The 496745-nt window shown below is 35.5% G+C and overlaps 6 protein-coding genes and 2 long non-coding RNA genes across 12 annotated transcripts; 3 read left to right on the forward strand and 5 right to left on the reverse strand.

The window, feature by feature from the left end:
* Positions 1-14606: 14606 nt before the first annotated feature.
* Positions 14607-40705, forward strand: LOC136032045 (uncharacterized). The gene is made up of 3 exons (XR_010618629.1): positions 14607-14755; positions 24081-24230; positions 40449-40705. It is a non-coding gene; the product is annotated as an uncharacterized LOC136032045 (long non-coding RNA).
* On the reverse strand, positions 21139-33633 carry LOC136032044 (heart- and neural crest derivatives-expressed protein 2-like). Its single transcript, XM_065712147.1, has 2 exons — positions 32907-33633; positions 21139-21335 (listed from the first exon to the last, which is right to left on the reverse strand). Exons 1-2 carry the CDS (start codon positions 33525-33527, stop codon positions 21237-21239), a joined length of 720 nt encoding a protein of 239 aa, XP_065568219.1. The 5' UTR covers positions 33528-33633; the 3' UTR covers positions 21139-21236.
* A 49901-nt stretch (positions 40706-90606) lies between the features above and the next one.
* On the reverse strand, positions 90607-118160 carry LOC136032046 (NADH dehydrogenase [ubiquinone] 1 alpha subcomplex subunit 9, mitochondrial-like). The gene is made up of 7 exons (XM_065712148.1): positions 118049-118160; positions 110279-110493; positions 100981-101274; positions 99665-99798; positions 95940-96101; positions 93267-93450; positions 90607-90837 (listed from the first exon to the last, which is right to left on the reverse strand). Exons 1-7 carry the CDS (start codon positions 118080-118082, stop codon positions 90658-90660), a joined length of 1203 nt encoding a protein of 400 aa, XP_065568220.1. The 5' UTR covers positions 118083-118160; the 3' UTR covers positions 90607-90657.
* A 10290-nt stretch (positions 118161-128450) lies between these two features.
* LOC136032049 (uncharacterized) lies at positions 128451-297883 on the reverse strand. Of its 3 annotated transcripts, XM_065712153.1 has the most exons (20): positions 297036-297883; positions 282466-282727; positions 273832-274065; positions 270434-270552; positions 246728-246881; positions 236537-236805; positions 227086-227251; positions 216453-216541; positions 191170-191552; positions 188321-188565; positions 185342-185557; positions 174229-174331; positions 171673-171826; positions 166526-166634; positions 156695-156890; positions 155042-155174; positions 141470-141599; positions 138380-138581; positions 135214-135377; positions 128451-128670 (listed from the first exon to the last, which is right to left on the reverse strand). In XM_065712153.1, exons 2-20 carry the CDS (start codon positions 282533-282535, stop codon positions 128549-128551), a joined length of 3258 nt encoding a protein of 1085 aa, XP_065568225.1. In that variant the 5' UTR covers positions 282536-282727; positions 297036-297883; the 3' UTR covers positions 128451-128548. The 3 variants fall into 3 exon arrangements, with proteins under 3 accessions (XP_065568225.1, XP_065568224.1, XP_065568223.1); XM_065712152.1 differs by lacking the exon at positions 282466-282727 and having other exon boundaries at positions 174229-174325; XM_065712151.1 differs by lacking the exon at positions 282466-282727.
* Positions 219996-298947, forward strand: LOC136032050 (uncharacterized). Its single transcript, XR_010618630.1, has 3 exons — positions 219996-220087; positions 288987-289119; positions 298828-298947. It is a non-coding gene; the product is annotated as an uncharacterized LOC136032050 (long non-coding RNA).
* Positions 298948-299994: 1047 nt separating this feature from the next.
* Positions 299995-439538, reverse strand: LOC136032047 (citron Rho-interacting kinase-like). 2 transcript variants are annotated; one of them, XM_065712149.1, is made up of 30 exons: positions 439416-439538; positions 409375-409594; positions 406799-406974; positions 398141-398385; positions 396101-396296; positions 390799-391066; positions 383913-384078; positions 381588-381680; positions 379290-379452; positions 378006-378146; positions 370755-371054; positions 366793-367213; positions 363731-364311; positions 361120-361229; positions 358492-358711; positions 355949-356157; positions 353029-353170; positions 350238-350394; positions 346941-347130; positions 343244-343358; positions 340799-340941; positions 338787-338991; positions 334378-334611; positions 332438-332573; positions 330213-330408; positions 325033-325187; positions 317180-317395; positions 309192-309377; positions 303807-303987; positions 299995-301558 (listed from the first exon to the last, which is right to left on the reverse strand). In XM_065712149.1, exons 2-30 carry the CDS (start codon positions 409568-409570, stop codon positions 301384-301386), a joined length of 5916 nt encoding a protein of 1971 aa, XP_065568221.1. In that variant the 5' UTR covers positions 409571-409594; positions 439416-439538; the 3' UTR covers positions 299995-301383. The 2 variants fall into 2 exon arrangements, with proteins under 2 accessions (XP_065568221.1, XP_065568222.1); XM_065712150.1 differs by lacking the exon at positions 439416-439538 and adding an exon at positions 421874-421979.
* Positions 439539-448910: 9372 nt separating this feature from the next.
* On the forward strand, positions 448911-477897 carry LOC136032053 (leucine-rich repeat-containing protein 20-like). 2 transcript variants are annotated; one of them, XM_065712158.1, is made up of 5 exons: positions 448911-449342; positions 455649-455792; positions 459292-459459; positions 466350-466456; positions 474317-477897. In XM_065712158.1, exons 1-5 carry the CDS (start codon positions 449198-449200, stop codon positions 474389-474391), a joined length of 639 nt encoding a protein of 212 aa, XP_065568230.1. In that variant the 5' UTR covers positions 448911-449197; the 3' UTR covers positions 474392-477897. The 2 variants fall into 2 exon arrangements, with proteins under 2 accessions (XP_065568230.1, XP_065568231.1); XM_065712159.1 differs by lacking the exon at positions 448911-449342 and adding an exon at positions 450004-450142.
* Positions 477898-482357: 4460 nt separating this feature from the next.
* LOC136032052 (uncharacterized) lies at positions 482358-484391 on the reverse strand. Its single transcript, XM_065712157.1, has one exon. It carries the CDS (start codon positions 484082-484084, stop codon positions 482549-482551), a length of 1536 nt encoding a protein of 511 aa, XP_065568229.1. The 5' UTR covers positions 484085-484391; the 3' UTR covers positions 482358-482548.
* Between the last annotated feature and the right edge of the window lie 12354 nt (positions 484392-496745).

A 496745-nucleotide genomic window follows, 5' to 3' on the forward strand; every position in this document is an offset into this window, starting at 1 on the left:
TTTTTTAGTTTTTTACCTTTTTTTAGTTTTTTTAGTTTTTTTAGTTTTTTTAGTTTTTTAGCTTTTTTACTTTTTTTTATTAGTTTTTAGTTTTTTTGTAGTTTTTGCCTTTTTTTAGTTTTTTCAGTTTTTTTTTTAGTTTTTTATTGGTTTTTACCTTTATTTTAGCTTATTTTTCAGTTTTTTCCTTTTTTTTAGTTTTTTTTAGTTTTTAGTTTTTTTAGTTTTTTACCTTTTTTTTAGTTTTTTTAGTTTTTTTAGTTTTTTAGCTTTTTTATTAGTTTTTAGTTTTTTTTGTAGTTTTTGCCTTTTTTTTAGTTTTTTTAGTTTTTTAGCTTTTTTATTAGTTTTTAGTTTTTTTTGTAGTTTTTGCCTTTTTTTAGTTTTTTTAGTTTTTTAGCTTTTTTATTTTTTTTATTAGTTTTTATTTTTTTTTGTAGTTTTTGCCTTTTTTTAGTTTTTTCAGTTTTAACGTCACCTGATCCAGTTTTTTCAGGTGACGTCACCTGATCCACGATCCACAGATCCACAGACAACTTATTTTTATATATATAGATAGTTTTTTTTTTTTACTTATGTCCTGGTCGTCATTTATACTCCCTGTGTCCCGGTGCTTTGTTGATTGCTAATCGAACATTCCTTTTGTCCTGGTCGCTTTCTCTTTGAGTTTCGTCATTTATTTTTTTTCTTTTTTAGTTCTTTTAGTTTTTACCTTTTTTAGTTTTATTTAGTTTTTTAGATGAAATTTTTTTTTAGTTTTTTCCTTTTTTTCTTTTTAGTTTTTTATTGGTTTTTACCTTTATTTTAGCTTATTTTTCAGTTTTTTCCTTTTTTTTATTTTTTTTTTATTTTTTATTTTTTTTAGTTTTTTACCTTTTTTTAGTTTTTTTAGTTTTTTTAGTTTTTTAGCTTTTTTACTTTTTTTATTAGTTTTTAGTTTTTTTTGTAGTTTTTGCCTTTTTTTAGTTTTTTCAGTTTTTTTTTTAGTTTTTTATTGGTTTTTACCTTTATTTTAGCTTATTTTTCAGTTTTTTCCTTTTTTTTAGTTTTTTTTAGTTTTTAGTTTTTTTAGTTTTTTACCTTTTTTTAGTTTTTTTAGTTTTTTTAGTTTTTTTATTTTTTTCATTAGTTTTTAGTTTTTTTTGTAGTTTTTGCCTTTTTTTAGTTTTTTTAGTTTTTTAGCTTTTTTATTAGTTTTTAGTTTTTTTCGTAGTTTTTGCCTTTTTTTAGTTTTTTTAGTTTTTTAGCTTTTTTATTTTTTTTATTAGTTTTTAGTTTTTTTTGTAGTTTTTGCCTTTTTTTAGTTTTTTCAGTTTTGACGTCACCTGATCCAGTTTTTTCAGGTGACGTCACCTGATCCATCCACAGACAGACAGACAACTTATTTTTATATATATAGATTTTTTATATATATAGATATATATATATATATATATATATATATATATATATATATATATATATATATATATATATATATATATATATATATATATCTTTCTATATTCACAGGTGGGACACAGGGACACAACTACAATGGCGCGTAACGACTTACGCACGCGGGGGGGGGGGGGCTTGGGGGGGCGCGAAGCGCCCCCACCAACTAGGTGTTGGGGTGGCGCGAAGCGCCACCCCAACAGCTAGTGCCTTATATAATTTAGTTATCACCATAGGTGACCTACTAGTGATTGTTCTTTTTATAATGCCCAGGGTTTGGAGTGCTTTGGCTACAGCTGTCTGTGTGTGTATAGTGAATTTTAATTCTTTATCGACTATGACCCCCAAGTCTCTCTCCGCTTCAGACGAGATAATAGTCTGTCTCGATCCATCCTTCCCTAGCATAAGATAAGGACATTTCTCATTTTTCTTTCCAAAGTGGATTGTTCGACATTTATTTACATTTAATTCAAGCCTCCACAAAGTTGCTCAATGGGAAAGTAACCATAGGTCATTCTGCATAGAGGCTCTCTTGTCGGGTGTATCGACAGGTCCAATGAGTTTGGAATCATCAGCATAAAGATTTATTTTATTTTTGACTATGGTTGGTGCATCATTAATCTAAATATTGAATAAAGTTGGTACCAAGATGGTTCCCTGGGGCGCTCTACTTAATACTTCCACCTCTTCTGAAAAGAATAACTGTCCATTTTTTCCAAATAGTTTCATCCTTTGCTTTCTCCCGGAAAGAAACTGGAGCACCCACTTTACGATTTCATTATGTATTCCAAATGCAAATAACTTGGTCCTTAGTCGACGGTGACATAGTTTATCAAAGGCTTTCGCAAAATCCATAGAACCAAGTCGACAGGGATTGCTCGATCTAGATGCTCAGTAACATAATCATACGCATCAATCAAATTAGTTTCAACCGAGCGTCCATGTCTAAAGCCATGCTGACTATCATTGAGCAGCTCATTGGTGGTCAGGTGTTCGACAATGTGAGTATTCACGATTCCTTCTAAGATTTTACCAGCTACAGATGTAAGACTAATGGGTCGATAATTGGAAACGCTGTTGCGGCTACCCCCTTTGTGTACAGGTGTAACGTTAGCATTCCGCCAGTCTTGAGGAATCTGCTTAGTATCAAGAGACTTCTGAAACATGTTCGTAAGGGGAAGGGCTATTTCCGCATGAGCTTCTTTCAATACTCGTGGGTGAACATCATCAGGGCCAACTGATTTGTTAGGATTAAGCAGCTTCAGCTTAAGCAGCTCCACACCAGAGGCAAAAAAACTACAACCTTTTGAATAGTAAACAACTTCCTTACGACATGGAGGATCGAACCTGAATCCCAGACTTTCTCGGGCGTGGCGCTAACCACTCCGCTGTCGCAAGGTAATTACTCATCAGTATAAAAAAATCTCTTGGTTAAAAAGTCGAGTTACTTGCAGCATGGCAACTTTTTAATGTTATTAATAAGAAAGAAGCAAAAGATAATCTCCAATTTCCTAAGCGATGAGATAACTGTCATATTTTGGGGTAAATTTAAAACTTGACAAATCTGATGCCAGTCCTTCACCTCGGTCCCAAACTCAGAAAATAAATTAAAAATCTAACAGGAATGGTCTGTATTAAGAGATGGCAACCCCATCGGATTCACTAGAAAATATTCATTTTCAATATTTATAATTTTTTCTCCTTAGTATTCTCAGAAGATTTTTGGGGGGATTGTGCCAAGAAATCATTACACATATTAAGTATATTAGATTTGAGTCCAACTTGCAGTTTGAAATTGGTGTCTGCTTGTCATTAATTAAGTAAAAAAAAAAACAGTGGTTTTCTGATTGAAATAAAGAGCAACGTTAGAACTTTCTAAAAAGTATTGGTTCACAGTCTTTACACTACATATCTATAAAACTAGCGCAAACAAACCAACTTACAGAATTTTTTTATGTTTTTAAGACTATGCAAAACGAGAGCTTTACTGAAAACACAAAACCCACTCACAAGAAACAATAGTAAAATAATTAAGTTAAATAAATTAACAATTAACAATAGTTAAGTAAAGTGAATTTTTTGTCAATTTACTTACCGCGGTTTCATAAATTTGGGTTGTCTAGAAAGTGAAACAATAGTTTTTGTACGTTTTAAATTTTGACTTCGACTTAATTTCTGCCCGAAAACCCACTTCTAAAATGCAAAATTATTACTAAAATTGATTATTGCTCCTTTTCAGTTTTTCATAAAATTATATAAGTCTTGAACATTACACTTGAATCTGACTATTTGTGATTGCTTAAGAGAATAAGAGCGAATAACAGGAAACTTGTTTTATACAGGCGCTTGAGGTTATAAACAGGTTTTATTTTTAAATTCTGTTGCGCACAGAATTCATAATTATAGGCTGTTTTCCGTCGACCAATTGCTGTTGTCCAATGCAACTATAAACGTTCAAAAATCTAGAATTAAAAATTTTCTGCGACTAGGGATGCAGGAGTTTTGCTGCTATAGTGCTTACTTAAAGAAAAACAAAAATTATGTCCAGATTATCGAATGTCGTAGTGCCGCTATAGCAAAAAATTCCATAATTTTCATTTCTACCAAGCAAAAAGTGTGCAAAAAACGACCAACCTGGATATTAAATGCGATGCTACACAGATTCTTGAAAAATATGTTTTTAGCTATTCCTGCAATGAGATTTTCCTTGAGCGGAGCTATTAATTCGAAAGAAGATAAGTAACTAAAATAACAAAAAAACTACCAGACGAATTTTACATAGTGCTCTCTATTCTCCCACTTGAACAAGATATTCGGTATAACTTCTGAATTTAATCAAATAAACCAAGAAAAACAGAACCTATGGAAATTTACGGAAAATCTAAGGAATTTTGTGCAGTTTTCCAATAATTCTATGGAAAATTGTTTAGCTGGAATTTCTTGTTTACACATCCGTCTTTTAAATATGTCCAGATCCCGATAATGACGTTTATAATGTATTCTGTCAATTAGAAAATCAACTTAATTTGTTACTTCAAACAGGTCGTCATCGTAAATTGGTTATCAGAATAGTTTAACCAGGTTTAAATGAATTTTTAATTGGGTTCAAATTGAAATAATCTACATGATATAATTTTCTTTAGTAAGCCTATATCCTTAGACCACTGAATACTGACTTTATTGTACAAGATTTTTGTTTCTTGAAAAAAAAGTGCGCCGTTTTTCTGTTTTATATTATTTAGTATATTCAACATCAAATTTGCTGGAACCATTTCTTGAGAATGTTTTAAAATATATTGCGAAAAAGAAGAATACGGTATATTAATTGGCAGTAATTGTCGGTCCCCCATCACAGGCAGTGACTGAGCTGAGATTTTTCTAAAGGAAGAGACGTGTGGAAGATTGCTTTAAAAATTCTTTTTTTATATCCCCCTCCCTCGCCCCCCAAAAAAGAAATCAATTTGAGTTCCCTTGCGTAGCACAAAAGTTACCTTTAAATTTTTAAGACCAAGAGTCTGATACTTCAAAATTTTTAGGAAAAGTACCTATAAGATTTTAATAGTGCTCTGCCGAATTTCTAGAGAAACTTTTGACGATTTTAATTAATTTTGGCATTGGTGTAAGTGAAAACACTGATCCTCTCTTAGATAGACTATAATAATTGCTCCAGATCACAAATTTCAAATTCTGGCTCAAGAAAAGCAGATTTGTGTCTAAAAATGTCATAACCTCTGAACAGGGGTTATTGGCTTAATGAACAAAGTAGCTTATCTAGCCTTTGTAAACTATTTGAATGTGTAATGAGTTGTTCTAAGTTTACATAGGGCACAAAAATGTGGTTGTTTGTAAGCCAAAGCTGTTAATTTTTTTTTTAAGAATTATCGACGCTTCTTGACTACTAAGGTCCTTGCGTCGGCCCTGCAGTGCATTCCTGCAGCGTGATTCGATCTCTGAGTCCCGTATTACCAAGCTAAGGACAAATCGACTGCGTCACCACAGGACCCAAAACTGTTAATTTGAATACGAGCAATAGGATTCAAATCGAATACAAGACACCTGCGCACGTGGAAAGGAGGGGAAGATGAGGGAGAGAAATGAGGCAAAGAACTTTTTTGAAAAATGAGGCAAAATCATTTGTCCCTAAACATATATGCAGTTTTATGGAAAGATCCGTAATCATTGACTGTTTATCCAACAAAAACTAATGTTTATAGTAATGTTAAACTAATGTTACATATTGGCGCATCAACCTCCGACTTTCCATGAGGAGGCTTCAGAAGAATACGGATTTTATTCCTTACTTCTTTTCATTTTCAATGAAATATATATGAATGAAGTGACCTCATGCAGTGTTGGTTCTGAAAGCTCCCCCTTATTGTGGAAGCGATAGTTTGTTTACGAAAATTACATATTTTTTTAAAGTCTAGATTCAATAGATGATCTTTTTCGAATTATTATAATGTAAAAGATAGACTTCCATGTAAAAAGTGGAGTTTAAAGGTACCCGTCATATTTAGAATACCTCACATACAAGCTTATTTCTGCTGGTTTGAAATTTTATGTTACTCTTTACTTTCACTTGAAAAAAACTTGCTTTTTGATTTGATACAGTCAAATTCTTCTAGAAATTAACTTTAAAACCAACTGAAATAGTTTTGTTTATGAGTAATCTTGTGTATGAGGTTCACCGTAAACAATATATTGTCCATAATTCTTCATCATATCCGCTATCTTTACTTTTGAGTGACCGGACCCAAATTTTAGCAAAATAATACAGAAATATTCACAGACACTACGAAAATGAAATTTAATCATGAATCAAACTTTGTGTGAAGAGGCTTTTTGAGTGATTTTAGTCATACCTGATTAATTATTGGTTCTTATATGTTATAGCGCCTATGTTAAGTTCTTCATTCATTGACGAACTGGAGAACCGATTTTTTCATTAGTTTCTTTCAGCTTAACACGAGACAAACAAAGACAAGTGACAGAAAAGACGGAAAATATATAATTTAGGCTATATATTTGCAAATTAGGGGGGGGGTGAGGGTCAAGTATTTTGACAGTGTGATATCAGATTTTGTGATATTTAATTAGGACTAGGCAGAACAGTAGGTTCTACTTAGATGAAGCACTTAACATAGGCGCTATAACCTAAAAGTACCCGATGATTTTCTGTTTGCTAATATTTCTATAGCTTTTAAAGTAACTGCTAGGTTTGAAAATCTGTTATTTGTTGTTTATTTTAGTTTCTGAAATACTAAATATTTCCCCATGACAAATGCACTGATTTTTTTTCAACATTGTTCAATTTTGGTAACAATGGTCGAGTGTGTCATATTTTTTACATTTACTTCAACCAATGCACTTGCCTGTTTATTTATTGCTCGCTCTTGCTCTTCTGACGTCATTTTCTTTGCCACTAGAATCTCGTGGGAATTGGTTCACGAGCGTCCTCTCATAAATCACCAAAGCACTCGACTTCGGCGCCAGTGTTCCTTCTTTGACCAATTCCAGACTGGCATATTAATAATAGAAATCACTAATAGATTCATAGCAGAATTTTAAGACGGCTTATTCAACGATAAATAAGTTAAAGCCTTTTTGAAAAAAAAAATACAGAAACAGGGGTATTTCTAGATTTTAGTTTCAAAGCGCCTGATTGGCTCTGGATGTTGAGTGTTCATTATAAGATTTCCTGATAATAAGGATTAATTCCCCAAAATGCAATACACCAATAAGGTATTTTTTTTTCTGCCTCAATACTGCAAAGTATTTTGAACCTATCACAAGAAAATATGCTTTCATTGTTATTGCTACTTGGGCTTCAATTTTTTACGAGAACTGATCTTGAAAACCATATTATATGAAGAATACGAGGTTAAAGCAGGAATGCTCAAAATTGAGAGGGGCAGTCCCCCTGCCTTCAAATTACGGGTCTCTGTGTGATACCATAAACGCTGGCAAAATAGGAGAAAAAGGCACATCTGGGTTTAAACTATTTAGGAAAGTGTTTTTGTAACTTATTTTTAATGTAAGGATAAGGATAAATAGTATTTATCATTATTCCTAGTAAGTTTTTAATCTGAGTGAGCACAATTTTTCACTATGCAAGGTTCTTTTCGAAACTCTTCTTTTTTTGCCTTCAAAACGGAGATTTTAAGCATCCGTTTAATATTTTTGACCACAGAGAATTAAACGATACACGAGACGAAAATTCTCATTTTTAGTGCCATATGCGACCCTTGGGTTGTCAGGACAAATTTATAATAAGCATATAGATGTAAGGACGAGTTTTCAAATGAGCTCGTTCATAGTTTTCTGCAATGTCTCGGTGCCCCGCTGGTGCTGGAAAAATAAATAAACAATAAAAAGGTTGACACACCAGCGTTTCAAACTCTTTTTGAAATGTCCGAAAAAATGTAATTTGTAATTAACTGTTATTGTTGAGATAAATAAAAATAATAGTTTTATTCAAAGGACAAGCTTAAGTAACTTTTACTTAAAACAAAAAGCGCTGTTTCTCGTGGCATACGGCATTTTAGGGTGGTGTAATTAAGACGAATATACAAAAATCACGTGAATATCATCAGGAGCTTTGAAATAAGTCATTAAACATATTTTTATGATATTACATTAGCCCACTATTTCTGCTATTTAGCAGCAAATTTGCGAAACTTACTAAGAGTGCTAGTATAAAAAAGGAGGAGTTGTAAGACACAAGTTTAGGATTTTTGACCATGGAGATTATCATGCCACCATTTACATGCTCCCCAATTTTCCACTCCAGATATACCACCAAAACATTATTTTGGTGCCATATGACACTTTTTAATGGTGTAATCAACACGAATGTTGAAAATTTGCCTTCAAATTAATCCTTAAACAGCTCTTTATGATGTACAAGTGCCCCCTAGCAGCATAGAAAAAGAGAAATCATTGTTTTTGTTTCGCTGTTGTTCAAAATGGAAGACTGCATTTCTACTTTATGGGGCTATAGACCATGATGGCTTCAATGTCTTGCTTTTCATTTTGATGCGAAGCCATTTTTATGGGTTTCAGGCTCTTTTTCGAAGTTTCTCCAGATTTGTCTCCGCATAAACGTTTTACTTTTAAGATTAACCGGAATAAATTGTTACCATTCCAGGATCGTAAGGTCCTAAGATAGGATTAAAAACATATTGGAACTTCTTGGGAGGGTAAAGTCGGAAGCTTTGAACCAATTGGGACGGAGGTGGAACGTGCGCAGCCGAGTTGGCCAGAGGCGGCTCGGTGCTGCACTGAAATGCTATTAATAATAGTAGTATTCCTATATCAGTATCAAATTGTATTATTTCTACTAAACAGTACTTTTTGGCAAAACGCGTTTTAACTTTCTGCTTCTATAGACCGTAATCTTCTTTTCCGTGTATCGCGGTTATTGCTGCAACTATGATTTGTTTTGAAAAATAGTTTATGTCTTTCTTTGTTGCTTGCTATTACTTTCGTTAAAAAGATAGAAAACATAAAATAAAAGCAATTTGAACTACAGAAAGACCTAAAGGATAGGGGTGTTAATTTGAGTTATGGGCAGGAGAGGCAATTGCTTCCCTTGGTCTCCCCATCTCCACCAGAATTTGAAAAATATTATTTTGGTATTTTCAGTGAAAAAATTGAAAGTACATTACTCCCCCTCCTAGGTTTGTTAAGACAGTTTGCCACTCTCCTGCTTTTTCATGACTCGGTGACCCTGCTAGGGCCATGGCGAGGGTGAGAAACCTAGATTCCTCAGAATGTAAAGGACAAATCCACTTCATAATACTATATTTCAAAACTATTTGGCCGCTTTGGACTTTAATTACCTCTAATATCCAGGCTTTTTTACTAAATTGCAACCGGCTTCGTGTGGATAGTTCCGGTTTGTGAGGCTATTTCCTTTCTGAGGAAATATGCATGTGATGAAGATAGAAATAACGATATACGTTTTTATCTTTCCCAAAATATATGTCAAAGGATCTCCCAAAATTACCTGTCCCAAAAATTACGTGGATTGTGCTAGACAGTGCTGTCAAAGTAGATAAGCAACTGGCGTTTCGTATTACTGATTAATTTAAAAAGCATTAACAAACTTTTTCCACAAAACAAAGAAAAGTAAAGAGCTCCATTGAGCCAAGAATGAGCAAAAATAAAGTCAAATAATCTTCCAAGCGTAAAACTACAACAAATCACTATTAATAAATAGATGAAACTCAAAACGAACAGAAATTATAATAAACAGCCGAGTCAAACTCAAAACGAGCAAAAATTAGAAATGACCTTTGGTTTTGATATTTTTTTTTATTTATGAAAGTGAGAAAAGTGAAAACATTTCCAACGCATTTTGTTTTCAGTAAAGCACAAATGGTGTTCTGGTCTTGAAAAGGTATGGGGGGTTATCAGCCCTATTCATGTTAATTGTTGCTCATTTTGAGTTTTACTCGGCTATTTATTGTAATTTCTATTCGGTTTGAGTTTCATTTATTTATTGATAGTGATTGTGGTAGTTTTACGCTTGAAGATTATTTGACTTTATTTTTGCTTATTCTTGGCTTAGTGGAGCTCTTTATTTTTCTTTGAAAAAGTTGTTTTGTGGTAAAAATTTTTTAATTAATTTCTGTTCATTTTTCATTGACATAGTCTTTTTTGTCGAAAATATAATATTTTATCTCTTTTCAATTTTTTCTATGAGAATCCATAGTATGGGCTGCTATTTATATGTTGGAGAAATTTGTTCAACAATTTTCAATCCTGACAAAAACAGCATTTTTCAATTTTATTTTATAGCTTTTGAAGTTAACCTTAAAAATAAAACATAATATCATTCCCAAAAGATTCTGTCTAGGCTCTTTGACAACCTGGATACACTTACACTCTTTTTATTTATTTTTTTTTTTAATCTTAAGAATAGAAGTAGTAATAGTAGTATCCCCAAAAGTTTCAACTTAATACCCCCAGTCGTTCTCGATAAATTGCTGAGGTGTCCTTTTGGAAACCATAAACACAATATCTTTTGATTCGTTTTAAAACAATTTTTAGTTTTATAGCACAATATGCCAATTGCATAATTGTGGGGGGGTTGAAATACCTAATATCCCTAAAGATATAGTTGCTGGACCGTTCTACTATGCTGAACAAAATGGTTGTAACAAAGTTTTGACTGGATGCGTTTCGTAAATGATTTTCTTAAGAGAAGGGGTGCTTGTCCTACAATCTCTTGTTACTCTTAAAAAGGGTATTAGAACTTTTAATTTTGAATTGAATTAGCTCCTTTAAAAGTTTCAATGATATTTATAGCTAATATAGAGTTGTGCTGCCTTTTTGAAAACCTGCATACATACAGCCTTTAATTGAAACTTCTAAACGTTCCCTAAGAGTTTCATCTTAATACCTTTAGCGTCATTAGTTACTTTAACTGTAGTGGTAGTATTGAAAGCATAGATATAGCGCCTTCTGGCTAGTTCAAATCTCCCACAACTTATCCTTAAAGGTCTAAATTAATAATATAAGTTGACAATATAGGGAGGGATATTGGAGTTGACAATATAAGTTGACAAAGACATAACTACTGGACCTTTCAATGATTGTGAACAAAATAATTCTCTTATAATTTTGATTGGATGTGTTTTGGGGAAAGATAAGATCGTGGGGGGAGGCTGGTTGTCGTCATTGCACTTTTGACTTTTAAAAGGGCACCAGATCTTTTGACTTTGGATCGAGTGAGCCCCATCCATTCCAAAGTTTATTCGACTATCCGTACCATAAGAACTTTATATGCCCGGGGAATAACTTACAACATTGAGCTAGGTCTCTGGAGGGTTGCGTCCACCTTGAAGCTATTGTTATATGCTCTTTGGACTATTGTGAACAAAATGGCTATCTCACAATTTTGATTGGATGCGTTTGGGGAAAACAAGATACATTTCCAGTCAAATGAGCTTCCTCTAAAGTTCACACAACCACATCTACCATAAAAAGCTTACATGTCTCTGGTTATAACTTACAACCCTGTCTCCCAGACTCTAAGGGGTCGTGTCAGCCTCAAAGGTCTTGCAATGTGATCTTTGAACTACTTTTGAACAAATAGCTGTTTCAGAATTTCAGTAATATAGCATATGAAAAAATATAAATTTCTTAATATGATAACTTAATAGCTATAATAGTTATTATGTATAAATATCAGTTATTAATCTTGTTTTAGAACAAAATTATCTTGTCTTGTGTTTTTTAGACAAAAATATCTTTACGTTTACTGTCCTGTTGAAGACTCAAAAGCTATTCTAATCTGTTCATCCTACGACATTAAACGACAAACTACGTTTAAAATGTTCGAACTTTTTTAACTTTAATAAATAAAATAATTAAAACTTTAAGGAATATATATCAGTATATGTAAACACTAAGCTGGTAATTCACAGCCATTTTTTTGGTGAAGTGAAGATTATGTCCTGGATTTGAGATGATATGGGGGTTGTCAAAGACCTAATTTCCAGACCTTTCAACTACGTTGAACCAAAAAGGTATCTCAAAATTTAGATGAGATGTGTTTGGATATTGATGGGCATGGGGAAGGGGGAGGCTTGTTGCCCTTCAGTCACTTTTGATGAATAAAAAGGGCACTAGCCCTTTCAATTTCCAATCGAATGAGCCATTTTCGAAGTTTGTACGACAAAAAATGATCATCTCAAAATTTCTATCAGATGCTTTTAGGGAAAACACAAGGTAAGAGGGGAAGTATCCGCCCCACGATCACTCTCAATATTAAAAAGGACACTAGAACTTCTGATTACCAATCCAATCAGCCCCCTCTGAAGTTTATACGATCAAGTTTTCTATATATACCTTATGTACCCCCACGGCATAACTTACAACCCCTGCTCTGAGGGCTCTTTGGGGGGGGGCGTCATCCTCAAAAACATAATTTTCGGACCTTTAGTTTATGTTGCACCAAATAGCTATCTCAAAATTTTGATTGAATGTGTTTGTGAGAATGGTGGGAGTGGGAGGATGGTGTTCGTTGCCCTCCAATCGCCTTCGACTCACTTTCCCATCAAACGAGCCTTTTTTTGAAGTTTCTACGACAACAAATGGCCATCTCAAAATTTCTATCAGATGCAGTTCGGGAAAATACGCGGTGTACGGGGGTATTCACTCTCCCATCATTCTGAATATCCAAAAGGGCAGTAAAACCTCTGATTGGCATTCCAAAGAGCCCCCTCCAAAGTATACAATCACACTTTCTATAGAAACTTTATATACCTCCCGGGCATGGCTTAAAACCCTTCCCCAAGGGCTGTGGGGGTTGTCATCCTTAAATATATAATTTCCGGACATTTCAACTACTGAACAAAATGGCTATCTCAAAATTTTGATTAGATGGGCTTGGGGAAAATGGTGGGCATGGGAGGGGGCTAGTTCCAAACACCAAAAACAAGAAGAACAATAGGGAATTTTTTATGACAGTGGGAAACAAATTAGAATGAATATTTTGGCCCTATGTCCAAGAGCCTTCCTCAGCAATACAAATAAGAAAAAACAACTAACAAGAGGATAAAATCAATAAAACTATAATGAACAGTTTTTCAAAACAGTCCCAGCATCCATACCTCAGCAAAGTTCAACCAGGATTAATAAATAAATTGTTATGAAACGAGGCAATTCATTGAAATGAAAGAAAATGATTTAAAAACAGGTTTTTAATGCCAGCCTAGCTTATTTCGATTTAGAATAATTAGATCATCTAGGAATGAGATTTTATTTGCAATTTCAATTCTAAGGTAAACTGTAAATTCCTATCATATGTATTAAGGTGATCTAAAAAAACCCTAAGTTCATTTTCCCCATAGTTCCAAAGTGAAATTACGTCATCCATGTAACGTCCCCAAAAGATATGTTTCAAAAAATATGAATTTAATGCCCAATTTTCAATATATTCCAATGCCCAATTATTTAATCTATTTCCAATTCCGTAATTCTTTCTACCAACAAATAAATGGCTTACCCATGGGTGCGCCTCTTTCCGGGTTACTGGCGATTATTTATGCAGAGCATATTGAAAATTGGGCATTGAATTCATATTTTTTGAAACATATGTCTTGGGGACGTTACATGGATGACATAATTTCACTTTGGAACTATGGGGAAAATGAACTTAGGGGTTTTTAGATCACCTTAATACACATGACAGGAATTTACGGTTTACCTTAGAAATTGAAATTGCGAATAAAATCTCATTCCTAGATGTTCTAATTATTCGTAACTTAGATGAACTCAATTTTACTATTTACAGAAAACCAACACAAAACAATAGATATTTACATTTTGAATCAAACCACCCCCCACAAGTTAAAAGAGGTGTCGTAATATCTCTCGTAGATCGTGCCCTGAACATTTGTTCTGATTCCTACATCACAGCTGAACTAGACTTTATCAGGGACATACTTTTTGCAAATGGGCATCCTCTTTTATTTATTAATAATACAATTAATCGTGGAGTGAAAAGACACTCCCATAAAATCAACGATAATTTGCCATGTGAAAATCCCAATAAGCCTCAAAACATAATTTACCTCCTATATATCCCAAAAATCACTAGAAATCTTAAAAAAGTATGCACGCAAAATAATCTGTATATTGTATTTACCAATAATTTGAAAATCATAAATCTCCTAAATTCTGGTAAAGATAAGACTCCAGTTACTCGCCCAAGAGGTGTCTATCAAATACCATGCGACTGTGACAAATTCTATGTAGGGAGAACCCACTAGAATTTCGAGAAACGCCTACAACAACATAAAGATGATATCACTTAAGCTCTGAATTCTAATATCACTTCTGTTCTTTTGATTCTGCTTTAAGGAGCCATGTTTTCGAAAATCCTAGCCACAAAATACTTTTTGAAGAATCCGCCATTATTAGCAATGATCTAGACATAAAGCAAGTAGTTCAAGAAGCAATTGAAATCAGAATTAAGATAAATAATAATATTTCCTTAAATAGGGATTTAGGAGAATATTCACTGAATGCTTTATACACAAATTTAATAAAAAATGACCTTACGAAATATTTTAAAAAGCAATAGATATTAACACAAAACCTGTCACAAATAGACCTATAAGATCAGCAGCGAATAAAAGCTAGGCTGGCATTAAAAACCTGTTTTTAAATCATTTTCTTTCATTTCAATGAATTGCCTCGTTTCATAACAATTTATTTATCAGTCCTGGTTGAACTTCGCTGAGGTAAGGATGCTGGGACTGTTTTGAAACACCGTTCATTTTAATTTTATTGATTTTATCCTCTTGTAAGTTTTTTTTTTTATTTGTATTGCTGAAGAAGGCCCTTGGACATAGGGCCGAAATATTCATTCTAATTTGTTTCCCACTGTCTTAAAAAATTCCCTATTGTTCTTCTTGTTTTTGGTGTTTGTGATGGAAAGGCAGTGTGGTCTTCGTCGTTATTTCGTTATTTAGGGGGCTAGTTGCCCTCCAATCACTTTCGACTATTAAAAAGGGCGCTAGCCTTTTCCGTTTCCAATCGAATGAGCCCTTTTCAGAGATTCTACGATAGCTCCTTCGATACGAAGTTCCCTGGTCTAAGCCCCCCCCCCCAAAAAAAAAATATATTGTGTCCACATCGGTCTTTACTTGGGCAGCACTACTGTGATGCCTATGATATAAGGTAGTTGAACTTCTAATTACAAATCCAACGAACACCCTCCGAAGTTTCTACGACCACCCTTTTTATACAAATTTTATATGCCCCCAGGTCATAACTTACAACCCTTACCCTGAGGGCTGTGGGGGGTTGTCATCCTCAAACACTTACTTTCCAAATCTTTCAATTATGTTGAGCAAAATGACCATCTCAAAATTTTGATTGCATGTGTTTGGGGAAATGGTGGGCGGAAGAAGGGTTATTGGCCTAATAATCACTTTAGACTATTAAAAGGTGCTCTAGCCCCAGCAATTTTCAATCTGATCTAAATTTTGAGATCAATCTAAAAAGAACAATCTGACCTTTTAGAAGTTTCTATGACAACAAATGGTCACCTTAAAATTGTTATAAGATACTTTTCGGAAAAATACGAGATGTGGGGGGTACCACCCTCCAATCCCTCCAAACCCAAAAAGGGCACTAGAACATTCGATTACCAGTCCTATGAGCCCCCTTCGAAGTTTATACAGTAACCCTTTCCATATAAACCACCCTTTTTATACAAATTTTATATGCCCCCAGGTCATAACTTACAACCCTTACCCTGAGGGCTGTGGGGGGTTGTCATCCTCAAACACTTACTTTCCAAATCTTTCAATTATGTTGAGTAAAATGACCATCTTAAAATTTTGATTGCATGTGTTTGGGGAAATGGTGGGCGGAAGAAGGGCTATTGGCCTAAAAATCGCTTTCGACTATTAAAAGGTCCTCTAGCCCCAGCAATTTTCAATCTAATAATCTGATCCTATGAGCCCCCTTCGAACTCTATACAGTAACCCTTTCCATATAAACCTTAAATGCCTTCAGGGCATATCTTAAAACTTTTACCAAGAAGGCTCTGGGGGGTTTGTCATCCTCAAAGACATAATTTCTAGACCTTTCAATTTCGTTGAACAAAATGACTATTTCAAAGTTTTGATTGGATGTGTTTGGGGAAATGGTGGTTGTAGGAGTGGGGTTAGTTGCCCTCCAATTACTTTCGACTATTTAAAAGGGCACTAGCCCTTCCAATTTCCAATCTAACAAGCTCTTTTCGAAGTTTCTACGAAAACAAATGGCCATCTCAGTTTCTATCACATGCATTTCGGGAAAATATGACGTGTGTGGGGGAGGGAGTATCCACCCTCCGATCAAACTGAATCTTAAAAAGGGCAGTAGAACTGCTGATTACCAATCCAATCGACCCCCTCTGAATTCTATCCAATTACCCTTTCCATATACATCTATCTTGTATGCACCTTGGGTATAATCACCACCCTTTCCCTGAGGGCTGTGGGGAGGGATTGTCATTCTCAAAGACGTAATTTCCGGAACTTTCCGGAACAACTTTCGTGGAACAAAATGGCTATCTCAAATTTGACTATCAAACGAAGCTCTAGCCCCTTCAATTTCCATTTTAATAAGCCATTTTAGAAATTTCTACGACAATAAATGACCATCTTAAAATTTGCATAAGATACATTTCGGGAAAATTCGATATGTGGGGGATATCAACCCTCCGATCACTCTGAATCTTAAAGAAGGCACTAGAACTTTTGATTATCTATCGTATAAGCCCCTTCAAAGTTTATATGATCACCTTTTTCTATATAAACCTTAAATGCCCACAGGCCACAACTTACAACCCTTACTCTGAGCGCTGTGGTTGGGTCGTCATCCTCAAAGATATAATTTCTGGATCTTTCAATCACGTTGAATAAAATGACTAATTCAAAGTTTTGATTGGATGTGTTTGTGGAAATGGTGAGTGTGGGAGGGGGGCTAGTTGCCCTCCAATGACTTTTAACTATAAATAAGGGCCCTAGCTCTTTCAGTTTCCAATCGAATTAGCTCATACGAGGTGTGTGGGGGAGGGTTTATCCACCCTCCGATCACAGTGGATATTAAAAACTTGCCCTAAGGGCTCTGAGGGGGGTTGTCATTCCCAAAGACATTTTATAAAGTTTCAAAGAGCCTTTTTCAAAGTTTCTACGACAACAAATGGCCATTTCAAAATTTCTATCAGATACATTTCGGGAAAATAAGAGGCGTGGGGGAGTATCCACCCTCCTATCACTCTGAATCTCAAAAAGGGCAGTAAAACTTCTGATTGGCAATCCAATGAGTCCCATCCAAAGTTTATAAATCCTCCTTTCCATATAAACCTTATGTGCTTCCAGGGCATCACTCATAACCCTTTCTTTGAGGACTGTATGGGGGTTGTCGTCCTCAAATACATAATTTCTGGACCTTTGAACTATGTTGAACAAGATGTCGATCTCCAAATGAATTAGATGTGAATGGGAAATGGTGGGTGTGGGAGGGGTATTAGTTGATCTCCAATCACTTCGACTATTAAAAAGGACCCTAGCCCATTTAATTTCCATTCGAAAGAGCCCTTGTTGAAGTTTCTACGACAACTCCTTCGATACGAACTGCCCTGGTCTAAAACCAAAAAAAAAATAATAAATAAATAAATAATACATCGCTCTTTACTTAGGCAGCGCTATGACGCTGTCTATAATACAGAGTACTAAAACTTCTGATTACCAATCCAATGAGACTTAATTGTTCCGAATTTAGCATTCCGTAAGTGAGTTCTTTAAGGTTGTTGGGCATTACCCCTACTAACAATTTAGTCTCTTTTCGTAATAAAATTGTTTCTGATGCTAAGGTTAGGAGGACTGTGAGGGGGAGTGTCATGTTCAAAGACATAATTTCCAGATCCTTTTGGAAAATTGGCTATCTCAAAATTTTATTGAGTGTGTCAGGGGAAATGGTGAGCGTGGGAGGGGGTTTAGCTGCTCTGCAGTCACTTTCAACTATTAAAAAGGGCACTAGCCCTTCCAATTTACAATTGAATGTGCTCTTTCTGAAGTTTCTACGACAACTCCTTCGATACGAAGTGCCCTAGTCTAAAAAAAACATAAAAAGCAAAAAAAAAAAAAAAACAGATTGTGGGCACATCGCTCTTTACTTAGGCAGTGCTATTGCGCTGCCTATGATTAAAAAAAAAAAAACTGTAAGCCCTTTGATCCAAAGAAGCAAACATAGAAAATAACGCAATTTCTAGTGATGAATTTCTGAAGTTTTCATAACATGGCGACAATATACCATTTGCTCGCTCAAAATGAAAATCTGTGACTATTTTAATCAGAAATCGTCAAAACAATTTTCACCCCACCCCTAAGGTAAAAGGTAGTACCAATCATTCGAAAGTTTGCCTAAGAGGGTGCCATTTCGATAAATTAGACGGCTGAACTAGATTGGGGTTTTCACCACCACACCCGGTCGTCTCCAGATATGCCGGATCGTGGCAAGATTGGACTTGAATTTTGTACGCCTATTATCTTGAATGAAACAGGTCATATTGTAGCTATAGGATTTGAGCCACACATTCGTGGAAATTGTTTGAAAATTCTTTGCTCTGGTCTCCGGAGGAGGTTAACCGAAATACTCTTTGCGTTACAGTCGCCGAAATAAAAAGGGTTAGATCACTCTTATTTATGAAACTTGACCGGCCATCTGATATTATTATATGTTTATTATATCTAATTAGCATGGAGTCAATCTCTAAGTTTGGTAATAGAAAAGGTAATAATTGGGTAAGAAGTCAATAGAAAAATACGGAATGAAAAGGCAAATAAATGTTAAAATGGGTACATTTATAGCTAGTGCCTTGAAAATAAAGATTGCTGATGTTCAGAGGCGTGAGTGCTAGCATTCAAAAAATTTTCACATTTTGTATGTCACACAAGTTGTATGTTATACACAAGGCTTGTGGTGATCTTAATGTTATTTTACTAGGTCATTAATTTTAAAAAAGTTCATCTTACGGAAGTATAGAGCGAAACTAAAACTTAAAACAAAGTATATTATTGTTTCGCAGATTGCCCAAGATATATTTACAAAGATAACTAGAACTCCCCACAAAAATCTTTTTTTTTTTTACATGGGAAACACTGATGTGTATCTTTTTTTCTTTATTTTTTAAGCTGAGCAGCACAAAAAGGTTACCATCATAATTTCCGTGGTCACAAACCATAAGCCTGACGCTTATAAGCCCTCAAGCTTGCCCCCCATCCCAACCACCTTAACAAACTTCATAGATCGTCTGTTGACGATCAGAACTAGCACACTTCTGCAATGGCGTCCAGAAAGGATTAATATATTCTCTGAGGACAACCTGACTCTTATACATAATAATAATAGATTATTATACATAAGAGGGGACCTGATGATAATAGGGACAGGTCCTGTCAAAATTGTCACTTAAATAAAATCAAGACCTGACATCCATAGCTTATGTGAGCTTACTATCATGTACAATTATTATGAGATGATTAATGACTCAATTCAAAGCTCCGCATCATCGATTTCCCTAATAAGGATTAAACCAATAAGGATTAGTTTACAGGGATGCTTTCGGACTGAGTTCAAAATTTCTTCCAGAATTTTCATAAACGAGGGAAAAGGTCTACTAGGGGACCTGTAAACCATGCCTCCAGATAAACCTTTACACACTGACTTAATCTCAATAAAAAGGGATTCAAAGATTCCTTCCTTATTTCTGCTCAAATCACTCCGGAAGTTTTAGTTATACTTATGGCCTAGGTCTTTTTGTCTCTAGTCCCTCTGCACTTCATAAGTTGCCCAAGTTTTGCAAGAATTGTGCTGATCATGGTGTTGTGTAGCTCTGTAAGAGTGTGCAAGTTTACTTCCTCAGTACTCTCAGATATCCCTACCCGGCCTGTTGGCATATGTGCTAATGACCTGTTCCTTGTGAAGCGATTCCGTTACCTTGGATGCACTTATATTCGGAACTTGCTTGATGATGCTTACATTTCCCATGTTTTGTGTTCAATATATTTCAGAGCAAACTTTATAATCTTACCGCTCTCTATATTGCTCAGCTTAGATGCCGTTCAAAATCTTATTTTTGGCGTACCTCACCTATCTTGCTGGGCTGTCTCAGAGAGTCACATGAATAATGTTCTAAGTAATTCCTCGGTCACTTATAACTATTCCCTGCTTTTTATTGCATAAACTGTCTCACTATGTCAGCCTTAATGAGTTATTTATAGGTTTTTGTTAGCCCACTCTTAATGATCTCGATCTAGCTTCTTAGATCGAGATCTAAGAATGAGTTAGTTGTAGTGTTCTACAACTACTACTAACTTCTTAGATCGGCCGGACAATGAGTTAGTTCTAGTGTTCTACAACTACTACTAACTTCTTAGATCGGCCGGACAATAAGTTAGTTGTAGTGTTCTACAACTACTACTAACTTCTTAGATCGGCCGGACAATGAGTTAGTTGTAGTGTTCTACAACTACTACTAACTTCTTAGATCGGCCGGACAATGAGTTAGTTGTAGTGTTCTACAACTACTACTAACTTCTTAGATCGGCCGGACAATGAGTTAGTTGTAGTGTTCTACAACTACTACTAACTTCTTAGATCGGCCGGACAATGAGTTAGTTGTAGTGTTCTACAACTACTACTAACTTCTTAGATCGGCCGGACAATGAGTTAGTTGTAGTGTTGGGTATCCCTAATTTGTATCTTTATATGTCTACTTTACGAAAAACAGACAAGCCACCCAACAACGGTTGGCTAATTTCGTATTAGATGTTTGTTCAATTTGTTGTCTTTCATTTTCTTTTGTCTATTATTTGTTTACTTTTCTTTGTTTCTGTATTATATATATCCCCTGCTCCCTGATTGGTACTCCCCTTCTCGCAGCATGATTTAGGAAAAGCGTATACTTATACTTTATTTTATTTTTGGTTTTTATTGCTATCTCTATTTTTTCTTGGTTTTCACACGGGAATACATTGTGTGTCTAATTATTTGCAGTTATTTGTGTTTTTAAGAAAATATTGCACGAAATTTTCTGACCTAAGCATTTATTGAGCTATGCTTTTTTTTTCTCTTGGGATAGGGGAGGGTAAATAAATGAGCAAGAGTTCATATTCATAGTCTGTCATATAAAAAAGAAATTAAAAACTATTTTTATTTCGTATAATTTAAAAAAAACAAAAACATCCGAATTAGAAAAAAGTTACAACAACAACTTTAAAGAAGGTTTATTTAAGTTCTTGGGCCCAGACATACTGCGGCCAGCCAGTTCTACCTTTTGAGTTTGTGTACTTCAGACATGTAGAATCAACATGTGGACAGCCTACCTGAAAAGAAATGGAAAAAATTTAATGGTAAATAATTCACAAACAACAATAAAAACAAAATTATATTTTAACACATGCACATACAATGCAAATTACTAAGATTAAATAAGCACAAAATGAAAAGAAAATGGGAACAAAGTTCATTTTAACTTCTATTTTAAGGTTAAAATTAAGTGACAATTTTCAAACAAGGCATTTTTATATAGTAACGTACTAAATATATGTGCCTATATAAAACAAAATTAAATAAGAATTCTGTAAAAAATGATTTAGAGTTGAAAATTTCAATGAAAGTAAAAATAGATATTAAAACTTGGAACCTCATAAATTGCAAATATAGTGACATTCAGATACGAAGAACATTATTTTACTGAAAATAATAGTCTGTAAGAAAAATGATGATAATGAAGTAAATACAATTTTCATAACCAAACAAATTGGTTATATCAGCACTGAATTTTCAGCAAGATACAACTTACTGTTGTTGACTTAGATAGTTACTTGTTGCCTCCGATTTCTTCTTGTCGTCTACTTATTGCCTGGTTGAACTGGTGGCCTCTTGGCCTTTGCGATATTTTTTGTATCTTTTAAGCTGTAAAGCTGCCATTTAATTTATTCAAACATGGGTCTTTCTTATAAATTTTATTTCTTTTAGTTTTATTTTTTAACTAGAATAGTTTTTGACTCAACTGAGGGGATTTATCACCCCTTTCTCAAAAATTACACTTTGTTTGGGTGTGAAGAAGGTTTCAGAAAACTCCGAAATTCAAACTAAATTTTTACTCGGTCTTGGTTTCAAAATCAAGTAAAAATTAATTTTTTTTGTTTCGATCTATTTTAATAGTAGCAGCACATAGTAAAGTTTCCAAAATTTGTATTTCGAACAATTTTCCAAACGGGAGGAAAATTTGAGTTTCCAAACTCGAGATTAAACCCTGGATGTGAAATTTCTCAGCAAAGAAGCGACAAAAATCGAAATCTTCTTTAGTTCGATATGTCATCCGATTTTGTACTATTAATGACTCGGCACGTGACCCCCAGGAAAAACATCCTACAAAAAAGAGAAAAACAAAATCCACAAGTTCTTAAGCAGTATTTTGAAAAAAAAACAATATGATAAAAAGAAATATCCTACTGTAGAATGAATTTGTGTGACCAAATTAACGAATTATGCCCTTTTTTTTAGTAAAGCACAAGATACATTTAATCTTAATCGTAGAGAATTTAAGGGGGATGACATGCCCCTAATATTTAGGGTTGCATTATGCACTACTTAAAATTTAATAGCACACTTTATCCCTAAACACCAATTAATAATGAGATTTTACTAGTATCAAGATTCAGTTACCACTAATTTCAGTCAATCAGAATTTTCACAAAATTTTGTGATATGGATCAGCCGATGAAAAATTTAGCGAAAAAGCTGAATGGCTCAAATTAGCGACGGCTAAGCCTTGGTATCAGTAAAATCTCATGGAAACATGAGATAATATACCGCATACACCACAATTATGTGGTGTATGCGGTATATTATCAGTTAATATCTAAATTAAAATTAAAATGGAAATGATTAAGCAGTAACATACTTTGATCATATGAATCCGTTAAATATTTTTTTCAGCAAATATTTTACAGTTAGCTATTAATTACAAATAACTCTCACGCTATACTAGCGCTCTATCATCTGAACTCAAAAATGTTTCATTATTCTAAGCTGAGGTCAATAATATGACCTCCTCATATCATAGTTCTGTATATGGTACTACCTCATCTGCCAGTTCCTGAAAGAAAGAATGAAAGAGCAAGAACAAAGACAAGTCAGAGCTAACCATGCGAAAATGTGATTTTCCTTGATTTTCATAATTGATCGTTATTAGCATCCAGCTCAAACTTTTGATGACAGCTATTTTAATGTTATAGTTTATATTTCCACTTAATGTCATGTTTGAGATGTTTTGTGCTCTCCTTTGTAAGTTTCTTAAAAAGTCGGCAGCTGAAAACGGCACCTTTCAATGCCACATAGCATTTATCCGTGGCAATGTCAGTACCAAGTTACAAAAGATACGTAGGACAACTTGTTCCACGTGATGACCCCAGAAAATAAAGAAATTTTAGGACTACCCAGTGAACACGCAACTTTCCTAGTTTTCGAGAATTTGTTTTCAAAATCCCTCTTTAGTTCATAAAATTCACTGTTAAGGAGTCATTGCTCAGTGGAATCTAAATAAAAATTATTATTTCGGAAATTGCGAAAAAATTGCAAGCGGAAATTGAAAATGTTATATTTCGCCTTAGCAGAATGCTAAATTTTGCCATTTCTTGCCATGAGAACGAAAAATTTGGCCCAGATATGAAAAAAAATCCTATCAAGCAAAAATTTCAAGTTAACCAAGCACTTTAAAACTATTGGATAATAGTCGTATAGCCTTCAAGCTTCATCGGCGATACGGCCGTGTGATGGCGCATTCTCCCTTAGTCGTAAACTCAGTCGTACCCAATGGATCTGTGCCATGCGCGTTGGAACTATGCCGAGCACGGTGGAACTGTGCAGTACGCGTGGTGCTCTGTGTATTTACACGAGATTGTGGAAAGGGGTTCACCCCTCCGGCTGGTTATTAAGTGTTGCTACTGAGATTACATTTGTATTACGTCTTTAAGATAGTACAATTTGCTTGCATAAAGTTATCCACATTATTGCTGGCGAAAGCGTATGGAGAGCGCTATAAGTTGTTCCGTTATTTACAGAAAGTAACGCTCAAGCGACGCCTCGAGAAGTTTGCTGTGCTGTCCAAGTCGTGCAAGTGGGATCTTTGGGCTGCAGCGCTTAAGAAGTCGTCGTTAAGAGGCACCGTTATTGCCAAACATGCCAGCCGGAGTGAGGAGACCTTAATCTAAGTGAGTAATTTCGATCTAGTAACTTCCAGGCTTCTAAATCAATATTCTTTTTTTCTTTAGTGTAGGTTTTGTGTTTTCTGTAAAGCGCTAGTTTTGCATAATCATAAAAATGTAGAAAAACATTAGTTGTCAATTTATTTGCATTTATTTTGAAGGTGTTGGTTGAAAAGGCTGAGACATGACAGTTTTTTTTTCATTTAAGTCTTAATTTCGCTCTTGCTTTTACCAGAAAAACTTTTTGAAAAACAAAAAATTCTTTGAGGTCACATTAGATTAAGCCATACAACTCATTAGGGGGAAAACTCGATAAATGTAAATGTATTTGCGTTTTAACCTTATTTTGAAAGGGATTTTGACTTGTTTGGAAATTCATAGAATTTGTCCAAATTCACATATTAAACCATTTGTTTTTATGTATATCTCAATCCCACTGAGTATTTCTTCTTATATTTACTATATAGTTAGTAAACGAAAGTAAATTTGTCGCCCATTAGAAAAATGTTAGTTTGATACGTTTGTAATAAAAAAAAACTGCTTTCTTAAACAACAGAGATTAGCATATATATTTACAATTACTAGCTCAAATAAATGGGCTTGCTCAGTCCTTTCATTTTCTGACCCTCTACGCAAGTGTTGAAATTGCTAATAATGGAATATCAGAGCGGAAATATAGATCCTATAATTTTCCATTTCCGCTTTGAATCAAGCCATCACCTATGTTTGAGGACACCCCTTTTTGACAGGCGGCGGATCCCGAAAATTAGAATGTTTATTCAGTCCTCAAAAGGCCGGCACACTCAAATAACAATCGACTACTATCACTGACACTCTTTATTTTCTAATAGGATGTAAGGGGGCGTTAGCTAAACTCCAACCTGCTGGTGGTCAAGATACAGGGTTCCCGCTGCTGAGAATTTGCAAATATAGTGATTAATTTGTAAGTGGTGACACGAGTGTTTGCAAAGAATCAATCTAATGAACTGTGGGAATATTGGTGGTCGCCCCTATGAATAAGGTTTCTATTAAGATTTAATCAAGATTTGAACATGATCAAAGCTGAATTGGTGATAGAAAAACAGAAAACATAGAAAACAGAAAAAATAATGCTCCAGCATGTAAACTACACACACACACACACACACACACACACACATATATGTATATATATATATATATATATATATATATATATATATATATATATATATATATATATATATATATATATATATATATCTTCTATATATATAAAAATAAGTTGTCTGTCTGTGGATCTGTGGATCAGGTGACGTCATGTTTCTGTGTCGGCTGACGTCATGAAATTAGTTGTCGTCATTTTTGCTATGACGGTGACATCATTAAAGATATTTAAGACATATATGTTCACGTAGAAATCTATTAATGTTTAAGTTTAAAATGACTGATGAACTTACAATGGCAAAAGCCGATGAAGATGCTCAAAGAGTCTATGCCAAAAAACTTGCTGCTGATAGAGAAAGTCAGAAAAGAAAGCGTGCCGAGGAATCAAAAGAACAGCAAGGAAACAGGCTTGAGGCTAAAGAACGCAAAACCGCGCAGTTAGATGAAGATCCACCTGGACAGCGAGAGTCAAAACATATCAAAACTGAAAATGATATCGATGATGATTGGGTTTGGGATTTTGACTTGGATAAGGTCATCAATGCCTACCAGATTTTAGTTAAAAAAACAAAGGTTCGGCGATATGTATTTCATAGTGAAGCTGAAAAATAAAGAAGAAAAAGAAAACTGAAAAAAGAAAAAATGTAAAAAACTAAAAAATACTAAAAAGAAAAAACACTCAAAGAGAAATTACAGACCGGGACACAAATGACGACCGGGACAGAGGGAATATAAATAACGACCAGGACACTCGAAGAGAAATTACAGACTGGGATACCGAGACACAAATGACGACCGGGACACAGGGAATATAAATGACGACCAGGACACAGGTATTTAAGAATATCGTTCAAAGACAAATTTTTAATTGTAAGAAGACCGTTGAAAGAGAAATTTCTAATTGTAAAATGACTGAAGAACCTACAATGGCAACACCCGAGGAAGCTGCTCAAAACGAATGTATTCAAGCCGAAGTAGCTGAGTTGGTAAAGCGTTATGTTTCAGGTTCTAGGTCCGAGAGGCTCCAGGTTTGAACCTTGGCTTTAGCATTAATACAAAAGAAGAAAAAAACTAAAAAAGGTAAAAACTACAAAAAAACTAAAAAGAAAATATATATATATATATTTATATATATATATCTATATATATAAAAATAAGTTGTCTGTCTGTGGATCTGTCAGGTGACGTCATATTTCTGTGTCGACTGACGTCATGTTTTCGACGAAATTACAGACCGGGACATCGGGACACAAATGACGACCGGGACACCGGCATATAGGGAATATAAATGACGACCGGGACACAAGGAATGTTCGATTAGCAATCACCATCAACAAAGCACCGGGACACAAATGACGACCGGGACACAGGGAGTATAAATGACGACCAGGACATAAGTATAAAAAAAATTAAAAACTAAAAAAAAGGTAAAAACTACAAAAAAACTAAAAAGAAAAAAAAACTAAAAACTAATAAAAAACTAAAAAAGCTAAAAAGCTAAAAAAAACTAAAAAAGAAAATAAAATGATAAAGGAAAAAAAAATGAAAAATAAAGGAGAAAAACAAAACTAAAAAAAAGAAAAAAAAACTAAAAAAAGGTAAAAAACTAAAGGTAAAACTAAAAGTTACCTTTTTTTACCTAAAAAGGTAAAAAAAAAGACCAATTCAAAAACGAATGTATATACAGATCGGGACACAAATGACGACCGGGACACCGGGACATGACGACCGGGACACAGGGACAAAACTACAACAGGGACGCCGGGGGGCTCAGGGGGATATATAAATGACGATGGCGACACAGGGAATCGTCGATTAGCAATCACCATCAACAAAGCTCAAGGGCAATCATTAGAATCATGAGGTATAGATCTGAATACGGATTGTTTTCCCATGGACCATTATATGTTGCATGTTTAAGAGTCGTTAAACCTGAAATTCTATTTATATGCACAGACAATGGGACAGCAAAGAATGTTGTATATTCTCAAGTTTTACGTAGTTAAAAACATATATATATATATATATATATATATATATATATATATATATATATATATATATATATATATATATATATATATATATATATATATATATATATATATATATATATATATATATTCACAGGTGGGACATAGGGACACAACTACAATGGCGCGTAACTAATATGGCGCGTAACGACTTACGCGCGCGGGGGGCTTGGGGGGGCGCGAAGCGCCCCCACCAACTAGGTGTTGGGGTGGCGCGAAGCGCCACCCCAACAGCTAGTATATATATATATATATATATATATATATATATATATATATATATATATATATATATATATACCGAGCCCCGGCACTTGGCATCTTTAAGGTTTTTGAATCGTTGGTATCCCTTGTTAAAATATATACTAATATTTTTCCAATTACTAGCTGCTGGACCCCGGCACTTGGCGCGCGGCAGGCTTTTATATATATGGGTTCTCATTGTCGCTTGTCTTCTAACCGCAGACAATTTTCTGTTTTTTCATACTGTTTCTTTTCAAAGGTATTTGATTATTAAAGCAAGTCCAATTTCTAACAACGATTTTTACTAAACTTCAAACTTTAGGTTTTCTTTTTTAAGGTGTTTGAATTGTTGTAATCCCTTGTTAAAATATATGCAAATATTTTTCCAATTGCCAGTTTTTTGCTCTTTACGCAATGTAATGTCTTTTCATACTAATTCTGTTCAAAGACATTTGATTATTGAAGCTTCTCCGATTTCTAACAACGATATCTACTAAGATTCAAACTTTAGGTTTCCTTTTTTAAGGTTTTGGAATTGTTGTAATCCCTTGTCAAAATAGAGAATCGTCATTTGTTGCAAACTTTCGTTTTTTGGATGATATCGAATCATCATTTGTAATAATTTGAAAATTTTTGTTTGTTGGGCCTTCCTACTGATACTATATACCTGGTTGGGTTCAAACCTGTAAGCTTAATCACGTAGTGAGTTGGTTTTATCTAACAAAAAACCAACTAGTTTTAAGATTTTCAGGTATTTTCTAGTTTGAGTTAAAATATTAAAATTATTGGTCAGGCACCGTAATATTTTTGCCGTTTACATAATAACTTGAGCAATTCTGAACTGAACTGAAAAATTTTTTCAATTTTTTTCATGTCATTGAGACATTGCTTATAATTATAAGAAAAGAAATTCAGCAATGATTTTTTTTTTCTAACAACGATTTCTACTATGCTTCAACTTTTGGTTTTCTTTTTTAAGGTTTTTGAATTGTTGTAATCCCTTGTCAATATTTATACAAATATTTTTACAATAACCAGTTTTTTGTTCTTTAAGCAATTTAATATAAACAAGAATTTTCAACTTTTTTTTCATGTCTTAAATACTTTCCATTTGTAATGTTGTATGCGTCATAGATATAAAAACAATACATTCACTCTTGTGGGGGGGGGGAAGAATGATACAATTCATCGAACTTTGGTTTTCTTTTCTAAGGTTTTTGAATTGTTGTAATCCCTTATTAAGATATATACAAATATTTTTGCAATTACCAGTTTTTTGCTCTTTCCACAATTTAATGCCTTTTCAAGTCTATTGAAAGATATTTCATTATTATAGTATGTCCGATTTCTAACAACGATTTCTGCTGAGCTTCGAATTTTTGGTTTTCTTTTTTATGATCTTGGAATTGTTGTAATTCCTTGTCAAAATATATACAAATATTTTTGCACTTACCAGTTTCTTGCTTTTCAAGCATGTGACAACGTCATTGTAATATGATGTACCCAAATTGTAAGCTTAGTCCAAAAATATTTTTGGAAATGAAGGGAAAATAAAGACCAAGTTCAACCCCCCCCCCAATTCTTTTATGTTTGTTTGAAGGCTCATGGCCAGTTAGAAAATTCGGACGCTAAAATGCACGTATAGGCTTTGGACACCCTACCAACCCCCACTTCGTCTACATTGAGACCCACCGACCACAGTAAATAATTTATTAAGTCTCACAATCATCAAATTAGTTAAATGAAGCTTAAAAGTAGTCTCTTTTAACCGTTATCATCCAAGCTGTAACCTTTGAAAAGACCGAACCATGCCCTGTAGTATCCGAAAATTTAAATTAACTTTTCAAAGAAAAAATTCTACAAAGAAAATTTTAGAGGTGAGTCAGGAATAATAACAACTACATTAGATAAAACTCGGTAATAAAATTTTATTGTTAAATCAAATTTTCGGATAAATGAATAAACAGTTATCATGATACCACCTTTCTATTTTTTTCTTTTTCTTAGTTTATATTTTTTGGATTTTTTTTAAGCGTTTTTTCCATTTTCCTGCTTCCAAAATTATTTTGCATGCATTTTTATGTTTCTAGCTTGATTAGTTTAGCTTATATTTCAGTGTGTCCACAAGCAAACCCCTTACATGCAGCACTAAATTTACATATTTAATACGTGTGCCATCGAAAGAGGCGGCTTTACTGGCTTTTTGTTACCTTCCTTAGCTCGTTTGGACCTTTGGCCCCCGCAAATATAGCCTCGGGTGGGCCTCCCTTAGCTTGCTATAGCCGGTGGATTGGGCTCCCAGCCCTCCCACGTTTTTTATCTTAACGATACATTTCCAGTTTTTGGTTTACCTCGTTTATATACTTTTTTAGTCTAAATCCTTTGACTTTCCATTTTTCTGTCAGTTCCCATGATTCCAAAATTATTCTGCGCAAATGTTTGTATTTCTACATCGAATTGTTCAGCTGCAAATGCTGTGAACCGAAAGACAGACACTTTATGTATACATACGTGTATCAAACAGGTCGTGGTAACGAACTGTAAGTTAAGAGCGACGCGGCTTATAGTAGCCGAAATTCTTAAAAAACGGAGTTTTTGATATCGATTGATACATCAAAAGGATCGGCTTATTATGCTAATTCCAAATACACCAAATTCATTAAGTTTAGTGTTACCAATCAAATGCCACGAACCCGAGAAACTTCGCCTGATTTTCAAAAAGGGGAGAAAACCCTCTAAAGGTCAAGGGCTTCTTAATGAAAATCACACCGTAGACTCAGCGTGTCCCAGAACCCTATTGCAGAAGTTTCAAGCTCCCATATGCAAAAATGTAAAATTTTGTATTTTTGTCAGATGAAAGATCACGGATGCGTGTTTGTTTGTTTTGTTAATTTTTTTTCTTCCTAGGGGTGATCTCATCAAACTAATAGTCCTAGGATATCAGGAAGGGCTTCATTCGAGCTTTAATTAAAAGTTCTTCTGCCCTTTTTAGTGACCAAAATATTGAAGGGCAATAATCCCATGCCCCCTTTTCCCCTAAAATCATTCGATCAAAATTTTGAGATAGCCATTTTGTTCAGTATAGTTGAAAAGTCTCAAAACCATGCCTTTGAAGATAAATTGACCCCCCCCCCCTGCGAGCCCCTTGGGATAGGTTTTTAAGTTATAAAATTCGCCTATTGTTTACGTATAGTATTTGCTATTGGAAAGTATAAGACATTTTTCAGATGGGGAGGGACTTGCGCTTGGGGGCGGGTTTCAATGGGGATAATATTCCGCGTGGGGAGAGATTTCAGGGTTGAGCTCTCTAGGGGAAATTTTGCACTGGGGGTATTTGACGGAATTCTTATACGAAATTCTTATTATTTGTCTTACTTTCTCTTTTCCAACTCAATTTTGCATGTGGAGATGTTTGTTCAGGGGGATTCGTCCGGGGGAATTGCCAGCGTGTTTGGGTTTATGGGAAATAATATCCACGGAAGGAGGAATTTCTGGAGTAACTGGAAAAACGATCAGAACTTCGTCCTTTTGAAATGAAATTATGCCAAGGAGGATTTTTCAGGCTGAATCTTCTGCGAGAAAGTTTACAGAAGGGGGTGGATTTTCGGCGAGGATGGAATTCTCTGGATAAATTTTGCGGGGGCGTTTATTACATGGGAAGAACTTTTCACGGAGTAGTTTCCTGAGAAAGGAGAATTTTTTTGTAGAGGGTGAGCCAGATTTACCGGCATTATTTGAAAAACGATCAGAAAACTAATTTAAAAAAAACTGTTTTTTGAACTTAAATTAAGGAGCAACATTAAAACTCAAAATGAACAGAAACTATTCCATATATGAAGTGGTTGTCCCCTTTCTCAATATCTTGCTCTTTACGCTAAAGTTTGACTGTTGGTCTCAATTTTTTAAGAACACACAAGGGCCCTCTAATTAGAATAGGAAGCTTTTTTAAAAGTACTAATAACTCTAGCGTGACGATTAAGGTATTGAGGAGAAGGACAATCCCTTCATATACGGAATAATTTCTGTTTGTTTGAGTTTTAATGTTGCTCCTTAAATTTCAGTTCAAAAAACAGTTTTTTATATTTAATACACTATTAAAGAAGCTGGCAACGCTGGCTTTTTGCTGTGTCGTCTCCTTCTACTTCCTCATGCCTTCAGCCCGTGGAAATATAGCCTCACATACTTCTTATAATGACGGGACGCTTCCAGTTTTTTATGTTTTTTTTTTCTACAGAATGTGAGAGAGGAAGTGCTGAAAGCCTCAGCACCACTCGAGCGAAGCAAGAGCACCGTTAGTGACGACTAAACGCCCTAAAACTTCCCAGATTAAGCGAAGGCATATTTGCAATGGATACTTCTCTATTAAACGAAATACACTCGAGAATTGCGCTGTGTAAGATCTGACAGAAACTGGTTTGCCTCTCTGTGATAGGTTACGATTTTCTTATTTCAAGTAAGAAAAACTATGATGCATGTACATTTTTTTGTCAAATATTTAACATATAGAGGTGGTTAAGGATTACGTGGTTTAATATAATGCATTCTGTATGGCCTACTTTCCATAATTCCTTTGTCGTAGTTTCCATGATTTTGTTTCGAGAGTAATTTATTATTATCATGTTTTAGTATGTTTCAAAATAAGCAAATCATAACCGATCCCAGAGAGTCAAACCGGTTTCTGTTAGATCTTAGATAGCGTAGTTCTTGATTGTGTTTTGTTTAACATACAAGTACCCTGCAAAGGCCCTAAGACGCCCGAGAAAATTGCTAAGCCCGAATATTTCAAAAATGTCCAAGAAAACATTTTACCGAATTATAAAAAAATGGACAAGATCATAGGAAATGAATTCGTTTTTTTTTTTATTGAAATTGTTTTCTACGTTGTGTGTTATCATTGCGTGCCACAGCAGAAGCTTTGCAAAAACAACAAAAACAAATCCAAGCTTGATCCTAAACTATGCGATGATCTTATCCTAACATGGCAACCAGAATCTTCCAATCGCATTTTGCAAGTATTATTTTTCAGGAGTTGGCCTATATTTAATTTAGATAACTGAAGTATGGAGAATAATAAAGTTAATTGGTCAGAACACATACCTCATCAGCGCTTCCACTTTAAAATTGAAAAAAAACTACGTTGCCGTGGCTCAATTCAAAAATATTGTTATTCAATTATTATTAGCTATTGGGACAGCAGAAATCCTTACCTCCCAATAATAACAAGACGAACTATAATAATAAGGAGGAAATAAAAATAAACCTGGTCTTGTTTCAGTGTGGGTGAATTGGACTTGGCTATTTCTTCCTTGAGAAGAGCAGCTTGTTGACTTCGATTTGCTCTAGGTGGACGGGTAAGATCAGCTCTGAATCCTGACGGTGAAGCATCTTCTGACGTTTCTAGAATTCTAGACAAATAGGATATATACGAGGTTGCTAAGCGTAAAGTCTTGATTTTTGAAAGTTTTGTATCCGATGGTACATTTGGGATACTGTCTCTTAACTCACTGAATGCACTATTAATGGACAATGTTCTTCTTCTTTCTTTTTTGTTTGCTGTATTTCGTCTTTTTACTACACGAACACGTGGCACCACAACACCCATTTCATTAGTATATGAATCTGCTTGAACATATTCAGTTTGAAAGTCTCTTTTAGGCGAGTATTCTATATTTCCGTCTGATTCATAATCTAAACCTGCCTTATATGGGCTGTAGTACCCCGCTCTGTCAGGACTAAAGGGATTATATGCTGATCCCCAATCTGTATAATACTGAATCCTGTGATCAGTAATTGTTGCTGGATAATGTCCATCTTCATAGTGGCCTGGATTATAATAGTACTCATCAGTCATCCCGCCTGGATATCCGGTTAACAAACTCATTTTTGATGAAAAACCATTAACACAATACCAACAATGTTTAGTACGCGTCTGGTATTTTGAAACTGGAGTCAACTTTCTATCAAGTGACTGTCATAAATTTGGAATGTTTTGTGGGTGGAGTTCTTCCTGGAAAGTAAGTTAATTTAGCAAAGCTGGGTGGAGCTTATTTCTCATTGGTTGGATCAATTTATTTCGAGCAGGTCAGTAGACCAGCACCAGGATATATGGTGCTCGGCATTGTCTTTTGAATAACATTTAGAAACAAATAATCCCAAGCAGTAGATGGAAGAGAAAATGTTTTGATTGAATGTGATGTGGTTTTTTACATCTAAAAATTATCTGTTTAACTAAATAGGGTTGTTTTGACAGATTAAAAGAATTCCACCTGGAACGGGTCTTTTTTTTCGTGTAAAAAAGAAAACAAAAGATCAAAATCTGTTTACAAAGAAATAATATTATTTTGAGCTAAGCATACCTTTAGGACATCTCCTTGTTGTTTTATGTATTGGAAAACACGGCTGTTACTGCAATACCTACAGTAAAGGTCAGAAAGGTCTTTGTGGCCCTACTCACAAGATTACTTTCTGTAAAACAATTTTGATAAAATTATAGTTTGCTAATATTTTTAAGTTTAAATCTTTACTAGTTTCTTATCTCAGCCCACAGCTGCACTCAAGGACAGGGAGGGAGGTTGACAGGTCAGGCATTTTGTATTGAAAAATAAAAAGAAGCCTTTTCAGACGTTTGCCGACCCCCAGGGTCGGTTTGGGGGATTTGCAAAGTATGTAGCCGCACACTCGAGCCTTATGGAGGAGCATAAAAGTGACCAATGTTGGTTAAAAAAATTGGTAAACTTTTTGAAATTGAGTTGAATGCTGGTTCAAAATAATTAAACTAGAAAGAAGGAACTTTGTCTGAAAATTATAACAGTTGAATTTCAAGGTAAAACCGAGCATTTCAATCAGTCAATCAATCAAATTATTGTCAAAATGCAAAGAAAATCACGATTCATTGGTTCCACAAAAGCTCTATGGCCTCTATATGTATTGGCGACAAGTAGGCTACACAACACAAAAAAACCAACAAATTAAACACTCAAAGGAAGAACTGTCACCTACTATTCAAAACCAGCCGAAACCAAACCAGGACCAGGGTTGCCATTTTCTGACGTCTCAAAAAAGTATAAACAAAGGCTCAAAAAGAGTACAAGTTAAAAAACTTGTGTACTCTTAATGTACATTTCATGTACATAAGTGCATTTAATCTCAATTAAGGTTCTATTTTTATGAATTAGCCACAGGTAAATTATTTTTACCTATGGCATTTAAATTATGGCGAGATTCTTAACTGACGGGGCTCCTTCTAACCTAGCCTTGGGATTCCCCCACTGGCCTTATAATGATAAGCCCCTTCTGGCACTTCTATTTACGTTTATTAGTACAAGTAACGTTACTTTTTGATTATATGTGTTTTTTCCGATGGGTTAGTTTGCTTGAACTTTATTATTTAGAGTGTAATTTACACAAAAACAAAATACGCTCATTTTAAACCAATCTCACGTTTTTTATTTATAGCCTTGGAAACAATGATTTATTATTCAGGGTAAACACAATTTAGAATAAAGAAACAAATTTAATTAAACGGGCCATTAACTGAAAACGTTGGTAATATTGTTTCATTTGTTAACGAACATCTAGTGTTACGTAAGTTTACAGTGTGATATGCATTAACAAATAAGCCAACTATCATTTTGACTGAAAGGGGCCTACCGACCTACTGTAGCAGGGATGATGGCGGTGAAGAACAAACTGTTGTCGGTGTTAGTGAGGGACCGTGACAATTGGTCGCTCTGAGCCCGACCCCCTCTTCCAGCAGTCCCGACTGTGACATGTGCAGTTGTGACAAGTAAGTTGAGTGACCCACATTATCCCAATAATTATGTGATTGATGTCTTTTCATTTGGCTGGTTTGAATATCTTTGTTTTGCTGTGTTTGTTGTGCTTAGTTTACACCCTTAGCTTTTGGTGTAGGCTATTCCCTAATCAAGCTTGTTTTCGTAGGGACAGTTGATATTTGTTTATAGGCTATTAAATAAAAAAAAATCAAGTTTTTTCACCTGAATATACAGAGTAACATTAAAATTTAAAACAAAAACAAATTGTTCAGTACATAAGGGTCTGCCCCCTCTTCAACTCTCCCTCTTCATGCTTAAGTACTTCGAAAAATATTTATCATTCAAATTCAACGGACCTTGTGTTTGAGTAGTCTGTTTTGAAGAAAAGAGTAAAATACTTTAGCATGAAAAGCAAAGGCTATGGAAGGGCCGGCCCTCATTTTATTCAGAATACTCTCTGTTCGTTTTAATGTTGCTCTTTACTTTAAGTTGAAAAAACTTGTTTTTTTTTTATTTAGTTTCCGACCGTTTTTCAAATTATGCCAGAAATACATGTTGAATCAAATGGCTATTTTAAAATTTTGATCTTACGTCTTTGGGGAAAAAGGGGGTGAATGAAAGGGCTATCTCAGAATTTCGATTACATGTCTTAGGGGGAAAAAGGGCGTGAGACCTTTGTCAATCTTTTTATCACTCAAAAAAGGCACTAGAAATATTAATTTTGATCAAATACTCTCCTGATCTTTTAGAATCAGTGGTTCGAAAAAAAGGGAAAAACTGGATAAATACACATCTTTAATCTTTCTTCCGGCAAAAAATTGAAAATTCCAAATTTTATATAAGCCTCTACGGCTTGAAACTTCTGACGTAAGGTTCTCTGGTACGATGAGTTGTTATTTTTCATCAAGATCGTTTCACGTTTTGGGGGGCTCCCCCTCTTTCAAAATTGGGCAATTTGTTTCACGCTTGCAGGTTTTAATGGATAACATTAAACTCAATAAGCTTCATAAATTTGGAATCAGCACAAAAAATCAATTCTTTTGATATGTCTATTGCTATCAAAATTCTCTCTTTTAGAGTTGCGGTTATTATTCAGCGGGTCCAGTCGTTACTTATAGTTCGTTACCACGAACTGCTTGACAGTCAGCGACATGGAAAAATAAGTGAGGTTTAATATTATATTCTACTATTCTATATTTCACTATTATCGCATATAGTTATTATAACCCTGTCATACTAATATTCGATGCTGTTCCAATTTATTTCTGTTTTCTACGTGTTTGTGACGCTGAATCCGGTACAAATTTTAGTTTTCTCATAGGTCATTAAAAGATCTAGTTTATAAACTCGTGACTATTTATTTATAATATTTAGCAAAGCTCGTGAGCGCATATTAGATATAAATATTAACTCTAGGGTATTTACTTCAGTTGGAAATGTTTTAAAGCCAAAACCAAAACAACTGTCGGATTGTTGTTGTAAAGATAATACACTTGGCTTTCCCCCTTTGCAACCATTGATTTTTATCAAAGCCGGAAACGGAAGGCAATTGCAGAGAAAAACACCAAAGCAAGTGCTAAACTATTACTAGACAATAGACTGAAAAGGAATTCCAAGTAGAACTAAGTGATGAAGGTAATAACAATCTTTTTGAATTGCAAGAAAACCAAACAAGCCATGAATACAATGATTCCTCTTCTTCTGAACAAGAAAAAAAGAAGAAGTAGACACCCCAAAGGACCATGAAGAACAGTCTGTTTCTGATTCCCCTAGTGACAAGTCCCAAGAAAAATCAGATTCAGATGTTAATGACGCTATTTGAATCGAATAGTTATTTTACAGATCTGGGTACACCCTGATCATGTAAGTGATATCTGACGTGATATAATTTTTTACCAAGGGAGCAATCTCACTTGAATTGAAGCTCATCCAACTATCCAAGAGATGAAACTATCCAGGAAATAAACCCAAAAGATCGTTTTCTAGTTTGTTTGATATAGGTTATCCAAAAATGAGGAAAAGGTTAAGAGATGTTATTTGATTTACTAACGGGAACAAAAACTTGGTTAGAAAAAACGGGAACAGTGGTTGGAGGCACATAGTTAAAACATTGACAAAACATGAGACGCCTCCGAATTGCATGGCGTGTTAAGAGAAATAGGTTGAAGCAGAAAGAAGACTGACTGAAAGAATGACAATCAATTGATCATCAAAATCGAAGGATTGTTGCACAACAAAATGAAAGGTGGATATATGTTCTCAACCAACCCCTTGCTAGTGCGCCATTTTTAGCGCAGCACCAACTTGCCTTCAGAAGGACCTTCGAAAATCTTTACAAACTAGACAACGGAAACGGAAACTGATTCAGGAACGTTCATTGTTGTTTCGGAAAATTTTAATAGGAAAAGTTTGTTGCGAAAACAAAATTATGTGAACTTCGAAAAATAGCCCGAAACCCCCTAAAAATGGTGTTGGACCGAAAAGAAAACTGCCCCATTTAAATCATTATAGCAGGAAACTACGTATAGTAGAATAGCAGTAGCCCATCTTGGCTGCAAGGAAAATGTCTTTTTTGTATGGGAAGTAGTGATGCGTCTCTTTTTTTTTCTTTTTCTCTGAGGGTAATTGTTCTGAACCGGTGGTCGTGGAATGTTGGAAGAGGTCTCATTTGAAGATAAATTACCATACATAGGGCTATTTTTAAGCAACAAAATAAGACTAAAATAAAATAAAATATAGTTACATCGTATTGTATATTCTAATACAATACGATGTAATACGCGTATCTTTTGAAAAGGTACTTTACCCGGGTAAGATGCCATTCTTAAGTGTCATATTGATTGAGGAGTAGAAAGCCTGTACCCCCTATATTTTTTTATCACCACCCCATCCCCTGGTTCAAGAAATGTCTTTTTGAGTATTTTTATTGAAAATGCCTTTTTCGGGTATTTTCATTGATACAAATTATAGCAAAGGTAGTTTAGTACCCCCCCCCGTCATAGTCACTGAAAAATATATTACCCCTTCTCCTTTAATTTTTTTGAATTGACATCAGTATCACTATGGACTGAAAAACCTCGTTATCTCGCTTTTTTAGTGAGGCTAAGAATTATAAAGATGTTGAGATGGGTGATATACATTCCTGACGGTAAAGTAATATATAGAAGTACAAGTCCTTACTCTGGTTAGAGCCTTTTTTGTAGTTTATGCGCACTGGGTTTTGTTATGCTTGTCGAATGCACAAAGCAGGGCTCTGATTGTATATTTCTTTGCTATCAATAATTTTCGTTTTTTTTCTCAAACATTATCTCAGTTTATTGGTTTGTTTATCTTGAATAAGGTGGTCTATATTAAATGCTATAAAAAATTTTCCTAATAGTTGTCTAGGTCTATCAGCAGAAGCTTTAGCTTAATACCAAAGGCTCTTATATTTCAGTTGGATCGATGACAAGGTTTCTCTTGTATTTCCCATCTGCTCACAAATGTTATATTTTGTATAAGCCCGCACACAGCAATTTTCTAAGAAGACTGGGGGACAGTCAAACCTGCGAAAGAAAAAAAAAACATTGAAAGTACCTTACACAACAAATTCCTACGTTTCACACTAAGGTTATTTGAATTTTTCTTGAATTTTACGGCTTTTAGGACCTAGGCCTGAATACTCTCCAACCTGTGCCTAGATTACCCTACGTGAGGGAGTCTGACGGATAAAAAATGCTTATTTTAGGGCAGTGGTTCTCAAATTGTGGTACGCGTACCCCTAGGTGGTACGCAAAATTTTCAGGGGGTACATGGCTGGCCAAAAAAATAACTAAAATAATCCTTTAATTCTGGGACTGGCAATTTTATTTATATTTTAGCTATAGTTTACTTAGTACCGGTAACTGATAAGGGATACCTAAAATAGTTTGTTGGTAAAAAGGGGTACAGTATTTAAATAAGTTGGAGAACCACTGTTTTAAAGTATCTAGTTGTATAACCACAGAAGCACTGGTCTAATGAACGATATTCTTATAGCTATTGCAGAATAGAAAATATCCATGATTTGGCTGAAACAAGCTGGAAAAACAAGAGATTTATTTATTTGACAGAAAAATAAACAACGTGGCTTGAAATTGACTGATTGTAAAAGCGGGAACCAACGTAATTTTTCCACCATTTTCGGAAATCTCAGAGTATTTTTCTAGGGAAAGGAGTAGCCTGTTTCTAGGAATTGCCTTGTTCCTCTATTTTACCTCTGACCGATTCGAGAAGCATTAATACCGTACATAAAGTAAAAAAAAAATCTTGACTTTTGTTATTTCTTGTACCTTCTGATCTACACCTTCTGATTGGAAGAGTGGAACTAAAAAAAAAAAATAAAAAAAAAAAAAAAAAAATAAATAAATAAAAAAACACATACAAAAATTAGTAGACAATAAAAATTTTCTATTGATTTCAGAAACTTTACTAGTCATTGGAACAGGGTTGGTAATTATGTTCATCCAGAAAAGTCAAAATATAGCCAATTTGATTGGGTTTACACGAAAAATTGTGGATAGTAGTACTGTATGTGTTTCAACTTTTTTTGAGAATCTTTCCTCCCTATTTCGGCTGCAAACACTGCTTTGAAAAAAAACTGTTGTTAAAATAAACAACATGGCGTCTCTTCATCGACTCATCTTCTTTCATTCTCAGGAGAATCTTGATAATTCTCTCATTAATATCGACATCTAAGTTCCTAAGAGACTTGAAAGTAAATACATAATGTGAAAGGAAAATCATTGGGATAGACAAGCGGTGAGAAAATTCTCATTGTCCAATTACCGAACCATCGAACCTTTCTGTGAAATTTCTTACCTATAAATGTTATGTACAAAAAGCTGCCTTCCTCAATTATCCTCAAAACCAATGACATGATGTTACATCTCCGAACGATCAAAGATATAGAAACAATAGTTAAGAAGGGCCATGTGTTATCATTTTGACCTATTCCAAAGCTACAAAGTTTATTTGTTTTACATAATTACTGTATCTGGTATTTCTAGATAATGATCGAAACTTGGCTTCTGTCTTTCATTGCGACCCACATCAAACAGGAAAAATTTGTTTATACGGATTTGGGTGTCAGGTCGTCAATTACTAAAACCGTGTGAATTTGATGCATCATTTTCAAGCGCAGAAGAAGGCAAAAAGGTCAGCTAAGGCCGCACATTTCAACCTAGTGCTAAAGTTGGATTAAGCCGAAGGCTCTTTGAATGAAAACTTGCTTAATTCCAAAGGTTTTCCTAGATATTGACGGAAGAGGAACAAACATTTTTAAGAATTATAGGTGTAGACGTTAGGTTCAAGGGCAAGGGCACTGGCAAAAAAATTTCCAGGAAGGGCAACCACCAAAGCATCAGTTGTGGTTTGGTGACAGGGAATATATTTCACGAAATTTTTTTCGTAGGAATAAGTTTATATTAAATACTTTTAGGAAAAACTCTCAAATGAAAAGAACAATTAAATTGTATGCAAAATTAAACACAATACAGTAAATTGTAAACGACAAGGATTCCTAGTAAAGGGATCAATTTGTTTAATCAATAATATATTTAATGATTATGCATTTGATTTTAAAAGAAAATCAAATTCAAACCAAAATTACAGAAAGGTTTATTGCTTTCTTAGATTATAACAGATTTAAACTTTCTACGCCTTAGAGTAGTTTACAGAAGGAGTAGAAATACTCAAAAATCATCCTGCCTGCATACATACCACCTTTTGATTTTATAAAGGCCATATAAAATGTACCTCTTTAATAAAAGGACAAATCTCCCCCCTCGGACTTACGTTTTTTATGTATTCAGACATTAAAAAAATAGAATAGCGAAAGAAAAACGAAATTTAAACTTACAACTCAGCTGTCAAACTAACCCTCTTTTTTTTATTGTTTTATTCAACTAAATAAAACGAACAGGTTGAAAAAAAATTTCGTCACAAGAGAATCTTATCAAATCGTTTGCAATTAAAAAACTAGAAGTAAAAAGTTACTTGGACCAATATTCACCAAAACTAAAAATGGAATTCTCAGGGATATTCAGAAACCGGCAGTATTGGCTTTTTATGTTGATTCTAAATACATAAAATTCTTTCAGTTTATTGTTACCCACCCAAAACCAAGAATCTGAGAAAATTTGCCTGATTTTCAAAAAAGGGGAAACACCCCCAAAATAGCAAGCGACCTTATTGAAAATCCCTTTATTAGATTCATCATATCAGAAAACCCTACCATAGAGGTTTCAAGCTCCAACCTTCAAAATATGGAATTGTGCTTTTTTACAGAAGAAACATTGTCGATGCATGTTTATTTGTTTTGTTTTTTCCCAGGAGTGACTGTATTAAACCGAAGGTCCAAGATAATTGGCTGGGAACTCATTCAAGCGTAATTTAAAGCTCTTTTTTAAATGACCATACAGATTGCGTCAGGGGAAAGTCTTGTTTTCTTGTTATTTTAGGGCACCAAACTACGAATTTTTCCCGAAAAGGACGAATTTGTAATCAATTTAAAATTTTGATGAGGTAATTGATTTGCAAAACTCTTTAGTGGTAATATTAACAAGGACTTTTTACCAAAGTTACTATTCACGCTAAATTTTTAAGTATGTTAAAATTTTATCCAAAATTGATATTGAAAATTGAACGTAGTACGGTACTAATCAACATACAAATATTATTTACACATTTTAAAAGCAAATAACTAGATATTTAAGGGACAGGTACCTCAGATTATATTTTAGTCAGGCCTGGGCACGATTTGGAAAACAATCACAAATTAAATAAAAAAATAACTTTTCAAACGAAAGCATGGAATAGATTGGCTAGCTGCTTAAACAGATTATTCTTTATGCAAAGGGGGCTGTCTCCTCCTTAGCTCCTTACTCTTTGCTGTAAAGTTGGTCTCTTTTCAAATTTTTAAAGAAAATTTGTAATTGGAAAGTTAAGGTTTTTCAAAGCATTTAAAAACTTTTGTTTAATTAGCAAGGTGTTGAGAGGTGGGCAGTCCCCCTACAGAGTAATTTATATTTGTTTTAAGTTTTAAACTTGCTCCTTACTTTAGTTGAAAAACTGTTTCTGTTTGTTTAATTACACTTCGTGAAACTGTAAAGTTTTATGAATACAACACTTTTGGTAACACAGAAAAAACGATCAATATTTTAATGATCTCTATTTGGATCTTGATGGATAATCAAACACTTCAAGGTAACGAACTGTAAGGAGCGACCCGGCTCAATAGTAACTGAAACTTTAAAAAACTAAATTTTGATGCTAATAGATGTATCAAAAGAATTGGCTTATTATGCTGATTCCAAATATTTAAGTTTCATTAAGTTTACTTTTACCCATCAAAAGCTAAGAGCCTGAGAAAATTTGTCTGATTCTCAAAAAAGGGGAAAGACCCCCTCCAAGAAATATAATTGTAATGAAAATCACACAATTGAATTCAACGTATCAAAGACCACTACTTTAGAGATTCCAAGCTCATATCTGCAAAAATGTGAGCTTTTTAATTTTTTCCAGAAGAAAGATCACGGATGCGTGTTTTTTTTTTTTTTTTCCAGGGGCGATTGTATCGCCCCAGCGGATCTAAGACTTCGAGAGAGGGCTCATTATAACAGAAATAAAAAGTACTAATGCCCTTTTTAGGTGACCAAAAAATTTGAGGGCAACTAGGGCCCCTCCCACACCAATTTTTTCCTAAAATCGTCTGATAAAAATTTTGAGAAAGCTTTTTTCTTCAGCATAATTGAAAGTCCCAATAACTATGTCATTAGAGATAAAACCCCCTACATCCCCTGGGGAAAGGTTTTTAAGTTATGAAATCTGCCAGAAGTTTTATTTGCTATTGGGAAGTATGCATACATTTTTCGAGTAGAGAGGGGAGGACGAATTTTCTGCTGGGAGGATTTTAAACAGGGTTAATTTTTCATGGAAAGAGAAGTTTCCAGGGGGTGAATGTTTCAGGGGGGGCTTACACTGGGTGAATTGGCAAGAATTCCTATGCGGGATTTCTTTATGTCTTGCTTTCTCTTTACCAACTAAATTTTAGGCGTGGAGATGCTAAGGGTAATTGTCCAAAGTGGATTTTCGTCAGGATTGAACTTCCCGGAGGATATTTCTGTGGGGAGGGGGTTTTTCCGTGGAGGTGGAGCCAGGTGTCTTGACGTGATTTGAAAAACGATCGAAAATTTATTTTAAAGAAAACAAGTTTTTTCATCTGAAAATAAGGAGCAATGCTAAAACTTAAAACACACAGAAATTATTACGTATACGAGGGGGTGGCTTCCTCCTCACTACCTCGCTCCTTACGCTAAAGTCTGAATTTTGTTCCAGTTCTTTAAAAAACGACTCCTGAAATACAAGGGTCGTTTAGTTAGAACAATTAATAACTTTTTTTAAAACTGCCGAAAAACTGTAGCGTGAAGAGCGAGGTGTTGAGAAGAGGGGCAATCCTCCTCATATACGTAATAATTTCTGTTCATTTTAAGTTTTAATGCTGTTCCTTAGTCTCAGTTGTAAAAACTTGTTTGTTTTTTTATTTAATGAAGTTTTGAGACAAACATTTTTCCAAAGGCAATGGAAAAAGTATGTCAATTAAAGTAAAAGCATACTAAAATGAAAAAAAAATAATTACAAAAAATACACAAAAAAGGCCTACTTGCAAAAACTGAGATAATAACTCCAAGCATTCAGTTCTTTTGAGCGTTAGACGGATATCTCTTAACAATATCAACAGTTTCGAACTTGGTTATCAAACACCAAAATATGTAATGCCTTTAGTCTCAAGTGTTTATAAGAAGTAGCGCATTATCAAAGTAGTTTGTTTAAAGTAAAACATTAAAACCAAAATTAAGAAAATAAAATTAAACTTTTCAGTTCAATATTTTAAATCTAATTTTGAATACCAAAAATCAATATATCCGACACGTTTATATTTGACAACTGTAAAAAATTATATGTTTTTCAAAGTGACAAATACATAAATACAATCAATCCTGAAAAAAAAACAAATGTTGATAAAAAACAAAAAAAAAACTTATCCGTTCAGGGGGAAAAATACAAAAATTCCCAGCATTCCTTTCAGGAGAAATATTTCTGAATATAGGGGCTTCATATATTAGCTCGTTGGTACTCTCACAATACAAGCAAAAATTAATAGCAAACTGTTTTCGTTTTGTTTTCTATAATTATACGAAAATTCTTGTGTACTAATAACTGCAATAGTTACTAATAAACAAATACATATTTAGGACCACCATAAAAAAGAAGATTCTTTGATTGAATGTTATCAATAGTTAGGCTCTTACCTTTTCGTTATTTACTTACCATTCATTACTATGAAGAAATTGATTTTTGTGTGTGTGTGTGTGTTACTCCAGCCAAATCATATAGAAAACATGTTTACGGAAAACTGGAAAGGAGTCACTCAGTCACAAAGCAGAACTTTAATTTTGCTTATTAAGGATCAAAATCTATTGGCAGGCAGCTAACAATGGGGCAAAACACATTCTTTCCATGGCTTTCCCCTATTCTGCTCTTTTTCCTTTTTCTTCCTTATATTTACTTTATAATCCCAAATTTCCAGGGGGCCATGGCCCTCTTCCCCCCTTGTCGGCACCCATGTTCAAGGGTGCCACCAAGAATCACCCAAATATAGGGTGGGGTACCTCCAAAGGTAAGTTCTTCCAAAGGTCTTGTTTTGACCAAGGTTATCTCTTGGTCCATTCTACCTAATGTCTACCATTCTACATAGTGGCATTTTACCTGGAAATGTCATGGCTCAGTTGTCCTTGATTTGTGTGCACAAACCAAATGAAACTTGTATGTTTCTGCTCTGCTTGCAAGAATAGGAGTATCACCATTAAAATAAACTATTGTTTTCGAGCGAATTTAACTCCAGCTTTTTCTGAAAAAGGTTAACAAAATATAAAAGAAATTAATAAGAAAGAATTAATAAAAATGGTAAATAAAAAGAATTTTTCGAATGGCATTTATTAAATAATGCGCTACATTAAAACTAAAGACGAGCAGGAATGAAGCAGTGTAATAATTCAAACTAAAAATAAACTAAACGTACTATCAACGAATAAACGAGACCCTAAAGGAACAGAAATTTAAATGACTATTCAACTCAAACTTAAAACTAAAAGGAATTACCACAAACAGAAGTAGGGATATCACCCACTAAATTTTAAAGATCAGAGCGCCATTTGTGGCTTACTGAAAACGATTTGAATTTCGAGTCTCCTGTCTTTGTTTGAAAATAAACTATCAAGAACAATATACGTAACAATTAAAACATGGTATCTCAAGGTTTACGAATAAGAGTGGTGCCACCTGTCCCCTTACCTCCCTCTAGAAACACAAAGTTGCTGGTATATCGTCTGCGTTTCATTGAAAACGATATGTATTTGAAAAGAGGTGTTCTGTTTATAAACACATCAACAAATACGACAACAACAAAAAAAGAAAAAAAAATCATCATAAAAACCAAGATTCCTGAAAAGAACAATAATGAAAGTAGACTGACTGTTTAATATTTAATGATGTTCATTCCTTGAAGTCTCAGCAGTCAATGATTTTATTAACGATATAAAAGAAAAAAATACTGAATTTTATTTTGTTTTCAGCAGAGCGTAAATGACACATTGATCTTCAGAAGGTTTAGGGGGCGCTAGCCCTACTCATGTTTGTGGAAATTTCTGTTGATTTAAGTATGACCTGATCATTCATTTTAATTTTTGTTTATTTTGCCTCTTATTTATTCATTGATAGTAATTTCTATTCGTTTTATGTCCAAGTTCTTATATGACTTTATTTCTGCTTGTCTTTGGTTTACTATAACACTTTACATTTCTTTGAAATACTCCTTTTCTTATATTTTTTTTTTGTAATTAGCATTTTTGCTTAAGAATTTTCATGCTTAAGCATTAAGATTTTGGTTTTCTATTTACGTTTTAGACGAAGTTAGAATGTTCGGTCAAAAATCTTTGAATAACAATTACGTGAAATGTTTACAACAGTTTTATTATAGAAACTTGGGTGGATAGACATGATAAACGTTATTCAAATGAGCTGGAAATCCGTATAATATTTTGGCCTTATGTGGGGCTGAATTCATCCTGAACACATCATGTTACACCCTTGAATATAGACGAATATCTATACGCTATTTTATTATACAAACTTCATTATGTTATATTTTGCTGTGACTGCCTGTTGTTTTAAATAGATACATTTAAAAGTAATTAATTAAAAAGGGTTCTGTTTTGCTGTTAAAACATCAGAAATAGGTCAGAGCCATCAGAATCAATCTTGTTTCCCAATTGAGGCTTTTGTCCAGAAATTTTCATAGTTGTCTTTCTAGTCCAAAATCTTAAAGCAGAATAAAGTAAAATCATAAAAAAAAATCGAAGTTCTCAGACCAAGAAACGATATCACAGCAATTTTCTTCCAAAATGTATCGTGCTCCGATTACACTAATCGGAGCAAAACAAATTTCGGCCTGTTTTGGGTTTCAACCTTTCTTTTCAAATCTTTTCTTTCTCTTAGGGTGGTTTTGCCCGGCATATTTGCGTAATTAGTTCCTAGCTGACTGCGCACGAAACAAATTTGGGACTATTTTAGGGTAAACATAGATAAACAAAGAAAGTTGTTTTCATGGCTTTTGTTTTCATTAAGGTCCCCTTGTCTCTGTGTTTACATGCCCTGTAAGTCTAAACTAATCTGAGAAAAAAAAATTCGTTAACCCAGTTTCAGGAGTCACATACTGATACAATTAATCTTCCAAATAGTTTTATTTTCAATAAGATATATCCGCGCCAGATTTATAGCTTTATAAGTTAGACACCAATCAGAGACAAAGAAAAAAAAAACAGTAATAACAACAACAACAGAAAATTGGGCCTTATTTTGAGTGCAACAAGACCGATGCAGCCAGAAATAATTATCAAATTTGCTCTCTGCATAGGGGTCCACCTTACCGAAAAGCTTATGGGTGACAGTTTATAGCTGATTTGGTGACGAATACAAGGAGGATCGAAAACACGTTTTCTTCGTCGCCCTAATTAATAAAATGAAATATGAAGTCCCTTTGTAAATCCCATCTACCGTTCCCTAAATATTACCTGTATGCCATTTTGATAGCCTTAATACATAGTTCCTTTGGACTCACCTCTGTTGCTCCCCTTGTCAAAACTTGAAGTTCACGTTTGCCCGCTGGCAACCTCTGAAAGCTTCAGGTTGAACGCTAGATCTGTTCCAGAGTTAATGCAGATACGCAATTTTGGTAGTTTTTAGATAGCTATTCTGATAGTTGTTTCTTATTGTTTACATCGCTATTCTACTGGAAATAGGTTCCAGCCCAACAGTGCCGAAAATTTTCAAACAAATTGGAGACCAGATTTGTATACTCTTACTCACTAGCCCCAGCCCCTAAGCCAAACTTCAATGTCCACTTTTCCCTCAGACCTTACAACACTCCTTCAAAATTTCAACTTCATGCCCAAAGCTATTCCTAGGATATTGCAGGTACGCTGTTTATATCACTTAGCTACACACACTGCCTTTCATTTACCTAGCCACATAATCGTGAATAGAGGTTAGATCCTAATAGCTTTATAGCAGAAAAACGTTTAGACAGATCAAAGGAAAGATGGTTCCAATCCCCTTCTGCCCTCTCCTCTCAGGTTAAAAGTCGAGGTCTACTTTGCCCCTCCCCCATAACACTCTTCGAAAGTTTCAACTTGATTCAGATATATTGCAAATATACTATTTTGATAACTCCGTATCACATATTGTCTTTTGATCTATCTCACTAATAAGAGGTGAATGAATTTAATTTTCCAACTAACAACGTAGAATTTTTCAGTTACATCGGATACATAAGATTTTTAGCTGTCCCTGCCCTCAGACACAAAATTTATAACGCCCCCTGTTCTTTGCCATTTTTTCCACCTAAACTCGATAAAATTTCAATTATATTTAGGCATAAAGTTTGTTTTCGAGATTAATCTAAAAAAAAAAATAAAGAAAAGAAAACCATTAGAAAACCCGAGACCAGCCAAAATTAAGTCCTATAGTCTAACAGTTGGGAAGTGAGGTGCGATTCGGGTCACAAGTAAGCAAAACTCTAAAAAACATAATTTTTGTATCAGCCACAAAGCCTATTTTTCAAAGAAAAGAAAAGAACTACATTAAGCCAAAGACGAGCAGAAATGAGGTCAAACTAGACCTCCGTTGCCTGTGCAACGGGAAGTGTTGCAGCAACTGTGCCCTGTTCCTTAGGGCACAGTTGCGGAGCAACAGTCTCCATTAAACTTCGGAAATTATTTCTAAGAGAACGAAGCAACTTGGTATAAAGAACACTTCACTTCTCCTTGCATAACTTTCATAGCACTACTCGATAAAAATAAAATAGACATCAAAATCGAAAATTTAAGAAAATTTCAAAAAATCGGAACGAGATTGACTTTTCCGGAATTATTTCCGGGAAATCTGTAAGAGCTACGGAATTTCATGCTTCAGTTCTCGAAAACATCAATAAAAGTTCTATACGAGTTCATAATTATTTTATCTCTAAAACGTTTACTTCCGAAACTAGGGCCGTCTTAACTTGACGCCAATTCGAAGTATTATGTTTCGAGACGCACATTTCGGGAATTATTTCCGGGAAATCTGAAAGAGATACGGAAATAACGTCTTATAGTTTTCTGCTTAACTTTTGATGGTCTAAGCTAAGAAAATATAAAACAAACCAAATTCACCAAAAAATGTAAATTGCCCCGAGGGCATGACAAAACTTCCAAATAGAAAAACCCAAAGAAGGAATTTTATTTCGGAGAAACTATTGTAAGCTCCAGTTGTTAGGAGATCGAGACCTGTCGAACCGCGTTGGAAAAAAAATTCTAGCTGGTCCAGAACAGAAGTTACCTCTAGAACGTCGAAACTTCGGAAATTATTTCTTAGAGAACGAAGCAACTTGGTATATAGAACACTTCACTTCTTCTTGCATACTTTTCATAGCACTACTCGATAAAAATATAAGAAACATCAAAATCGAAAATTTGAGAAAATTCCAAAAAAAATCGGAACGAGATGGACTCTTCCGGAATTATTTCCGGGAAATCTGTAAGAGCTACAGAATTTTGTGCTCCGGTTCTCGGAGAGACAAATGAAAGTTCTACATGAGTTCAGCATAACTGTATTTCTAACAAGTTTATTTCCGAAGCTAGGGTCGTCTTAACTTGACACCAAACATCGAACGCAGAGTTTCTAAGAAAAAAACGGTTTTATTTTTTTTTATGGAAAACTGTTAGAAATTTTAGGAACTTCTCTGGGACTTTTTTACTCTGTTTCACGTTTCCCTTCCCTCTGAAAAATCTCAAATTTTTAACTCTTACCACTTCGGAGCTACAGGTCGCTGATCACGGTGAAAAAAAAAAAAAAAAAAAAAAAAAAAAAAAAAAAAAAAAAAAAAAAAAAAAAAAAACTATGAAAGTAGTAGTGTTGCTCCGCAACACAATTATATTTCAAGCACATGTTTCACTAACATTTCATATTTTTCAATAATATTCCAAACGACCACAAATTACTATCAACAAATGAACTAAAACCAAAACAAATAGAAATTACAAAACTAACCAAACCAAGCTTGACTTTATTTCTGCTCGTTTTTGGTTTAATGTAACTCTTTACTTTTCTTTCAACGCATATTTTGTGAGAAAGCTTTTTGAGATCGATTCATCTTCGTTTTTAATTGACACTAGTATTTATGCGCTTCGGTGTAGACTTGACAAGATATGTTGATCCCCGTCCTGCACTGGTATCCGAGATCATTGCTTTTCCTGAGGCCAAAATAATTTCAATGATTTAAATAACATGAAAACTGGAACTTGGAATGTTACGACGTTAAAAAATGACTATGGTATCGACGTTTTGACTGACGAATTCAGATGATTTGAACTGGACTTAGAGGAGTTTCAGAAACTCATATCCCAGGGGTAGAAATCATGAAATTAGGTGATATAGAATTTGTTTACTCAGGCAGGAAGGATGGAGTACATAGACAGGGAGTAGGGCTTACGATGAATAAGGAAGCTGCTAAGTCTTGTTTAGGCTGGGAAGGTATTAATAAGAGAATACTAATTGCTCATTTTATGACTAAAAAGTTTAGGGTATGAGTTATAGTTGTATATGCCTCTGTTGAACCGACTGATGGAGATGCTAGTGACTCAGATGAATTTTATTTACAGTTACAAGAGCAAATAGACAGGGTCCCAGGTAGAAACACGGTGTTTTTTCTAAGAGAGTTTAACGCCCAGGTCAGAAGAAATAGGGATATATGGTATCCTAGTCTAGGTAAATTTGGTGTGGGAAAAGAAAACAGTAATGGCTACAGACTTTTGCAATAGTGTAGATATAACAATCTAATTGTGACCAATGTGGTGTTTGGTCATAAAATGGTCCAAAAGTTGACATGGTATTCACGTGATGTTTAGACAGCAAACCTTATTGATTATGTTATAGTAAATAGAAGACTGGCAGGATCAATACAAGATACGAGGGTATATAGGAGTGCTGTTATTGATGTTAAAAGAAAAGATCACCATCTAGAAGAGTCTAGGGTTAATTTAAAGCTGAAATTTCCGAAGGGTAACTACCTCCCGGGAAGTTATGATGTTGGTGGACTCCAGGATGAGAATTTGAGAGAAACTTTCCAGGAACAGTCGAGCACCAATTTTGAGAGTTTAAAATTTGACAATGTGGAAGATGGTTGGAATAATTTAGAAAAACAATTCGTGAATTTGCTGATGGTGTCTTAGGGAAGAAAGTTAAGACTACAGCTAGGAATATTAGAGGAAAAGCCTTATGTTTAATAGAAAGGAGAAGGGGTCTGTACAAGAATTATCTGAGTGATAGATCATATGAAAACAAAAGGAATGTAAAGAAAGTGGAGAAAGCATTAAAATATGAACTAAGGAGATTTTAAGTGAAGGACATGGATAAAATTACCGAGGACTTGGAAGATGCAGCTAGATGGTGTAATAGTAAAACATTGTACTGCCTTGTTAATAAATTGAGAGGGAGTAGTCAATCTAGACTTGTCCCAGTTAAAGATAGGAACGGGGCCACAATAAGTGATAAGGAATTAATTAAAGAGAGATTGGCGGAACATTTTAAGAATGTGCTAAACCAAGATAGAGTTTGAGGAAAAGATACAGAGGAAAATGAAAAAGTTTGTGATAACTTGGATGTGAAGGAAGATTTGTTTTGTGAGGAAGAATTAGCGACAGTGCTAAAAGGATTAAAAAATAATAAGGCTCCAGGTGCTGATAGTGTGGTAAATGGGTTTCTTAAATATGGTGGCTCTGTGGTTAGAAATAAGTTACTGAAGATTATGAATATGATTTCTGAAAAAGGGGAAGTACCTAAAGATCTTAGGAAAACCTTAATTAGACCACTGTATAAGAATGGTGATAAGAGTGAGTGTCATAATTATTGAGGCATTAGTCTGGTCTCTGTAGGTAGCAAGTTAATTAGAAATATGATATTTTTTAGACTGAGAGATGCTGTAGACAAAGTGTTAAGAGGAGAACAGTGCGGTTTTAGAAAAGGTAGAGGATATGTCGACCAAATTTTCACTCTTAGGCTAATAATTGAGAAGTGCCTTATTTGTCGAACACCTTTGGTTCTCAGTTTTATAGATTGTGAACAAGCGTTCGATTCTGTTGATAGAAGAGCTTTAGCAAAGGTCTTTTCCTTATATAGGTATACCAGAACAATACATTAAAGCGATTATTGCCAAGTATGAGAATAATACTGCTGTGGCTGAGGTAGCAAATGATGTTAGTGTCTGGTTTGGTATTAAATCAGGAGTTAAGCAGGGCTGTGGTCTATCCCCCTTTATATGGATCATTTTGATGGACTTAATCTTAAGGAACACAGGAAAGGCAATGGGAGACCACAGAATCAAATGGCGAGGAAAAACTCTCCTGGATTTAGATTATGATAACGATTTAAGCATCCCACATAAAATGCGAGTTCAGGGTGCTAAAATAGGTTTTAAAATTAATGTTAAAAAGACTAAGTTACTAAGGCTAGGAATAAGCGAAGACAAAAAGATGAAGTTGGTAACCAAAAGATTGATCAGGTGGGCAGCTTCACTTACCTTGGATTATTTGTAAAGACGGTGGGAGCAGTGAAGATGTTAAAGGTAGAATAGCCAAAGCTCAGGGTGTTTTTTTCACAGTTAAAAAAAGTTTGGAAGAAAAGGAAGATAAGTCTGCAGACAAATATTATAATATTGGAAGGTACGGTGATGACACTAGTCAAAAATGGTATTGAAGCATTGGCACTTCGAAAAGCGAATGAAGATTTACTTGATATTTTCCAGAGAAATTACCTATGGATTGTCCTGGGTACACGGCTGACTGACCGCATTTCAAACAGTAGGCCGTGCGAAAAATGTGCTTCAATCCCGGGTTCAAGGGCTATAATGAAAGAAAGGTTGAAATGGCTAGGGCACGTTTTGAGGATGAAGAATGACAGGCTGCCAAAGATTGTCCTTTTCGGCCAACCGTCTATGGCTAGACGGAAAGCAGTTCGTCCTCGTCTGGGGTGGGAGGATGCCATAAAAAAGATTTAAAGGAAATGGAAACTTCCTGGGAGGGTGTAAAGAGGGATACTTTGAATAGATTGAGATGGAGAAGGAACTTGCGTAGCTGTGTTGGCCTCAGGCGGCTTGGTACTGTGGTGAGTTGTTACTAGTATTTTTTCATTGGTTAAGAAAAGTATATTTTTAAATTGTTTTGATTTTCTCCATGAAAATCAAGATTTATGCTAAGTACTGTCAAAATTTTGCATCAAACTTTATAATACAATAGTTGTACTATAGTGCCTTGGATAGTTGGACACGGGTAATAATTTTCATATGGGTTGAAAATCTACATAGCCTTTAGACATCTAAAGGACTGAAGAAAAGTGCTGAAAGAAAGGAATAATAATGGGTATAGGTAAATGTCACTGCCTGTCGCAAGGCCTTCAACGGCTAGAAACTGACCCGGCTTTGCGCTCCTATGTTGGCCTTGGGCGGTTTCTGATGTGTTGTGTATTTTCTTTTTTCTTTTAATCTGTTGTTACAAAAAAATGTGTGAATTAGTTGGTTTAATTTTCCAGTTTTTCTTCAAGTCAGCAATGCAGGCACTATGCACTTTCAAAAAATTGGGAATTTTGGTCCTGAGAGTGAAAAGACATTCGGAAACAGAATGATCTAACTAATCCATCGTTCACGGTTTCTGTTAGCAGTATGTAAATTTCGATTGAGCTACAGAAAAAAGTAATTGAATTACAGGATCTAAATGAATAGTTTCGACGAAAAGGGAATTAAAGGACTACCTTTTGAGGAATTGAACCATATTTCTTAAATTGAGTTTTAGCGGGTTGAATCTGGCGTTGATTGCTTTGGTTGAGTTTTGCTCGGTTGAATTCTGCATGTTTAAGTTTTCGCAGGTTGAATCCTGCTGGAGTTGGATCTAGCTAGGTTGAGTTTTTCTTTATGAGAGTTGAATTTTGTTGGTTCATTTTCTTGGGACCATTTATAGTACTTAGTCTCAAATAAAATGCCCTACGTAAAATTCATAGGATATTGGATTTAGTCATGTGAAAATTCAATATCCTCTCATTTTTGATGATTACTTTGAAGATTGAAGATGACATCGTTTTGGAAATATTGTCTTCTTGGTGCTTAGAGGTAGATTAAGTCTAACATCATCATTGAGTTCCACTCGATAAAAATAAAGATGGCGTAGTAACATGATAAAAAGGCTTTTGATCAAAAACCTACATTTTTTAATTAAGATCCAAATTTTGGATGATAAAATTTTTAAAAGCTAGGTGAATAAAGCTTCCAGAAATTAATCTACAGCCCAAATTAGGTTTGAAAGCTTATCAATTTTCACCGACATATAAAATACGTAACCCATTTCTAACAGAATTAGACTCTTCTAATATTGACAGTTGATTTCCCTAAACATATTGAACTTCATACTGAAAAATGAATTAAATTCAATTGGGTTTTTATTGGGCTGTTATTCTCAGCTTCTATTGAAAATTCTTCAAATGTCACAATTCTGAGTTAAAGGACTGACATTAAAAATTCCTTAAAATAAAACAAAATCTGTTTCATCAACCTTATGTTACAAAACGTCAAGGTCCCTTCTCATCTGTTCTTTAGTATATGACATTAACTAAGGGCGTATCCGGGATTTTTTCGGGGGTGGGGTGTTTTCTTGTGGGGTATTTTTCAGGCGGGGGATACAAAGAAACTTTACAAAACACGTAAAAAATTTGTTTATATGTATTTTGTTAATTTCTCAAGAATTGGGCAAAAAAATTGTTGGAGGATAGGTTCAAGCCCGGTGCCCCCACCTTTGGATACGACCGATGCGTTAATTGATTTGAAGATAATGAGGGACAAGGAAATAGAATGATAAAGAACGAAAATATAAACCGAATAAGAGAAATCAGAAACGTATTAAATGTGCTAATGCTTCGATTTCAGAATTAGTAATTTTTTTTCAAAAAATAAACTTCAGTTAAAGTTTCAAGAATTGAAAAAAAAACAAAAACATGGCAACAAGAATTTATCCACTCAACCAAAAACATATTGCTCACAGGGAAGATTAATAGCAATAATACTAGTAAAAACAGAAAGATTCACATTCAAAGGTAGATATGGAATAAATTACAGAGTCAGATAACATAATAATTGTCCCATTTAAATTTCCGTTGATCACAGCTGCGGTAGATAAAGCCAATATGAAGGTCAAGGCTCTTAAATCTTTTTAATTTCAATTGTCCTGGTGAATAGAACTGCACCACCATTCCCCTATCAAATTGTCTTTTTTTCGTTAAGGCTATGTTTTATTAGCCTAGAATATATGTAGAAACTTATGTACCTTTCCCAACTTTTATTGAAAAGGAATGTATGGGAAACTATAGAAGCCCCACACGGCGTTAAAAATGCCGCTTGTCTGATTAGCTCTTTTAAGATAATTAATGAAATTCAACCCATCAGGGATTCGTTTAAACTCCATTAAAATATCTAAAAAAAAATAATTTACAATCTCCCACATCTGGTTTAGACTTGATCCATTAGAACGCTAGCAATTAGTGGATGGATACTTGATTGCTCGCCTTCTATATCGAGAGCTGTAATTTTGATTCAACATCGAGTTCACTTAGCGCGTGGCTGGCTTAGAAAATTTCCAGATGCCAGTTAAGAAATGCCGAGATGCTAGGGTTGATATGCAACCGTAATGGCAGAGTAATTTTAGATAATAATGGAATAGCCGGTGTAATTGTAGATAAAGTTGATTTAGCGAACGAAGTTTTTCTACGAGTACCCATCTGGAAATTAGATTAAACTGCCTTCTAAGTATCACATTCAAAGAAACGATAAGACGAAGATGAAAAGTTGACTTGGAGAAAAAATGACGTAGTAATTGTCAGACGCTTTCAATAGTTTGGGTTTATAACTGTGGCTATATAAACTACAATTCTTATTATATAGAAACATTAACATTATATGAACGCTTTGAGCTTTGTGTTTTGAATCTTGTTTCTTTCCCCAGAGTATATCTAAAGCAAATGTATATATATATATATATATATATATATATATATATATATATATATATATATATATATATATATATATATATATATATATATATATATATATATATATACGAATTGTCCACGGTGTCCAGCTATTGTAGAAAGAAAACCGACAGAAAGACAACAGAACAGGAACAGCTTAAAGCGCGTCTTAGGAATTCAATAGAAAAATTAAGATTCTTAATTTAAGATTCTACGTATTATATAGATAACAAGAAGAAAAGATGACATAAAAAATGGGTTTATTCACCCACAGACAATTCAAAAGCTTAATATGGAAGCTTAAAACATGTGCTGGCGTTTGCTTCCTGACTCAAGTTTAGTAAGCGAAATAGACAGAGATTCAAAATACATAGCACACTTTAAAGGTGGACCCTAATAAACTTATCGCTACTCTTGTTGCCCCAAGACCTGTTTTCAATTCCACGATTGGAAAATCGCTGTTTTTGCCTGACATTAATTATAATTAGTATGAACTATTAAACCAAATTAATTTTTTAACATAGTTTACTATTTTAGCATGTTAGTTTGTTTTATTGACACAGTTATTGCGGGTAATTTTTTCTTCTTATTTTCATCTTATTATGTCAGTTTATTACCGATGAAGGTGCACAAAGCCAGGGTGTGAGTCTTCACGTGCTAGTCAATTTCTTCCTCAATTGTTTTTTTTTTCCAAATTTAGTCATTTAGTCATTAGTATGAATCTATATCCAGCGATCCTGTTCTTAAAGTAACAATGACATTCAAAAAACAAAATAAAAATTGCCTCTTGGACCCATCATAGGTCTATTTACACCTATATGCCGTATAGGTACGGTAAATGCCGTAATTTTCAAAGATTTTTCTTTAGGTTGTTTCAAGGTTATGAAACCTTAAGGAAAGTACCACATTTTAGTCAGTGTGGCCACATTGAACTGTTAAAATAGATAGGCAAAATTAATTACTTAAATTTGACAATGCTTTCCCCTCTTTAGAATTGAAACATTAGCAGTCTTTTTTTCCTTAAAGAGAACTACACTTTCAAAGAAAAGCTATACCTTCTTCAGGTGATTGGTATCATACCTTTGTTTCTTTTGACTAATTTTTCACCCACTTTTCTGTTAAAGACAAGATTTGAGACTAAGCCTTCTTCTAAACCCATATCTCGGTTCACAAACAGCCGTCTGGTTCGCTACAATTTTTCCTCTGCAAACTTGGTTTTCTGCATTAACTAATATAATCAGATGCGAAGAAATTATCTTATTTTATAAATGCCCTTGAAAAATTTTCTTACAAGGGTTTTGACATGGCAAAACTAAAAGATTCGGCATATATGTGTAATATTTTCCACAAGTTCTCCCGACCCAAAAAGTTAAGGATATTGTAGCATGTTCGAAATGGCATGCCCTTAGATGGGTATCCATATACATACCGATATACAATAGAAAGTCAGCATTACTTCACCGAGATCTAATAGGCCAAGTTTTGAAATCCTTGATCGAAATTCCCACCATTTGATGTATCCTCTTCTACCAGGCCAGACTCGCCGGGTAGCAAAAGACAAAAAAACTCTAAACAAGTCTTTTGAGTCTTTAGCTACAGAATAAGAGCCTGTTCAAACTACAATTGGTTATAGCCTGTCCAGCCGAGTTTATAGAAACTTTACTTGATGTTTAGGTAATTTTGGGTTAAAACACTGGTAAAGTGCCAAGGACATCAAAATGAATCTAGTTTTTCTAAATAGGTTGCGTGCGAACTTAGACAACAATTATATAAGTCTTTAGCTTGCGCATAATTTGGAAAAAGACCTAGGCAAAAAACCAGCAAAATATAACCTGAAAGCACATGGTATAAAACGGCTCAAGAAGGTGCAACATCGTGCAGAGGGTGCAGAAAATGGTTTTCCTTTAAATGTGTCCTTTTAATTTAAATGTGTCAGTTTGTTTTAATATTCTAATTTTTATGGACGAAAAGTGCTGTCTATTTTACAGTTCAATATGGCAACACGGATGAAAACGTGATACTGCCGTAAATACTTAACGTTCTTGAAACAGCAAAAGGAGAAATCTTAGAAAATCACGGTTCCAGGCGTGCATCAATCCACGGATGTGATTCAGCTAGTCCAGCGGATATGATTCAGCCAAATAACACATCCACTTATGTGCTATTTGATTTTCTGACATAATGCTTAATTAGAAAAATAGCAAATAATCAATATTTCACGCAAAATGAGCTTTTTTCAAATCATAATTTTGCTAAACAACACTCTAAAAAAAGGGGGAAAAAAGTGAATAAGTCCATTGTTAAGGCTGCTGATAACTATTTACCACCTGCAGAATACTTCGAAGCACAAATGGATCAAGACCCCGTGACTGATTTCATTGTTGAGGGGGTGACAACTTTTGCCACCTGATGAATATTTGGAATCACCACTTGTTCTGCATTCAGTGACTGAATCTATTGTTAAGTGGCAACCAACTCTTTCCCCTTAGTGAAATTTTCGAAGTACCACTTGTTCCACACTCTGCGTGTGACTGAATCCCTTGTTAAGGAGAGTAGTGACAGGGGCAATACTCCGAATTGCACATCTTTATTTGGGCACACCTTGCTTGTATTTGGTTCATTGACCTACTTACATAACCATACAACAAGAGAGATACATCATTAGCATAATCCAGTCGGCATCTCATTTATATATTTCTGTCTGGGAGGGATAACAAGGTAAATCCAATGACAGCTATATGAATAAACTTTTCTTTTTATTCGGGTTGAATGAAGCCGGTTTACATTTTTAGAGGAATCCTACATTAAGTGAATATAAAGTGGAATTTTAAATCTATTACATTAAAATACACCGAAAATAAAATATTAATTACATTGAAACAAAGTTTACAAGATAATGTAAAACGTTTCATCTGATTTTAAATTGGATTAATAGAATATGATTTGTATAGTGTAACCACTTGTATCATCATATTAATATGAATGAGTGCTTATATAAATACTTCTTTTATAAGGGACTTATTGTCATCCATGTCCAACCAATAAGAGCCCCAATACTTCCTACCCCAAACCTTTTGCACCCCCGTTTTTGTGTGTACCTTTGTAACTTTAATTTATTTTTGAACTTTAATTTTTTTTATGTCTCAAAATGACATAAAATGTACTTAAAACAAAAAAATTCACTTGGTGACATTTCTGAGATACGAAATGAAGATTATATGGATATTTTAGTTGTGAATTTTTCTATTAGAAAAATAATGTGTTTAGTGACATTTTTAATTTTTTTTCACTTGGAATTTTTGGGTATGCATAGAGTCGAAATTAAATAAGTCGTATATATTTTGAGCGATGACACCACAGCCCTATGCGGGATATGATACATTAAAACCTACTGAAAAATAGTGCTTAGTATTGAGGTATGTATAAAGCCGAAATAAAGTCATATATATTTTAAGCAGTAATACGACAGCCCTATAAAGGAAATGATACAATAAAACCATTTGAAAAGTTTGGAGTATGCACATATTCGAAGTTAATAAGGTCGTATATATTTTAAGTGATGATATGACAGCCATATGAGAGAAATGATATAATAAAGCCTTAGTTGGTGACTGAGTATCAAAAAACCAATAAAAAGCACTTCTTCTTACTACAAACTCCACTAGTAGGTCAATCCGAAGTGTCTTAGTAGTTGGAAGAGTATTGAAAATTTAGTGAAAGCACTTTTGACTAGAATAAATTGAGGGAGTTGATAAATTACAAGTGTTTTACTTGCTGGTTGGGTGCCAAAAATTAATAACGCATTTTTGACTACAAAAAACTCAGCTACTTTTCTCAACTCATCGCTTTTTGCATACAACAAACTCAGCTAGTAGGTAAATTCGAAGAGTCTTAGTTGCTGACTGAGCATCAAAAATCTAATAAAACACTTTTGATTACAATAAACTGAGGGAGTTGATAAATTCCAACTGTCTTACTTGCTGACAGTTTACCAACATGCAAACATACAGATTCATGCATACAAACAGACAAAGACAGACGCAGGGACAATGAATCACCCTCACGGACACAGAGGCACAGAGAGAGAGAAAGAGAGAGAGAGAGAGAGAGAGAGAGAGAGAGAGAGAGAGTGAGAGAAAGAGAGAGAGAGATATATAGAGAGAGAAAACACCTACCAAAAAGAGAGTCAGACACGCGAAACAAAAATACAGCCATGGGAACAAGCAAACATATAATCAGACACACAAACACAGTGAAAGAGACAAGTAAAAAGGCAGTGAGACACTCAGGCACAAGGAGAGAAAGAGAGAGAGAGAGAGAAAAAAAAAGAGAGAAACAAAATGCATACAAACACACAAAGTCAGACTTACAAACACTGAAAGACAGACACAGAAACATGCAAACACCCGCTCAGACACAAAGGCATATTGAGAAAGAAGAACAAAGAGCCAGTCAGACACACAGGTACAGAGAGAGATACAAGCAAACATGCAACCAGACACACAGGCAAAGAGAGAGAGAGACGTACAAATATAGAGATTCAGACACACAAACACACTAATACCGATACAGAGACAAACAAGAGGCAGAGAGAGAGAAAGACAAGCAAACAGCTGCTCAGACACAAACAAAACACAAATACGCAGATTCTGACATGCAAACATACTAAGGTAGACACGGAGACAAGCAAACACCCGCTCAGACACATAGGCAAAGTTAAAGAGAGACAAATATACTCTGCCTATGTGTCTGATTGGGTGTTTGCTTGTCTCCGTGTCTGTCTTAGTGTGTTTGTATGTTGCTTGGTGTTGGCTTGTCCTCCTGTCTGTCTTTGTATGTCTGAATCTATGCTTTTTAATGTGTTTTTGTCTCTCTCAGTCTCTATGCCTGTGCGTCTGAGTGGGCGTTTGCAAGTTTCTCTTCTAACGTTGGTGTGTCTGACTCTGTGTGTTTGTATGTGTTTCTCTCTCTCTCTCTCTGTCTCTCTCTTTCTGTGCCTGTGTGTCTAAGTGGGTGTTTACTTGTTTCAGTGTAGGTCTTTGTCTGTTTGTATGTCTGGATGTGTGTGTTTTTATGTGTTTTTTGTCTCTCTCCGTCTCTCTCTCTCTCTCTCTCTCTCTGCGTCCCTATGTGTCTGATCTGGTGTTGGCCTGTCCCCATATCTGTCTTCGTATGTTTGTGTGTCTGATTCTGTGAGTTTTTAGGTGTTTTTGCCATTCTATCTCTCTCTCTGTGCTTGTGTGTCTGTCTACCTCTTTATTTGTCTCTCTCGATATGCCTGTATTTCTGGGAGGATCTTTGCTTTGCCCCCAGATCTGTCTTTTAGGTTTTTGTGTCTGACTCTCTTTTTTATAGGTTTTTTTGTGTCTATCTCTCTCTCTCTTTCTCTCTTCCTGTGCCTCTGTGTCTCAGCGGCTGTTTGCTTGTCTCTCTATCTCTGTGCATATGCGTCTGGGTGGTTGTTTGCTTGTCCCCATGTCTGTATTTGTCTGTCTGTATATATCAATCTGTGTGTTTGATTGGCACTCTGTCAGCAACTAATACAACGGAATCTATCAACTCTCTCAGTTTCTTGTAGTTAAAATTGGTTGTATTAAGTTTTTGATGCTCAGTCAGCAACTAAAACACTCCAAATTTACCTACTAGCTGAGTTTGTTGTATGCAAAAGTGCTGAGTTGAGAAAAGTAGCAGGATGTGTTGAAGTCAAAATGTTTTTATTAATTTTTTGGTTCTCAGCCAGCAAGTGAAACACTCGTAATTTATCATCCCTCTCAGTTTATTGTCGTCAAAAGTGCTTTTAATAAGTTTTTGATACTCAGTCAAATATTAAGACACTCCGAATTTACCTACTAGCTGAGTTTGTTATATATAAAAGTGCTTTTTGTTAGATTTGTCATCCTCAGTCACCAATCAAGGCCTTATTATATCCCTTATAGGGTTGTCATATCATCGCTTAAAATATATACGACGTTTATCAATTTTGACTTCATGCATACCCCAATACTAAGTATTACTTTTCAATAGGCTTTATTGTTTTATTTCCCTTATAGGTCTGTCATATTATCGCTTAAAATATATACAACCTTATGAACTTCGACTTTTGGCATACCCCAATACTAAGCAATACTTTTAATAGGCTTTATTGTGCCATGTCCCGCTTAAGGCTGTCGTATCATTGCTTAAAATATATGCAAATTTATTAATTTCGACTTTCATCATACCCCAATACTAAAAATTATTTTCAAAATTCGAAGTCCCAAAAATTTATAAGTCTTAAAAATGTCACTACAAACATTATTTTTCTAATAGGAAAAATCACGACTAAAATATCTATATCATCTTCATTTTGAAAATATCGCCAGTGATTTTGTTTTTGTTTAAATTATATTTTAGATATGAAAAAAATGAAGTTCCAATAAAATTCAAAGTCAAAAAGTACAAAAGGGGGAGGGGTATTGGGGCCCTTGGAGGTTTGACATGGATGACCATAACTCCGCTCTAAAAGAAGCTTTGATATAAGCATTAATTCCCATGAATATGATGATACAAGTGGTTACATTATGCCTATGTTATATATGTTGTTATTTAAAGTTTAATGCTATATCATAAATTCTATTAGTCAAACTTGAAATCAAATGAAACGGTTTAAGGGGGTGATTAAGTGAACTGATGGAACTCAAAAATCCCATGTTAAATTGAAAATTTATATTTAAAAAGTACTCAAGTATTCATTGGCGGAAGATGCCGCTTTTAATATCAGGCCATAGCTTCTTGAAGATGCTACAAAATGTTTGAAAGGATTTTGTTCTATTTCCTCTAATTGCTTAGAAATCTTAGAAAATGTCTAGGTATTTTTCACAAGTGTACTCTATGAAGGATATTGCTTTTGGAACAAAATTGGTACTATCATGTGCAGAAGACAATAACCTATAAGATGATTGGAACCATTTTTTGATGTATTTTCCTGTTTTCTAACAGTCCCCTAGAATATTTTCAGCTACCTGAAATTTTTACACGTCGGTTGCCAAAAAGAATCGTTTCAGATCGCCGATAATAACCCCTAGAGACGAAAATGACAAGCTGGAATAATCAGCTGCTTGTTACTAGTGTGAAATTTTCATAAATTATTTCAATGCAATGAAGAAACATAGAAATGAGAAATAGTCAGGAGCCTTCAGGAAAGTTATGCACACAAAGCCGAAATCATGGGGAAAATTAAATCAAAGCGAGGTATGGAACTGCGAAACTGCGAGAAATTTGGGGATAGGCTAGTGGATAAAGAACCGAAAAGAGTCTAAGGCGGACTATTGCATGGAAGTTGGAAAGAATGGACTGGTCAACCCCAAACGAGGCCACGACTACTTTTACCAAGTACAATCAGTCAGCTTGAATGTGCTCAGCTATATACTTGCTTTTTCATGATTTTTACCCAGAAAGACTTCTACATTGAAAAGATAGACCGCAATCCAGGCTTTTGGACCGAAAAGATTTTTCCCAAGCTGAAAGGATTCTTCATTGATGCTTTGATCCCAAAGTTCCACAGGGGGTTCCAATACAAGAGCCGTACTTATAAGATTAATCGTCTAATACCGGTAACAGGAAAATTCATTTTCCTTACATTCTATCCTTCTTTGTAGTTACATACTTAATTGTATTGTCATTTGAAATAAAATACCTTTGTTTATATTGCTTGTCCTCCAACTTTATCAAACAGTTCGTAGTAACGAACTGTAGTAAAGAGCGACCCGGCTCAATAGTAACCGAAACTCTAAAAAATGGAATTTTGGTACCAATAGCTACATCAAAAGAATCGCATTTTAATGCTGATTTTAAATATATTAAATAAAAAAACAAGTTTTTTCAACTGAAAGTAAGGAGCGACATTAAAACTTAAAACGAACAGAAATTACTTCGTATATAAAAGGGGCTGCTTCTTCATCAACGCCCCGCTCTTTACGCTAAAGTTTGACTCTTTCTCCCAACTCTTCTTTTTAAAACAGTAAAAAACTTTAGCGTAAAGAGTGGGGCGTTGATGAGGAAGCAGCCCCTTTTATATACGAAGTAATTTGTGTCCGTTTTAAGTTTTAATGTCGCTCCTTACTTTCAGTTGAAAAAACTTGTTTTTTTATTTAATTTCTGAATGTTTTTGAATAAATGCATGTTTTGATTTTGGCTCTCCGCAGAGTAATAATTGAAACAAAATTTGAATTTTTTTTTTTTTTTTTTTTTGCTGAATGGCTTACTCATAATTTTGATCGAATGATTTTGGGAAAAAAGAGCGGGGGAGGAAGCCTAGTTGCCCTCCAATTTTTTGGTTAATAAAAAAAGGCAACTAGAAATTTAATTTATTACGAATGGTTTTATAAGTAAAAGATATACGTAACTTATAAACTAGCTTACGTGAAGAATTTTTTATTCTCATATTTTTATTACACATATGAGAGGGTTCACCCCGTCGTCAGTACCTCTCTCTTTACACTAAATCTTAAATTTTGGCCCAATTAATTAAGAATGACCCCTGAATCACAAAAGCCGTAGAATAAATAGTTGACATTACTAAAAATACTTTAGCGTAAAGAGCGAGGTATTAGGAGGAGGTGAGCCCCTCATATGGGTAATAATTTCTGTTCGTTTTAAGTTTTGATGCTGCTCCTTACTTCCAGCTGAAAAAAAAACTTTTTCATATATATTTTTTCATTGTTTTTTTTTTTTAATAATGTTAGTAAATCCTGCGCTCCCTTCATGGAAATTTTCTTCCCCCATGACCAAGTCCTCGATGGAAAGTTCCCCCAGTATATCCCCCTCTTTTCGACCCCTCTCCCCGACCAAAAAATTCTCCTGAAAACACCTGTACACTTCCCAATAACCATTACTATATGTAAATCCCCCTGAAAACGTCTGTACACTTCTTAGTAACCATTACTATATGTACACACAGGTCAAAGATTGTAACTTGCAGCCCCTCCAACGGGGACTGCGGGGGAGTAGGTCGTCCCCAAATACATAGTTATTGGGTTTTTCGACTATGGTGAATAAAATGGCTATCTCAGAATTTTGATCCGGTAACTTTGGGTAAGAATGACCGTGGGAGGGGGCCTAGGTGCCCTCTAATTTCCCATCACCCCTGGAAAAAAAAACAAATAAACACGCATCTGTGATTTGTCTTCTGGCACAAAATGCGAAATTCCACATTTTTATAGATTGGGGCTTGAAACTTCTACGACAAGGTTCTCTGATACGCTGAATCTGATGGTGTGATTTTCGTTTAGATCGTATGACTTTTAGGGGGTGTTTCCTCCTATTTTCTAAAATGAGGCAAATATTTTCAGGCTCGTAATTTTTGATGGGTAAGACTATTCTTGATGAAACTTATATATTTAAATCAGCATTAAAATGCCATTCTTTTGATATAACTATCGGTATGAAAATTCCATTTTTTTAGAGTTTTGGTTACTATTGAGCCTAGTCGCTCCTTACTACAGTTCGTTACTACGAACTGTTTAAAAATGTGGAATTTTTTATTTTTTGTCAGAAGGCAGATCACGGATGCGTGTTTATTTGTTTTTTTTTCAGGGGTGATCGTATCGACCCAGTGGTCCTAGAATGTTGCGATAGGGTTCATTCTAACGGAAATGAAAAGTTCTAGTGCCCTTTTTAAGTGACCAAGAAAATCGGAGGGTGCCTAGGCCCCCGTCGCACGCTAATTATTTTCTAAAAGTCACCGGATTTAAATTCTGAGATGACCTACTCCCCCACAGTCCCCATGGGAGGGGCTACAAGCTACTAACACTGACCAGTGCTTACATATAGTAATGGTTATTGGGAAGTGTACAGACGTTTTCTGGGGCGTTTTCATTTGGTTTGGGGCAGGGGTTGAGAAGAGTGGGATATGTTGGGGGAACTTTTCACGGAGGAATTTGTCATGGGGGAAGAAAATTTCCATGAAGGGAGCGCAGGATTTTCTAGCATTATTAAAAAAAAAACAATGAAAAAATAAATATGGCAAAGTTTTTCAACTGAAAGGAACACAATATTCCTGTTATTATTTTCCTGTAAATATTAATTCCTGTAAATATTCCATAATAATTTCTGTTAAAAGGAACAGAAATTATTACGCATATGAGGGGCTCACCTCCTAATACCTCGCTCTTTACGTTAAAGTATTTTTAGAAATTCCAACTATTTATTCTACGGCTTTTGTTATTCAGGGGTCATTCTTAAGAAATTTTGACAAATTTTAAGCTTTAGCGTGAAGAGTGAGGTACTGACGAGGGGGTGAAACCCCTCATATATGCAATAAAAATATGAGAATACAGAAGTTTCTTTACGTAAGCTAATTTGTAAGTTGCGTATATCTTTAACTAATAAAATTTATTTTTACTTAAATTTTAAGTAAAAAATTAAAAAAAATTTTAAATCTTAAAATTTTTATTTTACTTTAAATAATAAAATCTTATTTTTACCCAGCCAAATATATTACTATTTCTCGGCTGAAACATCTCACCAAAGGAAGCTGTCAATCAAAACCTTTGACAAGACTTGATAATTGGTACTATTCGAAGTTTTGACAACCAACGGTCTCTAGAGAATTAAAAGACAGAAGGCTAACCTTACTTCAATTCTGAAGCTCGATGTTTTCAAGTTCACTTAATCACGGCCTTAAATTATCTTGTTAACTTCATTTCGATATTATTAAGATCCTATTCTCGTCACCTTTTAAAATAGTTCATTTAAATTCCCACTTTATATTAACTTAATGTAGGATTCCTATAAATTTAACCGGTTTTATTCAACCCAAATAAAATATAATTATTTATGTAACTGTCGATGGATTTACTTTGTTAATCATACCCAAACAGGAATTTGTAACTGAGATGCCGCCTGGATTAAGCTAATGATATATCTCTCTTGTAGTAATGTTATGTAAGTAGGTCAATGACTCAATTATAGGCAACCTTTAGAGCCCAAATAAGAGTGTGCAATCCCTAGCATTGCCTTTGTCACTACTAAAGGGCTGCCAAAACCTTTTCAGCCAAAAATTCTAGCTACTATCTTCTCACTTAAAATAACTATTGAATTAGTTTTGATATTTTGAAGAAAATTATATAAATATATTTTTTCAATTCATTAAAATTTTAATCGAAGTTTTTTTTGAATAAAAAATGTTTAATTCCAAAATCCAAGCATTGGAACATATTAGTTCATTTAAGATGTCCCTCAGTCGGCTATTTCTGGGAATTCTAAAGTCAGTCCTTTAACTTAGCATGGATACATTTGAAGAGTATTCAATAAAAGCTGAGAATAGCAAATCAAAACAAACCCAAGTGAATTTGATTCACTTGTCAGCCTGAAGTTTAACACTTTTAAGGAAATCTGCCATTGCCAATATTAGGTGTGTCTGATTTCGTTAGAAATGGGTTGCGTATTTTATGTGTTAATGAAATGTGATAAGCCAGTTACTTGATCAGAGTGGTGTAACTTTGCCACGGATGGAACAATTCCACCACAAGTAGCTTGAGTCATCTAATATGCACAATTTTTTAAAGAGAGCAACCCCCTCCCCGCAGTGGTTTGATTATAGTTTTGTGGTTTGAGTTAAATTCTACTTGAGGAGGATACGACTAGTGTTGTTTCAATGTTATTATTAAATCATTGTATTATTTTATCGTTGTTTTTCTATTGGAAAATTGACTATCTTAGTTGAAAACTTCTTCCCTTGTAGAATTTGCATGTGTAAGCTATTTTCTAGAAAAGGATCTAGAAAATAAATACTAGAAAGTAATCACATTAGTGTTTGGTTGTGATTAATAAGTTGATGAACAAATATGTAGTAACATTTCCGCTTGAATCATATTCACTTGTTTTTACTGTAAATCTTTAAAGCTTTACATCACTTTGATTTTCCCGAAGTGAACAATTCAATCAAACAGTTCATTGTAACGAACTGTAAGTAAGGAGTGACTTGGCTCAATAGTAAACGAAATTCTAAAAAACCGAAATTTTAATGACAATTGATACATCAAAAGAAATGGCTTTTTATGCCGATCCCAAACATACAAAATTCATTAAGTTTAATGTTACCAGCTACCTTAAAATTCGTGTGACTTTAGAAAAAGGTGGGAGTAACTCAAAAGAGTTAAGTGGTCTTAACAAAAATCCTCACTTTCAGATTTAGTATATCAGGGAACCCTACTGTAGAGGTTTCAAGCTCTTATCTACAAAAATGCGAAATTTTGTAATTTTTGTTAGAAGAATGGATCACAGATGCGTCTTTATTCGTTGTTGTTTTTTTTTCTTTTTCAAGGGTGATACTATTGACCAAATGATACTAAAATAACGGTAGAGGACTCATTCAAACGCAAAATTTTAAATTCTATTACCCTTTTTAAGGAACCATAAGGATTGGATTGCAACTAGCACCCCTCACACTTTCCTTTTCTCCTCAAGACGTCTGAGTAAAACTTTTAGATAACCATTTTGTTCAGTATAGTTGAAAGGTTCATTAATTATGTCTCTGATGATGACAGGACCCCAAAAACTCGTTGGGAAAGGAATGTAAGCTATGCAATTCGCCAATAATTTACATGTAGCATTTATTGTTGGGAAACATCCGAAATTTCTTGGGGGGATTTTCTGCAGGGGAGGGGTTTTCTAAAGAGAGAATTTTCTGTGGGGAGGAGAATTTTCAAAGGGCATTTTCCAAAGTAAATTTACACGGGGGAATGGGATTTCCTGGTACGATTTTAAAAATGCTCAAAACTCAGATACGAAACACAAGCTTTTTCAACTAAGAGTATGGAGCAACCTTAAAACTTATAAACGAACAGAAATTATTCAGTATATGAGGGGGTATTTCCCCTCTTCAACCCTCGCTCCTTGCGCGAAAGTTTGACTTTTTGTCACAATTCTTTAAGAAAGACTGCTCAAACACAAGGGCCGTTGAAATGGAATGACAAACATTTTTAAAGAGCTTCAAGACTTTAGCATAAAGAGCAAAGGTTGTCAAAAATGTAGGAAATATAAAATATTTAACTTTTTCCTAGTTCTTTTATCTAGTGAACAAAGCATCAATCCAATCTATGAAGGATATTGCCTAATCTGGATCATTGTCGCACTTGTCCATATGAGGGTAAAATTTATGGAGGCAGAATGTTTTTCCTCGAGTTGAACGTCATCCAATTGAAGCGGAAAGAAACTGACCGGAAAAGCGTATGCAATCTCTATTTTGTTCCCCACTACTGCCTACTAACCCTTTGTGTTCGTATTTTTTGCAAGATTCATCTTATAGTAGGAAAACTGCTGGTTCAAGCTTTCGTCTTTTCCAATTTCAAAATATTATGCCCTCAATCTTTACTCCAACTGGTCAATACACTTGAAAGTTAATCATAGGTCAACCATATAAACAATGAATGGGATATATAATTCAGGGAAGGATCTAGGGAGTGGAGAAAGGGATGGGCTGATTCCGTAAGGGCACCGGCTCACAAGGCACTTTTTGATCGTCATGTGGCTTAAAAGCTTTCATACGAAGACAATATAAATAGGGCGGTTCCCAAAATCACCACGATCTATTTGCCCACGCTCACGATGCTCTCACTCAGAATTCCCACGACTCAAAATGCCCACGGCTCAAAATTCCCACGATCAAAATGCCCACGATTAAAATGCCCACAGCTCAAAATGCCCACGACTCGAAATGCCCACGATGAAATTGGTATCGAAATGCCCTACAGAAGTTGGTATCGTTCGAAATGCCGGCAGCTTAAAACGCCGACAGTTCCAGATGCCGACAGTTCAAACTGGTCACATGGGATATTAACATCATCCTAGTTTCAAGCTTTAAAAGAAAAGTTCCAAGGGGGCTCTGTATCCGTCAGAGGCTTCCTCAAGAAAGCGCAGCGCTTTTGCGGCATCTAGCTACGACGCAATAGGCCACATTATGTTTCTCATAAATCTTTAAGCAGTATTGTATTATAATTGATATTATACAAGTTCAGATCGATTATCGTCATTCTGGTACTCGTCTTCTACTCCTTCCGTCACTCTCTCATCCCGAGGGGTTGTTCACTCTCCGGCACCTGGTGTACACTCATTCCCGGCAACCTCCCGGTACCTTCCACTTTTGTTAGTTTTTACCCTGTCTAGAATAAAATGACACCCTCTCGGCATCCACCTGGCACCTCCCGGCACCTTCCACTTTTTTCAGTTTTTACCCTGTCTAGGATGAAATGGCAACCTCCCGGCACCCTCCCAGCGTCTTCCAGCACCAGCACCCGGTGTACACGGGTTTGGGGAGTGAGGAACCCCTCGTCTCAACCCCAATTAAGGAGTGAAACCTAAAATTTATCCAATCGTGGGCATTTTGAGTCGTGGGCATTTTGAGTCGTGGGCATTTTGAGCCGTGGGAATTTAGAGTCGTGGGCATTTTGAGTTGTTAAAATGCCCACATTATATATATATATATATATATATATATATATATATATATATATATATATATATATATATATATATATATATATATATATTTTTTCTATTGTTCGGTAAATGACGACTTATACTTATTGACGACATGACTGCCTGTCCATGGATTATTCTTTATGGCTGATTGTGTGTGGCTATGCTGTTTGACCTATGTGATTGTATGGATGAGTAGGGTTAAGGCCTCATTCAAGTGCTGGTCTATATTAATCACTAATTTAGGAAAACAGTCTTCCTTTTCTCCTTCTGTCTCTTTTTTTTTTTTTTTTTTTTTTTTTTTTTTTTTTTTTTTTTTTTTTTTGTGTTTGTGCTGTAGCATTGGTGATTTCTCTTTTCATGATATAATGGGCTTATTGACAGGGGCACCAACTACCTTTCTTGGCCCGGGTGCTGACAGTTCTAGATCCGTCCCTGACATAATTGGTGCTCTAGTCAAGTATAATGTTGGTTTTATCCACAAATCTGACTATAACATCGCCGGGAATAACTCCTGTTTTTTTATGAAAGCTTCTTTATTTTTCTGCGGTTGGAGAAACATGCAAAACATAGTTGGGTCAATTCCAATTTAATTGCAAGTCAACCATAGACAACATAATCTTTGTTACGTTGAAAGGAAATTCTGGCAAAGAACGTCTATTGACATTAGGTTGTGAGGCAATACAAATATAGTTTCGTCGATGAAGAAAAGATGAGGTGTGGGAGTAGGCTAAATAAAAAGTTTCTTAGTTTTTAATGTTAATGTTACAGTGGGAACAAAGTTCGCATGTGCTACCACAACCCTGAACACCTGCTCGTACTTTAGTCCTTACTAACAGTTTTGTTAAGATCGGTTACCACCTCAAATTTATTTATTTCATAAAAGTATCTGAATTTTATTTCTGAAAAGACCAAGATTAACATATTAAATGCTAAAGATGCATTCTCAAAAACTTTTTTTTAATTTGTCAAATAATTGTATGTTATTAAGACAAAACATCCAACTTCAGTCTTTATACATTTCGACGAATATCTTCCGTTCTAATTTGGGTATTTTGCAGCAAAATATCTATTCATAACGAACTATTAAGATAAATTAACACATTCACTTATTTGTTTGGAAAAAGATCCTCCAGAGTACATGTTAATTTATTTGCTTTATAGACATGTCCGTTTCTCGACAGTTCTAAGAGCAGGCGATGGCGCCGGTTAATATCAACAACATAATATTGCTTTTTCCGAAATTTGTTTCTGAAACAATTTGTCCAGTAAATGGCCAGAAAAAGTATCCCCTTTCGGTTATTTGCAACCCTAAATTGAGACCCGGTCGCGACGTTATGTATTACAGACAGTTTCGGTAATGACTTTGATTTCTATTGCCCTCTTTACGTGATCATTTTCCATGGTCTGTCGCCAACCTCAAGGGGTCACTTTGGAAACATGTGTCTACTAGCCCTGATCGTAAATAAGGCTGGCGAGCAGAACGTAATGTATACAAATTATCCTTGGTTCCAGTTCTAGGATTTTTAGAAGGTGCTTACACGGTATATAGTCTGCTATGAAAACTGGATGAAATAGAGACATATTGAGAATTTATTTCAGCCCATGAGCTGGAATTATACTGACCTGTAATTCATTATTTTACCAATAAAAGAATAGTACCAGATTAAAATAAAGAAAAACAAAATCCCGTGCATTGTCCTTCACACAATACAAACAGCGCAAACCGCTATAAAAACATTAACGAATACCATCTAAAAGCGTTGGCTTTGTTATGATCCTCCTTAACCACCAAGGCTCATGAATTGATTACGTTTTTGCTTAGAGAGGAAGCAGTTTAGGGGGAACTGTATAGAAAACTTCCCGGCTATCTCTTTCATGTTAAGTATTTTTAGCTTGTCTTGTGACAACAGACGCATAAAGGCATTGATTTTGGTTCCTATCTTTTCCCCTGATCTAGCACCATAATCTGTGTGTTTTTTTTTACTGGGCTTTCTAAATTAAGCTTTTTCTTGCAAAACCTATTTCAACTTGTCTATGCAAACAGTATATACAAGTTTAATAAATTTAACATGGACCTGTAGAGGGTTTTGAAAGGAACAACTTGACTTTGAAGTTTTTTCCTCAGCATATTTGTTTCTACTAAAAATTGTTACCATCAGTTTTATATTAGAAACTCCTAAACTGTTGCACATTTATTTTCAAATAGGCGGGCATAAATACCGGTCTCCAGCTGATAAACGGTCAGCTTTTCCAGGGCCGGATCGACTAAGTGTGGGGCCTGATTGGAGCTCGTTTTGAGAACCCCTCTACATATTAAATTTTTAGCTAAAATTAAAATCAAAATTTAATGTGCATTGTATTTTCTTGGAGCCTCCACAGGAAGTTTCAAGAAAAGGACTCCACAGTGAATAAATTCAGAGTTGAAGGGTTCTAATGACTTGTAAATAACACTTGCATGCTATTTACAATTTGCTGGCATCGAAGATTGTGATGGTCCTGTTCTTCAAACATAACATTGTTTGCTTCTTCACTTTTATTTTTAACTCGTTCTGATTCTTGCTGTCCTTTAACAACAAAGTTCTTTGTTCTTCTCTGTCATTTTTGACACTTTCTGATTCTTGCTTCAGTGTGTCTGATAACCGTACAATTCTTTATTCTTCATTCTCATGTTTGACACGTTATGATTCCTGCTAATGCTTGTAATTCTCGCTGTTGATTGTTTTCTAACTGCGTAGTTCTTTGTTCTCTCAGTCGTATATCTACTAACAACAAATTTCTCTTTTCTTAATTCTCATTTTGGTTCGTCCTGATCCTCATATATTTCTTATCATATATATTTTATCATATATTTTTTTTATTCTTCATTTTCGATTTGAGTTGTTGTGGTTCTTCCTGCCACTTATCTTTAAACTGCAATATAGAAATACTATGTTCTTCAGTTTCGTTTTTGACTTGTTCTAATTGTCAGTTTTGTTAATATTTTAGCTACTTTTCTCTTTAATCTTTGTGTTTGTTTATCATTGCTTCAGATATATTTTCAGTGCCTTTTACCTTTGCAGCTTAGGTCTTATTACTTTTTACAATCTAGGTTGTTCACCCGTCGTGTGTTTAAATTTCTCAGGTCATTATCTTTATCTTATCTCGTTTGATGATCCAGTTTGTCCATTTTGAGCTAACGGTTTTGTCCCTTTTTGTTCTTTTTATGCTAATTCGCACTTACGGTAATATGCGTTTGTTTTCCCCAGATATTATGAACCTGCTGAAAATGCCTTTTGAAATTTATATCACCAAATATGGGTATATGAAATTACATATTTCAAAATTTTTGCTCTGTAATTGCTTCTAAAATGGTTTTAAAATCTATTTTCCTTGTGTCCTCACTTTTAATCAACATTATTGCTAAACTATTTAGTTTAGTAACAAACCTGATTTACTGTTGTTTTCAGATAGTTTTTGTTGTTGATTTTAGCCTGGAAAACTATGCCTCTCCAGAAGCAGCGCTTACTGAAAATATAACATTTTGTAATTTCGAAAATCCGTTGTACATTTTGATGACGGTGCGGGGCCCTTCCAAATACGGGGCCCGGTTAGGCCCAATTGTTCCAATCACCCCTTTTCAAGCCCTGAGCGTTTCAACTTGTCTTGGCAGACATCACGAGTGAATGTTTCAACATATTATGTAAATAGGAGTGCTCCGTTGAGTTAGGTTGCGGTCAAAGACTGAAAGACGTAAGATAATAGTAAGGTAAAGATAAAAATATTAAAAATAATTAAAATATTAAATAATTAAAATAATATTATATATAATATTATAATATTTATTATATATTATAATATTATATATTATTATAATAATTATTATAATATTATAATTATAATAATTATTATATTATAATAATTATTATAATATTATAATAATATTATAATAATTAAATAATTAAAATAATTAAAATATTAAATATAATTAAATATTAAAAATAAGGTAAAGATAATAGTAAGATAATTAAAGAAGAACTTGGCCTAGTTAGTTCACAAAAGTACATTGTAAAAGATGGTAAAGAAACGAACTAAAAGAGGACTTGGCTTGGCTACTGTGCAGAAGCACAGGGAAAATATAATTCAAAAAACAAAAAGTTTGGGAGACCATAACTTCCAAAACATTTACTTGACTTGTACGAAATATCTCTTACAAAAGAGACTGCAGCAAAATTAAAATTTACAACTGCTGGTCGCAATTTAGAATCGGATTTTAAAGAAATTATCGCTGGATGATTGATATGCCAAATTTTCTAAAGAGCTACGATTATTCCGTACATAAAGGGGTTTCTTTACCCCTTACAGCTTTAGCGCAAAGAGCTACCTTGCTCTTTGCGCTAAAGCTGTTAGCACTTTTCAAACAGCTTTTAACTGCTTTGTTTCGTTTAGTAATGTCAAATATTGAGCGGCATAGCTCAATAGCAACCAAAACTCTAAAAAACGGAATTTTGATATCATTAGATATATCAAAGGTATGGGCTTGTTATGCTGATTCCAAACATATAAATTCATCAAGTTTAATGTTATCTATCAAAATCACGAGATAAAGCGTATTCGAGAATCCTACTGTAGAAGTTTCTAGTTCTCGTGATGTGGAATTTTGTATTTTTTGCCACAAGAAAGATCACGGATGCGTCTTTATTTGTTTGTTTGTTTTTTTGTTTTTCCCAGGGATGATCGCATCGAACTAATAATCCTAGAATATCGGAAAATGGCTCATTCAAATGGGAATTAAAACTTTGTTGTCCTTTTTAAGTTACCAAAAACTGGAGGGCAAGTAGATAGCCATTTTGTGCACCACAGCTGAAAGGTCCAACAACTATGCATCTGGAGATAAAACGATCCCCCATAGCCCCTGGGAAAAGATTGTTGGGAAAGAGCTTGAACTTCTACTATAGGATTCTCGGATATGCTGGATCTAATAATGTGATTTTCATGAAGATCCCTTGACTTTTAGGGTATGTTTCTCCTTTTTTTGAAAATAGAAATCAATAGTAAGCAAAACTCTAAAAAACGGAGTTTTAATTTCAATAGATACATCAAAAGAATCAGCTCATTATTCTGATTCTGTATATATAATATTCAACAAGTTTAGTGTCACCCATCAAAAGTTATAAGCATTAGAATATTTGCCTGATTTTTTAAATAGGGGGAAACAACTTTTAAAGTCAAGGAATCTTAATGAAAATCACGCCATCAGCGTACCAGAAAACATCACTGTAGAAGTCTCAAATTGCAAACTGCAAAAATGTGGAATTTTGCTATTTTTGCCAGAAGACAGATCACGGATGCGTATTTATGTGTTGTTGTTTTTTTCCCAGGGGTGATCGTAGAGAAAAAATGGTCCAAGAAGATCGGGAGTTGGTGCATTTGAACGGAAATTGAATGTTCTAGTGCCTTTTTTAAGTGACCAAAAGATTGGAGGACCACTGGGCCCCCTCCCACGCCCATTTTCCCCAAAGTTATCTGATCAAAATTTTGAGATGACCATTTTGTTCAGTATAGTTGAAAGATCAATTAACTATGTCTTGACCCCCGCAGCCCGTGGGGAGAGGTCTGTAAGTTATGAAATTTGCCCATTGATTACGTATAGTATTCGTTATTGGGAAGTATACAGAAACTTTTTGGAATGGGAAAGGGGCTTGGGGTGGATTTCTATAGGGAGAATCTTTCTTGGGGAGGGATATTTCTGGAGGGCAAATTTTCCAGGGGAAATGTAACAATGGGGAAGATCTGACAGAATTAGTATACGAAATTCTTTTTAATTGTTTTACATTTTCTTTGCAAATTTTTCATGTCGAGATGTTCCGGGGAAATTATCCGGGGGATATTTCCAGCGTGTTTTTATTTCCGGGAAATGGTTTCCACGGAAGGGGAGATTTCAGCAGTGATTGAGAAACTGATTAGAGTTTAAAGTCTTGTTCACATGAAAGAATGCTAAGGAAAATGTTTTAGGCTGAATAGTCCGCAAGCAATTTTACAAGGAGGTGGGATTTTCAGTGAAAATGAAACTGTCTAGAGGGAACTTCACGGAGGGGGGGGGGAGGCACTTTGAGTTGGTTGAGATTTCCACAAAAGAGTGTTCCGTGATGGGTAGGAATTTCATAGAGGGTGAGCAAAAATTACCGACATTATTTGAAAAACGAACAGAAATTATTCCATAAATAAGGAGTTGCCCTCTCCTCAATACCTTGTTCTTTACACTCAAGTTTAGTTGTTAGTGCTAATTTCTTAAGAGCGGGTAAGGAAATGCAGAAGACGTTTAATAAGAATAGGAAGCTTGCGAAAAAGTGCTAACAGCTTTAGCATAAAGAGCAAGGTATTGAGGAGGGTGCAACACTTCATATACGGAGTAAATCTCCCAAAATTAATATGTAAATTTCGTTTTAATTTTTCGTATACGGTGATTCCAATTCAAGCCTGCATTAGTTGAAAAGCGTTCAGGAGTTTAATAAAAACAAGTTTTTTTACAACTCAAAGTAAGGAGCAACATTAAAACTTAAAACGAACAGATTTTATTCCGTATATGAAAGGAGCTGTCCCCTCCTCGACGCCTCGCTCTTTATGGTAAAATTTGGCTCTTTGTCGCAACTCTACTTTTTAAAACAATAAAAACTTTAGCGTAAAGAGCGAGGCGCTGAGGAGGGGAAAGCCCCTTTCATACACAGAATAATTTCTGGCCGTTTTGAGTTTCAATGTTCCTCTTTACTTTCAGTTAAGAAAACTTGTTTTATTACTAAAACAAATATTAATTTATTTTTATTGGTCTTACTTTCTCTTTGCCGACTCAATTAGACATGTAGATATGTTAAGGGGAGGGATTTTTCACGGGAGAAATTCGCCATGGGAAGTTTTCTACGGGATAAATTCTCCAGGGGGAATTTTCTGGAGGGAAACTTCCTACTAGGGGTATTTATGAGACAACTTTTCCTCAGGGGAGGGGATTTTCGTTTTTTTTACAAATCAAAGTAAGGGGCAACATTAAAACTTAAAACGAACAGATTTTATTCCGTATATGAAAGGGGTTGTCCCCTCCTCAACGCCTCGCTCTTTGCACTAAAGTTTGACTCTTTGTCACAATTCTACTTTTTGAAACGGTAAAAAATTTAGCGCAAAGAGCGAGACGTTGAGGAGGGGACAGCCTCTTTCATATATGAAATAACTTCTGGTCGTTTTAAGTTTCAACGTCACTCTTTAATTTCAGTTAAGAAAACTCGTTTTTCTTATTAAAATAAATATTAATTTATTTTTATTGGTCTTACTTTATCTTTGCCAACACAAAGGGAAAATTTTACACTGGAGGAATTTGCCGGAAGTCCTATACAAAATTCACCATGTGTCTTGCTTTCTCTTTGCCGACTCGATTTTACGCATGGAGATGTTAGGGGTAATTGTCTGGGGTAAATTTTCACCAGGATTTAATTTTCTAGAGAATACATCCGTGGTTAGGACGGAAATTTCCGTGGAGGAGTAGCCAGAGATCCTGGGATTATTTAGAAAACCATCAGAAATTTAATTTTAAAAGATGAGCTTTCTCAACTGAAAGTAAGGAGCAACATTAAAACTTAAAACGAACAGAAATTATGACGTATATGAGGGAGGCTGCTCTTTCTCAACACATCACTCTTTAAGTTGAAGTTTGAATTTTGCCCCAATTCCTTAAGAAAGACTCCTGAAACACTATGTTCGTTTAATTGGAGCAAAAAGAAGCTCTTTTCGAGAAGGCCAAAAATGATAAAGAACTTGTGCCCTTAGTGGGGGATGATTCTTCTAAATCATCATCATTCGTAAAACAGGTTTTTTGCTGAATACTTATATTTACTCTAAATTTTCAACTGTAAAATTCTTGAATGCCTCAATTTTTCCCATTATTTTGAACAGATATAGATTGAAAGCAAGTTTAAAAACTCAATAGATATAAATTTTCGAAGTGCAATAAGAACTTAGCAGGTAAATTGTTTATCTAAAATTGTTTATCTTAGAAGAAAGGAAGAATTGTACTGTTTCTATCTTCTTCTTTTTTAAGGCCGTACAAAATAATTAATACTAATAAAGTATTTTATTTTCTTTTTAGTTACTAACATTTTCTTCTATTTGATCATATTATGTAGGGAAAACTAAGAAATGTGTTTTCCCAGTACGTTTTGTTGCAACCTAATGATATACGTATTTTTATTTCCATAGGGTGTGTTGTTTCTCTCCACTCACTGTGTTCAGTTTTTGTGTACCAGAATAAACCTTTTATCACAATTCAATTAACTCTATTTAAAGTTTGTCTTTGAAATGATGAAATTGCTGGCGTTTTCAACAAAAATTTCTGAAACTGAATATAAGTAAAGAGCAATAGGATTTCATTTTGTTAATCTTTTTCAGCCTGGAAGGAGTTATCGTAGAAACTTTGGAAGGTGCTCATTCAGATGAAAATTGAAAGTTTCAGTGTTTTTTTTTTTATAAGAGTCAAAGGGATTGATGGCAGCCTGTTTCCCTCCCAAACCCTTTTTCCTACCCTTTGCCCAAAGATATTAGGTTGTTCGAAACATTCAAAACGTGATAAATTTTCACCGTTATGCCCTCATATTTGTTTGTTATACCCAGGATATAGCCCCTCCCCTTTCTCAATTATAAATAATTCATAGAAACAATTGATAAATTGTATAATTTATAAGTTTTGCTCTGGAGTCTGTTGGAGGAGAAGAATCACCGATATATGAATCTTAGTTGTCAGAAATGTAGCCCTCTTCCTCTCAATTACTTTCCAACATCCCTTTCAACAAGCCCTGAAAGTTTCAACTTAACACCGTCAGCTGTTCTAAGGCTATTGCTGATATAAATTTTTAACGATTCGCATGCAAATAATATGCTCTGATGTTGATAATTAATCCCTTCAAAATTACCTGAAAGCAGTCGCAATTAGAAGTGGTCACATCCGCAAGTAGTTATAGTCAAATTAATGAATGGTCGCAGCCGTTGTAGGAGTTGCAGCAGTAGGGGGCCTGAAAGTTTCGAGCTAAGACCCTTGGCTATTCCTAAAATATTACAGATACACCCTTTTTTTATAAACCCTTTGCACATAGTGTCCTTTGGTTTAGATAAAAATGCTAATCAGCATTCATTAAAGTTTCACATTGACACCATTACTCTTTTGGAGCACAACTTGGTGAATAAATGCTAAAGTTTATTAATTAAAATTCCTTACCGATTAATTTAAGCAACTGCAATTATGTTCTTATTGTTATTGCTATTGCACGAGCAAATCATGTGCTGAATTGCCAAAATCTGTACAAAAGCAAAGGTAACCTGGAGCATAAATTTATCAAAATTAAATTCCTAATTCTAATTTATGATTTCTTAAGCTCATAAGCTATTTCAATTTTAGATTCTAATTTATTTATGACAAAACTGTACTTTATTAATAAAAGCAACTGAAATTATGTTATTATTATTAGTATTGCACGAGAAATTCACGTGCTGAGTGGCTAAATTATATAAAAAAAGCAAAGGTAGCCCGGAGGAGAGACTTATCAAAATTAAGTAATTAATTCTTATTCTTAAACCCATATGTTTTTGTCATTTCAGAATTATAATTCTTATGTGACAACGCCGAAATTTATTAATAGTGAAATAATTTCAAAGAACATCAAATGTTATTAAGCTTTATTTTGAGGCCGTTGTCTGTAGAACGGGAAAACAATAAATGTGCATACATACAAAAAATCAACAGACAATCATATTTTTAATACAAGAAAAAAAATATAAAAGAGTAGAAAGAGTGCCACAAGACGATAAATACCTGGGAGAAACACTTTGGTTAATGTGGACAGAATTAAACACAGTAGTAATAAGTATAAACAAAGCAAGTTGCCGACAAGCACATAATGCTAAACATGTTGGAAAAATAAGGAAATTGGAAGTATAAGGAGAGATTAATAGATTATTATCCCAGAGTTGTGTTATGAACGTAGATAGCTAATGTTGATAAGGTGCTTCGACAATCAAATTTAAAAACTAGCGATCAAAAACTCGGTCATAATGAACTGCAAGTAAAGAATGACCCGTGCAACTGGGAACTGAATTCAAAAAAAAAAAAAAAAAAATTAGGGCAATTTATGCATTGAAGAATTTGGTTTTTAGATGATTCCAAATACTTAAAGCTCATTAAGTAAGTTATGAAGCTAATTAAAAGTTCTTTCAGTAAAAGTCATTACCATAAACAATTTTGCGTTATTTATTTGAAATGGGAGAAAATACCCCATAGAGGGAGACGATAAGACCAACAGGACTAGAGCTAGCGTCTCGTAGGCCTTTCTAAGGATGAGCGTCGTTTCCGATTTCCCAAAAACGATTGTGTTTCAAGTTTCAAGTCCATACCCCGTATGGGTTCAAGATTTTGCAGATATGCTATTTCCTTCACCTGCATATACAGTGTGTCTCAGCTCTGCCATCTCAACTCAAAATTTGAAACACACTTTATCCTCTTCCCTCTTATACTCTCTCAAAGTTTCAGCTTGGTCCCTTAAGCTGTTAATTTTTGTCAACAAATATTGCAGATAAGATATTTTGATAACCATAATATCTTTTTACTTAGTTCAACACCCCGATCAGCATTCCCTGAAATTTCGCATAATACGTTTAGACGTTCCTCAGCTAATACATAAACCACTTTTTGTCAGCCTAGCGATACATAGTATCTTAATTATGATCTCATAGGATCTTATAGTCCAATGACATAATTGTAGTCTGGATTGGGGATAAAATTGTTAAGGCCTTTTCCATCCCCCAGACGTTAAATATGAGTTACCCTTGCCACACCCTCCTCTTTCTTTTTCCAGCAATAGCTAAAAGTTACGAACAAGCTATTTCAGTGACCTGGTGACACATTGTGTTTTAAATTTACACACACACACCCCCAGTCGAAATTTAAAATCTACTTGATTCCCTACTTGTCTGATAATTCTTGAAATTTTTAACTCGCGCCCTTGAGTCATTCCTGAGATATTGTAATTAAATTGGATATTCGGATGCACATAGTGTCTTTCGATTTACAAGGGTACGCGTATCGTTTCTAGACTATATTTCCGTCTTGAAACTCCACGAATCCTGGTCTAGCGAACCTTCCATAAGTGCTCATTCGAAAGACAGCTAATCAGGAACAAAACACATTTAGTACCCTCTAGCGCCCCCTCACACCCAACGATATGTGTGACTTCCTTGGTCCAGGGAACGATCGCTACATGTTTCGAGCTAATCGAACATCCAAGATCAACCATACCCGTCCCTCTTCCATTATAAAATCTATGCGTAAAGAATGACCAGCTTTATAATCTACAGTTCTTATCCCAGTGGATGTGAGGGGGGTCACGTTGTCCCTGGAGGCATGCTTGTTGAATTTTTAGAGCATTTCAAGCAAAATGGTAATATCAAAATTTTGATCAGATGTCTTTGGAGAGTTGCCAGGGAGAGAGTGACAAAAAAAGGCAACAGAAGTAGGCTGATTACCCTCTATTCATTCCTGAATCTTAAAAAAAAATCACTCTAACTTTTGATTTTCAAACGAATGAGCCCCCTTCGAAGTTTATACGACCCTCCCTTCCATACAAAGCGGCCTTGAGAAATAAAATAGTACATGGAAGCAACTTCGCTCTTTACTTTGGCAGCGCTACTTCACTACCTGTGATCACAGAGATAGTGTCATGGTTAAGCACGATTTCTGAAATATTGTGTCCCAAAACTAGAATTATGACCCAGCTAGGGCCAAATGAATACGGGGAAAAATTTCCAGATTGTGAATTGATTTACTCGCCATCTCAAAATTTGGTGTATCATACTGACACCCCATGGTGATTTGAAGGGGGATTTATTCTCCACCCCTTTAACCTCCATTCATCTGTAAGAATACGTCTCATATACAGATTAAACAAAAAAAAACAAGTTATTTTTAAATGAAAGTAAGGAGCGACATTAAAACTTAAAACGAACAGAAATTACTCCGTATATGAAAGGGGTTTTTCGTCCTCAACGCCTCGCTCTTTACGCTAAAGTTTGACTATTTCTCTCAACTCCACTTCTTAAAAATTAAAAAAACTTTAGCGTAAAGAGCGAGGCGTTGAGGACGAAAAGCCCCTTTCATATACGGAGTAATTTATGTTCGTTTTAAGTTTTAATGTCGCTCCTTACTTTCATTTAAAAAAAATAGTTTTTCTGTTTAATTTCTGGACATTTTTAAATTAATGCATTTTCGATCTTGGCTCTCCGCGCATAAATAGTTAAAACGAAATTTTCATATTAATTTTTTCGGGCTAAATGGGTTTTTCATAGTTATAATTGGAAGATTTTGAGAAAAAAGGAGCGAGAGAGGAGGCCTAGTTGCCCTCCAATTTTTTGATTTCATAAAAAGGCAACTATAACTTTTAATTTTTTACTAACGTTTTCATAAGTAAAAAATATACGTAACCTACGAATTAAATTACGTAGCGAAATTCTATATTCGTATGTTTTATTGCGTATATGAGGGGGCTCACCCCTCGTCGATACCTCGCTCTTTACACTAAAGCTTAAATTTTGTCCCAATTTCTTAAGGACCCCTGTATCACAAAGGCCGTAGAATAAATAGTTGAAATTACTAAAAATAATTTAGAGTAAAGAGCGAGGTATTACGAGGAGGTAAACCCCTCATATGCGTAATAATTTCTGTTTGTTTTAAGTGTTAATGCTGCTACTCGCTTTCAGTAGAAAAAACTTTTTATATTTATTTTTTCATTGTTTTCTTAAATAATGCTAGAAAATCTTGGGCCCCATCCATTGAAAGTCTCTTCCCCCTTGAGAAGTTCCTCCATGGAAAGATCCTCCCACGTAACCCCCTCCCCTCAACTCTCCCCCCAAACCAAAAAGATCCCCCTGAAAACGTCTGTACACTTCCCAGTAACCATTACTATATGTAAACACAGGTCAAAGTTCGTAACTTGCAGCCCCTCCCACAGGGACTGCGGGGAGTAAGTCGTCCCCAAAGACATAGTTATTAGGTTTTTCGACTATGGTGAATAAAATGGCTATCTCAGAATTTTGATCCGGTAACTTTGGGGAAAAAATGAGCGTGGGAGGGGGCCTAGGTGCCCTCCAATTTTTTTGTCACTTAAAAAGGGCACTAGTACTTTTAATTTCCGTTAGAATGAGCCCTTTCGCGACATTCTAGGACCACTTAGTCGATATGATCACCCCTGGGAAAAAAACAACAAAAAAAACACGCATCCGTGATTTGTCTTCTGGCAAAAAATGCGAAATTCCACGTTTTTGTCGATAAGGGCTTGAAACTTCTACAATACGGTTCTCTGATACGCTGAATCTGATGGTGTGATTTTCGTTAAGATCGTATGACTTTTAGGGGGTATTTCCCCCTATTTTCTAAAATGAGGCAAATTTTCTCAGGCTCGTAACTTTTGACGGGTAAGACTAATCTTGATAAAATTTATATATTTAAAATCAGCATTTAAATTTTTAATCAGCATTTTAAATTTTATCTATTTTAACTCTACTTCTTAAAACAGTAAAAAACTTTAGCGTAAAGAGCGGGGCGTTGAGGAGGAAAATCCCCTTTCGTATACGGACCAATTTCTGTTCCTCTTAAGCTTGAATGTCGCTCCTTACTTTCATTAAAAAAAACTTATTTTTTATTTAATTTCTGAAATTTTACACTAAAGCTTAAATTCAGTCCCAATTCCTTAAGAATGACCCTTGAATCACAAAGGCCGTAGAATAATAGTTGAAATTACTAAAAATACTTTAGCGTAAAGAGCGAGGTATTACGATGAGGTAAACCCCTCATATGAGTAATAATTTCTGCTCGTTTTAAGTTTTAATGCTGCTCCTCACTTTCAGTAGAAAACTTTTCATGTTTATTTTTTCATTGTTTTTTAAATAATGCTAAAAAATCCTGCGGCCCCTTCATTGAAAGTCTATTCCCAATTGAGAAGTTTTTCCATGGAAAGATCCTCCCTCGTAACCTCCTTCCACCTAACTCTCCCTCCCAAACCAAAAAATTCCCCTGAAAACCTCCGTACACTTCCCAGTAACCATTATTACATGTAAACACAGGTCAAAGTTTGTAACTTGCAACCCCTCCCACGGGGACTGCGGGGGAGTAAGTCGTCCCCAAAGACATAGTTATTAGGTTTTTCGACTATGATGAATAAAATGGCTATCTCAGAAATTTGATCCGGTGACTTTGGGGAAAAATGAGCGTTGGAGGAGACCTAGGTGACCTACAATTTTTTTGTCACTTATAAAGGGCACTAGAACTTTTAATTTCCGTTAGAATGAGCCCTCTCGCGACATTCTAGGACCACTGGGTCGATACGATCACCCTTGGAAAAAAAAACAAACAAACAAACACGCATCCGTGATTGTCATCTGGCAAAAAAAAAATGCAAATTTTCACATTTTTGTAGATGGGAGCTTTAAACGTCAACAGCAAGGTTCTATGATACGCTGAATCTGATGGTGTGATTTTCGTTAAGATTGTATGACTTTTAGGGGCTGTTTTCCCCTATTTTCTAAAATGAGGCAAATTTTCTCAGGCTTGTAACCTTTGATAGGTAAGACTAATCTTTGATGAAAGTTATATATTTAAAATCAGCATTAAAATACGATTTTTTTTATGTAACTATTGGTATCAAAATTCCATTTATTAGAGTTTCGGTTACTATTGAGCCGGGTCGCTCCTTACTAAAATTCGTTACCATGAACTGTTTGATAATTTCTGTTCGTTTATGTTTTAACGTCAATCTTTGCTTTTATTCATAAACAAAATTCTTGAAAAGGTAGAATGTGAAAAGGCAGAGTTAATCTATTTGGAATGATACGCTTTCTACTACATTCTTTTAAATTTCTTTCCTCGTCTTGTTTCACTACTTCGTTTTATCTTTTCTTTAGCTTGCTTGCTTATTTTGTTTAAGCATTGCCTCCACCTAGATTTTTATTTTTATCATATCATATAATTTTTTTTAGCTATTTTAGTTGGCTTATAATTTTTTTTCATCAAAAGTCACATATATTAACAAATTTGAAAAGAGATACGAACTTTGGCTAACCGATAATTAGAGAGTAGGAATTTGGAAGAAAAGATCATAAGCTTTAAAATGTTCTTTTTTGACAAACTAATTTCATCATAACAAGATAAAGATGCGTGAATAATCGCTCCAGCTAGCAGAGACATTTTAATTATCAACAAAAAACAGTAATTTATTGTTTCCAAAGTTTCGGCTTGTCAAGACTTTTTGTCTTGTCTTATTTCCGTTCTCATTTGTTAAGGAGTAAACGAACCATTTTCTCCGCCTGGATGATCAACCTTCTGACCCCCAAAAAGAAAAAAATCATCACAGGTGCTCCATTTTTTAAATATTGATTGGGATATCGGGAGTTTCTTTTATTTTTTTGTCCTGCAGATAAACACAATCTATTTCGTCAAGTGGTAGACTCCATAATACATGGAATTTCAAAAACTCATATAAAAATAAAAGTAAACATTTAAAATCATTCAGGAAATTCAGCTACACCGACTTTTTATTGATATAATTCACGCATCTGTACCTATATAGGTTACTAACTTTGATGATGTCATAGGTATTTCATAACGTGAAAAATTAACATAAAAATTACGTATAGTTGTCATGAGTGCCAGGGAGACTGACTGGAAATTTGTCCCCACCCCCTCTCTTCCTAAAAGACTAAATACAAAAAACATTCAAAATTCTATTATATTTGAAAAAAAATATTATACCGAAAATCCATAATGATGAAGGACGAATTTAAAAAAAAAATGAACTAATCGCATTCTTACTATTCCTAGTTGAAAAACGAGACTTCTATCTCCATAGGAAGTACACTTAAGCTGTTGGTGATAAAAACAGCTTTCTGCATATTGTAAAGAGCTTGAAATTTTTTTCTGGAATTGTGCTAGATTAAAAATTAAGATTGTCTGGGCACAAATTTTTCAGCTAGTGGAATACTCCAGCCCATCAGCTTAAGAGGTACCTTACCTTGACTGTCCTTTTATGTAGCAATTCATTTTTTTTATTGTGTTTTTGTGAACCTAAGTAATCCGTTTTTCTGACCAATTTGATACATATTTCTTCAAAATTTAGATTAGTTCGTTTCGACAAAGTGTCAAATACTTTTATAACTGCCAAGTCAATAATTTTGAAAAAAAAAGAAAATAATTCTTTGGCAAAATTCCATAGAAAAATGAATCAGGCTAGCATAAATAATAATAATAATAAAAAAAAATTCCAAAAGAATTTTGGCCAGATACTTTGAAAAATTTCGAAATGGCTTTTGGGCAGGGTTATGTCTGTCAGTCAGTACAAAATAAATTAAATAAAAAAAAAAAAATTTTTTTAGCTGAAAGTAAGGAGCGACATTAAAACTTAAAACGAACAGAAATTACTCCGTATATGAAATGGGCTGTCCCCTCCGCAATCCATCGCTCTTTACGCTAAAGCTTTTAATTGTTTGAAAAAGTAAAATTGTGGCAGAGTCAAACTTCAGCGTAAAGAGCGATGGATTGCGGAGGGGACAACCCATTTCATATACGGAGTAATTTCTGTTCGTTTTAAGTTTTAATGTCGCTCCTTACTTTCAGCTAAAAAAATTATTTTTTTTTTATTTAATTTCTGAACGTTTTTGAATTAATGCATGTTTGGTTTTGGCTCTCCGCACATAAATTATTAAAATGAAACTTGTATATTAATTCTTTTTTTGGCTAAATGGCTTTCTCTTAGTTTAGATCAGACGATTTTGAGAAATAAGGGGTGGAGAAGGAGGCCTAGTTGCCCTCCAATTTTTCGGTTACTTAAAAAGGCAACTAGAACTTTTAATTTTTAATGAACGTTTTTATTAGTAAAAAATACACGTAACTTAAGAATTAACTTACGTAACAAACTTTCATACCTTATATTTTTATTATGTATACGAGGGGGTTTGTACCCTCGTTAATACCTCGCTCTTTACACTAAATCGTAAGTTTTGTCCCAATTCTTTAAGAATGACCCCTGAATCAGAAAGGCCGTAGAATAAATGGTTGAAATTATTAAAAATACTTTAGCATAAATAGCAAGGTATTCATCTCCTCCTAAATACCTCGCTCTTTATGCTAAAGTATTGTTAGAACCCCTCATATGCGTAATTATCTCTGTTCGTTTTAATTTTCAATGCTACTTCTTCCTTTCATTTGAAAAAACGTTTTCATGTTTATTTTTCATTGAATTCTTCTTCCCACATGACAGATTCCTCCAAGGAAAGATCCTCCAACATAGCCCCCTCTTCTCATCCCAACCCCCAAACAAAATAAAATCCCCCTGAAAACGTCTGTACACTTCCCAATAACCATTACTATATGTAAACACTGGTCAAAGTTTGTAACTTGCAGCCCCTCCCCCAGGGATTGTGGGGGAGTAAGTCATCCCCAAAGACATAGTTATTATGGTTTTCGACTATGCTGAACAAAATGGCTATCAAAATTTTGATCCGTTGACTTTGGGAAAAAAATGAGCGTCGGAGGGGGCCTAGATGCCCTCCAATTTTTTTGGCCACTTAAAAAGGGCACTAGAACTTTTCATTTCCGTTAGAATGAGCCCTCTTGCGACATTCTAGGACCACTTGGTCCATACGATGACCCCTGGGGAAAAGAAAAAAAAACAAAAAACAAAAATAAACACGCACCCGTGATTTGTCTTCTGGCAAAAAATACAAAATTCCACATTTTTGTAGATAGAAGCTTGAAACTTCTATAGTAGGGTTCTCTGATACGCTGAATCTGGTGTCATTTTCGTTAAGATCCTACGACTTTTAGGGGGTGTTTCTCCCTATTTTCTTAAATAAGGCAAATTTTCTCAGGCTCGTAACTTTTGATGGGTAAGACTAAACTTGATGAAATTTATATATTTAAAATCAGCATTAAAATGCGATTCTTTTGATGTAGCTATTGATATCAAAATTCAATTTTTTAGAGTTTTGGTTACTATTGAGCCGGGTCGCTCCTTACTACAGTTCGTTACCACGAACTGTTTGACTAGGCTATATTTGGAGACACAGGTAAAGTAGTAATGGATACCAATATTTCAGCTTTCCGAAAGCTAATTACGCGAGGTTATACAAATGATAGCTGATGCCGATGTTACACTAATATGCTTTTACTTATAGTTGGTTTCTGTTCATCACATAATAGTACGCATTTTTTTCTTACAGATGGGGGACAGAGTTGAAAATTTAAGTTTTTTTCAAGGAGATAGATTTATAATTATATGTTTATGGGCGAAGGGGTCAAATATTTTTCTGCGATACACACAAACGGGTATACGGTACGTTTTTTTTTCAATACGTGTCATCCGGCCGTCTCTTTGACTAGCCCTGTATTTAATTCAACTCAAGTATAAAATGTTGCTCAACTTCGCCTAAAACAAAACATTTGTGTTACCTTTTAATATTTCTTTATAACCCTCATAATATTCTTTTAACTTTAAACACGAAGAATTTCTGTCTATCAAGTTGGTGAAAAAATGTTTACAATAGGATTTCTTTTAAATCGTGTCTTCTCCATCTTCTCAACATTTAAATACTACCCCCAATGGAAAGAGCAATCACCCAAGTTTAGAAGACTCTTTACGAAGCTTTCATTAGGATGAATACTTTGATTGCAGAACACTCTCTTTTAATAGGAAAATGCTAATAGATTTACTACTAAATTTAAGCAACACAATCAAATTTGCTTTGGAAATAGGCCTGGTTTAAACAAAATATGGTGTTTCTAGGCTATGCTTCATTAAGGTTTTACAATGTGAAGCAACACTGGTGATAATTTTTCTCTTATAATTTTTATAGCTTCTCTCCCCCCCCCCCCAACTAACCTTTTTATGTCAGCCTGGTCCGACATGGCTGGGTAATAACTTGGGTCCCTTTACTTTTTGGTCCCAGTCTACCACTGAGTATAAGGTAGGTGACTGAACAGAATAAAAAAGAAAGATAACAAAAATTATCTAGAAAATCTCTCACCAGAGAAAGCATTAAAAAAAAAAAAAAAAAAAAAACTGGTATGCCAGACTCGTTCTAATTTTGTAACAATGGTGAATCCTCCTTCAATGTGCTTCTAAAGAGGTGTTGCTGTCTTCAAGTCTACAAGCAAGTCATGAATGACTAACTACCAATTCAACCAAGTCCTGCGCAATATCACCTCAGCTGTCAAAGAGACAGAAGACAGGTAAATTCCTAAATATACTTCAAAGCGAGTAATTACGCATGTACTTCTTGATGAACAGTCAAGTATTACTGCATCGCTGGACACAAAAGATCCGAGCTAAGCTGATTTTTCGAAATATCAAGTTTTGCGGTATTGAGGAGATTGTTAGCAATATATTCTAAAACCCAATGCAGGTTTTAGCATTTGTTCTAAAACCCAAAAAAGCAAACAAAACCAAATGCAGTCGAAAACAATCAAACTTTACCAAATGAAGCACAGAAGTTCAGAGCAGAGAATGAAAGAATAATGAGAAGAAACGTAAGACTGTCTTAAACGCCCAGCGTTACCCAGGAAAAGCGAAATTTATTTATGACAAAATAAGTGACAACATAATTTTTTTTTGTTCTATCTCCTTTTTTAGCTTTGTTTTGAACAGGGCCGCGGACGAAAAACAAATCACTTCTGCCAAAAGCGAAAAAAAAAGATATTTTATTTTATTCTTACCTTTTTTTTAACTTAGCTTTTTAGAATTTACTTATCTTCATTTTTCTGCTTTTACTTTTGGAAATTAGCTAGACATAAATTTTAGTAAATTCCAATCTAACTTTTCTAGTTGAACTGGGTGACACTGCACCGCTAGCTGCAATGGTATTTTTTAAGTTTCTACTAAACCCAGACCAAGTTACGGTACTGACAATCCTCGTCTTTCAAATTTTCTTCGGAAGCCTAGAATGAAACTTACCACTTTGAAGAATAAATTTAAATGAACAACATAAACAGAATTATATTCAATAAAGATTGTTTAATAGATTAAAATCAGACAACAAAATGTTCTATCCCGAGAATACAGGTGGTGGGTCGGGTTTTTCAAATTCTCCCAATTCTTCATCGTAGTACAAGTTCAATCGGTACGGTTTAAGAATCCAAGGGGCTATATTCTCGATAGCTGTTAATTGTACGCCCAAATCTTCTAAAGTTGGTAGCTCTCGGTCTATTACGTCTGACACACAATCCTAACAGAAGACAACACTTTAAATGAAAATAATTTTTCAAATTACGAATTGCATAGCAAAAATAAAACAATAAAGTTAACAATAAAAAACTTCAAACAAAACCTTATAATTGTTTCTCGCTATCAGAAAAAAAAACAACAACAAAATTTTAAGACTAGAATTGAAGGTATGGGGCAGTCTTGACATTTGACAGCAATTAACAGAGGCCTTCTAGATCATTCCATACACTTCCATTTTTAGTTGTAAAATTTCTGTTTCCTGTTAACAAGAAAAAAGAAATTTTAATTTTAGTACATTTGGAGATAATAAGTTAAAATGATTTTTTTTTTAATCTTCATTTTACTTACTTCAGTCTTTGGAATTCTTATATGCATTTCTCGCATGCAATTATCCTAATCGTGTTTTATTGTTAAGAATTTTTTTTTTTTTTTTTTTTTTTAAGAGAGTGCGATCCAAGAACACTTGAAGAAAAAGGGTGCTATATACAAAATGTCGTTGAAACATTTTCAAATATTCAAATACTGAATCTTCAACACTACTCAATATTACAAAAAAAAGAAACTTTTTTCAAATGAAAGCGAGAACAACATTGAAAATTAAAACGAAAAAGAAATTATTCCGTAAATGAGGGGGCTTGCCCTCTCCTAAAGGCCCCACTCTTCACGCTAAAGTATTTTAGAACTTGAACAAACTTCTTTCTCTAATTAAACGACCCTTGTTTTTCAGGAGTCGTTCTCAAAGAACTGGGACAAAAATTCAAACTTTAAATATTTGGAATTAGCATAAAAATTTGATTCTTTTGATGTATCTATTATGGTCAAAACTGTGTTTTTTAGAGTTTCGCTTACTAATGAGCAGCGTCATTCCCTACTTACAGTTCGTGCCAAGAACTGTTTGATTGGTACAGGGCTCAGAGCATTGACACCATCACCTTGGCAAAGGGAATTATTGAAATTCAGTTTTTGCTGTTGTTGATCTTACAATGAGAAATAAATTATTAAAGTTGACTTATGTCTTAATTGAAAACAAGCAAGGAAATCTATCTTAAAAATAAAAGCTAGCTTCGTTAAGAAATCTTTCGTAAACACAATTTCCGCTGAGAATAATAATATGAATGAATGAATGAATGAACTTTATTACCCGTAAAGTATAAAAAACACAAAGTACGGAGTATTATAAATAAATAAAAATAAATAAACAAAAACAAATACGATAAACAGCGAAGAAAAACAAAATTCAAACTAACAAAAGACAATATGGACTAATCAACCAGTATCTATATGGAAAAAAGGCTGCAGAGGGTCATAAACGTGAATAAAGTTGACAGTCTCTTTACATAAATCATCACTGGAAGACCGAATCCGAGAAGGCACATCTACTAAACCAAATCGAGCAATTATTTTTTTGTTTCGGTGCCATCTAGGAAGCCGGAGGAGGAATTTGCAATATCTGAAATAAGCCGTACGTAGAGTATGTCGATCTTTCTTACGAAACAGATGAGCCATGCCTGATAAAAACAAAAGCACAGGGGCGCAATAAGCGTTATAAATCATGCACAAACCGTTGCGGTTGTAACGGCTTTTGTTTGGGGATATTTTTCCGTAAGCGACGCGTAGGTTTTTCACGGCTTGATTCACTAGGGATGAACAGGTAGCGGAAAGTGTTGGGCCGAAACACAGACCAAGCCAACTAACTAAAGAAGAACATGGCGGAATTGCAGTCCCAGCAACGAATGGAGCGACCACATAAGGGCTATTAAAACAAATAAACTCGCATTTAGACGCATTAACTGACAGTCCAATCTTAGATAGTTCATTGGTTAATATAGTAAAATTAGAAAGCAATCCACGGCGAGTCTGGGCAACAAGAAGAACGTCATCTGCATATGCAATAGAAGACAAACCAGTATTACCGTAAAAAACAGAACTTCTAAGGGGACGCAGGCACGATGCAAGCACGCATTTAAATATACTAGGAGACAATACGGCACCTTGCCGAACTCCCTTATTAATTTTTACCGGGTACCACTAGAAAAAGAGCTGTTCAAAAATATCACACGTGAGGCAAGTTAAATTATCCATTTTCAATTTTTTTTTATGCTGTACTGAGATACAACAGCAATAGCAGGAAAAACTAGTTAACACATATCAGACTTCTAAGCTACGAATGAGAAAGGAGGGCTTGAAAAAAAGAAAGAAAAAGAAAACATTTTGAGCACTAGCATACTGTATCAAATGTTTTTAAACAGTATGGTGACATTTTTAGAATCATTCAAAAATGAATAAAAACTTCAGTACATAGAGTTTTACTTAATGAATTTTAACAATATAAATTGTAGTATCAAAATATGACAGAACAAGTTACATTTATTTATATGGAAAGGCAGTGTGACCTTTGTCATTATTAAAAAAAAGGGAAACAGAACAAACCCTTTCCAATTTGTCCCAAGTCAATGATCCCATGGGAGTCCCTGGAAGTTTTTCAAAAAGCGAGACTCTCGCCATAAAGAGTGGATCAAAGCGCATATCATAACGAAGGTATCCCCATTTTTCATCTCTTCTCATGACACGGAAGAACCAGTCCACAAGATCAGATAGTAGGTAACGTTTAGGCCTAAAATTAAATTTAATTGAAAACAAAAATCTAAAAAAAGAAATAACGCAGGCATCAGCTTTAATACATTTGGTGCCATTCTTGATGTGGATTTAGGTAAAGAAAATATAAAATCAGCAAAATTTTGTAAGGATTGGTACTAAATCTTAAAAAGGTCAGTCAAACAGAGAAAAAACGTAATTGATTGCATAAACGTTTAGAATATGCTAATCGTACAAGCAAACCAGAGGATATTGAGTCAGGCTTATTTTGATATATTAAATACATATATCGCAGAAAATTCGACTCAGTAAAAAAAGACAGTAGCAAAGGAAACAACCACTTTAAACCGGTCATATCTAAAATGAGTTCCATTCAACGCGCAACTTCACAAGTGCAGGAGTTTAGTAGAATTTTACCTTTGTTTAAAACAGTTTGTCTTTTCATGTTGTAGAGCAAGTCAGGCTATATATACATCCAACAATTCTTTTCCAGTTCCACTACATGTTTCATGCATCAAGGTCGAACATTCAGAGATAATCAACCAAGAGCATTAAACATTTAAACTCATCCATCAGTCTTTGATGCATTCATCACTTTGAATCGGAAACTTAAAAGATTTGTATACATGCACATAACCGACGCCTTTGATTGCTAATTGGTCCGTAAGAACAATCATTTCAGTAATCTTAGAAATACAGGTGATATAATACCCCTTCCTCTCATTACCTTCTATAAATTGGCATGATGAGCAAACTTTAACATTTCTTCAGTCGGCACTGTTAAATATAACACTATATACTACTTTTTGTAAATTTTGTTTTGAATTTGTTTTTCAATTAATTCTTCAAGATGATTACTAATAAAAAGTTTTCAATTCCAATATATTTATTTTTAAAAACAGCAACGTAGGACATTTTACTGCTTTTTCAACGCAATGTCTTTTCTGTGCAAAAAAGCGTAAAAGAAGCACTACGTCTTCAACTAACCAATAAAACAATGTTGTTTAGTTGAATAAACAAATTTTCAAATGTTTCAAATTACGAGACTAAATAAAATAAATGAAATCCCAGCTAGTCTTCGTATGGACTGCATTAAACATTACTCTTCTCTACAGAAACGTTCCAAGCTTATCTAAATGAAAAACACGGTTGCCATCAGGTCAAAGTAAAATAACTATAATTTTTAGAAAAATGACTAAATGAGGGAGGACTCATAAAATTCTTGATTAGTGGCCTGTTAGTTGTAAGTAGTCATCGTTGCATATGCTTGCTTGAAGACTGTCTCCTCAAGACAAGAATATCAAAGACTGATTTTGTTCTAAATCAATGTTTATGAATTTGTTGTTTTTTTTTTGTTTGAACTTTCGCACCAATCTCATGATACAAAAACCACTAAAAATAGCGATAATTTCTATTTACATTCCATCTTCATTGATCTGACAGCAACATAAAACTCTATCTATTTACCCTATCCGACATGCCATCCAGTACAATTTGCTCGTTTCCAAGTTCATCGCTCAAAACCAATTTTGTTACTCACTGTTGCTTTGCTTGTTACGTATGTGTAAAGAGAGGCTTGCTACTGCGGTTGGTTGTTATTAGTAGTAGTAGTAGTAGAAATAACATAGGATTTTTTTCGGGGGTGTTTTACACAAGGATTTTTTTCGGGGAGGAAGGGGGGTTACACAAAAAAAAACCTAAAAAAAATACAGGAAAACCTTGTTTGTATTCCTTTTTGTTACGTTTTTATGGGTTAGACAAACATTTCCGGGGGGGGGGGGTAAACCCTCTAACCCCCCCCCTGGATACGGTCATGGTATATATACATATATTTACCAAAAAATACCTAAATTAAGGTAGTACGTCGACAAAATTTACATATATATATATATATATATATATATATATATATATATATATATATATATATATATATATATATATATATGTGTATCTTTATCAACCTATTTATTTGGATAAAGGATTAGCTTTCATGCTAATTGTAAACACGTAGAAATCATCAAGTTTAAATGTACCCCCCCCCCCAAGTTGAGCATCTGCACAATTATGAAATAAAAAAAAAAATGATGGGGATGCAAAATAGAATGCGTTCTTGCAGACAATTAGACCATAAAATCAGTTTATTGCAGAAATTAAAAGCAGATGTTTCAAAGCCCTAGGTACGAAAGCACAAAATTTCGTATCTCCCCTAGAAAGATGGTTGTTGCGAGTTTATTTGATTGAGTTTTCATTTTTTGGAATCTTAAATTACTAAAGACTAAAATGGGAGAAAAAATGTGTAAAAAGCGACTTTTCCTTTTACGAAATAGGGGTCCATTTTTGGGCCCTAACTTGCCCTGACATTTGCATCAGTATAGAGGAAACAAATATTACTTTTCAGAAGCATTTCACTGCATGTCACAAAAGCATTTAATTTTGCATGAAAAAACACCAGTCCACAGTTTGGAGATGAACAGGATAAATGTAAGTTTTGTGGAATAAACTTACCCAACAGCTTGAATGATTTTCCCTGCAAAATCTGGATCTCTGATTGCATTAACTATTCCTTGAGCCAAGTCACTAACATAAACAGGCTGCTTAACTGTATATTCACCCTTTTTCCAGAGCGGTATAGCCTTGAATTGACGCCGAAAATTTGATGCATAATGTCTGCAAAATGATAAACTATCAGAATCAATTGACAAACAAAATAAACAAATAAGGGAAGAGAATCACAACTTCGGCAGGTGTGATTTTCATCTAGTATACAATTCACACTCTGTATACAAATTGAGGGATCAATGGAGAAATTTATTATGAACGGTCATATAAAAGAAAAACAGATGGAAAAATCCGGAAGAAAAAGAACAGTTCCAATAATTTCCGACGCCTTGACTGATTTTAAATGTCAGCAAAGAAAACGGGTATCGAGTGCGGGACTGGAAGGGTTTTTGGAAACTTTACTTTCTAGATTTTACAGTGGCGCTGATATGAATAGGATCCAATGAAAAAAAAACCCATTAATCTGTGAATTCCCTTCGTATGTTGAAGAGTGTTAAATTTTCAGAAAAAAAGTAAACTCAAGCATTCTTTCTGTGGCTTTCCAATATTAAACAAATAAAATTTAACATTTTTGCTCTCAATATATACTTCCAAAGATACAAAAGAAACAGAAGAATACTGTAACGCAATGCATTTATAAAAAAGAAGACATGACTTTTCGCGATTTTAGTTTGAAAAATATTAAATAATTCTTCATTTACATCATTTGGTCAAGATGGTACAGCTACATACAAAAACCTTGTTTCCCAAATTTTGCCAAAATTACCACGAATAAGCTATGCACACGTTGACTAAGATATTTTCGTTTGATATTTTCAGATCATTTGTTTCTGTCATTGTCAATTTTAGAAGACTATTTGTTCACCAAAGCAAGAATAGGTAAAAAAAAAAGAAAAACGTTAGATATATTCGCCTTAAACTAGAGAATATCAGATGTAAATGTTACCATATTGCATCTAGCTGTCATATAACAGGCACTACCAAGGTCAGATTTAAAGCTTTGACGCTTCTAGGCCAAAGCGTTTTCCCACTCCTTATTCATACCGTAGGAGGGATGGTCAATTTTTCTTAAAAAAATGACCTTTATGATGACATTTTTATTTTATCGAAAAATAACATCACTTATTGTAATAATTTGAGAATAAAATATTTGTACGTTGGGGGGTATTAAGTAAATTAAATAAACAAACAGGGTGTTAGAAATAAGTTTAACCCATTGATAGATATCAACACATAACTACATGTACGCCTTACACATTATTTCTTAATTAAGACTATTTATCTTCAAAACTCACTGGTAGTGCCTTCCTCCTTGCTTTTGTTCGGGCGAAGGTGCATACGATATCATTGTAAGGCATCTCTTGCGTCAGTCTTCCCTCAATAATGAGCATGGATAATGATGTATGAGCATGGATCTGTTGTAGCTGATTGAAGACCTTGGGTAGTTCTTCACCCGACGAAAGGTGGAGAAGCATCTTTCTCTTGTACCTCTTGTGGCAGGCACACTAAGAACCATTCTTAAGGCAACGGATTTGCGGCGTGGATTTGCGCGGCGGCTAACTGCACCTGGCAATTTGACGGTAAATCACATGTGTCCAGTTTTGTTAAGAAAGGTAGTTGCTCAGTGATAATTTATTGCGCCCTCTGGCATTGTGCACACCTAGGCCCAGACCTAGTGATAAATCCTGGTCTGGGACCCATTCCTTAAAAGTCAGGGAAAAGTAGTCTTATATATATATATATATATATATATATATATATATATATAAAAAATCTTCCTTCTTTAAATGACAAAGAGTGAAAAAGAAAAGATAACATTACATGTTGAATCGAACATCTACTCAAATTAAAACGGCAAAAAAAATTTACATGTCAGGCCCCTTTATAGGGAACCTGCTTCACCTGATAAGAGTTGTTAATCAATGATAAGAGTAGTGACCCGCACCTTTAGAAACAAATGCACTACCGTACGGCATTACTTCTACGGCATTATAAGACTGTCCCGTACGGGACAGTCTTTTTGGCCAAAATTAATATCTATGTTAACCGTTTATTTTGTAAGACTACCAAAATGACTGAATTTAAATCAGAATGAATTAAAATCAATGACTGAGTGAATTAATCGATTGAATTGAATTACTGAATCAAAATCGAATTAAAATCAAGTAGTTGTGGGGATCAAGCCATGACTAATTGTAGAAAAAGCCAAGATAGATAGGACGATTCAGTGAGAGACAAATCTGGCATAAACCCTTATTGGGATTGTATAAAAAATGATGTCAGTTCATTTGTTGACAGATAAGACTATATATCATCCGTCCATGCGTCATTCCTAGGGCAGAAGAACTAAGATAGATAGTACTAGAACCTATAGTTTCCCAGGCGTTTGGTTAAATGGCATGGGTAAACGGTGGGAGTAAGTATGACTATCTTATCGGACCAATACTCGTTTCTTAGCTTCTTGAAAGGCACGTCCGCCTCGTTTAGGTAAAAATCTCGGGCGATTAACGGTGTGTATCTTACTACTGAAGTTGTCAACCCCTCTAAACTTTCAAACTGGTATAGCTCATGAAGGAATTTTTCTACCAAAAAATGGATGACATATACTTTGATCAACTCATCAAGAGCTATAATCTGCCGTTGAAAAATAAAATCTATCTGTCTTAGTTCAAAAGTTGACTTTTTTGCCGTAGGCCAAGTTTCCAACGTCATCACTTAGAAAGGAGCAAAGTATAAACTCTAATTTATTTAGCAATGAGAGAACTTTTAAATTTTAAGAGGTAAATCCGATACCATTTATCGACCGCAATCCAAAGTAAAACCGAATAATAAACTCAGCTAAAATCACGAACAGAAATGGGTAAAAACAACAGATGGCAGCACTTTCGGCCCCTCACGTTTTTATTTCTGTAAATTTGTCTACTTATCACTCAAAGAAGATATATTGGTTGTGGGGCCGGGTAACTGCTGCATATATTTAACCACTTATAGGTTTTAGTCCATCTTCAATTCGAAACTGGTGCCTGCCTGCTTGCCTGCTAGAACAGAGCTTTCCACTCGAAAGCAGAAACATGGTTTAATGAAACGAAAGCTTGACGGCATAACTTCAGATAGTTCTCTCTGTCATAGGCTATTAAACTCCAAGTCACTTCACACACTATAGGCTCTGTATCAAGGACAAGCAAAAACCATCCTTTTTGGCCCCAGGCAAGTTCTACGAAGCTTTCCAAAATGCAAAGTCATATTCATCAATCCGGCCTAAGGTCCACACTTTCCGTAAAAACCACAGAGGTTAGACCCTTACCACTTTCTAGGAATAAGCTGAAATCGTGGTACTAGAAAAAAAAACGACAAAAACAAAGTGTTGCTCTCGCAACACAATTAATATATTGCTCAATTTATATTTCGAAAACCATTATTTTCTTATGTTAAGACTTTTGACAAGCCCTTTTTCAAGTCTTAACACTAATGAGTAGTTCATTAAAGAAGCTTTACAAAAATGTATAATTTCATTCATATTCTTACGTTTCGGGATGCGATTGAAGACACATTCAAAAGCGAAGCAACGGATACATGATATCCAACAGTTACTCTCTATGTCAACAATCTTTATCTCATCTGGTGATTTTTCTACACTATTTACACAAGAAGGCAAATGATCTGATACAAACCTAATGAAACGATCTTCTGAGCCAAAAACATCACTCGGTCGGAAGATAGTGGCATCTGGAAATTCTTCCCGAACTGCGAGCTCACCAGCCCATTTTGTAGCCAAATTTTTAGAGCCGTTCTTTAAAATATGACCCTAAAAAAGATACGTTAACGGAAAACCATAAACAAAATGGGCTTATACGGCCAAAATGTACAACCTAGGCTTTATTTTTATTTTTTTTTTGCAAATAGTTCAGCTCAATACAACAATGTTTACCTTCTGATCTCAAAAAGAAAAACTTTCCCAATATACGTATTAGCCAAAAACCGGTTTCATTTTTAAAATTTGTCTAACATATTCTTTGGAAGTAATTAATGAGTACTCAATTACCAGGCTTGCCATAATCAATACTTAGCATTAGCAGATAGGGAATTAATTTCTGGACGTATTGACTGCAATCATCAAACATGCATCACAATACTGTGCTGCAATGTTGACTGGGTAGGTTACGCTTGATAAGGAGATAACACAAAAATGGTCAGATCTCAACTTTCCTCAAAAATAACTTTAACTTGATATATATACATATATATATATATATATATATATATATATATATATATATATATATATATATATATATATATATATATATATATATATATATATATATATATATATATATATATGTCATATCTTTTTTCAAAAAATCTTCAAAATATTCTTAGTGAAGGTTTTTGCAGTTTTTTTTTTTTATCCGGCAGGTTTTCTTTACTTTCAATATTTGCTTTTTCATGTGAAAATTGCAGTATTATATATCTTTTATTTTGCTTTACTTTTCATTGGAAATCTTGTTCTTACTACACAATCTTCACATTTTCGTTTATATTCATTTCTGACCTGAGATTTCTGACATAAGCCTAAAGATTGAAAAGAAAGGATCATTTTTGCAGTAGTATACAAAAGTAAGTACCTTTTAAAGGCAATAAGTGCTTAAAATATTGAAAGTAAGATGGTCAAGTCTAATTAAACGTTTCCCCGAAGATTTGCACCTCTTTTGTTGCTTACGTTTGTGGTTGGCACGATAAATGGTTTTCGTCCACACCATGTAAGCGATATAGGAAGATAGTCAGTGATCATTAGTAGCAGCAGGGATGTACTATTGTCACTTATTTTTTTATTCTGCATTGCGTTAAAAGGAATCGTCGCCTTTTTTGTCCTGCTTTCATCTGAAGACTTGGCAAGGAGGAATGTCGTTTAAGAAACATTGGATACGACAGACGTTTGCTGAATTGAAGCAGGCAACATGCAGTAAAATAGAAAACAGATATATACCTCAGGTTCCTCAGTTGCGTTCATTGAGGAAACGTGGATCAACTTCGGAACATCCATCTCCTTTGCGATTCGAGCGATACGAGCAGCACCATCTATATTAACATCATCAAATTTGAAATTTTTCGTTTCCCAGTCTCGACCAACCAAGTTTACAACTGCAGTTGAATACTTCATCGCCTTTCTTAAGGATTCATCATCTCTCAGGTAGTAAGGAACAAAGAGGACTTGGCCCAAATCTCCAACCATCTTAAGCCTGAGCACATCATACTCATCACCTCGATTCGGTATAATTACCTTAGAAAAAAAAACGCCAATGAATAATAGTTTCGCAAAACCAAAACAAGGGGGAAGTTTAGAAGATTTCATAGAAGAAGAATAGGGTCCCAAATACTGAATAGCTGTGTTTGAATACGCATCTCAAAAGTTCATCTATTTAAAAACTGCACCAGGCACATATGTTAAAGACTATTTATTTCATGCCAATGAGTGCACATACATTAGCAGGCTTACTGTAACTGGCTCTAGTGAATTCCAAAAAAAAATCGTAAAAGGACTAATAAAGAAAAAAGTCTTGCTTGCGTTAATTTCATAATAGTTTTCAAAAAGAAATTCAAAGAAAAGTAGAAGAAATATTAAAACCTAATACAAGCCAAAATAGTCCTATAATAACTAAAATTTCAAACGAACAGACATTAGCATGAAGGAAAACCTGAAACCAAAACTAAAAAAAAAACTAATTGAATAATCTCGTCAAACTTGAAGCAGTAATCAAAGGACAAATGACATTCTAGCCATTAGAAAGTTTTGGCGGGCGAAAGGCTCACCCGTCATGAAAGTGTTTTCTGATCATTCTAAATTTAACTTAATAATTTACTTTAATTTATGTCCGTTAAAGGTTGCATTTATTCATTGATACTAATAGTAATTTCTTTTAATTTTTAGACTTTAACTTACATTGCTGTGAAAGATTTTTTGGAGGCTGTTTTTTAAAATTATAATCCGTCTGATTTTTAACTGAAATTGTTTTAACTGTTAGTTAGTTTAACTGAAATTGTTAGTAACTGTGGAAACATTTATGCAGTTGATTAGCGTTTTCTGCTCAAGAACTAAATTCTTCAATTGCAATCAGAACTTTAAGCAAAACCTGAATATACAATACACATTTCCAATCAGTCACAGTTTTCTGCATTTATTTTTTATTAGTCTGTTTACACAAATTAGGGATAGTATTTTCATTTCACGTGGATTGATTATCTTTCTATGATTTTTGGTTATCTATGGGCCTGACGCAGTCCTGACCCCATCCTGTGAGCATCTTTGAATATAACCGTACCTTACTCCATATTCAGTAAAATAATCATTTAGCATTCTATTTTCTTCTAATTGATTACAGTATTTAAATATAAGAATGTCTAGGTCATTTGTAAAAGTGATTCTTCATTTACTAGTGTTTAAATGAAGTTTTTCTATTGAGATACAAATCCAATTACTAAGAAGATATTTATTAAGAAAAGGCGTGGTAGGCAAGGGGGGTAGAAGTTACGGACTCTCTTTTAGACAAAACCATAACTCCATCTGGCTAGCTTAAGCCAAGGTGAAGGGAAGCGAAGCTGCTAATCCACTGAGCAGTAGACTCCAGTATGACAGAGAATTATCAATTATACCAAAGAGTCAAATAAAATTAAAATAATTTAAGAACACTAGTTTTGAAATCTGAAAAAACAGAACATGTGGATCAGATAAAAAATAAATACAGGAAACAATTGCGAGATAAGATATTGTTGCAAGAGCCCCGAATTGTGGATGGGGAATATAGCACATAAGCCCCAAATAAAAAGGCGTTTTAAGCATTTGCTCTCTGTAAGTTCACTTTTACCCAGTACCTTGGGACAGACCAGATTGCTTCGATTTTGAGCAGGGGTCGAACAGACAAGAAAGTAGGGAAAGGGACTTTTTGGGTCGGAAGAAAGGGACCAAATAGGGACATAACTAGGGACCAATTTTTATGTAAATAATAGAAAATAACTGGGATGCCAAGCACTGTTCACTTACTTCGTGCATTTACTTCAACATAGCTACTTCAGATACAATGCAAATAAAAAAAATTGCACACAAAAAGGGCCATAAAAATACACACAAAAAGAGTTAAGTTTCATTTTTTGGCAGCGTTTTGAAAACATTTGAGATTAGTCCCTGCTTCCTTTTTTGAACAGTGGATTCGACCTTCCAAATGCCTGCTTCTAAGTCTTTTTCACATTGAGCTTTTAGAGCATTTAACATAGCCTTTGCTACCTGTACCCCAAAAAAATCCTTTGATTCCAGAGCGTTATCTAGTCTTTTGGTCGTTTCTTCCAAAAGATAGTCTGCAACCGTTTCGTGTACTGACAGATCTTCTTTCTGTCTACCCACATGATTTTCTAACTCAACTATCCTTTTCTACGCTTTCTTTCAATGCACGACGCTCTTCTTCTCTTATTCTTTCGTCTCTTCAGCTTTCTTGGCAGCTAAGCTTTCAAGATATTTCTCATATGCCAATCGGGCAGACCATGCATGGAAAATAATCTCAGACGAGACGGGATACAATTCAACTTTCCCACACCACGGCTTTAGTGCATCTTTGACCGTCAGTGTGGCATAGAGTGTTCTCTCTATATCAACATCTGATGCTGGTTAAGAACATTTTTTGATTAATAAAAATCACATTCTACATTTGCACTTCCGTGTGAAACGAGGAAACTAGCACGTATGACACTTCCCAAACTAGGATAGTTCCTATCTCTTTTACATGTCAGGAAATGGGTCCAATAACTGTCAACTCGTCGGTCATGTAGGTCTTTAGGTTCATCTTCCAACTAGATCAAACGCCACTAATCTTGCAACCTATCAACACCAATACTAATTGGCAACTGGCATGCGACAGCTAGTGCCCATTCAACTGTTAGAGGATCTTTCCTCAAAGACGGAGCTAGAAATTTCATGTGGAACAGCACGACTTCCTTCAATGTAGATGGAATTTTCGTTTTCAGATGTTTGACGGTAGAGATGAAATGTTGGCAGACGTCCAACAGAAACACAGCCTTGGCCTTCTGTTCACACCTTCCAGAGTCAATCGCATCTTTTCACTACAGTTGATACTCTCAAGAGCCAAGAATGCTTCTTTATCATAATGGTCTAGCATTGCTAAGTCAATAGCTAACCCCCTGAAAATGCTTCGGTTTCAACACGCGGGAGAGAACACAGGTAACAAGGTCCCGCAGCTTCAAAGCTAAAGTATGAACCAGAGGCTCGTCCTTCTGAGAATAAGTACAAAAATCTTGATATGGGCAGCACTAAAGACGACGAAGTGCAGCTTAGCAGGGACCAGCTCTGACGAGACAATCTTTTTATACTGAGAGCTACTTGCTAAAGATGATGTTTTCCTTGGGACAAAATCAAGAAAATAGATCCGTACGGCTTTCCATTGTTCAATCATGCTTAAAACGTGCTTCGCGAACTTGTGCCGCAGTAGTAACTCATGTTTTTGAACAGACTCAAAGTCTTCATATCTTAAGGGCCATCCGGGGAAAAAGTAATACAGTTGAATGATTAGGCCTGCAATATCATCACCGAGAACCTGTAGGGCTTTGTAATATGTATTATTCACGACATGCAGGCTGCAGGTGCCGATGTCCAAGTGACCCTTTCCTGTGTAAATTCGCTAGCAAAATTTGTCGTTTCATCATATTCTAATAAGTAAAAATCAGAATCCTTTATATCTTTCAGTAATTCATTCCGGAAATACGGGTACAGCTCCTCATTAACTAGATGTTAAACTTGGAAGAGCTCAATGTGAACTTTTCTGAAACATCGCAAGAAGACATCACTTTAAACAAATCACTGGTGCCATCGCAACTGCGGCCAGGAAAATCTGATATAAGACACTTCATACACTAAAGTATTTCAGCGTTATAGACAGCCTCTTTCACAAACATCGTAGTTATGACATTTGGATGAGAACTCTGGGAAGTTACAGCTGCAACAGCGTCAGTCACAACTGAACAGCGTCTAGTTTCATTATTGCAGTTGACCTATGATCATCACCTTTAGCATGCTGTTTGAGAGCAATGAAGCCTTTAGCACAAGAAAAGGATTTCTGACAAACTAAAAACAAAAAGCAAGCTAATTAAGCAAAAAAAAAAAAAAAAAAAAAACTCCCTCAACCAAGCATCTTTCTACATGAGAAAATTGCCAGACATCCTTCAGAAACAAAACAACTATCCAATCAACCAAACTTTCACCGTTTACTGAACATGCTACAGTACCAGCAAAATTTGCCATGTACTTTGCCATTTTTGACTCTCCTATATTTTTATTACTACTAATTTAAGTCTATTAATTTGGTTAAACAGTTGTATGAAAAAAATTGAGGGGCTTTTAAGCATTTTATTTTATTCCAAAAAAACTATGCAACTGAATTCAATAGCTCTTGCTAAGGAGTTATTTCGACATAGGTGAGAAACCAGTTGGTTTATATACCTACAACAAACTTTAAACTGAGTCTACTCGGAAATAGTTTATTACAGGAATGTAGTCAATTACCAGTGGCGCAACTAGCCGATTTTTAAGGGGGAGGGGGCAAAGCTCTATAATGTGCCTACAAAACGTGCCGTTGCTCCGCAATGGCGCACCTATCTTTCTCATTGAATTACGATCATTCGGCAACCATAGCACTTTCAGCCGCGAAAATTTTGAAAACTTATGACTAAAAAGTGTATTATTCCTTTATATTTTCTTTTTAAAACCCATTTTAGAGAAACAAACACTCTTAAAAATGAAACAAATTAATATTGTGCTGCAAAGGGTCTAAATTATCTAAAAAATCAGAATTACGAAATTTCACTTTGTTTTTGTTTATTTGCATGCACAAGAGTTAAGAAAAAGTAATAATCCGGCACGAAGTGATAAGTCACGAGACTTACCACTAGAAAATAGTAATAAAGTGGTTCTAATGTTCCCTTTTCGGTTAGCCCCTAAAACATCATTGCAAGGAATCAAATAATCTTAAAAAGAAATGTTATGCCGGAAAGCGGCAAAATTTTTGGATATAGAATTTAGAAGTTTTTTTATCACTTGTATTTTTTCCCCTTGTTCCCTCTCTTAGAAACCTTTTCTAAAGAAGTAAATACCTTTAATCTTGCGCTGGAAAAAGTCCAAGTTTTTTTTTTTTTAGAAATATGAGTTAGGAAATGTGATTTTGTTTTGTTTATTTGCAGACAGAAGAACTAAGTGAATGCCTGAGGTAGCATTTTCCGGCGCGAAGCTGCAAAAATTTTTGGAGTCCACCACTGGATAATGCATTCCTTTTCAAATTATCCCCTCAGACATCCTTACAAGGAAGCAAAAGGTCTTGAAAAGCGGTACCGTAGTATTTATATACCAAACATTTGGAACTGAGGATTTTCTTTTTCTCTAGCATTTTTTTTCTTTCTCGCCCTTCTTTTGGCGATTAAGACGTCAAATGAATCCCCAGATATGACTTCACAATTTCATGGTCCCATCTATTGACAAAAGAATTGAAGCGTTCTTGATGCTGATAACATTACAAAGGATGACAATAGCTTTAATGTGTTTCGAATTTCGTATGATAATTAGATTTTAAAAACGCCTTAATATTGTTGTAAATGTAAAACGAAAATGCTTCTTTACAAAGCTTTAGTTTATTCCGGATAAATTTTTATTGCAATTTTCCAGAGAAAAATTTTCAGTTAATCATTTCTTGCAGAAATTAAGAAAATTCTGGAACTTCCTGATTCCAGAACACCTAGTTCTGGTTTAGTTTTCAGCTAGCTTGGGATCAAACAGTTCGTGGTAACGAACTGTAGTAAGGAGCAACCCGGCTCAATAGCAACCGAAACTCTAAAAAACGGAATTTTGATACCAATAGTTACATCACAAGAATTGCATTTTAATGCTGATTTTAAATATATAAGTATCATCAAATTTAGTCTTACCCATCAAAAGTTACGAGCCTGAGAAAATTTGCCTTATTTTAGAAAATAGGAGGAAACACCCCCTAAAAGTCATGGAATCTTAACAAAAATCACACAATCGCATTCAGCGTATCAGAGAACCCTACTGTGGAAGTTTGTATGTTTTGCCATAAGACAGATCACAGATGCGTGTTTATTGTGTTTTTTTGTTTTTTTTTCCAGGGATGATTGTATCGACCCAGTGGTCCTAGAATGTCGCGAGAGGGCTCATTCTAACAGAAATTGAAAGTACTAGCACCCTTTTTATGAGACCAAAAAAATTGGAGGGCACCTAGGCCCCCCTCCTACGCTCTTTTTTCACAAAGTCACCGGATCAAAATTCTGAGATAGCCATTTTATTCAGCATGGTCGAAAAAGCTATTTACTATGTCTTTGGGGACGACTTACTCCCCCACAGTCCCCGTGGGAGGGGCTGCAAGTTACAAACTTTGACCAGTGTTTACATATAGTAATGGTTATTGGGAAGTGTACAGATGTTTGTAGGGGGATTTTTTTGGTTTGAGGAGGAAAGGTTTAGGGGAGGGGGTTACGTGGGGGGTACTTCCATAAAGGAATTGGTCATGAGGGAAGAGAATTTCCATGAAGGGCGCAGCATTTTTTAACATTATTTAAAAAACAATGAAAAAATAAATATGAAAAAGTTTTTTCAACTGAAAATAAGGAGCAGCATTAAAACTTAAAACGAACAAAAATTATTACGCAAGTAGGGTTCACCTCCTCCTAATACCTTGCTCTTTACGCTAAAATGTTTTTAGTAATTTCAACTATTTATTCTACGGCCTTTGTGATTCAGGGGTCTTAAGGAATTGGGACAAAATTTAAGCTTTAGTGTAAAGACTGAGGTATTGACGAGGGGGCGAACCCCCTCATATACGCAATAAAAACATACGAATATAGAAGTTCGTTACGTAAGTTAATTCGTAAGTTATGTATATTTTTTGCTAATAAAAACGTTCGTAAAAAAATTAAAATTCTAGTTGCCTTTTTAAGTAACCAAAAAATTGGAGGGCAACTAGGACTTCTCCCCCGCTCCTTTTTTCTCAAAATTGTCCGATCAAAACTATGAGAAAGCCATTAAGCCAAAAAATAAATTAATATACAAATTTCGTTTTAATTATTCATGTGCAGAGAGCCAAAAGCCGGTGGCGAATTTTTTAAATTTCTGAAAGGAATTTCAAGGAATGTAGAATTGACAGGTATGCTTATTTTTTTAGCTACCTTATTAAGGTCCAATATTCCAAATTAAACAAATAAATACACTGACAAAAAGTTCAGAATGCTGGCAATCAATCAAATGGCAATACCTACCAATCTCCAGTAGGTTTCCCACCAAGATATAGAGTCTTCAGTATTTTGAGATACAAATAGGCTACTCATCCTAGCTGTGTTTCATGGCCTACCCTTCACAAAGAGGTAGGATGATACAGTCATGAACACTGCATATTTTCCATCATAAAAAAGGTGCCAGAGTCTCCTTTAATAGGGTTGCAATTCAAAATGAATTGCCACTAAGTCAAGTGAGGTAATGATTTTCCTGTCTGTCCTCTAAAAGACGCCAGAGTTTCATCTAGTATGAGGGTAATTCAAAATTGAATCATCACTTGCTCAAGTGAAACTGGAATCATAAACTCACTTGACTTAGTGAAGCCTCATTTTTTCACCTAGTCTTGTCACTTCTTTTAGAGTTTTTATCATTTTTGTCACTGGGACAATAGGACAAGGAAACTGACAGACAAACTACACTGACTATCAAATTACAGAATAGACAGTCTTGTCCAACAAGAACAATACTCAAGTCAGCGGACAAGAAAAAAAAACAGTTAGTGATACAAGACTGAAAAAAAAACTAGGCTAAGTGAAACTCTGGCATCTTTTAGAGGATAGAGAAACAAAATCATAGTCTCACTTGATGAGTGACAATTCGTTTTGAATTACCGCCATATTAAAAGAGACTCTGGCAGCTTTTTGAAAATAGACAAAATCTTGTGTCCCTGACTGGGCTGATAGGGCTAAAGCAAGTTAGTATAACTTGGAATAAATGCACTCTAACATACAAACACTAAATTTTCAATTTAATAATAACCTGCTCTGTAACATTTTAATCTAGATACCAATGTGCGCACTTAAAGAGTTATTTCCTAAAATCAGCACATTCCTAAACACATGTGACAATATACTTCAAATTTCCGAATCGAGAGAGAAACTACCATCTAACAACTTACTTCCCGCCATGAAAAAAAGATGAAAGAGGGCAGTAGCAAATCTATCAAATTGCAATGAAATACTGCAAGCCAAAAAGGTAATGTCTATGGTAATGTGTTGGCTAGCTGACACAGTGGAAATAAGGACTTTTTCAAGGACTACTACGACTTTAGGGACCATTAGGTACTTTAGGAACCAAATCATTAGTCAAACTATATTCTTGCGTTATTCCTTGAGCAAATAATTCAATGGCTCCAACTTGCAAAGCAGGTGGCCGCAGACCGCACTACATGGTCCACCCAGGTTTCGAAGATCCTTGATGCCGGGCAAGGTGGAAACACCTGATTCCTGCCACAAGCACAAGTAAGTAACATCAAAGATTATTTAAAAACATTGTTCCATATGTAATCTTAGTGACAAACTCTGTATATAATATGGTTCTAATCAGCAATCTACAACAATCTGAACTTTACATTTTGTTTCATTTTTTATTTCTTTTTGAGTGCATGAGTAAAACCTTAAGAAATCAATATATAGCTCAAATCGGGCTTAGGAGCATGTTTCCAAGGACACAGATCCACCTATTCAGGGCACAAACTTTTAAGAATTGGATTTAAATTATGGAAGATAGATGAAACTTTTTCATCTAGAAATGGATCAGATCCAGATCCTAGATAAGAACCTGACAAAGAATGAAAGATTTTAGGAAATTGGTCCTAACTTTGAAACACAATTCAAATTTTGCTTAAAACCCAGCTAAAATCCTGGAAACCCCTTTGCATAGGTCTAGAGCCTGAGAGAAGCACACTCTTTAGTAAAAAAAATTGGGTTTTTAAAATAATATATATCAGACCCTGATTACTCAAACTACATGTAAAGTGAGACTTCTGATATAGCAAGAAGGCTGCAAGTTTAAGAGCTAAATGTTTTGGTTTAACTCCAGGAAAAGTTTGGGAGCAAAACATGTCTAATAATTTTGTAATAACTTAGCTTTCTCAAATGCAGCCCCCCTCTCCTTCCAAAATAGCCAAAAACCAACGTCCAATAATCATAGTTTTAATAAATACCTGACAGCCAATTTTACCAAGTTTGTTGCAAAGATATTTTCCAATAAATCCAGTTGCACCAAAAACAGTAACAACATCCCCACTAAAGCTGGATCTTCCACCTGTCCCTCTCTTCAATGATGTCAGTCTTGGATCTTTCAATGGTCTATATTCTGTTGAAAAGGAACATGACGACTGGGTAAAAGGATAGCAAAGTTGGCTACCAGGCTCTTTAACTGAAAAGAGTATATATATATACATATACATATATAGTAACATAACATACATGTAGCTGGAGAGAAAACATTTATTCTAAAGATAAACATTTAATCCATAAGGACCAATCAATAGTTTCTGATATGATAGTATAAAAATTTTCAAATTCTTTCCTTTAAGAACTTTTGCTGAAGGCTATTCAGGATTCATTCCTGAAATTGTAATTAACACAACTCAACTTTTCTGTCAAGATATCAACAAATAAGTTTATCATCTGGAACAATGGCTCCCAATCTTTCCTTTTTGAAACTGCCTTTTAGATTTTTATGTTTACAATCCACCTTCTTATCTGCAACATTTGACAAAAAAAAACACCAATATCCTACGAGTAGTTATTTGAGGACCTGTCTCACCAGGTTCTTCTGGCCTCTGAGCTACTGGAACAGATTATTAGGGAGACAAAAGAAAACAGGTAGATCTTAACCCAGTCAAATCTTATCCAAAACTTATTGAGAAAATCAGTTGCAGAGGGTCAACTCTGTGGATCCCATTTGTGGAACAGCTGGCTGTAAATTATTCAATAGACTAAACAAATCTTACCAATCCTTGATGTTAGGTTAGGAATGCACTAATAGTGACAAAATATTATGTGTATTTGAAAAAAAAAAACTGATACTATCAAAACTGACTTAGTGGTATTGACTAAGTATAGAACAAACAGTTTCACACAGTTTTTTTATGGCTGCTTTACATGATAGAGGTGGTTGTAGAAACTTGGGAGGGGGCTCATTTAATTGAAAGGTCTTGCCCTGTATGACAGAAGGATTGGAGGGGAAACCAGCCCCACCCTTGTTATTTTTGTGCCCATAGCCCCCCATTACAATTTCAAGATAGCTTTTCCCTCTAAATAGTTTGATGGTCTGAAAAGTGTACCTCCAAGGACAACAAGACCAACATACAATTATTTTCTTGGGCTGTACAAAGATGGTACAACTTTTATTCAGTACTAACTATTAATGTGATGTTTGAACTAGCATCTGCTCAACAATTGTTATAATTTTTACTTGAGTTTTGTGAAGGCCATTCTTATGTTGTTTAGTACACCCAGCTTATTCATGGCTTTTGTCTTTATCTGCCAAGAATCAAACTCAACTTTCGCACAGTTAAGTAGAAGTAAAAGGTACCAATATTAAGACAAAAGAGCATGGCATCTAAAAATAAATGATGCAATGCCCACCAACCTTGAAACAACAATTTTTCTTGAAGTATATTATGTGCTGAGGACTCATTTTGGAGCTCTAAAAATTTGTTTTGTACTACATTGGGAATGTTGGAAACATCCAAGGATACATAAAATGGCATTTGAACTCAAGAAGCTTCTTGTTTAAAGAATTTAAAACAAAAAATATGTTGAATTTCAAATTCAATGAATTGTAGGTAGGTATCAATCTCGTCCATTCCATCATGAATGCAGCAGTAGCTGCAACCTACTAAAGAGCAGACAAAAGCCCATAATAACCAAAAATTAAAAAGCACGTTTTGAAAAAAAAACTGCCTAGTGAAAAAAAATTGCCATTCATCACTGATTCCGGAATAATAACTGTTATTTTGGGTCGTCTTAAAAGTAAAAGTTTATTTCAAAAAGAAATTTATGGCGATTAAAAAAAAAGCCTAAAACCACTTTTTCAGAAATTGTTTTTTGCATGGGTAGCACAGATCTGTGTCCTGTATTTTTCTTTCTCCTTTTTTCCAGGGGTAGAGGGTTAACAGAATACCATAAAGAGATGTTTAATGGCTCATTCAAAAGCTATTTCTCATATCTACATGCTTTTTACAAATTCCAAAATCTGAAAGTGCAATATAGCACAAAAATGACATGTTTTGTGCTATTTACCAAGGAGTGGGGCTAGCAGGCTACCAGAACATCGTAGACGGATCTTTAATAGATCATATAGAAAAATATTTCTTAAATTTACGTTCTTCCTATAAATTCCACCATCTGTAAGTTTTAAATGGCACTTTTGATGTCATGTCTCACGTAGTAAATCAGGGGCTAGCAGGCTGCCAGAACTTTTTAGAGTGATGTTTAATGGCTCATTTGTAAGCTATTGCTCATATTTATGTGCTTTCTTTTATCAATTCTGCCATCTGTAAATGCAATATAGCAGTAAAAACAGCACTTTTGGGGCCACTTTTTAAGTGGAAAAGCTTGAAAGAATGAAATGGTATCATTGTAATAATTATGATCCAAAACTCTTAGGAGGTTTATAAGAACACCTCCTATATACTCCTTCTCAAGTCCCCTTAATAAGTTACGCAATTATGGTCCTATAAATACCAATACATTAAATTACATTAACAGAGTCGTGGTTCAGTTGTAAACCATTAGGCTTCTAGTAAGAATGCAATGCACTCAATTCCTGCTTGGGTATTTTTTAATCATAGTTTTATCCCATCTATATGATTATTTTTCTTATAATTCACTATTTTTTAAAATATAATACACTGTATTTTTTAAACTAGTCAAGCATTTTGATTCAAAAGGGAATGGTGGTTATTCAGTTTAATGGTTTGCAACTACATTCTTAGTAGATCACTAAATCTACACCCCAACCCCATGCCACTTAGGGGTTAGAGAAGTGTAGGCATTTGGTTCTGGAACCACTCAAATTTGGATATTAAAAGAAGGATTATTTATTGCTGTATTTACTTATTCGAATTATTTATTTATTTTTACTATTTACTAGACAGGATAAAATTATTAGTAATGTACAGCTTAAAGAGAAATCATAGCACTAAAAACCTATTTGCATTTTTTTTTTTCTGTGATATTTTTTTAGTTGTCAGGTTACATTCTAATTTTTTTTTTGTTTATTGATATTCCACACCTGTATGTCTAATGTCTTTTGGTTGCGGGAGGGGGCAAGTGGTATCATTTGGTCAAAATCCGGGGGGGGGGGCAAAGTTGGGGCCAATTTCACCAAATCAAGTGAAAATAACAGTGAAAACTGGGACACGAGCCATATAGTACCATAAAGGTAGAGATATAATATAGAAAACTGACCTGTTTCTCTGAACACTTGAATTATGCAGCCTTAACTTAATTTTGACATGGTTTTTAAAGAAACTAAATTTCAGTTGGGGGGGGGGGGGCAGGGCAAACCATGGCCTGATAGGGGCAATTTCCCCCCCCCCTAGCAAATTACACCCCTGGGGAGATGTTTAGCAAAATAACTTAGACATATGAAAATTGTGCTTATGTTTCGAAAACCTTGAAAGTCTTATTTAGAAAAATATGTTATTTAGAATTTAGAAGTTGATGTGCAATAAAAACCTAAGAAAATATTTCTTATGGTTCAGTTCAATTCTAATATAGAAGAGCAAATATTTTCTTGCCTGCTCTATATGGCATTAAACTTATTTAAAAGATTAAATCCAAGCCAATGTTGGAATACTCAGCTGGTCCCATCCTACATAATGTTCTTAGTGCTTAAACATGTATTGTTTTGTTAAGTAAGAATAGTAACCCTTTTGTTATAAACTTTAAATTTTACAGGAATAATCAGCTAGTTACACATAAACATTCATATTTCTGATAGTACAAAGGCATTTAAAAAATAAGCAGAATTTTGTAATTGTCTATTGATTTTCTATTACAATGGATTTTTCAACATTCAAATCACTTCTTCAGGTGATACTTCCATCCTTTTAGACTATTTTTAGGGGAATCCAGAGATCCCTTCAATCGTCTAAAAAGTGCACAAGTACAACTCCTCCACAGTCATAGAAAACAGTTGCTATTACCTTGTTGAGAAAAACTTCACATATTTTTTTAATGTCTCTTGTATAATCGCATTTTGTGGTATCAGGAAGGTAAATTTGACACAGGAATCAGAAATCAATGATGGGGATTATGAACATGTAAAGCTGTATTGGTAGCCCATTGAAAATAAATAATAGGAGCTTCTTTGTTTTGAAGTCAGGTTATACAGTATAATTTCCCAAAACTTCATGATAGATATGGAAATTATGCTCAAGTTTTGGAAACCTTGAAAATCTTCTTTAGAAAAATAGCTGCTTCTTTAATACCAAGGAAATCAATATGTGATACCAATATTAGAAGTTAATTTTCATATGCAGTTAATTTTTAGATAGTCTCTGTGATAGGGAAAGTTGGAATAACTTTTTCAGAGTTGTATAAAGATGATTATGACCAACCACATCCACAGGATTTACAAGTGAGTGGGCGACTGAGATTTCTTATTAACAATGTCTTCAATTAAGAATGATCAAAATTTGATTTTAAAAATAGAAGTTTTTCTGAGGGAATTAAAGACCAAAATTAGAACATAAAACAAACAAATTAGTACTTATTCTAACATATATGAATAAAACTAATACAAATGAACCAACTGATGATATTTTCCTATGTTTTTAGGATTATGGAAAATTAGTACTTTATTGAAAACACAAAACCCAATTAAAAACAGAAGATTGATTTAGGAATCAAAAGTGAGTATGTAGCATCACAATACCCAACTAATAGTTTTACACCAGCTGTGAAATCATAAACTTTAAGCATAAGATTAAAAATATCTTAAAAACTTATTATAGGTGGCCTCACCAGTTATAATACCAATAGAGTAATATACAATTTTAAATTGTAAAAAAAAAAAAAAAAAAAAAAAAAAAACAGCCCACTTCAGTAGTAATCAAAATGACGAACAAGTAAACTATAATAAGAACTCTGAAAATCCAGTTATTTACTTTATGCAACAGAGAATATTAAGCTATGATACAAATTCTAAAGCTGGTCCATAGTGCAAATACTATCAAGATGACTTCACTTGAAACTTGTCTAAAAGATAATCATGAAGTGTCCATAAAATGGCTTATTTTTATACTGTAAAAATGTCCTTAAATGGTTTACCTTTACTGTACCAAATCTCCTATATTGTTTTGTGTTTTCAGTAAAGCACTAGTTCTCTATAATCCAACAAACATAGGGAAATATCATCAGTTGTTTTATTGATATATGTTAGATAAACCATGAAGTAAACATTTTTGATCATAGTTCCAACTTGTTGCTTCAGAAAAACTTTGTTTTTTAAAATTAATTTCCCAAGATTTCTACCTCTGATTCTTTAATTACTAAGGAAAGATCTTAAAATATGACAAAGTTTCCAATATATGCTTTATGAACCAATTTTGTAGCATCAATATAAAACACTGTATATTATTTTACAAGTAAATAATGCACATTTTCTTACCTTGCAGTTATAAATCTAGCTCATTTAGTTGATCCAAATATCAGATAAAGAAGTAACTTCTTGAATCCAGGTCATCAAAAGTGTTTCATTAACTAATGTTTTCCTTCCATTTTTAAGAAGTGTTTTAATTTTGTTCTTTAAGTCAGAGACTTGGCTGATAGTTCATTTTGCTAAAGAGCAAACTGCCATGTAGAAAAGAAGAACTTTACAATCAGAGTTTATGTTCTTGTATAGTTTTGTGAACAGATAAGCATTGAGAGCACTAAATTTTATGTAGTTAAAAAATTTTGCCAATTAGCAAAGTATGTTTTATGAAAAGTTTGGAAGAATCATGATAGCAAGCATAAATGGGTGAATGATACAGTCCACTCCCTTTGCTTGCACTGCAAATTCTTTATCTCTGGTCCAAAAACCAGTCTTTTAGTCAAAAACCAGTCCAAGTCTTATCCAAAATGTTTGTAATGCTTTGGTTCTATGTACATTTGAGCTTTGAGGGTCTCACAAATTTGGCACTAAGAACAGAATTGCATAAAAAATATTACTTATAGCAAGCAAAATAGAACCTCACTTCAATCACATTGAAACAGAACTTTTCTGAATGGGCCCTTTCCAGTTATGCTTGATTCACTGAGGACCCTACCTAAGACAGCCTAATAGTAAGGAACCACTGACATAAAAGTTTCCTATTCCCTTCATTTGGCAAAAAAGTTTTAATGAACATTTAACGCATTTCTATAATGACTGGTACACAAAACTAAAGAACATGCCTGATTAAAAAAGAAAGGTTAACTTATGGTCTTATAAAATTTAAGAAACATATATACCATTTCAAAGTTCATATGCTGAGAATTTAAAAATTTACAGCCTTTACATTTAAAAAGTCATAACACAGTTTAACATTCCTTTAAAGTAGATATTACCAGAGAACATTGCATTTAAGCATGTAGTTTAATAATGGAAACCATTCTGAATGGAATAAACATACATTTACAATTCCCTTATAGATTGGAAGAATGCTTAGGTATATAGAACACTGGTAAGATTCTACCAGTACTCTATAAAACATGGTAAGGACAGTGACCTGGTTGGCCAAAGGTACAATGCCCTGTTGTAAATTTATTATGTAGGACAGAAATCCGACAGGAAAAAGAAATATGCCATTCACTATTCTTTCTAAGTATGATAATTACTGCTATCACAATTTTATGCCTGCACTCCCCTCCCCTCCTGGTGGAGTCAGTTATAGCCCTAGGCTAAATACTGTTTTATTAAATGAATTCATTTTTTTATTACAAAACAATTGTAGATGACAAATAAACCCAAAATTGAAGACAAACCCATAAAATCAGTAAATATTATAATATATTTATAGCTATATTTGGCACTAAAGAAGGGGGTTGGTATTAAAATTGGGACATAAGCAATTATTATATAGGGAATGTAAACTTGACTGGAAAACTACTGATCATTCAACTGTACCTATTAACAAACCAACAATGAAAACAACTTTGAACATAAACTCCAAAGCATTCCAGGATAAATCCTTAGATTGCTTCAAACTGCAATTTAGGCTACTATTAACAGAGCATGACCATGGGAAGACTTGAGCTATAGATTTCATAGGGTTGATTTCTCCCCTGTAATCAGTTTCTAGGCTTGTTGCCTAGGGTATAGTCCTGTGTTGATATCATACAAGATAGTCCACTAGACTTGAGTCCAATTCAGCTATGCAACTTTTAGGCTACTGTTCTTTTGGATTAATGAACCTAATTACAATTCTATATGCTTAGTAAAAAATTGTCACTGAAGCAACCATAATACAACAGATGTGTTCAAACACAGTCTGGATGCTGAATGGAGTGACAAACCATGGAGACTTGACTGGGATGCACCAGAATCTAATCAACCACATATGCAACTGTCATCACAAGGAGTGGTTCAACAGGATCAAAAGGCAAAATTTCACTCTAAGCATTGATTGGAAAGAGGGTTGAAGGGGGAATACAATAGTAGCCTACTTTTCTTATTATTGTAGACTAGTGATTCATTCTCAGTATTCCATAAGCAGGATTAGCATGATAGTACTTCCCCCCCCCCAAGTCTGGCAAATGTTTTGGTTGCACCAACATCAGCATGATAGAAAGGGAAACTCTGAAGAATGCAGCCTAAACCTGAAAAAAAAAATCCTGGCTTTGGGAAACATTTAAAATACAATGTAAACTTTCCTTCATAGCTACTCTCTTGTATATTTTGAATGTACAAATAGTTGACGAGAAAATATACTGTAGTCCCTTAAGCTCCTTACCTGAAATAATTTTAAGGAAATTTTTCGCCTTCATTTTTCAAGAAGGCCACTGTTGCCGCTAAATATTTTTAGCCGAAAAAATATTGACGAGCTAGCGGAAAATTGTTCTTCGTTGGCCCGCTAGTCTATTCAGCTATGACAGCCTATTCCACCTTATTCCATTGAACTGATGACCCTAATTACAAATCCCATGAATGGCAACAAAGCTTACAAGGACGAATATTAAAAAACTGGCTTTTTCTTGCAACTCCTGAACAGTGCTGAGTTATTCACTTCGAAAACTACAAGTACTAAAATATTCAACCTAATTGTATTTAATTATCAGTGATAAGTACTTCGAATATGATAAGTACTCTACGTATGCGAAGTGGCTATATAGAGGAACCAAAATTAGCAAGGTTTCTCTTTATCATTTAAGAAAAGAATGAGTATTGCAGGAAAAAATAATTGCTTGGAAAGGATTTTAATTTTTGTGCTTGATCAATATTGCAACTTAAAAATTCAGAAATTGCAGCAGGTGAAGAGGAACATTTTTGAAAAGCCTGCACTAGTTATAGTTCCATTATTCCACGCTTTAAATTATTGAAAAGGTTAAGAAAATGGTTCTCTTGGTGATGTTTTGTCAGCATGTTATGGCTTTAAGACCAAACTTAAAGAATTTTAAGATGTTTGTACTATCAAGTTTTACTTTCCGATTAAAAGGAGCCGTCCTTTTAATACATTAGAGGCTATTGCTGTTTCTTGTGTTGTTTCTTAATGATATTGGAAAGGAAAAAAATTCATGGATTAGTCGTATCTCCTGGTTTCATATTATGGCTGTGATCAGTCTTGTAGGACAGAAAGAATAAGGTATACAATTAATCAAGAAAAGAAATGGAGTGGCAAAGCTTGCCTGCAACAATAGGCATGCGAAGCTCTGAAGTTGTGAGAAACATTTAAGTTTTTACTCAATTATTTTAAGCACTAACGCTTAAAATGAAATTTCAGTCTGTTATTCGGTAAAAATACTTAAACGATTTTTTGCGTAAATGACTAGATACTTGATAGAATTCTTCAAAACTTCGTTGCTCGTGGGTTTCCAACACTGCCTTTCCAGTGACATTTAAAACGAAATGAAAATGTATACAAACGGCATACCGATGAGACCTCTTGCATCAGCAACTAAGTCACCAATGCAAAAGATTGAAAAATGACTGGCATGGTTGCTTAAACTTTTGCTTTATTTGTGAAAACATTGTTTTGTTTGCAGTTAATGGTACATTTTACAAGTCTTTTATGATTTGTCCAAAAAACTTGAACAAAATAGAAATATAATAGAGGAGTCAGTCACATGAATAGGGATAGAAACCAAATTAAACTTACATAGATTTAGCTAATAAACCCTAAAATTATTTAAAGTTTGGAAATAACTTTACATTAATATAGATGTTTACAGAAAATAGTTTTAAGTACACATTTGTTGAGTATTTGTGTGGATTTTCTAAGACATTCACTAAAGAGACAGATTTTTTTACCCAATGTTTTTGGGAAAATACATAGATGCCATTTTGGTTATTTGGAATCACAGAGATGGTGTTCAGCATAATCTGGCGTGCTGAAGTTGATACCATCAGACTGGTAGAAAGGAATCCCTGTGCCAGTGTTTAAGCGCAAGGGCAGCGAGACGGACTGCAGCAACTGACGCGGTATCAACCTACTGTCTGTTCCAGGAAACCTGTTTGCTATGCTACTGCTGAAACGTGCAACAAGTTTCCTCCATGCTTTGCACCGCCACCAACAAGCCGGATTCATGCTAGGAAGATCGACAACTGAGCAGATTCATACGGTTAGACAGATCGTTGAGGAGACTGTGGGGTTGAACAAAAGTGCCTACATAGCTTTCATGGACTTCCGTTCTGCCTTTGACACTGTTGACAGACCATCCCTTTGGCTAATCCTGAAAGCTACGAGCCTACCCACAAAGATAGTCAGGCTCTTCAAAGAATTTTATAGCAATATAGAAAGTACCGTCCTGGTTAAAGGGAAGCTTTTTCCTCCTTCCCTATAAAAAATGGAGTTGGGCAAGGATGTGCTGCTGCACCTGAGCTGTTTAACTGTGTCATCGACCACATCCTGAACGAGACACACCATGCCCACCTTTTCGGCATCAGTTATGCCGGGAGCACTCTGTCCGATTCTGCCTTCGTGGACGATATAGCTGTTCTTAGAGACAATCTCGACCAACTTAAGTCTGCACTCGAGACTCTCTCCTCCACACCCTCTAGAGTTGGGCTGCAAATAAACTGGAAGAAAACGAAGATCATTCCCATAGAAAAGACCACATCAGCACCACTCTCAATTGTAGAGATTAACGGCCAAGCTGTCGATGTAGTAAGGCAGTTCACATATCTCAGATCAATTATATCCTCAAGTGGCACACTTGACGCCAAAATCTTAGCCAGCTCAGCCAAGGAAAGCTCTGTGTTTAAAAAACTACTGAGAGCCGTCTTCCACAAACCGCGAATTAGCCACCATACCAAAGCCCCATTTTACAACGCCACAGTCTCAAGTATCATACTGTACTCATCTGAGAAATAGCCGATAACCCAGACACAGCTAAGAAGGGTTGACGCTGTTCAGGTTAGATACCTGCGTCAAGTCGAAGGCTTTCAATGGCATGACAAGATCCGCAATATTGAGATCCTGAAGACCTTCAAGCTCGCGAACCTCTCTACCCAAGTAAAAGCCCACTCTCTAAGGTGGTACGTCCACCTACTCCGTCTCCCACTAAATACCCCCGCAAGGATCATCTCGGACTTCAATCCCCCGGGAAATTGCTGGAAACGCCCTTGAGGAAGGCCACGCACTAGATGGCTGTATAAACCAACGCCTGCTAAATCACAACATCAACCCAAATGAGGTCCCATCCTTAGCCCTGGACAGGGCTACTTAGAGAAGACTGACGGCGTTGTCAACCAGTTCCCTCTACGCTGGTGACCCTGTTGAGCAAGAGCGTTAAGTCAAAGTAAGTAAAGTTATTTTGGTTATGATTATTTGTAATCATGGAGAATAAGTAATTATGTTCTATAGAATATTTAAGCCACTTGGAGGAGGCATACAAATGTTACTTGTCATTTGCTTCAAATCATCCCTATTCAGGTTAAAAGGGAATTAATTATTTCTATAGTTTAACAGGGTAATAAGATTAACATCACCAAAATCTTTAAGCAATAAACCCATCATCATCAAGGATGTTTTAATTGGGAATGGGTATCCTGAAAAGATTATCTGTCAAACAATAGAAAACAAACTAACCATGGTAATGGAGAAAGGTAAGCAAGACCAATAAACTAATTAAGTAGCTTTATTCTTTGTGCCCAGTTATTCATAAAAATTAACCACAAAATGAAGAAAACATAGTCTAAGAACTTTTTTAAATCTCTACTAGCTCTAGGATCTTTGCTGAATAACAGAAAAGAAGGATGATTTAGCAGAAAATTCGATGCAGACATAACGCAGCAACATTTATAAAATAGGCTTCGGAAACATAAAACTGGAATATATTACTCTTCAAGATGTAACAAAACACCAGATTCAGCAAGTGTAGAACAATTAGTTGATCTTTCTCACCCTAAAATAGCTTTTGATCAGACAAAAACAATGGATAGTCATTCTGGGCTTTTGTAGAATCTTAGAGAAATAGTAGAAACTATAATAATTGTCTTCGGATTGTTAATATCACAATGATAAAGAGGAATATAGATTGAATCCTATTTATAATAGTTTACTTTAAAAGAAAATCCAATCTTCAAACAACAGATCTTGCATAATTAGCCCCAAACATGTTTGAACCTTAAAATAAAGGTTAACATGATGCAGATTTAAGAAACTCAAAGAATTTCAGTTAGATTTGCAAACAAATGATCTAGTCAATTTATCAAATACAATAGGATTAAACCTTTCTTGTCCTATATTTTGTTATATCTATTTTGACCTAGAACATGTGTAAATTATCTCAAATAAATACTTCATCTCATTCTACTAAATCAAGTTATCAGAAATACCTTATATGTCCTGCTTTATCTGTCTTGCTTTGTCTTTACTTCCTTGATCAGTATTAAATTAAACTTTACTGAAAAAAACTAATGACCCTGGACAGTCAGTTTAATATGCATACACCGGTATTTATTCTTTAAAGTTTTGAAAATTTTTTGTTTATCAAAGTCAAAAAGAGTGAAAACATTTAAATGCATTTTGTTTTCAGTAAAGTGCAAATTATGTTCTGATCTTGCAAAAGCATGGGGGCTGTCAGTCCTAGGCCCACTCATATTAATTTTTTTCTTTTTGAATTTGAATCGGTGATTTATTGTAATTTCTGTCCGTTTTGGGTTTCATTTGTTTATTATTGGGGATTTGTGGTAGTTTTAGGTTTGAAAGGTTATTTGAATTTATTTTTGCTCAGTTTTGGCTTAATGGAGCTCTGCATTTCTTTGAAAAACTTTTTGTCAAAAAGTTTTTTGATTAATTTCTGTTCATTTTTTATTGACATAGACTTTCTCGCGGAGAAAATAATGCTTTATATCTTTGGCTTATTTTTCGTAAGAATTCATAGTTTGGCTTTCTATTTCTATGTTGGAAAAGCTTTTTCAATAGCTTTACTCTGCAAACAAAGAGTATTGCTTAATTAAATTTTTATACTTCCTCAATTTGACCTGAAAAATAAAGCTTAATATCATTCCAAAACATTCTGTCTTCGATCTTTGAAAACCTCGATACACTTACTCACATTTAATTTATTTGAATTGTAAGAGCAGAAGAAGTAATAGTAGTATCCCCAGACACTTTAACTTAATAATCCCAGCCGTTCTAAGGATTTTGCTGAGTTGTCTTATGGGCAACCACACACACAATGCCTTTTGATTTGATTTTAAAGCAACATCTAGTTTTAAAGCATAACAGGTCAATTTTATAATTGCGGGGCACTGACGTACTCAATATCCCTAGAGATATAGTTGCTAGAAATTCCACTATGCTCAACAAAATGGTTGTCGAAAAATTTCGACAGATGTTTTCGGAAAACGAATGGACTTGGGAGAAAGGGCTGCTTGCCCTCTAATCTCTTTTTGATCTTGAAGGGTCATTAGAACTTTTAATTTTGAATCGAATTAGATCCTTAAAAGTTTAAGTGATATTTCTAGCTATAATAGAATGGCACTGCCTAAGATATTACTTATATGTCCTTTTAAAAGCCTGCACGCTCATAATTTTTAGTTTAATTGAAACTCCTCCTAAACGTTCCCTAGAAGTTCCACCTTGATACCCTTAGCATCATGAGTTGCACTAACCGTAGTGGTAGTATTACTAGTATACATACAGTGCCTTCTGACTAGTTCAAAATCCGCAACAACTTATACTTAAAGGGCTAACTTAACAATGTAAGCCGTTCTTAAGATATTACTTTGTCACCTTTTTGAATACCACATGTTCATATGCAGCATCTACCTAAATGATACTTAAAACCTTCAACTTAATGCTCTTAGCTTTCGTAATTCAATACCAGCAGTATGCGCATATCATCTGTGGTTTCTTCAATATCTTCTTCAAAACACACTGAAAGTGTCAACTTCAGCCGTTTCTGAGGTATTTTAGATACATCTTCTTAACAGCCTGTGGAGTCATAGTGTGTTTTAATTTAGTTTCAATACATTCCAATTTTTTGGCCATAATACTCTTAGTTTTTATAGCATTAGTAGTGGCAGTAGAATCTATAGTAGTAACCTTAGATTTAGTGGCATTAGTAGTAATAGAAACATTTGTAATAGTAGCAGTAGTATGAGCAGAAGCCGTAGAAGTAGGATGTGAATGTTTCCTTTTGGCTAATTCAACATCCCCCACAAAAAGCCATGTTAGTTTCAACTTCGCAAACCGAACACTTCCTAAGAAATTACTGCCACACTCTCTTGAAAAGTTGCGTAAAGATGGCATTTTCTTATTCAGATCACCTCCCCTTCTCAACATTCCTTCGTAATCCCACCTTCATACCATTAGGCATAGTTATAATAGTAATCACAGTTTGAGAATTTGTATAATCAGTAGTAGCCGTTGTCCAAGTAGTAGCAGTAGCATTAACGTATTGCCTTTTGCTCATTTAAACATCCCCCTCATCAAGTCCAGGAAGTTTCAACTAAATACAATTAGCTATTGCTATCATATTGCTGATACGTCCATTTGATGATGTGTTTGTTCATATACTTCTTGAAATTTACATCTTCATACTCTTAGCCTTATGAGTAGTTGCAATAGTAGTAGTATTAGTAAATACTGACCGTATTTCAAACAGTAGGTTGTACGAAAAGTGTGGTTCAATCCCGCTTTCTGGGGCTATAATGAAAGAAAGGTTGAGATGGCTAGGCCACGTTCTACGGATGAAGGATGACAGATTACCGAAGATTGTCCTTTTTGGCCAACCGTCTGGGGCTACACGGAAAGCAGGTCGTCCTTGTCTGGGTTGGGAGGATGTCATAAATAAAGATTTAAAGGAAATGGGAACTTCCTGGGAGGGTGTAAAGAGGGAGGCTTTAAATAGATTAGGTTGGAGGAGGAGCGTGCGTAGCTGTGTTGGCCTCAGGTGGATTGGTGCTGCAGTGAGTTATTATTAGTAGTAGTAGTAGTATTCTCTGAAAGTTCCAGCTTAATACCCAAATCCGTTCTTGAGGTATGGTCTTTTGACAATGCACATACACCTCCTTTTTTATTTAGGTGAACTCCCCCCCCCAAAAAAAAAATGCAGTAAATGAAAATTTTAAATGAAGTAGTGTGGTAGTACAAGCAGCAGCAGTTGTGGTGATTGTAATAGTATTTTTACCATGTAAATGTTTTCCTTTTCATCGTCTCCCCTATCATTTCCTGAAAGCCCTGAATTAATAAACTCAATCATTCCTAAGTTACGCCCTTTTTACAATCCGTATACACATAACATGTTTTTATTTAGTTCAACACTCTACTCAACATTCTCTGAAAGGCTCATCTGAATGCCCTTTGTCTTTTTGGAAAGTAAAGTTCAAACTGTATACCGTTCTCAATATCATATACTAAATGTAAACAATTACTGAATTGCCCTCAGGACTGTTGAAAGGTTGACATCCCCAAAGACGTAATTACTTGATCTTTCAACAATACTGACCAAAATAGCTCTCTTAAAATTTTGATCGGATGTGTTTTGGGAAATGATAGGTTCAGGGGCGGGGATGACTGCTCTCCATTCACTTTTGATCCTTAATGAGGGCACTAGAACTTCCTATCTCTAAGCAAATAAGCCCCAACAAATTCTAAGTTCATGCGACAACCCATTCCATAAAAACCTTAAATGCCCCGAGGCATAACTTAAATACCTTGCCCCTGGGCTAGGGGGGGTTGTGTCCACCCTGAATACATTGTTATATGCTCTTTGGATTATTATGAACAAAACTGCATTCTCACAATTTCTATATAATACGTTTTGGGAAAAGAGAATGTCTAGCAGGGGGGTGGGCTAGTTTCCCTCATTCATTTTTGACTCTTAAAAGGGAACTAGAACTATACATTTCTAATCCTCTAAATTTGGCATGACTACTCCTTCCATAAAAACTTTATATGCCCCCGGGCTATAACTAACAACCCTTGACCCAAAACTCTTGGGGAGTGATCTTTGTTGTGTGATCTGTGAACTACTTTTTAAACAAATGGCTATCTCAAAATATCACCTAATGCACTTCAAACAAATACGACGTTTGGGATGGTTGGGGGGGTACCCACCCTCCAATCACTTTGACTCTTTAAAACGGCACTAGAACTTCTGATTACCTATTCAGTGATCCCCCCCCCCGAAGTTTATACAGCCACCCTTTTTTAAGAACCTTATAGGCCCCAAGCTTTAACTTATAACTATTGCCAACTATTGCTCTGAGGGCATTGGGGGGAGGGTTGTCATCCTTAAAGACATAATTTCCGGACTTTTCGACTACGATGAACAAAATGAAAGTGAAATCAAAATTTGAACTTGATATATTCTGGGAAATTACGAAAGTAGGGGCGGGGGACTGATGGCCTTCCAATCACTTCTGACTATTAAAAAGGGCACTAACCCTTTCAATTTACAAATGAATGATCCCTTTTCAAAGTTTCTCATGGAAACAACGACTCAACGATTAGACCCAAACACCACGCCGATTATCTTTTTGGTGGCAAATAACATATTTTTAGGGGAAACGGTGGTACGCCGCTACGTGCTGATTTTTCCGGTGGTGTGCCGTCGACTGATGCCAATGTCTCTTATTAAGAAAGAGTTTTGACTATATTCAAAACTCCCGGAGTACCTTCTCGGGGGACCAAAACGTCCGCATCCATCTCAATAGCCAATACTATATGTAAACAATGGACAAACTCCATAGCTTACCTCTTTTTCACCAGAGGATGGAGGGGGTGGATTATGTCATCCCTAAGATCATAGCTATCTCAAAATGCTGGTCGGGGGAATTTTGGGGATAAAAGGGCGTTAGAGATGGGCTAGTTGCCCTCCTTTCTTTTTGGTCAATAATAAGGGCACTAGAACATTTAATATCCAATTGAATGAGACCTTTCCATATCTTCAAAGACCATTGGCTCGATACAACCAAACCTTGAAAAAATCAACAACCAATAAACACACATTTGTGATCATTTATCAGAAAAAAAAATGCAAATTCCAGATTTTTGTAGATGGAAGTTTGAAACCTCTACAATGGGATTCTCTTATACGGTGCACCTGATGGTGTGATTTTCGTTCACTTTTGAGTTTGTCCAGTTGACTTTCTTAGGTTATTTTCCCCTTTTTCGAAAATTACAGAAATCTCTCAGGATCGTAGCATTTGATGGGTATAATTAAGCTTTATTATTCTTACATATTTAGAACCAGGGTTACAAGTCAATTGTTTTGATGCATACATTGCTATCCAAATTTCATTTATTAGACTTATGGTTACTATTTTGCCGAGCTGCTCCTTACCTACAGTTCGTTACCATTAACTGTTGAATAATCTTAATAGATTATCCTGCAAAATAAGATCTGTAAAGGGGAAAATTTTTATTGCTGTGGGCCTCTTCAAATAAATCATCAAACTATGCTGCAAGAAATCAAGAGGACTGCTGACTGTGAGATAATAAGCTCTTCAAAAAGCATTTGGAGAAGTTTCTGGAGGACCCCCCATCCTGCCCTTAAATACAGGACTGACTACTCTGTTTTTAAGCTTTTATTCCCATTTCCTGGTTAGAACTCAATGTCGATAGAATTTTGCAAAGTTACTTAACACACCAAATAATAAATCACTGCAAAAACATAAGGCTAAATGCAGACAAACGGCCACGCATAGCCACGCCAATAGTACCGGCAGATGAATGGGCAGGGTGTTCAGAGTCTATCAACGATTGTAAATAATATTGCAAGGCAATGACCTAGTCTCGCAGTTATTAGTTAAGTGTTTCGCAGTATTTGGCAAACGCGTAGTGCGGTGATAGAAATAATTTAATTACTTCACACCATCAAATTTATTTCAAACAAATGACAGGTGTTACGTTTGGAAGCAAAGTTTGGTGGCGTTCGTTTGCACATGCAGCATTTTAGAAATAACAACAGTGATTAGGCAATGATTTATGCTTTGGGGCAAAACATTTTGTATTTTCACCCTATTTTGTTTTATTTCATTAGCGTTCAACGAACTTCACTTCTCGAGTGTGTACCAAATAATAAGGAAGTACCAAATTCTGCATTATCTTATGTCCATGGAGATTACAAAAGTAACAACATGGATTAAGTGTCCGACAACAAAGAAAAAAAAGTTTGTTTACAGCAGAAACAACGCATATTGAGATTTCATTAAGGAATGAGTTGCCATTGTTTGACATCTATGAGACGTGCGTAATCTTAAAGTATAACCAATCAGAGGTTTTTCACGACATTTCACATCAGCCAGGCAAGGCTAGTCAATTTGACTCCTAGCTTCCTTAGAATATGGAACAGGAAAGAAAGGAAGAATCTTAAATAGCCAGAATAGTCATTTAACGACAAACTTAACATTAGACAGTTTGGAAAAATTACTTTTAACCATTTCTACTTTAACTGTATTCTGAAATAAAGGGGGAGGTGCTTTCAATTACGTGCTACTGATTATTCTTCCAATGATAAATCCTCAGTTTATAAGACATATCTATTAAAACTGTACATTCTCAAAGTAAAACGCTAGGATAAGAACTTAATTTATAACAACTAAACATCTAAACAATTGCGGGAATGGAATGATATTTTCTTTTCATATCGCGTTCATGAATGCTAACTGGGGCGTATTTTAAGTGAGGAATTTACCTATGGAATGTTTACGCAGAGGAAAATGGAAGAAAGTCCCGAGGTCTCACAGTTGAACTGTTTATTACCCTTTTATACAAAAATAATCATAGAACATAAAAGAGATCACGAGGTAAAAATAATTAGAATGAGACTTGAAAATAGTTTCAGCTCGTAACTAGGTTTGGATTTGCAATCTTCGCTGGCATTAAATAGCTAGAGTCATCACCAGCATTTTGACAAAATTTACCAGAATCTTTGCTAGCTAATGTCTCATCATCTTCCTCTTCTATAAAAAGAAAGTCTAAATAATGTAAGACTACAAAAAAACACAATGAAGGTGTATCAAAATATGTACAATACATGAAAGGCGTTTTGTGCAATCTAAATAGTGAGTGAAACTAAAAGGTGAAACAGCAGAGAAATATAATGTCACAGGAGAGGATATATGATTTCTTGTGTCATTTTCAAGCCAACATTTTTGTTTGTTGTTCAAGCCAAGACACTGTAGGCTTCCTTTATAAGAGTTTCAGACAAGGCGGTTCTAATAGTATACTTCGTGTTTCCATCTGAAGCTATTTTTTAGGAGCTATAGGTTATTGTGTTTCTTAGTATGGGACTTGATTATGTCTTACTAGGTTTCTAGTTACTGCAGCAGCCCAGCTGCATGCACATTCAATTTGTTACACTGTTTCACATAACTGTGACCACAAATTTACCGGTAAGACCTTACCTAGATATATACCCCATTGCGAACAGGAAAAACCCTAAGGCTTTTTCTACTTTAGAATAGTAAGAGACGAACCTCAAAACATCAGGCAGCCAACTAAGTCCAATATATGCAATGGTTTGTTCTTCTAATGATCGTCTTTTCAATATAATTATTTTTTAGGATGTGACGTGATCGTCTCTTATTAGGGTGCTAGCCACCGCTGCAAACCTGATTAAACAGCTGTCTATATGTTCTAGTACCTTGATAACTTTGAAGTTTCTGTTGGCTTTCAGTTACTATTGGCTATAGTTTCTTCTTTAACATAAACTTCATTAATCAAATATTATAATATATCTTACATGGTTTAGTGGTTGGGATAGGTTGCTCTCACTGAGTTGGCCTGAGTTCGATTCCCAGTATGGTACATTTATACCTATGATGATTTCTTAAGGAAAATAATTAAAATAAATTTGTGTTAAAACTATCTTCTCTAAAGATATGTAGGTGTTGCATCATCATCTATATAATTTTATTGCTTAAGTTACTAAGGGCTACAATTCGTTCTTTAACGTAATTTTGTACGTGAGAAATGTAATTTTTCGTAGAAAATAGATTATATTTTAAAAATTAATATTTTTAAATTACAGAAGTTTTTAACCACATTCATCTATCTGAGGAGAAAAAATGCTTTAAATGCAGAATATCGTGGTTCAAGCAAATTATCTTGTTTTTTCAAGCCAATAGATTTTCCTCTTTATTCAAACCAAGGGACGAAAAGTTTCCTATGTAGGGGTTTCTGACAAGGCGGTTCTAATATTTTACTTTTTGTTTTGATTTGACACTATTTTCAGGAGTTAAGGGCTATTACATATCTTAGTACTTGACGTGGTCGTCTCTTACTGGGTTGCTAGTTACCGCTGAAAACCAGAATCAATATTTCTTTTAGGATTTAAATAAGAAAAGATGTGCATACCGTCAACAAGCATGCACCAAAAAATGTGACTAAATGCTATATAAAATTATGTCAGGTAATTTGGTATGCAACGTTTTTTGTTTTGTCTCCGTCATACCAGGTCTCTCCTACCTCTTTTACTCCCCTAAGCGCATCCTTAAAAAAGGATCAGTGAATAGAAGACTAACTTCAAAATTTTTCGATCAGAATAGCTTATTTTCAGAAACAGTGTGTGGAAACGGTGGTAAAACAATGTGTAGTAATATGTTAATCTGCTTCACGGCGATTCTAAGCTTGTAACACGTAATAAGATGGATATAATGACATTTAACTTGCTGAAGAAATTTTTAATGGTTTTACACAGTGGGGAAAACCAATAGTGTTACTTGGAGATGAAGCAAGAGGACAATGGCCCAATTTTCATTATTTCCTGCCACTAGAAAATTTGTCAGAAATTTCCTTCAAAATGGCAAAGGTCAGAAGCTAATTTTTCCACATATTGATCCAAGTGAGCCAACGGAATTAACAAAAAGTAGGACTGCCCTCAAAGTAGGACTTGTACAAGAGAAATAGTTAACTTTGTCGGAATGACAAAATGATTAAATGAGAAGACCAAAAACTGAAAAGTATATATTTTGATTGGGTGTGCGTGTAACTGAACCCACCCGTAACCAAACCCCGTGCAACTGAACCTCGTCCAACTGAACCTCGTCCAACTGAACCCATTGAATTGAACCCTTGTTTAACTAAGCTCCCATTAAACTGACCCACCATTGGACTGAGTCCCGTGCAAGGAAACCCTTCTGCGAGTAAGCCACCGTTTAACTGGACCCCCGGGCAGCTCAACCCACGGGCAACTCAACCCCATTTAACTTGACCCTGGTGCAAGTGAGCCCTTGTGCAACTAAACACTCCTGCAAGTAAACCCCTGTTTAACTAACCCCATGCAACTCATCCCACGTTCAAATAAACCCCATTGACTTAAAACTCACTCAGCTTAACACTTGTTCAGCTGGACCTCCGTTTAAATCAACCACCGTTTAACTCAACCTCCGTTTCATTCCACTCTTATTTAACTCGCCCCCCATTTAAATTAAGCCCTGTTTTACTCAAATCAACACTAGACCTAAGAATAAGTTTGAACTACTAGTGATTAGAAGCTCAAAATTTGATTATTGCTTTATTCGCAGTTTCTACCTTATATTATTATGGCACTTGGCATTAACCAATAAACATATAGCAATCGCAAATTCTGTCGGTCTGTCGGTCCTGGTTTTGCTACTTTAGGCACTTCCAGGTAAGATAGGACGATGAAATTTGGCAGGCGTATCAGGGACCAGACCAGATTAAATTAGAAATAGTCTTTTTCCCGATTTGACCATCTGGGGGGTGGAGTGGGGGGCCCGTTAATTCGGATAAATAGAAAAAATGAAGTATTTTTAACTTACGAACGGTTGATCAGATCTTTATGAAATTTGATGTTTGGAAGAACATCGTGTCTCAGAGCTGTTATTTCAAATCTCGACCGGATCTGGTGACATTGGGGGGGGGGGGGAGTTGAGAGGGGGAAACCTAAAATCTTGGAAAACACTTAGAGTGGAGGGATCGGGATGAAACTTAGTGGGAAAAATAAGCACATGTCCTAGATACATGATTGACATAACCGGAACAGATCCGCTCTCTTTGGGGTACCAGGGGTGGGGGGGGGTTAATTCTGAAAAATTAGAAAAAATGCGGTATTTTTAACTTAAGAACGGGAGATCGGATCTCGATAAAATTTGATACTTAGAAAGATATCGTTTCTGAGAGCTCTTAATTTAAATCCCGACCAGATCTGGTGACATTGGGGGGGGGGGAGTTGAGAGGGGGAAACCTAAAACTTGGAAAACACTTAGAGTGGAGGGATCGGGATAAAACTTGGTGGGGAAAATAAGCACAATTCGTAGATACATGATTGAAATAACCCAAACGGATCCGCTCTCTTTGAGGTAGTTGGGGGGGGGGGGTAATTCTGAAAATTAGAAAAAATGAGTTATTTTAAATTTACGAACGGGTGATCGGATCTCAATGAAATTTGATATTTAGAAGGATATCGTGTTTCAGAGTTCTTATTTTAAATCCCAACCTGATCTGGTGACATTGGGGGGGAGTTGGGAGGGGGACACTTAAAACTTGGAATACACTTAGAGTGGAGGAATCAGGATGGAACTTGGTGGGAAAAATAAGCACAAGTCCTAGATACATGATTGACATAACCGGAACGGATCCGCTCTCTTTGGGGTAGTTGGGGGGGGGGGGTAATTCTGAAAAATTAGAAAAAATTAGGTATTTTTAACTTACGAACGGGTGATCGGATCTCAATGAAATTTGATATTTAGAAGGATATCGTGTCTCAAAGCCCTGATTTTAAATCCCGACCGGATCTGGTGATATTGGGGGAATTTTGGGGTGGGGGAACCTAAAATCATAGAAAACGCTTAGATTGGAGGGATCGGGATGAAACTTGGGGGGGAAAATAAGAAGAAGTCTTAGATACGTGATTTAAATAATTGAAACGGATCCGCTCTATTAGGGGGGGGGGGAGGGGTAATTCTGAAAAATTAGAAAAAATGACGTATTTTTAACTTAAGAAGGAGTGATCGGATCTTCATGAAACTTCATATTTAGAAGGACCTCGTAACTCCGATCTCTTATTTTAAATCTCAACCGGATCCAGTGTAATTGGGGGGGGGGCATTTGGGGGGGGGGGGGCATTTGGGGGGGCATTTGGGGGGGGGACCGGAAATCTTAGAAAATACTTAAAGTGGTGAGATCAGAATGAAACTGGATGGGAAGAATAAAAACTTGTCTAAGATACCTGACTGACATAACCGGACCGGACCTACTCTCTTTGGTGGAGTTGGGGGGGGGGTTAATTTTAAAAATTGAGGTACTTGTAACTTACGAAAGGGTTACCAGATCTTAATGAAATTTGATATTTAGAAGGATCTTGTGCTTTAAAGCTCTAATTTTAAATTCCGACCCGATGCTGTGACATTGGGGGGATTCGGAGGGGGAGACCGGAATTCTTGGAAAACAGTAAAATTGGGGTATTTCTATCTTACGAATAGGTGATCGTATCTTAATGAAATTTGATATTTAGAAGCAATACATGTCTCAGAGCTCTTATTTCAAATCCCGACCAGATCTTTGACCTCGGGGGGAGTTGGAGGGGGAAATCTTGGAAAACACTTGGAGTGGAGGAATCGGGATGAAGCTTGGTGGATAGAATAAGCAAATGTGCTTGATACATGATTGGCGAAACCGTACTGGATTCGCTCTCTTTGGGGGTGTTGGGGGCAGGGGTTCAGTGATTTGGCGAGTCAGGTGCTTCTGGACGTGCTAGGACGATGAAAATCGGTAGGCGTGTCAGGGACCTGCACAAATTGACTTGATAAAGTCGTTTTCCCTCGACCATCTGGGAGGCTAAAGGGAGAGGAAAAATTAGAAAAAATTAAGTATTTATAACTTACGAGTTGGTGATCAGATCTTAATGAACTTTGATATTTAGAAGCATATCGTGACTCAGAGCTCCTATTTTAAATCCTGACCGGCATTGAGCCTCTTATTTTCCTTTTAAATCAATCTATTGATTCATAGAATTTTGTTAGAGCTCATACCATATGATCTCTTGGCTCTTAGCTCTTCTTGCCTCGTCACAAGTGCCATATGAGCTCTTAGCTCTTGTTCATTTGGGTAGCCCTAGAACTTTGCCAAATTGAAAGAAACTTTCTGAAATTGGGTAAATGTAATTAGTTAAACGTATCTTTTTCCAAAAATTTCTATTTTATGCTAGAGGTATTGTCACATAACATGAAGCTAAGATATTGTGTTTTTTCAATCAAATAGTCAACTAAGGTCTATTCGATGTTTATATAAAACAAAGTGAGCGAAGCCGGTAAGCAGTCACGGTAGATATATCTCTTTCTTTGTTTTTCCTTGGATTTACTACAGTTAAACGAGGGTCCAGTTACACGGGGGTTGAGTTGCACAGGGGTTAATTTACACGGAGATTTAGCTAAACGGGGGTTCGGTTGCATCTTGGGTCAGGTGCTCGAGGGCTCAGTCACATGGGTTCTGTTGCTCAGAGCTAAGTTACACGAGGGTTAAGCTGCAATCATTTTGATGGGTACACAACAAATTAATAGATTTTTCATATTGTGCGCATTTCAATTTTTTAGATCTTCTTTTAATAGGAAAGGAAAGATGTAAAGAACGCTCAAATGCACAATTTTAGGCCTAAATTTTCTAAATTTTAAATAATAGGTGCGATAAATTTGAAGGGAAGAGGAATGGAGGGAGGAGCTCACAAGTATTTGTTTGATGATGGTAATGTTTGCAAATTTTTGAAGTCAATTTATACCAGAATTAATTTGCTGTTTTACTTTTCTGTTCGTTCTTATCGGAACAACAGCTTTAGACTGCTTCTTTTGTTTTGCAATTAATTTAAAACAACATTCACCTTAAAAAGGTTTTTCCAAGAAATGCGAAGAGCGAATTTGAAAAATAAAACGGACAGTTATAAAGCTAGACAATTAGTCAAACTTACAACAACAACAAGAAACTACTATAAATTAGTAAATGAAACCTGGACAGAACATAAATTAAATTAAAAAGTAAAGTCAAACTTAAAACAATATAGCACAACTAATCACAGTAGGGCTGTCACCTTTGCAAACCCCCCTGGCTAGAGTATGACTTACTATAATTTACTGAAAAAAATTTACATTTAAACAACATGTTTTCTTTGTCATAAAATCACAAGAAACCTCAGAATCAAGGCCCTAGCGTTGACTTAGGCCAAACGCAGTGTTTCCCATGTATCGTTACTATTGTCTTCCTGGGTAATTCGTATGGAAGGGTTCGTAGGAACTTGGGAATGGGCTCTTTTAATTTGATACTGAAGCTTGGCTAAAAGTACAGTATGATGCCTTTTACTGTAATTTTTTTGTTTTGTTTGTTGTTTTATTTTATTTGTTTCGATCTATATTTGTCATTTCTTTTTCTAATTTTGTTTTTGTGTGATCATTTGTTTTGTATGATCATTTTTCTCTTTCATTGATCGAGCTATAAGACGTTACAAAAAAAATCAGAAAAATAGGAGAAAATTAATAAAATTTAAGCAATACCTGATTCCAGGCAACCAATATATCCCGGGTTATTAACAATTAGTGAGAAAATGTCAAGATAATTAACACCATCTGCTAGCATTCTATCAAGGATTAGGGCTAACTCGTGAAAACTTGGACGATCAGATGGTGAATCCTTCCAGCAATGAAGCATTATGGAGTAGCTGAAATAAAGCAATCAATTGTGACAATGCATAGGTAAAAGATTTTCATAATAACGTATAGATCAAGCAGACCCTTCCAAATTGACGTTTATTAACATGGTAAAACGGCGATTTCTAAACTAGTCGTGGAAAATATAGAGAAATTTACAACAGCAATTATTTCATTAAAATAATTTTTCAGTTTTTAAAATTAAACATTTCGCTTCTACACTAACGTTTATACCAACTTATTTGCTTGGCCAACGCTTAGTTTCGTATAGGGGTGCTATGTTGGACGACCCTTAGCTCGTTGGCGACAATGCTTTGAGGGATTTCGTTGTCTACAAGTCTTCAGGAAGGGCTCCGTCACCAAAATTCACATGGAAGTCTTCCCTGTCTCATTCAAGTCATGCCACCCATTATTACTACCTTCTTCGTCAGAATTCATCTGTCATTTGTGATTGTTTGGTGAGAGGCCTGATCTGGGCATTGGGTACTTTAACAGTCCATGCAAATCACAAAGACTCTTCTCAGGTAATTATTCATAAATTGAAGCAACTATTTCACTAATGATCTAGACAGACTTAAGGTTCTGCATCCTTATGTATGGATACTACATTGTTTTTGAACAGGCAAAAATTCAGCTTCATAGAGTATGTGTTAAATTCCCGAACATTATTCAGTTGAGAGAATGCTACATCTGCATATTTAATCTGGAGCATTTTCTTTTTATTATAGCTGTCGTATTGGGTTAGTATTGTACCCAACCCAGATGAATTAAGTACTTTTCTTGGTTTTCAAACAAATATTTTTTTTTTGGTTATTTAAGCCAAGGGACGGAAGGTTTTGCTATGTAGGGGTTTCAAACAAGGCAGTTCTTACAGTGTGCTTCTTGTTCTGATCTAACGCTATTTTTAAGAGTTAAGGTTTATTGAATTTCTTAGGATTGGACATGATTGTCTCTTGCTATATTGCAAGCTACCGATGCAACTCGGAATACAAGCAGGAAAAAGCCTAACGAACAAGCAATTTTTCAGAAGGTGCTTGTATTATCTTGACTTTTAACTACTATGTGCCATGGTTTTTTCTTTGCTAAGTTTCAGCTATATGCGATGAAGCTTACATAGTCTCCATTTATGATGAACCATGTTCATCCTCCATGTGATTTTATTACAAAATGCACTAGATACGGTAATTTCATTTAAATTACACCATTAAACAGCTCTCTATGATGTTCCAGTGCCCCGAAAGCTGCGAAAAAATATTAGAAAAAAAAGATACCTTCGATGAAAAATATCGTAGTTCCACCCACTTATATTGTTTTTTCAAGCCAATAGGTTTCCCTAGTTATTCAGACCAAGGAAGTTTCCTACATGTGAGTATCAGACAAGGCGATTCTAATATTATACTTTGTGTTTCAGTCTGACCCTATTTTTAGGAGTAATGGGCTATTATATTTCTTAGTATGGGACAAGATCGCAACTGAGTAGGTTGCAAGCTACCGCTGCAACTCGGATAGGCAATAAAAAGGATTGTGGCATAGAGTCTCTGCCCTTTTGTCCCACAAAACATTAATTTTTCTCCGAAGAGAGTCAAAATGCCCAGAAATGCCAATTCTAACGTAAAATCGATTTTCCATGGTCAAAAACCCTCAATTAAAGGTTTTGAGCCCCCTTGGCGTGAAGTATGGAGGAAATTTTATTTTTGCATGTATCTCCTTATTTATTTCTAATTATTTTTCTCCACCAGGAATAGCAAGCAACTGCAAGATCGCAAAAACACTTTTAATGGCCCGTTTAGAGGCTACTGCCTCTCTTTACGTGCCTCTTAGAAGTTTACCTTCGTGAGTCCATCGTAAAGTGTCATATGACACCTTCTGGAGTGGGAAGGCTAGAATACATAAAAAAGGTACGATCATTATCTCCTTGGCCAAAAATAATTAAAAAGAACTGTAAATGCCCCCCTTTGTGTACTTCCTCCCAGCCTCCTTGTGAAAACTAAAAACTAAGTTTTGAAAAAAACTGCCTAATACAAAAATTTTACTTGTTCATGAGAACGATAATAATATCGTTCTCATGAAAATAATTGGACTTCTTTTGCACGAATTATCAAGATACCTGTGGTGAAATACCCATCAGGCTTTTGATTTCAGCGGCAATTTGCACACGCCTTGTGTAAAAGGTTAAGAGAATTAGCAAAGTTATGGCGAACAAAAATGTTCGCTTAGAAGATTCTGTAAAATATACTGGCAAAACTAGCTTAAATGAACTAACACATGATATTTCACAAAGCCTTTTCTAAAACTAGTGCTTTGAGCTTACTTGAGACTTTTTAGAAAACTCTTACCTATTGTTAGTAGACTGGAAAAACTTTGTGTTAGTTGTTTTTCCTTCTGATTTTTCAAAAGAGCGAAAAAAAAACTCGACAATGCTGAATGTAAGAATTTAATATTTAATATTCTTTATACAAGGTTTTGTTCATGGATTTATTATCTGAATTAAGATACTAGATAATATAAAAAAAACATTGCAAATTGTGAGCAGTTAAAAAGCCGCTAGTCACCTAACAAGAATGATGGCAATCAACCAACGTAGTCTATTAGTTTTAATGGACAAATAGATTTAAACCTGTGCAATGATTTTTGAATCAGCATGCGTATCTTAAAGCCGCTGGTGAGTAAAAACGATTCAACTAGTAATAATAAATTAAATAAAAATAGAAAATTTTATTGTCGCATTAAACTGTTAAAATTGTCGTTTATGTTGTATGTTGTAGAACACTAACTATCTTAATGTAATGAGTACACGCTTGTTTTTTTTTTTACGTCGGTTCAAATTCTCCAATTCAAAACAAAAGTTGACAAAATAAGAAATCAAAAGTCTAAGCATAAGGAAATGATTTTCTAGAATATTAACAAGGTACTACATCTTTTTTCTTATAAAGTTTTGCTTATATAAAATGATAACAACAGTTCTGTTCAGAAAACAGCTGAAGCAATGGGAAAAAAAGAAATTCAAGCTCACAGTTCTTGGGAACAGTTGTCAGGTCTTTCCATTCTGTATCCAGATTTCAGCAGTCGGTATAATTTTTCTGGCCCTAACCCTGGATATGGTGTGGAGCCTAATGTACATAATTCCCACAGCAGTATTCCAAAGCTCCAAACATCAGACTTGGTGGTGTACAGCTGATCAGCCAAAGATTCGGGAGCCATCCATTTCACTGGCACTAGGAAAACAAAATTGACAAGGGAAGTTGCAACAATTCTTTTTTTCGCCACACTTGGAACGATCAGAATGGATGAAACAATTTAAGATTTTAACTTCAGAATTTAAGTGGCATTCCAAACCACGTAGACGTCCATGTCTAGACATGAGACTATCCAGACATATTCAGCTCCCATTTGAAACAAAGATTCATTAATTTGCAGAAGAATTAATAGCAAAGTAGCCTTTTAGTAGCCTTTTCAGGATGCTGTACCTCTGTGTCAAGAATATCAAATCTGCTCTATCAGGAAACTTGAATGATCGCCATCTATATTTAAAATTGGTGTTCCCGTGCAAGTCTAACTAGAGTTTCATACTTAGTTTTTTTTTTCACCCGATATCTGTGATAACGTATGAGTGCATAGTTTGAATAGAAAATAAAAGGAATAATTGATATTCATTCTCATTCCTGTTAATCAATCAAATCTACTTTTAGAACTGAAAATTCGTCCCTATCTCCACGAAATCTCAGCAAAGGTAAATACTAATTCTAACGCAATCCAAAGAAATCTTAGAATGAACAGTGAATACGAATATTGTATTTACTCCTGTCACTAGAAATAAGAACCACAAATATCTGATCCAAACTTTTGAGTAACGACTTTGAACTCTCAACACGTAGATATGTAATTTTCATTAAATTGTTTCTTTGTTAACAATAAAATTTATTAGAATCTAAATCAGGTTAATGAGTTTTTCAGTGACCCAAAATGGTACACTAGCGAGTTCTCAGAATAGAGTCGAACAATTCGGTTAAAATATTTACAAAATTCTTGCATTCGAACAAACTGTAAAATACCTAAAATTGCCATAAACATTAAGTTAGGATGTCTGAGAATGCTATGAAGTAGTCCTACGTCTGGAAATACTTAATACTCTTGAACAACTGAACAGGTCAGATATATCTGAAATTATACAAAGTTGACAAAAATTCAATATAAAAAGTTCAGGAAATGCTCTCCTGCTTGCCTCAACATAAAACGTTGGCCGCATAGAAATCTAATGATTAACAATATTTTTTATTTATTTACAAAGTTAAGCAGTTTGAATTTCTAGCAGAATTTAAAAACTCTAATTTCTTTTTTAAGACTCCAAAGGTGTTTCACTCTATTAGAAGCACGATTCTACACTACACTGAACTCTCAAATAAAGTTGCCTCAAAATTTTAAGCACTTAAGCATTGTCAATTATATTTGAATACTCTTTCAATAATGAATATTAGACGCACCTACAGGACTTGAAAATATACAATGGGGAACAACACACTATCAAGATTGTGAAAGAAAAATTTAGACCCTTATCAGTTTGAATCCTGTTCAATACATTTAATTTGAAAAAAGTATTCCTCCAAAGTACACTCATTGCTACCTAATAAATAGGCGGTAGTTTGATAAGACAGCATTATTGTTATTTTTGAACACTAAAGCTGATTAGCATTACCTTTTAAGGTTAAGGTTAAATTTATCTTTCAACTGTCATGCGACATTTATTATTCTCTTGTATTGTATATATCATCAAATAGTAATTGTAAATGTACGGGATGCCTGTAAAGTCAAACATAGTATTATAAATGTTGTTGCTGAAACACAACCTGCATAATTATTTTACAGGCAGTAAATTAGTGCAAAAACATTGTGCAGACAATGATTCAAATATTGTTCTTTTACTACATTGTTTAATTGTAAAGAAAGTTTATCGTATATAGACTAATGTCAGAAGCCCAAATTTGCTAGCAATCAGCATTTTAATAAAGCTGACTGTCATCTAAAACAGTTTATTGTAACACACTGTGAGAAAAGAGCAGAACTTGTCTATGGTACCCGATCTCCTCAAGACGAAAGTTTGATAAAAATAATTACGTAAGAAATGCCTTATTACTCTGGTGGTAATTGTAAAATACTTGATAAATCTAAAGTTACACATAAAAAGTTACAAGCCTGAAAAGAAGTATGCAATTGAAGGAATTAACCCCCCATAAAAGAGATGTAAATAAGATATTGGCAGGGAAAGTACTGACGTGGCTCTTTTCTTCTCCAGGGTTAGTTGTATTGAGCCAGTTGACGTAGAGTGTTGAAAGAGGGTTCAATTCAAAGGAAAGGAATGACAGATGCATAATCATTTGCTAGTCTTTTTTTCATCGGTGATAATATCGCAGTTTTAGAATATTGGGTTTTGGACCAGACAAAAGAAGGGGAGGTGGAAAACACTGAATTCCTCTTCATATACAGAATCTATTCTACTCGAGCTATTCGGTTCAAGTATTAGTGTCACTCTTTACTTTAATTTGAAAAAGTTTGTCTTTTTGTTTTATCTAAAAGAGATGGGCGTTACTCTGTTAATAATTTCATATTGTTCCTAAGAGGGTTTCTGGTTTTATATTCATGAATAAGGTCTACTGAGTCTGTGACCACTTCTACCTCATACACAGCGACAGCTTTGCTTCCATAACAGGTATTTTACGCGGCTTTTTAGAATACTTCTTAAGTAACAATGAATAAAAAATATTTTCAATTTTTGTACTTAGGAATAGGGCTCATAGGCGCTTTCACACTGAATGTGTAAAAAATAACAAATAAACAAATAAAAGAAAAATGTGGCGGACCCTTATTAAGCACAGCCAATTTCATTAAGGGGCTTTACATAGACATCATTTCAGGTTTTCTTTGTGTGGAAGGACTGGAGATTCTTTTAAGCTGGAAAAAAAAATACTAACAGTATATTAATCCTATTTGAACGAAGCTTTTCTCATTTTGACAGCTATTTTATGGACTTCTGAACTGGAAGAGGGAGGTCAAGGTAAGCTATAGCACTTTTCTAAATAATATATTTGTTAAGTTGGTCATTGACTACCTCTCCCTTTGCTTCGTTTGAAATATGCATCTTCTTCATAGATGTCACGGGTGAGCCCGAAGTCCGATATCTTAGCTATATTTCCATTTGCTACCAGAACGTTCCGAGCAGCCAAATCACGATGTACAAGCTGAAATTAGATATCAAAATACATAAACTGAATTTTTTGTATAAATCTCTGTGACTCAACAACTTTAATAGTTCACTCATTTGCGGAAAAGTCTGAGTTCACCCATTACTACGTTTTTAGTAATGCTATTAGAAATTTGGCCCACGGTAAAAAAAAAATCATTGAGAGAAAGTCCCTGATTAGCTCTCAAAAATTCGTAGACATATTCATTCATGACAGACACCGTTTCCAGAAACTTTCGGATTGAAGTTGCTCTAATAAACAATTTACAATGACAAACCTTTTTGCCATTATGTACAAAGTTGTGACAAAAGAGGTAGGATTGATTTCGTCCAGTAGTACCTTTACTTCATACTCTGCCTCGGCGTCAGAACTATCAGAGCCTGCGGGTAGCAGAGTAATAATACATTCAAGTATGGCCTAAACCTTGAAAACAGAGCAGACTGCATAAAACTAGCAAGTCTCAGCGGTCTTCTCAAGCTCTAAGACTTTTTGACCACTAGTACGCTGGGATTCCACAAATAGTTCATGTCAAGTGTTGCTGCATGTAATAAATACGTAAAGTCTTTTCATGACAGAGAAAAATTCCGAAAGTTCCCTGATGTTTTTTAGACAGTAAGTCAAAACAGAGATTAATCCGTGAGCGTAACAGTTTGCATAAACTGTATAAGGCATCTTCTCCCTAAACTTTGCTTGAACTCTGTTAAATTTCCACTCACAACGGATGCGCTGTCATAACGCTGCGCAATGCAAAACATAAAATCTGCAGCAAGCTTTCTATAGTCTCATAAATCGATGTGGACAAACTTTTGGCTTCTAATTTGTGAATCTGATAACAGCTTATTGGTTGCTCCACAACTTTCCCACAACTTATTCCTAGCCTTAATAACTTAGTCTTCTTGATATTAATTTTCAAACCTATTCTAGCACCCTGAACTCACAAAATATCTAAAAGAACATTCATTTTGCTCACACTTTCAACTACAAGAATAACAAGTTAGCAAAGACAGCAAAGACAGGCGAAAACCAAATATCAGTCGCACAACGAAACTGCGGATCTTCAACGCTCTAGTCGGCTCTGTGATGCTTTACGGAGCTGAGACATGGCAAGCATCAGCTGCAACCCTCAAGAAAATAGACGTATTTCATGCAAAGAGCCTGAGGAGGATTGAGGGCCTACGATGGTCCGACTTCGTCAGCAATGAAAAGCTTCTGCAGCTCACAAAGCAGTCTTGGTTTTCGACTCAAGCAGCCGAGCGAACCTTACGATGGTTCAGGCATCTGCTTCGAATGCCACCACATCTACCCGCAAAGATGATCTATGACTTCAACCCTATCAAAGTTGGATGGAAGCGACCTCGCGGCCGACCGAAGAAACGTTGGTCCGACAGCCTGTCCGAGTTCTTGGCGATGGCAAACATCAGACAGGGCGAAGAACAAATACTCGCCATGGACCAAAGTGGGTGGAGGAGGCAGACGTCACTCTCTACGCCGAGCAGTGCCCGGGAGGAGACTTAAGTCAAGTAAGTCATCAGCTCAACCAACCTACTTTGGTTTGTAGATGTTTTTGATTCATCAGGACCCCACAAAGCAAGACTCTGGCGCCCAAGAAAGTAAACAGCGCGAAAAATGTACTTCCCATTATCTCCATTTTCTCGGAACTCTTGAGATCCAGATTGGATTAAGACATTTGCTATAGACCTCGAATTTCAGCACTAATTACCTTAAATTCAGTCCATGACGACGTACAACGCCTGTGTCTTTCAGAACCATCATGTTGCTTTAATAGAGCAGAACCGTCTTTCCACTTTCAAAATCCTGACTCAAGAGAAGCTTTTTTTTACAGCAGTTTCTCCAGATCTTAGAGCCCCAGTAGAAAAGTGACAGCAAGCAAAAAAAATTCAAAAAGAATTTCCTTCTGTTAGAATTAGAAGCCAGATATCTCTCAAGAATAGGTTGATCTGGTTTGTCGTGACGTGTCGCGGAAATATCTGAGAGAGGTTCTTGACTGCTACTGGAGGCCGCAATGGATTCAGGGATGTAGACCGAACTTTCATATTAACATGGGTCATTTATTGTTCCCTGATTTCCGAAAGACTGTTACAAGTGGAGGACTTTATCTCCACTAATCCGACATCTTGACTGCTAACATTTTTGCCAGTTTCTCCTAAGTTTCTTCATTTTTCTTCCGCATTTTCACCGCAAAAAATATAATGTTTGTTGTAGCTTTTTACTCATAGTTTGATTACAAATTCTCAAGAACAATAAAGATATACTGGCTAGTAGGCGGACGCTTAGTTTTGACTGAACCCTACCCAGAAAGTAATCAAAAAAAAGTTTTTCCGAGGGAAGTGAAAAGCGAAATTGAAACCTAAAACGAACAAAAATTATTACTTCACAGCCTATCTAACATATATAAATAAAACTAATGCAAATAAATCAACTTGCGATATTTTCCTATGTTTATAGGATTACAGAAAACTAGCGCTTTACTGAAAACACAAGAGCCAAGTGTAAAAAATAACAATATTGACTAAGAGTCAAAAGTAAGTACGTAACCTCACAGCATCAAACTAATCTATAACACTTTTCTTAGTCCTACAGGGGCTGTGATATCAGTAACTCTCAGTATACAATCAAAATTATCCTAAAAACATAGGCATAAAAATAACAAGTTTACAGTCATTTCACACCATAAATAATTGACTTATCAGGTAACATCTTGGTCTCACCTGGTATTACTCGAAATGAAGAACATATCTATCGTAATATAAACTCTGGAAATCTAGTTGTTTCTCTCTATAAAACGGATAATTTTAAGTTGTGATACAAATTCTAAAGCGAATCTATAGTTACGCTTCGAACTTGTCCCCAAAAGAATCATGAAATGTCCTTTTCAGATCCAGAACCTCAGTCAATCAATGGACTGAGCTCACTGTCCAGAAGTGATACGAAATTAAACGACAAAAAAGCAAACCAACAATCTAAAAATGATTTACTTTTATATTGTTTAAAGTGTCCTTAAAAGGTTTACTTTTACCGTACCAAAACTCCTATATTGTTTTTTGTTTGCAGTAAAGCGCTAGTTTTCTGCAATCCTACAAACATAGGGAAATGCCACCAGTTGGGCTATTTGCATTAGTATTATTGATATATGTTAGCTAGGCTGTAAAGTAATAATTTTTGTTTGTTTTAAGTTTCAACTTCGCTCTTTACTTCCCTCGGAAAAAAACTTTTTTTAAAATTAATCTATGTTCGTTTTGATTAAAATTTAATTTAGAAACAAACCTGCTATGACTTCTTTTATTTATACGGAATTATTTCTGTTTGTTTAAAGTTTTAATGTTGGTCCTTAGTTTCAGTGGAAAACTAATTTTCTTATATAATTTCTAATCACCTCCAATCTAGGGGAGATAAGACACTTCAGCCCTTACTAAGGAGCTGAACTCAGAAGCCGTACAAGAATTGAAATTAATACATTTAGAGTGGAAAAAATTGAAACATAGTATCGTTTCTTTTTGTTAAAAAAAATAAATAAAAAACAAATATATAGATATTTAATTCTTTGTTTAAAAAATTGAGTTTAGTAGCACTTAAGAAAGTAGCTCCAGGCGAGTAGCTACGACACAAAAGATTAACTGAGGTTTGTGTCTCGACATACTTGCGGAAAATTTTGCTAGCTCAAGAGAAATGTGCCTTTAGGCTTAGAAGTTCATTTGACCTATCCCTAAATAAAAAGCTACTCATTACTCAGAAATGAATAGAAATTTCAAAAAAGATAATTTCTTGTGTAGGTACGATGTAGATAATTTTGAGAAGAATTACCTGAATTCTCCTAGAGAACTACATTCATTGGTCTTTCTTCCTCTTTGGATGCACAATGGATAAGTAAGTATAAGAATAAGATATCCTTCTTTTAATGTACAACTTGAGTGGTTCCAGAATCACAAGCCTACACTTCTCCAACCATTAAGTGGCAAGGGGTAGGGGTTAAGGGCGTAATTTGCTGTGGGGAAGAGGGGGCTACCTCCACTCTCAGACGTCAGTTTTCCTCCGGACCCCAGTTTACCCCCTCCCCCCTTCCAGCTGAAATTTAGTTTTTCCAAAAATGCTGGCAAAACTAAGATAAATTGCATAATTCAAGCATCTACTGAAAGAGGTCATTTTTCTTTTGTACATCTTTACCTTTTTGTTACTAAACGGTTCGTTTTCCAGTTTTCTATGTCATTTTCACTTGATTTGGAAAAATTGGCTCAAACGTTGACCCCCCCCCCACCCCCCGCAAACAGGATTTTGACAGGATTGCGCCTTTCATTGGGGTATGGTTTTAGTGATCTACTCCTAATGTCGTTTCAAACCATGAACAGGATGACCTCTATTCCCTTTTGAATCAGAATCCTTGACCAAATACCTTCCTTGGACATGGGTTAAAAATTGAGTGCATCGCATTTTCAAAAACAGTGAAATTATCTGAAAATTATCGTATAGAAAGGAGAAAACCACGATTGAAAAAAACAAGCAGGAATCGAATCGAAGTCAAGCACTGTAACGACAGAATCACGCTCTAACAATCTAATTTGATATATTATTGCTTGTACCTTAATTGCATAGCTCATTAAGGGGGGCTTGGAGGAGGGAGATACGGGTAGTGCTCTTGCCAACCTCCGGTTAAGGGTTTTGGACCATCATTATTACAATGATGATATTGTTTTATACTTCCAAGCTTTTCTGCGCAAGAATTGACATCCAAAGTGTTGTTTTTAGTGCTATATCGCATCTAGGGAATTCATAAATATCACACAGGTATGAGCAACAGCTTTTAATGGAGCAATTAAACGTTACTCTAAAAAGTTCTGGTAGCCCACTAGCCCCACATTTTCCACTTGAGACATGGCACCAAAAGTACCGTTTTTAATGCCATTTGGAACTTTTAGATGGTGAAATATATAAGAAGGACGTAGAAAGGGGCGTAATTTGTTAAGACGCAGGGGGGCAACTTCCCCCCTCAGACCCAAGTTTGCCCTCCAGACCTCATTTTGCCCCCCCCAGCTTAAATTTTGTTTCTATAAAAAATCTTGCCAAAACTAAGATAAACATGCACACTTCAAGTATCCACAGAAACAAGTCAGTTTTTTTTTAAGTATACATTTACTTCTATGGTAATATATGGCTCATTTTTCAGTTTTTACAATCATTTTCACTTGATTTAGGAAAATTAACTCCAACTTTGCCCCCCCCCCTCCCCCAGGATTTTGGCGAAATTATGCCACTGGCCGTAGATATGAACAAAATCTTTCTAGATGCCTGCGATACCAATACGCCCAATAACAATATTCTCACACTGATACGCGTGATATAAATATGTTGAACAAAATGGCTATATTAAAATTATGATTTGATGACTTTGGGGAGAGGGGACCTTCAGGGAGGGGGGCTATCTGCCCTCCAATCTTTTTGGTCACTTGAAAAAGGCACTAGCAAACTTAATTTCCGTTCGAGTAAGCTATTACACACCTCTCTATGATGTTCTGGTCACCCCTAGCCCTGCTAGAAAGAAAAAATGAAAAACAGATCAGTGGTGCCCATGCAAAAAATTTAGAGTGGAAGAAAAGAAAAAATCCAAACATAGTGTCGTTTCTTTTTTGTAAATATTAAAAAAGAAGAAATAGATTTTTAATCTTTGCTTTAAAAAATCAATTTAAGTAGCACGTAAGAAGATAACTCCAGGCGAGTAACTACGATACAAAAGGTTAACTGAGTGGACAGGTGTGTGTATCGAGACAATTGAGGAATATTTTGCTAGCTCAACATTAAGCTTAGGAATTTATTTGACCTGTCCCTAAATAAAAGCCACTTATTACTCAGAAATGAAAATAAATTTAAAAAACGATCATTTCTTGTGCAGGTACGATATATGGTATTACAAACTGAATTTGTTTTTATTTTGAAAATTTTGGGAAGAGCTACCTGAATTTTCCTAGAGAATTATTTTCCTTTGTCTTTCTTCCTCTTTGGATGCGCAATCTTGCCTAGGGAGAGAATATTACGGTGAAATTGTCAAGTAAATAATTTGAATATGTAAGCATAAAATAGGTAATTCTTCTTTTAATATAGAACTTTGGGTGGTTCCAGAACCACATGCCTACACTTCTACAACCACTAGGTGGCAAAGGGTTGGGATTAAGGGTGTAATTTGCTATGTGGCAGAGGAATAGCTTCCCTCTCAGACCCCAGCTTACCCTCCTCTCTTCCCAGCTGAAATTTAGCTTCTCCAAGAATGTTGTCAAAACTAAGATAAACCTTCATAATTCAAGCATCCATTGAAACAGGTCATTTTTCTTCAGTACATCTTAACCTTTTTTCATTACTATACAGCTCATTTTTCAGTTTTCTCTGTCATTTTCACTTGATTTGGGAAAACTGACTCCAACGTTGACCCCCTCCCCACAAGATTTCGACAGAACTACGCCACTCGTTGGGGTATGGATTTAGTGATCTACTCAGAATGTCGTTGTAAACCATGGACTGAATGACTTCTATTCCCTTTTGAATGAAAATGATTGACCAAACACTTTCCTGGGCAAGCGTTAAAAAATGAGTGGTTCAAACTCACAAAAACAGTGAAATTATCTGAAAATGACCGTATAGAAGGGAGAAAACCATGATGGCAAAAAAAAAAAAAAAAGCAGGAGTCAAAGACAAGCCAGTCAAAAACATAGTCGAACACTGTCCCAACAGAACCATGTCTCTGATAATATAATTTGATATATTAGTGCTTGTACGTTAATTGCGTGGCTAATTAAGGAGGTTTGGAGGAAAAACATACAGGAGGTGTTCTTGCAAACCTCCAGTTAAGGACTTTGGACATAATTATTACAATGATGATATCGTTTTATACTTCCAAGCCTTTCTACTTAAGAAGTGACATCAAAAGTGTTGTTTTTAGTGCTATATCACACTAAGGGATGGTAGAATTGATAAACAGCGCGTAGATATGAACAATAGATTTCTAATGACCCATTAAAAGTCAGTCTAAAAAGTTCTGGTAGCCCACTAGTCTCAGCTTTTCCACTTGAGACATGGCACCAAAAGTGTCGTGGAACTTGCTGATGGTAGAATTTATAAGAAGGACGTAGAAAGTGGCGTAATTTGTTATGGGACAGGGGGCAACTGCCCTTCCAAGCACAAGTTTGCCTCCCAGACCTCATTTTGCCTCCCAGCTGAAATTACGTTTCTGCAAAAAATCTTGTCCAAACTAAGATATGCCTTCACAATTCAAGTATCCAGAGAAACAGTTCAGTTTTCTTTAGTATATCTTTGCCTGAATGGTAATATGGGGCTCATTTTTCGGTTTCCACTATCATTTTCACTTGATTTGGGAAAATTGGCTCCAACTTTACTCCCCCCCCAAGGTTTTTGACGAAATTACGCCACTGGACGTAGATATGAGTAAAATCCTTTTAGACATCTGCGATACCAATGCGTCCAATAACAATAAGCTCATTCTGATTCACGTGAAATAAATACGTCCGATACCGATATAGGGTGCAGCCCTATCCCCAGGGACTATGGAGGGTCATATGATTACCAAAACCAAAGATGTTCAAACTTTGAACTATTTTGAACAAATTGGCTACCTCAAAATTGTGATTGGAAGATGTTGGGGGGAGGGGTCGTCAGAGAGGGGGGGGTAGTTTCCCTCCAATCTTTTTGGTCACATATAAAGGTCACTAGTAAATTTAATTTGCATCCGAATTTGCTATTACATACCTCTGTATGATGTTTTGACCACCCCTAGCCCTACAAGTAAAAACAAGAGCTAAGAGCTCATATGGTACTTGTGACGAGGCATGAAGAGCTAAGAGCCAGGAGATCATATGGTATGAGCTCTAACAAAATTCTATGAATCAATAGATTGACTTAAAAGGAAAATAAGAGGCTTAATGCCGGTCAGAATTTAAAATAAGAGCTCTGAGTCACGATGTCCTTCTAAATATCAAAATTGATTAAGATTAGATCACCCACTCTTATGTTATAAATACCAATTTTTTTCTAATTTTTCCTCTCCCTTTAGCCTCCCAGATGGTCGAATCTGGGAAAACGACTTTATCAAGTCAATTTGTGCAGCTCCCTGACACGCCTACCAATTTTATCGTCCTATAACGTCCAGAAGAACCAAACTCGCCAAATCACTGAACCCCTCCCCCCAACTCCCGCAAAGAGAGCGAATCCAGTACGGTTCCGTCAATCACGTATCAAGGACATTTGCTAATTCTATCCACCAAGCTACATCCCGATTCCTCCACTCAAAGTGTTTTCCAAGATTTCCCCCTCTAACTCCCCCCAATGTCAAAAGATTTGGTCGGGATTTGAAATAAGAGCTCTGAGACATGAATTCCTTCTAAATATCAAATTTCATTAAGATCCGATCACCTATGCGTAAGATAAAAATACCCCAATTTTCACGTTTTCCAAGAATTCCGGTTTCCCCCTCCAATCCCCCCAATGTCACAGGATCTGGTCGGAATTTAAAATTAGAGCTTTAAAGCACAAGATCCTTCTAAATATCAAATTTCACTAAGATCTGGTCACTTTTTCGTAAGTTACAAATACCTCAATTTTCAAAATTACCCCCCACCCCCCCAACTCCACCAAAGAGAGCAGATCCGGTCCGGTTATGACAGTCACGTATCTTAGACAGGTTTTTATTCTTCCCATCCAGTTTCATCCTGATATCACCGCTTTAAGTATTTCAAAGATTTCCGGTACCCCCAACTGCCCCCCCCCCTAATTACGCTGGATCCGGTTGAGATTTAAAATAAGAGATCTGAGTTACGAGATCCTTCTAAATATGAAATTTCATTAAGATCTGATCACTCTTTTGTAAGTTGAAAATACGTCATTTTTTCAATTTTTTCAGAATTTAACCCCCCCCCCCCTTCCCCAATAGAGCGGATCAGTTCCAATTATGTAAACCACGTATCTAAGACTTCTACTTATGTTTCCCACCAAGTTTCATCCTGATCCCTCCAATCTAAGCGTTTTCCAAATTTTAGGTTTCCCCACCCCAAACTCCCTTCAATGTTACCAGATCCGGTCGCAACTTAAAATAAGAGCTTTGAGACACGATATCCTTCTAAATATCAAATTTCATTGAGATCCAATCTCCCATTCGTAAGTTAAAAATACCTCATTTTTTCTAATTTTTCAGACTTAACCCCCCCCCCCCCCAACTACCCCAAAGAGAGCGGATCCGTTCCGGTTATGTCAATAATGTATCTAGGACTTGTGCTTGTTTTTCCCACCTAGTTTCATCCCGATCCCTCCACTCTAAGTGTTTTCCAAGTTTTAGGTTTCCCCCTCCCAACTCCCCCCCCCCTCCCATGTCCCCAGATCCAGTTGGGAATTAAAATAAGAGCTCTGAGACACGATATCCTTCTGAATGTCAAATTTCATTGAGATCCGATCACCCGTTCGTAAGTTAAAAATACCTCATTTTTGTAGTTTTTCAGAATTAACCCCCCCCCCCCAACTACCCCAAAGAGAGCAGATCCGGTTATGTCAGTCACGGATCTTAGACAGGTTATCATTCTTCCAATTCAGTTTCATCCTGATCTCACCGCTTTAAGTATTTTCTAGTTTTTCAGAATTAACCCCCCCCCCCCCCCATAGAGCGGATCCGTTCCAATTATGTAAATCACGTATCTAAGACTTCTGCTTAATTTCCCCACCAAGTTTTATCCCGATCCCTCCAATCTAAGCGTTTTCCATCTTTTTAGGTTCCCCCACCCCAAACTCCCCCCAATGTCACCAGATCCGGTCGGGACTTAAAATAAGAGCTTTGAGACACGATATCCTTCTAAATATAAAATTTCATTGAGATCCGATCACCCATTCGTAACTTAAAAATACCTTATGTTTTCAAATTTTTCAGAATTAACCCCCCCCCCAACTACCCCAAAAAGAGCGGATCCGTTCCGGTTAGGTCAATCATGTATCTAGGTCTTGTGCTTATTTTTCCCACCAAGTTTCATCCCGATCCCTCAATTCTAAGTGTTTTCCAAGTTTTAGGTTTCCCCCTCCCGACTCCCCCCCCCCAATGTCACCAGGTCTGGTCGGGATTTAAAATAAGAGCTCTGAGACACGATATCCTTCTAAATATAAAAATTCATTAAGATCCGATCACCCGTTCGTAAGTTAAAAATACCTCTTTTTTTAATTTTTCAGAATTACCCCCCCCCAACTACCCCAAAGAGAGCGGATCTGTTTCGGTTATATCAATCATGTATCTAGGACTTGTGCTTATTTTTCCCACCAAGTTTCATCCCAATCCCTCCACTCTAAGTGTTTTCCAAGATTTTACGTTTCACCCTCCCAACTCCCCCCAATATCACCAGATCCGGTCGGAATTTGAAATAACAGCTCTGAGACACGATATCCTTCCAAACATCAAATTTCATTAAGATCTGATCTACCGTTCGTAAGTTAAAAATACTTCAATTTTTCTATTTTTTCCGAATTAACGGGCCCCCACTCCCCCCAGATGGTCAAATCGGGAAAATGACTATTTTTAATTTAATCTGGTCCGGTCCCTGATACGCCTGCCAAATTTCATCGTCCTAGCTTACCTGGAAGTGCCTAAAGTAGCAAAACCGGGACCGACAGACCGACAGAATTTGCGATTGCTATATGTCACTTGGTTAATACCAAGTGCCATAAAAATGGGCCACTGTCCTCTTGCTTCATCTCCAAGTAACACTATTGGTTTCCCTTTTGTGTAAAACCATTAAGAATTTCTTCAGCAAGTTAAATGTCATTATTAATTTCCACTTATTACGTGTTACAAGCTTAGAATCGCCGGAAAGCAGATTAACATATTACTACACATTGTTTTACCACCGTTTCCACACACTGTTTCTGAAAATAAGCTATTCTGATTGAAAAAGTTTGAAGGTAGTCTTCTACGCACTGATCCTTTTTTAAGGATGAGCTTAGGGGAGTAAAAGAGGTAGGAGAGACCTGTTACGACAGAGACAAAACATAAAACGTTGTATGCCAAACTACCTGACATAATTTTATATAGCATTTAGACACATATTTTGGTGCATGCTTGTTGACGATATGCACATCTTTTCTTATTTAGATCCTGAACGAAATATTGATTCTGGGTTGCAGCGGTAACTAGCAACCCAGTAAGAAACGACCACGTCAAATACTAAGATATGTAATGGCCCTTAACTGCTGAAAATAGTGTCAAATCAAAACAAAAAGTACATTATTAGAACCGCCTTGTCCGAAACCCATACATAGGAAACTTTCCGTCCCTTGGCTTGAATAAAGAGGAAAATCTATCGGCTTGAAAAAACAAGATAATTTGCTTGAACTACGATATTCTGCATTTAAGCATTTTTTTTTCTTTTTTTCTCCTCAGATAGCTTGGCATTGGTACATCGTACAGAGCTGCTTAATGGCTCATTTTAAAGCCAATGAATGTGGTTAAAAACTTTTGTAAATTAGAATTATTAATTTTTAAAATATAATCAATTTTTACGAAAAATTACATTTCTCATGTACAAGATCTCACAGCTTTCAGTATTTTCTAAGATTTCTTGTTCTTCGTTTAGTTTTCAGAACAAGATTTCTTGTTCTTGTTCTTAGTTTTCCAGAATTAACACCCCCCCCCCCCAAATACCCCAAAGAGAGCAGATCCGGTAAGGTTATGTCAGTCACGTATCGTAGACAGTTTTTTATTCTTCCCATCCAGTTTCATCCTGATCTCACCGCTTTAAGTATTTTCTAAGATTTCCAGTTCCCCAAAACTGCCCCCCCACCGATTAAGCTGGATCCAGTTGAGATTTAAAATAAGACATCTGAGTTACGAGGTCCTTCTAAATATGAAGTTTCATGAAGATCCAAACACTCCATCGTACGTTAAAAATACGTCATTTTTTCTAATTTTTCAGAATTACCCCCCCCCCCCCAAAAAAAAGAGCGGATCCGTTACAATTATGTAAATCACGTATCTAAGACTTCTGCTTATTTTTCCCACCAAGTTTCATCCCGATCCCTCCAATCTAAGCGTTTTCCATCATTTTAGGTTCCCCCACCCCAAACTCCCTCCAATGTCATCAGATCCGGTCGGGACTTAAAATAAGAGCTTTGAGACACGATATCCTTCTAAATATCAAAGATCATTGAGATCTGATTACCCGTTCGTAAGTTAAAAATACCTCATTTTTTTAATTCTTTCAGAATTAACCCCTTCCCCAACTACCCGAAAGAGAGTGGATCCGTTCCGGTTATGTCAATCATGTATCTAGGACTCGTGATTATTTTTCCCACCAAGTTTCATCCCGATCCCTCCACTCTAAGTGTTTTCCAAGTTTTAGGTTTCCTCCTCCCAACTCCCCCCACCCAATATCACCAGATCCAGTCAAGATTGAAAATAAGAGCTCTGAGACATGATATCCTTCTAAATATCAAATTTCATTGAGATCGATCACCCGTTCGTAAGTTAAAAATACCTCATTTTTTCTAACTTTTCGGAATTAACCCCACCCCCCAACTACCCCAAAGAGAGCGGATCCGTTCCGGTTATGTCAATCATGTATCTATGACTTTTGCTTATTTTTCCCACCAAGTTTCATCCCGATCCCTCCACTCTAAACGTTTTCCAAGTTTTAGTTTCCCCCTCCCAACTCCCACCCCTCAATGTCACCAGATCTGGTCGGAATTTAAAATAAGAGCTCTGAGACACGATATCATTCTAAATATTAAACTTCATTGATATCCGATCACCCGTTCGTAAGTTAAAAATACCTCACTTTTTCTATTTTTTTCTGAACTAACGGGCCTTGGTTAATACCAAGTGCCATAAAAAGGAGGGGGACTGTAATTTCCCTTATCAAAGTTTTCGACCATGCTGATTTCAATGCTACAATTTTCATCTGATACCATTTTCGAGGCGTTTAGGCTTTTTTTTTGTGAAATCACCATAACTCTCGTTTGCAGATGCAAAGTGGGTCTGTGGTTTGTCCAATAGCCCATCTGTCCATCATCCAATAGCCCATCATATATTAATTTTGAACAATAGGTAAGAATAGGTAAGACAAAGAAAGTCGATTCTAATAACAACGATAATAATAAAAAATCCAAAGTAAAGGGCAATGAAAACATACAATGTACTTGATATTTTCTTGCCTATGAAATAATTGTTGAAAATTCTGCTTTTTATTATTACTTTTCTTTACTTCAGTTGGGAAATTTAACGCTGAACTGGGTGTTCTACAAGTAGTCTAAAACTCTATCAATATTTTTTACTATTAGTCTTTAGTTTCCTACTTTACTTGATCATGCCATCAAATTTTACATCAAAATATAAAAGGCCTGGTGATGCAAAAATAAAAACAAATGTGAAGTAAGTGAAAATAAGTTTATCCCACCTTCATACTCGCTAAATATGCCATCCCTTTGCTTATTTGCCAAGCAAAACAGAGAATGTCCCTTGGAGAAACAGGATAATCCAGCTCAATTGTATGTCTTACAGCTTCTGTTCGGCTTTTTCTTAAGTAATTCCTACGTCAAAGATGAAAGGTTAATAAAGTTGATTAGAATCCTAAATCAAATATGCCAGTTCTCACCTTTTCTGGAAATTGCAAGTTGAACCACGTCCGAGGTGGTCAAATTCACCAAGAAATAACAATCATTTTTATATATATTTTATTCATCACGTAAGTCATATTAACGTTTATGCATAACATTTCACATTTCTTTGGGATATGGAGGAGACCTTGATTCCTGTAGCATCATTGCATATAACTTTGGATCTAAGCTATTGCCAATAACATCAATATTACTTTTAGAGTTATTAGGTAGGTAGAGGTTTCATTTTGCATTATTAAATTTACAAAAAAAAGAAAAAAAAAACATATTTTAGTTTTTCTTTTATAAATCGTCGAAAAAGATAACAGCCTCTAATGATGTCCAGAATTCTTTCTATTATATAGCCTACATAGGCTCAGTTTTAGCAAAGTCAATAAGGCCATATGTCAATAGCTTCGTGGTAATTGTAAGTGATGAGTCACTCTAATAGTAATAAAAACTCTAAAGAAAGGAATTTTGAAACCAAAGGATGTATCAATAGATATTTATTTTTAATGCTGATTCCAAACATATAAGACTCATTAAGCTTAATATAACCAATCAAACGCTAAGAACATAAGAAAATTTATCTGATTTTCGAAGAAGGAGGGAAACAACACTAAAAAGTTAAGCGGTCTTAAGGAGAATCACTCCATCAGATTCAGTATGTCAGATGTTTATAACTATATTTAGAACTTCAGTATGCTTAGAATTTCTATCTACTAAAATGAATTTTGCATCTGTTTTCCCAGAAAAAAGATCACGGATGAGTGTTTGTTACAAGTCGTGATGGTCTCGAATTAGTGGTCTTAGAAGATGGAAGAGAGGCCATTCGAATGGAAATCGAAATATCTAGTGCCCTTTTTACAGGACCAAAAAAGATTTTGCCCCGTAAAAGTGGTACTTTCTGGCATTTTTTTGGAATCAAACAACGAGTTTCCTTCAAAAGAGGCTAAAATGGCCATCGATTGACAATTCTGAGATAGCCAATCAATTCTTTGGTCTTATAGCACAGAATCAGGTTGAGCCTTATAAAGCCAATGCAGGAAAACAATGAGATAAAAGACTGCGGACATCTGAAAAACGGGGCGAAAAAAAAAGTTCAAATAATATTTTCTCCCGATTGGCTTGGAATCGGAGTGGTAGTCCCACTTATCGATAGGATGATTTTTTTCACCGCTACTTAGTGCTTTAATTTGAAAAGTTCTTTTTCTAGGAACAAGACTGACATGCCATATGTATATAAGAAAATATGGTTTATTTTCAAGTTTAATTGAGTTGTTTTTGTTATGTAAAATAATACAGAGTTTAAGGAAACTAAATTTTTAGTAAATCAGCAAATTTTATTTATCGTATTAATTTATCTTCTGAATAAATTTGGATAGAGACCAGTTTCTTACCAAAGTTAACTTAAATTCCTAAAAAAATTCCTATAAGTTTGATTTAACGCGTACCTCAAGGATCCATGCTCTGCATATTCCAGGACAAGCATAAGCTCATTATTAGTCGAACAGGCACCAATAAGTCGAATTACGTGAAGATGGTCTACATCTTTCAGGAGCGAAAATTCTGACCAGAGATCCTGTATAGCCGTTTCTGCATCTCCACCTCTATTAACTTTTGCCATTTTCACAGCTACTATTTTTAGCCCTTTGTGAAAAGATAGAAATATGTCAAAGGAAACTTATTACAAATGATTTACAAGTAGAAAATATTTTTGTCAATAACAGATGAGAAAATTTCTAGAAAACAATATTAGCCTTGTTGGAAAAATCGTCAATATCTCATTGCGTTTTTGCCATTGCGATTACATATCCAATGAAAATCAATATATTTGTAAAGGAAGTCAAAAACTGCGACGTTTCAGTTTCCCTAACTAGGATCTTTTTAATAATGAGTAATTTGAGATAAAGAATATAAGGGAATTGTATTCTGAATTATATCTTTGTTTTCAAATATAAAAATTGTGTTTTCAATCCTTATATGGAAGGCCATGCAACGTTTCGTTATGTATTTCTTTTCTACTAAAGGCACTTCATATGGAAGGGGTGGTGGGATAAAATTTGGAGGGGATAATTCGATTGGATATCCAAAGTTCTAGTGCCCAGTTTAAGAGTCAAAAGTGATCGTAGGGCAGGTAGTCCTTTTTTCCGACGCTCTCTTCCCCTAAATACTTCGATAAAATTCCAAGATAGCCATTTTGTAACAACTAGTTCGAAAATCAAATAAAAAAGCTCTGGGGTTGACGAAATCCCCCAGAGCCCGGGGGCAGGTGTTGTAAGTTTTGCACCGGGATCATATAATGGTTTTACAGAAGGGTTTTTAAAATAGTGCGAAGATTAGATTAGCCGAACCCTCCTACCCCCCACCCAACCAAACAAAACTTATTAAAGATAATTTATTTCAAAGCTTAAGGAAGCTGACCCCTGGCCCTCCTTCCATGACCAATTCCTCGCCCCAAAAAACAACTTATGAAACTTATTCTATTCCAAAACTAATAGGAGCTTGTCCCTTGCCCTCAATGGTCCAACCCCCTCCCTTTTTGAAAAAATATTAATGATATAATATTCCAAAATCTATGGAAGCTGACCACTGGCCCTCCATAGCCCGATCCCACCAAAAAAACTTATCAATGACATTTAATTTCTAAACTTAAGGGAGGTGACTCTTGGCCTTCCATGGCCCGTATCCCATCTCCTCCCCCAAAAATTATTAACGATATTTTATCCCAAAACTTATGGAAATTGACCCCTGACACTTCAAGATCCGACCTTACCCCTCAAGAAAATATATTTGATCCCACAATTTATGGGAAACGACCCCTGGCTGTCCAGGGCCCGATAACCTCGCTTGCCCAAAAAATTGCTAACGATATTTTAATCTACAACTTATGGGAATTGACTCAAAGCCCTCCAAGGTCCGACCTCTCTTCCCTCCCCGAACAATTATTACCAATATTTTGTCCCAAAACTTATGGGAGCAGACCCCTCACCCTCCATGGCCCTATCCCTCCCCACATAATTGTTAACGATATTGTATTCCAAAACTCATAGGAGCTGAGCCCCTGGCCTTCCCAGGCCAGGCTACCCTCTGAATAAAAAAATATTATCGATATTTTTTTCCAAACTTACAAGAAGCGATCCCTGGCTCTTTATACCCCCCCCCAATATTAACAATATTTTATCCCATTACTCATGGGAGTTGACCCCTGACCCTCCATGGACCAATCCCCCCCCCAAAAAATAAACGATATTTTATTCTGAAGCTTAAGGAAGCTGACCCTTGGCCCTCCACGGGTCAATTCTGCCCAAAAACTATTAAAGGCATTTAATTCCAAAACTTATGGAAGCAGACCCTTGGCCCTCCATGGCCCGACGCTTGGCCCGACTTTGGAACATTGGTAGAATATAACAAAACTCATTTTTTATATTATTTGTATTTGTAGTACTTTCTATGCGGCTGCTGAATTATGCATATAGGGGAGAGGGATTTTTCACGAGGGGATTTATCCCGGGGAGTTTTCCGGAGGGATTCACATGGAGAATTGTTCACTGGGTGCAGATCTGACTCAGGGAGCTTTTGAGGAAAGAATTTTCTGGGGGGAGTTTTCTGGGGGGAATACCTCTAGAACCACGGGAGAGTTTAGAAGACTCGGTATTGCACAGGTGCAACAGCTTTTAAAGAAGGTCACTATAACTATAGGAGTCTTGAAGAGTCTTGGAAAGAACCAATAAAATATAACTGAATATACGATATTTAGAAATATTAATTGCTAAAAGCTCATCAGTTTAAGATTTTACTTCTCTGTATTTTTTCTTATATTCAGTGTTGTAAGAAATACAAAAGAAAATATTAGCAATACAATTCGTTTTCAGAAGAGTGACAGTGACGCAGTAGGCTTAAGACTTTTTACAGTTAAGGAAGGGAACAGTAGCCAAATTCTCTCACACAGCAGTCAAGTTAAATGCTAAACTAGTTTAGGCAATATACAAATACATTCAATATGGTTAAATCCAAGTGATCCTCTCCCTTCTAAGTCACAAATAAGATAATTTTAAAAATCACAGTTACGAATCTATGTTGCATTTATTGAATCTCTTTTTCTCGTTTCATTCAGTATATTATCCGTTTTTCAGTTTTTAACATGCAGGATTTTTTTTTATTATGGTTGCATTCGAAAAGACTAGGTGTAATAACCTTTGGTACAATGTAAGGGTATTAACCTTTTATACAATGTATAATATCACTGGAATGCTATCGTGTATTTTTAAATACTTAAATTTCAGAATATATAAAACAAAATTATTTTGGAATAAGGATTTAAACAATTATAGCAAACAACACATACAACAGGTACTCACATAAATGAATAAATAAATTGTAAAAATAGTAAAACTTAAATTGGATATTCATGTCAAGTTTAAAACGAACAAAAATCACTACAAACAAGGACTTGGGTACTGTCTTCCCTAACTGTAAAAGTCTAAAACCTACAACGTCATTGGCGCTTCACTGAAAACAAATTATATTAAAATAATTGTCTTTTGCAATTATTACAACATTGAAAATAAAAATAAAAACTGCAGTAGAATAAAATTCTACTGCAAATTAATATCATTGCATATTAAATATCCAGCTTAATTTTCTAAGTTCTTTCCAACCCTGTTCACGGTGATATGATTTTCACTACAAACAAGAGTTTGCTACTGCCTTATTCCCAAAATCTAGAAGTACAAAGCCTGCTTTGTCATTGGCGGTCACTGAAAACAAAATATATTACAAATATTTTCTATTCCAGTCATTATAGTATTGAGAGAGAGAGAGAGAAAGAGAGAGAAAGAGAGAGAGAGAGAGAGAGAGAGAAAGAGAGAGAAAGAGAGAGAGAGAGAGAGAGAGAGAGAGAGAGAGAGAGAGAGAGAGAATTTATTTAAAAAACACAATAAAAATACAAAAAAAGAAAAATTTGCACAAAAGCCTTATGGCCTGTGTGGCCATTCTCGAAACTACAAAACAAATTTATTATCAATAGACTCCCCTAAAAACCAAAAAAAAAAAACAAAAACAAAAACAAGCAAAAAAAGTCACCACTTGCAATCATGGTGTGACTTGTTTTTTGACAGAAACAAGCAAAATTAGTGCATAAATAGTGCAACAGCACTTTTATGCACTATTTCCTTACTTTATCTATGTATAAAGAAAGAAGAAAAAATTGAAAATGAAAATTAAAAACTACAGGGAAATCAAATCTTGAATTGATGAGCGCTCTCTATTCAAAATGATATCTTAATAATCCCTTCTATATCGCTTTTTGATATGCTTCTATATCCATCCTCTGGGTAAATGTTACCTTCATGAAATTAAGTAATAAGTAATTCTTTATTATCAATACAAATAGTTATAACCAAATTACAAATTCAGCCAACAAAAAAAAGAGGTTGATACTTCAGCTTTATTCATTAGTAACTGGAAAGCAACGCGATGTCAAAAACATCATCAGACAAAAAAGAAAGACAAGTCAAAACAAGCAGCAGTAGGTAAAAAAACAGAAAGAGCAGAAAACATACCAGCGCGAATAAAAATCAATCTAAAATAAAGGCATAAGCCTAAAATTCGTAAGTCCCAACATCCTGACAAGGAACAGTCTTATACACAATCTTTGTTTCATTGACGAATGATTATTTGGAATTATTTCACCGAGATTAAATTTACTTGCAACTATAGGGATCTGTTACCTGAGTGAAAATCTAGCCATCTTTGTTTTAAGCAGAGGAAGATGAAACTTCTTGGAGCTAACATGGACAGAAGAAACGGAAACCACAGCAATAGTCGTATCATGGAAATTGTTTGTTGGAGATTGAATATCATAATGTCATATTGCTATTTCTAATTCTTTAAGTTGTTTGAGATTAGTCATATCAAGAAATAAAAGCGGAATTTGGTTTCCGGTAAATTTTGAAGCTTTTTGGGGCAAGGAATACAAAAGCCTAGAATTCTTACTACCTTATTCCAGATTATCTGGTACGGGCTGAAAGTAAGCCATAAATGCGCTAATATAAATTAAACGACGATGTTTAAAATATAATTAAGTGAGCAATGATACAAGAATTTAAGAATGAGGAAAAGGAACATATATTTAGTCTGTTAAGGTAGTCCAAATCTTGGTTAAGTTTAGTGCGTCAGAATATTTGCAAAAAGACAACATCTCATCAATAATGATCCTAAGATATCTAGATGATCTAACCCATTCAATCTTGTTTTGATCAAAGATCTCTTCTATTCTGACTGTTTCCAATGTTTGAAATGTCATGATTTGACATTTCCATGATCAAATCATGATTTGACATTTGAAGTTCCAAAATGTCATGATTTGCGTTTTTGATGAGTTTGGAGCCAAACAGTTAAAAGCAAACATTGTATTGAGGAAATTCACTTTTACCATTATATTTTCAGCCAGGAAGGATGTAGTTGCGGCTCTTACTATCACAATAATAATATCTGCGAAAACTCTTGTGAGGATTCCAGTTTTTCAAACAGTTTGTCTTAAGGAACCTCAAGTAAGGAGTGACTCGCGCTAATTGTAATCAAGACTCTAAGTAAAGGAACTTTAATAATAATAAGCACATCAAAAAGAATTGGATTTTTATGGTGATTCCAAATAAAATTCAATAAGTTTAAGCTTACCCGCTTAAAGTTACAAGCCTGAGAAAATTTGCCTGAATTTTGACAAAGGGGAAAAACACCCTCAAAAGGGTGAGGATCATGGTGATGATGAAAGTATGCCACCAAATTCAGCCTTCAGAGATCGGTATTGTAGAGGCTCAAAGCTTCTATCTACAAAAACCCAAAATTTTGCACTTTTCCAAAAGATTGGGGAAACATACTCGTTTATTTATTGCTTTTATTTCCAGCGATGACCATATAGAACCAATGGTTCTAAAACCCAGAAGAAGGCTCATTACAAAATAAGTTGGAAGTTCTAGCAGCCTTCTCAAGTGGCCAAAAGATTATGTTACACCAAATGGTTTTTTCTGAGATTTTGTAATACAAAACATTGCCCTAAAGAGGGCAAAATTGCTATAAAATGAAAATTCTAGGGCAGCCAAAGTTTAAAAATTATCGAAAAGTGTACATTGAGCTTTGTCATTTCAGATGCAGAAATACCACAAGGTGGCACATTCGTACCTAAGGAATCAAGTAGTCCATGCTACAAAATAAACGATTAAGATATATATTTATTGTAAACCTTCATTTAACCAAGTTGATTTATTTGAGCCTAGATAAAATTATGTACAGTGCTGTTTAATTAAGCATCAGGGATTATCGAGGAGGGTTAGTGGATCTTTATGTAAGTGGCTAGGAGGGAGTGTGCTGAAGCCTTAGAAGTCATGCTTTTCTTCCGAATTTCCTTACAGTTCGTGAGTATTTAAAAAAATGGTCATTGAATTTTTCTAGATAAATGTAGAAGGAGGTTTGAAGGGGAGGGATAAAACTTAATCTCTAATCATCCTTGATTCTCAGAAATATTGTTAAAACGCCTATAATATGATTACTCCAAGGTGATAGTGCTCCTACTATTGAATACATTCTTTTTCTGTGTAACAATTGTATTGACAAGTTTTCCGGCACAAAAGCTGCAGAGGAGAAGAGGGGTCATCATGAGTGGCACAGGGAAATTTCCTGGGGGAGCAAGTGCTATCAATGATCTTATTTCCATTGATAGTTAAATGGAAATGTATCTTGTTCTCTTGTTTATTGACATTGTTAAATGTCTTCCTGTTTCTAAGGGACATTGCTCCTCTGGCCCCCATCTCAGGTTCTGATCCATGGGGATAACCCCTCTAAAGAAAAGATTTGTTCGAAAATTCGCCTTAAAAACCCTAGAAGTGATGACCATAAAATTAATTTTTGATAGTTCAGACTCCACTTCTAGCAAATATTTCGAAGAGTGCATTTTCTCAGGGATGATTATCATTCTCGAATCATTGCTATATGAATATTAAAACTTAAATAAAATAAAAGGGTTAAGAAGATTAGTCGACTCCTCCAAATTTAAGAGAGCCTTGAGAACATTCTGTAGCGGCAAACTATAAGCAAAGAGTAATCCTTGTCGATTGGAACCAAAATTAAACAATAGAAGTTTCGACTATAATTTATATAACAGCCAAAGCTATTATTCATGCTGATTCTATATCAATAAAATATATCAATTTTAAACTTGCTCACCATTGCTAATAGCAAATTAAAAATTTTTAAAATTTTAGAAGCAAGAAATCAACTCAGGATGAAACCACACTTTTCGTAGAGCCTACTGTTTGAAATACCCAAAACAATCCATAGGCAATTTCTTTGGGAAATATCAGGCAAATCTTCCTCCGTTTTTCGGAGCACCCATGCTTCTGAACCATACTTCACCACTGTCATCACTGTGGTCTCCAATATTCTAATCCTGGTTCGCAGACTTGTCTTCCTATTCTTCCAAGCTTTTTTTAGCTGGGAAAAACACCCTGGGTATTGGCTATTATACTTTTAACATCTTCACATCACCCACTGTCCTTACTAACAGTACTAACTAGGTAAGTGTGGCAGTCCACTTGATCAAACTTTTCGTTGACCAGCGTCAAATTCTTATCTTTACTTATTCCTAGCCTCAGTGACTTAGTCTTCTTAAAATTAATTCTTAAACCTATTCTAGCACCCTGAACTCGGAAAGCCTCTAGAAGTTCATTCATTTTGCACACACTTTCAACTAGAATGCTTAAATCATCAGCATAAACTAAGTCCAGGAAGGTTTTACTTGTCCACTTGATTCTATGTTCTTCCTTCGCCTTTGCTGTGCTCCTTAAGAGAATGTCCATCAAAATGTTCCATATAAATGGGGATAGAACACAACCCTGCTTAACTCCTAATTCCATACGAAACAAGATACTGACCTTGTGTCCTACCTTTACCGCAGCAGTATTATTTTCATACATAGTACTAATCACTTTAACGTATTTGTCTGGTATAGCATACCATACAAGGATATCTTTGCTATGGCTTTTCTATCAGCAGTATCAATGCTTGCTCATAACCTATAATACGAGGACTAAAGGTGTTTGGTGACTCAGGCATTTTCAGTTACTAACCTAACGGTTAAATTTGGTCAAAACATCCTTTATCCTTCTTAAAATCCTACTGTTCTTCTCTTAAAAAATTTTCTACATCATCTCTAAGTCTAAAAAGTATCATCATACTAAATAATTTGCTAATTGTAGAAACTACGCTAATGCTTCTATAATTACCACACTTACTCTTATCGCCTTTCTTATATACCTAGTGTTAGTATTCTATCTACAGAAGACACACCTTATTTGGGCACTACAGCAAGCCTATACCACAAATTGCACTCCATATTTGGGCAATATAGGTTGTCTATACTACAGGTAGGATACCTGAGGCTTGTCCTAGTTAAATGTCAGCTTACAGAAGTTGAAAAACAAGAACGCCTCAAGAGCGCCTTAGGGAATGGCCTTGATAGAGTTCATTTATAATCAAGAGTGCCTTAGGGAACAGCCTTGACAGTGTTCATTGATCCTCAAGAGTGCCTTACGGGTAGTTGCTATAGCGGCCATAGAAGTATAATCTAACAATCTACTAGCTTTCTTGGTACTATTGCGTGACCGATTAGCTTTGAATGTTGATGAGACGATTGTATACGTATGAATATGAATATGAACCTTTTGCTTGAAACAAAATTGCACTGAACAAGAATAAACTTAAATCACAATTAGTAATATAAATATTTATAATAGTCGCAGGAGGGACACAGGGGTGGGATGAGAAAATGTACAGAAGATGAAAGAATATACTAGAAAAAGAGGAGCAGATAGAATACATTTATTCCATAACTTAAATGGCAGAGGAGGGGAAATTTTTGAATGAATCTCTAAGTCATATGTTTCATATTATGATTTCATAGGGGGGGAATCCCCTCTTGAGCTGGATAAGAAAAATCTAAACAAACACATTTGATATGCAATTACTTCATCTTAATAACGAGTTTTAAAAAGAGAATTAAATTTGAAATATATCATAAGATAGGAATTTTTAAATAATTGTTCTAGTTTGGTTTGCCCTGAGGCTAGCCTGGTTGGTCCTTAGTTTAAGTGGTGAATTCTCAATAAGATTTCTAGTTTGGAGTGGCCCGTGAGGATTATAGCATCTGGGTGTCAACAACATAAAAAGAATTCATTACCCATCAATTAAAAGCGTTAAATTCTCGTCAAGGTTGTTGTCACATGCATTTAAAAGGTAGAGTCCACGGTCACTGGGGTATTCAAGTCCATACTGGAAGTTCATTAAACAACTTCAGACGGTTGGAGGGGGTAGAAGAGTTCATTTCCTATTGCCAAATGTATTAAAACGGTGGAGAACACTGCTCTTATTTATACAGAATTGTTGTCATAGTTGCAAACCTGGTGTACAGTACACCAATCGTCCTTAATACTGTTTATCCGCAAAAACTAATAACTGTTGAGTTTTATAGAACTGCGCACCGTCTATTAGGGTGTTGGCCAATACAGACGTGGATGAAATATAGGATTAAGCGTGCAGGATGGATGCTGAGGGGGAGAAAGCTCCCCTCTTATGATAGAGACAATAGTTTATTGTTGAAAATTATGCTTTGTTTCCAAAAGCAAACACATTAAATGAGCTATGAATTAAGGGCTGCGGTTTGAAGGGGTAGTATACCTTATCGTACTTAAGATATCTTGAGCACTAAAAACCATGTTTCTACAAATGAAATTACAAAGCAATATTTAAACTTGAAATGATCAGGAACTATTTCCCATATGTCATACCCCTTCCTTAACCCTCAACTCTGTACGACTATGTTTAATTATTACCCCCAATGCTCTAAGGACGATTTCTCTAGCAAGGGTACTTGGAATAGGATAAAAGGAAGCTTTTGTAAGGCCTCAGAAATGGAAAATCTAATTGCGGTGCATTTGTTTTAAACAACAAAAGTGTATGTGCAAATGTTTCAAAATGCAATCAGTAAATAAAATATTTACAAGTACAATTAGTAAAATTGTAGCGTTCATAAATTCTATCAGTAAAGTACTATAATAAGTTGTATATATAAGTTGTATATATTGTACTGCAAGGAGTGGGGTTTAAGGGGGAGCAGCCTCCCTCAAATACGGAATTTTTTTATTTCAGGTCTTAGATCGCTTTTTATTTTCCATTGAAAAAAATTGTCGTTTCAGTTTAATGAACAAGAAAGAAAGAGGATAAAAAGTAACCTTTATCGGTCAGCAATCTAGCTTGCATTACTTTTCCAAATTCACCTTCCCCTAGTACTTTCTCCAGCATAAGATGTTCACGGTTGACCGCCCATTTCTGCTCAATTACCTGCAAAAGTATAAGAGCCTCATAATACAGTCGCAGTGACAGCTACAGCATAGTAAAGAATTAACAAAAGTCCATGGTAACGAAAAATAAAAATAGTCTTTGAAGAAACTGTCTTGTGAAAAAGACATTTCAGTGAATACTGATTTGGAAATTGTAGCTATTATTCAGATTCAAAATCATGATATTTTATAGTAAGAAAGAACATATTTAGGAGAATGCTGAAAAGAAGCCTGAACTCTTCAAAATGGCACGAGACGAAAACTTTGCTTTAAAAAATTTAATTTTGGTCCTTTTTTTAGTTTTACAAACACACACAGGGAAGCTTGTAAAAAGGTCCTTTTCCGGCAAATACATAGGCAAAGAAACTATGATGTGCGTATAACTGAACCACCGTGTAACTAAACCACAAGCAACTGAGCCACCAGCCAACTGAATCCCATTTAACTACACCCTCATGCAACTAAACCCTCAAGCACCTCAACCCCATTTAAGTGAACTCCCGCGTAACTGAACCACCATGGAATTGAACCACTGTGCAACTGAGCCCCCATGCAACTGAACCCTCGTGTAGCTAAACCATCGCACAACTGAACCACTGAACTCAGTTTTTCAGTATTTTAAAATTTTGTTGCAATATAATTGGGTAAAACACAAGTTAGAATTCTTACGTATTCAACCTTGTTGGATGTGTTTCTTTCTTAAAATCAAGATATAAACACTTGTCAAGATCATTCATAAAAAAGCTTTTTTTATTTTTGCAAAAAATAGAAGATTTGATGTCACAAACCATTAAAGCTGATTTTTTTCTCTTTTTTTCAGATGAATCAGACCTTTCTGGACGTTAGGTAATAAATATATGTGTTTAAACTTTGTGAAACTAGATAACACATTTTGATCTATGTCTTTGAGGAGATTGCAGCTAAAAAGGATATGAGAGGAGGACTGGTTGTACTCCAGCTTTTTTTTCAACATTCCTTCAACATGCCCAGAAAGTTGAAACTTCATACCCTCAAGTTTATACCCTCAGCTGTTCTCGACGAATTGCAGATACATCGTCTTGTAAAATCAGATGTACGGAGTACCTCTTGATTTAGTTGAAGATGCTCGTAAATATTTTCCAAACGGTGTGACAGCTAATACCATCAGCCACTGTTGATATTGCTGGTATTTCCTTTCCGCAATCAATAACGGAAAAAATGTCTTTGATTGTGTTTGGCATTCTTCATGACATTTCCCTAAGGTTTGGCCTTAATGCTCCGTCCTTGTTTTTTAATTATAGGATCAAACATGCCCTCTTGTCCTGATAAAAAAAAAATACCTTGTATGCATAACAATAAGCAACTTGCATAACTTACAGCCCTTGCACCAGGGGCAAGGGGTTGCGAACCCTGGAGCCAAAGTTATTTAACCTTTGATGTGTTTTAAATAATGTGCTCATCTCAAGATTATTGATCAGATGTATTTAGGGAAAAAAGATGATGTGGGTGGAAGCACTAAAATCACTTTTAACTCTTAAAAAGCGCACAGTAACTTTTGCTTTCCAATCGAATGAGCACCCTCCCCCAAGTTCATACGAAAATATTTCCCCTAAAAATCTTATGTATTAACATTGAAAAACTAGCTCAACTTACAGTCCTTGCTCCAGGAGCTGCTGATGGGGCGGTTAACCCCAGAGGCATGGATATTTGACCTTTAGACTATTTTATAAGAGTTTTTTTTATTTCAATCGGATGCATTTGGGGTGAAATAGCGTTTAAGAGGGAGAGGCTGATTGTCCTCTGATTACCATTGATTTTTCAAAATTGAAGTTGAAATTTATATTTCCAATCGAATAAGCCTCCTCCAAAGTTTGTACGACCATCCCTTCTATAAAATCTTTAAATATTGACAATGGATAACTTGCAATAAACTACAGCCCTTACCCCGGGACAGTGGTTTATTTTTTTTTGTAAATCACGTTTATTAATCACGTTTTATTGTTCGATTGAAAGTTGAAAGTTTCAGTACCCTTTTCAAAAGGGATTGGAGGGCAACCAGCCCCCAGGAAAAACACCTGTGGAAAATTCCTCCGGGAAATACCACATCGCATAAAATAACTTCTTCCCTGTAAAATAACTCCCCGTGAAGAATTTTTTCCGAAAAATATTCCTTGTGGTTAGTTGCTGTCCAATCACTTTCGACTTATAAAAAAGACTAGAAATCATTGGTGAATATAACTAATTCTACCTCCATCATCCTCACGTCTCTTCACTAAAGCTAATTCGAGAAGGTATTTATCCGAAGGGTCAATGAGAATTGGGATGTTTTGGCATTAAAATACACCCTTTCAGATATTTCCCTCTCTCCGTAGCTACAAACAATCAAAGAAGCCCGTTGCAGAAGTTTAAGCACCTTTTTTAAAGTTTTGTAATTTTTCCATTGCTTACAGATAGTATTTGTTATTGGGAAACATACGGACATTTTTCGCGTGGGACTTTTCTGAAGGGGGGGGGGGAGGCGGCTCCCATGAAAAAAAAAATTTTGCATGGAGGGGGGCAAGACTTACACAAAAATTCCTCTTTTCGACTTTCCTTAGTAATTCTCAGCAAAATTAAAAATAGCAGAACCCAAATAAAATATTTCAATTTGGAAAACCATATTTTCCGCAAGGGGGTATTTTCCAAGGCAGGGTTTTCGACGAGAGAGGGCTTGGGGATAAACGCTTAGATCTGTACACAGTGACAGGACGAAGGGAACCCCTATTAACAGACGTAAAAATGGGAAATAAATATGACTTTAAAAGTTTGTGACAATAAAACAGAGCTTTTTTATTAATCATCTTGACAGTCATTTATATTATAACTTTAAAAAGCAAACAATTCCAACAAGGTTGGAACATGCAAAGATTATAACTTGTGTTTTACCCAATGTAAGTATGGTGGTTGAGTTCCACGAGAGATCAGTTATATGAGGGTTCAGTTGCACGGTGGTTCAGATGCAGGGGGGTTCAGTTGCCTGGGAGTTTAGTTAAATTGTGATCAATTGCACGGGGGCTGAGTTGTATGAGGGCTCAGTTAAATGGGGTTCAGCTGCAAGAGGGCTAAGTTACATGAAGGTTCAGTTACACGGGGATTCAGTTGCACGGGGTTTCAGCTGCACGGTGGTTCATTTGTATGGTGGTTCAGTTACACGGTGGTTCAGTTTCACGATGGTTCAGTTGCACAGTGGTGCAGTTGGAGTGGTTCAGTTGCTTGGGGTTCAGTTACACGGTGGTTCAGTTGCAATGGAGCCAGAAACCATAGCAGTCAAGACGCGTTTTTGCTAAAAATAAAATATTAAATATAGGTTTTACTCCACAACCCTCTTAAGCTTTACCTTTTAAAAAAATCTGCAATTTTGTCACTTAAAAAATCTATTGATTTGAAAAACAAAATCCTTACTAGTTGGAAAAAAAAGCCCTGATAGTTCATTAGATCTCAGCAAATGCCTACTCATTTCAACGGCCACAAGGAAATTGATAATAGTACATTTATCATTAGGCAAATCAGAAAATAGTAAGTAAATAAACAAACAAATTTTGATAATATATTACTATGTATTACAGTTTATTTGAACCGTTTTTCCAAAAAATATGCTACATAAACTGCGAAGCAGGATTTTTCATCAAAAAAAACTTTACTGAAAAAAATTTAGTTTTGGTCCTTTTTTTAGTTTTAAAATCATACACTGTAAAGCTTGTAAAAAGATCCTTTTCCGACATAGGCAAAAAAAACCATAGCAGTCAAGACGAGTTTATGCTAAAAATAAGGCCTAAATATAGGTTTTATTCCGCATCTTTCTTAAACTTTCCCTTAAAAAAACTGCAATTTTGTCATTCAAGATATCTATTAATTTGAAAAAAAGAATCTTGACAAGTTTGTAAAAAAATACTGATAGATCTTTTGATGATTTGATTAGTATTTTGATGAGTTTTTTCCAGTCATCTTGATTATTAAAGGGATTTTTATTTTATTTTTGGTTGATGTTTTGAAAAATTAAAGCCCACTGTTCAAAATACACATAATTTTAAGCAAAACCCAAGTGATATTAGTCTATACAACTTTTACAGCCTGAGAGTAGGAAGGGGGCAGTAGAGAGAATTCTGGTTATACAAGTTTTTGTCTGTTTTAATTTTTGACTTTAGCATTCAATTTACCTAATTTTGGGATTTATTTGTTTACCTGTATCAGTATCCATTATCTTTATGTTTGCTATGATTATTTATTCTAATTCCTGTTCATTTTGAGTTTCATTTATTCTTTGATACGTTGATCATTTCTGGTTTTTTTAAGTTTGGAGTGCTATATGACTTCATTTCTGCTCGTCTTAAGGTTAAAATAACGCTTTATTTTGCCTTGAAGTCCCCTTTTTCGGAAAGTTTTTCTTACTAGTTTCACATCCCTCTCAACATTCTTTTAAGTTTCAAATGGATACCCTTAGGCTTTTTCGGACACACTCAAGATCAAACCTTCCCCCTTTCCCAATAATAAACCCTATATGTAAAAAAGGGGCTAATTAAAAAAAATACATCCATTATCCCGGGGGGTGTGAGGGGCCATGTCATTCCCGGAGGCACAGTTTTATGTATTGGATAAACAACGCTTCTTGACGTCATCGCATCAGTCCTGCAGTGTGTTGCTACAACTGAGTTCAAATTCTGGGTAACGTATTACCAAGTTGACATGAAGCACACTGTGCGACCAGAGGACTCCCGAGGCATATTTATTCGGCCTTTTGAACAAAATACCCATTTCAAAATTTTGAACTAATGTCTTAATGGAAAGGGCAGCTAGAAAGGGTGTTGCCATTCAATTACTTCAAGCTCTTGAAAAAGCCACTATAACTTCCACTTTCCAATCGACCTTCTATACGAAGTTGCCTTGTGAAAAAAAAAATGAATTATGCACTGAAGTTATCTAGAGCTTTACTTAGGCAGTGCTATTGCGCTGTTTATGATTTAAGGTAACAATTTAGGAACAAAGATCAGTCTTGAAATTTAAATAAAATTAGAAATATTTACAACATCTGAACCTAATCCCTGTGGTATTAAAGCTGTAGTTGTCTGATCCCCCGAAAGACCACGCTCTCTTTCTTCTATATAATCAGACGGGACTGCTGAGAGGGAAATAGTACTCCCAAGATGACGAGACTTCGTGTTCATTACCGCTCCATGCCTAAAAGATTAAACTAACGTGAGCCATGTTTGCGATCCGAAAATTTTGTGAAAATATAAACTTGCAACACTCGAAGAAACAATGTCAAAAACAAAGTGCAGAATTTAAGTCCCAGGTCTGAAATAAAACTACATAATAAAATTTAGCTTATTAAATTACGGACCATAAATGGCATAACATTTACACTACCACCGTTACCGCTAGAGACTAGTCACAATATCCAACCATGTACGGTTGTCTCATTATAAAAAAAAAAGTCCTTAAATCAAATCCTCAGATAGAACACACCCGTCTCAAGACTTTAGATGAAGAGTCACAAAAAATGACGTCAGAAGTCACCGCTCCAGGGACTGGGCTGGCGACTCTCGAATCCAAAGAAACTGCTGGATTTGATAGACTGAATGGTCCCAGACGTGCTAATTATGTCTGTGTGGGTAAGTTCACTTAAAATTTGAGTAGGTAATTACATAGTAGAGCGAACTATCACTTTGTAAAAAAAATCTGCAAAGGGTAGACAGCCGTTTACCAGACAAATTTTTTTTAATGTCCTAGTAGAAAGTGCTTGCTGTGGGCGAGTAAAACTTTCTGAGAGTTTCAGGAGTTGAGTTTCAATCAAATTGAATTTCATGGGTCGAATTGACTCTTAAAAGCTTCATTTGCAGCAATAAACTGATATCTTTGAACTATTGAAAAACAGGATCGAGACAACAATGGTTTACCTTTTGCTGCTACTTGATTATCTAATAATTTTTTATAGTTTTTCTAGAATCTAATGTCTACATATAATGAGTAACTTAAAGCTTAGTAGGCAATTAAACAGCAGTCTAGAATAGATTATTGCTTTCTGGACCAACTGCCTTTTTTATTTCAAAATAAACATAATAGAAATACACAAATATAGAATTTTGCTACGCAAGTTAATTCGTAAGTTACGTATATTTATTACTAATAAAAACGTTCTAATTGCCTTTTTAAGTAACCAAAGTTGGAGTGCAACTAGGCCTCCTCCCCCACCTCTTTTTTGATCAAAATCGTCCAATCAAAACTGTGAGAAAGCCATTTAGCCAAAAAAGAAATTAAATTTCGCCTTAATTATTCATGTGCGGTGAGCCAAAATCAAAACATGCATTAATTAAAAAACGTTCAGAAATTAAGTAAAAAAATAAGTTTTTTAACTGCTAGTAAGGAGTGACATTAAAACTTAAAACGAACAAAAGTTATTCCGTGTATGACAGAGGTTGTCGCCTCCTCAACGCCCCACTCTTTGCGCTAAAGTTTTTATTGTTTTAAAAAGTAGAGTTGTGAGAAAGAGTCAAACTTTAGCGTAAAGAGCGAGGGGTTGAGGAGGGGACAACCCCTTTCTTATACGGAATAGTTTCTGTTCGTTTTAAGTTTTTATGTCACTCCTTACTTGCAGTTAAAAAACTTGTTTTTTATTTATTTACTGTTTAAAACTAACTAAAGTTCAAAGAAGCGGAGCTCTACTGTCTTTCGAGGTGTTTAATTATTTGTTTAAACTGCATAATGCCTTTACCATATGACCTTATTTTATTTCCATTAAACGACTAGATATGACTGAGCTAGAAATTGTGCTAGTAGAGTTGTACTTAAGCAGTTCTTGAAGCATTACTTAAGTACAAGTTCTGTACTTAAAACTCAAGTACTACTTAAATAGAATTGTGGTCTGGTACTTAATACTTGATGCTTAAGTACAAAATTGGAAGTACTTAATACTTGATACTTAAGTACAAATTTGAAGTACTTGTCACAACAATGGTAAATGCCAAGTTTACTTTCCGAGAAACAGGGTCCTTAGCAATGATGCTAATTCACAAAAATGTAGAAGGGAACACGTTATATAGTTAAAAACCAATGGATGGGGGGTAGGCAATTTAGTTGTTTTTTCAATATTTGTAATGAAAATACCAAAAATATGCATTTTGAATGGAAAATCCAATAAAAGTTATTTTTTTTTAATATAGGAAGGGACAAGATCCCCGCCCCAAAATTATCCCCTAATGCGTCTTTGCCTCTCACTGGAACTATCTGTCTTGGCTTCACTCCAATTAGCCATGGCACTTAAGTCTTTCGTCACTTTTACCAAGTTTATTTTAATTCAAAAATCTTTTTAAATCCAAGAACCTTTTGAACTTTACTTACAACCAGGCATCGGAAAGCTTTTGGGGCCAAGGATTAAATGTAGTTTTTTTCGGAAGACATGTAAAATTCCCTTCAATTATCAAAGGACAGATATTAAATTACTCCTATTTTCTAAGGAGATTCCTTTTAAATTAAATATATTAAATTTTTTCATAAAAGGGATATTAAACTTAACAAACACCGTATTATGTGAATAATTTAACTTCATAAAACAGACACAATTAATTAAGAAAATGAAATACCTTGCTAGTATTGTAGCAACAGTTCCAAAAATAGTCCCTATGAAGCCAAAACCAGCCAAAAAGATAAAAGTGTAGCAGCCAAGACCACATTTATCGTCTAAAACTAAAATATTTGATTAAGTTTAATTCAATGAGTATGTCATGTTTAACAAAACAGATCAAAGAGCTTCGCACTTGATGAGCTAATTTTACTTATTAATAGAACAAAATGTGACAAGGTGACTGAATTTCTTTCTAAAGAAGAAACTTTTTTAATCAAGCGCTTTATTTGGCGGTTCTATTTGCTTCTGAAATAATTAGTGGTTGTCATAGAAGTATTTCCACTTAGCACAATCGAATACTTTATTGCAAAAGCTAGTAAATTCTCTATTTACTTTTGAATGACCATTTGCCAAGATTCTTATTTTGAGTGTGAGTCAAGTAAACCTAAACGGACTCATTTGAGAGATCCCTCAGTTAAGAGACTAATGGGCTGAGGTTTTGCTACAAAGCTAGGTGATCAAACGTTTGTCCTGTCCAATCAATTCTGAGATAATGGTTTTTTCCACAGTGGCAGCGCTACCTGCCAAATGCAGAAATGTTGTAATAAAACTTTTTTGGAATGAAAAAATATTCTTGAATAAAATTTTGCTAAAGCTGTTAAGTTGGTTCCAGGCTGAAAAAATGAGAAAGTTTACAAAAAATGATTTTTAAAGACCAAACTGGATAAGAAAGATCATACGAGAAAAAGTAGGAAAACGAGGTTATTTAACACCAGTGGACAAATGAAGACAAATACAAATATTTTGGTTAAGATCCCCGCTCAGCCATCATTGGAGAAAGAAGATTAAAAAGTATGATAATAAAAGGAAGATGACAAGGCAAGGTAAAAGACTAACCTACAAACAAGCATAGAAATAAAGTTATGTAAAGGGAAAAAAGGTGACATCAAACTTTCTTTAGAAAATTTATTTAGTATAAGGATCGTTTTTTTAGCCAATCCAGACTTTCCAGCATTCTGGCGAGGATTTACAAATTGGCCCACTAGGCCTGGGCTTAGGGACGCACAATTCCAGGGAGCGCAATAAATTATCACTGAGTGTTTTTTTTTTTTTTTCGTACAAAAGATGGACTGATGTGATTTATAGTCAAAGTGCCAGGTACACTCGGCCGCCGCTCTGACTATTCCTAGGAAAGTGATTTTAAAGCCAAATACGAATTCCGTAGCAACTTATAAACTGCTAGATGTCTCCCAAGAATGGTAGCTGAGAGTTCAGTGTCACCTCTCTCTTTCATTACTTTTGGCTCATCACTTGTGTTCTGTTCAGTGGTTCTATTATCCCCGAATTTTTACTATTTTCCCAAAAATTTCGCAAAGACGGAACGGCAAAAACGCTTGGGCCTAAAAGCGCAAAACCTGAACTCTGGCTCTGTGGAGAATTTTCACTAGCCTCAGACATATGAGGAATTGAACACATGTCAATTCAGGATTAATCAGAGCAATGTAAACAGAAATAAGGCAAATTTCCCCAGTATCCTTATTAAGGGTGTCTTTTTGCTGGATAGATTTTTTATTTAAGTTCCTTCTTGAAAACATATATGAAACCTTTAATGCTGACAATAATCGAGGTATCAAACAGTTCGTGGTAACGAACTGTAGTAAGGAGCGACCCGGCTCAATAGTAAACGAAACTCTAAAAAACGGAATTTCGATACTAAAAGATATATCAAAAGAATCGGATTTTAATGCTGATTTTAAATATATAAGTTTCATCAAATTTAGTCTTAGTCATCAAAAGTTACGAGCCTGAGAAAATTTGCCTTATTTTGGAAAATAGGGGGTAACACCCCATAAAAGTCATAGGATCTTAACGAAAATTACACCATCGCATTCAGCGTATCAGAGAACCCTATAGAAAAAATTCCAAGGTCTAATCTACAAAAATGTGGAATTTCGTATTTTTTGCCAGAAGACAAATCACGGGTGCATGTTTATTTGTTTTTTTTTTTTTTTTTTTTCCCAGGGGTCATCGTATCGACCAAGTGGTCCTAGAGTGTTGCAAGAGGGCTCATCCTAACGGAAATGAAAAGTTCTAGTGCCCTTTTTAAGTGACCAAAAAAATTGGAGGGCACCTAGGCCCCCTCCCACGCTCATTTTTTTCCCAAAGTCAACTGATCAAAATTCTGAGATAGCCATTGTGTTCCGCATAGTCGAAAACCATAATGACTATGTCTTTGGGGATGACTTACCCCCCACAGTCCCTGGGGGAGGGGCTGCAAGTTACAAACTTTGACCAATGTTTACATACAGTAATGGTTACTGGGAAGTGTACCGACGTTTTCAGGGGGATTTTTTTGGTTTGGGTGTGGGGTTCAGGGGAGGGGGCTATATGGGAGGATCTTTCCTTGGAGGAGTATTTCATGGGGGAAGAGAAATTCAATGAAAAGGGCGCAAGACTTTCTAGCATTACTATAAAAAAAAACAATGAAAATATAAACATGAAAAAGTTTTTTCAATTGAAAGTAAGGAGAAGCATTAAAACTTAAAACGAACAGAGACTATTACACATATGAAGGGTTCTAAAAATACTTTAGCATAAAGAGCGAGGTATTTAGGAGGAGATAAATACTTCGCTCTTTATGCTAAAAATTTTTTAAATAATTTCAACTATTTATTCTACGGCCTTTCTGATTCAGGGGTCATTCTTAAAGAATTGGGATAAAACGTAAGGTAAGTTACGTAAGTTATGTACGTTTGTTACGTAAGTTAATTCTTAAGTTACGTTTTTTTTACTAATAAAAACGTTCGTTAAAAATTAAAAGATCTAGTTGCCTTTTTGAGTAACCGAAAAATTGCAGGGCAACTAGACCTCCTTCCCCACCCCTTATTTCTCAAAATCGTCTGATCAAAACTAAGAGAAAGCCATTTAGCCAAAAAAAGAATTAATATGCAAATTTCATTTTAGTAATTTATGTACGGAGAGCCAAAATCAGACATGCATTAATTCAAAAACTTTCAGAAATTAAATAAAAAAAAACAAGTTTTTTTTAATGAAAGTAAGGAGCGACATTAAAACTTAAAACGAACAGAAATTACTCCGTATATGAAAGGGGCTTTTCCTCCTCGACACCCCGCTCCTTGCGCTAAAGTTTGATTCTTTCTCGCAACTCTACTTTTTAAAACAATAAAAAACTTTAGCGTAAGGAGCGGGGTGTCGAGGAGGAAAAGCCCCTTTCATATACGGAGTAATTTCTGTTCGTTTTAAGTTTTAATGTCGCTCCTTACTTTCATTAAAAAAAACTTATTTTTTTTTTATTTATCAAACAAAATGAATTGGTCTGCACTATCACAAATGTCTTGGCCAAGGAACGAATCAAGATTCTAAGACCTTTGGCGTAAATCCATGGTTTTGTCGACCGAAGGCTTATTTTTAGATGACTTCGATCCTAATTATTGATGGGTCCTTAGAACATTAATAAAATAAAAACTTTACAAAAAAGTATGTCAAAGCAAAGTAAAGAGTCATATTAAAACCCAAGAGGGATAGAAATGAAGTTGTATAATAATCCGACTTAAACAAACAAAAGTTGCAAACAATGATAAAAATAAATTAAAAAACGAACAGGAGTCAAAACGAATCATCAAATAAAAAAAAGATTAAACATAAAAATATAATGATAATTGCAGGAGCATGACTACCACCCTCTAAACCATCAAAAGGTCAAAATATCACTTGTGATTTACTATAAACAAAATATTTTGAAATGTTTTCCCCTTTTAGAAGGCTATAAGGTCAAAAGTCTCTTAGACTCCCAGGAATCAGTATCACTATGTATTAGACGATCACTCTAGTTTGATTGTTTTTTTCCAGTAGTAAATGTAGATTATTATACGGTTTTTATCGATGTTTCGAAAAACAATAGCCAAAATATTCAAAATACACATCGTTTAAATAAAATCGAAGTGACACTCAAGCAACTTAAAGGGTTTAAAGGGAATTGAAGTATCACTCCTCTTATTTGTAAACCTTGTTGGCCTTGTGAAATTGTTTTTTGTTGTGTTGTTGCTGATATAATGATAAATAAAGAACATAGCGATCAAAATACAAATCATTTTCAATGATGATTTAGTGATGCTCCTATATTAAGAAGATTTAAGAGTTGACAGCCTTATCTTGTTTGTGGCAATTTCTTCTCATTTTCAAGTTGGATTTGATTAACAATTTTAATTTTTATTAGTATAAGGGTTAATCTATTCATCTATAGCAGTAGATTCTATCTTTGCGTTTGATGTCATTATTGATTGGAATTACTTTGTTTTTCTTTTAAAAACATCTATTTGAAAAACAGTGTTTTAGATTAATTCCTATTTGTTTTTAATTGGTATAGCTCTTAAATTGATCAGCCTAGAATATAGGCATTTTTGTGGATATAGAGGAGGATTATGATTCATGTAGGGCTGAAGCCGTCCGGACCCCCACTGTTTAAACACCTCTGATTATAGATTTATTTATTTTTAAGTTTTTCCGAGGGAAGTAAAGAGCGAAGGTGAAACTTGAAACGGACAAAAATTATCACTTCAAATCCTATCGAATACATTTCAATAAGAATAGTATAAATAAAACAATTAGTTATGTTTCCCCATGTTCCTAGGTTACTGAAAACACCAAAGCCAAGCATAAAGTCAAAAGTAAATAGTAGCCCATCAACTAATTTCGCGATGCCCAAAGGTGGCATACTATTGAAATTGCCGATCCCTCAAGATGTTATTACACACACCTGGGTCTTACGCAATACTATAACGCAGCTGTAACGGTATAGTACACCTCTATGTTACGTAATAGGGGTTGTTTACTTTTGCTTGTTACATAATAGGGGCTGTTTTCTAAGAGATGAGGGTGGTTGTTACGTAATAGGGTCTGTTTACTTCAGGTTTCTTTGGTTGTTACGTCATAGGGGTTCCTTTAGTCATGCAAATGGATGCAGATGGTTGTTATATAATAGGTTGTTAACTTATATTGAGGATGATGCAATCTTGCGTGGACTTGATATTTTTATTTGGGGTAATGTAATCTTGCGTGACTTGGTAGATATATTAGGAATGAAATAGTCTCGCATGACATGCCAGACTTCAGGGGCCCTTGGAAAACCACTGCGGGAAACTGAGCACGGCACAAACGTGGATGTTACGCAATGACGGCAACAAGTGGGTGTTACCTCATGGCAGCGCAAACGTGGGTGTCACGTAACGTTGATGCACACGTGACTCTTACGTAATGACGATCGCAGACGTGGGATTTTATGCAATGACGACACAAACGTGGGATGTTACACAAAGACGGTGCACACCTGGGATGTTACGTAATGACGATGCATTCGTCGAATGTTACATAATACTTTAAGAGATTTCATTTTCTTTCAATGCATTTGTTCTACCTAGTTTTTTCTCTTTATAATCCAAAGATTTTATCCGCATTAGGATTCAAAAGGGATTTCCCCTAAGCGGAATAGAGCACTAGACAGCTGGACCGAGAAACCCTTTCTAATATTATAATTCCGGGAAAACCTTCTAACTAAAATTTATTTATGAGACTATGGATATAATGTTACCTACGTCTGCAATAATTGACATGTAGAGCTGAAAATCGATTGCTAGAAATTGGTTACTTTTGATGAGCTTGTTACTTGCTTGTAGTTACTTGCTTGTTACAGCGTTATTAATTTTCTAACGTAACCTAGAACAGTTAAGTTAATTATTGAATCAGTGATATTTTAAATAGCATTGGCTTTAAATTTTTCATTCAATAAATTATTAGGTATTGAAGATTAATTCTAGAACAAGAAATCTAAATGATGAAGCCTTTTTGTACATACTAATTTTATTAATGAAAAAACATTATAAAATCATGAAATCACAAAAAAGTAATTAAGACTCAACAAACGGGAATACAAAACGTAAAAAAGCTGATACAGGATAAAATATAAGCAAAAAAAGAGCGGATTAAAGAAAGGTGGGGGGCCCAAGCAAACATTTATAGGGAGGGAGGGATGGAGAGTTGTTATTAGAGGTAAGTTTAAGTCATATTAAGAGATATTTCTGAGAGGTCTTAACGAAAATGCATCTTTTCTGTTGTTTTATTAGACGCAACTGCAAGAAAAAAGAGACATTTTTGCATTTGATTATTTCTAAGAGGTTTCAATGAAAATACCACTTTTCTTTGAACCAAGACTATGCATATTTACGCCACCGTGACAATGTTTGGCTTTCCCACTCTAGCAAACATTTCCAGGAGGAGTGTTTTTATTAGAGGTAAATTTTACAAACATTAAGAGATATTTTTGGGAGATTTTAATAGAAAATATCCCGTTTCTTAAATTTTAGTCACCCTTCGTTAAAAAAAATCCTGTTTAAACCGATTCTAGTTCCCACTATAGCCGCTCCAATCCCAGTTCCAAATCCGACTCCAGTTGCGTCAGATCCGGATACATAACTTCTTAGCCCCCCCTGATTCCACAGATCAGATTCCATCGATTCCACTCCAGAGGAGAAAGCAATTAAAACTCAACATATGGAAAAACAAAAGGTGAAAAAAGCTGATATAGGATAAAATATAAGCAGAAACAAGTGTGAGTTAAAAACCGGTGGGGCCCAAGCAAGCCTCGTATTTTTGCGTCTTGAATCTTATATGTTTGGTTTGGGATAATCAAAAGATTCAGATTCAAGTACATGGGCTTATGAAACTATTCATGTCTTAAAAGATTGAAAAATAGCCTTCGGGCCTATTTTTGAGCGACACTGTTTTTAACAAGTTGTTCCTGCGCATAGGCTTCCAATTGACAAAAAGGTCTACTGAAATAAGTTTAAAGTTTCTTAAAAGAATTATCAGGCTTTCTTCAGATAAGTCAAAATTTGTGAGAGGCTTGTATCCCTTTCCCTTATATAACATTGAAAGTTTCTTTCCCCCTACAAACTCTGTAAAAGTCTTAACTTGACCCCCCCCTCATCCGTTCCTGACGAATTAGAAGAAGCTATTTTCATAGCCTCGGTTAATACAATCACAATAATAATTGTCTTGTAATTCATCTCACTATTGCATCCTGAACAGCTTCAAGGTTCCATTGGGACTAATAGTGCCAAAGCTTCTATTAGATCAGAACCCCTCAATTGCTGGCCCCGAAATTTCTATCCCCTAAACACAAAATATGAAGTCCTCTTATCTCCTCTTTTCCTTTCGAGACATTGCATACATGCCATTATTATAACCGGGACACATACATTCTTCTGTTTTACCCCTGCTCGTCCCCCTAAGTACAGAATTTGGAATCCACTTAGTCCCCTGTAAACTAGAAAAATTCAAATCGATTCCCCATGCGGTTCCATAAATATTACAGATATATTTCTTTGATCACTGGAGTACACACGGTTTATTGTGTTGCGAGAGCAATACTTTGGTTTTGTCCCGTTTTTTTTTCCTATGCCGCCGATCTCAGCTTATTCCTGGAAACTGGTAAGGGTCTAACCTGTGCGGTTTTTACGGATAGTGTGGACCTCAGGCCGGATTGATGAATATGACATTACATTTGGGAAAGCTCCGCAGAACTCTTGCCTGGGGCCAAAAAGGATGGTTTTTTGCTTGTCCACGAGCCAGAGCCTATTGTGTGCAAAGTGAATTGGAGTTATATAGCCTATGTCAGAGAGGAGTATCTGAAGTTGTGCAGCCAAGCTTTCCGTTCATCAAACCATGTTTCTGCTTTCGAGTGGAAAGCTCCGTTCTAGCAGGCAAGCAGGCAGGCACCATTTTCAAATTGAAGATGGACTAAAATCTAAATATATGCGGTAGTTACCCGACCCCACAGCCAATATATCTTCTTTGAGTGATAAATAGAAAAATTTACAGAAGTAAAAAAGTGGGGACCGAAGTTCTACCATCTATTGCTTCAACCCATTTCTGTTCGTGATTTCAGCTGAGTTTATCATTCGGTTTTTCCGACTTGGAATTGCGGTAAAGAAATGGTATCAGATGTGCCTAATAAACTTTAAAAGTTCTCTCATTGCTAAAGAAATTGGAGCTTATCCTTTGCTCCTTTCTAAGTGGTGACGTTAGAAAGTTGGCCTACGGCAAAAAAAACAACTTTTGAACTAAGACCAACATAATTTTTTTCGACGGCAATCAATAGCTCTTGATGAGCTGATCAAAGTATATGACATCCATATTTTGGTACAAAAACTGCTTCATGAGCCATACCGGTTTGAAAGTTTCAAGGGGTTGACAACTTCAGTAGTAAGGTACACACTGAAACGAAATCTAGGCCGATACAAATTGTGAGATATATAGAGGCCTTGTAAGCAACAGTCAGATGTTAGGTAATAATTACCTTTGGCAATGAGGGGTTAGCAACTTTTGGAAGTTAGTGTATCTATTATTTGTTTCCAGTGTATTTGATAGTAAAACCTATTTGGTTCCAGTGGTAAGACATGTAGGGGACTTGTAAGTAATAATCTGCTTGTTAGGCTACAGTCAACTTCAACGATGAGGGGTTTGCAACTATGCTAGTTGGTGTACCCATTTATTTATTTCCAGTGAACTTGATGCCTATGATGGGAGAGGGACTTATTAGGAAGAATCGGTTCACTTTGGGTGAAAAACGGCTCATAATCATCTTCGGCAATAAGGGGCTTGCCACTTTTGCTAGTTGGTGTACCTATTATTTGTTTCCGGTGTATTTGATGGTTAAACCAATTTGGTTCGAGTGGTAAGACATGTAGGGAACTTGTTTCTGGTGAGCTTGATGTTTATCACGGGAGAGGGACTTGTAAGTAAGAATCTGTTCACTTTGGGCTAGAAATTTGTGTAAAATTGGTGCACATTGTATTCGATCTCTTTAAATCTGACAGAATTAAGTGCTTACGCAACGGGTACAAACGAATACGTAAAACAATGAAGTAGTTTTGTAATAATTAGTGTCACCTATGGTATTTTAATCCTGAAAAATTACGGATAGCTTTATAATACCAACTAGATTATATAAGATATTGTTCCAAGTTTTCATCCGTCACGATGTCTACGATCAAAAGGACAAAGTTCAACTGGCTGCAAAGTCAATTTAGTCTCTTCTTTTGATATTATTTTGTAGTTGTTGTTTTTTCAACGCTGAGGAATAGCCTTTGGTCATGTGATAACTGATTGCAATCTTGTTTGAACATACCGTTTTAAAAACTTCGATAGGCTAACAACTTCATCATTTAACCGATAGTGAAGAAACAAGCACAAATGAGAACGTAAAACAATGAGATTGTTTCGTAATAATTAATAGAATGTCATCTATGGTATTTTGATTCTGAAAAGTTAGGGATAGCTTTATAATACCAACTAGATTATATTGAAAAGGATAAGGTTCAACTGGATGCAAGGTCAATTTAGTCCCTTCTTTCGATACTATTTTGTTGTTGTTGTTTCAACGCAGAGGATTAGCCTTTGATCATGTGATTACTGATCGATGGCGAAGAAACAAAACCAAAGTGTTGCTCTCGCAATACTTTAGTCGACGAAGCCGCAACACTTCACGTTACCTGGGCAACGTAGGTCCAGTTTCAGTCTGTATTACAACATCACTGAGACTATGTTCCAATTGGGACAAAATTTTATTCAAAATTTTAAAATGGAACATAAATCATCAAATAGGATTCCAAGCATTTTAAAAAGACCAGATTGCAAAATTTGTAGACCCTTCCCTTTGGCTCTTTCCCCATGATTTAATATTGTAAGTCAACTTCTCCTCTCTAATACTCCTTGAAATTTTTAACTTTATTTGACAAAGCTGTTTTCATGATATTGCTGATAGCCCGTTTTGATCACCTGGTAGCATATAGTGTATCTTCGTTTACCTCGTTACTTCAACCAGAACTGGATTGCAGTCCCCACAGATAATTGCCCCCTTCCCTTCTCTCTCTGGAAAATTTCATTTTGATAGCAAAAGCTATATCCAAAATGTTGTCAATACAATAATTGATAACCTGGCACCTTAGCATATAAATTCTTTTGATTTGCCTGAACGACTTAAGATGTAAATGGTGTCAAAAATATATAGCGAAAAGAAATTCAATTAGAATATAGTAAGCATAGTCAGTACTGCATTTCTACTCAATTGTGGTAACATACTTCTTTTGTGTTGACGACTCATACTGAAAACCTTAAATTTAAAACAAATTTGCTTAAATTAGAGCATCCATTCACAAGTTCGTGTGCTAAAGGGTGAGTCACATCTTTGATTGGGTTTTTGTTGTGATTAAAAGACAAGTAAGCTTTTATAATGAAGAGCTAGATGGTGAGAAGGCGGTAGCCTATTTTTTGACAAAGTTAATTTTTTACTCTAAAAAGTCTTATTAACATTCTTTGTTTTTTTCTCTCCTTTTTTTTTGTTTTTGTCAGGTATTATACACGCTGTAAAAAGTTCCGGGATCGAGTTTCAAGAAAATGTAACTTTATACTGGAACAATGACCTAGCTACTATTCTATCCGTTTCTTGTAGGAACATAATTAGACAAGAAAGTAATAAAACGAACATTTGACTTAACTGCTGAGATGGCTAGAAAATGTGTTTAGGATGAAGGATGACAGATTGCCAAAGATAATCTTTTTCTGCCATGCATCTAGGAACAAACGAAAAGCGGGTCGGTCACCCCCGAATCGGGCGGGAAGAGGTTGCAAAGAAGAATTTAAATGGAAATAAAAGTTCTTAGAATGGGGCAAAAAGGGGAGCTTTGGACAGATCAGGATGGAGAAGGGGCGTACGTGGTCATGCCAGCCTTAGGTTGCTTGGCGCAGTAGTAGTATGCGTCACAAAATCTGCCCTTTTATATGAAATGAAAACCAAATGTATAAGATCTAGATCTCGTTTGGTTTAAACTGTGCTGCTGAAGTGTTTAAAAAGAAAGTTTGCAACAATCTTAAACTTAGCTAGGCATCAGAAACGAGCACACAGAAATTTTTTATGTGAAACGGGTTCTAAAAATTTTGTTATATTACAACAGCAGATAGAAAAGTTACATTTTGATGTTACCTCAATAAAAGTATAATTAATGAAAAATATACATTTTGACCTAACCCATAGTAATCAAAATTCAAAAACGTACCAGACTCAGCAACACGAGCAACTATTAAACTTTCAGATGTTGGAAACGGCTGGTCTGTTGAAGAATCTTCATCTTCCTTGTCTTCTGATTCTAAAAGAGATTCATGTTCTGGAATGCAAGAGCAAGCTCCAGTGTAATCACATGAACAGACACCGATGCCACTTTTAATGCCCTGTTGGCCTGTACCTAATTTTCCAGGGAAACTGTATAGTTTACCTAAAGAACAGAACAAATATTGAAGGTTTTAAGGTCCATACCGAAGTTAATCAAATTAGAAAAAAGACAAGTTTTTCAGCTGACAGTAAAGAGCAACACTAAAACTTTAAACGAACAGAAGTTATTCCATATATGAGAAGGGTTAAAAAATTTTGAGCTTCTAATCAGCACTAGCTCAAAATTTATCCCTTGGCCTATGGTTGAGTTGAGTCAAACAGGGCTTGATTCAAACGAGGCTTGAGTTACATAAGGGTTGAATTAACCGGGGTTCAGTTAAACGGGGGAACATGGAGGCCAATGACAAAATTGCCGTGGATTTGGAAGATGCAGCTAGACGGCATAATAGTAAAATATTGTACCGACATGCTAATAAATTGAGAGGAAATAGTCAATCTGGACTTGTCCCAGTTAAAGATAGCCACAATTAGTGATAAGGAAAAAGTTAATGAGAGATGGGTGGAACATTTTGAGAGTATACTAAACCGAAATACAGTTGCAAGAAAAGATATAGAGGAAACTGAAAAATTCTTTGATACCTTGGTTGTCAAGGACGATTTGTTTTGTGAGGAAGAATTAGCGACAGTACTAAAAGGAGTAAAAAATAATAAGGCTCCAGGTGCTGATTGTGTGATAAATAAGTTTCTTAAGTATGGTGGCTCTGAGGTTAGAAATGAGTTACAGAAGATTATGAATATGATTTTTGAAAAAGGGGAAGTACCTAAGGATTTTTGGAAAACCTTAATTAAACCACTGTGTAAGAAAGGTGACAAGAGCGAGTGTCGTAATTATCGAAGCATTAGTTTGGTCTCTGTAGCTAATTAGTAATATGATACTTTTTAGACTGAGAAATGCTGTAGACAAAGTTTTAAGAGAAGAACATTGCAGTTCGATTCTGTTGATAGAAGAGGTTTAGCAAAGGTCTTGTCTTTGTATGGTATACCAGACAAATACATTAAAGTGATTAGTGCTTTGTAAGAGAATAACACTGCTACGATTAAGGTAGGAAATGAGGTTAGCAACTGGATTTTTATTAAATCAGGATTTAAGCAGGGTTGTAATCTCCCTTTATAAGGATCGTCCTGATGGACTTTGTCTTAAGGAGCACAGGAAAGGCAATGGGACACCCCGGAATCAAATGGGGAGAAAAAAAAATCTTTTGGACTTAGATTATACTGATGATTTCAGCATCCTAGATGAAAGTGTGAGCGAAATGAATGAACTCTTAAAGGTTTTGTGACTTCAGGATGCTAGAATAGGTTTGGAAATTAATGTTAAGAAGGCACTAAGGCTAGGAATAAGAGAAGATAAAAAGGAGGCGTTAAGTAACGAAAAGATAGATTAGGTGGGCAACTTACTTACCCTGGTAGAATTATTAGTAAAGACGGTGGGAGCAGTCAAGATGTTAAAAGTAGAATAGCCAAGGCTCAGGGTGTTTTTTCACAGTTAAAAAAAAGTTTGGAAGAATAGGAGGATAAGTGTGAAAACCAAGATTAGAATATTGGAAGCTACAGTGATGACAGCGGTCAAATATGGCTCTGAAGTATGGACGCTGCGAAAGGAAAAGAAGATTTACTAGATGTTTCCCAGAGAAATCGCCTACGGATTGTTCTGGGTACCCAGCTGATTGACCGTATTTAAAATAGTAGGCCTTACGAAAAATGTGGTTCAATCCAGCTTTCTAGGACTATGATAAAAAGAAGGTTTTGATGGCCAGGGTACGTTATACAGATGAAGGAAGACAGATTGCCGAAGATTGTCCATTTTGGCCAACCGTCTAGGGCTAAATGGAAAGCGGGTCTTCCTCGTCTGGGTCAGGAGAATGTCATAAAGAAAGACTAAACAGAAAAAGGGAACTTCCTGATAGGGAGTAAAGAGGGAGGCTTTGAATAGATAGGGATGTAGAAAAAGCGTGCGTAGCTGCGTTGGCCTCAGGCGGTTTGGTGATGCGGTGAGTTGCTCATAGTAGTAGTAGTAATTGAACAGTTGAACCAGGATTGCTTTACATGCGATTAAGTTGCACAGGGGTTCATTTGAACGATAAAAAAGTTGAATAAAAAAAGTCTCTTGTGGATTGAGCTGCACGAAGGTTGAGTGGTACAAGGGTTCAGTTAAACGGGGTTGAGTTACACGTTGGGTGTGTTGCGCAGGGTCCTGTTAAACAGGGCCTCATTTGCGTGAGTATTCAGTTGTATGGGGGTTCAGCTAAATGGGTTTGCCTTTCGCGGGGGTTCAGTTGGATGAGGTTTAGTTTAATAGGGTTCAGTTACACGACGGTTAAGTTACATTGGTTCAATTACATGGCTTCAGTTAAGCACACACACCTCTATTTCGTCTTAAAGCTGAGTGATCGTTTTGAAAATTTCAGGAAGAGAGCTTTTTGGGGCCACGGCAAGGGCGTTTTTTAGTATTGCGTTTTATGGGAGAGATAAAAATACTTTCTTCCAGTCTTGACAAAAGAGATTACATGTCGTGTTTTTTCTCTGTTTACACCTGCCATCCGACAGGATCTTTGGCGAGTTATCTGACAAACAGAAGCATGTGACTTTAAGGTTAAAGTTGGTACTTAATATAAACCAAACTAAATATCTGTTTCTAGAATAAAAACTTATGGTGTGACCATTCCCCCTTATGCTGTTTTGATGCGCTTTTTTTTCTTTTTCTTGCAAAATAATTTCCGTGCAGAAAACAATCTTGGGATGGAAGTCAAATTAAATGAACAACTTGGCCCGTAAAAAAAAAGAAAAAGAAAAAAAAACAACTTACGAGTGCAATCCTGCGGGCACAACTCCCAATGTTGTGTTTCTAACTCATCACATTCACCGTCGGGGCATGTTTCTTTATTTGATGTGCAAGTCTCATAATTTCTGGAGATACCATGAATCGACTCTGACCGAGTAAGCCAATGACATTTGAAATCTGTGCCTAGAACATTTCCAAGCTGCGTGCATTCAAGTTCAGATTTGGTTTCAGCGCAAAATTCTTCGCCTGAACATTCTTTTGTAGGATTCCTACAAATAAGCGCTAAGTAACATTTTAATTCAATGATTATACATAATTTATCGTTCATAACTAGCTATTGTAAATAGTCTCTTTTCACCAATAATCAAGCCCAATTTACATACAAAATATTACTGGCACAAAAACACATTATCAGTGCTGTATAATCCAAGTGTTTAGCTAAGGAGTCGCAACCGAAGAGTTTTGGTCATCAAGTCCATCACATGGCCATTTAAAGCCAACTTAAACAAAGAAAGATTTTCACAAATTCTTAAAACCGACAAAAATTGGTTCCTGATTCAAAAGGCAAGACATAAATTTACAGGAAAGCAAAATAACTGTAAATTTTTTTTGAGGGTTTTAATCTTTTTTGCACCGTTTTTACGCTTCGATGATACTGAAAAAATGAAATAAAAAGGTCGTTGTGTTCAAAGTTTGGGTAGGTTTGAAACCAAATTGCTGCACTAATAGATAAAAACTCATTTTAAATATTGAAAAATATGAAGAAACATCAAAGTATTTTGAATAAAAAACAACATACGAGAAGAATGATAAGACTTGTCAAATGAAGCTGCTGCATTTAGGGATCTGAGTTACCCCTTGGGCCAACTGAAGTATCCTTTGGCCAACTCTTTTCCTGGCCTTCAAAAGTGATCTAGGAGATAGCCTTGTGGTTAAGCCTCATTATCTGATGATGATACAACGTCTAAGATTGCATATCATACAACAAAGATCCCAATGAACCGCATAAAAAACTCAGACCAAGTTGGAAAAAATAGAGATATGGGCGGATGCGTGGCTTGATAGCTTCAGTGCATCAAAACAAAAGAACTTCTCACCCCGAAGGCGCGAAAAATGAAGGCTCATTTTGACTTTACCTTTGAGCAAGTGGGAGTAGGAAGATTACATATATCATGCCTTCTTTTAGTCTGATTTTCTTCAGGTCTAACGTGGGCTGAACATCCCAATAAAGTGAGATCCTCTCGCTCCTGGCATCTAGGAGTTATTCCAAGATTCAAAGCCTCCTCCTTAACGAGTCCATATTCACATCGTGCATCAGATCTGTCAGACAATATCCATGTCCTCTTTTTGTGGGTGCTCTTAAAAGCCATATCGCTCCTCCCCCAACGTGCTCAAAACCGAGCAGCTCGTGCAATAGTCCCTGGAAGCTCTGGGGCCGAACCCCTTAAAATAATCAAAGATTGTTTCGCCGGGACAACTATGTCGGCCTTTAAAGATATTAATTTTTATATTAAAATTTCCACAAAAGAAGTTTTCTAAGAAAATTGAAGAGCTACATTAAGCATAAGACGAGTACCAAATAAAGTCAAATAGTAATTCAAGTGTAAAGCAAATTCAAATTACTATCAGTAAATAAACGAAAACCCAAACAAAAAAAAAACTTTTTTTTATCTTAGACTTTAGTCTAGTCAAACCGAGGCGAACACAAAGTAAAACAGTTAAACACTATTAGGTATAACACCCTCTATACCTTCTGAAATTCAGCCGTAATTTGCGCTTTACTGAAAACAATTCTTATTACGAGGTTGTGTTTTGGTATTTTCCCTATCATCAACAGAAAATAAAAAAAATCTCCATAATAATCAAAGCTACTGAAAAGAACTAATGACATATAAATTGACCGTTTAATATGTGTTGATTGATGAGACTTTCATTTCTGAAAGTCTCAATAATTTTGGAGTAATTAACATTACAAAAGAGAAAAAGTCTAAAATGTATTTGTTTTCAGGTAACTTTTAAGCCTTTAGTTGAGATTTTTCAACGCACCCTTATTATGCCTCCCAGTCTTTACAATCCAAAAAAGGCACCAACAAGTATTATTTTTGGTACTATCTAGTACTTTAAGATGTGAATTTAATATAAGGAATTTACAAAAGACACGTAGGTATAAGCAGTAACTCTTCAATGGGTCCTTAAACATCTTTCTCCGATTTTATTGTACCTGCTAGGATAGCAGGAAAAAAGAAACAAATCAAAAGATGCATGCTAAACATACAAAAGAAGCAGTTTTCTACAATTTTACTCATAAGGGGAAGAATGTCTCCAGTATAGGGCTTTCAACAATAAAAAACAAATTGGCTACATTAGAATTGTCCATTTCCTGGCATCTTAGTCCTTTGTGGACAAAAATTAATATTTTGCGGCACAAAATGGCAAAAAACTGTGGCACAAATTTGCCGTGGTAAACTCTAATTTGTTACCCAGAAAGGGCACTTGATATTGTGATTTTTATTAAGTAAGCCCTCTCCTTACCTTGTACAACCACTGGTTTAACTTGAATAAAAAAAGACAAAGGGGAAAAAAAGAGGACCAGCGATTTTTCTAGTTGTTCAAAGTTTGGGAAGTTAATTCTCCAGTTTAGGTGTTTGACATTGGTAATTCCAATGGCGCACTTTTAATTCTGATCTACCACCATTTTTCAGGGGTTTTGAGAGCTTTTTCAAAATCTCCATTGGTGTGTTTTCACAATAAGTTTTTATTTTTCTATTATACCTACATGATAGTTATTATTCCTGAATCGCCTTTAAGCAAAAAAAAAAAAATAATGACTAAACGGATTTTAACGGAAAAATAAAATGAATTTTTCAGCTTACCAAAAGCCCGTCTCTTCGGCAACGAAAATATGAATGAAAGTGGAGTTTTCTCCAAGAGGTGAGCTCCATTTAACTTCAATTCTATATTCATTTATTGTACGATTTCTTAGAGCCTTTGAGTCTGCAACATAGAAAATTCCTGTTTTTCGAGTAATTCCAAAAGGGGTGTCCGGGTCAACTAAACTGAAGGCAATATTACTCTGTTTAAAATCCTTGGTAGGAAACAGCTTTTGAAGTGGCTTCCCCAAATACTTATATTCACAAGCGGAAGCTTTTACTGTCAGGTTCTTAGAGTCGATTGTTTCAATGTGACTATTATTATTTGCCGATGTAGTTCCTTGTACTGGAAGCGACCCTGGATGTAATGTCACATAAGCAACTTTCTGGAAAAAATAAGTTTCTTATTTTTGGCCTATGAAGCTTCTTATTCATGTATTATAAACACAAATTCTATGGACATTGGTAATAAAATTCATTCAAAAAAAGAAGATATCGTATGTATAAAGCGTACTTAACAAAAAGGTGAAGCTTTTTCAGTTGAATTTCCAGGGGAAGGGGCACACTTTGAGGCCTGACTTATCAATTCTTCATATTTTTAGGCAGTTTCACAGGTAAATCCAATTGTAAGTAGTAATGCGTCTATCTGTACTGAAACGACCCTGCCCATCGAATCCCAGTACCAGCACTTTTAAAGGCCACCCAGAACGGGGATTCCCCCGTAAAAGTGGCCAACTTAGTTTTTTTTGGAACTTATAAATTTTTTAAGGAATTATATTTTTTTTTGGAACTTAGAATTCTATATTTTTGAAGTTAGAAATTAATTTTCTGGAACTTAGAAGAAGTTTTAAGTTCAGAAAAGTTTTTAAGTTCCAAAAACCATTCTAAGTTCCAAAAAACATTACTAGTTCCAAAAAATAATTTCCAAGTCCCCCAAAAAGTTCGATTCCCCAAAACACAAATACTAAGTTCCAAAAAAAATTCTAAGTTACAAAAAAGAAAAATTTTGAAGCTCCAAAAATTCTCAAAAAGTTCCCAAGAAAATTCTGAAGTTTCAAAGAAAAATAAAAATTCAGTTAAAAAAATTAAGTAAAAAGAATCGAAGTTCACAACAAAAATTAATACAAGTTCAAAAAATTTAAACTTAAAAAAACGAAAATTTGTAAGGTCAAAAATTCTAAGTTAAAAAACTTAAGTTCAAAAAATTCTAAGCTCAAAATAAATTCTAAGTTCAAAAGAAATTTCTAAGTTAAGAAAAAATTTAAGTCCCCCAAAAAGTTACAAAAAAAAGTTTGTTCTCAAAGATTTTATAAGCCTAAAAAGAAAATTTCTAAATTCCGACAAAAAATTGAAGCTCCAAAAAATCATCAGTTCAAAAAAGTTCTTACTTCAAAAAGAAATATTTGAAGTTAAAAAAAAATTAACTCCAACAAAATTCTAAGTAGAAATACCGGTCGAAAAAATTTTCTGTCCCAAATTTTTTTTCTAAGGTCAGAAAAATCAATTTGGAGGTTCTAAGAAAGAATTTCAGTTAAATAAATTATTCAAGCTAAAAAAAAAATCGGGAGGCATTGAGGCCCCCATGGGGCCTGGAGGGGGAAGTGGGGTTCAAAGTCATAAGTAAGCCTGGTAATGGAAAGCCAGTGTGCTTGGGCCCAATACATTGTGGATTATACACAATGTATTTCTAAGATAATAATAATAATAATGACTTGTTTACTCAGTTGACTAACATGTCGTTCTTTTACAAAAGAAAATCTGGGTCTCATATTCGGCTCCTATACTAGATAAAATTTCATAAATTCATTAGAAACACTGTTTAGAAGCTAAATAATGTATTTTTGGAAAAGAAAACATGTCTGCATAAATAATTGCGGTTAGCAATAACGTTATTTATAACTATAGTTACATAAATGGTAGGACAGTTACACACAGAAAGGGAATCCCCTTTCTGTGTGGTCTTATAAAAGTGTTGGTGCCAGGATTCGATGGGATGGGGCTGTTGCAGTACAAATAGGCCAATCACTACTATTATACCATTTGTGCGTGTAATGCAGAAAAAAAATGCAGCAACTCGTTTCATGAAAATGATATTGCAGGGAGAGGGGGATTCAAAACAGACGCAAAATAGATATAAACCATTGGAAACTAGACTTCCGTTGCCCTGACAACATGGTCTTATAGAAAACATTGGTTGGCCTTTACCAACAAATGAGTTGCGGGAGCAGCACGTTGGTTTTGCTTCTCCCCCATTGATTGAGCAATCTTATTATCAAATCCTTGAAAACTTGATATGTCCCAAAAAGGAATTTCTCTTAAAGAAATGATGGAAAGATGATGAAAGAAGGTCTGAAAACATAATGTTTTTGGTTTAAACCAAATCTAGGTTATATTCCCTGACACGCAATCGATATTATTATTTTTAAAAGTGAATCGTGTAAATAACGAACCTCTTATTTTCCTCCAAAACAATACAAAATCAAAATGTGTGATTGTTTCTACAGTAGTTACAAAATAAGGTCACATTAGTTAACCTCAAAACATGATCCCTATTATGCTTTTTGTTTCTAATATATTTGATTTTACTGAAAATTATAGCCGTAAGTCTCTGAAATAAGGGAAACTTAATTTAGAAGAAATTTGCTTGTGGACGTTAGCAGCATAAGGGGTAAATCTATTCTGTGACCCCTATGGGTAGGCAATACTCCGAGCGGCCAGTAAATGTGCTTAACTTTTGAACTGAAATAGGCTTTCTAAATGTCATTAAGATCTGGAATCCCACCCATCTTCCCCCGTGGCCGCACGAACTTTAGTGGTTTATTTAGAATTTTAATATATTTTCTGAATGTTTTATTTTCATTAACTACCAGCTTTTTGTAGCAACTCGAACCATAAGCCAAAACAAAAGATATTTACAGAAGCCCTAGTTAGCACAACAGAATATGATATGAAAACATTATTTTAGGTCTTTTTGAATATGCGATAAATATTGCAAGGAATTTTAAACTTTCGTAGACGCACTTATGAGGGAAACAATTTGATTAGTTATTTCAAGCTGTCGTATGCTATAATTGACTAAAAGAGTTATTTTCAGACTGCAATATGATGGAAAAAATTTGAGTGCTTACTTCAGATGGCCTCTATTGATGGTTAAAATTAAAAATATGCTTTATCATGTTATAAATTGAAAGAACTTTAAGTTATAAAGGGTATATATGAAGGAGGATGAAATTTGAAGTCTTAGATGTCTAAGTACTCAAAAAGAGTATATTCATGGCATAAAACAGGATTTTACCGATCTATATTTCTTAGTTAATTACTATATACAGGAGAGTACACAAAAAGAACTATATTGAATTTTATAAGAACTGTTTTTATTTGTATGGATTATCTTCGTTTTTTATGCTGAATTTTACAAGAGCTATTGGTCTTTATAAGAATTAATTTATGTTTTGTAAGAACTATTTCTTTTTTTGCAAGAACTATTTTGCTAAGAACGTTTTTGAATTCTGTAAGTACTATTTTGTATTTTCTTTAAATATTCGGACTTTTAAGGAAATATCTTATATTTGTAATAATTATTTTGAATTTCTTAGGACTATATTGAAATTTGTAAGAACTATTTATTGTATTTTGTAAGAATTGTATTAAATTCTTTAAGAACTATTTTGTTCTATTTTGTATGAGTCATTTCATATTGTCGTAACTATTTTGCATTTTTTAAGAGCTATTTAGTTTTTTGAGGTAACTATTTTGTATTTTGTAGGATGCATATTGAACTTTTTAAGTACTTTTTTAATTTCTTTCAAATTATTTTTGTTTTGTAAAAAAAAATTGATTTAGAAGGAAATATTTTACATTTGTAAGAATTATTTTGCAATTGTAAGGACTATATTGAATTTTGTAAGAATTGTTTTTTGTTTTTTATAAGAAACTAATGTAATTTCGTTCGAGCTTTTTCGTATTTTGTAAAAACTAATTCATATTTGGTAAGAACTATTTTGTATTTTTAAGGATTATTTTGTTTTGTGCATTGGATTTTGTAACAACTATTTGTATTTTGTAAGAATTATTTTTGTCTTGTAAGAAATATTTTGTATTTTGTAATAATCATTGTATTGCGTCGTGACTATTTTGTACTTTCTAAGCGCTATTTTATGCTTTGTAACAGCATTTTGGATTTTGTATGAAATAAGTTGTATTTGTGTAAGAACTATTTGTATTTGCAAGAATTATATTGAATTTCACGCTAACTTCTTCTATAATTTATGAAAATCATATTAAATTTTGTGGAACTGTATTTTATAAGAACTATAAAGTAGATGTATTCTACAAGAACTATTTTGTATATTGAAGCAACTATTTCATATTTGGTAAAAAATTATTCAAATGTGAACCTTTCAATCAGTAAGACCTAGTTTTGGCTCAAAAAATGGGTGTTCCCCATCAAGAGTTCATAAACTTCTGCTTATTATGACTTTTCAGTGTGTTTTGCACCAAAATTACGCAGAAATATGCAGAAAGTACGATTCATGATTTAATATGTGCCTTTCAATGAGGCAGGGCTAATCTTGGCTTGAAGAAATATTGATATTAAAATAGTATTAATATGATTTTTCACAGTATTTTGAAACGAAATTATGCAAAAATATGCAGAAAACACGATTCATGATTCACTGTATGCTTTCAATGAGGAAGACCTAGTCTTGACTCAGAAAAATGAGCCTTATCTCTGAAAAGATCATAAAACAGTGCTTAATATGACTTTTCACAGTGTTTTGCAACAAAATCATGTAGGATACAATGAAAAAATGTTGAAATATTCAAATACACCCCTTAAAAAAGGAATGCCTAGTTTTGACAGTAGATTTCCCTTAGTAGCTCATCATCACAAATCTTATTCAGCCAGAGCAATCAATTCGTAATATGGCAAATCCTATGTATAAAGTGCAATCCCTTTTTGTGTGGCATTCTCATCGTATCTCAGGGGGATCTTTAGCTTTCTCAGAATGCTGTAGCTTTCTTGTAGCGTTTTTTTTTGCTATGAACACTTTTTCTTGTATAAATATGGCATACATACATATTGTCTCCCTTTTTTCAAGTTTTATAGATTTCCACCCGCTAGGAACATTAATCATGCTAGTGTTTTCTTGTAGGCAAATATGTTTCTTCTGACCTGTAACATGAGGGGCAAACTCTAGACACTGTCTGAGCTTTAACTTGTTCCAAGCTATACACCCTGCATAGATTTTTCTAGTGGAAAACTCTACTAACCCCATAGACTTCTAAGACATTATTTCTGGGTAGGAGATACTGTTTGTTCAAAAATAGAAACATCTCCCTTAAACAAATCTCACGGAAAAATATGATCTTTTGAAAGAATATGCCAGATGGTATGCATGCCATCGTGAGTCTGGTGATATTTTGATGTTTTGTAGGATAAACCCCCTCCAGAGAAAAAGGAGTGGAATGATTCAGCTGAAACAATCCAAAACGAAGCATTTGTTGCTGCAACTAGCCGAATTAATGGCGCTTCATCGGACACTCTTCACCGAGACCCCAGTGACGTAGAACGCTCCTTTGATTATCTGCACTTAGCATGTTTTGACCAATATATTTCTTCATAATTAGGTCGTAGCTATGTCAATAAAACCTTAAATCTAAATGTTTAAAACTAAAAGTTAAAATAAAACTTGCAGTGTCGGAACATCCGAGTGTCTGAATGTCTGAGTGTCCAAGTGTTCGAGTGTCCGAGTGTCCTATCCTGAGAGAAATTGACATAATAATAACCCAGGGATATAGTTTATCTAAAAACTATTCTAAATTATCTAGACGCGTGAACAACCCGCAATCCCGTAGAAACAATAAGCTGGGATAGAAATAAGAAAAAATACTAGTGCTTCTTAGAAACAAGACTTAGGTGCACACCATGCGACCATGCAACTGCGACTTAGACATGCGAATTAAGTACACGCCAGTGACTAACCCCCACAAAAATCTCTTTTCCGCTTGTAATTGAAAAAAGAACTTTGACAAAGTAGAAAAACCTGAGTTCGATCAATCCTAAAAATAACAAAATCGTAAAAAGCCTTATTTTAAAGAAAATGAACAGACCTTCATACTCTCAAACCCTAGATGAGTCAGTATCCTAAGACGAAGTAACAGAATCTGAAATTTGATCGATCCAAAACAATAAAAACAATGGGAAGGGAATTATATTAAAGAAAAAAACACGGTCAAACTTTCAAACTATAAACGGGTCAGGGCCCGAGACGAAGCAACAAAATCCGAGTTTGATCAATTCAAAAAATATTAAAATTATAAGAAGCCTAATATTAAAGAAAAATGAAAACAAGGTCAAACACTCAACCCTATATGGGTCAGCGCTCTAGAAAAAAGTTGCAAAATCTAAGTTTAATCAATCCAAAAAGGAATAAATTTAGAAACAGGCTTATATTAAAGAAAAATGTAAACACGGTCAAATTCTCAAATATTTTAAAGGTTAGTTCCCTTAGCGCATTCCCAAAATATGAGTTTATCAACCCAAAAATAATAAAAATCGGAAAAAGGTCTATAAAAAGAAATTTGAAAACATGGTCAAACTCTTAAACACTGCCTTATGACAAACTCATAAAATCTGAGTTTGATCATTCCAAAAATAAATAAAAAACCAGAAAAGCTCTTTATTAGAGAATATTGAAAACACTGTCAAAGTCTCAAACCCAAGAAGGGCTAGTGCCCTACGACGAACTCCGAATATTTGAGTTAGGTCAATCCAACAAAAAACGAAAATCAGAAAATGCTTTATATTTAAGAAAACGAAAACATGGTCAAACTCTCAAACCCTAGAAGGTTTATTGCCCTAAGAAGAACTCCGAAATCTGAGTTAGATAAATCAAAAAATAATAAAATTAGAAAAAGCTTTACCCTAAAGAAAAATGAAAACACGGTCAAACTCTCAAACTCTAGAAAGGCTAGTGCCCAAAGACGAACTCCTAAAATGTAGGTTTGATCAATCCAAAAATAATAAAAATCAGAAAAATTGTTATATTAAAGAAAAATGAAAACACGACCAAACTTTCACAACCCAGAAGGATTAGTGCCCTCAGACAAACTCTCAAAACCTAGAAATAACAAAATTCGGAAATAGCTTTTTATCAGAGAAAAATGAGATCAAGGTCAAACTCTCAAACGGTAGAAGGGCTAGAGCCCTAAGAAGAACTCCCAAATCTCTTTGATCAATCCAAAAATGACAAAAATCAGAAAAATCTTTATATTAAAGAAAAATGAAAACACAGCAAACTCTCAAACCGTAGAAGAACTAGTGCCCTAAGACGAACTCCCATAATCTGAGTTTGAAGCATATTGAAACAGAATGAAAGGAAGGGTCACCAAAAACTCTGTGAAACAGATTGTAGAGTGGGGATTTCACAGGACTAGAAATATCAGGTTTCTGACTTTCAAAAAATGGCGAAGTGTCCTTATATCCCCTGTTCACTGTTTTAAAAAACATATGCCCTCCTTTGTCTTTCTATGGGCGAAACGCCTAGCATAACCTTATCTATTTTTTTCTAAAGCCGAAACGCCCAGTTTGCCCTTAGTCAAAATAGATGGATAGATAGATAAATTTATAGCCCATTTGAAAACCAGTGCAAGACCACAAACGGAGTAAATAAATAAACAAAAAAGAGCTAAGAGCTCATATGGCACTCGTGACGAGGTCGGAAGAGCCAAGAGCTCATATGGTATGAGTTCTAGAAAAATTCTAAGAAACAATAGGTTGATTTAAAAGGAAAATTAGAGGCTTATTGCCTGCCGGGATTTAAAAGAAGAGCTCTGAGTCACGAGGTCCTTCTAAATATCAAAATTCATTTAGATCCGATGACCCACTCGTAAGTTAAAAATACCTCAATTTTTCTAGTTGTTCCTCTCCTTTCATCCCCCCAGACAATCGAATCGGAGAAAACGACTTTATCAAGTCAATCTGTGCAGCTCCCTGACACGCCAACCAATTTTCATCGTCCTAGCACGTCCAGAAGCACCAAACTCGCCAAAGCACTGAACTCCACCCCCTAACTCCCCCCAAAGAGAATGGATCCGGTCCCAATCACGTATCTACGACATTTGCTTATTCTACCCACCAAGTCTCCTCCCGATCTCTCCACTCTAAGCGTTTTCCAAGATTTCCGGTTTCCCCTCCAAATCCCCCAATGTCAACAGATCTGGTCGGGATTTTAAATAAGAGCTTTGAGACATGAGTTCTTTCTAAATATCAAATTTCATTAAGATCCGGTCACCCGTTCTTAAGTTAAAAATACGTCAATTTCCGGATTTTTACAAATTAACAACCACCAGCTCCCCAATGATAACGGATCCGTTCCAATTATGTAAATGACTTTTATATAACTTGTGCATATTCTTCCCATCAAGTTTCATCCCGATCTCTCCACTCTAGGAGTTTTCCGAGATTTCCAGTTTCCCAGATTTCTTTTTTCTTCCCTCCAGCCCTCTACGTCCCTGGATCCGATTTCAATTGAAAATGGAGCATCCGAGACATAAAGAGTCTTCTATATATCAAGTTACATTAATATCCTATCACCGTTCGTAATATACCTTGATTTTCACGTTTTCAAAGAATCCCGGTTTCCCCCTCCAACTCCCCCTAATGATATCGGATCTGGTCGGGACTTAAAATGAGAGTTCTAAAGCACAAGATCCTTCTAAATATCAAATTTCATTAAGATCTGGTCTCCCATTCGTAAGTTACAAATACCTCATTTGTTTAATTTTTCCGAATTGCCCCCCCCCCCCAACTCCACCAAAGAGAGTGGATCTGGTCCGGTTATGTCAGTCACGTATCTTGGACTTGTGGTTATTCTTTCCACCAAGTTTCATCCTGATCTCTCCGCTTCATCGTTTTCCAGAATTTCTGGTTCCCCTCCCACCAATGACACTGTTTCCAGTCGGGATTTAAAATAAGATATCTTTTGAATTACGAGGCCCTTCTAAATATGAATTTTCATTAAGATGCGATCACTCCTTTGTAAGTTAAAAATGCCTAATTTTTTTCTGATTTTTCAGGTAACGAACTGTAGTAAGGAGCGACCAGGCTCAATAGTAAACGAAACTCTAAAGAACGGAATTTTGATGCTAAAAGATACATCAAAAGAATCGTATTTCCATGCTGATTTTAAATATATAAGTTTCATCAAATTTAGTCTTTGTCATCAAAAGTCTTTGTCATCCTGAGAAAATTTGCCTTATTTCGGAAAATAGGGGGAAACATCCCCTAAAAGTCATAGAATATTAACGAATATTAGCGTATCAGAGAACCCTATAGCAAAAATGTCAAGCTCCTATCTACAAAAATGTGGAATTTCGTATTTTGCACCAGAAAACAGATCACGGGTGCTTGTTTATTTGTTTGTTTTTTTTTCTTTTCCCCAGGGGTCATCGTATCGACCAAGTGGTCCTAGAATGTCGCAAGAGGGCTCAATCTAACAGAAATGATAAGTTCTAGTGCCCTTTTAAGTGACCAAAAAAATTGGAGGGCACCTAGGCTCCCTCCCACGCTCATGTTTTTACCAAAGTCAACAGATCAAACTTTTAAGACAGCCATTTTGTTCTGCATAGTCGAAAACCATAATAACTATGTCTTTGGGGATGATTTACTCCCCCACAGTCCCTGGGGGAGGGGCTTCAAGTTACAAACTTTGACCAGGTTTACATACAGTAATGGTTATTGGGAAGTGTACAGACGTTTTCAGGGGAATTTTTGGTCTGGGGTGGGGTTGAGGGGAGGGGCTATGTGGGAGGATCTTTCCTTGGAGGAATATGTCATGGGGGAAGAGACATTCAATGAAAAGGGCGCAGGATTTTCTAGCATTATTATAAAAAAAAACAATGAAAAAATAAACATGAAGAGTTTTTTTCAATTGAAAGTGAGGAGTAGCATTAAAACTTAAAACGAACAGAGACTATTACGCATATGAGGGGTTCTAAAAATACTTTAGCATAAAGAGCGAGGTATTTAGGATGGCTTTTTGCCGGTATGAATTCCCATATGGGTGAATACATTTGAACTTCGGAAAAATCGTTTAGTACAGACCTTACTGGCGTAAGGTACTGTATGGGTACTGTATGAGTTCTCATGTGAGTTGATAACCGTAAGATGATAGAAAACCCTTTAGAAAAAGCATTTTAAATCATTTGGTTTAATCTTTTCCCCGTCAATGGGGTCTCTTTTTCATGAAAGTTTGGGTCGATGTTGAATGGGGTAGTTGTATGAGGATTGCCCAATGAAGTACCATTAATTTGCCTAGTTGCAGCAACAAATGCGTCATTTCGGCTAGTTGCAGCTGAATCAATATACCCCTTTTTTGTGGAGGGTTTGATCCTTAAAAATGCCATCAGACTCACGATGAAATGCTATAATAAGTAATAAGTTCATCCATTTTGAAACCAAATTTCTCAATAGCTAGTGAAAAACTAAGTTTCGGCTTTCTTATCCTAACTATTATATATACGCAAGTATTCTAGTCCGGGGGGTTCCTTTTTCCTAGAAATGTTGTTTTCCAAGAAAGGGAATAACATCTGGCATATGTTGTTGAAAGAACATATTTTTTCATGAATTTTAATTACGGGTGATGTTTATATCTTTGAATAAACAATATATCCTAGCCAAAAACAATTTCTAAGAAAACTATGGGGGTAGTAGTGTTTTTACTAGATAGTGCTGTGCAGGAGGGCATAGCTTAGATCCAAGTTAAAAATCAGCTAGTGTCTAGAGTTTGCCCCTCAAGTCAAACAGTTCGTGGTAACGAACAAGAATCGGATTTTTATGCTGATTTAAAATATATAAATTTCATCAAATTTAGTCTTACTTATCCAAAGTTACGAGCCTGAGAAAATTTGCCTTATTTTGGAAAATAGAGTAAAACACCCCCTAAAAGTCCTAGAATCTTAACGAAAATCACGCCATCGCATTCAGCGTATCAGAGAACCCTACTGTAGAATTTTCAAGCTCCTATCAACAAAAATGTGGAATTTTGTATTTTTCGCCAGAAGACCGATCACGGGTGCGCGCTTATTTGTTTGTTTTTTTGTTTCTTCTCCCCAGGGGTGATCGTATCGACCCAGTGGTCCTAAAATGTTGCGAGAAGACTCATTTTATCGGAAATTAAAATTTCTAGGGCCCTTTTAAAGTGACCAAAAATATTGAAGGGCACCTAAACCCCCTCCCACGCTCACTTTTTTCCCAAAGTCAATGGGTCAAAACTCTGAGATGGCCATTTAGTTCAACATAGTCGAAAAACTTCATAACTATGTCTTTGGGGATGACTTACCCCCTCACAGTCCCCGGGGGAGGGGCTACAAGTTACAAACTTTGACCAGCGTTTATGCATAGTAATGGTTATTGGGAAGTGTACAGATGTTTTCAGGGGAATTTATTTCTTGGATAGGGAGGGTTTGAGGGGAGGGGATTACACGGGAGGATCTTTCCATGGAGGAATTTGTCATGGGAGGAGAGAAATTCCATGAAGGGGGCGCAGGATTTTCTAATATTATTTAAAACAAAAAACAATGAAAAGATAAATATGAAAAAAAAATTCAACTGAAAGTAAGGAGCAGCATTAAAACAAAATGAATAGAAATTATTACGCATATGAGGGGTTCATCTCCTCCTAAATACCTGCTCTTTACTCTAAAGTATTTTAGTAATTTAAACTATTTCTCCTACGGCCTTTGGGGTTCAGGGGTCAGTCTTAAACAATTGGTCCAAAATTTAAGCTTTAGAGTAAAGAGCAAGGTATCAAAACTCCCCTCATATACATAATAAAAACATGCGTATGTAGAAGTTCGGTAGGAAAGTTAATTTGGAAGTTACGTATATTTTTTATTAAGAAAAACGTTCGTAAGAAATTAAAAGTTTTAGTTGCCTTTTTAAGTAACCAAAAGATTAAAGGGCAACTAAGCCTCATCCTCCACTCCTTTTTTCTCAAAATCGTCCGATCAAAACTAACAAAAAGCCATTTAGCCAAAAAAAAATAATGCAAATTTTGTTCTAAGTATTCATTTGCGGAGAGCCAAAATCAAAACATACATTAATTCAAAAATGTTCAGAAATTAAATAAAATAACAACTGAAAGTAAGGAGCGACATTAAAACTTAAAACGAACAGAAATTACTCCGTATATGAAAGGGGCTGTACCCTTCTCAGCGCCCCACTCTTTACGCTAAAGTTTGACTCTTTCTCTCAACTCTACTTTTTAAAACAGTAGAAAACTTTAGCGTAAAGAGCGGGGCGCTGAGGAGGGAACAGCCTTTCATATACGGAGTAAGTTCTGTTCGTTTTAAGTTTTAATGTCGCTCCTTACTTTTAGTTAAAAAAAAACTTGTTTATTTTTATTTAATTAAAATTAGGAAGGCATATGTTTGAATACGAGAAAACACTAGCACAATGAATGTCATTGGCGGGTAAAAATCTATAAAAATTCAAAAATAATGAGAGAATATGTACGTATGCCATATATGTCACAAGAAAAAGTGTTCATCAAACAGTTCGTGGTAACGAACTGTAGTAAGGAGCGATCCGGCTCAATAGTAACCAAAACTCTAAAAAATGGAATTTTGATACCAATACCTACATCAAAAGAATCGCATTTTAATGCTGATTTTAAATATATAAGTTTCATCAAGTTTAGTCTTACCCATCAAAAGTTACGAGCCTGAGAAAATTTGCGTTATTTTAGAAAATAGGTGGAAACGCCCCCTAGAAGTCATAGAATCTTAACGAAAATCACACCATCAGATTCAGCGTATCAGAGAACCCTACTGTAGAAGTTTCAAGCTCCTATCTACAAAAATGTGGAATTTTGTATTTTTTGCCAGAAGGCAGATCACGGATGCGTGTTTATTTGTTTTTTTGTTTTTTTGTTTTTTTGTTGTTTTTTTTTCTTTTTCCCAGGGGTGATCGTATCGACCCAGTTGTCCTAGAATGTTGCAAGAGGGCTCATTCTAACGGAAATGAAAAGTTCTAGTGCCCTTTTTAAGTGACCAAAAAAATTGGAGGGCACCTAGGCCCCCTCCCACGCTAATTATTTTACCAAAGTCAACGGATCAAAATTCTGAGATAGCCATTTTATTCAGCGTAGTCGAAAAACCTTATAAATATGTCTTTAGGGACGAATTACTCCCCCACAGTCCCCATGGGAGGGGCAACAAGTTACAAACTTTGACCAATGCTTTCATATAGTAATGGTTATTGGGAAGTGTACAGGCGTTTTCAGGAGGATTTTTTTGGTTGGGGGAGGGGTTGAGAAGAGGGGGATATGCTGGGGGAACTTTCCATCGATAATTTGTCATGGGGGATGAAAATCTCCATGAAGGGAGCGCAGGATTTACTAGCATTATTTAAAAACACAATGAAAAAATAAATATGAAAAAGTACTTTCAGCTTTAAGTAAGGAACAGCATTAAAACTTAAAACAAACAGAAATTATTACCCATTTGAGGGGCTCACCTCCTCCTAATACTTCGCTCTTTACGTTAAAGTATTTTTAGTAATTTCAACTATTTATTCTACGGCTTTTGTGATTCTGGGGTCATTCTTAATGAATTGGGACAAAATTTAAGCTTTAGTGTAAAGAGCGAGGATCTGACAAGGGGGCGAACCCCCTCATATATGTAATAAAAATATGAGAATACAAAAGTTCTTTACGTAAGCTAATTTATAAGTTACGTAAATCTCTTACTAATAAAAATATTCGTAAAAAATTAAAAGTTCTAGTTGCCTTTTTAATTAACCAAAAAATCGGAGGGCAACTAGGCTTCCTCCCCCGCTCTTTTTTCTCAAAATCATTCGATCAAAATTATGAGAAAGCCATTTAGCCAAAAAAAAAAAAAAATGCAAATTTCGTTTTAATTATTCCTCTGCGGAGAGCCAAAATCAAAACATGCATTGATTCAAAAACGTTCAGAAATTAAATAAAAAAAAACAAGATTTTTTAACTGAAAGTAAGGAGCGACATTAAAACTTAAAACGGACAGAAATTACTTCGTATATGAAAGAGGCTGCTTCCTCATCAACGCCCCGCTCTTTACGCTAAAGTTTTTTACTGTTTTAAAAAGAAGAATTGATAGACAGAGTCAAACTTTAGCGTAAAGAGCGGGGCGTTGATGAGGAAGCAGCCTCTTTCATATACGAAGTAATTTCTGTCCGTTTTAAGTTTTAATGTCGCTCCTTACTTTCAGTTAAAAAACTTGTTTTTTTTTATTTAATAGCAAGAAAATACGACAAGAGGGCTACGCCATTCCGGGAAAGCTAAAGACCCCCCAAAAAGAGATGAGTAAGCCACACCAAAAAGGATTGCCTTGCCTTTCGACATATAATTTGCCATATAAAAAAGTGGTTGTGCTTGCTGAATAGGGATTGCGATGTAGAGCTACTAATGAATATGTACACTTGACTCAAAGAAATAAGCAAACTCCCTTAATAACTCATAAAATAGTGTTTAATATGAATTTTCACTGTGTTTTGCAACAAAATTATAAAAGATACGAAGAAAAATTGAGTTTCAAACATTTTCAAATGAACCCTTTGTAATTTAACATTATTCTTTTCTTTTTCAATTTAATGTATTTTTTTTTTCAATTTTAATCAGCAAAATCCTTTCTTATGTCATGAATATACTCTTTTAAGTACCTAAGTCATTTAAGACATTTCAGCGTCCTTCAAACAAAGCTTTTATAATTTAAAGCTATTTCAATTTATATCGAATTAAAGTACATTCTTTTTAGTTAACCATCAATAGAAGCAATCTAAAATAAGCCCTAAAACTATTTCTACCATATTGCAGTCTAAAAACAGCCCCTCAAATCAATCCTAGCATAGAACAGTTTAAAACGACTATTCAAATCATTTCCCTCATTAAGACTATCTATGCTAATTCTAATTCCTTGTAATATTTATCGCGTATTCAAAAAGTGTAAAAATAAAATGTTTTTGTGTAGTATTGTGTAGTATGTGTAGTAACTACGGCTCCTGTAAAAATCCTTAGTTTCGGTGTGTGGCTCTGATTACTACATACATCTGGTTAGCAAGAAATATCCCTCTGAAGAGCATTTAATTAAGATCTAGATAAAAGTTTTTCGACCATAAGTAGTTTCTTAAAACATTCAGAAATATGTTCCAATTTAAAATAAACCAGTGAAGAATGTCTGGTTGGAGGGAGGAGCCCCTGTTTATAATAACACTCAGAAAACCTATTCCAGTTCAACAGATAGGCAAATTTACTGACCGCTCGGAGTACTGTCTAATCCTTCTGGCACCGTAAAACGTACTGAGACCCCCCAGGGAGGGTGCACTAGGACCATTAGAAACCCGAGAAGGGCGACGGTTGGATCTGCTATTGGAGTCACAGAATAGATTGAACCTTTATAATACTCTCTTTCCCTGCAAAAATGGGGCCCAAGGCCATAGCGGACCAAGGGAGATTGGGGCGATTAAATTGCGAGGTCAACGCATGTTTGACAAGGATTTAACGATGCTTCATCTAGCTGCCAGCTTGATTATTCGGTAAGTGCTCTGTTTTGTTTAACGTCGATGGGTTGGAGGCTCCAACCAATTGCAAAAGTTGGTAAAGATTTCCTTCGAGGACTTTTGCTAAACTATCTGGAAAAGACGACGACTTCGTGTCTCATAAAAATAATCAGTACCACCGCTATGCAGTTGACGCAGGCAAACATTTCCTTCTAACGTATTCTAGCCCTGCAACTAGCCTTTTAAGCTTCGTGCACGAACGACGCGGCCAGCAAGTGCAGGAAAACAGAACAAGATTGAAGTCAATTGTAGATTCAAATATTCTTTTGCATCAACAGAACATTGATGTTGATGGCTACAGAGATGATGGAGAAATGTTGGCACAGAAAGACCCAATGAGAAACGACGGGAACTTTTGATAACCTTTAAGGTGCTATGTAAATAGTGGCAACATCACTTTAAGACAACGTTTGGAAAGTTCAGGCACAAATACTACTTATATAAGCAAAACAACACAGAATGAATTAAGTAAATGTTGTGCCAAATGTATTCTTGAAGAAATTCAACACAGAGTGAATTAAGTGAATGCTGTGTCAAAGAGATTCTTGAAGAAAGTTCTATAGTGTGGTTGTTGGTGAGACAACGGATGTGTCACACGAGTCACACCTAAGCATTGCCCTTCGCAGACACAAGGATTTCGGTATTTTTTTTTTACACCTACACAAAACATATTATTTAGACAGCATTGGAAACTTCGAACAAATTAGTAAAGCGAATGCGCTTGGAAATGTCGTGTTGGATTTTCTTCGATCTCTTGCGCTAGGCTTAGTAAATTGTGTAGGCATAGGCACTGATGGATGTTTTAAGATGGTTCTGTTATTCCAGAGCTGTTATTTCTAAGCCTAGCTCGGTTGCTACTTTAGTTACCTCGCTAGAAAAAAAATTCCTCTCGCTTTCACTCTCCCGACTCTTGATTTCCAGTTACGTAAGAAGGCCCTTAGCATGGCTTGATGCAGACCCAAGGTCCAAGCTCTTCTTTTGAAATAGTTGGCTAAGCAGTAAAATCAGTCCCGATATGCTACTAAGAGTGCAAACTGTTACTATCAGATCGGAGGATGCAGATCGGAGATCGGAGGATGACAGAAGTCATCTTCTGCTTTTGCTGCAGCTGTGTGTCTTGTACAATTGTAATTGTAGCAAACGGCAATACTTATTTGTGACGTGTTTGACACATCCGTGTTTTCATCAACAGCTAAACTATAGAAATTAGCAGAATGAATCTGTGCTAAGAATTTCTTTAAGAATCTCTTTGGCACAACGTTCAATTAATTCATTCTGCGTTGTTTCGCTTGTATAAGTAGTATTTGCGCTTGGGCTTTTCAAATGTTGTTTTAAAGTGATGTCACCGATATTTAAAAGGTACCTTAAAAGTTCTTGAAAGTTTCCTTCGTTTGTCAATGGGTCCTTCTCCACCAATAATTCTTTATCATCTCTACGGTCACTAAAAACAATGTTCTGTCGGCCCATGCCGACAATTGTTTCTGCAATTGACTTCAATCTTGCTCTGTTTTCCTGAATTCTTGGCTGCGTTGTTCGTTTACAATGCTTAAGAGACTAGTTTCAGGGTTATTATATTTATAAGGAATGTCGGCCTATCAACTGAATCACAGTGGTACTGATTATTTTCGTGCGACACCAAGTCGCCGTATATTCCAGTCAGCTTAGTAAAAGGCACGAGGGACTTCTTTGCCAATTTTTCGCAATTGATTAGAACTCCTAACCCATTGGAAGTTAAACAAAACACAATACTTACCGAATAATCCCTTCTTTGACAGTGCTAGCCAATAGAATTCTTCCAAGCGAATACAATTGAAAAATCTCTTTTAGTCCCTAGCCTGCTTCTTGTGAACTGAATAGGGGAGGCTTTAGTTAGATGGCGGAATTCAAGGGTTCTGAAGTAACTGATATTGTGTACGATCATTCAGTTTTTCAATTCTATCGGTACAGCTTTCTATATCATTTACGCAGAAAGTACTTATATTTTCAATTTTTTGTTTTGGGCTAAGCAATTCAATTGAAGCTAAAATTAACCCAAAGTTTCATCATTCGTCACAGAACTAGAATCAATATCAACAGTAGAATTCTCATTTCTATCTTCAGTTAGACATAGGCCGTCCGCTCGCTTAGCTTTCAAACTATAAATTGTTCAAACTCTTCTAGAATCGCGATCGCGATTCGCGACTAACCCTAGAGTGTGTCTGTTGCTGTAGTCATTCCAACAAATATACGTTGTTAATGCAAAAGAAACAGGTTTTGACCCGCATACTTTTTAAGCTTAAACGAATTACGAGAGGACAAGTCACAAAATGCATCATAAGATCGGGTGACACCAAACAGTCTGGAAAATTCCCAAATGGCTTAAGGCAGCCAGAACAAATGCCGTCAAGTCCTTCTCAAATATGCATTGATCCAAGCATTGCTCTCGCAATCAAGTCACAGCAATCTAATTATAGAAATTTTTGCCAGCGCCAGGGAGACGACTGCTCCTCACTCCCTGAGTCCCCTACTGCTTTGAGCCCCTATTTTGCTTCGGAAGTGCCCCAAACCTATTTCTTCTAAATTAAGCTTTTCTTGGTTCAGGTACTTGCCTTGGAAAATCCCCCCGGATAACTCCCCCTGATGGGAAAATCCACAACAAAGAAAATTGAGCAGTCACAGAGAAAGTACAAAGTAGATACTTCAAAATGTCGATCAGACGTCTTAAGCGGTAACAAAAGGACGGCCAAAAAGCCTACCCTTAAATGGTTATTGTTTGTCCCGCATCAAACCGCCAAAAAACCTACTCTTAAAGTGAAGATATCAGAAACAGTTTTGGGACAGGGTCTAGTTGGCTTCTAATAAATTTTGACACATAAAAAAGGAATAGAAGGAATAAAAAGGAAATAGAAGAATAAAAAGGAATTTCGAATCGAATGAGCATCCTCTGAAGTTTCTAGAGCCTCAAGGGGGAGGTTGGGGATGGGGAAGGGGCAGCCCCCCTCCTATACGGAATAAATTCTGCTAATTTTGGGGTTTAATGTTACTCTTTGCTGTCATGATAACAGCGTAGACCAAAATCATTCCCAGAAATCCAGGGGGCTAAATATTAATTTCTACCTCCATCCCCACCCCTTCCTTTGACCTAATTAAATATTTGCCTGAAAGCCCAATGATAGTTAGGACTTCTTTGCATTAAAATGCACCATTTCAGGCTCTGTACCCTCCCTAACAACAATGCATTCAGAGAACCCCGCTGTGGAGGTTTAAAGCTCTCATCTACTAATGTTTGATGCATTTTATACCACAGAAATATCATGGATGCATAATTACTTTCCAAATGTAAAAAAGAACCAGACATAAAAAAAAGCTCTAAAACAGAGAGGTTTGTTGGTTTTCCAATCACTTTCGATTTAAAAAAAAAAAAACTAAAAACACTGGAACTCTCAATTTACAATCAAAATCCAGCCACCATTCCCATAAAAACCTTAAGTCTTAACAATGGGTAGCTTGCATATCTCACAGCCCATGCCCAAGCAGTTGAAAGGGAGTTGTCAAACCCGGAAGCATAGTTACTGGACCTTTTGACTATTGTGAACAAAAAATACTATCTCAATATTTTGATCGGGCACGTTTGGGGAAAAACGGTATGGGTGGTGGCTTGTTGCCCTCCAATCACTTCTGACACTTAAAAAGGGCACCAGAATTTTTACTTTGCATGAGAATGAGCCCCTTTTGAAGTTTTTACGACCACTCCTTTCATACGAAAGGCCTCTGGGGAACAAAAAATAGTCTTACACTGAACCCTAATAGCTCTTTACTACAGCCAACGCTACACCATGGCCTCTGACTTAAACAGGTGAGAAGAAAATTTTATTCCCTTCTAACATACATCCAAAATAATCCAGGGGGATTATCCGTGGTATTTTCGACGGGGGGTGGGGATTTTCCTCGAGTGTAGATTTTCCAGGGGAAATTTTACGAAAGAGATGGGAATTTTCAAGAAGAAAATTTTTCAGGGTGTTGTGGGGAAACGCCAAGACCAGGCTCTAATTTTCTAGCAGGTGAGGGATGAAAATTTTTCCGGCCAATTTCTACGTCCCCTCCCCTAACTGCCCCATACCCCTTTCCAGACTTTTTGGCCTCCCTTTGTCTGTACTTCATTTTCTTTAACTTTAACTTTTGACCTTTAATTTTTTTTTACTCAGAAAATTGTCCAGTTTTTTTCCCGTCTTGAAATGACATCTAACATACTTAAAACAAAACAATTCACTTGTGACACTTTCGAATTACGAAACGAAGATTATTTAGGTATTTAGAATTTTTGAGACTCAGAATTTCTAGGCTATTAGCAGCTGGTTCAGTCAAGTGATTTCCTTTTAGAAGGGTTTCACATGATAAGAGGTTGTGATATTGATAAAAATTTAACCAAGTATTTCCAAATCTTGTGTGATATTACCAAAATCTTGTGTGATATTATCAATTATCTTGAGGATTCAAAGCATTCATTTTGTTTTAATGATGATATTCTATATGTCGTTAGTTCAATAAAAATATTTCATGCATTACTTTGTTATGCTTCTATTATTTTTAGGGTACGGTAGCAAGAGAGAGAAAGAGAGAGAGAGAGAGAGAGAGAGAGAGAGAGAGAGAGAGAGAGAGAGAGAGAGAGAGAGAGAGAGAGAGAGAGAGAGAGAGAGGGAGTCGGAGTGAGAGTGAGAAAGAGAGAGAGAGAGAGAGATCGAAGGTCCCAGGTAAAAGCAATGATGTTATACTAGGAGATTTTAACACCTAGGTCGGTAGAAATAGGGATAGATGGTATCCTAGCCATGGTAAATTTGATGTAGGAAAAGAAAACAGTAATGGCTACAGTATTTTGAAGTTTTGTAGGTATAACAATCTAGTTATAATCAATACGGTATTAAAATGACCCACAAGTTGACATGGTCTTCACGTGATGGTAAAACAGCAAACCTTATTGATTATGTTATAGTAAACCGGAGACTGGCAGAATCAATACAAGATACTAGGGTATATAGGACTGCTGTTATTGATGCTAAAAGTAAGGATAACCATCTAGTAGTGTTTAAGGTTAATTTAAAGCTGAAATCTCGAAAGGGTAACTATCTCCCGGGAAGTTATGATGTTGGTAGACTCCAGGACAAGAATTTGAGAGAAATTTTCCAGGAACAGCTTTGACAGAATTTTGAGAATTTCGACATCAATAGATGCATCAAAAGAATTGGATCTTAATGCCGATTTTAAATATATAAGTTTCATTGAGTTTAATTCGATCCATCAAAAAATTCGAGCCTGATAAAAATTTGCCTTATTTTCAAAAAAGGGTGAAATACCCCCTAAAAGTAATAGAATTTTGATGAAAGTCATACCATCAGATTCAGCATATCAGAGAATTCTATTGTATAGGTTTAAACCTCCTATCTGCAAAAATATGGAATTTTGTATTGTTGCCAGAAGAAACACCACGAATGCGTGTTTATTTGTTTTTTTTCTCCAAGGGATGATTGTATCAACCCAGTGGTTCTAGATGTTCGCGAAAGGGCTCATTCAAACGAAAATTAAAAGTTCTAGTGCTCTTTCTAATTGGCTAGAAAAATCGGAGGGCAACTAGGAGATAGCCAATTTCTCCTTTCTCAAAATTGCTATCAATCGCTATCTCAAAAATTTTGAGATAGCCATTTTGTTCAGCATAGGCGAAATATCTGATAACTAACGTCTTTTAGGACGACTTAGTCTCCCAGAGTCGCCGGGGGAAAGGCTACAAGTTAAGAACTTTGCCAATTGTTTACATATAGTATTAGTTATTGGTAAGTATACATACGTTTTCAGGGAGGTTTTATGGTGGGGATATGGGGATTTGGTTACTTGGGAGGATCTATTCATTACAAATTTTTCATGGGGGAGGAGAATTTTCATAAAGGGGCGCTGGATTTTCCAGTGTTATTTAAAACACAGTCAGAAATAAAAAAAGAAGTTGTTTTAAACTGAAAGTAAGGAGTAACATTAAAACTTAAAACAAACAGAAATTATTACGTATATGAGGAGGTTTGTCCGATCGTCAATACCTCGCTCTTTACGCTAAAGTTTTTGCCAAAGATTGCCCTTTTCGGCCAACCGTCCAGGGCCAAACGGAAAGCAGGTTGTCCCTGTCTTTGGTGGGAGAACGTCATAGAGAAATATTTAAAGGAAATGGGAACTTCCTGGGAGGTTGTAAAGAGGTGGGCTTTGAATAGATTGGGATGGAAGAGGAGCTTGCGCAGCTGTGTTGGCCGCGGGCGGTTTAGTGCTGCGGTGATTTGTTAGTAGTAGTAGTAGTTGTTGTATAATACATATATATATATATATATATATATATATATATATATATATATATATATATATATATATATATATATATATATATATATATATATATATATATATATATATATATATATATATATATATGTATATATATATATATATATATATATATATATATATATATATATATATATATATATTATATATATATATATTATATATATATATATATATATATATATATATATATATATATATATATATATATATATATATATATATATATATATATATATATATATATATATATATATATATATATATATATATATATATATATATATATATATATATATATATATATACTAGCTGTTGGGGTGGCGCTTCGCGCCACCCCAACACCTAGTTGGTGGGGGCGCTTCGCGCCCCCCCCCCAAGCCCCCCCGCGCGCGTAAGTCGTTACGCGCCATAATAGTTACGCGCCATTGTAGTTGTGTCCCTATGTCCCACCTGTGAATATAGATAGATATATATATATATATATATATATATATATATATATATATATATATATATATATATATATATATATATATATATATGGTTTTAACTACGTAAAACTTGCGAATATACAACATTCTTTGCTGTCCCATTGTCTTTGCATATAAATAGATTGTCAGGTTTACCGACTCTTGAACATGCAACATATAATGGTCCATGGGAAAACAATCTGTATTCAGATCTATACCTCATGATTCTAATGATTGCCCTTGAGCTTTGTTGATGGTGATTGCTAATCGACCATTCCCTGTCCCAGTGTCCCGGTCGTCATTTACATCCCCCTGTTTCCCCCGGTGTCCCCGTTGTAGTTGTGTCCCTGTGTCCCGGTCGTCATTTATATTCCCTGTGTCCCGGTCGTCATTTGTATCCCGGTGTCCCGGTCTGTATATACATTCGTTTTTTAGTTTTGTTTTTCTCCTTTATTTTTTTCCTTTTTTTTTTCTTTTTTAGCTTATTTAGATTTTTAGATTTTTTAGTTTTTTTATTAGTTTTTAGTTTTTTTTTCTTTTTAGTTTTTTTGTCCCGGTCGTCATTTATATCCCCCTGTTTCCCCCGGTGTCCCCGTTGTAGTTGTGTCCCTGTGTCCCGGTCGTCATTTATATTCCCTGTGTCCCGGTCGTCATTTGTATCCCGGTGTACCGGTCTGTATATACATTCGTTTTTTAGTTTTGTTTTTCTCCTTTATTTTTTTCCTTTTTTTTTCTTTTTTAGTTTATTTAGATTTTTAGATTTTTTATTTTTTTTATTAGTTTTTAGTTTTTTTTTCTTTTTAGTTTTTTTGTAGTTTTTACCTTCTTTTTAGTTTTGTTAATTTTTTTTTTTACTTATGTCCTGGTCGTCATTTATACTCCCTGTGTCCCGGTGCTTTGTTGATTGCTAATCGAACATTCCTTTTGTCCTGGTCGCTTTCTCTTTGAGTGTCGTCATTTATTTTTTTCTTTTTTAGTTCTTTTAGTTTTTACCTTTTTTAGTTTTTTTTAGTTTTTTAGATGAAAATTTTTTTTAGTTTTTTCCTTTTTTTCTTTTTAGTTTTTTATTGGTTTTTACCTTTATGTTAGCTTATTTTTCAGTTTTTTCCTTTTTTTTATTTTTTTTTTATTTTTTATTTAGTTTTTACCTTTTTTAGTTTTTTTTAGTTTTTTAGATGAAAATTTTTTTTAGTTTTTTCCTTTTTTTCTTTTTAGTTTTTTATTGGTTTTTACCTTTATGTTAGCTTATTTTTCAGTTTTTTCCTTTTTTTTTATTTTTTTTTTATTTTTTATTTTTTTTAGTTTTTTACCTTTTTTAGTTTTTTTTTAGTTTTTTTAGTTTTTTTAGTTTTTTAGCTTTTTTACTTTTTTTATTAGTTTTTAGTTTTTTTGTAGTTTTTGCCTTTTTTTAGTTTTTTCAGTTTTTTTTTAGTTTTTTATTGGTTTTTACCTTTATTTTAGCTTATTTTTCAGTTTTTTCCTTTTTTTTAGTTTTTTTTAGTTTTTAGTTTTTTTAGTTTTTTACCTTTTTTTAGTTTTTTTAGTTTTTTTAAGTTTTTTAGCTTTTTTATTAGTTTTTAGTTTTTTTGTAGTTTTTGCCTTTTTTTTAGTTTTTTTAGTTTTTTAGCTTTTTTATTAGTTTTTAGTTTTTTTTGTAGTTTTTGCCTTTTTTTAGTTTTTTTAGTTTTTTAGCTTTTTTATTTTTTTTATTAGTTTTTAGTTTTTTTTGTAGTTTTTGCCTTTTTTTAGTTTTTTCAGTTTTGACGTCACCTGATCCAGTTTTTTCAGGTGACGTCACCTGATCCACGATCCACAGATCCACAGACAACTTATTTTTATATATATAGATAGTTTTTTTTTTTTACTTATGTCCTGGTCGTCATTTATACTCCCTGTGTCCCGGTGCTTTGTTGATTGCTAATCGAACATTCCTTTTGTCCTGGTCGCTTTCTCTTTGAGTTTCGTCATTTATTTTTTTCTTTTTTAGTTCTTTTAGTTTTTACCTTTTTTAGTATTTTTTAGTTTTTTAGATGAAAATTTTTTTTAGTTTTTTCCTTTTTTTCTTTTTAGTTTTTTATTGGTTTTTATCTTTATTTTAGCTTATTTTTCAGTTTTTTCCTTTTTTTTAGTTTTTTTTTATTTTTTTTAGTTTTTTACCTTTTTTTAGTTTTTTTAGTTTTTTTAGTTTTTTAGCTTTTTTACTTTTTTTATTAGTTTTTAGTTTTTTTTGTAGTTTTTGCCTTTTTTTAGTTTTTTCAGTTTTTTTTTTTAGTTTTTTATTGGTTTTTACCTTTATTTTAGCTTATTTTTCAGTTTTTTCCTTTTTTTAGTTTTTTTTAGTTTTTAGTTTTTTTAGTTTTTTACCTTTTTTTAGTTTTTTTAGTTTTTTTAGTTTTTTAGCTTTTTTATTTTTTTTATTAGTTTTTAGTTTTTTTTGTAGTTTTTGCCTTTTTTTAGTTTTTTTAGTTTTTTAGCTTTTTTATTAGTTTTTAGTTTTTTTTGTAGTTTTTGCCTTTTTTTAGTTTTTTTAGTTTTTTAGCTTTTTTATTTTTTTTATTAGTTTTTAGTTTTTTTTGTAGTTTTTGCCTTTTTTTAGTTTTTTCAGTTTTGACGTCACCTGATCCAGTTTTTTCAGGTGACGTCACCTGATCCATCCATCCACAGACAGACAGACAACTTATTTTTATATATATAGATATATATATATATATATATATATATATATATATATATATATATATATATATATATATATATATATATATATATATATATATATATATATATATATATATATATATATATGTAGATAGATAGATATTGTCAGCTTGGAGCTAGATTATCTTTATACTCACCGCGGAGCTCGTTTCTCTATTTTTGTTTACGACACGAATTGAAAAACTCAAACTATCCCCAATATGTCTGTTAACCAAAGGTATCAGCTCTGAAATAAAGAAAAAATATAAGTAGCAGAACAAACATATCAGCACCTGCTGGTGGTTGTTAATTTTTTATATATTACTTTCTTAATCTATTTATCCAAGCTTCCTTTTCTGTCATTACTTTTTCCTTAATTCATAGTGAAAGTCGGGACTAATTTAAGCTCTTTATTTGTACAAAATTGGTAATTTTAAAAGTTTAAAACTTTTTTTTTTAATATTTCAACTGATGGTGTTTATTTTAGCATGGCTCAAAACGGTAAATATATCGAAGCAAGATGGGTCTAGCACCTTGCTAAATAAAATTATTTTACGAGTAGAATGATTTTTAGTAGTCTTACGCCAATATATTTATAAAGCAGACTAGCTTCCTCAAAAAGTAAAATTGTATTGAAACTTTTCGAAAACCTTCTTTGGAAGAGCAGAAGTGAAACTGTCTTCTATTTAATTTTAAAATGACGCAGCTACACGGTTTCCTTATCCTTTTAGTCAAAAAGTTAAGAAGTGATATTGCTACCTGGAAATTTCCACACGTGCATGGGATACTGTATATTTCACTACTTTTTCCAAATGGATTATTGTTTGTTCTCATTCGGAAGAATAAACGTACGTAAACTAGCCTAACCAGGAACAAGGGAAATTGTCTAAAATCATATGAACTGTTACTGTCGGTCATCGTTGGACTGTCTGAGACTCACCTTCCCTCAAAAAGGAATAGAAACAGTAAATGATAGTATCCTCGTCATGTCTCGAGGAAGTGACAGAGCTAATTGCCGTGGTGTCGGTTTCCTACTGTCTAAGTGAGCCAAAGTGTATCTCCTTCCTTTCCAAACCGGTCTTAAACCAAAAAATAAATAAATAAATAATACGCTGCCCCCACGCCACTCTTTACTTAGGCAGCGCTATAAGCAATGAAGTTGGTTCTACTAGAGCTTGTAATAGTTTTTGGAAATTAAACATTGTCTTACCCAAAATTTCCTAGTAATTGTATTTTTTAATTGAAGATGTTAGGAGGATGGACCGGAGATTTCTAAAAAAAAGTCTCTGGACTGGAAGTTCTTAAAGGAAGAATATCCAGAGAAGGAATTTTCCTATCCTCTTCTAATTCTACATTAAACTTTAAATCCCCTCCCGCCAAAAACATATAAAGAAATTCCGAAATCTTATTTAATTCTTCCTCCCCATAGTTCTTTACGGAGATTATGTCATCCATATGACGTCCCCAGAAAATGTGTTTTAAGACATACAAATCTAACGCAAATGTTTCAATATTTTCCACAGAAATATTAGGAGGGACTTAAAGTTTAGTGTACAATTAGGAAAGGATGGGAAACTTCCTTTTCTGGATGTTCTTCTTTTAAAGAATGAAAATAGTTTGGGATTTAAGATTTACAGAAAACCGACTAATAGCAATAAATGTTTGTCTTTTTGAGGAGAAGTCGTCTTTTCTGAAAAAAATACAATTGAGTAATCAGTATCCCGATTGGTTAACTGACCGGACCTTTTGAAAAAGAAGAAATAGTTTCTAGAAATTTCTAAAGAAGTTTTGTAGACAACTAAAGAGAAGGATATCTTTTGTTCTTTGTTTTACATGCCAGAAGTAAGTGAAAAACTAAAAAAAATCGCCAAGGTAATGATTTAACGGTAGCTTTAAAGACTAGTAATGCTTTGGGTAGTTTTCTAAATTCTGGGAAGGATCAAACTTCATTGGGGCAACAAAGTGGGGTCTATCAGATCCCATGTACTCGCGGAAGCTCATATGTGGGATGTGCTAACCAGAATTTTGAACTGAGGTTGCTATAAAATTAGGACTCTATTTCGTCGGCTTTAAAACAAAATTTCAAACCTAAAGATTTTACATCAGCTCTATTGGAACATATCTTTAATTTTTCGGACCATTTTATCTAGTTTGAAACTGTCTCTATGATTTCTAGGGACCAAGGCTTAAATAAAATTTCCGGGAAAATATTGAAACTAAGAAAAGTTTATTCAAGAACATGGCTTTAAATAGAGGCACAAATGATTTTGGCTTGAACGTTATTTACGGTAATTTATCGAAGTGAGATAAAGTAAGGTTCGTTTCACACAAGGGGTTTAGCCTTTGTCCCATTGTTAGTTCAAATAAAACTAACGAAGCGGAATCTGGAAGGTCAAGGAGATTTGCTTCGAATATTGTATTTAAAAATAAGGGCATTAAAATATATAATTATGTTATTTTGTATATACATATATCATTGGTATTAATTGTTTTATTTTAGTATTGCTGCTGACGAGGGTCACTGTACATTTGAACAAAACATACAGCATTTCTTGTAAATTATCACTCTCTAATAAAAGGATTTGTTCCTATGGTTTAATGTGATATTTTAATTTGTTTTGTCCATGGTAATTTTACTTAAAATGACCAGCTCAAAAGAGGATTTTTTTTCTAGTTTTTGAATTCAGTAAGACTTGTAAGGTAACAATGTTTGGATAAAATCTATGATTAAGAATAAACTTTGATCGTATCGGAACAGCCTCATGTCCTCCTTTAAACTGAAATAGAAACTTGTAGAATACGGTACAAATTAAATCTGGAAGATTTCTTCAAAAGGTGTTTTAAAGAGATCTTTCACTCTGGCTGAAAAGATAAGCCTAAAAATAAATAGCCTAAAATGCCAAAAGCCTAAAAAGATAAACCATAAGCCTAGAAAGAGAAACCTATGAAAAATAAGCGATAAAAAGGAGGTGATTTTGGTTCCACTTCCAGATAATCCAGCTTCAAGTGAAATAGTAGAAGATAATTGACGTCAATTTTACAGTGCCAAGATACACAGAAACAAAACCAAAAAAGATCCTTTTATTTTTATCTTTGATCCGCAGACTTATCAATTGCTGCTCATAGGCCTCTGAGAAGATCATGGACCGTAGTCTGATAGACTCACACCAGAGGAATATTTATCAACCTCTAACTCGTTCAAAAAAAAAGAAACACTTATTTGTGTCTTATATAACAAAAATTGTAAAAAAATTAATGACTAGTGAAGCCAAAAAACCTAAAATTTGTTTCAATAAGTTATCTTGGCGAGTTTATTTTAGACTGAACAATCATGAGGATTGCCTGTGATGGTTTTATGGAAATATCCTAGAGGTTCCCTGACTACATTAATTTCGTTCCTACCGCCCATTCATTTTGACCATTATTTATGACCAAGAGCAACCGTTAATGAAGGCCCCTAGCCATATTTCAATTTTGAGTTGCAGTAGAAAAAGGATGTCGTAGAAGTGCATGAATGTAATGTAAATTTGGCTAGTTTGGTAGATAATAAGCCGATTTCACATAATCCGTTGCCTAGGTTTGTTTACCGTGTAAAAACTTCTTCCCCACGATTTTTCAATTGGATCTCCATGAATGATAATTTAATTTAGGGAAGGAAGTCTAACCTTTGGACATGCAGTGATCAAAAGACTTTCGGAGATTTGATTGTTGGAAGCCAAAGATAGAAATCTGAAGGAGCAAATAGAAACTGAACTGGAGTTTAATAACAAGCATTTGTGTTGCTTTCCGAGAAGTGAGTATCAATTGTAATTGAATAAATACATCTTTTTTCAAATTAAAGTAAAGAACGACACTAAAACTTGAAATGAACAGATTATTCTGTGTATGAGGGGACTGCCCCCTCCCAGTCCCAATATTTACGCTAAGGTTTCATAGTGCTATGCTGAAAGCATTTGTGAGTGCACATGTGCTTGAACAGCTCTTCGTGAAGCATTGGGGAAGTCAATCTTTGGCATAAAAAAGGAGGGCTGAGGAAGGGAATCACCTCATAGACAGAATATTCTCTACTTATTTCAATATTTAACGTCGATCTTTAAATTGAAAAAAACTCACTTTTATGTAATTATTATTCATTTCCGATAACATAGATGTGAGGTGAGACACCGCAGCCACAAATCCAACTCCTTAAATCAAAGTTTAACTTATCCAGAATAATGCAAAAGAACAAAGTTAGGATGATTTACTAAATGCTTTCCAAAGAAATTGTCTGCAGGGTGTTCTGGGTACCAGAATGACTGACCGTATCTCAAATAGTAGGCTGTACGAAAAGTGTAGTTCAATCTTGTTTTGTAGGGCTATAATTAGAGAAAGGTTCAGATGGCTAGGGCAAGTTCTTCAGGTGAAGGATGACAGACTGCCAAAGATTGTCCTTTCTGACCATCTGTCTAGAACAAACGAAAATCAGGTTGTCCCCAGTTGGGGTGGGAGGATGTCATATCCTCCTAAGGTAAATAGTCATTGAACTTTAGGGATGATCGATATTTTTAGGTTAAGCAATAAAACGTTGAAGGGTCCCGATGACTTGTCACTTTCATTTTGACGTGTTCTGATTCTCGATGTCGCTTGTAATTCCCGCTGTCACCTACCTTTTAACCGTATATTTCATTGTTCCTGCAGTGGCATATCTTTTACAAGCAGATTTTTTTGTTCTTAACTTTCATTTTTAATCTGTTTTGCTCCTTGCTGTCGCATATATGGTAACCTCATATTTCTTTACTATTTTATTTTATTGTTGACTCGTTTGCTGTCGCATATATGGTAACCTCATATTTCTTTACTATTTTATTTTATTGTTGACTCGTTTTAATTCTTGGCGTCGCTTGTCTTCTAGCCAGACATGTTTTCTTCTCCAATTTTGTTTTTGACTCGTTATAATTGTGGTTGACGCAAGTATTCTAACTGTATATTTCTTTGTTCTTCATTTTTGCTTATCATTACTTCAGACAGTTTTTAGTACCTTCTACTCCAGCTACACGGATTGTTCTTGTCGCATTTGAGGGTTTAGGTTGCTGTTTTGCACTCTAGGCATTATGAAACTGCTTAAAACGCCTTTTGTTAATCGACTTAGTACACTTGGTATTTCATATTTAACTATGTTCCTTTTGTAATGTTGCATGTGTCATAAATATAAAAAGGATACGATCACTCCCGGGGGGGATGATGCAATTTATTCTTTTTAAAATGTAATCGTAAATATGACGTGACTAATATGATTTTTTCCAACATTAAAGCTCTAAACAAATTTTCTTAAGCTCATTATCTATGTAGATCGTGTTTGCAGGCCATAGAAATCACAAGATCACAATTTTCTAGAATATTTTTGATCCGTTCTTATTCTCGCTGTCACTTGCAATTCTTACTGCAACTTGTCTTCTAATCACATATTTTTTTCTTCTTCACTTTCATTTTTAACTTTTTCTGCTCCTCGTTGTCGTATGCCTTGTAACTACATATTTCTTGGTTCTTAATTTTGTTTTTGACTCATTTTATTCTCGCTATTGCTTATGTTCTAACCGGATATTTCTTTGTTCATTAATTTCAATTTTGACTCGTTGTAATTTTCGTTGCCGAATGTATTCTAACTATATATTTCTTTGTTCTGTATTTTCGTTTACGACTACTTTGAACATTTTTTCAATGACGTTACTTTAATTGCTCGGATTTGTTTTATCACATTTGATGGTCTAAACCATTCATTTATTCTCTAGGCATTATAACAGCTGTAAAACGTCTTTTCCAAAAAGATTCATTACACCCGATATTATATAACGATACTAAAAATGATACAACCACTTGTAAGGCAAACATGACGTATGTATGCTCTTAAAAGGTGCTCATAAATATGGCATCACTCACCAAAATCTTTTTTTTACCAGAACTAAGGCTCTTAACAAATTTCCTCAAACTCGTGACCTATATAGATCGTTGTTTTTAAGCCAGAAAATCCCAGGATGTCAATTTTCAAAAAAAAAATGGAGCCATTTTCTAGGAAAAAACACCCCATAAGAGAATCCATTAACTAGGACATTAATATATTTTGTGCTCATATGCCATAGTACATAGTCGTTTCAGTTTATTAGACAAATAACCGTTCTTTTTCATGGACTGATCTTAATAACGGTTCTTTTTCATGGACTGATCAAACAGTTCGTGGTAACGAACTGTAGTAAGGAGCGACCCGGCTCAATAGTAACCAAAACTCTAAAAAATGGAATTTTGATACCAATAGCTATATCAAAAGAATCGCATTTTAATGCTGGTTTTAAATATATAAGTTTCATCAAGAGTCTTTCATCTTTAGTCTTACCCATCAAAAGTTACGAGCCTGAGAAATTGCGTTATTTTAGAAAATAGGGGGAAACACCCCCTAAAAGTCATAGAATCTTAACGAAAATCACACCATCAGATTCAACGTATCAGAAAACCCTATTGAAGAAGTTTCGAGCTCCTATCTACAAAAATGTGGAATTTTGCATTTTTTGCCAGAAGGCAGATCCCGGATGCGTGTTTATTTGTTTTTTTGTTTTTTTTTCCCAGGGGTGATCGTATCGACCCAGTTGTCCTAGAATGTTGCAAGAGGGCTCATTCTAACGGAAATGAAAAGTTCTAGTGTCCTTTTTAAGTGACCAAAAAAATTGGAGGGCACCTAGGCCCCCTCCCACGCTAATTATTTTCCCAAAGTCAACGGATCAAAATTCTGAGATAGCCATTTTATTCAGCGTAGTCGAAAAACCTTATAACTATGTCTTTGGGGACGACGTACTCCCCCAAAGTCCCCGTGGGAGGGGCAACAAGTTACAAACTTTGACCTGTGCTTACATATAGTAATGGTTATTGGGAAGTATACAGGCGTTTTCAGGAGGATTTTTTTGGTTGGGGGGAGGGGTTGAGAAGAGGGGGATATGCTGGGGGAACTTTCCATCGAGAATTTGTCATGGGAGAAGAAAACTTCCATGAAGGGAGAGCAGGATTTACTGGCATTATTTAAAAAAAAATTAAAAAATAAATGTGAAAAAGCTTTTTCAGCTGGAAGTAAGGAACAGCAATAAAACTTAAAACAAACAGAAATTATTACCCATATAAGGGGCTCACCTCCTTATGATACCTAGCTCTTTACGCTAAAGTATTTTTAGTAATTTCAACTATTTATTCTACGGCTTTTGTGATTCAGGGGTCATTCTTAATGAATTGGGATAAAATTTAAGCTTTAGTGTAAAGAGCGAGGTACTGACGATGGGGCGAATCCCCTCATATATGTAATAAAAACATGAGAATACAAAAGTTCTTTACGTAAGCTAATTTATAAGTTACGTAAATCTTTTACCAATAAAAAGATTCGTAAAAAATTAAAAGTTCTAGTTGCCTTTTTAATTAACCAAAAAATCGGAGGGCAACTAGGCTTCGCCCCCGCTCTTTTTTTCTCAAAATCATTCGATCAAAATTATGAGAAAGCCATTTAGCCCCCCCCCCCAAAAAAATATACAAATTTCGTTTTGATTATTCCTCTGCGGAGAGCCAAAATCAAAACATGCATTCATTCAAAAACGTTCAGAAATTAAATAAAAAAAACAGATTTTTTTTAACTGAAAGTAAGGAGCGACATTAAAACTTAAAACGCATAGAAATTACTTCGTATATAAAAGAGGCTGCTTCCTCATCAACGCCCCGCTCTTTACGCTAAAGTTTTTTACTGTTTTAAAAAGAAGAATTGAGAGAAAGAGTCAAACTTTAGCGTAAAGAGCGGGGCGTTGATGAGGAAGCAGCCTCTTTCATATACGAAGTAATTTCTGTGCGTTTTAAGTTTTAATGTCGCTCCTTACTTTCAGTTAAAAAAACTCTGTTTTTTTTATTTAATTTTATGTCAAGGGACGATCCGTATACTGCACAGCAGCATTGCTTCTGAGACACGGAGGACAGATCAATATCCTTCCAATACTTCTCAGAATATTTGTTCGGCAATACTTTGTCCATATTCGTGCCAAAATTCAAGAATGCGGCAATCCCCTGAGGTGTGATCTCCTTTGCTGCTCAAAAAGGTACTAGATCTCTAAATGCCCATTCGTACCCATTCGTCAACAATCTATAACTAAGGATTATGGATGGTCACATGCGCGATCATCCTTCTCTAAAGAATAAAAACTTCATCTTGTGTCAAGAGTTGCTTTAGGGTTCTCAAAAATATTCAATTTCATTGCAAAATCTTTATAAAGATTGCATCTATTTTTAGAAAAGTTGAATTTTTAGGATTATGCAGAGTTAAATATGATAATAGCTTTCGATGAGCAATTCTAAAATTAAAATGTGGGCCTCTTATAACGTATTCTGCTGTTGCATATATTTCAAGTATAGGCCCCTGCACTTGGCACGCGGCAGGCTTCTATGTATGGATTCTTATTGTCACTTGTCTCCTAACTGCAGATAATTTTAGCCTTTTTTATGTTATGACGTCACAACAGGTTCGATAGAGCCACCCTGTAAAAAATACGAATTCTTTCTTAAAGTTTCGACCTATTTAGATCGTTTTTGTGGTCAGAAATGCACATTTGCTGGTTTTAAGAAGAAAAAACAATCTAGCCGGTTTTGAGGCCTGGCCCCGGCATGGCTATGCGACAGGCTTGTATATTTTGATTCTCATTATCACTTATCTTGTAACTGCAGGCAATGTGAGCCTCTTCTTCATGGAATGGCGTCGTCGTAGGTTCCAGACAACCACTACGGGAGAAATACAAATTCTTCCTTAAAGTTCTGACCTTTTTAGACCCTTTTAGTGGCCAGAAATGTCAATATAACAGTTGAGAAAAAAAGAACTATGTAGCCGATTTCGAAGCCGGGCTCCGGCACTCGGCATGTTGCTACTCTTTTCTCGGGAAAGTGGAGGGCTCTCCTGGGAACACATAGAACGTTAAAAGGTCCAAATAACTTGTAATAAACGGTTCCATTGCCATTACGATTCCTTCATTTAACGTATATGTACAGTTTTGTGGAAAAGTCAAATTAGTTGAATAGATCAAGGCAGCACCGTGGATGAAAGTTTCCCTCTTGATCAGAGGTTTGTGGGTTCAATACAGCCTGTGGAAAGGGGTAGACTCTTCTTTAGTTTCTTCTTTACATGTTGTCTATCAGCTACGGTATCACTTCTTCTTTTGCTGTTGACTGAACATTTCTTCGTATCCTTTTTTTCAAACCAAATATTCATCTGAATAATTTTGAAAAGCAGCTATGCGTAACCCTCAAAATATCTCCTTCTATATTTATCTGAAAGTTTTTGGATGGTTAGAAAGTTTTGGCATATAACTGCACTTCGTGTGGCTTCAGGCACGGTACCCAGCCCTCAACTTACGCAAAGATCCACCCACATTCCTCCGTGATAGTTGATGCACAATTATACTTCACTGCGTACAATTTTGTAAAACTTCAAAAGGATCAACTTAGTTAAAAAAGGCATAAAAAAATAGCCGTCTGTATTAACCTTTTTTTGTATGAACTAAGTGCATCTTTAAGAACGAATGCACCACCGCGCGGCATTACTTCCTCTGAAACAGGGATGCTCAGTGTACAACTTTTAGGTTATTTCAAATTGACTGGCTGTCTCAAAATTTTCAGTCGAGAGCGAGAGCTTTTTCAGCCTCTTTGGGGCAAAATTGTTTGGGGCAAGTTGTGTAAGAAAATCGCAGAAAAAGCCACTTTGCTGCGGCAAAATCTTTTTTACAACTTAAAAAGGGAATCTTCCCAGAATCTGTTCAAATGAACATTCTCCTGATTTACTAGGGCCATTGGTAAACAAGGCTATGTAAACATTCTTTATGGAAAAAAAGCAAAATCCGCCTTTTTGTAGACTGAGGCTTAAAATGTCCACACTAGGATTCTCTGACATGCTGAATTTGGTGGCTTAAGTATCGCCTAGACTGTTAGCTCTTTCCGGGTTGTTTTGTTCGTTTTTCGAAAATCAGACAAATTTTCTCTGGCTGACAGCTTTGGTGCGTAGCCTTAAATTTAAATTTACATATTTGGAATCCCCAGAAAAATTGGATTCCTTTGAAGTAGGTCATATATTGCTATTAAAACTCTTTTCTTCATAGAGTTTCAGTATAGCTTCAATTTTCCAAGCTATTTAAGTAACTGACAGCTATCCCACCTCTCGTGCAGCTCATGGCTTAAATGTATTGCATATTAGCACGAGCAAGTCCTTACTTAAAGTTCGTTCCAAGAACTGCTTGCTTTTTAGAATTCAGTAAGCCCCTGATACATGGAACTACTAACTTAAACAATTTTTGGCGTTCGATATGAAGTAGCACCACTGAACTATTTCTAATCTGAGAAAAAAAACAAATAGAAATATCGACCCCTTTTTTTCTACCAGCTTTAAATGATAAATTGGTTTATATGCGTATGCATATTTTTGTAAGCTATTTAAGTAACTGACAGCTAGCCCACCTCTCGTGCAGCTCATGGCTTAAATTTATTGCATATATTTTTGTTACCTAAAGATGATTGTCTTGGCTTTTAATAGATGCATGTTTTTTAAAGATGATGTTTAGCCATATCGGCTACCAAATAATCATACTAAAAGCTAATAAATGCTTCTAACCCACGTCTCATTGTGTTATTAAAATATTAAACCATCTGATAAAACATTAAGACTTTACGATTTTGAGAATTTAGAGTGAAACAATTTACCTTCCCACTCCAAAATTGCAAGATCCCTTGAAAGGAACACAAACATTTACTTACCTAAAGATAAAAAAGATTTGCCTTCGTGTGCCTTCTCCCAAAATTTTTGTTTGATTCTGAATGTTTGGTTCAAGTCTGTGTTCGTTATTGGTACAATTGTAACCAAAAAGTCACTGGACGAAGCTGACGCAACATTATATGGAATGTTGATGTAGTGTGAACCATGCTTTAGCAAAAAATACAAAAAAGTACACTTAAGCCATACAAAAGTCAATAGGAATAAATCATGGGTAGCCCAAATTAAAAAAAAAAAAAGACCGGAATTAAAAGAAAATCCAGAAACAACAACAAAACTAAAACACCTTGAAATTTTTATTTAAGAACACTAATAAGCTAGGGAGCAAAGTTGAAAATCCGACAAAATAGTGATCTGAGGGGTACAATGACCTGAGAGAGGTTTTAAACTAAAACAACCAGCTGATAACGAATATCTTAGGAATATAAGTGCCAAACATGCTCTTGAGGCTTGCAGGCAAGGCATTTTTTTTCCATCAGACTGAGTCTAGATATCCACTACAAACTCATAATTGTTTCCTTTAAACCTAGCCGAAATATTATCCAACGTTTAATTTACCATGATTTTGACACCAATTTCAATGCTGGATCGATAAAACCACACTTATGTATCAAAATCTTAAGACCGCAAATTTTCATAGAATATCTCAAAATTTCTATCAGATGCAATTCGGGAAAATACAACGTCTGCGCTAAGGAATCTGCCCTCCAATCACTTTGACTCTGAATAAGAGCCCTAGAGCTTCTGATTACCAATCCAATGACCCCCCTCTGAAGTTTATATGACCGTCCTTTCTATAAAAATCGTATATGCCCCCAGGGCATCACTTACAACCCTTGCCCTGAGGGTTAGGGGGGATTCATTCTCAAATACATATTTTCTGGACTTTTCATTTACGCTGAACAAAATCTCAAAATTTTTATGGAACGTGTTTGGAGAAATAATTGGCTTTGGAGGAGGTCTGGTTACCATTTAATCACTACTGAAAACTACTGGAAACTTTGACTACTGAAAAGGGCACTAGTCCTTTCAATCTCCAATCGACTGAGCCCCTTTTGAAGTTTCTAGGGCAACTCATTATACAAGAAATGCCCTAGTGTAAAAGAAAACAACTAAAAATAAATACAATATACATATATATATATATATATATATATATATATATATATATATATATATATATATATATATATATATATATATATATATATATATATATATAATAAATAAATAATACAATATGCCCACATTGCTCTTTACTTAGGCAGTGTTATTGTGCTGCCTATGATTTTTTCATTATTTTTTTAACTAATGACTATCTCAAATTCTCTATCAAAATGAATCAAAGATTCATTTCACGAAAATACTGCTAGTGGGAGTTGGGCTGCCGCCCTCTGATCATTATGAGTCTTAAAACTGAAGCGTGAGAAGGGATCATCCCCTTTCATACACGGAGTAATTTCTGTTCGTTTTAAGTTTAATTTCGCTCCTTACTTTCACTTAAAAAAAATATTTTTTTACTTAATTTCTGAACGTTTTTGAATTAATGCATGTTTTGATTTTGGCTCTCCGCAGAGGAATAATTAAAACGAAATTTGCATATTTATTTTTTGGCTAAATGGCTTTCTCAGAGTTTTGATTGAATGGTATTGAGAAAATAAGGAGGGGAAGGAGGCCTAGTTGCCCTCCAATTTTTCAGTTACTTAAAAAGGCAACTAGAACTTTTCATTTTTTACGAACGTTTTATTAGTAAAAGATATACGTAACTTACAAATTAGCTTACGTAACGAACTTCTGTATTCGCATGTTTTATTACATATATGAGGGAGTTCACCCCCTTGTCAGTGCCTCGCTCTTTACACTAAAGCTTAAATTTTGTCCCAATTCCCTAAGAATGACCCCTTAATCACAAAGGCCGTAGAATAAATAGTTGAAATTACTAAAAAATACTTTAGCGCGAAGAGCAAGGTATTAGGAGGAGGCAAACCCCTCATATGCGTTATAATTTCTGGTCGTTTTAAGTTTTAATGCTGCTCCTTGCTTTCAGCTGAAAAAACTTTTTCATATTTATTTTTTTCATTTTTTTAAATAATGCTAGAAAATCCTGCGCACCGTTCATGGAAATTTTCTTCCCCAGTGACAAATGCCTCCATGGAAAGTTCCCCCAGCATATCCCCCTCTTCAGAACCCCTCCCCTACCCCAGCCAAAAAATCCCCCTGAAAACGTCTGTACACTTCCCAATAACCATTACTATATGTAAGCACTGGTGAAAGCTTGCAACTTGTAGCCCCTCCCACGGGGACTGTTGGGGAGTAGGTCGTCCCCTAACACATAGGTATAAGGTTTTTCGACTATGCTGAATAAAATAGCTATCTAAGAATTTTGATCCAGTGACTTTAAGGAAATAATTAGCGTGGGAGGGGTCTTACGTGCCCTCCAATAATTTGGTCACTTAAAAAGGGCACTAGAACTTTTCATTTCCGTTAGAATGAGCCCTCTCGTAACATTATAGGACCATTGGTTCGATACGATCACCCCTGCGGAAAAAAATAACAAAAAAACAAACAAACAAATAAACACGCATCCGTGATCTGCCTTCTAGCAAAAAATACAAAATTCCACATTTTTGTAGACAGAAGCTTGAAACTTCTACAGTAGGGTTCTCTGATACGCTTAATCTGATGGTGCGATTTTCGTTAAGATTTTATGACTTTTAGGTGGTGTTTCCCCTATTTTCTAAAATAAGGCAAATTTTCTCAGGCTCTTAACTTTCGATGGGTAAGACTAAACTTGATGAAACGTATATATTTATAATGAGCATTAAAATGCGGTTCTTTTGACGTAGCTATTCGTATCAAAATTCTGTTTTTTAGAGTTTTGGTTACTATTGAGCCGGGTCGCTCCTTACTACAGTTAGTTACCACGAACTGTTTGATGTGAAATTCATGTCTTAAAGTTCAGATGCCTTGATTTTCAATAGCCTTTATTTCATTTAAATAATGAGCGTTTTGTCAACTCAAATAGAGCTAAACCTATATTTAATAGAACAATTTTGCCCTTCCCCCTAATTTTCAGGAATTGACGCCATTGCTGACAGTTACAAAAACTGGCAATTATTTCCTAGTTTTCTTTTTCTTTTTTCTATGATTTAGAGTTCATGTGTTAAAGTTCAGATACCAAGATTTTCAATAGTCTTTTATGTCATTTAAAAGATTATTGTTTTGTAACTCAAATATCACTAAACCTACATTTATCACTAAACCTATATTTTTGTCAAACCTATATTTAAAACTACATTTTACCCTTCCACCTAATTTTCATGAATTGACACCATTGCTAACGGAGACAAAAAATGGCAATTATTTCCTAATTTTTTTCTTCTATTTTCTATGATGTAAAATTCATGTCTTAAAGTTCAGATGGCTTGATTTTCAATAGCCTTTTATGTCATTTAAAAATTATTGCTTTGTAACTCAAATATCACTAAACCTATATTTAATGGAGAAATTGAAAAATCATAAAATTTGTCCCGGTCTAAAATTGCTACCATGATTTTCAATAGTCTTTTATGTCATCAATAGTCTTTTACTGCTCCCGGTCTATATTTTGAAAACTACATTTTCCCCTCCCCCTTAATTTTCATAAATTGACGCCATTGCGTCAATGGCAATTATCTCCTAGTTTTCTTTTTCTTTTTTTTCTATGATGTAGAATTCATGTCTTAAAGTTCAGATACCATGATTTTCAATAGTCTTTTATGTCTTTTAAATAGTTTTTTTATTGCTCCTGGTCTAGATTTTTAAAACTACATTTTTCCTTCCCCCTTAATTTTCATGAATTGACGCCATTGCTGACGGAGACAAAAACTGGCAATTATTTCCTAGTTTTCTTCTTCATTTTTCTATGATGTAAAATTCATGTCTTAAAGTTCAGATGCCTTGATTTTCAATAGCCTTTTATGTCATTTAAAAAATTAGTGTTTTGTAACTCAAATATCACTAAACCTATATTTAATTTAAAAATTGAAGAAACACAAACTTGCTCCCACTCTAGATTTTGAAAACCACATTTTGTCCTTCCCCCTAATTTTCATGAATTGACGCCATTGCTGACGGTAACAAAAACTGGCAATTATTTCCTAGTTTTCTTCTTCTTTTTTTTATGAGTAAAATTCATGTCTTAAAGGTCAGAGCCTTAGTTTTCAATAGCCTTTATGTCATTTTAATAATAAGCGTTTTGTCAACTCAAATATAACTAAACCTATATTTAATGGAAAAATTGAAAAACACAAAATTGCTCCCGCTCTAGATTTTGAAAACTATATTTTGCCCTTCCCCCTAATTTTCATAAATTGACACCATTGCTGACGGTAACAAAAACTGGCAATTATTTCCTAATTTTCTTCTTTTTTTTCTACGATGTAATATTCATGTCTCAAAGTTCATAAGCCTTGATTTTCAATAGCCTTTATGTCATTTAAATAATAAGCGTTTTGTCAACTCAAATATAACTAAACCTATATTTAATGGAAAAATTGAAAAATCACAAAATTGCTCTCGCTCTAGATTTTTAAAACTATATTTTGCCCTTCATCCTAATTTTCATGAATTGACACCATTCCTGACGGTAACAAAAACTGGCAATTATTTCCTAATTTTCTTCTTCTTTTTTCTATGATGTAAAATTCATGTCTTAAAGTTCAGATACCATGATTTTCATTAGCCTTTCATGTCATTTAAAAAATAAGTGTTTTGTCAACTGAAATATCACTAAACCTATATTTAATAGAAAATTGAAAAATCACGAGATTGCTCCCGCTCTAGATTTTGAAAACTACATTTTCCCCTCCCCCCTAATTTTCATGAATTGACGCCATTGCTGACGATAACAAAAACTGGCAATTATTTCCTAGTTTTATTCTTCTTTTTTCTATGATGTAAATTTCAAGTTTTAAATTTCAGATACCATAATTTTCAATAGTCTTTTATTCCATTTAAATAATAAGTTTTTTCAACTCAAATATCGCTAAACCTATATTTAATGGAAAAATTGAAAAATCACAAAATTGCTCCCGCTTTAGATTTTGAAAACTATATTTTGCCGTCCCCCATAATTTTCATGAATTGACGCCATTGCTGACGATAACAAAAACCGACCAATTATTTCCTAATTTTTATGGCACTTGGTATTAACCAAGTGACATATAGCAATCGCCAATTCTGTCGGTCTGTCGGTCTGTCTGTCGGTCCCGGTTTTGCTACTTTAGGCACTTCCAGGTAAGCTAGGACGATGAAATTTGGCAGGCGTATCAGGGACGGGACCAGCTTAAATTAGAGATAGTCGTTTTCCCAATTTGACCATCTGGGGTGGGGGGGGCCGGTTAATTCGGTAAAAATAGAAAAATTGAAGTATTTTTAACGTACGAACTGTTGATCAGATCTTAATGAAATTTGATGCTTGGAAGGATATCGCGTCTCAGAGCTCTTATTTTAAACCCAACAAGATCTGGTGACATTGGGGGGGGGGAGTTTGGGGGGGGAACTAAAACTTGGAAAACACTTAGAGTGGAGGGATCGGGATGAAACTTGGTGAGAAAAATAAGCACAAGTCCTAGATACATGATTGACATAACCGGAACGGATCCGCTCTCTTTGGGGTAGTTGGGGGAGGGGTTAATTTCTGAAAAATTAGAAAAAATGAGGTATTTTTAACTTACGAACGGGTGATCGGATCTCAATGAAATTTGATATTTAGAAGCATATCGTGTCTCAAAGCTCTTAATTTAAATCCTGACTGGATCTGGTGACATTGGGGGAAGTTTGGGATGGGGAACCTAAAATCATGGAAAACGCTTAGATTGGAGGGATCGGGATGAAACGTGATGGGAAAAATAAAAGCAGAAGTCTTACATACGTGATTTACATAATTGGAACGGATCCGCTCTATTGGGGGGGGGGCTAATTCTGAAAAATAAGAAAAATGTCGTATTTTTAACTTACGAAGGAGTGGTCGGATCTTCATGAAATTTCATATTTAGAAGGACCTCGTAACTCAGATCTCTTATTTTAAATCTCAATCGGATCAAGCGTAATTGGGGGGGGGGAGTTGGGGGGACCGGAAATCTTAGAAAATACTTAAAGCGGTGAGATCAGGATAAAACTGGATGTGAAGAATAGAAACCAGTCTAAGATACGTGACTGACATGACCGGATCTGCTCTCTTTGGTGGAATTGGGGGGGGGGGGTAATTTTGAAAACTGAGGTATTTGTAACTTACGAAAGGGTGACCAGATCTTAATGAAATTTGATATTTAGAAGGATCTTATGCTTTAAAGTTCTAATTTTAAATTCCTACCAGATCCTGTGACACTGGGGGGAGTTGGAGGGGGAAACCGGAATTCTTGAAAAACGTGAAAATTGGGGTATTTTTATCTTTCGAATAGATGATCGGATCTTAATGAAATTTGATTTTAAGAAAGAATCCATGTCTCAGAGCTCTAATTTCAAATCCCAACAGATCTTTTGACATTGGGGGGAAAAATCTTGGAAAAACACTTGGAGTGGAGGAATCGGGATGAAGCTTGGTGGATAGAATAAACAAATGTCCTTGATACGTGATTGACAGAATCGTACTGGATTCGCTCTCTTTGGGGGAGTTGGGGGGAGGGGTTCAGTGATTTGGCGAGTTTGGTGCTTCTGGACGTGCTAGGACGATTAAAATTGGTAGGCGTGTCAGGGAGCTGCACAATTTGACTTGATAAAGTCTTTTTCCCAGATTCGACCATCTGGGGCTAAAGGGAGAGGAAAATTAGAAAAAATTAGGTATTTATAACTTACGAGTGGGTGATCGGATCTTAATGAATTTTGATATTTAGAAGGACATCGTGACTCAGAGCTCTTAGCCTTTCATGTCATTTAAAAAAATAAGTGTTTTGTCAACTAAAATATCACTAAACCTATATTTAATGGAAAAATTGAAAAATCACAAAATTGCTCCCGCTCTAAATTTGGAAAACTAAATTTTCCCCTACCCCCTAATTTTCGACGGTGACAAATTGTTGACGGTGACAAAAACCGGCAATTATTTCCTAGTTTTCTTCTTCTTTTTTCTATGATGTAAATTTCATGTTTTAAATTTCAGATACCATGATTTTCAATAGTCTTTTATTTCATTCAAATAATAAGCATTTTGTCCACTCAAATATCGCTAAATCTATATTTAATGGAAAAATTGAAAAATCACAAAATTGTTCCCGCTCTAGATTTTGAAAACTATATTTTGCCCTCCCCCCTAATTTTCATGAATTGACGCCATTGCTGACGATAACAAAACCGACCAATTATTTCCTAGTTTTCTTCTTCTTTTTTTATGATGTAAAATTCGTGTCTTAAAGTTCAGATACCATGATTTTCAGTAGCCTTTCATGTCATTTAAAAATAAGTGTTTTGCCAACTGAAATATCACTAAACCTATATTTAATGGAACAAAATTGCTCCCGCTCTAGATTTTGAAAACTACATTTTCCCCTCTCCCCTAATTTTCATGAATTGACGCCATTGCTGACGATAACAAAAACTGGCAATTATTTCCTAGTTTTATTCTTCTTTTTTCTATGATGTAAAATTCATGTCTTAAAGTTCAGAAGCCTTGATTTTCAATAGCCTTTATGCCATTTAAATAATCAGCGTTTTGTCAACTCAAATATAACTAAACCTATATTTAATGGAAAAATTGAAAAATCACAAAATTGCCCCTACTCTAGATTTTGAAAACTACATTTTCCCTAGTTTTCATGAACTGACGCTATTGCTGACGATAACAAAATCTGGCAATTATTTCTTAGTTTTCTTCTTCTTTTTTCTATGGTGTAAAATTCATGTTCTGTGAAATGATGTCTTAAAGTTCAGATACCATGATTTTCAGTAGCCTTTTATGTCATTTAAATAATAAGTGTTTTGTCACCTCAAATATCACTAAACCTATATTTAATGGAAAAATAGAAAAATCACAAAATTGCCCCCGCTCTAGATTTTGAAAACTACATTTTCCCCTTCTCCCTAATTTTCATGAACTGACGCTATTGCTGACGATAACAAAAACTGGCAATTATTTCCTAGTTTTCTTCTTCTTTTTTCTATAGTGTAAAATTCATGGTTTGTGAAATGATGTCTTAAAGTTCACATACCATGATTTTCAGTAGCCTTTTATGTCATTTAAATAATAAGTGTTTTGCAATCTCAAATATCACTAAACCTATATTTACTGGAAAAATTGAAAAATCACAAAATTGCCCCCACTCTAGATTTTGAAAACTACATTTTGTCCTCCCCCCTAATTCTCATGAGTTGACACCATTACTGACGGTAACAAAAACTGGCAATTATTTCCTGGTTTTCCTCTTCTTTTTTCTATGGTGTAAAATTCATGTCTTGTGAAATGATGTCTTAAAGTTCAGATACCATGATTTTCTTAGTCTTTTATGTCATTTAAATAACAAGTGTTTTGTCACTTCAAATATCACTAAACCTATATTTAATGGAAATATGGAAAAAAAAAATACAAAATTGCTCCCGCTCTAAATTTTGAAAACTACATTTTGCCCTCCCCCCTAATTCTCATGAGTTGACACCATTACTGACGGTAACAAAAACTGGCATTCATTTCCTGGTTTTCCTCTTCTTTTTTCTATGGTGTAAAATTCATGTCTTGTGAAATGATGTCTTAAAGTTCAGATACCATGATTTTCAGTAGGCTTTTATGTCATTTAAATAATAAGTGTTTTGTCACCTCAAATATCACTAAACCTATATTTATTAGAAAAATTGAAAAATCACAAAATTGCTCCCCCTCTAGATTTTGAAAACTATGTTTTGCCCTCCCCCCTAATTTTCATGGATTGACACCATTGCTGACAGTAACACAAAGTGACAGTTCTTTCCTAGTTTTTTCTTGTTTTTTCTATGATGTAAAATTTATGTCTTGTGACATGATATCTTAAATTTCAGATACCATGATTTTCAATAACCTTTTATGTCATTTAAATAGCAAGTGTGTTGTCAACTCAAATGTCACTAAGCCTTATGGAATTTCAAGTATAAGTTATACATACCAATTAATTTTCTAGAGACCATGATTCCCCTGATTAGCAAAGCAATAACACCCTTCATAATTATGAAAAGTTTTTGTCAAGTCATTCTATTAACAACTTTACAGTTATGCTAAAGGACAATCGATTGTTGAAAATTACTCTTTTATTTTAACTCTAGCTTGGCTTGATATTACTGTTTCATATAAAGCAACTTCATATAAAGCAACATGGCGCATCGAAAATTAATTCAAAAGCACTCATCTTCCTGAAGCAGAAGCCGAGAAAAGGCAATTTTATTAACTGTAATGCGTTGTAGAGAACCAACAATAGAAGGAATAACAAATACCTTTTCTAATCCTTTGTTATCCAAATATAAGTCGAAATGAAGGTTCTCGCCTAGCAAATCTCTCTTCTTTCGGACTTCCCAAAATGCTCTTTGGAGTCTCAATGTCGAGAAGAGTACGTGTCTTTCAGAGAAATTTGAATTAATGTCTTGGATGTGACACTCGATCATGAAGCTGTAGTTGCTAATATTTTTGAAATAAAAATCTCTTTTGGCATACACGGTGACTTCTGTTGATGACTTGCTTGGGAGAATATAAATAATAGAAGATCCTATAAATTAAAAGTTGCTAGAATTTATTGATCACAATAGATTAAGATTGTGAAAACATCTGTATATAAATAAAAAATAGGTTTTTAGAATGTTTTATGGTCACGAATGTTGAGGATCGGGAAAGTATGTTCAACAGTTGACTTCATAAGGTCTAACTTTCCTTAGGGTGAAGTAAAAATTATTGGGAAAATCCACCGTTTCAGTGTCTTCTAACTGTATCCAATAGACTAAATATGGACGATGAAACCTTATTTAAATATGGACTTTGCTCCTATCCTGCGTCGCTTTATAATGATTCTGGCACGCTCCGAAAGCCAAATAAACCAGAGCTAGCAAAAACTATCAGGCGAGTTTCAGAAATTTTCATACTATTTGGGAAATAATTCGTCTGACTTGCTTCACATGATTCCCTAGGCGAATAAAGAAACATATTCGGAGATCTTAGACCAATAATAATAATAATAATAATAATTTATTCCAGAAAAAGCCCGTGGGCCATAGGAAAATTACATAACAACAAACAAACAACAAATTAACTACATTAAATTAATACTATTTAAAGAAAACGCTCCCCATGTGCCGCTGCAATCCTTACAAATCTTGCTATCCTTTTAATACTCAGGAAATTTGTCTCTTTCATTCTATCTAGGATCCATATCTCATTCAATTTTTCTTTACCATACATCTCTCGCCTCCAATCATTCAATTCGACACATTCACACAAAAAATGTATTAAACTTTCATCCTGAGATCCACACATAGGACAAGCAATAGATTCTACCTTCACCCCTTTTCTCCCTTGATCTTAGACCAATACTGGAACTACATTTCGGCCAAACATCCAGACACCATTATTATCTTTGATGGCTACAACATCGCTGCTTCGAAAAAAGATAGGAATCGTCTTAAGCGAAACCTTGTCAGTGGATGGGAAGTAGTGTTTAGCCCAGAAATGAGATTGACCACTAAAAAGAGGAATTTCTTTCGTTCAAAAAGACTAAAGCACGTTTCGTCAATGTACTTTCTGATTATTTAAAAGGCAAAAGTTTTAGAGCCATCCAAGCTAAAGTCGAAAACAAACAAGCCAGCTACAGCTGACTTGTTTGTTGTGCTTACAGCAGTTCAGTGTTCAAAGACTTACGACACTGTAGTCACCGGTGACAATACGGACTTGTTGGTGTTTTTACCTTGTCATTGTATTCCTGAGCACCATGAGGTCGACCTGCACAGTGACCCTAAGACAAACACTTCAGGTGCAACTTGGGACATCAACACCGTTGTTAAGAAGATTGAGAGTTAAACCTCCAAACTGCATCCTTTTGCTCACACAATTCTTGGTTACGAAACAACTTCCCGTCTACATGAACTTGACAAAGGGATGCATTTAAACGGCTGAGAGACAACAAACTGCTTAGGAAAAATGCTTCAAAATTTTCTCGAATTGATGCTTTTAATGAAGAGGTTAAAGCATCGGGAGATGCTGTACTCTCTATATTGTACAATGGAAAACCTAATGACAATCTAGACTGTTACCGAAACCGAGTCGTTTAGCAGACGATAGCAACGTCTACAGCTTTTTTCCACCCCAGGATCTACTTCCTACTTCAGCAGCAGCGATATTTCACTGTTTCCATACCTATCTTCAAGCACAAGATTGAATTGGGCTTCAGACTCCTGCCTTTCGATCTTGAGGATTGGGGATGGAGACTACAGAACAGCATGGTGTAGCCTATACTCACGAATCTTCCAGTTCCAATAAAGAAAATTCTTACCGTCGTGAAGTTCGGTTATAAGGGATCCTGTGATAGTGACCGGTGTGACTGTCACGGAAATGGCATTGATTACAAAACTGCTTGCAAATCTTGCAAAAGAACTAGTTGCTCTAATGCCCAAGTCCAAGTCGAAGATGATGAAGACATATGATAAATGTGATAAAGTTAAATAAATGTGATGAATCCCCAATCCTTTTCAATTCCAAATTATCTATTGTTTTTGTCCAAATCAAAATCAATGATTTAGATAGTTGTTAGAAGTTGTTCATTGGATTTTAAGAATTTGGGGCGGTCACGTTTAGAGTTGATGGTGGGTGGGGTGTAAATTGATAGGGACACGACTTCTTTTCCGCATTAGCAGTCTAATTTTTTTCTGTATGAGTTCACCTTCGCGTATTGTTGCTCTCAGACCTATATTGACGCTTGATTTATGGGCGGATTGGGGGGCGGGAAGGACTACACATGGGCGCTCAAAGCAAAAACAAAGTGCATTTTCGTGATTTACATACCAGATGTACGTATTACCGACTTTATGCAAGTGCCAATTAAGCTGTTATTAAAAAGCCGTCATTTAAGAAGAAAAGAAGATAAACGATCAATTTCGCTTCATTTGATTTTGGCATATTTTTTAGATGTTGTAGACAATTTTTTTCCGGTTCAAATGGTACAAAAATGAAGACTGCTGCAATTTGTTTGAGGTTAAACCTTAGATTGACTGTACTATTAGAGTACTTGTGGTAGAAGTAATAGCGGTAGTAGCAGGGCCGGTTACTTTGCTATAAAGATAGAAATTTGTGAATCTTGGCTGGATGTTTTCAGTAAAGCGGAAATTGTTTCAAATGTTAAATTTTTATTTGTTTTAAATTTTTTTACTAAATTTTTAACACTATTAATATTTAAAATGCTCGAACCTGCATTAGTTGAAAAAATGCTAAATTATACCAATGCAACGATTTCGAGTTAAAGAAGCAACAGGCTCACTAAAGGGGCGTACCCAAGGGGAGGAATATCTGGCCGAAGAACTCCCAGATGCCTTGTACTGATGAAATTTAGCCAAAATATTGCAAAAAATTTGGCATTTTGATACCATCTAGTTGTCTACTTTTAATTTTTTCAGCAAGATATTAACTTAAAGAAATTACCAATGTACTGCTCAAAACTGGGTGTTTGATTAAAGTGACGTTGAAAAAGTTTTGATTTTTGAAAAATCTGTTGGTCTGGGGAATTAAAACCCACAAAAATAAAGATTTTTTTGGGGGGGGGTGCAAAATATAGAAATTTGTCGTATAAGTCGTATGTGTTATCAAACAGAAACCATAATATTCAAATATTCAAACAGAAACCAGTGTTGCACAGTCAACGGTATAAAATCTTAGGTTATATAAACAAAAAAACAAAACGGTAACCACAATCACGCTGAAGACTGTGGCTTATTTCATATTCCTTTGCCGCAATTATGTCCTTAGGTTTCAAATATTTTTCTGGTTATTGATTCGTTTGCTCTTCTTGCAACATACTCGCCTTTGCTTAGATTCTCCTAAACTGAATGCGTATTTCTAATGTTTCAAACAGTTCGTGGTAACGAACAGTAGTAAGGAGCGACCCGGCTCAATAGTAACCGAAACTCTAAAAAACGGAATTTTGATACCAATAGTTACAACAAAAGAATTGCATTTTAATACTGATTTCAAATATATAAGTTTCATCAAGTTTAATCTTATCCATCAAAAGTTACGAGCGTGAGAAAATATAACCTTATTTTAGAAAATAGGGGGAAACACCCCCTAAATGTCATGGAGTCTTAACGAAAATCAAAATACCAGATTCAACGTATCAGAAAACTATACTGTAGAAGTTTCAAGCTCCTATCTACAACAAGGGCAAAGAGCTCATATGGCACTTGTGACGAGGAAAGAAGAGCTAAGAGCCAAGAGATCATATGGTATGAGCTCTAACAAAATTCTATGAATCAATAGATTGATTTAAAAGGAAAATAAGAGGCTTAATGCCGGTCAGGATTTAAAATAAGAGCTCTGAGTCACGATGTCCTTCTAAATATCAAAATTCATTAAGATCCGATCACCCACTCGTAAGTTATCAATACCTAATTTTTTCTAATTTTTCCTCTCCCTTTTGCCTCCCAGATGGTCGAATCTGGGAAAACGACTTTATCAAGTCAATTTGTGCAGCTCCCTGACACGCCTACCAATTTTCATCGTCCTAGCACGTCCGGAAGCGCCAAACTCACCAAATCACTGAACCCCTCCCCCCAACTCCCCCAAAGAGAGCAAATCCAGTACGGTTCCGTCAATCACGTATCAAGGACATTTTCTTATTCTGTCCACCAAGCTTCATCCCGATTCCTCCACTCCAAGTGTTTTCTAAGTTTTCCCCCTCCAACTCCCCCCAATGTCAAAAGATCTGGTCGGGATTTAAAATAAGAGCTCTGAGACATGAATTCCTTCTAAATATCAAATTTCATTCAGATCCGATCACCTACTCGTAAGATAAAAATACCCCAATTTTCACGTTTTCCAAGAATTCCGGTTTCCCCCTACAACTACCCCCAATGTCACAGATTCTGGTCGGAATTTAAAATTAGAGCTTTAAAGCACAAGATCCTTCTAAATATCAAGTTTCATTATGATCTGGTCACCCTGTCGTAAGTTACAAATACCTAAATTTTCAAAATACCCCCCCCCCCAACTCCACCAAAGAGAGCAGATCCGGTCTGGTTATATCAGCCACGTATCTTAGACAAGTTTTTATTCTTCCCATCCAGTTTCATCCTGATCTCACCGCTTTAAGTATTTTCTAAGATTTCCGGCCCCCCAACTGCCCCCCCCCAATTACGCTGGATCCGGTTGAGATTTAAAATAAGAGATCTGAGTTACATGGTACTTCCAAATATGAAGTTTCATGAATATCTGATCACTCCTTCGTAAGTTAAAAATACGTCATTTTTTTTAATTTTTCAGAATTAACCCCCCCCCCCATAGAGCGGATCCGTTCCAATTATGTAAATCAGGTATCTAAGACTTCTGCTCATTTGTCCCACCAAGCTTCATCCCGATCGCTCCAATCTAAGCGTTTTCCATGATTTTAGGTTCTCCACCCCAAACTCCCCCCAATGTCACCAAATCCGGTCGGGATTTAAAATAAGAGCTTTGAGACACGATATCCTTCTAAATATAAATTTCATTGATATCCGATCACCCGTTCGTAAGTTAAAAATACCTCATTTGTTCTAATTTTTCAGAACTAACCCCCCCCCAACTACCCAAAAGAGAGCGGATCCGTTCCAGTTATGTCAAACACGTATCTAGGACTTGTGCTTATTTTTCCTACCAATCCCGATCCCTTCACTCTAAGTGTTTTCCAAGTTTTAGGTTTCCCCCTCCCAACTCCCCCCTCCCAATGTCACCAGATCCGATCGGGATTTAAAATAAGAGCTCCAAGACACGATATCATTCTAAAAATTAAATTTCATTGAGATCCAATCACCCGTTCGTAAGTTAAAAATACCTCATTTTTTCTAATTTTTCAGAATTAACCCCCCCCCCCCTCCAACTACCCCAAAGAGAGCAGATCCGTTCCGGTTATGTCAATCATGTATCTAGGACTTGTGCTTATTCTTCCCACCGAGTTTCATCCCGATCCCTCCACTTTAAGTGTTTTCCAAGATTTTAGTTTTCCCCCTCCCATACCCCCCCCCATGTCACCAGATCCGGTCGGGATTTAAAATAACAGCTCTGAGACACCATATCCTTCCAAACATCAAATTTCATTAAGATCTGATCAACTGTCCGTAAGTTAAAAATACTTCATTTTTCTATTGTTGGGGCCCCCCACTCACCCCCCCCCCCCAGATGGTCAAATCGGAAAAACGACTATTTCCAATTTAATCTTGTTCGGTCCCTGATACGCCTGCCAAATTTAATCCTCCCAGCTTACCTGGAAGTGCCTAAAGTAGCAAAACCGGGACCGACAGACTGACAGAATTTGCGATTGCTATATGTCACTTGGTTAATACCAAGTGCCATAAAAATGTGGAATTTTGTATTTTCTTGCCGGAAGACAGATCACGGATGCCTGTTTATTTGTTTGTTTGTTTTTTTTTCAGGGGTGATCGTATTGGCCCAGTGGTCTTAGAATGTCACAAGTGGGCTCATTCTAAAGGAAATTAAAAGTTCTAGTACCCTTTTTAAGTGACCAAAAAATTTGAGGGCACCTAATCCCCCTCCGACACTGATTTTTTTCCCAGGGTCAACGGATCAACATTGTGAGATAGCCATTTTATTCAGCAGAGTCAAAAAACTGGAACAGATCTTGAATTCCTTTTTTTTGAAAGGATTTCATTTATTGTAGACCAAATTTTTTGCAAGTTCGCTTTGCAGTGAGAGATTTTTGAATAATAATAATTTTTCTTTGCTTCCCGGATGAGTTTGGTATATACATTTTTGTTTTTTTTTTATAATTAGTCAGGTCAATAACGCTACTGGTTTTGCAAGCTAACTTATATAGGTCATTTTTTCGGTATGAAGAGAATATCAGGCTATTTGACATCCAGGGGCGTATATGGGTAGTTTTTCGGTTTGATTTACGAACTGGAAAGGTTGAACTAATAAGACACTCAATCCCTGTGTAAAACTACTTGTGGCTGAATTAACATCCTGACAATCCAAAGTCTTGGACCAGTCGAAGGATTTCAAACAATCCGTGAACCGGTTCATATTCACAGTATTATATATTCTATTGGACGTAGGGGTATTAGTTCTACGGGGTTGAGTAGCTGATAGGGAGGGTAAGGAAAGATAGATTGGAAAGTGATCTGACAGGTTAGAAAATATTATTTTGGAGGACAGGTGGTTTCCCAGGGAAGTGGATACAAAAATGTTATCAATTAAAGTAGCGGTAGACCTCATGGGATCAACTCTAGTAGGAAAAAGGATTGTGGGAAGAAGACCACTTGAGGTAAATGTTTCAAAGAAGGTATCACAATCATTGTTATTGCTAACATTTAATAAATTACAATTGAAGTCCCCAGAAACTATTGCCTTCTTTTGTGGTAAATTAATAAAACTAGAAAAATCACCAAACAGATTACAAAAGAAAGGTGTCGGAAATGAGGGTGGTTTATAAAATAACGAAAAAATAAAAGAATTATCGTCTACACTTATGTCGACGATTATTGAATAAATGCATCTATTATTAATAGGTTGCGAGAACAAGAATTCACAGTCTAATAGTCAGGTGAATTTTAGACTTGATCGGATGTAAAGAGAAATGTCACCAGAGACTTGGTTAATTTTCTTTCAATATGAATAGCTTGAAAGCCAGTGAGGGAAAATTCATTAGTATCATCAATTTCTGAAAGCCACGTCTCCGTTATTCCAATTACGTCGAAAGGGCAGTAACCATTTGTTAAAATTAAATCTTTAAAATTAGCCCACTTATCCCGTATGCTTCTGATATTAAAGCAAATTACATTAAGTTTGGTCTCTTCCATTAGCTTAGGTTTCACATTTTTCACAAAATCAAAAGTGTCGAGATATTTACAGTTAATTTGGTTTAAAGGGCTATCGGGGTTAGCTAAGGTGTTGGTGGACAGATTATTTCGGTCATCGTAATAATTAAAAACAACATTATTGCACAGTGATAAATTAGTAAGAAACGTAAAATCTTGTACAGTACTTGTACTTGTGTTTGTTTGACTGTTCATTTCTTAAGCAGTAGTTTCTGTGTTTCTGGACATTTATACGAATAACAGGGGTGGTCGGAGGAGCCAGAGAGAGCACATTTCATGAAAAGTTGACACGGGTTTTCTTTGGAGTTCTGTTGGTCACCAGCACATTTAGAGCATCTCGGGGAAGCTTTGCAGTTATTTGCAGTAAGGCCGTAGCACTGGGTAGGCAAAAACTTGTACTCAGTTATGGGTAGACGCTCGTAACCAATAACAAGGGGATTCTCAGTGGCATAGTTTAGGTGGTCACGTGACTCAAACTTTAATCGAAAAGACCTCGTACTTCCTAACTGAACAACTTCTATACAGTTATTAGCGAGATCGCATAGGTCACTTTTAGATGTTCCGTCAGGCACTCGGCGTACTATACCGAAAAAGGCAGGACTCTTCACTTTAGCATTAATGGATTGGTCTGCTTTGCATAATGCATCTGCCAAAGTATTGGCGGCACCCTTGTCCGACAGAACTACTTGCCATGCATCCCTCCTAGGCCTCAAAACAACTATGCTCGAACTGACACCCCCACAAGCTTTATCCAGGAAATCTTTTCGAGCGTCAGGATTATTCAAGTTTTTTGGTGGATTTTTCACAATAACTGAATAGGACGGCTTTGCGGGTGGGAGAGGTTTCATTTGAGGAATAGTTTGCACGACTGACTTTGCTTCATGGTGCTCAGCAAAGCTTTTAAATTCGATGTAGAATTCATTAACCTTTCGAGTTAACGTAGCTGTTGTCTCCCCTGGCACACATGGGACCTGATCTGGCTCCAAAATCAGATACTGAGGTAGGCTGATCTTTTTCTCGTCACAAAGATCAAAGGCTCGAACCATATCACTTACATTATCAGTCACTTTGGGGCGCTCAGTTACCCTAGTAATAGAGGCGTCAGCCCACAAAATCTTCTTTGCTTCAATTAACATCTCTCCTTTGAAAAAATCGCAAGCAATTTTACAATATTATCAGCTGAACAACCCGCATTTCCAGCCCGTGAAATGAAATTCAACAGGGGATTCAAGACAAGTCTTTCACCTGGCATCATCCGGTGAAATGATCAAATTTCATCAAAATTCGTGGGCGGGGCCACAATAGTTGTCAGTAAAAGCAATAGCAAATCAGGTAGCAATATTCACAAGATGTATATTCAGAAGTTGCGTATACAATTTTAATTATCCAAAATATCCAATTATTCAAAGCAAATTGTTCACAGCACGTTACACAACTTCAATAGTTGCGTACACGATTTTAATTATCCAATTATCGAAAGCAAATTGTTCACAGGACTATATAGCATTGTACACAATTTCAATAGTTGCGCAATGAAATAAATATCCAAACAATAATCCTCTGTAAATTAACCAACCAATATAAACTGGTTTTCATCCATATAGGTCAAAGACTGAATGAAGACTGTTTACATATAGTAATTGTTATTGGGAAGTGTACAGACGTTTTCGGGGGGATTTTTTGTTGGGGGAGGAGGGGTTGAGGGGAGGGGGTTATGTGGGGGGATCTTTCCATGGAGGAATTTGTCATGGGGGAACAGAATTTCCATGAAGGAACTACAGGATTTCCCAGCATTACTTTAAAAAACAATGAACAAATAAATTTGAAAAGTTTTTCAGCTGAAAGTAAGGAGCAGCATTAAAACTTAAAACGAACAGAAATTATTACGTATATAGGGTTCACCTCCTCCTCCTAATACCCCGCTCTTTATGCTAAAGTATTTTTAGTAATTTTAACTATTTATTCTACGGCTTTTGTGATTCAGGGGTCATTCTTAAGGAATTACGACAAAATTTAAGATTTAGTGTAAAAAGCGAGATATTGACGAGGGGTCAAACCCCCTCATATACGTAATAAAATCATACGAATATAGAAGTTCATTACGTAAGTTAATTCGTGAGTTATGTATATTTTTTTTACTAATAAAAACGTTCGTTAAAAATCAAGAGTTCTGGTTGCCTTTTTAAGTAGCCGAAAAATTGAAGGGCAACTGGGCCTCCACCTCCGCTCTTTTTTCTAAAAATCGTCCGATTAAAGCTATTAGAAAGCCACTTAGCCAAAACAAAAATTAATAGGCAAATGTTCAAGAATAAAGAGCCAAAATCAAAACATGTATTAACACAAAAACGTTTTTTTGAACTGAAAGTAAGGAGCGACATTAGAATTTAAAACTAGCAGAAATTAATCTGTATTTGAAAGGGGCTGTTCCCTCCTCAACGCCCCGCTCTTTACGCTAAGGTCAAACTTAGCGTTGAAAGAAGTCAAACTTTAGCGTAAAGAGTGGGGCGTTGAGGAGGGAACAGCCCCTTTCATATACGGATTAATTTCTGTTCGTTTTAAGTTTTAATGTCACTCCTGACTCGTCTCATCCTAGCCTTAGATATCAGAATAAGAAGGACTCACTCTGAATTATATGGTAAGACACCCTCATGTTTCTACATGAATTGCTTCTTAAGCTAGGAGAGCTCAATGCAGACGTCAACGTAATATCCTCTGATGAAACTCCAGCACAAAAAGTGGCTTTATTTGTTTTATAGCCACGATTAAAACACAGCTTCTGAAACAAAAAAATGTATATTTAGAAAACAGGTCACAAGTGAGTTTGTGTAGCATTGTTGTGACTTATTGGAAATTTTGTAGTTAGCACAATAACACTGCCTAACCTAAGTAATGTATGGAAGAAAGTGGTCATATATATATATATATATATATATATATATATATATATATATATATATATATATATATATATATATATATATATATATATATATATATATACTTGAGAATATACAACATTCTTTGCTGTCCCATTGTCTGTGCATATAAATAGATTGTCAGGTTTACCGACTCTTGAACATGCAATATATAAAAAACAATCCGTATTCAGATCTATAGCTCATGATTCTAATGATTGCCCTTGAGCTTTGTTGATGGTGATTGCTAATCGACCATTCCCTTTGTTGCCGTCGTCATTTATATATCCCCCTGTGCCCCTTGGCGTCCCCGTTGTAGTTGTGTCTCTGTGTCCTGGTCGACATTTATATTCCCTTTTTTTGGTCGTCATTTGTGTCCCGGTGTCCCAGTCTGTGATTTCTCTTTGAGTGTCCCGGGCGTCATTTATATTAGTTGTGTCCCGGTCGCCATTTGTGTCCCGGTGTCCCGGTCTGTATATACATTCGTTTTTGAATTGGTGGTTTTTTTTAGTTTTTAGTTTTTTACCTTTTTTTCAGTTTTTTTAGTTATACCTCATGATTCTAACGATTGCCCTTGAGCTTTGTTGATGGTGATTGCTAATCGAACATTCCCTGTGTCCCCGTCGTCATTTATATATCCCCCTGTGCCCCCCGGCGTCCCCGTTGTAGTTGTGTCCCTGTGTCCCGGTCGTTATTTATATTCCCTGTCTCCCGGTCGTCATTTGTATCCCGGTGTCCCGGTCTGTATATACATTCGTTTTTGAAATGGTATATGATGAAATAAATTTTTGTATTTTTCTCCTTTTTTTTCTATGTAGTTTTTTTTTTGTTTTTACTTTTTTTAGTTTTTTTATTTTTTTTTTATTTTTTCTTTTTATTTTTTTTATTTTATTTTTTTAGTTTTATTTTTCTCCTTTATTTTTCATTTTTTTTCCTTTTTTTCTTTTTTTTCTTTTTTAGTTTTTTTCTAGTTTTTTAGCTTTTTTAGTTTTTTTATTAGTTTTTAGTTTTTTTCTTTTTAGTTTTTTTTTGTAGTTTTTACCTTTTTTAGTTTTTTTAGTTTTTTTTTACTTTAAACTGGTCGTCATTTATGCTCCCTGTGTCCCGGTCGTCATTTGTGTCCCGGTGCTTTGTTGATGGTGATTGCTAATCGAACATTCCTTGTGTCCCGATCGCTTTCTCTTTGAGTGTCCCGGTCGTCATTTATATTCCTTATGTGCCGGTGTCCCGGTCGTCATTTGTGTCCCGATGTCCCGGTCTGTAATTTCGTCAGTCGAAAACATGACGTCAGTCAACACACAAACATGACGTCACCCGACAGACCCACACACACACACAGACAACTTATTTTTATATATATATATACTAGCTGTTGGGGTGGCGCTTCTCGCGACCCCAACACCTAGTTGGTGGGGCGCTTCGCGCCCCCCCAAACCCCCCCCCCGCACGCGTAAGTCGTTACGCGCCATATTAGTTACGCGCCATTGTAGTTGTGTCCCTGTGTCCCACCTGTGAATATAGATAGATTTATATATGTGTTTCAAACTACGTAAAAATTGCGAATATACAACATTCTTAGCATCGTTTTGCAATCGGACACGCATATTTGTAGTTAATTTTAATATTTTTACGTTTGCCCTTAAATTAGAATTTTTCAGGCAAGCATTCATTTCGTCTGCAGGAGTTAAACTACGTAAAAATTGCGAATATACAATATTCTTGGCTTTCCCATTGTCTGTGCATATACAAAGCCGTATGTACTAATAATGACGTCATATACAAACGCTCTTTTTACAAACAAACAAACATGCATACACACAACTCGTTTTTATATAGATAGATAGATAGATGGATACAATACAAATTAACTGCGTAAAACTTGCGAATATACAAAATTCTTCACTGTCCGATTGTCGCTGCATATAAATAGATTGTCAGGTTTACCGACCCTCGAACATGCAACGTACAATTGTCCATGGGAAAAACAATCAGTATTAAGATCTATACCACATTTTTCTAATGATTGACCTTGAGCTTTGTTAATGGTGATTGTAAATGCTAATCGAATTGGGAATTGCAATCTTTTAAATTGAAAAGGCAGATCTGTTGGAATCATGGGAATGCGAGGAATAAGAACAGCCTCACCCTCAAAAGGCCCTGTCAAGATTGTGGCCTCTATTAGGTTTTCCATTGTTTTTTTTACGGCAAGTCGCGTGCCATTGCAAAGCTTTGGTGGGTTGATATTTCTTAAAAGTATTATTGGTACGCCTATTTTTAGTTGTAGCACGTGTGGTGGAAACCCTGAAAGATCTATGGAATTTAAAAATTCAGATGGATAATTAACCGCTTCATTTGGTTCCAAAACTGTGCCGACTGACTTGTAAAGGACTGCCTGGTCTCGAATCTTGGTCAAAACAATATTGTTGATTTCGTGGACGTCTATATTTTTGGGTGCGAGAATCGCTCTTTCACTTAGCCATTTATTATTTTTATAATTTTTTAGAATATTCGGAAATACTTTTTCAATCAATTCATTTTTGGACGTCACTAAATTACAGAAATCAGCAGGTAGTTGTATACGTCCTGAAATTGAGTCTACTGGGAGCTTTCCGTTTCCAATTGCCAGCAATTGATCTGAAAATGTTTGACCAGAGTCATCGTTTTGCAATCGGACACGATTGTAGTTAATTTTAATATTTTTACGTGTGCCCATAAATTAGAATTTTTCAGGCAAGCATTCATTTCGTCTGCAGGAGTTGATCTAGGTATTATAGGTAATGTTTGCCTGAAATCTTCCGCAAGCAATATTAATGTGCTGCCAAAGGGTTTCGACTTCCCTCTCAAATCTTTCAAGCATTGATCCAGAGCCTCGAGCGATTTTTTGTGTGCCATTGTGCACTCATCCCAAATAATAAGTTTGCATTGCTGCAATACTTTACCCATCCCAGATGATTTGGAAATATTGCACGTGGAAGTTTCTGTAGAATGCAAATTCAGAGGCAATTTCAAAGCGGAATGAGCAGTTCTTCCAACAGGCAGCAATGTTGCGGCTATTCCGGACGACGCAATTGCCAACGCTATATCATTTTTTGATCGAATTGATGCCAGAATCAGATTTATCACAAATGTTTTACCAGTCCCTCCTGGCGCATCCAAAAAGAAAATTTCTCCAACGTTGTTATCGACACAAACCATTATCGTATCATAAATGTCTTTTTGTTCCGACGTTAACTTGGAAATGTTATTTTGTACATACGACAATAGATCACTCGTACTGTAACTTTGTTCACGATCCAATTCTACACATGTCGAAACAGCAGCGATACGGTTAGGTGAAGGCATTCCCAAATCCTGAAGAGGTTTGTTTGCCATACGTACGCACAAATCTTCTATAATAACTAAAGTGTAGTTATAAATTTCTGATGTAAAATCAAAAGTCATATCTGACGTCTCTAACTGTTTTCGATGGAGTATAGCTTCGGACATTTTTGACTTATATTTTTCCCATAACTCTGTAGGAGCTGATGGAGAGCAAGTTGTTAAAATGATGCCAAACAATGCACGAATTTGACTTGGGGTTGACGTTTCGCACGCGTCATTGATGCAGTTATCCCAGTGTTGGTCATTCTCCAATAAATTCAGAGCTTGGCATGCACTACGGTAAGTGTCATGTATAGCACCGTTTACAGTTCTCAAATACTCAAAGGATGTCGGACCGGGTACATTCACCAAAAGCAGGCGTAGAAAGAAGCATTCATGTTGATTGGGGTGAACGGTGTAGAGTCTTCCTATCGTGGTATCTTTGAAGATGGTAGGTTGGCCGTCGACTGACTTACCCTGTTTTCGACGTTCAAATACTTTATTTTTAGTATTCCACGTGTAATACGAAGGCACTTCAGTATACAGCAGTTTTTTTGCAAAAGAATCATTTTTGCAAAGCGAAAAGAAACCGGTTAACTTTGTATCCGGTGGATTCAGGGTTCTTTGTTGCACGTTGGTTTCCGAGAAATAAACACGTTGACCATTCTGTAAATGTACCGCTAAGTGAATAACAGCTGGACTACGTTCATGTATCGGAAATGAAAGAATTCGCCAAACAGCTTCATTACTGCTTATGTATCTTCCAGCCTGATATTGTGCGATTTCGTCGAAATCTTTGATTTCGGGCTGCAAGCCAAAAACTGCCATGTCACTGCCTTTGTTGACGTATTTATTTATGTATTTGATTGCCTTTACGGAGTTACAGTATTCAAAGTTTATGTGTGCATTAAATGTTTTTGATAAAAATGGGGAATATGGAACAACCTATTGGTTATCTACTTCGATGGTGGTACCGTTACGCTTCTTTATTATTGCTGTTTTACCGCCATCTTCAGTATATCTTCTTCTATATTGTGGGTAACCATCATTGCCAGTAATTGTGTTGGATACTAAAAGTCGAGGATATTGCTTTGTGCACCTTCCTTTGGCCATGCATGGTGAATTTTCGTTCAGTGCACCGCAAGGTCCATGTATCATATTTTTTACAATAATATCATGTAACCCCTTATCGACATTTTTATCAGGTATTTCAGCGGAAATCACATCATCAATTTCGTTCGAAGTAATTTTTTTATGTAGCCAGATTAGTATATGTGCGTGTGGCAAACCTCGTTTTTGCCATTCCACTGAGTATATCCAGCATCGTACTGACCCAAACACTTCAAGTTTTACTATGTAGTTTATCAGTGATTTCAACTTTTGCCGGAAGACATGGGCCGTAATGTCATGCCTATGAACCGCCGATTGTCCTTGAAGTAAAAGCTGCAGTATCTCGTCCCAAGATTGATTACATGTAAATATAGTAAATAAATCTGGACGACCATAGAGACGAACATACGCAATATCATCTTGAGCATATTCATGCATATGACGGGGACTGCCAGCATATGACGAAGGTAAAATTTTTAATCTTCCAACGTTTGTGGTATTACCGTCATTTACAACTGCATCTCGCAAATGAATATATTGTTCAGAGCGGAGCTTGGTCTGATTCAGGCGGATATATAGCAAACGTTCTGATTCAATTTTAGCATACATATCAACGACAAATTGGTGAAACAATTCACAGCATTTTAAAATATAATTTTCTTCATCCTGCCGAATCATTAGTCTATAAGAATAACAATGCATTGCACTGCATTTCTTATTCATTTCTTTGTTAGTGGCTGGATTCATCAATTTAATATTAAAGTGATAGCCGTCGGCTCCATCCCAAAAAATGATAGGATATTGTAGGGCATGGTAGCATCGATGAGTTTCAGCAATTCTTAACAACTGAGCGTTTGGCTTATGAAGAATAATATCTCGAGGTAAAAACTGATCACCGACCATAACAATTGCCACTTCGTCGATAGTTGGAGCATTGTATCTACGCACATGTTGGCCAGGAGGCGTTTTGTCAGCGGAAATAACAATTTTATGCGTATCAGTAGGCATCAAATCGATGGCTGTTTTGAACAGACGCACTAAATTATTATTTTCGTGGAAAAGATGTTGCAATTGGGAAACGATTGTCCTTTCAACGTTGGGAGAAATTTCGCAACGTGAATTCAATTCAGAATTTCTATCACTGATGAAGTACAATTGTAAAAATTTATGATTCTCGCCTGAGAATGGTAGAAGGGACCCTGCTCTATGATAAATTTGCCCTTTTACTTTGAAAGTAGACATAAATTGATCTGGATTTTCGATTTGGGCTCCAAACGACGTCATTTGGAAACATGAGTTGTATTTTCTGATTTGTGACAAAAAACGCTTAGATTCTGACGTAGTTTAAGTAAGGAAAGTCTTCAATGGCTCTGGTGGTGCAACCAATAGAGGAAGTTTAACTTTTCCTGAGGCGCAACACATTCCCATTGTTTCACCATTGAATTTCAAGGCCTTGCAATAGGAACAAATTTTAGACATTGTCCCGATTTGAACACATCTACTCAAGCTATAATCATCGACTGGGCTGTACCTGAATGCCAGGCGATAACTTTCAGGTTGCTCTGATTCCTCGGCACGATTTCTTTTCTTACTTTCTCTATCAGCAGCAAGCCTGATTTCTTGCTGTTCTTGTGATTCCTCGGCACGCTTTCTTTTCTTACTTTCTCTATCAGCAGCAAGCCTGATTTCTTGCTGTTTTTGTGATTCCTCGGCACGCCTTCTTTTTTCACTTTCTCTTTTAGCAGCAAGTCTGCTTTCGCGTTGCTCTGGTAGTTCCTCGGCACGCTTTCTGTTCTTTCTTTCTCTATCAGCCTCAAGCCTGTTTCCTTGCTGTTCTTTTGATTCCTCGGCACGCTTTCTTTTCTGACTTTCTCTATCAGCAGCAAGTTTTTTGGTATAGACTCTTTGAGCATCTTCGTCGGCTTTTGCCATTGTAAGTTCATCAGTCATTTTAAACTTAAACATTAATAGATTTCTACGTGAACATATATGTCTTAAATATCTTTAATGACGTCACCGTCATAGCAAAAATGACGACAACTAACTTCATGACGTCAGTCGACACAGAAACATGACGTCACCTGACAGACACACAGACAGACAACTTATTTTTATATATATAGATATATATATATATATATATACATATATATATATATATATATATATATATATATATATATATATACTAGCTGTTGGGGTGGCGCTTCGTGCCACCCCAACACCTAGTTGGTGGGGCGCTTCACGCCCCCCCCCCAAGCCCCCCCGCGCGCGTAAGTCGTTACGCGCCATATTAGTTACGCGCCATTGTAGTTGTGTCCCTGTGTCCCTCCTGTGAATATAGATAGATTTATATATGTGTTTCAAACCACGTAAAAATTGCGAATATACAACATTCTTGGTTTTCCCATTGTCTGTGCATATACAAAGCCGTATGTACTAATAATGACGTCATATGCAAACGCTCTTTTTACAAACAAACAAACATGCATACACACAACTCGTTTTTATATAGATAGATAGATAGATAGATACAATACAAATTAACTGCGTAAAACTTGCGAATATAGTACATTCTTCGCTGTCCAATTGTCGCTGCATATAAATAGATTGTCAGGTTTACCGACCCTCGAACATGCAACGTACAATTGTCCAGGGGAAAAACAATCAGTATTAAGATCTATACCACATTTTTCTAATGATTGACCTTGAGCTTTGTTAATGGTGATTGCAAATGTTAATCGAATTGGGAATTGCAATCTTTTAAATAGAAAAGGCAGATCCGTTGGAATCATGGGAATGCGAGGAATAAGAACTGCCTCACCCTCAAAAGGCCCTGTCAAGATTGTGGCCTCTATTAGGTTTTCCATTGTGTTTTTTACGGCAAGTCGCGTGCCATTGCAAAGCTTTGGTGGGTTGATATTTCTTAAAAGTATTATTGGTACGCCTATTTTTAGTTGTAGCACGTGTGGTGGAAACCCTGAAAGATCCACGGAATTTAAAAATTCAGATGGATAATTAACCGCTTCATTTGTTGACTTGTAATGGACTGCCAATACTTTTTCAATCAATTCATTTTTGGACGTCACTAAATTACAGAAATCAGCAGGTAGTTGTATACGTCCTGAAATTGAGTCTACTGGGATCTTTCCGTTACCAATTGCCAGCAATTGATCTGAAAATGTTTGACCAGAGTCATCGTTTTGCAATCGGACACGCATATTTGTAGTTAATTTTAATGTTTTTACGTGTGCCCATAAATTAGAATTTTTCAGGCAAGCATTCATTTCGTCTGCAGGAGTTGATCTAGGTATTATAGGTAATGTTTGCCTGAAATCTCCCGCAAGCAATATTAATGTGCTGCCAAAGGGTTTCAAATTCCCTCGCAAATCTTTCAAGCATTGATCCAGAGCCTCGAGCGATTTTTTGTGTGCCATTGTGCACTCATCCCAAATAATAAGTTTGTATTGCTGCAATACTTTACCCATCCCAGATGATTTGGAAATATTGCACGTGGGAGTTTCTGTAGAATGCAAATTCAGAGGCAATTTCAAAGCGGAATGAGCAGTTCTTCCACCAGGCAGCAATGTTGCGGCTATTCCGGACGACGCAATTGCCAACGCTATATCATTTTTTGATCGAATTGATGCCAGAATCAGTTTTATCACAAACGTTTTACCAGTACCTCCTGGCGCATCCAAAAAGAAAATTTCTCCAACGTTGTTATCGACACAATGCATTATCGTATCATAAATGCATTCAATTCAGAATTTCTATCACTGATGAAGTACAATTGTAAAAATTTATGATTCTCGCCTGAGAATGGCACGCTTTCTGTTCTTTCTTTCTCTATCAGCCTCAAACCTGCTTCCTTGCTGTTCTTTTGTTTCCTCGGCACGCTTTCTTTTCTGACTTTCTCTATCAGCAGCAAGTTTTTTGGCATAGACTCTTTGAGCATCTTCCTCGGCTGTTGCCATTGTAAGTTAATCAGTCATTTTAAAGTTAAACATTAATAGATTTGTACGTGAACGCATGTCTTAAATATCTTTAATGACGTCACCGTCAAAACAAAAATGACGATAACTAACTTCATGACGTCAGTCAACACACAAACATGACGTCACCTGACAGACACATCCACAGACAACTTATCTATATATATATAAAAATAAGTTGTTTGTCTGTCTGTCGACTGACGTCATGTTTGTGTGTCGACTGACGTCATGTTTGTCGACTGACGTCATTATAAGGATTGAGCTGTATGTCGTCATGAAGTTGTTTGTCGTCTGACGTCATGTTTGTCGACTAACGAAACTACAGACCGGGACACCGGGACACAAATGACGTGTTATGTCTGTTATAACGTAATAGAGGCAACAATCTTGACAGGGCCTTTTGAGGGTGAGGCTTTTCTTATTCCACGAATTCTCATGATTCCAATGGATCTGCCTTTTCAACCTAAAAGATTGCAATTCCCAATTTGATTAGCATATTTAGTTTTCAGTCCAGAACCAGTTTGAACCTTGGCTTTAGCATTAATACAAAAGAAGAAAAAAACTAAAAAAGGTAAAAACTACAAAAAAAACTAAAAAGAAAATATATATATATATATATTTATATATATCATCTTTTCCACAAAAATAATAATTTAGTGCTTCTGCTTAAAAACAGCAATCGAATTGATGCCTCCTGATATGCAACTATCAACAAAGTGGCAATCGTTCTGGTCGGTGATCAGTTCCTACCTCGAGATAATATTCTTTATAGGCGAAACAATCAGTTGACAAGAATTGCTTAAACTCATCGATGCTACGATGCCCTACAATATCCTGACGAATATAAATGACGCCCGGGACGCTCAAATAGAAATCACAGACTGGGACACCGGGACACAAATGACGACGGGGACACAGGGAATATAAATGACGACCCGGACACAGGGACACAACTACAACGGGGACGCCGGGGGGCACAGGGGGATATATAAATGACGACGGCAACAAAGGAAATGGTCGATTAGCAATCACCATCAACAAAGCTCAAGGGCAATCAATAGAATCATGAGGTATAGATCTGAATACGGATTGTTTTCCCATGGACCATTATGCGTTGCATGTTCAAGAGTCGGTAAACATGACAATCTATTTATATGCACAGACGATGGGACAGCAAAGAATGTTGTATATTCGCAAGTTTTACGTAGTTAAAAACATATATATATATATATATATATATATATATATATATATATGTATATATATATATATATATATATATATATATATATATATATATATATATATATATATATATATATATAATAAGTTGTCTGTCTGTGTCTGTCTGTGGATCAGGTGACGTCATGTTTCTGTGTCAGCTGACGTCATGAAGTTAGTTGTCGTCATTTTGCTATGACGGTGATGTCATTAAAGATATTTAAGACATATATGTTCACGTAGAAATCTATTAATGTTTAAGTTTAAAATGACTGATGAACTTACAATGGCAAAAGCCGATGAAGATGCTCAAAGAGTCTATGCCAAAAAACTTGCTGCTGATAGAGAAAGTCAGAAAAGAAAGCGTGCCGAGGAATCAAAAGAACAGCAAGGAAACATGCTTGAGGCTAAAGAACGCAAAACCGCGCAGTTAGATGAAGATCCACCTGGACAGCGAGAGTCAAAACATATCAAAACTGAAAATGATAGCGATGATGATTGGGTTTGGGATTTTGACTCGGATAAGGTCAACAATGCCTACCAGATTTTAGTTAAAAGAACAAAGGTTCGGCGATATGTATTTCATAGTGAAGCTGAAAAATAAAGAAGAAAAAGAAAACTGAAAAAAGAAAAAATGTAAAAAACTAAAAAATACTAAAAAAAAAACACTCAAAGAGAAATTACAGACCGGGACACAAATGACGACCGGGACAGAGGGAATATAAATAACGACCGGGACACTCAAAGAGAAATTACAGACTGGGATACCGGGACACAAATGACGGCCGGGACACAGGGAATATAAATGACGACCAGGACACAGGTATTTAAGAATATCGTTCAAAGACAAATTTTTAATTGTAAGAAGACCGTTGAAAGAGAAATTTCTAATTGTAAAATGACTGAAGAACCTACAATGGCAACGGTACCACCATCGAAGTAGATAACCAGTGGGTTGATCCATATTCTCCATTAGTGCGAAACGTAAACCCCAAGTCAAATTTGTGCATTGTTTGGCATCATTTTAACAACTTGCTCTCCATCAGCTCCTACAGAGTTATGGGAAAAATATAAGTCAAAAATGTCCGAAGATATACTCCATCGAAAACAGTTAGAGACGTCAAATATGACTTTTGATTTTACATCAGAAATTTATAACTACACTTTAGTTATTATAGAAGATTTGTGCGTATGTATGGCAAACAAACCTCTTCAGGATTTGGGAATGCCTTCACCTAACCGTATCGCTGCTGTTTCGACATGTGTAGAATTGGATCGTGAAAAAAGTTAACAGTACGAATGATCTATTGTCGTATGTACAAAATAACATTTCCAAGTTAACGTCGGAACAAAAAGACATTTATGATACGATAGACTCAATTTCAGGACGTATACAACTACCTGCTGATTTCTGTAATTTAGTGACGTCCAAAAATTAATTGATTGAAAAAGTTTTTCCGAATATTCTAAAAAATTATAAAAATAATAAATGGCTAAGTGAAAGAGCGATTCTCGCACCCAAAAATATAGACGTCCACGAAATCAACAATATTGTTTTGACCAAGATTCGAGACCAGGCAGTCCTTTACAAGTCAGTCGACACAGTTTTGGAACCAAATGAAGCGGTTAATTATCCATCTGAATTTTTAAATTCCATAGATCTTTCAGGGTTTCCACCACACGTGCTACAACTAAAAATAGGCGTACCAATAATACTTTTAAGAAACATCAACCCACCAAAGCTTTGCAATGGCACGCGACTTGCCGTAAAAAAAAACAATGGAAGACCTAATAGAGGCCACAATCTTGACAGGGCCTTTTGAGGGTGAGGCTGTTCTTATTCCTCGCATTCCCATGATTCCAACGGATCTGCCTTTTCAATTTAAAAGATTGCAATTCCCAATTCGATTAGCATTTGCAATCACCATTAACAAAGCTCAAGGTCAATCATTAGAAAAATGTGGTATAGATCTTAATATTGATTGTTTTTCCCATGGACAATTGTGCGTTGCATGTTCGAGGGTCGGTAAACCTGACAATCTATTTATATGCAGCGACAATTGGACAGCGAAAAATGTTGTATATTCGCAAGTTTTACGCAGTTAATTTGTATTGTATCTACCTATCTATCTATCTATATAAAAACGAGTTGTGTGTATGCATGTTTGTTTGTTTGTAAAAGAGCGTTTGCATATGACGTCATTATTAGTGCATAAGGCTTTGTATATGCACAGACAATGGGAAAGCCAAGAATGTTGTATATTCGCAATTTTTACGTAGTTTTACGCAATTTAAATATTAAAATTAACTACAAATATGCGTGTCCGATTGCAAAACGATGACTCTGGTCAAACATTTTCAGATCAATTGCTGGCAATTGGAAACGGAAAGCTCCCAGTAGTGGGAAAGCCAAAAATGTTGTATATTCGCAATTTTTACGTAGTTTGAAACACATATATAAATCTATCTATATTCACAGGTGGGACACAGGGACACAACTACAATGGCGCGTAACTAATATGGCGCGTAACGACTTACGCGCTCGGGGGGGCTTGGGGGGCGCGAAGCGCCCCACCAACTAGGTGTTGGGGTGGCGCGAAGCGCCACCCCAACATCTAGTATATATATATATATATATATATATATATATATATATATATATATATATATATATATATATATATATATATATATATATATATATATATATATATATATATATATATATATATATATATGAGGAATCAAAAGAACAGCAAGGAAACAGGCTTGAGGCTAAAGAACGCAAAACCGCGCAGTTAGATGAAGATCCACCTGGACAGCGAGAGTCAAAACATATCAAAACTGAAAATGATAGCGATGATGATTGGGTTTGGGATCTTGACTTGGATAAGGTCATCAATGCCTACAAGATTTTAGTTAAAAAAACAAAGGTTCGGCGATATGTATTTCATAGTGAAGCTGAAAAATAAAGAAGAAAAAGAAAACTGAAAAAAGAAAAAATGTATAAAACTAAAAAATACTAAAAAAAAAAACACTCAAAGAGAAATTACAGACCGGGACACAAATGACGACCGGGACACTCAAGGAGAAATTACAAACTGGGATACCGGGACACAAATGACGACCGGGACACAGGCAATATAAATGACGACCAGGACACAGGTATTTAAGAATATCGTTCAAAGACAAATTTTTAATTGTAAGAAGACCGTTGAAAGAGAAATTTCTAATTGTAAAATGACTGAAGAACCTAGAAAGTAAGAAAAGAAAGCGTGCCGAGGAATTACAAGAACAGCAAGAAAACAGGCTTGCGGCTGATAGAGAAAGTAAGAACAGAAAGCGTGCCGAGGAACTACCAGAGCAATGCGAAACCAGACTTGCTGCTAAAAGAGAAAGTGAAAAAAGAAGGCTTGCCGAGGAATCACAAGAACAGCAACAAAACAGGCTTGCGGCTGATAGAGAAAATAAGAAAAGAAAGCGTGCCGAGGAATCACAACAACAGCGTGAAATTAGGCTTCCGTCTCAAAGAGAAATCACCAAAAGAAAGCGTGCCGAAGAATCACAAGAGCAACCTGGGTCAGTGCGATGCTGGATGTACTCAGTGGAATGGCAAAAACGAGGATTGCCACACGCACATATACTAATGCGACTGACGTCATGTTTGTCAACTGACGTATCTATCTTCTATATATATATATATATATAATCTTCTATATAATCTTCTATATATATATATATATATATATATATAATCTGACGTATCTTCTATATATATAAAAATAAGTTGTTTGTCTGTGTGTCTGTCTACTGATGTTATGTTTGTGTGTCGACTGACGTCATTATAAGGATTGAGCATTATTCCGTCATGAAGTTGTTTGTCGACTGACGTCATGTTTGTCGACTGATGAAATTACAGACTGGGACACCGAGACACAAATGACGACCGGGATACCGGGAATATAAATGACAACCAGGACACTCAAAGAGAAATTAAAGACTGGGACACCGGGACAGAATTAACGACCGCGACACAGGGAATATAAATGACGACCAGGACACAGGGACACTGCAACTGGGGCGCCGGGGGGCACAGGGGGGAAATATAAACGACGACCGGGGGACACAACTACAATGGTGCGTAACTAATATGGCGCGAAAAAAGCTAAAAAATGAAAAAAAAACTAAAAAGAAAAAAACTTTTAAAAAAGGAAAAAAATAAAAAAGGCAAAAAACTAAAACGACAAAATGCTAAAAAGACTAAAAAAAGCTGCAAAACTAAAAAAAGAAAAACTAAAAAAGAAAAACTACAAAAGAAACTATATCTGTATATATAAAAATAAGTTGTATGTATGCAAGTTTGTTTGTTTGTGGGTTTGCATATGGCGTCACTATAAATATATGAGGTTTGTATATGACGTCATTATAAGATGAGATTACAGACCGGGACACCGGGACACAAATGACGACCGGGACACAGGGGATATAAATGACGACCAGGACACTCAAAGAGAAATCACAGACCGGGACACCGGGACACAAATGACGACCGGGACACAGGGAATATAAATGACGACCGGGACACAGGGAATATAAATGACGACCGGGACACAGGGATACAACTACAACGGGGACGCCGGGGGCACAGGGGGATATATAAAGGATGACGGGGACACAAGGAATGTTTGATTAGCAATCACCATCAACAAATCTCAAGGGCAATCATTAGAATATGGATTGGTTTTCCCATGGACAATTGTATGTTGTATGTTCAAGAGTCGGTAAACCTGACAATCTATTTATGTGCACAGACAATGGGACAGCGAAGAATGTTCTATATTCGTAAGTTTTACGCAGTTAAAAACATATATATATATATATATATATATATATATATATATATATATATATATATATATATATATATATATATATATATATATATATATATATATATATATATATATATATATATATATATATATATATATATATATATATATATATATATATATATATATATATATATATATATATGTATATCTATCTATATTCACAGGTGGGACACAGGGACACAACTACAATGGCGCGTAACTAATATGGCGCGTAACGACTTACACGCGCGGGGGCGCTTGGGGGGCGCGAAGCGCCCCCACCAACTAGGTGTTGGGTACTGGTTATATATATATATAACCTTGACTGGGCTGCCCACTTAATTGGACAATATGTCTTGGCTTTTTTCTACAATTGGCCATGACTTTGACTTTTCCCACAACTATTCCCTTTTTTTGAATTCAAAAATCAACGGATTTTCGGGACCAAGACCAGAATATTGCCTGTGGACAAGGCACCATGCAGCCCCCTGACAACTATATAGGTATGTTGCCAAGATGTTGAGATAGTCAAGTAGTTCACCTATCTTGGTTCAATTATCTGCTTGAACGGTTATCTAGATGCAGAGATATCAGCAAGGGTGGCAAAGGTAAACTTCATTTCCGGCCGACTGCTGTGAACAATATTCCACAAGCCCCAGATCAACCGTCTGATTAAAGCTCGTATCTACTCTGCCTCGGTAGCAAGTTTTGTGTTGTACTCATGAAAGACTTGGTCTTTAAATAGTCTCATATGATGAAGGTTGATGATGTCCAAACAAAGCACCTCCGCAAAATCGAACACGTTAGGTCGCTGGACAGGGTACGGTACATGGATATCCTCCGGTGCTTTAAATTACCACCCCTCTCCAAACAGATTGAGTCTCGCTCGCTGCGTTGGGACGGTCATTTACTTCGCCTACCCACTTAAACACCAGCACGACTTATATTTGACTTCGATTCAACTCTAAAAGGTTGGAAACACCCCATAGGCAGACGACTTATGAGATGTGCGGATATCATCCGGAATTAACTCACAGCATGGGGAACTGACCTCAGCAAAGCTCCTACCCTCACCCAAAACAAGCCACTCTGGAAACGACTAACGGCACTGACGTCTGGTTCCCTCTACGCTGGTGACGCTGTCCAACAAGAGCTTTCAGTCAAGTAATTAAGGCAATGGGCATCTCTATAAACAATATAAATAATGGGCAACTCATATAACTTGGAACACTCCCCTAAGGGGCTGTGAGCGTTAAGTCATCCCTGGAGGTATAGTTCTTTGACTCTTCAACTATTTCAAATAAGAAGATTATTCCAAAATTTTTATAAGGTATCTTAGGAAGGAGGGCAGCTAAAAAGGGCATGGGAGGGGGACTGGTTGCACTCTGATGACTTTTATACTTCTCCCTTCACAGGCCCTGAAAGTTGAAACCTAATATCCTTATATGTTCTTGGGATATTATAGATACTTTTGATAAACAGAATGCACTTAGTATCTTTAGATTTAGTTTAATATTTCCCTCAACATTCCCGAAGTTTCATCTTAACACCCCAAGTCTTTTTGAACGCACCAAGAATAAATATTTCTCCTTTTTCCTAATGATAAATCCTGCATGTAAAAAAGGGGAAATTCTATAATTTACAATCCTTACCCAGCGGGATTTTTTTGGAGGGGGGGAGTTCATCAACGGGGGAATAGCTACTAGACCTGTTGACTGTTTTAAACAAAATTGCTTGTTCAGAATTTTGATTAGTGATCAAGGGAGAGAGTATCTAAAAAGGGCAAGGGTAGATAATTACCCTCCGATAGTTCTTCAATACCCTCTTCAAGATCCCCTGAAATTATCGATTAAATACTCTCAGTCGCTCCTTGGATTTGTGGATACGTCCTTCTGACAATTTGCACACATATAGTATGTTTTATTGTATTTGGCATCCGTCTCCAAAGCTGTGGGGAGTTATGTTGTCCCCATAGGCATATTTAGTTGGGCTATTGTTTATTCTGAAAAAGATCTCTATTTAGAAAATTCGACGAAATATTTTAGGACGAAGGACAACTAAAAAGGCATGGAAAGGTATGGCAGCCCTGCAACCACTTTTCAACATCCACCTCAACATGTCCTGAAAGTTTCAACTTAATACCCTCGGCTGTTCTTAAAATACTGCAGATCCTCATATTTAATTAACTGGATGCACATAGAACCTTCTGATTTAGTATAACATACCCTCAACATTTTCCAAAGTTTTACATTAATACCCTTAGCCTTTTCAGATACACCAGGAATCAAATATTTCCCATTTTCGTAATGATGAATCCTGCAGGTAAATAACGGGCAATTCCATGATGTACAATCCTTGCCCCGGGACTATGGAGGCATGGCATCCCTGGAAGCATAGTTATTAGACCTTTTGACTGGTTTGGAAAAAATAATAATTCCAAAATTTTTATCATTTTTGAGCAGAGGGGGTACCTAAAAAGGGCAAGGAGGGGAGGCTGGTTGCCCTGAAATATCTCTTCAGAGTCTCCTCAAAATACCTTGAAATTTTCAACTTAATACACTCGGTTGTTCCTTAGATATTGGTGGATATTTCTTTTTCACAACCAGTAAGCATATAATGTTTGAATTGTGTTCGGCATACATCTTAACATTTCCTTCAAAGCTTCAACTTGGCATCACTCTAAGCATTTTACAAGACACAGGATTAAACATGTCTTCTTTTCCAATACAAACCATTATTTGTTAATAAAGCGCAAATGGTATAACTTATAGCCCTTTTTCGGGGGCTGGGGGAAGTGTATCAACACTGTATGCACAGTTATTTGACCTTTAAACTATTTTGAACAAAATGGCTGTCTGAAAATTCTGATCGGATGTATTTGGGGACAAAAGGGCGTGAGGGGTTGGTTACCATTTGCTCACTTTTGACTCTTACCTGGGGCACCAAAACTTTTGATTTCCAATCAAATTTTGTACGACCACCCCTTCCATAAGAACCTCATCTGTTAAAGGTGGGCAATTAGCATAACTTATAGCCCTTGTCCCGGGAGCTGGGGGGTTAACCCAGGAGGCAGAGTTATTTTCCCTTCGGATTAATTTGAAACAATGGCTATCTCCAAGTTTTGATCAAATAAATTTGGGGGAAAACGGTGTGGATTGGGGGGGGGTTGGGTAGAATGGGACTACAACTTTCAATTTATAATCAATGAGCACCCTCCAAAGTTAATCTGACCACCCCTTCCACAATAATTTATATGTTAACAATGGGCAACTTGTATGACTTATAAGCCCTTGCTGTGGGGCATGTAGGGCTGTGTCAACCCCGGAGGCATAGTAATTTTCTCTTTGGACCATTTTGAACAAAATACCTACCTGAAAATTCTGATCGTATGCATTTAAAGGTGACGTGGAGGGCTGGTTGCCGTCTGATCCCTTTTAACTCTTAAAAAGGTGACTAGAACTTGTCATTTCCAATTTAATAGACCCTTCCAAAGTTTATACGACCACTCAATCCATAAAAATCTTATGTGCCCCTGGGTCATAACTTACAACCCTTGCCTCTAGGCTCTGGGGGGTCGTGTCAACCCTGGAGGCACTGTTAAATGATCTTTGAACAATTTTGAACAAAAAAACTGTTTCAAAATTTCGATGGGAGGCATTTGGGAAAAAGAGGGCATGGGGCATTAGTTGCCCTCGATCCCTTTTTACTCTTAAGAGGGAATCAGAACTTTCAATTTCCAATCAAATAAGCCTCTTCAAAGTTTATATGACCACTCCTTCCATAAAATCCTTATTTGCCCCCGGGCATAGCTTTTGACCCTATTCCCTAGGCTCTGGAAGTTGTCTCAACCCCAAAGGCCTTGTAAAATGGCCCTTGGAATATTTTGAATAAAACAGCTATCTCAAAATTTCGATCAAATTCCATTAGGGAAAAGAGGACGTGGGGAACCTAGTTTCCCTCCAGTCACTTTTGACTCTTAAAAAGAGCACCAGAACTTTCAATTTCCAATCGAATGGTTCCCCTTCAAAGTTATACGACCATAATTTCCATAAAAACCTTGCATGTCAATAATGGGCAATTATTAGCGCAACTTATAACCCTTTCCCCGAGGGCCGGGGTAATCGATACTCCTAGAGACATAATTAAAGGACCTTTCAACTATGCTGGACAAATTGGTCGCCTCAAAAATTTTGATTAGATGCATTTGGTGAAAAGAGGGCTTACGGGGGTGGGGTGTTAATTGCCCTTCGGTCACGTTTGACTCTTAAAAAGGGCACTAGAACTTCCGATTTCGAATTGAATGAGCCACCTCCAAAGTTTATACGGCCATTCTTTACATTAAAACCTTATATGTTAATAATGGCCAACTAGCATAACTTATAGCCCTTTTCTCGAGGACTGGATGGTTGACATCCCCAGAGACGTAATTGCTGGACCTTTCAGCTATGCTCTACCAAATTGCTATTTCAAAATTTTGATTGGATGCATTTGGGGAAAAAAGGCGTGTAGAAGATGTGGTAATTACCCTCTGGCAACTTTTGACTCTTATAAAGGACATCAGAACTTCCAATTTTCAATTTAATGAGCCCCCTCCAAAGTTTATGGGACCCCCCTTTCCATAAAAACCTAATATGTTAATAATGGTTAACAAGCATAGCTTGTAGCCCTTTTCTCAAGGGCTAGATGGTTGACATCCCCAGAGACATAATTACTGGACCTTTCAACAATGCTGAACAAATTGGCTATATCAAAATTTTGATTGGATGTGTTTATGGAAATGGTAGGCGTTGGGGGACTGGATACCCTCCAGTCACTTTTGACTCTTAAAAAGAGCACTAGAACTTTCAATTTCCAATCAAAAGAGCTCCTTTCGAAGTTTCTGCGATAACTCCTTTTATACGAACTGCCTTGGTCAGAAACAACGAACCAAGAGATAAATAAAACACTGTGTCCATTTTGTTCTTTACTTAAGCAGTGTTATTGCACAGCCTATGAAACCCGGAAAGATTTAGAATATAACTTTTTTTACTAATAAAAAAGATTAATTCAATTAAAACGATCCGAAATTAATTTTAAAAGCCTTTTCTGCAAAAGACATTTTTCATAGAAAAGTAAAGAGCAACGTTAAACCTACAGAAAGAAATTCAAATAATGTTTCTAGTGTATAACAACCATAAATCATGATCGATAAAAAATGAAACTCAAAACGAACAGAAATTATAATAAATAGCCAAGCCAAGCTTTAAAGGAGCAGAAATTACCACAAAGAATAGTAGGACAAAGGCCATAATTGCCTTTTAAAGCCTAGAACATAATTTGCTGTTTACTCAAAATGAAGTACATTTTAAAGCTTTTCTCTTTTATAACTTCAGCAAGTCCAAAAACTTCTGACTTACAGGAATCAACATTAGTATACATTAGAATGTCATTCCACATTCGTTTGTTCTTTCAGTAATCTTGATTATTATGTTGTTTTTTTCTTTTTGTATGTTAAAAAAAGTAAAAACGCGTAGCTTAAAATCACAATCGTTTTCAGTAGAGTGTAAATACTTTCTGGCCTTCAGAGAGCAAAGGTGGCCCTAGCCCTACTCCTTTTCTTTTCAGTTTCTGCTCGTTTTGAGAACGACTTCTAATTTCAGTTCGTTTTGGATTTCATTTATTTATTACGTTATTTTTGCTCATCTTTGATTTAGTGCAGCTCTTTTTTTCTTTTTTTTAGAAGATTTCTTTTATGGACAAAGTTTTTAAATCAATATTTATAAAAGACCGCGCTTTTATTTTATTGAACGCAAGCTGAGAATAATAGTTCCTGTTGTACTTTGTCGAGAATAATGGTCTGAAGTAGCGAGAATGATGTGTTCCTTTACAAGTTTATAAAATGACTTTAAGTAGGGTAGACCAGGTTCGAAAGACAGTAACTGCTTTGACAATCAAGGTTAATGATTTCTTGCGAATTAATCAGGGTGAAATCATTGAATTAATCATCGAATTAAGCAGCGTGAACGAAAGTTTATATAACTGACTAAATTATTGGGATTATTAATATAACAACAAAAAATAGTATAATAAGGGAAAATATTTAGGATAATGGTAATGGAGACACAATCCTTCAAAATCACCTTTGATTATAATTACTCCCTGATGTCTTAATTTAGCTTTTGTATGGACCCTAAGTATGGACCACTGCAAAAATACAAAAATATACAGATAGTCTAATGACAAATTTCTAGACTTTAAATTCTGTTTCTCAATCTGAAATTTTTCTTCACGTTTGAAATTTATTACTTTTACATTAAATACACGAAACAAGAGCTAAGAGCTCATACGGAACTTGTGACGAGGTCGGAAGAGCCAAGAGCTCATATTACATGAGCTCTAGCAAAATTCTATGAATCAATAGATTGATCTAAAAGGAAAATCGGAGGCTTAAAGCCGGTCGGGATTTAAAATAGAGATCTGAGTTACGAGGTCCTTCTAAATATGAAATTTCATTAAGACCCGATCAATCCTTCGTAAGTTAAAAATACCTCTTTTTTCTAATTTTTCAGAACTAACCCTCCCCCCAACTCCCCCAAAGAGAGCGGATCCATTCTGGTTATTTCAATCTCGTATCTAGGACTTGTAATTAATTTTCCACCAAGTTTTATTCCAATCCCTCCACTCTAAGCGTTTTCCAAGATTTTAGGTTTCCCCCTCCAGCTCCCCTAATGTCATCGGATCTGGTCGGGATTTAAAATGTGAGCTTTGAGGCACGATACCCTTCTAAATATCAAATTTCATTAAGATCAGATCACCCATTCGTAAGTTAAAAATACCTCATTTTTTCTAATTTTTTCAAATTAACCGTCCTCCCACTCCCTCATAGATGGTCGAATCGGGGAAACGACTATTTCTAATTTAATCTGGTCTGGTCCCTGATACGTTTGCCAAATTTCATCGTCCCAACTTATCTGAAAGTGCCTAAACTAGCAAAACCGGGACCGACAGACCGACAGAATTTGCAATCGCTATATGTCACTTGGTTAATACCAAGTGCCATAAAAACAAAAAAATATTTACGGTGCTCCTACCAATATATATAAAGAATAAAGATCTTCGCTATCCGTTGCTAGCGATAGGGTGTCAAATCGAAACTTCAGTTGCTGGGTCTTAATTTATTAAGACAAGTAGGAAGCTAGTCATCCAATCTTGCTACGGCGGGGATTGAAACCCAGGTTCTGTGTTACCAAGCAGATCATCAATCCATTATACTACAGCAAAGTTACCAATAAATATGCTGAAGCACGACGCAAAATAGGGCAGAGATGAGTTTACAATTTCAGAACATCAACATTCTCTGTGAGATTAAATTCTACCCTGTGTCAATTTTTTCTTTAATACCTGTGGTCAATTTCAAAACATTGGAACTCTCTCTGAGAATAAGTACTAGTCCGTGTTGATTTTATTTTCTTTATATTTGTAGTCACATTTGCGGATGAGACCTGTGAAGATGTGTTAGGGCCATACCCTAGTCTCCTAATATCTATAGTTTTTCTTCCACTGATAAAAGGACACTAATTAACAAGGACACTATAGGGTAGCCATCATTAGGTAAGATGACATATTTTTTAAAGCAAAATTTAATGAGTCCCATCAGTTCCTTGTAATTCCTTTCAGCCTCCTTTTCCAAATGAGCCAGGATCATTAAACACTTATATGTAAAGGAAGCTATAGTCCCCTGTGAGTTTTTCTTATGAGTTTTTCTTTCTCTAGACTATTTATAGAGCACTGAGTCAGGTTAAATGTATTTCAAGAATACTTTGACTGAAGATCATATATATAAAGACAAAAAAGGGCCAGAGCCTTTCTTTCAGTGTTTTAGTTTAAATCTTTAGAAGTTTTTACCTGCTAGTCTTAACCATGGGCAACTTCCAATCCTGAGTTATTTTCTTGCATAAAATTTTACTTTCCACCTTTCCTTATTTTCTCTTTTTCGGTCTTTCATCTCCATTTTATTATCTTATTTAAAGCATTCTATGAGCACCACCTTAAGGTTTGAAGCACAGAAACAAAAGTCAAAGGATATGTACATTGTAGTAAACTCAACATAAAGGTTACATAGTCAGATACAACCTAGAAAAGAACTAACGCTAGCCCATGGTAGACAAAATTTTAAAAAAGGGTTTTGCAGAAAGAAAAATGTCAAATAGTGAAGAATCACCGTCTGAAGCTGATCTGTGAATAGTAACTTTTATTTTAAGAAAAGTTTATTGCAAAAGAAACTTCTGGAACATTGAAAAAAAAGTCCTGAAAGCCCTCGAAAATGATTCTGGATAGAAATGAAAAACTCACCTTGGAATTAGCATAGCTAAAATCTCCATATTCCTTACATGTTGCATTAAATCTTTAACAACAATGAAAACCACTTTTCCACTTCGGAAGTACGGATGCTTCCCCGCTTTCTCTCCTTAGGGAGCTAGTACGAAGCTCCCTACTAGCTCGGCCTTACCCATAATCACCGTAGAATAAGGACCCCAAAAGGTCCAGTGAAATAAGAATGGTCTGGTAATACCTATGCATTTTGTACTAATGGAAACTTATTAGAAAAACTTAGGGCATAAAACTAAAAAAAAAAAAAACAATAAATCTGATCCCAATTCCAGCCTTTTTTATGAAACCCACGAATAAGGATAGAGGGAAAATATTCTACATAAAGAGCCAAGATTCGATTTTTTCAATATTCTTACTTTGAAACTAGACTAGATACACTCGTTTTAAGGGGACCTAAATTATAATTACTTAAAATATTACCATAGGACTATTGTACAATCTCAGTTTAGCCCTGAATGGATATAGATTTAAGTAGCTAAATACCTTTTTCTCCCGATTGCAGACTGCCTTCCTTTTAATCCAAATTTGAACCATAACAGAAGTTTTGCAATTTTCGGTATCCTCAAGGCTTATTAGTACTCCGAATCTTACCAATGTTCTTTCTAAAAAGAAACACGTTAGCTATTAGGATGCTGATAATAGGAGGGGGTAATTGTGGCAACATTTGTCTGAAAAAAAATTCAGCCCTTCATATTCATCTCAAATAAGTTCCCGAGCTGATTATTCTAGCAAAGACTGGCCTATATGTTGGCTTTTTCAAATAATTAAGTTTTAAAGAATAAGTTTTTTCGACTGAATGTAAGAAGCAACATTAGAACTTAAAATAAACAGAAATTATTCCGTGTGAGGGGCGGGGCTATCTTTTCGTCAGCCCTCGCTCTCTTTACAATAAGACCTTATAGTTCTTTAAAAAAAACCATTCAAATTCGAGACCCTTGTGTTTGAGCAGTCTTTCTTAGAGAATTGTGACAAAAAGTCAAACCATAGCGTAAATATCAAGGTTTGAGAAAAGGGCCCACTTCATATACAGAACAATTTCTATTCGTTTTAAGTTCTCGAGCTGCTCCTTGCTTTCAATGAAAAAAAAATTTAAGATTTAATTTCTTATTGTTTTTCAAGTCATGCCGGAAAATCCCCCCACCCCCCGTGTAAACTTTACCCATTAAAACTTCCTCCAAACTTTCCTCTCCATGGAAAACACCCTCGCAAAAAATTTCACCTAAATAAACTTCCATATATTTCCCATTAACATTTCCCTATATATAAAAAAGGGGCAAATTGTTTGACTTACAGTTTTCTCCCCATGGGTCACGTAGGGGTATTTTCATCTCCAAAGACAGAGCTATTGGACATTTCAACTATGTTGAATCAAAGGTTGTATGTTAAATCTTAAAATAGTACGTCTTGAGGAGAAAAGGGGCATAGGAAGGGTACTAGTTGTCCTCAAATCCTTTTGGTCACTTTTAGAGCAAGTAAGAACTTTCCAAGTAAGCTTTCCGTTTGAATGAGCCTTCTTTTGATCTTCTAGGACCATGGATTCGATACAATCACAACTGGGAAAACATTATAATCCACGATGTTTCTTCTGGCAAAAAAAATTCCATATTTTTGCTTATAGGAGCTTAAAATCCCTACAGTAGTGTTCTCAGATATGCTGAATTTGATGCTATGTTTTACATTAAGACCGCTTGGCTTTTCCAGGGTGTTTTTCCCCTTTTTTGAATATGAGACAAGTTTTCTCAGGTTCGTAGCTTTTGATGAGTAATATTAAACTTAAAGAATTTTATATATATGGAGTTAGTATAAAATACACTTCTGTTTATGCATTTTTCAATTATCAGAATTTCGATTTTTTTAAGAGCTTTGGCTACTATAGGAACGTTGCTTACAGTTCTTACCTAGGAGATGTTATAAATTTTAACAGATACATATGCGTTTATAATTAAAGCACTTGAAGGACTAGAAGGATATGCAGCGTCCGTGGTGAGCCTGACCCTAGCAAATATTTTACAAAAATAGATTTTAGTTCAACTTAGAAATAATTTTGGTTTTAAAAATGAATTAGTTTAGGTTTTAGCAGGAGCTATCTTTAAGATATTGATTTATGCAACCAGAACAATCCTGTTAATAATTGTCGAAGATAAAAAAAAGTAGCAACTGCAAATTAATGATTTGGAATACTTAATTAACCAGGATAAAAAAATTAGCATAAATTACTATCAGAGAAATACGAAAATGGTTCAGCCTTTAAAAACGATAATCGAGAAAAGGAGCCATTCAAACTATAATGTCAAATCCAAACTGCATCTGCAATAAAATGTAAGGATGAAGCATAGAATAATGGGCTACATGAATAAAAAAAAACACAAAGAAAAAAGTGCAAGCTCAACAACTTTTAAAATAAAAAAAAAACAATCAAGGATATAGTTTTCAAGGCCAATCATGGCAGAAAAGCATTTTTTTTTTTATCTTAAGTTATTTTAATGCGAGGCAATAGGAAAAGACATGTAAGTGGAATAGAAAATATACCAGCTTTAAGTTTATTTCAAATTGCTGGTCAGTCAGTTTTACAGTTTCTCCAAATGTGTATCTCAGAGCGTACCTCATTTTGGCAAGCAATTACAAGATTCGTTGCCTTAAATTTTCATCGTTTAAAACAAGCCAAGACTTGGATTGTTGTGCACCAAGTGTAGACTTGGCTCTTTTGGCAACTGGTTATTATTTAGCCAGCTTCTTCAACTAAATTATAACTGAGGTTGTTTTATACAAGGTTAGCCCTTAGCTTGGACTTGGCTCATTTTTATTCTGTGTCTAAATTAGTCTGTTTAAATTTAATCAGTACTTAGTTCTATATATAGCAAATTAATACTGTAGCCAATTAGTCCATTTTCACACTGTCTCCAAACTTAGCTTGTGTTTCCGATAAGTAAGAACTTTACTTGTTCTTCTACAGCATTACCTAAAGCCCTCAGCTTGGACTTGGCTATTTTTTTCACTGGGTTAGAACTTAGCTTGTTTTAGCATGACTAAATCAAGACTTTGCTTGTTTTTTTATCGAGTTGAAAATCACGCTCGTCATTGCACGAAATCAATCTCCAGCTTGCAATTAGATAGGACTTTAATGGTTTTTGCTGTAAATTAGCGCTTCCATCGTTCTTGCAACGAACCAGGACACGGTACAATTTTTGTTCCAGTTCAGTCCACAGCATGAGACTAGGTCAATGTTGCACTGAAATTGAAATTCATAGGATGAGATGCCGCACTGTCTCCTAAATACTTGGCAGTTGAAGAGGTGCAGGGGACAGGGATCACTGGTCCTATTAAAAAGGTCTTCGATACAGATTTGCATTCCTGATTAGGTAATGTCCCGTTGAGGTACTGCATCCTTCGATATAGATTTGCATTCCTTATTAAGTAATGTCCTGTTGACTTACTGTATCCTTCGATACGGCTTTGCATTCCTTATTAAGGCCCTTTCCTGTTGAGGTTTCTCAACAGGATGTGTTCATTTCTCTCGGAGAAGTTTTATGGATGTGTTGAGCATTTGAATGAAAAAGCTATCTCAAAGTCCTGACTTATAATCACCTGGTTCAAAAAGAGTGAATAGAGGTAAACGTTAGTGCGTTGGTCACCCTTTCATTACTTTTGTGATTCAATAATAATACTATATTCATCGACTTGTTGTTAGGCTTAGAGATATTCCAGGTTTCATACGTTCTTCGCAAAGGAACCATGAAATAAAATAACAGTATTAATACATGAAAGAAAAATCACTCTTCCCAAAGTAGGCACTAGTAAGTTGATTTGGAGATGAAAAAACGTTCTTTTCCTTAAATTTAATTCTCAAATAGACAAAATTAATTTCAACGAAAAGAGCTAACCTTTATGACTGGAGAAAAGCTGCTCCGTGCTCTGCTTAACAAAAATGTCTCCAGTGTTGACATTTACATCAAAATAATCGTTTGGTGTCTTCATACTAAAAGAAACGTTATGCCTCTTGACACCAAGTCCCTGCTTTGTGAAATGGATCCGCTGTACAATTGTGCGTCGTGGAATATTGGAAAACACAAAAGCCTCAATGACCTTCTGTGAAGGAATGATACTAAGGCAGTTATCTGTAGAAAGATAAAATGAATGAGATTAACATTTGTTTAAGTCTTTGGACCCTCCAACGGAAGAAGAATTAAACCATTTAAGAAGCGTAAAACTACCACAAATAAGAATCAATAAATAACTGAAAACAAAACGAATATATATTACAATAAATAGCCGAAAAAAGCTCAAAACGAGCAGAAATTGACATGATTAGGGCTCACAACACTTATACCTTCTCAAGGTCACAATATAATTTGCACTTTACTGGAAGAATACAAATGAATGTGCATTACTAGTTTAATATATATATGCTCATATTTATTCTGTAAAATCCTATAGTCTTTTATTTATTAAAGTGAAAACATTTAAATTTTTTCCGTAAAGTACAAATTACGTTCTGACGCCTTCCGATCACTTTTGACTCTTAAAAAGGGCGCCAGAAATTTTAATTTCCAATCAAATTAGCTCCTTTAAAACATCAACGATATTACTAGCTACGAAAGAGCAGCACTGTCTTTGACATTGTTTATATGCCCCTTTAATATCGGCATTCATATAGTTTTTTCGTTTAATTGAAACTCCCCCTAATGTTCCCTAAAAATTTCAACTTATTGTCCTTAGTTTCATTAATTACAGTACCCGTAAAAGTAGTATTAAAAGTATACACATAATGTCTTCTGACTAGTTCAAAATCCACCACAACTAACCCTAAAAGGTTTAACTTAATAATGTAAGCTATTATTGTAATACTGCTTTGTCACCCTTTTGACAATAAACCTGGTTTATTGCTTGCTTTTTTTATCGAGTTGAAAATCATGCTCATCATTGCAAGAAAGAAGTCTTCAGCTTGCAATTAGCTCGTTTTCGAAAACCAAACAGGACTTTAATGGTTTTTGCTGCAAATTAGGGCTTCCATCGTTCTTGCAACGAACCAGGACTCGGTACAATTTTAGTTCCAATTCAGTCCACAGCATGAGACTAGGTCAATATTGCACTGAAATTGAAATTCATAGGGTGAGATGCCGCACTGTCTGCTTGTTATGGATAAGAAGCTTTGCTTGTTATGGGCCAAACAACAAGATAATAGAGCACTAAAAGAACCATAAATAATAACCTAAATCAAACAATACATACGAAATGAAGATGAGGAAGAATAAATACTAGCATACAGTAAAAAAGAAAACAACAACAACGACCTGGTAGTACTTATAATTTATAAATAAGTAGAAACCAAGAAAGTAGAGAAACACGAAAGACAAAGTTGACATTAGAATGAGGACATGATGACTTATGATGTTCCGGGACTTTTTCCTGTCCAGTTGTGAGCCGGCTTAAGGATTTTGTATAGGTGGAAAAAGGCAAACAGTGTGGCACCAGACTTGACAAACCATACTGATCAGGCGCGTACGCAGGTACGCAGGGGAGGGCCAAAACCTTCGAAACAGCAGATATAAAGTATCACTTTTTTATTGAGTAATGCAAAAAGCAGGTATATCGGAAAACGCAGATTAACTTTAATCTGTAGTATTGTAGCGGATAGGGGGGCGGGAAGAGGACTGAAGCCTCAAAAGTATGTTTTAGGCTCATGTTATGTTCATAGCGATATAGAACCAGTCATTAATCTATTATATCCCACTGAAAGGGAAATTTTAGGGTTAACAGTGCAATATGGATTCTGTGGGTGGCAGTTCTTTTATTGCAAAAACGTAGATTTTAATGAAAAATGATAGTTTCAAAAATTGATCCATTAATAAATGTACTTTATCCTGAAATGGGGGGGAGGGATAAACGCCCTAATATCAAGGATAATTCTATTTTGCTGTGGAAAGCAAATTCTCTTTACAAAAAAAAGTAACAGCACAATTGCTAATTTCTTCAAAGAGGGTAAAAAGTTAAACAGAAAATGGGTTAATAATTGGGGAGTGACTTGACCGGATAATGGCATGCTGTAAAATCCCCCCAAAAAGGCTTCACCACATGTATCTAGATTCTTAATAAATGTCCTACTTTTGCCAGAAATCCCAAGAAACCATGGGGAAATTAAACATTTCACAAGGTTTGGGGGCGGGCCTGAAGGCCCCCCCCCTGCGTACGTACCAGATACTGATGGTGCTCATCTGCGTTTCATGGCCCTTCAGCTGGGAAGAGCAATGGGTTGGCAGCCATACTATGATTTTGCAAACCCTTCCTGTTTACCTAGACCAAATATCGTCAAATACCTATTTTTGCTGAGCTTATTGAGCTTATCTGGCTGATCCCATCCGAAATGAAATGATCGGCGGTACCAACGCTTGCACGCCGTTTTGAAGGACATAGATTGCAAGTCCAGAGCTAATCATTAGGTCCTGTGTGGACTTGGCAAGACGTTTTCAATCCCTGACCTGTACTAGTGAGACGGATTGATTTTCTTGAGGTCTTGACAATTTAAATAGTTTTAATAGAGTTAAAATTGCAAAAGGAAAAATTACGATGCTGACAGGCACTTATGGTTTTACCGTGTCCGAAAGTACTGGACTTGACTTATTAGGAATTTCAGAAACTCATCTCTTGAGGTTAGGAAATATGAAATTAAATAATATGGATTTATTTGTTTGTTCAGGTAGGACCGATGGAACATATAGGTAGGGAGTATAGCCAATAATGAGCAAGGGAACTTCCAAGTCTTTCTCGGGCTGATAAGGCATTACTAATAAAGTTTTAGCTGCTCACTTTATTATCAAAACTGCAAGGCATTAGTCACAGTAGTATTTATCCCTGCAGAACCTTCTGACGGAGACGGTAGTTAAGCGAATTGATTTTACGTGCCGTTACAGAAGTAACTAGACATGATCAAGTTAGACTAGATTAGGTTGAATCCAAGGTAGAGCTTTTCGTCTAGACTGGTAAAAAGTGGAGTAAGGCGTATCTTACCTTAAGCAAATTTGGTGTAGGAAAGGAAAATATTCCTGTAATAGATTGCCCCTACTTTGAAGGCACAACAATTTAGTTATGACAGAATTTGATCATACAATGGCCCATAAGTTAGTAAAGTAGGCTACACTTAAACTGATAAAACGACTAAGTTCATTGATTGATTTATTACAAATTTGAGACAGGCAGGATCGATGCAAGGTCCATAGGAGTGCCTTAATTGTTGCGAAAAGTAAACCAAAAAGCACTACAAGTGATATGAACCACACAATATTAATAATAAAGCAGTTTTATCAAGTTTTTAATATGAGATTTGATTAGAATATTACAGATGCATCTTACATTTAAACAGAGTAGTCCCACTTCTATGTAATATAAATAGTTAACAAAATTATGTGGTAAAAGAGAACTATACCAATGAGGAACAGGAAAGCAGACTTTATTAAGTGGATGCGGCAGAAGAGTTAAGCAAATGCTCGTTACAAAAAGTAGCGGTTTCCTTGGAAAGAAACCAAGATAAGTTACTTTACGTTTACTATTATCCAATCATATTCAATTGCCTATTCTGAATAAGGAGCGTGAGCCTTATTTCTTGCAATATTTTCTCGTACTTTATCAGAATTATTTAAAAATAAAAGCAATAACTAGTCATCATTATCTATAAACCTTATAACATACATGGCCAGATCCAATTATCTTAATTATTAGTCACTTTCAAATTTCTATGTTTCTAATTCAGCTAAATCAAGCCACGTGATTCCATACAAGGCTACACTAGCATAAAACTAAATCGTCTTTAAACATACATCAACTTATCATATTAGTCACTTAAAAAGGAAAAAAGGAAAACAGGCTTAGCCAGTTTTTCAGTGAAATCTCTTTTAACTTTGTGTGGCAAATTTGCCGTCCATATTTGGAAGAAGGGAGGGGGTAATGAAACTATACAAGTGCTCCAAAAATCACAAAGGATCATCAACCTTTAGATTTTTCTTAATGGGACAAATCTTACCAGACATTGGGCACTGGATGCCCAATACCTAAGGATATAAGGATATAAGTTTCACAACAGATATGATGAATATAACTATTCTGCAAATCATGTCATCCGCGGAGACATAATTTTTAAACGATTCGTCTATTTGAAGGAAATGCATTATCTACAAATTTAAGTCTCATTCCGCGAGGGGCTACAAGTTTTCTCGGGAGCAAAAGGACGCAGAAGGAGGGTCAGTTGCCATCTGATCACTTTTAGCCTTGAAAAAGCGAAATAGAATTTTCCTTTACCGACCGAAAGCTCTCCTTCCCAAGCTCTGATGACCACTGCTTCCTTGCCAAATGGCGAGAGACTAAGAATACATGAGATGCCCCATCACTTTTCTCTTAGTCATTGTGAATGCAGCGATTTCATCCCCCCCCCCTGTCCTTCTGGATCCAAGTCCTAAGAAAATAGAGTTAAATACCCTCATATCTATTTAAAAGCCCTCTCAGAGATTTTAAAGCTTAGGTCTAAATATCATTTTTTACGTTACATGTACCTTCCCCAAATAAAAGACTGTCCTCAATCCGGAACTGAGCCAGTGAAAATTAACTTTTCGGTAATTCTAAGTCAATTTCCTACATCCGATTTGTCGTTCGTTAGCATTTTGACCTTTTTTTTAGGTCAGAGGCATTTTTGGTCGGCTATAAGTCTACCGTCCAGGCTTTTTGGAAAGTGTATAACTTCTGTCATAAATATTACTGCATTGCGCCGCGAAATAATCTTTAAATTTCCGTTACAATTAACCATTTCATGATGTTCTTCAATTACTAAGTACACTAAAAGACTCGAAAGGAAAAGTGACAGTGAACTCGCATCTACGATCATCCCTCTCAGAAGAATATGATTTTTTTGTGCACAGAAGCTTAAAACTTTCCCTACAGGATCCTTAAACATTCTAAATTTCATTGTGAATTTTCATCAAGGTCGTATTCTTTTTCTCCTGTCCTCCAAAATTATAAAAAAAATCCTATGATAACTTTTTTTATGAGTATAGTTCAAAATTAATGGGTTTTACATATTTAGGGTCATCAAAGAAGGTAGATTTTTTTATGTACGCATAAATTGTTATTAATGCAATACTTCGTAGAGTTTTTGCATTATTTTCGTGTTTATTGGGTGTTTACGCTAAAGCTTCAATATCTATATATATAAAAATAAGTTGTCTGTGTGTGGATCTGTGGATGGATCAGGTGACGTCATGTTTGTTCGCATATGACGTCTGAATTATTTCACACTAATACAAAAGAAGAAAAAAACTAAAAAAGGTAAAAACTACAAAAAAAACTAAAAAGAAAAAAAAACTAAAAAAGCTAAAAAACTAAAAAAAAACTAAAAAAAGGTAAAAATCTAATAACTAAAAAAAAACTGAAAAAAAATAAAAAAAGGCAAAAACTACAAAAAAAATAAAAACTAATAAAAAAACTAAAAAAGCTAAAAAACTAAAAAAAACTAAAAAAAACTAAAAAAAAGGTAAAAAACTAAAAAAAACTAAAAACTAAAAAAGAAAAAAACTAAAAAAAAGGAAAAAACTGAAAAATAAAAGAGAAAAAGAAAACTAAAAAAATATGAATAAATATATATAAAAATAAGTTGTTTGTGGGTTATGTCTGTCTGTCTGTCTGTCGAGTGACGTCGTGTTTGTCCGCATATGACGTCTGAATTAAAAACTAAAAAAGCTAAAAAACTAAAAAAACTAAAAAAAACTAAAAAAAGGTAAAAAACAAAAAAAACTAAAAACTAAAAAAGAAAAAACTAAAAAAAAGGAAAAAACTGAAAAATAAGAGAAAAAGAAAACTAAAAAAATATTAATAAATATAAAAAATATAAATATAAATATAATATAAATTAGCAATCAACAAAGCACGGAGACACAAATGACGACCGGGACACAGGGAGTATAAATGACGACCAGGACATAAGTAAAAAAAAAACTAAAAAAACTAAAAAATGGTAAAAACTACAAAAAGACTAAAAACTAATAAAAAAACTAAAAAATCTAAAAATCTAAATAAACTAAAAAAGAAAAAAAAGAAAAAAGGAAAAAAATAAAGGAGAAAAACAAAACTAAAAAACGAATGTATATACAGACCGGGACACCGGGATACAAATGACGACCGGGACACAGGGAATATAAATGACGACTGGGACACAGGGACACAACTACAATGGGGACGCCGGGGGGCACAGGGGGATATAAATGACGACCGGGACACCGGGACACAAGGAATATAAATGACGCCCGGGACACTCAAAGAGAAATCACAGACTGGAACACCGGGACACAAATGACGACCGGGACACAGGGAATATAAATGACGACCGGGACACAGGGACATAACTACAAAGGGGACGCCGGGGTGCACAGGGGGATATATAAATGACGATGGCGACTCAGGGAATGGTCGATTAGCAATCACCATCAACAAAGCTCAAGGGCAATCATTAGAATCATGAGGTATAGATCTGAATACGGATTGTTTTCCCATGAACCATTATATGTTGCATGTTCAAGAGTCGGTAAACCTGACAATCTATTTATATGCACAGACAATGGGACAGCAAAGAATGTTGTATATTCGCAAGTTTTACGTAGTTAAAAACATATATATATATATATATATATATATATATATATATATATATATATATATATATATATATATATATATATATATATATATATATATATATATATATATATATATCTATATTCACAGGTGGGACATAGGGACACAACTACAATGGCGCGTAACTAATATGGCGCGTAACGACTTACGCGCGCGGGGGGGGCTTGGGGGGGCGCGAAGCGCCACCCCAACAGCTAGTATTATATAAAGACTTGTTATATCTACTAGTTTCTACTCTTTTCGATTTTTAATGTCACTCACTACTTTGAATAATAATAGAAAATTCAAAAGTAAAAAGTACCTAATAAAAAATTAGGGTGCACCATTAAAACCTAAAAGTGAGCAGAAATGAAGTCATATCATTAGCTAAAATTAAGCCTATAGACATTACTATGAATGCATAAATGAATCTAATATGAGCAGAACTACAAACAACAGATATGATGAATAAATAAAACATAAAACAGACAGGAATCAAAGTGACTAATCAAGTCGAGCGAACAGATATCGTCAACTGGTAATTTTTGAAGCAAACTTTTTAATTTACTTAAACAATATTTTTAAGTGGCACAACAAACAATCGGCTCCGCAATTTCAGTTCTAAGCATTTTAATTGAACTTATTTAAAAGAAAAATGAATTTTTGATAAAATTACATTTCATAATTGTCCAGTGCATACAGGCCCCAACTTTATTTACAACAATTTCCGTTGATTTTAGGTAGGTTAGATTATTCATATTATTATGCGTTTTACGTTTCATCTCTTCATTCTCAGTAATATCTGGTATTTTTCAGGTTGGATCGAATTTTTATTTTAGTAATAGCTCACTTAAGATTCAGTTTATTCATTCATAGTAATCGTGGTTTTGCTTCTTTTTTTCCCCACTCCACCGCTTTCGATTATTTGAAGAAAGTAATAAGGGTCTACTCTCCACGTCGTTTAATCTATTTAATCATAGCAATTTCTTTAATTTTTTAGTTTCGAGCAACTTTTCGTTTTCGTTTTTGCTCATATGGGTTTTATTAACCCATTTACAGTACTACTTTAGTTTGACCCCCTTTTTTCTTTCTTTTTCCTATGCCGTCGATTTCAAATAATTGCAAGAAAGTGGTACGGGTCTTCTCCCAACGATTTCTACAGATAGTGGGGACCTTTGGCTGGACCGGTGAATATGAAATTACAAGCGAAGTGTTTTAGTCTACATCAAAGAGAACAAAATGAGGTTTTTTCCGCCAATCTTTCGGTCTTCAAGCTATGATCTGCTTTTGTGTTGAAAGCTCGGGTCAAGCAAGCAGGCAGTAGTTTTAAATGGACGTGGGATAGAAGCCTAACTGCTTATGATGTACAACCGTTCCCAGGCTCCATTGCCGAAACATTTTCTTAGAATAATAAATAGAACAATTTTGGGGTTCCAAAAAGGAACATTTTCCCTCTGGTCCAAAGTGCTGCCATCTACTTTTACCAGTTTTTTGTGTTTGTGCTTGTGATTGAGCTAGTTAATAAATTTTCTATGTTTGGGAATGAGGAAGAGGAACGGTATAACAAACGTCTTCTATTTTAAATAGTTCTCTCATTGCTAAAGAAATTTGAGCTCATTTGATACTCCTTTGCTCTCGTTGACTCCTCAGACTGGCCTACGGAGAATCTTGATTTTGTCAATTGAAAGACAAATAGAAATCACTTTAAAAATTCGAATTTTCACAGAAATTCTTTTTCAGAAAGATTTGGAAGAATTTTCTTGCAAAGAAATTATTTTGTGAAAGAGTATAGAAAAATATTGACTGCATAAATAACACTTCTTTGCTGATAAACACCAAGCCTAGCTATATACGAAACAACATACCAAGGTGATAATTCATCGCTTTAAGAATAGTGATTAGAATAGACAATAATAAAAGCTTTGGCATGTCCATATCCAGACAAGTATTAACTTCTTCCTTTTGCTAACTCATTGAGAGGCATTTTGTAACTGAACTTTTATTAGAAAATTGTTGAAAGAAGCAGCTGGTGGGGAACAGGCCAAATACATAGACGCATTCGCCATTTAGCCTTGACCACGATAGGTCTCTTAGCTCTAATCTCCTCATTGGACAGGTGATGTAACACTAGAAAAAAGAATACAAACACAGCTTAAAACAATACAATTACGAAATTTGGATCCTTGAGAAGGGCAGTTTAAAATCATAAGATTAAAAGAGTAAAAAAATGAAGCAGTGGTAGTATAGAGCTATTGTATTAGAATATGACGCTACAGGGTGTTTACTGAATCAATATAAAATGAAGGGAGAGATTGGTCAGTTTTTAATCTTCGTTAATTGGAGGATGGTAAAATTACCGTGATCACAACGCCCCAAGAACGTCACATAAGACCTTTCGGCAAAATCTGGCTAAATACTTCTCTGTCAGCATTTTTCAGCTAAATTAGACACTTCTGGCTGTTTTTGGAGCTATTTAAATTTGACTTTTGGACCATAAAAGCTTAATTAAAAACAATAAATATAAGAGGTTCAACTATTTAGTAGTTTTTTTTTTTTGCATTGGGTGTTATTCAACATAGTTAAACTTAAAACGAATCATTGTGAAATAACTTACTCTAGACACTTGATGTTTATAGTTCAATTAAAAAAGAAAGGACAGATAAATGGTATATCCTTATTGATTTCAGCTATCACCATTGTTGATGGATGTGCTTAAACGAGAAGCAATGTAGACTATGTTATCTATTGAATTTCAATGGCATTCCAGTGGACACCAGTAAGAGAGCCAAAGTCTTTTTAAAACTGAAATTTTGACCCTTCTGGGTCATTTACTTATCTCCTGCTCTAGTTTCACTTTTCTTTTCAAATATTAACGCATAAATAAAATTATTTGGGGCTAGTCCTGTAGTAGCAGAGCGGGCTTGACCTCGGTTTGGTCATAGGGCATCCAGGGTTCGAACCAAGCTATAGGAACACACTTCAGGGCCGACGCGAGGGCCTTAATATCCAAGAGGCATTGTCAATCCGATATAATACCATTATTTGGGGCTATTTAAAAAAAAAAAACACAATAGGCTAAGTTCAACCATAAGAGCACTTGAACAATTATCCTCGCACTAACAAGTCAGAGGCCATATTCCAACGTGCCTTTGCACCCGGTGCTTTTCTTTTTAAGATGATTAAATTAGAAAGCAATTCCTCCACAAGAAGCACAGAGTGAGCTTCAAACTTTAAACGAAAAGTTTCTTTTTAATATAAAATTAGTAATTAAAGGGCAACCAGCCTTCACCTCCCGCAGTCTTTTTTTGCTTCCACACATCTATGTAGTCTAATGGAATCTGGTGAAATTTTAAATATACATTTTGGTCAATTTTGTCTACTAGAGGTACGAGAACATACCTGCAGGGTGCCTGACTCGTGCAGCCCAGTAGATAGGAGCTCATTAAAATGCATAATTTTCCAGTTTTCATAAATACATTCCATCATTAAAGTTGGGCATAGAAGCCTGGATTTATGCACTGAATTTAGATTTACGTGTTACTGGGAATGCAAATCAGGCTTATGATCCCTCCGAAAACATCACCCCTCAACAGGGGAATTATGTGTATTGCAATATGTGTATTGTGATTCAATTTTGCATTGTATTTTGTATTGTCTTCTATTTAATAATAAACTTCTTTCTCTCTCTCTCTCTCTCTCTCTCTCTCTCTCTCTCTCTCTCTCTCTCTCTCTCTCTCTCTCTCTCTCTCTCTCTCTCTCTCTCTCTCTCTCTCTCTCTCTCTCTCTCTCTCTCTCTCTCTCTCTCTCTCTCTCTCTCTCTCTCTCTCTCTCTCTCTCTCTCTCTCTCTCTCTCTCTCTTTCTATCTCTCTCTTTCTCTATAAAAAAAACTATCGACTTTTCAATGAAAAGGAGAGCAGGCTGCACTTTGTTCAAACGGGATCCACGTAAGCATTCTCAATCTGAGTGCGAAAATAAGCTAAATCCTGACTAAAAGCTCAACAGAACATGGTTCAAAAACAAGACAGGTCCAAGCTGTGGACTGACTCATCGTGAAGTGTTACACCTGATCAGCGGAAGACCAAGCTCAATTTGGTTGAGCTTGGGAAGTTTGAGGTTTTGGTCTAGGATATGGTCTAGGACACACTTCTTGAGTCAGATCATATATATCACCCTGTTACCGCTTAACTTTTCTACTTTTTATTTTCCTGACTTAGTCTTACGGAAGCTGAGGGTTGACTAAGTTCAAAAAAGAAGCTAGACTCAAACAACGTGCAAACACGATCTTTCATTCTGTGGGGTGTGGACAAAAACAAATAAGTTTGAATCAGAATAAATGCTAGGTAAGTATTAATTAAATGCAGAAATATAGCTTTTTGGCTGAGGCACTAGAAGGCTTTAAACTTCAAGACATGAAGGGTTTCCCGAACAACAAACCTTGAAGCTTAGGAAGGGTTGGACTGCAAGGGTATTCCGTCTAACAGTTAAAAAAAAACATTTTGTGTTACATGAATAAACCGGTGTACGAAATTTCATGCGAATTGTAAAGTTTACTTCTTTTCAGCCACCTCCCCGACGAGTTGCAAGAGTGGTTACCAATCTCAGGTATTAATCCCCATGGGGAATCAGTCGTACCATTTTCAAACGTCAACTTTCGTCTACAACGATCTAAGTTTTCGTCTAAAACGATAATCAGTTTTATAAAAAGACGCAAACCTAATTTTGTTCCAAGTCTATTAATATTTGGAGTCAACAACGTGAAAGTAAGGCGGCCTCAGGCTCATAGAAGACCAACAATCACGCAGATTTTCAATTTTATATGATTGAAAGTGCTTGTCCCATCCAGATAAAGTCTTTACCAAATTTTTTAATAGAAAAGTATTGCAGGAAATTATAGTCAATTTAAGGTTCCTACGCAACTCTCAAATTTAGCTAAAAAAATTGAATTGTAATCCAAAATTTCAAAATCAACACGATGAGTTTGGTAGCAATTGAGCTTGGGTGTATTTTACGAATGTTCACTCAACTAAGAGTTAAAATGACTGTTAAAATGCCTTCACTCAACTAAGAGTGAATGTCAATTTAAAAATGAATAGAAATTAATTTCTAAAAAAAATTCCATAGGTAAATTTCTCAAAGCAAATTTTGCGATTATAAACAAGCTTAAAAGGAACAGATATTACTATGAATGAAAAATTGAAACCTCCTCAAATTTCCAAGAAGCCTTTTTACGTTCATCAACATATATGAAATACTCAATTAACTTTAACCAATCTAATATACAATACGTTTTCATCAATATCGTCTTCCTGTTAATTCCGTTCCCTTCAAATGCATACAAACTCCAATAGTAAATTATTTATCATTTCCTAATTTAAAATATTAGTCCAGCAAACGAAACAGATTGCTTCAAAAATAACTAATTGACAATTAAAAAGTTTTACTTATGTATGTGTTTTCAAGGATTTTTGAATAAAAGGGAGAAAAAATAAAAATAGTTAAAATAGTAAATTTCAACATATTAAAGATAGATAGAAAGACAAAAATATATTTCCTCGGTTTTTATTATTTCTTTTATACTTGACTAGTATTTTTTTTCCTTTTTAATGATTTGATTAAAAAGGAATGCAAATATTTAGAATACATATGGCTTTAGTAAAGCGCAAATGATACTCTGGCCTTTAATGGGGGAGGGGTGAGGGGCCTGTGGCTTCACTCTTGTTTATCGTAATTTATTTTAATTATAGCATTGACTTGTTTATTCATTTCAGTTTCAGCTCGCTTTTGATTTCATTTATTTACTCTTAGTCATTTTTATTGCTTTTAAATTGGCCAACTTATTCATGCTTGTTTAAGAATATTGTAAATAATTTTCTTGGAAGAACTTCCTTATGTATATATATATATATATATATATATATATATATATATATATATATATATATATATATATATATATATATATATATATATATGTATATATATATATATATATATATATATATATATATATATATATATATATATATATATATATATATATATGTAATTAAAGTTGACCATAGCCTATACAAATTTCGGAAACTACCATGGAACTTTCAAACTTTTTTTTTCATTTCTCATTCTACTAGTACACACTATTTTAGTGTAGGTTGCCTTATTCATGGACTAAATCGATTTGCTGATTTCCTAGAGGGAATAATAATTACTTTCCTCAAAGTCTATAGTTAAAAGTACAGGGAATATTATGAAAAAGGATTACCACTCACTTTTAATAGACTTGGATAGATTAATAGACTTGGAATGAAGAGACTTTAAATCATTTTTCTCTTCAACGACAGTTTTATATGCCTTTGGGATGCTTCTTGTCAATATAAAATTCATACCTGGATAACTTTAATTAATTTTTTGTTACTGACTTGATATAAAATCCGGCTCAATTTTGTAAGTTTTGTTACTGATTAATGGTGTCCCTGGCGATCAATAGTAATTGTCAATTTTGTTCTCTGGGCTATCATAGACAGCGCAATAGCGCTGTCTATGTAAAGAACGATGTTGGCACAATGTATGTTTTTCTTTTTTTTTCTTTAGACCAGGGAGCTTCGTATACAAAGAATAATCGTAGGAACTTCGAAAAGGACTCAGTCAATTGGAAATCGAGAGGTCTAGTACCCTTTTTAATAGTCAAAGCTGATTAAAGGGTAAACAGCCCCCCCCCCACGCCCATCATTTCCCAAAACACATCTAAGCAAGATTTTGAGATAGCCATTCTGTTCCGCGTAGTTGAGGGAGCTGAAAATTATGTCTTTGAGGATGACAACCCCTCACATCCCTCGTGGTAAGGGTTGTAATTTATGCCGTGGGGGCATACAAGGTTGTTATAGAAAGGATAGTCGTATAAACGTCATGGATTGGTACATTGAATTGGTTCACAGGCTCATTGGATTGGTAATCAAAGTTCTAGTGCCCTTTTTAAGAGTTAAAGTGATCAGAGGGCAGCTACCTCCCCCCCCTCGCACACGCTGTGTTTTCCCGAAATGCTTCCAACAGAAATTTTGAGATAGCCATTCTATTCAAAATAGTCCAAAGATCATAACATGGCCTTTGGGGTTGAAACAAACCCCAATTGTTTGCCCTGGTAAGTTATGCCCTGGGAGCCCTTAAGGTTTTTATGGAAGGGATGGTTATAAACACTAGAGGAGGCTCATTTGTTTGAAAATTGAAAGCTGTAGTTCCCTTTTAAGAGTCAGAAGTGATAGAAGGAAACTAGCCCCCCCCCCCCCGACTAACCCTCTTTACACCAAATGGATTTGATTCAAATTGTGAGGTAGCCATTTTGTTCAAGATAGTCAAAGAGCATATTACAATACCTCCAGGGTTGATAAAAAAAAACCAGAGCCCTGGGACAAGGATTGTAAGTTATATCTTGGGGGCATATAAGGTTTTTATGGAATGCGTGGTCGTATAGACTTCAGATGAGGCTCATGTGATTTGAAATTGGAAGTCATAGCGGTCTTTTTAACAGCCAAAAGTGATTTGAGAGCAACAAGCCCCCCACACCCATCACTTCCCCAACCATGTCCAATCAAAAGCTTGACATAGTAATTCTGTACAGAGCAGTTGAAGGGTCCGGAAATTATGTCTTTGAGGATGAAATACTTCCCCCACAGTCCTCGGGTTAGTCTAAGGGTTGTAAGCTATGTCCTAGGGGAATATGATGTGTCTATAGAAAAGGTGGTCATATGTACTTCAGAGGAGACTCATTTGATTGGTGACCTCCACGGGTCATGTTTTGCCGAAATGCATCCAATAGAAACTTTAATATAGCCATTTATTCAAAATAGTCCTTAGATCATATAACAAGGCTTTTGGGGTTGATACAAACCATCAGAGCCTGTGGGTAAGGGTTATACGTTATGCCCCAGGGGCATTTAAAATGTTTATGGACGATATGGCCGTATAAGATTTAGAGCTCATTCGGCTGGAAATTGGAAGTTTTAGTTCCCTTTTTAGAGTTAGAAGTGATAGAAGGCAACTAGGCCCCCCTAAAACCCTCCTTCTTTTCATCAAACGTATCGGGGTGAAGTTGTGAGATAGCCATTTTGTTCTAAATAATCAAAATTACATGTAAAATTGCCTCTAGGGTTGACACAATCCCACAGAGCCCAGGAGCAAGGGCTGTAAGTTATGCGCTGCAGGCATATAAGGTTTTTATGGAATATGTGGTGGTATAAACTTCAGATGGTCTCATTTGATTTGAAAATGGAAGTTATAGTGCCCTTTTTAAGAGTCAAAGGGGGTTTGTTAGCAACCAGTTCCCCCCCCCCCCGCACATCATTTCCCAAAACACACATCCAAACAAAGTTTTAAGACATCTATTTTTTTCAGAATTGTTGAAAGGTGCAGTAATTATGCGTTTGGAGATGCCGATCCCACTCCCCTCCCCCGAGGCTTCGGGGCAAAGGATATAAGTTAAGCAATTCATTCATTTTTTACATACATTATATGTTATTGACAAAAGGTATGTATTTTTGGCTTTTACTTTCCCACAATACGAAGGGCATTAAACTATATCAAAACATTTTATGTGTATATGGGTTGTCAAAAGGACGTAACTCAGGAATGATGGAGTATATTAATTTGGAACTTTCAGGAAATGATAATTGAGATGATCAATTGACCAAAAAGGCAATATTTGCTCGCCACTGCTACTACTGCTACCGCTGATTCTACTGCTACCACACTACTATTACTACTACCAATACCATAACTAAGGCTTCTACTATTGTAGTGAGTACTTCTAAGGCTGAGAATATTGAAATAAACATCTAAGAAAATGTCAAGGGAAAAGCTGAACTAAATACAAACATAATATGTGCATACAGATTGCTCATACGGGCGTATCAGCAATGTTTTTGGAACGGCCTATCGTGTCACAAGAAAACTTCAGGGGCCTCATGAATGAGATGTTCAGTTGACCAAAAGGTGAAAATCACCGGCTACTACTGCTATTAAACTGTTACTATTAATAATAATAATATACTGTTCCCGCTACTACTGTTCCTACTACTGCCACTCCTACTTTGGTACTAGTACAATTAAGGCTCAGCTTATGAAGGTGAGTATTAGTAAAAGTAGCAGTAGTAGTACTGTTAGTGGTAAAATTCTAGTTAATTGACTTCTTGCTATCTCGGAAAGGGTTTAGGTTATGAAAATGAAACTTTCAGGGATGGGTCTACAGGCTAAAGTATGTAACGGGAAGGTATTTTAAAGTACCCACCTCCACTCTTTCTCCCTCTAGATGGCCCTGAAATTTGCCTACATGACAGGTCTATACCTATTGAAATGTTGACAAAACAACATTTTACCTTAATTTTCAGTTACTAGTTGCTTTTTTTCTGCCTTTAGTTCTGAAAATGCAATTCCTGTTATTTGAGTAGAATTTTGAGCCATATTAATGTTTTTTTTCAAAATTTAGGAAATGTATTTGCATATCTTTAAAACCTTATAAAATGCAATTGAGCAAAGTTATGAAGCTGAAAACAATTTTGCTGTACTTCAATTAAGCAGAATTTCTATTTTGCAAGGTTTCAATTTTATGTCACACATATTTTTAAAGGTCATCAAAGGTCAGGGCCCTCTAGAGGGAGTAGGAGTGGAGGTAGTTGCTTCAAAATACCTTCCCGGGACATACCTTAGTCTGTAGATTCATCCCTGAAAGTTTCATTTTCCTAACCTAAACCCTTTATGAGATAGCAAGAAGTCAATTAACTAGAATTTCTCACAATTTCTCACTAGAAACTCACATGCGTACCAAACAAATGATGTCGACTTCAAGGCTTTGTCCCTCCAAAATTTATTGAGAAGTAATTATGAAGCCCATTTTCCGGTAAAATATGCTCTACAGATAAACCATACATTACTGCGACTTTTAAAAAACTAATAAGGAAAAAAAATCAACTTGTTCAAGCAAGGACTTATCACACAGGCTAATAATCTAAGAAATTTCCTGAACAGAAAATTGAGACAGCCAGCTTCTGAGTATTACAATAGTAAAGTTAAGGATCTTTATTCTAACAAGCCCAAACAATGGCACAGGAAAATTAAAGAGATTTGCGGAAAAAACCCTGTTGAAGCTAATTTTCATCTCCATAAGCCCCCTTATAAGATAGCCAACGATTCGAACCTGCATCTTGCGTCCATAGTACAAAGTCTCCCCCTTTTCACTGGCTCAGGTCAAACTATTCCTCCCTCCACATCTTTCCCCCAAATTTCTCCCTCTGATGTTATAAATAAAATCTGAAAGCTCAAAAAATCAAGTACTTGCCCATTAGACATCCCAATTGACTTGATTAAAGCCTTTTCAGACACAATTTCTGGACCTTTATCTGATATTTTTAACCTAAATTACAAAATCTGGTAAATTCCCAAGTTGTTGGAAACTAGGCTTTATAACATCCATCCCAAAGAAATCTTTCAGTCTGACAATAACCAACATGAGTCCTACTACACTCACTCCAGTTTTTTTCTAAGCTTTACGAAGGTCTTCTTTGTGAGTAGCTTAAAATTAAAATTAGACCATGCATTGACATCCGACAGTTTTGTAATTTAAGAAAAACCTCCACCACCATGTACCTTGTACACTTGGTTCACACCATCCTAAGCGAAGTACAGAAACTAAATGTTTGGCTAAACCTGGTTTTAGTCGATTTCCAAAAAGCGTATGACTTAGTTCACCACAATTTCCTAATTTGTTTACTACAGGATAACTTTGAAATTGACCCACTATTAGTGAATGTTGTTACATCGTTCCTTTCAAACAGATCACAAGTTGTAAAATACAAAAATACTTACTCTAACCCCCTCCCTAGGTACTGTGGAATACCTCAAGGAACCTTATTGGGACCACTCTTATTTCTTGTCATGATTAGCGAAATTGGCAGGGAATTCCCCCAAAAGATGGAAATATGTGGATGACTTGTCGATCCTTGAAGTATGCCATAGGAGTATTAAAAGTGACCCCGTTGAAATCCTAACCCAATGTTCGGATGAATCTAAGAATTTAAATATACCAGTAAATCCCACTAAATCACAGATAATGACGATCAACTTCTTGGAATCTACTCCTGTTTTTTGCGACGCGATCCCACCCGAAATACTAGTGAAACATGTTAAGCCCCTTGGTGTCACAATTTCTAATGATCTTAAGTGGGACACACATGTTTCCAACATTGAAACAAGCAAATGTTTCACTATTCATGTTTAAGCTGCTAAACAAATTTAATTGTCCTAAGATACATTCCTTCCGTGTTTACTTATCCTTTATCAAGCCGTTATTGGAATATGCATGTCCGGTCTGGCATTCGCAATTTTCAAATGAACTTGGTGACAAAATTGAGTCGGTTCAAAAGCGTTCGCTCAGGATCATTATAAAGAAGGCAAAATTCCATACTCCTTCCTCCTTAAAGCTGCACACATTACCACCTTAAAAGAAAGGAGGGAAAAATTTGCCACCTTTTCGCTAAATCAGTCATTTCCAATCCCCGTACTGAGGACTTACTCCCTGATTTTCACAATCCCATTAGACTCCGACTCCCCCGGTCAGCCTCCATAGCAATCCCAACTTACTCTCCGATCCATGCTGTTACAGAGAGGTTTCGTAAACTTTTTATCCCCTTTATTCTGGAACACCTTAATAATAATTCGTGATAATGTACTTGCCAAATTCCCCTTTTCCTTTATTGCCGTTTTTATTTTCTTATTTATTGTAATATTTCTGTAATTTAATTGTCAAGTTTTATGATTTGCCCTTTATCTTTGATTATTTTGCCTTTTGAATTTCTTTTTAATTTTAAGTATTTGACTTAATTTACTGATTTGAAATTTTTTTTTCTTAATTTTTACTGACATATAAAGTGAATTCGGCTCTATAGAACTTGTGATAGTCTTTTGAAAATAAATATTATTTTATCTTATCTAAACTATCACTGATTGAAAGATAAACCTTAATTTCCGAATTTTGGCCAAAAATTTCATCAAAGTCTAAGCAGAAAAGCTAAGAAATCCGCGAATATTCCTACAATTAACACGCGGCAAAATTGTGTTAATTGAAAAACAAAATCAACTAATAAAAAAAAATTCGAAGAAAAGTAAAGAAAATTTTTTGAACTTAAAATGAACAGAAATAAAGAAATGTAATAACTCGAACATAAAACGAACAATCATCACTACGAATGGTTAAATTAAACCTACAACGAACAGGTATAAAAATTATTAGTCAATTAAAAATAAAGGAAATTGCTATGAACGAATATACGAAACCTAAAAGAAACAGACATTACCACAAAAGAGTGGTGCTACCGTCCCTTCAAATCCGCTAAAGGCTGAAGTGTCATTTTTAATTTATTCATCCAAAGTATGTTCTGTTAGTTTTAAGTTTGATTTATTACATTATTTCATCTCAACTCGCCTTATGTTTTAATATCGTTCCTTACTTTTCTTTGAATATTTTTGGGAAAACTTTTTTATTAATGTATTATGTTCTGTTAGTTTTAAGTTTGATTTATTACATTATTTCATCTGAACTCACCTTATTTTTTAATACCATTCTTTACTTTTCTTTGAATATTTTTGGGAAAACTTTTTTATTAACGTATTCGATAATTCGCATGGATTTATTAAATAAGGTAAAAATTGTATAATTTTAACTATATCTTATTGAGGGAGCTTAAAAAAAAATTACAAGAAAAAAACAATCATAATACTACCTATGCCAAGAGGAAAACCTATATCGTGAAGCTGATAGTCAGCCGTGCAATATCAAAACGCAATAAATATTCTGCGTTTTTTAGTTATGGATAACATTATAGGGATCAGTCTTGTTTTACTGACGTCCGATAAAACGATAGATGTCTACTAAACAAACCGATTTTATAGTCTACACTAGGCTGTGATATATCTCTTCTTTTTTGTTAAAATCAAATTTTCGAAAATTTATTTGACAAATTCTACCAATGGTCCATAGATATCATCTAGTTTGTTACCAGCAAGAGTTACGACTCCGGAAATTGGAATATGGATTTTTCAAAGATATGTTATGTGATGGTTAACCTAGAAAAATGAAATCATGCTGATTTTATCTCTACCAGCACGCCATTTTCGAAGAGAATGCAATGGTTGGGACTAGGGTGACGAGCAACTCAAAGAGTTGCTCTTTGATTCTCATTGAAGTAACTCAAATAGCTGCTTTTCCCTACGTGGATAAGTAGCGACAATTCTATTTATTATTATTGGTGGTGGTTTTTATTTGTTTTTAGATTAGTTTTCTTTTAATTTTTTTATCTTGTGCTGAAGAAGCCTTGTTTGGATACATGCGAAATATCCACGTTGTTTTAGTCTTTCAATTCTACTGGCCGTCGTCTCGTTTGAAGTTTTCTTTTTGTAGAGTTTTATCTCTCTTGGTTGTTTATTGTCATGTCTGGCCAGTTCGGCTTAAGAACTTTCATTAGCCCTTTGAACTACAAGATATAATTTGGGTTGTCCATAACATATATCCAGTTCTCAATAGTGACAGATAACTGCGAATACAAAGCATTCATTGCAAAGCGGTGTGTGTAGATGCAGGGTTGCCACATCTGTCTCATTCTTTAAGTTTTTGGATTTATGAGCTAACAAATCAAACAGTTTGTGGTAACGAACTATAAGAATGGAGCAACAAGGCTCAGTAGTAACCGAAACTCTAGAATCGGAATTTAGATCAAAGGGAGAGGATAAAAATACAAATGAAGTTTTGATGAAAATTTGTTGGGAGGAATGACTTTTATGGAGCTATTGGCGATATAAAAACGAAGCAAAAAAAAACTGGAAAGGAACAGAACACGTATCACAAGCTTGACACTGTACCAGTTGAACTCGGTAATCAGTCCTTCACCTTCAAAATTACACTAGCCAATACAATCGATTTCTAATTACTAGCCTCCTGAATAATTTTGCACAGTGCCGTCTAAAAGAGAGGTATGCGCACTAAAATTATGTTGATCAAACCTTGACTGAAACCTTAAACGTTCTTGATTCTAATTTTAGACCAAGACAGTGAATTGCGGTAATGGTACGAATGCTTTGCTTTATTTGCCTGGTTCTATTGAAGATATAATGTTTGTACTAGAAAAAAGTGGATCTATTTTTTCTGACTCTCGAGGCAAAAAAGAGACCACGAAGAGACATAGCTTGTCATAAAGATGCTTGAAAAGTGAAATTTTTTCGAAAATTGTGAAGGACTAAGAAATATAATGAATGGAATAATGGCTCCCTTAGAATCAGACACGGGAAAAGCTCTAGAAGCGAGAACAGTGGTTCTTAATGGCAAGGTCCAGAAGTCCGTAAAGGATTATATTCTGAGGGAAAAAATCACAAGCAACCCTCAAGACAGCCAAGAGAGCTGGCTGACCGGATATGAAGCACATAGATCCTAGCCTAATATTTCAAAAGTTCTTGATTGTTTGCAAAGCATTTAATTATACCAGAAAGAGACTGCTTCAAACACGAATAATGTGCTTTTCCTTCGTCACTCTTCGACGACGATGGCCTCATGAGGAGACCAAACAAGCCTGATCTTGCAATAGCTTTATTTGAAGCTTGTAAAGACGTAAATAAACTGTGCTCAGAAAGGTAATAATACCCCACCTTCATGTTTTGGATAGTGGTGCTCTTCTTCGTAGACTTAAGTGGAAAATTGAAAGCTTTTTTTCAATGATATTCGACCAGTACTATCGACATGCAGTAGCCATACCCTACAGTGTTTTTTGACGAATATGATAACAGAACACCAGAGACAAAGCAGACGTATAAAATTTAACAGAAGAAAGGTGCTGTTTATTGCAGATACATATCTTCAAATGCCCACGACGAATCCAACAAAATCCAACAAAAAAAATAAGGCAAGGTTGATCTGCAAGCTCAGTGAAGGCTTATGTGAAAGGTAGATTGAAGTTACTCACAGAGAGGGCGACGCGGATGCGAATATCGTTAAAACTTTTCTTCAGATGTCTAGTATTCGTCGTATTGTTCTAGTTGGTGATGATACTTACTTACTCGTTCGTTTACTGTTTCGTGCCAATTGCAATTCCAACAGGATATATTATTCTCAAGAAGCGAAACAAAGTGCTGCGTGGGACATAGACATGATAAAAACTAGCTTGGGAACAGAACTCTGCAATTCCATAATTTTCTGCAACGCACTATTTGGCTTTGACACAACTTCCCACACGCATGGTGTTGAAAAAGGAAAGGCTATGGGCATATTTAAGGACGATGCGTTCCGAAGAAGTTCTTAAGTTTTCCTGAAGGCAAGCACAAAGGAAGAGATAGCTAGTGTTGAAAAACTTACTTTACTGTCCATATATGGACACAAGAATGATTAGACACTAAACTCAGTTCGCTATCGTATCTTCCAAAAAGAAGGTTCTAAAAAGAAGCTCTGACTCAGAGATGCTCATGCAAGAAGTCGGGTCTGGATTGCTCTATAGCTTGCAAATCATGCAGAGGGATCTCCTACCAGAATACCATGGAGCCTGAAGACGATGACACTTCCTTAAATGCTAATCATTTTTTACTGTGTTCTCTTTCTATCTTTAAAAAGGTGAAAACAATTGAAACCAAAATTATCTAGTTCACTCCCTAATTTGTATATTAATCAATTCCGCTACATTATCAATTGAGCTACACTTTATATATCTTTGAGCCTTGGATTTTTTTTTTCTTGAGCAGGATATTCGATTAAGATCTTTTCTATGCCATAGTTCCGTCTATTCAATCTTAAAAACACTTTTCTCCACTTAAGAGTTTCAGCAAAAGGTAGCCAATTCTACAGAAGACCGACGTAATTTCTATTCCGTAGTATTGCAATTGCGGGTGTTTTTTTCTTTTTCATTATCTACGATCAAGAAAGCCCTAGAAAGGACTCCTTACTTACTAAAACAGCACATTTCGCTGATTTTCGGATTTAACCCCTCTCAGTTCAAACTCTAATGGGGAATTTGCGATAAGATTTCAGTTGGTTTCCGATCACCACAAGAGGGTAAACCCTGTTTTGTCTCATGACTGGGAGTCAAGTAGAGATTTCAGGTTTTTCGGGGGGGGATCATAATTTTGAATTTGGACGAAGGGATAAAATATTTTTCTGTGGTCCTACTAAAAGAGTAAACGCTTTTTTTTTGGTTTTTTGTTTCCTTTTAACGTCTATCGTCCGACAGGCTCTTTGGCTGCTACGTCTATTTCTTTCAACCATTAATTTAAATGCCTGCTGGAGGTGTTTCTTTCAACTTGACACGAGATTCATGAAGTTTTATTCGATTGAGCATTTGATGAGTTTCACTCTAGGAGGAGGGAGGGGGCAGAACACCCAACACTGTCATTGAGCTTGAAGAACTTATTTCCTACCTTTGTTGAAGTGGCAACTGGGCCAAAAGGCCATATTTAATTCCCTACTTGGTCCCCATATCTCATCCATTGCAAACATCGATGCCTGAAAAAAAGAAACTAATAGAAAGGTCTATGTTATACCAAGTGTACTGCTCTTCAACGTTTGGCCAGTGAAACAATTTTTTTTTTTTTTAACTCCATCAATTCTACAGATATGAATAAAACCGAAGAGTATTGTCACAAATGTAATCAGAAAGAATTGGTTCGGTTCACATTTTGCTGTTAAACATTCATTTTACCCATTCAAGTTTATTATTTACAGCAAATCCATTCCATAGCACTAATCGCAAATGAAGACAAAAATACCCAGTCAGTTTATTTGCGCTAACTTTATAGATATATGTAGCATAGCCTAGAAGTGGTAATTTTGGTTTGTTATTACTTGTTTGGTCTTTTTTTTAAGAAAAGAGAACAACTCCCTCCTTACATCTAAGTTATGAGTGGCCAGTTAGGGCTTTACTTGGGATCATATTTTAGTTACACATAACTGATTAGTTTCCTGTCAGTGTTGACACATTTGAGTAACAGGTTGCCAAGACGATCAAAATTATTTAGGATAAATTATTAGTTTGGCAACAGGTAGAAACAATTAAACACGACCAAGTTTTTTTTTCTCTTCTAGAATGCAGGAACAAGTAAGAAAAGATATAACAATTAAATCTAATAGGTAAATATAACCGTTCCATTTTAATAAGCTTGTATAGCGAAAGCTCTTAGTTTTTTGTTGGTTTTTTAATCGTAACGAACACTGCAATCTATGAAAAGTTGTCAATCATGGCTGTACGCAGGTACGTATATAGGGACAGGAAAAGGGCTTCTCACCCCCCCCCCCCCCCAGCTTCGAATAATCATAATTTTTATAGATTTTAAATAAACTCTCATAATTCCCGTGCAATGTGCCTGATTTGTACTTTTTTTTGTCCCCCTCCCCCCAGCTCCCAAAATGTATTTCCTGTCTAGACTAATCTCCATTTGGGGTTAAAGAAGCGCCGTCATAATTTGTCCTTCTTATTCTGTTAATATACACCTTACTTCTGTCTTTCTTTTAGTTTTCTTTTAGAAATTTCTTCAGTAAAAAAAAAGTATAACCATTGAGCAAAATATTGATCAGTATGTGGGTTAATGAAGCATTTCGGGCTCAGTCTCCTCCCAAAATCTCGAGATTTTTATGGTTTTTCACGTTATTTTACACGTGTATTATGCAACTTGACCATAAATGGTTCTATTTTTAATTTAACGTCTTCTCCTTTCAGCTCCCGAAATTAATTACTCGTATTTGCCTGTTGAACCTGGATTTGTAGTGATGTTTTAGTTTGCCTGCGCTTAATATATACCTTTTGAGAACGGAACTTTCTTTTAATCCTTTCATTGAAAGGAAAAGACAGGTCTTGAATAAAGGGAGCCAAGGGCCCCAGTGATTTTTTTCTAAAAGAATGGACAGGACTTGGAGCAGAGGTTAGGAAAACAGGGTTTCCACACAAAAGCATCATATGTTTCTGAATGCTGTACATTTTGTCTAAGGCTACCAAAGCTCTTCCCTCCTCTATCTTCCACACCATGCAACCCTTGGTTGACGCAGCTCTGATTTTTCCAAGACAAAATTCCTCACGTATAGTATATGCTCCAAATACGCAAAACTGTTCGTATCAAATAGGTTATTATATATCTACTAAAACGCAAATGGCAAAATTCGAAGCATGGAATTGAGTACACAAAAATCTTTTTTTTTTCTTTTTCTTTTTTTTTACAGATGCGCTTTTAAACAGCTTCGTCAATATATTTTAGAAGAGCTGTTGGACCTACAAGATGCATGGCTTTGCATAACAAGCCTGGTGAAATCTAACGAAAAACGTGAAAACGTCTTGTTTTTGTGTGAAAACTTAGTTGTGTGAACATAGATTAGCCTATTTCTGGGCTTTCAATTTGATTACACGATTCAATGGTCTGATTGTTTATTGCTGGTCTACGAGCATATGATAGGTATATATAATTAGATAAAAAAATATCAAAAAGGAGACCGTGCAGTGCCTAAGGATACCATTTTATAAAGAACAAATTTTAACAATCCGATTCAATAAAAATTTGAGTCAAGTCCTGGCTCACTGCAACTACTAGCTAAGTTCTAGCGCAGTGCCAAACACGAGCAATTCCCTGAATTAATGCTACATGAATAAGTTCAAGTTGTGGAACGATTCAATGAAAAATGATTTGAGTACTAACTCGATGTAAGTGTGAGCTAAGTGCCTTCCTACAATCTCATAATTATTGCAATTTCTCATTTCTTCCCCCATCCATTAGAATATTCATAAAGTTTTCCTGAAGTAATGTCTCATCCTACCTATCACAAAATCGTTATGTATACCAGTTGTCGTATAAAGACCATAGTACAGTTAGACATTGAACAGATTGCGACAAAAATGATTTTAATACCATTTGATAGAGAAAAATGAGCTTATTAACATATCCAAAATCAACACAGGCGAAATAGGACTAATTTACCCTTAACGTTCAGAAGAGTGGGGGAAGCTAAAAAATTTATTTCGTGATAATACATAAAAGCAAGTGAAATGTTGATTGAGAGGCCGATTTTTCAGGGGCTGAGATGCTACAACTTATGGTGGCTTATTTGTCTTTCTAAAAGTTAATTTTTCGCTATCTCTCCAGTAGTTTCCGGCATATATACTTTGTTGTTTTGTGAAACCGTATACATATTTAAACATGTTTTATGTTATGAAGATTATTGCATATTTGGAATACCCTACACCAGTCTACGTATTGGGTGTTAAGTGACCCTGTGCTTTTATAGATAAAGCTTCTTAGATCGAATACATAAATAATAGTAAAAAAAAAGGCCCAACACCCAATGTAGACATACCACTCCGCGATATATATTACCATAATTAAAATAAGATACGAATATTATTCAACTTTTATTTAAAGATTCATCAAGAAATATAAAAAAGAACGCTTCCAGAAAATTAAACACACAAAACATTCAGGTTTCAGTAATAAATTTGGAATGCTTAGGCACTGAAGGGCAGTACAAGAAATAAGGTATTAACATTTTGGTGCCATATCGCTTCCAGACAGCGAAAACGATGTTTGTACTCTTCTTTTATCAGGAGAGCAAAAAGACTTTAGAAAACTTACCAATAGCAGGTTAGTATAAATTTTTCTTAGACCCAATAAATTTGGACCTACAACATCCACCAGTATCATTTTTGAATCAACACACGCATCTAGAAACCGGCAACACAGAGATGCGTTACTACAATTTAAACTTAATTTTTTTTTTTTTCAACGAAAAACAAGCTCACATGAGCTGATTTGAGTAAAACCCTATAGTTGGAGCAGGCCATCCCCCGCCCAACGTCGACCAAATAACCTGGTTGTGCCCACGGTTTTAACCATGACCTTACTTTAATAAAAAAAAACGAATGATGACATTGGAAAAACACCGGCCGTTATAAATTTATGAAGAACGTGCTAAAATCCTATTACTTAGAATAAAATCCAACAGTCCGTCTCCTTTCACTGAATACTTCATTTGGAGAAGATTGAAAGAAAAGAGCATAACAGTTTCTAAGATGCAAGAAAGGTGTAAAAAAAAAAGTGAAAACCAACAGAACCATAAATATCTGTTTCATCGCCTTGTCAAAATTGTGACAGTTATCAACTATTTCTAATAATTAATGGGTTATAAAACAACCAGTCTGAAGAGAGACTCAAAGAAATACAGAGTTCACTTTAAGATATAAATTACTAAAAAGCAGCGTATATCAGGTATATTTTGGGGTTCTTCAATTTTTGTGCATCTAAACCAAAACTGCTTGAATTTGGCCTTGGTGACAGGGCAAAAAAAAAATAATATTTGAGTTTCTCTCAAGACGTCTCAAAGGAAATACAAAATATACAAAGCAAATTGGGCATAGAATAGTATTTTACTAGTAATCATACTTCAAAAACAGTGAGAAAACCTAAAAAATGAAAGCCTTTTTTTTTAATGAAAAGATAAGAGCCTTCGTTAACTCAATTGGAAAAGTACATTTGATGAGCCTAAAAGTAAGACTTCGTCACAAAAGAAACTGACCAGGATTAAAATTTCAAACAAAAATTGCTCCACTGCATCAATTTCATACCAATTAAACAATAAGATGCAAAGTAAAGTGCGGTAGAAACAAGAGCTTTGAGCCATTTTTGCACTACATAACCAAGAGACTCGCTCTACAGTCAAAACAAAATTTTCTTCTTCAAAATCTACAATACAAACAACTAAAAGACAACTCCTATGGAGATTTAACACGTTCTATTCTCGAAATTTAACTCTTTTTTTATCATATCGGGTGCTACCTGATGAAGGTCGCTTAAAAGATCCATCCGCATTACTCTGACTATCACTTGTCGAATCAATTGCCTCCAGTGCACTGTCAAGGGAAGCAATCAAACTATCACTGTCCGCTACGTCGCTTAAACCATCAATCCTGCAAAAGAGAGAAAGGTTCAGTGATATTCACATCGGTATATACCCTTATGTTATGCTGTAGTGCGGTCAAGGATTTACCTGTTGTATATATTTTGGGGCAAACTGGGTACTCCAAAGACGCAAGTTTTTAAATCAGCAATCTATATATGTACAACAAACGTGAGTAATTGAAGTAGGAAACTGATTCGAAGGCAACTTTTCTTTGGCAAAAAATTATTTTAAAGCATAGAAAATATTCGTTTCTCAGTAACCGCCATTTTTCGTTGTAAAATCCTCCATTGACTGCATTCCAAGGCATTTAAAAATAACTTTATGCACCTAATAAGCATATTTGATAAAGAAATGTACGTTCATTGTCGAAAAATTGTAGATGCATGTCAATAAAAGGTGTATTTTGGCGTACAAACCCATCAGTGGGACCCCATAAGTAATATAATATCCCTTTTATTTTGTCCTCAAAATCGTTCAAAGTTTAAAGTAGATATTTGGGACCTTTTTACCATTTCTTAACTTACACGTATCACCAATCTAATATTTTTGAGTTTTTCAGTTGGTTCTATAATACCACACTAGTTGTCAAAAAAACAACCATTCAAAAATAGTGCAGCTACAAATATATCAGCGTTCATACTTCAGTAGAAATTCGCCATTTTTTTCTGCTTAAATCGTCTTTTTCCCAGTGCAATTGGCAATCCAGTACGATTGTTATATAGTTAACGTTAAATCAAAGGTGAAACTCATATACAGGAATTCATGTACCAGTAAAATCTTACAAGTTTCGGTAAGTATGGGTCTAACTATAAGCAGTCTTCTCCATCCTTAAAGTGATAAAAGCACTCTTAGTCACCATCTAAGGCAGCAAAAATATATTTTACAAAAACACATTTTATATTCTCATCCCATTCTGGAACGCTTTGCTTTTCATCTAGTCCAGATGAATGGCCGAAAAGAACGATTTTTGACAGCTTATCATCTTTCATCCGTGTAAAGTGACCTGACAATCTTCTAGTCTCTTGTACTACAAAAGGGGGAAAATGGGATCGAGCAGTTTTTTTTCTTTTTTCGTGTTTTTTTTTCTGTTTTTTGTTTGATACACGGTCATTCAAGCGAGTGCCTAAAACAATCCTTAAACAATCCCTTTGGGTAACATCTAGCACATCTCCTTTCACCTTTTGAAGCACCAACAGGTCAGAACCATGCTTGACCGCTTGTCTTTGTTGTGCCCTTCATTACTCTAATCTTAGCTCGAAAGTATATATCCCCACTCCCCCAAAATATTTTCAATTGTAAAAAACTATCTTGCACGAAGGCTATTCTACTTTTACATCTTCACTGAATCCACCATCCTAATTAATATTACTATTTAGACAACAAACGCTATACGTTTGTTGTTACCTAACGTATATCGTTACCTAACGTCACTACTTCATCCACGATACAAAAGATAAGACACATTCAAACCACACAATAAATATGCATGCACAAAACAACACACAGACGCCGCGCGAATAACACAAACATGCGTCTCGCGGCAAACACATATACCTCACAACACGATACACACAAACGCCACACAAAATACAAATACCGCCTCGTGACAAACCCATATACCTCACAACATACGATACATGCAAACACCACACAGCAGACAATAGACAAAAATGTCACGAAACATACCTGTACGCCATAACTTTTAAATACCACACTTACATGTGACAAAATACATATGCTGCAAAACATGCCTCACATCGCATATCACGCATTTACACACCATGCTACACAAAGGTCGCACAAAACAAAACATACACACATGACAGACATCATACACCACATACACATACCGCAAAATACACCAACACATTCCACAAGACGCAAAGAAGATACAACTCAAGCACACCGCACAAAATACATCACATGCAGAGACTACACAATACACGCGTAGCATAGCACAAACACAAGTGTCGCACAACATAACATAGAAATTCTTCACAACATGCACCGCCCACCACGTTGTCTAAACACACATGGTGTGTTTCTACAAAACACAAAAGACATGCCGTACAAAAAATAGATTACAAATGCCGTGCAAATCTACAAAACACACGAACATGCCGTACGACACACAAAAAAACAACTGTCGTACATACTCACACACAAAAACATGCTATACACACGAAAACACAACGATTAGAAACTAAAAGCTGGTGTCAATGCAGGATCTCTCTGTTATATATCATAGTACTTACATATCCAAAGGCGGTCGATTCCCAGTAGGATCTTCAGTAGAAGTCGATGGGACACTGTCTTGACTGGAATCAGACAATCTACGCCGAACGCCGTGAAGTTCTACGCCTGAAACTTCGACGATTTTTTGGCCTTCAGTTGATCGGCATAAAACGTAAAGAATCTGAGGGTCGTCACGAGTACCTAATATTAGATAACTCGGCTTTAGTTTATTCTTTTCTTTAAACAAACTGATTTCTGGGACTTAGGCAACCAAACATTATCCTAAAATTCATATACATTCGATCATACTCGGCTGAAAACTGTGAAAATAATAGACGAGAGTTTCACCCAAACTTATATTTGAAAGATTGATGCTATTTTGTCCATTTTAATCATATTTAATCTAAAATTTAACCATTTTTAGGAAGCACAGGAATGGTACTAAAGATAAAAGCAATAGTAAAAAAATAATAATGTTGGAAAATTGAAAAAGGAGAGATTAGAAGAGTGAAAGATAGATGGATAGAGAAGAAAGGGAAGAGACAGAGATCAAATACACAAACCGCACCCAAAAAACATCAGGGTACATGCCTAAATGACACAGTCAACATCATTACTCAAGATGTTGACGAGTTCAAGAGGGGCATCCCTAGGCAACCACTTTTTTTTACTACTTAAGCAGAAAGATTAATAACCAGCAAAAATTTAGATTCAGGCATAAAATAAAGGGAGTAATCAAGTTTTTATACCTTCAAATTCACCAATTACCTCTTACGCAAACGAAAATCATTTACAATAGCGAACGCTTTGATGTATTGAGCTATCGATTACATATTGTTTAAATGGAGTTACACTATCTCTTGCCGTTCTAACAAGAGAGAAGCCTCGTTTTAAAAGTACAAATTGACATTATACAGCCAACAAAAAGACTTGGATACAAGAAATAAGACAAGTCAAAAGAGGAAAAAAAAGTTAAATAAAAAAGTGGCAATTGGAAAAACAATTTCCTTTTGCATTTCTATTTTTTTCTTCTTTCTTCTTCTTTTGAATTTGATTTCTTCAGATTTTTCTTCTTTTGAATTTGATGTTTCGTTCTGTGTTTTCAAACCTGTATTTTGCTCAATATAGTTTTAAGCGCACTTTACTCGCATTGATGGCACATGGATAGATTTTTCTTTTTTTTTTTTTTTTTTTTTGGTCTATATTCAAAATATTTTTCTTTAACAAAGAATATGTTCTGAACATAAGTAAGAGAATCAAATGAAAACAATACGTTCTAGAGATCGAAATTGTCTTTTAAGCTTTTAAAAATTTAATTATAAATAGAAAGCACGAGCAACAGGTATCCATCTGTTGCCCATGCTTTCTGTTCTTTTACTTTTTCCTTCTATTCTTTTACTTATATTTACCTATAATTATTTTATATTTAATTATATTTATTTATACTTATATTTACTTTTACATATACTTATTCTTTTACTATTATATTCTTTTGCTTATTTACTTTTTTCCACTTCTTTTCCTTATCACTGGGACTACAGCCTTGCGGAGAAGGATCATTGTTGCAAAAAACGAAAAAAAAAATCATAATCAGTAATTTTTATACTCCTGACCACTACAACTAAAATGTACAACATCTAAAAATAAAAGGTGAGTAAATAATTTTTTTCTGTCGCATTTGCATCACGAGTCTTTAAATTTACATATATTTTCCAAGCCTCTGCAGCCCTGCTCTCAAACAAAACCAAAAACGCAAATTCACCCAATATTAACATCATGAACGAAATGTACCATTGACTAAACACAAGCAAATATCATTCTTAACTTTCTGGATTCTGTTTTGAATTCTCAATTACTTTTATATCAAATCAAGTTTTGCATGATTCAATCAATGAATTCAATCAATGCTATCACTGGATTCAACCAATGCTATCAAATAGCATGCTATCAGCTAAAATGACTCACCCAAAGCGACCAATGCTATTGATACCGTACTTCAATGCAACCAATTAAATTTGATTTATTTAAATTATTACTTAGTCTGTGTAAGTAAGAAAGCAAGTAGGAACATGTTTCATATCCTTAGCAGTTAAGTTTAATGTTATCAACTTATGAAAATTAGTTGTTATGCTAATAACTTATATTTCTTCAGCATTCTTTCCTAGACTGGATTGCAAAATGGTTTATACTAAAATAAAAGAATAAAAAAAAAGAAGACGAAAACATATGACACATCTCGCTTTTAATCAGATATACGAGCCAGAAGTCAAATAGTGACGCATACTAGCTTAAACTTGATAAAACACACGGTGTTCTGTCAGACCAACCCGAAAATCCGGGCGATCAAACCTGGGATGATAAAATATTGAAATGTTAGTTCAGTTTGTTTTTTTTTTAAACTAGTTTATGTTTACTATAATTTTCTGTAGAATTCAAATCAATTATGCATTTTCGCCTACAAATAGTAAGCATGGCATCTTCTTGGAAGGATGTTTGTCTTCTGTGGCCTTTTTTCAGTGCAATTTGGCACTCATGCTATTTTGAGGTGAGCCAACGTGATGCAAACAATAACTCTTTTAGTTATGCTTCCAAACAAAACCAAATACCTATATTAGACTCAGTAAATGAAAATGGTCAATAATTAAATAAATAATGAGCTTAGTTAGAAAAATTAGACTTTCGGTCGACAACACCACGTTAAATGTAAATTTATCATGCATTAAATCTTCTAGGAAAAAGTCGATAAGCATGGAAAACACACAGTTTGACCAATCTTTTTCCCATGTTTCATTTTATTACTATCCTAAAAGGGTGGAGTCCATTTGCCTTCGGTATTATGGCGAGGTAATTTCCTTCTTTTTTTTCATTGCGATATCGATTATTTGGAACTCTAGATAGCTTTTATCTCACTACTTTAAGGAAATAATTAGTAGGATTAAAAGGCAGAACTGATTAGATAGCGTTTTATATGCAGTAAATAAGATTATTCAAGGACCTGACAAAATGAATTTCAGCCTTTTAGTTTTTGAGGACAAAAAGAAGACTGAATTCAGAAATATACTTTTGTGATAATACAAACTTAGCGGCAAACAAGCGTCGTGGTCACGAGAGACTAAGCGAGGGAAAGAAGGAGTAAGAAAAGGCAGGAGAGAAAGAGAGGGGAGGGGAAGAGGAGCGAAGGGAGAGGGCGGAGAGAAAGCAAAAAACGGGTGAAGTACTAGAGACAAGGAGGGAAGTAGAGAGAAGAGGAAGGGAGAAGGAGAGGAAAAAGTAAAGAACTGAGAGAAAAAAGCAGAAAAAGTACAGTGTGAGCGAGCAACATTGAAAGAGAAAAGGAGAGAAAGAGAGAAAAGAGAGAAGCAGAGGATAGCGAGAGAAGTAAAAAGAAAAGACAGGGCAAGGGAGAGGAAAAAGAGGGAGATAATTGAGAGAAAGCGAAAGGAGAGGAGGAACAGTGCGAGCAAACAAGAGTGAGAAGGAAAGGGAAGAAAAGAGAGATAGAGAGAGATAGGAGAGAGAAAAGAAAAGACATGGAGGAGGAAGGACAGGTAGCGATAAAGAAATAACAGAGAGAGAGAAAACAAGACGATAGATAGGGAGAGGGTTAAAGAAAGAGGAGACAGGGAGAAAGGAGAGCGATAAAACTAAGGGGGGAGAGGCAGACAGACGGAAGAAAGAGGAGATATAGAGGCAGAGGTGGAGAGCATAGATGGGAAATGGGAGGGGGGAGAGAAAAGGAAGCAGAAAGAGAAGATATATGGATCCCTTATAGGTGGATAAATATTCAAACATTAGGGCAATAAGACGTACGATTTCCCAGGGAAGGCGTGTTATGTGGCTTGAGAAACTAAATTCAATTTTTTCAGAATTCTACTTGGTATCATTAAAAATATTGAAAGAAAATTGCTCTTTGTTCTATCAACACCCTAGATGAGTTTCACGTCAAGAATGAATCTGTACACGACAAATGTTTTTATTTCAGATATTAACCACATGATTCTATCTATCAAATGTATGATTTAATTATCACTTTTTTCTTTTTTTTATACGAATTAATTTCCTTAGGTGATGTTTAATTTATTTATTTTTAATACATTTACTTTCTTTTACTAGAACATTTTCTGGCTAACTTCTGCTTTATAAAATCCTTTCATTGTTAAAAATTAGAACCAAATAGTTTTGGAAATGTCTTTTCTTGTTTTTTTTTTTTTTTTTACCTGTCATTTTTATGTCACAATTAATACCGTTACTTGCAGCATCAGGTATTTCGGGAACCTCTTCAACATCTCTTAGGAAATCACAAGTGCCGACTAACACTACGCAGCGTATGTAGTATCATCTTTTAGCTATTCAAAGACAGAATCGATCACGCTTTGGTTTTTTATTAATGTCAATAATGTTGATATATTTCCTACCTTGTTTCCCCACTGACAATAATTAAAACTAGGTATATCTCTTAATAAATAATCAAGGATTGTGCCTGTGAACACACACCTTTGACATCTAATAACATTAGTTCTAGTCAGTGCTCAAGCAACCTGAAGAGCACCATATAATAAAACATATACAAAAGACTAATCTTCTTAGTGTATTTCAACAAGAAAATGGCGAGACTTCAAAAATTTATAAAATCCGACACATTGTCTATCAGTATATAGAGTTGTATCATTTTTTATTCACTAGTGTTTCCCATTCAAGAAGGGGATTGTTCGCAGATGTGAGAAATAGTCATTCTGAGCATAATAAATCGTCAAATATACCGTATATTGATAATATTTAGAGATATATATATATATATATATATATATATATATATATATATATATATATATATTATATATATATATATATATATATATATATATATATATATATATATATATATATATATATATATATATATATATATATATATATATATATATATATATATATATATATATATATATATATATATATATATATATATATATATATAGAAAATCCCAATAGCAAACGCACTGATTACGAGATATTATAATTGCCCTAAAGAAAAAATGAGAACAAACAAACTTCAGATAACAAAATTCGTGTTAAAAAATTTACACACGAACAAAAAATATGCATGAATCTAATTTAGACTAAAGCAAGATTTAAAACTTAAATATATCTAGGAGACAACCCGTACTAAGACTACAGAGCCAAGCTTACCATATGCAGATAAACAGCAAGGCTTGCTACCACCCTTGGAAAGAGAATTTCTTTCCTCCCCCAATCTATGACGTACACACCTGTAAAAAGTAGGACCTATGTCCGTTTACCAGTAAAATATTGCCTTGCAGCAGGCACACAATACGTCAAAAGATTTCATCAAGGCTTGAGTTTGATCAAATTGGTGCATTGTAATAAATTAGCAATCGACTTACCAAGCAAGGATGGGTTGATGAGTGGCACTTCAAAGCTATCAGGCAATACAATATTTTTATCATCGAGGCTCAATACATCCGAAGAAGTATCAACGTCGTTCTTCTCTCTGGTATAAGAGCTATCCTTTAAATGGACGACCTCAACTTTGTTGAAATAAACGATATAGAGGAAAGGTTCCTTGTAGGCTAAAATAAAATATAATTCATACAAGATTTCCACCCTCCAAAATTAAAAGCATGTGTACATAATTCCTACGCACCCACAGCTCTGTTGAAGACACTGCCGTGTTAAGCTGATAATGTGAGAAAAAAGACGAGAAAAACAAAACAAAAGAAAAAGTTATCTTCTTTCTCGTATTAAATGTTTTACCACAAAAGATACGAGTAAAACTAGACCATAAGTCCTGATGCACTTGTGACCTATGGGTCACAGTTGTGAACAGGTAGATTACCCGCACTAGGTCCTGATCCCAAAACTAGACCATAAGTCTTGATGCACCTGTGACCTATGGGTCACCGTTGTGATCAGGTAGATTACCCGCACTAGGTCCTAATCCCAAAACTAGACCATAAGTCTTGATGCATCTATGACCTACGGGTCACCGTTGTGAACAGGTAGATTACCCGCACTAGGTCCTAATCCCAAAACTAGACCATAAGTCTAGATGCAGCTGTGACCTATGCGTCATAGTTGCGAAGAGGTAGATTACCCGCACTAGGTTCTAATCCCAAAAAAGGCATAACTAAGACACTAGCGCTTACTTTCTACTAATATTAGATGTAATCCAAGAACATTTTCTGGTAGATGTTCCAATGACAAGAATTAAAGACCCCGTCCCTCTCTTTCTCACCCAGGTAAAAGACCCAACAGATACAAGGGTACTAGCTCTTACTTCACCTTAAATTAGGTTAACATCCGATATACAGCCCCATCCTTGTATATGTGCCGGTGACCAGAAAGAACCAAACAAACTCAGTTTTCAATAAAGCACTAGATTTTCAAAATAGCTTATTACAAACGATTACAATTCATTTCCGTGACTGGTATCACTCAAAACCAATCCCTTTCAAATACATCAGTTTTCATTGGGTGTAAGTGACAAAGAGCACTAACAATCACTTGCATTAATTTATATTAAACACAGCATATACTGTTACGAAGAATACAAGGTTAAAGCAAGGAAATTCTCCCGATTCAGGGGGGAGTGCCCCCCCCCACTGCCCTCAAATGACGGACCTATGTCTGATGTCAAAAATAGCACCCAATTCATTCATGCCTTAACGGGGTGGAGGAAGCAAAACCATAATTACCCAGTTCGGTGCCACTAAAATGTTCTAGTACCCCCTTGAGCCGGTGAAAAAAATAAAAATATAAATCAGTTTTCAAAGCTTTTTGTCGAAAATCCCGAAAATAAGTCTCGTTACGACAAACAAATTCACTTCCAGAGGGGACCGGGAGGAGGATACTCAAGAGGTGGATTTTAAGCATCTGGTAAAGGTTTTTCAACCAAATATTTGAATGGTACATTGCTGATACTACCAAGTCGATACACTTCGAAAATGAAACCAAAATTGTCGCTTTGGTAACATATGTCACTAAACAATGGTGCAGCTAAAATTAATTTATACTAAGAACACAGATGTACCTAATAGCATTCAAATGAGCTCTTAGATCAGCCTACCCTTTAGTAGTGGAGAAAAAAAAAGAAAAAGAGAGACATCAGTGTTTCAAGCACTTTTTCCAAATTTCTGAAATAAACTTTTCGTACTATCAATGCCATGATAAACAAAAATAACACTAGTTATTGTTGAGTCAATTCTATTTTTTGGAGGGAGAGCTATTTTTAACTTACGCTTACTAGCGGGTCTTGGGGGAGAACTATGCAAGAAGGGTGACTATAAACCTCAAGTCACGGGTTTTCAACCATAGAGATTATAATAGTACCTTTTTTAGACTTCCCAGCCCTTCAACTGCAGAAGTGGCACCAAAGAGCTATTTCTGGTACCATATGGTACTTTACGATGACTTTTACAAGATATTTATAAGAAGCATGTAGATTTGATCAAGAGCTCTTAAATAAGTCATTAAACATTTCTAAGATCTTGTGTTAGTCTGCTAGCCCAGGCAGGAAAAAAGGACACATCAGAATTACCAATGATGAAAAAAAAAGTAATTTCGCTAGTTTTAAAGATGGGGGCTCAAATCTTATACTTGACGCAGCTTTTGTTACAATCACGATTTGTTGCATTTTAGCCATGGTAACAATACATCAGTGACATTTTTGGTTGGATGGGTGTTCTAGAGTCATTTTTAGGAAGAGTTATGAAATTCGCTTTTAATCAGACATACGGACCGGAATTCAGATAGCAACGTCATTTTGGACATTTAAACTCGGTAAATGACAAAAACTGATGGCCAGGATAGTAGATGGCACTTTTAGTACTGAATATTTGACTGGCATAATTTTCATTGTTTAGCTTGCTAGTGCTAGTGTTCCAAATTTATTACCCTGGCAACACAAGTAATCAAATACTATAGTCCTTTGACTAGTGCATTTACCATGCCAGTCGTATCCAAAAGCCGTCATTTTACAAGCTTGCTTCTTTGAAATGTAGAAGCTTCATATATATAATTACGCCATCTATTTTTATCCAGCATATTGCAATGCTTTAATGTTGTTGAAGACCATTAGATTAGATTAGATTAATTTATTTCAAAAACATGTATACAAAACATTTTGCTGCACCTGCTAAGAAAGCCCCTTTGGGCTTGTTGGCAGCAGGTGGCAGTCATCTCTACTCTACATATTACTACATACAAAGATTCTACTTATGACACTCACGCATTATTACTATACTTTTGCATCATTACCATACTATTCTTTTGCAAGGAAGAATCTCTTAACAACAGCTTTGAAGGAAGCCAAATGACTCGAATTTCTTATTTCAATTGGAATAATATCCCATACAGAGGGGGCAAAATTTCTAATCACGAAAGAAGCTCTAGCCGTATTTCTAAATGGGTGTACCAGATTTGATGCCCCTCGTGTATTGTGGCTATGAAGATCACAATTAATGGAGAAAAAATTTTCGAAACAAGAGGGAAGTATATTATTAATAAATTTATATGTGAAAATACTAACTTGGTAGTCTCTTGTTTTTGAAATATCAAAAAGTTGATTCTTAGTATAAAGTTCATTAATATTATGAGTAAATAAAGTTTTAGGTGATAAAAGTTTAACGGCTTTATTTTGGATTTTTTGGATTTTTTTATAACATGATACAAAATTACTAGCCCATAAAGAGCAACCATAGCAAATATACGGGTAAAAAATAGCAAAATAAAGTAACCGAAGAATTTTATAGGATACTAGGTTTTTAACTCGGCGAAGCATACCCAGAGATCTGGACAACTTTGAAGCTATAATATTTGAATGTGTTTTCCATGATAGATTTTCATCAATCATAAAACCTAAATACTTTGTTACCTTTACTCTTTTTATTTGATTTCCGTTTATTATTAATTCTAAATTAGTTTCAATACTAGATATCCGAGAAAATAGAATGTAGTTAGTTTTATTATAATTTAATGTCAAAAGATTGAAATCTGCCCACTCAATAAACTCGGTCATTGCCTTTATCATTTTATCAAAAAGTAGATCAACTGATGGAGCAGCTACAAGTAAAAGAGTATCGTCTGCAAAAAGGATTATACCAGCCTCTGACAAATAATACTTAATCCGATCAATAAATATTAAAAATAAAAGAGGACCTAGTATAGAGCCCTGGGGTACTCCGCAAGTTATCGTACTAGCTTCAGAAGTAAAACACCCATTCACCACAACCTGCTTTCGGTCACTTAAATAAGATTCAAACCAAGACAAACTCTTTCCGGTAACACCGATTTTTTCCAGCTCAAGTAATAACTGTTTATGGTCAATCGTATCAAAAGCCTTTTTCAAATCCAGGAATAAGGCAGCTGGAATCAGACCCGCTTCAAACGACGTATTTACCCAGTCAACAAGTTTAATGGTTGCCATTTCTGTGGACATTTTTTTTCTAAAACCAAATTGAGTATTTATAAGAATTGTATTATTTTCAACGTAATCAGTTAGCCTGGATCCTATCACCTTTTCATATATTTTTGAAAAAAAAAGGGAGGATAGAAATGGGTCTTTTGTTTGAAGGGTCGTCTCTCTTACCTCCTTTGTGCAATGGTATTATTTTAGCCACCTTCAAAACTTCCGGGAAAATTCCTTTTTCCATAGACTTATTAATCAAATTACATACAACTGGTGTTATAACTGATTTAACTGATTTAGCAATCTTAAGAGAAATCCCGTCTACGCCACTTGAGTTTGATTGGATTCTACTGATAATTGTACTGACTTCACTTATGCTACAAGCATTAAAAACCAGCTGATTTTCTACTGGAATTTCCGACTGAACTATTTTGGGAGGCCGCTTAATTCTTTTCCGAGCATCGTCACAAAGTTTCGCTCCCTCACTAGAAAAATAATCACATAAATAATTCGCAACATCATTTGGGGTAGTCAAATTCCCCCTCTCTGTTTGTAATTTATTAATAACTTCTATTTTACCCTTTTGACCCAGGAGTGAATTTACTGTTTTCCATGTTTTTTTCATATCACATTTATACTTCATAAATTCATTTTGTAAATACATTTTTTCAGCTTTCCGTTTTAATCCGTTTAAAGTATTCCGGTAATTTTTAAACTGCTGAAAATTAATGACAGATGGTTCCCCTAGGTATATTTTATACAATTCATTTTTCCGACTTATAGAATTTAGAATGCCCTGTGTAATCCATGGTTTCTTAGGGAATTTCGTACTACCTCTTTTAAGTCTTCTTAGAGGACACGTATCATTCAATATCTTTGTAAATATTGCAACAAAAATATCATACGCAACCGACGGGTTATCTTCTTCAAAAACTGGAGTAAAATCTGCATCATCCATTTCTCTCTCAAATTTTTTTAAATTATCATTTCTTAAATCATGAAAATATGTTTTATTTATTTGACCACTCTTATTTATAATCCTGTAAGATTTTTTTATTTTACTAAGAAGAAAAAGATGGTCGGATCCATCCGTGAGTAGAACATCAGCATACGAACTTTCAAGCAGCTTTCCATCCACAAATATATTATCGATAAGAGTCGCAGACTTATCAGTTACTCGTGTAGGAATAGTTACCAGGGGGTACTGGAATGATGAAATCATAGAGTTAAGAAAATCTAGGCGGCTTGTACTTTTAAGGAGGTCAATATTGAAATCCCCCATTACTACTTTATATTTATGATCATTACTAAATTTCTCCATTAAATGCTCCATTTCCTCAATAAAAACATCCTCATTAAATGACGGTGTCTTATAAACTAAACCAACAACTACATTTTTATCAGATGTATCTTCTATTTCAATAAAAAGAGTCTCAAGTCTTCCTTCAAGCCAAAGTGTGAGATCCTCCCTTACCCAATACGAAACTCCTTCCTTTATCAACAAAGCCAGACCGCCTCGCTCCATAACCTGTCGTTCTTTTCTTTCACTAACATATCCTGGGAACTGGAAATCCCACACTGAAAAAGTATCCCTATTCGATACAAACGTCTCACATAGTCCTATTACTAACGGTGTTTCTTGCATATCACTTAATATGTTACACAGTGTAGGGTATGCAGTCCTAAGGCCTTGGCAATTCCAAAATGCAAAAATAGTATCTTCTTTGACCGACCATTTCTTCAGCGACTGACTATCCAAAAAATTACTAGCTTTCATTGCTTGAGTATTATTTCCTTCACTTAAACTATCATTTGCAATAGGGGTGGATAATAATTGGTCAACAGACAGCCGATTACTTTCTAAGTCTGAAAGCCTGTCGGTCATACTATTCATGATAATACACTAGTATGCTCAATAGTGCGAACTCTTTGATATCTTAATGACGAAACAAACAAAAAAGTTTTTGACACGAGATTAGCGAAACAAAGCAGCCAACCCCAAATAAACGAAAGAACTGAGGATGGATTCAACATGTCAGTACTGGTCACTGATCAGGTCATTCAATGACCTAATTTTCAAGATGACTGAACTGTTTTCCGGTTTGGCTAGCACACGGCCACCATCAGTCCAAACATTCCGAGCTCCAAATTTGTCGCGTGCCAGATTCAGCAGTTGCTTACGTTTTGGCGTTAAATACTCAGATATAAATACTTTCGATCGGGCGAGCTTCTTTTTGTTAATGAACACGCGCTTTGCACACTCAGATGAATGAAAAGTGACGAGAACAGGCGGGATAACATTTTCCGCTGATCTAACTCGAGTACGTAAGCGCTCAGTTGACTTGATGTCACTAGCAAGCACACGGATCTCCATCTTAGCATTGAATAGCTCTAGAACGCTATTGGGCAGCGTTTCTCCACCTATCTGAGACAGTCCATGGATTAGAAGAACGTTCGATCTTCTTTCCTGTTCCAAATCGTCGTTGCGGTATTCTAGAATTTCGATGCGATTTTCTAGCGCCGTTATTTGAGCTTGAAACCCCTTGAGCATCTTTTCAATATTTGCAAATTTTGAACTGTAATCGAGACTTATTGCATCATAGATCTCGGTAACAATAGTGTTAATTGCTTGTTCACTGATCACGCCTTTGTCGCCTGAACATTTCTCAATCACCTGTTTGTGAATATCCTGACGAAGATTTTCTTTCAATTTGGCAATTTCACTCTGCGCGTTTACTAGGGTAGACGAGAGTGAAGATACACTGTTTGTCGAAGCAGCACCAGCAATTCTCATTATTTCTTGATACACATCCGGAAATGTGGCTAGTTCAGTAAAAGCACCTTGAACTCCTTTCGACTTTTTCTTTGAAGCTTCGGGGAAATTTTCTTCGAACGGCAAAATGAATCCCTCGCTCAGTGATGCTTTTTCGTGTGATCCGTAGCAAAATACTTGATAAGATTTTCCCTTCTTCGATGCAGTTATACCAACTATTCGAACAGGCCACAAAGGGTAGCCGTAGAATTTGCCAAACGCAACGTCATTAACACTGTAAGACATCGCAAACTTGATAATGTCTAATTTCCTGAGCTTCCAACAAAATGGGAAGTGCGGGACCCGGTACACCTGTCCCCAGCAGTTTAAGTACAAAAGTACGGCCGGTACCACTACGGCTCTTCTGTACCGTTCCCGCTCTCTTCTGCAGTTGGAGAGCTCGACAAATTAATTTTTTTTTTTTTTTTTTCGCCAAAATAGGTTGATGTGGCAACACTGCTGGCTGATTAGTTGGTGTTTCCTGATTTTGATAAATTCTAAATGTCCAAACTTTTAATTAACAGGTATTTGTTAAGGAAAAAATAATTTCAAATTACTTGTAAAGAATAAGAGTCCGTAAATTTCCACTTGATTAAGCACAATTTATTTTATTTTCCTGTTCAGCCACTAAATTCAGTGCTAAAATCAATGCTTAATTTTGAATTTCACTAAATGGTCGATAAATATCGGATAGTCTTAATTAAATTCGCACTGCTTTATCCCGACCTATATTATATAGGTCACTGATCATGAAAATATCTATAAGAAAATCCACAGTTCCCAAGGGAATTTTCACTCAGTAGCAAAATAATCCGCTTATTCAAATTATAATCCTTTGGTCACTGAATTAATTTATCAAAATATTAGCTACGATTATTTAACCTGTAAGACAGAATCGTTCAATTTATTTTTTTTTTATCAAATATGAAAGCATTTCAAAACAAATGATTAAAATAAAAATTACAATCTTCTGTCAGATATCTGCTTTATTTAGCAGAACTAGAAAAATTCATAGTAGCCTATACTTGAAAATTCAGATTTCAAGTAAAAGTTAAATAAAGTTACAAACATGAATTTCCTCTTGTCAGTTTCGCATATTCGTTTAAATATTGGGTATGCAGAAAAATGAGATACTTTGAAAAGGTAAACCTTACCAATAGAAAAAATTTGCTGTTTCCACTTTATGTCTTCTGGCCTAGTTTTAGTGCCATAGCAGTCGACAAAAATTCCAACTTCTTCATAACAAATCAGGTACTCACTAGAGTTTGAAGATTTCCTTGACAAATTTAATATGGCGATTGGAAAGAAACCAGAATTGTTGCTTTTGAAAATGTATGGCTCAAGGCTGGGATCATTTGCATTCAAAAAAGCTATAAGAAAAAAGAGCCAACTCAGACTGACCCAAGTAAAAAAAATATAATTGAAAAAAGTGAACAATGTGAAAACGTTTTGCAAAATAGATAAATAGATCAGCCAGAGGAATGGATGTCATTTAGGCTGCCAATTAACAAAAGGAAAAATAGCCTGAAAGATCGACCGTTATAATAACTAATAAAGACAGTAACTCAAATGGGGAACATGTAATCAGCTCGTTTTCAGGAGGTTCTGTGCCGTCAAAAACACGAAATTAACATTCGCTTTACAAATTTTCTAACTGAAATTTATTCTTTATTTCCAATATATACCAATATCCTTTTTAAGCCAGTCGATCACAGAAAGAATATGGAAAGAATAAAATATGTAGATGAGTTAAAGTAAAATGAGAAAAAAGCCAAAAATAACTAATAGAAGAATTGGTAAATGACTAGTTACGGAAACCCTAAAAGGCATTCAGTTTCGCCAATCTTTGTAAAAACAAGAGCCTTATTCCAGTTTCCGTTTAGTTTATATTCTTGCAAGAACAAAATAGTAACACTGTAAGGTCGCAGCTATTGTATCTTCGCAAATTATTCAATATATCTGGCCTAATCAATTGCCCCCCTCCCCCCCCCAATCGAGAGATTTGTAAGTTAATTCGGTTTGTTTCTAGGCGAATATGAATTATCATTGGATTATGTTATTTTGGTCAATATTACTGTTTAATTGTACAAAAAGATGTCTTCTGTAAAAGTAGTGGCACACACAAAATCTTACCTATGTGATAACTTGGAGATGAAGTTTTAGCCGTTCACTAAACAAACTTACTAGTTTCGAATGTATTGCACAAATACTTTTTATGTTATTCAACTGATTGAGTAAGCGAGTGTGTATAAGTTCCTTTGAGAAAGATTTTTCCTATAAAATAAATTATAATAATAGCAATTAAAACAAAATTGTTTTATAATTAAGTATTTCCCCAAAATTGTGTTTTGTATTTCCCCAGAATTTCGTAGAAAATTATCTTATTTAGAATGTTATCTTTTTAGTATATTTAGAATATATCAATGTGTATTGGGATATTTCACATCGCTAAATTTTTGGTGACTTTTCAAAGATTTTTAATTTTTAATGACAAATAAGTAATAATAATTTTTTTTTATCACCCGTATCATCAAACAGGCGAATAGTGAACTGAATCCAGAAGAAAATAGCAGAAAAGGAAACGCAAAAAAAATGACCAAAAACACTAGTAACCAAACCAGGTGATGATCACTTGGCTTCTCAATAATACTTTATCAATCACAACTTTAGGGCACTTTCTTGGTGGAAATATTAGCTTTTAATTCGAAATGCAATCAAAACTCCTCTATTACAGTAGTTACCACACTACCAAATAGTTTTTACCTTTTGTTGACAGCACCATTTGGGCAACTTCTACTGCACCACCATCTATGGGCCTCATTGTACAACGTTATTGACTAATTTCATGGTTACTAATTTAGAATAACATCAACCATATATTATGTTCAGTTTAAAAGTTTGGTGGAGTCTTAAACTTCAAGTTCCTCACGGAAGTAAGTTAAAATGTTCCTCTCCCCCAAAAGATACGCTTAAAACATTCCTAATATCTAAAGTAAGCAAAAACCTTACACAGAATATAGAGAAAATTCAAATTGTATACAAAAACAAGAGCTAAGAGCTCATATGGCACTTGTGACGAGGCGAGAAGAGCTAAGAGCCAAGAGATCATATGGTATGAGCTCTAACAAAATTCTATGAATCAATAGATTGATTTAAAAAGGAAAATAAGAGGCTTAATGCCGGTCAAGATTTAAAATAAGAGCTCTGAGTCACAAAGTCCTTCTAAATATCAAAATTCATTAAGATCCGATCACCCACTCGTAAGTTATAAATACCTAATTTTTTCTAATTTTTCCTATCCCTTTTGCCCCCCAGATGGTCGAATCTGGGAAAACCACTTTATCAAGTCAAATTGTGCAGCTCCCTGACACGCCTACCAATTTTCATCGCCCTAGCACGTCCAGAAGCACCGAACTCGCCAAACCACTGAACCCCTCCCCCCAACTCCCCCAAAGAGAGCGAATCCAGTACGACTCTGTCAATCACGTATCAAGGACATTTGTTTATTCTATCCACCAAGCTTCATCCCGATTCCTACACTCCAAGTGTTTTTCCAAGATTTCCCCCTCCAAATCCCCACAATGTCAAAAGATCTGGTCGGGATTTGAAATAAGAGCTCTGAGACATGAATTCCTTCTAAAAATCAAATTTCATTACGATCCGATCATCTATTCGTAAGATATAAATACTCCAATTTTCATGTTTTCCAAGAATTCCGGTTCCCCCCTCCAACTCCCCCGAATGTCACAGGATCTGGTCGGAATTTGAAATTAGAACTTTAAAGCACAAGATCCTTCTAAATATCAAATTTCATTAAGATCTGGTGACCCTTTCGTAAGTTACAAATACCTCAATTTTCAAAATTACCCCCCCCCCCCCCCAATTTCACCAAAGAGAGCAGATCCGGTCCAGTTATGTCAGTCACGTATCTTAGACAGGTTTCTATTTTTCCCATCCGGTTTCATCCTGATCTCACCGCTTTAAGTATTTTCTAAGATTTCCGGTCCCCCCAACTGCCCCCCCCCCCAATTACGCTTGATCCGGTTGAGATTTAAAATAAGATATCGGAGTTACGAGGTCCTTCTAAATATGAAGTTTCATGAAGATCCGATCACTCCTTCGTAAGTTAAAAATACGTCATTTTTCTTATTTTTCAGAATTACCCCCCCCCCCGCAATTGAGCGGATCCGTTCCAATTATGTAAATCACGTATGCAAGACTTCTGCTTATTTTTCCAACCAAGTTTCATCCCAATCCCTCCAATCTAAGCGTTTCCCATCATTTTGGGTCTCCCCACCCTAAACTTCCCCCAATGTCACCAGATCCGGTCAGGATTTAAAATAAGAGCTTTGAGACACGATATCCTTCTAAAAATCAAATTTCATGGAGATCCAATCACCCGTTCGTAAGTTAAAAATACCTTATTTTTTCTAATTTTTCAGAATTCACCCCCCCCCCCCCCAACTACCCCAAAGAGAGCGGATCCGTTCTGGTTATGTCAATCATGTATCTAGGACTCGTGTTTTTTTTTCACCAAGTTTCATCCCGATCCCTCCACTAAGTGTTTTCCAATTTTTAGGTTTCTCCCTCCCAACTCCCCCCCCCCAATGTCACCAGATCCGGTCGGGTTTAAAATAAGAGCTCTGAGACACGATATCCTTCTAAATATCAAATTTCATTTAGATCCGATCACCCGTTTGTAAGTTAAAAATACCTCATTTTTTTATTTTTTCAGAAATACCCCCCCCCCCAAACTACCCAAAAGAGAGCGGATCCGTTCCGTTTATGTCAATCATCTATCTAGGACTTGTGTTTATTTTTCCCACCATGTTTCATCCCGATCCCTCCACTCTAAGTGTTTTCCAAGTTTTAGGTTTCCCCCTCCCAACTCCCCGCCCCCATCACCAGATCCGGTCGGGATTTAAAATAAGAGCTCTAAGACACGATATCCTTCTAAACATCAAATTTCATTGAGATCCGATCACCCGTTAGTAAGTTGAAAATACCTCATTTTTTTCATTTTTAAGAATTACTCCCCCCCCCCCCCCTCAACTACCCCAAAGAGAGCAAATCAGTTCCGATTATGTCAATCATGTATCTGGGACTTGCGCTTATTTTTCCCATCAAGTTTCATCCCGATCCCTCAACTCTAAGTGTTTTCCAAGATTTTAGGTTTCCCCCCTCCAACCCCCCCAATGTCATCAGACCCAGTCGGGATTTAAAATAAGAGCTCTGAGACACAATATCATTCCAAACATCAAATTTCATTAAGATCCAATCACCCGCTCATAAGTTAAAAATACTTCATTTTTTCTATTTTTTTCGAATCAACCGGCCCCTACTCCCCCCCCCCCAGATGGTCAAATCGGGAAAACGACTATTTCTAATTTGAACTGGTCCGGTCCCTGATACGCTTGCCAAATTGCATCGTCCTAGCTTACCTGGAAGTGCCTAAAGTAGCAAAAACGGGACTTTAGGTTTTCCCCCTCCAACTCCCCCCAATGTCATCAGATCCGGTCGGGATTTAAAATAAGAGCTCTGAGACACAATATCATTCCAAACATCAAATTTCATTAAGATCCAATCACCCGCTGATAAGTTAAAAATACTTCATTTTTTCTGTTTTTTGCGAATTAACCGGGCCCCCACTCCCCCCCCCCCCAGATGGTCAAATCGGGAAAACGACTATTTCTAATTTAATCTGGTCCGGTCCCTGATACGCTTGCCAAATTTCATCGTCCTAGCTTACCTGGAAGTGCCTAAAGTAGCAAAACCGGGACCGACAGACCGACAGACAGACCGACAGAATTGGCTACTGCTATATATCACTTGGTTAATACCAAGTGCCATAAAAATACAAAAAATAAGAGCTAAGAGCTCATGTGGCACTTGTGACGAGGCGAGAAGAGCTAAGAGCCAAGAGATCATATGGTATGAGCTCTAACAAAATTCTATGAATCAATAGATTGATTTAAAAAGGAAAATAAGAGGCTTAATGCCGGTCAGGATTTAAAATAAGATCTCTGAGTCATGATGTCCCTCTAAATATCAAAATTCATTAAGATCCAATCACCCACTCGTAAGTTATAAATACCCAATTTTTTCTAATCTTTCCTCTCCCTTTAGCCCCAGATGGTCGAATCTGGGAAAACGACCTTATCAAGTCAAATTGTGCAGCTCCCTGACACGCATACCAGTTTTAATCGTCCTAGCACGTCCAGAAGCACCAAACTCGCCAAATCACTGAACCCCCTCCCCCCAACTCCCCCAAAGAGAGCGAATCCAGTACGATTCTGTCAATCACGTATTAAGGACATTTGTTTATTATATCCATCAAGCTTCATCCCGATTCCTCCACTTTAAGTGTTTTTCCAAGATTCCCCCCTCCAACTCCCCCCAATGTCAAAAGATCTGGTTGGGATTTGAAATAAGAGCTCTGAGACATGAATTCCTTCTAAAAATCAAATTTCATTAAGATCCGATCATCTATTCGTAAGATAAAAATCCCCAATTTTCACGTTTTCCAAGAATTCCGGTTTTCCCCTCCAACTCCCCCCAATGTCACAGGATCTGGTAGGAATTTATAAATTAGAACTTTACAGCACAAGATCCTTCTAAATATCAAATTTCATTAAGATCTGGTCACCCTTTCGTAAGTTACAAATACCTCAATTTTCAAAATTACCCCCTCCCCAATTCCACCAAAGAGAGCAGATCCGGTCCGGTTATGTCAGTCATGTATCTTAGACAGGTTTATATTCTTCCCATCCAGTTTTATCCTGATCTCACCGCTTTAAGCATTTTCTAAGATATCCGGTCCCCCCCTCAACTGCCCCCACCCAATTACTCTTGATCCGGTTGATATTTAAAACAAGAGATCTGAGTTACGAGGTCCTTCTAAATATGAAGTTTCATGAAGATCCGATCACTCCTTCGTAAGTTAAAAATACGTCATTTTTTCTTATTTTTCAGAATTAGCCGCCCCCCCCCCCCCCAATAGAGCAGATCCGCTCCAATTATGTAAGTCACGTATGTAAGACTTCTGCTCTTATTTTTCCAACCAAGTTTCATCCCGATCCCTCCACTCTAAGTGTTTTCCAAGTTTTAGGTTTCCCCCTCCCAATTCCCCCCCCCCCAATGTCACCAGATCCGGTCGGGTTTAAAATAAGAGCTCTGAGACACGATATCCTTCTAAATATCAAATTTCATTGAGATCCGATCACCCGCTCGTAAGTTAAAAATACCTCATTTTTTCTAATTTTTCAGAATTACCCCCCCCCCCCCAACTACTCCAAAGAGAGCGGATCCGTTCCGGTTATGTCAATCATGTATCTAGGACTTGTGCTTATTTTTCCCACCAAGTTTCATCCCGGTCCCTCCACTCTACGTTTTTTCCAAGTTTTAGGTTTCCCCCTCCCAACTCCCCCCCCCCCCCAATGTCACCAGATCTGGTCGGGATTTAAAATAAGAGCTCTAAGACACCATATCCTTCTAAATATCAAATTTCACTGAGATCCGATCACCCGTTCGTACGTTAAAAATACTTCATTTTTTTAATTTTTCAGAATTACCCCCCCCCCCAACCACCCCAAAGAGAGTGGATCCGTTCCGGTTATGTCAATCATGTATCTAAGACTTGTGCTTATTTTTCCCACAAAGTTTCATCCTGATCCCTCCACTCTAAGTATTTTCCAAGATTTTAGGTTTCCCCCTCCCAAATCCCCCCCAATGTCACCAGGTTCGGTCGGGATTTAAAATAACAGCTTTGAGACACGATATCCTTCCAAACACCAAATTTCATTAAGATCTGATCAACCGTTCGTAAGTTAAAAATACTTCCGAATTTCTATTCTATTTCTTCCGAATTAACTAGCCCCCCACCCCCCCCCCCCCCAGATGGTCAAATTGGGAAAACGACTATTTCTAATTTAAGCTGGTCCCATCCCTGATATGCCTGCCAAATTTCATCGTCCTAGCTTACCTGGAAGTGCCTAAAGTAGCAAAACCGGGACCGACAGACAGACCGACAGAATTGGCGATTGCTATATGCCACTTGGTTAATTCCAAGTGCCATAAAAAACGATTTAACACACGGGGTAAATGGAAAAATTCATCACCGAAGGAAGTCATATAAAAACCCTGAAATAAAAGTCTCGAAATGCCAAAACCAGGTTCTAAATTAACCTAATGCAGGGCAAATGCAAGTTCGGTGTAGATTAGTATAAACATAATTGTATAAGTAATAACTCAGATAAGCAAAATTCAAAATCTTAGATAACACACTAAAACCTTCAAATTTAAAAGTTGATATGATAAATCTAAAATGAGAGGAATTCAAAAACTAAATTTACTTCCAAAAGGTGCCTTACTTAGAGTTTCAGTAAACCCATTCACGATACTTAAGTTGGATCCAGTATCTGGCCTCAAACGCGACTTCCTAATGCATAATTTAAAGATAAATATTTGTATAAGGCTATTTTTACTAACTAAGGAACAAAGGATTGTAAAAATTTTTTCGTTTGCTATAGTTTTCATACTATTTATTTATTGTTCTTTTATTGTATGCCATTTTCTTTTCTAGCAAGCTAATACCAAAAAGCGATGCTAGATGGCATATGATATCCTTCATTATTTTCATTTTACCATTTTAGAAAATAAAAAACTATGCTTTTTCAATTCAAGTGTCAATATTCCTAATTTTGACGGAAAAAGTTTATTGACGCTTCAATTCCCGTCAAAAGCCCAGAAATTGTACTTGTAAAAGAATTTACAACTTTTGGATCTAAGCATTATAAATAAGATCAATACCACGCCCACTCTATAGTTCTTAACAGCGCTTATCCTGTGATAGCTCTTATCCCGTCTTTAGTTCTTAAATGCTTTGTAAATAGAGTATCCTGCGATGAATTTTTTATTGACGAAAAAAAAAAGACTGATTCCTTGACATTCCAAAGATGGAAAAATAAGCAAAAATTTACTACTAAACTAAGTACGATTGGAATCTTACCTTCAACTTTCAAGTTGTTCAAATCCACTTCAATTAGTTTTTCACACCCGAGAATCGCGGACTGGGCAGAGAAATCAATACACCTGCAGGCTTTGCTTGTTTTGATTTTCTTTTTCAGCGTAAAACATCTGTCAGGCTCACTCCATTCAGACACACTAAATAGAAGAGCTAATTAACTGGTTTTCTAAGGACCTTAACAACGCAACAAGAGTAGCTTAACATCTTTCTTTTAGGAAAGGTAAATTTGAGCTTTATAAACCTTTCACAATATTTAGTTTAGTCTAGATACAAGACTTGAGGGAAAAGGGCAATATATGTAACATAGGTATGTTAAATTTTCAACTAGTCTCAGAAATTGAAATAGCGAAAGCCCTTTATTTGGTCTCTTTCCACGCTCCATTCCAGACTTCTCTGGATCCGGGATGGAGCGTGGAAAGAGACCAAATAAAAGTTATAAGAGGGTAATTAACCAGAAAAAAATAGATGAGATGAAAATAAAAATAAGAGATATAGACTGGAGTGACCTGTTAAATATTGAAAACCTAAATCAGTCAATGACTTTATTTTATAGTAAGTTTAACCAAATATTTGACCGAGTATGTCCTTTGGTATTAAGAAAAGTCAGGATTTACCTCGTAAGCCATGGGTTACTCAAAGCTTGTTAATTAGTATAAAAGAAAAAAATAGATTATATAAGGTGAAGATGCAGTATCCAAATGAAATTAATACTGAAAAATTTTAAAAAAAACATAAAATCGGTTAACTTTTGTTCTCAGAGAGGGAGAAGCAAAATATTATCAAAAGAAATTTCGTGAACGCGATTCATCGCGGAAAACATGGAAAATAATAAATGAAAGAATAAGTAATGTCAAAACAAGAAATATTCCATCCCATATTACAACTAATGAAGGAGTGAAGGAGTCTCATCCGGAATAACGGATGAGAGAGTAATGGCAGAAGCATTTGCTAACAATTTTAGGAAAATGGGACGCGATCTGGTGGATCAAATTTCTGCTGGGACACATAATCATAGAAAATATATTCCAAATAAATTAGATAAGACTATTTTTATGTACCCTATCCAGTTCTTGGAATTTCAAAAAGCTGTTACTACTTTGAAAAACGGATTTTCGATAGGATGTGACGGTATGTCAACTTCTCTGTTTAAAGAATTAGCTGAAGTACTTAAAGAAAGAAAAAGAATTAGCCGCTTTTATTTATTTTTTCTTGCATGAAGAATGGTTTTTTCCAGTTTGTCTAAAAGTAGCTAAGGTTTTACCTTTGTTTTAAAAAGGCGATAAAGATAATCCAAATAATTACAGTCCTATTGCTATTTTATCACCTGTTTCTAAAGTTTTTGAAAAAATAATAAAGAGTAGATTTATTTCATTTCTGGTAAAGAATAATTTTTCTTTCTCCCAATCAGTTTGGTTTCTTGCGTGGTAGGTCAACAGAGTAAGCAGTAGCCGCTTTACATAATTTCTTATCCGATGCTATGGATGATAGTTACTTGGCGGCAACTATATTTTTTGACATTTAAAAAGCTTTTAATACAATAGAACATGCAATTCTTTTTAATAAATTGGAAATTGTAGGAATTCATGGAATAGCTCTTGAGTTAGTGAGATCTTGTTTATTAGAAAGAAGTTTTACAGTCAAAGTTGGTGAGGAATCATCTCATATTTTTCCTTTAGAAAATATAGGGGTTCCACAAGGGTTTGTATTGGGGCCGTTACTTTTTTTTATATACATAAATGACCTTCCAAAATACATGCCTTCGGACGATGAATTACCAATATTGTTTGCAGACGACACAGCAATTAGTCTGAAGGCTGGCAACGAAACTGTTGCTTTTAATGTAAATTCTTGGTTTCATGCGAATCGACTAATACCTAACCTAGAGAAGACGGAATTTGTGGTTTTTGGGAGAATTTTGAGAGCAGTGAAGCGTGTGTCATTGAAAACTATTAGTATTGGAACTTGCTGAGTGGATGTATTTAGACATTTAGGTATCTACATTGACTCAACTCTGTCTTTCAAGGCGCATATTAATAAACTCGAGGCAACAGTGTCCATCTCGGCTGTTTGCATAGTGTAAAGTTCCTGTTTCCATACCAAATAAAGAGAAAATTATATTTTTCATTAGTGGAATACTATTTTCAATATTGCCTGACCGTTTGGATGTTGACATTCCATTCACATTTACGAAGACTCCAAATCGTCCAAAACAAGGCAATAAGAATCCTGGATCCTTTTTTTAACACACCCTAGGAAGACAAAAGAATTATCTGAAACTAAAACATCATTTTTATTTTTGATTTTCTTCATTTACAACGAATTTTTCACCTTAATATGGGCATATGGTTTTTAGAAATCCAACGTAGTGATAATTTTTTCAATATAATGAAACTCTTGGTTGAAAATAAACATAGCCATTTATCAAGAGCAAGGAATAAGTTTATTTTTCCCATTATTAAAAATGAGAGATCAAGACTAAGTTTAATATGTCAACTTCCTGAGATTGCCAATAAATATAAAATACTTGATTCAATAAGTGAGTCACCATCACTCTATACATATAAAAAGAAATTGAAAGAGATAGTTCTTTCTGCCTATAGTAGTGGGGACTGAATGTAAAGTGATTTATTTATAAATTAGTTTAGAAGTCCCATCCGTGTCTACGAGTCGATTTTTTTTCGCTTCTTCTCTCTCTCTCTTTCTCTCTCTCACTTTCTCTCTTTTTATGTACTCCGTGTGAGTTATTGAGGTGTAATTCCTTTTTCTTTTTTCTCTCTCTATTGTTAAAGGAGACAAAAAAAGTTGCCTCCCTGTCTCCTTTGTATAAGTTTATGTATATCGTTTCTTGTTTAATGAAGTGAAGTCACAAAGCCAAGTCCCAACATCACCTCAGTGGATAGCATGAAAAAAAAATTAGATCTACGTAGCATGGGTGAGGTGTTGCGGCAATTTTTGTTCGTCTTCACTGAGTAAAGTGTTGCTAGAGCAACACTTTGGTTTTGTTTCCTCGCTTTGATTAAACGCTGAAGTTGTTAATCTGTAAGGATCTTAAAATAAATACTAGGTACACCAACTCGCAAAAGTTGTAAGCCTCTCATCGCTGAAGATGATTGCAGCCTAACAGCCGATTATTCCCCTACATGTCTTGCCACTGGAACCATATGAAAACAAAGAAAGAAAATAAAAAATGAAAAGAGAAAAATTTAACTGGAACCAAATTGGTCTTACCATTAAATGCACCGGAAACAAATAATAGGCACACAAACTAGCAAAAGTTGCAAACCCCTCATCGCTGAAGATGATTACTACTTACAAGCCCCGTACATGTCTTACCACTGGAACCAAATTGTTCTTACCATCAAATACACCGGAAACAAATAATAGGTACACTAGCTAGCAAAATTTGCGAACCCCTCACTGCAAAAAATGATTATGAGCTAACAGCCAACTGTTGCTTAAAACTCCCCTATATGGCCCAAACTTGGAATCGGCCTATTTTTGGTTTCAGTGTATACCTTACTACTGAAGTTGTCAAACCCTTTAAACTTCCAAGCTGATATATCTCATGAAGGAATTTTTCTACCAAAAAATGGATGACATATACTTTGATCAGCTCATCAAGAGCTATCGACTGCCGTCAAAAAAAATCTATCTGTCTTAGTTCAAAAGTTCACTTTTTTGCCGTAGGCCAATTTTCTAACGTCATCACTTAGAAAGGAGCGAAGGATGAACTCTAATTTCTTTAGCAATGAGACAACTTTTAAAGTTTAAGAGGCACATTTGATACCATTTCTTTACTACAATCCCAAGTGCGAAAAACCGAATGATAAACTCAGCTGAAATCAGGAACAAAAATGGGTAGAAACAATAGATTGTTGGTCCCAGGCAAAAGTTCTACGAAGCTTTCCTAAATGCAAAGTCATATTCATCAATCCGGCCGAAGGTCCACACTTTCCGTAAAAACCGCACAGGTTTGACCCTTACCACTTTCTAGGAATAAGCTGAAATATATATATATATATATATATATATATATATATATATATAAACAAGACAAAACCTAAGTGTTGCTATCGCAACACAATAAGAAATTATTCATGTGGACAAAGAAATGGCAAACATGAATGTCTCTCTAGTGTCTGAAGAAACGCGGCAAGCTGGATAACAAAATGATTAGCGTGGTCAACGAATAATTCCCACTTGAATTCAGAGAAAAACGGTCTTTTACTAATTATCATTTTTCTAAGGAACTTGGAACTAAATGCAAAGTCATATTCATCAATCCGGCCGAAGGTCCACACTTTCCGTAAAAACCGCAGAGGTTAGACCCTTACCACTTTCTAGGAATAAGCTGAAATATATATATATAAACAAGACAAAACCTAAGTGTTGCTATCGCAACACAATAAGAAATTATTCATGTGGACAAAGAAATGGCAAACATAAATGTCTCTCTAGTGTCTGAAGAAACGCGGCAAGCTGGATAACAAAACGATTAGCGTGGTCAACGAATAATTCCCACTTGAATTCAGAGAAAAACGGTCTTTTACTAATTAACATTTTTCTAAGGAACTTGGAACCGGTTTTAATGGTATAATTACAAATTTTACCTCTGCAAAATACAAGAAACCTACAAATAGAAAAAATGTATGTGCATGTTCTTCAAACTGAACACTAGATTAAAGTTTGTATTTTCAAAATCATCCAAAAGATTCAACTATTAAACTTTAGAAATAATGTATGTGTTTCCTTTTTTTCAAGTTGCAATTATCTACATTGCAATAGGATATGATTGCAATATGAATCCAAAAACTATTAGGATCTTAAACTTAAATCAAATTCTTTTTTACAAAGAAATTTTTACAAAACACAAAAGAAATTTGCTTTTTTTTGGGGGGGGGGGGCAAACCTAGCCCCCCACCCCCGGATATGGTTTCGCACTAAATTATAAAATTAGTTTGATTCCTTCTTTTTCAGAAAATTAGTCATCACATAAAAGTTCAACTTTAACCTTAAAGAAGAAAACAAACACCATTCTTAGCAAATTCATAATCCAAGTTTAAACTATGATAATTACAGAAATTAAAGGTATATGATTAATATACGTTTTTTCTAAACAAGGCCAATAGATAATCAAAATAATTAGAAAGGCCAAAACTCACGAAACGCTATCAGGATCTGCAGCCAAAAGAAAGGCTTTTCCATCGCGGCCAATTTTTTCAAGCATCTTGGCTGAGATCAAATGACAATCAGTGAGATGTCGTATCTCGCAAAGGTTTAATTTGCCATTTGAGACACCAGACAACGCTATTTCCTTTAATGCAGTGTAGCTACATTTCGCAACGACCCTATTTTGGCCTTAAAGAAAAAAAGCTCTTGTTCAAAATGAAAATATTAACTTCAAAAAACATTGGAGTGACCTTTTTTTTTTTATAGATCTGCCAATGTATTAGAAACCTCAATTCTTTTACAAGTCTCTAATAGTCATACCGTTTTTAGATTCAAATTTGACAGAATAAAACGTACTGCTAAGAAGCAAGCAAGCAAATCCAGAACATTTACACCCAACCTAAACTTAGGAGGAGCACAGGGATTCCTTGAAAAGTGCTTTTAAGTGAAAACTTTTTACATCTAATGTATTTCTCCAAAATTTTGGACAGAAGTTAATAGTCGCAAGGTAATCCAATGCTATTCTTTCTGTGTCAAGAATTCGACAATAAAAGCCCTGAATTAAGACATTTTCATCTTCTTCTTTTTTTAGAACAAAAATGGAAAAACTGTTACTTTCACTATTTTTCAGTATTTTCGAGAAAAAGTTAGTTGTGGAATTTTTAAAGAATAAAAAATCTTCTTAAATTTTCATTAATTTTCTTGCAAAATGTCGTAAAATTTACTGTAGCCATTTGAACTATATTTTGTAATATGTGTTTTGATCGTATTTAGTCTATGTTTGTAATTATACACGATTGTAACCACTTAACTTATTTTTATTTACGAGCTAAATACAACTACAACAAGAGCTAAGGGCTCATATGGCACTTGTGGCGAGGTCAGAAGAGCCAAGAACTCATATGGCATGAGCTCTAGCAAAATTCTAAGAATCAGTAGATTGATTTAGAAGGAAAATCAGAGGCTTAATGCCAATCGGGATTTAAAATAAGAGCTTTGAGACACATGGTCCTTCTAAATGTTAAAATTCATCAAGATTTGATCACCCACACTCACCAAACTCACCAAACTCACCAAAGCACTGGACCCCTCCCCCTAACTCCCCCAAAGCGAGCGGATCCAGTCCGGTCACGTCAATCACGTATCTAAGACATTTTCTTATTCTGCCCACCAAGTTTCATCCCGATCTCTCCACTCTAAAAGTTTTCCAAGATTTCCGACTTCCCCTCCAACCACCCCCAATGTCACCAGATTTGTTCGGGATTTAAAAGAAGAGCTCTGAGACATGAGTGAGTTCCTTCTAAATATCAAATTTCATTAAGATCCGGTCAACCGCTCGTAAATTAAAAATATTTCATTTTTTTTCTAATTTTTCCGAATTAACCCTCCCCCAAACTCCCCCAAAGAGAGCAGATTCAGTCCGGTTATGTCAATCACGTATCTAAGCTTTTGCTTATTCTTCCCATCAAGTTTCATCCCGATCTCTCAACTCTAAGCGTTTTCCAAGATTTCCCGTTCCCCCCCCCCAACTCTCCCAATATCACCGGATACGGTCAGGATTTTAAATAAGTCATCCCTGAGTCACGACGTCCTTCTAAATATCAAATTTCATTAAGATCCGATCACCCAATCGTAAGTTAAAAATACCTCATTTTTCAATTTTTCCTCTCCTTCCAGCCCCCCAGATGGTCGAATCGGGGGAACGACTATTTCTAATTTAATCTGGTCTGGTCCCTGATACGCCTGCCAAATTCCATCGTCATAGCTTATCTGGAAGCGCCTAAACTGGCAAAACCTGGACAGATAGACCGACAGAGTTTGCGATCGCTTTATGTCACTTGGTAAATACCAAGTGCCATAAAAACGGTATGCCTGGTTGAGAGTCTAGCTCGTATTGCAAAACTACCGTAATACTACTACAGCAAGTCTCATCACTCAAGCATAATTTAAGTTAAAAAAATCTATATATTCATATTTAAAAAAAACAGAACATTCCTTAGTTATCACTTAATTTTTACGTTGTTTCCTGCTGGGTAGGTATATTTCGTTAGCCAACAGAGCTTTCTAGCAGTGGTGTTATTAGGACTCCCCGGAGATCTTTTAAAAGTTAGTACGAATAAACTTGACTTAAACGTATTACGGGGAGAACAGCAATAGATCAGGACATTATTTTCCGAATTACATACGCAGGTAATTCCAAAGCATCAAAAGCGCTTACCCGTAATCATAACAGCAACTTTTATTTCAGGAATAACAACTATTTGATAAACAGGTCCACCTACATCAATCAAATATGGATTCGAGGATGTTTCTGTTATTGCGTATAATCCGAGACTAGTCCCAATCACTGTTGCCTGAAAACGAAAAAAAGGAAAACAAATCAGTACAGACTAATAAAAAAAAAATTGATTTCAGTTGCCCTAATCTTCTTTTTCGTTGGTTTTTCTGTAAATACGAAATACCATCTTTCTCTGTGACTTATGAGTAAAAAGCAAAGGACGCATTTTTTTCGCTATTTTAATATCATTTTAAGAACTGATTTAAAGATTTTCAATCACTAAATCTAATCATTAAGGATCCTTTACTGAGTCTATATGATCCCTAAATGACCATGAATCGAACGAGGAGAAACAAGTTTATATATGCCAAACGACGATCATGTGAGTAGGCAGAAGCCCAACAACCCTATTAACAGCTCCCTAATTATTTAGATTTATAATTTGCTGCGTGACTGATTCAACCAGGCGTAACCAACCACCTTTAAGATATTTACCTACTGAAACCCATATTTGTTATTTTAGGAGCAAAAATAAAAAACAAAATAACAAATTTTATCCAAAAAACTTGGATCACAGGAGTTGAAAGGGGAGATACTATTTTAATTTTATTTGCCTAAAAGGACATAAATGATTTACAATTAGGCGATAAAGCCTTATTTCCGTTTTTTAAGCTGGCGCTTGAGACACGATGAGGATAAAGCTGTATCAAAAACTGGTTAATCCTTTTTTCTGACCTTCGTGACTGGGTATTAAGATGACATGGAAAAAAAGGCGTCAAGAATAGTGAATTGCGGTCACAGGGACGCTACTTAGGACACTTCCATCAGGCCGATGGAAAACCCCTGAATAACATTGATTTATGAGTTAAATTTGTGCCTACAGTGTTTTGATTTCGGACGTCTGTATTACACAGTTGGGCTCAGATTGGTAATCAGCCACCTGGGAAACATTTGAATGTTAATCTAAGAAGTGTGTAAGGTATAAAAAAGAAAAGATAACATCAGTCAGTCGAAATTAAGGAATAGGCGAGGAGGGGTCCAGGGGGAGGGGTCGTTTTGGGCAAGTCAATCATACAAATTGAAAATCCTTGTATGACTCTGGTTTAAACTCGATCTAGCAAGTCCAGCTTTCAATTCAAATGTATCTATGCACTGTTTTTGAGCTATTTGTACATTTAGGAGCCCTTACTTTAGAGACTGCACTTAATACCACCATTGGAGGCAAATTTTTGAGTCCATTCATAGACATAATTAAAATGGCTATTTTGGTGCTTTGATCTGATGTCATATGGGGTTGCAAGGGCAGGTAGGGGTACACGGGTGGCAGGTTGTCTTTGATCGGTTCTGTCCTCAAAAGGGCATAGCAAAACAGAATTTGAAACAATCCCTTCCCAACTTTCTATAACTATCCTTCATATAAGATGACCCAAGGAAGAAAAATCAACAATAATGCATGGAAAAAAGTTCGCTCTTGACTTAGTATAAACTTTGATATTGATTATGATACATTTTGTATTAGAAAACGAAGTAAAATGCGATTTAATTGAACTTAATAATTTTTATAGATTCGCAAAAAAAATGTTTACCGTGACTGAACCTCAAGGGAGATACCTAAGAAGTTAATAAAGCACGAAATTTAACAAAATGGAGATGAATAATAACAATAATACGTAGAATAAGAACTCATTACAGCATAAAACCACGTCAAGCGAACCATTATAGCCAAATTATTGGCAATAATTACCTCAAGAGTCACCACTCCTCAAGAGAGTTAAGGCCCTGCGATAGGTAGGCTTGAACTAGTCCTCAGCGTTATCGGGCGTGACTTTATCCCCTTCATTACTTGGAATCTAGAGTCTAGAAAATTAAACTTTACTTACCTCTCCTATACTGACAGCACAATGAATTTCAATTTTGTTTGAATTAAGGGTCATAAGCGTCCTACAACAATTTGATAAAGCTTTTTTCCTATCTTCTAAACTGGCGCTCGAAACACGATGGAGGTTGCAAGCGTATTGAAAGCCAGTAATCCACCTTTTCTTCTCTTCGTGACTCGATGTCAAAAAGTAGAGCGTATGACTTGGGAAACAACTTGTTAATGATTTTGTCTCAATCTGAAAGGTTGAAAAAATAATGTTAATAAACAATGTTAACAAATCGTAGTGCAATCAAAAGCTATTTTTGAAACATGTAGGCTAATAGTTGTGTTTTCTTTTAAACTTGCTCAAATTGCAAGTTTTCAGCATCGTAATTGTGAGCATTGACTTCAAGAACACCAAGGATATGAATTTTTGAGGAGCTCAAACTGTAGAATCTGAACTTTTCAGTTTTGCCTTAGACTTGTATAATGCATTTTTTTTTTTTTTTTTTTTTTTTGACAATATTCGTTAATTTGAAAAGTTAATAGTGGGGGCAAGGGCTCCGGGACCCACATTGAGTGAGTACTTCAACTATTCTTCTATAGAAACTGTGGTAACAACTGAAATCCGTTGACGAGATGGATAGGGTACAAGACGCGCTTCGTTTTTGAGCACTTATATTAAAACCAATAGCAAGCTTTTCGGTCGAAAGGTATAAAGACAAGCCATATCATAGACATATAAGGTTTTTTTTATCGGAGGAGTGGTCGTATAAACTTCGGTTGGAAATCATAAGTTTTAGTGTCCTTGTTAAGTGTGAAAAGGGACAAAAGGGCAAACAGTCCCCCCATCATACCTTTTTCCCCCAAATGCACCAAATCAAAATCTTGAGATGGCCATTTTGTTAAAAATAGCTCAAAGGTCAAATATCTATGCCTCCAAGGTTGACAGACATTACCCCAGTCTCCGGGCAAGGGCTATAGGTTATGCAATTTGCCCATTGTTAGTATATAAGGATTTTTATGAGGGTATATTTGATCCTGAGGCTTCAAAGGGCTTTCAGGTAAAAATTTTAGGGAAATGTTAAGACGGATGCCACACACAATCACAATGTCCTTCCACAAAACACTATGTGTTTGCTGGTTGTGAAAAGGGAGCATCAGTAATATGTAAAGAACGACTGAGGGTAATAAGTTCAAAATTTCAATGTATGCTGAGGAGATATTGAAGAGATTTTAAGGTAACCAGCCCCCTCCCCCCTCACGCTCTTTTTAGGTACCTCTTCTGCTCAACAACTGATCGAAATTTTGCAATCATCATTTTTCTGAAACTAGTCAAAAAGTCTAATAGCTATACATTCAGGAACACCACGTCCCCATCGCATGTGGTTAGGATTAAAAACTATGCAATTTACCTATTGTTTCCATGCAGGATTTATCACTAATAAAAGAGGAAATATTTGATTATGAGTGTATCCGAAAATGCTTAGAGCATTAAGGTGAAACCTTGGAGAATCTTCAGGCATGTGTTATATTAAATCAAAAGGCGCTAAGTATACCCAGTTTATCAAAAAGGAGGATCTGCAATATTTTGAGAACGGCCAATGGTATTGAGCTGAAACTTTCAGGGCATGTTGGGGAAGGGATATCGAAAAATGGTTGGAGGGCCGCCAACCCCCTTCCATGCTTTTCTAGTTGCAATCCCTCCAAGAATATTTGATCAAAATTTGAAATAGACATCGTATTCAAAATAGTCAAAAGCCAAAATGACATGATGAAATAAATCCCCACAGCTTTACAGAGGGATGCTGAACACAATAAAACAAATTGTGTGCTTCTGATTGTCAGAAGGACGTACCATCAATATCTAAGGAACGACAGAGGGTATTAAGTTGAAAATTTAGAGGATGTTGAAGAGCAATCGGAGCGTAACCAATCCTCCTTGCCCTTTTTAGATGCTCCCTTCCCTCATCACTGATCAAATTTTGAGAAAAAAGATTTTGTGACAAATATTCAAAAGGTCTAACAACTCTGTCTCTGGGGATGCAGTGCCCCCCCCCCACCACAGGCTCAGGGGTAAGGATTGTAAATTATGCGATTTATCCATTGTTTCATGCAGGATTTATCATTCAGAAAAAGAAGGAATTTTTTATTCTAGGTGTGTTCAAAAAGGCTAAGGCCATTATGGTGAAACTTCGAGAATGTTGAGGGGCATGTCAAACTAAATCTAAAGATACTATATGCATCCTGTTTACCAAAAAGGTGTATCCATAATATCACAAATATAGCTGATAGTATTAAGTTTAAACTTTCAGAGAACGTTGAGGAGGATGTTAAGAAGTGGTCAGAGGGAACCAGTCCCCCTCCTATTCCCTTTTTAGCTACCCCCCCCCCCCTTATAAAGATCTGATCAAAATTTTGGAATAGCCATCTTGTTCAAATAGTCGATTAAGTGAAATAACTATATTTACGGGGATGACTTAACCCCCAGAGCCCCTGGGGAAGTGTTATATGAGTTGCTCATGGTTTATATAAAAGGATGGTTATTGCGGAGAAGTGGCAAGATTGATTTTGAGTCTCCAAAAAGGCTAAGTTTACTTAAGGTAAATTCCTAGAAAATGTTGAGGGGAATGTCAAACAAAATCAAAGCACACTATTACGGGGGGTTTTCGAAAGGACACAAACGCAATATCTAAGGAACGGCTAAGAGTGTTAAGTTGAAATTTTAAAGGCATGTTGAAAAAGAACAAAGGACAGCCATCCCTCCCATCTTGTCCTTTCATATTCTCTTTTTAACATTGATAAAGATCTTAAAATGCACTTGATATTGAAAAAAATAATTGCTGTTAAAATGGGTAATGTTGAAAAAGTTGAAACTTAGGCGATTAAAAAATGATCAGAAATTAATTTAAAAAAAAAAATTTCGGAGAAGATTTTTTCAAAGAATACTGAAGAGCCATATTAAATTTAAGACTAGCAGAAATTAATTCCTACAATAATTTAAACTCAAAATGACAAGAAATTGTTATCAAACAATAAATAAAACCTAAAACGAACAGAAATGAAAGAAACTATCATAGCAGACAAAGATACAAAAGGTATTAATATAAATGAATATATAAATCTTAGAACGAGTCAACTTAATCTATCAAAATTAAAACGAACAAAAATTACTACAAACAAGAGTTTGGTTACTAATTCCTTCCCTAACTGCGAAAGTCTAACACCTACTGCGTCATTTACACTTTACTGAAAACGAATTATATTACAAATAATTTAATTTATACTAACAAAATTGAACAAAAAATTAAAAATTACGGTGAAATAAAATCTTGAACTGTTGAGCTTTCATCAATTAATATCATTATATATCAAATGTTCAGTTTAATTTACATTAGTTCTTTCCAAGGACTTTTCAAGACACACATAGTTTTCAGTAAAATGCAAATGACGTAGAAGGCTTTGGATTTTTATAGATAGGGAAGGGACAGCAGCCAATCTCCTGTTTGTAGTAATTATTGTTCGTTTTAAATTTGATTCAAATATTCAATTTAAGTTTTGCTCATTTTAAGACTAATTTCTGTTTCTTTTGGGTTTCATTTATTCTTTAGTAGTAATTTCTGGTCATTTTGAGTTTAAATTGTTAGAGGAATTAAATTTCTGCTTGTCTTGAGATTAATATGGCTCAACTAATCTTAGAACATTTCTTTTTCGGAACGGTTTTTAATTAACACATTGAAAGATTCATATAAGAGCCCGAGTCGAAATAAGCTACAACAAGTCTATATTTATGAACCTCTGGCTGGGTAATGAGGCGAGGTCTTCGATGCTACACTTTGGATTCAACAGTTAAATAGACCAAAAACTATACAGACAAAGGGATCCACCAATACAAACTGTAGTGGAAACTAAAAGGTTTTGTTTTGAAGGTAAGTCACATAATGAGCTTTACTCAAGTATGTCGCTCATTTAGGACTATTTGAACAGGATTTTTATGCTTTATAAATGGGATTAGGCAAGCACTGAGCACATTTGCAGATATTTATTTTCAGGACAGGACATATTACGATGGAGGAAAGGGGGAGGGGCAGTGGAAACCAGTTACAATTTACGTACATCAGAGCGTCTAGCTCAAAATCATCAAGCATACTCATAAATACTATAGAGCAAACAGAAGCTACACAGTTAAATTACGTATTCAATTAAAGTACACTATACAATTAATAATGTCACGAGTTTATAATATAATTAAAGGACAGACAAACAATTATGATATTTTACAGATAATGCGAAAATTATGGCCAGTTGAAATCCTCTGTGGAATTCTAACATTCTAAAAGTAGTTTCATTGCTCTCTTTTAATAAAGGCCTAAATGATAAATTTAAACAGAAACTATTAAAGAAAACATGAAAATTGACAACTTTACATACCTTGAAAACAAAGGGAAGGTCAGATTCAGCGCAATAGGACACCTCAGCCAGTTCGACAGCTGGTACAACGTATATACGATGCGACTCGGAGCTTAAGTCCAAGCATGTCACTGGCTTCAAACCTTCAGAGGGTTCTTGATCGTACATGCAAAGCTTTTGGCCCTCAAATCTCAAATACTTTTCCTCCCATCTACTCCTTCCCAGCCTGAAATATGAAAGTTTTTTTTTGTCCTAAATTCGTTTGCCATGTCACAAAGAAAAGAAGAAGACAAAAGAAAAAGAAAACGAAGAAATAACTGAGTCCCACATAAGCAAAGTTGGCTAAGTTCCCATAAAACTTTTATTTTTAGACATGATCCTTATCTGTGCATGCCCATAAGAAAACTTTAAGGTCGACACGTCAAAATTAGAACAAAAATAAAATTTATTGGCCAACAGTTACAAAGTAATTTCGTAGACGTGGATTGGACAAAGTATGTAACCCAATGTGAACATCTTTCCCTCGCCAGATATCTGGTATAGAACAAATAAGACGAATAAAGCATATCTATGGTTATACTTTTTGGTCGTTTGTTTTTATACGTTCACTGATTAGGCATCTAAGCCCCTCAAATGTTAATCATGCATGCGTCTATGGTCCTAATTGGTTGTAACTTGACCTTAAATAGGCTAATAGAAAAAACAGTACTGTAAATTGTTTTGTAACCAGCCGACTAATACTTGCGTTTATTTTATAATGGGTGTATGACTTCCATTCAGTTAAAAAAAGAACACCTCTGGAGCCAAGGCATCATGAAGAGTGGCATCGTCAAAATATGTTTTTCCATAAGAGACAATAATTTCAAAATAAAGTTTAAATCACCAAACTGGAAACCCTGTTCGGAAAATAGGCCAATAAGACAGCAGAAAATAAAAATCATCCAAAAAACATTGTAAGACAAAACAGCTCTAGAAAGGGAAATAAATCCCAAGGATTGACAACCCTTCTTTCCAGTCAAGTACCACTAAATTGATTATGAAAATGGGGCCTATTTCGGCACTCCTTGAGTTAGAAGTTAAGGTCATTAAGCACAAAACCATCAGCGTTCTAAAGGGGGTTCCAACTGCTATAGAAGATCGAAAAGTTGCAACATCAAATCTTTTCCTGACAAATACAATAGAAGAGGGATATCTAAAAAAAAATCCTTCCTCTAGAGTACCTGAATGGACAAGACCTTGATAACTCGTAGGTTTTTCTGTAACTACCCCGTAAGGTACTAAGGAGTGAGGTTAGATATTCTCAGGTAAAACCAACACTCGAAAGTACCTGTGGGGGGAGTAAGAAATCTTTCTATTGGTGATATTGAACAGCAGAAGGAGTACTTCGAAAAAGCCTTTCATACAGGCACACAAAAACGCTGGCTCCTTTTCGTCAAACCAACGTTTCAGAGTACCTGAACAAATGGCATTCTGGTTAGACAAGCTGTGGTTTCATTAATTGTTACCCTTTACAGACATTGAACAACCGTGTTACTTTCTGAGTTCCTAGTAGTGCTAAAGGGCGAGTGGGTATTCATCTTTTCAAAGACCATTATTCATTTCAAAGATCATTTACCCTTCAAGTTAGAAACATTTTACGTATTATTATCAAAACTTTGATCAATTTAAATCTCTTCTCCAAAAATAAAATTGCCGAGGTTCTCGGACCAGGATTGTGATCTTGACATTGCTCTTATATAACAGCAATTTATTCCCTGTGAGTCGATAAGGTGCGAATATAGAAACAAGAGAAAACGAATCTCCATTTTATAAATAATACAATTAGATCGCTGCTTGTATATCCTGTAATGGAATATTTCTCTACTTTTAAGGGAAACCAGCATCAGAACTTTCTATAGAAAGTTATAATAGAATATAATAGAACTTTCTATTATTAGAACTTTCTATTATATGCATCCTCTGCGCTAGCTTGATCAAGGCAACAACAAAAACAAGAAAACCTAGGTTAATAAAAACCTTTGGAAGCAACTCACTTTGGAACTTTAATCCAGCCTTCCACATTTCCAGCAGTTCCTGTTCGCATTGATGAATCAGAAGTCAATACATCTGAAGCAGTTGAGCTTTCTTCAGCCCTCAGAGAATAAAAATCACAATTTGCAGGTACTTTGACAGCACACTAAAATGTATTTAAATTTTAAAACACAGTATGAAAACTTATATTTCCTTTGCTCATAAGTTTTTGCATCATACCAAGTTTATTGAGTAAAATATATACTTATAATAAAAGATTTTTTAATACCTAAAGCAACTAATTTAAGGAACAATTGAAAGACTAAATATAATTTGGCAGCAAAACAGGTTGCATTTTTAGAAAGCCACGAAAGTTGGACAGACTCCGTAATTCAAATTGACTCCAAATGCGACTAACAAAGCTGACTGTTTCGTATCGCAAAATACTAATTTTAACTACTTCACATGCTCGAGAAGTTAGAGAAATTCTAGCAATGATAGTTATGTCCAAGCTTGACCATTGTCATACGTTCGACAAATTACGGTAATAACACTATTTATATCATAAAAAAGAGAGACGCATTACAATAGCGTAGGGAGAATATAGAAACTTGGACTGTGTTCAAATGAAAAACAATTTATGACTGATCAATTAGAGTGAAATCAGAACTGTTGAAATTAGATTAAGAGATCAGAATGTCAGGTTCCCTTTCTGTAAGCTAAATTTGACAAAGACATAAAGATAAAGTATTGGAAGAAAAAATAGGAAGCTGAGTAGTATCATACTAAAATGATCGTTTTCGCTGGCTAAATTTTATCGGCTGAAATATCCACTTTTCTAGCACAAGTGGGACGCAAAAATCGACGACAAACGCAAATTATTCGCAATTTTTGGTCTTTTACCCAAAGGCACGAAAGATATAAACACTGAAATACGGCATGTTAATCTACAAAATCAAAGTAAGTATTTCTACACTAAGTCTCTGTTGATTCAGCCTACTTCTCTGGTTCATAGACATTCTAGAGTGTATCAAGTTCTTTCTGTCAATTCCAAAAGATTTGGCTCTCAAATAGATATCAAGTACCTTTAATTTCAGATAAATACAGATTGAGAGACAAAATTTCAAGTCATTTGGAAATAACCAGTATAATTTGAAAAGAAAAATATTAAGTATTATTTATTGGGCTTTGATGATGGAGCATAAGAATTTTCTATAATCTGCTTATATTTTTTTGTTTGTTAGCCCATATCGGAGTCATCTTCCTGGTACTGCTTGCCCAACATTACTTTTTTATTTTTGTTCGGCCTTTCATTTTCTAGTTTTGTGCTATATTTATTCTTTTAATTTTTTGGACATGTCATGAGTTAAATTTTATGTTTGTTAAACCCATCATTCGTGAGCTCTGCTCTCTGCTGGGTGTGGAACATTACTCTGTTATTATGTTATATTACGTTGAGTTAGTATGTATATTCATTCATTTTTTTTCTGGGTGCAGTCCTGCACACAGACATTGTCATCAAATATTAATACTTGAACTATTACATAAACACACCGAAAGCTCCAGAACTAAATGTAAGCCGACACCCTCGATGAAAATCAAACCATCAAAATCAAAATCAAAAATAAAACTTATTTTATGGCATAGACCTTGCTTGGATTAAATATAATTACAAACTTTGTAAGCCGCAAGTGTAAATACAGATTGAGTGTAAATTGAGTGTAAATGCAAGTGTAAATACAGATAAATACAGATTGAGAGATAAAATTTCAAGTCATTTGGAAATAACCAGTATAATTTGAAAAGAAAAATATTAAGTATTATTTATTGGGCTTTGATGATGGAGCATAAGAATTTTCCATAATCTGCTTATATTTTTTTGTTTGTTAGCCCATATCGGAGTCATCTTCCTGGTACTGCTGGCCCAACATTACATTTTTATTTTTGCTCGGCCTTTCATTTTCTAGTTTTGTGCTATATTTATTCTTTTAATTTTTTGGACATGTCATGAGTTAAATTTTATGTTTGTTAAACCCATCATTCGTGAGCTCTGCTCTCTGCTGGGTGTGGAACATTACTCTGTTATTATGTTATATTACGTTGAGTTAGTATGTATACTCATTCATTTTTTTTCTGGGTGCAGTCCCGCACACAGACATTGTCATCAAATATTAATACTTGAACTATTACATAATGATTTTGATCGACACCCTCGATCAAAATCAAAATCAAAAATAAAACTTATTTTATGGCATAGACCTTGCTTGGATTAAATATAATTACAAACTTTGTAAGCCGCAAGTGCGTGAGACAGAGTCATATGAGGCCCAAGCTATGCCTAATATACAAGTACTAGAATGCATGTTATCAACTACATTAAATATTTTCTGAAAAACGAAGTAGTTAAATATTTACTAAATAAAACTGGTCATAAAATAGTCTAAATAATGACAAAGAAATGATTTTACCTGAGTGTGTGCAGTAAATTTACATTCTTTGCAGGAATTTACATACTCTCCAATTGGCACAATTTTCCTACACACTTGGCACCTTACAGCTCCTGTATTCATCCTTTGCTCAAACCTAAAAAATTCATAAGTAGGAAATTCAAAAGCATTCCTGATCTGACGATTAATGAGTGCACTGTCAATGCAGAAAATAAAGAACTCTTAAAATATTTTTAATATTTACTTCTAAGTACTTGATTAGCTCCCAGGGGAGGGAATGAGTTCGTCAAACCCCTTCCATAAGCAATGAGCAAAATTAGACAAACAATAAAGCAAATCTATTACCAAGACATACTAAAATATAAAACATTTTATTACGAGTGAGAGGTTAATTGGTCCAAAAATGTTGACGGACAATTTCAAATACATTGCAAAACTACTACTATTAGTACAAACAACTCACAGCAGCGAGAAGCCAAAAGTAGCTCAAAGATGTTCTTCTTCCACCCTAATCAAATAAAAACTCCACGCATTATCCCCCCCCCCCATAATGAAGTTCCAGTTTCTTTGAAACTAAACTCTTTTTTATATTTTGTTTGCACCCTACTCGGGGACGAGCCCATTTTTTGTTTGGCCCCAGAAGGATTTTGGGGAAGCTTTACAAACCCTAATTTTCTTCTAGGGAAATAAAAAACAGGAAAGTCTGAGTATAGTGAAAGTACTCATAGAAGAACTTAAGGAGGAAAACCGAGAAGGGTACGCCTAGACACCCATATCCGGTTCTCCAGAAATGTTTAACTTATTGAAGTTCGCCTGGAATAATAACTTGGCGGCTCATTCGAACCTTGATCAGCCCTATTCTTAACATGTTTTTGAGCTGGACCCAATGCTAATGATTACATACCTTGTTATAAAGATTAGAATTAGATAAAAAGACTGTGATTTAAATCGAAGGCGTAATTCAAAGATCGCAATTCAAAACGCAATGCTTATTACCATACTCACTGGGGACCATAGGAAGATTTCAGGATTTCCCCCAAGTTAGAATGAAATGAACCTCTCTTGGAAGAACTGAAAACTTTCGTCCGAGAATCCGCTTTTTGTGCTTTTTTCCTTGTCCTCTGGTCCCTGCTCCCTTCCCTTCAAGGAATGGGTCTATTAGCAAGTATGTGTAGCTTATTCTCCAATCCTTGTGTACGGTTTGTATTCAGCTGCTTCTCATCGGTTCGTTTGAACCTGCTTTTGTTTGGTCCCAAAGGCACAATTTTGACTGTCTGTCATCCTTTATCCACTAAAAAATGGCCTAGCTATCTAAGCCCTTTTAAATTGTCGTCCTAGAAATTGGGATAATTGTTTGGTATACAATCAGCCAAAGGAGTAGCTAAAACTATCCTTGGACATTTCCGCTGGGAAATATACAACTGTCGTTCGAAGCACCTACGCTTTAGATGCATACTTAATATCTGTCATTACTGTGGCTTTCCAAAATCGCTTAGTTCACAAGCTTATCTTACTGTTCTTCCAAAGTTTTACCAATAGCTGAAAAGAGAAACACCCCTGAGCTTCGATTATTCCTATTATTCAGATTTTTCACTGCACCCGCTATCTTTATTAATAATACCGCCCAGACAAGTGAAGCTACCCACTTGATCGATTTTCTCGGTAATAACATAGTTTCGGTACCTAAGGCTATATCATTGAGTGGTATACCAGACGAGTATCTGGTATACCATACAATGATAGAGCCTTCATTAAAGCTATTCTATCAGCTGAATCCAATGCTTATTCATCATCTATAAAGACATCTATAGAAGTTAGAAGACATCTGAATTAGACGCTTCTCTATTATAATATAAGGGCAAAAATTTGTAAACGGCCATAAACATCGCCCAAAATCACGAAATCATTCAAAATTACACGATGTGAGCAAGTATCCAATTCTGGACTTTGCGAGAGAAATAGAGGAAGGGGGTATGAGCTAGACATAGGGTTATCATATCCATTTTTTAAGGAGAGCTTCCAGCAAAATAAGAAAGAAAGTAAAGTATTAACAAAGAAAAACATTTAACTTAATGGCCCCTTCCAGTATTTCTGAGTCGCATCACTTTCAAAAGTCTGCATCATTAAATATACTACATTCCAAGTTATTGTAACAAGTAAAGCGAAAAGTATCGTTAGAGATCGACTTTTGTCAAACAGCAGCGAGTAATCCGTCTCGCAGCACCCTTGAAGTCCTATAAATTGGGCCTGAAGAACGCTAGGCAGAAAAGGGTTCTTCTTTCTAAAGATTCAACCACTTTTTTATGACATTGACATACTTTAGTCGCCGAAGTTTCCATTAAGATTTTTAAGCGCATCAATCTACTCGATTTCGAGAGTTCCTCGACTCTGCTGAAACAAACAAGGAACGAGAGTTCCTCGACTCTGCTGAACAAATAAGAAACTTACAGAAATGAACTCACTCTTCAGCCTCATCATACACAAGCTTTTTATTTCGTTCTACAACGCATACCTAACATAAGGTTCATAGTCCATCCGCAAATTTCTGGTAGGTTATTTATCTGCAATCCAACGGTTTTAATGCTTTAAAGAAAAGCGACAAATTTCCAATCATTCGACAGTTAAGATTCAGTTTTATCAATCTGTTACGCTATTAGGATTTACTTCTTTTTTAAAACGAAAATGCGTTGAAAACAGGAAAAGCATGTAAAAATAGAAAAACATTCCTGTTTTTTGAGCATTTTTACATCATTCCCTAAGAAAAAGATTAAGTAATATTGTAACTGTGACTCGGTAAATAGATACATCACAAAACTAAAGAATCCAATCATTTAACTATTTTGTGCTTTTGGTACAACTTACACAACTTACAGTGTACGCTTGCCCTGAATTTCTGTATTTAAAAGGGAACATTAATCTTAAAGAGATGAATTTGACTAGATTGTCTGGTGTTCCTCTGTTTACACATCTACACATCATAGAATTATACGGAACGCGTCAAGAAATACACAAGTATTTCTAAATAATTTTACCATATTGTTGGCTGAACTAACGAAAAGACACGTAGGGGGGTATAAAGGCAGTAACTCACCATGATAAAATCCTTATTTTTCAATTAAAACAATTTAAAATAAACACTTTTTCTCTTTAGAAATCGATAACAAGAAGCTGTGAACAGAAACACTTGTATATTAATCCTTTATTAGTCGTAAAAAAAGATAATCAAATTTAATCTTAATAACTAAGACTGCGAGAAAGACTAAGAAAAGAGAAAACGGCTATAATAAAAAAGAAAAATCACATTCGAAGAATAAAATACAGTGCGATAAAAAAGTAATGAAACTGAGAAACAAATAAAAACAATCTACCTCCATAATTAGTATGTTTCTGTAAATCTAGAGAAAATCCTTTTATACGAGACCCGTATAATTATATATAGGCAAATACACGATAGGTGTAAAACTCATTAACAACCTTGATTAGGTTACTGAATTGGGCACAGGACTCCCAAACTCGAGGCCATATGTTCTACTTCTGTGTTTGAGCTTTTTCTTCGATTAGTTTCCAAAGAAATTTGAAACATGGACCTGAAAATATTCTTCGTGGTGTACTTCAAAAGCCCCCCCCCCCTCTCCAAGCTAGCCACCAAACTTCAACCCTCTGTTGACCAATGGTAATGAGTGTCTAGTGAACACTTAAATTATACACTAAAACTTACTTGTGTGGGACTTCCTGTCCCAGTCTTTGTGGCTTTGGAGGAGGCTGAGTAACGAGCGAAGGTACTCCATAAGCTGATTTTGCGGAGGCAATATTATCTCTGCCTGATTTTTTCAAACTTCCTCCCTTCTCACCCGTCTTTCGGTCGCACTCACTGTCAGTATGTCTTTTTAATATCCCTCCTTCATTTCCTGAAAATAAGTACGATATACAATTTGAAAACTGTACAATGAAGGCAATGAATCAAACGATCTTTTTTCAATCTAAGAGAGTGTTAAAAACAATTACTGTACTAGTTCTAATCTTCTTAGTAAGACTGAAAGTTACTGCAAGGATGGATTGAATCTGGATATCATCTATTTGCTGAAAATCTTAAATTATGTCACGTCAACCTTGATCTGATGGTCAAAACTTCTTTTCTGTACTCTTTCATCTGTTTTCTTTTGCCAAACGGTCAATATTTTTGAAAATTAAAGGTACCTCTACAGGCTTTGTTTTTTGCTGTTTTTTTTCTACCTGTTATGTACTTTCTGTTTGAACTGGATTATGAGCGTCCAAACATTTGAGGCTCCGAACTCAAGAACATTAAATAGAATATTGCAACTCAGCAAAGAGTTTTTATCAAATTAACGACGGTTACCATTTGAGACGCTATTTAAAGGATGACATTTAGGATGACGTCAGAATACAATAGCGTAATTATAATCGTGTACAAACATCAAATGTCAAATCTTAATTTTGTTAGACTTTTGTTATTTAACATATCTTTAAAATGTCAAGGATTAAAATTGGTTTTGAGGTGTGATCAGCCAATGAGTAGAAGTTTGAAAAATTTCCTCAGCGATCCGTAATTTCGTCGTGTAGACGAGGCCTGCTGCAGAAACCTGTCACATGTCAAATTGGTTCTGATACACGATTGCTGAAGAAACATGATATACTTTGCTTATCAATAATCAAAATTATTTGCAAGAGCTGACTGAACTTATATCAATGCTTTTCAAGACACCAAGAACAAGATCTATGAGCTCATATGGCATTTGTGACGAGGTGGGAAGAACCAAGAGCCAAGAGCTCATATGTTATGAGCTCTATCAAAATTCTAAGAATCAATAGATTGATTTAAAGGAAAATCAGAGGCTTAATGCCGGTCTGCATTTAAAATAAGAGCTCTGAGTCAAGAAGTCCTTCCAAATATCAAAATTCATTTAAATCCGATCACCCACTCGTAAGTTAAAAATACCACAATTTTTCTATTTTTCTCTCCCTTCAGCCCCCTAGATGGCCGAATCGGGGAAAACGACTTTATTAATTCAATTTGTGCAGCTCCCTGACACACCTACCAATTTTCATCGTCCTAGCACGTCCAGAAGCACCAAACTCGCCAAAGCACTGAACCCCATCCCCTAACTCCCCCAAAGACAGCGGACCCAGCCTGGTTACGTCAATCACGTACTACGACATTTGCTTATTCTACCCACCAAGTTTCATCCCGATCTCTACACTCTAAGCGTTTTCCAAGATTTCCAGTTTCCCTCTCAACTCCCCCTAATGTCAACAGATCTGGTCGGGATTTGAAATAAGAGCTCTGAGACATGGATTCCTTCTAAATATCAAATTTCATTAAGATCCGGTCACCCGTTCTAAAGTTAAAAATACCTCAATTTTTCTAATTTTTCTGAATTAACAACCCCCAGCTCCCCCAAAGAGAATGGATCCGTTCCAATTATGTCAATCACGTATCAATAACTTGTGTTTATTCTTCCCATCAAGTTTATCCCGATCTCTCCACTCTAAGCGTTTTCCAGTTTCCAAGATTTCCGGTTTCCAAGATTTCTGTTTCCCCTTCCAACCCTCTATTTCCCCGGATCCAATTCGAATTGAAAATGGAGCATCTGAGACATAAGATTCTTCTATATATCAAGTTTCATGAGGATCCGATCACCCAATCGTAAGATACCTCGATTTTCGCGTTTTCCAAGAATTCTGGTTTCCCCCTCCAACTCCCCCTAATGTCACCAGATCTGGTCGGCCTTAAAATGAGAGTTCTAAATCACAAGATCCTTCTAAATATGAAATTTCATTAAAATCTGATCACCCGTTCGTAAGTTACAAATACCTCATTTTTTCGAATTACTCCCCCCCCCCAGCTCCACCAATGAGAGTGGATCCGGTCCGGTTATGTCAGTCACATATCTTGGACTTGTGCTTATTCTTCCCACCAAGTTTCATCCTGATCTATCCGCTTTAAGCGTTTGCCAAGATTTCCGGTCCCCCCCCTCCCTCCAATGACACTGGATACAATCAGGATTTAAAATGAGATGTCTGAGTTACGAGAATTATCAAATTTCATTAAGATCTGATCACCCGTTCGTAAGTTAAAAATACCTCATTTTTTTTTATTTTTCCGATTTACCGTCCCCCCACACCCTCCCCAGATGATCAAATCGTGGAAACAACAATTTCTAATTTAATTTGGTCAGGTCCCTGATACGCCTGCAAAATTTCATTGTCCTAGCTTACCTTGAAGTGCCTAAACTAGCAAAACCGGGACAGACAGACAGACAGACAGACAGACCGACCGGCAGAATTAGCGATCGCTACATGTCACTTGGTAGATACCAAGGGCCATAAAAACACAGATACACAGCACGCTCTGGATACCTAAAGGAGAAAATACCAACGAGTATTTGAAATACAGCTTTTTATGGCGATACAAATCTAATTTGGAGCCGCCTTGCTAAAGACGGCTAATACTTTAAAGCTGTTGATTTATTCCAAGACTTAGCGTAAGAAGATGTGGTAGACGACTTCATCAAAATTCTCATTGAACCAATAGTGAATATGAGAGGGCAGACGAGAAAAATATTCAACTCTTGATACCGTCTAAATTACCGACAAAATAAAAAGTATAAAATATCAATGGTTGATGACATCATAAAATTTCAGGTAAGTTATCTAAGTTCAGACACAGTAGAAAAACAGTACCCTAAGCTGTAAAAATAGTTGCTTAGTCTGGATAAACATTATTCTTAATGGTTTTTAATAGAAATTTTCCAGCTAGCCCTTTTTTCTGTCCCACTTTTAAATTCAAAGAAACTGTTTCTTTCCTGAAAAAACGTGTTAATTAAAGATAACGCTAAAAATACCAACTCCCCTGACTCAATGACATATTTACCGGTCTTGCAGTCGAGCAACCGTTTTATCAATTTGTGCATGTTACTCCTCTAAACAAAGATTTCTTAAGTTGTCTTTTCAAGCTAAGCAGAGTAATGACTTCTAATAAAAAGTAAAAACAAACCTAGATTCGATTGAGAGCTCAATTTATTCAACTTTTCTTCAAGCTCTTTGATCCTTTGATCTTTTCTCTTGAGAAGGCATTCCATTTCTTTATTTGCGATGGGAGCATATGGACTCTTCAACCCATCTTTACTGCCAAAAATCTTATCCATCAAACCCTACGGATAATAGCAATTAGTAAATAAAGAAAGGATAAGAAAAAAAAAATAGACGCTAAAAATAGCTTTCGGTTGTTATCCAACTGGAATCATCTCCCCGATCGGGCTATTCTACCAAAGCTAATTATATATCACGTTAGTTACCATTAATTACAGACCACTATCAATCAAAAAAGGGATAAATGTGGGGTTTATAGTCCATCCCTAAGGAATCTCAATGTACGATTTTTAATTTTTCCCGCATTCCTTACAATTTGCTTCTTTTGAAGACTTTGGGCCTTCCTCGAAATAATATTGAAGATATATCTACCTTTTTTTATATCTACCTTTCATTATACCTGTATTCATCGTAACGAACACAAAAAGCAAAAATTATCTCGTGAACTATTTTCATGATTTAACGGGAGGTTGTCCCAGCAAGGGAGGTTGTCAAGCTTCAAATGGAGGCCATTTTCACTCGAGGGTTTAAGAGACAACTGACATATCATGGCTAAAAAAAATGGTTTAACTTTAATTAACTCAGTACTTAGAACCATACTATGTAGCCTCTGAGTAAAATGTACCAAATCATTTTTCTTCTGTACTTCTCCATTCTTCCATAGTGCACTCCTAATCTTTGAGGTTAACCTACCCCCATAATTGGCATCAGAAGATAGAGGTCCACGAGAGAAATTTTTGTCACTATGCAACCCATTTAAAAAAAAAAAATGTAATATAAACCCTTTCAACTTTGGCCCAACAATATCGCTTAAGCTACATCTTAGTGCAAATAGACAAAACTCACTGAGTTTTTACCTTGTTCAAAATCATAAGCTTTCTCAGCCTCCCATGAAATCTCCTGTGCTTTCACTTTTTAAAATCTGGAGAAAAGGATTTGGATGGGGGGGGATAGTTTTGTTGAAAATATTAGAGGAGAAAAATAGATACTCTTAGCCAGGGGCACCCAAAGACCTTTTAATTAGAGGAAACAATGCAGACCTATCATTTCACGCATTTGGAACGTTGAAGATTTTGCAAGATTCTCCAAATAATTACATATACTAAAACAATGAAATAAAACGATAAGAACTAAAACCATAAAATAATAAAAATATGTCTCTGTCTTAATCAATGAAACATTAATATTATGTTTGGTGAATATTTTAATATTTTGGTCAATAAGACTGGATTTCAGTTTTTCAATTTGGAGATGGAAAATACATTTACAAAAATACAGATACTGATTCACAGGTTATACCTCTTAGAGTTTAGGTCAACTAAAAACTAGTATAATGTCTAAAGATGGATGGAGATCCAACGACATGCTGATCAGTTTTGGCACGGAATTGTTACACCCAATTACTGGATTTGTCCTGTCGGAACAAGAATCAGTCAGTTTTCATAGCGATGCTATTGTTCTAAAGGATTTCCAGCTTCAAAAGTACAGAAATACAAGCTCAATTGAACCATTCCACGGAATTAAAGATATAAACTCCAACCAAACATCTGGTCTTCCAAATATATTTTTTACAAAAATGTTCTTCTATCAAATAGAACTACAAAACAGATCTTGTCGATGTCTACTAACCTTTACCATACATAGAGAATAACACGATGGCGGAAATATTTTCGGTTCACTGTTTCGTCAAAGCTTTCATATGTTCGTTCCAGACAACAAAGATTAATACTAAGTCCAAACACGAGTCATTTGGACTAAGTCCAAAACACGAGCCAAACACGAGGCCGACTCCCCTGATCAGCCTCCTTAGCAATCCCAACTTACTCTCCGATCCATGCTGTTACAGAAAGGTTTCGCAAAAGTTTTATACCCTTTATTCTGGAACACCTTAATAATAATTCGTGATTATGTAATTACAAAATTCCCCTTTTCCTCTATTGCCGTTTTTGTTCTTTTTTTATTTACTGCAATGTTTTTGTAATTTAATTGTTAAGTTTACTGATTTGCCCTTTATCTGTGATGATTTTGCTTTTTTATTTCCTTTTAATTTTAAGTGTTTGACTTAATGTACTGTTTTTTTTTTTTTTGTTTTTTTTTTTGTTTTTTTTTTTGTTTTTTTTTTTTTTAGCTTTTACTTGACATATAAAGCGAATTCGGCTCTATAGAGCTTGTGATAGTCTTTTGCAAATAAATATTATCTTATCTTATCTCTCATTTGTAGAATATCAAGCTCCCAGGAAACAGAGACAATTATTTCGTTAAATAATCCATTTATGGAAGCATAAGAACATAGTTAATATGGTCACTCACTAACCCCAACATTCACTTCACCTTGGTTAATTGTGACTGGCAAGAACCGGAATTCTGACTTAACCTCACAACCCCTTTCAAGTCGAAAGAACTCTTACTTAGACTTCGAAGTCCTGGCTTTCAGAAGAAGTAGTTTTCTACCGTGAACCAAACATTAGCCAACAAAGAGAACCAGTATTTAATTCTTCTTTATTTTGGTGAGTCTTTTCAAGCTAGGAGTTCGTCAAGTGCCGGTTTGTAAATGGTTTTTAGAATATCCTAGGATTTACAGTCACTTTAATGACCTCCAAGGGGTATCCTTACACGCCGATTCAATGAAAAAAAAATAAATAGAAAACCAAGAAACAGCTTTGCCAAAACTGAAAGAAATTTTTAATGAGACTTACTGATTTTTTCTTGGGTTGCTCTAATTGAGATTTCAAAAAGTCAATCAGCTTAACATGCTGACCCATTATGGCTTCGTCCCTTACTTCTCTTTCTTTATTATATTGAATTTGATCTTGTATATCTAACTGGAGCTCATTGCACCTGTAATTAAAATAAATTGCTCATTCTATTTGTATAAATATAATATAGCAAATAACATTCAGTTTCACACTAACTATATTGTGAAAAGGAAGTTGACAGTACTTCAGCCTTGAAAACCCCAAAATTAGGAGATAATATCAAATCAAATAAAGCTTAACATTCTTTTTAAGCAAAAGTACAGAAATAAATTTGGTAGTGAACCGTTATAAGAATATCAGCTTTGAACAATCAGAGCAAACCTAGATATCTCAGTACAATACCTCTGATTATAGACATTTGTCTGGTATTAGAACTATGCAAATCTTGCAATTGGAAAAATAAATCCATATGCATATGCACATAATATCTTTAATATCATATTTGTACTTAAAATATGGGGTTTTATATTGTAGCGTTTCGTTGTTTATTTTTATACTGGTTTCGGTAAATGGTCTCATGCTCCACACTTTTTTTTCTTTTTTTTTTTAGCACATCCTCGCAAGCTCCGCTTTTGTTGTGCTATTATATAAAAATGATTATTTTCAATAAAATTGTTCTACTACTATTACTACTACTTACAAAACAAACTGATAGGACACATGAAAACATATGCAAACTGCAACTATACTGTAGAAGACTTTATTGGACCTGAAACTGGTAAAGATTTTTTCCCTTTTTTTGAAAAGCTTGGATCAATTACTAGACTCCGAGATACTCCGTAATATCCCCCTCGATTGAAAATAAAAAATGCTGCAGAAATAAGTTCGTTATATATGGACATGAATTTGAATTTCTGTCAAAACAGGAATTACCACTACCAGCAGTATAAGTACTCAACCCTTAACCTTCAAAAGACCAGAATATCCTTTGCGCTTTACTGGAAACAAAATATGTTGTAAGCATTCTCTCGTTTATCAGTATAAAACTGAATATTTAAACTGAAATAATAAAATCAAATAATTGAAAATCATAACTACTGAGACTTCTGGGAATGGACATCATTGTACATTAACAATTAGCCTAATTTCGTTATTTCTTACCAATAGTCTTTGATTATTATGATTAACTTTTCAGAAACATTTTGACAAATAAAAGCCACACTGTTCAAAATTCATTTCGTTTTCAATGAAGAGAAACAAGATCTCCTGTGGTGGCGCAGTGGGTTTGACATTAGCTTGGTAATACGGGACCCAGAGGTCGAATCATGCTGCAGGAATGCACTGCAGGGCCGACGGAGGGACCTTAGTAGTCAAGAAGTGTCGTTAATCTGATACAATACAAGAGAAACGAGATTCGAGCCGCAGCGATTGAGAGGGAGGAAGGGAGGGAAGCAGCTCTTTATTAACAAATCTTGATTAGCCATTACATATTACTATTTTTTTTTTTTTAAGTTTTTACTGATGGCGTGACAAATAAAAAACACGTTGCTTGAAATAAAAATTATTTCCATTAAGTGCAAAGCATACCCTGGCCTTGATAAGGCCTGTGGGGCGGTAACCCTACTTCTGTGACGGGTAATTCCTGTTTGTCTGAGTTTTAATTATCGTATGACTTTACTTCTGCTTTCAAAGGTTTTAACGTTTCTTCGGAAAATTCTGTTTTGGAAAGTTTTTTTTTTCAATTAATACTGACTAAGAGCAATGGTTCAGCCAAATTGGCAACTTAGCCAAAAATGATCAAAGAAATCATAAAAAGTTACGGAAATCAGCCGATAATCAGTTGGATTTCGAGAATAACCAACCTTATTGATTCGGACTTAATGAAAACATTCTGAATTACTTCAAGACTTGAAATGAATCGTTCCCTTTCCATCTCCCCCCTCCATGCATCTCAGGACATTAAGCATCCTTTTTGTAAACTTTTCTGGATGCAACTATGAAGCGAGAACGTAAATGAGCATACGCAAATCTTTGTGGGTAGAGATTTCGAATTCTTACTTCGAAAAGAATCGCCTTTATGATGTAGAATCATACTCGAAAGCTTCAAAAGGCTAAATTCTACAAATAAGAGTACAATAACGAAAAAAACCTTCCAGACAAAGTTGAATGTAATGAAAGCTATCAATCCTCTTACGCCCCTAGGTAGCCCCACTTCAGGAGGCGAAGTAGGCAACTTGAAAATGTGAGATGGCACAGCCTACATAATTTTGTATATATGAAACAACATTGCACAAAAGGCAAATTTAGCCTGAAAAGTATTATGGAAATTGATCTGACTTTTTGTCTTAATTTCAAACTTTTTATGGCTCAATTTTAACTCAAATATAATTCAGCAAAAAATGTGATAGAACAATAATTTCTTATCTGATAACTTCGGACATATTTTAGCCCTGAAACTTACTACTACTTGCATATTAGAGCAGGAGAAGAGGAACTCCAGGCATGTAGCTCAAATATCAAAATCCTGCTTTCTTTTCAATTTCGGCCCCTTCTCCTCAGCTCAAAATACATCCTCACTTAAAATCAATGCACTGCTATGCAAGTGCGACAAATTCGTTCAAAACGGCTAGGGTACACAACTGTACATACAGAGGGGGAGGGAAGAATTTGGAAAATTATCTCCTTCAAGGACTGATCATATAAACCTCAAGGTGAAATTTGAATATTAAAAAAAAACAGTTTTATCATGTTTTCCCCCTTTCTCATTCCCTGGGCTCGAGTCTTTGAGCCTCTATTCTAGGGCGCATTATATACTTCTTCGTCTATAAGTAACTCCAGCAATGGCAATAAACAACGTGTTTTAATCTTATCGTCTTGAAATTTTGTTTTAATACCAGACATTATAAACACTTAAACTTACTTTTCTTTATATTCTTCCCCCTTTCTGATAGCTAGCTCCAAAGATTCCTTATATTCTGAATTCTGCTCTTGAAGGGCGTTCAATTTGGTGTATACCTTGGATAGCTCTTCCTTGATCCTCACGGTATCTTTCAGGTTGGCGTCAAGATCTTGGTTTAAGTCGTCAATATCGTTCGATCTCTCAAGCACGGTCATCTTCAACTGGTCATTCTGTATAGAGAACATTGTATTGTCTTATGGATAATACTTGCCACTGATATAAATAATATCACAAAGCATGTCGTTGAACTGAAAGTATCCCACTTCTTTTTAACATAAGAGCTATATATTTATCTACAAATAAATATTTCTCAAAAAGAGAGACATATAAGGACTCCTAATAGTCCTGAAGGAGATCTTCCTCCACATGCCCCACAGAGGTGTGTATTTTAAAATAAATGGAAAAGATTATCCATGACCAAGGTGCTAAAGTACCTCTAAAATGCAGATTTTTACCCCCAGATTTTTCACCAAGCAGATTTTGTTTTAACAATTTTCATATTCATTCTGGGGAAAAACTATTTTAGCAAGTTTAAAGTTAATCTTAGATGTGGCCTTTGATTTAGCACAATGCTAATATACAATAGAAAACTACAAATAGGAATTATCGAGAATAGCAAGAGTCATTATTTTCTCATTTATCTGCCCCTGTTTATTATCAGAAGCACTGTCCGGTTTTCAGTTTTCGTTAGTACTAGAACTTGTATATTTACTTGAATTAATAATGAAACTAGTTTTCATGGGGAATTTTCTATAATAGATTAACAACCAATCTTTTTTAATATTACGAAATTGCAAAGACATGTTAAAGCACTACAATATTTCAGAAGAGTCCACAACATTTTCATAAATTCTTCAGTACATCCATTTGCACTAAAAAGGGATGATAAGTAACAGAACTGGCGGAACAAGTAAATACATTACAGCCATAACAACACATTTTAATCGTTAGTTTTTTAGCGATATACTGAAGTTTCTGAGGTTCAAGCATTTAATATGGCTTCAAAACATCCTATCGAAAACCCCAATTTAATCCGTAAATAAACGTGTGCATATGACATTACTGCTTTTATATTACCTTAATATGATCTTTGCTAATAACAATAAAATTAAGCCAAATTTAAATCATTAAATACTGGATCGCAAAACAGCCAATAGTCAACAGTACACCTACATCATAGGAATGACCAGCATGGGATTAATGAGTGCAGATATCGTACAAAGCAATAAAATATCCAATTCATGAGATCATTCCACTTCACAAAAATACAAGTGACATGTACAAAAAAAAAGTGAATGACCACATATTATGTTTCAGGGCTCACCAGGGAGACATCCGTAATCAAGCATTGATATGATGGAGGTAGCAGAGTTGTTAAAAAGGTTAAATGTGGAATTGAAGTGATCTTACCGGGAATTAAAGGGAGTTCACCTAAAACAAAACTTTTGACTCTGCCCAAAAATAATACCAAGCATCTGAGCAGTGTACGCTAGACCCCAAAATTTAGTATGTTCTCAAAACAGAAATTATACAGAGCAAAACAGAAAGAAAATAATAGATTTCCACCGTCTTGGAATGACGAGTTATTCTCTAGAGATGGCTTACTAAAACAGACAAAATAGAAGAAAACTTTCAAAAAAGAAATTGTTACTTTCATTTTAACCCATTTTATCCCTTTATCGAGGTTGGATTTTTCTCTTACATTAAATCCAGCTATAAACTTTTGTAGTCTGGCGCTTACAAGATTGCCTAATAAAGATAAGCTGAAATTATTGTAGAGATCTTGGAAGGTTTGGAAAGTCAAAATTTCTGAGATATTGACGTACCTAAAAATATTTGATAAAGTTATAGATCTAAAACTACAACTTTGGAACTATTCTGTCATAGGGCCAATAGAACTTTTCAAATGCATTACTATTGGCCTTAACCCAAACTGAATATATTCAAAATCGTAAATTGACGTACTTGAGAGCATCAAATCTTACTCATGCACATGAGAAAACACTACAAATTCTCAACATCTTTTTATCAGATGGTTGGTACATTACGATGAATGCAGTATTTCGACACTGAAATATCATCAGATTAATATATTCATGACTTGCCGGAAAATACTCAAACGCAAATAATTTTGAATCAACCAAAAACCTTCAGAGTATGTCAATAGATACAAAAAAAAATAATTCAGACATTCTTGAAAGGAGGTAGTCCTTTGTGCTGAATCATCATATTAAAATTGTTGGATTCCGATCTGGGCCTATGTAATTTAATTACAGAAAGAGTATCTGCCGACCGCTCTTCGAATAATCTGGGTTCCAGCCATGCAGGTATACAATAGTCTATTTTGGGGGAGGGGGAGCATATTCGAAAAATAAATTCATTCAATTCTAAATCAAAACAAGTAATGAATTTAGGGGCATTGTTTGATCATGCAAAAGCATATTACTCTCCAGTCCCGATTTATTGGACATCTAAAAGGGGGAAAGGAAAAATAAAAATCCTACTTCAGAACTGAGTCGATTAACCGTTTGCCTCAACTCTTGGTTGCTCGTTTTTAAACAAATAATCTCTGCCTCGGAGTCCTTTTCCGTTGAAGTTAGATTATATTCGAGCTCTTTAATCTTCTTTTCATGGAATATTCTCAGAGACTTCTCTTCATTGATAGAAACACGAGCTTTTCGTAATTCCTCTTTCAATTTATTCATATCTTCTGTATGTTGAGAGCTAAAGGAGAAAACAAATAATGTAAACGGATTTAAAAACCTAGACAGATTGAAACACAACAAGAAAGTTGCACATAAATGTTGTTTTACTGGGAGGTTTTGGAAGAAAACATGTTGTCACGCTGAAATAAACATTGCAGATGGGATACGAAATCTAATAGTAATCCTTATCAACCTACTTAAACAAAATTAAAACAATGTGTTTGAACAACAAGAACAGAAGAAAAATGTAACCTCATAACTTGGTCGAAAGAGGTTCAACCACGACCAATTGTAAATATTATCTTTGAGTTATGATTATTGGTTCATTGTGCGTCAAAATAAATAAATAAAAAAAATAAAAAATTAACCTCGACAGAACCCAATAGAATCCACTAGTCCCGAAGTAACTAGTACTGATTACATCAGCGTTAAATCTAGCAAGTAGTCTTTTAATACCTGGGAAAGGGCCCACAATACGAAATTTCTTTGATACGGTGGTATTTCTGTCTCATGGGGGGGGGGGCACAAAATGAATTTGACACATGTGTAAAACGAGCTTCATATGGCTTTCTTTTAAAATATCTTGAAGATTTCCCAAAAGTGTACCAGAGCAAGGCGATGACGGTTGTAATAGCATTACATATTCGAGTAAGCAAGAAAAGGTTAAAACAATTCTTATTGGCAATAAGTGATTCGTGTGACGTCTGATGACAGGAGCAAAAACCCACAACTTTTATATGAACAAGTTGGATACAAATCTTTCTATTTCTCATGCTATTAATTTTAAAGTCTCAGTGGCTAAAATAAGCTCCGCAGTTTTGCATCTTAAGAAAAAGCATTCCAGTGGTTTCAATGGTTTATGCAGCATACACATAAAGTATAGACGCAGTAGTGTGTTAATGCACCTAAACATTAAATATTAGATAATTTTTTATTCAGATCTTGTTCCTGACTTCTATACCGGTATTGTATCCTAGTAAACTGATTACTGTGTCTTTTGTCCTAGTAAACTGATGGACAAAATAGTTATTATCTAAGTGACTGTTTGACATTGTTTCTTGGATTTGCAGTTCAGATCCAACAAAGGTTTGCGCAGGAAATATATACACAGTCCTATCCCAAATCTTTTACCTGAATCGAGATATATACACAGTCCTATCCCAAATCTTTTACCTGAATCGAGGGAGCTTAGGGAGACCGACCTTAATTTTCGGTAGTCGTGATGTGCGTCAGGCATTTGACTGTGGTATACATTCGTATTTGCCATTTTCAGTTCAGGGTTAAGGTCTTGATCGTTCGAGTGTTATACGTTTCAGAAATATTTATAGAAAGCTGCAGGCTAGAATTAAAGTAGCTACTGACGGTGGTTTTGTTATTTCTAATAGTGGTATTCCTGTGCAAAAAGTCATTAGGCAACGTGACATTACCTCTCCTCCACTTTACAAGACATATTCGCATACGGTCGCTAGCTGCATTTATCGCGGACTTGATGGTTCGCTATTTAATTATAGTGATAAAGCGCTAAAATTAAGCTGCTCGATGCTTCCCATTGATGAAAATTTTAATATTTTAAGTGTCGAATATGTTAAAAATCGATTTACCGTTTCATGTTAGTACAAGTTTTCTAATTGCTTGTTAAGAGAGTAATAAATAATTATCCTTCGTTTGATGATCAAGAGATTTCTTCTTTCAAATCGCTGATTTACCTTGGACTCTACCAGCCATACTATGAAGTCAACTCTAAATGGTCTAATCACAAATTTTGCCGAGAAGGCACGTAAGACATATGGTGCTTTAATATCTAGCAAAACAGTTCTAACCATAGTCATTGTTCGCGCTCGTTTATACGCAACACATTATTGTTTGTGCATTATTTCTTGTGTTGAGTCCCATGTGCTACCACTTTCGCTATATTTCGATTATTTTTAAAGATAAACACGAGAGGGGGTAATAGATCTCTTTTCTATAAGCATGCGAAGTATATTTGGGATTCACCATTTTGAACACTTATTACCAGATTCCCAGATGAATAAGATTTATAAGACCCTTTTGTGGTTGTTGTAAATAATGGTTAATGAAGTTTAGTTAATGAAATAAAACAAATATGATGAAAATATAATACTTTGTCAACAAGAAAACTACAACAAAGAATTACGGAAGGGGGCCCGCCCAGACCGCATTATATTAAATACGTATGCGTAACTTAAACAAATCTAACTAACCACAATAATAACTAAATATTTAATTAAAATGTATTTACAATGTAGTTTCCCACCGAGCCAAAGCTAATATTTGCGGTTGTTGTGTTCTTCCCTCGACCAAATAAAAAGTCGATTTTTCAAGATTTCTCAAATCATCACAGGTAAATCAAAAGACACAAGTACATACTCTCCTTAATAATCGCAAAAAAAATTAAATAAATATTACCTCCTATCGATTAATTCTTTTATTTCTTCTTTAAGAGAGCCAATTGTTTTATACTGATCCTCATTCTCAGCATCTAATTCTAGTGCAGCAACCTTAAGATTTTCTCTGTGCTAGAAAAAAAGCAATAAGATATTACCCAGCTGGTTTGTGTTTTATCACTAGTTTTCAGAACTGTGGGTCACAAATCCTACTTAGGGGAGTAAAACATGTAAATAAGGGATTTTTTCTCTTCTTACAAGACCTTCTTATATCAAATTTGAGTTTGCTGTCTTTTGAGTTACGTTAAATAGTTATAAATATGCCTAACAATGGGATGTATTTCATAGGTGATTAGAGTACAATCCTTTCTTTAAAGATAATGACAGGATTTTTATAGTACTCACAGATCTGAGAAGACTGACAGATCCAGAATATATTTAGTAGTTGATTATAAGCTTGAAGGTCCGAAAAAAAAGACTTAGTGCTTTTTTATAATTCAAACCCTCCCCTGGTATTTGATAGGCAGTAAATCTCTTTAGTGGATAGTTACCGTTAAAAATTGTATCCGAGTTGATTTTTCGATCAAATAACAGAGAAAAAGACAATCTTTATTGATGATTTATACTAATTGAGGACCTGAACGCACTAGATTAAGAGGCTGATTTGAGTTATGCAACTGCGGTAGGAGCTAACTAACCTCATTATAATAAAACGGATATAGTCCTTCCCTTTGAAATTAATGCTTTTATGCAAAAAGTCAAACTAAACGAAAGGTTTTACATTTATTTGAGTTTCCAAGCAAATAAGCAATATTACACCACCTCTAGGGATTCCTTCGATAAAATAAAAAGGGGAATAAATAAAAAGCAAATCTAGAAAGATAAACAAGTGAGTTGCCGACGGAAAGCATGCGTATCAAACAGGTATTCCATAGTTATGCAAAGGATTTGATAACACCTGATGGCATAATTATTCAAATTAATAATAGGGCATATGTAGTACCCAACCCATCTAGTTTTTATAATTCTACGGTATTTCTTTTCATACATTCGATAATAGCTTCCCAACTCTTTCGTATATTTACTAATAAAAGCTCACGCTGGAGAGGGATGGGGGATGCTCCCTATCTCCTGCTTGTCTAGTGCCTTTATTATTTCGAAAACAAAAATGACGATGATAAGATAATAAAAAATCAGATTGCATCCAACAGCTTTTTTCAACAGGATGAGGTCATTCCTCTCAAGGGACTACTTTAAGAGTAATTTACATGTAACTTATTACTGGAAAAACCCCCTTAAATCTATTAATAGTAAAAGGACGAGGCCAAAATTGTTTCTGAATCCAATACTGATTCTACATCTACACCATTATTGTGATATGATTCCCGATTCCGATCTTAGCCAAAGTTATTATCATGTCCTATATTATCAATACATGTTTATCTACACTTAATGGCAAGAATAGAGGCTTTTTTCAATTAACCGTTGCTTATTCTTCTGAGTTCTACCTAAACAAAAAGAAATTTGTTATGAGAAAAGAACCTAGTTACCTTCACTTTACATTTTTTTTTTTCATCAAATTTGGGTACGATTTCGTGTTTTTTATTTTTATCCATTTTAGTAATTACATGCTTATTTTAAAATATCAGTTTTTTTTAAAGCAGTTAAGACGGAAATACAAAAACCATCAAAAAACTAAGTACCAGCAACTAGATACAAAAAAAAACTCAAGAAGTGAAAAAATAAACATGAGAAAACCTTTAAGAAAATATATTCAAGAAACAACTTTATTGATACTGCCTGGGATTCAATTATAAAGTAAGATAGAACTCACAGTGGCCAAATTTTAAGCCTCTGGGGTTAACATTAGAGGGGCCTAGAGTACCAATGGAAGAGGGTACATAATTTTAGAAGAATTAAAGAACAAGGGTTTAATCAAATAAATTCGTTCTATTCGTAAGCGGGTTTAGTATTTTAATAAGACATTAGAAAAAAAAAATCTTTTTAACTAGTAAATAATAAGGTCCGAATATTTCGGCTTCGAACCAGTAATATCTAAATTAGACTGTGAAGTCATCAATATAACATTAAACCCGTTGTCCTATAAATTTTTTGTTTCGCTATAAAAGAAATTATGAATTTGGTCTTCCACTCTGACACAGACAACTGACAAAATGACAGACAACTTTTCAACTCTAAACTTAGATAATATAGACTGATTAAATATGTTATAAAAAATAAATTATCTTTATTCTGACAGAACAATGAGAGTCCAAATTATTGGTTATATTTGCGCAATAAATGGAAACAATAGTTAACCAAAGAATCATTTTGAAAACACACAAAAATTTCGATTCTGATTGTAGGAAAATCCCAATTTTCTGATTCCTAGTTCCGATTGAATTCCCTATAAATCATTTTTAACTATATAGTTAGTATTCAAGACCCACGCACACCGAATAATAAAATGAAAGTGTTGTATTTTTCCATTTTAACATTCAAAGTTTTAACATCTGAATACTGAGTATTAAGCTCAGATACTGATTATTAAGCTATGATATTGAGTTAACACGGTAAAACGCCGTTTTGTTAATTATAGTAGCAATATATACAACTAAAAAATATAGCATTACCTGTTTTATGGTTTCAATTTCCTTTGTCAACCGTAGTATTTCTTCTTGAGCAGCTCGTTTATCGTCGACTGCTGCTTTGATTTTATAATTGGTTGACGCAATTTCTTCATTGAGTGTTGATTTTTGTCTATTTGCTACCCTAAGTTCGTCTTTAACTTTTATCAGCTCATTCTTTAGATCTTTCACTACTTCCACCTTCTTTTGTTCTGCTTCCAATAAAGCTTGCAATCTCTCATTCTCTTTATTTTTATTTTCTTCGATTACTTTAGTTGTTATGTCTTTCTCCTTAATAGTGTCCTCAAGTCTTTGGATATTCGATTGCAGTGCAGCAATTTTCGTTGTCATACTATTTATTTCTTTATTCTTTTCTGCTACCTCCTGTGCTGCACGTCTTTTCTCTTCACGTAGGAAATGATGGGTTTCCCTGGATGTTTCAAGCCTTTTATCGCGGGACATTATGTCAAGCTTGGCAGCAGATAGTTCACATGACAATTTTTCAACATCCTTTCTCAACTTCAACAATTCATCATTTCCTTTTTTCTCGGCTTCATTTTTCTGCTCCTTCCGGTTTAGTATTTGTTCTGAAAAAGTGCAAAATATGAGTAAAATACGCTGAAAAAAATATGCTAAATTAAATATCAGCTGCATAACCCGCAATGCATTTGTCACCTGAGATGCATTAATCTTCATTATAATGGGAACTTCACTCCGTGAATGAAGAGCCACGAACCGGATAAGTAACTACCTAACTAAAAATATATAAAACTGATGGCTTATGAGGACAACTTTCGAGGGACCACATAATTACCGAATATAACCACAGATATACCGTCGGGTCAAGCAAGGAAGGCAGTTGTTTCTTTGTCCAAATATAAGCTTTTGATCTAGTTACTTTTTCTGATTGTCAAACGAGTTTTTTTTTTTTTTTTTTTTTTTTTTTTTTTTTCGGTTTTCCTCAACTTAATTTCATCTTGACAAATCGAACAAGCATAATAACCCACTACCTTTCAACACAAGCATCTATTTCATTAGATGCCAGCTAAAAGCCTATAGCCTACTCAAGCTAGTAACAACCTAAGTAAGGAGCAATTTTCACCTTATAGAGTTGAAATCAAATTACACAATTTTGAAGATAGGAGCTGTGAACGATTGGCCTAGAGGATGCCCCCCCCACACACACAAAAAAAAGTTAAAAGCACATTTCACCCTCATCGAGAAACATTTCTCAACAACCTTCCAAACACAAAAAAAAAGTAAACATAACAGAGAACAATGGCTTCAATTAACCTCATGAGACGTTAGGAGGGGTCTAATCCCTACCGTCCCAACCGGAGTTTTACATTACAAGTTATTCAAGTGCACGAAACAGGCAAACAATATGAACAATATAGGAGAATGGGCACGATCCTCTAGGGAGATGCAGGCAATAATTCTTCCTTTTCTCCTCTAAGTAAGCACCAGAAAGGGATGCTTAATATAAATTAAAACTGATTGTTACTAGAGCCTGCCTATGTGTCAGTACACTATTTTTTGGTCATACATTAGGGCTGAAATTGCCCAAATGAGATGTACAAGGGCTCAGTTTAATTTAATCAAATCTATGGACTTTAACAATTAAAAAATGCATTCCATAACGCGCCAGCGTTACTTCCCATCGACATATAATATAAAAAAAGGGACCCAGGTGCCTACCTATTTCGGATCATTTTCTCCGCTGTTTTCCCTGTCAAATAAGGAAGAAAAATAAATGGGGATCTGTTGAATATTTAGTTTGGGAACTAAGGCTTAATAACAGCACTAGAGCGGTGGCGTCGCTGTATGGTTGTCGTACGACATGGCGCTATCAAATGAGAGAAAAATGTATAGTTTAAGATTGGAATATATCAGCCGAAAAGGTGATTAGCATCCAGGTTGCAGCAGTAGTAGCAACATAATTAAGAGTAAACTATGGTCCACAGTAGACAAAGTTCAAAAACGAGTTTTTACAGATGTTCTCCACTGAGAAATATTTTTCATGCAGTCTTATTTTGGAAAAAGTAATTTTTATTCAGATTCAACTGACCAGTAACTATAGCTACGAAAAGAAAGTTTTGAGAACTTTAAAAAATCCCGAAACTAATTGTTCATGAAACAACTGAAAGAAAACGGAAGTCAAACAATATTAGCTCTTTTAATAGAGATGATCGAGACAATTAAATAGAAAAATGAAAATGTTTTATGCAATGCTACATAAAAAAAAATCAATATCCGATCAGAGTAAACCTGTTTCAAAAGATATACTTGGCCAACGGCGAGAAAAGCGAGTCCATCAATTATAATATCGTTTTTATCTTTAACAAAAAAAATTATATACCGGAACCAAAAAAGCGATAAAATCAATAGAATATGCTCCTGAACTTAAAAGTAGAAATAATGTCAAATTAGCTGTCAAAAAAGCTAGCACTTGAATGAAATATTGCATGAATGAATAACCTTTTAAGTGCGGTTAGGGTACAGCAGTCGATTCAGATGGGCTGGGAAACATATATTTTGTCTCCAATTTTCATCGCCCTAAAAATCTTTATGCAAAAGTTTTAAGTTATAGATCCTTTATTGGCCCATATCTACTTTTCAACTTACATTTTGGCCAAGGCTTTACTCAACTAAGTTTTACCCAGTTTTTGAACTTGGTTTAGTCCATGTACACTAGTTTTTCGCAATATGTTGTTCTTTAAAATCAAGAAGAAAAACAATCACTTAGTGGTAGTTTTTTTCATTTAATACATTCTGACTGAAAATAGAATTTTCTATTTCTTTTTGTTTCATTGCCTCTTAAAACTCTATGAAAAGAGCTCACCATTTACATTTACATGGACCCTTCTTTACATTTATAAGGTTAATCAAAATGATAGTTGCTTATCCTGAATCAACTTCAAATGAAGATTTTTTTCACTTTAAAGTTTTTTGGAATACGTTTTTAAATGTTCGGTTACTCAGAGCTAGAGTTTATTCTTTACCCCTAAAGAGGTGCAACCATGATGGTTCATTTTCATGAACCATCTTTTACTCATGAAAGAATTTACCTGATTTTAACTGCATTTCCTTTTCTAAAACTTTCACTTTTTCTTTCAATGTTTTGCATTCTTCACAGGATCTTAGGAGCTGATCTGATAAGTCATCAATTTGTTCTTTTAATTTCTCTTCAATCTCGGATGTCTTCTGGGAAGACATAGAGGAGCTAAGATCATTCATGCTTCTTTGGAGTATTTCAACTTCAACTTTTAATTTGTGACATTGCGAGCTACACGTCAAATACTTTTCTGTCGCCGATTCCTTTTGGGCTTCTAGATCTTTGACACGAAGTTTAAGCTCCTTGTTTTCTTCGCCAAGAATTACTAGGACTTGATGTTGAGCATCTTTATCTGAAAGTTCACTATCCATGTCCTGGACAAGTGATTCCTTTTCTGCTATCACAAATTCTAGTTCTTCGTTTAACTCTTCCACCTAAAATTTTAAATGGAAGAGTAAAATAACCATTTAGTCAGCTTGATTCAGTCCATGAAATAGAGTTTAGAATATCAGGAAAAGGATGTCACAAATGTAATTTTGGCAGAGAAAGAGGGTCTGATTCCTGAAAAAATCCGGCGTAAGCAGGGAATATTAAGATTCTCACTGATCTTTATTTTACCCATCCCCGTATACAAGCATGGCGTTTAAACCAAATAAGAGAGATACGTTTATTATAGAACAGGATAAATAAAGCGTAAACGATGCATACAAACGAAATAAAACACCAATAAATAGAAAGAAAGATACGACGGAAAATGAACAACGTCAGATTCCCTTGACACAAAAAAACAAGAGCTAGGACAAAAGCTCATATGGTATGAGCTCTAACAAAGTTCTAAGAATCAATAGATTAACTTTAAAGGAAAATCAGAGGCTTAATGCCGGTCAGGATTTAAAATAAGAGCTCGGAGTCACGATGTCCTTCTAAATATCAAAATTCATTAAGATCCGATCACCCACTCCTATGTTATAAATACCTAATTTTTTCTAATTTTTCCTCTCCCTTTAGCCCCCCAGATGGTCGAATCTGGGAAAACGACTTTATCAAGTCAATTTGTGCAGCTCCCTGACACGCCTACCAATTTTCATCGTCCTAGCACTTCCAGAAGCACCAAACTCGCCAAATCACTGAGCCCCTCCCCCCAACTCCCCCATAGAGAGCGAATCCAGTACGGTTACGTCAATCACGTATCAAGGACATTTGCTTATTCTATCAACCAAGCTTCATCCCGATTCCTCCACTCCAAGTGTTTTCCAAGATTTCTCCCTCCAACTCCCCCCGATGTCAAAAGATCTGGTCGGGATTTGAAATAAGAGCTCTGAGACATGAATTCCTTCTAAATATGAAATTTCATTAAGATCCGATCACCTATTTGTAAGATAAAAATACTCCAATTTTCACGTTTTCCAAGAATTCCGGTTTCCTCCTCCAACTCCCCCAATGTCACAGGATCTGGTCGGAATTTAAAATGAGAGCTTTAAAGCACAAGATCCTTCTAAATATCAAATTTCATTAAGATCTGATCACCCTTTCGTAAGTTACAATTACCTAAATTTTCAAAATTACCCCCCCCCCCCCCCAACTCCACCAGAGAGAGCAGATCCGGTCCGGTTATGTCAGTCACGTATCTTAGACAGATTTTTATTCTTCCCATCCAGTTTCATCCTGATCTCTCCGCTTTAAGTATTTTCTAAGATTTCTGGTCCCCCCCCCAAATACCCCCCAATGACGCTGGATCCGGTTGAGATTATAAATAAGAGATCTGAGTTACGAGGTCCTTCTAAATATGAAGTTTCATGAAGATCCGATCACCCCTTCGTAAGTTAAAAATACGTCATTTTTTTCTAATTTTCCAGAATTAAAAAATAGAGCAGATCCGTTCCAATTATGCAAATCGCGCGTCTAAGACTTCTGCTTATTTTTCCCACCAAGTTTCATCCCGATCCCTCCAATCTAAGCGTTTTCCATGATTTTAGGGTCTCCCACCCCAAACTCCCCCCAATGTCACCAGATCCGGTCGGTATTTAAAATAAGAGCTTTGAGACACGATATCCTTCTAAATATCAAATTTCATTGAGATCCGATCACCCGTTCGTAAGTTAAAAGTACCTCGTTTTTTCCATTTTTCACAATTAACTTCCCCCCCCCCAACTACCCCAAAGAGAGCGTATCCATTCCGGTTATGTCAATCATGTATCTAGGACTTGTGCTTATTTTTCCCACCAAATTTCATCCCGATCCCTTCACTCTAAGTGTTTTCCAAGATTTTAGGTTTCCCCTCCAAACTTCCCCCCCCCCAATGTCACCAGATCCGGTCGGGATTTAAAATAAGAGCTCTGAGACACGATATCTTTCTAAAGATCAAATTTCATTGAGATCCGATCACCCGTTCGTAAGTTAAAATATACCTCATTTTTTCTAATTTTTCAGAATTAACCCCCCCCCCCAACTATCCCAAAGAGAGCGGATTCGTTCCGGTTATGTCAATCATGTATCTAGGACTTGTGCTTATTTTTCCCACCAAACTTCATCCCGATCCCTTCACTCTAAGGGTTTTCCAAGATTTTAGGTTTCCCCTCCAAACTTCCCCCCAATGTCACCAGATCCGGTCGGGATTTAAAATAACAGCTCTGAGACACGATATCCTTCCAAACATCAAACTTCATTAAGATCTGATCAACCGTTTGTAAGTTAAAAATACTTCAATTTTCTATTTTTTCCGAATTAACGGGCCCTCCACTCCCCCCCCCCCCCAGATGGTCAAATCGGGAAAACGACTATATCTAATTTAATCTGGTCCGGTCCCTCATACGCCTGCCAAATTTCATCGTCCTAGCCTACCTGGAAGTGCCTGAAGTAGCAAAACCGGGACCGACAGACCGACAGAATTTGCGATTGTTATGTCACTTGGTTAATACGAAGTGCAATAAGAAAACTATGATGCAAAAAATGCCAAAGGCTTTGAACTACTGAGCGATTCTAGAGACTCTAATGCCTCAGCTCTCTCTCCTCCAAAAAAGGGATCCCAAGGGAAATTTCCAAATAATCTTTCAAAAAATTTTCAGCGAAATAATAAGCCAGTCCATCCGAAATTTAATTAAAATGTCATTAAGAAAGTTCATTAAAAATTTAATGTGTACTTTTTCCAGTTGTTTAGGATATTTCATAGAGAATTAAACAATATACTTTGGGTTACTGTCTTTCGAGGTGTCTACACAGTTGTGTTAGCACTGTTTTTGCGTCATTGATTTTACAGTCATCTCCAGAAGTATTATTGCAGTCTTTTTTTTCTTCTTTTTTTATTATATGAAAGTATTATTATTTTTATCCAGTATTTCAAAAAACTTTTCTGTTTTAATACAAAAATATTTATTAATTTAAACCGTCGAAAAAAGTAGGATGACTAGATTTACCCCATGGCGCAGTTTTGAGATTTGTCCCTGGAGCCCTGTCTTGGTTCTAAACGACCCTTTATAAAAGGACCCACTCATAAGAAGTTGCAACCATAGAAACTCTCTCTCTCTCTCATCACTCTCTTGCGCTCTTGACTCTATTGCGCTCGTGTCTCTCTTTTGCTTTTTTGTCTTGCTCTATAGTCTCACTCTTGCTCTCTTGTCTCTTGCTCTCTCCTTTCTCAACCTGTACTTTATTTTTTATTTTTTTTTTCTTCTCTCCTTCCCTCAGGCTCCCTTTTCACTTATATCCCTCTCCTTTCTGGCTTCTTCTTTTCTCCGACTATGTTTTCTGATTGAACCGCCCTCTTTTTTTCTGGCACCATCTCGCTCTTCTCTGACTCCCTCTTATTACCGTCTCCCCTTTATCTGTGTCTCCAGCTTCAATCTCACTTCCCCTCAATCTTCTCTATACCTCTATATCTCGCTCTTTCTTTTTCTGTCACTCTAGAAAAACCCCAGATTGACAAATTAACTCCTAAACATTCTCTTTAAATGAGCATTGAAGATTCAGTTTGCTTACCTTTTTCATCAGTAAGCCGTTTTGAATTCTCTGATTATTCAATTCCTCTTCTGCTGCCTCAAGCTTGGATTTTAATTCATTGCTTTGAAATTCGACGACAGAGGGTGTGGGCCCTGATGCAATACTCGTATCTAATATGCTTCTTCGAGACGTTTTGTATCTTCTGATGTCGTCCTCGTATTTTTTTTGAAGTTTCTTGTGCTGAGATGTTTCGTAGTCCAAATTTTTTCGTAGAGCCACTAGATTCTCCTCGGCTTTCACTTTCTCTTCCTCCAAAATACAGCATTTTTCTCTGTAGAGCTGTAATAAACCACAAAGTGTTAATACTTAGTGTATATCAACTTGACTCACGAACGCATCGAAAGTGCTATACTTAAAAGCCGAAAGTCCTAAAAGGGATTTATTCAGCAAATTCATGTTTCATTAATTTTAATTTAAACGAAACTCAACCAATTTAAACAAGTTAATAAAAGGTTATTATACTTGCACCTTTAAATATAGTACCTTTGATACAATAGTGGTAAGTTTTTTCTATAATCTGATTAATAAAAAAATATTAGAAAGTAAAAACGAGACCTGTCATAAAAAAAGTAGCAATAGACGCAAGAAAGAAGAAAATGAATAGGCAAAAACAAGACGACTTCAATAGCAGGTTAAAGTCAGGAAACTACGAAACACGCTATGAGGCTATAAATAAAACAAAAAAATAAAGGGAAGGGAATTATTTATGTCACCAAATAGACATTGCTAGAGATATATCAGTGGCCGTTATATATTTACCGTGAACAGAAATTGGTGTTGATACCTGGGAAAATCCAGAGTGCCCACAGAATTATAGCAAAAATTCTGACAGTCCTTTCTTCAGCCCCAAAAAAAATCCCAACATACATGGACAACAACAGCGGCAGTCTGCTAAAATAAACATACATCTTTTACGAAATTTTTAATTTGATAGATAATAAAGCAAAGGAACAAATAATAGTAAGGTATTTGTTCACGTAAAAAAAATAATAGTAAGCTAGATTTTTAATTATGAAAAAAGGACGTGCAAATTAATTATACTGATCAGCACAGTTAAACTCTTTTTTGTCTTTTTTCAAATAATGCGGCCCTGCTCAAACGTGTGTCGGTATTTTTTTTTTTTTTTTTTTTTTTTTTTTTTTGTAATTTCAAATACGTGATTAGAATTCAGTCCCAGCTCCAGCTCTGTCCATTCCAATTTAACAAAAGATTTTCTACGACCACTTTTCGCCAGATACCCGATGTCTGGATTCGCTAATTTTTAAACAAGACAGCTAGGAAATTAATTGTATTTCAAATACACATTTTAACGGTGAATTAAAGTATATACCAGGAGTCTTTCTATAAACTACAGTTTTCTTACTATTTGTTACACAGTGTAATTAGGTTCTACGGTGTGCTTATGAATAAACTCAAGATTCAAGAGATTTTTTTTAAACTTCTGTACAACACACACAATATAAAAAAAAGGGTCAAGCCGGAGACTTGACCCTTGACCTTGAACTGTTCTGCGTATTTGATTTATCTTAAGAAATTTTATTGGAACCAAGCTAAAATGTGTAGCTACATTCATAACTCACAAAAAGCAAGATTAACTTCATGAACGGGCGGGGTGATGGGGCTCGCCTCACTAGTGTAACCTCACGCAGCAGAATGCCTAAAATGTTGAAAGTTTCGTGGAATGCATATTAGAACTCAGTTTACTTGGTCCCTATCACAATCAAATATTTAGTTTAAAACAATTGAAAATACCACTGTACCCACAGGATAGTTGTATTTTTTGTACAGTTCTATCTGCAAGCCCAAGAGGAAATATTAACAAAGAAAATTGAACAATCATTCTTCAGTTGAGTATTTTAGAGATTGATTATCTTAGGAATCTTTCAGTGGCATGGAGATGGTTCTTCTCAAGTACAACAGTAGATTCATTGATATGGTTATCCAAAACTAACTAGACCATGTATCACATTGATTATACAGTTGTTCATTGAGGTCTATCACATATGGCAACACAGAGAGCTTGACTTGGCAATGAGTTGCTGAGTCCTACTTGTTGATGATAGATTAAAATTTATTCAAAAGACAAAAACTTTAGTTGTCGATTTAATTTCAAAACAAGTCTATTAGAGATTAGTTTATAAATTCGAAACTTTTCTTTTGTTTATTTTACTTTAACACTAGGATGTGCGGGGGTATCACTCATTCCCAAAATCATATTTGTGTCATTTTTGTGATAATTCTTCATTCACTTTTTTGCACTTGTAGCATTAATTTCAAGGTTTAGTGCTATTTGATGGTCAGGACTCAGGAGATAGTATAACAGACGTTACCCCTATTTGGGATCGTTTTGGGTTGTGTTAGCAGGATTTTAGGGAGCTTACAAAAAGAGTGACTTGTATTAAACAATAAATCCAAAACAAGACTTTTAAACAGACATAATTTAACTTGATAACAATACGTGCTTAAAACGAGTCGAGATTGATAAAGACTAAAGACAAAAGTGATATAGAATGTGGAATTTCAATCGGAGAGAACACGCAGATTTGCATTCTAATCACTTTTTAAGCAGATTTTTAAGATCGTTAATAAAAGAGGTAATATGGAAATCTACGCTAATGTACAATAATTCAAATACAACTAAGACATGTTTGTCACGAGAAATCATTATAAAAATTGCTAGACGGTGTCGATCGCCTTCCTATGAGAAACCGAATTAGGTATTTAGACTTGGTTTCAACTGAAGTTACGCTGTGGACTGGAACACGCAGTATTTGGGTCAAGTCAGGTGGCGTCCGATTATTTTATTTCACATATCTTGTATTAAGATGTGTTTTGACGATAATATAACTCTTTAGATTCAAATTCAAGGATTTTTAACCTTGTGCAAAAGTAAAATACAGCTGTAACATGCTTATGTTTGCAGTCTGGATTATTGAGCAAGGGTCCTGCCATGTCCTCTTTTAAGGAAATGATTCTGCGCAATTAACGCTACCACCAAGTTTGTAATAGTTGTCAAGTGTCGCCAGTCAGGGTTGCCACCTGCTCCTGTTCAATGTGTACTATTTTTCTGGAGAACAGGGTGCTACATAAGTGCTACACAAAATTTTTGCTAAATATGCAACTTTCGCGTAATCCTGCTTGGTGTTGATCAATTAAAACTTTTAGTCGCGTTTTCGATCACACAAAGATTACAGCATTTCTACGAATACTTTTGTATTTTGGAAAATTTGGAAGATTCCAAATTTTGGAATCTTCCAGTTCCAAAATTAGTATACATTTTTTCTTATTATTGTCATTTTTTGGATTTAAATAAGCTGGTAAACTCACAGGACAGAGTTGCGAGGTTATCTATATTTTTAGTTAATTCAGAAATTGAGCAGGTGAAATGGCTGTACTGAATGACAAACAAATTTTAAGCATTTTGAAATTTCTGTAGTTTTTATGTAGTTTATTCTCATTGTATTTCTACTTATCTTTTTATTAATTGTATTCTTATCATTTATTTACCTGAAATAATGAGCTGTTAAAACTAAAGTACTTTGATTGTAATAATAGTGATACTTATATCTAATGTGTCTGAAGTTACTCCTTCCCCTCCATATCATTTCTATTCTTCAGGGTTTTTTTTTAATAAAAAAAAGGAGTTTGTAAAGAAATTAGGTTGAATAGACCTTTTCTACATGAAGAAAAATTTAATATAGATGGTGTCCCACTCCAAGTGGTATCTTAACAAGTTATGAGAAGTGTCAATGAGCAAGGGGTATGGGACTTCCCCCTCCAAGATTTGGGAAACTCTTTTGGGAGGGGAAATTTTACTGAAAAATTTGGTCTCCATGGTTTTCTATAAAATAAAACAAATAAAATTATCTCTTAAATTTTTATAGGTAGCCTACATTGTGTCCCATCCCCCTATTTTTGTGAAGTTATTCTAATGCACTAGAGGCATTGTGAGGGTCTAAATCCTTTCATACTGCATAAATTAGAACCAACAAAACTTAAATTATTGCAGTAAGCTGTCAGTAAGTCTCACCTGTCTACCTCCATTAAAATCCACACCTCAAGCACAATTTGAAATTGGCGCCAAGCGAGTTTTCTTTTCCTGAGGAAAAATCAAGCTGCTTCAACAGAAGTTGAAATTCCCACTGAAGAGAACTTATCAAACTAGAAAGCTCAGCAGAAGATCCTCCTCCAGTCTTTTTAAATCCCCTCATTTGCTGACACTGGTCCTAATATTTTTTTTCCCGAAAATTGTAGCACTAAGGTGCTACATTTTTCCAGACTTTCCGAAATAGTGCTACATTTTACCCTGATCGTGCTACGGTGCTACATAGGCAAAAATAGTGCTACAATTAGCACTATAGTGCTACAGGTTGCAACCCTGTCGCCAGTCCCTGCTGCGGATTGCTTTGAACTGAATGGTTGATCATTGCCCAAAATGAAAGCTAAAACAACAGTCACCCTGGTGCTCAGTGACAAAGAGTCCATTACATACCAAGTTTTTAGTAATGTTACTCAATTCAATATGATAAAACAGAAATACATCCACCTAGCTGAATCTTTCCAGGAGAAAACTAAAAAATAGAACTAAATCTATATTAAAAGAGTCTAGAGAGGCTAACATCACCACTCTTATACCATACCTCTTGATAAATCCAAAGAGAGCAACGATAACTACATTTTAAAGTGGTGGGTCAACCTGATATAGAGATAATAAGGAATAATCAAAAGTGTAAGCACAGGCTTCAATTTTGCTATAAACAAAGGGGTCTAAGTCTTTAGATCATTGCAATAACAGGCTTTATAAACTTGAATCTTCCTTTTCAAGAATCAAATCGGATATTACTTTAATGTAAAACAAACTTAAACCAGCTGTTAAAAAAAAATAATAATAACCTTACATAACTAGATCCTAATGCAAATATAAAAATATACCAATAAATGTTAACCACGTATGTACACTATATGTATCACTAACAAACGATCGGAAACGAAGTAGTTTTTGCACGACGAAGAAAGAAAGAAAAGGAGGAACTGAAAAACGGACAAACAAGATAAGAGGATGAAAAAGAAACTCTTTCTTCGAAGAATTCCCAGGCTAAAGATGGAGTGACAAACCTTTCTCTTATCAATGTGTGGGTAATTTAGTGTTACTGAAGTTTCACCGTTTTGGTCAACCCAAGGGATAAGAACGAGCCAGCTAGTTCATCCTACATAACTGAATGTAACTGGATCACTATGTTCCTAAGAAATGACATGTGACACCTCATTTCCAATAGATATGACTAGCACTTCTCTGAAAATGTCTAGCATATCTTGCAGTTAATTCTCTAGTGTCCAAGATTCTGTGTCGTAATTAGCTGCACTCATCACTGTCGCTTCAGATAAAGAATTTTTGGATTTTAACAAAAGCCTTCCGTCTCTGGCACACTCCTAAATTAAGCAATAACAACATAACGTTGTAATATACTTTTTATATCTTTCATACGAACACTATTATTAGATCTTTCCGTAACATCAACATCATTCGCTCATATATTCAGCAGGGATGCCACTGAGCTTACGTCACCATTTTCTACATTTTTTATACAACCTCCACACTTGAGGCATAGCGCAACAGGAGTAAAGAAATTTATTCTTCTTCAACCTTTCCTTCACCGAAGTTGACGGCCAAGTTCCAAAGTTCCTCAACAATCTCTTATCTAGTAAATAATTATCTAGAATCCCATATAGAGGAAGGAATTGTCTATCTGCTGAGCCAAAAGCCAGTTCAGAATCAACAAAAATCAACCACTAATGGTATCTGTAAATCTAAACGTTCTTCTATGATATTACAAAAGCTAGATGCCTTCTATACATTATAAACATTTTCTGATATCAGTCTCTCCCGTCACTTAGCACCCTGCTGACAATATCACGAACACTAACTATTGTAAGTCAATCATTTAATTAATGAGCAAAATCGAGTTTTCGAATATTCCAGGATTTTCTTCTGCCACAAGTGTTTTTGTTTTTGTTTTTTCTCCTTCAAAGGGCACACCGATGAATTGTATATGTACTTTACCCACACTTTATATCCATTGCTAAATTTATGCTGCATCCGTTTTGGAGGCTACATTTCATTCAGTTAGTCTTTTTGATAAAGTGAAATGTGATATACTATAGATCCTTCAGTCACAAAATGTAATTATATACGTTCTTTTATCGTTGTGTGACCACCTAGGGCATTCAACAGACAAATTGTGATATAAAGAAGAGTGATCTTTTTTTTTTCGGTGGTCCTGCAGCATATTTGAGCCGGAACCACGGAACAATTTCAATCTGTATGATAAGGGGGCCAAAGAAGGTCCCTGGTTACGGACTCTCCTAGTGACCAAGTGTCAGTGGCGACTTTGTTTGGTGCTAATGATCTTACTTTAATCAAATATCAATGAATAATTGCTATAAGTATACGTTTATGACACTGTTCAGCAATTCCATACTTTTTATAGGGGGCTTCAGTCTCCTAACAAAAATTTGAATATTTACATTCAGCACTCTTTTTTATATAGTGTGTACAGTAAGCCCTTCAGGGACAAAACATGTTTTATACGAATTTTATTTTTGGTTAGTCGTCTAGGATATCTAACAGACAAATTGAAAAATAAAAATAAAATGAGTTATCACCAGTGACAAAATACGTCATATACGTAGTTTTATTTTTGGGTGTTCACCCAGCATATTTAACAGATAAATTGAGAAACAAAAATAAGCAATCATTCTCCCTCATAATTTTTGGCACCGCTGCAGCTTATTTGAACCGAGGTCATGGAAGGATTCCAATCTATGTGATCAACAGTCCAAAGAAGGCCCGTGGCCACCAACTCTATCAGTGGCAGTTTTGTTGGGGTTCGTGAATTTAACTTGACCAAATTTCAATAATCAGATACTAAAATAATACTATTTGCACTTTCATGATTTGGGGGTGGACTTTATTCTTCCAGCCAAATTCAACTACTAAAATTAAGCAACTCTTTCTAAAATAGTGTGGTCAGTGAGCCTTTCAGTGATAGTGTATATTATACGTACTTTTATTATTGGTTGGTCGTTTAAGATATTTAATAGACCAATTGAAAAATAAACCCGAGGGATCGTCAGTCACAAAGTGTGTTATACAGGTACTTTATTTTTTGAGGTGGTCACATAGGATATACAAGAGACAAATTGAGAAATAAGAGTCAGTGATCATTGTACCTCATAATTTTCGATGGCTTCCTTGACTTTACCAGAATATATTTTTGAAAGGTGGTCTTTCAAATCACGGATCTTCTCAAGGGATAAAGATTCATTAGCGGCTCTATCCAGCTGCTCCCTTTCCAATGCGCTTGCAAGTCTCTATAAGATAAAATTACAGTTCAAATGAACGTGGAATTTTCAAAATTCGAATGTGTTAAATTAAAGAAAAATAGAAACTCAATAGGACTGGAAACAGTAACAGTAATCTTAATGTTCCATCGGTTTTAGTTTCTTTTTCGTTTTTTCTTTTCTTTTATAAATCGAAGCAATATGACAGAAAAGCTTTAGCTCAAAGAGTAGAAACTGCCGGAGGGGGTCAGCATCCATTATACTGAAGATTATTTCTATCTTATTCTTTAAAACCAATGCGTCAACAAGAGTTACCAAAAATACTTAAAAATAAGCATAAAGGCGAGGGTTTATATAGTGATAGCTCTTTCATAAATCAGGTAACCTGAATACGATATTAAAAACGCACCAAAATTGAATGTACAGCAAAAACAAGGTTTATGAAAATAGCAAAGAGCAAACGTTAAGATTTAAACAGTCAAAATCATTCTAAATACAAAACGAGAGAGGGGCACTCATTCCAATTTCTTACCCCCCCCCCCTCCATTTTCTCTTTTCGGTATAGATAATACTTCAAGGGTTAATGTTCTAACACATGAGCAACATGATAAAGATGAAAAGTTGTATCATAATACTTTTAACTTTGGGTTCATTTAGTTATACTTAGTTACAGATATAGTCATACATTTAGTATGACTACAATCCTACAACAAGTATCACCCATAACTGAAGAATTGAAACAGGATAGGCAGACCCCTCCTATCATATACTGTATAATTCATATTCGCTTTAATTAGTAACGTCTTTATTTACTTCTTTAAAGTCAATTTTAGAGGCTTAGGACAAATATCAGGCAGCTTTTTAAAACTCTTCATACAAAAATTATTTCTTTGTCCTGGTATATTCTAAATACTTAATTTTTACAGGGGGTATCAACACAAATATCAGTTTCCCGTGATAACCCCTTGTGTGTGGTGTGGGGAGGGGGGATTTTTAGGGTAAAAAAGCTTTTTCATGGGATTCAAAGGATGGACCAATCTAGGAGTGTTGGCCTTTATAACATGGACTCGGTCACTAGTACCATCTGAAAGGAAATATGGACCATTCAGAAGTTGTGTTATTATCCTTACTCTTATGGCACATTAGCAATAAAAATAAAAAGAAGAGACAAACCTGCATTTCAATAGAAGCCTCCCGACGCTGTTTTTCTAGCTCTGAATTCTTTTGTCGTAGTTTTTTTATTTCTTCATCTTTTTGTCGAGACTTCCTTACTTCAGCGCTTATTCTGCTCGCATAATCAACGGCATTTGAATTTGGAGTCTTCTCTGTACTTTCACTAAAACAAGTTCAAATTTTTCGTTGGCAGAAACCTTGATAGGATCTTCAAACAACAAGGCAAAGTTGCGAGCAACAAGGCAAAGAACAAACGAGACACAGAAAAGAAAGCGAAGAGGAAAATAAAATATTTGGAAGGTCTGACAACTGAAGAGGCTAATGTGCTGTTGAATTTGCCGCGGTTTGATTTTGCTATGACCAATAATCGCTTAGACTATTATTTACTAGTCTACCCGTCGCACGTTGCTATAATCTTAAAGCAAACAAACTTAAAAAAAATCTCCCCCCCCCCCCCAGAGAATATCGCCTCCAAAAAAATTCTTCCCTACGGTTGATTCTCCCACAAACAATTCCCCCCTTCCTTGCGGAAAATTTCCCCCGTGTTTTAACAACAATTGCATTGTTAAATTTCAAAAGTATTTTTAAATTTCCCCCAAAAAAATCCTTCCCGTGGACGATTCTCCTCGCATCTTGACACCGTTAAGCCGGGAAAGATGTGCTAATCAAATTCATTTTAATATTGAAAATTCCAGGACTTTTTCAAAAACTGATTTTTTCCGAACGTCATGATTTTCACAATAGATTTAATCCCAGATTGAATAAAATTGTCTTTTACCCTACATTAATGTGAAGTAACCAATTAATTTATTTTGATTATTACATATACAAAAAGGCATAAAGACATACAAGTCAAATTGATTTTAACGTGGAAAATTCCCCTCCTCCTTCCCCTTCATCCTCATCCCCGCGGAAAATTCCCCCCAAATGTGAAATAAAGTATACTATTTTTAAATTTGGAAAGTATTGTCCAATACCAAATTCAAAAAGATTACTGTAAAACAAATTTTATAATTCCGAACGTGTGTTGGATGACAGAAATCATAATTAACTAACCCACAAATTGATATACAGAAAATGTGAATAATTTGACCAAAAAGAACTGACCATTTTTGTGCTGAGGGATCTCTAATTTCAGTACGCGCGAAAACAATTGAGAGGGGCTTGGGGAAGGGAGGGGAAGGGTGAAAGGATTTTATACCCAATACCTTCACAAGAGTGTACTCAACAGCCTCTTAAAAAATTTTTGCCGATGGGATGAACAATTTAGTAATGCATAGAAGACACAGAGACACACACATATACATTCGAGTTTCTATATACATACAGATTTGTTATTATATAGCTAGTTACTTTTTTGTCGAGATTCATGACGCAAGGTTCTAAGGTAGCTCGATGTCCCATAGAATGCGGAAAATTACAAAAAAAAATCCCAGTGGACACCGTTCAACCGCTATGCTGTTAGCAAAACGAGCAACTGTGCTTCACTTAAAGATATCAAATTTCAAATTACATTCTATGCTTCATTTAGCGTCTATGATTTAGATAAATTAAATTTAGCTGGATTTTATCTTCGAACTTCGTTAATATTTCACCGCAAGGCCTAAAACATTTTGTCATATATCGGCCAAACTTGAGAAATAATTGAGAGGATTCCAAAAACTATTGTTTAAAAGTAGCATTAAGAATAGAAAAGGTTTTAAGAAAAACTACCATTTTATTATACGAACAAGTGATTTTTTCAACAACAGTCACGTCTTGGAACTGAAGTTTGTCTGAATAGACATATCAAACGGATTTTTTTCACAATGTTTTTTACAAGCCCCCAACTTCTTGAAGTGCTACATCCTTTTTTAGATTCTGTTTTTACATGGGACCTTCTCACATTCAAACTCATGTATGAAATTGTTCTCAAGGGATCTTACCCTGTCTTTTGGTAGTGTTGGCCAACTCTAATTTGTAGTTGAGGGTCATAACAGATGCGCCACACTCCAATTAGAAATGATCTTCTTTTTAAGTTTATAAAAACTTTACAACTTGGGTTCTCATAAATTATTTAAACCGCATAAATTAAAGTGAGAGTAAATAAATACACAGGCACATTTCAAAATATAATAAATACAACTTGGTATTAGACTAATAACTCAATAGCTAATAAAAAAGAAATGTTTAGTTAGGTTATAGCAGCAAAAAATATCTACAAATCGTATTTTGCTTTAGGTTTGTTGCAAGACTCCATGGACACCAGAATATTATTGAAATTAGTTTCTAACTCAAGTAGTAAATCAACAAATTTACCTTTCCACTTGAACATTCACTGCAACTAATGTCTTTCTCCTGGGCTTGACGTTTTCTTTCAGTTTTGCAGGACTTAGAACGTCATTCAAACTTCTAAAAGCAAAAAAGAAAAATTACTTCAAAATAAAGATAACTTTAGCAACAATTCCTTTTTATAATTGGTTAAAGAGATCCATATAATTATGACAAAAGTAGCGAGTTAACAAAAAAAACAGATCCATTTAATTGCAAAGTTTAGAGAAATTCCGTTTCTGTTCTAAATAGGAAGTACAACTAAAGGTGCAATATAGAAATATATAGGTAATAGGTGAAATATAAAAATCGAAATATAGAAGGATGGAAAACCATATTGTGTTATAGGATACTACAAGAATAGGATCAAACAGTAATGATTAGAGAAAACGGTTCATAAACAACTGTACACTTTAATATTTGAAGATGAGCATATTCAACTGCAGCAACTGCTGCCTTTTAGCCAGACTAATCCCCATAAAAACTACCCTATAACAAATTAATGTAGGCCAATTTTTCTTTTTTTTATATAAATACAGTAATAATATCAACAATCAACGAGATCATGGCCAAAATTAGACGACAAAATTCAATATCACCAATGCCCTTGATAATTTGATACATATTAATTATATCAGTACATCACTCAAACTAAAGAAGGGAAAGGATTTGAAGCCTTGATATCTGGTAACATGACAGGTTACAAAGGTAATGAACCATTACATTCACTCTCCTGTGTATCTTCTCAATTCTATGTTTAAATAAAGAAGGACAAGGGTTTAATCGAGTAGTGACTTTATTTTCTTCTTTTTTCTTAAATGAAGTAGTAATAATGTTTTCTTTTCTTATGGCAGGACGGGCTCTCAAGGAATCTTTGTATGCCTCCCACGTTAAACATATGGAGTTTGTCTGACGTTCCTGAATTAGTGAATTTGGCGGTTTTTATTTTAACAGATATAAAAAAAAAATCTCGTGAAAATTTTGATCTAACCAAATCTTAAATCCGACATTTTTTTTTTTTTTTTTTATTCCAAAATAACTATAAAACCTGTTTTGGGTTTGTATTCTAGATTGCTACACTTGACACTGTTGTTGTGGGATATCAAAAAATAGAGGAAAAATATTTTATTCAAGAATCAGAAACTAGTTTCTACAATATATACTTTCTGGCTGCAGTGCCTTCAAATACTTTACATATTTGTGTTCCGAAGTCGAGATTCCTCTCAAAAGACTAGATGCAGCTGTAATCGGAGCGGGTGAGAATGCATAAATTACACCAAGGGAATAACCACTCGGATTGTTCTTGAGCGATTCAGTGAAGTATTAGTTAGTTGTAACCGGTTTAAACAGAATCTGGAGAACAAGTAGCGTGCAGACACCAAACTACCGGTTAATAAGTATATATGAAAAAAAATTATATTGAATAAATAATTACAAGAAGAATTGCTAAGGATAACCTGCGCCTAATAGTAATTTTGAGTGAGAAACTCCTTAACTTCAACTTTCTCATGTTTGTTTAGTTGAAGCGACGAAGAAAACTGACGCCTTTGTCTTTGACCGAGCTGCCGCCTCAGAAAAAGAATTGACAAGAGAGTAAAATGCTTGGACTTCGGCTAGGCCTTATCTGTCATGCATTGAACACTGGAACCTCAGGGTTTTACCTTCATATGGCTCACTTTTGAAAACTTCAAATTTAATTCTCCTTGAAAGTAGCAGGGTCATGTATTTATAGAGGTCCATACACTAAATAGATTATTCAGTAACATTTGAAGCTTGCACACGAAAATTATTTTTAGCACTTTCTTACGAGTAATAAAGTTAGGACACCGAGGGAGAGGAGCTCTCCCTGTCACGAGACCAAAACCGATAGTGATATACACACTTTGGCGCAGTCGTGGGTTGGTGGCATAACTATTAGTAACCAGTCTGGGCCCCACTGGCGGCCCTGTCGGAGAAAACCTGCAATGGACTCGTGGTCTTTTTGACAGCGTTCATCCATGTCTTTGTTTTTCCGTCCCGGTGGAATTTCCAGTATGGGAGGGACTTGCAGCGGAGTGTCTTTTTCACCAAAGATTCATCCAGTCTCCGGCACACATGGGTAGACCAGAGCAGGTGACGACGGAAGTTACTGCATTAACAGACAAGACTAGAAAACAACAACCAACCTAGTATCAAACAGAGAAACTAAATCTGTCCAAAACAAGGACACCAAAATTTTTCACTATTATAATTGGTCGACAAGTGAAGTCAACCCGACATTCTAGCAAAACTAAGATATTTTATGCTATGAAAAATTGACTGGTGATTATTTACCCTTCGTTCCTAGTGAAAGTAAATCCAATAAACGGCAGATTCTTTTCCAATGTATCTTTAGAGTCTTTCTTGCCGAACCTTCCTTCTATACGGGCTTCACTATCGAAATGTTCAAAATTGGAAGTGTCATCTCGACTACTAACCACAGGAATGTATTCTGGAGTCACTACAAAAGAAAAACATACATAGAAATACCTAGGTATTATAAAACACAACTGTTACATTACTTTCTACGGAGACTTTCAAAGTCATTCAAGCCTTATGAGAAATTGCTTCTGGCCCAAAGTAACGCAAAAAATGGTTCTTGGGCCTTTACAACTCGAGAGATAAAATGAAATCAACGCTCATCCCGAAAGGCCAAAATCGTCGACAGACACGTCAGATTACTCGGGCGAATAATTATTCTATGTCGTTTCAACGCTTAAGAGCTCAGAAGGAAATCCAGAGAATACGATTTATGGGATTTGTCACTTAATTATAGACAGAATTGCTCCGTGCTACCACAAATTTTGCTCCATAACTCTCGTTCCAAAAGCAAAAAGAGTATGGCCTGTCAGGAAAAATCAAGCCGTTTAAATGCTAACAAAATATTTTTTTTTTGTCCATCAGTTCATAAAATGCCCTCAATCGGATAACATATTATTGCACGATCCAATAAAATAATTTAAGTGAACCATACAGCTGTGTGTGGCAATCAATTTATTTTGACTATCTTCTTTGCTGGTGCTTGCGAAATTGTCGATGAAAAAGTAAGAAAAGACAAATTGACTTGGAATCGACTCAACTAAATCTATGACCATACACAAATTTATTCAAAATTTTGCAGCAATTGTCTAACAGATTTTATTAACCATTTAAATTATTTAAGATAAAGTGAAAAGTCTAAGGAATAAAATAACAGAAATTAGACCTGAGATAAGTAGTGTATCCTCCAGGACCCTCAACTTGGAATGCTCAAGTCGAGCTCATGTTGATGCTATTACAAAGCAAAAAGAGGAGGTTAAATAACTATAATCCGCTAAGTCTGTTGACAATTCTAGACTCAAGAAGGAGTTTTAATAAAATTAATGATCTATTGCTGAACTAACACGTCCGATGTGAATTTCAGATCACGGAACAAAATGGAAAATTTACCAAGTTCTAACTTAGCAATATAAATGACAAATTCATGGTTTTGCAAGCAAATAAAAAACTTGGGAGACCAAGCTTTTAGAAAAGAAGTCAATATTAAGAAGTACCCAGTTTTCTCAAAGGAATATTTAGCAGATGATGTCAGCAAATCAGTTAAAGATATTCGATCATCTCTTATAAAGAAGAAAAACGAACTTAAACAGAAAGGTTCTGAAGCTTGGATTCCTCCAGTAATTCCTCCTGTGTAGTGCTACATCGATGAATTTGGCTTTGAGAGTTGATAGGCATCTGCTGCATTTCTTAAGAGTGAAATCTACCAGACGGTGTAAACCCTGTATGTTTTATTCCGACTGGAGTGTCTGAATCCTCTTCTTTTCTAATTGACAACATTTTTGCATCTCATCCATGTGAAGCCACTTACGTGGTTATTATAGATTCGTCTGATCATTGTATTATAATGTCCAATTTCAAAACATAAAGGATAATCTCTAGAAGTAACTTTACAAAAAGAAGAATTTACTCACAGACAAATATAACAAGGTTAAATTCATAACTTAAAGACATGGACTATAATGAAGTTATTAAAGAGAAAGATCCAAATAATGGTTTAGATGCATTTTGAAGGATATTCAACGTAAAGTTGAATCTTTGCTATACTTAGAAAACTTTGCGCTGGAAATGACGTTGACTCAAATACCAAGTATAAAACCTCACTATTAAAATCTAATCATGAACAAGAGCTAAGAGCTCATAAGGCACTTGTGACGGGGTCGGAAGAGCCAAGAGCCAAGAGCTAATACGGCATGAGCTCTAGCAAAATTCTAGGAACCAATAGATTAATTTCAAAGGAAAATCAGAGGCTTAATGCCGGTCGGGATTTAAAATAATAGCTCTGAGACACGAGGTCCTTCTAAATATCAAAATTCCTTAAGAACCAATCACCCACTCGTAAGTATACCTCAGTTTCTCTAATTCTTCCTCTCCCTTCAGCCCCCCCCCCCAGATGGTCAAATCGGGGAGAACGACTTTATCAAGTCAATTTATGCAGGTCCCTGACACGCCTACCAATTTTCATCGTCCTAGCACGTCCAGAAGCACCGAACTCTCAAAGCACTGAACTAACTCCCTCAGAGAGAGTAAATCCATTCCGGTTACATCAATCCCGTATCTACAACATTTGCTTATTCTACCCACCAAGTTTCATCCGCATCTCTTCACTCTAAGCGTTTTCCAAGATTTCCGGTTTCCCCTCCAACTCCACCCCTATGTCACCAGATCTGGTCGGGGCTTAAAATAAGAGCTCTGAGACATGAGTTCCTTCTAAATAACAAATTTAAAAATACCACACGAACGGTCACCCGTTCTTAAGTAAAAATACGTCAATTTTTTTAGTTTTTCGGACTTAACACTCCCTCCAACTCCCCCACAGAGAGCAGATTCAGTCAAGTTATGTCAATCACGTATGTAGGACTTGTGCATATTCTTCCCACGAAGTTTCATCCTGATCTCTCCACTCTAAGCATTTTCCAAGATTTCCGGTCCCCCCCCCCAAACTCCCCCCAATGACACTGGATCCGGTCGGGATTTAAAATAAAAGATCTGAGTTACGAGGTCCTTCTAAATATGAAATTTTATTAAGATCCGATCACTCCTTCGTAAGTTAAAAATACCTCATTTTTTCTAATTTTTCAGAATTAACCCTCCCCTCAACTCCTCCAAAGAGAGCGAATCCGTTCCGGGTATGTCAATTAAGTATCTAGGACTTGTGCATATTTTTCCCACCATGTTTCATCTCGATCCCTCTACTCTAAGCGTTTTCCAAGATTTTAGGTCCCCCACCCCCCAAATCCCCCCAATGTGACCGGATCCGGTCGGGATTTAAAACGAGATTTCTGAGACACAATATCCTTCTAAATATCAAATTTCATTAAGATCCCATCACCTGTTCGTAAGTTTAAAAATACCTCAGTTTTTCTATATTTTTTCGAATTAACCGTCCCCCACTCCCCCCCCATCCCTAGATGATGGAATCGGTGAAACGACTATTTCTAATTTAATCTGGTCTGGTCCCTGATGGTCTAGTATGCCTGCCAAATTTCATCGTCCTAGCTTATCTGGAAGTGCCTAAACTAGTAAAACCGGGACCGACGGACCGACAGACAGAATTTGCGATCACTATATGCCACTTGGTATTTACCAAGTGCCACATAAAAATTGAGTCTACAAGATAAGAATGAGGTACCCTTCAAATCATAATATAGAGCGTTTCAAAATCTATAAAAATGTGCTATCTAATATTCTCAAAATAAATGAAAAAATCTATTACGAAAATTCATTGATGAAACCGAACTCACCTCAAACTACTTGGAATTTGATAAAAAGAAAAATTGGAACGAAAAATAAAACAACACACTAAGAACTGATTATAAATCAAAGTGGTACTGAGCTGAAGGAAAAAGTAGTATTGCTGAAAATTTCTGTTAATATTTTTCCAATATTAGCTCACATGTTACACTTGATCCTTTAGAATGCATGGCTCATTATAGGCAACGCTATTGCGCTGCCTAAGTAAAGAACGATGTTGGCAAAATGTATTATTTTTTTTCTTTGGTTGGTTTTAGACCAGGGCACTTCGCGTCAAAAGATTTGTCGTAGAAACTTCGAAAAGGGCTCATTCGATTGGAAATTGAAAGGCCTAGTGGCCTTTTTAAAAGTCACAAGTGAATGGAGGGCAACTAACCCAACTTTCACGCCCATCACTTCCCGAAACACATAAAATCGAAATTTTGAGATAGCCATTTTGTTCAGCGTAGTTGAAAGGTCCGGAAATTATGCCTTTGACGTTGACAACCCCAACAGCCCTCAGGGCAAGGGTTGTAAAATATCCCCTGGGGCATATAAGGTTTCTTATAGAAAGCGCTGTCGTAGAAACTTGAAAAAGGACTCATTCGATTAGAAATTGAGACCACTAATGCCCTTTTTATTAGTCGAAAGTAATCGGAGGGAAAATGCCCCTCCTTCCTCAAACACTTCCAATCAACATTTTGAGATAGCCATTTTGTTCAAGGTAGTTGAAAGGTCCGGAAATTATGTCTGAGGATGAAACCCCCCTCCCAGCCCTCAGGGCAAGGGTTGTAAGTTATGTCCTGGGGGCATATAAGGTTTTCATAGAAAGCGTGCTCGTACAAACTTCAGAGGGGGCTCCTTGGATTGGTAATCAGAAGCAGTAGTGCCCTTTTTAAGAGTGAAAGTGATCAGAAGACAGCTACCCCCCTCCCGCACACACGCATCATATTGTCCCGAAATACATCTAATAGAAATTTTGAGATAGACATTTTATTCAAAATAGTCCAAATATCGTATAACAAGGCTTTTGGGGTTGAAACAAACTCCCTGAGCCTTACGGTAAGGGTTGTAAATTACCCCCGGGGGCATTTAAGGTTTTTAGGGAAAGGATGGTTGTATAAACTTAAAAGGAGGCTCATTTGGTTGATAATTGTAAGTTCTAATTCCCTTTTAAGAGTCAAAGGTGATAGAGGACGGCTAGCTCCGCCCTCCCCGACTACCCCTCTTCACCAAATGAATGTTATTAAAATTGTGGGATAGCGATTTTACTCAAAATAGTCTAAAGAACATATAACAATGCCTCTAGGGTTGATACGCCCCCCCCCCCCCGAACCCAGGGGATAGGGTTGTAAGTCAAGATTTTTATGAAATGGGTGGTCATATAAACTTCAAATAGGGCTCATTTGATTTGATATTGGAAGTTATAGTGCCCTTTTTAAGAGTCAAGGTGATTTGAGAGCAGCTACCCCCCCCCCCTCCACGTCCATCATTTCCCTTAATATCTCCATTCAGAATTTGGAGATAACAATTTTGTTCATCGTAGTTGAAGGGTCCAGAAATTTTTTCTGTGAGGAAGACAGCCCCCTACAGCTCTCAGGGCAAGGGTTGTAAGTTATCCCTTGAAGGCATATAAGGTTCTTATAGAAAGGGTGGTCGTATATGCTATGGAGGGGGCTCATTGGATTGTTAATCAGAAGGTCTAGTACCCTTATTAAGAGAAAGTGATAAGAGCACATCTCCCCCCTCCCCACAAACACACACACACACACACAAAAACACGTCATGTTTTCCTGAGATGCATCCGAAAGAAATTTTTAGACAGTCCTTTTATTAACGTTTGAAAACATTGAAAGCGTTTAAAATCATTTAATGATTTTGTTATTAATATGGGACTAGTCTAGATGAAATAAATCACTTTGAATTATCGCCATAATTTATTACTACTTTAAGGACGAGCGTGGCTTATAGCGGCTTATATTATTACCTTTGGATTAACAATAAATGTGTTTTGCATAATTAATGACTGTTAAAACCTACAGCTTGTCAAATGATCCAACATCTTTTTTCCTTTGAAACTAAAAAGAAGTCAGCTCTAAGGCAGGACGCACTCTCAAGGAATCTTCCTATACCTCTCATGTTAAACATTTGGAGTTTGCCTGACGTTCCTGAATTAGTGATTTTGGCGGTTTTTATGTCAATAGAAATAAAAAAAAAATCTGGTGAATATTTTGATCTAATCAAATCTGAAAGCCGACAATTATTTTTTTTATAACTCCAAAATAATTATAAAACCTGTTTCGGGTTTTCATTCTAGATTGATATACTTGACACTGTTGTTGTGGGGTATCAAAAAATCGAGCAAAAAATTTTCTATTCAGCAATCAGAAACTTATTTCTATAATATATATTTCCTGGCTGCAGTCCCTTCAAATACTTTACATATTTGTGTTCCGAAGTCTAGACTAAGATTCAGCTGTAATCGGAGCGGGTGAGAATGCATAAATTACACCAGGGGACTAACCACTCGGATTGTTCAGGAGCGATTCAGTCAAGAATTAGTTGGTTTTAGCCTGTTTAAACAGAGTCTAGAGAATAAGTAGCGTGCAGACATCTAACTGCCGGTTAATTAATACATATAAAAAATTATATTGTATACAATAATTACAAGAAGAATTGCTAAGAATAACCTACACCTTAGCGTAATTTTGAGTGAGATACCCTTTAAGTTCGACCCTCTTATGTTTGTTTAGTTGAAGCGACGAAGAAAACTGATACCTTTGTATTTGACCGACTTGCCGCCTAAGAAAAAAAATTGACAAGGGAGTTAAATTTTTGGACTTTGGCTAGGCCTTAAAGGAAACCTTTAACTTGCTGGCGTTATTAGACGTGTCAAGCCAAAGTATTCCTATATTTTGAAGAAAATGGGATAAAAGCTAAAAATGAGCCAAATTTAAGTATGGTTTTAAATATGAAAAACAATATGCATAGCAACGGATAAGCTGACGGGAATTCATATCAAACTAACTTCATTTTTGGAATTTAGAGATCTTTAGGCCAAGCCCGAGGACTTGATCGACTTAGGACTTGGCAATATTCATAAGATGAAAATTTATCAAAAATAAAGATTAAAGCTAAGCCAAAAGGATAAGAGAAAAAACCATTGAGTGCTAAAGCATTTTTAATTTTAAACCAACTAAAACTTAAATGTACTTAAAACACATTTTCTACATCCAATGATAACAAAGTAAAATATGACATCTGAAAATTTATCTTCTTTTATGTCGGTTTAGCCAAGTTTGTTGTATGCAGTTAATCGATTTGCAAATTGACCACTCAAAGTATTAGTTCGAATATTATGGCTTCTACACCGGGTAATATCAATGAGACAGAGAAAAAAGGACCGACTTACTATTCTGAATATTATCCCATTGGATTGATAGAAAGAATGGATGCGTCTCGATTTCCTTTCTTCCGTACCTGACATTTGCATCGCATAGAAGGCATTTCAAAAGATTCTTAAAATGATCTGAAACATTATCATCTTCGGGAAAAACCAGGTTCTCTCTGTGGTTCATAATTTTACTGATTTGACCAACTTTGGATTCCGAGTCAAAAGGCGTACATCCATAAAGCATCTCATAACCAACTATGCCAAGGGACCAATAATCGCAACTTGCCTTAAAAAAAAATACAAACAATAGATAGTTTAAAATTTGTGATTAAACTAGCCGGGGTGCAGCAGAGGTAGACAAAAGGAACCAGAACTCGGCCACAGCAACGCAAAATGATATATATAAAATTTTTTGCATATTTAAAACTTATACCCCAACCATTGAAAAAAAAGTGTATGGAATTGACTGTTCTGTTTCCAAGCGTATGACTACTTTTCTTTCATTATTTTTTAATCACGAAATCATTTCAGCTTTTCTCGAAGAGAGTGGTCACGTGCTGGTATATTTTGTTGACTCTGTTCGTGCGAACAGCTCTTCAAAATTCAGATTTCGGTACCTCTTCAAACTCGATACATCGTTTTCAGAGGCAAAGCTCTAGTAAAGAGCTATTAACCATCAAGAGCAAGGACCGCTTCCTATGGAAGGGAGGTCACCGTAACTTGAGGGGGGGGGATTTGTTCGACTGGTAACTGAAAGTTTAATGCCCTTTTAAAGAGTCGAAACTGATTGCAAAGCAACCAGAACCCCACCCCCGCCTTATTTTTTTTAACCTATTCACTCTGTAGCCCCCAAACGTCAGATCAAAATTTTGAGATAGCCACTTTGTGCAAATTGTTCAAAAGGTCCAATATACGTGCCTCCAGGGATAATATGATCCCCATAGGCCCAGGGGCAACGACCGTAAACAATTTAAATTGCCAATTGTTTAAACCTAGGGCTTGTTTGATGTTAAGTGTACGATTGGCTCGGAACTTCCAGGGATCGTTTTCTGGGTAAAACTGATCAAACTTTTTATCAAGGGGGTAAGGGGCCAGGAAATAGGCCAAAAACTTAGTCACTGACCAGTAGAAACTTACAGCCGTAAGTTCTTCAGCCAAGAGGCACCTACTGTACGAAAAATAAACTTCCTGGCACGGACCCTCCAAAATATGGGTCTGGAAAAGGGCAACAAATTTTTTTGCCAGATCGGCTCGAAACCCGTATCTTTAATTCCTTGGGTTATGGGGATCCCGAAAGAAAAAGTAAAATATAAAACAGATACCCCCCCCCAAAAAAAAAAAACCGGCCACAAAAGATGGAAACTTTTTCTTCCAGCAACTTCTCATAAGAGGGTGATTATAAAAAACTTTCGAGAGCTCATACAATTGGAAATTAAGTTCTTGTGTTTTTATAAGGACCAATTGTTATTTAAGGGGGGACAGCCATCCTTATGTGTTCTCTTCTACTACTCGGCCCCCAATATGAAATATAAATTTCGATGATCATTGTGATGAGAAACGTTGGAAGGTCGAATAAGTATGCCTCCAGGGTCAACTTAACGCGAGCAGCCCCAGGAGCCACCTAAAAGTTCTCCCAGGTCTCCCATCCACCTAAAAGTTTCCGAGCTATTAGCCCAAGTGGAACATTTAATCTTACAGGCTATCCAACACCGTCCTGGCTGAGTGGTTGGCGCACTGGCTTGGGAATTCTGTGTCCGAGGGGCATGGGTTAAATCCCGGTTGTGATCAGTTATTTAGTTTGGGACGGGGGTCAGTGGCGTGACTCTGCAAGCTCATCCAGAGTCGACCCAGCTCTAAATGGGTACCAGGAAAAATCTGGGGAAGGTAAGCAGGAGGGGTGTGTGAAAGCACAGGATGGTTGGCCCCCAGCCCCCCATTGCACTTCCTGGCTGAAGGGCCATGAAACAGAGATCAGCACCGCCAGTTTGGACCTTAAGGGTCTAGTGCCGTCTTACTTACTTACTTACTTATCCAACACCAGCAACTCGCCAAAAAACACACACTAACAACTTAAAACCTCGTACAGATGTTACCGACTAAAATCTCCCAGATGGGAATCTTTGTACCAGCTGACACATCATTCCTGATTGAAGGCCTAGGTTAACCCTTCCTTCTTGAAAAAATGAAGACTGTCAAGCGGAAAACAGCAACTCAATAGTTTTCTCACTTTCCTTAAAGAACAACTATGGCCGAAGTCACTAAGATAGGAATCGAAGGGTAGATATACAATTAAAATATAATTAAAAATATTTTAATTCATTAAAAAAAATTAACCTTTATCATTAGTACTGGCTAAAAGTGCACACCCATCTATGACCCTGTTCCTTAATTATACAGCCGGTTAATATTCAACCCTGTTTTGACAAGTACAAGAACGAACTCAACCGAAAAAAAGCAGAATACTAAATAGCTAGCATATTATTTCAGTTAGATAAAACTGAAATAGGGAGTATTTTCCAAATACAAATTATCCTTACTCATAAGTAAGTTCTCTTTTCTTTTTTTATTCGTTTTAAAACAGTAGAAAATACAAAAACCAATGAAGCAAGTAAAAGCTCTTTTGCAAATTTTAACAAAAGAGTAGATTTAAGAAAAAAACACAGGTGTTTCGAAAAAATGATCTTCGAATTGATTAGAAAATATTTGAAGAGAAATGTAAAAATTAATAAGTGTTACCTTTTTTAAATAAATTTGTTCTTTTAAGAAAATGTAAGTAAAAAAAAATCAGAAAATTAAACCTTTTATAAAAATATTGATGGAGAATCATACATATTAGTACTTTATTATCTATAAACATATGATTAATTCTTCGATTTCGCAAATCATTAACGTCTACTTGTTATTTGCTACCGATTAATTTGTCGTTCATTGTTTTCTAGTAAAGTAAATATTGAAAAGGTAGTTGTAATTGCTCAAGATGATCCGATGCCAATCTTGTTCAAACATAAATCATTCAAAATAATCAAACATGAGATTATAGTAGACCAGTGTCATTTGCAGCTATTGCCTTGCAGACATACTACCTCACCATTAGCAATACAATCGAATTTTTCAGCTTAAACTGTTGCAGCTTTATGGCAAAAAGTAACAATAATAAGTTTCATTTGTTATGTTCAAGCTTCTTAAGGTTCATATGTAAAATAAAATACTCACAACGGTTTTGCAAATTAACCCCCACTGATTTGGTTGAACAAAACTAATTTTTTATTTTAACAAACTTACAAGCTGTTTAAAATGTGAAAACTTTAAAGCAAAGCAAAGATATTTATGTTTTACATTTTCACGGTTTATGATTTGTGCTAAGCAAAGGTGCCAATTCACGAAAATGTGTGGGGGGGGCAACGTATTTTTAAAAACCTAAAGGGATAATTCCATCTTTTTTCTTCAATTTCTTCGATAGAAATACAAAAGAAAGCATTTTTCAATGAAAATCCTCCAAAAAATTGTATGTTGTAAAATATAGAGAGAAGGGAGGCAAAAAATCTAGAGGAACAAACGAAGGGATTTTCTTTAATTTGCATTTTAAGACTAATTTACGAGCCAGATAAATATTCCTTAGTGTTTTAAAAGAAAGTCTTTTTACCTAAGTTTTAGGATAAATTGACAAGTCGGATTGAATATTCAAACCCAGTAAATGGGGGGATGTGCAAATACACAGTAAAAGCACATATTAATACACAGTAAAACATAACTGTGCAAAACTTCTGCGGTTTTACTTTGACATTCTTACTGGTTAGCGCAAATCCTGAATTTTTCTTTTTTTTTAGGAAAAGCTTCGAAAGCATATTTCCACTTTCGTGCAACATTATGAAAGCTTGATATACACTGTCATTTCGTAACGGTTCGTCTAGGGTCCAATTTAAAAGCGCAAGGTGAAATATTTATCGATATTTTTTGGAGGAGAAGGATGGGGTAACTTTATATCTTATTTTAAAAGAAATTTACTTTTAAAATACAAAATATTTATAAATAAAATTTTTTAATTTATAAATTTTTAATATCGATATTTTGGGGGGAAGAAGAATGAGGTATCTTTATATCTTATTTTAAAAGAAATTTACTTTTACAATAAAAAATACTAATAAATAAGTTTTTTTAATTTATAAATTTTTAATATCAATTTTTTGGGGGGAAGAAGGGTGGGTAACTTTATATCCTATCTTAAAAGAAATTTACTTTCAAAATAAAAAATTTTATAAAAACAAATTTTTTATTTTTAAATTTTTAATATCGATATTTTTGGGGGGAGAAGGATGGGGTAACTTTATATCCTATTTTAAAAGAAATTTACTTTTAAAATAAAAATTTTTTTTTTATTTATAAATTTTTAATATTGATATTTTTGAGGGGAGAAGAATGGGGTAACTTTATATCCTATTTTAAAAGAAATTCCCTGACTGTAATTCTATTTTACATATATTGAACTTTGATGGATACATATATCCAACGTTTACCTCTCCTGACATTGTCAATAAAACAAAAGTAATTGATTTTAACCGTGGTTTTGTTAACACACCATTGAATACCAGTAAATTTTTAATCTGAGTAAACTGAGCAGGCTTGAAAGTCCCACAATAAGGCCTTTTCTGGCCTACCAGTTGTTGATCAACAATTGCGAGAACAAATTAGTAATAATTGTGGATTCGCAATAACTTCCGCAAGAACACAAATTGTTCTTGTTGTTGGAAGTAAGCAACAATATTTTCAAAATAATTGAACATTGTTTTACGGTTTTCAATCAAACTCATGTTTACTCCTGTAATTTTTAGTGTTTATAAATCTTTTCACTGTTAATCAAATTCTGAAAATTTCCATTAAAAAGAGCAAAATTTCTTCAGTGCCTTTGGAGGGAAAAGCGGTAGGTAATTCTAAGGTTAGTACATTCTCATGACTTATTTTAGGTAAGAGATGTGGTTAACAATAAATATAACAACCTTTATGACAATCTAACTGTCTTTTTCATCTAAAATTGTAAGAACAAAAACAATGCGCTCTCATGATATTCATCCTTGAAATTTCCTGCTTAAGTTTGACAAAACGAACTGACAAACAACGATTTCAGTTTTGGATCGTTTTCATTCACTATGTTGCTCAAAAAAAGCTTTGTTGGCCACTAAAACACAATTGTTGATCAACAATGTCTCGTCAGAACACACTAAGTTCTGTCTTCTTAAAGACAGTAGCGAGTCAGTCTTTAATCCAAACAGACTCGAATTAAAGTTGGATTAAAGTCAAGTCTTTAATCCAAAAAATATCTTACCTGGTATCCTTTCGATTGTTCTGCTCCAATGAAACTTTCAGTGCATTGAAGTACTTCTGGCGCTATATAATAGAGAGTGCCAACGGGCATTGAGCTAGTTATGCTTCCGTCTTGGTTGATGCGAGCTGCTGACCCAAAATCAGCCAATTTAAGGTGACCAAATCGATCAAAAAGGATATTTTCTGGTTTGATATCCCTAAAATAGCGAAGATATTACTCTTGGATATTTCATGGGATCAAATTAGGATGCATAAAGTGCCAGGAATACTAAAATAATTGAACATTTTTAGGCAAGATAATTTTATTCTTTAAATTAAATAAGAGCGAGACAAAAAAAGGAAACTCCAAGCAAAGTGATAAACAGATAAAAAAGATAAAATTAACCTTAAATGATAGACATATATTAAATCTAAAAAAGAGGCAACAAAAATATTTGAAGCCCTTTTTGTCAGTTTAAAGATATTGCACATAAAAGCTTATTCAATTTTGTTTTAGTCTCTAAAATCATAGAGCAAATATAGCAATGAGTAACTTTTTTTCTTACGAACGGAAAATCTAATAATGCTGGTTCCAAGTATGTATGTTTTAATAATTGTGGGCTTACGACTTTAAATTTTTGTACATGAAAGATTTTTCGTCTAATCCCCCTTTCACAAGACATTGTGTAAAACAGATGGTTTCTAACTGACAACTCTGAAGTTAAAAAAAAAAAAAATGGCCTTAGAATCGGCCAGAAAACTTAAGATTTTTACTGATTAAAACAAAAACTCTTAACATTATCCTTTTTTTAGACTAATAAAGACCGTATTTTAAGATTAAACGCAAGAAAACTTTCTACTAAACCGAGAAAAATTCAACCTCGGTTATTGTTTTAGAGGACTCGTCCACAACTTGGACTTCGCCTATTTTTACCAAGCAGTCCTGGTATAACTCATTTTCGCAACACGGGTCATTAAAAATTCTGCTGCTTGGATTTCGAATTCACACCAATTCAAGTTCGGTTTTGTACTGAGTTTTGATTCAGCTCGTTTTTGTAGTAAGAGTTAACTCACTTCGTTTTTACAACGATTCGGGACTTCAATCAGGGAGATCATAGACTGAATCTCTTATAACGATTTATTAAATCCTACTAAGGATTAAAATAATCAAATGAATCAAGAAAAAAAACAAAGCCTGCAGAATAATTACTTTTCTTTTAATTATTTATTTCCTTATCTCTTATATCACTCCGTCAAACTGTTTGCACTTCACCATTACCCCTCCTTCTTTCTCTATTTTGCCTCCTTTAGCAATTTTGTAGACGATATGCCAATATTTGAAAGAGAGAGAATTTATTTAACAAATAAACAAAGAACAATACAAAAAAAAATATTTGCCAATAAGCCTTATGGCTTGTGTGGCCCTACTCCAACTACAAAAAAAATATCACTCATCAATGGATTTCCCTAAAGGAAAAGAAAAAAATAAGCCACACTTGCGGCCCTGTACTATACTATTCTAATATAACAATATTATTGTACATTATTCCCCACTAAAAAAAAAAAAAAAAAAAAAAAAAAAACCGACCAAAAAAAAAGTCGGCCTATCTTCCTCTTGAGTTTATATCATAAGAAACAGACTCCCATATAAAAGTAAGAAGATGGCAAATGGAAAATGCAGACCTTGTAGACCTCCTAACCGGTTTTCTAATTAATGACAAATTCCTTGTCTCACATTCAGGCTGATCTCACTAACACATCAATCAAACATTCAGATGCATTTTTATGTAACCTATCAAACATAAAAAGAGCCTTATAAAAATTAAAAAGACCTGAAACTGGTAAAATATTAATTTTTTATAGCTATCTCTTACTGACATCCGATTATCAAAATTAATAAGAACCCGAATCGCCGAATTTTGAAAAGCACGTAATTTCAAATGTGTAAAAAGTAGATGACTACACCGAACAACAGTAAATCAAATAAGGGTGGACAATGGATGATATATATTGTATATATTCTACAAATTCTCTGCATTTTTTAAGAATAGTAGATCTTTACCTATGCGCAAATCCCATCTTATGGAGACTATCAATAGCCAAGGTAAGTTCAGCCATATAGAAACGAGTCAAATCCTCTCCTAACGCTCTGTCACATTTTTCTAAAAGTCCAAGCAAATCTCCACCAGGATGATAGTCCATTACAAGACATAAATGCTGAGAGTCTTGAAAGGCATAATGCAAGCGTGTAATCCACGATGACGCAGCTTGAGCCATGATATTCCTCTCTTCCTCATAGAAAGTCAACTAGAATAATTAAAAACGCTAACTAGAAATACGATATGATATAAATATAACTATTAATAACATTTTTTAGTGGCTTTTATCATGGCTTTGAACAACCGTTCATATTATTACAAGATATAAGCCGTAGTTTTAGCCCAATTCTGTCTTTCAGGAATATTTAAAAAAAAGAATTGTTTGGGAAATAATTTCCAAGATAATTTGTTATTCTAAATTGAAAGTAAGAGTTTGGCATAAAAGTTCAACCGAAAATTCTAAAAATAGATTTGCAAAGCAGAGGCTACATAATAATTTGGGCCATAACACAATAATAACACCACCATATTGTAAATAATCTGTTTTGGTACTCCAGTATTCAATACTGGATTCAGGCTGGATCTGACAATAAATATCATGGAGTTGGCATAATCTTGTCTTACACTGAAGTGGCTCGTTAAGAGGTCAGATGACCAAGTCCATGAAAAAAACTGCAGAAATAATTGAAAGATACAGTTCGCCTCTAGTTTCGATTTTAATGTAAGAATTATCTGGTGGAAAAAATTTAAACCAGTTGTATAAGGAAGTTGATTTAACTTATACATTTCATATTAATTTATCTTTTAGAATTTTACAACTACATGTTAGCCGATTTCGAGATTTACGGTTTTTTAACATGAATGGTGTGTAATCTTACTTATATATCAACTTGACCAAGCAACAGAATACCAATCTTTTGGAAAGAATGCGCCACAGCACGGCATTGCTACCTCTGAAAGCGGGAAGCTCAAATAGACTTTTGATATTTTAAATCGACATTTTAGATCTCACGACATTTCGTCGTTAATTGTTGGACCAAAGTCATCGTTTTGTGGCACAAAATGTCAAAAAAAGTCACCTTGTAATGGTAAAAATCTTTTGCTACTTAAAAACGGCACTACAAATTTCAATTTCCGTTCAAGCGAGCCTTTTCCCAAAATTCTAGGGCAATTGGTTTGATATAGTCTCTTTGGTCCACAGATATTCAAAATCCAACTTTCTTCGTTTTATAAAATGGAATCAAGTTTTTTTTTTAAATACAACCATTTTCTACGTCTAAATCTTTATCGTCGTTCCATTGCTTTCTCAGACCACAACTCTCTAAATTAATCTATTAAGACTGAGTAACTACAGTCTAATCCACAAATATCTCCAGATTCTAATTTCAGTCCTTGTTCGTGGTAATCTAAGTATTTTCCGCCAATGCATGAACATTTTAATTAAAACAGTCCAGTTGAAATTTTTGTTTCTGGCCCAAATCCCTTGGCTTATAATTGCAAGTTCACTTGCATAAGAGTCGAGGCAGATTGCAGGAGGCCCTTGTAGGCCTTGAATTGGACTCGTTATTTCCATTCATATTCATTTCTTTGGCGGGGTAATCAGTTGTAAACAGATTGCCAAATTTGTCAATATGCTGCTTCCCCCTTCCTCGACCGTGAATTAACCTGAGAGAGAACCTCCAACAGGTTGAACCCTAACCCACCGTGAATTAGCATGAGAGGGTTGACTCTAGTTCAGCATTGTCGAGTGATAGCCATGAGAGGAAAATTTTTCAAGTAAGTCAACCCGTAGTCAACCTGCGTGTGTTCCCCAGCGAGAACCTCCAACAGGTACGACTCTAGTTCGGCATTTGTGAAGGGACACACATGCACGGAAAGGTGTAGCATAAATGGGAGACAGTAACAACGGCAATCAAAGGGATACAATTAACCCTTGACTGGGCTGCCCACTTAATTCAACAATCTATCTTGGCTTTTTTCTACAATTGGCCATGACTTTGACTTTTCCCACAACTATTCCCTCTTTTTTAAATTCAAATAGCCCAGTGCTATTATCAGAAAAAAATTGGCCTAAATGTCCCTAATTACTAAGCTGTTGGTCCGTGTACTAATCTCGTCAAAATTTCATTAAATGTCTTAGCTGTTGCTACTCCTACTTCTTAACCTTGCCAAGACCCCCCTAACCCTAAAACCTGATGATCTACCTTTGTCCTAAATACCATCTAATACAATTTATATGTTGCTGATGTGGCTTCTCAATATTATATTATTACACAACCGAACTTTTGTCAACCTAATATATGAGTATTATGAAGTAGGGTAGTATATACTGCAGGGGTATAAGGTCATATGCACTGCCTATAAACCGTATAAATATAAAAGCAGAATTGGCTATATAAATTGTATTATGCCCATAAAAACACCCATAGAAACCGCTTCAAATACCGTTATTTCGAGCAAATAACATTCTTAGGTCTGGGCATAGAAAGAAGGTATTCCTGGGAGAAGCAGAAGGAAGGATTGTCGGCAAACTTTTATGCAAACACCTATGACAACACTGTTAACCTAAATATATACAAAAAAAATGTTGCTGGTAACTAAATTTTGCAAGAAAATAATGACATGAACAAATTTATAAAACGACAAATAAGCACACGAACCTTTTAAACAAAAGTGCCCTGTGACAGCAGTGAAAAAGATAAATTAGCGAATAATAGAGAATTTCACGTCTGTTGCAGAGGGTCATCATACTCATCTCAACTTGCAGCTAATTTCAGTTTGTTCTAAGACACAATTGCCAAAACTGTGTCATAATTGTCAAGGTGACATTAACCACAAGCCATAAGCATAACGGTTTCGATGCTTTTTCATAGGTTCTACAAAATTGTACTAATACAAAAATTAACACAACCTTCTTGGAAGTTGATTAGAATAACTTTTACTTCATTTCTATTGTGGAAGATTTAGAAATTGAGGTTACGTTGTAAAAATTGGTTTGAGGGAGGGGTGAGCTTTGGGCCTGGAGAGGCCGTAGTGGCCTGTCCAATCTGAGGTGGCCCGACACAGATAATTTGATTCTGACTTCCTTTTGGGAGATTGAGAAATCTCCCAAAAGCACACACCTTACTTATGTATGAACAAGCATCTAATATTCTTAGGAGAATCAAGGTAATTTGAAATTGAAGGCTTGACATTCTCAAATGTCGTTCATTAGTAGCAGGGGTGTTACCAAAGGCGGTAAATCTTCTTGTTTTTATTTGAGAAACGATCTATGCAAACTTCATGGGTCTCTATAAACTACAGGAGTAAAAAGCTTACATTTCTACAATTACTACTATCAACAACTCAATGCAGCACCAAGCCGCCGGAGGCCAATACAGCTACGCACGCTCCTTTTACATCCCAATCTATTCAAAGCCTCTCTCTTTACACCCTCCCATGAAGTGCGCACTTCCCTTACGACATCTTCTCACCCCATTTGGGGAAGACCCGTTTTCGCTTGACCCTAGACAGTTGGCCTACAAGGATAATCTTTGGCGATCTGTCATCCTTCGTCCGCAGTTTCAATAACACTGCTTTTAAATTCTACTTGTAAAGCTGAATAAACAACCAAACCAACTTCCTCAAGGCTTAGCGACTAAGGCGATAATTTCAGCCTCTTGAAGACTTTGTTCAACACAATTTAAAGTAAATATCACAAATAAAACTAAACTAGTACAGTTGGTGTAGATCCTGCGTCACCAAATATTTAAAACATGATCTACGTGCATGGTCTACCCAAATCTTTTTAGAGAAACTCAAAACAAGATATGGCGGGAATTTATCAGTCTTCACTTTCATCATAGACGGATCTATAGTTTCATGAACTATTTTCAGGATACTTCCGGACAATATGAAAAGAAACACAAGAAAAACTGCTTCACAAATAAAGAGCCTTTAGAATGAACCACGTGTTCGATTCTAAATTCTAAACTTAACTCGGATTCGTTTGCTAGTAACTCGTAACTAAGATACAGTGACACGATGATAACTTAGGTTTTAAATAAGAATAGAAAATATGGGCAGGTAAAAGGGACTGTACTGTACAACAATACAAGTCTCATAAAACAGCTCATGGTAACGAACTATAAGTAAGGAGCGACTCGGCTCAATAGTAATCGAAACTCTAGAAAACAGAATTTTAATATCAATAGATACATCAAAAGGATTAACTTATTATGCTGATTCCAAATATATAAGATTCATCAAGTTTAGCCTTACCCATTAAAAGTTACAAGCATGTTTATTTGTTGTTATTGTTTTGTTTTTCAGGGGTGATCGTAGTTCTTTTCATTGTTTTGAGACATGAATTTCAACTGAAAACCGTCCCACGCCCATTTTTTTCCTCAAAGTTATATGACAAAAATTTTGAGATAGGCATTCTGTTCACAACAGTTGAAAGATCTAATAACTATGACTTTAGGTGTAAAATGACCCCCCCCCCACAGTCCGTGGGGAGAGGCCTGTAAGTTATGAAATTTGCCCAATGTTTACGTATAGTATTTGTTATTGGAAAGTATACAGACAGTTTTCGAGGAGGGGGGGGGGGTATACTTGGGATGTATTTCTATCGGGAGAAATCTCCTTGGAGAGGAAAATTTCTGGGGGTTGAATTTTCAGGGGAAATGTTACACTGGGGGGATTTGACATAATTACTATACGAAATTCTTTTTAATTGTCTTACATTCTCTTTGCCAAATTTTTCATGCGGAGATGTTCCGGGGGAATTATCCGGAGGTTATTTTCCGCGTGTTTTGATTTCCAAGATATAATCCACGGAAGGGGGTACTTCTGGAGTAATCAAGAAACCAATTAGAGATTAAAATCTTATTCAAATGAAAGGATGCTAAGAAGAATTTTTCAGGCCGAATCGTCCGCAAGAAATTTTACAGGGAGGGGGGATTACAGAGCCTAGAATCAGTGAGCTTCCCAGAAGAAATTTTACACAGGAGGAAACTTTGCCAAAATTAATATACTATTTTTTTATTCTCCATGTACAATGAATAAATTTAAACCTGTATTGGTTGAAAAATGTTCAGAAATTAAAAAAAAAACTGATTTTTTTTAAACTGAATGTAAGGAGCGACACTAAAACTTAAAACAAACAGAAATTATTCCGTATATGAAAGGGATTGTCCCCTCCTCAACGCCTCGCTCTTTACGGTAAGGTTTTCTATAGTTTTAAAAAGTAGAGTTGTGCCAAAGTCAAGTTTTAGCATAAAGAGCGAGGCATTGTTCTTATGCTAAACTAATTATGTCTTCTGATAAGGATCAGCCCAGACCTTGCATAGGGTCTTAATTATTTTCTATTTATACTACTCGTGGTATCTTTCATTATTTCTTCTGTTCTTTCGTTAACTTTTACGCCCTTTCACTATAACTATTGACAATAAATACATCGAATATTGAAACGAGAATTAAAACAGCTATACCGGTGTTCTAATTCATTCAAAAAAAATTTCTTGCAACAGTATTTGCATCATGCGCATGCAAAATCGTTGACAACGTAAAGAGCGATGAGTGTAAAAGGGGAGTTATAGGGGACAAAATAGGGGCTTTATAGAACAAATTTACTGAAAGGAAGCTGGATACGTTACACCTTGTTGAAATCAATCATGCAACGATTTTCAAAAAGTATGATTGAAGACCCCAAAGTGAATCCCTTGGGCCCACCCACCCTAAGCTCCTATGAGCATCCCAGCACTTGAGCAGAAACTGAGCAGCAAATAACTACTCGAAAAGTAAATTCGTAGAAAATTGGAAGTACGCCAAATATGTATATATATAGAACACTGTAGAAGTCGTATTTTGAATTTGCAACTGGTAAAGGGATACTTTCAAGACTCTTAGCGCTTCACTTCATAAAACCCGAAATGGTTCACTAAAGCTTTCACATATTGGTAACTAAGCTAAAGGGCAAAAACTGATATTAGAATGAATCAGAACAAAGTATAATATACAAAGCAGCATATGGGAAATAATGTTTCAACTTTTGCATTAAACCAACATATCTTGAAATCTATAAACATAATTTATTTTTGAGTGGGTGTTTTGAAAGATAAGCTTTTATCAATTATGAGTCCGAGATGCTTCACAATATCCACGATGGAAACTGATAAAGAATATTTTGAAAAAGTAAACTTGGCGAATACAATTCCTCATATTTGACTTTCTACTGTAAATTATAAAATTAATTTTATACAATACCAATTAATACAATTCGGCGAGCACTAATCATGAACATTAGAAAATGTGTTCCCAACAAGCTACTCGTCCTTTTTCTCAGAGATTAAAGTTGCCATACCATCCAAAGAGTTGGGGTAACTTACAAGACTGGAAACTCGCGCTAGTGTCGAAAAAAAAACTCCAGCACCACCTAGCATTTGGCGTTTCTTGGCATTTTTTCTGTACAACTAAGGTAAAATTAGTGTTACTGGCGTAATTGACATAATCATTGTAGCAATAGGTGCCCGATCTCAGTTTCTCAAACGAAAAACACAATTACAAAGCTTCAAAAAAGCCAAGAAACGGAAAAAGCCAAGAGATCATTTATAAAAATTAGAAAAATAGAGGACGAGATGAAAGAGTCCTGCATCCCGACCTATGAAGATTAAGGCAATGCTGAAGATAGGACACAATCCCCATCTTATCTTGCTTTACAAATAGAATTTAAAAACAGTGTTATTGAAACTGCGGACGAAGGATGACAGATCGCCAAAGATTATCCTTGTAGGCCAACTGTCTAGGGTCAAGCGAAAACGGGTCTTCCCCAAATGGGGTGAGAAGATGTCGTAAGGGAAGTGCGCACTTCATGGGAGGTTGTAAAGAGAGAGGCTTTGAATAGATTGGGATGGAAAAGGAGCGTGCGTAGCTGTATTGGCCATCTTATCTAATATTATCTTGTCTAGATAATATTTAATCAGGTTCAATGCGTACCCATGTATATTACAGATTTCCAACTTTCAAAAAAGAGATCTAGTGAGATTCTGAATCAAAAACTATTTTAAAATCCAGATAAATATTCAATGAAATTCCCCTCTCCGTTATACAGACATTTATGATCATATTGAATAAGAACAATCATAGTGTGTACAGTGTAATGCCAAGATCTGAAATCAAATTGGTAAATTGAAAAAAAAATCCGACAGATCCAAGAAATCATACAATAATTTATAAATGGCTTCTGTAAGTGTTTGAGAAAGATCTGATACAATATAAATCGGCTGGCTCCCAGGACAATCCCTTTTATGTAGTGGGATTACCCTCAATTCAATTTATGTAATTCATGTCTTTTTTATAATTCATTGTTTCATGTCCGTTTCAAGTTCCGGCTTCATTGTTTATTTTGATTGCTGTTCATTTTGAGTTTCATCTTCTCGTTGATAGTCATTTTCACCCATTAGTAACTTACATAGGCTAGTTTCTGATTGTTTTAAGTTTTAAATTCATAGACTTGTTTTCCAGAAAAAACTTTTTTCTAAGTTAGCATTTTTACAGCTCCTTAATTACTGTAATTGCAGTAAACCATGTTTGAGAGAAAAGAAATCAGAGATAAAAAAAAAGACAAATTTGTATCGTCTTCAATTTTCTGTCTTTTGACTGTAACTATTGACCAAAAAAATCGCAGATATGAAACTAGAACTGCAAATTGCTTGCAGGCCTAATGTTTCTTTAAAAGAAAAATGGCAATCGAAAAAATATGCACACTACTGTTCAAAAAAAGATGCGTAAAGATTAATTTTACTTTATTAGGAAAGTAATAAATTAAAATTCATCACTTTCTACGTTTTATTAAGGAATGGCTTTAGTTAACCAAAAACGAATTAACCTCAGTTACGAAGAAATCAAGTTCTTATTCCTGATCTTGGATTAATAGGAAAAGAATCATTCCTTAATAAAACAAGAAAATTTTGTCTTTTCCTCTTTAGTTCATTCAAGGTAAAACCATTGCCTAATAAAATAGACAGTAATTAATTAACTGGAATAAGGGTTTGTTAAAAAAGCACACCTACAGTTTGAGATTCAACACACAGTATTCAACACTACAGTATTCAACGTATTAAAAAAAAAATCTTTGATTGTTCCTTTTCTGTTCTTTCACTGTAATTACTGACAAAAAAATTCGAATATTGGGCCCCTAAATTCAAATTGCTTTACACCAGCCTAGTTTTCCATTAAACAAAAAAATGGAGCTTCATGAAATTTTTAGAACATTAGCATATTCAAATAAAAATAATTAGAAAAAAAATAAAGCCAGTATATGAAAAAGTAAAAAAAAACATTTTTGGTCTATCCGGATAGGATTTTTTTAATTTTCAATCTTTCGTGGAGGTATTAGAACCTATCAATTTGTTACTTATGAACCAGGAAACCACAAGCCTGTTAGCCAATAGTCTTTAAAGACATAGAAAAGGATCCCACTTCATTCGTGAAAAACTTAAGGGTAACTGAACTTAACAGGCTATATGAAGAGTAATCTCTGGTTTCTTTTGTTTACTTACCCATTGTCTGGAAAGATAGCAAGATAAAATATATAAAAGAAAATGTAAAAATGTAAAGAAATTAAAAAAAAATGCACCTACGTCTTGTGATGCCAAAATATCGTCTTTTTTTAGGACTTTCATTGCATAAACATCTCCGCTTGATTTTTCTCGAACAAGCTTAACCAAGCCAAAGTGACCACGTCCAATGATCCGTTCAATATTGAAGTCATCGATGGTTACTCGTAGATTTTTAATATGTGCAACGAAGGGCTCGACTGAAAAATAATCGAAATACTGAACAAGCTTGACCGAAATATAAACGAAACCAGAAATGAATTGGTACAAAAAAATCGAGGGCTCTAAAGCAAGGATATCTAGGACAAATAACTTGGCTTATTACAAAATTTTTATGTTTAATGCACATATGGATTCAGCATCGGTTATGTTTCTGCCTTAAAAAGTATGCACTCAATAACAATTCCTTTAAACAATCCAAGCTAGGCTATACCCCCATTAACAACGCAATTCATTAGGGTTGAACCCCCTTGAAGTATCAATGACATCAAATAAAAACTGTTTACCCCCCTCCCCCCCTCTGAACCCATCTTAGGTCCATCCATAACTGAAAATCGTGATTTTCTAAGGTTTTCCTTTTGGTTGTTCCAAAATTACGAGATTGTTGAGGCAGTACCACATTTTCGTCAGTGACACACTGTTGAACCATGAAAATAATTAGGCTAAAGTGATTAAGCTTTAAAACATTTTTCGCCCACAAAAATTCAAACTTTAACAATCTGTTGACTTCCAGAGAGAACTATACCTACAAGGGAGTACCTTATGAATCTATAATGTACCATATTTTTTAAGCTTATTTTCAACCTCATTTATTTTTATTTAATTTTTTTGGCAACCACAACTGTCAAAATTTAATGATCGCAACTAGAGTTCATCTTAATAAAAACTGAATTTTCAAGTTTGCCTAAATCTAAAGATATGTATGGCTATGTAAGTTCTTCTTAAACAATTCAATAATATTTCATTTACGCTGTCCTTGGTACTTAAAAGGATATTTTGGCACTATGCAACACTAGTTGTTGGTCCCTTTGGCACTAGCAAAATATTATCATGTTAAACCTTGGGGAAATTATATAACTTTTATGTCTTACGTCTTGCCTCTTGTGGCAGCGCCGCTTTGATTTTGTCCTTGTTTTCTATGCCACCCGTTTTGATGCATCGCAAGATAGCGGTGCGAGTCTAGTCTTTGCAGTTTTTGTGAAAAATGTGAACCTTAATGAATAGGAAATTCAATTTTTGAAAGTTGACTATAATTCAAGCCTCAGGCCCCAAAGCATTATTTTTCGTTTGTCTTTGAATAATAGCTTAAAGTGTACCAGTTAAAATGGAACTTATATTGTGTGTCGGAAAAGACTAACTGAAGCTGTTCCGTCAAGCTTTCAATTCTTCAATACATGTTTCTTCTCTGGAATAGAAGCCGAAAAAGGACCATTTTCCCAGAAAAAGTAATGCCATCTAATATTACTAGTCATTTCTGTTTGTGATTTCGGATTAGTCTATTGTTTAATTTTCTGCGTTTCGGATTGGGGAAGAGGAATGACATCACATGTAACTTTAATAATTCTCTTACTGCCAAAAAAATATTGTAGAAAACCCTCAGCTTTTTTCTAAGCAATGATATTAAAAAGCTGGCCTGCGCCAACACAATCAGTTTTTCAACCAATCCTGATATGTATATTTTTAGTGTTTGTTTTTCCATTGTGGAGGCTTCGATGGATTGGCAGATTCACTGCTGTGTACATATTGAGAAAAAAAAACATGGCAATGATAACGTAAACAAACAAGCTAAACATCCGTTCACTGTAACAGCGAGAAAAGTTTATGTTCGGTGTAAAACCGAGCATCGTCTTGACTTAAAAAAAAGCTTGGCTCAGCGGAAAAGGGAACTATGTGGGCATAGTGTAAAAGCCAACTAGGTCCAAGTTACAACGAACACCTCACAGTCCCCCGACTTGTGGCTTTCAGCTTTTAAGTAGAAAAGTAGGCATATTTCATTGTTTGAATCAAAATCGCACATGATTTCAATCTGTATAATTAGAGGTAACAAGTGGGCCAAGAGTCCCTTTAACGAACCATACCAACGCCAACCTTTAGCAGAGTTATGTATGTTGCGCCTTGTTTTAGTGGAACTGGCAAAGATTTCCATCTGTATTAAGAGAAGCAATATACGGTCCTTTGGTCCCTCCAGGGTCCTATACCCTTCACCAGTTTTTTGTTGTTGGTTTTTTTAGCAGAATGATAGGCATGTTTTTCCTTGTAACACAGAGCTGAATATCTGGGATGAGGATTCTCAGAGCAAATATAAATCAAATTCATATAAATAAAAATTATCATTCTACTGAAATGACTTCATCATTTATGGCAATGTATTCATTCTGAGATTAAATTTACCATCAGAGATGTGTTACTTTTTGCTGATCAATTTCGAGCTCCACTTCAATATCTCCTACCCGACAACAACAAAAGGAAGACTGTTCCTTGAGTTCAAATACTAAACATGAGAAAATCCATGACTAAACACAAAAATGGGTTAAAAAATTACAATGACATGGGTAGAGAAACAGACTACTGTTTTTAATGTAACTATAAAAAAAACTTACATTTCTCCAAAAATCCTGAGACAAATTTGTCATGTTTTTCATTCTTGCCTTTTAAGTTGTCATAAAAAGTGACCAATATGTCCAAGAGAACCTCTTTTGGTGAATAGTTCGTAGTTGCAAGCAAACTAGTAGCTTTCCCTTGGAAAACTTGTTGAAAACACTTCTGGCGTGCAAATATGGATTCGGAATAAGCCATATTTCATTAATTCGTCTGGTAAATCTGAAAAAAAAAATAATCAAATACACTACTCATAGAAAAGATGGCCAGAGAAATCCCTTTTAATCTTGGAAATTACTCATTTTTTCTGCATAGAGGATCCATTTCTAAACTATGTGAACACTGAAGAAAAATGAATGGAGACTGGAAAGCTAAATGCCTTCTCAAGGTTATATATTACAGCATATTTTTCTATAATTTAATTAGGAGATCGAAATCAGATAAACTAAGCAGTGGCACATATTTATTAATTCATGAAAGTTGGCTCATTCATTAATAGTAGTTTTTTTCGTTTAAAGTTTGAATCATTTTAAGACCTTATTTCTGATCGTCTCAGGTTTAAATATGGTTCTTTACTTTTCTTTGAAACACTTCTTTCTGGAAAAATGTTTTGTTTTCGTTTGTTTTTTTATTAATAAAATTGAACAATAGATTGAACATAAGAGGTCTTGTGAAAGAATAAGATGTTCTCTCGGCAAAGAATGTCATACTAAAACTTATTTCTACTCGAAGATTGACAGTAGAAGTAACCTGTATACAGTCAATCAGCTTATTACATTAAAATAACTATAAACAATAATTAAAAGAACATGAATAAAAATACCCCAGAAGCTATCTTGTGAAGGGTACTAATTCAACTCTCTAAATAAAGGAGGGTCGTAGGGCTTAAGTGTGGTATGTGCCACAAGGTGTCTACCCTATACCCTCTCGAGAGTTACTCACCATTCTTGCTCGGGTTAAGCATCATTGGCCTTTTTTGTTTTATGAAGCAACGTTGTCTTTGGAGAATTTCTTATTCAGAGATTAGCAGCTTATCAGTGTTTTTCCTGTTGCAACGAATCTTGTTATATAAAAAAGGATTTGGCCCCACCCCAAAGTTGTGACACGCTTGGCAATCCTGTTCTTAATAATCATACAAACGAAACAAAGTTGTTGATATTTGGTATTCGGAGAATGTAAATGAAGATTCCCTGATGAGCGTCAATTGGAATCAGCAGTGTTTTAAATAAAATATTTTAAATAACGCCAAATTAAACTTTAATTACGCCCTCTTTTGTCTTTCGCAGTTTTGTGAGCTATCATTTAGTGTGTTAAAGCAATACTCCTTCACTTGTTCAGGTGTGATCGGCTGATTACACATTCTTTCAAACTAATCCCAGATGGAGCGAAAAAAACTTGCATTTCTAAACCGAAAACTCAAAATTATAGACAGCTTACAACTAAAAGTTACTTCCCATAAACATACAAAAAAAAAACGAAAATAGACAATTTAAATTGAAACACTAGCTACTCGTATCCTAGAGCCCGATGTCCTAGTAGCTTCGACATTTTTGTTAAATTAGGTGCAAGTCCCTTTTACTGAATGAAGGCGAAATATTGCAATGATCCTTACAGGCACCTAGGTAGGAATTTCTTCCGGAGTGGGAGCATAATAAAAAAAGGCAAGAAGTGGAAAAAAAACATTCGAAATTATAGGAAAAGTCGCTGAAAAACATAGTGATAATGAAGAGATGGCGGACCCTAGGTTTACGACATTGATATCTTTTATAGTTACTAAAAAGGGCTCGTATGAAATTTTCTCTTTGCCTTTTATTTTAATAAAACCTCTTGGTCGTTTTTTCTCACATTGGAGAGATCAATAAAGTAGCTGGGAGGTATCTATGTTAATCTCTCCTTAGAGCAAATAATGGCACATATATTTCGAAATTTTCGTATGTCGAGCTACGGAGCTTTATGAAAGTACTCTCAAAGTGTTCGTTTTTGTTGCTCTTTGAGCAGCCCATTACTGGAATAAAAAAATTCTTCGGCTTGGCTATTTAGGTCTAGGGCTCTAGGTAAAGGAATCCATCCCACCAGTATTTCTTTTTTACCTCGCCTTCCCAACTATGCACGTCTAGAAGAAAGTAGAACTAGGACGAACGGAGAAATGATACTGACGATGATGTTAAAAGGAAAGCAAGAGCCTCAAAGGTAGTTAAATTGTCATTTAAAGAGGTAAAGAGCAGCCTACTATTCTTATGTGGTCACTTGAAGATAATTGATAATGAAGACTAGTAAAAAAATCATTATGGAAACAAATACTACAAAAATTAATCTACAAAAACTAAAAAATATAATCTTCCCTTCAATGTCACCGGATCTGGTCGAGATTTAAAATCAGAGTTCTAAAGCACAAGATCCTTCTAGATATCAAATTTCATTAAAATCTGATCACCCGTCCGTAAGTCACAAATACCTCATTTTTTCTAATTTTTCCAAATTACTCCCCCCCCCCCAACTCCACCAAAGAGAGCGGATCCGGTCCGGTTATGTGAGTCACCTATATTGGACTTGTGCTTATTCTTTCCACCAAGTTTCATCCTGATCTCTCCGCTTTAAGCGTTTTCCAAGATATCCGCTCCCCCCCCCCTAATGACACTGGATCCGGTCGGGATTTCAGATAAGAGGTCTGAGTTTCGAGGTCCTACTAAATATGAAATTTCATTAAGATACGATCACTCTTTCGTAAGTCAAAAATACCGGATTTTTCTAATTTTATAGAATTGACCCTCTCCCAACTCACTCAAAGAGAGCTGATCCGTTCCGGTTATGTCAATCCCGTATCTAGGACTTGTGTTAATTTTTCCCACCAAGTTTCATCCCAATCCCTCCACTCTAAGAATTTTCCAAGAGTTTAGGTTCCCCCCCCCCCAACATCCCCTTCACCGGATAAGGTTGAAATTTAATATAAGAGCTCTGAGACATGATATCCTTCCAAACATCCAATTTCATTCAGATCCGATCACTCCTTCGTAAGTTAAAAATACCTCATTTTTTCTAATTTTTCAGAGTTAACCCTCCCCCCCACTCCCCCAAAGAGAGCGGACCCGTCCCGGTTATTTCAATGACGTATCTAGGACTTGTGCTTATTTTTCCCACCAAGTTTCATACCAATCCCTCCACTCTAAGCGTTTTCCAAGATTTTAGGTCCCCCCCCCCTCAAATCCCCAATGTCACCGGATCCAGTCAGAATTCAAGATAAGAGCTCTGAGACACGATATCCTTCCAAACTTCAAATTTCATTAAGATCCGATCACTCTTTCGTAAGTTAAAAATATCTCATTTTTCTAATTTGTTCAGGATTAACCGCCCCCCCCCCAACTCCTCCAAAGAGAGCGGATCCGTTCCGGTTATGTCAATAACGTATCTAGGACTTGCGATTATATTTCCCATCAAGTTTCATCCCGATCCCTCCACTCTAAGCGTTTTCAAAGATTTTAGGTCCCCCTCCCAACTCTCCCCAATGTCACCAGATCCGGTCGGGATTTAAAATAAGAGCTCTGAGACACGATATCCTTCCAAAAATTAAATTTCATTGAGATCCGATCACCCGTTCGTAAGTTAAAAAATACTTCTATTTTTCTATTTTTCCGAATTAACGGGCCCCCCACTCCCCCCCCAGATGGTCAAATCGGGATACGACTATTTCTAATTTAATCTGGTCCGGTCCCTGATATGTCTGCCAAATCTAATCGTCCTAGATTACCTGGAAGTGCCTCAAGTAGCAAAACCGGGACCGACAGACAAAGAGACCGACAGACCGACAGAATTTGCGATTGCTATATGTCACTTGGTTAATACCAAATGCCATAAAATAGGAATAAAACAACCTTCAATAGGCCCTTAGTTTAAAGCCAACTACCTTATGATAGGTCCTTTTTCCCCAGGGTAGACTTAACAGTAAGTCCCAAGAGGACTAAAGAAAAATCCACAGAATAGCTAAATAAGTAAATATTTGAAAAAAAAAAGGTTAAAAACTTCAGGTAAATAAACTGAGAAGTGCCTAAGTCATCAAACGCCTCTAGTCCTAGGTTTTATAGATTATGAGCAAGCGTTTGGTTTAGCTGATAGAAGAACTTTAGTGAAGGTCCTATACTTGTATGGTATAACAGATCAATACATTAAAGTGATAAGTGCTATGTACGAGAATAACACTGAAGTAGTTAAGGTAGGAAATGAGGTCAGTGGCTGTTTTATATTAAACCAGGAGTTAAGCAGGGTTGCGTCCTATCCCCATTTATATGGATCATTTTGATGGACTTTGTCTTAAAGGGCACAACAAAAGTAACAGGAAAACACGGAATGAATTGGGGTAAAACTCTCCAAGACTCAGGTTATGCTGATAATTTAAGTATCCTAGATGAAAAATGAGCAGAATAAATGAATTTTTAGAGATTTTGCTAGTTCAGGGTACAAGAACAGATTTGAAAATTATTGTTAAGAAGACCAAGACTAAGCTATGACTGGGAGTATGTGAAGGTGAAGAGGTGATGTTGGGCAACGAGAACATTGATCAAGTAGACAGCTTCACTAACTTAGGTAGTATCATAAAGACAACGGGTCAAGTGAAGATGTTAGAAGTAGAATAGTCAAGGTCAAGGGTATTTTTTCACAAATGAAAAAAGTTTGGAAGAATAGGAAGATAGGATATGCACCAAGATTAGAATATTGGAAGCTACAGTGACGAAAGTGGTTAGGTACGGTTCTGAAGCGTGGGCGCTCCACAAACGGAAGAGGATTTACTAGATGTTTCCCAGAGAAATTATCTACGGATTGCTTCGGGTACCAGAATCACTGACCGTATCTCAAACACTAAAAATGTGTGTCGACCAGCTTTCAAGGGCTATAATGAGAGAAAGGTTGAGATGGCTAGGACACGTTCTGCGGATGAAAGATGATAGATTGTCCAAGATCGTCTTTGTCGGGCAACCATCTAGGGCCAAGCAAAAAGCAGGTCATCCCTGAAGGGGGCGAGGGAATGCAAAGAAAGATCTGAGAAAATAAGAACTTCTTGGGAGGATATAAAGAGGAAGGCTTTGAATAGGTAGGGATGGAGGAGGAGCGTGCGTAGCTGTTGGTTTCAGGCGGCTTGGTGCTGGAATGAACTTTTAGTAGTAGTAGTATTCCTTCAAGATTTTACATAACGATTTAAGTAATAATCCAAAAGCAATGGTGTAATTTCACAATTACTAATAAAGTATTCATGTGGTAATCACTCCGGGATACACAAAGAATCGTACTTTTCTTATCGCCAAATACTTCGGAAAAAAAAATAAATACGCAGATGTTCTATCTTGAGGCAGAGTAACGTAGCCTTAGCTTGCACATACTACATTTTCAGAAATAACAACAGAGATTGGGTTAGATTTTATTTGTCGAGGCAAGTAATACAAAATCAGTTTATACAGAGCATTTCGAAAATAACAACAATGATTGGCTGTCAGGAATAAAGAACTAAGATGATTTTATTCAGGGAAATCAACTTAATTTCCTTGAGGGAAGTTTTACAATTTTTTTTCAATTCATCATCGTTCAGGGACTATTGGGAAAATGTTCCTTCTTGATTAAATGCCAATCATTTGAGGTCATCAAGATCACAGTATGAATATCCTAAACCCAATAGCACATCAGGGGAGGGGGGGTACCGGTCTTGAACCCTCACCCAAACACAGACACACACACACAAAGAGAGAGAGAGAGAGAGAGAGAGAGAGAATATATAGATATATATATATATATATATATATATATATATATATATATATATATATATATATATATATATATATATATATATAGGAGAGAGAGAGAGAGAGAGAGCGTCGAACTCATGAAAACGTAATAAAAATGCATTTACACAAATTTTTCACGTGCCTAAAAAAATTGCCCCCCCCCACAAAAAAATTGTAGCCCCCACCTCGAACAAGAATCCTGGCTACGCCCTTAGCTAAACCAAAAACGTGTGTTTAAACACTTTTGTTCGAGGCTATGTGTTGCTGTTAAAGTACCTACATGTAATGGTTATGTTATATTCAAACAACGATCCGTGTTTAGAAAAATATTCGACAGGCTGTAGGACGTCCCTTCCTTGATACAAATCTAGATGATGGCCCATTTGCTATTTTGATAACTACAATATGCATGAAAATTTCAGGGAATGATCCAAAGCCTAAATTTCATCCTGGGAATGTGTCTTCAAGCTTCTATTTTTACTGTTTCCTTGTTTCTAAAGCTTATAAGATTGCATAGTAGAAATGTCTTAATTTGGCCAAGAAAAAATGTTCTCCATAATTTATGGTACAAGTCAAATTCTCTTTTATCATGGGTTTTGAAAACACAATTACAAGGGTTTGAATAGTATTTTAAGCCATATTGGGAATTTCTATCAAATTTTAAGACATTTTTACAAACTCTTCATAAACTTTATAAACCAGGAATTACCAAAGGTATGACGCTCAAAACATTACCCTGGGACCGAATCTTTCTTATAGATCAATTTCTGGAAGTTTTACTTTCCTAACAAAAAATTTCCTAAAGGCCAATACACTTTAGAGGGGGGAAGGGCAGATATAGATACTTCAGAGGACCGTCCAAAGGCACAAATTAGGCTCCTGATCCATTCCTGAGTTCCTTTCAACCGACTCGACCAATATCCAAGATAGCGAAAACACCATCATTTAGAACTTTACCTACTAACGTTATTGAAGCTCAAAATAAAGTTGTCAGATTTTATTTACATTGGTTTTGATCTACATTTCTTGAATTACACAAATAACTTTCTGAATCCGAGTAGGCCCGTATCCTCTGTTGAAGACACTATTTTAGGTCAAGTGTTGAATATATCAAAATCGGACTTTTTCTTATTGATAATAGAAGTATTAATTTCGTTTTTGGTTGTCTCAGTGCTAATGCCGAAAATATAGAGCCAAGGAGACAGACCGGGGAATTCCCAAGTATAAGACATCCCAGTTTATTTATTGCAAATAAAAAATGCACCCATCACTCTTTAAGACACCATCCAAATCAGAAATGCATTGAGCTTTTTGCATACTTGTATTTTGCAGCCTAAAGCCTGGTACATTTGATCCTTGCCAGTTTCTAATATCTTCGCTATATCATAAGTTCATCCACTCCCGTCATTCTGGACTGTTTTTATTGAAACTGTAAGTCAATAATTTATTAAGCCAGTATGTTTTTGCTCCATCAAGTTTCTGCTAAATCTTCCATTGTTGGAGGAAGAACAGGCTTCTTGTTTATTTTTATTGAATTGCTGACCCAGTAGCTCCAATCTTGAGCTGACACAAAGTTTTAATCTGAACGTGCTTCATTATTCCCATTATTTCATGGTTTGGCACACTGTTGAATCACTAAATTTTATTTTTTCCTCTTTTTCAACAGATCATGTGCTGCATTGCATGCGTGGGTGTATTTTCTTTTCTTTATTTTTGTCAATACTCTAATACAATGTTCCTGTATATCTTTTTGAGAAATAGATATATTATGTTGCTAAATGCCTATTTCACAAATACTACTTGATTTTTACAAAAGGTGGTACTTAAGACTTTCTAAGATCGTTGATCATGTTTCTGAGACTATTTTTGCAATATTGAAGTCTTAACTCTAAATACTATATGGACATATTTCACAAATCGGAGACATGTTACAGCTAAAAACTAAATACGGCCAGATGTAAAAAAAAATGAATTTTGAAGTGTGCGTGTAACTGAACCCCGTTCAGCTCAATCCATCGAACTGAACCTCGTTCAACTAAACATCTGTTTGATTCAACCCCGTTCAACTCAATCCCCATTCAACTTAACCACATTGAAATCCGCCTCCATGCAACTTAACCCTCATTCATCTCAGCCCTCGTGCAATACAACCCTCATTTGACTCAACTCATGTGTAATTTAACCCTCGTTTAACTCAACCAAATGCCAATCAACTCCCGTTTACCTCAACCTCCACTCGACTCAACGCCTGAGCAATTCAACCCTCCTCATACAACACAACCCTGCTCATACAACACAACCCTATATTTGACCCAACCGTTTAACAGCCCTATATTTAACCCATCTTTATTTGACTCAACACTAACATAAGAATTAACCAATGAGTAAAGGGAATTAATTCGAATCAACCTTTATCACTTCCGACATAACAGGCCGAATTGCATTTTCTAGGTATATTGTTGCATTTTCTAGGTATGTTGTTGATTTAAGGAGGGTTGAGCTGAATGGGTTGAGACAAATAGGATCAGGTTAAATGAAGGTTGGGCTGCACGAGGGCTGAGTTAAATGATGGTTGAATTGCGTGGGGATTGCGTTTAACGTGGGTCGAGTTAAACGGAGGTTGATTCGAATGGGGTTGAGTTGAATGGGATTGAATAAAATGAGGGTTGTTAAACAGAGGTTGAGCTGACTTGAGGGTTGTGTTGAACGGGGTTTGAGTTAAGCAGGAGTTGAGTTGCATGAGAGTTCAGTTAAACGAGTTCAATTTCACGAGAAACAAATTTTCATCATTAATGAAAAGCAAATTTTTGTGGCAGGTATTGTTAGGCTATGAAGATTATTTTTTCTTGGTATTGGTTACTTTTGGCACGGATCGCTGTTTAATTTCAGTTCACTTCCTCACACTATTTGAAAGGTTTTCATTAGCCTACCGGTTCATGCGAGAACCAGGAACCATTTTTTCGAACGAATACCGAATGTTACTAACCATTAACCCAAAATCGCATACATTTCGAAGAAAAAAGCAGACATATCCAATGAAAGAAAAGAGAAAGAAATATGACACTCGCGACCAAGCAGACCACTTGTGCTCTTCGTCTAGTAGGAAATTTAACCAATAGATATATTAATCTGGAATGAAGCAACCCGGATTCTTTACTGCTTTAAAACCTATGTCTGGCATAGCAACCACCAGACAGCTAAAATTATATTCGCATAACTGGTTTTACAGCGCAACTTAATTAGCTCTCTATTTGTTGTTTTCCTGAAGTGGTTTTACATCTGTGAATGTAACAGTATATCCTTCTAGATTTTATCACTGAATTATTCTAATTAATGTATCCTTCTCTAGGTCTTTAGCATTTTAGTGTTGTTCAATGATTCAAATGAGGTCTTAATTGCATGCGCCAAAGTAAATTTATATTTTCCAAACATATAGTATTTATTTTGCGAACTTGTTACAAGCACTTCCAGAGCAAAGAACAATTATTTAGAATATTTAAATCCTCCGGTATGTTCTGACTCTAATTTCCCGATCCTTTTGATCCGGTTGAGTATACTGTCAAATATAAAGCGTCAGGAATGTTTCGACTATTACTAATAACTAATGATGTTGGTTCAAGAAAGGCTTCTCCCGTATCTAAGATGTCTAAAAAACAAATCTGTGACCCAAAGCTCACATTTCAAACATTTCCCCAGTGGGATAAGACCATCTAATGAGTATTGTCACAAAACATCCTTAGAATTATGAATCCAATTCAAAAGCAATCGGCACTGACTTTATTTAATCACTTCAGCACCAATTTATTGTGGTGGGAAAGGGATTAAATTATACAAATCTCGATATTTTTGAGGGGCAGGACCCCTTCTCTATTTAGCTAACCTGCCACACTAATTTTTTTTGGACAAATATGATTGCGACTTCGGATTCGTTGTAAAAGATTAACATCATAGTGTTTATGCTTTTTATGATTACACTGTAGGATATCATGATATGGTTATGATGCAAATGATTGAGCTTAGTCAAAAATCTCCAAATTTCCCCCAAAGTGAACGTTCGTATACACCCAAACTTTGACCCCAACTATAAATCGCTACTATTCTTAAACGTGAATTTTCCGAGATATTTGAGAGGGAACCAATCATATTTCATGAGAATTCGGTGATATTGGGAAGAACTGACTATAATTGATTTCTCACTTGAAAAAAAAAACAGTATTCCCTCTCCATATAACTGTTCATTCGTACATAAAAAATAATCCAAGGTTAGCTGTTCTGCTTTTTTCTTTGAAATTATTCTAATGCCAATGCTTCTTTCTTTTGACTTGGAAACTAGAGAAAATAAACGAAAATGATGTTTCATTACGAATACATTTCAAATCGAGTCCGGAGTCAACAACACAGGGAGAGAGAATGACGTAAAGGCCATTAGCCTCAAAGCCAGCCGGAATCATCAGCGAAAAGGGAAACATCCCTCAGACGGCCAAAAGAGACGCAAACAATCTATATTATAAGGCGGTGTTGGTTTACCCAACTGGGTGGGTTAACGGTTACCTCAACAATTCCTACGGCTAGTACGCAAAAATAATCTGAATTAAATAATAAGCACTAAATTATCATTAGTACATGGGTTATCCAAAATAAAAAGGTATCGATCCCATGATTGAGTGTTTAGAAAACAGAATAATCTATTTAAAGCTCCAGAGTTGCAGAAGTGGAGAAATAAATATCCGAGCAGAACGATTTTTATTGAAGTGAAGTTACGAGCGAAGTTAAAACAAACAAAAATTATTGCTTTACAGCCTATACGACATATCTCTATAAGCCCAATGCAAATAAGTCGACCGATGATATTTCTCAATGTTTGTACGACTATACAAAACTACAGCTTGCACTGAAAATTTAAAACGAAACAAGAATGCTTTATTTTCACGGTAAAATTCTAGTTGATTGACTTTTGGCTATCTCGGAAAGGGGTTAGGTTAGGAAAATGAAACTTCGAGGGATGAGTCTAAAGACTAAAGTATGTCCCGGGACAGTATTTTTGAAGCACCCACCTCCACTCCTTTTCCCTCTAGAGGACCCTGACCTTTAAAAGTATGTGTGTTATAAAAGTGAAACCTTGTAAAATTGATCTTCTGCTTGAATGAAGTACAACAAAATCGTTTTCAGCTTCACAACTTTGCTCAATCCCAATTTATAAGGTTTTAAAGATATGCAAATAAATTTCCTAAATTAAAAAAAAACATTGATATGGCTCAGAATTCTACTCAAATAACAGGAATTGCATTTTCAGAACTAAAGGCAGAGAAAAGGCAACTAGTAACTGAAAATTAAGGTAAAATGTTGTTTTGTCAAAATTTCAATAGGTCATGTAGGCAAAACTTTCAGGGATGAATCTACAGACTAAAGTGTATCTCGGGAAGGTATTTTGAAGCAACCACCTCTACTCTTTCTCCCTCTAGAGGGCCCTGACCTTTGATGATCTTTAAAAATATGTGTGTTACAAAAGTGAAACCTTGCAAAATAGATCTTCTGGTTAATTGAAGTACAACAAAATTGTTTTCAGCTTCATAACTTTGCTCAATTCCATTTTATAAAGTTTTAAAGATATGCAAATACATTTCTTAAATTTTGAAGAAGAAAAAACATAGATATGGCTCAAAATTCTACTCAAATAACAGGAATTGCATTTTTCAGAACTAAAGGCGGAGAAAAAGCAACTAGTAACTGAAAATTAAGGTAAAATATCGTTTTGTCAAAATTTCAATAGGTATAGACCTGTCATGTAGGCAAATTTCAGGGCCCTCTAGGGGGAGAAGGAGTGGAGGTGGGTAATTTAAAATACCTTCCCGGGACATACTTTGGCCTGTAGACCCGTCCCCGAAAGTTTCATTTTCCTAACCTAAACCCTTTCCGAGATAGCAAGAAGTTAATTAACTAGAATTTTACCGTTTTCCAGATCCAACCTCGCCCTTTTTCCTCACTAGAACGCTGAACTATCACGAAATTAGAGAATTTTTGCGATACAGTAACACAAAGCCTATAGACCCATCCCTGAAAGTTTCATTTTCCTAACCTAAACCCTTTCTGAGATAGGAAGAAGTCAATTAACTAGAATTTTACCCCGGTTATAATTTACACCGACTCCGGCTCCAACTTCAGACAAATTCAATATATTGACTCCAAGTCTGACCCCTACTCATGAAGCTTTAAGGTCCTCAACTCCTTCTTAACTTGAAGAGTCAGTACGAAAACTACCACCAGTCATTGTTAGAGGCAAAATAATTTGAGAGCAGAGATTGAACCCACCTTATAGCCTATTATTTTAATTTTTCAATACTTCTAGAATCTTATAGGCTAGTACATCCTAAGGTATAAAGCTCAAGACACTTTCCCTATGCATTATTTGTGCTATTGGTCTATTTCTGACAGCTTCATTTTTTACAACAAAATGTTTGCCTAAGTTTATCAAAAGTCAGTGCCCTTTGAGGTGAAAGGAATTAAGTTCACTTAAGAACTCCTATTTGGGGCAAGCTTTATGCCCCTGGTCCATTCCTCAAAGTTTCACTCTCCTATCAACTGTTTTTCAAGATAGCAGAGCCCAGCGCATTATATAGAAATCTACCCCAATATAAAATACAGGATTCTTTGGAGGACAAATCATTATTATTAACTAAAGACACAATAAAAAAAAAAACAAATAAATCATCATGACAACAGTGCCAATTACCTTTCCATATCCGTTTTTGATCCACAATAATATTAGAAGGCTTCAGGAAATATTCACTGACAGCGAGATCTTCACTTAACAAGGGAACACAAAGGAGTGATCAAGCAACTGGTCCGGCAAATTTTTCAAAATAAAGGAGCATTAATCCTGGTGTAACCACACCAGCATCATCATATCGATGACGTTTTACTTATCATAGACTTAGCTAGCGGTTTATGTCGTCTAAGCTTTGCGGAACAAAAGAAAAACCCTTTATCATTACCATTAATATTTACAGACGCAGAGGCAGAAAAAACTGGAGAAAAGCCTCTGTAAATGACATTGCGAAGCTAACCACTTTTTTAAAATTTTATTTTGCAAATGCTAATGATTCAAGTTCTAATTCCGAGTTCATTCCTCAAATAGTATTAGACGATATTCCCTATGATAACTGAAATATCGGTATTATTACCGTTATTAATAAAGGACAAATTTATCTTGACAATTTGAACAACAAGTGCCCAGAAAAAAATTCGGGGGCGAGGCCACCCTGGGTGTGTTCCTGTGCCAGAGTAAAGGAACTTGGTGATTCGAACTCGAGTGTTTCAATTTGCGACAATCAAAGAAGTAAAATCAGGGCACCTATGATACTAATCAAGGCTGTTTCTCAGGCAGGGGAAGGAGATTTACCCCCCCATAAATGTTTGTCTGACTCGTAGAAGCGTAACAAAAATGAATATAAACTAATTTTTGATGCGTTTTTTAAAGTTTTTTAACCTAACGCCCCCCCCCAAAAAAAAAAATCCTGGATACGTTCTCGGTGCTAATGCACCATTTATGGTATGTATTTTATGGGATGTAATAGTTTTTTTCTTTCGTGATCATTCTGTTCTTTTCATAAACACGGGGCACTTTTTGGCATGTGGTACTTATTACTGGCTGTGTTAAAAATCCATCACCCTTCTTGTGTGACTTGGCTCACCATTATGTCTAAAAGTCGGGGAAAGCCAATTCTTACGGCGATTCAGAGCCTAATATTTTAAAATGTATATTCTCTCAGAAAATTAAAATGTATATAACCCTCACTCGGTCATAGTATTTTTTTCCTATTTTATGTTATTATAAAAATATATTAATTTTGAATTAGGCTACAATGAAAATATTCTACATGTTCCAAGTAAAAATATTATTTTTTTTTATTCTCTGCAAAACACTATTTTTTTAATATTTTTGGTAATTTAATTTCCGCTGTTTTTGTTTTGTTTTTTTTTTAATTACATACTTTTATTTTGAACTAATCGCGGGAATGTTTCAAATTCTTAAATATAAGTTTTTCGGTAATGAACAAAAATCTTAGATGGCAATATAAATTTCACTGAAAATACCAATATGCAATCTGAATTTCAAATCACTTACAATTTTTGTACAATAATCTGTTATGTTAACCACTGGAAAGATCCGTTGAAGAAAACATACAACAGGTTATAAAACAACATTATTGTCGAGATGACTGTGCTTACTTTTCATAGGCTTAAAATTCCTGTACAACGGATCATGTAAACTACATTGAGGAAACCAAATAATCTTTATGAATTATTCATTAATATTTCTTCACTTTGCACGTCTATATTGGTATATTAGTCTTAGTGTAGGCTCAAAAATGCTAAAGTACCAACTGTTGCAAAATGAACCACCATTTGTGTAGTAGGCACTTAATGTTTTAACTTTGGAAATCAATTTAAAGGTTTCGGCCAAAAACTTGTAATACAAACCTCAGAAGTTCTTTTGATTTTGAAATTATATTTTACATTATTAGCTTCGAATGTGCCATCAACAACGAGAAAAAAAAATGCCTAAACGCAAGCTTTAGTGAAAATCAGACACTGAACAAAATATTTACTTAGTGTGTTTTTACTCCGAACTTCCATGCTTCCATGCTTCAATAGTAGACTCCAATCTATAATCAACAAAATCCCAACTAAAAGGATTTGAAGACGAAGCGTTGATACTCTTGATCAAAGGGGGTCTGATGCAGGACTTACGCACTGTTGACCAAATGGGCCAGGGAACGGCCCTAAAAAGCTTTTGTTAGATGGTAAAAAAAAAGCTTCAAAACTACTTCAAACAAGCATTCTCTCTAAACCCTTTAAGTAGACTGTGAAGTAGACATTAGACCCTTGAAGTCCAAACCGGCAGTGCTGATCCCTGTTTCAAGGCTCTTCAGCCAGAAAGTGCAATGGGGGCTTGGAGGCCAGCCATCCTTTGGTTTTTTCACGCCCTTCCTCCTTACCTTCCCCAGATTTCTCCAGGTACCCATTTAGAGCTGAGTCAACTCTGGCCGAGCTTACAGTCTGCTTTACTACGATCCCTGGTTTGATAAAATCTCCCATGCACCAAAAAAATGAACCCTCAAAAAATGGGGGAAGAGTGAAATGCCAAACAAATATAACTTTTCAGATTATAATGTTACAAATGTTAAAGGGGATGGGAGTTCTTTGGACAATCTTTATACAGAAGTAATCCTCATCCCTTTTTGTGCAGTTAAATAAGTGAATTTAATTTCAACTTAAGGTCAAAATAATTCCGCAAAAATAACAGATGTACTAGCCCCTCATCGGACGTTTTTAACGCTTAATCTGGACACATTCCTTTAAATGAAGTGAAATTAGGGGTAAGATGTACCCCACATCTTTTTATTGATCTGAAGGACCTCTTTTGAAACGCTGGAAAACTTGGGCATTAAAGCATACCATTTGATTCCCCTCCCCAAACAATAATACTTCCGGACCACAACCCTGCTTAAAAGCTAGGTTTAAACTTTGCAAGAATATATGTACGTATACGAAGCACACGGTTCACTGATTGTACTTTTACTGAAAATATAAAATTTCATGAAGGTTAAATCTATATAAATGGTTAAAACCTCAATTTTAAAGTGTTCGAAATGTTCAATTTGATGCTGCAATTTCATCGAAGTCACACCTCACTTTGTCAGTCTCAGGTCCCCATTGACAATGGAAGAGGGCCTGATATGGAAGGGGAACCGTCAGTTAAATAAATTCCCGTGAAACATCTATGGTGATTTGAGTAATCCCAGAAATGTTTTGCCTGTTACGCCGTCCCCGGTTTCAAGCGATGCAATCTCGCTCCCAAGAATAGCGGCAAGACCAACAATTGGGCGAGCTAGTCCCTCTGAAATAAATCTACAGAAGGGTGAATTCCGAGTTTATAGATGGAAGGTAAGATCGGTGAAGCAGGAATCAACAACACTAGTGATGGCGATGGAAAAGAATCTTTACTAAGCAGACGTGCTTTACTGTCAGAGACAAGATTGAACGGAGCGTAAAAAGACACTACAAGAGCCAGGGATTCCGACAACTGTACTTACTCCTCAACTCTGATACGTCTGATGGATCTAGCGACCATGAAGTCGGCTATATGATTGGCCACCCCGCGCAGAAACCTGTTCTTACATGGTCAATACCGTTCATCAAAAAAGCTCTTCAAACAGGGTAATACGAGCTTACTCGGGGACCACCAACAATATTGGGAAGAAGAAAAGCCATCCAGAAATAATGACACGAGAAGCGTGTACAGAACCCTCAAAGAAATAACCAGAAAAAATTCACCTGTCGCTGGTCCCTTAGAAGACTCAAAGAAACGCGATCCCTGAACTATAAGGCAAACTTGAACATTTGAGAAGCCACTTAAAACACCTGATTAAACCAAATACAAGTGGGCAAGATGTTCTGCATTCAGATTCAGAGATACCCAACGCGACAAAACTTCTAAAAAACAGAAAAACCGCCTAGCGAAGATGGTCTCACTCCTGAGATCTACAGGTTCTCAACAAAAGTTGTAGCAGAAAAATAAGAACCTTTCTTTAATCTGATATGGAAAAAGAAGACCTTCCGTTTGATTTGAAGGTGTCAGTAATAATCCTAATATTCAAAAAGGGGGTAACGTATTTGGAATCAGCAGAAAAACTTAATTTTTGACAAGCATACCCAGTTTTTGACAGTCTAGTTTTTGGAGTTTCAGTTCAGGTTCACAAGGGATTACTCATTATTAACTGTTAATTACCATGAACAGTTCGAAAAGACAGTGCATTTCTTAATATACATTCATTCAGCCCCTGTTCCCTCCCCAGAAAAACCGTAACCTACAATACACTCTGTTTTTGACCCCTTTCACGGTATGAATTCCTTTTGAGCTGCCGTCCCCCCGCCCTCTGCTAAAGACTAGGTAATGTCAAAGAACAAAACTAATAGATAAAATTACAAAGGTACTACTTTTTATTTAGCTCTGAGAATGTTTCTGTATATGAACAACAATTTCAGGAATGTGTCTACAATCCAAATAAGGCCCTGGAAGGTGCTAATAAGTTCATATTGTCATTTCCAACTTTTAAGGCTTTAACTGTTCAACAAGCACAAAATTTGTCCATGTTTTAGAAAACTTACTTCTGAGGGGGGAGCAGTAGAAATAGGAGCTTAAAACATCTCTCCAGGCCCTACTTTTGATAGTAGATACCTTCTTGGAAGCTTCACTCACATAGCACAACAAATAAGAACGATTCATTCATTTGAAAGAAAATATATTCGGCCTATTGTCCAGGTCAAATCCTGGGAGCCAATATCGTAAAGTCTCACTGTCCACAAGAAGCAAACTCTGAACAAAGCTTGAAATATGAAAGATCAAGAATTGGAAGGAATACTCTCAGCAACAACGTAGAGAAAGACCTGGGCAGACTGGTAAAGGATCAGTTTAAGTCCCATTCTTAAACAAATGCATCTGTGTCTAGTGCCTCCCAAAAACTGGTAAAACAAGAATGTGTACTAGGGAAATTTTGGATTGCTCTCACTTGCAACCTCATTTTCTCTTACTAGGCTGGAGTAAGTTGCAGGTTGACTGAGAATCCTTCATCGTTGTTTTGACTTGTAAGCATGCATTTATTAGGTGGTAATGTTCCCCTTTTTTCTTCATTTTCTCCGTTTTTGCTTGTATGGCTACAACGTATAACCTAGTTTTTATAGACGTGAATGCCTTTATAGAATGTTTGAGGACTAACACATAGCAAAAGGATGCGGTTAGGAGTTAGAAAATACCTACTACGACTAGCTTATGCAATAAAAGTATTTCTGAAAGTATTATTTGGGAGAGGCAACGATTTTTATACTAGTGAAAAGATACTGTTCTGCACTAAAAGCCTTTTGATTTTGCCCGTTTTGACACAGCAGATCATTGTTATGTTTCGTCTGAATTCAGTAGCTAAATTTAGGCCAATAAAGTCTTCAATTTACATTGGTGGACAGTATGTTGTCTTTTTACAAAATAAAAGATTGCTCCCCTCCCCTCTTCCCAGTTGAAAAACATCATACTTAGAGCTCATATGGCACTTGTGACGAGGTCGGAAGAGCCAAGAGCCAAAAAACTCATATGTTATGAGCTCTAGCAAAATTCTAAGAATCAATAGTTTGCTTTAAAAGGAAAATCAGAGGCTTAATGCCGGTCGGGATTTAAAATAAGAGCTCTGAGTCACGAGGTCCTTCTAAATATCAAAATTTATTAAGATCCGATCACCCACTGGTAAAATAAAAATACCTCAATTTTCCTAATTTTTCCTCTCCCTTCAGCCCCCTAGATGGTCGAATCGGGGAAAACGACTTTATCAAGTCTATTTGTGCAGCTCCCTATCACGCCTACCAATTTTCATCGTCCTAGCACGTCCAGAAGCACCAAACTCGCCAAAGCACTGAACCCCACCACCTAACTCCACCAAAGAGAACGGATCCAGTCAGGTTACGTCAATCACGTATCTATGACATTTATGAGCGTTTTCCAAGATTTCCGGTTTCCCCCTCCAACTCCCCCCAATTTCAAAAGATCTGGTCGGGATTTGAAATAAGAGCTCTGAGACATGAGTTCCTTCTAAATATCAAATTTCATCAAGATCCGGTCACCCGTTCTTAAGTTCAAAATACCTCAATTTTTCTGATTTTTCCAAGTTATCAACCCCCAGTCCCTCAAAGAGAACGGATCCGTACCAATTATGTCAATCTCGTATCTATGACTTGTGCTTATTTTTCCCATCAAGTTTCATCCCGATCACTCCACTCTAAGGGTTTTACAAAATTTCCGGTTTCCAAGATTTCTGCTTTCCCCCTCCAACCCTCTATGTCCCCGGATCCGATTCGAATTGAAAATACAGCATCTGACATATAAGATTCTTGTATATATCAAGTTTCATTAAGATCCGATCACCCATTCGTCGGATACCTCGATTTTCACGTTTTCCAAGAATTCCGGGTTTCCCCCTCCAACTCCCTTCAATGTCACCGGATCTGGTCGATATTTAAAATGAGAGTTTTAAAGCACAAGATCCTTCTAGATATCAAATTTCATTAAGATCTGATCACCCGTTCGTAATTTACAAATACCTCATTATTTCTAATTTTTCCGATATACCCCCCTCCAACTCCACCAAAGAGAGCGGATCCGGTCCGGTTATGTCAGTCACCTATTTTGGACTTGTGCTTATTCTTTCCACCAAGTTTCGTCCTGATCTCTCCGCTTTAAGCGTTTTCCAAGATCCCCCTCCCCTAATGACACTGGATCCGGTCGGGATTTAAAATAAGAGATCTGAGTTTCGAGGCCCTTCTAAATGTGAAATTTCATTAAGACACGATCATTCTTTCGTAAGTCAAAAATACCTCATTTTTTATTTTTTAGAATTAATCCTCCTCCTCTCCCCGACTCCCCCCAAAGAGAGCAGATTAGTTCCGGTTATATCAATCCCGTATCTAGGACTTGTGTTTATTTTTCCCACCAAGTTTCATCCCGATCCCTCCACTCTAAGTGTTTTCAAAGATTTTAGGTTCCGCCCCCCCCCCAACTTCTCCTTCATCGGATCCCGTCGGGATTTAAAATAAGAGCTCTGAGACACGATATCCTTCTAAACATTAAATTTCATTAAGATCCGATTACTCTTCGTAAGTTAAAAATACCTAATTTTTTTATTTTTTAGAATTAACCCTAATCCCCCAACTCCTCCAAAGAGAGAGGATCCGTCCCGGTTAAGTCAATCATGTATCTAGGACTTGTGATTATTTTTACCACCAATTTTCATCCCGATGCCTCCACTCTAAGCGTTTTCCGAGATTTTAGGTCCCCCCTCCCAACTCCCCCCCAATGTCACCGGTTCCAGTCGGGATTTAAAATAAAAGCTCTGAGACACGATATCCTTGCCAAAAATCAAATTTCATTAAGATCATATCACTCCTTCATAAGTTAAAAATACCTCATTTTTTCAAATTTTTCAGAATTAACCCTCCCCCAACTCCCCCAAAAGAGAGAGGATCCTTTCCGATTATATCAATCCCGTATCTAGGACTTGTGTTTATTTTTCCCACCAAGTTTCATCCCGATCCCTCCACTTTAAGCGTTTTCCGCGATTTTAGGTTCCCCCCACCCTCAATTCCCCCCAATGTCACCGGATTCAGTCGGGATTTAAAATAAGAGCTCTGAGACACGACATTCTTCCAAACTTCAAATTTCATTAAGATCCAATCACTCCTTTGTAAGTTAAAAATACCTCTTTTTTCTAATTTTCAGAATTAACCCCCCCCCCCAACTCCCCCAAAAAGAGCAGATCCATTCCGGTTATGGCAATCACGTATCTAGGACTTCTGCTTATTTTTCCCACCAAGTTTCATCCCAATCCCTCCATTCTAATCGTTTTTCAAGATTTTAGGTTCCCCTCCCAACGCCCCCCCCCCCCGAATGTCACCGGATCTCGTCGGGATTTAAAATAAGAGCTCTCAGACACGATATCCTTCCAAACATGAAATTTCATTAAGATCCCATCACCCATTCGTAAGTTAAAAATACTTCATTTTTTCTATTTTTTTCCAAATTAACCGACTCCCCACTCCCCTCCCCCAGATGGTCAAATCGAAAAAAAAGACCATTTATAATTTAATCTGGTCCGGTCCCTGATACGCCTGCCAAATTTCATCGTCCTAGCTTACCTGGAAGTGCCTAAAGTAGCAAAACCAGGACCGACAGAATTTGCGATCGCTATATGTCACTTGGTTAATACTAAGTGCCATAAAAGGCTAATATTTTAAATACAGTGGAACTGGAATGTTTTTCTTAACCTTAAAGAAGCACGCTGAAAATTCCATTTGTTTTCTAAAATATAAATAGTCTGAGATGTAAATGTATGAGAATAGTTATAACTTTAAGCCAAGAAGTATTGTCAAGTGGGTAAATGGTAAAAGTGATGGAACGATTCCAAAACCTATTCCTATTGCAATTCACCCTCATAGTCCCGATTCCAAATTCCAACACAATTCCCAATTCTTAGCCTACTTGAGTGGGGTATGTCATCATTTTATTCGTAATTACACTTACTGGGGAGGACTAAGGTGTGATACAGCCCACCTCCCCTGTAGTAAAGGCTAAACTCTTCACCATTTTAAAGTTTATAAATTTTTTTTATCTTTACCAGAAAGAATATACAGCTGAAATTTTCACTTTCTCTTCAAATTTTGGTCACACTTTGAATTTTCCTTTTTAACCATTTTAATACTTACATGCTTAATCACAATCAATCTTCTCTTGTAGCAATTGGAAGTTGAAACACAGAAACCTTTTATCTTATTAAATTAAAAAAAATACAGCAAGAGAAAATAATAGGACAGGAAGAAATTACAGGAGAGAGTGGAGGAGGGGGATAACAGGAGAAAATGTAAAACTTACCAAGTCATCACAGCCAGGTTAAGCTTGAAAAACAGAATTTAGAAGAAAACAAGAGCTAAGAGCTCATATGGCACTTGTGACAAGGCGAGAAGAGCTAAGAGCCAAGAGATCATTTGGTATGAGCTCTAACAAAATTCTATGAATCAATAGATTGATTTAAAAAGGAAAATAAGAGGCTTAATGCCGGTCAGGATTTAAAATAAGAGCTCTGAGTCAAGACGTCCTTCTAAATATCAAAATTCATTAAGATCCGATCACCCACTCGTAAGTTATAAATACCTAATTTTTTCTAAATTTTCCTCTCCCTTTAGCCCCCCAGATGGTCGAATCTGGGAAAACGACTTTATCAAGTCAAATTGTGCAGCTCCCTGACACGCCTACCAATTTTCATCGTCCTAGCACGTCCAGAAGCACCAAACTCACCAAATCATTGAACCCCTCCCCCCAACTCCCCCAAAGAGAGCGAATCCAGTACGATTCTGTCAATCACGTATCAAGGACATTTGTTTATTCTATCCACATAGCTTCATCCCGATTCCTCCACTCCAAGTGTTTTTCCAAGATTCCCCCCCAACTCCCCCCAATGTCAAAAGATCTGGTCGGGATTTGAAATAAGAGCTCTGAGAAATGAATTCCTTCTAAAAATCAAATTTCATTAAGATCTGATCATCTATTCGTAAAATAAAAATACCCCAATTTTCACGTTTTCCAAAAATTCCGGTTTCCCCCTCCAACTGCCCCCAATGTCACAGGATCTGGTCGGAATTTAAATTAGAACTTTAAAGCACAAGATCCTTCTAAATATCAAATTTCATTAAGATCTGGTCACCCTTTTTGTAAGTTACAAATACCTCAATTTTCAAAATTACCCCCCCCCCCCAATTCCACCAAAGAGAGCAGATCCGGTCCGGTTATGTCAGTCACGTATCTCAGACAGGTTTCTATCCTTCCCATCCAGTTTCATCCTGATCTCACTGCTTCAAGTATTTTCTAAGATTTCCGGTCCCCCCCAACTGCCCCCCCCCTAATTACGCTTGATCCGGTTGAGATTTAAAATAAGAGATCTGAGTTACGAGGTCCTTCTAAATATGAAGTTTCATGAAGATCCGATCACTCCTTCATAAGTTAAAAATACGTCATTTTTTCTTATTTTTCAGAATTAACCCCCCCCCCCCAATAGAGCGGATCGGTTCCAATTATGTAAATCACGTATGTAAGACTTCTGATTATTTTCCCCACGAAGTTTCATCCCGATCCCTCCAATCTAAGCGGTTTCCATGATTTTAGGTTCCCCCGCCCCAAACTTCCCCCAATGTCACCAGATCCGGTCAGGATTTAAAATAATTGCTTTGAGACACGATATCCTTCTAAATATCAAATTTCATTGAGATCCGATCTCCCGTTCGTAAGTTAAAAATACCTAATTTTTTCTAATTTTTCACAATTAACCCCTCCCCCAACTACCCCAAAGAGAGGGGATCCGTTCCGTTTATGTCAATCATGTATCCAGGACTTGTGCTTATTTTTCCCACCAAGTTTCATCCCGATCCCTCCACTCTAAGTGTTCTCCAATTTTAGGTTTCCCCCTACCAACTCCCCCCCCCCAATGTCACCAGATCCGGTCAAGCTTTAAAATAAGAGCTCTGAGACACGATATCCTTCTAAACATCAAATTTCATTGAGATCCGATCATCCGTTCGTAAGTTAAAGATACCTCATTTTTCCTAATTTTTCATAATCAGCCCCCCCCCCAACTACCCCAAAGAGAGCGGATCCGTTCCGATTATGTCAATCATGTATCTGGGACACGTGCTTATTTTTCCCATCAAGTTTCATCCCGATCCCTCCACTCTAAGTGTTTTCCAAGATTTTAGGTTTCCCCCCCTCCAACTCCCCCCAATGTCATCAGATCCAGTCGGGATTTAAAATAAGAGCTCTGAGACACAATATCATTCCAAACATCAAATTTCATTAAGATCCCATCACCCGCTCATAAGTAAAAAATACTTCATTTTTTCTTTTTTTACAAATTAACCGGCCCCCCACTCCCCCCCCCAGATGGTCAAATTGGGAAAACGACTATTTCTAATTTAAGATGGTCATGTCCCTGGTACGCCTGCCAAATTTCATCGTCCTAGCTTACCTGGAAGTGCCTAAAGTAGCAAAACCGGGACCGACAGAATTGGCGATTGCTATATGTCACTTGGTTTATACCAAGTGCCATAAAAAACTTGAGAGACTCGGAGAACGCCAAAGAATAATTTGAGTTGGTACTGGTTGGGATGGAGTTCCAAAGTGAGATAGAATCCTTGACAATCAAATTTCAAGCTACTGAGGTAGACATAATGCTTGGTGAAAATATGTTGTATGTAGGAGGTTGTTTTACATACTTAGGCAAATTTTTGCTTAAAGTTAAAGGTTGTAAATGAGTGGACTAGCTGATTTTATCTCACTTACTTCAAAATGGTGGCATAATGGCATGTATAGAGAGGACTGTTACAAGCATGGGTTGTCAGAAAAGGATTAAGTTCTTCCCATTTTCTTTTAGTTCAACTTTTTTCTGGAGCTTTGAGAAACTTACTGCTTTGCTCAAAATAAATTTACGGGAAGAGGATTATATACATCTTTCTATAATAATGAAATTCAACATTTATCAAGCATCTAGACAAATCTAAGTAGATAACATAATTTCTACTTTTGCTAGTAGTTTTGAAAGTTAAAATTTCCTAGCTGTTATCAATTGAAATCTTATTATAAAACAGGTAGGTTCAGATATAAAAAGAGCATCAACTCCTAAGAGAACTGATCAATTTGGCAATGCACTTTCAGCAACATTATAATCCTGAGTTTATGTGCACTAAATGAGCTTAGAAATGCATAAAAATATGACAATCTAGATAGGATTGACTTCGTTAATAGAAAAGAAGCAATTAATTGGTAATAATGTAAGAAAATTAGCATATCTTCAAAAATAAAGCTTAAATCTAAATAATGCATGGAAACCTAGAATACATTTTTTTTTTTAGAAAAAAATTGATTGTAGAATCACTTAGAGTATTATGACAATTTTTCTGATTCTAATTCTAGGGATAACCCAAAACTGATCTATCATCTCATCACTAAATGGTACCATGTCATAAATTATTTAGGTAATATTACAGAGTAAAATTTTTTCAGAAACTCAGAAAGTTTTGTTCTATGAGAAAAAAAACTTTCAACATAGATTTAAACTATAAATTATGGAATCTGCAAATGCTAATTAAGTATGTTAACGCCATGGTTCTTTCCTACTTATAAGACAGCACAGATTCAGAGAAGAAAGGTCTAACTCCGCCCTAACTCATAAAATTATCCAAGTTCGACATAGTCTTTGCAAATTTTTCTATGTTCATAAAAAGTCAGTGGCCTGGAGTAGGGGATGGAGTGAAGCTGGTCCTTGGAAACACCCTGCCAGACCCTTATTTTTTTCCACATTCCTGAAAGGTTCAGTCTCCAATAACAATGATTTGCCAAGATAATAAACAGTCCGAAATTCTACAGTTTTACTGCTTCTGTCTCCAATCCTTACAGAAAAAAGAAGTTCAACTACTCTTTCTCTATGGACCAAATAGACAAATAAATTGCTAGTTCTCTAGCAAGGCTAAGATTTGTGTTCAAAGGATTCTTCAAACCCTACAATACAAGTGGGGAAGGAATGAAGGTAAAAACTTAAATATTCATTCCTGAACCTAGTTTCAGTCAGAGACAAAATTCTGAGATTACCATTCACATACATAAGTAAAAAAAAAAAACATCAAATGAACAAGCAGTCACTGAACAGCCTTGTGCCAAAAAACGATTGATAGCTTTTATAGCTTATGTTTCAAGCCAAATTGTAGTAGTTTTGGTTAAGCAGCTTTTCATTGCTTTGGAAAGCTATTAGCCAGTTGAATGAAACTTTCAGAAATGGATCTTGTAAGTTTTGGAAGATTCTAGGAAAACAGTAATTTTTGGCTTAAATCCTGGAAGTGCTTGAACATACATTCCCAGACCTTTATTCTAAGGAAAGATACTAAAGTTGCTCAATCATGAAGAGCTTATCCCAAACATCTATAACTGGATAATTCTTCAAGAATGAAAAGACATAATCAAAATTTTTTCAAGAAGCATGCCAAAAAGGTTGCATAGCAAAATTTTTCCAACTAGCAAGTCTCTGGAACTTGTTACACCAGGATACAGTCTCTTCTGCCAGTTTTGAGTTATTCAAATCATCAGTTGAGAAAGAATGGAGCAATAAGCTCTGGCAAACAGTTTGGGACTCACCTGATCAGTCAGCACACTATCTTCACTGACCAGCAACTACAGGATCATCCTATTGCTGGTAACTGCAACTTTAGGTAATTTAAGGTAATTATTATGGATTCTTCTCTGAAATTTTAATTCATATATGGTAATGTACCAGGTAACTGCAGGTAAAGACACAGTTTTGACTTTAGGTAGACATAGTTTGACTTACAGTCTACAGAAAAATTTAAGATGTGTACACCATTGTAGACTGCATACAGAGGGTGTTTCAGAAGTCTGTAATTTCTGTATAAACAATACCACCATCCAATTTTTATTGACTCCAAGTAGATACCATTGGCAAACCACCTAGCTCCAATCCCAAAAATGTAGTAAGTTGATCTCAAATTTTAATCATTCACCAGTATATCAAAATAAATTGCTAAATTATTTAGAATGGTTAAAATGTATAATGGGTCATTTTGTTTTTAGTTTTCAAGGCAACAAAGGGATTAATAAAGGAATTTTAAGCATTGTTCATGACAAAAATCATTGCAACCATGTTTTAAAACACAAGGACATATTTTGGCAAGTTTAGTTTTATTTTATACTGATTTTCTTAACATCTTCTCAGACACAATTCAATTTTTGGACATAACTGAACAAATGCAGTCATTTTTGTAAAAGTTCATTGCACCCATGTTGAGCTTTTACAGTGGCTATCCCCAAATCAGGCATAATTTGTATTCAAATCCTGTAATTTTATTGCTTCTAATTTTCTGTTTCCTTGTGGCATATTTTTCAAAGAAACAAGATCTCTGTATTTCAAAAGCTGACTGCAATGGCATATGAAGAGTCAATTTTAGCTACATGCAAAAGTCAATAATACATACAACACAAATTTTCAAAAATGGCAGTATCTTGGCAACTTATCACAAAATCTGCATTGTCATTAGAAATCCAACAGCTGATGAGAACCATCCCCTTATATTTGTTTGAATATGTGCTTGTTCTTGGTGTCACAAAATATTAAAAATGATTGGGTGTCTTTGCTGCTAATATTGCCTCTGCCCAGTGATTAATTGTGACAAATTTGGAATGTTATTTTTTTCCAGTTCTGCTGCAAAATTCAAGTTGTTACATGTAAATCAATCAAAACTTTTGGTTTTAGTGTGATATAAATTTGAAAGAAACAAGGATCCTATATACAAAAGCACAACTATGATTGAAATCAAAAGAAGAATTTGACTGCATTCAAAAATTCCCACTGTATAAAATACAATTTCAAAGAGATGGCATTTCTACAGTACAGGACCAAAATTGCATTTGACTGCAAATCTTCATAATAAATAGTGAAGAAAGTGGTATGTTCACTTTATTGGTAAGTCAATTATATGAACTGCAAAAAATTTACCGAAATTTTAACAAAACAGCATTATACCTTAATTTTCAGTTATGGTTTCTTTATCTCTGGTTTTGGTTTTTAAATGCAATTTCTGCTATTTGAGTAGAATTTTAAGCTGTAGACTTATCAATGATGTTTTTCAAAGTTTAGGAAATGTATTTGCAGGTATTTGAAACCTTGCAAATTGAGGTTGATCAAAGATGTGAAGCTGAAAATCCTTTCCTTGACTTCATTTAAGCAGAAGATCTAGGCCATTTTTCAATGTTTGACTTTTATAAAACAAAGATTTTAAAAGTCATCAACGGTCAGTGACTGCTGAAGGGAGAAGTAGTGAAGGCAGGTAGGCTACATCAAAATACCTTCCAAGACATACTAGAAGTTGCAAGCATCATTGCTGCACCCCTTAAAAACATCTTCCAGTCTTTGCTTGACTCCAGCATTATTCCATCTGATTGGAAAGAGGCACATGTGGCTCCCATTTTCAAGAAAGGGGACAAATCCAGAGTAGAGAACCACAAACGAATCAGCCAAACATCTGCCATTGCCAAGCTTCTTAAGAGGATTGTGAATGATGCAATCCACAACCATCTTACAACCCACATGATACTTTCTAATAACCAACATGGATTCCATCACAAAAAGTTAGTGGAAACCAATCTACTTGAAACTTATAATATCATCACCAAGCTCCTTGATTATAGTATACTTGTTGACCTGATTCTCCTTGATCTAGCCAAAGCACCTGATAAGGTCCCCTACAGAAGGCTCTGCATAAAGCTTCTCTCTGCAGGCCTGAACCAGACAATGGTCAATTGGCTTGTGTTTTCTCATTAAACACACACAAAGGGTCAGATTGTTTGGGTCAGGTGATCAGAAGATATACTCCAAACCTTGTAATATCATCAGTGTTGTCCCACAAGGTACAGTTCTTGATTTACATCAATGATTTAGTCACCAGTGTCAGCAACAATATCACACTATTTGCTGATGATTCTAAGCTTTTTGGTCTGGCACACAGCACAAACATCCAAGCCAGTCTCAACCATATCAATGAGTAGACTGAAAAGTAGCTACTGTCATTCAACATCAGCAAATGCTGTGTCTTGCACTTTGGACCAAAGAATGAAAATGCATTGTACTCAATGTGGGATCCTAATAAGCAAACCCCTGAAAGGCCTCCCCTACAATGAAAGACTAAAAAACCAGAACTACCTACTCTGGTGTACTGCTGCAGACAAGGTAACATGCTGCTTACCCATAAACTCTCTAATGACACATCTAGTCTGCTCAACCTGAATAAGCCTTACAACTCCCATACAAGAGGCCATTTAAAGATACTTTCTAAATGCCATATGAACACAAGAATGCATCAAAACTTCTCCTCCAAAAGAGTTGCCAACAACAAGAATTCCCTCTCCAAGTCTACAGTGTCAGCAGCTTCATCTGTAACTTTCAAGAAGTCACTGGATAACAAGTGGTCATGCAGGAACTGGAAATACTGCTGACATGATTCAGATCAGTCATCATCACTCATGGAGCAACACAGATCCATTGGACCTTATTACTCAGAAGTGCAAATTAAGGTAATTAATCTGGGTCAATGTTGGTATTACCTGAACAATTGTTTTGGGTCATGAAACTATTGTTAATAGATTCATTTTGACTTTTTGAACATCTCTTCTCTCTTGCAAAACCACCACAAACTCGTCATTATGGAGTTGTTATATATTTGCACATTAGGGGGGGGGGGGGGGTAAAGCATAGCATATATTAAATACAGCAATGGTTAGTTTATGTATTTAATATATGCTATGCTTTACCCTCAACCCCCTAATGTGCAAAGATAAAGCCAAATTTGTTTCTAAACTATTACAGATTTGCAATTTCAGATATCCAATCAACAAAAACAGTTTGTGGTAGTTTTGCAAGAGAGAAAAGATGTTCCAAAAGTCAAAATGCATTTATTAACAATAGTTTCATGACTCAAAACAGTTGTTCAGGTAAAACCAACATTGACCTTAATCTGTAGATCTATCCTTGAAAGTTTCATTTTCCTAATCTAACTAGCTTACTTTCCAAGATAGCAAAAAGTAGCTTGTCTGGAATTTTACCAAAGTTATCAAAGGTCACCCTTTGTAGGGGGATAGGGCAATGGTAGGAACTTCAAAATACCTTCCAGGGGATCATTGACTCTTTTGATTTGTTCTAGATAGTTATACTCACCTTCTTCAACTAGCCTAGGCTACTTTCATAAAAGGCAAAAACTTTCTATCTTGGCTACAAGTTAACAGGTGGTTTAAGAATTCAGTGGAAAGTCATGACCCAAACAATATCCTGCACCACAGTGCTGTGGTAGGCTATATGATAGGCCTAGCCAAACTTAGACCTAGACTATAGCTTAAGCCTGGTTATTATCCTACTGAATTAAAGATCAATATAGAAGGCAGTAAAATTCTAGTTAATTGACTTCTTGCTATCTCAGAAAGGGTTTAGGTTAGGAAAATGAAACTTTCAGGGATGGGTCTACAGGCTAAAGTATGTCCTGGGAAGGTATTTTAAAGTACCCACCTCCACTCCTTCTCCCTCTAGAGTGCCCTGAAATTTGCCCACATGACAGGTCTATTTTGACAAATTGAAACTATTGAAACCTATTGAAATTTGAAATTGACCTATTGAAATTTTGACAAAACAACATTTTACCTTAATTTTCAGTCACTAGTTGCTTTTTCTCTCCCTTTAGTTCTGAAAATGCAATTCCTGTCATTTGAGTAGAATTTTGAGCCATATCAAAGTTTTTTTCACAATTTAGGAAATGTATTTGCATAGCCTATCTTTAAAACCTTATAAAATGGAATTGAGAAAAGTTATGAAGCTGAAAACAATTTTGTTGTACTTCAATTAGGCAGATCTATTCTGCAAGGTTTCACTTTTATAACACACATATTTCTAAAGGTCATCAAAGGTCAGGGCCCTCTAGAGGGGGAAGGAGTGGAGGTAGTTGCTTCAAAATACCTTCCCAGGACCTACTTAGTCTGCAGATTCATCCCTGAAAGTTTCATTTTCCTAACCTAAACCCCTTTCTGAGATAGCAAGAAGTCAATTAACTAGAATTTTACCTAGAAGGCTTCTTACCAACTATTAAAATAGAGATTTTTCCAACATTCTATAAGACATTAAAATATCCCACTTCCCAGTATGATTGGTTTAATCTTATTTGAAAAATGACCGTTGGAATTACAGCTTACTTCTTATCTTAAGTTTAGATCTAAATAGATGGCCCTGAAGTATAGATGCAAGAAAAAATACATATCGACTCGGTAATTTGAAACTCAAGGGACCAGAGGAAAAACTCATATTACCAGCATGTTAAAAATAACAAGAATTTAAATAATTAAAAAGGAACAAGGGAGAATTTCAAAAATACAAGGGCTTTATTTAAAACACACAGCACATATATGCACATACATACATATAAACTCTTTTATTTGACTTCTTAATCACGTATTTAGGGGACGTTTCTAAAGCAGTTAGCGCAAGAGAGATTCTTGCGGCAGACCAAATTTGAGCTGTCCTGCCTAAGTGGTTGGAACGCTGGTTTGACAATCCTTTGTCTATAAGGCATGGGTTCAGTCCCAGGTGTGGCCGGACTTTGGACGGGAGTCAGTGGCGTCACTCTGTTAAAGTCAACCTACCTCTAAATAGGTGCCTGAAGAAATTTGAGAAAGATAAGCAGTAAGGGTGTGCGAAAGCACAGGATGGTTGACCCCCAAACCCCCATTACACTTCCTGGCTGAAGGGCCACAAAACGGAGATCAGCACCGTCGGTTTAGACCTTAAGGGTCTAATACCGTCGTATTTTCTTAATCACATCTGTAAGGAAAAAACCATGTGGGCGAAAAAAGATTTTGCAAATTGATCAGTAATTTTTTATGAAGCAACTTCTATCTTGCAATGTCCAATTCATTTTCAATAGTAATGAGAGCTGTAAAAAGATTATCACTTGCTTCTGTTCTGAGAGCTAGGAACGTAAGGTGTTGATGGATAATCTTCACTTGCTTAATGTGACTGGAGTAAGGGTCTCTCCTTTTTTATCCTCCTAATCTTGAAAAGTCAACAAATCGGCATCGGTTAATGCACCATGGACAGTAATTTCGTCATTCATGTGAACAAGTTCTCAAAGGTAAACTCATCACCGTTGAGTAGTACTAACCACTTTGTGTCTATGAAAACACATTAAATCTTGTGACTCTGATAGCCGTGCAGGGTTTTCTTTTTTCTTAGAAAACCCACTTTTTCTTAAGCAGTTACGTGGGGAGGTAGATTTGACATTTTCCCAGGACTTATCAATCAAAATTATAGCAGTAGCGTCATTTCATTATGAGATAAGGGGGGCTAAGCGGCTTCTGTGGGCCCCGAAAGTGGCTGGCTCACAGTTGCTTAAGATCAACATTTCTTCACAGTGATTAGCACAGGCCTCTCCCTAAATCAGCTAATAATAGTAAGAAGCAATTTAAAAGTGTTTAATGAATACAGAAACCTTAATTTAGAAAGTAATTCACAGTTTTTTTTGCAACACTGGGAATCGACGAGGTCTCATTTTTTAAAAAATACCAACCATAGCCTCGAAATCCAACAATTTCACAAGTTTTTTCACTAAACGTCAATGTAAGCCTTTCATCACCCATTGTTGATCACAAATAGGTTTTAATCAGCCTCAGTGTAGAAAAGAATCCCTCATTAATAGCCGTTATGATAGGTAGAGTAATGAAGATTTTTAAAATTTTCAAAACTTCTGAATACGCTATCGACGTCGCCTTCACACAATCATAGAGTTTAAAGAGATCTTTGGTCTATTGGCTAAAGAGTCGATATATCTTCTCACAAGATCCGTTTGCTAAATGTAATGTAGATTCGTTGTCAATGTAAGCTTCTTTGTAATACGCTTTCAATCTAGTTAGTTAGATAGTACCAAGAAAGTGCGGCGAATCAACATCTAATGCAGAGATTGACTCTAACAGTGGAAGATCATTCATGAAGCGGCTTTCAAACTCACAGCACAATCCGTCAATCTCAAGAAAATAATCACTTCTGAAAGCATCCTTAGTTGATTCTTTCATTTCAGCAAGATCACTTTTTCCCAAAGTCAACATGGTTAAAAAATCAAGAAAGCAGGAAGCTACTTCCTGTGCACACTTTGGTCTTTTATATGAAAAATCAGAATTTTGAAAATTTTGCAAAAGGTCTTCAGTCAGGTAACAGTCACGAGAAACCTCCTTTTGCTCTATGAAAGATTTCATCAAAAGCTTTGTCAGTTCACATGTCGATAATTTTATTTCGCGTAGCTGCAGTAATACCAGTCAGGGCATAGCGCCAGCATTTTATTGGGGGGGGGGGAGGAGGCAAAATTTTTATTTGAGCGCTACTGAAGAAAAGTTACCATTTACCGAAGACACTACTAGGTTAAATTCAAAATATTACACAATACATAATAAACAATAAACACACAATAAATAAACATAATATTAAGTACTGGTTATCAAGCTTTTACTAAGATTATCAGCAGTGAGTTGCTGCAGGCCACAGCAGTATAGTTAAAAAAGGTACAGGATAATTCCAAGTTCTATTACATATAATTCCAAGTCTAATATTACATTGCAACGCGAATCTTATGATACTTCAAAACCAGACGAATGTTTATATAAACCAAACCTACAATACACACAGACTTGTTACGAAAATTGTAGTCGTCTATGTTTTCTCTCTCAATTGCCAACAGTGCAAATGAAGATGATCTTTCTTGCCCCGTGGTGTTGCGGCAGTACGTCTTCAACTATCGAAAGCGAGACAAAGGTCTTTCGCACGACGCAAAATTCATAGTAATAGTGAAGTACTGTTTAAATTGATCAATTATAAGAGGAAACACACATTTCAAGCGTTTTTCAGCAAAAACAGATGCTCTTTCTGGAATGCTTTTGTTTTTTACATCCTCAACTCCGTAAAAACACTGCAGCCCAGATATGCAGCGTTCGAAAACGAGCTTAAAGTATTTATACACAAAACTTACACTGTCTTTGTTCATTTTGTTTGCACGTAGAATTAGGTTTAAGTTGTTCAAAACGTCCAAACTGTTCTCTTCTAGCCTACTTTAAATCTGGAAAACAAAATATCCACACAGAATGTCATGTCATCGGTCACTTCACAGGTCTTGCAGGATTGATCCAAATTGTAGATTTTTTCAGATATTTTCTTATATTTCTTTTATGATTTCCAATGGAAGTGTTTGTTCACTCATCACTTATATAAATTTTAATGCAATTGTCAAAATCACTCAAATATCACTTTCTTGGTCAAGTTTGCAATCTTGTTTGCAGAGAATTTGCACTCCCTACACCTAAGTAACAAACGCACAGTTCTTCTTAAAAAAAAAGAAAAAAAAAGAAAAAAAAAACACGGACATCGAAGAGAACAAAAGATTCATTACAGTAAAAATGTATCTGTGAACAAAATAATTCTCTTAAAAAAATAAAAAAATAAGGATTTTTCAAATATTTCGATGATCAAATCAAGGCATTTTTCACACTAATTTTCCAATTCAATTCTTTTATAACAAACTTTAACCAATCTTAAAATCAACCTTCCGCATTTTCCATTAAAATAAAATAAAACAACAAAGATTTTAACTGACTGCAAACTGAAGAAAATGTAAAAGAAAATTTAATTTATTGATACCCTTTGTGAAAACCTCTCAACTTCATTGGCTTCCTTCTCTCCCTAGGCATACTAGGTCTAGAAGTTCTACAGTATTTGGCTTTTGGCTTCCTGACTTAAGAACTACTTTTTTGTTTTAATTCAAATTTAATCATAACTCGTTCATCACATGTCATTGCATCATTAGTCAGTTTCTCTTTCTCTCGGCTCTCTCTTTTTCTCTCTGCTATATTAAGACTAGGCTTGATAAACCAACCAAAATATGTAAATTTTTCTTTCTAAAACACTTCCCATCGGACCGGCCGAATCCAATGAATAGGCGCAAAAGGGGTACTTCGGACCTTAACTTTGACCAAAGATTGATTTAATTATTTGAAAAAAATTTCCTTCCTACGCATACGCACAATAGAATTCTCACAAAACCTCTGAATATCCAAATTAATTTTATCAAAACCAAATATTCGATTAACTCACTGTCTTCCCAACTGACATAATATCCATCCACCAATAATTAAATCTTTACGCAATAACTTTATTTCAGAATTCACTATGACGCTTGGCATGAGAATTTTAGATGTTTAAGGTACCCTTTTTCATTGCCAACGCCTCCTACCCAATAACAGGAAAAAAACATCAAAAATTAAAAGAAGTAAAAGAAACTCGCTGTCACCCAAATTTGCATATCTCTCTGTAAATTCATCATACTCTCGCTAGGCCCGCTACCTGTAGGGTTTCTAGGGCTCGATGATTCACCGCCTATCCATTTCCTTGCCAAGTTCTGGCCTTCCTGATCCAGGATCCCCTGAACTACACTTTTCCCAGATTACTCCTTGTAACCTGCGAGCTGGTTTTTCGGTCGACTGTCGTCCACCCCTTCATCAGTCCCAGCACCACGCTGAATTACACTTCCCCCAGGTTTCTCATAACCTGCGAGCGGGTTCCTCAGTCGACTAATGTCCGCCCCTTCACCCATCCCAGCGCCACGCTGAATTACACTTCCCCCGGGTTTTTCATAACCTGCGAGCTGGTTCCTTGGTCGAATATCGTTCGCCCCTTCACTTGTCCCACCACCACCCATTCTTCACGTGAATGTCCTTCAAAGAATTATCACGTTAATTCTTTCGCTAAAAAAAATCAATAATTCTCAAATTCAGGGTTTCCTCTCTGAAATGTAGCTTTGGTAATCCTAATCGCTGATAATCTATTTCAGCCACTGCATCAATCACTACAACCTCTGCCTCTTTCTTGAAGGTTAGTCTCGACCCTGTTTCGACTCCAAATTCTTCGCCACTTCTACAACACCGTAAAGCTCTGGGAGCATATTATTCATTTATAAAATTCACAGATAAACTTTACTGAAAGTTGAGATCAGTTGGAGCCTTTCCTTATTACGCATTTCTTTTAACAATGCACCACAAATCAGTTGAGTTAACATCAACAGCAACATAAAACAACAATGGTTTTTGTATTGCTAAATTCCCTTTTTTTCCAATTTTAGACAAAATTTATCTTATTTTTGACCCCACTTAAACTTAGCACCCCTTTATCAATAACTTATTTAACGGATAAATTAATTTCGAAAATGTAGATAAAACATGCTATAAAAAAAAACTGCGTAATTTAGTGACATTTTTTTTTTTGGACATCGTACGTATGGTAACAAGCTTATTCCTAGAGGTATTCCGAACAGTTATTCCTAGAGGGCTGATTCTTTGGGAAGAAACAGAAAATCCAAGAATCTTCAAATTCTCTATAAGAACATACACCTCTTTATCCCAATTCCACACCATACTCAAATTTCCCAAAAACTCCCGAAATCTCCAAGGTTCTCGAACTGAATTTTCATTACCTAATTATAACATACCTAACATTTGATTTTATTACGCTCTCTGGAAGCGTAAATGTTTTTGCCACTTTCCCGAACAGTTAATCAATTCTTCACTTTCACCCTCTACTCTGCAAGTCCAACCTATTACTCTATCTTTGTACCCCCTACCAATTTATATATATCTAATACTTTATCCTTTTTTTACGTCATGCCAATTATGACGGTTCCTCATCGTGTTCTGTTTATCTTTTCCCATAATTTGCGAAAGCCCTTACAATTCCTATTTCTCTTCTAAGCCATTGCTTCTCTAAACTGAAGCGTTTTGCAGCCTTATACACTTCTTCACAATATTATAATCATTCTTCAATAGATACCATTTTTATATTAACTATTGACCCCTCTACAAGAGAATGTAAAGCAATCCCTTCCGGAAAAAAAAAACTGGAGTACCAGATTACAACTTAGTTAATTCCTTAAAAAATTAAATAAAAAAAATTGTTTTTTTTTTTTTAACTGAAAAGAGCGACATTAAAACTTAAAACGAACAGAAATTACTCCGTATATGAAATGGGTTTTCCCCTCCGCAATCCCTCGCTCTTTACGCTAAAGTTTGACTCTTTGCCACAATTCTAATTTTTAAAACAATTAAAAACTTCAGCGTAAAGAGCGAGGGATTGCGGAGGGGAAACCCATTTCATATACGGAGTAATTTCAGTTGGTTTTAAGTTTTAATGTCGCTCCTTACTTTCAGTTAAAAAAAATTGTTTTTTTTAAATTTAATTTCTGAACGTCTTTTAATTAATGCATGTTTGATTTTGGCTCTCCGCACATAAATTATGAAAATGAAATTTGCATATTAATTTTTTTTTTTGCTAAATGGCTTTCCCTTAGTTTTGATCAGACGATTTTAAGAAATAAGGGATGGGGAAGGAGGCCTAGTTGCCCTCCAATTTTTCGGTTACTTAAAAAGGCAACTAGAACTTCTAATTTTTAACGAACGTTTTTATTAGTAAAAAATATACGTAACTTAAGAATTAACTTATGTAACAAACTTTTATATTCTTGTTTTTTTTTATTATGCACATGAGGGGGTTTGTCCCCTCGTTAATACCTCGCTCTTTACACTAAATCTTAAGTTTTGTCCCAATTCTTTAAGAACGACCCCTGAATCAGAAAGGCCGTATAAATAGTTGAAATTACTAAAAATACTTTAGCATAAAGAGCGAGGTATTCATCTCCTCCTAAATACCTCGCTCTTTATGCTAAAGTATTTTTAGAACCCCTCATATGCGTAATAATCTCTGTTAGTTTTAAGTTTTAATGCTTCTCCTTACTTTCAATTGAAAAAACTTCTCATGTTTATTTTTTCATTGTTTTTTCATAGTAATGCTAGAAAATCCCGCGCCCTTCTCATGGAATTTCTCCTCCCCCATGACATGTTCCTCCAAGGAAAGATCCTCCCACATAGCCCCCTCCTCTCAGCCCCACCCCCAAACCAAAAAAATCCCCCTGAAAACATCTGTACACTTCCCAATAACCATTACTGCATGTAAACACTGGTCTAAGTTTGTAACTAGCAGCCCCTCCCCCAGGCACTGTGGGGGGAGTAAATCATCCCCAAAACATAGTTATTATGGTTTTCGACTATGCGGAACAAAATGGCTATCTCAAGATTTTGATCCGTATATATATATATATATATATATATATATATATATATATATATATATATATATATATATATATATATATATATATATATATATATATATATATATATATATATATATATATAGGCTATATATATATATATATATATATATATATATATATATATATATAGCCCAAATTTCCCATCTATTCTGTCACTTGTCTTTGTCTTGTCTTGCGAAGAAACCAGTTTGTTAACGAGTTTTACGCAGCGTAAACTTGAGTGAGGGGCGCATAATAAATAAGTACCAAAATTCCTTCTCCATACGGAAAATAAAAAGACAAAATCAAATAAAAATCTCAAATTTCGAAAGCCTCATTTTCCACGGAGAGTGCCCAAATTTATGTACCGGGGGGTATTTTTTTGAGAGTGTGTTTTCCACGGGGGGGAATTTCCGAAGGGAGGGAGAATTTTCCAGCGAAATTTTATGCAGTGGGGGGTGTATTTTCGTAACGGGGGGTTGTTTTTCGCTGGGGGTGTTTCCAGGGGGTTAATTCGTAAGTTATGAATATTTATTACTAATAAAAACGTTCTTAAATAAAATTAAAAGCTCTAGTGTCATTTTTAAGCAACCAAAGAATTGTAGGGCAACTAACCTCTACCTTTTAACCTCCACCCAGGATACTTTCGTAGCAGACTAGTAAATTTAGAAACATTTTGAAGGGAATCCAAAATTTTTGCATGGACCATTAAATAGTGGATTTCACCTTATATTTGCCTCTCAGTTGAATGAATAATATAAGAAAGTCACTCGATGCTTTGTATTGCCAGCTGCCTGCCGCTGCCAACCATGACAATGGCGCACCAAAGCGCTTGCGATGGTTGGGTGTTGAAATATTTTTGGTGACGGGCCGCCTATTTCTGGCACAACTTTGGGGACTAGACCCAAATTTAAAAACGATGTAACCATGTACACTTTTAAATCTAAACTTATCCTGGGAGCCTCTATTGTGTATAGGATATTCACACAGTTTTTGACACTTCTCCCTGGGATGCATATATCATGACACCCCAGAAATGCAGCTTTTTTTAAATATTTTGACCGTTCCAATCAAAATAGCACTCATGAAATTTTGCCCTGATGCCATATGCGGTTGGGTTTAGGTTTGGGGGGGGGGTTCCATGGTGGCTCACTGGGTACTGAAAGGCTGCCTTATCGGCATTGGACCTCAGAAGAGCATTTAAGCTCAGAATTCGCGATGAAATGAATATGTTTTACTAAAAACTAGAAGGTTAAAAACAGAAACAGGTCCGTGATCAGGCGATTAGGGGTCATGGAGCTTTAAAGTGGCGTCAGATGGGAGTCTGATTGCTTTCAGCCCTTTAAAAGGACACAAGAACTTTCAGCTTTTAATATATAAACATTTCTCCAAACTTCTACGACCGTGCTCTATATGAGCCTGGATAAAAAACATATGTAAAAAATAAATAACTCAAAACAGATATGCTGAAAATAGAAGAAAAAGCATAATAAAAAAGATAATACAAAAACAGATACTTTGTTCTGTTCTATTTTTACTGAAAGTAGAAGCAGAAGAAACTGAAAAAAGGTCAAGAGGGTTTTTGACCCTCTTTTGACCAAAAGAGCTTTCTGAAAATGAAACCTCACTAAAATTTCTACGACCATCTGCAATTTCAGTAAGGAAATTAGCTTTAGAACATTTAATTTGTAAGCAAATGAAACCCCACTAAATTTCTACGACCGTCGGTTATATACGACGCCACATGAAAATAAAGCATGTTAGACAAATGACCATTCTAAGAACTGCGCTGTTGTGTCAACTACGAAGAAAAGTAGACAGAATAAAGCTGCTTTTGCGAAAATATTTTTTGGGGCTCTGTTTTTACCAAAAAACAGAAACAGAATAGATAGAAAACAGGCAAGTAGAGCAGAAATAAGGGTCAGTTTTGCTGCTTATTTCAAATTGAGTTTCTTTTCCCAGCTCCATTCAAGCACATCAGTCGACATTTTTCCAGGGGTAGGGTGGGATGGTGAGGGACAAGCGTGAAAACATTTTCCGAGAGCACAAAGGTTTAAAAAATATTATTGGTTTCCAGAAATTTATTCTATTTTTCCAAAAATTAGAATTTTGGCATATTTGTTACATGTTCTTAAAAAGAAAAAATAGAGGAAGGGGCTCAAGCTCTTAATGTCCTCCCATTTGAAATTGTGAATTCTCTTTGCCTTATTTCATTACTTGCTGTGCTTCATTTTTCAATTGCATAATTGAAAGGTTATTTGATCGACAGAATTATTTACTGGCAATGGAAAGTAATTGTTGTCCTTCGTTTGCTTAAAAATTACGCAGTTTCAAAAAATCCAGATTCGACTCGAAATAATGCGCGTTGTTCTCACTTTGGCAATATCTTATTCCATGACACTAAATAATATGGAGGCAAATCCTCCCCAAATATCTCCCCATCCTAGGCAAAAAAACTATTCAGTGTGAAAAATATTTTCCATATAAGGATAAAAATATAATTAAATAAAATGATGAATCATAATAGAAACACGTGGTTCAGATTTTGTTATCATTTATCGGTTGCGTAATATATACGACGCAGCTCCGTGGCAAGCGTCAGTAAAATTAAGGTCTCGGAGCGAATCAAGCAGTTAGTGTGCTCTTAACATTTGTATCAAGCTATTGAAATAGTTTAAAGGAAGAAATGAGATTCGAAGAAGCTTCAGAAATTGCAGTTTCGCCACCAATTGGACAATTAGATGAATTGATGATGAGGACAAAACGAGCAGGAGTTGCTGTTACTCGAGTTGTTGGAAGATGTCGAGATGCTCAGGATAGTAGAGATCTAGGTAAACTGAGATATTATTCTAAATTACAATATCTAATGATGGTTTCTATTCTTGAGGAATCTCCAGGAATGACAGGCTACATCCTGTACCTACTTTAGTTTTGCTTTTAATAATGTACATGACTTTAAAGGAGTTAGTTAAGAAATGGAAAAAAAAAATTAACTGAATGCTAAAGAGCCTCACATAATCTGCGTTAATATCGTGTTATTTGATTATGAACCAAACTTTGCCAGCAGAAAATCAGCCTCTTGTTCAATATTGTTTACTTACAATCGATTGCCATTGATTTTCGTCACAGAAGCCATCGCTTTTAAAGAAAACGGTTTTGAATTTGCTATCATCGATGAAAATCAATTACATGATTGCAATAAGGTACATAGAACGTGGGCTATATTTTAGAGGATTAGAATTGATAGTAAAATTTCAGGATCAGGTGATCAAGAGTTCTTGCTTACATTCTGGTCCAAATCTAAATAAATTTACGTTTATAGTTTTTTTTTTATCATTTGTTTTCTTAGCGTTAAACAATGCTGCGCTTAGTTGTTTGTTGCCTTTACTTTAAATCATTTAGGTTTTCCCCATGTTATTATTCTTTTGTTGTCTGAGAGTGAATCATCAGTAAATTGGCATGCGATGACTATTCTCTTTGACCTGTAGCCAAGTTTCAAAAGACAGGCGTTTCTACATAGGCTATTATGAGCTGTCATTAATATTTGTGCTTAGAAATGAAATAATCATGGCTAGTAGTGTTGCGAAAATAGTTAATCGATGTGAAGATGCCAAAGAAAACGATATTTTAGGTCTGGTCCTATGTTTATTTTTATCATTTGTTCTTTATCCTTCGGATATTCTGTTACTTGTGCTCGGGGAATTCATATTATGTAATCTATTTCCTGTTTAACTTCATCGCAGTTAGTGTGGTAAACAAGTCTTGCCAAATTTTGGCGTCTGAGCAGATTAGAATTTGAACAAGGTCAATGTTTATCTTGATGCTTTTTTTGCTATGTTGAATTTTGGGGTCCACCTGACACAGATTGTTATTTTACCACCCTTGCTGGCCTCTAAAACTAAATAAAGCCAATAACTCCCCCATAATCTGGAAAATAAATCCCAAATAAGAATTAGGCTATTTTCTTCTGAAATATTAAATATAAAACTAAACAATACTCAAACTTCCAGGAATTGTTTTTTTGTGAGTATATTTCAGGCAATTAGTCCAGCCTATATTCATAACTACAAAACGCTATAAATTCTCGTCAGTATTTTCTTCCTTTAAAATCAGATCACTTTCAAGTGTAGATAAAATAAATTGGCCTATGAATTGATGACTCACCAACTGGAAAGATTGCTACAGCACATTAAACAGATTGCTTCAAAAATTAACAATTATTGATCCAAAAGCCTTAGGTATAATTTATCAATTTTCTATAGGCTACTTTCGAATTAAATAGAATCGATAAGAGAAATAGACTAAATGTGTGTTTTTAAATGTTAAAATCAATTTGAATGTTCCAATTGTTTTTTTTTAAAGAAATTGTTCTTTTCTTTCTCGTAACCTTGATTAGCATCTTGATTTTTTTATGCTAAGATAAATGATAACAGGTTGTTTGGAAATGTATGACGTTTTCAGTAAAGCACAAATGATGCTCTTTCTTTTGAAGGGTAGACCCACTCTTTATTTTTGGTTATTTCTGTCCCGCTTAAGGTGTGATTTGACAGTTCATTCTAATTTTTGTTCGTTTCATGTTTTATCTATTCAGTCATAGTAAGTTACATTAGCTTTAAATTTGAATATTTTCCGTTGACGGTATGTAAAAATTGTGATGACAATGAGTTTATTTTCGCCCGGTCGCCCACAAAAAAAAGAAGAAAAACGGAGGAATAGAAAAACAAGAAATGGTACGTTTGGTGTCTTGGTACGTCTCAAATGGCCCAGTTTTGCGTGTATTGGCAAAAGTTCAAAGACTGCATTAAGCAACGCGTACGTTTTTTTTTTCATTTACGTTGAACCTGGCGCCGCCAATTTGGTAGACGTAATAAGGCGCGCATTGTTAGATTTGTGACCAGATTTTGCGCAGTAATGTTATTGATTGAATATATTCAGCTTTGCTCAAGGGACAAAAAAAGTTACGTCGAATTGCATACCTTCTAAAAGCCAGCAGGGTACTTGTCACATTATTGGAAACACATTTAAGAATTATGCTTAGGTTACATCTTAGAAAACTAGTTTCATTGCTACAAAAACAAGCAATGAATGATACAATGCATTGGACTTAGACTGAATGCATTGGACTTAGACTGAATGCATTGGACTTGTATATTTGGGCTATATATTTGCGTATTAGGAATGGGTACTAGTTTAGGTTACGTTAGGTTGGGTTAGGGTAGGTTTCCATAATTTTGTTTCTAAAGTATTATTTTATCATTATGTTTAGTTATTTTTCATTAGAATTAACCTAACTTCACTTTTTGGGCGTGTTTCCAATAACTGACAAGTACCACCAACAGTAATAAAAGAATTATATAAATGAATGCAGGTAAATGATTTAAAATTCCAGACTCCCTCATTACGTAGGTTGTTTTATCTATGAGGCTCGAAGAATTGTTTATTCAGCTTGTTCCGAGGACTAATTGTCTGTGTAAGTGCAGATTATAACAAAATAGCACATGCGATGGACGATATGGAAATATTAAGATAACTAGCAGGATCTAAACAAAGCACATAAGTTTGGGTTGTTGTCCATTATTATATTCAAAAAAACACCCAATTTGGTTCAACTGAGACGTATTGAAACAACTGAGACGCTCGGGGCATAGATTAAATATATATAATTTGGGCTGTATATTTGCACATTAGGGGGGGGGTTAAGTATAGCGGGCCTGCATGCAAAATGTAACCTAACCTAACATAATACCAACTAAATATTTAATTAAAATATAGCTACAACGTACTTTCCACTGAGCCGAAGCTAATTCTCTCCGAGTACAAGCAGCAGTAAAATTCTAGTTAATCGACTTCTTGCTATCTCAGAAAGGGTTTAGGTTAGGAAAATGAAACTTTCAGGGATGGGTCTACAGGCTAAAGTATGTCCCGGGAAGGTATTTTAAAGTACCCACATCCACTCCTTCTCCCTCTAGAGGGCCCTGAAATTTGCCTACATGACAGGTTTTTAACTACCTATTGAAATTTTGACAAAACAACATTTTACCTTAATTTTCAGTTACTAGTTGCCTTTTCTCTGCCTTTAGCTCTGAAAATGCAATTCCTGTTATTTGATTATTTTCAAAATTTCGGAAATGTATTTGCATTTCTTTAAAACCTTATAAAATGGAATTGAGAAAAGTTATGAAGCTGAAAACAATTTTGTTATACTTCAATTAAGCAGAAGATTTATTTTGCAAGGTTTCACTTTTATAACACACATATTTTTAAAGGTCATCAAAGGTCAGGGCCCTCTAGAGGGAGAAGGAGTGAAGGTAGTTGCTTCAAAATACCTTCCCGGGACATACTTTAGTCTGTTTCATTTTCATAAGTTTCATTTTCTTTGAGTATTCAATCCATTCATAAGTTAAAGCAATGCCTATTGAATTTCCCTCTGTTAGAAGTGGAAACTGGGTGTCTTTCAGGATAAATTTAGTTGTTGTCGTAAAGCATTCTAGAGATATTTTAGAGAGATTCTTGACTGCTACTGGTACCTGCAAGAGGTTCAGGGATGCAGACCGAATTTTCATGTTGACCTGGGTCATGTATTTTTCCTTTAGTATCCAAAAGACTGTCGAATCTAGGGGACTCTATTTCCGATAACTCGACGCTTTGACCCCTGACATTCTTGCCAAGTTTCTTCAGCATTTTCACGACATACTCAAAATCCAAAGTTTGTTGTCGCTACTTGCTCAGTTTTTTGTTTCTCCATCGATTCTATTCTATTTGTTTTGTAAGTAATTAAATAAAAAACAAGTTTTTTTAATTGAAAGTAAGGAGCGACATTAAAACTTAAAACGAACAGAAATTGCTTCGTATATGAAAGGGGCTCCTTCCTCCTCAACCCCGCTCTTTACGCTAAAGTCTGGCTCTTTCTCTCAACTCTACTTTTTCAAACAGTAAAAAACTTTAGCGTAAAGAGCAGGACGTTGATGAGGAAGCAGCCCCTTTCATATACGAAGTTTTTTTTTGGCTAAATGGCTTTTTCATAGTTTTGATCGAATGATTTTGAGAAAAAAGGAGTGGGGGAGGAAGCCTAGTTGCCCTCCGATTTTTTAACTTAAAAAACTAGAACTTTAAATTTTTTGCGAATTTTTTTATCAGTAAAAGATATACGTAAGTTATAAATTAGCTTACGCAACGAACTTTTGTATTCTTATGTTTTTATTACATATATGAGGGGGTTAACCTCCTCGTCAGTACCTCGCTCTTTACACTAAAGCTTAAATTTTGTCCCAATTCATTAAGAATGACCCCTGAATCACAAAAGCCGTAGAATAAATAGTTGAAACTACTAAAAATACTTTAGCATAAAGAGCGAGGTATTAGGAGGAGGTGAGCCCCTCATATGCGTAATAATTTCTGTTTGTTTTAAGTTTTAATACTGCTCCTTACTTCCAGTTGAAAAAACTTTTTCATATTTATTTTTTCATTGTTTTTTTTAAATAATGCTAGAAATTCATGCGCTCCCTTCATGGAAATTTTCTTCCCCATGACAAATTCCTCGATGGAAAGTTCCCCAAACATATCCCTCTCTTCTCAACCCCTCCCCCCAACAAAAAAATCCCCCTAAAAACGTCTGTACACTTCCCAATAACCATTACTATATGTAAGCACTGGTCAAAGTTTGTAACTTATAGCCCCTCCCACGGGGACTGTGGAGGAGTAAGTGGTCCCCAAAGACATAGTTATAAGGTTTATCGACTACGCTGAATAAAATGGCTATCTCAGAATTTCGATCCGTTGACTTTAATTAGCGTGGGAGGGGGCCTAGGTGCACACGCACCCGTGATCTGCCTTCTGGCAAAAAATACAAAATTCCACATTTTTGTATCTACAATAGGGTTCTCTGATAAGCTGAATCTGATGGTGTGATTTTCGTTAAGATTCTGTAACTTTTATGGGTTGTTTCCCCCTATTTTCTAAAATAAGGCAAATTTTCTCATGCTCGTAACTTTTGGTGGATAAGACTAAACTTGATGAAACTTATATATTTAAAATCAGCATTAAAATGCGATTCTTTTGATGTAGCTATCAGTATTAAAATTCTATTTTTTTGAGTTTTGGTTACTATTGAGCCGGGTCGCTCCTTACTACAGTTCGTTACCAAGGAGTGATCGCATTATTTGACAGAACTCACGCGATTCCTCTCCTCTCTTTTTTTGCATTTATGCAAGAAAAATTCTTGTCCCATCTTCTCTTACTCTCCTTCAGTATTTTTGTTTGTGATGAAGGATGAACAATTTTTTTTGTTTCTCCTTCAATTCTATTCTGTTTCTTTTGTGATGCAACAGAACTCATGTGACTCTTCTCCTCTCTTTTTCATGCATTCATGCAAGAAAATTCTTGTCCCATCTTCTCTTACTCTCCTTCAATATTTTTGTTTGTGATGAAGGAGAAACAATTTTTTTTTGTTTCTCCTTCAATTCTATTCTATTTATTTTGTGATGCAACAGAACTCATGTGACTCTTCTCCTCTCTTTTTCATGCATTCATGCAAGAAAAATTCTTGTCCCATCCTCTCTTTCTCTCCTTCAATATTTTTGTTTGTGATGGAGAAACAATTTTTTTTGTTTCTCCTTCAATTCTATTCTATTTATTTTATGATGTAACAGAACTCATGTGACTTTTCTCCTCTCTTTTTCATGCATTCATGCAAGAAAAATTCTTGTCCCATCTTCTCTTACTCTCCTTCAATATTTTTGTTTGTGAGGAAGGAGAAACATTTTTTTTTTGTTTCTCCTTCAATTCTATTCTATTTATTTTGTGATGCAACAGAACTCATGTGACTCTTCTCCTCTCTTTTTCATGCTTTCATACAAGAAAAATTCTTGCCCCATCTTCTTTTACTCTCTTTCAATCTTTCTATCTTTGTTCTGAAAGGCTGAAGATGTTTGTTGATAAAAATTGGCCAATTTAAGAGTAGTTTCATGGTTAAAAAATTCTTGCTTGAAAAGAATCTGATGAAAACGTTAAATCTGAGTTCTCTCTTTTAGACATGCGGAAATATCAGGAGTAAAAATGAAAATGTGGGTTTTAAAATAAATATACTCTAGTTTTTCATTTTCTGTCTACTTTTACTGTATATTTAATTTTTTTTTAAGATTTGTCAGACTGTGAATTGGCGCAAGTACCAGATGCTGTTTTTCACTTAATGCGTCAAACGGACTTATCAAAATGCGATCTGTCTTTCAACTCTATGACGAAAATTCCAGCCAAATTGGCAACCAATTTTGTGACTCTCACAGGTAATTTCTTAAAATCTTTTTCAATATTTTGTTGGATCATTGATCCAGAAGAAAGTCACTTTTTAGAAATCGCGGTTACACAAGTTCAAACTGAGAGGACTAAACTGCGAAGCTTGGAAATCTTTGGAACAGAATTTATAAAAAGGATTTAGTTCGATATAATGAAAAATGATAATTTTCATTTATAGAAAGCTATTTTTATTATGACCACCATTAATATACACAAAATATACTAGCCTGCTTGTGCTGAGAGGAACCCTAAAATACAGAGTAGACATAGCACTAATTCATACAGTGAATGGGAATCTTGAATATATGCAAGCAGGGAGACAGGGATTTGCTCCAAATTTGTACACTAACTTTTGTTTGGCGGGACATTAAATAAAAAAAAAAACTGGGAATATAGGTGGATTATGTGGATTGCAAAAAGGGAGAAATCGTGGAAATCTCAATAATCTTGAGAAAGGGAGCAGAATTGCCGGATTCTTGCTTATATTTCAAGTCTGCACTTACTGCTCCCGTTTAGTCTGCACTTACTACTCCCGTTCTGCACTCTAATCACAAATTTCATATACTTCGGGAATTCCCCCCCCCCTTTTGCGCTTAGAGAGTAGTACTTTGGTTTAGTCATGTTTTTTCCCCATGTCAGTTTATTCTAAGAGAGTGGAAAGATAGACTATGGATGAAGATAGACTAGTAAGAGTGGCATATGAAGAGATGTTGAAATATGGTTTAAAAACCTCGTGGCCATCCCAAATTAAATCATTACTAGAAAAAGTAGGAATGCCTTATTTATGGAATAATGGTCTTTGCTCTCATGATGTACCAACAAATTTAGAAAGCCAGGTACGATTTATATTAGAGAGTCAGGAAATTCAGCATTGGCAAGGGCTGGTTTTTAATTCTACAACCCTACAACATTATAATCAGGCAAAACCTAGTTTTGGGGAGGAAGTATATTTTAAATTTAATTTATCGGCTATGATTCTACGTCGTTGGATTCAGCTTAGGGCAAATTGTCTTCCAATCCAGAACAGGCAAAAAACGTTCGACAAAAATAAAATGACAGTTGGTCCTGATAGGCGGTATGTTTGTCCCCTTTGTAAAGTTGATGATGAAGACTTGGATCATTTTCTCCAGAAATGCCCGGTGCTCTTGGATTTACGGGAAATTTATTTGCATGGAATTAATTTGATGCTTCCGGGTATTCTACAAAATAGTAACCCGACCACAATATTTCGAGTGGGAGTATATATAGATAAATCTTTAATAAGAAGAAAAAGTTTTATATGATTAATTTCTTTTGTAGTTAGATTAGGTACTTTTTGCGTTGAATTCTGTTTTTTTTTTGTGCGTGTTTGTACTGTTGTTAATTTCCTTGGTTGTTTGTTATTTATTTATATTTTTGTGTGTATATGGCCCACGGGTTTTTGAAATACACTATCTATCTATCTATCTATCTAAGAGAGTGGAAAGGGTTGAATATTTGTGCTTTTACGGAAATCGAGCAGAGCACCTTTGAAAGGGGAGGGACGACTCGACCGAAACCCTCTTTATTCAATCAAGTCAAAGTGAAAGCAAGGTAGCCGTTACTTTCGTTGCAAGGTACTTGTACGTCATCTAGCTCATGTTAGATCACTCAAAACAAGATGGGCTAGATGACTCTGAAAATGTCTGCGCTCTGGATTTGTGCAAAATATCTACGCTGGAAAAGTGAACGAAAAAACAAATCAGGACGATCACTACATCGCATTTTTATTTCTAGTGCGATTCTTATTTTATTTTCAAAGATTTTCATGATTTCAGCTACGGACTCTGGACTGAACTTTTCTTCTTCTTACCCATGTGGTTTGAAAACTCTGACAAATCAATATCTAAATTTTAAAGCTTAAAATTGTCATTTGGTTTTTTACAGTTAAACCAGGATAGAATTCCTCAACTGCTTGCCTCAAACTGATTCGAGGCTTAGGTCATACAGGCCCGTTGCCTCCAAATCTCCAAAAATTATAGCAGCGATGGCCGCTGGGCTATTGTGCCCCCCCCCCAGGCGTGTTATTTTGGAATAGGACTTGCCTATCCTTTTTTCCAACTTTGCTTTCCCTTATCCGAGAACCCAGTCCGTAAGCTTTAGACCGGCGACACTCGTCCCTCAAACTAGCTCAGAACCGGTACTAGCTAGAGAAGTTCTTTCCCCACCTCATATCGCTCCTTAAGAGGCATTTGTTTGCCCCACTCTCGGTGCTCCATATGTAAACGGGGATTTGCCCCCCCAGCGCGATTTTGGCTGTCATTATTGCCTTAAGTCTCTCCAGTTTCGGCAGCGTATCCCACAAAATATCTTGCCAAGAGGTCAGACACTGGAAAGGACGGCCAGGAGCTGGAAGATGACAGAAATGTGCAGTAATATGTCGTATTTATGTACAACTCTCAGGGGCACCACGAGAGGGCTGTCACCACAACTAAATCACTTGCTTTGTATTGACAATGGACTATAGCGGAATACTTTCATTCTTAAAATTACACGACAAATGTTTTTGGAAGAATAGCATTAAATGATAGGATTCCTTTTTTCCTTCTTCTTTCGTTACCTACTTGGACTTTTTCCCCATAATAAACCTTGATTGGTCCACACGTTGTCATACCCTCGCCCTTTTCCCGGAGCAATAGAGCATTTTGTATAAGCAACCTGTTAATGATATGAAATAAAATAAGAGTTTGAGTCGTAAATTTTAGTTGAAAAATGAAATTTTAGGCGTTCTATTCACTCTTCACTAGCGGTCTTCCTATTATGCAACCTTGTCGATCTGTCTCTGTTATTTTAAGCTAATAAGACTATTAAGATATTTATAAAACTTTTTTGTCAAAACTAATCTGATTGATTTAGCACGGATTTACAGCTACACTAGGCTCTTAGTTTTCTAGTTGCCCCATCCAGTTGTTCGATACTCGCGGGATTTTGGCGTTAAAGTCCCCAGTCGCAGCATATGGGTAACTAACTCTACAATTATAACGCCAGTGAACTTAATTAGAAACGTACAAATGTAGATATTGAAGATAATGCAACGAACAGTCTCACAATGCGTTTCATTCTATATTAATGCCTGTGAAATTTGCAGTTCTGAAGCATGTCATTGTTGTTGTTTTTTCTTTGTCTCACTGACCCAGAAAATATCGGTGCGAGTGGAGTGGTGCCTCCATTGGCCTTTTAAAAGAAAGTTTTCATTCATCATTTTTGTTGTTATTCAAATGCGCTATTTCATCTTCTACCACTCGCATAAAAAGTTGAAAAATTAAGTATTTGCTATCAAAGTCGTTTAATTGTACCTTAAATAACTAAAAAAGAATTCATGGTAAAAAGATGGCCCTTGATCAGAGTAAAAAAAGAAAACAACAAAAGCGACAATTTTTTTTGTTTTCCTACTTTTGTCTAGTATATGTCATGTAACTAGCAGCCAAGTCACTTGCGGAAGGAAATTTATATTTTCTGTGTTTATTTCAGACTTAAATATATCACACAATCGAATGACAAAGCTACCAGATCAAATTGCTCAGCTGACCAATCTTTTACGATTGGACATTTCGCATAACTCATTCTCGAACTTCCCCTATGTGGTGTTTGGGCTCACCAAAATTGTCCAGGTGAATGCAGAACAGAACCAAATCTCAGGTATGGAACATATGTTGCTATTTTTGCCAAAAAAAGAATTCGGTGACATTTTGTATAATTTGTTTGTTGATTATAACAAGTAAAATACAACTTCATTTTTTTGTGAAATAAAAAAAGTTTAATGTCATTGCACCTAGCGACTTCAAAGCTGTGGAAGATCGTAACAACAACATGTTGATCTGGAACATGGGTATCAGCAGCAACGTTGCGAATGCTTCAAAATAAACTGTATCAGTTTTCCGGACTAAAACTGTGCCACAAGGGATTAATTTGTACCGCGTAAACAGCAGGCTAAAAATTTGCCGACCCAGAAAGAACTTATTCAAAAAATAAAAGTTAAACAGATATCCAAGTCAGAAAGGAGCAAATAAAACTAAAATATGCAGGTAACTTTGTATTGTTCCTGAAAATTTCTAAATGTGCCGACTACACGGACCTCTAAATCGTACCAAAAACGGTGCAATTGTACCGCGTTGGCAACACTGGTCAGCAGACATTTTTCTAGGAGAGTAGAAATTTTCGGGAAGGAACTAGTGAAGGTTTGGAAAACATACTTTTTTGGCCTGGAAGCTATTATTTCTAGATGATACAATGGTGTGTCATTTCACCTACGTATATTTTTGGCCTCACATCGGAGAGGGGGGCGAAAGAAGTGTGTGACAGTTTTATCCTAATCAAAGGACATTTGTATTAACATTTCAAAAACCAGTGATGTTCAAGGAAGAATAAAGTGATAGTAAACAGTTCTTAATGTTCAGCTAAAATAGGAAATTATGTCTGCTTCTCTTTTTTTCTCTGAAAGCAGTAGCCTACTTCTGCAATCTGAGCAAAACACTAAGCCACTATTTGTTCTCGAGTCGTCAGCAGAAATACATCCAAGAAGGGGCGGTAAGGTGTATTAAAATTCGGAAAGGGTAGTGAATGTCTGAAAAAAACACTTCGTACCTGAAAGTAATTTTTTTTTAAATGCTGCAATATTTTGTCAAATTATTTGTATTTTGTGTCTTCTGTCAATGTGGTGGGGGAGGAGGGGTGAGATCTCTGGTCTAGTAAAGTGACAAGTATTGTCACATCTCAAATTGAAAGGGAAAAATATTGCACAATAGACAAGATCCCAGGTGAAAATAAGATCACAAATAGGATAGATTCAGAAAAAAAGATTTTATTGAACTTCTACGAAAAATGTTGTCAGAAATTAAAAGTTTCAGTGCCATTTTAGGGTCTACACCTTTATATCTTCGACGCGCCATTTCCCTCAAGCACCCCGGTGCCTCATGGGACTGATCAAAAATGTCGTATGGCACTGATCAAAAATATCAAGACCAAAACGTAAAAATTGCCTCTGGTGTGACATAAGAGCATGCTTGAGGTAAGGGTCCCAAATTTTACCAAAATAGCCCAATTAAAATAGAGGCTTGAGAACAAGTTTTACGCTTAAATGAGCTTTTCTCACTTAAGTTTTAACTTTCCTCTTTTAACTTTTAACTTTCCTGAATTAAATTTTAACTTTCTTCACTCACTTAACACAGAGACAGTAGCTTCATTTTTATTTGCGGTTATTTATGTTCGTTTTTACTTTAATTTCCACTGTAATATCGTTTTGTTTCAGATTTCATTTATCCATTCATAGTGATTTCGGTTTGTTTCTGAGTTTGGGTTACTATATGAACATATTTCTGCTCATTTGGTGATTAATATCTGTTTTTCATTTTTCATTGAAAAATTTTTCCCGGAAACATTCTCTATAAACCAATGTATAAGAATAAACGGTTTCGTATAAGTGATTTATGTCTGTCGTCCATCTTGGCCGCCAAAAGTCCGAAGTACTCATACAAAATGAAAGGTATCGACCTGGTAAAATCTACCTGCGAAAAGGACCTAGGTGTTATTCTGAACTTGGACCTAGGTGTAATTCTGAGCTTGGACCTCAAACCAGAAAAGCATGTCGGCCTGGTTGTGCGTAAAGCATCAAATACTCTCTGGCTACTCACTCACTCCCTACGATACCTTGGCATTCACTCAAAGATCTCAGCATACACAAGCTACGTCAGGCCAAAGCTTGAATACGCCACTGTCATCTGGTCGCCATATCTCAAAAAGGATATTGACAGAATTGAACGAGTCCAGAAACGCTTTGTAAAAGGACTTTAAGGATTCAGAAACCTTCCCTATGACGAAACTCTAAAAAGGCTCACTCTCCGTAAACTTGATACAAGAAGAACGATCTTAGACTTAAAAACCCTCTTCAAGATAGTGCACGAGAACTTTGGAACGAAAAAGACAAGCTTGTTCAAATAACTCCCCAAAGAAATACACAAGATCGCAAAGTCTGCAACTGGAGTCTGTGAAGATGAAGGTTGCAAGATCTAATTCTTACCATCATTCGTTCATACCCCGGGTCATCAGGATCTGGAACAAACTGCCATTCCCAGTTGAAAAGATGAAATCACTGGAAGCCTTCTCCAATAGCCTAAACATAAACATACCATATCTCGAGACTTTCAACGTAAGACGACTTTAAATGGCAATAGTGCCGCAGTCGATCGGCTCTTCGCCCTGCCATAACATTTTCTTTTAATAAGGTGTCAGTTATGTGGAAATTCTGTATTGAAAGGCATGAAGAATAAAATTATTATTATTATATAAGGTATAAAACCTAAAACAACCGAAGAAATGAAACCTGAAGTAAATCTAAATTAAAGTGAAGAGGGAAGCTAAACTTCATTAAAACATTAATTACCTAAAATAAGGGTGTTTTTGCCGCCCCTCATATCCTCCAGATGTCTAGAGCGTCATTTGGTGCGCTTTGCAAAAAACTTAATGTGTTTTTTACATTTTTCTTTTTTAGATTATAACATTAAAAACTAAAAACTGTTCCAGGAATTTGTTTTTTCGATCTTATTGTATATATAAGTAACAACTTAGATCTATTTGTCTAATGCATAATAAGTTTTCATGTCACTGATCTCTTCTTTTTGCATGCATTCCAGTCAATTGTATAGAAAATCAATTGCCCAAATTGTGCTTTCACCAGAGCCATACGAGAAATTTGAGAGGTGGCGACATCTCACTTATTTGGGTGAACATTTCTTGATGTAAAAGATTTTAACCCGCGATTAGTGATGTTGCTTGAAAAAAAAATTTGTCGCCGTTTTCTTCTTTTTAAATCTGTTTTTTTTTTTTTTTTTTTTTTTTTTATAGAAAGAAACAATTGGCTAAGTAAAAGATCCAATCAAAGCAGTCTTTTTATTTTTCAGTTATGTCATATCTTTTCGGAGGGATTGAGGGTGGTGAATACCGTCTTTATTTTTGTTCATTTATTTTAGTTTAAGGTATTATGCGATGTAGAATGATCTAAAATAAAAAACCTAAAAACATAGAAATCCTGAAAATTCTTTCGATTTAAAGACGTAGTTTTGGCAGGCGATGGGCAAAGCTAGTCGCACGAAAAGATTGTTTCACTGCCAAGCAATTTTGTTTTCTCGAATCATAACTGTTGTTTGACGCTCGTGCTTGCTTAGCAAATGAAATGATTTGGCATTGGATTCTGGCTTGTGGGCGTTATATATTTAGACAAGAACAAAGTCACACGTGACCTGTTTTTGTTCTAGAGACATGTGTGACCTCCGAAGTTCGGTTGTGGAGAAGCTTGCAGCGTCCAAATTGCTCAATTTCTGTTAAAGAAAAATGTGCTCATCTCTTTAAGGCTCAGGTTTGCAAAATATATTCGCAAAATTTTTATTTTGTTTCCCATTTTTTCATCTCATCCAAAGGAGGATTCCTGCGTAACTCCTGGGAACTACCTCTTGGCTATCCTAGTTGATAACCAGAGTATATTTTAAACGATCATATCCATGATTCATTAAAAATGCCATTTCCGATTTCCTGCCCTAATTTAAAACCGTAGCCAGGATTTCAACTGACCATCTCTCGGTCAACTACCCTCACGCGGATTCATTCCTGCCCCCCCCCCCAGTTTAATCACTGTCATCACTGGTTACCAAACTTTCAAAGTTGTACAATCGCTGATGATGCTAAAAGAGTGTGGTGGAGGGGGGGGGGTAATCTGTCAGTTAAGCACAAGGTTTACCCTGGAAATTACAAAGTTAAATCTGTAAGTACAAATGATAATTGCACTTATCATCCATTTTTATCTTACATTGAGCTGAAAATAATGTTTATAAAGGATGTTTTCTTTTCAAATGTACACATTTTTAGAGCCTTAAAGGAGATAATCAACCATCACGGAGTATCTCTCCATTCACTTTTATTTGTATCCCAAGAATGAATCATTAATCAAAAAGGGACTTTTTTTTTGAAAAATTGACTTTCTATCTTATATTTTGAAAGTACAATTTTATAATTTTTAGAACATCAGGCAAAAAAAAAAAAACGAAGCAAAGAGTAGCTTGCACCAAATCAGACTTGGGGTATTTCTATCCACTTTCTAACGGTCAAATTAATTAAAATTTCTCAAAATATTAGACTCACGCAATCTGGTAACCTAACCTGTGCCGTCTGTCGACCACTCATTTCATGTGTATTTAACAGACACTTGCCTTAGGAGCCTTGAGGGATACAATGTTCAACCAAACATTGTTTTTGTTTCCCTCTAAAAGGGTCCTGAACTCATTGATCACAGATAGTATCTTGATCGTTAAAGTTGAACTATTTCGAATTTTGCAATTCATAAGAAAATCAATTAAACCGCTTCTGCTACATGTTTTTTTTCAAAATAAAAACTATTTCGAATTTTGCAATTCATAAGAAAATCAATTAAACCGCTTCTGCTACATTTTTTTTTTTTTTTTTTTTTTTTTTTTTTTTTTTTTTACGATACGACAGTTGAATCTCCATATAATGGTAACAAAATAAAAATAAACCTTTCTAGTTACTTTCAAAGGATCTCTAGTCAGTAAGCTTTTAGTGTTCTCTCATACGTATAATAAGAGTGAAATCGCATATTCTTTCCTCCATAGAACCGCATACTTCAGTATCCTAAAAGATCTAAGAGACAGTATTGCCAAGTCCTCATTGACTAGCCAATCCACTCTTCCCAATCCACTTTATCTGATATTTACAATCATGCTTAGCTTCGCGTTCGTCTTTTAACCTATTCAAAGGTCCTATTATATTGGAAACGCTCAGTGCAAAAAACCGGAGAAGTTTTACTTACTGAGAGAATAAACTTACTGAGAGAATAAACTTTTCTTTTTATTTGTTCTCTTTGGGGTAGTTTTCTGTTCCTTTAGCCTTGTTTGTCATAATTCGGTTGCTATTATATGTGGTCTGTGCTGTTTTATTTTTATTTGATACTCAATTTCATTTCCGTGCTCTTCGTTGTTTTTGTTGGTTGACTTAGTTGTTTGTTTTTTACGCAGAAGAAGAATTCGGTTTGTTTATAGCTACTGAGAGCCATTTTAGAGTAAAATCTTTTCTTGCAAATTCTTTTTTCGTGGATTGCAGCTTTTCAGCAGAAGATCGTCAAATTGCCACTCAGCCATTTTTCACATTAGTAATGACGTAATCAATAACTCGTCTCATGACGCCATTATCATAAACGATAAAAAGGCTTCAATTTTCCATTTGCGTTTCGCATAAATCAGTTGATTCACAAGTTCAGTAGGCTTTGTCGTTTCAAAATTCTCAAAATATACAATATATTCACTCATCTATAATGAAAATCATTGAAAAGACGCCGATTCCAGGACTTTAGCAATGTCTTATGCTGATGAAAGTATCGAGCTCGAGGATTAATGGAAGCGAATTTTTCTCTGAAAACCAAGATGGCATTAGCCACGTTCACTACCAACTTGGTTTCACTTCCACTACCAACTGGGGTTCGCTTCCTAAATTCAACAAATTCCTGGAAAAGATGCAGGATGTGTCTGTTTGTAGAGTGATAAAACGAATTGGATTTCTAAGACAGTAAGTTTTGCAAGTACAGGAATCACTTTTAGATGAAAGGCTTTTTTTTTGGTGGTCGGAAAATACCCCCGGTAGTAACATAGATGGCATTCCAATCGGAATACAGTGCTATATGCCTCTTAATTTTGAGTTTTGAGAAATTGCCGAATCTTTCGGTAAATATCATGAATGCGAGTTCAAAATTACAAGAAAAGGTTGTACCTAATTTTTTCATCATCATCATCACACAAGGCTGCTCAAAAAGAACAGAGATAGAAAAAAACTTGCAAAAAGTTATTTTGAAAACCTTAGTACCATCTGGTTTAATTGTAAAAATGAGATTAAACTTCAAAGCTTTAATCCTTTTATTCGATATTACCAAAGAAAATAAAACAAATGACACAGAAACAATTCAAACGTTTCGAAAACCTTTGAAGACTAGATTCTCGCTTTAGGTTATTCGTTAAAACAATATTAGCAATTTGGAATTGCAAATCTTGTTTCCAAAAATATTAGTCTCGGACATCATTTGTGGGAGTTTAAGGAGAAAGCCTTCTTCACAAGATTCTAAAATTAATAAAAAGTGGGTTTAAAGTGCTAAGAATATCCCTAACTGGGGTAAAAATGAGGTTTTGGTCCCCCTCCTCAGAATACTGTTTGGCATCATCTTATCAAAGAAAAACTAATACTAACCTAGGGCAGTCATGTTTATCTTAGCAATAACTAATCGAAAATTTTAAATTAAGATGTTAAAGCTTCAGTATCATTACTTTTTCAAGTTTTATTACTTTGTTAAAACAGCTATGTGCAAAATTTGAATTTGTTCAGGCAATTTTGCAATCTGACTTGATTATCTTTCTTTGTAGGGAGAGGTTCATAGGCTTTGGGTGTATTTTACTACCGATTTCCACGATTGTTGCGTGATTTTCGCCACTACCTTTGCAATTGTTTTATCTGTATATTTATTTATTTTTTTTTTACAGATGTGGAAGTTGAAAGACTCTCAGGTATTGAAAGTTTGCAAAAAGTAAACCTAACCGAGAATCCATTGACACGGCAATGTCGGAAGAATATCTTAGACAAACCAGCGGTAGGAGTTTTTAACTTCTTCTTTTCCGGACGGTGGGGGGGGGGGGTGTATATGTGTATATGTCTAAAAAGATATATATGGTCAATATTTGTTCAACAAGATATTGTCTGAGTGTATCTTCTAGATCCTCTGCATTTTTATCCGTATTCAAAAACCCATTAATTTACACTTTAATGCCATCTCTACTTCCCTTATTTTATCCTTAGCCTCGTAAGGCTTATCACAGAGAAAATTACCTATACAGAATCTTTCTCTCTTCTACCAAGCTTAAAGCCTTTCCGCTAATATTTCTAGCTGCCTTTTTAAATTACCTCCCTAAGGCATCTTTTCTCCCATTTTGTCCATCTCCTACATTATGATATTCTATAAATCTCCAGTCTCATATTCAGCTACTCTTGGACAGTTCCTCTCAAATATTATTCTAGAGTCTTATCAAAATCATAACTACCTGGAAAGTAGGTATAATTCCTAAGTCGCAACTTTAAATTCGCCGTAGATACCTTTGTGGTAATGTTGCAGCGGGTAATCTTAATAGTAGGGGACTAGTGTTTTCCTCCCGGAAATCCCTCCTGCGGAAAATTCTCCCCGGATAATCCCCCCCATGGAAAATTCTCCCACACGCAAAATTTAGCAGCCATAGACGAAGTACAAAATAGATACCTTAAAAGGTCGATCAGATGTCCTAAGGGAAAGCAAAAGGACCAGAAATCTAAAACAGTTCTAGAACAGGGGCTGGTTGGTCTCCAATCACTCTCATCTTAAATGAAGGACTAGAACTCTCAATTTTCAATCAAATCAGCATCCTCCTAACTTTCTACGACCAAGAGGAGGAGGTTGGGGATGAGGCAGGGGTAGCCCTCTCCTATACTGAATAAATTTTACTCATTTGGGGCTTAATGTTACTATTTACTTTCATGATAACAGCCTACATCAGAAATAGTCCCGGAAATCAGGAAAGATTATATAGCAATTTCAACCCCCACTCTTCCCCTTCCTTAGATTTAAGTGTATTTATCTGAAGGCTCAATGACACTGAGGATGTTTTGGCATTAAAATGCACCCTTTGAGGCATCTGCCTTCCCCCGAACTACAAAACGATCAGAGAATCCAACTGTAGAAGTTTCAAGCTCTCATCTACAGAAATTCGGAATTGTGTATTTTTTGCTAAAGAAAGATCATGAATGTTTTTTTGTTGTTGTTTTTTTTTTTTCAGTGATGATCGTATCGAACCAAAAGTTCTGTGAGATCGGGAGAGAGTTTATTCCAACAAAAATTAAAAGTTGAAGTGCCCTTTCAAGTGACCAAACAGAATGGAGGGCAACTAGCCCCCTTCTCATGTCCCTTTTTCCCCAGAAGATATCAGAATGAAATTTTTAGATAGACATTTGGTCTATCATAATTGAAAGATCCAATAAATTTGTTTCTTGAGATGACATGACCGACCACAAACCCTTGAGAAAGGGTTGTAAGTTTAAACATTTTTCCACTGTTCACAGGTAGTATTTATAGTTGGGAAAAATGCGGACATTTTTTGCGAAGGTTTTTTCTGCGGGGGGGATTTCTTGGGGAAAATTCTCAGTAGAGAGTAAATTTTCAGTGGAGAGTAAATTTTCTGGTAAGAATTTCTCTGAATTCATTTACAGTTTTATTTAAATTTTTCTTTTTTTCTCTTTGGATGCACAATTTCGCATATGGAGAGAATGTTAGGCGAGGATTGTGCGGGGGAAATTTTCAGTGGGAATCAAATTGTCTGGCAAGATTTTTCCGTGGAAGAATGTGGGTAATGTCCACAAGGTTGCTGCAGGCTGACAGCATCCTTAGTTTCTGGTGTTTATTTTAATGTTTTATTCAAATAAAGTGATTTGTTTCACATTATGGTGACATGTTGTTAAGGAGGGGTGGTAGGTCATTGGGAGGGGTTAAAATGCCTAAAGGAATGCGTTGTTTAATATTCATAAGAAAAAATACTTCGAAAATGATGATCATCCCTGAAAAAATGAACCCTTTTAAATTATTAATCAGGAGGAGGACTTACATATCAAAATCTAATCATGTGGTCGTTATTTCCTCGGATTTCAAGGGGGATTCCTCAAACCAACTTTTTTATATGATATAAACCTTTTTTATATGATATTCCCTATGAATACTAGTAAGAGGCAATGCCCCCTGGGGAACAAGTATACATAAATGATGTATGTAAACTGGAAAATGAAAAATATTACCATTTAAATCTGAATGAAAACAAGTGTCCTAGTAGCACTTGCCACCCTCTCTCCCCACAGCTAAGGATTTTTGCGGCGTTGCTTACGATGCCCCCTCCACCTCTCCATCTTTGTGCCCGTGGATTTCTGAATGCAAGCTTTCATCATGAAATGTAATCCCCCTCCCCAGATCTGTTACTTAGGGGGGGGGGCAGTTGCCGCGGGCGCCGTAGCTTGGAAGGGGCTGCGACTTGGAAATTGCCTACTTCGATGTGATCTTCACTTTGCTTCGGCCTTCTTTGTTTATATTTGAGTCAGGAGGGGGGGGGGGTGCTGTAATTAATTTTTCTCCAGGTGCTACCAGCCCTAGGGACGGCTCTGCCCCCTCGCAAATCTTCTTTAAATATCTTAAGCTTTACCGAGGAATAAAAAATTTTGGCATAAAAGTAATGTTTTTGAGAATAAAAGTACGTCTCCCCTACCTACACAAAAATCCTCTGATCCTCCTCCATAATGATTAGTGCAAAATTATACACCATTATATGTAAGTAAAACAGTTCAAAATAGGGATGATATCTTTTTATTGACAGTGAAATATAAAATTATTTAACTGGATATTTCGAACACATATACAGTGTTCATCATCAGCAGTAAAACTGCTGATGATAGAGTTTTACTGCTGATGATGAACACTGTATATGTGTTCGAAATATCCAGTTAAATAATTTTATATTTCACTGTCAATAAAAAGGTATCATCCCTATTTTGAACTGTTTTACTTTCGTCATGGAAAGGCAGTGTGGTCTTCGAAGTTATCTACCATTATATGTAATTTTATCAAGACTCAAATGAATAAATATGTTGACAGTTATTATGGCACTTGGTATTTACCAAATGACATATAGCAATTGCCATTTATGTCTGTCTGTCGGTCTCGGTTTTGCAAGTTCGGGCACTTCCAGATAAGCTATGACGATGAAAGTTGGCAGGCGTATCAGGGACCGGACTAAATTAAATTAGAAATAGTCGCTTCCTCGAGTCGACCATCTGGGTGGGGGGAGTGGAAGGACGGTTGATAAGGAAAAATTAGAAAAAACGAGGTATTTTTAACTTACGAACGGGTTATCGGATCTTAATGAAATTTGATATTTACAAGGACCATGTTTCTCAGAGCTCTTATTTTAAATCCCGACCGGGTCCGGTGAAATTGGGGGGAGTTGGAGGGGGAAACCGGAAATCTTGGAAAACGCTTAGAGTGGAGGGATTGGGATCAAACTTGGTAGGAAGATGGCGAATTTGGTGCTTCTGCACGTGTAGGGACGATGAAAATTGGTAGGCGTGTCAGGGAGCTTCAGAAATTGGCTTGATAACAGTCGTTTTCCTGATTTGGCCATCTGAGAGGGGGGCTTGAGGGAGGGAAATCATGAAAAATAAGGTATGTTTATCTCACGAATGGGTTCGAATTTTAATGAAACTTGATATGTAGAAAGATGTCATGTCTCAGATGCTCCAGTTTCAATTAGGATCGGATCCGGATACATTGGGGGTGGAGGGGGGAAACGGAAATCTTGGAAAACGCTTAGAGTGGAGAGATTGGGATGAAACTTGATGGGAGAATAAGCATAAGTTCTAGATACTTTGTTGACATAACTGGACCAGATCCAGTCTCTTTGGTGGAGTTGGGGGGATTTCTAGGGCTTTGGCGAGTTCGAGAACAAGCACAAGCTCTAGATGCATGTGACATAACCGGACCAGATCCTCTCTTTGGGGGAGTTTGGAGGAGGGGGTTCTTGTGCTTTGGCGAGTTTGGTGATTCTGGACGTGCTATGACGATGAAAAATGGTAGGCATGTCAGGGACCTGCACAAATTGACTTGATAGCAGTCGTTTTCCCCGATTCGACCATCTAGGCGGCTGAAGGCTCTTGGCTATTCCGATCACAAGTGCAATATGAGCTCTTTGATCTTGTTGTTAGCTTTACACGCATTGTTTGTACTAACAAATTTAACACAGGAAAAGCCATTTGCTTTTTATGGCACTTGGTATTAACCAAGTGACATATAGCAGTCGCCAATTCTGTCGGTCTGTCTGTCGGTCTGTCGGTCTGTCTGTCGGTCTGTCGGTCCCGGTTTTGCTACTTTAGGCACTTCCAGGTAAGCTAGGACGATGAAATTTGGCAAGCGTATCAGGGACCGGACCAGATTAAATTAGAAATAGTCGTTTTCCCGATTTGACCATCTGGGGGGGAGTGGGGGCCCGGTTAATTCGCAAAAAATAGAAAAAATGAAGTATTTTTAACTTATCAGCGGGTATTTGGATCTTAATGAAATTTGATGTTTGGAATGATATTGTGTCTTAGAGCTCTTATTTTTAATCCCGACCGGATCTGATGACATTGGGGGGAGTTGGAGGGGGAAAACCTAAAGTCCCGGTTTTGCTACTTTAGGCACTTCCAGGTAAGCTAGGACGATGAAATTTGGCAAGCGTATCAGGGACCAGACCAGATTAAATTAGAAATAGTCGTTTTCCCGATTTGACCATCTGGGGGGGGGAGAAGGGGCCAGTAAATTCGGAAAAATAGAAAAAATGAAGTATTTTTAACTTATGAGCGGGTGATTGGATCTTAATGAAATTTGATGTTTGGAATGATATTGTGTCTCAGAGCTCTTATTTTAAATCCCGACTGGGTCTGATGACATTGGGGGGAGTTGGAGGGGGGAAACCTAAAATCTTGGAAAACACTTAGAGTAGAGGGATCGGGATGAAACTTGATGGGAAAAATAAGCGCAAGTCCCAGATACATGATTGGTATAATCGGAACTTATTTGCTCTCTTTGGGGTAGTTGGGAGGGGGGGGGGGAGTAAGTCTTAAAAATTAGAAAAATGAGGTATTTTCAACTTACGAACGGGTGATCGGATCTCAATGAAATTTGATGTTTAGAAGGATATCGTGTCTTAGAGCTCTTATTTTAAATCCCGACCGGATCTGGTGATGGGGGCGGGGAGTTGGGAGGGGGAAACCTAAAACTTGGAAAACACTTAGAGTGGAGGGATCGGGATGAAACATGGTGGGAAAAATAAACACAAGTCCTAGATAGATGATTGACATAAACGGAACGGATCCGCTCTCTTTTGGGTAGTTGGGGGGGGGGGTTAATTCTGAAAAATTAGAAAAAATGAGGTATTTTTAACTTACGAATGGGTGATTGGATCTCCATGAAATTTGATTTTTAGAAGGATATCGTGGCTCAAAGCTCTTATTTTAAATCCTGACCGGATCTGGTGACATTGGGGGAAGTTTGGGGTGGGGAGACCTAAAATGATGGGAAACCCTTAGATTGGAAGGATTGGGATGAAACTTGGTTGGAAAAATAAGCAAAAGTCTTGCATACGTAATTTACATAATTGGAACGGATCCGCTCAATTGCGGGGGGGGGGGGGTAATTCTGAAAAATAAGAAAAATAACGTATTTTTAACTTACGAAGGAGTGATCGGATCTTCATGAAACTTCATATTTAGAAGGACCTCGTAACTCTGATATCTTATTTTAAATCTCAACCGGATCAAACGTAATTGGGGGGGGGCAGTTGGGGGGACCGGAAATCTTAGAAAATACTTAAAGCGGTGAGATCAGGATGAAACTGGATGGGAAGAATAGAAACCTGTCTAAGATGCGTGACTGACATAACTGGACCGGATCTGCTCTCTTTGGTGGAATTGGGAGGGGGGAGGTAATTTTGAAAATTGAGGTATTTGTAACTTACGAAAGGGTGACCAGATCTTAATGAAATTTGATATTTAGAAGGATCTTGTGCTATAAAGTTTAACTTTAGGTTCTGACCTTCTCACAAGTGCCAAATGAGCTCTTGGCTCTTGGCTCTTCCGACCTCGTCCAAATGAGCTCTTGGCTCTTCCGACCTCGTACCATATGAGCTCTCGGCTCTTCCGACCTCGTCACAAGTGCCATATGAGCTCTTAGCTCTTGTTTTTTTAGCTGTAGTAAAGTGCCAATGATAGCTATGTTTTTTGAAACTATCGTCTTTAAAGATATGATTTTGAAATTATTTATTGTATATGTACACGTTTTAGCATGATGCCCTGCCACATAGTTGTACGTCATATAGCATATAGAGGCTCAAATATAGCTTTCTTAAGTTTTCAAACAGAGGGAACGGCTCTATAAACCTCCAGTCAAGAATTTTTAACCGTGATGATTCCGATGCCGTACTTTTCATTTTGATCTACTGCCATTTTAAGGAGTTTTGAGCTCATGCAAACTTGCACAAACTTTTTCACAATGAGCTTTGATTATTGAGATAAATCTAAGTAACAGTTGATGTGCCTCAACTAGCTTCAAATGACTACTTTTTTTCTTTAGGCTTTTTTAAAAACTTGTCTAAAGTTTGGGAGAGAGCCATGGGCTGCTGTTTGACCTTTAATAGGTTACAGTTAGTGCTGCTAACTCATATGCACTCAATAAATCCTTCTCAGTTAACTGTGATCATTCGTATATAAATGCTAAATTAACCTCAATTTTTTAATCAACTTCTATATTAATGTCAAGTTGGGTGTCATTTGGGGGGGAGGGGGTGGTGGAAGGGGGCAGTTGCCCCTCCGAATAATTTGAAAAAAATTATGCATCCCAAGCCCCTTTGCTATCAGGATTTGAACTCCTCTTGCCCCCCATCCCAATGAAAATGCTGGAGATTTGCCCCTGACGTCAAGTCTAATAAAATAAGTGAAAGCACGAATTTTTATCAACAAAACCAAATGTTTATCGAATAATATAAACCAATATAATTTTATAAAAACAGTTACTCCATCTCTGATATAAGTACACAAATCTCTATTCGTATAAGTATTTCAATTGGTAAAGTTTCGTAAGTTCGCCCTCTTTTGTCTTATCGCAAGGGATTGAATTGAAACGTTCAGGTATATTTTATCGAGGAACGGGGACAAGACTTTGAATTTTGTGCCGAGAAAAGACGGGGGGAGTTTTCTCTTTTACGCTTCGATTTGTCTTGGAGAACAATAAAGAGGGCTTATGGATTCTTCTTTCATATTGCCTTCGGTTTCAACTGCAGTGTTTTTGCAAAAACTTTTTTTTTTCAGTATCTGTGGGTCTTGAAGAAAATGTGACAAAATGAAACATATAATAAAATATGAACGAAAGCCAAAATTTTTGGACACTAAATGAACAAATGTTTGTTTTTGGCCTTGTTTTTTACTTTTCCCTATGTTTTGTCTGTTTCTTCATAACATAGAAAAAAAAAACATTCGGCCGTCCAATATCGAAGTACATTCCCTACACAAATTTAAGACAGATTTTGCGTTGGGTAGAGTGTATGGCTATCAGTCCTGTGACATTGATTGGTGATGTCTGTGAAAGTGCTAAGTATTTTTGCTACTATATGTATCCTCAATAAGAATACAGAATTCGAAACAGTTTCTCTTACTTCCTAGCAATTTGAAGATGTAATTGCTCAAATTTTTACATACAAATGTTTGTTACGGATGGCTGAACTATTCTGTTTCTGCTGCCAAGTTTACCAATGCAAGAAATTTTTTTTCTGTGGTGGCAAAAATTGGAATGCTCATTTAAGACACGGAGCTGAATTATTCAGTTATTCACTATATGTTTTCTTCTTTTTTTATATAGAATACACTAGTCATCGTCGTAAGTCCTGAAGCACCTGAAGATTGGGAAGATGACCTTGGTGATTATTCAGATTAATGGCGCAAAACATCTCAATTGATGCCGCGTAGACTAGTTCTCGTACCAGTATTTTTATAGGCCCGTTTTTATATTCATTTTACGATAGCTTTTTTACATACCCGTCTAGCTTTATTAACTCCAATTGCTAATCCTCTTTCATGTGTATCTATTATATGTATTGGAAAATAGTATTATAATGTCAACAGAAATTCTATTTTCTGAAATATTTCTACCCTCTTTCAGTTGTAAGTTTTTATTAGTGATCAGTGGGGCCTGTCGAAAAGACACCCGTAAGTGTGAATTTAACCTTGAATTTCCATTAATCATATTTTACCTTACGGGGGCAGACTTAGCTCTAGACGAGGAGGGGGGGGGTAAGAATTTTGATATTGGGGATGTTGTAAGACTGCTGATTTCCCTCCTTGATGTCCCTTTAAAAAAAAAATCTGGAATTTTTTTCTTAACTCACGAGGGTCATATCCATCCTTCCCATTTGGAAATTCTCACGGTGAGATTATTGGACATTTTTATTTCTGACTTTATGTTTACTGTTTTAGTTGCTATATGCTTAGTCGTTGAATATAGAAAGATTAAGTCTGTCTTGTCGTCTTTCTTGGAAACACAAGATAAACAACCCCCAAATTTACAGTGTTAATGTATTCCAGATTTTGTGTGTCTTAACACTTGAATTACACTATTCAGTGACAACTTTCACTCCTTGACTCTCCTTCTCCCTTTTCTTCTTTGTCCATTTTAAGGAATTGCGGTCATATTACTACATAGTCTTCAGAATTTATGGCTTCTCATTAGCTTCTTGAGTGTTTCTTCTACTCTCGTCTTCTCCTTTGTAATTGACTTCTTTTGAACCATATCTTTCCAAGTTGTAAGGTGGTTCCCTTCTCTGCCATTATCTTTGTTCTATTTTCCTTCTCTAGATTTCTGCTTTATTTTTCTTCCTCTTTATTTTTGGACTCCTTTTCATCCCACTTAGTGCAATCACTTTCATGGTGCTTTCTGGAACCCTAGCAATCATTCCATCCCAAGCAAAATCGATCTTAGGCGGTAGGGATCAATTCATGCTCTGAAACTCCTTTGGAGCATGAGAGGATATTTTATTGGTCCCTTGCAGTTTGGAGACTTTTCGTAAAAATTCGTCTTGATCAAAACATCATGTTTAACTTCAGTTATCATGTGACATAGTTACTATTTTAGTTACCATGTGAGATTAGCTTTTACCATCTTTGAATCGAGAGGATTTCTTATCTGTACATGATAGTTTTTAGACACAAAAAACAAGAGTTGGACATGACATAATCCTTGGTGAAGTCATGTCCTTCGGTAAACTCGACTCTAGCTGTAGTAAGTTCCACTTGCCATGAGTAGCTTCAGAATTCACACAGAAATGCATTTATGTGAAAAAAATTCCAAATTCACTCATGCTTGTCTTGCTCTTAACATCCAGCCTTTGGCACCCAAAAGGCTGAAGGTCGTTGTTATCCAGTAACCTTCTATATTGGGGCTGGCAACACAAGTATGACTCTGCCTCTGAAGTTCAGAGAATTATCTTCCTACACCTTTGTCATGAATTCTTTCATACCCTTATGCTACTTACTGGATGGAAAAAATCCTCATATGAGTTGGCGGACTCTGAAAGTCTCTTCTTCCTTTTTTAAATAACAGCTAAAGCACTACTGGTTAAAATGGCTGGTGTTTATCATTATGCGACGCCAAATTGTTTATATTGCCATTGAGAAAAAAAGAAGTTTTACTATATGATGGTGCTAGTTTGTGCTATTTAATGCTTTCATGCATCACTACATCAAAAGGTGCCCCAGTGAAAAGGTTTTTAATCCCTTGACTCATGTATTTTTTTAACTTTCTTCATGCGAAAGTTTTATTTTAGTTATCAAGGTTTTTTTTTACTTTCTATTCCTCTTTGGACAAAACATCCCTACAAGACATATAACCCATTCAGTGACGTAAATCCACAGAAACTAAAGGGTGGGGGCAAAGGGTATTTTTTCAAATTTTTTTTTTCGATCTTTTCAATGAAAATACAAAAAAAAATTTGTTTAGTAAATATACTGAAAAAGGGTTTTTCAAAGAGTAGGGGCACGTGAAATCCCCCCCTCCAATTAACGGTTCTGTAAAAAGCTAGAGCTGTTTTTTGGGAAACACCACTTTTTTAAGTTTCATACAACAATTTCTCGCTGATCGTGAGAATAATGTAACCGATCTTAAGGTTGACAAAAGGTAGGGGTGGCTAATAGTTATTAATCAAAATGACGAAACTAATCTGGAATAAAGTCAGTTATTATTTAGTAACTCGGTTTACGTAAAGTAGCTGACGTTTATTAATGGCTATGCAAAAGTAGTCTAATTTTTTAGTGTGTTAGGTAATTTCTCTTATCACGATTTCTTGTGGCAGCTGCATTAATGTTATTTTTTAAATATTTTTTAAACAATAAATTATGTGATAATGGGCACTTGCGCAGATCTTCATCCGGGTTTGGGGGAGGACGAGCGCATTTTGCGAAAAATATCAAAAATAGACGAGTTGAAGCTGTTTGGAGAAATCAAGAGTCACGACACTGAGGGACTACCCCTCCTCCCTCAAGCAAGTGTCTGATCATGTCATTATATACAGAGATTCATTTTGCTTAATTTTGAGCATAATAACGGTTGTACTTGTATAGACGAGTCACTTGGTTACGAAGCTGTATCCTTCCTTTATTTAAATAAAAAACAAAACGGCACGTATGTATTAAAGCGACCCCACTCAAGAAGTTAGATCTGAGTCTGTCTGCATTCGGAGATAATTAGCTTAGGCACAGTGAGATAAACTACAGTATAGGTATATTTTAATTAAACATTTGATATATAGATTTTGATTTGGTTAGGTATTTAATACAACACGTTCTGAACGGCCTGCTTTTCTTAGTTTTTTGTTGCAGTTTACATAATTTGTTACTAAAGTATTATATTTTCATGATATTTAAGTATATTTCATTAGGATTGACCTAACTTCAATTCTGGAGTGAGATCGCAATAATACATAGGTACCTACAAAACAAAAACGAACCGTATTGTGTGTTTTGGAAAAAAAAAGAAGTGGATATCCATGCAAAATTTATCCTAATTCTTCTGTTCTCGATTTTTTTTTTTTATTTCAAGGAATGGACCTCGAAAGGTCGTGCCTATGTCCCTTTTTTTCTTTTCATTTTTTAAAGCTTTGTGTTTTTGAATAGGATTAAATGTTGATGGTTTGGCAATTTCATTTTCATCCTATTAATTTGCTTTATATGTATAAGCCTTTTTAGCCATTTGCAAAAGTGATGTAGGATTTTCTTTTCGAAGGAAATGTAGTATCTAATAGTGTAATAAATTTCTCAGTTACAACTCTTAGTGTCTAATGATTTTGTTTTGTGTAATCTACGTTCTTGAATTTGTGCCTATTCTAGTCGCGTTTAAGGCGTTGAGATTTTATTTAATACGAATGGAAATAAATGATTTATTTACTATAATTGTGTTTTCTTTTCGTAGTTTTTTTCTTATTGGATCTACGTTGAGCTTTGTGCCCACACAGCTTCGTTTTTTCATTTATAACATGCAGGTAAACGTGTGGAACAAGACTGATCCTTAGAGCTTACAATGGATTTTTAAAAAAATACGGTGGAAGATGTTCTGCCTTTAACTGATAATATTAAGCCAATTTTCATTAGTAATCCAATTCCTAAAGTCTATGGTCACTAATTAGTCTATGAATTAGGCTAGTAATAGAATTAGGTTATGGGCAGAGGAAGAAGACAGAGCAATAGGAGGGAGATAACGAAATATCGCAGCAAAGATCGTCAAGCCTAAAAATTAATCGCACTTAAAAATACATCTAGCATATATATTTCGATCACATCGCTGGAGAATACTGGAAAAGCTGGTCAGGGGCAAACAATAGATTGCCCCTCCCCTTTAAAAGTCACGGGAGGATAATTTATCTTTAATAGAACATGAGATGCCCACAGACATGAGATCATTTTCAGAGGCGTTCTTTGACTTCTTTGAATTTTGAGTGATGATGTCCTAATTAGCTTAAAACTTATGGAGCAAATACTGCTGTGCTAAAGAGACAGAAGAGATTGAGTTTCAGAGGCATACGCAGCTTCTGAGGCCCACCTACCTTCAGCACTAAAGTGTTTGGTTTTAATTGGAATAATGGCTGCCTAGTACCTTCTGGCTCTGAGACTTAATCAAAAGATTTTAAACCTTTCCTTTACAGCCCTGATGGTAGCAGATTCAAGGTTTTATTGTCCGGAGATTTCTCTTCAGTTCTGGAAAGTGACTTACTAGCAAGAATGTTAATGCTATTTGAACAAACTTTATTTCATTTCAAATACATTTATCCTGGGCAAATGTCTTCATGCTAGTGACTTGACAACGGTTAAAAAATGCTACGCAATTGACGCATATATTCAACTATGCTTAATGTGTTTATGTGACAATCCTTTGGTAATAGTCAGGAATTAATCTATCTCACTATTAAACACATCGATAGCAAATGCAAAGAGCTAGGTTTTGAAGTAGATGTTTCCTAACAATTATTTTTCAAGCAAAGATTTGCTTGATGTTTTCTAATGAAATTGCCTACGGATTCTTTTGGGTACCCGACTGACTGTACCTCAAACTGTAAGCTGTATAAAGAAATTGGGTCAGTCTTGCTTTAAATGGCTGTAATGAGAAAAAGGTTGAGTTGGCTAGGACACGACAAAGGATGATAGATTGTCCAAGATTGTTGTTATCGGTCAACCGTCTAGGACCAAACGAAAAGCAGATTTCCTCGGAATCGAGTGGGACGATGTAAAGAAAGATAACTGTGTTGGTCTTAGGTGGTTTGGTTATTTGGTGGTTTGGTTTCTGGCAAAAGTAAGACATTTATTAAGAATCTAGATACATGTGTGAAGCCTTTTTTGGGGGATTTTACTGCATGCAATAATCCGGTCAAGTCACTGCCCAATTATTAACCCATTTTCTGTCCAACTTGTTACCCTCTTTGAAGTAAGTAGCAGCTGTACTGTTATTATTATTTTTTTGCTTTCCACAGTAAAACAGAATTATCCTTGATATTAGGGCGTTTATCCCCCCTTTTCAGGATAAAGTACGACTTTTAATGGATCAGTTTTGGAAACATTATCATTTCTCATTAAAATCTACGTTTTTGCAATAGAAGAACTACCCCCCACAGCACCCATATTCCACTGTCAACCCTAAAATTTCCCTTTCAGTGGGATATAATAGATTAATCACTGGTTCTAAATCACTATGAACACAACCTGAGTTTAAAACGTACTTTTGAGGCTTCAGTCTTCTTCCTCCCATCCGCTACAATACTACAGATTAAAGTTAATCTGTATTTTCCGATATACATGCTTTTTGCATTACTAAATAAAAAAAGTGCTACTTTATATCTGCTTTTTTGAAGGTTTTGGGCCCCCCCAAAAAAAACTCCTGGGTACGTGCCTGACACTAAATACTAAATTGTGGATTTCTACTATTTTTTGAACCAACAAGGTTTTTAATAAGATAGCACATATCTGGTCGTTTGATAATTTCAAATTTTTCAAATGCGAGTGAAAGTAATACTTTTACTTATTTTTAAGATAAAAAATTAGAACAGTTATACAGGGCTAAATAAACAGGTTTGTTACCCCTTTTTTCGTTCTTTTGAAGTGAACGATGCAATCTATTTTGACGATAACACAAAGGGCATGTACATAGTTTCATTTTTAGGAGTGAGAAGGGGGTGGGGGTGTTCAAGCCCCCAGAAGATGTGTGGAAAATATTGGTAAAACTCAAAAATCTGGTCTTTTTTTTGGAGGCGAGGGGGGGGGTTAGGACTCGAATGAAATATATATATATATATATATATATATATATATATATATATATATATATATATATATATATATATATATATATATATATATTTTCATTTGCTATTTTAGCTGCCGTCCGTTGACTTCTTACAGCATTGACCATGCTTTGACCTCCGTTCGCAAGGTTATTACTTGTTTCAGGACAATTATGCAAACCAATACTCATTGAAGTTATTATTAGTATCAATAGAGATGAGGGGGAATTTAAAATAAATTCAATTTATAATAGTTTAATTAAAGACCAGTCAAAAACTTCAATGAGTATTGGTTTGCATAATTGTCCTGAAACAAGTAATAACCTTGCGAACGGAGGTCAAAGCATGGTCAATGCTGTAAGAAGTCAACGGACGGCAGCTAAAATAGCAAATGAAAAAATCCATTCAATTTATAATTCATAATTGTGCTTCATTAACCTGTAAGATTTTGATTGGATTTGGGGGTTGGGTGACCTCTTTTTTGTATTGTTACAAGTATTTATATTTTTCATTTTTGATAGATCCCCATTTATACAGCGATTGTGGCAGAGGAAAGTGCCAATAGAAACAATTATTGCAGTTTTTTCTAAAGTTACAGTCAAGTGCGGGAGTGTTTGTTTTAAAAATGTGAGTTCTTGTTTCTTTTATATTTGATTGTTTATATTTTTAGTTTGGTTTAGTTGTGGCATTTTTAAAATGTCTTAAAAGTAGTCTTAAATTGTTGTAATTTTCTCCCTTTTTGTTTTTTTTTCCGTTGAGAAAGGCTCCCGGAGGTGGGGCCGAAATATTCGGAGTATTTTTATTTTTTGTTAGTTAAAGTGTAGTTTTTATTTTATTTTGTTGTCACTGCTTTATTTAAAAAAATTAAACCCGTTTTTTCTTCAATTATTTGTTTCGTAAATGGAAAAGCAGTGTGGTCTAAGAAATTATTTGAATTATTTATATATATATATATATATATATATATATATATATATATATATATATATATATATATATATATATATATATATATATATATATCATTATTTCATCGAAGTCTATTTGATCTACTGATCTAATTAATTAATTTATATATATGTATATGTATATATATATATATATATATATATATATATATATATATATATATATATATATATATATATATATATATATATATATATATATATACATATATATATATATACATATATATAATATATAATATATATATATAATATATATATATATATATATATATATATATATATATATATATATATATATATATATATATATATATATATGTATATATATGTTTATCATTATTTCATCGAAGTCTATTTGATCTACTGATCTAATTAATTAATTTGGTCTATTCAATCGGTTTAGTTTTGTTTTCTAAAGTTTTTATTTTATTTATATTTTCTTTTCTTCTTTTTGCCCTTCTCTGTGTAAGTGATTATTTTGATTTTTTTTTTCTTCTCTGAGTAAGTGACTCGTTTGTCTTCCCCCTTCTTTAATGACCAAAGAGCCTTCGGGGGAATAGTAAAATATAATTTTTTATGTGTATTTCATGATGAATACATCTTATCTTATACCAAATACATCAGTTTTTTGCGATCCTAACACTTCTCCCTACATATTCTTTGCATACTACCTTAAACAAGGGATACTCTTTGACGGAGGGTTATTTTGAACAAGCCTCCCACACAAGGCTCAAAATTTAACTTGTTTCTATATTAAATATTGCCTGAAATTAGTGTGATAAATCTTTTTTTATGGTATCGTTCCCTTCCCCCAAATATCTTGAAAAGATGGCAGCTTCTCTTGAATGATGGTGCTGAAACCTAGCCAGAACCTTATGTCTCTTTTGGTTGTTCAGATTTTTTTTATATCATTCTTTTTTATTTTATTATTTTTAGTGGTCTCTTTACTCTAATTTCAGAGGGAGTTATAAAATGAAGCTTTCTTTTCATTGTGGGTTTTAATTTTATTTATTAATAATATTTCGTTTCTGCCTCTCCTGCAAACATGATATTTTGCAACAAAAAGACTTCTGTATTATCCCAGCAGCTCTACTTCAAATTACTAAATAAATTAGAAAAACGAGAAACTTCATTTATATGATAAAAATATAATATTTAAATTCTGAAGTACTTATTAACATTGAGATCATCTAACCTAATCTGTGTCATATTAGGAAATTACAGTAGCACATTATATAGCACTCGTCTCTAACTCACTAAAATAATTTTTAGGCTATAAGAACAATCAAGAATTTTGGGTTGTCAGGATCTGTATATTTTTTTCTGTACTCTTTTGTCTTTCCGTTTCTTTCGCGTTAACTCGGTTAAGATAGTATCAGATGAAGGTCTACAAATTCTGGACTTACTATAGCGGAAGCCTGGCTTGCATTGGCATTTATACGTTCTATCAAAAGTAGTATATGCTTCTTCACTGTCTTCTTCAATATCAGGAGTAAGCCATTCATTGATTGAACATGGCCCTTGAGTAAATAACTTAAAACATTTCTTGGTTTGATTGTGAAATATAAATCCTTCGTCTTCATCGCATGAACAATTTGGTTTTCCGGATCGCTTATTTAATACGAAGGCGAAAGTATCTTTACATGGTCCTTTATGGCCCAGTTCATAGCATTTCCCTTTGAAATAATTTTGAGTGTAGCCCTTAGAGCATCCACAAACTCCTTGATAGCTTACACCTCTGTATTCTTCAAAAACCACAATTTCCCCCTCGGAACATGGTCCAAGCGTAGCCACTTTGTAACAGCTCTGCTTGGAAGGAAAATATAATTGCCCTCTATTGCAAAAACTTTTGAAGCAAAAACCAGTTCCATTACTTGATGACATGACGAAAAAGCCTATAGGACAAGGTCCTCTAGTAAATTTACGGTAACAAGAGCCATCATCCCAGGCTACATGATCAGGACGACACTCGCATACAGGAAAGGTAAGTAATTTCTTATTTTCATTTGTTTTCTCAGATTGCGATTTTTCATCGAAACTAGGGACAAACCACTGACCTGCGTTACACGGTCCGTCAGAAAATAATTCAAAACACTTTCCACTTTCGATATGAAAATTTGGAAGTTCCGGTGAACAGCCACATTGAGTGGCATTTTTAGCTTCATTATAAAAAAATACAGTACCACGCTCACAAGGTCCTTTAGTGAATAATTCATAACAACCTCCATTTGGAGGCCAAAAATTTACCTTTAATGATACTTCGTCACAGTCGCATTTTGGCTCTCCATTTTGTGGGTTTAGTACAAGTAAATCTCCTTTTGGACATGGACCTATTGTATACAGTTCAAAGCAAGCCCCATCTCGAGGCCAGTATGTCCAACCGGATGGACATCTTCCTTTATCGACACACTTCACTTGTTCAAGTTCTGTAGTATCACTAATAGGATCTGCCAGGATACGTCGAAAAGGTATGTCAGTGGAGCTTTGCAATTTTCTTATTGAGTTGAGCTCACGATGAAAAACCCCTGGGTGCAAATACTGGTCTGGGTCACAAGGCCCACTTACATATGGCTCATGGCACTTACCATCTTGCCATAATACAAGACCTCTTGGGCATCTGCAGTACGAACGCTTATTATGAGAGTCAAAAGCTAGTTCTAAGGTTTCGGGACAAGGTCCACGTCGGAAAATTGGATAACACTGGCCATCTTCAGGCCAAAATAAATATTGCCAAGAGTAGTCTGCGCATGGATTTATTTGTGGGTCTGCCCAAAGAGGGGGTATGATAGTTGATCTGACACAATTTATTATATAAAATATCCAAAGTACACGAATCATTTTGTGAAACTAGTTGTAACCGAAGCCTTTATTTTGAGGCCAGTCACACATATTGAATAATGGACAAGGACAGAGCTATAGTGCTCCGTGAATTCATTTTAACTCTGCATGCGCTTCTTTTCACTGTCTTAGCTTGACTGTTTACATAATTGCTTTAAAATCCGTCAAAAACTGAGCTCTACTTTCACTCTTTCAGAGGTGTCAATTTTTTAGACACAGATGATGCGATCAAATATATAAGGAATATAACAGATGGGATTTCTACAATTTATGAATTACTTTCCAGTAGATTTTAAGAGTTTCATCTATGACGAAAACTGTAAAGACATTTATTCTTTAAAACGCAAGTATCTGCCACAAATATTTGACGTAGCTATGGTAACTTACATAAAAACCTATATAAAGAACAATTGCATTAATTTCTCACGACATTGAAACTTTAGCCTAAAGAAACTACCTTGGTTTCTTTAATGAAGTCTTTTGATTTTGAAAAGAATGCCATTTAGAATGTGTACAATGATAGCTAACTCCAGTCTTCGCTGTAATAATGCTATATACTTTATACAGGGTCCAAATCCGTAGCGGGGGACTAGGGAGGAAAGATGGTCGAGAATTTATCCCAATGTTTTTTTATTTTTAAACTTTGCGAGCCTTAAGATGCATATGGAAGGAGGTTTTGGGGGTGGAAGGGGTGGGATAGAAATGAGTCTCTAATTTCCCTTCATTTTCAGGATCATTCTCGGACAATAATATGGGTATTATGGGGTGATAGGACTCCTCTTACTGGAGATATTCTTTTTGTGTAAGAAGATCTTTATTTATGCTGAGATTTAAATGAGGATATTTATCATTTTCTGTTTTATAGGCTTTTTAATATCTTCTTGTTTCCCGAAGGGCATTGCTTCCTAGCGCCCTTGCCGGTGTCCATAGAGGAAATCCCTATAAAAAAAGATTTGTTCGAAAAAATCACCTTGGAACCCATAGAAATTGCAACCCTCCTAAGTTATTTTTGAGATTTCAATTGGGAAGAGTGTGTTTTTTTCAAGAATGATTCTCATTCTTGAAACATTATTTAACGAATGTTAAACTTGAATGTAAATAGGAGGAAGAGTCTTGGATCAAATTATTTGTATTAACAAACAGTAAGTGAAAAACAAGCCCTGTTAATAGAAACCGAAACTCTAATAAGTGAAATTTTGTCTCAAATATGCAGCAATAAAATATGTTACTTCTGCTAATTCTCTGCAAGTTGTACTAACTACAGTTGCCCACGGAACCTATTAGCACATGAAAATGTGTATAACGTTGGAAAAAGATTTTGATTCCCGAAAAAGGGTGCGACCTTGACGAAAACTTGCAATGAAATTAAACATGAACTAGATCTGTGGACAAAATATGAAGTCTCTGTATGTTTCCTGCCAAGAATTTCCACAGGCGTATGTGACCGACCATAATCTGCACTTGTAGATGTTTGAAAGGGTCACGCCACAGATTTGAATGAATACTAGTCTCCTTTTTAAAAACAAAAAGTTCACGCCACAAGGAAATACCCCATTATTGTATTTTGGCCCAAATAGTGTCAAAATGCTATCGTGCAAAAAATTTGATAACTGGTGGAATATGCAGCCTCTAAGTTTCAGGGTCAAGACGAAAATGCAGTATACCATTCGTCCCTAAGCCTAAATGCAGCCCATAAATAGGAAGCATTATTGTATATTCATTTATCCTATGCAATGACAAACATAGGCTTGGTATAAAAGGTTTGAGCCGTTCCGGTGGTGTGAAATGGCTTGGGGGTGCCTCTAATCTGTTATAAGCTCCTTCCTTCGTCCCTATCACTGAAAACTAAACCCTGCTTGCATGGCCTCAGAATGGCGTCAGGGTCGACCTTTCACGAGTCTACTTAGCCAGAACCGTAACTGAAAACAGCACTGCAGGGTGACTTTGAGGAACGGCATCCTGAAGGAAAGTATGTGCTATTATTGCTGTTAAAAGTAGATCACCTTCCAGTAGTGTCTAGAGTTAACCCAAAGCTGAAATTTAGGAAGGGTAATTATCTTCCAGGAAACTGTGACGCTGGTAGATTCCAACATAGGAATTTTAGAGAAACTATCCGGGAATAGGTAAGTATGAAACTGGAGAGTCTAAAATTTGACCTAAAATGAATGAAATCATTTGGGAAATACTTTGTGAAGTAGCAGATGGTATCTTATGGAGGAAAGTTAAAATGCAGCTAGGAATGATACTGAAAATGCTTTAAGCTTCGTAGAAGAGTGGAGGGGTTTGTACAAAAACGTCGGAGTAATATATTATATTAGAATAAGATGAAGGCAAATAAAATAGAGAAAACATTAAAATATAAATAAAGGAGGTGTGAAGCGGAGGTCAGGGATAAAATTACCAAAGATCTAGAAGATGCAGCCGGACGACGTAATAGTAACATATTGTATTGGCATGTTAAAAATTGAGAGGGAGTAATCAATGTGGACTTGTTCCAATAAAAAATAGGAACGGTGTCTCAATTAGTAATAAGGACAGTATTAAAGAAACATGGGCGGAACATTTCAAGAGTATATTAAACTTCGATAATGTTACGGGAAATGGTATAGTGAAGAATGAAAAAGTTTGTGACAGTTTGGAAGTGGAGGAAGGTTTATTTAGAGGGAGGGGTTAGAGACATTACTAAAAGGGTTAAAAACAATACAACCTTAGGTCCTGATAGGGTGGTAAATGAGTTTTCAAAAAATGGTGGTTTTGAAGTTGGAGCTAAATTACTGAAGCTTATGAATAGGACTTTTAAAAAAAGAGGAAATACTTAGCGACTTTAGGAAAACTAATTAAACTCCCTCATAAAAAGGTGATAAAAGTGAGAGTGGTAAGTATAGAAGCACCAGCTTAGTTTCTTGGTTTTTGTAGGAATTAAATAAAAGAAAACAAGTCTTTTTAACTGCAAGTAAGGAGCGATATTAATACTTAAAAGAACAGAAATTATTCCGTATATTAAAGGGGCTGTCCCCTCCTAAACACCCCGCTCTTTACGATAAAGTTGTTTTTTTGTTTTAAAAAAATAGCGAGGTGTTGTTAAAAAGTAAAGAGCGAGGTGTTGACGAGGGGATAACCCCTTTAATATACGGAATAATTTCTGTTCGTTTTAAGTTTTAATGTCGCTCCTTACTTGCACTTAAAAAAACTTGTTTTTTTATTTAATTTCTGAACGTTTTTGAATTAATGGATGTTTTGATTTTGGCTCACTGCACAAGAATAATTAAAAAGAAATTTGCATATTATTTTTTTTTGTTGCTAAATGGCTTTCTCATAGTTTTGATCGGAAGATTTTGATAAAAAGCGAGGAGGCCTAGTTGCCCTCTAATTTTCGGTTACTTAAAAATGCTACTAGATTTTTTTACGAAAGTTTTTGTTAGTAATTAATAAACATGCGTAGCTTATGAATTAAATTACGTAACAAGCTTCTATATTTGTGTATTTTTATTACGTATATATGAGGGGGTTCAACTCCTCGTCAATACCTCGCTCTTTACTCTAAAGCTTGAATTGCGTCCCAAATCTTTAAGAATGACCCCTGAAACACAAAGGCCGTTGAATAAATAGTTGAAATTAGTAAAAATACTTTAGCGTAGAGCAAGGAATTGTGGAGGAGACGAATCCCCTTATATACGTAATATCTATGTTCGTTTTAAGTTTTAATGCTGTTCATTACTTCCAGTTGGAAAAAAAATCACTTATTTTCTCATTGTTTTTTTTTAATAATGCTAGAAAAATCGTGCGCCCCCTTCATGAAAATTCTCTTCCCTCGTGATAAATTCCTCCACGTAGCCCCCTCCCCCACCACCCCCACCCCAACGTGAAACAGTCCCCCTGAAAACGTCTGTTTTCGACTAAGCTAAACAGAATGGCTATCTCAAAATTTTGATCCGGTGACTTTGGAAAAAAAGTGTACGTTGGAGGGGCCTAGCTGCCCTCCAATTTTTTTCGTCACTTAAAAAGGGCACTAGAGCTTTTATTTCCGTTAGAATGAGCCCTCTTGCAACTTTCTAGGACAACTGGATCGATACGATCACCCCTGGAAAAAAACAAACAAACAAATAACACTCATCCGAAATGGAGGAGCACGAAACTTCTAGAGTAGGGTTCTCTGATAGGCTAAACCTGATGGCGTGATTTTCGTTAAGATTCTATGACTTTTAGGGGATGTTTTCCCCTAGTTTCTAAAATAACACAAATTTTCTCAGGCTCATAGCTTTTGATGCGTAAGACCAAACTTGATGAAACTTATGTATTTAAAATCAGCATTAAAATTCGAATCTTTTCTCCTTACTACAGTTCGTTACCACGAACTAGATTGTTTGGCTAGATTCCTTAGTTTGATAATAATTTGTAGACTAGGAGATGCTTGAGATAAGTTTTTAAGGGAAGAACCATGTGGTTTTAGGAAGGAGAGAGGATGCTTTTACCAAGAAAAGTGCATGAGGTATCAGACCTTTTTAGTCATCAGTTGTTTAGACTTATGAGTGTTTGATTCAGCCGATAAAAGACCTTTACTGAAGGTCTTATCCTTGTATGGTATTAAATAAAAAAAACTAGTTTTTTTTAACTGAAAGTAAGGAGCGACACTAAAACTTAAAACGAACAGAAATTACTCCGTGTATGAAAGGGGCTGTTCCCTTTTCAACGCCCCGCTCTTTACGCTAAAGTTTGACTCTTTCTCTCAATTCTACTTTATTAAACAGTAAAAACCTTAAGCGTAAAGAGCGGGGCGTTAAGAAGGGAACATAACCTTTCATACACGGAGTAATTTCTGTTCGTTTTAAGTTTTAATGTCGCTCTACTTAGTTTCGGTTAAAAAAAACTAGTTTTTTTATTTAATTTCTGAACATTTTTGAATTAATGCATGTTTGATTTCGGCTCTCCGCACATAAATTATTAAAATGAAATTTGCATATCAATTCTTTTTTGGCTAAATGGTTTTCTCTTAGTTTTAATCAGACGATTTTGAGAAATAAGGGGTGGGAAAGGGGGCCTAGTTGCCCTCCAATTTTTCGGTTACTTAAAAGGCAACTAGAACTTTTAATTTTTAACGAACGTTTTTATTAGTAAAAAGTATACGTAACTTAAGAATTAACTTACGCAACAAAATTCTATATTCTCATATTTTTATTATGTATATGAGGGGGTTTGTCCCCTCGTTAATACCTCGCTGTTTACACTAAAGCTTATGTTTTGTCCCAATTCTATAAGAATGACCCCTGAATCAGAAAGGCCGTAGAATAAATAGTTGAAATTACTAAAGATACTTTAGCATAAAGAGCAAGGTATTTAGGAGAAGAACCCCTCATATGCGTAATAATCGCTGTTCGTTTTAATTTTTAATGCTACTCCTTACTTTCAATTGAAAAAAACTTTTTCATGTTTATTTTTTCATTGTGTTTTTTTTTATAGTAATGCTAGAAAATCCTGCGCCCTTTTCATTGAATTTATCTTACCCCATGACATATTCCTCCAAGGAAAGATCCTCCCAAATAGCCCTCGTCTCTCAACCCCCCCCCCCCCCAACTAAAAAAATCCCCATGAAAACGTCTGTACACTTCCCAATAACCATTATTGTATGTAAACACTGGTCAAAGTTTGTAACTTGCAGCCTCTCCCCCGGGGACTGTGGAGGAGTAAATCATCCTCAAAGACATAATTATAATGGTTTTCGACTATGCTGAACAAACTGGCTATCTCAAAATTTTTGAGATAGCCAGAGATTTTTGAGATTTTTGAGATTGGCCCTCCAATTTTTTTGTCACTTAAAAAGGGCACCAGAACTTTTCATTTCCGTTAAATGCGCCCTCTTGCGACATTCTAGGACCACTTGGTCGATACGATGACCCCTGGAAAAAAAATAAATAAACACGCACCCGTGATCTGTCTTCTGGCAAAAAATTACGAAATTCCACATTTTTGTGGATAGGAGCTTTAAATTTTTGCAATAGGGTTTTCTGATACACTGAATGAGATAATGTGATTTTGGTTAAGATTCTATGACTTTTAGGGGGTTTTTCCTCCTATTTTCCAAAATAAGGCAAATTTTCTCAGGCTTGTAACTTTTGATGATAAAGACTAAATTTGATGAAATTTATATATTTAGAATCAGCATAAACGTCCGATTCTTTTGATGTATCTGTTAGTATCAAAATTCAGGTGTTTAGAGTTTCGTTTACTATTGAGCCGGGTCGCTCTTTATTGCAGTTCGTTACCACGATCTGTTTGATACGTGATAAATAGGCTGCATAAATTGATTAGTACTGTGCATGGGAACGACATTGCTGGAGCTACGATAGGGAATAGGGTTAGTAGCTTTTTTCGTATTGAATCAAGAAATAAGTAGGGTTGCGTTCTACCTCATTTATACGGACTTTTTTTTTATAGGCTTTGACCTATGGAATTGGGCAAAGGCTATAAGAGATCATGGGATCAAGTGGGAAATATAACTCTCCTAAACTTCGATTATGCTGATAATTTACTACTACCACCAAAAACTTACCGCAGCACCAAGCCACCAGAAGCCAACACAGCTACGAACACTCCTCCTCCATCCTAATTTATTTATAGCATCCCTCTTTACACCCTCTCAAGAAAATTCCATTTCCCTTAAATCTTTCTTTGTGACCTCCTCCACCCCAACCGTGGACGACCTGTTTTATGCTTAGCCCTAGGTGGTTGGCCGCAAAGGAAAATCTTCGGCAATATGTCGTCCTTCATCCAAAACGTACCCTTGCCATCTCAACTTTTCTCTCACCGTTAATGAAAATTAGCATCAAGAAAACAAAGTCACTTAAACTAAGAATAACGGACGTTTTGGGTGCCTCGTTTGTCTGACCTTATTTCAGATAGTATGGAGAATATTGGTTCTATCTCACTTTCTTGTGCTATTGTGAGAGAAAGATTGTGATGGCTTGGTAATGTTCTGCAGACGAAGTATGATAGATTGCCGAAGATTGTTCTTGTTGGTGAATTATCTAGGACCAAACGAAAAGCAGGTCGACCCCAAATGGGATGGGAAGAGGCCTTAAGGAAGACTTTAATGAAAGCTAGAACTTCTTGGGAGGGTGCATTTGATTAGGATAGAGGAGGAGGACACACAGCCTAACTGGCTACAATGTGGCTGGATGATAATGTAGGGCTAGAGACGGAGCGTACGCACTGTTTACCAAAAGGGTTTTTAGACAGATCATGCGGATTGGTGACCTAAAGGGGTTATTAGTATTAATTCTATGGAAGGAGTAACGAAACTAAACCAAAGCTCGGTAGACAAAACCTTGTCACCTCCACTCCCCCCCCCCCCCAAAAAAAAAAAAACGGAAAGAATAGCCAAAGGAGTATCGGTACTACCTCAGACGTTGTATTTTGAGACACAAATTACCTATATCTTCTCTTGTTTTATAGAAAAGCCTTCTATGGTAGTGTCAATGGCAAATTTCTCCTCAAGCAGTATCACCTTGCGCCATGATCGGCACTCTATATTTTCAGAAGATTTATCTCTCTAGCAGCATTTTGGCAGCCATTACTGGCTTCAATCCATCCAATATCAGAAGCTTATTCTGCAAAATACGTTTTTCCTTTTTTCCACATTGGGTAGGACGGTATTTGTGCCTGCTGCCTTTAGGGAGCCACGAGGAGTTTGTCACCATAACCCCCAACTGAAGGCGTTGAAGGCTGGTCGTGCGCACAACGACGGAGCATAACGAACAATGACCTAAGGGTCGCCAAATGATCGTGAGTTAAATGGAATAATGATAACGAATGAAAATAATCGTGAAAAACACGTTCATATTAGAAAATTTTAGTTTGGAGGAGTCAAAAGCAGAGCAGGCAATAAGGTTTTGATTTCAACCTTTCAATCATACATGTTGAAAATCCTTGCATGACTAAGATTTCAATAATTATAAACATGTTCAACTGTCGGTTGAGATGTATGTGTGAACCTTTTGTTTTATGCTGGGTATTCGAAGGATTTACCTTGACCTCTGGATATCCACTTATTGTGTATTCCCCAGAGATATCTTTTGTGACATTTGTTCTTTCTTACTAAAATGACTCTTGAAATTTATCTGAGACTACATGGGGTTGAGGTGCCACAAGAGGGCACGTGGGGATTGGAGGGCTAAAAGGCTGTACTCCAATCACTTATAGCCTTAAAATAGTACTAAAAGCTACTCTAAGAATTAGCGGTCGAATGAGCCATTCCCCCGGTTTTAACGTAATTTAAAAAAGAAAACAATATGGAAGAAACGTCGTTTTTACAAAGCAAATGCTGATGTACTGTCTATAATCCTACTGATAATAACTTTTGCCTCTAGAGCTTGGGAATTTCAAGTGTGATACCTTCCCTATTACCTTAGAAATGATGAATAGACATTAGCGGGCTATACTTGAATCTGCAGCTAAATCATCATATTGATTAGTTTGTCACTTGGATTTAAATATTTGTCTCTATCCTAGTTTCTGTTCCTTTGGTTGTCCTTTTAGTTTGTCTCTTTCGTTCTATCTGTAGTTTTGCTAGCCGATAGAAGGAGTAACAAACTTACCGAAGCGGCAACTAAAGAGAAAGTGAAAGTAAAGAGTGAAATCATCATTTCATTTTCGAGAATGTTGTGGTTTATTGTGATAATGAAATGGATATGAAGTTACGTAGGACATTTCAAGGCCTTTCTCTAACCATATCAAATATGTTAAGATAATTCTAAATGAAATTTAAAGATTTATAACTAAAAGTTGAACTAAGTTAACTTAAATTAGAAGTAAATTTCCCCTAATGAAGAAGTCAGCTTTGAGTTGCCGATTTATCGCTTTGAAATCGGCTTTGACGTAATTTGTTGACCTGAAAAAAGGGAAGTATATTCCTTGTATTCTCGATTATTTCTCTCATCTGGCATCATATGAAGAATCAATCGTCATTGAAACAGCAGAGAAGGGTGAAAACGGTCGTTAATTAGAAAAAAATGCGCCTCTTTCCCGTAATTTTAGTAAAAAGACAGGGTGTGCCCTTAAATAGAAGTACGATTTTGGAGGAAATTACATCATGAATTCAACCTATAACTGTCTGAAATTTCACTGCAGATGTTTGAAACTCTTACCTACAAAAGCGTGACGTTTCATATTTTTCACGTAGATGTCTTTCGTCACGAATGTGGCTATGCGATTTTTTTTAAAATTAGATATTTGATTCGAAATGCTAAGATGTAACGAAAGTGAACGAAATGCTGTTGCCAACCATTTTCTTAATTTAAATGAATAGTTGATACAATAAATTTTTGGCGCTGAATGACCTATAGGGAAAAATTTATTACAAAATTAAGGGGTTATTTGGAAGTTCCTTTTGAGCTCTGCAGATTCATGTTGTGTTTCTTTCGTGTATTTTTCCGTCGGATCAAAACCCAGTTTTCATAAGTAACCCCATTTGAGATAATGGCTTTCATTTTTTGTTTGTAATCACTCTTATACATTATGCTTACTTATAATGACTTTCTTTTTCAATCTATTGAAAAACAACTAATACTGATAGATATTTGAATTTTCGTTAATGTCGCTCAGTTTCAGTAAAAACGGAACAGTCATAACATTGGTTGATAGGGTCCAAGCCCGGAATAGGCTGTGCTTATGCCCTTACAGTTGTAGTTAATGCACTAATTGATACCGAATCCTGAGGAGAATGTCAAACAGAGAAGACTGCGTTGGCTTGGCCATGTTCTGAGAAGGCCCAATGACCGCATCATCGAGCAAGTGCTTCCTAGCTGCTCCTCAGTCAAAGATGATGCCTGGGCAGTCAATTGAACAATTTTTGGGCAACTGTCAGAAACGACCTCGATACGACTAGTGGACTTCGGAAGTTTCGCAGAAAGTGGAAGAGCTGCTGGCTCCGGTTTGCTAAAGAGCCGGCACGAGATCGTGACAACTTGGAATGAACCATAAGGAGTGTTGTAGATGCTGGGTGAGGCGTTTACGGTTGATACTGCAGCAAGTAAACTACAGGTAACAAGTACTATTTTCATTGAATCTGTCTCTAGTTTGTTATGCAGAAGACGTTTTAAATCTCAGTTATCCCCTCCAAAGGATGAATAAGGTCTGTGTTACACTTCAACACGAGTATCTTAAATTTGACTTTCGTTCCAATACTGATAAGTCAGAAATAGCGCTTTTTAATGGGAAAGGTGAGCCACCATCCTCTATAGCGCTTGGTTCGTCCTCTTCCCATTGGTTCGTCACGATGCCGTACCCGATCACTTCTCCTAGACCATCTTGTACGACATATATCTGCTTCTTATGGCTCGATTGTTGCAGCAAAAGTTCGATTCAACCGCCTACGATTAGCTAGCTTTTTCAATCCTGTAGCTCTCCCTCACATCTTGCATATTGCTCCGTTCTGGAAGCTGTTTACTAGAACTGATTGTCTGAAAGTACGGTCTTTCGGTTCGCCAAGTATCTGCTTCAGTTACCGCCTTTGCATTGAAATTCTCCATGGTCGGAAAGTATGGACTTGCTGACCCTGAACTTGCAATCTCTACATTAATTAATAAGCGAATGTATGAATTTGCTTTTGCTTCGTTTGATTCTGTTCTTATTTGTCCTTGGTTTTCATTTTGCTTTATTCTTAGTTTGTCCTTGATTTATTTATAATTTGGCGTTCTTATTTGATTTTTATTGGTTTTGTCGATATTTGTCTCGCACTACTGTTTTCATTTATTTAGTTTCTTTTTCATATTTTGCTTCATCCTTTTCATGTTTTTGTAGGCGGGTTTTCAGTTAATAAATAAATAAATAAATAAAGATTGTGTTGCAACTTCAAAATAGCACAATATTCTTTTTTAGGAAATATTGAGGGCAAATTTGGAGCTTCGTTAAGTGGTTTTTTCTTTTTTTGACTCGAAAAAAAATGTTAAAAGAGATTTCAAGCCACAGTCCTCTTATGAAAGTTCATAATGAGAAACGTTAGTTATATTTGGTATTAAGTGAAAACCAAATGAATTTAAATTAGGTTTAAAAACCAAATTTTTTTAAATTAAAGTAAGGAGCAACATTAAAACTTAAAACGAACAGAAATTACTCCGTATATGAAAGGGGCTTTTCCTCCTCAACGCGTCGCTCTTTACGCTAAAGTTTGACTCTTTCTCTTAACTCTATTTTTAAAACAGTAAGAAACTTTATCGTAAAGAGCGGGACGTTGAGGAGGAAAAGCCCCTTTCATATACGGAGTAATTTCTGTTCGTTTTAAGTTTTAATGTTGCTCCTTACTTTCATTAAAAAAAAACTTGTTTTTTGTATTTAATTTCTGGGCGTTTTTGAATTAATGCATGTTTTGATCTTGGCTCTCCGCACATAAATAATTAAAACGAAATTTGCATATTCATTAATTGCAATCAATTGGAAGATTTTGAGAAAAAAGGAGCGAGGGAGGAGGCCTAGTTGCCCTCCAAGTTTTTGATTACTGTAAAAAGCAACTAGAACTTTTAATTTTTTACAAACATTTTCATTGGTAAAAAATATACGTAACTTACGAATTAACTTACGCAAAGACCTTCTGTATTTGTATGTTTTTATTGCGCATATGAGGGGTTCAAACCTCGTCGATACCTCGCTCTTTACTCTAAAGCTTAGATTTTGTCCCAAGTCCTTAAGAATGACCTCTGAATCACAAAGGCCGTAGAATAAATAGTTGAAATTACTAAAAATACGTTAGCGTAAAGAGTGAGGTATAACGAGGAGGTAAGCCCCTCATATGCGTAATAATTTTTATTCGTTTAAGTTTTAATGCTGCTCCTTACTTTCAGTAGAAAAAACTTTTCATATTTATTTTTCCATTGCTTTTTCAAATTATGCTAGAAAATCCTGCGCCCCCTTCATTGAAATTATCTTCCTCCATGAGAATTTTCTCCATGGAAACATCCTCCCACGTACCCCCCCTCAAATCTCCTCCCTAAATCAAAAAAATCCCCCTGTAAACGCCTGTACACTTCCCAGTAACCATTACTATATGTAAACACAGGTCAAAGTTTGTAACTTGCAGCCCCTCCCACTGGGACTGCGGGGGAGTAAGTCGTCCCTAAGGACATAGTTATTAGGTTTTTCGACTATGGTGAATAAAATGACTATCTCAGAATTTTGATCCGGTGACTTTTGGGGAAAATGAGCGTGGGAGGGGGCCTAGGTGCCCTCCAATTTTTTTGGTCACTTAAAAAGGGCACTAGAACTTTTAATTTCCGTTAGAATGAGCCCTTTTGCGACATTCTAGGACCACTCAGTCGATACGATCATACCTGGTAAAAAAAAAACAACAACAAAAAACAAAAAAAACAAACATAAACACGCATCCGTGATTTGTCTTCTGGCAAAAAATGCGAAATTCCACATTTTTGTAGATAGGAACTTGAAACTTCTACAACAAGGTTCTCTAATACGCTGAATCTGATGGTGTGATTTTCTGATGGCGTGATTTAAGATTGACTTTTAGGGGGTGTTTCCCCCTATTTTTTAAAATGAGGCAAATTTACTCAGGCTCGTAACTTTTGATGGGTATAACTGATCTTGATGAAACTTATATATTTAAAATCAGCATTAAAATGCGATTCTTTTGATGTAACTATTGGTATCAAAATTCCAT

This window comes from Artemia franciscana, chromosome 10 (genome assembly GCF_032884065.1).
Source record: "Artemia franciscana chromosome 10, ASM3288406v1, whole genome shotgun sequence".
NCBI lineage: Eukaryota > Metazoa > Arthropoda > Branchiopoda > Anostraca > Artemiidae > Artemia > Artemia franciscana.

Bases quoted from the DNA above. Each gene is read 5' to 3' on its own strand.
- LOC136032044 (XM_065712147.1), bottom strand. From the start codon at position 33,527: ATGAGTTTGTTAACCGGATATCCAGGCGGGATGACTGATGAGTACTAT. The intron at 21,336-32,906 runs GTTTATTTTTAT...ATTTCTTTTCAG, and splicing joins CCACACTGAAACAAGACCAG to GTAGGCTGTCCACATGTTGA.
- LOC136032046 (XM_065712148.1), bottom strand. From the start codon at position 118,082: ATGAAGGCGAAAAATTTCCTTAAAATTATTTCAG. The intron at 110,494-118,048 runs GTAAGGAGCTTA...TACTCTTTTCAG, and splicing joins TTTCCTTAAAATTATTTCAG to TTAAAGAGCCTGGTAGCCAA. The intron at 101,275-110,278 runs GTATTTATTAAA...TTTTTTTCTAAG, and splicing joins TTGGTAAAATTGGCTGTCAG to GTAATTATACCGAATCGAGG.
- LOC136032049 (XM_065712151.1), bottom strand. From the start codon at position 297,114: ATGTTTGCAATGGATGAGATATGGGGACCAAGTAGGGAATTAAATATG. The intron at 246,882-270,433 runs GTATTTAGCTAC...TTTTTGTTTCAG, and splicing joins TCTGCAATCGGGAGAAAAAG to AAGCTGTGTTTTAATCGTGG. The intron at 236,806-246,727 runs GTGAGTCCTTCT...TTTAATTTATAG, and splicing joins GTCTTACCATATAATTCAGA to GATCTTCTATTATTTATATT.
- LOC136032047 (XM_065712149.1), bottom strand. From the start codon at position 409,570: ATGGCTTATTCCGAATCCATATTTGCACGCCAGAAGTGTTTTCAACAA. The intron at 398,386-406,798 runs GTAGGTGCATTT...TAATTATTCTAG, and splicing joins ATATTTTGGCATCACAAGAC to TTGACTTTCTATGAGGAAGA. The intron at 343,359-346,940 runs GTAAGTTTTAGT...TGAATTTTTTAG, and splicing joins GGACAGGAAGTCCCACACAA to GTTTGAGCAAAGGATGAATA.
- LOC136032053 (XM_065712158.1), top strand. From the start codon at position 449,198: ATGAGATTCGAAGAAGCTTCAGAAATTGCAGTTTCGCCACCAATTGGA. The intron at 459,460-466,349 runs GTATGGAACATA...TTTTTTTTACAG, and splicing joins AGAACAGAACCAAATCTCAG to ATGTGGAAGTTGAAAGACTC. The intron at 466,457-474,316 runs GTAGGAGTTTTT...TTTTTTATATAG, and splicing joins ATATCTTAGACAAACCAGCG to AATACACTAGTCATCGTCGT.
- LOC136032052 (XM_065712157.1), bottom strand. From the start codon at position 484,084: ATGATTCGTGTACTTTGGATATTTTATATAATAAATTGTGTCAGATCA.